General features: G+C 34.7%; 8 protein-coding genes and 1 long non-coding RNA gene across 18 annotated transcripts; 6 read left to right on the top strand and 3 right to left on the bottom strand.

Moving 5' to 3' along the window:
- Positions 1–3,324: 3,324 nt before the first annotated feature.
- On the bottom strand, positions 3,325–15,545 carry LOC123564114 (uncharacterized protein C2orf81 homolog). Its single transcript, XM_045357443.2, has 12 exons — positions 15,404–15,545; positions 13,227–13,386; positions 11,410–11,572; positions 11,007–11,076; positions 10,193–10,331; positions 9,684–9,798; positions 9,150–9,347; positions 7,803–7,906; positions 6,854–6,996; positions 6,301–6,347; positions 5,700–5,771; positions 3,325–4,919 (listed from the first exon to the last, which is right to left on the bottom strand). The coding sequence occupies exons 2-12, from the start codon at positions 13,340–13,342 to the stop codon at positions 4,719–4,721; spliced, it is 1,368 nt and encodes a 455-aa protein (XP_045213378.2). The 5' UTR covers positions 13,343–13,386; positions 15,404–15,545; the 3' UTR covers positions 3,325–4,718.
- A 56-nt stretch (positions 15,546–15,601) lies between these two features.
- On the top strand, positions 15,602–30,211 carry LOC123562236 (enkurin domain-containing protein 1-like). Of its 2 annotated transcripts, XM_053536736.1 has the most exons (7): positions 15,612–15,733; positions 21,197–21,267; positions 22,283–22,440; positions 24,956–25,096; positions 25,586–25,746; positions 26,035–26,171; positions 28,178–30,211. In XM_053536736.1, exons 2-7 carry the CDS (start codon positions 21,204–21,206, stop codon positions 28,333–28,335), a joined length of 819 nt encoding a protein of 272 aa, XP_053392711.1. In that variant the 5' UTR covers positions 15,612–15,733; positions 21,197–21,203; the 3' UTR covers positions 28,336–30,211. The 2 variants fall into 2 exon arrangements, with proteins under 2 accessions (XP_053392712.1, XP_053392711.1); XM_053536737.1 differs by lacking the exon at positions 24,956–25,096 and having other exon boundaries at positions 15,602–15,733.
- A 7,647-nt stretch (positions 30,212–37,858) lies between these two features.
- On the top strand, positions 37,859–48,520 carry LOC123564115 (EEF1A lysine methyltransferase 4-like). The gene is made up of 4 exons (XM_045357445.2): positions 37,859–37,882; positions 42,964–43,123; positions 45,727–46,010; positions 48,219–48,520. The coding sequence occupies exons 2-4, from the start codon at positions 42,967–42,969 to the stop codon at positions 48,510–48,512; spliced, it is 735 nt and encodes a 244-aa protein (XP_045213380.2). The 5' UTR covers positions 37,859–37,882; positions 42,964–42,966; the 3' UTR covers positions 48,513–48,520.
- A 27,006-nt stretch (positions 48,521–75,526) lies between these two features.
- LOC123562789 (diencephalon/mesencephalon homeobox protein 1-like) lies at positions 75,527–106,305 on the top strand. Its single transcript, XM_045355383.2, has 7 exons — positions 75,527–75,857; positions 77,160–77,268; positions 98,479–98,570; positions 98,874–98,975; positions 102,310–103,010; positions 103,571–103,653; positions 105,589–106,305. Exons 2-7 carry the CDS (start codon positions 77,184–77,186, stop codon positions 105,753–105,755), a joined length of 1,230 nt encoding a protein of 409 aa, XP_045211318.2. The 5' UTR covers positions 75,527–75,857; positions 77,160–77,183; the 3' UTR covers positions 105,756–106,305.
- A 25,326-nt stretch (positions 106,306–131,631) lies between these two features.
- Positions 131,632–149,030, bottom strand: LOC128555167 (chromosome transmission fidelity protein 18 homolog). The gene is made up of 11 exons (XM_053536738.1): positions 148,921–149,030; positions 148,059–148,127; positions 147,421–147,532; positions 145,757–145,927; positions 145,332–145,481; positions 143,334–143,464; positions 142,884–142,968; positions 139,565–139,620; positions 134,495–134,609; positions 133,247–133,313; positions 131,632–132,490 (listed from the first exon to the last, which is right to left on the bottom strand). The coding sequence occupies exons 1-11, from the start codon at positions 149,016–149,018 to the stop codon at positions 132,384–132,386; spliced, it is 1,161 nt and encodes a 386-aa protein (XP_053392713.1). The 5' UTR covers positions 149,019–149,030; the 3' UTR covers positions 131,632–132,383.
- Positions 149,031–152,364: 3,334 nt separating this feature from the next.
- LOC123564110 (cGMP-dependent protein kinase 1-like) lies at positions 152,365–468,866 on the bottom strand. 8 transcript variants are annotated; one of them, XM_053536740.1, is made up of 22 exons: positions 468,732–468,866; positions 373,212–373,276; positions 264,342–264,421; positions 246,954–247,700; positions 238,015–238,181; positions 231,021–231,134; positions 225,469–225,574; positions 206,585–206,648; positions 197,706–197,783; positions 196,524–196,618; positions 195,099–195,125; positions 190,340–190,408; positions 187,745–187,822; positions 183,247–183,385; positions 171,581–171,720; positions 169,940–170,171; positions 168,257–168,420; positions 167,432–167,617; positions 166,835–166,901; positions 163,433–163,468; positions 159,491–159,629; positions 152,365–158,252 (listed from the first exon to the last, which is right to left on the bottom strand). In XM_053536740.1, the coding sequence occupies exons 4-21, from the start codon at positions 247,484–247,486 to the stop codon at positions 159,534–159,536; spliced, it is 2,391 nt and encodes a 796-aa protein (XP_053392715.1). In that variant the 5' UTR covers positions 247,487–247,700; positions 264,342–264,421; positions 373,212–373,276; positions 468,732–468,866; the 3' UTR covers positions 152,365–158,252; positions 159,491–159,533. The 8 variants fall into 8 exon arrangements, with proteins under 8 accessions (XP_053392715.1, XP_053392717.1, XP_053392714.1 ...); XM_053536742.1 differs by lacking the exon at positions 468,732–468,866 and adding an exon at positions 456,395–456,522; XM_053536739.1 differs by lacking the exon at positions 468,732–468,866 and adding an exon at positions 400,540–400,695.
- LOC123564111 (uncharacterized) lies at positions 163,461–170,126 on the top strand. The gene is made up of 3 exons (XR_008369855.1): positions 163,461–165,751; positions 165,976–166,074; positions 169,988–170,126. It is a non-coding gene; the product is annotated as an uncharacterized LOC123564111 (long non-coding RNA).
- On the top strand, positions 283,935–289,773 carry LOC123534003 (uncharacterized). The gene is made up of 2 exons (XM_045316024.2): positions 283,935–284,894; positions 288,779–289,773. The coding sequence occupies exons 1-2, from the start codon at positions 284,681–284,683 to the stop codon at positions 289,009–289,011; spliced, it is 447 nt and encodes a 148-aa protein (XP_045171959.2). The 5' UTR covers positions 283,935–284,680; the 3' UTR covers positions 289,012–289,773.
- Positions 353,444–362,091, top strand: LOC123542269 (uncharacterized). Of its 2 annotated transcripts, none has more exons than XM_053536748.1 (6): positions 353,444–354,123; positions 354,907–355,087; positions 355,428–355,529; positions 355,763–355,891; positions 356,456–356,643; positions 357,113–357,638. In XM_053536748.1, the coding sequence occupies exons 1-6, from the start codon at positions 353,724–353,726 to the stop codon at positions 357,529–357,531; spliced, it is 1,419 nt and encodes a 472-aa protein (XP_053392723.1). In that variant the 5' UTR covers positions 353,444–353,723; the 3' UTR covers positions 357,532–357,638. The 2 variants fall into 2 exon arrangements, with proteins under 2 accessions (XP_053392723.1, XP_053392722.1); XM_053536747.1 differs by lacking the exons at positions 356,456–356,643; positions 357,113–357,638 and adding exons at positions 360,546–360,673; positions 361,079–362,091 and having other exon boundaries at positions 353,450–354,123.
- Positions 468,867–551,506: the final 82,640 nt, after the last annotated feature.

The following is a 551,506-nucleotide window of genomic DNA, read 5'->3' on the forward strand; positions in this document are numbered from 1 at the left end:
TGATCATGGTCTGCACTGTTCGCAATTCAGTCAGTAAATTTTCAGTGAACTAATAAATGGTATTACCCAAATTGAATGATGGACCAGTCCATTTAAGAAATATAGCAGGGTAAGAATTTTTGCAACTTCTCTTAAACATTAAATACTCGATAGGTAATTAGCACCTTTCCACTACGAAAAATTTGTTGTGGGTCTTTTTTTGCGATGCATGGCATAGGCCACGTTTGTTGTGCTCGGCACTTCTGGGAAATCTTTCTTTACGTTTTGATTTTAACAAAAATATACTGTAAGAGGGAGGCAGGCACTTGGGTTTGCCTGGTTTGTCCATTCCTCTGAAAAAACTGGTGTTGTGCATGGCTTTTTCAAAAATATGAATAAAGGGCCAAAAAGTTTGTGTTGCAGTTACCTCCAAATGTGTTCAACCTATGGTCATGAAACATTAAAGAAATGTTAATCAAAATGTGAACTTTTGCACCTCCGGTTTTGGTAGTGATTTCACTCAGTAAGACAAGAGAGCTGGCCCTGACTTAGCTAAAAATATGCTTAAGGCCTTACTTGGTTTTTTAGCTCACCTGAACCGAAGATTCAGGGTGAGCTATTAGTATAGGTGGCATCATCCACAATTTCAATTAAACATCTCCTGTGAAACTACTGGCCATAATTACACCAAACTTGGTCAGTAGCATAGCCCTCTATCAAGTTTGATTAAATGGTGCACCTTGGCTCCTTTTAGGGGCCGCCAGAGCTAATAACAGAAAAACTCTTAAAAAATTTCTTCACATGAACCGCTTGATGGATCTCCATAGTTTTGTTCAAATGGCCCCTCTTAGGGTCTGCTAGAGCCAAAATTAGAAATGCCTTTAAACGACTTCTTCTCATGAACTGCTTGAAGGATGCTCATAAAACTTGGTCAGTAGCATCATTATAAGGTCCTCTTCCAATATTGTTTAAATGGGGGCACTTGGCCCCTTTAAGGGGCCACTAAGTAAAAAAGGAAATAACTTTAATAGATTTCTACTCATGAACTGCTTGATGGATCTTCATCAAACTTGGTCTGTTGCATCATTATAAGGTCCTCTCCTAAATTTGTACAAATTGGGGTAGTTGGTCCCCCTTTTAGGTGCCATTAGAACAAAAATGTAAATGCCTTCAAAAGACTTCTTCTCATGAACTGCTTAGATCTTCATCAGATTTGATTTGTAGCATTATTATAAGGCTCTTTACCAAAATTTTTCAATTGGGGACATCTGGCCTCTTTGAGGCTGCTAGAGCTAAAACTAGAAATACCTTTAAACAACTTCTTCTAATGAATGGCTAGGTGGATTTTCATCAGGTTTGTAGGATCATTAAAAGGTCCTCTCTCAAATTTGTTCAAATGGGGGCAGTTGGCCCCTTTTAGGGTTTGCTAGGGATAAAAGTAAAAATACATTTTAAAGGCCTAGATTCACTACTATATAAGTGTACCCCCCCAAATCCAATATACAACTCCCATCTTATCTGCTGCTTATCAGCGATTATGTAATAGCAACTGATTAGAGGGCAATTAGCACAGCAGGGACCCCAACTAGACCATGAAGATGTGTGCAGTGGAGTTGAAAGAAATTAATTTTTCTTCTGTAAATGTGGAATGATAATAATAATAATTATTATTTTGATATTATGTAGATGATAATAACTATTACTTTAATGTTATAATAATGATAATAATAATAAAAATAGAAATAATCAAAATCATAATTATTATTATTCTCATTATTATTATTATTGTCATTATTATTATTATTATTATCATGGGTATATTATTATTATTATTATTATTATTATTATTATTATTACTACTATTATATTACATATAGGATGATAAAAGATACAATAATAATATTGAAAATAATAATGATAGTGAAAACTTCCTGAGTTCTTTTATGCTGACACAATATTTTTCAATTTCGAAATTGATTTTCATGTATTCATGAAATCAACATTATTTGAATATAAAATTATTGTGTTCCATCTATATTCAATTTTCATTTTCAGTATGTTGTCAAAAGGGACTTTTTTCATTCTTTGCTTTGTAACTTTGAAATTCACGTTCTGTTTTCAATTTAGACAAATGTTATTTAAAGTATTCTGCAAACTTTAGATGAGTGAAAGTCACATTTTTCAGAAATATCACAATTCTCCAGACAGAATTTGAAAAAATAAAAATTTGCATGTTTCTTTCAGTAAGTTTCTCATTATTTCATTATTGTGAAAATAAGTTTCTTATTATTTTATTATTGTGTTTGATCAACAAATATTTTTTTTTACATAGAAATGCCAAAAAAATTAGTATAACGTTAAAAGTTACCAATTATTCATTAATTTAAAATAAATTACATCGTTTCCCCTTCTCACTAATAGATACACTTGTAAGGTAGACTGACTCTCCAATAAACAATGACCCTTGTTTACTGGAGCCATACTGTGATGGTCATTAGCCCCCAACTGTGCTGGTGAAGACAAAAATCCCTTGGCCCATTGCCAAAATCTAGGCCTTTAATGACTACTTAGCGTGAACCATGCAGTGGATCTTCATCAAACATGGTCTGTGGCATCAATATAAGGTCCTCTCCTAAATTTGTTCAATTTGGGGTGTTTGACCCCTTTTTAGGGTCAGATGGTTAAAGTCCTCTTCATTTATTTGGGTTTTACGGCGCACCAACACAGTATAGGTTATATGGCTCCAAACAGGACTACAAATTTTGGTTTCACATCTCATTTACATCGATTTAAAGGGAAAGGCAACGTTGTTCTTGTGTTAATTTCATCAGCTGGGATTTTATAAACCATTTAAAGAAGTGAAAGAATTTTCAAAATCGGAGTAAAAATGAAAATGTTATGAGCATTTAAATATTTTGCCAAATTGGCCGCCATTTTGTTTCCATGGCAACAAAAAACAAAATGGCAGATTTATTAATTTTTTAGATACACATTTGAACTGCGTTTACTTATTACTGTAAAATAATTTCTCTACTTTTTCCAGCTATAATGAAAGAAATTATCACGTTTTACACCTTACTTTCAAGAAACATATGAAAATTAGTCTTTTAAAAGGTTATTTGCTAAACAAAGTATTCAGCTGTGTGTAAATGATGTCATATACACACTAAAATGGCTGCCTCCATTATCAGCCATTTTCTTAAATTTCAAACTGCCATATCTTTTTCAATAGTTGTCCGATTTTAAAAATTCTTTCAGCGTTATGAAAGTCCTCTTTAGGTGAGCAACTTAGGCCCATTTGGGCCTCTTGTTTATCTTGGGCACTATATAAACAGAGGAAGACGCTTAACTTTGGTTCATAAAAGAACAATATATTTGAAAATAGTACATGTGACAATACACTATCACAGACAATACATCACAAAAATTAAGTTTGTGAATATGAAATACATCACAAAAATTAAGTTTGTGAATATGAAATATAATAAAGAATTGGCATACAAATATGCGAATCGTTTTCTTTCATACAATAGACTTTAGACAATGCCAACATGATGTCTTCTATCTACTGCAGCTCCTTATTGTGCATCAAATGTCAAAGATGCAAAATCTAGTACCTTGAATATCTGATTCTCTTAGGACAATTGTGCTTAGAAATTTTAAGTACATGGGGTAACAATGTTACTGTGAAAGCATTTAATTTAATGGCCATGAAATTGTGGTTTGAATCAAAACAGTTTCCTATGGGGAACACGTTTTTGTTGATTGACACACACGTTAAGTCCATGGAAATAAGTCCCCCCACCATCCCTACCTCCACATGCAGAAATATGACCACTTTACAGAAAAAACTCAGAGAGAAGTGTCAATTACATCTGAAATAAATGTATGTAGAGACAGATTTTCTTACGGTTAAATGATAGAGAACATTTTCTCCAAATGAAGAAATAAATGCCTTTAACTAGTTATATATAATGATATTGAAAATTTTGTTGCTTCAGCTATAAAGGAGCACAATTTTTAATAAATTTTACTCTTAAAAAACAGAATTCTATTTTAAACAAAAACAAATAAACAATGGCTCTCAACAAACTAACATACTTCAATGAAATATTTTTGAAGACTGCCGACAACTTCTGTTTGTTATTCCAGAGTAAACTTATAAACAAAAATAAAATACACTTAAACTTCAGTTAAGGAGTAAGACAGATTCAAATGACCTTGTTGAAAGACTGAGCAGTTCCTTGAAATATATCCTACCTGCTGGACTCATTTGTATTCTTGATATATTAAATACGATTGAAACTCGGTATCTCGAATTCCAAGGGATCGAGCGTTGTATTTCGAGGTAACCAATGGTATTTTGTGCATGTGTTTTGGCACGGAACTTGCAAATGTTTTTGAGATAGGCAGAATTTTGAGATAAGCCAGTTCTAGCCACTGAGTTTCAACAGTAGTTTCATTATACGAACTGTGTTTTGCTGGTAATATTTATTTTTATCTGTATCTAAAATATTTTCAAGAAATCATTTTTTCCACAAACTTTAATAATGTTCACATTTATATCATCACATGTTTACTGCTTTGGGTTTCATCATATACACTGATTAACATACAACACAGCTTGTTTCTTCTCATTTTTATGCTCTTTATCATCTCAAAGTTTTACACTCGCTTAAAACTGCATCCAATCAGTTAATCCAAATTTTTTAAATGTCTTTACAAGTAAGCACTTTGCCTCACGTTGAGATCTTCGGCTTTTCTGGAGGATGTGGTATTGCCATTATAGGTGGTAGTGGAGAATTATCGTGTATGGGACGCAGAATGGGCGTATGTCTGTCTAATATATCAGAAACATCTAACCGTGGTGTGTTTTGGGAGACTGCAACTGGTTTTAGCCCCTTCTGTGTTTGACTCATCATGTCTACTCGTCTAATGTACTGTAAAAAGGAATGAAGAAAAATAAACCTTCAGTGTTTTGAAGTAATTAATTACATTCTAACAGGTTCTTTTATGTGCTGCTATTTTATACTGCAAATAGCGTAAAGTAAGTTAAAGGGGTGGTGACTTTCTTGAATGTGAACTGTACATTTTGATGAAAAGTTCGCTTCAAATCAATGCTCATATCTGCCACTACTGCACAGATCGTCAGTTCAGTCCCTGGTAGACAGTAAATAATGGCAGTCTGTTAAACTGGACCTATACATACACTTGCATCTAATTATTTTGTTTTAACCTACAAACCACCAGACATAACTACATGTAAAAAATTGCCAAATGGGCCTAAGAAGCTAAATAGCTTAGCATCCAGAAGAGGATGTTCCGGCCTCAACGACTAAGTAAGTAAGTAAGTTATTCTGGTATTTACTGTTGCTGGTGTGCATGTGAAATGAACATGCTAGACTAAATACAAGTTCTGTTTTACCCACTAACCCTTACCCTGCTAAATTTCTATAATGAACTTGTCTTTCTTTTAATTTGGACAGTACCATTAACTGTTATAAGGGGTGCATACCAAAAAGATACTGACAGAATGGCGAACAGTACAGGTCATGATCAGACTGCACAGATGTGCAGGCTGATCATGATCTGCACGGGTTGCAAAGGCAGAATCAATCATGTCCAGCATGGTAAGGGCTAAATGAAAGTCTAAATGATCTTTTTAATTAGAAACAACTACACTGATTACATCAAATGGAAGAACTGTAAAATATTTATACCCTAGATGGTCCCTGTTTAACTCTTCCACCTTCTTTTATAGATACACCTGGTGCTATTTCCATTGTCTCGATCTGAAATATCAACCAATCCTTTAACCCTGTATTTAGTTACACAATGTATTTCCTTAGAAGCTACTTTCTATTTCAGAAATTAATTCATGTACCTGCATATAGAACTACGAAAGATTTACAAACATCAGATAAATGTACTGAGCAAGCATGCCTAGTGGTTTGAAGACTGAATAGAATGACATTTCTTTTCCAAACAGTTTTAAAATGGAAACTTTGCAAATTTACAACATTGTAAGTCCATACATATTGGTTATGGTACTGTACTGTGAAACCATTAATGAAGGGCAAATTTAATGGATTTTGTGGTTGTACAAATCAATGAAATTAAATCCCACCAATCAATTCAAGTTCCCATCTTCAAAAGGTGAAATCCATGAATTCTTGCATAAAACTGCTGTTCTTGTCACTTTTTGGGCCAAACTAGTGAATTTCACAGTAACCCTTTATTTCATGTTGTAAGTGTACCATAAATGAACTTGTTCTTGGTTATATATTTTACCTGTCAGAAATACTGCATTAACAGACTTACCATAGGTGGGGGCAGTGGTGTTTTAGCTGGAACTTGACTTTTAGTTTCTACAAAAGAAAAGACAACTCTTGCTATCACACCAGTATAAAAATAGGTGACTATCACAATGTTAAAGAGTACAAAACACATTTTTTAAGTGAAACCTAACAAGATTATGACTCAAGCAATGATTTTAAATAAACTGAATGATTTATATACATGAATGGTTTTAATGGGAAACCTATCATTTGGTGAGGGGATACAAATGCATAAGATTTTTTTGGACAGTAAATGTTTCAGTGCCATATACAGTCAAACCTGTGTTAAAGACCACCTCTAAACAGAGACCACCTGGCTCTAAAGACCACATGTTTTGTTTCCCATTTTAACTTTTACAGTGTAATTTAACCTGTGAATAAAGACCACCTCCCAATAAAGACCACATTCTAAGGGTGGTCTTTATAGACAGATTTGACTGTATTCTGTAAAATCTGGATGACAAACCAGCAACCAATTTATAAGGTATATGGCACAAAATGATGCAATGTATAACCATTTTTGCACCAAAACATACCAGTAAAGCTTTCAGTAGTTTCGTCTTTCTTCTGTACTTTTCGTTTTGGTCTGGGTGCTACATATCTTCCCGTTTTCATGGCATCAAGTCGAGCTTGTGCTGCCTCTACTGCAGGGTCTACCACTTGGTAATTTACCTTTATTCTGTAACATAATGAATTTTTATTTCTGTATAATATAAGCCTCTATAGAATCCAACATGTGTTGAACTTAAATCTACACATCTACATCAAAGTTTTACTACCTAAGATTTTAACTGTATTTGTTACAAATTGCTAAAATTGATGTCTTTTAAAATGATTTACTGTGAAATCATTAATACTCGTGAGGGACTAGTTTTCGTGGATTTCGTGGTTGAGTCAATCCACAAAATTTAATCCCAACGAACAAATAAAATTCCCATTCATTTTATGTTCAAAAGATGAAATCCACAAATTCAGATCCCCACGAAATTGCCGTTTTGACCAAAACCATGAAATTTCATGACCACGAAATTAAATGATTTTACAGTATATTTCAGTATCAAATAAAAGTAAACCAAATTTTTGCCTAGAGCGTACGATTGTGTTGACTTTGAATACATGCCATTCTTTATGGCTGAGTGCCATTTTAAACAAGACAACCTGGTGCACCTTGCAAAACATATGACCTCTTAAAATTATTTTGTACCGGTATGTAAAGTTACATCAGCAGCTGTTTTATGGTGACATCCCAACTAAAATTGTGAGTGAATATCCCGAATGACCCAAAGTGCCTTCTTTCATATAAAAGCACCTGGGTAAGAACTATCAACTTAAATGGCTTTCACACAACTTGGGGCGTCTTCAATATACAGCAGTGAAATGAATAGCAAGTGATTTTTTATTTGACATTGAAGATTGTACAAAGCATTGTAATTTTTAATCCATTTATGGCCATTTCTATTGTGTGTAAAGAAATAAAGTAAGAACCTATGATTTGGAAGTCTTTCTGGATTCAGTTTGATAACAGCTACAACATTTCCATAATCGTCATATTCAACATCTTTATTTCCTGGAGGTCGACCAGCTTGCACCTGAAACAGACAACTCTCTTTAAATTCATGAATATAAACAGTTGTTATATATTTAGTCTAATACTCTATGTTTTAAAGCTTTGAATAAATGTACACTACATCTACTTTATTTTAATGAGAAAATCTCAAATCGCTAGAATATTGTAACACTGAATCTGTACATGGTTAGAATTTTAAAATTTACCTTCTAACATGGCTCGACTTTTTTTGTCAGTGAAATTAGAAGAAAGTCAAGCACTTTATATAAATAACTGACATTGACCCTTGCAAAAAAAGGGGAGAACGTTCTGGTGTCAGATAGCTGCATGATGTCCCATTCATCACTATGAGCATGAATGAAGTTCAAAATAATTTTTAGTAAGTTTTTATCACCATGTTTGAATGAGCACATTTTAACTGAAATAAATAAGTCCTTCTTATGTTTTCTCATTAAATGAGCCATGCCATGACAAAACCAACATAGTGGGTTTGCGACCAGCATGGATCCAGACCAGCCTGCGCATACGCGCAGTCTGGTCAGGCTCCATGCTGTTCGCTTTTAAAGCCTATTGGAATTGGAGAAACTGTTAGCGAACAGCATGGATCCTGACCAGACTGCACGGATGCGCAGGCTGGTCTCGATCCATGCTGGTCGCAAAGCCACTATGTTGGTTTTCTCATGGCGCGGCTCAAATTTACTATAATTCTTCATTCAGAAGCTAGCACTCTCATGATTTAATTCATGCATATCTGACATCTGAACCATGGTAATCAGAGAAATCAAGGGAGTCCTAAAGTATTTAATAAATAAACAATGATCAACTGAAATCCCAACAGAATGAGCCAAAATGTTCAAGTTTAGTTATACAGGGTTTCAAGCCATCCAAACAAAGACAGTTTATGTAAAACGACTGAAGTCTACATGAAATGAGCCAGTGAGATGACATGCACCAGCAATTGATTTTTGCATGACCAAGCAGACTTATTCACTGTATATGACATTTGAGCCGCGCCATGAGAAAACCAACATAGTGGGTTTGCGACCAGCATGGATCCAGACCAGCCTGCGCATCCGCGCAGTCTGGTCAGGATCCATGCTGTTCACTAACAGTTTCTCCAATTCCAATAGGCTTTAAAAGCAGACAGCATAGATCCTGACCAGACTGCACGGAAGCTCAGGCTGGTCTGGATCTATGCTGGTCGCAAACCCACTATGTTGGTTTTCTCATGGCACGGCTCATTTATTTTTATTTTTTCTTCTCACCTTGAGTATAGAGTGACATGATGCAGGCATTGTGATAAGCCCTGTCAGTTTTTCCTGTGGTGGTGGGGGCATGCTGGCCATTATCTCTTGTGTAAGCAAGGACATCTCTGTCTGCTCTAGGGATTCTGTGACATTGAAACCAGGAGAACGCATACGTCCTGTGTATGGCTTGAACTTTCTTTTCTTCTTTTTCTCCGCCTGTAACATTTAAATGTTTGACACTGATATAACATTTCATTCTACTTCGTATGACAAAGTTTTGAACAGAATCTAATGTTTTCTATGACTTTTTTTTACATAATTCTTAAATATTCTTATGGTTAAGCTTGATTTCAACATGTATTCTATCAATATATATATAACTATATGTATATGCTAGTCTTCACTCCCCAATATCACATTAATTTTCAGTTATCTTTAAACAGGTATATGTGAAAGAATGTTACAAAATTTACCACAATACTACACTACCAAGCATCAAAAACTTGATAAAAAAAACCCACAGACTTTATAAAAATGTTTTTCAACTCTGACCTCTGCTTTTCTTTCTTCTTCCTCCTTAGCGAGTCTCTCTGCCTCTTCCTTCTCGGCAGCCTCATCCTCCGATACCTGATCTTCTAATTCAGGTTCCTCATCTAAAACCACATCTCTGTAGTGGAAAATTAACAAAACATTTCAAAAGCTGACCTAGATAAACTGGTCGACACACTAGAAACATTACAACTCATTGCAGCCAAAAAAGAGAGAGAAAAATTTATTAAGAAACTATGAGAAATTACCAAATGAATCTCTAAAAGAGAAACACTGATTTATTTCTTTTTTTTATGAGACAGAGCAATAAGAAGGAAATTCCATCCCTGTTTACAGAGAAGTCCAAAAACTTGATAGAACCTTGTTTTGAGACAAAATCTCAACCTAATTTGAGATTTTCTCATCCACAACACAAGGGTTTGGTTGATTCACTTTTTCTTTTCTACATTTGTTTACCCTTTTCTTTTTTATCCTACAAAATGCATTTTTCATTGTGATTTTTCAAAACATACTTTTCTGCTGTTTCTTCTTCCCCAAGCTCTTCCTGGTTCCCTTCTGGTTCCTCTATGATTGGTTCTGGCACTGGGCTTGGTAGGAGCGTCCTGGGCACTGAACCCTGAGCCCAGCAATCTGTCTCTGCTGGATCAGGTTCTATAAAAAAAAACACACTTTCATTAAACAATTTTCTTTTTGGTTCCCTACCAGAAGTATTAAAGAAATGTAAATATATAAACTCATAAGAAAGTTCAGCATCTCTCTTAAACTTCATCATTGTCCTGTTTTATTTCACCCTACAACTGTTTTGTTATAAATTGTACCTTATTAGCTTGTCTGATTTTTGAAAAAAGTCTACAAGGTATTGTCGTCACTTGATCGTCGGCATTGGTTTAAATTTTTGTTTAGGTCTACCTTTTCTCATAAACCATAAGAGCTACAGCTTTGAAACTTACTTTTTTGTCATCATTAGGTGACTGTGTAGGCCAAGAACCATAACTCTGATACTCATTTTGTCAAAATTATGGCCCTTTTTGGTTAAATTTTTTGTTTAGGTCCACCTTTTTTCAAACACTAAAAGAGCTACAGTTTTGAAACTTTGCACACTTGTTTATCATCATAAGGTGACTATGTAGGCCAAGAACAATAACTCTAAACTGCATTTTGTCAGAATTATGGCCCTTTTTGTACTTAGAAATTCTGAACTATAAAACGTTTCTTACATACTAACCAGCACTTGCAGACAAGTGATTGCACCTGTAGGCGGTGCTCTTGTTTAAGTTTACAATGGTTCACAATAATCATTTTCTAACATACTAAAAAAAGACATACCTTCATCTTGTATCCAGCCAGGATCTGAGGCAGGGTCCTTTTCACCATCATCCCTGGTTAAAAACCTCCACTGTGGAAAGAAAACGTCATTACTTTTAATTTAAACTAAAATCTTTTCAATAATTAATCCATTGGCATAGTTGCAACAATAGAAATTTGGAAAACATGTAATAGGGACTTTAATGCCTGTGTTATTTTCATGATCACATGTGCATTTTGATTACCTATAGCATAATCTATATGGATAGGTATATCCTGCAAGTAATAATCTGTTTTTTATATGTTGAAAAACACTAAAATACTCTACTGGGAACAAATAAAATGCCAGAGCACAACTTGTGCCCTCTTCAACAAGCTGCACTGTAATATATAAGTGATAAACAAATAAATGTATGAGCATTACCTCAATGATACTCAGTAGAGCATCTGTAGCTTCTGACACAGTGAACGGTATAAGTTGCTTCTGTATGAAAAGGTCTAAACAGTTATCTAGTGTAGTGCCTATCAAATCACCTACAATATCCTCGACAAAATCGTCAGCACCATCACGATCTAGCATTAAATTCCTGAAAAATACAAAAAAAAAATAGATAATTAATCTCAGTGGTGATAAAATTTGTTTACAGTATAGATACTGAATAAGAATTATTTATTTTTCCTATGACCAAAGTATGCAAAATAGTGCAATGACTGGTTTTCACAACTTTTCACAAAACACCTGTGAGTTGGTGCATTTTATGATAAAACAATTGTAACTTTTCAGGTTCGGTCGATATGAGGATCTACCTACCTGACTAAGAGGCTATAATTGTAAACTATGATCAGATACTGATTTATTCTAGAAAAACCTCATCAAATATTATCTAACTATTAAATGGCTATACACTGACTGTGGACAGAGCTATAACCACAATTTAATGTCATGTATAGTAACAGCCATTTTTTAGTGGCATAACATATATATTCATACAATGTTTACTAAATTATACATTTATCGAAGTGTATAGTATCTTAAACCTAACACAAAATACTATTCATATACACATACATATTTGTTGTATGTTTATGTAGATGTTGTGTTGTGACTGTCCATATTTTTGAGTATGAAATTCTAGTAAAGCGTATCTTTAAACCTTTTATATGAAATATGGCTAACAGTTTTAAATGAAACAAAGAGTTCATACATAATGTAACACTAATTACACAGGATCAAACAGTTTAACAGCTGTCATCTGTATATTTATTTATTTATTTTGTTGGGTTTAACGTCGCACGGACACAATCTTAGGTCATATGGCAACTTTCCAGCTTTAATGGTTGAGGAAGACCCCAGGTGCCCCTCCGTGCACTATTTCATCACGAGCGGGCACCTGGGTAGAACCACCGACCTTCCGTAAGCCAGCTGGATGGCTTCCTCACGTGAAGAATTCTACGCCCCAAATGAGGTTTCGAACCCACATCGATGAGTGGCAAATGGTTTGAAGTCAGCGACTCTAACCACTCGGCCACGGAGGCCCCTCATCTGTATATAAGTAGACACTGTATAAATTTGACCATGCAGTGATATTTGTGTTAAGCATTTAATATTTAAAAAATTCTAAAGAAAGTTTATTTCTGTGAGTCTGTACACATGTAATCTTTATACCACTTACGATGAGAGTAGATATGAAATAAACATTGAGTATAAATTCTTTTCTTATATGGACTCTATGTAATTACATGAAATTTGAGAAAACCTGTGCATTTTCAACATAATAAAAATGTCATCAAATAAGTATAATATAGTTCAACATATCTCAGTACAATATCTACCACCAAATCATATTTGAACAACATATATATCACAAGTACTACATGTGCCATTCAATAATTACATGCCTGACAATAATTAACAACAAATACAATGTCTTGAGTGAATGACAACTTATGTACAGCAAAAGATATACACATGTGTAAAAAATATATGATGCATTACCATAAACAATATAGCCAACATTGTATCCTTACCAAGAGAAAGGAGAGGGACTGCTAACTGTACTGTAATCCACAGAAATTTGAAATTTAAAATTATTTCACAATGCATTGACAGACACACTAAGCCTAGATTATTCTAGGTTAAATATTGTTATTCTAAGCTAAAAGGTCATTGAAGCAAGACTGATTTTTATGTTTATACTTTCTATTTTCTACATTGCAATGTTATACATTTATATTTCTTACCAGTCATGATCATTGAATTTCCCTGGTACTATTTCATGGGAGACAACTGGGGTCTGTGCAGTTGGAAGCTTTCCTGCTTTGTCTGCTCTTGACTTTGATACCGCAGCTTTTGACATTTTTCCTTCACTGCTGCATTACACAAAATTTCCTATAAACTTGTCTGAAAAAAAGAACAGCATATATTTTGAATACATGTATCTTGGCTTAGCAATAACAAAGTCTTTTTTAGTTGTCTTTTTTATAAAAAAAGTCAACATGCAGAATAATTATTCCATAGAAAAGCTTTTATATATTATGGTAACTGGAAATGTTGCCTAAAATTCATACTGAAATAGTCAGTACTTTATACTTGAAAGACATAGGGATATCCTAAATAGCAAGATTAGCATATTCAGAGATCAAAGTTAACGTGTCAACAGGATGGACGGATAGCTCAGTGGTTTGCACACTGGCCTTCCAATCCTGAGGTCGGGGGTTCGATCCCCGGCAGCTACTCGGGAATTTTCAGAAACGCTTTTCAGTGTTTCCCACCAAACTAGAGATGTACTGGTCAGGAACCCAGGCAATCCTTGCGTGTATCAGTGCTATACACTGGGCACGTTAAAGAACCAGGCTGTCTATTCGCAACGAGCTAGGCTAAGTTAGCCGGACAAGCCTGTATCTGATTTCTGATCTCTCTTTCACGGGGGCTTTGTCTCACTCTGTCCCTCTGGTCAGATCCCTCTGTTTCTGTACTAGTAGAGGATGAATTATATAGAGGATGAATTATGCGCCCTGTGTGGCTGCATTTGAACTATGTAAAGCACCTTTGAACGTGAAATTGATCATGAAAAGGGCGCTATATAAATCTGGTATAATAATAATAATAACTCATTTACTACAAACGAGAAGCAATTAATCAAACTGTCATATCTGTTAAATTTCATTACAACTGATGGCTTTACTGTAAAATAAATTTTAATATTAAGAGGTAAAAGCAACACAGATGCTGTATCATCACACAACAAGTCTTCATACCTTCAGAAGTTCTGTAAGAAGTAAATCCTTTTCATGTATTTATATGGGGGGAATAATTTCCTCATTATAGGTAATGTATGTGTGTAATAATTTGTCAACAGTAAACCTATTATAATTTATAGATCTTTTAATCTCCAACAAGTTTTATGCAAACTAATTTCTGCGGAAAGAACAGAAAGGATTCTTGGGAGTTTTTTTGTGTAGGAAAGACTGGTTGGACTTTTACTGCAGCATATTTATATCTATTATACAGAAACAACATAAGGAATAAGAAGTTCTTATAGCAGTTTTTAGGCCACTGGTCAGGATCAGCTGCTTTTCCACAGCTTTAGATGTGCTTAATTTGTGTGTTTTTAGATGATATATATATATAGATAATATTTTCTTTTACAGCTATTTATATTCTTGTTGACCTCATATATATTTGTTAATGGTCGGTTAAAAAGCTCATCAGAGCTTATGTTTCATAATATGACGTTTGTGTCTTGCCGACTTGAAATAAAACTTACTGTATTGTATTGTATTGTAAGGAACACTGGCCTAGGTATAAAAAGAAGCCCTTTCCCATTCATTAATGTAGTATTAAAAGGTCAGTCACAGGATGAGAAAAATGTGCAGTCAGTCAGGGGCTTGAACCCAGGACCCCTCCCTTACAGGGCAAGTGCTCTACCGAATGAGCTAATGGGCTGCCTGACACATTCCCAACCTAGCGTGACTAAGACCGAACCGTGACGTAGGCTACACACCACAAATTGGAAACTCAATTGCCCTTGAATTCCAGAGGTACTTAATATTGCAAGTGTCATAAGACTGACCAAGGAGAATGCAACGGTCCAAGTTAGGCAAAAGTCAGAAATTAAAAAGCAGCCACTCAGCGACAGTAAGATTGTCTATCTCCTAACATGACCAAGTCCATACCGTGACAAGTTTAACTTATTACAGCACCTTCTTTCATATCAAAACCTGTCACTCAGTTGGAAAGGTCTACTAACAAAATAAGAAATCTGGCAATTTTGAAAAATAAGCACGATTGATAAAAATTGATAGAAAATCTATAAATGAATATAATTTTGAATTGACATAGCTAACAATTCAATCGATAGTACGTAAAAATTCACTATTTCTTCCTTATTATTTACTTTTACAACTGGTTAACTTACTTTGATCAAGAAAACTTCACATTTTTGTAAGGTTATCTGATACCGGAAGTCAATGTTGCTAGGGGATTGTTTACATCTCGCAATGGAAGAAGTTCGAGAGTTAGAAAATTCGTAAAATTAGGAGGTTTCCTAATACTTTACTGAAAAAGTACTAGAATTATCCCTCATAATTTGAAATTTTGTTGATAAAATCCGCAGCAAAACAAATAATTAACAACTATTTGCGTTTCCGTCACGTGACTTTTAAAAACAATATGGCGACCTAAGGCTGAATTTTCGGTATTTTTGAACTTTAGACGTTTAAAACACGAGTACAGAAATCTTTTAAAGGTATTTTATGTTTTTATGTAGTTATTTTTTAACAAATGTTTTATACTTTTATATGAAAAAAGAACCTGACAAATCGCTCATAATTTACAAGTTACTACAAAACCTGAAAATACAAAACAACTGCAGTATGAAAAACATGATGCATCTTGTAAACAACAGTAATTGCATTGTAAGAAAAGTAATGAAACAATAGTGCAAAGCCTCAAAGCAAACTCTGGTAAGTCAGTCTGGTAATTTTAAATAGGGTAGCTAGACAATTTCGGAGATGTTTATATGCTGTTACGGATCTCTGAGCTGAAACGAATCGCATACTGAAACCTAACCAGAAGTCTGTCACATTATAATTTCAACAAATGAAATGCAATGGACTCACATTTTACTTTAAAATATTCTAATCTATTTTTCTTTTGATCTGGCATAAAATAATCCCTGCAACATAACGTGAACATAAGTTATACACACAAGTTTCAAATGGGTACCCCTGTCTGCGGTATTTTGCCCGCCATTGCAGTTGTCACCTGATCAGGGTACTCTTCTTTTTGAAAACCAAGAGGCGATATAGAATCGTTATTTATCGACCTTTTTTGAGAACTTAAACCTTCTATTAAGATATGTTTTTATACTTTATCGAAAATGGTTATGTTTATGATTAAATTAGATTCATAAATATGCAAAATTTTGATCTTGAGTTTCAAAAATAAGCACATGCTCTGAACTTTTGCCTGATGTCATCAGTTTCTCACAAGAGACTTTGCAAGATGTTGCCGTTTGACACTGGTTAGTTAACCAAATGGGGTTTCACCATAACTTAATGGACACGACCATCGGAATATAAAAACAGTGTCAGTTAAGTTATGTTAGCCAGAACTATAAATAGGGCAAAGCCTCAAACTGTGCTCAAGAAAAAAATTAGCGGTTTACAACAAAACTATTTGCTAATATGAAAAAGTTCAAAGCCTCGAAGCAAGCTAAAGATATCAGATTTAACTTTTAAAAGTATATTACAAAGGAACTATTCACTGTGAAAACATTAGTTTAGATTTAGTGTCATTATACTTGTTACAGCGAATATCGTACTTTGTAAAATTTATGGGAAGCCGGTGTCATGGTGACGTCATTTCCTATTCACCGTGTTCTTTTACTGGCTTTAGTCTTCGTTATTAATGAGGATATTTTCCAGTTTCTGTCCAATGTTTTATCTTTTAAAAGAAAATAACATTTTTAGCTCATCTGATTTTTTGAAAAAAAATGATGAGTTATTGTCATCACTTGAGCGGTTGTCGGCGTCGGCGTCTGCGTCGGCGTTGCCTGGTTAAGTTTTATGTTTAGGTCAGCTTTTCTCCTAAACTATCAAAGCTATTGCTTTGAAACTTGGAATACTTGTTCTCCATCATAAGCTGACCCTGTATAGCAAGAAACATAACTCCATCTTGCTTTTTGCAAGATTTATGGCCCCTTTTGTACTTAGAAAATATCAGATTTCTTGGTTAAGTTTTATGTTTAGGTCAGCTTTTCTCCTAAACTATCAAAGCTATTGCTTTGAAACTTGGAATACTTGTTCACCATCATAAGCTGACCCTGTATAGCAAGAAACATAACTCCATCTTGCTTTTTGCAAGATTTATGGCCCCTTTTGTACTTAGAAAATATCAGATTTCTTGGTTAAGTTTTATGTTTAGGTCAACTTTTCTCCTAAACTATCAAAGCTATTGCTTTGAAACTTGGAATACTTGTTCACCATCATAAGCAGACCCTGTACATCAAGAAACATAACTCCATCTTGCTTATTGCAAGAATTATTGCCCCTTTTGGACTTAGAAAATCAGTTTTCTTGGTTCAGTTTTATGTTTAGGTCAGCTTTTATCCTAAACTATCAAAGCTATTGCTTTAAAACTTGCAACACTTGTTCACCATCATAGGCTGACCCTATACAGCAAGAAACATAACTCCATTCTGCTTTTTGCAAGATTTATGGCCCCTTTTGGACTTAAAAAATATCAGATTTCTTGGTTAAGTTTTATGTTTAGGTAAACTTTTTCTCTTAAACTATCAAAGCTATTGCTTTGAAACTTGCAACACTTGTTCACCATCATAAGCTGACCCTGTACAGCAAGCAACATAACTCCATCCTGCTTTTTGCAATAATTATTGCCCCTTTTGGACTTAGAAAAATCATTTTCTTGGTTGAATATTATGTTTAAGTCAACTTTTCTCATAAACTATCAGCTATTGCTTTAAAACTTGCAACAGTTTTTCACCATCATAAGTGGACACTGTACATCAAGAAACATAACTCTATCCTGCTTTTTGCAAGAATGATGGCCCTTTTTAGACTTAGAAAATCATGGGTAGACAATATTTCTATTATACAAAAAAAAATCAGATGAGCGTCAGCACCCGCAAGGCGGTGCTCTTGTTTCAACTACATGGAAACCTGTCTTGCATGATTTTTGAGTGATGAATAATTTTTAGCAGTCAAATAAAGTTCTGTATTCACTGCAGAGAGAATTACTTCCTGTCCACTAGGTGGTGGCTTGTTTGCTGCCGGCGTGAAAGTTTTTAAATCCACCACCAGTCTTAGTCACTGGAAGTATACTTGCGTTACAGTAATGCTCAATTCTCGAGCAGTCCCTTTGGGCCTGCTTTTCGAGCTCGCTACTAATAAGAAAGGGAATATGTCAGGATACTGGTTGTATGACCTAGGGAAGTGCCTACGCCTTTAGTATCTTGAACAGTGGTTTGGGTCCAATCGCTAAGGTGACTATCATCAGACTATGTCTTAGACTAGCTGACAAACGAATGTAGAATGTCCTTGGTTAAAACGTAGAGCTGGTTAGACCAAATATCTCATATATAGAATTTTCCTCTGGCTACCTTGCCTAAATGATTCATGTACCAATGATTTGTGAATGATTTAATTATGAGCTAGGCAGTTTCAGGGATCAGGCAAATCACTAAATGTTTCAAACTAAAATCTTTAATTAAAAATAATTAGCTCAAACTCCTATAGGCTGGAGACTCTATACTTGACTGGTCTTTTTGTTGAAGTTCCCGTCAGACAATGTCTTTGAATCAACAACATACGAGTCCTATCGCATAGATTCTCGGCCTCTGTCCTCTCAACTCTATATGATTGCCCTGACTCCTGGATGGTCGTATGTTAATTAGCTACTGACAGATGTCAATCACGCCACGCGCCGACTGACACGTAATCATCTCGCGGTTTGTATTCACTATTGAGTACAATAATGACCCGTCATTATCAAAGGTGTTTATTGATCAATGTGTAAATGTTAATTCATGCAGCCCAAGATTAACATGTTTGTACTACTTGGTAATTATTTTGTGTGCTTGTCACGATTACATGAGCTGGTCGGCCGTCACGGTCTATAATAAATTCATTATCATTGCCGAGGTTTTGTTTGGGCCAAAAAAAATAAATGCTTTAAATAAGCAGAAATTATACGTGGTATGGTGAAAAAAAAAGAAATTTAAAACATGTATTTTAGCAAGAATTTTTAATGTTTACTTTCGTTTTCCGTATTTGTCACTCGTTTTCGCGACCGCCATTTTCGGACATTTTTATCATTTCTTAAGATTTTTCTAGTACAATCTAAATAAAAAGACAATAAAAAGTCTGCATTTAAGAAAAATATGATCACTCTTAGTTCTAATTTAGAAGAATTTGCCAAGAATAAAGTAAAACACCAAACCCACGCATTTCTAGGCAATGTGCAAAATAAGACAACTAAAATATGAATTTGCAGAAGAAAATCTGTAATGACTAATGTACTTGTTTAAGATAATGTCTATGAGAGTTGCATTAATAAAAGTATAGCTTGACCCCTGAAAAGCTGATCTTGAATCTTGACTCTTGAAAATCTGACTCTGACTCCTGAAAATCTGATTTTGACTCTTGAAAATTTAGGCTGAAGAGTCAATGACTCTTTAGTTTCAGAACCTACCGAAAGCCCTGTATGTAGCATTCAACTACCATATAGGTATATCCCAGATGCCTTGGCTGTACTTCGCCAATAATGCTGAACCGTCTATAAGCTGGAACTCTCCTACTATCTCAGTAGATTACCAATCTCTGGGTTTCTGTCTCAGCTTCATGATGCTCAGCCTATATATGCTATCATCTGTAGCATTTAACTACCCTTAAGGTAAAACTCATATACGCTGGCCCTATAGCTCGAAACCTTGTTGAAATTCTGCAACTCTTCTTTAGTCTATGAACTTCAAACGTCTCCTTTTTAATAACTTATCCGCCCTGACAGGGTAACTGCAATAGTCTCCTTATCAAGGTACTGGGATAAATTATTAGTTGAATCCTCGATGTGTCTTCTTCAACCGCTTGATACCAAATTGAGCTCTCTGTCATCCATCTACCTATTTATACCCCAGCAGATGTGCTATTTTTAGAACTTGTTTCTGATTGGTCCAAATTTAAACATAACGTTTTACAACGAGTACTTGCTCTATCAAATATCTGGTTCCCTTTAACTTTTGTATATGACATAATGTGTGATGCTGGGACCCAGTCATCCACATAATGAACCCAGATCAGCCACAAATGACCCAAATTGTATTATTAACAACAATTCAACAATAATTATAGCAGTGATAGCATGGAAAGTGCTTAATGTGTTAGTTATCAATATATTAAACATACAAATTATTCTGACAGAATATTCGTGAGAAAATATATATACTACAGTGTTTCCATTTACATACATATGTATGTGTAAAACCCACAAAACACAGAAAGAACATAGTTTTTATAACTTAAACTTGTGTTTTTGTACGTGCAATGCACATATGCAGAATTTTTCATGTGCTGTGTTATTTTTTTGGTACTTTATAATGTTGATCGGGTTAATCAGCTTTTCTTTGAAAATAAACCAGTAATGACGTAATTCATGTGTGTCTTAATTTAAAACACCAATCAAAGAGTCCCAGGTACGCATGCTTTTTACATGAACACTTACCCTTATACCGCAGAAGTTTAAACATGAAACATGGCTGACAGATACCAATAAACAGTCATGGCAGTTAACAATCTGTCAGCTCCTGCTTTCGTTTGAAATTGCATGGCAAAAAATACTTCCAGCCGCTTTACTAATCTGTGTTCACCTTTCATTGAACTTGGGCAAAATGTTACTTTTATCAAGCAATTAAATTAATTTTGTACTTGTCGAGTGTACATCATAAAAACATGCAATATACCCTGTTATTTCTCACATTAATTGCTAATTCATTTATTGTATTTTGGGGCATTGCTAGCAGTGACTGATTACCTCCTAACTGTTTGTGGATGATTAATAAACTTGATTAATAAACTTGAATTAGCCTGGAGTCTCATGTTTTTACTAATGATGGTCATTCATGCTTTGATTGTTTCAGGGAAAGCATTATGTAACCTCAGTTATGAAGGCTGCTCATATATAATTTCTGTTTCAGACAAAAAATGCATGGTCTAGCTATTCAAGGGAGTGGACAAGGTTATGGCATGCCAAAACACTATGGGACAGGTATGATATAAATATTATTGATAAAATGGAAGTACTCACTCTTCAGAGGAATGTGTAAATTTAGTGCCATCATACTTATTACGAGCAACTTTCATACGTTGCAAATTTATTGTGAAGCTGAAGTCACGGTGATGTCATAAATGTGTTTCTTTTAGGAATATATTGATGACAATCTTTTCCCATTCTTTCTTACATTTATTTATTTTTTTCAACTACATGGAACTGGAAACCTCTCTTGTAGGATTTTTGATTTTTGAAGTGTTATGTATTTTGAATGATCAAATTACATGAATATAAAATTCTCTCTTTTCTTTGGAGAAATGACTTACTTGCCGCTAACTGTGTCTTGGTACCTTCTGGCAAAGGTTCTCAACTCTGTTAATGTATGACAATATACTTGTGTTACTGTACATTTGTAAAGCTTTCTTTAGAACAGGCCATTTGGGCCTGCCTTTTGAAGCTGCTGTGAAAAATATTTACGTTATGATAGTAAAAAGAATGTAATGGGGCCATTTAAATGTATTTAGAATTATTTTTAGAATTTAATTGTCAAGCCCTTGGTTTCCTGTAAAAAGCAACATTTTTATGATGCCTACATATTTTTGTCACTGTATATAAGAATATAAGATGGTTTGTGGAACTGAATTCTCCCAACAGTAATGCAAGTTTTAGGAAGCAATTACACTTACAGGTTCAGTTACATCTAAACATATTGGTACACTACAATAGATTGTGTGATTTTGTCATAACATGTCTTGGCTGTGTTATTGAATCTAAAGCTTTCTAAGTGGACAGTTTTTATACATTATACATGTAAATAGTAAATTGTGCTGATCACCTGTTTTACAATTGGTAAACTTTAAGGTCATTTTAAACAAAGTAAAAGGAGAGTTATTATTGGTAGACTAATTAAAAGACCATAAATTTTGATGCAAATTTTCATTGAAAAACATTAGTGAAGTACCATTTATTATTAATTTGCTATCAATGCTTATGTGCAGCATATTAATTGCAGGGTTTTCAAAAGATCATTTTCGGGAAAATGTTCGCCGTATGAGACAGATACAGAGGAAGTCAAGGGAGAAGGAAGTAGAAAGTGTTCAGCCTGTAAAAGCTTTGTGGAAATCAGAAAAATATAAAGATGTTCCATCAAAAATCAAAGATGACATAGAGGTGAGTGTCCTACTAGTTAGATTATAGACTCGCTTTTTGTGTATTCTTTTGAAAAACAGATTTTAGTTATCCTATAAATTATTATAGTTATGCACATCCTTTCTCTTCTAACATTATTAAATTTATTGTCATTTTTTTTTGCTTACATGTACTTATGCTATTTATACACTGTTCACAAAGCTTTTTATTGACAGGTTTAGATATATGTACATGTATATATTCTATTTGTGTTCATTCCAGTGAAGTTCAAATTGTAACAGTCGCCCAAAACCATTTATTAGCCCACCATCATCAGATGGTGGGCTATTAAAATCACTCTGCGTCCGTGGTCCGTCCGTCCGTCATTCAGTCCGTCCGTCCGTCCGTTAACAATTTCTCGTTATCGCATCTCCTCAGAAACTACTGGGGGGATTTTGACCAAACTTTGTCAGAATGATGTATTGGTACCCTAGTTGTGTCCCCCTGAAAATCAGACTGGTTCAACAATTTATGAGTGAGTTATGGCCCTTTGTTTATTTCTATATTTTACATAGATTTATATAGGGAAAAGCTTTGAAAATCTTCTTGTCCAAAACCACAGAGCCTAGGGCTTTGATATTAGGGTTTGAAGCATTATCTAGTGGTCCTCTACCAAGATGATTCAAATTATTTCTCTAGGGTCAAATATGGCCCCGCCCTGGGGGTCACATGGTTTATATAGACTTATATAGGGAAAACCTTTGAATAACCTCTTGTCCAAAACCACAGGGCCTAGAGCTTTGATATTTTGTATGTGACATCATCTAGTGGTCTTCAACTAAGATTGTTCAAATTATACCCCTAGGGTCAATTATGGCCCCGTCCTGGGGGTCATATGGTTTACATAGACTTATATAAGGAAAAACTTTGAAAATCTTCTTGTCCAAACCACAAAGCCTAGGGCTTTGATACTTGTAATGTAGCATCATCTAGTGGTTGTCTACCAACTTTGTTCAAATTATCCCCCTAGGGTCAAAAATGGCCCCGCCCCGGTGGTCACATGGTTCATATAGACTTATATAGGGAAAAGCTTTTAAAATGTTCTTGTCAATAACTACAACATTCAAATTTGGACCACATGTATATTTTTGAGTTGCAAGATGAACCTTGACATGAGTTGACCTTGATTTTGACATAGTGACCTACTTTCACATTTCTGTAGCTACAGCCTTCAAATTTGGACCACATGTATATTTTTGAGTGGCAAGATGAACCTTGACATGAGTTGACCTTGATTTTGACCTAGTGACCTACTTTCACATTTCTGTAGCTACAGCCTTCAAATTTGGACCACATGCATAGTTTTGTGCACTGGAAAAAACATTGACCTTGATTTTGACCTAGTGACCTACTTTCACATTTTTTAAGGTACAGACGTCAAATTTGGACCATATGCATAGTTCCGTGTTTCAAAATGAAATTTGACATTGATTTTGACCTAGTGACCTACTTTCACATTTCTCAAGCTACAGCCTTCAAATTTGGACCACATGCATAGTTTTGTGTACCGAAAAAAACTTTGACCTTCACATTGACCTAGTGACCTACTTTCACATTTTTGAAGGTACAGGCTTCAAATTTGGACCACATGCATAGTTTTGTATTCCAAAATAGAATTTGACCTTGATTTTGACCTAGTGACCTACTTTTACATTTTTCAAGCTACAGCCTTCAAATTTGGTCCACATGCATAGTTTTGTGTACCGAAATGAACTTTGACCTTTACATTGACCTAGTGACCTACTTTCCCATTTTTAAGGTACAGGCTTCAAATTTGGACCACATGCATAGTTTTGTATTCTGAAATAAAATTTGACCTTGATTTGACCTAGTGACCTACTTTTACATTTCTCAAGCTATAGCCTTCAAATTTGGACCACATGCATGGTTTTGTGTACCGAAATGAATTTGACCTTTACATTGACCTAGTGACCTATTTTCACATTTTTGAAGGTACAGGCTTCAAATTTGGACTACATGCTTAGTTTTGTATTCCGAAATAGAATTTGACCTTGATTTTGACCTAGTGACCTACTTTTACATTTCTCAAGCTACAGCCTTCAAATTTGGACCAGTTGCATGGTTTTGTGTACCGAAATTAACCTTGACCTTAAGATTGACCTAGTGACCTACTTTCACATTTCTCAAGCTACAGCTTTCGAATTTGGACCACATGCACAGTGTTGTGTATGGAAATGAAATTTGACCTTGAGCTAGTCAGTAAGTCTTGAAATTTGGAACACTCAAAAATGGCATATTGGTGGGCGCCAAGATCACTCTGTGATCTCTTGTATTGTATAGCAGTTTGCAGTTATCCTAGAAATAGTTTTGCTTCACTGTTAAAATGATAAAATAGCAGTATTTGCTTGTAGTAATTCTACTTTGCTTTTCATACAGTGTTGAGTTAGTAGCACCTTATTGACAGTTGCAGCTTTTTATATGGTGTTGACCTAATTACATCTTACTAACGATTGCACTTGAAATCTGCTACTTTCAGAAAGTACCTGATACACCTCGTCCGCATTCTGCCTCATTTCTCCGAGCTCACACAAGATCAGGCCCCTCAGTGAAACTACAATCAAGGCCTTGTACACCTGACCCCAAGCTTTCTGTACCACCAGCTAGTATAGCAAATGATGTAAGTCATAAAATAGATTCTGGTAGTTATAAGTACGCTTGTAGGACAGAATTGAAGCTTCTGTATACATTATAACTGGCAGGTTATACTGTCTTATTCCAGGGGAAAGTACATGTTTAATTTTCATAAGTATTGAAATGCCTAAAGAAATTCTCTAACATTTATATTTTTATCTAAAATCTATCCTATAAGTCACAGAAAAAGATGAGAAGTGTAACACGACTGCTGATTTTGTAACAATATAATTTTTTCCTGTTTTGTTTCATTACATTAGTGTTTTCCTAGAATTCTTTCTGTGCTCTGTTCAGCTATGAAGCTGAAGCTTTTCCACTGTTAACCTACATATAACTCTTTTATCAGTATGACTTGAAGATTTGTATGTGACGCTACCTTGGAACTGCAACATGCTTTAATTTGAAAGGCACTGTTAATCAGGATCACAGTGTCATACATGTATTTATCGGTTACCTTCTGATTTGTTTATTTTAGGTACAACTTGTTAGACATGATTTTGATTTTATAAAAGTGAATGGACGAGCTGTTAAACATTCACATGTACCCAGAGCTCCAAGTCTCACTGCCCTGGATGACTTGAAGAAAAAACAGGAAGATGAATTCAAGAAACATAAAAAGGGGGAAGTCCCTACATAGTGAGTGGAGACTTTTATAGTTATACTGAGTATTGCATGTAGATACATGTATCAGCCTTATTCACCAGGTTTCATTAAAAAGAGTTAAACATAGTGCATGTTAACAACGATTACAGTAATAGAAAGGACAAGTTATTCTTGCATACATAGTAGGGAAAGTGTACATTTGTCCAATCAGGTGCCAGGGATAGATATTCCTGTCTTTCACTAGGAAAAAACCTTGTGTAAAATAGTATGAACCATATTTATGATGTCATGTTAATTGGCTACTTACCCCTGATTTTGCAGCTTGAGGACTCGGAAAGAACAATGGAAGAAAGAGGAGGAAGATAGAATAGCAAATGCTCCAGATCCATCATGTCCTGAGGGTCACAGAGTTCTACCAGAGGCTGAGAGGAGAGAAACACTAGACTTACTCAAACAAAGTGAGTGATATTATTATCCCCCGCCGATGAAATCGGGAGAGGGGTATTGAAATGGCGTTGTCCGTTCGTGCGTGCGTCCATCCACAGCCATATCTCAGTAACTAGCAGGTAGAATTTCATGAAACTTGAAATAAACATGAACCAGCATACTGCGATGATGCCCGTCAAGTTTTTTTTTGATTGGTCAATTTTCCTTAGAGTTACTGCCCTTGATTTAATGAAAAATGCCCAAAAATGTCCGTCCGCAGCCATTTCTCAGTAACTACCGTGTAGAATTTCATAAAACTTGAAATAAACATGCACCAACATACATGTACTGCGATGATGCCCGTCAAGTTTTTTTTTTTGATTGGTCGATTTCCCTTAGAGTTATTGCCCTTGATTTAATGAAAAATCCACGTCTGCAGCAATTTCTCAGTAACAAGCTGGTAGGATTTCATGAAACTTAAAATAAATATGAACCAACATACATCGATGATGCCTGTCATTTTTTTTTTTAATTGGTCAATTTTCCTTAGAGTTATTGCCCTTTAATTGTTTAAAAATCTACAGATTTGTACATAACAAACCAACCAATTGGTAGAATTTCATTAAACGTCTTTCATTCTTTTCCATGAACATTTATTATAAACATGTGAAGTTGTGTACCCACACCTGGTCACCACCTTGCCTTGGTCACACCCCCTCCCCCACAAAAAAAAGATAATTTTTCATTCCTTTTTAAAAAAAATTCAAACCTTCCATGAATATTTATCAACATGAAAAGTTGTACCATTCCACCACCTCACTCCTCCACCCAGTCATGCCCACCTTCCAAGCGTTCCTCACCACAAACCCTTTCGGTGGGGGATACCAATTAATCGAATTTGCTTGTTCGTATTTGCCATTGGTCCAGAACTCAGTTTTAAATGAGAAGCCTAGAAAATAGTAGGCTTTCCCGGAGATTTTTTGGAAGACATGTTACATGGGGTACTGGAGCACACTATCTCAGATGTTATAGACTATAATTACTATGTTAAAGTCTTTTCAGTAACAAATACTTATTGGTTTTAATGCTTTATCAAAGAATTCATTATAAATAGGGTTATATAGATTGCCATGAGAAATCTACTTACCCTGTTGATTTTTGACTTCAAGGGACAAGTTGGCATATATTCTTATTTCTAACACAGTAAATTGGTACAGGTTCAGGGATCGAATTTAACGGTCGCTAACTCGCAAAATTCGAGTAAGAATAAAAAGATGCGAGTAGAAAATCATGGCACTCGAATATTTTTGCGATCACGTTAAATAATCTGGGAATTCGCTCAAACTGTCCTTTTCTCTTTAAAAACTCCTTTTGGGCAGTTAATTTACCAATAATCGCGTGACCGCTTGTCGCTTTATACAAAAGTATTCATCGGATATCTAAGTAAGCGTCTAAGCAATATTTGTTTTCATTTTGTATGTCTGTAACTTGCAAAGTTCTGCGAAAATGGAGAGGAAGATAACATGTTTCTTGGTGCAAAAAGGCCCGCGGAGCTTGAAAATGCTAGCAACACTACCGGCAGTGACCTGAGAAAAACTTAAAACATCAACGTCCAGCCTAAAGTCCAAAAAATCATTGAGTACATTTGTTTGTATCTTACTTTCAAAACCAGAAAGTCCCAAGCCTGTCCGGACCGTTAACTTTTATATGAAACCAAACAACAACAAAACAACTTAAATTTAGCACGTAAACAGCTTTTAAATAATTGCTAGTAGAACCCATCATTTTGCTAGCGGGAAAAAATGGCACTAGGAAAAATTTGCTAGTTGGAAAAAAAGTTAAATTCGATCCCTGAGGTTAAAGTACAGTTGAACCAGATATAGCAGCCACCTGTATTAAGTAAGCTCTTGTCATTAACTGCCAGCCTTAAGCAGCCATGTTATGCTACACCCTTGGTTGACTGCACAGTACAGGTTTGACTGTACTCTTACTTCAAGTTTTTGCAAACATGTTCAATTAATGTTTTTATCTATTTCAGAACAACAAGAATTAATCAGCAAGCTACAGTCATTACCATTGAGAACAGACACATTCAGAATGAGATCGTGTAAACAAGAACTTGAAAATAAACTAGCAGAAATGGATGAGGCCATAAAGATATTCTCTCGACCAAAAGTATTTGTGAAAGCGGAATGAGCTATTATAAAACACTTTAATACGGAGGAAAAAAACAACATTTTACAGAATTCCTTGTGACCATCATAGGCAGCCATTATAGTTGAACTGTGATAGTAGATTTCAGCTGCAGCTTAAACATGGACTGAATTACCTAAATCAGTAACTTCATTGAAAAAAGTCATTTCACTTGAGGATTAAGATAACTGGAAAATTTTAGTGAGATGAGAAATAGTCCATGCTTGCTGGGGACAGTTTATAGTTTTAATTCTGTTGAAGTATACTTTTGAATAGAAGGTGGTATTATTTGTACATTACTGAAATTGTATATAGTAGTGTAAATGTGCTAAATATATGCAAGTTGTGTGTGATGGACTTCAGAGGTATTGTTAAATGAAGGTGTTCTATATTAGTTAAGTAAATATCTTCAAAGCAAATGTTCAAATTTATTTGAATCTTTTAAGTATACTCAAAATAGAGCATATATTAGTATAATTTTAGAATTAAAATGAGAGTACATATAGATTAATTTCTATCAGTATCATTTATAAAAGTATTAGCTGAAATTGATGCATTTTGATCAACAATAAGGCAGTTGAGTTTTAATGATATTGTCTCAGAATTAATGCATGTATGACAGTTTTTTTCTTCTCACCATCTTGTTCAGCAATTGATATCAAAAATTGAAGGAAAAAAAAAAATTCTTCATTTTTTTGTGAAAGAAAAAGAAACACTTGTTTTATGTGATATAATTTTGATTCTAACACGATACGATTCATTTTCCTATTAAACAAAGAAGGCTGAAAACAGTGAATTATTATACAACAATTCACTGTTCTGACGTCACAATTATTACGTCATAGCGTCAATCGGCATAGCGGCGCGCTGGAAAAGAAACCAATTGAAAACGGGCAAATATTTAATGAATGCCGTCAAGGATGTACTTTAAAGTCCTTGGTAACGTGTTAGAATCGAAATAATATATCTCATTTAGTGATTTGCTCTTGAATAAAATCATTGTTTGTCGTTCAGATGCGCATTATTATATCACTCTGGCTGCGCCCTCGTGATATAATTCCGCGCATCTGAACTCCAAACAATGATTTATTCAGCGACAAATCACTAAATGAGATATATTATTTCTTAAATGTATTTATATGTATTCAATAGCACACAGTTGAGAGACTATTATACATTGAAAGTAAACATTGCAATAAGATTGGATTTCTTTTATCTATTTATTATTTCATATTCTACTTTGCAAATCTTATTATTTTATGCACAGCTGAACAGAGTTTAGTTAAATCTTGCATTAAGTGTTCTCAGGACAACACTTACTACGCTTTTCTTGTGTAAACAATAATTGTAATATTTTGTCAATTTTATATATTTGTGTAGAATAAACTATGTTTCTGTTTTCATTTTAAGATGAGATCTTTTTATTTTTTCCTTTAATATTTAGTCATTTTTACCCATACAAATTTAAAGAACCTTTATAAGATAGCCTATTGTCTGTCGTAATTCATTGAATTTCGAGAAATTTTTCTTGCTCTAGAGTTTTTAGAACTTTTGTTTTAAAAGTTGATACACAGCAGGCAAAGAAAAAATGTTATAATTGCTATTGTATAGGTGGTATATATATATAAGCAGCAGATTTTTGTTGAAAATATTTCTGTCTCATAACAATTAGCATATTCCTGTTCTATGCAGGAAGTAGAATATTAATTTTTTTGTTTGATCTACAAATCTAACTTAAGTATTGCAAAGTGACTAGTAGGCTTAGAAAGCTATCTGTGTAAAACTTAACTTATTCCATTTTTGATCATGTTTTATTTTCTTTCTGCTTCATAATAACCAAATAGAATACAACAACAAATATAATATATTCAAAAAAGCATGTACTGTGTTTTTGTTCTTTAACCTTTACCCTGCTATATTTCTAGAATAGACTGGTCTATCAGGGCCTCCGTGGCCGAGTGGTTAAGGTCGCTGACTTCAAATCACTTGCCCCTCATCGATGTGGGTTCGAGCCTCACACGGGGAGTTGAATTCTTCATGTGAGGAAGCCATCCAGCTGGCTTACGGAAGGTCGGTGGTTCTACCCAGGTGCCCGCTCGTGATGAAATAATGCACGGAGAGGCACCTTGGGTCTTCCTCCACCATTAAAGCTGGAAAGTCGCCATATGACCCATCATGTGTCGGTGCAACGTTAAATCCAACCAAAATCAAATCAATGGATTGGTCTATCATTCAGTTTAGGCAGTACCTTTTATTAGCCCACCATCATCAGATGGTGGGCTATTCAAATCACTCTGCGTCCGTGGTCCGGCGTCCTTCCGTCCGTCCGTCCGTCCTTCCGTTAACAATTTCTCGTTATCGCATCTCCTCAGAAACTACCAGGGGGATTTTGACCAAACTTTGTCAGAATGATGTATTGGTACCCTAGTTGTGTCCCCCTGAAAATCAGACTGGTTCAACAATTTTTTAGTAAGTTATGGCCCTTTGTTTATTTCTATAATTTACATAGATTTATATAGGGAAAAACTTTAAAAACCTTCTTGTCCAAAACCACAGAGCCTAGGGCTTTGATATTTGGTATGAAGCATCATCTAGTGGTCCTCTACCAAGAAGATTCAAATTATTTCCCATGGGTCTAATATGGCCCCGCCCCGGGGGTCACATGGTTTATATAGACTTATATAGGGAAAAACTTTGAAAAACCTCTTGTCCAAAACCACAGGGCCTAGGGCTTTGATATTTTGTATGTGACATCATCTAGTGGTCTTCTACTAAGTTTGTTCAAATTATCCCCCTAGGGTCAAATATGGCCCCGCCCCGGGGGTCACATGGTTTACATAGACTTATATAGGGAAAAACTTTGAAAATCTTCTTGTCCAAACCACAAAGCCTAGGGCTTTGATATTTGTAATGTAGCACCATCTAGTGGTTCTCTACCAAGTTTGTTAAAATTATCCCCTAGGGTCAAATATGGCCCCGCCCTGGGGGTCACATGGTTCATATAGACATATATAGGGAAAAGCTTTTAAAAACTTCTTGTCAATAACCTACAACATTCAAATTTGGACCACATGTATGGTTTCGAGTGACAAGATGAACCTTGACATGAGTTGACCTTGATTTTGACCTAGTGACCTACTTTCGCATTTCTATAGCTACAACCTTCAAATTTGGACCACATGCATAGTTTTGTGCACTGAAAAAAACTTTGACCTTGACATTGACCTAGTGACCTACTTTCACATTTTTGAAGGTACAGGTTTCAAATTTGGACCACATGCTGAGTTTCGTGTTCCGAAATGAAATTTGACCTTGATTTTGACCCAGTGACCTACTTTCACATTTCTCAAGCTACAGCCTTCAAATTTGGACCACATGCATGGGTTTATGTACCGAAACAAACTTTGACCTTTACATTGACCTAGTGACCTACTTTCACATTTTTGAAGGTACAGGCTTCAAATTTGGACCACATGCATAGTTCTGTATTCCGAAATACAATTTGACCTTGATTTTGACCTAGTGAACTACTTTCACATTTCTCAAGCTACAGCCTTCAAATTTGGACCACATGCATGGTTTTGTGTACCGAAACAAACTTTGACCTTTACATTGACCTAGTGACCTACTTTCACATTTTTAAAGGTACAGGCTTCAAGTTTGGACCACATGCATAGTTCTGTATTTCGAAATAAAATTTGACCTTGATTTTGACCTAGTGACCTACTTTCACATTTCTCAAGCTACAGCCTTCAAATTTGGACCACTTGCATAGTTTTGTGTACCGAAATGAACTTTGACCTTAAGATTGACCTAGTGACCTACTTTCACATTTCTGTAGCTACAGGCTTCAAATTTAGACCACATGCATAGGATTGTGTACCAAAACAAACTTTGAACTTGACATTGACCTAGTGACCTACTTTCACATTTTTGAAGATACAGGCTTCAAATTTGGACCACATGCATAGATTTGTGTTGTGAAGTGAAATTTGACCTTGATTTTGACCTAGTGACCTACTTTCACATTTCTCAAGCTACAGCCTTCAAATTTGGACCACTTGCATAGTTTTGTGTACCGAAATAAACTTTGACCTTAAGATTGACCTAGTGACCTACTTCCAAATTTCTCAAACTACAGCCTTCAAACTTGATGCACATGCATAGTTTTGTGTACAAAGAACTTTGTCCTTGAAATTGATCTAGTGACCTACTTTCACATTTCTCAAGCTACATCTTTCGAATTTGGACCACATGCACAGTGTTGTGTGCGGAAATGAAATTTGACCTTGAGCTAGTCATTAAGTCTTGAAATTTGGAACACTCAAAATTGGCACATTGGTGGGCGCCAAGATCACTCTGTGATCTCTTGTTATTCAAAGGGGTGTTCATTGAAAATATACTGACAAAATAGCGCAGTGCAGACCATGATCAGCCTGCACAGATGTGCAAGCTGGTCTTTGTCTGCACTGGTTGCAAAAGCAAAATCACTTGCTGCCAGAAGGCTAAGGTTTAAAGCTTATCAAAACTGGACTGAAATCCATATATTTACTGTATTTATGATTTAGGAATGGATGCTACATATGTGTCATTTGTAAGCAGAGTACCAGTCCTTATCAATGATGAAACACTACAGAGTACTGTCGGGTACACTATTTTCAAGAGAAGGGTTTATTACAAAATAGTGCCTCAATTAGAATTACTAATTTGATTCATACTGGTAAGAGTCCAGGTGGTGGGATCTAAATGCTCCGGTATTTATAAAAGTTCAGAAATAATTGATGCTAATTTGGAAGAATGTAATAAAGAATTTTAACATAATTAGGCATTACAGTATTGGTTTCCCATTAATTCATTTTGCAAAAAATGGTCCAAGACTAATGAAGTTTTGCCAGAACTTCGGTAAATTAAATGCTACAGAACAGAACATTTCAAGATGAAATACCAGAATTCTTTAAAAAAAGCCGTATATGAATGAGATAATACAAAAAAAAAACCCTATATTATACTGGGCACTCCAGTATCTACATTATAAATGCCTTTCAAAGGTGAATCTTTCCATCAAAATGTAATTTCTGCAAATGAAAAACAAAATTGTGGCCCCATGCTTATGACATTGCCTGTTTGGGACACAGACACGGCTCTTTTTGACCAAGGATGATGAAATCAACCCTTTGATATTTTTCAATTTTTTCACCTCATTCCATTTAAAAATTGATAACATTTTTATATATCTATTTCTGTTTAATTCTTTTTATTTTAAAGATTTTTATCAAGGGAGGAAGGAAATTTGTGTGCCTTGATCAAATAAATCAGGGTGATTTTCCTACGCTTGTTCTGCCTGTGCATCAGAAAAGGCGGTGCAGATAAAAAGGTGGAGTGAAAGACAAATCCACCCACTATAGAACATTCAGGGCATGGACCCAAGACATTACTGGTACACACTAAGCACTGGAATATCACTGATGTCTTTTAACTCTTGAAAACCATTTTGCATCATTATACTCGGGTCCTACAATGATAAATAGGAAACAAATTGATTTTGTGCATTTTATTTAGGTATATTTTGAATCCTAATTTTCATAACAAGAGCAATTTTAAGACACCACACTCGCTGAACACTATAAAAGGACCAACAAATATAAATCAAATGAAAGAGAAAAAACGTTTAACTTTAGTATCGTATACATTTCTGTCCCAGGAAGGTGTTTCAGATATAAAGACACTAAATTGGAAAATGGTACAAAAAAATTGTAATCGCATAATAGCAGATTCAAATAGTCCTTAGTTGTTTTGCTCTGTAGAGCTATTTTCTATGCAATTTTAAGGATAACATGGTGTAATAGGCCTCAATTTCACCAAAAGCTTACAAACAACTTGATAATTTAAGCTTTAAAAATGTCAAACGATAGAAATAAGGTGCATATTGACAAGTTATATAGTGACAGAAGCTCTCTTTAGATTACCTCCCCTGATAATTTTGGTTTTCAATGAGTTATCTTCCCTGAAAACTAGAAAAAAATGATTTTCTCCTTTTCCCTAAGGGGAATTTTAGATTTCTTTTTGATATTTGTATCAGAATCATATAATGCAGCTTTCTACTGCAAAATTTTCTCGAAACTCAAGTTCAGATTTTTATCATCAAAGAAATTATATATTTCCCATAGGCATCAATGTTAACTTCAATACCGATTATCTCCCCAAAAAATGATAAAATTTGAAAAATCTCTCTGTGAAAAGTTTTTTAATTTTGAATGTCTCCCTTCGGCATCTCTTTCCGACGTACTTGTCTTTCTGACGGTTGGCATTTAGGGCTTTCTGTAATCTCGCGAGACGATATTTCACGCTTGATTTGACCGCACTGTAAACAAGGGGAGGAGTTTCGTTCATTTTGACAGCCGGATAAAAAAATGGAAATAAGACAGGTAATTCTACTCTAAAAAATATATAACTTACCTTCTTACATGTTCTTTTGTTAATTCCAAAAATTCCAATTAAAAAATCATAAAATTCATCATTATAAAGTATTTTTTCAATAACCAAAACATTCCTCGTCTGCATTGTGACATCATATGCATTGATGACGTCATCAACTTTTGTGTTTCATGTACAGGGTGTTTCCAAAAATTCGATCCATTTTTACCTACCTTCTTATGAGTGGTAGTATTTTTTCTTGTAGTTTCAAAGTACTGTTAAGAGGAAGTACAGAACTACTTACACCCCTCAGGATGTTACAGATGCATATAACATGGTAAAAGAACACCATCTACCTGTGGAACGTGTTGCCAAACAGTTTGGCATACCATTTACAACATTAAAAGATAGAATAAGAGGAAAAACATCAGTAGATGTCCTTAAGTCTGGTACTCCTCCTCTATTCTCACAAGAACAGGAAGCATTTCTGAGTCAGCACCTTATACAATGGCTGAGATTGGTTTTGGATATACCCGGCAGGAAACAATTAACTTAGCCTCAGATTATGCTGTGCATCTTGGCCTAAGAGAACAAGACAAACCTCTTTCTAAACAGTGGTTTTATAACTTTCTGAACCGATGGCCTAGCATTAAAGTTGTGAAACCTAGATCTTTGGAGATGGCAAGAGCAAGAAGTGCAACCCGCCCGGCTATTGACCAGTACTTCAATGAACTAAACAAAATTCTCACCAAATACAACTTAAAAGATAAACCACATTGCATTTATAATATTGATGAGAAAGGTCTTTCACTTGAACATAAGCCACCAAAAATTGTCACAGGTACTCATTATAAACCACAGGCTGTTACATGTGGAAAGTCGAAAACAGTCACTGTGATTGGTGGAGGAAATGCTGTTGGAAACCAAGTAAATTTTCACATAACGTATTTTTATGTTGCACTATTAATTAAGATATTTTCACTTAAGAATTTGCAAATTTTTAATGCATACTGTTATTTATAGTTAACATACATGAAATACACAATCATATATACATAGATTTTTTAAATTTTGTATTATGTATAATTTTTCCAAACAATTTGTTAGATGCAAAAAATGTAGTTGTTGCAATACTAAATTCTTAATATAACTGACTAATAATAGTTAGGTAATCTATAACTGACTGGTTATAATTAGGTAATCTGTCTATAAATATCATATAAAATGATAAAACAATGTTCATGTTGTTTTATTGATCACCTCCCTTTCATTTTTTATACAGGTGCCGCCCTTTTTCGTATTTCCTGGTGTTAGGATGCTTCCAGGTCTACTTGAAGGCTGTACTTCTGGCACGTCTGGAACAGTATCAGAATCTGGCTGGTCTAACACTGAAGTGTTCACAAAGTATATGACAGAGCATCTAGAGCCACATCTACCCTCTCGGGCTGACGGCAGTAAGGTGCTCGTATTGTATGATGGTCACAGAAGTCATGTTTCCTTGGGGCTGATTGAGTGGGCACAGAAGAATGGTATTGTTTTGTTTGTTCTTCCCCCTCACTGTAGCCATTTACTACAGCCTCTGGACGTAAGTTGTTACGGGCCTTTTGAAATTGCCTGGAATCATGCCTGTCATCAACACCTTCGACAGTCTGGAGGTTGTTTGATTACCAGATTTGATGTGTGCAAGATTGGCTGTAAGGCATACACTTCTTCTCTTTCTGCAAGTAACATCCAGTCCGCCTTCAAACATTGTGGGGTATATCCATTTAACCCAAATGTAGTGCCAGATTCTGCTCTTGCACCTGCTTCAGTTTTTAGACCAGCACCTGATACCACAGAGAACCATGAACAAGAACAGGCCCTGGCTGTTGATGACTGCAATACTGATGCAAGGCTCTTCCTGGAAAAGAGAGGTGGGGAAATTTTGAAACATGTTCCAGTTAAAAAGGTAAGAAATACCTTAAGTAAAGTTGTGAGTGGGAAACCTATTACTGAACAAATTGTCTATGAAAAAATCAAAGAACATGTAAAAAGTAATGCCAAACCAAGTCTGAAAAAAAGCAAACTGCTCCAGGGAAAAGAGTTGTAGCAGCAGATAAAAAGAAAACTAACTTAAAGAAAACACATACCGTCACTGAACCCATTCCGAGTACATCTGGTATTCAGGCAGCCCAGACAGAATACTCTTCCTCTTCTGAATCTGAAGATGACACTGATGTGTGCTGCATTTGTCAAAAATTCCATCCTGAGGAGCTCAAGAATTGCATCAGTCTAACCATAGTCTCTTGGGCATGCTGTGATAAATGCAATGGCTGGGTACACCTTGGATTCTGTTCCCCAGTCAGGGTTATTAGAAGAGGTGACTCCTTCCTGTGTCCAAAGTGCACAGGTACAGAGGAGTAAACTGTAACATTAACATTTGCCATTACATTGTACATAGTGTTCTGTTGTGTTCACATTTATAAAAAAAACTGCTAAAAACCTAAAGAAGTGATAAAACGTTACAAATTTAGTGTTTAGTTACTGTTGGACATGTGTCAAATTTAAACTTTGAAGAAAAAACATGTACTGCCGTATTTTTGGGCAGTGACTGTAGCTTACATCATATCGGCGGAAAGTGATGACGTCATACACATATTACACTAATGTGAGTGCCGCCATATTTGTTTTGATTTGATAAGGATGGAAACCTGTTTTCAGGAAGATATTCAAACAATATAGGTAGGACACTTTGTTGTTTACAGTTTTACAGTTTTTTTTTAATTTATAAGGTTTGTGCTATAAATACCTCCGTTTGTTTGCTTATACCGTCAGAAAGAGATGCCACCGGGATCTTTGAAGTGACCAAATTTCATTTAGATATTACCATCCAGTTACAAAATATGAAATATGGCTATTACACCATGTTATCCTGAAAATGGGTCCTGCTGTGTGCAACAGCCATTGGAAAATCAATTTTATACAGAATAGAGAAGACCAGTTATTTAGTGTGTACATGCCGTGAAAGGACAAGGAAAAAATAGTGTTATTTAACCAAAGTGTTTCTCACGGTAAAAAAATCTAACGACTATATTGTAACATGATTTCGCGATACACACTCTGAATTTCCGACAAAATTGCCTTCCTTTCGGGAAATGTATTGTTAAATGCAATAGGATTTACATCAACTGTTTCCTTTTTATTGAAACAAATTGTTGTTCAAAGGTTTATTTGTCTTAAGGGCCCAAAACGTATATGTATATTGCATGCTAGAGTAGAGCAGTAACCGGATAACTCTTTAACTGATTAGTTAGACGTACAAATTTATTTAGCCTGGTAGGTAAAAGAAGTCGTTCTTTGATTCATATAAAAATCAGGCATGGACATTTCGGAATACTTCTTTAACTTGATATTCTCTCAGTCATTTCATTTTTATATACATTTGCTTTGAAAAAAAGGCAGTGGCTAGAGAACTGGAACTGGTTCCCTAGCCAGAGATCTTATTCGTCCGGAATCGGTTCTCTAGCCAAAGTATGTGCATAGGCTAGGGAACCGGAAGTTTACCTCTAGACAAGTCTGTTAGGGGTTTTCTAGGGGTATGGACCTCAGTTTTTCTAGATATTAAGGGTTGTTCATCAGTATTCACCATAAACTTGGACCCGATTGGTTACATTTTCTTTTGAAACCTGAATAACCGATGAACACCAAATAAATCGAGTCAAGGATATGAACTGGCAGAAAAAAAGATTAAAGATCTTCTTCTTGTCGTTTGCGTTTACCTGTCAGACCAGTAGCCTCGATGAAACTTGTGGTTTGCTGAAGATCCTCAATACCTCCATACAGTTTCTGGTGGATTGAGGTATCTATCGGCCAAGTCACAGCTTGCTCCTGGTCATGCCTTTTACATCTCTGAAGTATATGCTCCACAGTCTGATCTTCTTCACCACATGGACAAGTTGGCATTGATGCCAGTCTGTATTTCTTGTACATGTGAGCATTGAGCTTGTTGTGCCCTGAGCGGAGCCTGACCATCATCACTTGTTCAGACCGTTCAAGGTGATGAAAAGCATCTTCCTTCATCCTTGGTCTTGTTAGTGCCTTGATGATGGTGACTTTCTCCTTGTAACTCACAGGTTCTGTTGGTTGTTCTGACTGAGCTCCTAGCTTAGCCAGTTTGTCTGCCTCTTCATTGTCAAGTCCACAATGGGATGGAATCCACTGAAGTGCTACTTTGCAGGTTATACTCAGGCTCTGCGTTCTCCTGGCTAGCTGCGGAGCTTTATTGTTGATCAGAGCTTCCATGACAGACAGTGCATCTGTGAGAAAGACGACTAAGGAGCTTTCTTCTGCCGAGTCTTCAACCATTGAGACGGCCTTCATGAGTGCTTCAGTCTCTGCCTTGTAATTGCTGCAGTGTTTTCCTGTGGCTGCATGTAGTGTTTCTCTCTTGCCAGATGGGTATTGAATAAAAACTCCTGCTCCTCCATCTTTGACGGCGCATGTGGCTGATCCGTCTGTATAGACATGAGTCCATAATTCTTGAGGATAGTCTTCATTGATCATAGCAAGTGTGAGGCTGTTCCGAATGCCTTCATCCTCTTGCTTCCTGCGGTCAAGACGAGGAACAGCAAGTCTCACAGTCACTGAGGACAGATCATTCGCTAGTGGGTTTATGATGTCTTCACTACCTAGGGGAGTCGTTGGTATGCTCAGCTCAGTTTTGAACTATCGGTTGAGTTTCTTTGCCTCATGTACGAAGCTGCTACGTTTGAGCCGATTCTTTGTGTATCCCTCTAGCTTAATTGGCTTTCATGGGATGGTCTTGAAAAGACCTGAACTTCTCTGCTTGAAGCAGAACCTTTGCATGTCTTCTGTCTTGTAACGGCTGTGTGCCTGTTAGCTTCTCCATGAAGGCGATTGGTGTAGACTTTGTAGCACCTGTCATGATCTGCAATGCTTGGCTCTGAACCTTGTCTAAAGCCTGTTGGTTAGTTTTGGCAGTAGTGGACCAGGCAGTTGAGCTATACTCTAAATGGGGTCTCACTGTTCCCTGATATACTGTCTTGAGTATTTGCTCATTTGCTCCCCACATTGTTCCAGCAAGTTTGCGCATCATGGTAAGCTTCCTACGGGCCTTCCCTTCTGCTTGACTAATGTGGGGCTTCCAGGTTAGCCGTTTGTCAAAGGTCACTCCAAGGTATTTTGCCTTGTCTGCTTCAATCAGCGAAGTATTTCCCATCTTGATTTTACCCGCCCTCTGCTTTGACGACAGGGAGAATAGTGTGGTGGACGATTTCTCTGTATTGATCGATACACACCAATCTTCAGCCCAAGCTGAAAGCTTGTTGATGGCTTCTTGCATCCTGTATGTGGCTGTAGTGGCATGTTCTTCCTTACACCATAACACCAGATCGTCAGCGTAAAGAGCAGCCTTAACTCCTTTCGGTAGTTCAGACACCAGATCATTGATGAAAAGCAAGAAGAGTGTAGGGGATAAGACTCCGCCTTGTGTAGAGATACAGATCTGTACTTCTAGACAAGCCTGTTAGCATCAAATTCTAGAGGTACGGATCCGTACCCCTAGACACTTCCTTTCAGCAAGCCTAGGCTTGCATTTATCTGAATTTACTGTGTCTCCAAAAGTGTACTTGCTTCATACTGTCTTCCATCCGCATCAGCCTGAAAGGTTGATAGGGATTGGTTTTTCTTCTTGGTATGTTCCTCCTTCTCTTTGCATGTTGTGGATTGAAGGAGGGACCCCCAGTAACTGTGGGTGAACTCTGTCGAGACTCAGAGCCCGGCACTGAATCCCCCTGGAGGGACCTCAGAGATTCAGCACCACGTTGTTGAATGCAGGATGGCTGTGTAGACATAGCGATATTGCATGGTGCTGTGGTTCGTTAAGAGAGTGCCAATGGCCCAGCACCTCTGTCTTCAACTCTCTAGGTTTCTTTCGGGGTTACCTCACCCTTAGTTTTGAGTTAAAACCCTATCCTGGGAACACAGGAGCTATTTGTCCCATAGCTGGGGGTCTGTTCATAGGCATCAGGGCGTGTCCACACACCGGTGGGCCTGGCATGCCACATGTCTTGGGGCAGACCTCCTCCGAGTCCCCTGCAGTTCTGCCGGAGGCCGCAAGGTGCTCAGTTACCGTGTGGCGCCAACTCGGAGGCACTGCAAAAGGGCTTGTCTGCAGAGAGGCTATGTACTGGCAGGGAAGACTTACGCACTCGGCTCCTTTTTCACCAGAAGGCTAGCCAGCGGTGGAGGCTGAAAGCGGAAGGTGACAAGCACACAACACACAGCACACCACACTTGACGCATCAGCAGACCAATTAAAAGATTAAAGATTAACTGGGAAGAAGATATCATTGCTCCAGAGATTAAACAAAATAATGTTTAATTATGTTGTGAAAAAAAACCTAATTTTTAATAATAATTAACCCTTAGGGTATTTATGTTTTCCACACATTTGGTAGCCATTACTTAGATACAAGGGACGTTTTCACAAACAGTTTCTTTTACTTAATGTCGATTAATGGATTATTAAATGATCAGTATTCAGTTCCGTGCCGATTATCATTATATCTTGTTAAATAACAAAATGAATAGGTGCATATTATTATGCCTAATTTTTTTGTTTATATCATACCAATATGGCGGACAGTATGTGGCGATGACACTTTTTCGACATGGTAAACTCAGATAAATGCGAGGGCTTGACTTGCTGAAATGGCAAGATAAATAAAGTTAGTAATATGCATGATACTTACCAAAAGAAACAATGTGAATTTCGGTAGCTTTTATGCTTAGAAATAAACTTCCTGTTCCTAGCCTATGCACGTACTTTCATTTTAGAGACCCCTAGCTCCAAGGTCAAGGTCACCTTTGGAGATTTTTGGAATTTTTTTGTCTGGTCTGTAACTTTTTTATGCATTGGTTTATATTAAAAAATTTAGCATATATATTCACCATTTCTAGACATTGTGTCATGTACAAAGGTCAAAGTCACAGTCACCCAAGTTGATTTTCTTTTTTTGTACATGAAATTACCTCCCTTTTAAATGATGAAGTACAATACATGTGTTTTTATATCAGTTTTCCCACTAATTATGTCTCCCACCACACAATGGTGTGGGAGACATATTGATTTACTCCTCTCTGTGTGTCTTTGTGTCTGTCACAAATCTTGTCCACTCTCTAAGTCGAACATTTCTCATCCGATCTTCACCAAACTTGAACAAAATGTGTTTGCCAATAAGTCCTCGGCCAAGTTTGATAACTAGCCAAATCGGCCCAGGCACTTTGGTATTATGGCCCTTGAAACTTGATTTTGATAATCAAGGCACTGAAAGTCTGATAAGGCAGTTGAGGTCTTGCTGCATGGTTGACTCATAAACTACTATTCAGATGATTAGGCAGTTGTGGGAGACATTCGCTTTTCTCAAAAGCAGCTCTAGGTTGAAAATGAAATTATGTTTTAAGTAAGATGATATTGATAGATATAAAAAGCTATTAACAATTGTAGACTTGTAGAATGCAAACCTGGGCACAAGTTATAACTTAACGGTTTATATAGCTAAATGTAGCATTACTATGGTTGCAATGTAGGTTCAAAAACAAGTTTTTTTAGTACCATATGTCATGCATTTCATTTATTTATTAACTACCTCCCTTTAATATATAAAATATTTCATTATATTTTTCCTTATCAATTTAAAAATAAAATCAAAATACAGATATCAGCATTTGAAAGCATTCACCAAGTATAGTTTTCCTGACATTTTCAAACTTCAGAATGTCTTCATGAGTTTTATGATATATAGTTATGATTAATATACATTGTTAGTATGTTGCCCTATTACCTAGAAGTTCAAGATGTTGTATTGTCATGCAGTATATTTTGTGAAAAATGTCCCTAGGTGGGGGACGTTGGTAACTCTGTTACAATTTCTTGTTTTCCCTGGGACTGCGTAGGCTATAATCACATCATATGTCAAGGTCACAGCTCGAGGTTAAAGGTTTTAAAATCAATTGCTGGGCAAAAGCTGTGTTCTTTATAGATAGATTTTAGAATTACTTGACAGTAATGTTTCCCATGCCAGGAAAAAGTGTGACATAAATGAGCCAGGTCCCAAATGTTCATTTCAGTAGACTTGCATTTTCACTAGCAAAATCTCTTATGAATTTTCTGGTTTACTAGTTGTTTATCTACTTGAAAGTTGTTGAATATTTCAGGAGATGGAGCTCCCAGCCAACAATGCGGATTACCGGGAACAAGACTATTGGGATACAAGGTACCAGACTGAAGAAAAATATGACTGGTTCTCAGCTTATTCATCTTTTCGCAATCTCCTCAAAAATGACATAAAGTCTGAAGACAAAATTCTTATGTTAGGTATGTAGTTCAAGTTTTTAAGAAAAGGAGCAGTTTATGTCAACAGATCTTACTCAGCACAAAAGTTAGACTGAATTCCTCAAATATTGGATTATTTTCAGATATTTTGTAATTTATTAGTATTTAAGATACATTGTACTACAAACTAAGCAAGAGCTGTTATGAAAGTATTAAAAATTAAATGATACCCACTGTATGTTCTGTTTTTGCAATCCTATATTAAATATATTTGATAATATTTGTAATATATTCTAGAACTGTTGTATGTCTCTTTGAATAAAGTTATAATAATAATAATAATAATAATGATAATAATAATAATATCTGTCATGTGTTTATGAATCTGATAGAAATATCCGTCCCGAGGGCACCTGCACATTGGGCGGTAACGAGGCTAGCTGAGTTACCGCCCATACGCAGGTGGCCGAGGGACGGATATTTCTATACGATGCGTAAACACATGAGTGATATTTTTCTTGCATATCGTGTACATATAAGCTTTTTACTCTGACAGATAATTTTACTTGCATACATATTTTACAAATTATAGAATAAATAAAGCTTTCTTTTTAGGACTCTTTCTTATAGTAGAGTATGTATACAAAGCACGGGAAATTAAAGTCCGTAAACAGAAGTGACGTCATGACGTTTCAGTGACGCACAATAACAAAGTTCCACTTTAGTTTTATCGTTTGTAGCGTAACGGTATGTTCTTACCATAAAATAACGTATTTTGAATCGAGAAATATACTATAAGGAACGGAGAGAAACTATCAAGGTACCTGATTTTTTCATATAAACAATATATCAATGCATGGATCACTAGTTGTCATTAACAGCACGAGAGTCATCTGGCATGGGGGTGCCAGATGGGTTTTGCCGGCATGGGTTAAATCACCGGAAACGCCAGTCCGGTGTGCAAGAATTATTATTATTATTTATCCCCCCGCCAAAGGCGAAGGGGATATTAGAAATGCTCTCCGTCCGTGCGTGTGTGCGTGCGTGCGTGCGTCCGCAACGATCTTTGTCCGGAGCATAACTCCAAAAGTACTGGAGGGATTTTCTTCAAACTTCATACACTGATAGAACACATTGGGAGGAAGTGCAGTGTGCAAGAACAATAACTCTACCTTGCCTATTTTTTGAGTTATTCCCCTTTATCATATTTTCTTAAAATATTTTGTCCGGAGCATAACTCCAAAAGTACTGGAGGGATTTTTTTCAAACTTCATACACTGATAGAACACATTGGGAGGAAGTGCAGTGTGCAAGAACAATAACTCTACCTTGCCTATTGTTTGAGTTATTCCCCTTTATCATATTTTCTTAAAAAAAAATTGTCCGGAGCATATCTTCTTCATGCATGGAAGGATTTTGATATATCTTGGCACAAATGTTTACCACCACGAGGCGGAGTGTCATGCACAAGAACCAGGTCCCTAGGTCGAAGGTCTAGGTCACACTTAGAGGTCAAAGGATACAAGAATAAAAACCTTTTCCGGAGCATTTCTTCTTCATGCATAGAGGGATTTTGATATAACTTGGCACAAATGTTCACCACCATGAGACAGAGTGTCATGCGCAAGATCCAGGTCACTAGGCCTAAGGTCAAGGTCACACTTAGAGGCCAAAGGTCAGATACAAGAATGACTTTGTCCGAAGCATTTCTTCTTTATGCATGGAGGGATTTTGATGTAACTTGGCACAATTATACACCATCATGAGATGAAGTGTCATGTGCAGTTCCCTTCTTTAGAATTACTTCCCTTTATTGTTACTTTAAATAGCTTTTATTGTAACTTTTTCATTACTAGTTGTAGGGAAAAATCGAGACCACTTTTCTGTAGTACAACAAGCGTGCTAAATCCAATTTTGAGGTGTATTTTGACCAATCTCTACCTGATAAAGATTTTTGTGTGGACTTGCAATTTTTTTTTTTTTTTTTTTTTTTTTTTTTTAAAGGTTAACTTCCCTTAGTTGTTACTATAAATAACTTATATTGTAACATTTTTATAATTGACCCTAGGGAAAAAACAAGACCACTTTTCTGTGGTACAACATAGATGTTTCTCTCCAATTTTAGGTGTATTTTATTATATATAAGGTATCTCTACCTGGTAAGGAGTTTTTTTGTGGACTTTAAAAAACAAAAGACTTACAATGATTACTAAACAACCACAAAATTAACATTCCATTTGCAAATACAGCTGCTAGAGTAAAGAAATTCGCTTTGACGGGCATATATTGTGACATTCTGGCACTCTTGTTCCTTGTTAGCTTCCATTTTTTCTTTTGACAGTAACCATATAGAAAAACATCATAGCTATACTGTTCATGAAAATTAATAAAATTTAGCAGTAAACCACCTCACTACTGACTTATTCTTTCTTCCACATGTTAAAACCCCTGATGCGGACCACAACTAAACAGTTCTTCAAAGCTTTCCCCAAAATTAATACTTTCAGACACTAACTGCCCAGGAACTTTAGCCTTCAATTATAATATGCTCGGCGGGGGGATTAGCCATGTGTAACATGGCTCTTGTTATTATTATTATAATATTTATATATGATGATCATAGCACTTATTTCTTCACATTTAAGGTTGTGGTAACAGTACTTTGAGTGAGGAGATGTACAAAGATGGCTTCAAACACATCACGAACATTGACTTCTCCCCTGTTGTAATACAAAAAATGGCCGACAAACATTCAGATTTACAAGAAATGTCATGGCTTGTTATGGATATTTGTGATCTCAGATTTGAACCTTGTTCTTACGATATTGTACTTGAGAAAGGCACTCTTGATGCACTGATGGTACATGAAAAAGATCCCTGGGACACATCAGTGGAGACTTTACAAAAAATTGACAGCATTTTACAACAGGTTAGTGTACAAATGTGTTTAAATACCCTGCTCAAGTCATTGATTCATTTTGAAAAAAATTCACTTTAGGACAGACTGCAGACACAGCAGGTTGTCTTTCATTTGTAATTTTTCATCTGTAATGCAGTGATTTGCTAACCTTTGCCCTGCTAAATTTCGAAAATGGACTGATCCATCATACAGTTTCGGCAGTACCACTTCTTGTTCAAAGGGGTGTTCACTGAAATAATACTGACTGAATAGCGAACAGCGCAGACCATTATCAGCCTGCATGGATGTGAAGGCTGATCTTGGTCTGCACTGGTCGCATAGGCAGAATCACTTGCTGCCAGCAGGCTAAAGGTTAATCAGGTCTGTGCTGCTCACCAGAATAAATATGATAAAGTTAACACATTTTCCTTTGGTATATGTAACACGGTTTTCTAATTATGTTAAAGATTCTTAACAGACAAGTTCAAAATCAGTTAAGAGGCCGGTACTGGTTCTTCCCAGGAAAGATGACTTCGCGTGTATTGGTGCCATACACCGGGCAAGTTAAAGAACCAGACTGTCAATTTGCAAAGAGCTAGGCTAAGTTACATGTAGCTGGATAGGCCTGTATCTAACACCATTTCTGTCTCTCTGTTCTGGGGGCTTTGCCTTACATTGTCCCTCTGGTCAAGTTGCTCTGTGTCTATACTAGTAGAGGAATTTGACGCCCTGAGTGGCTGCCTTTGCGCTATGTAAAGCACCATTGAACATGTTTATCATGAAAAGGGTGCTGTGTAAATCTGCTATAATATATTAATTATGTCTGAGACATATTGTTTTTGCCCTGTCCGTCCGTCCGTCCGTCCATACGTCACACTTCATTTCCGAGCAATAACTGGAGAACCATTTGACCTAGAACCTTCAAACTTCATAGGGTTGTAGGGCTGCTGGAGTAGACGACCCCTATTGTTTTTGGGGTCACTCCATCAAAGGTCAAGGTCACAGGGGCCCGAACATTGGAAACCATTTCCGGTCAGTAACTTGAGAACCACTTGACCCAGAATGTTGAAACTTCATAGGATGATTGATCATGAAGAGTAGATGACTCCTATTGATTTTGGGGTCACTCCATCAAAGGTCAAGGTCACAGGGGCCTGAACATGGAAAACCATTTCCGATCAATAACTAGAGAACCACTTGACCCAGAATATTGAAACTTCATAGGATGATTGTACATGCAAAGAAGATGACCCCTATCGATTCTGGGGTCACTCGATTAAAGGTCAAGGTCACAGGGGCCCGAACATTGAAAACCATTTCCAGTCAGTAACTTGAGAACCACTTGACCCAGAATGTTGAAACTTCATAGGATGATTGATCATGAAGAGTAGATGACTCCTATTGATTTTGGGGTCACTCTGTCAAAGGTCAAGGTCACAGGGGCCTGAACATGGAAAACCATTTCCGATCAATAACTAGAGAACCACTTGACCCAGAATGTTGAAACTTCATAGGATGATTGTACATGTAAAGTAGATGACCCCTATTGATTTTGGGGTCACTCCATTAAAGGTCAAGGTCACAGGGGCCTGAACATTGAAAACCATTTCCAGTCAGTAACTTGAGAACCACTTGACCCAGAATGTTGAAACTTAATAGGGTGATTGGTCATGCAGAGTAGATGACCCCTAACGATTTTGGGGTCACTCTGTGAAAGGTCAAGGTCACAGGGGCCTGAACATTGAAAACCATTTTCGGTCAGTAACTTAAGAACCACTTGACCCAGAATGATGAAACGTCATAGGATGATTGGTCATGCAGGGTAGATGACCCCTAACGATTTTAGGGTCACTCTGTTAAAGGTCAAGGCCACAGGGGCCTGAACATGGAAAACCATTTCCAATCAATAACTTTAGAACCTCTTGACCCAGAATGTTGAAACTTCATATGATGATTGTTCATGCAGAGTAGATGACCCCTATTTATTTTGAGGTCACTTGATCAAAGGTCAAGGTCACAGAAGCGTGAACAGTGACTTGAGAACCACTAGGCCAAGAGTGTTGAAATTTAGCGGGATGATTGGACATGCCAAGTAGATGATCCCTATTGCAGCCAACCATCAGTGTCTCTTTAACTTTCGCTCCTGACCCCTATTGACTTCTTGCCTATAGGACTTTGCATTGGGGGAGACATGCGCTTTTTTACAAAAGCATTTTCTAGTTTTGTATTATTTTTCAGGTGACCAGTATTTTAAAGCCAGGAGGAAAATTTATCTCAATAACATTTGCTCAGCCTCATTTTAGAAAGCCTTTGTATGCCTGTGATAAATATAACTGGGACGTGAATGTCTCAACATTTGGAAACTCATTCCATTTCTTTTACTTTGTGATGGAAAAAGGGAAGCAACTCAGTGAAAAAGACAGGATAAATGAAAAGGAAAGACAAAAAAGAAAACAGGAGAGAAGTTGTGAGAAAATAGTGTATTTAAAATGTGATGATGAAGAAGAATTTTTATTTGGAATAGATTTATGATGTCAGAAGAGTTATAGTTTCTATTTTAAAATCTCAGGTTATATCTCAAAAATGATGAACTATCATACTCAAGCATCATGAATTACGTTTGATAACTATATTTAATTCACACCCCAAGCAGCTTAACTAACTAGGGAAAGTGCACGTCTACGTATCACTGGGCCCCCCCGAGTTCGATCCTAGGGCAGGCTGTTGTTCTCCATAACAATATGATAGAAGACATTACATCTGAAATTAGTCGTCCTCCGACTCTGATTGACATTTACTTGTGGAGACAGACAAGCTGATACAGAATCCAGTAACATTGTTTAGGTAAATTGCCCATTGTTACATAATTGAAATACTGTTGAAAAACGATGCTAAACCAGAACTATCACTCCATTCAAGTGAAATCAGGAAGGAAATGTTTGGATAACCAATCCTGGTGGCAGGCTCCAAGATCAATCTCAGAATGCAGCATTGTTATTGGTCAATTTCAAAATCAAGCTCAAGCACAACCAATCAGATGCCCGAATTTTGAGACAGTCTCCAACTCAAGTTTTAACTTCAGGCCCTTTTTTATCAGTGCTTGTACAGGCAATAGTTGAATTTGCATCTGATGTTGGTAAGTGAATGAAACCTTTAATAGCTGGGAAAATACTTGAATTTTGAAATGTGCTGCTTGAATTTTACCCAAAACTGCTTTAAAAGCAAGGGCGTAGCGCCCATTACGCAGTTTACGCAACTGCGTAATACTTTTTTGGCTGACTTGACTTTTTTTAAATATGAAATATTGAAGAGCATGTTTTTTTTAAAAAAAAATCAAGTTCATATCAAATGTATTTCATTACACGTATAATTTATAAACATGATATGGTGTAAACGGGTTTGAACTTTGGATTATAGGGATGCATAAAAAATCACCTGATCACAGTAATGCAATGTCTAAAGCTGACAAATTCATGAAAATATGTCAAAATCAAGAAAAAAGTGTTGTTGAGTTTGGCTCGAACGCTTACAGAAACAAAGTGGAGAAAAATAAAAAAGCCTTGACAATAATTGTTAAAACAATAGTTTTGCTGGGAAAACAAAACAAAGCCTTTCGTGGCAAAACAGAAGAAAAAAGTAACTTCAGAGCTTTGATAAATTATCGCGCTGAAGTAGACAGTGATTTGCACGACCATCTAGCAAATTCTCCCAAACATGCACAGCATTTAAGCCCCTCTATTCAAAACGAATTCATACATATATGCGGCAATCAGATTTCGGACTCTATCGTGCACCGTTGCCAAGATGCGAGGTACTTTTCTATTCTTGCAGATGAATCTGCTGATGTCAGCAATACAGAACAGTTTGCTTTTTGTCTGCGTTATATTGAACGTCAGAGTTCCGAGAAGCATGTGCTCCACGAGGATTTTTCTTTCATTTGTTCAGACAACAGAAACAACAGGTGAAACACTACACCAGTTGCTACTAGATGAAATACACAAACACAACCTGAACCCAAACTTTATCGTTGGACAAGGTTACGACGGTGCTGGGAACATGTCCGGTTGTCACCGTGGAGTGCAGGCAAGATTTTCTGCAGAATTTCCAAACGCAAAGTATATTCACTGTCGCAACCACCGTCTAAACTTAGCAATATGTCATGCTTGCAGGGTAGCGTTTGTGCAGTCGATGTTTACCGTTGTTGGGGATGTATTGTTTTTTATCACAAGTTCTCCGAAACGTCTCGGAGTTTATAGCTCTCGTAACGATGACGGAGAAGCCTTAAAGAAGTTCTGCCCAACACGGTGGTCTCAGCATTCGGAAAGCATCACTGCTTTCTATACCCACTTCAAGTCAATTCTAGAAACACTTACTGACCTTCAAGTTGGCATGGACACCAAAACTATGTCCACAGCGTCAAGCCATCAAAAGGCTGTCCTGTCTTTTGACTTTGTTGTCGCTTTGTGTTGCGTCAGCGGTCCCTTAGATACATTGAATCCTTTGACGGATTCAATGCAAGACCCTCAATGTGACTTGGTCAAAGCAACACAGCATGCTAAAGTTCTTCATGGGTTGCTGGCCGAGAGACGCAATGACATGACTTTGGGAAAAGGCTGTCGCCTTGGCAACTGAGCATGACATCAATGTCTGTCAGCCTCGAGTTGCTGCAAGGCAACAACACAGGAATAACATAGCCACAGAAACCCCAAAGGAATATTGGAGGTTGAATATGTTTGTACCATTCATGGATCACCTTTTGTCCCAACTGCACGACAGACTGTGCCTCTCGACTACAAGACTGAACGCTCAGTATCTATTGCCAACAAAACTTCGGCAACTTTCGCCCGAAATGTGGGCCGATATCAAGCAGGAGTATTCTCCGTTCTTAGATTGCCAGGCAATAGATACTGAACTTGATGTCTGGAAGAGAGTTGCAGCAGATTCGCCCATACAAGGCTTGGCAGAGGCAGTTGATGAAACATATCAACTATACCCAAACATACATGTTGTGCTGAAGATCCTCCTGACAATGCCAGTGTCCACGGCCTCTGCTGAAAGATCATTTAGTAGCCTTCGCCGCCTTAAAACTTATCTAAGAAATACGATGACCGAGGAACGGCTGACTGGACTCGCTCTGGTGCATATCCATCGCAATCACCAGATCGATATCGACCAGGTTATACGTGATTTCGATGTGTCTGGGCATCGACGAATCGCACTGGTTTTTGATAATTGAGGCAATAACAAAATCAGAAGCATGCAGAGAAAGCAAAGAAAAATACTTCTGTCTACATAAAACCGTATAAAATTGAATAAAAATACAAAACTAATAAAAATACACAAAAAAAATAAAATAAATAAAAACAACACTAAAAAAACAATAAAAAAAAACGTCGCGGGGACATCTATGAGACCTATTGGAGAGGTCGAAACGTATTTTTTCCTACAATAGGAGAGATCGTGTTTGTATACAAATCCGTTGTATATTCTATTTTTAGAACTGATAAGACAAAGATCGGTGGGCAGACGCCGAGCGTCCATGTTTTTTTTTTTTTTTTGTTAAAAGTGATGTTTTTCTAACAACTTAAACTTTCTTAAAACACAAACGATGTCAATATTTTTTTATTTTTTTTTTGATCAGTGGAAAGAATATAAAACAAGCAATTTATTGATAACTTTTATATATTAAATTGAAAATTCCGATCCCATACACAAACGATGTAAAAACATTTTGTTTTGCCCACCGCCAGATAAACATGTATTGATGCGTGACGTCAGGGCGATCTCTCCTATTGTACTTTAATCATTTCCTTTTTTGACAACATTTAATTATATCTCGCTATTTGCGTTTCTTAAAATGCACCAGAATGCGTCTTTTCATGTTCTTTTTTTCAAAATTTCCCGGGGGAGGCACCCCGGACCCCCACCTGTGGGAGGAGGACACCCCCTCCCACACTCTCCCCTCTCGGCACTTCGTGCCTCGTACTGCGTACATTTTTCAAAATCCTGGCTACGCCCCTGAAAAGTGTTGTGTCAGTTAATTGCTTTGTGGAAAGAATAACTGTTGTTTTTTTTTAAGAAAAAAAAAGAAACCATGAATATAAATTGTAAAAAATATGGTATTTGGCCATGAAAATAAATTGTAAAAAAAATATAGTATTTGGTCTCTAATACTAGTATAGCCATAGTATGCCATGATAGCAGACGGTCATAGACCACATTTTATCAAGATAGAGTGCACCATAGAGTGCAATTTCTATTGTAACACCATTTCAAATGTAGTAATAAACTTATGAGTAGGAAAAGTGTTTGTATTCCAGTAGATAACATTGAAGACTATAAAAATCAAAGCTTACAGAAGCTTGTGTATTAATTTTATTCTTCATGTGACATAATATCATAAATGTCTGAAATGGAATAAAACTTGGAAAATACCAAGCACCAACAGAGTCGTGCAACAAGTGACAACATTTATATTGATATTAGATGTCTGAGTAGTCAGTACTTACGATATTGAATAAATAACGGGATATTTTGGAATCCAGTTCATGTTGCGCTCGTCCCATGTGGTTCTTGACAACCTGTTTGTAGACACAATGCATGATTGTAAGAGGTGACTGCTCGTGACTGAACACTTTGTTTAATTGTATCTCTGTGATTCCAGCAGTTATTAAAGTTTTAATTCCATCCATACCTCTTATTTTTATGTAAATAAGATGTGAAACCAAAAGTCCTGTTTGACACCATATAACCTGTACTTGCTCAAATTGACCCAAACCAAATCATATCATCTTCCATTGCATCCCATTTAATCGTGAGACATGGCTATATTATATATTTCTGCAAATAGATCACAATTTCATGTCTGATATTGATCATCCTTGCATCATTCTTGAAGCAAAGGTACAAGGCCCACCTATTTAAAAATTTAACCTATGAATTTGAACAATTATACATAAAAATTACATAAAGATCTTGAAAAAAAAATTGTCCCCCCCACCTCCCTCCCCTCTTCCTTTGGGGGAGACATATTGTTTTGCCCTGTCCGTCCATCCATCACACTTAATTTCCAATCAATAACTGCAGAACCATTTGACCTAGAACCTTCAAACTTCATAGGGTGGCAGGGCTTATGGAGTAGACAACCCCTATTGATTTTAGGGTCACTCTGTTAAAGGTCAAGGTCACTGGGGCCAGAACATGGAAAACCATTTCCGATCAATAACTTTAGAGCCACTTGACCCAGAATGTTGAAACTTCATAGGATGATTGGACATGCAGAGTAGATGACCCCTATTGATTTTGGGGTCACTCTGTTAAAGGTCACAGGGACCAGAACATGGAAAACCATTTCCTATCAATAACTTGAGAACTACTTTACCCAGAATGTTAAAACTTCATAGGATGATTGGACATGCAGAGTAGATAACTCCTATTGGTTTTGGGGTCACTATTAAAGGTCATGGTCACAGGCAGGGGCCAGAACATGGAGATCCATTTTGGAACCATTTGACCTGGAACCTTCAAATTTCGTAGGGTGATGGGACTTACAGAGTAGATGACCCCTTTTGTTTTTAGGGTCACTCCATCAAAGGTCAAGGTCACAGGGGTCATCCGTCCATCACACTTCATTTTCGATCAATAACTGGAGAACCATTTGACCTAGAAACTTCAAACTTCATAAGATGATACGGCTTACAGAGTAAATGACCCCTATTATTTTTGGGGTTACTAGATTAAAGGTCAAGGTCATAGGGACCTGAACATGGAAAACCGTTTTTGATCAATAAGTGGAGAACCACTTGACTCAGAATGTTGAAACTTCATAGGATGATTGGACATCACTTGATCAAAGGTCAAGGTCACATGGAAAACGGTTTCCGATTAAAAACTTGAGAACCATTTGACTTAGAACCTTCAAACTTCCTAGGGTGATAGGCCTTACAGAGTAGACGAACCTTATCATTGTTTGGGTCACTTGAGGTAAGGTCAAGGTCACAGGAGCCTGGACATGGAAAACCGTCTCCAATCCATAACTCGAGAACCACTAGGCCCAGAATGTTGAAACTAAGTAAGATGATTGGACAATCCGAGTAGATGATCCCTATTGCAGCCAACCATCATTGTCTCTTTGACTTTCGCCCCTGTCCCCTATTGACTTCTTGCCTATTACTACTATGCATTGGGGGAGATATTCGCTTTTCTACAAAAGCATCTTCTAGTTTATTTTTTTATGAAACCTGCTTGCAATGACATGGATCTATCTGCATATTACGAAGACAGGGTAAATGCATCAGGAAACAGGGTCACTTGGTCAAAACAGTTGTATCATCATGATTTTTTTTTTGTAACCAGTGGAAGTAATTTGTAAAGAAGCCTTCATGCATTGACGCTTTTTCTGATAAGTAGGTAAATCCTTTTGAAAACTGCCACAGTGTAAAATAATCAGACTTATTTAAATTCTTCATGTTATTCATATGCAGAAATCCTGATTACACCATTATCTCAGTAAACAGTGATTAAAATATGCAAAAAGATGCACAAATGGGCCTAAGTTGCTCACATGAAGAAGAAATTACCATCTGACCTTGCTTCTAACCATGTTTAATGAACATCCATCACGGTTCACGAGTTTTTTCCCCCTAATTTTAGTTCTAGTGGCCCCTAAAAGGGACCAAATACATGTATCCCCATTTGAACAAGTTTGGGAGATGACGCTGTAGATCAAGTTTGATGAAGATCCAGCCAGCATTTCACGAGAGGAGATCATTTAAAGGTTTTTCCACATTTTTACCTGTAGCGGCTCCTTAAAAGGCCAAACACCCAACTTGGACAGAATTGTCAGAAGAAGACCTTACAGTGTTGCTACAAATCAAGTTTGATGATGATCCATCATGCGGTTCACGAGAAGACGTCATTTAAAGATATTTCTATTTTAAGCTCTAGCGCCCTTTCGGCGATATATGACCATTTTGTGTCGATTCGCCGTAAAACCCAACCATCTCAATTACTCTAAAACCTCATTTGAACAAGTTGGTAGGGGACCATATAATGATGCTCCAGGCCAAGTAGTTCATTAGAAGAAGTTATCTAAAGGTATTTCTATTTTTAGCTCAAGCAGCCCCTAGAAGGGGTCAAGTGCCCCCTGTTGAATAAAGTTGGTTGGGGACCTTACAATGAAGCTACAAATCAAGTTTGAAATCAAGTTTACAAATCAAATCATCATGAGAAAAAAAAAATCGTTTTTCAGCTTTAGTGGCCCCTAAAAGGGGCCAAGGTCCCCTATTTGAACAAACTTTTTAGAGGATCTTATAATGATGCTCCAAACCAGGTATGATGAAGTTCAACCAACCAATTCATGAGAAGATCATTTAAAGGGTTTTCTAGTTTTAGCTCTAGCAGTCACGAAAAGGGGTCAAGTGACCCCAGTTGAACAAGGCTGGTAGAGGACCTTGTAATGATGCGACAAATCAAGTTTGATAAAGATTTATCAAGCGGTTCATGAAAATAAGTCATTTAAAGGCATATCAATTTTTAGCTTTAACGGTCCTTGTAGGGGCCGAACATCTCCATTTGAAAAAAAAATGGGAGAGGACCTTAAAATAATGCCACAGATGAAGGTCAATCAATCGCTTCGTGAGAAGAAGTCGTTTAAAAGTATTTCTATTTTCAGTTCTAGGGGCCAATCGCCCCATTTGAACAGAACAATGAGAGAAACTTATAATAATGCCACAGACCAACTTTGATATGAAGATCCATCAACGACTGCCCCCGTTTGAAATTTAGAAGTGGACCGTATAATGATGCTACAGACCAAATTTGATAAAGGTCCACCCGGCGATTCATGAGAAGAAGTCGTTTAAAAGTATTTCTATTTTTAACTTTAGCGACCCCTAAAAGGGGTCAAGTGCCCAACTTGAACAAACTGTCGAGAGGACCTTACAATGATGCTACAAGCCAAGTTTGATGAAGACCCATCAAGCAGTTCATGGGAAGAAGTCGTTGGAAGGTGTTTCTAGCTTTAGCTCTTGCGGCCCCTAAAAGGGGCAAAAGTGAAGCATTTGAACAAACTTGATAAAGGTCCATGCCAGAATGCTACAGACCAAGTTTGGTGAAATTCTAATAAGTAGTTTCAGTGGAGAAGATGTTGAAGTAAGAATGTTGACGCAAGACGACGGACGACGGACCATAGCTCACCCTGAACAAAGTTCAAGCGCGCTAAACATGTGAAATGAAACATCCTTACAATGACCTAGTTCTACCATATTTACACATTCTAGGTTAATCCAATTGTAAATTTTCAATATAAATTATATAAATAAATAAGCACTGGACAGAATAGATAGATGATTTGTTCACAATTTTACTTTTATACTTTTCTAGCCAATATACACGATATCTAGGTCAATTTTAAAACTGCACCATAAACTAGGTCACTAAAAAAATAGAAAAAGTGGAAACTCCACAGATCGCTTAACACGACAAAAATGAAAATGTTGCAGGCTCGGTTTGATTGAGCCTGTTCATGGACGGTAGTGGAGATGCATGCTACCGTCGAACTCAACATTTACACACGTTACACGTACCAAAAACAATTTAGAGACACCGCAGTTCATACGGCGGTGCACAGGGAATCTTCAACGATACACTAGTCTAGTGTGTAATTCCGTGAAAAGCGGCGTATGGTCCCGAGTAAAAAATAATGGATTTGCCCTTAACGAGAAAACAATGGGCAGAACTAAAGAAACTGGAATTTAGAGGGGGAATTTGAGGTTACGGAGCCTGTATATCACAGAAATTGTCAAAAGACAAAATTAAAAAGCAGGCATCATATCCAAGGGTTGATTATACAATAACCAAAACCTGACCGCTTAGCTCAATAGGGAGAGCGCAGATCTACGGATCGCGAGGTCATGGGTTCGATCGCCGGGCGGGGCGTATGTTCTCCGTGACGATTTGATAAAGGAAATTGTGTCTCAAATCATTCGTCCTCCACCTTTGATTCATGTGGGGAAGTTGGCAGTTACTTGCGGAGAACAGGTTTGTACTGGTACAGAATCCAGGACCACTGGTTAGGTTAACTGCCCGCCGTTACATACATGTAACTGAAATACTGTTGAAAAACGGCGTTAAACCCAAAACAAACAAACAAAACGATACCCAAAACCTTATTAACTCTAGAGGTCGCAGTTTTTACGAATCAACATGAAAACTGGTCAGACAATTTGCCTTCGCAAAATCTATAGTAAGTTTGAAATTGAGTAATCTGTGAAAAAAAATAGGTCACCAGGTCACTTCATAAAAAGCCTTGTTGGCACTTTTGTTTTTTTACCTTATCTACATGAAACTTGGCTATTAGGATTATCTTGAGAAAAAAAATTGAAACTGGATCATCTGGGATCAAAAACATGGTCACTGACAGATCATAAAAAAATTGTAACACTCCATAGACAGTATTTTTTACCTGATCTTTTTGAAACACGGCTACACATGTATATCTATCTTTACAATTGGACAAGTTCGAAACTGAGTCATTCTGAGTTGAAACAAGATCACAGGGTCAAATAGTAGATAATCTGCCACATCTTCTACCTTATTTATTTGAAATATGGTCAAATTGTTTGTTTTAAATCTTTGGCAATTTTGAAAATGGGTCTACTTGAAATTAAGGTCAAAAGAACAATTATTAACACTATTTCCAATGCATTGATGGATTTTTTAATAACTTGCAACACACATTCACTGCTATGTCACATGCAACACTACATCAAAAGTCAAGACTTATACTTTTATTATGCTTAATAGGCTTTGGTTTGGTGAAATAAAAAATAGGATATGCGATAAAGTTAAAATGGGCGAAACATCGAAGATATTTTCGACTAAGTTATGTGGTGTAGTTGGTCTTAGTGACCTTCACCTTGCCATAAATAGCAATGGCACTTGGGTATGTGGCTTTGGGCCATCCTGGCCCTCTTGTATAATTTTTGTGCAAATAATTATTTTACAACTTTACTGAAACTTCGGCGATGTTCAGGCGTGATAAGTCTACAAATTGAAGACATGTCAGATTAAAGTTAAACCCTTATCATGTTAGACACATTTGATTCTGCTTTTTGCGAACTGTGTAGATCATGATCAACCTGCTTAATCTGTAGATCATAATTTGCACTGTTTGCCATACAGTCAGTTTTTTTGTATACAACCCGTTTAACAGTTAATGGTACTGTCCAAGAGACTACAGTGAGAGAGACTACATATAACGCATTTTGTAAACATGAACGTAAACCTTAATGAAATTATTTTCACCAAGAAGTATAACAGTTTGAAAGAATCACCTATATATCACAAATAGGTAAATAAAAACATAAAATAATGGAAAGTTAAAAAATACTCCATGATATTCTTGAAAAATTGAATATACTTAGATCACACCTTAAAACAATACAGTTTGTAATGGTATATCTGGATGAAAAGAGAGTACTTTACTAAGAATAACTGAGCCATTTCAGTGGCGCAAACAGTAGTGCTGATTTGTTGTTAGATAAAAAGGGGACCTTGTTAGATTTTAGTTTATATTGGGTTTAACGATAAAGATATCTTAGCTCATACTTTATCATGTTGTTTTGTTTAACATTACTACTTAAGTCGGTAAACCCACCTGCGAATTTTACCAACGGTGGCTGCAATTTGTTCCTAGTCTAGACACACTGGCTTCAGAAGCATTTGGACTAATCATAAAATGTCATGGAACTCGAGTTATCATTGCAAATGGATAGAATAAATCCAACAGTCTGTTACTATATTTTCAACTGTAAATGCGAAAATTTGTCTAAGTTTTCAAGAATTAAAACTGCTTAATCAGCATTTACAAGGACAATTGTCTTAGTACTATGTTAGAAAACAGCAGAATACACATAAGAAAAACCTATGATACGTGGGAGAACTGGGAAACATTCGCTTATTTAGGAATTTAATACGACTACCGCCTTGTGCAAGTACTTTTTCCAGAAATAGTTTTATGTAACCTACACCCACAAGCCTCGTGTCATTTATAAAAGAAAGTAAACAAATGGAATTTTGATGCTATATATCAAGGTCGTTGATGAAAAATCGCCAGTTTTCTGGCTTAATTAAATGTATTTTTATAAGGAAGCTTGACGAAAACAAGGATGAACTGATATTTGTGCAGATTGTAAGTTCTGTCAGATCATGTTAAGAAATGTCAGTACAAACATAACCTTTTTAAATTTATGGTTAAATATCAATTTCTCATTTTTCTTTAACCTAAATTTGTCGAGATGAAAGAACAATATTGCTGAAAAATAGTTTATTGCCTGTTCATTATGAATTCCTAATTATCAGTTATAATGCGCATTAGCGAAGTATCTCATTTTGAGCAAGGCAGTTGTGGATCTGCAAAGATTTATATTTTTCTTTGTCATGCAGTGGTAATTTATTATAGTACAGACTCCTATTGATCGAACAGACTGAAATGTGATATTACTTTAACGTAGTTGTGCGGTCATATCTTTTTGCCCTGCGTAGTGTGCGCACGTGAAATTTTACTTCCGTTGCTAAGGATCGCGCCGAGTGTAAACCCATCTATATTGATGGGTACAATGAGCACTATAGTGGGTCTATTAGCACATGAAATACAGATTACAAACATGCTTGTATGCGCTTCTCTTGTACAACAAGAACAAAGCTTACATTGCATTCAAAAGAAAGTAAAGGGAGCCTGAATTCTGTTCAAATATTTAAGCGAAAGCATTCTTATTCATGACGCGCTCTTAATAGCATTCCTTTTCAATATTATTTCTTTGTTTAAGTAGATGTATTAAACTAATGGGCTGTATAAGCTTAGGTTATATATCATTGAAATGCTCGAAAAGTACTGGAAATGATGTCGGTAAACAAAATGGTTTATTTTATATGAAATAAAGAAGAATTTTATAAAACAGTATCATGTAACCTATAAGGTATTAAGGAGAGGTAGGTATTTCATTTGCAAATGATATTTAAGAAGTATCATAGTTCAAGTATCGTATACATTCTCGGGAATCTTTTATTTTTTCAAGTTACCTGAAAATTTAAGAAGTAACATAGTTCAAGCATCGTATACATTTTCTGGAATCTTTTATTTTATCAAGTTATTTGAAACTTATTCAAAAACGATTAACAATTTTGTATAAGACTAAATGGTTTGGAATCTACGTTGATTGAAGTGATCTGCGGTCTTATTGTCCCCAATCCTTTTTTGTTTGAAGCAGCATGGTGATATCCACGTGACTTTTAAGTATCGTACACGCTGGGAAAATTGCTCGATTCAGGTAACGTTGTTGCTTATAATTTCCGTATGACTTCGCAGAATTTAATATAAAAAGAACTGAAAATAATGTCAGTAGAATAGTAATGGAATCGACGCTTTTAGAAAATTAAAATCCATTAAGTAACAAGGAACTTGACTTACGTACAAAAATGCCGCACATACCGTGTGTACGATAGTAAAAAGTGACGTGTGTTGGCCGCCGTGAACAATAGCATATATTAATTTTAAAAACTTGAAATTACGCAGTGATATAATTTTATTCATTTTACTACCACAACCCAAGTTTAAAAAGTCACAAAAATATACATTAATAGTTATTTTAGAAAACGAGTGAATATCCTCTATAAGACTACGGAGGTGTACATCTTTTAAAGAAAATTTAGATATTATTCATATATTATTAGTAACTGTTTCTAACATTTTTCGCTAGTCTTTAAAATCTAGCCATTTAAGTGATTTTTTCTTACTTTTCAAATGGATAAAAATAGGTCATTGCATTATTTGATTTTGTTGATATTTGGGAATTGCATCAGCAACATATTGTTCTAAGAGGATGCTAAGTTTCAGAGAAGTAACTTCAGAACTCATTAAGATATTGCCAAAATAACAAATGGTGGGTAAGCTGGTTTTTTCCCAAGCATATATATCAATGACTTGGTAGATAGATAGATAGATAGATAGATAGATAGATAGATTTATTTCGATGATTGAGCAAACATAACATAGTTACAATACATGCATATAATAAAATTCATAATCACATATAAAAGTTGTCATATGAAGTAATGTGTTATGAACTATGTCAGTCACATCAATATCAAGGATGACACAAGAAAGAGAAAAAAAATCTCTTATTTTCATTGTGGTCCTTGGTACCAATGGTCTGACATAGAGAGGCATGAAACATTAACATGAATATATATAAAAAAATTACTGAGTTCATTTATTATAAAATAACGTATATGTTATGCATATGTAATTATAATTGCTCAAACTAATCAATTTATGATTCTTAATTAAACGAAAGACTGATGAATAAATAGACACCAATATCACATCAATATCACAGTACATTGTAAAAATAATTTCTTAAAAAAATGCATTACAACCAGGGACTAGATAACAGAAAGAACACAGAAGTTCAGCAACGAAGCTTATCGTTAAGAAAGTGGTCCTTTACCACCCTTTTAAAACTAGATATGTTGGGCAATTGTCTTATGTGGGGAGGCAGCATGTTCCATAACTTGCAGCCCAAGTAGGAAAAAGACTTTAGACCAAAACCTTTAACTTTCGGTGGCACAAATGACCCATTTTGGCTAGATCTAGTTTGGTATGCGTGAACAGAATCCTGTTTAACGATATGATGACCCATGTAATCAGGGGACTGACCATTCTTTATTTTAAAAACATGATCATGGTCATTGCTATGTGAGGTAAAGATCATCGACGATGCCATTAGTACTCTACTTAATGCATATAATGTTGTTCACACAGCAGAAACTGCAAGTGATTTACAAAATTATTCTGATTTTCTTAGTACTTGGTGTATTGAAAACAAAGCGATTGTTAGCAGCGATGGAACAAATGTAGTTCATTTTAGAACAAACAATTGTATTGTAACAGATCATATGTCTAGCATAGGTTAATACTTTGGTGTCATGTTAAATGGTGGCTAAGACAGTAGCATTGTTAGCAGGAAGAGCACAAGGCCTTGTTATTTCTAAGTGTAAAACCTTTGATAACTTGCAGCATTTAATCTTCTCAAAACCACTGTTCTATTATCTGGACAGTTTAAAGGTGTACATCTTCTTTATGAGGGAAATGTCACATTCTTGTATCAATGCTGTTTGCGTTTTTTTTATGGGTAGGGCATGCCATGAATTCCCAGTCCAATACTACCATTTTATATTTTCCGCATAAGCGTACTATGATAAGTCTATATCTGCATGAAGTTCTCGTGTGGCTATCAGTGTGTAACATTATCGCATTCGCATTAACAGTTAATAAATAGGCTATGGTATTTATTTTCAACCATCAGTATTCAAGAAATTACTTGAAGTAGTGCCTATAAAAGACCCACCACGACCTAGTGACCAACTTTTTTCCTTTCACATGAACGTGGTGCATATAATACTGGTATAATGCAGCTATTCTACAAGATGACAGGTGGACAATTTAGGCCCTCCTTGAATTAATGTGTTTTCGCAACTTCATCTGCAAACTTATTCAGTCTTTCTCTTTTTAGAATAGTTTTATAAACATAGGATAATAACTATCTTACACTGTAGAAACAAAGTGTGGTCTAAACTCGCCTTAATACATCAAGTACCGTGCATACTACTGCATTAATTATGTGCGTGAAATTAGCCAGAGTAACCAGAGTTCTGACTTCTCTGGCTGAACTCTGGCTACTCTGGCTGGCAAGCCAGAGTAACCAGAGTTCTGACTTCTCTGGCTAAACTCTGGCTGAACTCTGGCTACTCTGGCTGCTCTGGCTAATTTCACGCACATACATTAATTTAATTCTCTGGCTAAACTCTGGCTGAACTCTGGCTACTCTGGCTGCTCTGGCTAATTTCACGCACATACATTAATTTAATAATATATTTAGACATTAAACACATTGTTTTTGCCTAATATATGTCACTGTCAGTTTGTAACTAGATACTTGTTATTTCTCATTTTCTCCATGCAAAGAATGTATAATTACCATCATGGAAATACAAAATAATACAGTTATTTTGTGGTGCGTCTTTAAGGTAACTTAATAAACAACCTAAACTGATCTTGACATTTTATAGGGAAAAATACAAGTATACATAACTCTCAAAATATACTTAGTATTTAAAACTGAGCCTCAAACAAGAGCTGTCACTATTAGTGACAAACGCCCCCGAAGTGTGCCCAAGAATGCTACAGTTGTCTGATTATGATTAACATTTATGCCAAGATATTTTAAAATCCCTTCATGGATGGCAGAGTTATGGACCGGACACAAAAACAGACCCTGTTAACATTTGACCTCTAAGAGTGACCTTGGCCTTGAACCTAGGGGTCTAAGTCTTGCGCATGACACGCCTTCTCATTATGATAAACGTTTATGCCAAGTAATTTCAAAATCCCTTGATGAATGGTAAAATTACGAACCGGACACGAAACAGACCCTATTTAGGTTTGACAAGTGTGACCTTGACCTTGGAGCTAGGGGTCTGGGTCTTACGCATGAAACGTCGTCTCATTAAGGAAAATATTTATGCCAAGCTATTTCAAAATCCCTTCATGGATGGCAGACATGAAAATAGGCATAAATAAAAGTTATTTGCTGAAACATCGTCAAAAGATGTAAAGGAGTTATTAAGCCGCATTAGCTCTACTGGGTTTACTTTATGCACTAGTCAGTAGTGTAATGTATTTACAACTATGCTTTGCACGGAATGTCACGGGTCAGAGGGGTGGGTAGACTGGCTATGCTCATCACTATAACCCGGCACTGAGTTAACAAACTGTAGGGAATCTAAAGTGGTAGTATATTCATGGCATGGAAATACATTCTAAACTTCTCCGAAGACTACAGTTACTTTTATGGAATACGGGTGAAAATAAAAGCATTTGTTGCAAATGTAGAAATTGATAAATGGAATCAATCATGAGACAGATCGAGTATCTTCAATATCAGGAAAGGCTAGAAATAAGTTAAGAACTTATAGAATGTTTAAGTCCTTCTTTGAGAATGGAAATTGTGTAAAACAACATATACCTGTTTATTGTGATATGGCTATGCATATGGCTTTATTTATGTGTGGTGTAGCACCAATAAGAATAGAAACTGTGAGAAAACTAATTAATACATGTACAAGAAAACTGTATAAATATTGTTGAAGACGAAAACATGTCTTATTTTACTGTCCAGTAGGGAAAACAAATCTGTGTATTATAGAACTGGTTTAAATCATAAAGAGATTAAGTGTTCAGCGGAAAATAAGTGCAAAAGTTTATAATAAGAGAACAAAAATACAAATCTAAATTAGTTATATGTTACTAGTCACCAGTATACCAATTAGATTTTTACATAGTATTATTACTATTTATTATCATTCAGCTCAGTGCATCAGAAGAGATCTACCGCAGAAAACAATGATACTCAAATTGAAACAAACTTCTGTAGAATAAGGAATTGGGGAGGGAATATTATGGGATATAAAAAGTATAGCCGTCCCATTAAATTGTTAAATCTCGAAAGATGCACACCAGCTTACTCAATAAGAAAAGCGCAGATGTACGGATCGTGGGATTGTGAGTTCAATCTACGGTACTTCGATCGGCGGTCGACTGGACGATGCGATAAAAGACGTGTCTAAAATAATTCTTTCTTCACCTCTGATTCGTATGTACTTGCGGAGAACAACCCACCATTGTATGACAGAAATAGAGTGGGAAAACGGTGCTTAATTCAATCAAACAAACATACAAAAATCACGTAAGATGAACGTTCTTAATTATAATTGCAAGAAGTAAGGCCAATTCAAAGTAAAAATATTTATTGGTATAAGCACACATGCACATCAACTTTGCAATAGTATTGTAAATTGTATTTTAAAGATAAGGAAAATATCGAACGAAGTTATATTAACTTAAATTAATGTTTACACAATGCATCATATATCATTGCTACAACGTATGTTTTATTTAATTTTATTTTTATTAAATGTATTTGAGCCGTGCCATGGGAAAACCAACATAGTGGCTTTGCGACCAGCATAGATCCAGACCAGCCTGCGCATCCGCGCAGTCTGGTCAGGATCCATGCTGTTCGCTAACAGTTTCTCTAATAGCAATAGGCTTTGAAAGCGAACAGCATGGATCCTGACCAGACTGCGCGGATGCGCAGGCTGGTCTGGATCCATGCTGGTCGCAAAGCCACTATGTTGGTTTTCTCATGGCACGGCTCAAATGTATTTATGTTAAATACATCAAACGGTTTCATTACGAGCCTTTATAGGACGATAAACAAACTTTGTGAGCTTAACAAGAACTAATTTTTGATGTAGACATCAGTTGTCTGAATTTTGTCATATTAGATCATGTATTACAATATATATCAAAAGACTTGATCGCAATTTTCTGTATAATGGACATACCAACAGAAACTGAAATTCTGATTCAACTTGATTCAAATTACATCGGCTGCATACTCTATAAGTTCTAACAATATTTCAATAACGACATTCTTCTGTCTCTAATTTACATCGACGACATACACATTACATTTAACTTAAATTGTTTATATTGAATATAATGAATAATCCAGTTAAGTAGATGAGTGCATTTCAGCCAACAATTTCTCTAAACGCTGGTTATAAATTCTCTGAACTACTGCATTAACTTTTGTTTCAGACATAAAATCATAATTCCACAAGAAATAAAAAACAACTTTTTTAAGTTTCTTACATTAATAGACCATTTGTTCCATTACACCATCATAATTTATGCATCAATGAATTAGGCATTTTCATAAATCCTTGTTTTTTCGTAATACATACATAGGAAATACATCCAATTCTCCAAATACGTCACTGTTACTTGCTAATTAATTTACACAAAAAAAAAAATTAAGAAAAAACCCAGATTTCAGATTCATAACATAGAATCGGTATTACCATAGAGTTGAGAACTTTTACCTTGTCATTAACATCTAAATTAATCATTACCAAAACTGAATTCAACATTTATTGCTATACCCACCCCCTCTCCGTTTTACTGCAGATATTATATATATAATTCATTTATCAATATATACGTAGCCCTTGCTTAATTTCCTCTAGTTGATGCAGATTTACAGCTGTAAATACCTGTCTTTCGAAATCAATTGCACACCAGAACGATAACATCACATTAACAAAAAGTAAATATTTAAAATGAATTATTTCTACAACAGTGGTACAGTAGAACGGTAGTATTTATCATCTTTTGGGTGTTAGTTTTTGATTACCTGATACAAAACTAACGTTCAATTTTATGCCCTCTTAAAGGACTGATTTTTTTTCGAATATTAAATATTAAACATTTTTCAAAGACTAGCGGCGATTTTATGTCATAGATAATCCTGATGACTTTAATTCAGATAAAAAAATTAAAGTGTTGAAAACAGGAAGTTACCTTAGACAAGTGTTAGTGGCGCAAACAGATATCACATTGACTAAACGTTTCTGTTTCTATGTATCTGGGATACTCCACTAAGACAATGACTGAAGCTGGCATATAGCACTGGAAGTGTATAGATACCTTCAGTACGAGAGCACATCCTTATAGACGGACTGGCGTACATACACAGAGCAAAGTGTAAATTATAAATTTCAATTATTACTGCAAATCATTATCTAAAGTTTTATTACGTTTCTATGTCAAATTAAAAGAGTATTGTGAGATTTCACCTGTGGTATACCATATTGCAAAAATCAATTTGAGAACGTGCTTGACAAAGTTCGCAGACAAAAGTTCGTTTGAAAAATAAGACACATCGTTAACTAGAAATATCTTTAAAAATGATGGTCGGCGAATTGTAATAAGGAAAGAAGTTTATGAATTTTTCATCTAACATTCATCTTTCATATAACATTTTTCAAATTGCAAAACTAAACACCGCACTTTAACAATTTAAATGGTTCTCTTTTATTTTTTCGCAAAGGTTTCGTAGGGTTGCAATTTTGTTCGTTTATCCTTAGACGAATAATTACAGCAGTAGTTTGATGAAGATTCATGAAGCGGTTCATGAGAAGAGGTCATTAAACGTGGTTATATTTTTAGCTAAGTTGGTCCCTATCCCCATTTGTAACAAAATAGCAGGAGACCTTACGATATTGTTACACATTGAGTTTGATAAAAATCCATTACATTTTAGTGGTTAATGCGAAGAAAGGCATATCTACTTTTAGCTATAGTGGTCTCTAATAGGGCCCAAGTTTAAATTAATTTGGAAAAGGACCTTATAATGATGCTCCAGACCAAGTATGACAAAGATCCACCAAGCTGTTCTTGAGGCGCTATATAAAGGCATTTCTAGTTTTAGCTCTAGCAGCTCCTAAAAGGGGTCAAATGTCCCAGCTGAACAAAGTTGGCTGCGGGCCTAATAAAGATGCTACAAATCAAGTTTGATTAGAATACATGAGAAAAAATCAATTGAAGGATTTTTTTAATTTATTATTTTTATTTATTTCTAAAATAGGCCGCTTTAACAAAAGAATATTCGCTATTCATGAATCTTTGGACAATGACGTCACACCTATAAAAAAAAGTGAAGGTCAAGCAAAACATACAATCGAAATTATTTCAGTATTTCTGTTTCATAAGCAAAGTTTGACCATAGTCATATCACATAGATAAACTGTATGCAGCGTACCTTCACTTCAGTGTAATGAGATTCAGTCATTATATAGCATATATATAATGAAACAGATTTCAACTGAGTTCAATATTTGCATACCATACTAAAGAAAAATATTCATATATAATAAATCAGTTAAATAATTTATAACAAATATATGAAAGCAAACAAGTACTCATTTTAATATGCAATCTAAATAAGTCACAAAAGCAAAAAACCTTTTCATATACAGACGACAATTGTAACAAGGAAAATCTTTTAAAAAGCATTTCTCTACATAAAAGACTCTTATCACACCCTTATTCATGTGATACGCAGACCGTATTCAGCTCTTTCTTTAATTTGATATATGGTGGTATCTGAACAGGCTTTTATCATATTTATTAAACTTACTTATCATTTTGAGATATATCAATATTCTTGCTAAATATACTGAGCCAAAGTTAGCTTTAAAACTGTGAACAGCGTCGTTTAGGATAAACGCTTTGTCTACATTTCACTCAGCGTAGCACAATCAACAGAGTGAAAGAAATTGACACTCTCGTCCAATCAGGCAGAGTGTTGCATAAATCTTCCATTTTGATAAATTATCTATAATGCGTTATCAAATAGTTTGATTTGCAAACTGAAGTCACGTGGCATAGGTAACGAAAACGAATTTAGACGGCGTCGCCGAAAAATAATTCTTTCAAGAAGTGGGACTCAGTACTTTAAAAGTTACTGTCCTTCCAAAAAGATGGCAACAAGAATATCAAATACTGAACATACCCGACAATTTACGATTTACATGTGAATCTATTTAAATATCTAGCATTCAATTGAAACAAATGATGTTCAGGGTTCCAGAAATAAAATCCATCATTGCAACATGTACTATTATATGAAAAGCTTGAGGAAACTAAGAATCCATTTGTAATTGCATACAAATAGATGTTATATGTACTATTTCTCTAACATATAACTGACAATGTTAAAATAATATTAACATTTTTTACGATACAATAAAAATCTTTTTTTAAAGTTAAAACAGGCTTGAACAGGCTCAATCAAACCGAGTCTGCAATTTTCACTGTTTGCCTTGTTCTCGGTGCTTCCTAGGGATCTACTTTCCAGATTTTATTTGGATGTATTTTTCACAATATGTGTGTCAGTTATAAATAGACTTTCTTTTCATCAGCTAACTTTTTTTTATCAAATTCATTCCATACCTTTTGTTATGCGTCACGGGTGGTAAACGCGCAATCCAATTCCCGCTGGGAGTACGCTTAAAATGGGTTGCGCAACGTCCGGTGCTGGTGTTGCGCGTAAAAAAAGGACAAAATTGAGGTATGTGAAGTTATGATTTTGCTTAGTATGAGACAAGAATAAAATTTCTCGAAAAAAGCAAAATGCTATTCGACACAAATATGATAATACATCATATGTGTAAAATATCTGGTTTGTAATTTATGATTCGGCTCTAATATCACAAAAACTCAGGCGACACGAAACTTGTAAAAAGTATGAAATCAACAAAAATGGAAGTTTCTGACCTCGCATTCCTAATCTGAGGACATTTGATGCTTTTTATGATAACTCAACTGTTATAAAGTAACGAATATCAAAATTATTTGCTTCAAATCCTGCTTATGGGGACATAATTGACAAAAAATCATCGGGAATGGGGTTGCGCACCGGGAATGGAGTTGCTCGTATACATCATAATGTATATAATGTACACGCGCAACTCCATTCCCGGGGCGCATCCCCATTCCCGATTATTTTTTGCCAATCTTTTTCCCAAAAGCAACATTTCATTCAAGTGTATGTAATATTCATGACTGTTTTACACATGTTTGATCATTAGAAACGTCACATTTCCAGAAATATGGCACAAGAGTTAGAAAATTTGCATTTTTCATGATTCCATGCTTTTTTGTCAGTTCTAGCCAGCAGTGTTTTCGTGATAACAGAGCTGATTCTTAAATTAATAAGTTGGTATTTCACATATATGATCTTTATTTATTTTTGTGTCGAATAGCATTTTGCTTTTTTTCGAAAACACGCGTAAATGTGTCATTATTTACAAAAACAAAAACCCACCTACCTCGATTTTGTATATATTGATGCGCAACACCAGCACCGGAAGTCGCGCAACCCATTTTTAGCGTATTCCCAGTGGGAATTGGATTGCGCGTTTACCACCCGTGTGCGTGTAAAGTTCCTTCCTTACAGATAAATATATTTGACCATTTAGTAAAAGTTCATTCATTTACATCTATATTTTTATATCTCCCTGTTTCTATTCTGACAGGTGCTACATCACATCTAAACTTTGCCATATCACTACGGAAATAAAATGGTACTGACTCTTTTTTTTCTCAAATAAGTATTCAGGAATCTGTAAGTCATGACTTGTGATTAAAGCCTTGTGTGTGTAAGGGGTGGTGGGGGATTATTTGTATAATATACGTGTGTTTTCTAATATTTTCCTAAATACATGCTGGATTGGGATGAAATTATATGATATATGTGTCTTTCCTAATATTCTCCTAAATAATAGGTGGATTGGGAAGAAATAGTATGTACATGTATAATGCATGTGTCTTTCCTAATATGCTAGTAAATGCTAGATGAGTGGGGATGAAATTAATACTAGATGAGTGGGGATGAAGTTGTATGTATAATATACGTATATTTTCTAATAAGTTAGTAAATGCTAGATTAGTGGAGATGAAATTGTATGTATGATACATGTGTATTTTCTAATACAGTCCCAAATACTAGCTGGATGGGGGTGACATTGTCAGTATAAAGTATGTGTCATTTCTAATATTCTAGTAAATACTAGATGACTGGGGTTGAATTGTATATATAATGCCTGTGTCTTTCCTAATGTTGTCCTAAATACTAGACGAGTGTGGGTAACATTGTCAGTATAATGCATGTGTATTTTCTAATATTCTAGTAAATACTATAGATGAGTGGGACGAAATTGTCAATATAATGCATGTGTCTTTTCTAATTTTCTAGTAAATACTAGATGTGTGGTGGTGATATTGTCAGTATAATGCATGTGTCTTTTCCAATTTTCTAATAAATACTAGATCAATGGGGATGAAATTGTATGTGTAATGCATGTCTATTTTCTAAATGTTCTAGTAAATACTAGATGAGTGGGGTGATATTGTCAGTATAATGCATGTGTCTTTTCTAATATTCTAGTAAATACAAGATGAGTGGGGATGAAGTTGTATGTATAATGCCTGTGCCTTTCCTAATTTTGTCTTAAATACTAGATGAGTGGAGATGAAATTGTATGTGTAATGCATGTGTACTTTCTAAATTTTCTAGTAAATACCATATGAGTGGGGGTGACTTTGTCAATATAATGCTTTTGTATTTTCTAATATTCTAGTAAATACTAGATATGTGGGGGTAAAATTGTATGTATAATGCATTTGTCTTTTGTATTATTTTCCGAAACACTATCTGTGTCAGTATGTTTGCATATGTGTCTTTTCTAATTTTTAGTAAATACTAGATGAGTCGGGATTGAATTGTATGTTTAAAGCATGTGTCTTTTCTAATATTTTCCTAAACACTAGCTAGGTTGGGTGAAATTGTATGTATAATGCATGTGTCTGTTTTAAGTATTCTTGTAAATAGTAGATGATAGGGGGTCAACTTGTATGTATAATGCATGTGACTTTTCTAATATTTTCTTGAATACTACTAGTACCTGTTTCGGGGGCAGTTGTATGCATAATATATGTGTCTTCTCTAATATTTGCTGTGCACAGTCTCTCCAGACTCCCAGAAAGTTGATTTCGTCTTTAAATGTCAATTTTGTAAACATTTTTACGAGTACAATAGCAATGATGATACAAACTTGAATATTTTAGGAAACATACTGAGGGAGACTTTTTTAAAAAAAAGATTTATTAAAAATTACATACAAATATTTCTAATACCGCCTTCATGGTAACATAAAAGTAACAAAAGAAAAGTGCTTAATAGTAAGGTTATCCAATGAATTATTGGCATAAATCGCATCCGCGTAAGGCATACACTTTAAAACGGAAATATAAAGTGTATCTATAATATACAAAGCTACAAATAAAATGAATTACAAGTGCACTTTTTGTTTGGTTCGTTTATACATAAACTTCAGCTACAGCCCACACAGACATCTTTCAGCTCCCTCAAATCCGTCACTGAATTAATACAAAACTTCTGACTGAATAAAAACACAGATTACTTTGAGATAATAGGATTATCTGAAATAACAGCATGCAGTTCTTGATGTACTAATTCAATTCTCAACAGCTCTCCAGTTCTGGACCTGAATACAAATCGCTTTTTATCCGGGTATTAGAAAGTCCCCAATACTATTAATGTAATTAGTATTAGAAAAGTCATTTATAAATGTAATTGAAAATTTATTCCCCACAGACGATGTTAATGGACCCTCATTTAATCTTATTTCCTGAAAAACTGGATAACGGTGAAGATATTAGTCTAATTAAACAGTAAACAATGAGAAGGGTCGCGATATTTGATCTTGATTAATAATGGGGAAAAGTAAGTTCTGGCCTTTACTTTCTAAAGCCGCGCCTTCCAGTGGGAGACGGTATTTAGATGGAATATTAACTTACAATTAACAAATTGTCCTCGTGATCATGTTATGGGAATTAGGAAAACATGATATATCAGAGGTGATTAAGATAATGTGCATAAGGACTTTGGTAATCAGACTGCCTATAACCACACAATGTATGTTCAGATTCCATTGTAACACCAGTTGGGTGTAATTACGGTAATTATGGGTTGCGGAGTACCCGTTTATAATTGACTTGGAAATTACTCACGGAAAATAGTTTTAATGAGTTTATTTTGTATAAAGTCTGAAACTTTAACATTTGTGATTCTCTTATTTCGTATTTATGTTTTAATTTGTATGTAACAGATAATAAGAGGTGCCTTCTGGCTCTTTAAATGATATCTCTGTTGTAATAATGGTCCGAGGGCTTTAGCCCGAAGGCCATTGTGAAAATAGGTGTCCCACTGTGGCCAAAACGCACACCCAGCCGTTCCTATATCAAAGGTTAATATACGGCTTGGTTGTGCCTTCTTGTCGTGATGGAACACCTCTTTAGTGTCATAACTGCATCAACGGCGGCCATAATGACCATGTTTAACGTTTTTTATTGTTACTATTTATAGTAAGGTGTATGATAAAATTTTAGTATAAAATGTTATATGACATCGACGCGCTGGCGTTTCACCTGCGACCGGAAGTATGTCAATAACATGGTATTTTCGCACGTGCCAATTTATATGGTGATTATGTAATTTTAACGTAAAATTACTACTTAAGGTAAGGTATATAATAACTGATGTTAAACCTTAGAGGTTTACATATCAAGTGTAAAGAAGTTTGAGTAATTCAGACTATTGAAATGCGCCTGTGAGTTAGAATCGAACCTTCATCGCTGTTACAGCAAAGAGCCACGTGAAATCGTGTTTAAGTAAACTTAGTTTATCAGCTAAAGTGTATTTCATTTGCTTCGGTTTTCAGGTAAATTAATTCAAAATTGAAAATTGTAACCCTTTTGTCTTGTTTGCTGGTTAAATGCCGCAAAACATACGAGCCATCCGACCTTCAGGTTTTATAATACCGGGTCTGCAAAATAAAGTAAGACTTAATTATACTTTGCATAAAATAAGATTCCCAGTAAAAGTTCAAACATCTAAGGAAGGTATTGAAAATAGAACATGCAGTTAAAAATAGTATACGCTGCAAGACCCTTGAAATTTACAATTTATGATATATTATACACCTTAAAATTGCAAATATATTCTTTTATGAATCCCTTTGGTCCTACAGCTACCTTAATGCTCCCAAAATGAAAAGTTTTTATTGCCCTGTAAATATTACTAGTAAATAATAATCCATCATTTCATGACTGCAAGTGGCTATCGCCTTTCTTGGGAGAATTATTCCAGATAATGTCTATTTTTGTCGATCATATCTCCGACGCGGCTTACTGTGCGCAGATACTTGGCAGTTCCCTCGCAATTTCCGACATTTCCGCGAAGACATCCCATAATTGAGTTACATCGCTATACAATAAACCATAATCCGCCATGAAAATTTAATAAAACACATTCATAAAGAATAAATAAGCCTCATCTGACTGTTCAAAAACAGACATTCGATTAGATATACAAAATTAAGTCTATTAACTTCAATTAGGGGTTACTGTGTTTTGCACATCCTCCAATTACGAAGATTAAAACTGACGTGCCATTTGTCGTTTAACGTAATTTTCATAGAATTATTGTTGAATAAGCGGGGCAGATGTATCTACTCATTTCGAATATATTCATCCAGCGGTATTGATCTGCGATATTACATTGTTATAAAGATGTACAAAGACGTCACTCAGGACACTTGAAAGATGGCATTGCCGGAGGAAATCTAGCGTAGACTCCACAAGTCAAAAGGAACAGACATAACTGTTTTTACTAACATTGCCTTTTGCATAGGAACATTCTAGAACGTGTACAAAACCAAAATGAACATCAATCAGTTTATAACTCGTTCTGATATAAGTAGTCGCGTAACAACAGTTACTGATATTGAGGACTCGAGGTGCGAAATGGTTGCACTACCTTTAAAATATTACTTCCGTTACTGGATATATTTCAACTGGTGCCAAACGTCTCAAATTGCTTCAATGCGATGATGAGTTTTTTTTTCCTATAGAGACATTTCAAATAATATGAATGAATAAATATCATGTTGTTGTTACGTTAATGAATTCGCTTTAAAAGATGTGTACTTCGTCGTAACATTTTCAAAATTATATGAATGGCAAATACTGTTTTGAAACTGTGTAAAACAAAGTAAGGAATACCACATATTTTATTTCCCTTGCGAACTCCTTATTACAGACGATTGCAGACATTTCTTTGACATTAAATGAGCCGCACCATGAGAAAACCAACATAGTGCATAGTGCGTACGCACAGTCTGGTCAGGATCCATACTGTTCGCTACATAGTGCATAGTGCACCGTACAGTCTAGTCAGGATCCATACTGTTCGCTAACGGTTTCTCTAACTGCAACAGGCTTTGTAAGCGAACAGCATGTATCCTGACCAGACTGCGCGGATGCGCAGGCTGGTCTGGATCCTTGCTGGTCGCAAATGCACTATGTTGGTTTTCTCATGGCGCGGCTCAAATATCGTTTTTCATTTACTTCCTTTTCCAAATAACAAATAAATTGAGAACTAACTATTGAATAGTGAAGAGTTGAAACAATTCAACATTGACATATTTTCTTTAAACGATTTATTGTTAATACATGATTTTGAAGTGTTTATTGTTTTGATATAAATGCTAAAAACATGCTGAACTTCTTTTTCTTTTCATGGTAAATAAAACAGATGAAAGGTGGCTATTTCGGAAAACTGAAGAAGTACGCTATATTAGCAGAATGTTATGTATTCAGTAAACAAATTTATTATTATAGTTAGATGCATTTAATTTATTCGATTGGGTAAGTAAAATAGTATTCCGTATAAATCTGCAAGCTAGAAATTTACATTTGAAAGTAACATGCTGTTTGCAGTGCTTTTAAAGTCATTCTTCGAGACGGAGTCACGACCATATTCTGCAATCTGCATGCAGAACAACTAATATCATATATCACCATTAGCAGCGCCCCGCCCTTATTTTCTGCGACAGTAGCCTGATTGGCTAGCAGAATTTCCAATACTACTGGGCGGAGAGAAGTTCCAATAGTTTGTCACCTCTCTTTACTATCTAAAGACCGACCCCTTGGCGGATGTCGCAACGTAATTGCGCATTATGTGACAAAAACCGAATAAGCGAGCTATTAGCGAACGAGTACAGAGCGCATTATTGGTAACAAATTATGATCTGGTATGAAGAACACCCCATTGTCCACGTATTAGAACGAACGGTTTCGATGGATGGAAAATTGAATTATGATTGATAATTTAGCTGCAATATTCATCCAGAAGTTCCAGCTCTATTGTATGAAGTTCTCTAGGACATGCAAGTCCAGGAACAATAGAACGGAATTATATCTCGTGCTGAAAGAGACTTAGATTTTTTTTTGTGACAGAGAGAATTCCTCTTGTAATATTTTGGGAGGTGAGTTTTTACATTATTTTTTTTTAAACATTAAACTTTATATTTTAAGTATTAAGGATTGAGTTTACTTTCCTGTTCGTTTGAAAATATAAACCCGATCATTTTTGCGTTTGTAAGTTATATACGTATAATTATGTAACATATAAATGTACAATGTACGTAAATTAATTTCGTTTTTTCTATATCATACTTTAGCAGTACGCATTTAAGTACTGTTTGTCATTAGAAATGAATACACACTTATTTTGTGTGACTTTACCTTAATATCTTTCAATTGTTAACAGTTCAATGAAATAATAAATGGTTTCAGATTAAGTTTACAGATGTCTTTGATATTGAGCAATTGCTTTAAATAGCCAGTATTTATAACTGTTTATTTCTGCCACTTTGAAACAAAGCGTAAAAATATGTACAAACGTTTGCTCCATTGATTAATTTTTAAACCGAAAAATATATGAAACAGTTAAAAAATAATAAATTTATAGACACAAATTGCGGTCGGTTTATGCTTTCATTGCATCTTTCTTTTTTATACCTGTTATTAATTAAAATCCACAGCATCTTGCAACAGGTACAGCCCTATAATTACCGAGTAATCGCTCGACTCTCCCCAGACGCTCCGCAGCCTTCCAATATAACGCGGGGCACAGTATGCCAATAAAGAAAAATTGACGTTTATGAAATTATTTCATCAAGATGAAATTTGATTTAAGAGCACATTATATACAGCAATGTTTGCTGAAAGATTAAAATCAACAAACAAAGATCATATTCTTTAATTTTATAGGTTGTTGTTCTGTAGTAATGGCCTTTTGTTTTGAGTTTTGGAGCCATTGTTTTGGATACTTTTCATGTCTGTTGGTTTGCCTGAACAATAATAATCGTCTAAAATAATGAAGAAATTAATAGAAAAGGTAATTTTAATGATTGATATAATTACTTGCGGTTAGGTTAGAACTGGGTAAAGAGTTTTGTTTTTGTTTTTGGAACAGGCACACTTGATTTAGGACTCTTTATATCATAATTAATGCCTGACAGGACCTCAGAATCATTAAGGATACAATTTTAAAGGATTACATAAAAATTGGAATACAGTGTACGAAGGAATTATAGTAAGTTGCAATGAGCTACCACCTGCAAATATGTTCAAAGTAAGCAATACTGCACGTGTTCATTATTTCTTTTAATTTGTGATTGTGAAGGGCTTTGTTTCTGATAAAAATATATTATTTTGCAAATTAATAAAATATTTACGCTATAATTCATATGTATCATTATAATGAAATATATTTTTATTTTCAGGTAAGGCATTGAAACAAACTGAAGATGTTTTGTTTTCACTGCCCGCCGGGGTTGCATCCAGCTTCCCGACCCCTGGGTATGGATCTACCGTTCCAGGCACACCCGTCATGTAAGTTTATTTTCTATGTTTGGCATTTAACTTTATTATCTATGTTTGACATTTAATCTCTTGTTGTTCATGTTATAATAGACTATATAATATGCACTTGGCGCTAAAAGTAAATCACCTTTCTATTTTCATTATTCGACGAGATCTTCATGTACAAATTGTGTCAAAGATAAACGGCATATAGAGAAAAAGCACATGTGAATTAATTCTGCAATTGTATTCGCAAAAGATGTGTTCTCCTAATGTTTGTCGGTTCAAGATGTTTTGGGAATTTGTACAGTACATAAAAGACAAAATCTTCCTTTGATATAGGTATATGAGTAAGCAAGCTGAGCATGTATTTATAATTCTGTTCAATTTGTAATGTTTGTAACAAAAACATACGGAATCTACTTTCAAAAATATCATTAACACCCAAAATTAAAACTTGATACAGCTACATATATGTTGATATGATGGCATATGAGTTTCTTCGGCAAACTGCCGATATTGCTTTTGGCGTTGTTCCCTTTTTGCACCTATCTCAGCCAGACGAGTTCGGTCAGCAGCTTAATCTTCACGGACATCGATAATGAAAAAAGAAATAGGCAAGATTTTACAGAACCATCAAAATTGTAAAACCTTTTCATCTAAAGGTATACTAGACCCTAATTTCATATCTAAAAATATGAAAATTACTACATTTAGTTTATGTTAATGTAAATTAAACAAGTTTATACATATTAACAGTATTGTGCATTAGAATAAAAAAGTACGTAATTAATACATAAATAATTAAATACAGTATAATGAATTCATAGCTAAACACAAACACAGTACTAATGTGTACTACCAATAAGGAAGCTGGAAGGATTTTAAAAACAAATATCAAGCGACTGTTAATTTATTACTGCATCACACAGTTAATGTATATACTTAGTAAAGTTAAATACATCTGATGAAGATTTTCGACATTTGAAGTAAACTCTATCTTAGTGAAGTATGGACAAAGCATATCTTTAATACTTCGTTTTAGTTTGGGTTCTTAGTAAATTAGCTATACTATTGTATCGAGAGATAAAGTAAAGAAAAACGACTGACAGAAAAATGTCTAGATTTTTTTATCAGTCCAAGACCTCTCTAGTTTTTAATCTTCGTTTAGTTTTCCTCTAATGTATTGATATCCTTATTACATTAGAAATTACGGGAGAGCTCTATTGGTATTGTTTCCTGACATTTAAAAGGTACTGTTTAAAGGTTAATAAAATAATTGTACGAAGTTTCATTACCAACTAACGAAAGTAAAATTTAACTGACATCTTTGTTTGAGAAGTTTTTCGCAGCGGGTTCTTGCAAAATGACATTTTTATAGAGAAGCGTTAATTTGTTTTAGATATATAACTAAATATTGCTAAAAATGTATCCAAATACACAAAAATCAATATTTATTAACATTTACCAAGGAGATGGCCGTGCTTGAATCACCTATTGACGTCATTGCATACGCTTTTTTAAAACAGGACTTTTCTAGGGTAGGTGGTTATTGGAACTGTGACGCAATTTTGTTTTATTGATTAAATTGATTTCTGGATTAAATGCTAATACGCTGCTGAATTCCGTAACAAAGATGATTTTCTGCTATGCACAGTTTGATATACAGTAACAAGAATTGATAGCACATCATAATACGGTCATTGTACTTAGAAATTTAATTCAAATTATTAAAAAACATAATTTAGTCTATTCTAATTTATTTTAGCTCGATTGTGATTTAATTTTCAAGTTTATTTGAACCACTCTTGAGTCCGCTTCCTGGGAAAACTGGAAAAGTACTGGTATTGTAAGAAAAGACGTGGTCGTGACCCAAATGGGACTCAGTCACTCGATCCAGGGTTGAGCGGCTGGTATCTTAACCACTAGACCGGCGCTTCCCTTATTAAACACTTAATTTCTTTGTCTGTTCGTGCAAAGGACTTACCTGACGATAACTTTTGGTCAACAACATATTTACTCTGCACCAGTGTGGAATGAATATGAAAGAACGTAGTATGCTAGTAACTGAATTTCATTGGAGATGATTTAACTGTTATTTAGACTGTTAAGAATATTTTTCTCCCCTTCTGTCAACGGTACAAACATAATAAAACACTACTACTGTCTGAATTTGTTGCACAATCGTGAAATCAAAGGTATATTCGAACCGAATTTCATATTTGAAAAATTGAAAAACTACCACATTTAGTTTATGTAAATATAAAATTAACAAATTCATGTGGATTAATAGTACTTTGCACCAGGTTTGAAATAATACTCATTTAAAACATGTATAGTTAAACATAGTATAAATTTTTAAGAATCAACTGTTAGTAAATGACACTTAATTGCGAAGCAAGCTCAACGTGCCCGCATAATTCATATATTTAGTGACGTTATATATATTCAATGAGGATTTTCTACATTTAGAAGTATGTGTCTAAAAAAACATTTTAATCAAAGCTTAGCATAGTTATCTAATATATAACGTAACGATGGAATCATTCGAAGCAAACGCAATCAGTCACAGACCGAAAAGCAGGCACCAACAAATCGTGACTGTAGAGTCAAAATGTTCAACAGGATATATTTTGTATAAAAAAACATTACATAATAGTAAACTTTATAATACTGTGACATAACATCACCAAGGCATAGAGCAACATACATAAAATATAAAATAATACAGACAAAATCAAGTTGAAAATAAGGATAGGGATACTGTCCGAGAACGGTCAGCACTTTGCAAAGGGAAGCAGCGGTTAACATGTGCCGCCTGGGGCATGTTTACCTCAAACTTAAGCTAAATGACTTTGGACAGTGTAAATAAAAAAAATTAAGCTAAGTCCTAACATTAATGACTAAACACTCGGTTGTACAAGTATGATATTGAAATAGTCAATCTGATACATACGAGTAAACAGTGTTATATAAGATCACGTAGGATGATGCTCGGAGGATATTTCCGTTTGTGGTAGTTGACAATTCCAATCTTGCATCATGATATACTTTTGTTTCTAAATGTTCAATTAAAAATGTTAAATTAGGCTTGGAAATCCGATGCATTAGCTTTACTAAGTGGTTATTCTTTTGGGTTGTATGAATAATAATAATTTTGAAGAAATGAAAATTGTGGATCTTTAAAATACTATTGAAATACCTTGTCAGCTTCAGTAATGTCAAACTATGTTAACTTGTTAGCTCGACTTTTCGAAGAAAATGTAGAGCTATTGCACTCGCCCCGGCGTCGGCGTCAGCGTCGCCGTTGGTTAAAGTTTTTGATAAAGTCAAATATCTCTGTTACTATTAAAGCTATTGATTTGAAACTTAAAATAGTTATTTACTATCAAAGTCTACACCAGGAGAAACAATCCCCATAGCTCTGGTTTGAATTTTGACAGAATTATGCCCCTTTTTAACTTAGAATTTTTGGTTAAAGTTTTTGACAAAGTCAAATATCTCTGTTACTATTAAAGCTATTGACTTGAAACATAAAATACATATTAACTATCAAAGTCTACACCAGGAGAAACAATCCCCATAACACTGAATTGAATTTTGACAGAAATATGCCCTTTTTTAACTTAGAAATTTTGTTAAAATGTTTGATAAAATCAAATATCTCTGTTACTATTAAAGCTTTTGACTTGAAACTCAAAATAGTTATTTACTATCAAAATCTACACCAAGAGACACAATTCCTATAACTCTGGTTTGAATTTTGACAGGATTATGCCCCTTTTTAACTTAGAATTTTTAGTTAGGTTTTGATAAAGTCAAATATCTCTGTTACTATCAAAACTTTTGACTTGAAACTTAAAATACTTATTTACCATCAAAGTCTACACCAGGAGAAACAATCCCCATAACTCTGATTTGAATTTTGACAGAATTATGCCCCTTTTAACTTAGATTTTTTTTTGTTAATTTTTTTTGATAAAGTCAAATATCTCTATTACTATTAAAGCTTTTGACTTGAAACTCAAAATAATTATTTACTATCAAAGTCTACAACAGGAGACACAATTCTCATAACTATAATTTGAATTTTAACAGAGCTATGCCCCTTTTTAACTTGGATTTTTTTACTGGCAAAGCTCAAATTCAGAGTCAAGCCCTGAGAAAAGTCGAGCGCGCTGTCTTACGGACAACTCTTGTTTATCTATTTTGGTGTATAGATTGTTCCTCTTTACACATAATAATTTTGCTGCTGGTTTTATTGGGTTTAGTGTCATATCGACACAGTATAGAAGCTATCACGACTTTTTAAGACTTTGGTGTTTGAGAAATATCCCGGGTGCCCTTCCAAGTATCGTTCAAGCATGGGCGGGCAACCGGGTATATACATAATTTCTTGTAAAGAAACGGTATTGTTTCTGATTACTGTAAAACCGTTTAGTTTTGTGGTTTGGGAAAACCGGCTATTTATTGAGGATATTAATTCGTGGATTTCAACTTCTGAATATAAAATTAAAGGGAATTTTACTTGATCGTTTGTATTTAATTTCGCGGACAGACTCAACCAATACAGGAAATATAATCCCCACAAATACTAATGATTTAAAGTGACTTATTTATTGCATATATCTCTCACGGTTTTATTACATGCACATATGTATAAAATAAATGTAAATATTCTTTAAGGAAAAAAAAAAAACAACAGCAACAACACAGGATCCTTCTATACTTTTACATCACAGTTCTATCAAATCGGCATCTTGTGACAAATTGCTACATTTTCAACAATAGGAAAGGCAAAAGTCAAGAAAAAGGAATACAAAAGTAAATATATTGACCACATATTTTTCTGTGGAAAAAAAATCTCATGGGCTGTATAAAGAATTCGCACTGAAAGAAGACCGTTTTATGCATAATGTTGTCGTGTGCATAATATTGATAATGATAATAATAATAATAATAATAAGTGCAGCATATACCACACCTTATATGCGATACATTTATATTTTTCATTTACGTGTCAGTTAAAATTATCCCATGATTATGGAAATGGTAAAAATGGGCAGTTGGAAAGTGTGCACTATTTCCCGCGGGAGAAGTTTATATTAGAGAGCATTAGACCCTATCTAAACTGACATTTAGTTAAAAGTTTAAACAGTTTTCACCAACATAATTATTCCAATATCAAAATCACATTGAACTTGTAAGTTCCATATTGTGTTTGACATATGCTTGCATATCTAACACTGATTATGTTGATTAAATGATAACAGAAAATACGTAGAAAGAGCACAGTTTTAGGAAAGGGCACTTTGGATTCACATGTAAGTGATATACATGTAATGTAATTTTGTTTAAATACATTATAATATAAATGTTCTGTATACAATTAAATTCCTCTATCTGTTTTGATATATACAGCCGATGGATATTTCCCATGGCAAAGGTTTCTAGCTACATTTCCCGATATTTTCAGATAAAGGTGCATGGGATATTTCCATTGACCGTTTTAGGCAAATCCAAAAATGTCAAACTTTTGGAGTATAACATATAGTCCTTTTTCTCCTTTGTTGTTATATGCTTGCATATTTTTCACTGATTATTGAAATAAATAATACCTAGAAAAGAAACGGCATATTGTATTCACACCTAAATATTTGTAACATATACAGATTGTAATATATTGTTTAAATAGCAATAAGGTATAAAAAGTTCTTTCTTAACTAGTACAGTTCAAGTCTGATATCAGTTTTAGAGTATGTCCATAACAAATTTTGGGTTTGTCTAAAACCGCCAACAGAAATTTCCCATGGCACCGCCAGTGGAAATTTCCCATGGCAAAAGTGTCCCGATACATTTTTGTCATTTTTTTAGATACAGGTGCATGGGAAATTTTCATTGACAGTTTTTTGACAAATCCAAAATGTGAAACTTTTGAAGTATAACGTACAGTCTTTTAATCCTTTCTTGTTATATTTGTTTCTTGTAATATATGCTTGCATATCTTACACTGATTATGCGAATTAAATGATAACAAAACATAGAAACGGGACATTGTCATTTGAAACACACATCAGTTGCAATTTTGTTTAAATAACATTACGATATAAAAATGTTCTTTCTTAACTTGTACTTTTAAAATTCATCTATCGGGTTTTAATTATACCCGCGTCACAGTTTTGAAAATTCCCATGGCAAAAGTGTTCAGCTACATCTTAATACAGGTGAATATGAAATTTCTATTAACCTTTTTTTGGCAAATCCCAAATGTCAAACTATGGGAGTATAACATAGCCCTTTTTTCTCCCAAGAACAATTGGAAAAATCGTTAGACAGACTTTGATCACCACGTCAGCTTGTGTTGTATAGCAGACAAACATATCCAACAAAGTCTTGCAACAAAAAGATAATATTTTAACATGTGAATGGAAAACTACCACAAGATATTTTTAAACATGCTGAGAAATGTTAAAATTTAAATATTCACTGCTATTATATTCAACATTTTATAAAACAAAAATAGGTGAAAAAAATGCAGCGGGACATTTTTGCTATGGCAATTTTCCATTTGGCAAATTTAGACAAATCGAGAAATGGCAATGGGTTTTCACCATATTACTTCAGAATTATTAATACTTACAACAATTAGACTGACTGATATTATATTTTTTGTAAGCAGCCCTTTTAACAGTTAATGGTACTGTCAAAATTGAAAAATGGACGTACAAGTTCATTATAGAAATTTAGCAGGGTAAGAATTCAGTATCTACGTCTTTATTCTTTAAACATTGATCACAAGAATATATCTCCTACAAATATTTAATTTGATAGGGGTTACCAGATTAGATAGTTTTTTGTGAAAATAATAAACTTAAGACAACAGCAGTTCGAATGGCAGCTGCAAAATACCGACTATATATGCACTACGATTATTTCTTCTAATTATTGATAAAACAACAAGTATACGCATTAAGTTTTTTTTGTTCAATTCAGTTACAAAGTAAAAGGGGTATACACTTGTAGTATAGTGATGTTGGCCGTCTATCTGATTAGTGTCCTTGCCATATCTTCAAACCAAGGACTTACTTTGGGATTATTTTACTTGCATTTACTCGAGTCTCTTTTATAAAGATGTTCTAACGCATTGAATGTAGACACACACTCCAGTGTCGTCCTCAATCTTATTTGCGTATCTCAAATATGAACAATGGAGACATTCGAAAAATTCTTAATTTGAGCGAATGCTCTCCGTCTAAATGTGACTTAAGTGTAATCTGTCTTTTCTTTTTTTTCGGTTATTTGTGGAGAACATTGTCGTACTCGGAAGTAATTCAGGACGACTGCCAGACAAGGTGACCGCTATAACATATGTAAAATGTGTTTGAATAATGTACATTGTACCGGTTATGATGCTGTTTTACGGATAACTAATATTACCCATGAGTAGTAGTAACACCAAAGTAACACCTATCTACGGTTATTTCATGCAACAGATCTTAAACAAAGCCCATTAACACACATAACTGTCATATTCTTTGGCATAAATAAGCCGACTAGGTTAGGTAAAATGATTTAAACATTCATGAAAACTGTTGTACACGAGGGCTGCGAATGTGAGTTTTTGAACCTCGAAGTTATCGTCATATTGTTTTGAATTGAAGTTTTTGACTTAAATAGGAAATTCACGTACGTCTAAAACTACAACGAGGAAGATTTAAATTGGCAAAAGATGGTATTAAAAAATAGTATTCTTGTTGACTGCTGTCACATTATACATTGATCACCAGGTAATGAAAAAACCTGTTTCTTAAAGGCCAGTGTATGACTTACAATTTAAGACTTAGATTTGACCGAAATTATGCGTAATTCATTGTGTGATCATAACACATAAGTGACAGGCATAGGGGTGCACTACATTGAGCCCCAATGAACAGACGACCGATCTGTATGTGGCTCTTGGAGAAGTTCTCATTAGTGGTAATTAATACTTGATCACCCAATCTATTAAGCATGTAACCTCCTGTTTGATCCTAATGTAATGTGTCATATTATGACAACAGTTTCCGAAAATCATTTCAAAATTCCATACACATTGAAAGAGTTAAGAACCGGACGCGAAAAAGTGTCTGAAGATACTGACCTAAGAGTTATGGATCGCGACACGTGGCAAGTTACAGTGACCGTTTACACCAAATAAGTTCATAATTCTTAGACGGACGTCAGAGCAATGGGATCTTGACCTGGGAGATATGGCTGGCAACGAGTATTTGCGCTCAACACATTGCCATTTTATGCCAGATTATTCCAAAATATCTTGACCGGACAAACTGACTACATTGATTTACAATTCCAGTGTGTGACCTTAGTCTTAAACCGAAGGAATTATGTTTTTGGTGCGGTAATTTTTCATATTATAGTTAAGGTTTATTTCAAAATAACTTCTAAATCCCTTGATGAGTGACAGAGATATGGCAATGACACGAAATTTTGTACGCACGGACACTGATCCTTAATGCGTCTAACATTCTATAACAACAAAGCATACACGACAACCTTGATGTGTTCAAGTACGCTATATCCTTTCTATTGTGCATGCGCGATAACACAGTAAACAACGTTTGTACATGTTTAGTAAACTTTAAGACTGTTTTTATAAATAAATTAAGCCCAAAACATAATCACTTGCTATTTTATTTTTATTTACTAACATGAAAAATTACCTTCTGAAGAACAAAAACGATACGTTTTTTTCACTGTTTAACATTGTTTAATCTTTTTATACATTTAAACAAAGCGCTTATTATGATTTAAACCATTTTCTTTATAACGTGCACTGTGCAAAGTAACTGTATTTTCTGAGTGGCTTTTCTTGATGTGCATCCCATACTAATATTTCAAAATTCAACGACCAACTGCATTTTACTTGAACTTAATTGAAACAATGTATGAAGGTCTTAAAGCACGTTCAAATGTTGTCGTGTCTGTTTTGGAAAGCATACAAGTGTAAACGATAATTCATTCGATGATTTTTAGGGATTGTCCTTTGGCAATGTTTGATAGAATTCGTGGAATTGTGCTACTTTTAAAGAGTTTAATACATTATTTTTTGTTTTGCACGGTACTGCCTTGTAAGTATGTAATTCTATAGTATAGAGTGAGACCAGGGCAGAATGCAGCCTAATCGTGCATCTTTATTCCGGTTAGTTGCAAAAATAGTCCATCCCTCTAAGAATTTTAAAATTCGATTTTTTTTTCACTTAATTGAAGGCAAGAAATGTGCCTTCTCTCCGCGGCGCACATTGCAACTGTCTGTTCTATTCTGTGCAACATCGCTGTTCTCAAACCCTTTGAGAGAACATTTCCACGCGCACACCTTCACATTAATTCAATTTACACGTCTTCGTGCCTTAGTGGGCACAAAGATGCCGCCACGTTCCCAGGGCAATCAACGAAGCTTCATTCCGGAGCAATCTTACAAAATCTATCAAGGGGTTAAAAGTCAAAATCTGTACGACAAAATTGGATTTGTGAACCAAATTTAAGCACATCATTGTTCCTAATCAACGTAATTAACCTAACTAATGTTGTTAAGGAAATTACATTTCAATATGCGTTAGCTGTGCCGTATTTCTTCTTCCACTTTTCCAGGATTTCACCGGTGAAAGTGTACACAAATACGTTTTCAATTGACGATTCTTGCGCGGATGTCTTAACAGGAACATGCACCGTTCTATTTAAATCAAATTACATTAATTAAACCAAGGTATTGATTTGACTATAATTACATTAATCAGGCGGGAACGTACAGAATTAAACATGTTTTCTTGTAAGTTGAGATTTCAGTATTTAATTGATCTACTTTTAAGTGAATTTTCGGAGCACTTTGATATTGTTAGAACGGATGAGCTCTGGGTGTTTTACTTTCAAATCAGACACCTTTATATTCTTTTAATGTACACCAATTTGAAATTATTGTTATAATTTTCAAATTGATGTTCAGTGTCGAAGACATTTTAATCTGTAATAGGCAAAACTAATTAGATGAAGGTGGAGATTGAATTGTTCAAATGAAACAATTATGTGCAAGGCGTACATTTTTAAGAAAACTATCAAATTTTGCGTTTTATAACGTATAAACCACATCTATATAGTTCTCTGATGGCCTAAATATATTAAGGGTTTGGAAATGTTTCTAACACTTGAAAAAGGCTTCTTACTGAGCCCCTAAAGTGATATACGGCACTTTTATTTTAGACTTTGTAATATTTTAGACTTTGTAAAAAGGAAATACATTTCGTAATTACGAAATAATGTATTTAAACTAGTATTGCGTTTTACGTAGTAATGTGTACTTTAATTTCAAACGTTTCTTTTATTTTGATTTCGTAAATTTATACGAAATGTAGTTCATTTCTTACGAAATAATATTTCGTATTTACGAAGTAAAAAGGAACGTAACATCTAGAATAAAAGTACATGATTTCTTAAAACGCAATAATATTTCGTAAAAGACGAGATATTATTTCGTTTTTACGAAAAACATTTTATGAAACACAATACTTCGCTTTTATGAAATACATAACCTCCTTTTTAGGAAAAGCATTTCGTAATTACGAAATCATATTTTCTGTTTTCAAGAAATGATAGTACTTTCGAAATAAAATTTATTTTTAACGAAATAACATTTAAACAAATAATCGAATGTCACTTTAAGGGGCTCTGTACCTTTTCATGTAAAGACAAAGTAGAACAGGTTTTACTTAAGTAACCGAAAACGTCAATATTTAAAAGCTGCGTTGGTGCTGATTCAGAAAAAAATTCTTAGTCCAACATTTCGGAAAACGAATTATGGCATGCTTACCCAGTCCTATTACCCATCAGTTTTGAAAAGAGGTATACAGGAAAGGATTAGACCTCATATTTGAAAACCCCTTTTATCTTATTATTTATGGAGATTATACTTCCATTATTTCTTTGCCACTTTTCTTGTATTTCATTTTAAATACTGTGCTAAAATGGAGCAATGATAGCTTTTGACAATAAGTGTGATGGGACTGATTTTGTCCCGATTCGTATTGTGGAACATTTATACGACATATCGGTGACTGCATGCACAGGGTGATTCTCTAATAAAGTTGTTGTCCTATTCAACTTTACATTATATGGAGTTTCCTAAGCTATTTTGAAAAGTTAGGACAATCGAAAATGTTGAAGCAAGAATTTCAACATAGCACTACAGAAGTTCTTTGTCAGAATTACATTCTTCAAATACGTTTCACTATTTCTTCGTAAAAGCATATCCCCATTGAGAAGTCTTAATGATAAAATAATAATATAATAAGTTAAATGAGACTAAATATTCATTAATAGGCCATCCGTCATTTGGATCTCCTCTGTCACGTTGAAGTGCGAGAATCTCGTATTTAACGATAATAGCTTTAAGAATAATTTCATTTACGGAACAATTGGTCCTCTTCAAGTGCTATGCTTTAAAGAACTTCAGATATTACTGTGTTTTGAAGAGGTTATGTTAAGACAGCTATCCAGTCGCATATCGAGAAGTATAGTCTCTCAAATGGACTTTAAGAAGATTCTCGACTCATACTGTCATAAAAGGATTCATCTGAATTAAGATTCTTCCGGGAGAATAAACTGAAATGCAGACGACATCTGTATTTGAAAAATCCTTTGGCTCTCCGTTCGTGGTACATGTATTGTTTTACGTAAATTCAGTTACCGCGTCCGCACGCATCTCTGTTCGGTTTGGAAACAAAGAATTACATTGAGATCGTCTGAACGCGATTTTAAAAGAACTGCTTGAAATTTCTGTTTTTGTCAGGATTTTGGTTACCACGCAAAGCAAAAATTCAGTTCGAAATTTATACTTTATAGAAGTATGCTTTCATAGTCTATACCCGTGTATAGAGACTTTCAGATAGGTTGTTACGTTCGAAACACGGAAGTATTCCTTTCATAACCGTGACATATACTTTTCATCAGTTTATTGACATACAACTTATCTTTAATTTTTTCATGATTAATTCCGAGAACTGAAAAAAAAAAGATAAACTCGTTTGAAATAGAGCAACATTTTGTATTTAGTCTGAAAATATTTGAGACACACATTTTAACAACTAAAACTAGTTGAAGAAAGATATGCTAGACGAGCAATAATTATAAATGAAATAAATGTTTTCGAAAAAGAAGTTTGATGTATCATCAGTGGTTTGTCATACAACGTGTCCCAAAACATGCGATACAATTTCATATTTCTGTAAGGCAGTTTATATTTAGTACAATGTATTTAGTAAGACATAACTATTCTTTATGTATGAATTAACCTTTCAATCTTGAAGAAATTCAGTAGCTACGAAAAATATGATTATATAGCATATGCTCAAAAATGGCGTCCCCCTCCACAATTTTCGGCCTTCACTGACCTTATTTGACTACAACAGACTTCCTTTGATGGGAAGATATGAAAGACAGTCTTCAAATTTAAACATATATCTGCAACAACAGTTTATTATAAAGCATGCACGTCTATTAAAGGAAAGTGAATTTTAAAATATTTAAAAGCGGACGTCATCTTTGGACGAGCATATTTGGTAAAAAACATTCGTTTCGAAAATGCTGAATATCTCAAATTTCGAAATTTTAATACATACGTAACATGTACCGAATAAATTTTATTAACGTATGAACACTATTAACTCTGTCTGATTATATGTTACATATATGCAATATAGACATATAAAATGTATCAAATATTATGTGCCTTTCTGTATATACTAGTTTTTCCAAACCTAATAACTCCCGAAGACATTTTCCCTAATTTTCAAAACAATTTGATATAAATATATGTGAAAAGTAAAGGTCTGTTAAGCATAAAATTTAAATGTTTGGACGTAACCAAACACTACATTACATTTTCATATGGTTATTTAAAACACATTTTTACTTATATATAACTTCAGTTTTATAAACACATTGATCAATGCTATCAGTAGAACATAGCGGACACACTGCTACTTGTTTTCAGTGTGTTTTAATGGTATCTCTAAATAACTTACTTAAGCATTACACTGCTTGCCAAGATCTGGTAATGCTGTGCGCCTTCGCGGTGTGGATTCGAGACTTTACTCGGGCATAAAAATCTCTGTAACGATCACATCATTGTTTGCCTATGCAGCAGAAGAAGCAAACAAAGATCTATTGTAGACCACTGAATCACTAATATCGAGCTTTTTATAAAGTTAAAATCATGGCTTATGATAAAAAATCTGATGTATTCTGAAACACAAATGTGACATGTTTGAAAAACGAACGTGTTTAGTAGGTCTGATTGAATAATGATGAGAATATATTGTTAGGCGGAACAATAAGGAAACTGTTGAGCGACCAGACAGTAACTTCTGAGACAGACCCCTGGCGCGCTACTTTTAGCAATAATAAAAATAACTCCGGTCTGAATTAACAGACTTTATTCTGTTTGGACCAAAGAATGGATGTATCACTGTTTTCACCAAGACAGTCTACTTAACAAATCTAAACAAGAATTAGTAATAGAAGTCTAAGATTTCCTCAGAAAGTGCACGGGAATATGAAGATATATATGCTTGTTCAATCTTAGAAAAATATCGGTGAGCCTAGTAGCCTGTCTCGCACCTCGTTCGACAGTAAGTGAGAGGAAAGCATCACTTAGAATGCTATTTTGTAGGAAAAGCAGTGATACCATACATGTATTTTGCAAAGACATATTCTTACTTTCATGTGCGAGCTATACATGTGGAACATAGTTATTAAGACCACACATTCTTTGGACTAAATGGAAAAAAATATTGGTACTTGTACTCAGGAGTAGTGAGTACTTTTCTAAAATACTCAGTACTCGTGTGTTTATCTGTCTGTCTATCTCTATAATCTTCCATTATTGTCTAGTCCCGTTACAAATTCTCGAAAAGTATTTTTAGTTATTCGCAGTTACAAGATTTTTAGTTTCAGTGTAGCCAGACATATTCATACCTCACTTATAGGGTAACATATGTCATCACTTTTGATCCTTTTCTCTCATAACAGCACCACTCGTCTTTATTAGGAAATGTCTTCAGGAAGACAGAACGTGCTCCTGACTAATAACATTGGTATTTTGTTGTTTATAGAGCATAAATAAAGTACATTTAGGAAATGTCCTCAGGAAGACAGAACGTGCTCGTGACTAACGCCACTGGTATTTTGATGGATATAGAGCATAAATAAAGCATATTAGAAATTGTCCTTAGGAAGACAGAACGTACTCGTGACTAATAACATTGGTATTTTGTTGCATATAGAGCATAAAATAAAGTATAATTAGGAACTGTCCTCGGGAAGACAAAACATGCTCATGACTAATAACATTGGCCTTTTGCTGCATAAAGAGCATAAATAACGTATAATCAGGAATGCCTTGTGCTTGTGACTAATAACATTGGTGTGTTGTTGCATATAGAGCATAAATAAAGTATAACCAGGAACTGTCCTCAGGAAGACAGAACGTGCTCGTGACTAATTACATTTGCGTTTTGCTGCATGTAGAGCATAAATAAAGTATAATCAAGAACTGTCCTCAGGAAGACAGAACTTGCTCGTGACGGTGTTTTGTTGCACATAGAAAATAAAATAAAGTATAAATAATTAAACTAGTCCTTGCATGGATGTCCGGTTATATATAACAAAGGGAGGTGCCTGTCTAGCCTTTTATATGTTGAGCAATGACTATATATATAATTATAATCTGGGTACCTCGCCGTAATGGATTGTGAGCTAAATAATTTCAGGGATCAGGCAACTCACTCGATGTTTTAAACAAATAGCATACAACTAATGATTTTCAGCTCAGCCACCTATAAACCTTGGTTTTATTGAAATTCTCGTGATACTTCTGAATCAACAACATACGAGGCCTATGGTTGAGCCTATGTCCTTCCATTTAAAGCGGCATTTCAATATAAAATAGTTCCAAATTCTTGCTGCTCAGCTCATATAGTTGTCATATACAGTCGAGACTGTTTTAAGAGACCGACTTTGGGAAGCAGCGAAAAAGGTCACATATGACAGGGAGTCTCTTAAAACAGTCTCACTTAACAGGATGACGCTGGTTACATATATTTATCCAATTAAAGTACATGAATATCGGATACTTATATACTGGCCTCTTTTAAGGTAGGAATGGAAAATGATTAAATACTATTTCTTTAATTGCATATTGATAAAATATAAATTTAAAATAATTTGCATCATTCATATGATGTTGATAAAACAAATTTAAGCTCATGATCTGGCAAGAAAATAAAGGGGAGCAGTAAAATATGTGTTCCATTTGAACTATTTACACACTGAGGTTTATGATATTTATATTTTTGTGTACTAATTGTTCATTGACATTTATTCGATTATTGACTGCATCTTTAATCTGTGTTTACATCGTCGTTTCCTGTTAAATACCGCCATATTTTTGTTTTACCAGGAATAAAGTTAATTTATGCACCGACTCCGAATTCTTCAGCGACTTTATACGCTGGTTTTCCCTAATCGAGCAATTCAAGTGCCTTAACACGCTGTTCTAATGTCAAAACAGTTCTTTTTTATGTTTTTCATCAGCCATTTTTTTTTTTGTAAACAGATAAGTTCTCGTCTCAAACAACTTCACGCGAGATAAAGAACGGCAACTCTATCTTGTAAAATCTTGCGAGGGAGCGTCTCAAAGTCGCTGAAAACGGTCTAAATATCGATTCGGGAGCCTGATTTCACAGTCGCTTGTCGCGTAAGGCAGGGGGTTGCTTAATTCAGGCTCTTTTAATAGTAAATTGCGTCCGGAGCATAAAATAGGGTCGCATATGACAGGGAGTCGCTAAATTCAGGGGGTCGTTAAGGCATGTACATCATTTAACTCAACTACCATGAAGGTGTAACCAATATGTCTTGGCTGTTCTTCTGTAATACCGCGTAACCTCGTTGTCTGTTTGCAAGTAACTCTTCTTCTGTCTGAATAGCAAGAAAACGTCTCGATGCTCAACTTATATATATGCTCTTGCATTTAAGCCTTTGTTGAAAGATATGCTGAATAGCTTTAAAGCCGTCAAACTGGCATTCATGATAGCTCTTGCTTCTTTGCCTTTGTTGGATGATATGCTGAATAAGTGTAATGAAATAATATGATAAAATAATAAAATCTGTTGGAAGATCCTTTGGAAGCATAGAATGCAAGCAAGCAAAAGTATAGCAGAACCGGCTTGACTGAGTCTGTTAATGAGAGGTAATGAAATGTGCAACACCTCTCGCCATCTAGCATAGGCTAAAGCCGTCAAACTGGCGTTCGTCATACTTCTTGCTTCTTTGCCTTTCTTCAATGATATGCTGAACAGGTGAAATGCTGTAAAACTGGCATTCGACTTGCATTTTGTTTCTTTGACTGTGTTCGATGATATGCTGAATAGGAAAAAAGTTCACATACTGGCATTCCTGGTACTTCTTGCTTCTTTGCCTTTGTTGAATGACATGCCGAATAGGTGTAAATCTGTGAAACTGGAATTGGTGATAGTTCTTATCATTTGTTGAATGATATGCTGAACAGCTGAATATCTGAATAGCTGTCAAACTGACATTCGTAGTAGTTGATTCGTCTTCTCCTTTGTTGAGTGATATGCTGAATAGATGAAAAGCTGTCAAACTGACATTCGTAGTAGTTGATTCGTCTTCTCCTTTGTTGAGTGATATGCTGGATAGATGAAAAGCTGTCAAACTGACATTCGTAGTAGTTGATTCGTCTTCTCCTTTGTTGAGTGATATGCTGGATAGATGAAAAGCTGTCAAACTGACATTCGTAGTAGTTGATTCGTCTTCTCCTTTGTTGAGTGATATGCTGAATAGATGAAAAGCTGTCAAACTGACATTCGTAGTAGTTGATTCGTCTTCTCCTTTGTTGAGTGATATGCTGAATAGATGAAAAGCTGTCAAACTGACATTCGTAGTAGTTGATTCGTCTTCTCCTTTGTTGAGTGATATGCTGGATAGATGAAAAGCTGTCAAACTGACATTCGTAGTAGTTGATTCGTCTTCTCCTTTGTTGAATGATATGCTGAATAGATGAAAAGCTGTCAAACTGACATTCGTGGTAGTTGATTCGTCTTCTCCTTTGTTGAGTGATATGCTGAATAGATGAAAAGCTGTCAAACTGACATTCGTAGTAGTTGATTCGTCTTCTCCTTTGTTGAATGATATGCTGAATAGATGAAAAGCTGTCAAACTGACATTCGTAGTAGTTGATTCGTCTTCTCCTTTGTTGAGTGATATGCTGAATAGATGAAAAGCTGTCAAACTGACATTCGTAGTAGTTGATTCTCTTTGCCTTTGTTGATGATATGCTGAATAGATGAAAAGCTGTCAAACTGACATTCGTGAGTAGTTGCTTCTCTTACTTTGTTGAGTGATATGCTGATAGATGAAAACTGTCAAGCTGACACGTGTGTGATTCTGCTTCGTCCTTTGTTGAAGTTATATGCTGAATAGAGAGTGTAACTACATTTTATATGTCTTGTAGTGATGCGCAATAAGGGTTCAAACTGCATTGGTAGTAGTTTGATTCGTCTTCTCCTTTGTTGAATGATATGCTGAATAGATGAAAAGCTGTCAAACTGACATTCGTAGTAGTTGATTCGTCTTCTCCTTTGTTGAATGATATGCTGAATAGATGAAAAGCTGTCAAACTGACATTCGTAGTAGTTGATTCGTCTTCTCCTTTGTTGTATGATATGCTGAATAGATGAAAAGCTGTCAAACTGACATTCGTGGTAGTTGATTCGTCTTCTCCTTTGTTGAGTGATATGCTGAATAGATGAAAAGCTGTCAAACTGACATTCGTGGTAGTTGATTCGTCTTCTCCTTTGTTGAGTGATATGCTGAATAGATGAAAAGCTGTCAAACTGACATTCGTAGTAGTTGATTCTTCTTTGCCTTTGTTGAATGATATGCTGAATAAGTATAAAACTGTTAAACTGACATTCGTGGCAGTTGTTGCTTCATAGCCTTTGTTGGACTGAATGCTGGATGGGAATGAAACTGTTAAGCTGACACTGGTGGCAGTTCTTGCTTCGTTGTCTTTCTTGAATTATATGCTGAATAGGTGTATACCATTTTATATGTCTGAGTATGCGCAAAATGTTAAACTGGCCCTGGTGACAGTTTTTACCTACATATCTCGTGTTTCGTAGGCGTTAAAGTCGCTGTAATTCCTCTTAATAAATTTAGAATGACGCGCTGAATGTTAAACTGACATTCGTAATGTCTCATACTATTTAGTCTACTGAATATATCCGTTGTTATTCAGCGCCCTTTGAAAGAAGTGCTGAAAAAGCGTTAAACATTCAATGCCTTTTGAAAGAAATTAAACATTTAAACTAATATATACGTTACTCTGTAGGCCAGTTTTGACCACGGTGCAGAAAAATATTTGATCATTTAAGCTAACACTCGCCGACAGCTTTGTCTAATGACACCCCAATAAAATAATTTATACTAACATTTATAGACAGTTTTGCCGATCAAAGTCAAGCGGCTGAATATATGTTAAACAATTTGAATGGAGTTAGTCAGTAATATGCTCAGAATTCAGACTTCGTACGGGTACCGATCCAAAACACTGGTTAAGTTAACTGACCTCCATATATTTAACAGATATATTGTTGAAAAAAAAATGCATGCTTTAACTCAATATCAAAGAGACCAAGGACTTCTGGATAAAACATCTTACGGAGATAAAAAAAATATACTATGGAGTTTGATGACTTGCTGTAACTTATGTACTGGCCTTCCATGGTCGAGAAGGTACCACATATACCTGCATCGATGTTAGGGTAATTTCTTTTCAAAATTCAACAAAATTATTCTAAAATAGTAACTCTTGATTCCGGTTTTGCTTTTGATATATAAACTTGAAATATTTATTTTTCCTCCTAATATTTAGAATGTAAATTTGAAGCGATTATATGTTTGATGCAGCTTTTACAATCCCTCATAGAAATTTCTGGTTTTAAGAATATACCATATATATCAATGTCAAAATCATACGCATCGCTTTCCTAATCTAGATTGAAAATGCGCATGTCATATAAATATGAATTACATATTTTCTTCCTACATAGCTAATTCTCGGGAACATATTTTGTCTACTAATTCAGTGTATTATAAAGGATTTATTTCATCTTAAAACTAAAAGCAAGAAGCCTAGAAAATGCACCGCTCCATCTTTTAAACGTCTAACTTGGAGTTTTATAACCGCTTCCATTTGAGAAAATTTGATTTTCAAGGATCCTGTAAATTCAATTACGCGCTGATTTTCAAACTTTTATCGAATTTCACGCGCTTTTCGGAGTTCTTGCTTTTAAAATGCCATTTCTTTAAAAGGACTCGACAGTTCACTGTTAGCGCTAATCAAATCAAATTCACATACAAATACAATTATTCAATAGAAAATCGCTCTTGCACAATTACGAACATTTCCTGGATTATTCGCCAGCCGGTCACTTAGCATTAATTACGATCGAGAGATCCTTCTTAATTACAAATAATATGGAATTATATGACACGAGCATTGATTTTCCTCTCGGGTCACGTGACTCTATGGTCTGTAACATTGTCCATTGTAGCTGGTCTTTGTTAAGAAAAAGAAAAAAAGAATTTAGTCCATATAAATATGTTGTATAACATTGTGTGACAAAAACAAAGAGTAAATTATTTAAAGGCAAAACATACAGTTTGTACAGTGTCAGAGACAACTTTGTAGCAATAGACCATGTTTTATCTCCCTGAAAGTAATACGTGTTTTTGTATGAACTATGATACCCAAGTAAGTAAGATGACCAATCTATTTTTAGGCCGAGGTCTTTGTTCAAAAGTGCGAAAGTTAATATAGTTATTTTTGACATCGAATGAAATTTGCCTGCCTTGCAAAAAATATTTTTACCATCTCATATATATATTTGAAAGTGTGTGCATGTTTTTTTTTTTTTTAGAAATATGGGACTGTATGTTCCATTTAGCTTTGTATAAAGCGACAGGGACAAGAAACTTCTACCGGAAACCTTGATTACTTACAAGTGTATTCAAGAGTATATCTTAGCTTTTCCAACAGAGTGCTCACGATTTATTTTAATTTGTTTTGTTTCGTATATACGGTCAGTAATATCTTTTCTCCATCTACACGTCTGCTGAATGTACAGACCGGAAGTTGACCCAAAGTAAATATCTTGATTGGATCTGATTGGTTGTTTAATCCATTAATTCCGGAAATTGTTGGTCGTTGCTACCCACGGAGACACATTAGACTGGTGATAATGCTTACGTATCCCAGCGTAATAAATTTATTTCCTTCCTTTGTTTTCTAATCACGAACCTTAATTGGAAATTTATTGTTCTAGTAGAGATCCGCCGGAAGTTATCGCCTCTTTATTCATTTGCGAGATTTCACGATCACTGGACACACACGATATTTTGTCATCAAAAACAAATTTCATTTGAGCGGCTAATGGTGTGGACAATTGAACTAAGCTATTGGAACTAATGCGATGTTTAATGGAATTATGGGTAATATTAGGGACGTTATTGTCTTGTTTAGTTGTCATGAATCTCTATTAAAAATCAGAAACCACAATTTAGTGTTTGCAGACATGCACACTATAGGGATGAGGCGAGTCTTCAGATATTGTTAACGGCGGATTTTCTGTCTGAATTCCATAAATATACAAAAAGTTACGGTTAATTTCATCTACTTTCCCTGAAAAAAAGAAAGAAAATGATATACTTGTAAACTCAAATTTAGAACACAGTTTTAAAACATAGATTCGGATAATTAAAGGACTAACAAAGACTATACTACTCATCGCCCGTTTCCATCACTTCACCAAATAAAAATTAAAATAAAATAGAAGTCAAAATAAATAAATAAATTTATAAATAGTTAGCATATTAATTTAATGACAATGGAAAGTTTTACGTCCAGAATCATATTGTACAATATAGTTGTCTTGTACAAATCTTTATGTTAAAAACAGCTTCTACTGTGCTTTATAAAGATTTGATTTTTTAAATTAAAAGTTTGCTTTAGTCAGTAGAACAATAGCTGGTTATTTACAGGATGTAGTTTAGGAGTGATTCAAACGAAATAAAAAGTCACTGCAGGCCCTTTATTAATGTATTTTTCAGTCGCTGGTTACGGCCTGCACAGTGATCTTCATGACGATGCTTTTGCCCGACGCAAACAACGAAGGAATAGAACGACCTTCACCTTGCAACAGGTAAAGTACACAGACGAATGATAGATTTATATATTAACATTTAGTTTTTCCTTTCTCGTTTACCCTGCTAATATGAAATACAGTATATGATAAATACGTGACAATATTTCCCTATGAAGATACTGCTGAAACAATTGAACACGAACACATTTAGATCGTTTAAAAGACTTCGAGATTGCGCAATTTTGAGATAAAACACTGATCATTTCTAGATAAAATGCTATCTTACTGTAAATTCCCATGCATTTTAATGTGTTTGATATAAAAAGCAACCACTGCAATGTTGAAATTTCTTATTTCCAGCTTGAAGAGCTAGAGAAGGCATTTGCGCAGACTCATTACCCGGATGTGTTCACGAGAGAAGACCTTGCCATGAGGATAAACCTAACCGAGGCCAGAGTGCAGGTAAGACACTTCTAAATTTTAGTACATGCAAACAGACGTCAATATTATTTTGAGAATGCATATTCAGACACAATAATATGAAAACCTAGAAATTTGTCTATAGAACACGAATGTCGTCTCTTTGATATGCTAGGACAAAGGAGCATGTGTCCTTGAGTAATATCACTTAGACATTGAACCATCAGTAAGACCTAGCCCTCTTAAGCCGGGAGTGTAAGTGTCACCATGTTATAGTGAATTAGGGCATAATAAGTGAACTACTTCACTTTTTGACCTTTAAATGTGACCTGGCTCTTGTACCTGACACATCGTCTTGTTTTGCTAAATGTTAAAAAATATTTGGATATCCTTCTGTGCATACAAAAGTTACAGACCGAACATGAAAAATGAAATAAAATCTTTTACCTTTTGGTGTAGCCTATAACTTTCTCCAAGTAGTCCAGATATTGCACGCGACGCATCGTCTATTTATTGTGAATGGTGGGCAGTATGACCATCACCTTTAAGGTAGGGGTCTGATAGTTGCACGTGACACGTCGTCTTGTAATGGTGTAATGTTTTTATTAAATCAGGAGTCGAGGACCAATTTCATAAAGTGCTATACAGAAAGGGCTTTTGATCTCTAAGTATTTAAACATGTAAGATAGTGAAATTGACAGAAAACTTTTACACACGTCATAACTTAAAATTAAATATTGTCAGAAAAAAACAAACAGCAGTTTTAACATTTCTTAAGATAAAACTACTTCAGGGCACTGTGTATCACAGGGTAGGCGATATGTACAAGAAAATCGTTACATGTTAGAAAGCTTCTCAGACTCGAGTTAAACAGATATTATATGAAAGGCGCGAACAATGGTCGAAAATTTAATTTTACCGCGTTTCGTAGTAAGGCGTACTTTACCGCAACACTTGAAAAGTCGAGGCTGTCTGATGGTAAAGAATGTATAGATCGCGTCGGGGATCCTTAACAAGACTGTTACCAGATGTGACAGCTAAGGACAGCTAATCAGCCTTATCCAATTTTGCTAATATAAATCAAATTAGGCATGAACTCGTCTCTATAACGGTCTGCCTAAGTCCAATGTCATCATTCCAATAAGAAAACTGTAATTAAAACTGGCACTATCATGGAACTAGCATGCATGCGGAATGCTTTTGGCATTGTAGTTGATAGATTTATGAATATTGGTGATATTATGGTAGGAGGTTCATATAACTAAAATGAAATTTCTGGCAATATGAACACTGACTGTTTAGATAAAGTATATAAGAAACAAGCTGTAATGTAAGCTAAAAAGCATTTGAGCCGTGCCGTGAGAAAACCAACATAGTGGGTTTGCGACCAGCATGAATCCAGACCAGCCTGCGCATCCGCGCAGTCTGGTCAGGATCCATGCTGTTCGCTAACAGTTTCTCCAATTCCAATAGGCTTTAAAAGCGAACAGCATGGATCCTGACCAGACTGCGCGGATGCGCAGGCTGGTCTGGATCCATTCTGGTCGCAAACCCACTATGTTGGTTTTCCTATGGCACGGCTCATTTATAGAAAAAGTTCAAATGTCAAACATTGAGCATTTCAAGACTTGCGAATTATTATAGGTACATTTCTATTTAGTATTTGATATTTTATAACATTTTCAGAACATATTTCCGCGACATATTATTGTGCAGACATCGTTTATTCAGTTGACTTCAAAATTTAGTCAAATGATTCCTTTGTTCCGTTTGTAATTCAAAAATAGAAAGCTTTGCACGGAATTTCGTGCAGTAGTCTAGGTTACCGACCAGTTATCGTCAACATAACGCCGGCTGACTTTTCTAATTTTCCATAGAAGACGGTGCATAATTACACCGTGTCTTGGGAATTCCCGATTCTATTATTTACCCGTCTTTACTTTATGTTATTAAATTAGAAGTAAATAGTTAATTAATGGATTTAGCTAATTCCTAAAGCAATAATACACCCGCTAAACGGATCAGGGCTGAAAGCGTGTAGGAAGTGTTACACTGCTGGAAATTAAAGTTGTGTACATAAATAAGAAAATGCCTATTTTGGGTTGCCCGACCTGCACTACACTATTTTATTCCTGTTGTAATATACACCGACTTTTAAAACTTAAATGCAGTTCAGTATGTAAAAACATAAAAACACATGACACATACGCAGTAAAAGAGACTGCTATATCGTTCTAAAACACGTGCGTTAAAACGATAGTCGCTGTAGGCGGCTGCAACACTATTTCAGCTGTTAGACGCAGACCCGTTAATGATATGACGTTAATAACGTTACATTAAATGCACATTCGTACTTTATGGCAAATTACTTCTTCGAATTTTGAACCTCTTAAAGAAGTAAGCGGATAAACGAATTACAACTACAAACACAGTTTCGACAGGTTTTAGTTTCCTTTAAAGAAAGTATTTTTACCAAGTCAAAAAAAAAATATTTATGACGTCAATTACGTCGCTGAAATGCGAGCGCGTTGAGGAAAAGTTTCGCTTCAGATCAGTAAAGTTCTGTTATTTGCTGATTATACTTATGCGTAATGATACTTTTTTAACTTCTTAGCTTGGTGAAGAAATGGCGAACATTTTTTACAATAAACCTTTTACACACGTCTTTTGTGGAGTCTATATGTTTTCGAAAAGCCATCTATGTTTTATATTTTCTGTAGTATATCTTCGTTCCGGTGCCAGGGCAATGTGGTCGTTCTAAATTCAATCTATCCGAATATAACTCAATCGCCAGCACATTGATGTATTAGCATACTCTCTTAAAATATAATACCACAACATTCGTTCCCTCTATCATTTGCCATTAAAGTATAAGATCATTTTTATCAAGGGACCGTGAATATAAGATGCGCGGGCATGAACAAAAGCGAGGAGGAAAATGAGAAAATCCGCAAGCTGTCCCACGAGGCTCCTAGCGACCGACTCAGGTGCCTTTACTTGCGACGCTTAATTCAGTTTGCATAACATAATAAACATTTCCTCTATTAGATTAAGAATTGCAGTAAATGAAATATAAATGCGGGGAAATGAGATAAGATCATTTCCCAATAGCTTTATTGTGACATATAAGATTTGTAGCGGAGGAACGTCATTAGTCAAAACTATTAAGACAGTTTTATGTAAAATACCAGTGTATGCTGACATTCGTAAAAATGAAATTATGTCACATAACCTTTCACTTGTACTTTATCATGAACATGATTTAATTGAAGGACATTACTCCAAAATCAAATTACACATTTTCCAATAATACGCACAGCTGCAATAAATTGTAGTCATTCCGTTATATTTTTTTCTGATTTTCTCTCTTTTTTAGGTCTGGTTCCAAAACAGAAGAGCGAAATGGAGAAAAAGCGAACGATTTACACAAAGAACACCTTCTTCGAAAGATGCTAGTGAAAATCCGGAAGATGGAAAATCTGATAACGAGGCGGAAGATCCGGATGTTTGTGGTGATGTTTCGGATACATGCCCGGAACCGGAAGATAAAGATGAACAGCGTTTTGAGGGAGAAAGACTTTTGTCCCCACAGGGCGATAGCGAAGAATCAGAAAATAATAATAATGATGAACATAACAGTGAAAGTGACAGTCATGTAGATTGTGGAATGTTGCCACAAACTACACCGGAAAAGAAAGTTGCAATGGCAACAGAAAATGTTTCAGATCAAGTCGCAGAAGATTTAACTTCATCACCGTCTTTCAAAACAGACAATGATTTGGTTAAACCACAACCGGCTCACTCAATTCATAGTATTGTTTCTAAAATTAATGACCAAACGATAGAACCCAATGACACACCACAATCAAAGACACCAGCAGACGACAGCGATTCGCAACCAGTCAGGTCAGCTGGTTCCCCGTCTTCGCCATTAGCATCTCTAGCGCTTGCGAATACAGCGAGAGCAAATATGATGATGAATTCCAAACCAATGTTACAACATTCGTTTACACAGACACTCATGGCCCTAAGTAACAACGCAATGAGTAGGCCATCATTTTTCCCAATGTTGGAAAGGTATATTAATATGTTTTATATGCTTTATTTATTTTTATTCTTTAACTCATACATATTCGTTTTTAATTTTACTGCCGTTAAACAGTTGTAAGATATCTCCCTTCGTACTAAAAGAGCGTATACTTTGTATCTCGGACATGTGTCTAATAAAACTACATTTCAATCAGATGGTGTATACTCTGAGATCATATAATTGAGCCGCACCATGAGAAAACCAACATAGTGCGTTTGCGACCAGCATGGATCCAGACCAGCCTGCGCATCCATGCTGTTCGCTTTCAAAGCCTATTGCAATTAGGGAAACAGTTAGCGAACAGCATGGATCCTGACCAGACTGTCCTGATGCGCAGGCTGGTCTGGACCCATGCTGGTCGCAAACGCACTATGTTGGTTTTCTCATTGTGCGGCTCATATGAAGATTGAACAACTAAAAACGAAAGCTCTTGTAAACAGATACTTTTTGTGGTTTCCATATTTTCTTAAATAAGTAATCGTTAAGGACCCCGTGCCATTAGATAGTAAATTGCTTTAATATTTTTGTTTTGTTTTACTTGTCACAGCAACTACAAGCAGTATTTGGACAATTACTTTTCTCCGAGACCTTTGTTCCCGGCTCATTTCTCGGCGCACCCGGCATTTAAAGGTAAATGATGTTTCTTTACACCTTTTTATGAAACCTTTATTCCCGGCTGTTTTCTCGGGTTATCCTGTATATAAATGAAAGGTATGTTGCGGCAATTGTTCCTTTCAGATACCTTCGAGCGAGAATAATTTCTCTTCATATCCACTATTAATAGGCAGGGAATATTTTTTTCGAGATCTTTATTTCCTGTATTTGATGTAAAGCATATTTTGGCAGTTGTTTCTTCCCCAAAACTTTGTGTCCGACTCATTTTTCGATACACCAAGCATGTAGAGGTAAGCGATGTTTCCTGACAGGTAATTCTTCCCGGGTCAATTTTCGGCGTACCCTGTATTTAGTTATAAGGTATATTTCTGACACATATTTCTTTCTGAGACCTTTGTTCCCGGCACATTTCTCGGCGTAACCTGTATTTAAATGTAAGGTATGATTTTGGAATTTGTTTCTTCGCAGTGTCTTTGTGACAGGGTCATTTTTCTTCATACCCATTATTTAGTTGTAAGGGGTATTTCTTGACAGTTGTTTGTTTCTGAGATCTTTGTTACCGGCTTATTTCTCGAGGCATCCGGCATTTAAAGGTAAGGTAAGTTTCTTGACTGTTGCTTTCTCTGAGATCATTTGTCGTTTCATACAACATTTAATTATATGGGAGGTTTCTCGGCAGCTGTTTCTTTTAGATACCCTTGTTCCATACTCATCAGGTACATAAAGGTAACAAATGTTTCCGGGTTGTTTTTCCCGGCTCATGTTAGGCAAATCCAATTTTTAAAGGTAAGGAGTTTTGACCAACGTGACCCCTTTGTTCCTGGCTCATTTAATACAAATCAAATATAGAAAGGTAAGGAATGTTGATCATCGTGACAACCTGGAAGTATATGATTAAAGCTATTAGGGATTGTTTGTGCCAATATGTAGGTAACAAATCATTTCTGCTCCTAACAAAACAGTGAGAATCGAAAAAATTAACGCGGACATTTTGTTTCACGTTACATAAAAATGTTTGAAAAAAAAGGTTTTCTTAATAAAAGAAATGAATCGCAACTGAATCTAATCTTCCATATTGGTAATGCACACAAAAATTGTCAGCTAGGTAAACGTGTGTAATACACATGCATATGTTGTGTTGTGTGGATATTCATGAATACCTTCCTGTAATATCGGGCGTAAAAACTTCTTCGTTTTTTTTAAATCATGCTTTTTAAGTTTCTTGCGGTGTTGTTTGTCGTCCAGGTTTATAATTAATGTTACAGCATCGCAAAAACTAAAATAAATCAAATACAAATGTACTTTCTTCTGCAGTTGAAATGAGAGAAAAGTACTGGACATGGCCAAACAGTGATAACTAATGTGAAAAGCTATCTAAAACTAAACAACAAATAAACAAACGTGTTGACCAAAAACTCTAGCTGTCTTGCACCATACGTAGTAACGTCCCGACAATTTTGAATTATCACACGCACGTTCTCATCGAAATAAAAGTACTTCCGTGACGTTATAATAACTCTTTTCTGCTGTACAGTGTAAGATAACATATATCTCACGTGCATTTTTTTGCAAAAGATTTGAAATGTCAATCAGCCGGGGAAAAAACCCAAAGAAGCATCACAACATGTGCCAGTTATGACAGGAAAGCTGGAGTGTTTGAACTTTACTGACATTAAAGATGTATATTTAATGAATGTCCCGTATGCAAGAGAGCAATTACCAAAAATCAGTATAAACTAAGTTATCATTTGTCGCTCGTCCCGCAACACTAAAATGTTCATCTAAAAGCTATGTGTAAAAAAAACAACTAAAGTAGCCAAATGAAAGAATCAATGGGAAATTCTCAAGAAATACACTAAACAAATTTAGCTTTATTTGATAACTTCTAATCAATTTTTCATTGTCATTCGTTCTAAAAGTGGTTTTTACACTCGTTATTACAAATTACAGGTTACATGCCATTATGCGGATGTTGCGGTTCACGCGGACCATGCACTTCTATGATGGCTGGGCACGAGACACGCACGAGCAGCGTTGCGGAGCTTCGACGCCGTGCACGTGAACATTCGGAGGCCCTGTCAACAACGCCGACGGAGAGTGGAATTCAAAGGCCCTGAAAGCAGCGACGATGAGTTAATAACAGAATGATATTCCCAGCATTATCTGTCAACCGGAAATGACGAAAGTGTTTCCGGAAGCACACGTCTTCACTTCAGATATTGTTGAGTACGCAGTCCCGTTTATGTGCAGTATGCAATTTAGTGTCTCATGTTCTTGCCAGTCAAAAGTATATTAACTTTTGAACTTTACAAAACGTGCGTGCGTGGTCACCTCAAAATGATGTACAGCATGTGCTGATATAAAGACATGCATCTACAAATATCAAAACTTTGACCTTTTGTTCTCACCTCATTAATTTCTAGATTAATATGTTAGTGTGTGTTTCAAGCATATGTACATGTGTTTTGACTTTGTTAAGGGATGAACTTCAATTTAAATAATAGGAAAGGGTAAAAGAGTTTATTATTGATTTTATTTTAGTTAAACATTTAAAAAATCGTAACAATAAAGAAATTTTTCAATCAAAGAGTAGGCTTCATTTTAATAATATGGTTTACATTCTTAACGGAAGTAGAATCTAAACATAATAAATGATCCGTGCCATGAGAAAACCAACATAGTGGGTTTGCGACCAGCATGGATCCAGACCAGCCTGCGCATCCGCGCAGTCTGGTCAGGATCCATGTTGTTCATTTCAAAGCATATTGCAATTAGAGAAACTGTTAGCGAACAGCATGGATCCTGACCAGACTGCGCGGATGCGCAGGCTGGTCTGGATCCAAGCTGGTCGCAAACCCACTATGTTGGTTTTCTCATGGCACGGCTCAATTATATATTCCACTGTCATTTAAAAACGATTAATATCTGATAAATATATTTATCACACCTAACCTCATGGAACATTTGGAAAAGATTAAAATTATGATATCAAAACATGACATTTTTTTTCAGATTATGTGACATAGTTTTAACATTAAAATATGGCCTGTTTCCTTGATAAATATGTTATTATGAATAAGACATTCTGGTAGAAACCTACAAACGAAAGTCATGAACTTAGTCCTTTCGACCTAAATTAAATATTTGTTATGTCATCAATGGTTCCATTTTATACCATAATACCAATGATGTGTTTGATTCATGTTAAAAACCATTCTTACTATAGCTATATATGCTTGATACTATACCGGTAATTTAAAAAGATAAATTACTGCAAAATAAGTTGCAGAATGTAATTATGTTTTTCTAAATTGCATTGCTCAGAAATGAGAACATACTGTCATGACTATCACAGTGACCTGTAGTAAACTTATTGTATTGTTTGTTTTGAGACAGTTAAATGCATTTAAAGAGTTGCCAGAAAACTTGTGTGTATTATTTCCTTGAATATGTTCAACACACTTATTTATCTGGACTCTCAAAAATAAGTAATTTTTGTTAGAAATGGTTATATTGTTGATTATGTCAAAAGCAACAGAACACGTATTTCTATCCTCACAACTGTCGTGGTTTCTTTTCCGGTGTCACAAGATTTAACAAGATTTAAGAAAGATAGAGTAAATTTTCACAGTCCTTGAATAGATCAGAAGGATTTAAAATTACCAAGACAACACATTCTTTACTAGTTTCGACTTTTATGTCTTCATCATAAAAAATCCTTGAACGCAATGCTTCTAAAGTTATGTGCCAAATTAAAATTCATGTTTCTTACGATTTTTTCCCCAATAGCATTACATGTATTCCATATAGATCTATATATTTGTAAACACTTCTTCGGATTCTATATTTGACAAACATTGATAGAATTTGCATTTTAGATGGATTTCTCGATCTGTATATTTTTGTTTGAACGCTTTTCATTAAATAAATGCATACGTTCATAAATCTGTAAAGGAAACACTAAAACTGATGTTCCATTAACTTCAATAATAAACAGAAAGAAAAATGATGAAAAAATAAAGTTGTCCAACTATAATGCAAATGCTTAAAAATTTCAAGTCTGTATTTTTTATGGCACTATATGTTAGGTATTATTCCTATATATGATTTGGAATTTAGAAAAAAAAATGCTCTTGGTATAATATGTTAGTTACATTTTACACAAATAGACGTATTATTAATGATGTTTAAATTTCATTTACTATTCTGGTGTTGTGTATTGTCTTAACGTATTCAAGAAAGTATCATCCTAAATCTGTAACACATCCAGATGTAGCAACCCACAACTGTAACATATCATGCTAAACTGTAACATGTTATAAAACCATGAAAAATAAGACCCACTGTTGTTTTACTTCCTAATATTATGAGTACATGCATGAAAGGGTCTTTTATCGATGCAAATGCGCATTAAGATATGGTTGAAAAATCTTTTAATCAGTTTCTTTTTTGATAATTTTATATCAAAATTTCGAACTCTGTCATAAAACGCTTGATTGATTTAATATAGTGTTTCGCATGTTAAGCCATGTCTCAAATGACATACATACCATTGATCTAGAAATACAATTTATATTTTTGCAAAAAAAGAAGAATAAATCTTTACCATTTCTTTGGTCAACAAATCACCACCAGCGATTATTATCCTCAGAATGCTGTAACGTTATCCGTTGAAACTGTAGCAGCAGCATCCTAAATCTGTAACATGATATCCTCCACAACCGAGTCTCGTGTAACAGTTCCTCCCCCGTGATGGATTTTATTCGACTACAATCACTGTTTGAAATATATTATTTGTAAAAACAATAGACCCTTCATGATATTTAAAAAAAATATAATTATGTCACTATTCTCTTAGAAATGACTGTGTTATGTTAATTGGAAATGCAAGTCTTATGGGAAAAATTGTTTTGTGAACTTTTGTTTGGCACGTACTGTATTTAAATTGTATATGGAGTCAGGCATCTTTTGTTTGTTAATACATGCTCTAAATACGCATTCTCACAGGGTACTCCGACGAATACCAGTCTTGTTGTGTTAAACAAAGCGTTTATTTGTAAAAGCATTAATTTGTCATTTCAAAGTGCTATATAATGATAATATAAATGAGCCGTGCCATGAAAAAACCAGCATAGTGGCTTTGCGACCAGCATGGATCCAGACCAGCCTGCGCATACGCGCAGTCTGGTCAGGATCCATGCTGTTCGCTTAACGGTTTCTCTAATTACAATAGGATTTGAAAGCGAACAGCATGGATCCTGACCAGACTGCGCGGAAGCGCAGGCTGGTCTGGATCCATGCTGGTCGCAAACCCACTATGTTGGTTTTCTCATGGCGCGGCTCATTAATGTCTAAAAATCTGCTTTACATTGTTATATATTTTGTTTAATTATAGTTTATAAACTGTAAACTTTTGAATAAAGCTGTTTCCTAGCTTCAAGAAACAAGTCTTTTTTTGTCTTTTCCTAAACGCTAAACAAATGCCTTTCGCTATGTCTTAGATCTGTAACTTTAATACTGTATAGTACAGTGTATCTTGTTTGTGCAAAGTAGGTTCAATACGCCTACACTTTAGACAGCACGCAGCATATCAGCCCTTATGTGTCGAAGCGACGAAGCTACGTACTTTACTCGTCTATAGCTTACAATTTCTGTTTATCCAAAGCCCCATCCGTAGTGGTAATTATAAAGATACCTGATGAGTGAGATTGAATTTCAATGGAGACACTAACCTATAGGCTAAACGTTGTTAAACTGAGTTTGAAGGCCAAACACAGAAGCACATTTACGACTGGTCAGTTTGAAATCTGCGTTCAGAAACAACCAGTCAGATCAGATTTAACATTAGTCTCCAGAAATATATATATATTTTATATTATACCAGATTTATATCAGAAAGAACTGACCAATGACAAGGCTCTTTACTGAGATCGGTTTCCCGGCTTAATAACCTTGTAGCTTGGCCTTTTATAAATATATTAACCTTGGAAAGCAAGAGGTTATAATATTATTGTGTACCTGTGACAATATGCTTTCTTGGGGAAAACAGAATTGTGTCCATATAAAGCGGCACGAGAAATCGTATGACTTCAGCTTCCCTCGGCACCTCGATCACCATATTTGGTGTCCGTTTTCCTAAGAATCCACCACTTCCGTTCATGGTTATATTACGATTAAATAATTTCATCCTTGCACTTGGATTAAATGACAGAAATTGCCTTGTAACTCATTCAGCCAGTAGCAATGATTACCTAATTGGTTAACCGCATCACCACTTGATTTTTGCTCGAGAAATCTTATTTTCCAACAATCTCTCCATTCACTAATTTCTGTCTAAATTGAAGCTTAAGCGAAGCCTGTAAACTAATTTCCTAAAGGCAAAACAATTTGTTTCCTTAACGAATAGAGGAGATCTAAGAAAATATACTTAGTTAACGTTATTTCTGCCACGGCGTTTGTTGGAGAGACGGGAAGGTTAAGCCTTCTATAAATTTGGTCAAATCTCTTTTAGTATTATTAAATGTGGTATATATAGCTTACATACTTAATGACAAAATAAAAATACATTTGATTTCTAATAAACTAATAGTAGCTTTTTATCTCAAGTTTTATGGCAAATATCTACAGGTTGAATACAATTCAGACATCATCATTATCTATATTCAGATAAGTTCTGGAAGCAACTGTGTCCCACAACTTTTGCAAACGCTACGACTTGCCATATTTGTCCGGAAAGACCTCCTTGAGAATCAAATCTAATTTATATGCCGTTCAGCTAGATCATAACTTCATGGCTTACTTCGATTTAGCATTTATTACTTTATAAATGTGTTACTTGCAAATTCGCTTCTAGAAAAAGAATCAGAAACCGCTGGTTGATCTGTCGGCACCTCGATCATTATACTCCCGTTACCTCTTGGTCTACTTAAATCCTTACGGAGAGAGTTCGGTCTACAGTGTGAGAGCAGTGTCCGCAAAGCTCCGGTTGACATATATATAACAATTCGAGTGTTTGGCACAACCAATGACACTGTGTTTGTTTGGTGTTAGGTTCCTGTCCAGTTTGAAATCTTTTACCTTGTCCTTTTTATAGACAAGGAAAGGACAGTTTTGTGCCATGTAGGTATGGTTCAGAATTTTGTATGTACAAATACTGTATCTAATAGGTGGCCAACAGAGCTCCTTCAATACCTATGACTATGGCGGGACGTCGTTATCATAATGCAAGCTGACGTGTTCTGGACATGTTATAGCTTGTTCAATATGGTGTTATGAGTACCATTAAACAACCCATTGCAAACGTCTTATTGTGAGGTAATCAGATAATTTACAAGGCAGATGTTGGAATCCTAATAAGGTACTACCTGATGTAATCTATTCATAAGAGTTGTGCATATCCAACTCTGCACATACACAATTGACTGTTGTTCCGTATACAGTTGAAACTCGATATCTCGAACTCATTTATCTAAAAATCCAGGCTATCTCGAAGACAATTTCAAGTCCCATGCCGAAAACACGACCACAAAATATCATTTTAGTCGAATTTCGGTAAACTCGAAGTTCAACGCTCGATCCCTTGGAATTCGAGATAACAGTGCCTCGAGATTCAATTCCTCATACAGTTTATTGATTTTATTACTGTCATCAAGATGTAAACAATATTTTGCTCTGATTTGAATGTACTAGTACCAAATTTCCCAAAATTAAAATGGAATGTTTTATCTGCAATTAGATAGCTCAAATTCCTTGACAACTCATTGCGCTAATGCCAGTGATTACTAAACTGGTTAACCTCATCGCCACTTGATTTTTGCCCGAAAAATCTTACTTTTCCAACAATATCGCCATTCACAAATTTCTGACTAATTTAAAGCTTAAGCGAAGCCTATAAACTAATTTCCTAAAGGCGAAACAATTTGTTTCCTTAACGAATAGAGGAGATCTAAGAAAATATACTTAGTTAATGTTATTCTTGGCGTATATTCTCGTTTATTGGAGAGACAGAGTGGGTTAAATCTTCCATAAATTTAGTCAAATCTCTTTCTTTATCATTAAACGTGATGTATGCAGTTTACATAAAGACAAAATTGAAACATCATTAGATTTCTAATAAACAAATATGAACTTTCTTTATCGCAAGTTTTATGTCAAATATTTACATCTTGAATGCGGTTCGGGAATAGTCATATTTTCTAGAAACAGATATTCTAAAACTAAACATTATGTGCTTAACTATAAATAGGTTTCTAGATGACATTTTTTGAAGCAACTGTGGCTCACAATTTTGTTATCCACTGCGACTTACAATGTTTTTCTGGACAGTACTTCATGAAAATCAAATTTTGTTTAACAAGTTTATAATCTGATGACTTAGTTTATTTTGGTATTTTGTGTTAGATCTACATGCAAATTTCCTTCCTAAAAACAGTAGTTTGAATAAAATATCTCGGGTATATCGCGAAAAACGTGTTTTATTTGCCAACAAAGCATGCAAAACTAAAATCTGTTTCCCGATTACAATACAATTAATCGTCTTGTAAAAAAAGAAATGGTAATCAAACAGACATAAGCACTGGATGTTTCATCATCTCTGATCGTTCCAAAGAGTGAGAGCAGTGTGCGAAAAACTCCGGTTAGTTACATCACATTCCGAGTCTTTAATAGCACTCATGAGACATTGTCTTTTGATTTTCGGTTCTTGACCAGTCTGTATACGTTTTGGACTGGAAATGACCGTATAAACTTTTGTAGGTATAGATCGGAATTTTGTACTGTAACCTGTATCTTTTGGGAAGCTAATGAACCTTCTTCGATATAGAGGTAATACAACTGTAACAGGACGCCCTATTTATAATGCGAGCTGTCGTGTTCTTGACAAGTAAAAGTTTGTCCAGTGTAGTGTCAAGTGTAATTTTAAAAAAGTCTGATGGTTAGATAACCGGACAATAAAAAAAATTTGGCGGCATCTCTGGTCAAGTACCGACTGTTGTGGTATATTTATCGTTTTGTATACCAAGCGGTACACACTTGATAGTTGATATGCTGTTCCATACCCATATTACACCCTAACATTGGCCCACATTTTATAACACAATGAGTGGTATTCCAGTAATATGTTTAAAGTTATGCTTTGCTTTGTATAGGAATATTTATGTTATATCAGGATGCTGTGGTTCACCAACAAGACGATATATCGGTACAAGGCTATCCTCAAGACAGTGCAATTTAATTCCCAAGGATCTGTACAACTTGCAGCCGTCACTGGTACCAGAACAGAAAGAAAATGCCTCTATACATGTTATACCCTACCCCTAGGTATTCAATAAGAACCATGGTCATGAACGGGAAAGTACAATAACTCTTTTCAATCGTACATTTCTCACCTAAAACGCGCAGTTCGGTGAATGGGTACCCAGCATATTGAACAAGCGGTAATTTTATCTTATCGTGTACCAGTCACTTTGTCTCAATATTTCATATTGCATAGATACTCCACATATGTTGTGCTTTCGTACACGTTACAGAAAAAACTTGCGTGAACTTCCCTAATGAACATCCGGTCTAGAGGTCACAGCAGTGTGCACATGTTAGGCGAAATGTAAACAAACAAAAACAGAATGCAAAATATTCACTGTTATACAATAAAACTCGAAAGGATGAATGAAATTTATCTTTATATATATGATTTTCAAGTCAGACATTTGTATACATCTGTACTGTTTACTTAATTCATATTGCACATTATGCTGCATATACACATTTATCCTGTCACTTGCAGTATTTTCGACCCGATATCAGGGTGCCGTATATCTTTCTTGATATACCGTCAGTTGATCATGTGACCAGTGATATACGGTCAGTTGATCATGTGACCTTATGATCGCTATTGTTGTCATAAGAAATTTTGCAACGAAACCATCATCATTGTGTTGGAAATGTCCGAACTTAGAAAATGAGTGGTCAAATAATGAGTTTTTATTCAAAAACGAAGAAGTTATTGCGATTTTGCCGGTAATCACGTCATTATATAAGTGACGTCATTACGAATATGACGTCATTAAAGCGGTTGTCGCACACTTATTTTTGTAAAATAAATTGCCAAATATCGGAAAATGAAGTAATGACAAGATAAATAGAATAATAGGTTAGTGCCTAAGATGGAGAAAGTTTATCTGGCTCGGCTCCGGACGTTATCAGGTTCGCCTTCGGCTCACCCGATAACCTCCTCCACCTCGCCAGATAAACTTTCTCATCTACGGCACTAACCTATTATTCTCTATATTAACGTACACGTGTAGTTAAACAACGACTGACATACATTTTCATATCAGCCAATCAGAATGGTTTTGTAATCTAGACCGGAACTTCACTAGGGAAGTTCAACGAAGTTTTTTGTGTAACGTTGAAAAAGTATAAACTACGCGTTGTTTCTCTCAAATAAGAAATATTGAAAAAATGTGACCGGTACACAATGAAAGATAAATTACCTCTTGTTCAATATCAACAGTACACATTTACTGAACTGCGCGTTTTAGGTATGAAATGCGCAATTGAAATGGGTAGGTATATTTTCCCGTTCATGACCATGGTTCAAAAAGTTATAGAATACCTAGGGGTAGGGTGTAACATGTACGAGGGCATTTTTTTTCTGTTCTGGTGCCAGTGGCAGCCGTCTGCATAAAGTTGATAAAGCGGTCAGTGCCGACTGCATATTTCACCCTTTTGTAATGTGTACTTATTAGGACCGGGACCAGTTCGTGGGTACCCTGTATTATAAATATTTCTGCATGTGGCAGATTAAATATACTAGTATTTAATAATTTCAAACTAAAAGAGAACTTTTGTCAGTGTTATTAAATAGCGAAAATTTCCTTATAACTCAGTGAGCCAATGTAAGTGATTATCTAATTGGTTAACCATATCGCTATTTGATTTTTGCTTTCTTACATACCCTCCATTCACTAATTTCTGTCTAAATTGAAGCTTAAGCGAAGCATGTAAACTAATTTCCTAAAGGCAAAACAATTTGTTTCCTTAACGAATAGAGGAGATCTAAGAAAATATACTTAGTTAATGTTATTTGTGCCGTATATTCTCGTTTGTTGGAGAAATAGGGAGGGTTAAACCTTCTATAAATTTAGTCAAATCTCTTTGTCTTTAAACGTGGACAAGACGTCTTGGAATTCAAATTTTGTTCATAACTCATGACATACTTTACTGTGGCATTTATTGCTTTTGTGTTACATGCAAAGTCGCATCCTGAAAAAAACCAACAGAAGTTTGAATCAAATACTTCGGGTTCTTCTTACATAATACCATTTTCATGCTATGCACGTTCAACAGACATTCAAAAGAAAGAGTCATATAGGTATGATCAGAATGTTGTACTGTACTCTGTGTCTAATGGGAAGCCGATGGAATTCCTTCGAAACATAGGCCAGACGTCTTAGTTATACCAGCCATGTAGAAGTGTTAAGAATACCACTTAACAATAGTCTCATGGTTAGATAACCAAACAATAACAAGGGATTTGGCTTCACAGCTGGTTAGATACTGACTGATGTAACCTATTCTTCGCTGTGTATATCCAGCGCTGCACACAGAATTGACATGTTGTTTCATTTCCATGTTAGAGTCTAACATTGCCCGAGCTCCTGCACACAGTTTAGTCACCAGTGAGCCAGCAGTCTGTCTAAACTTTGGCTTCGAATTGAGTAGTATTTTTCTTTAGTATGTTGCATTCACCGGCACAAGGCAATACTCAGTATGGTGCAACGCAACTAGAAGGATCAGTACAACCGAGAGTTGATAAAGTGGTCCGTGTCGAATGCATATTTCATCTTATGAAATGTAACGATTCGTGGTTACATTGTATTTATGTAGCCGATATATGTTCTGGTATTAAATAATACCAATTATTTAATACTAATCCGAAACTAAAAGAGCTGTTGTTAATGAAATTAGCTTACAACTCACAGGGCCATTGTCAGTGATTATTAAACAGGTTAACCACATCGCCACTTGATTTTTGCTCGAGAAATCTTATTTTCCGACAATTTCTCCATTCACAAATACTTTTTTGTATCTAACTAAATTGAAGCTTAAGCGAAGCCTGTAAACTAATTTCCTAAAAGCGAAACAATTTATTTCCTTAAAAAATAAAGAATACTTTGTTAAGCTTATTCATGCCGCACATTCTCGTTTTCTGGAGAGAAAGGAAGTTGGTGCAGTTCATGTTAAAACAACACATTACGTTTGTTGCTAATTAGAACAATTTCAAATAAATCTAAAAATAAGCCTACTTTATCTGAAGTTTTATTTCAATCCATTTCAAAGGCATAAGTAAGTAATTGTTGAACGCCAATACATGAGGGAGCAATGAAATATGTTCAATGATTAAATATTGATACATATACGCATTTCATGAGCAAGATATACATTGTTACATCTCTTATACATCATAGAGGGTGAGCATGTAACATCAAAATGAGTCTAATAATAATGGGCAAATGTTAACCAAGTAAAGTGCTTCCTTGGTAGACAAACTTTCCTAATTTATTTATCACACTACTTTGTGAACAATTTAAACGAAATTTTAGTTTAACATTTGAGAAATCAAGTTTCCATATTTGGGCATGGAATACATACGCATACACAACCATGTACTAGTATTTCATGTGCAGATAAAAATCACTCAAAGTGTGATTAATGCATTTTCTGAACCTACAGCCAAGCCCTCGTGACTGTGCCAGTGACGTCATTACCATTCAATTATTATATATTATCAAAATCTTGAGTGCAGTTGGGAACTACGATATTGCACCTCTTTTCTTCTCCTTCCCCATCCTTCCCTCGTCCCCACTCTCTCAGTAAAAAATATATGTTCCACTCTAGTTCCTTGGCATACTGATAACTTGTTTGTGTTAGTGACATTAATGTATGTTTCTCCGCAAAAGACTTAATACAACTGACTTTGAAAAGGCAAAAAAAAAAAAAAAAATGATAATCGCAATAAATAGATTCATATGGAAAAAACTGGCCAAATTCTGGATTTATTCAGCAACAATTCTAAATTATTGTGTTTCAGAATTTCGAAACAGCAGCAAAGTTTTACCATAATAAACGTTAAACATACTTAAATCTTATTTGGAAATAGCAGTTTTTACATCATTTCGAAGTTATAAAATGAAATCAACTACTTTTTCCCATGAATGCATATCACAGTTATCAATTCTATATATGCAAATAAGATTACAATGTTCCGATATGAAATAAAGTGCTCTCTCACGGATTCGTCTTTTAAGTTGTGATAAACCCGTCAGAATTTTTAGCAAAATGGCTGGCAGTTATGTGTAAAAAATCTAATCAGACTACATCGTGATTGATACCATAACACTTCATTCCCCGCGCTTATTTAATCATACATTCAACCAAGGGATGCTACCACTTCCGCCAGGCACAACGTCCCATGTCGGCTGCCGCTTACCCAATTACTACGCCAAATTACACGTTATAGCCACTTTGGGATTCTTCGGACAATTTCTCCACATTAAATTATTGTGGCAAATTTAATTTCTGATCCCATAATTGGAGTTTGGTACTTTATCAATAGAGAATAATAAATTCAAGTGCACTAAATGATGAATAACAAATTCTAGGAAACTTGACTTTATCGCGACCGCTATGAAAAATTCATTATTTTATAGAATATGATATTCATCGGTGTCTTTTGAAAAATTTCTTTTGACATTTTAGATATTTTCTATTGCGGATTATAAACCTGGTCTTTTTTATGTAAAATAGTGCATCATTATTTATTATCTGATTGCTTCGTCCAAGGTCGTATAAAAAATTGTGAAGAAAACGGTCTGTTTAAGAATGGGAAGAGAAATGTCCACATTTTCCCCGCCCGACGGGTTGGTCTTACGAAGGAATTTTCATTTGAACCAAAGAAAAAAAAAAACAACGAAGCTCTCGGATACTATAGAGGCTTTTATACCTTGCTGTCTGTGCGCGCAATTACAAATGCATTAACAAGCTGAGAACCAGCTTGCAATATATAAACTCAAAGGGACTGTTTCTAAAAGAAAGTTGTTTCTGGTCAATGGTATATAATATTACACGAGTGTATGTAGTTCACAGATCTTTCAGTCTGAGTTATGTTGGATATTACCACAATAAACGGGCCTCTGACTAGCTTTGACTAGCTTTTACAAAAAACTTCCTTGTGATTTAATCACTTTGGTTTCCTCTAAAATGAGAGAGGGATCATATATAGGTTTCCCTCTACTGTCCATCCGTCCGTCCGCATGTTCTGAAAATTTTGTTGTATTTTTTTCACTAAATCTTTTTAATTGAGCCCATATATGATTCAACCTTACATGAGGACTGGTTTTTGGGTAGAGGCAATCCTTAATGGACGTCTCTTTCATTATTCAATATTTTTGAAATGGTTTAAACATCTATCATGTGCTTGTTACGTTTGAAGGGGCAAAACTTCTTAGATTCAAGCCGCGACACTTGTGCGACATTTAATATATATGTATATCAGTATATCGTTTGAATGTCTGAGTGCTATACTGAATGTCAGTAAAAATCCTTGAGCAGGAATAAAATAAAGAAAATTTCATAGCCCGGAAAATAACAGCAGCCGACTTCTTTTTACTATAATTTCCAACTTCTAGTGCCTTCAGTGTTCTACACATCACCTGACATTTGACATTTTAAAAGTCATATATGCGGCATAGTCCAGAAAATGGCATCGTTGAAATCTTTCTCAGTATAACTGAACACTTAAAAACGACTGAATAATAAAGTTCCATGAAGCGATGAACAAACAAAATTTATTGCTTTCAGTGAACATTAATAAGATAACTGCGCGTGAAAATAACTTTAATATGCCATAAAATTTTTTATTAGACAATTTGGGAACTGTCAAAGAAAATGCCACTCAAAAACTATAGTATTTCTTTACACTGAAGGCGAAATGCTGTTTTCATTGAATGTTGAATACGCCATATTAAAGGATAACGATTAACAATATAAGGAAATAAATAGTTATGACACAATTTTGTATCGAAGTAGGACACACTTTCATAACAGAATTATAATATATTGAATGACCTGATTTATATGCGTCTGTAATCAGCCTTTTCCTTCGTGTCTACAGTAAGATTATACATGAGCAATTAATTGACGAACGTAATTATTAAGTTTAACAGCCACTTAGATGATGGCGTGAGCTTATTGACGTTTCTTGTTTATATATTAGGGTATAAAGACTACACTCTCAGATATTATCTATTATTCATATGCAATTCCAATAATCTAAATCTGCCATTTGCATGCTTGTGTAATATTGTAATCTGTATGCATTGCCGATGATAAGCTGTACATGCTTAAGTCAAAATAAACCTATCTTCTGTTCTGTTCTTTTTTGATATATCGCTATTTATACCAACACATCACAGTCTGTTGTTTCTGTAAACGTGACCATTTCTTTTTGTCTTGGAAAGTTGAATAAAACCGATTCAACTTGTGACCATTATGGCAAGCCGTTTTGCTACTTTTTCGTGACTACAGTTTATTTTATAGAGATATCTCTTTAGTTTCCGTGGTTGTTGCTTTCTGAAAGAACTTTCTACATTCTGTAGCTGATGATACCTCTTTTGAAATCGGAGACAAACAAGTACAAGAGCGGCAACAATTGTGAGTCGTAGAACTAAATCCGTCTTATAAAAATAAATGCGGTAACGTATTATACTTAAAAAAAGCAGAAAAAATAGAAAAGAAAAAAATGCAGACCAAATTAAAGAAGAGGCATAACTTTGCGAAAGAAGCAAAACAGGGTTATGGGAACTGTGCATTGCATGTAATATCATCGCAGTGAACACGTTTGTGAAACTGAAGTCAATACCCACTAGCGGATACTGGAATATCACCTTGCAACAAGATGGTTATGTAGAAAAAGGGACATAATTTGTAAACGTTCAAACATAGCGTTGTAGAACCTGTGCAGTGCATGCCAGATCATCACCAGGAACGAGTGTGTGGAGCTTAAATCCATTCCCACGAGTGGTTTCTCAGATACCAGCTTACTAACATACATAAACTTAAGCTGAAGAAGAAAAATAGAGTTATGGAACCTGTGTAGTGCATGTCAGGTTATCGGAGTAAAGAAGTGAGTGAAGTTTCAATCCACAGATACTAGTCAGCTTACATTCAATGTTGTTGTTATTTTTTATTCTGTGATATAATATGCAAAATATAACAATGCTTACCTAGTATAATTACGACAAAAGTTGTCTAAAACCTGTATGCAACAGACTCTCCACGTGAATTTGTTATGGAAAGATTTAATGTTGTGAAAACTGGAGGTGGGGGGATCAAGGGGAAATCGAGGTAAAACAGGCATTAAGGCAACGCAAATAGACTTAAGTGTAATTTGTAAATGTTTAAGCCTATAAAATGTCACTTGTACATTTCCCTTGGTAATAACCTACAAGACAGAAAGCTGCATCAACGTCAAATTAAAACTGCAATGATTGAAATGTTGACCTATTTTCAAAACACTCTATGCATTGTTTTAAATGATAATTATGATTATGACGTAGAGAAAAGAGCCTGTGAAACATCACTGCGGAGACATATGACAACTGACACTTCCCAGGGGTTTCCATTGACAACTACGCGCATGCGCAATTAAATAATTTGATTAAGGCGGTTGCTGGACCAATATTAATTGAATTGAAAAACACTATATCTTTCCAAGTTCTAGGGAATAACTGAATAAATGACTTAAATTGGGAGACCAGTAACAAAATTTGACAAAATTTCCACCTTTGATTTGATAATGATCCTATCAACAGACCAGTATTACGACAAAAATTACGACAAAAATTTATTAACTCGTGTGAAAGTAATTGCAATTGTCTCCTATATTGGAATTATTTATAACCATTCAAACAATAACGATGTTAGACAGCTTAATTTGTCCCGGAATAACCGATCACAAAATTTGTCTTAATTATTAATGAAAATGTTTCTCAATTCCGGATTACTGCCTATACTTTATAGTTTTCAACTGTGTTTCTGGAATAAAATTACGACCCATTATTGTAGAAGCTAACACCGAAAGATTTAAAACCATGTAAACAGTCATTTTACCCTCATTTAACGCGTTCCGGGGATAAATCTTTGCCGGCTTTTCCTGCCATTCTTGATGTGTTTATGACCAAATCGAGGCAGGAAGTCTCGAACCACGTGATTTTCGGCGAGGTATAAGGAGATTTGGAAATTAAAACTCTTAATGCGCGGGATATGAGTGCTAATGAGATAATTTAAGATCTTCTAAGTTGGGTTAATTCTTCTTTAATGCAGTTTGGGAAATTTTCTCACAGTTGAGCTCTGTTTATAACACTTAAAATGCATAAAACGTTCTTTTGAATTCCCATAACAAGAATAAATTGAAAATGAGGAAGGGTGCTTTCAATTTATAGCCTGATATCCTGGTTAACCTTATAAACTGGCAGCTCCTAATGCAAAAATATATCTATGAGAAAACACCGAAAAGTGTCAGTCGTCATCTTGTAATGTGACAAATTTAAGAAATTTAAAGAAGTCCCCAAGAAGATCAGCTTACGTTTACCGTTTTCGCACTGATCAAAAATGCCTCGATGTGCGAAGAGAAACATGTGAGTTTATGATGTATACCGAAATATAACCATAAATGATTTGAAGCTTTTACTAATTATTTGTGTTCTAACCGTTGCCAGGCGACTGAAGACAAGATCATCCATTTTGTTCAAATAAGGGTTGTGAATTATTGTCTAAAATAACCAAATAAGGCAATAAGACAATAAGGCAATTGTAATATTTCATTAAATTGTATATTGTTATTAGATTCTGACATTCGAATTTTGTCCCTATTGTCAATCTTAAAGAATATTGTGACAGACAAAGGTAACCCCATTGCTTCCGCAGAATATATGTTCTTTTTTGAACTGATATAAATACACAGTTGTTAGCAGAGAAAGCGGGAAAAATAAAGCGAACAAAATTTACGTTTACTTTTGACGAAATGGATATAGCAATTCCCAGCGTATAAGGTCGTATATCAGACAATAATAGTCAATCCTTTAAGGTTAAACAATTATATCTCATTAGCTTTGTCTGTAGGACTGTGCAAACTTGCATAATAAATGCGCAGTAATATGTGCGTCATGACGGCAGGGAACTTTTTTTTAAGTTGAAGCCAGTGACGCAGATAACTAACAACAAAGCCGTCCAAAGCTTTCTCATTTAGATTGTAACGTGTTTCTGTAGTATACATAGTTATTGTTGTATACTATAGAAAAAATATGAGAAGTTTCATGACCTAAAAGATGTTCGAAAACGCGACCTCCTGGTTCGTAACCCGACCCTTTACCCACTCAACACTTCTGTTTTCATATCCTTTCATATAGTGATTACCCATTTAGAAAATGAAACTCTACGTAACAAAAACACAGTTACTTAAATACGGTAGTCAGTAACTTTATCCGGCTTTTTTACACATAACTTAATGCAAATGCAGTTGTTACTCAAATGCTGACGCTAATGCAGTTGTACGCTTTCTAATGGCAACGATGACATATAAAAATACCCTTTTTGTGTTTATACCCCTACGCAGACGACTCTGAAATTGAGAAGTAGCAATTTGTCAATAAAGAGCGTCTGTGTGACTCAGATGGAAGTATATCTTCATCAGCGTAAATACATTGAATCGCCCTTCCACTACTCAGAATTATGGGGCATTTTGGCTTAAGTGTTTTCTAATACGGTTCATACAGGCTGATGGAGAACCCCGCTGTGCTTCTAGAAGCCATAATTCCTCTTATTACATTATATTGTTATCCAGATATTATCTAAATTAAATTACAACAAATTTGTCTTTAAAAATGTCAGCTTATAATCTGATTTTCTCGATAACATAACACAGATCCCGCCAATTTTATATAGCATTAGAATAAGAAGTCGATAAAGTTTAATGCAATCGATTGCCGGAATATCAATGAGAAAGTGGACTCTAATGTTAGATATCTAAGCCTGATATTTTCGCTGTATTAATGTTGTATTGTTTCTTTGATATAAAAAGACATTAAAAAAAATATTTCTACTTATTCCCAACACGGTTTTTGGTGAACATATAAGTCTCGGGCGATTCTCATATATGGGATTAAGTTTACACAGTCTTACGCGAATCCTGCGAGAAGGTAGTGTAGGGTCCGTGAAACCCGCCGCTGAAACCAACTTTAAGAGCGTATCTAAGACACAATCAAAGTTCTTACTTTGCATGAAAGCTATGAAAAATGCATCTGTGATATTGAAGTCTTCGTTTCCATAGCGACGCCTCAAGAAGACGATCTATTTTCTTAGAATTTCGGAAGATGGTGCATGATACGGATTCCTTGATGATGTTTTTCTAGGTCAAATGTTATTGAAAGGTTGAGAGAAAAAAAGTGTATAGGGAAACCCGTAACATTCAATGAGACAAGCAGCTGATTGGTTAAAAATGTGTTGCCTTGAATCATAAACATATCTTTAAAATCTTGAAATGTAATATTTTCTGTGAAATTTGAAGTATTTTATAGCTGCTTGGCTATATATTTAATTCTGAAATTAGCAATTTAGTGAAGTAAGTACTAGTTGGAAATTCACCACTAAATTCCATGTACAGTTGGGGATGGAAATAGAAAAAATGGGTCGGGCATGCCCATATAAAACAGTGGTATTTTTGTGTCTGGAAGTCTATTTGACAGGGGAAATGGCACCTCGTGTGTCAACGGAAGTTTTGAAGGGGTCCTACAGAGTCATTTCTTACAATGTACGTCTATGGAAAAATCAATAGCAGAGTCTGACCTAAAAGAGGCTGGTCACGAAATCAAGTGACTCGCTCGTGACGAAGTGAAAAATAGAGAAAAATACTAAAGGAGGCGATATATTTCGCTATTAGCTTTTCAACAGCCGTTGTGAAGACAGTTATCACACTGGTTTATCTTCAATCATCTAGAATAAATTTCCTTTTTTTTTTCAAATAAAATCATTGAAAGAGCCGGAGCTAATTATCCGAGGGCACGTCAAATTCATCTGTGAATCACTCCATATCTAAACCTAAACATAATCATATTAAGTGCTGGAATATTTTTCCTCTATTCATATTTTTTCAATAGATTCTATCTTCCTGGATACAATTTCACCGAAGCACCTGTATTCGAGATCTAGTAAATTGATATATCCAGTTCCGCTCACTACAAAAGATGGCACGAGCATAAATGACAACAAATTTCCATGCCATTTCACACCTGACAAAAACCCACTTCGGTATAAAATTAATTTGAATGTTTTACAGAGATTTGTTGAGGAAATGAGATTAAAAGAGAACAAGGTCCACAAATCATAAGGGACCATATTTTGATTCAATTCCATCTCAATCAATTAAGAGTGGAGATGATTTAATGGTTTTTTAGCCTGGCAAAGAATGGCGAGATAGTTCTACTGTTTACTCTTGTAATTTTGATATTATCAGGTAATAATTGAATTCGGATCCACGGATAATTATTTGATACAGAGCGATTTCACTTAATCTAATAGTGCATCTCAAATATTGTAAAATTATAAAAGCGGCGTTATTAATATGCTCTCTACCGTATTACATGAAATCCCTTTGGTGTTTCTAATTGACTTAAAATATGGGATGTTTCCGTTTTCCTTTATCAATGAAGCAATGAAACAGATAAAAATGCTCGTTTCAGCTTATGGGAATTAGATTTGTTCAAGCCGTTTTCAGGAAGAAATATGCCTAAGAAATCGAACACGATGTCTGTGCTGAGTAATAAATGTAACAAAATAATAAAGGGTCAATTTCATTTATTGATTTTATAAGGAAACATAATTTACTTCGTATAAATCTTATACGTAAAATAAAAAAAATAAAAAAAAGACATATATCATTTTGCTGACTATTGATATGTACCATTTCAATTGTTGCTGTTCGGTTTTGCGCCATGCCGACAAAATTAATATTTCACACGGCGACTTTCCAGCTTTTTCTGGTGGAAGAAGACCCCTTGTGCCCCTCCGGGTATACTCACGAGCGAGCACCTTGTAAGAAAACCATCGACCTTCCGTAAACCATCCAGCCGTAAGCCAGCTGGATGATTCACTCACACGAAAGAATTCTACATCCGAAGCAAGAACTAAAAATTCATTCAAAGTGGCCTCTAGAGTTATACAAGTTTCGGGAAGATTGGAGCAAAAAAGTGGCCTCTAGAGTTATACAAGCTTTTCCTTTGATTTGACCTAGTGACTTAGTTTTTGACCCCACGTGACCCAATATATTTGAAATCATCCAAGACTTTTTGATAACAAACATTCTGACCAAATTTTATGAAGATAGAATAAAAAATGTGCCCTTTAGGGTGTATACAAGTCTATTCTTTGATTTGACCCTTGTTTTTGACCCCACATGACCCAGATAAAAATTCATCTGATATTTCATGCAGACAAACATTCTGTCCAAGTTTGTCAAATGAACAAGAGTGTTAACAAGCTTTTCCTTTGATTTGACTGGGTGACCTAGTTTTTGAACCCACTTGACACAGATTTGAACTTATAAATCATCAAGATTAACATTCTGACCAAGTTTCAATAAGATATGGTCATAAATGTGGCCACTACAATGTTAACAAGCTTTTCCTTTGATTTGACCTGGTGACCTAGTTTTTTACCCCAGATGACCCAATATCGAATTCTTCCAAGATTTTATTGAGGGTAACATTCTGACCAAGTTTCATTAAGATTGGGCCAAATTTGTGACCTCTAGAGTGTTAACAAGCTTTTCCTTTGATTTGATCTGGTGACCTAGGTTTTGACCCCAGATGACCCAATTTCGAACCCGTCCAAGATTTTATTAAGGGTAACATTCTGACCAAGTTTCATTAAGATAAGGTCAAAATTGTGACCTCTAGACTGTTAACAGTCAAATTGTTGACGACGGACCCGTATGACCCAGTTTCGAACTTGGCATAGGAATCATCAAGATAAACATTATGACCAAGTTTCATGAGGATCGGGTCAGAAATGTGGCCTGGAGAGTTTTAACAAGCTATCCTTTGATTTGACCTGATGACCTAGTTTTTGACTCCATATAATCCAGTTTCGAACTTGGCCTAGAAATCATCAAGATAAACATTCTGACCAAGATTCATGAAGATAGGGTCACAAATGTGGCCTCTAGCTTGTTAACAAGCTTTTCCTTTGATTTGACCTGATGACCTAGTTTTTGACTCGACATGACCCAGTTTCGATCCAGGCCTAGAGATCATCAAGATAATCATTCTGTGCAAGTTTGTATCAAATCAAAGCATAAATGAAACCTCTTTATGGCTGAAAGGGCCAAAATAGAAAAGTTTTCGAAAGGAACCGAGATATTATGCCAATACAAGTTGTGTGCAAGTTTGATTAAAGTTGATTGCAAAATGTGGTCTCTGTTGTGTTCACAAGTCAAAAATAACAAATTTTGGTCCTTTAAGGGGCCATAACTCTGTAACCCATGATGGGATCTGGCCAGTTTTCAAAAGGAACCGAGATATTATGCCAATACAAGTTGTGTGCAAGTTTGATTAAAGTTGATTGCAACATGTGGTCTCTATTGTGTTCACAAGCCAAAAATGGCAAATTTTGGCCCTTTAAGCGGCCCTCTGGAACCCATAATGGGATCTGGCCAGTTTTCGAAAGGAATCGAGATATAATGCCAATATAAGTTGTGTGCAAGTTTGATTAAAGTTGATGGCAAAATGTGGTCTCTATCGTGTTCACAAGAAACTGTGGACGGACGGACGACGGACAAATTGCGATCACAAAAGCTCACCCTGTCACTATGTGACAGATGAGCTAAACATATAGCAGACGGGTTGCTCCAAAAATCAAACTGGAAAGTACATTTTAATTATATGCAAAATACAAAAATGGGTAAGGGGTAGATAAAAGGGTGGGGGTGAAGTTACTTTTGTTAGGTTTATTCCAATCTATTTCAGCTCACTTATGGAAGTTGAACCAGAGATACCTGTTTATTTAATTTTAAACCCCACATTACTAGAAACTGACACTGTCGACTCTGCAGTATTCACAAAACAAAACATGCCGAGAACCAGACCGAATTCGAATCCTTTTCTGGCTGATAGAAACACTGATAGGACTGGGTGTTAGCACACTTAGGGGTTATTTTGTGTTTTAAAGCTAAAATGGACAATTCTTGCATCTTTCTGTGATGAAGAAGTGAAAATATTAAAATCGTATTCAATAATTTACATTGTTCAACTTTCCTCTGAATAAGTTTCATGCAATATACATGAAAGTGAAGAAAAAGTCGGTGTATGCATGTCTCATTTTTTTCTCTTCTTTTTTTTTTTGCAAACTATCAAAATACTCCAAGTTGTGTCACATTAGTCGGGTTTCCCTTCTTTTCGACGTGTGTTGTTCCGGATACACGTGATGAAGTGACTATTACATTTTGTCCAAGTTGTGAATGGATCACACTGTTCCTTTATGCGAAACAAAATTTCATCAACAGCGGAAACCTTTCCATCATTCGCATAATTCAATAACATCATAAAGTGATATTATTTCATCTATTTTGATTATGAGATATTAATAAGAAATTAACGATACAAAATCCATTAGCTGAGACAAATGACACACTAGAAAGCAACTATTTTTGCGGTCTGTAATCCCTCGGGATCAATAAGAATTGCATCGTTGGCTATAATCAAATTTGTTGACCAATATTTAAAGAATGAATTGACGCAAATTCGTGCTACGGTGTTAAAACTGTCCCGAACGTGAAAATTGGCGCGTAAAATCCACCAGCAGACGACCTCGGATATGAATGTGCGGACATGAAACAACACTTTCTATCCGAAAAATTGACTGACACCATCAAAGATCCATTTTTCATGCACTTTCTGCGTTCCATGCCTTATGTTTTGCGAAATAGTGGGTTAAATGTAATAATTTTGAAGCGACAAAAGCCAATAGTGCGTAATACGACACTTGTCGTAAAACACTCGAGAAAACCTGCCCGAAATGACGGCCAGAAACATTTTTGATGGCAATTCTGTTAAAACAATGTCTCTACTGATTATCCGCATTTTCTTCAGATTACGGCCAAAATTTCGTCTAATAGCTTGATTACGATGCGAACCCATTTAAAGCGTGTGATTTCAACTGAATAATACATTGTATATTGTGTGCTTTAGAAGTACGGAAAAGCTGTCGTGCATTTTACAATGCATTGCTCAATGTGTCCTTTCACAGGTCGCCAAGTCAAAATTTGTGCATTCTTTAAATCTATGACAGATCTGACGGCAAAATGCTCGGTGGAATACAGGTTATGAGTTTCCCATGACACTGCCAAGAATACATCTCATTCTACGTTGATGTTTAGGTCGAACTAATGTCAAGATTTGAAAATATGCACGTTTTTTTTTGGACAAAAGATCAAGAGCTTCCATAATCTGACATTAGTGGAATTGTTTCAAGTCTTTACTTGTAATGGTATGATGTTATAAGACTTTAAATACAGTTGATGACAAAAGGCACGCAACAATTTAGCAAAGTTCTATATTCCCAGTATAGGAGTATTCGGGTAGGTGGGACACATCACTTTGTAGAGTAATTAAAAATAGATGTCGCAGTAATATCTGTTGATGTTCGTATATAACCATTTGAGCCGTGCCATGAGAAAACCAACATAGTGGGTGTGCGACCAGCATGGATCCAGACCAGCCTGCGCATCCGCGCAGTCTGGTCAGGCTCCATGCTGTTCGCTTTTAAAACCTATTGGAATTGGAGAAACTGTTAGCGAACAGCATGGATCCTGACCAGACTGCGCGGATGCGCAGGCTGGTCTGGATCCATGCTGGTCGCAAAGCCACTATGTTGGTTTTCCCATGGCACGGCTCATTTGTCTTTTAGTAGGAATTATATGGTAATATTGTGTAGACCTTGCTGTCCGGAAAAAAATTCTGATGGCATTCATATTGGCCTGTTCACCCATATCAGTGCGGGTAACTTGGTCACATTTTTATTAATAGATTTTATACGTATTTACCAACTGAAAATGTAAATTTTACTGATGACTACAATAGCAATATTTTTAATTTTCACTACTTACTAAAAATATAAGCATAAAATCTGAACTATCCGAAACAAGTTGTGCGAAGTTGACATATGCGATTGACAACCATAGATCGAAATCCAATTTTCAAAACTATTTAGGTCGTAGATCGACATTCAACGTAAACCCAGGTCTGCAATCATCGATAAACGTTTAAAATTGCTCAGGTCGTAGATCGGCATTCAAAATTGCTCAGGTCGTAGATCGACATTCAAAACTGTCCAGGTCGTAGATCAACCGTTGATTCAAAATTGCTCAGGTCGTAGATCAACATTCAAAATTGCTCATGTCGTAGATCGACATTCAAAATTGCTCAGGTCGTAGATCAACATTCAAAATTGCTCATGTCGTATCTATCGACATTCAAAATTGCCCAGGCCGTAGATCAACATTCAAAATTGCTCAGGCCATAGACAGACATTCAAAATTACCCGGGTCGCAGATCGACATTCAAAATTGCTCAGGCCGTAGATCGACATTCAAAATTGCTCAGGCCGTAGATAGACATTCAAAATTGCCGAGGTCGTAGATCGACATTCAAAATTGCTCAGGTCGTATCTATCAACATTCAAAATGGTCATGTCGTATCTATCGACATTCAAAATTGCTCAGGTTGTAGATAGACATTCAAAATTGCTCAGGTCGTATCTATCGACATTCAAAATTGCTCAGGCCGTAGATAGACATTCAAAATTGCTCAGGTCGTAGATCAACATTCGAATTTGTTCAGGTCGTAGATCAACATTCAAAATTGCTCATGTCGTATCTATCGACATTCAAAATTGCTCAGGCCGTAGACATTCAAAATTGCCCAGGTCATAGATCATTTATTTATTTGGGTTTTACGACACACCAACACAGTATATGTTATATGGCGCCAAACACGACTACAAATTTTGGTTCCACATCTCATTTACATCGAAATAAAAACATGAGGTATGGAATCAAAATTTGCATACCTGCTGGAATCACAGTTATTGCAAAACCAAGTGTTAAGACCCTATTAGTCGCCTCTTACGATCATGCAAGGGTAAGGCAGTGGTTACAATTCTTTTCATACACAGATCGTCCCAGAACCACATGGGGCAGGTCGTAGATCAACATTCGAATTTGTTCAGGTCGTAGATCAACATGCAGTACAGAGAAGTCTATGTCGTAGATCAACATTCCATGTAAACCCGGGACTGCAAACACAGATTAACAATCATAGAAGTAAGAGCGCCCAGATGGATTTCCCGCTACGACTCAGTTGCCATGACAGATGAGCGGCTATCATCACTAGACCTATTCCATATTTTCTATACAACGACCAAATCTTGTGTACAAAAATAGGTTTGAAAATTTTAGTGAGTATGAATCGTGCGGTTGCACTGCTTTGATGCAGATGTTCGAGTTTTACAGTGTTCTGTGGCTTTAAATAGTCACGCCGACACTATTTATGTCTTGTGATTTTCAAAGTTTCAATAGCTTCATCACACCACAACATACATCTCATTGCGAAGAATTCCGTGACCTTGACCGCTGAACTATGGCTGTCCAGGTAAACATGTTAGGGATGGTGTCTCTTGGAGATTCAAACGTTTTAAAGGGACTGACAGAATATTATACTCTTCGAAGCATACGATATATTCTGTGAAGTTTTTTACAATCATACATCAATATTATCGTCTGGAATTAACGGAATGAGTTATGGTTTCGACTATAAAAAATCCAGAATGTTTGCATTTAAATCATATCTTGGACTCGGTGCTGTTTTAGCCCTCACAGCATGACAAAATTAACAAATCGTCATTAAATGAGAAACATTGGCCGTTTTTGAAGGTTTGCAGGGGGAAAAGTTGCAAAAATATCAAAAAAAAGTAAAATACGCAGTCTATGAGGAATATGCTGAATTTTATATTAATCAAAATTTCGAAACGAAACCCAATTACTTCAAATTAGGCGCATTCCACCTTAAGAGGGCTTTAATTTTTTCACCCTTTATTCCACCAGTGTCACGTCCCTTTAGCACTTTGTTTTTGCAAGTGTCTACGATTTCAATATTTTCCATAACATTGGATCCAAGACAATTGTAGCAAAAATCGAGGAAACATTATTTTTTAACAATCTGCTGGATATTTAAGGTAATGGGACCCATAAAAAAACTTCGCCAATTTCCGAAATATTTCGGCATCCTCCGACTGGTTGTTCGTATGAACTACATTAGCAGTCATAGCACAAATATACACCGAGTGTGGCCTGAAATCTTTTCTACCTTGCTTATATATTGTTCAGTCAAGAAATAGTATGGGTACATTGCAGATCAGAATCTTTTATCAACATTTTGCTCGGGCACTTGGCATTCATGGACCACGACATAAAACAGGAAAAGTAACTTATCAAGATTTATATTTAGAAAACCAGAGCTTGTAAAATAGTAAGCCAACCGACCTGAACTAAAAAATCTTTACTAGGCATTTTGGTGCCCCACCAGAACGATTAATGTCTGGTCTACCACAAATATTTATCTATGACCTGAATAATTTCAAATTACGATCTACAACCTCGGCATATTTGAATGTTGGTGTGGGATGATAAAATTGAAGTTAGGCCTTTGCCACTGTGTGATTATGGCTGCTGCTGTTTCATGTGCAATTATGACTGCTGGCATTTTACCTTTCACTGACATAGGAATTTTGAGCCAATGAAGTTCTCCTCTATGTTTAGTGTTACCATGGGAATTGTACAAAGAAATGGAGACTGGAATATTATTTTAATAATGCAAACAGATAATCTGCCAAAAGTACTTTAATTTATTTCATCTATCCCAAACAATCAAAGAATAAATACAATAAAGAATATATATTTCACTTATGCACATTATATTTATAGTCTTCAATTAATTCCACCATCATGGACATTAATGGAGAAATTCTGATCTGATTACATGTTGTTTTTTTCCAGTGAATTGTTGAAATATAGCAGTGCCAGAAATATATCTGGTAAAATATCAAATATTCTTCACTCGTGCTTAAAACCATAAAAACACAGAGGGCTGGGCACGAAATTATTGTATCTTGTTTTTTTATCAATATAAAGTTATAACAGTTTCGCATTCGGCCCTCGAGTCATTAAATAAACGAAAGTTTGTTTGATCAAAATATCCCCCATTTATAAATACCTTATCTTACATTTTCATTAAAATATATTGAACAGAAATCAGGTTTTTTATCCATACACGTAAGTATTTTCTCTCTCTTTCTTTTTTTAATATCTCCATTTCCATTTATTTTTACACAAATCCATACACTTGAGCTAAAAACTAAAGATCTTTTTAGCCAGATCACATTTTATATATTCACAGGTGGTATTTCACACAAGTCAGTGTAATTTAAACAAGGTAGTGACTGCAACTTTTACACAATATTCTCAAATAATATCACTATATTGTTAAGAACCTCCATAACATTTTCCATGTATACAAGTTTATCACGCAATGCAATACTTTCTAGTTTTGTTTAGTTCCAAGCTTACGTGAATAAACTGTTCAAAAGAACTCTTTCACTTTTACATTTCTGCGTACAGCATTAGAATAACCTTGTTGAAAATGGAACCAGATATCTGTGGCCAGCACATCTGTCTTGATTCCTGTCTCTGAAAGAAAGTAGAGAATATTTTTTATAAACATTATCAATTAAGGTAAAACATATGGATGATTTGAACTACTGCCGACTTTATTTTTTCCTGTATTTTTTTTTTTGGTTTAATGTCACAGACAAAATCATATGTCATATGACGACTTTCCAGCTTTTGACGGAGGAGGAAGACCCAAGCCTGTACCCCTCCCTGCATTACTTCCTCACTGGCGAACATTTGGGTAGAACCTTCAACTTTCTGTAAACCGTCTGGATGGCTTCTTCACATGAAGATTGCGTCTCTAACAAGGCTCGAACCCACATCGGCGAGGGGCAGGTGATTTAAAGTCGGCGACCTTAAGCACTAAGGCCCCCAGTCTGATTTCAATCAGCTGTTTTTAGAGAAGGTATTGACTAAGATCATATCTGAAGATTGGAATAATGTTGCTCACTTAGAACATTATTCTCTTTTTTTTTTGCAGGGTTTAAGAGTCAACCCTACAAAATTTATGTCATACAGTGACCTTTTTTTAGCTTTAATGGTAGAGGAACACCCAAGAAGGCCCCCCCCCCCCCCGCAACCACCCTCAGACATTGTTTATGGCACGGGAGGGCACCTGGGTAGAACCGACAACTTTCCATAAGCCAGCTGGATGACTTCCTCACAAAGAATTCAGTGCCTCAAGTGAGGTTCAAAGATACGTTAGCCAAAGTGGTCAGAAAATAAACTAAGACTGAAATGAATGAAAGCAGTATCAGAGAACAGAAACCCTACCTGACTTTTTAGATTTAGTTTCTGGCGTGGTTTTCTTCAAAATGCGACCAAAGAAATCCTTCACTTGCTGCAAATAGAAATATCACTTCATCATACAATTTTAGGCTTTGACTGTTGGGATTTTACATCCACAAGTACAGTCAGACTGGCAAAGGGAAATGGACTTTAAGTTAAAGGCACTGGCCTCCAGATCGTTTGAAAACAAAAAGTATACTTTTTTAATATATCTGGAAATTAATGCTATATTTCACAAGAATGCTTTGAAACTTAATTACTGACAGACTATATGTTACAGAAATACATGACAATTAGTTGTTCTTACTACATTTTACGATGAAAATCGAAAAGTGTTTGTAATGCTTTAGGCGAGGTAAACTGCCTCGATTATAAATATCTATATGTTACGCACATTGAACACTAAAGCCTCTATACCTGTATTGGTAACAACAGCGGAAAACTTCTTTATCGCTGCAGTGGTTCAATTTCCAAAGCGGTCATCTTTTTGCCTTGATTTGGCATTTTTAAAATAGTTATTTAAAACAAAAACTCATATTCTAATGTTCATGATATGACCAAACTTCAATTTGAAAGAAAGATCTTTTTTTTAGCCAAAATCTGGAGGTCAGTGCTTTTAATTATGTATCTTTAGTAGAAGTCTTCTTAAGCAAAATTTAATTTCTTTAGAACAACTACATCCACACAAGTGATTCAAACAATTTACACTGCAAAAATGCTTTTGTTGTACACCACAGCTAACTCAAGTTTATATTTTCTAAAAAGTCCAACAAAAAATGAGGAATAATAAACTAAGTTTCTAAGAATTTCTAAAGTAACTTAGAAGTAACTGTGAAGCTTGTTAATGTTAGAATCTATAACTATTTAGGCCCATATTCATACAATTTCTTAAAAGTTAAACAGAAAGACAACTCTTAAAAATTTACTCATCAATTTCTATTTCAAAAAATTTCTGTTAAAACATAATGTGTAGCAATATATGCCCGAAGGTATGACCTTTGACCCCTAAGTGTGACCTTGATGCAAGCCATCCGAATCATGCGCTCTGCATGTCGTCTTGATGTGGTGAACATTTGTGTCAAGTCTCTTCGAAATCCTTCAAGGGGTTCAAGAGTTACAGAGAAGACACAAAATTGCTAACAGACAGACGGATGGACAAATGGACACAGGCGTTACAACATAATACATCCCATAACAAAGTTAGCATTCAGTTTACTATGTAACTGTACTTACAGCTTCCTCCTGTTTGCCGAGAGGTTTAGCTGTCAATCTCTGTAGATGGTTAGGTATTGCTGGTGTCTTTGTTTCAACTTCTTTACCCTTCGAAGGTGTTTTACTTCCTGGTTCTCTTTAAAATGGATAAAGGTTAAAATAAAACCCAGTTATCACTACAAAAATTATAAACACTCATGAAAGTTTAACCAACAATTAGTTAAATTAGTGGCTTATAATGTTTAATTCAGATTTTGATATAAACACTATTTAACCCTTAGCCTGCTAAATTTCTTAAATGGACTTGTCCATCATTCAATCTGGACAATACCACTTATTATTTGAAGGGATGTTCACTGAAAATTTACTGACTGAATAGCGAACAGTGCAGACCATGATCAGACTGCATGGATGTGCAGGCTGATCTTGGTCTGCACTGATCGCAAAGGCAGATACAACTGCCGCCAGCAGGCTAAAGGTTAAAATACCGATTGTCAAACGTGCAGGAGAATGTTCAAAATGCTCAAGTTATCCAGGGTTTCGAATGAACCGTACAGAGAGAACATAAGACAAGAGGACCATGATGGTCCTGAATCGCTCACCTCTTCCCACATGACCCAGTTTTGAGTATGACGTCGTTTTTTCTATTATTTGACATAGTGACCTAGTTCTTGAGGTTATGTGACCCAGTTTTGAACTTGACCTAGATATTATCATGATAAAAATTCTGACCAATTTTCATGAAGATCCATTGAAAAATATGGTCTCTAGAGGTCACAAGGGTTTTCTATTATTGACCTATTGACCTAGCTTTCAAAGGTATGTGACCCTGTTTTGAGCTTTATCTAGATATCATCAAGGTGAACATTCTCACTAATTTTCATGAAGATCTCACGAAAAATATGGCCTCTAGAAAGGTCACAAGGTTTTTCTATTTTTATATCTACAGGCCTAGTTTTTGACCGCACGTGACCCAGTTTCGAAACTGACCTAGATATCATCAAGGTGAACATTCAGATCAATTTTCATGAAGATCCATTGAAAAATATGGCCTCTAGAGAGGTCACAACGTTTTTTCATCATTTGACCTACTGACCTACTTTTTGATGGCACGTGACCCACTTTCGAACTTGACCTAGATATCATCAAGATGAACATTCTGACCAATTTTTATGGAGATCCATTCATAAGTATGGCCTCTAGAGAGGTCAAAAGGTTTCTCTATTTTTAGACCTACTGACCTAGTTTTTGACCGCACATGACCCTGTTTCGAAATTGACCTAGATATCATCAAGATGAACATACAGACCAACTTTCATACAGATCCCATGAAAAATATGGCCTTAAGAGAGGTCACAAGGCTTTTCTATTATTTGACCTACTGACCTAGTTTTTAATGGCATGTGACCCACTTTCGAACTTGACCTATATATCATCAAGATGAACATTCAGACCAACTTTCATACAGATCCCATGAAAAATATGGCCTCTAGAGAGGTCACAAGGTTTTTCTATTATTTGACCTACTGACCTAGTTTTTGAAGGCACGTGACCCACTTTCGATCTTGACCTAGATATCATCAAGGTGAACATTCTGACGAATTTCCATGAAGATCTCATGAAATATATGGCCTCTAGAGAGGTCACAAGGTTTTTCTATTTTCAGACCTACTGACCTAGTTTTTGACCGCACGTGACCCAGTTTCCAACTTGACCTAGATATCATCAAGATGAATATTCAGACCAACTTTCATACAGATCCCATGAAAAATATGGCCATTAAAGAGGCCACAAGGTTTTTCTATTTTTAGACCTACTGACCTAGTTTTTGATGGCACGTGACCCAGTTTCGAACTTGACCTAGATATCATCAAGGTGAACGTTCTGACCAATTTTCGTGAAGATCTTGTGAAATATATGGCCCCTAGAGAGGTCACAAGGTTTTTCTATTTTTAGACCTACTGACCTAGTTTTTGAAGGCACGTGACCCAGTTTCAAACATGACCTAGATTTCATCAAGGTGAACATTCTGACCAATTTTCATGAAGATCTTGTGAAATATATGGCCTCTAGAGAGGTCACAAGGTTTTTCTATTTTTAGACCTACTGACCTAGTTTTTGATGGCACATGACCCAGTTTCGAACTTGACCTAGATATCATCAAGATGAACATTCTGACCAACTTTCATAAAGATCCCACAAAAAATGTGACCTCTAGGGTGGTCACAAGCAAAAGTTTATGCACGGACGCACGCACGCACGGACGGACGGACGCTGCATGATCACAAAAGCTCACCTTGTCACTATGTGACAGGTGAGCTAAAAAACGAGGATGTTAGGATCACATGAATAGCTTGTGTCAGTACCCATGTTCAAAAATATTTTTTTTGGTCTCGGCTGAGTTTGAGATTGAAATTTTTTTATCACTCAACTGTACTATAACTTCAAGATAAAATTCCATTTGAGACTGACCATCAGCATTGAATAGTCACTTGAAAATACCCATTCCCTTAACATTTTATTTTAAACATGCAAGTTAGATATAAGGGACAAAAACAGAAACAAGAGGACCATGATGGTCCTGAATCGCTCACCTATCCCCACATGACCCAGTGTTGAACTGAGTATGAAGTCGTTATTTCTATTATTTGTCATAGTGACCTAGGTTTTGAGCATATGTGACCTAGATATCATCAAGATAAAAAATTCTGACCAATTTTCATGAACTCCATTGAAAAATATGACCTCTAGAGAGGTCACAAGGTTTTTCTATTATTTGACCTAATGACCTAGTTTTTGAAGGTACGTGACCCACTTTTAAACTTGACCTAGATATCATCAAGGTGAACAATCTCACCGATTTTCATGAAGATCTCGTGAAAAATATGGCCTCTAGAGAGGTCACAAGGTTTTTCTATTTTTCAACCTACTGACCTAGTTTTTGACCGCACATGACCCAGTTACGAACTTGATCTAGATATCATCAAGCTGAACATTCTCATTAATTTTCATGAAGATCCATTGAGAAATATGGCCTCTAGAAAGGTCACAAGGTTTTTCTATTTTTAGACCTACTGACTAGTTTTTGACCGCACGTGACCCAGTTTCGAATTTGATCTAGATATCATCAAGGTGAACATTCTGACCTATTTCCATGAAGATCTCTTGAAAAATATGGCCTCTAAGAGGTCACAAGGTTTTTCTATTTTTAGATCTACTGACCTAGTTATTGACCGCACATGACCCAGTTTCGAACCTGACCTAGATATCATCAAGGTGAACATTCTGACCAATTTTCATAAAGATTCCCGCGAAAAAATATGGCCTCTAGAGAGGTCACAAATTTTTTTTCTATTTTCAGACCTACTGACCTAGTTTTTGACCGCACGTGACCCAGTTTCAAACTTGAGCTAGAGATCATCAAGGTGAACATTCTGACCAATTTCTATGAAGATCCATTGAGAAATATGGCCTCTAGAGAGGTCACAAGGTTTTTCTATTTTTAGACCTACTGACCTAGTTTTTGACCCCACGTGACCCAGTTTCGAACTTGACCTAGATATCATCTAGGTTAACTTCTGACCAATATTCATGAAGATCTCTTGAAAAATATGGCCTCTAGAGAGGTCACAATGTTTTTCTATTTTTAGATCTACTGACCTAGTTTTTGACCCCACGTGGACCAGTTTCGAACTTGATCTAGATAATATCAGATGAACAATCTGACTAATTTTCATGAAGATCCATGAGAAATATGGCCTCTAGAGAGGTCACAGGTTTTTCTATTTTTAGACCTACTGACCTAGTTTTTGACCCCACGTGACCCAGTTTCGAACTTGACCTAGATATCATCAAGGTGAACATTCTGACCAATATTCATGAAGATTCTTGAAAAAAATAGCCTCTAGAGAGGTCACAAGGTTTTTCTATTTTTAGATCTACTGACCTAGTTTTGACCCCACGTGACCCAGTTTCGAACTTGACCTAGATATCATCAAGATGAACATTCTGACCAATTTTCATGAAGATCCATTGAGAAAATATGGCCTCTAGAGAGGTCACAAGGTTTTTCTATTTTTAGACCTACTGACCTAGTTTTTGACCCCATGTGACCCAGTTTCGAACTTGACCTAGATATCATCAAGGTGAACATTCTGACCAATTTTCATGAAGATCTCATGAAAAATATGGCCTCTAGAGAGGTCACAAGGTTTTTCTATTTTTAGATCTACTGACCTAGTTTTTGACCGCACGTGACCAGTTTCGAACTTGACCTAGATATCATCAAGATGAACATTCTGACAACTTTCATAAAGATCCATGAAATAATGTGACCTCTAGAGTGGTCACAAGCAAAAGTTTACGGACTGACGGACGGACGGACGGACGCACGGACGACGGACGACGGACGCCACGCGATCACAAAAGCTCACCTTGTCACTTTGTGACAGGTGAGCTAAAAATCAGCTGAGACTGATATTGTTTTGTAAACACAGAGTTTGGTGCTCCCACGAGTACTGTTTCACCATACTTTTAATCATCAATAATGTATCCAAAAGCCAATTCAATGGTTCCTTCCTTTGTAACTCTAGTTATCCTAACCTTTAATGATTTTCATTGCAAAAACTCCAGTACATTTAATTACACATCTTTTTAAAATTCATTATCTAGAACATTGCATTGGCTGTAACAAAATTTCTTATGCACTGCCAAGTTAATTGATAATTTCAAGACTTTCTCTTACTGGTATTTTCCCCAACTTAAGTACCATTATCTCCATGCTCAAAGACTACAAAACCTAACTTAGAAAAATGCAAACTTTCCACTGGTCAACTTCAAGACTGTACTCAGAACAGCCAATCAGATGCTATGCTTTTGAGGCTAGTTCCCAAGTTAGACTTTATAACCTTAATTCCCCATCTAAGTCATACGCACACTAAATATGGCAGACGTAACAAAATATTTCATAAGAAGTTCAATACCACAGCTGCAACTTCATGTATGCAGCATATTAAAGGATATAAAACACAATAGTTTTCCTTTCACAGCAGAGTGACTATAATAAAGCATTATTTATGCAAAACCACTTACTGATCTTTTGTTGGAGCTCGAGCTAGTTCACTCCTCCTCATTTTCTCCAACTCGATCTGAAAATTAGATGAAACTGTAAACAACAAGGAATCGGTAAAACCGAATGATGCTCCCCGATGCATGTGCTTGTCCCAATATGGGGAATAACATACTTTCCCGTCAATGGCCTCTATCATTTTGTGAAGTTTCAATGAAATGCCATTAATACTTTTCAAGTAATGCTCCAGACAAGCCTCATTTTGTATAATAAAGGGAGATAATTCAAAAACTATGTAAGTTAGAGTTATGGTTCTTTGACACTGCACTCCCGTCAATGGCTTCTATCATTTTGTGAAGTTTCAATGAAATGCCAATAATACTTTTCAAGTAATGCTCCGGACAAGCCTTATTTTGTATAATAAAGGGAGATAATTCAAAAACTAGGTAAGGTAGAGTTATGATTCTTTGACAATGCACTTTGTCCCAATGGTCTCTATGATTATGTTAAGTTTCAATCAAATGCCATTAATACTTCTCAAGTTATACTCCAGACAAAAGCGAGACGGACAGACGGAAGGACGGACAAAGTGGCAACTATATGCTCGCCCATCGGGGGAGCATAAAAATATAAATGGACATCTGTATAAAACTGCTTTAATTTCTTTCTTTCAAATTTATGTGCAAATGCAGTCCTTTCCACCTTTTACTATTACTAATGCAAAAAATGTTGCAAAAGCCAAGTATGCTTGAATTCATATTTAATTTTATGGGCATGAAATTTTGTGGTTTTTGCCAAAACAGTTATTTCATAGGGATTAGAATCCATAGATTTCATATTCTGATCATAAAAGGAGAGGGAATTTTACTTCTTCATTGGATTTTAATTCTGTGGACTGACTCTACCAAACAAGAGGGCCAAGATGGCCCTAGGTCGCTCACCTAAGAAACACACCATAACAGTGTAAAACATGTTTGACCTAGTGATTTCATGGAAACAAATATTCTGACCAATTTTCATTAAGATTGGACCAAAAAATTGGTCTCTTGTGATAAAAAACAAGCATTTTCTTAGATATGACCTAGTTTTTGACCCTAGATGACCCATGTTCAAACTCGACCTAGATTTTATCAAGGCATCATTTGACCAAAATTCATAAGATCAATTGAAAAATACAGCCTCTATCACATACACAAGTTTTTTCTTTGATTTTGACCAAGTGACCTAGTTTTGACCTCAGATGACCCATATTCAAATTCGACCCAGATTTCATTAAGGCAATCATCCTGACCAAATTTCATAAAAATCAATTGAAAAAAAAACAGTCTCTATCGCATACACAAGATTTTTCTTTAAATTTTACCTAGTGACCTAGTTTTTGACCTCAGATAACCCATATTCAAATTCGACCTAGATTTCATCAACGCAATCACTCTGACCAAATTTCATGAAGATCAATGAAAACTACATCCTCTATTGCATACACAATGTTTTTCTTCGATTTGACCTAGTGACCTAGTTTTTGACCCCAAAATGACCCATTTTCGAACTCGGCCTAGATTTTATCAAGGTAATCATTCTGGCTAAATTTCATGAAGATCAGTTGAAAATACAGCCTCTATCGCATACACAAGGTTTTTCCTTGATTTGACCTAGTGACCTAGTTTTTGACCCGAGATGACCCCTTTTTGAACTCGGCCTAGATTTCATCAAGGTAATTCATTCTGACCTAAATTCATGAAGATCAATTGAAAAAATACCGCCTCTATCGCATACACAAGGTTTTTCTTTGATTTGACCTAGTGACCTAGTTTTTGACCGAGATGACCCATTTTCGAACTCGGCCTAGATTTCATCAAGGCAATCATTCTGACCAATATTCATGAAGATCAATTGAAAAGTACAGCCTCTATCGCATACACAAGGTTTTTTCTTTGATTTGACCTAGTGACCTAGTTTTTAAACCGAGATGACCCATTTTCAAACTCGGCCTAGATTTCATCAAGATTATCATTCTGACCAATATTCATGAAGAATAATTGAAAAATACAGCCTCTATCGCATACACAAGGTTTTTCTTTGATTTGACCTAGTGACCTAGTTTTTGACCCGAGATGACCCATTTTTGAACTCGGCCTAGATTTCATCAAGGCAATCATTCTGACCAATATTCATGAAGATCAATTGAAAAATACAGCCTCTATCGCATACACAAGGTTTTTCTTTGATTTGACCTAGTGACCTAGTTTTTGACCCGAGATGACCCATTTTCGAACTCGGCCTAGATTTTATCAAGGTTATCATTCTGACCAAAATTCATGAAGATCAATTGAAAAATACAGGGCCCCTATCGCATACACAAAGGTTTTTCTTGATTTGACCTAGTGACCTAGTTTTTGACCCCAGATGACTCATTTTCGAACTCGGCCTAGATTTCATCAAGGTAATCATTCTGACCAAGTTTCATGAAGATCAGTTGAAAAATACAGCCTCTATCGCATACACAAGCTAAATGTTGACAGACAGACGACAGACAGACGACAGACGACAGACGCCGGACATCGAGCGATCAGAAAAACTCACCTGAGCATTGCTCAGGTGAGCTAAAAACTGACAAAAGTATTAGTCCCCCACGAAAATTTATGATTGCACAGTACAGATATACAGATTTACCCTAACATATTTACAAATAAAATGGCCACATTTTTCCCCTTTTTTTATATCCACAAGTCTTCTATCAGGATATATTTTAGACATAAGGCAAAGGGAATTCCTAAAAAAAAACAAAAAAAAAACACCCAACAACAAAAACAGGAAGTATTCATTGAAGTACAAATTGTTTTAGACAGAAAATTAATGAAACATTATTGAGCTTTCTTTGGGTATTATTTGGCAACCAAACGCTACCTCCCAATGCAAGGAAAATAACTACAGAATTTAACCATTCTTTAGAAATACTCAATTAACTCCCATACTACAAGAAACAGAATTTGTACAAGTTAAGTTAATAAGCAAAATCAAAATTTTAACATCTTTTGTTTTACATTTTTTTAAATGCTTAAGTATGAAACTGATTTGCCATATTGGTATCTTTTTAGCCAGTCAGGTTTACAAAACATCTAGAAAGACAGTTGAAACTCAGTATCTGGAAGTCCAAGGGAGCAGGCGTTCAACCTTGACATAACTGAAATTTGACTTAATGACATTTTGTGTACGTTTTTGTGACAGGACTTGGAAAATGTCTTCGAGATAGCTGGAAATTTGAGATAAGAAAGTTCGAGATATAGAGTTTTAACTGTAAACATTATTTTACTATCATTTTATTTATTATCTGCCACTAACCTCTCTCGCTACAAGCTGTTTGGAAGCATACGATAACTGTCTGGTTTGTTTCAACCCTGGAAACTTTACCACTTCATCCACATGACTGAAATATATACAAATATTGTAAAAACTGGACAGAAGACAAATCCTTCAATAGGATGGACTCAAGTGATGATATTATGTTTTCTGGTCCTTCCAGAATCATAGAGTCTATCACTGAATTCTGCTTAAGGCGTCGCTAGATGGTATAAGGGGTGTTGTACATTTCATTACCTCCCATGGTCAGATGTAATCAGTATATCTTACTTCACATCTAATTAACACTTGTTTATATCATTTTTTCATATTTCTCCACTTACACCTCAAGTAGCTTAGTCCTACTCCAAATATGAACTAGAGCTATCACTAAATTTGATTAATTTTATAAATATATGAAAATGGAAACTTGTAATTGATGTATGCTCTTACGGTTCTAGTGCATATGTATACTGTCCTTCTGGAGATTTTTCCTGATGATAGGTCAGGTTGTATGAGATCATTGTCCTTACAAGTTGACTGAGATCTTCCTTCTCTTTAGCACTGTACAACTGCGTATTAACCTAAAATACAACATTCAAGTCTCAAGTAATTGAGAGAGTTTCAAATAAGCTTTCAGCTTCCTACTCCATCCTGTATGCCTTTTTGATATATGTACATGTTGTAAATGAATTGTGATTAATAAAATATTGTTTAAACCAACAAATTGTCAACATACAGCTGCCACTGGGTTTCTCAAACACCAAAGGACAGAGCGCTATATTTCAAGATAAATGAAAGTCAACTTAAAATGATATTTTGTGTATGTGTTTCTGGGACTGGACTAGAGTCTTCGTGATAGCCGGAATTTCAAGGTAAGCAAGTTCAAGATATCAAATTTTAACTGTATTTGTACCTGGCAGATTAGAAGTTTTCTGTTGTAATTTTTCGCCTACTACTTGACTGTAAAACCTCTGAATAGCAACATCACTGAGAAGTCTCACTGTCCTTTTGTTGCTCTACTGTTTGATTCAACCAACAGTGATTTTGTTACTTGCAGTATTAACTTTCGATCCCAATACACATAAATAAACATCATTCAAAATGTCTCCTGGTGTGGTAGAAGGAATTTTTGCTCTTTGATAATAAAGACAAGAAACGCGGCAATGCCACGAAACCAGGTTTTCAACACTTTTCATAAGAATAAACAAGAGTGCCAGAATGTCACAATATATGCCTAAAATTTCTTTACTCTAGCACCTGTATTTGCAGATGTAATTTTAATTTTGTGGTTGTTTAGTAATCATTGTAATTCTTTTGTTTTTCTAAGTCCACAAAAAAACTCCTTACCAGGTAGAGATACCTTAAAATACACCTAAAATTAGAAAGTAACAACTATGTTGTACCACAGAAAAGTGGTCTTGGTTTTTCACTATGGTCAATTATTAAAAAGGTTACAATATAAGTTATTTATAATAACAACTAAGGGAAGTTAATCTTTAAAAAAAAAAAAAAAAAAAAAAAATACAAAATTTTTTTTTTAAGTCCACACAGAAATCCTTACCAGGTAGAGATTGGTCAAAATACACCTCAAAATTGGATGTAACATGCATGTTGTACTACAGAAAAGTGGTCTCGATTTTTCCCTACGTCTAGTAATGAAAAAGTTACAATATAAGCTATTTATAGTAACAACAAAGGGAAGTAATTCTAAAGAAGGGAACTGCGCAAGACACTTCGTCTCATGATGGTGTATAATTGTGCCAAGTTACATCAAAATCCCTCTATGCATGAAGAAGATATGCTCCGGACAAAGTTTTCATTCTTGTATCCTTTGACCTCTGTGACCTTGACCTTAGACCTAGGGACCTGGTTCTTGTGCATGACACTCCGTCTCATGACGGTGAACAATTGTGCCAACTTTCATCAAAATCCCTCCATGCATGTAGATGATATGCTAACCCTAACCCTATTTTTAGTAACAATGACCTTGACCTTGATCCCAGAAACCCCAAAATCAATCCCAAGCTACAACTTTACATAAGTTTTCTATACACCAAGTTTCATCATGATAGCTCATTCCTAAGTTAAGTTATTGACCGGAAACCCTTTTTCTATTTCAAGTAACAGTGACCTTGACCTTGACCCCAGAAACCCCAAAATCAATCCCAGCCTTTGTCTTGATATAAGCTACATACATACCAAGTTTTATTCAAATATCTTTACCAAAACAAGTTATTGACCGGAAACACCAGTTTGACGCCGCCGCCCGCCCACCCGACAGACATCTACCCCAATCTAATAACTCAGGTTTTCAATGAAAACCTGGTTAACAATTAAATATAAATGTACTATATATATCCAAATATACTGAAATTTCATGTCAAGAATGAATGTTGATAATAAACCAGTCCATTCCACAAGCTATACAATGAATTCTTGTTTACTCACTGGTCTGAATGTGGGCTGAGAGATCTCCATTAATGGTGGAAGTATCTCGTTGACTATGATTGTGACATTGATGAATTTTCTGACACATGGCGAGATGTCCGTCATCATACATGACACAAGATTTTCACATTTTGTTTTCTTTTGATTACACTGTAAAAGATATAAATCAACTTTGTATGGAAAATACATTATAGTAGAAGCATGCTGACAAAAAAAACATATTACAGACAAAAATGTTAAACAAAACAAAACAAAACTAACTATATGTATGGCGACATGATTCTTACAAGTTGGTCCGTCACAATTTTTTTTTTAAGGATTACATCCTAGTTTTAGAAATAAGAAACATCAAGCTATAAATTTACTCTTCCTATCCATTCTGTCTGACCAACTACTCAAATCTGGACCTACAAGGTGATACTTACATCTACCATACTGTGAGGGTATTGTATCTTAGGCACTGTATTTGATGCAAAAAGAAAATGGTAGACAACAGATAGATATGGTAGATAGGGCATCAGCCTATAATCTTGTACATGTTGTATATACTGGGTAATAAGGTCATTATAACACAGCCAATCTGTTGCCATGGATACCTGAAATGAAAACAGTAAATGTACAGTAGTAATTCTATGAATTTGTTTCAATATTTTCCTGCACTTACATTGCTTCCGTGAATCTGATCAGATGTTTTGTTTCCCGTCTCAAAACCTCAGAGGTAATTTCTCTTTCCTAAATAAATGTTAGATACAACCTTCCAATTTTAAAAAGAATATTCAAGAGCTGCTAGTTTTGTTCAAACTAGATATGACAGCTCAATTTAAACTCTTAGCAATGCAAGTTCTCAAACTTTAAACAAGACTGTGCTGCAGTGTGGTCTGGATGTTCTTGTTTTTTTTATAACACTAAGCAAATGCCTGATTTAACATTTCAAAGCTTTTAAAATTTCTCATTTCCTAACATCTTTAATAGACTATCTGCTAAAAATACTGACCAATGTGATGGTGTAAAGTACCATTAAATCATTTAATTTTGTAGGCGGGAAATTTCCTGTTTTCACTAAAACGAGGATATGAATTTGTGAATTTTATTTGTTTGGATTTTATTTTATGGATTCAGTAAACCATGAAATACACAAAAATTAGTCCCTCATGAATATTTATATTTTACATTATTATATTATATATGGGTGGATACTTTTCTGTTCCCTTTCAATTTATGGTATCAGAAAGATTTAGATACATTTTGTACAATGTCAACAACCTCCCCTTATTCAATAAAATATTTCAGAAACTAATTTTTTTTTTTAATTTTCCAATATTTCTAGCAAAGATATAGTTTCCTCCATTTTCTTGTTTGTTTTATTGGGTTTAACATCACTTTGACACAATTTAAAGACATATGGCCACTTTCCAGCTTTTCATGGTGAATGAAGACCTCAGGTGCTCCAATGTGCATTATTCATCACAGGCGGGCACCTGGGTAGAACTATTAACCTTCTGCAAGCCACCTGGATGGCCTTCCCACTTGAAAAATTCTATGCCCAAACCCACTGGTGAGGAGCAAGTGTTTTGAAGTCGGCAACCTTAACTAGGACTGAGATGATTACTTGGTTAATCGGATCCGATTTGATTACTAGGTGAAATCGGTTTCAATTTCGCTAAACCACTAATCGCTCTTAAACTATAAACATTACGAATTGTATTTTATCTTTATACATTTCTTTGACCAGCACATTGAACTGCAGTATATTTCTGCCAAAACACATCAATCAACATAATCATAGTCTTGGATTTGCCCGTCGTGATATATTTAAACTGAAATACACCAAAATAGGACTTCTTAATTATCAAACTGCTTGCAAACGATAAAGTCCGTAAGTTCCTAATGAAGTCAGCTGCTGGAAGTACCTCGATACGGTCATCAGGAAAGAAGAGCATTTTCAATATGGCGGCCGATTAACCGATTCGATTCGATTTCATACAAATGATTAACTGGTTTCAAAATTTTGAAAGCGTCCCGACCCTAACCTTAACAACTCAGATACGATCCTTTTTTCAACTGCAATATACATACAGGATTTACTTACACCATCCATGTAAGGATCCTTGAATTTACAGTCGAGATAATTTTCAAAGAGTCCCTGTGTTAGTTTGTCATATTCTCCAGCCCCCTGTACCACAGCCAGAACATTGTTAAATCTGAAGCGAAAACATGAACTCAAATATAGACAAAAACTAACAAGTTACAACTGCAGATTAAGGAATATATGAAGTTTGTTTTCTACAGTCTATACAGAACACAACTCTAGTTTTTGTTTGTTTTGGGCTTAATGCCGTTTTTCAACAGTATTTCAGTTATTTAACAGCAGGCAGTTAACCTAACCAGTGTTCCTGGATTCTGTACCTGTATAATCCTGTTCTCCGCAAGTAACTGCCAACTTACCCACATGAATCAGAGATGGAGGAAGAATGATTTAAGACACAATGCCTTGTATCAAATTGTCGCGGAGAACATACGCCTGGCCCAGGGATCAAACTCACGATCCATAGATCTGTGCTCTCCCTACTGAGTGAAGCGGGCTGTTAGATTACCATACAAAGTTAAGGTTTCTGAATGTCAATGGGATACAATATCAATGCATCCATACCAAATCTATATCATATATTTTTTAAGTGAGTACCAATATCTAGATGTGATGTATTTCCTACTGAAAACTAGTGTTACCTTGCTGATGGTGAAGTATTAAGTACAAGATCTTTTACACTGGTTTCCTGGACATTAACAAACTTCTGCCTGAAAATGACAAAAATATGGTTTGGTTTTGTTGGGTTCAACATCATACCAACACAAAAGGTCACATGGAGACTTTCCAGCTTTGATGTTAGAGGAAGACCTTAGGTGTCCCTCCATGCATTATTTCATTATGAACAGGCACCAGGGTAGAACCATCAACCTTCCGTATGCCAGCTGGATGGCTTCCTCAAATGAAGAATTCAACAACCCAGAGTGAGGCTCTAACCAACACTGGTGTGGGGCGAGTGACTTGAAGTCAGCGACCTTAGCCACTCGGCCATGGAGGCCCCTCAAAGATAAATGGTACAATGCCTTTTGTCTGCTCAAATGAATAATAATATCATGGTTGTTGTCCAGTCAGCAGATCCAAACAACCTTTATGATTTCACAGTATTTTCAATTGAATGTTCAAACTTGAAACTCCCTTAACTGTGCTCAAGAGATAGACATTTGTTTTTAAATCAGTCCCTGCAACAAAAAAGCTTTAAACAATTTTCTGACTGGACTTGAATCGTTTTATTATTGTGGAAATTTGTAATTGTGAGGGGAATCGATGCTAGAGACATACTTAACATTAGTCTATTCTTGACATATGTGCATCCAATGAATTATGCGACCTTGACACTTCAAATCAAACAAACACAAAATACCATGTTAAAGGTAAGTAAAACCTAAACTGCCAAAAATGCTGGCAAAAAAAATTGGTTTATCAAAATTTAACCATTTTGTCCTTGCGCAAGAAATTCACTATTTCCAACATAATTTAATTCAATAGTTATGTTGTGATACATACCTTTTAGGTCTAGGTAATGTCAGCACCTCGTACCATACAGAGAATAAACTTTTATGCGAGTCCTTCTGTCCTATAGCCATAGACTGCACATTCTTCATGTTCAACTCCTTACACTGGGCCATGTATAAACTGTAAAATATTTTTACTCTATATATAATGAAAAAGTAGGGCTGCAAGCAGGGTTCTAATCTTTCCAAAAACACTTTTTAATGGCTTAAGCATAATTTGAAAAAGAATCTTTACTACGAAGTTCCTTTTACCAGTCAGTTACAAACTGTACTATACAAACATATTACATAACTTTGTAACAATCCCGGCAGCATTTTGTTACTTTCAGAAAAACAATATAATAAGGAAATATACTGGCATGAAATTTTAAAATCTACACTTAAATTGTTTCATACATTTCACAACCATTTTTTTTTTTTTTAGTAACAAAGCTGGACAACTGTGTATTGTTACCTGTAGTGTATTCAAACAAGCACGTTATCATTGTCTGTCTTTTCACACCCGTGCTAAAAAACGTGTTCATTTTCTGACCCCCAGCTTCTCGTATCTTACAACCTGAAGTAAACATACCTTTATATTAGATTAACTCATAAGCGAAAACACACTGTAACTGTCCTATTTATTTATAAAGTAAAACATGCCACAATTGTTCATAAACTTAAATGGAAAATATGACTAATTGTCAAATTAAACGCAATAATGTGTAAGGGAGGTAACTTTCAACATAACTCATTTTCATATTTCCTCCGAGTGGTCCTATCCAAAATAGTGTAATGATACGCATAATTCATGAAAATAGTACATTTAACATTGGTCTAGTACACAGGCTGGGCAGTTCAGCCAAAACTGAAATATAGACTGAAACATATATAGCATCCAACTTTGTGGCCTAGATCCAAGTGCCATATATCATTTATTTTACAGTCATCCCTGAAAAATATGCATATCACATTCAAGTCACTGAACCTTTAGGCCTCTTGCCAACTGCTAAGGAAATATTTTTTTCAAGTAATTACATACACATTGTATAAATTTTATCTCTAAAAACCCCAAAACAACTAGAAAATGCTTTTGTAACAAGAGGGCCATGATGGTCCTGAATCGCTCACCTCTTCCCACATGACCCAGTTTTGAGTATGACGTCGTTTTTCCTATTATTTGACATAGTGACCCAGTTTTTGAGCTCATGCGACCCAGTTTTGAACTTGACCTAGATATTATCAAGATAAAAATTCTGACCAATTTTCATGAAGAATCATTGAAAAATATGGTCTCTAGAGAGGTCACAAGGTTTTTCTATTATTTGACTTATTGACCTAGTTTCCAAAGGTACGTGACCCTGTTTTCAACTTTACCTAGATATCAAGGTGAACATTCTCACTAATTTTCATGAAGATCTCATGAAATATATGGCCTCTAGAGAGGTCACAAGGTTTTTCTATTTTTATACCTACTGGCCTAGTTTTTGACCATACGTGACCCAATTTCGAAACTGACCTAGATATCATCAAGTTGAACATTCAGATCAATTTTCATGAAGATCCATTGAAAAATATGGCCTCTAGAGAGGTCAAAAGATTTTTCTAATTTTAGACCTACTGACCTAGTTTTTGACAGCAGTTGACCGAGTTTCAAACCTGACCTAGATATCATCAAGATGAACATTCAGACCAACTTTCATACAGATCCCATGAAAAGTATGGCCTCTAGAGAGGTCACAAGGTTTTTCTATTATTTGACCTACTGACCTAGTTTTTTAAGGCACGTAACCCAGTTTCAAACCTGACCTAGTTATCATCAAGGTAAACATTCTGATCAATTTTCATGAAGATCCATTCAAGGGTATGGCCTCTAGAGAGGTCACAAGGTTTTTCTATTTCAAGACCTAATTACCTAGTTTTTGATCGCAGTTGACCCAGTTTCAAACTTGACCTATATATCATTAAGATAAACATTCAGACCAACTTTCATACAGATCCCATGAAAAATATGGCCTCTAGAGAGGTCACAACGTTTTTTCATTATTTGACCTAATGACCTACTTTTTGAAGGCACGTGACCCACTTTCGAACTTGACCTAGATATCATCAAGATGAACATTCTGACCAATTTTCATGGAGATCCATTCACATGTATGGCCTCTAGAGAGGTCACAAGGTTTTTTCTATTTTTAGACCTACTGACCTAGTTTTTGACCGCACATGACCCTGTTTCGAACTTGACCTAGATATCATCAAGATGAACATTCAGACCAACTTTCATACAGATCCCATGAAAAATATGGCCTTTAAAGAGGTCACAAGGTTTTTCTATTATTTGACCTACTGACCTAGTTTTTAACGGCACATGACCCACTTTCGAACTTTACCTACATATCATCAAGATAAACATTCAGACCAACTTTCATACAGATCCCATGAAAAATATGGCCTCTAGAGAGGTCACAAGGTTTTTCTATTATTTGACCTACTGACCTAGTTTTAGAGGGCATGTGACCCACTTTCGAAAATGACCTAGATATCATCAAGGTGAACATTCTGACCAATTTTCATGAAGATTTCATGAAATATATGGTCTCTAGAGAGGTCACAAGGTTTTTCTATTTTTAGACCTACTGACCTAGTTTTTGACCACACGTGACCCAGTTTCGAAAATGACCTAAATATCATCAAGGTGAACGTTCTGACCAATTTTCATGAAGATCTTGTGAAATATATGGCCTCTAGAGAGGTCACAAGGTTTTTCTATTTTTAGACCTACTGACCTATTTTTTGATGGCTTGTGACCCAGTTTCGAACTTGACCTAGATATCATCAAGATGAACATTCTGACCAACTTTCATAAAGATCCCATGAAAAATATGGCCTTTAGAGAGGTCACAAGGTTTTTCTATTATTTGACCTACTGACCTAGTTTTTAACGGCACATGACCCACTTTCGAACTTTACCTACATATCATCAAGATAAACATTCAGACCAACTTTCATACAGATCAATGTTGGCTTTAATTATTTATATCTAACCATATTTGTAAAATAAATACACACTATTGTGCTAAGTCTTGGAAAAGTGTTAATATTAATATAAATTCCACATGTTTCACAAGAAGGTGATATATTCTAAGTATTCTACCTCATGATCCAGTGAAGGCGAACTCTTTAAATGAACAAGATTTTGATTTTAAGGTATAGAAAAATACTGTTATACTTAATGAAATATACCATAAATTGATGAAAACAAGTTTCAAGTTATCAGCTATGTCTGTTACAAGATATTTTTTACCTTTAAGTGACTGTAAAATTGACAGAATGAACAAATTCATTTCTAATATATAAAAGGTGCACATATATCTTAAGAACATAATACTGAGATCCTTGTACGACAACAATTTTAAAAAGACTGAAAGTATAAATTTAAAAGACTAAAAGTATAAAAAAAACAAGAGGGCCATGATGGCCCTATATCGCTCACCTGTTATCATTGCACTTAAGGACAAGTCTTCAAGGTCAAAAGATCATAACAGAAGAAAATATAGTTGAAATTTTCTTTAAGTAACTTTAAAAACAAGATTTGAAAACTTTTTGTAGAGGTCCACTAGGCAATGCTACATGTCAAATATCTAAGCTCTTCTGGTTTATTTTTAGAAAATTTTGAAGATTATTCTATGTACAATCAAGTACATGGGGCAGGGTCAATTTGACCCCAGGGGTCATGATTTGAATAAACTTTGTAAAAGTCTAATAGGCAATGCTACATGTCAAATATCTAAGATCTAGACCTTCTGGTTTATTTTTAGAATTTTTTTTAAAGATTTTCCTACGTAAAATCAAGTGACCCCTAGGGCGGAGTCAATTTTGACCCTGGGGGACAAGGTTTGAATAAATTTTGTAGAAGTCCACTAGGCAATGCTACATGTCAAATATCTAGTCTCTAGGCCTTCTAGTTTATTTTTAGAAAATTTTTGAAGATTTTCCTATGTAAAATCAAGTGACCCCTGTGGCGTGGTCAATTTTGACCCAGGGGGTCATGATATGAACAAATTTTGTAGAGGTCCACTAGGTAATGCTACATGTGAAATATCTAAGCTCTAGGCCTTCTGGTTTATTTTTAGAAAACTTTTGAAGATTTTCCTATGTAAAGTCAAGTGACCCCTAGGGCGGGGTCAATTTTGACCCCGGGTCATAATTTGAACAACTTTAGTAGAGGTCCACTAGGCAATGCTACATGTCAAATATCTAAGCTCTAGGGCTTCTGGTTTTTGAGAAGAAGATTTTTTAAATATTTTCCTATGTAAAATCAAGTGACCCCTGGGGCAGGGTCAATTTTGACCCCGGGGGCCATGATTTGAACAAATTTTGTAGAGGTCCACTAGGCAATGCTACATGTGAAATATCTAAGCTCTAGGCCTTCTGGTTTATTTTTAGAAATTTTTTGAAGATTTTCCTATGTAAAATCAAGTGACCCGTGGGGCGGGGTCAATTTTGACCCCGGGGTCATGATTTGAACAACTTTAGTAGAGGTCCACTAGGCAATGCTACATGTCAAATATCTAAGCTCTAAGGCTTCTGGTTTTAGAGAAGAAGATTTTTTAAGATTTTCTTATGTAAAATCAAGTGACCCTGGGGCGGGGTCAATTTTGACCCCGGGGTCATGATTTGAACAAAATTGGTAGAGGTCCACTAGGCAATGCTTCACACCAAATATCTAAGCTCTAGGGCTTCTGGTTTTTGAGAAGAAGATTTTTAAAGTTTTTCCTTTCGGTTGCCATGGCAACCAGTGTTCTGCATGGAATTCAATTCTTTGAACAATTTTGAAAGGGGGCCATCCAAGGAACATCCCTGTGAAGTTTCATCAAAATTGGCCTGTTGGTTTAGGAGGAGATGTTGTTTAAAGGGAAGTGTGGACGGACGACAGACGGACGGACGGACGGACAGACGGACGGACGGACGGACGGACGCCGGACGGTGAGCGATCACAATACCTCACCCTGAGTACTTTGTGCTCAGGTGAGCTAAAAAGGTAACTGAAACGACTAGTAAATACCGGACTGCTGAAATCATCATCTGCAAGTTTCCAATTGCAAAACTGTTTTATGAATTTTTATTCATATCTATGATGTATGTATACATTGTGCACAACAAATTTAATCAAATCGCTGGTTACAGGTAAATCTGCACTGTGGTTTGACATGTAAGGCGATACTTCATGAATAATTTACTCTGTTCCGAATTTTGACGCCTTTAATGCTTCTTTAAATAAAGCCGGAAATCTTTCGTGTATACACCTACCAATACAAGTACGAAATTCCTGCCTCTTTTGTATCATGGTGTAAGATCTAGATCAGACATAAACTTGTTTCTGGGAATATTTTCAAGAGACTGATACATGTAGACCAACTCTTAAGACACAATGATATTTCATGAAAAAAATCATTGTCATTTTTCCTTTATAATCTTGTGAACTAGTTAACATAAATTCCAACTACAAATGGCAGATATATTCTTAAGGGAAATAACTATAGTATAACTCAGAAATATCCAATGCAAAATGGAATCTACATAATATATTATAATCTTTGTCTATACCTATCAAATGGAATCTAAATATATCTCCTACAAATGGCATATTAAATGATTTCAAAACTGACCAGATACTTCACCGTTTCAGTAGCAAAATCGACTTTAAAACTTAATAATTCCTGTTCAGAAGTCCAAATATTATTGAACCCTAAATTATAAAACCATTATTACACCACTCCCTATATAAACTGGCAGCCAAAGGTTTGTACTAAATATATTGTCTATAGTTAAAGGTGTTTACAGGGCTAATAAGAAGGGCTAATAAGTAAAAAAAAATATTTAAAACCCCCCAAAAGAACTGAAAATTAATTTCTGATGTCATGTAATAAATCACTTATTGAATGGCTTGCCAGTCAATAGTCAAAACTATTGACCATAAGCCATTCAATAAGTATTATTATAATTTATAAATTTACAAATATTAGTATTGATACATCAAAATTCCATAGCAGCATCTATTCAGATATGTCTACTGTGCATGAATTCTGGTTATACTGGTTTAACTTATGGTATTTATTTATTTTTGTTAAGTCAAACATCCACTTTGATTGAAATTGAGGAACATTTTTTATGTGGCAGACAGACTTTGGGTAAGAGAGACATAAAAGCCAGGCAGATAAGTAATTGCACCTACCCTTTGGGAAACAAAGTACCTTTTGTATTAGAATCGTAACATCGCAATTTGAAACTTGTTTGGTCAGAAGCATTTAAGTTCATTCTGAATGTTCAAACATGAAACATCTTTTATCAAAGTCAAGAAAAATTAAACAAATGCAACATCTTGCATACAGTCAAACTGCTCTTCAAGAACACATAAAGGATTAGCTATCTGGGAATATGCTGAAGAAGCATGAGTTATTGCAACATTAAGAAATTTATTATCCACCAAATAATTTAAGCAACAGCGTAGTTTGCATTATAAGATAAGCATAGAAAAAGGTAAGTAAATATGTAAAATCAAATCCTATGAAATTCCAAAAAACAAGAGGACCATGATGGTCCTGAATCACTCACCTCTTCCCACATGACCCAGTTTTGAGTATGACGTCGTTGTTTCTATTATTTGACATAGTGACCTAGTTTTTGAGCTCATGTGACGCAGTTTTGAACTTGACCTAGATATTATCAAGATAAAAATTCTAACCAATTTTCAAGAAGATCCATTGAAAAATATGGTCTCTAGAGAGGTCACAAGGTTTTTCTATTATTTGACCTATTGACCTAGTTTTCGAAGGTACGTGACCCTGTTTTGAACTTTACCTAGATATCATCAAGGTGAACATTCTCACTAATTTTCATGAAGATCTCATGAAAAATATGGCCTCTAGAGAGGTCACAAGGTTTTTCTATTTTTATACCTACTAGCCTAGTTTTTGACCGTACGTGACCCAGTTTCAAAAGTGACCTAGATATCATCAAGGTGAACATTCAGATCAATTTTCATGAAGATCCATCGAAAAATATGGCCTCTAGAGAGGTCAAAAGATTTTAATAATTTTAGACCTACTGACCTAGTTTTTGACCGCTGTTGACCCAGTTTCAAATTTGACCTAGATATCATCAAGATGAACATTCAGACCAACTTTCATACAGATCCCTCGAAAAGTATGGCCTCTACAGAGGTCACAAGGTTTTTTTATTATTTGACCTACTGACCTAGTTTTTTACAGCACGTGACCCGGTTTCAAACTTGACTTAGATATCTTCAAGATGAACATTCTGACCAATTTGTATGGAGATCCATTCATATGTATGGCCTCTAGAGAGGTCACAAGGTTTTTCTATTTTTAGACCTACTGACCTAGTTTTTGACCGCACATGACCCTGTTTCTAACTTGACCTAGATATCATCAAGATGAACATTCTGAGCAATTTTCATGAAGATCTCATGAAATATATGGCCTCTAGAGAGGTCACAAGGTTTTTCTATTTTTAGACCTACTGACCTAGTTTTTGACCGCACGTGACCCAGTTTCGAATTTGACCTAGATATCATCAAGATGAACATTCAGACCAACTTTCATACAGATCCCATGAAAAATATGGCCTCTAGAGAGGTCACAAGGTTTTTCTATTTTTATACCTACTGGCCTAGTTTTTGACCATATGTGACCCAGTTTCAAAACTGACCTAGAGATCATCAAGGTGAACATTCAGATCAATTTTCATGAAGATCCATCGAAAAATATGGCCTCTAGAGAGGTCAAAAGATTTTAATAATTTTAGACCTACTGACCTAGTTTTTGACCGCTGTTGACCCAGTGTCAAATTTGACCTAGATATCATCAAGATGAACATTCAGACCAACTTTCATACAGATCCCTCGAAAAGTATGGCCTCTAGAGAGGTCACAAGGTTTTTTTTATTATTTGACCTACTGACCTAGTTTTTTACAGCACGTGACCCGGTTTCAAACTTGACTTAGATATCTTCAAGATGAACATTCTGACCAATTTGTATGGAGATCCATTCATATGTATGGCCTCTAGAGAGGTCACAAGGTTTTTCTATTTTTAGACCTACTGACCTAGTTTTTGACCGCACATGACCCTGTTTCGAACTTGATCTAGATATCATCAAGATGAACATTCTGAGTAATTTTCATGAAGATCTCATGAAATATATTGCCTCTAGAGAGGTCACAAGGTTTTTCTATTTTTAGACCTACTGACCTAGTTTTTGACCGCACGTGACCCAGTTTCAAATTTGACCTAGATATCATCAAGATGAACATTCAGACCAACTTTCATACAGATCCCATGCAAAATATGGCCTTTAGAGAGGTCACAAGGTTTTTCTATTATTTGACCTACTGACCTAGTTTTTAACGGCACGTGACCCAGATTCGAACTTGACCTAGATATCATCAACGTGAACGTTCTGATCAATTTTCATGAAGATCCATTGAAATATATGGCCTCTAGAGAGGTCACAAGGTTTTTCTATTTTTAGACCTACTGACCTAGTTTTTGATGGCACGTGACCCAGTTTCAAATCTGACCTAGATATCATCAAGGTGAACATTCTGACCAATTTTCATGAAGATCTTTTGATATATATGGCCTCTAGACAGGTCACAAGGTTTTTCTATTTTTAGACCTACTGACCTTGTTTTGGACCGCACGTAACCCAGTTTCGAACTTGACCTAGATATCATCAAGATAAACATTCTGACCAACTTTCATAAAGATCCCACAAAAAATGTGACCTCTAGAGTGGTCACAAGCGAAAGTTTACGGACGGATGGACGGCCGACGGACGCTGCATGATCACAAAAGCTCACCTTGTCACTATGTGACAGGTGAGCTAAAAAAGCCACAAGATTTTTCTGAATTATGGCTTGACAGATCACTACATTTATTTAGACAAGAGACACAATTTCGAACAAAAAAGACATAGAACTACAAAAGAAAACAAGACATTTTGTGAAACTGTTTAAAAACCCTCTTTCACTATATGCAATAGTTTCATGGTAAAACCTCTAATTGTAATGTGATTTTGCAAATCATCTACACTAATCAAGAACTAATTAATTCTTTGGCAAGAGTGCTAATGCTGCAGTGTTTCCATGGTAACACATCCCATATAAAACAGATCTTTCATGGTCTTGTTGGTTTCTTGTATGTGTTGCTCAGCTGATTCTCTGATTACATTATCTTCTTTGTTCCAATGACCTTGACCCTGTTTCCTGGCAACTGGAAAGCTGCTATATAAATAGCACATCAAATCTATGGACTTGAGTACCTAAAAAATAAAGTAATAAGATAATGTAAAATGAATATAGATAAATATATTTTAAAAATTGGTAGCTTTTTAAACACATTTCTGAGTGTCATATCGGATTTTAATGCAATATTGAATTACAGGTTAGCTGGAATATGCTCTCGCTTAATATAAAAAATGGCCTTTGAAAGGTGAGTGGTAGCATAAGGGAGCAGTGGACAAGTTGTTGGCCACTCAACCCAAAAGATCATAGGTTCGAGCCTCACAGAGGTCACAACCACTTCTCATATGACACCAATACTGGTATTTCCAGCAAATGGACTCAAAGCAAAGCTGCTAGGTCACATTAACCTCCCTTTCTACCATATTGTGTTCTGCAATGTACAGCAATTTGTCATAATGTTATCAATCTAAATTAATTTATTTCATTCTTTATGGCTTTTAACTCTGCAGGCCTGAATAAAGTCTATCTGATGTGAGATAATTGTGCATAAATGATATATTAAAACATTAGTTTAATAGACAGGATCCTAGGGACATTGGTAGCAATCAACTGAACAACAGGATAATTATAGATAACTAGATTTGTATCTAGAAATTATTATTATGCATCTATTTTGCAGCAGAGATATTAGTTATATTATTATGCTAAATAACAAGTGCATATACATGTAGAGGGCTGAGTGTGAAATTACTGTATCTTGTACTTCATTAATATAAAGTTACATTAGTTTTGTGCTCAACCTTTGATATTTCTTCATCTACTTACTTCAAATGCATGTATCAGTATAAAATTAATGATAAATAACCTTGCTTAATAGCCCAAGTAAATGAAACATCATAATAAATGATCTATTTTTAATGACCCACTTTCATTCCACTGACTTTTACAGATAAAACCACAAGCAGCATGATTCTATTATAAAGGCACTGATCTTCTGACTCGTCAGCAAATTTCATATAGTAGCCAACCAGCTCTGCAAAGGCTAACCAACCAGTGATGATGCAACACTGAAGCCTTAAATGGCAGCCAATTGGGAGACGTGTAAATGTTAGCTTGAAGTGTCACCCAATCAGTGGAAGTGTAACAAAGAAGCTTAAAATGGCAGCCAATGGAACTCTAAGTGACATTTTCAAGAAACATTTTGCGAAAGTTATATCTCAGCTTAATTTACTCCAAAACACAAACTTGAACTTTCATTGGCAACCCAAGTAAACAACTGCAATCTCTCCTGTGTCGCAAGGAGTTAAACTATTACCTGTATAATGAATATATCACAGAATACATCATGAGTGAATTGTTCAAAAGTCTGTATCCCAGCCAGACAGCTCATCAGGAGGAACCTCTAGGGACTTTGGATAGTGGTCAAAATTGCTGTAATCAGCTGGCCCCTTCACCTGAAACAAACATAAAACGTACACAATCAATTTTCTAGAACTCCTTAAACTTACTTGACAGCAACAGCTTACATTACGAGTGTTAAATTGTAGCAATTTTTATTTTTTTTATTTTAAGTTTAAATTCCATTATCTGCTTTTATTTGTTGGAGACAACTATGATGCAAAGCATATGAGCCGTGCCATGAGAAAACCAACATAGTGGGTTTGCGACCAGGATGTATCCAGACCAGCCTGCGCATCTGCGCAGTCTGGTCAGGATCCATGCTGTTCGCTATCAATACCTATTGCAATTATAGAAACCGTTAGCGAACAGCATGGATCCTGACCAGACTGCGCGGCTGCGCAGGCTGGTCTGGATCCATGCTGGTCGCAAAGTCACTATGTTGGTTTTCTCATGGCGCAGCTCATATATCTTCTTGTACAACTGTTCGATCTCACTCTACAGAATCAGACACATTACCTTAGAAAATCATCATAAACTTAAGTTACAGTTAACAGTTTTCTACGGTTCATCTCTTGTAATTATGACCTACAATGACATGTTTTTCGAAAAGATACCGTATATTCCCTTATTAACGTAAATATAAACTATAAATCCAACTTCTAACCAATGATTTCAAAAATTATAGCACTATCAAAGTGCAGGTATTTACTTGCGACTGAATTTAAAATATGTCGGAAACTCTTTAAAAATGGTGGGGGTTATCATGTACTGGGGGAAGGTGTTAATGAGGGAATAAACGGTAATATTGTAATTATTTAAAAAATACAGAAAACATCAAGTAAACATTCTGAATTATAGAATTTACACAAAATTCTTCTGTGTATCATACCAACACAAGCAACTAGCATTCTAATAACCCGTCCAGTCCTCATACATAAACATTAACAACAAATATTCAATACTTTACATATACAATATCTGATTTACTATATGGATATATAATGTGTGTAAGGCATTTTCATTGGTTAACAGTGCAAAACTGCAGGGAATGTGTGCAATAACAATTCTTCAACTTGCTAGTACCTTTTAGGTTTGGGATACAGAGAAATTTAGCATTTACAAAACACAGATCTCCACTTCTAAAAGTGGCGAATGAATGTACTTTATTGATGATTTTTTCTTCACTAACTCAATGTCAAACATTTAATATTGACAGACCTCTGAAACAATTTTGTCTAAAGTCTTTGAGAGTTACAACAGACAAGTTGTCTTGTAAACACTATCAAAACCAGGTGATTCTTGCTTTTGTATAATATTGGAATATTTGAATTTAATATACTCATATCGCAACATATTCTTTATGAATTTGTGAATTTTGAATGGATTAAAGTACACAGTGATTAGGAAAGCTTTCAGTCATTGATACCTTCTTGTTTTTCTTAGGCAAAAGAAGCTTCAAGATCTGTGAAGAAATATACTAAACTTTTGAATATCATTTATCTCAAACAAATTTTATTCAACCTTCCTTAAGTGACCACCTGTATTTAGCAGCCACTTGCCTTAAGCAGCGAGTAAGCTAACTTTCCAAAGTGACCCATTGAATTAATTTCATCTTGTCAAAAGCAGTCACTTGCTCTTAAGCTGCCAGTAAGCTAACTTTCCAAAGTGACCCATTGAATTAATTTCATCTTGTCTAAACAGTCACTTGCTCTTAAGCTGCCAGTAAGCTAACTTTCCAAAGTGACCCATTGAATTAATTTCATCTTGTCTAAACAGTCACTTGCTCTTAAGCTGCCAGTAAGCTAACTTTCCAAAGTGACCCATTGAATTAATTTCATCTTGTCTAAAGCAGTCACTTGCTCTTAAGCTGCCAGTAAGCTAACTTTCCAAAGTGACCCATTGAATTAATTTCATCTTGTCTAAAGCAGTCACTTGCTCTTAAGTGATTGATTGTCTTTTCATTCTAATTTCAACTTGCCTAAAGCAGCCACTTGCTTTAAGCAGCCAGTAAGCTTACTTTGCAAATTGATTTTTCATTCCAACCATAAGCAGGTACCTGCTTAAAGCAGCCAATTGGCTAACTGCTTGATACAGATTTGGCTGTACTTTATCATGAAGTGTCAGTTATGGTCAAATTTGGGTTCCAACCTAAGACCGACTGTGAATATCTACGAATTGTGAGGCAATGCAATGATTATAGATACTGCAAAACCACCTCTCTATATTTCTCACAGCTCTGAAAGCAGCAACTCTTATCTGTTTTTGCATTTCCTGAGGATTATCTCCTCTTAATATTCTATCTCCTTTAAGTATAAAGCACTGTTAAACATCAATTACACATTATTCATTGCCTTGTAAATTCTAGAAAATGAATAATATTTCAATGTATGAAAAATTGAAAAATTACAGAAAACATAACATACTATTTAAACAAGAGGGCCAAGATGGCCCTAGGTCGCTCACCTGAGAAACACACTATAACAGTGTAAACATGTTTGACCGAGTGATTTCATGGAAACAAATATTCTGACCAATTTTCATTAAGATTGGACCAAAAATGTGGTCTCTTAAACAAGAATTTTCTTCAATTTGACCTAGTGACCTAGTTTTTGAGCCAAGATGACCTACATTCAAACTTGACCTAGATTTGATCAAGGCAATCATTCTGACCAAATTTCATCAACCTCAATTGAAAAATACAGCCTCTATCGCATACAAAATGCTTTTCTTTGATTTGTCCTAGCGACCTAGTTTTTGACCCCAGATGACCCATATTAAAACTTGACCTTAATTTTATCAAGGCTACCATTCTGACCAAATTTCATGACGATCAATTGAAAAATACAGTCTCTATTGCATACACAAGGTTTTTCTTTGATTTGCCCTAGTGACCTAGTTTTTGAACACAGATGTCCCATATTCTAACTTGACCTAGATTTTATCAAGGAAATCATTCTGACTAAATTTTATGAATATCCAGTGTAAAATGCAGCCCCTATTGCGTACACAAGGTTTTTCTTTGATTTGACTGGGTGACCTAGTTTTTGACCCTAGATGACCCATATTCAAACTCCACCTAGATTTCATCCAGACAAACATTCTGATCAAATTTCATGAAGATCCGGTGTAAAATACTGTCCCTGTTGCTTACACAAGGTTTTTCTTTGATTTGACCTAGAGACCTAGTTTTTGATTCCAGATGACCCATATTCGAACTTGACCTAGATTTCACCAAGGCAATCATACTGATGAAATTCATGAAAATCAATCGAAACATACAGCCTCTATCGCATACACAAGGTTTTTCTTTGATTTGACCTAGTGACCTAGTGTTTGACCCCAGATGACCCAAATTTCAAAGTTGGCCTAGATTTTATCAAGGTAATCATTCTGACAAAATTTCATGAAGATCAGTTGAAAAATACAGCCTCTGTCGCATACACAAGGTTTTTCTTTGATTTGACCTAGTGACCTAGTTTTTGACCCCAGATGACCCATTTTTCAACTTTCCTAGATTTTATCAAGGTAATCATTCTGACAAAATTTCATGAAGATCAGTTAAAAAATACAGCCTCTATCGCATACACAAGCTAAATGTTGACAGACGACAGACAGATGCCGAACATCGAGCGATCACAATTACTCACCTGAGCAATAGCTAAAAAAGACTTAAGTGACTTTCATACACACCATGTCAGAGCAGAAACTGGATAACTGCAATGACAAAAAGTAGTACTTGTGTACCTTCCTTGTACTGAGATGACCATTATTATGCCTTTCGTGAATATTAATGGAGTAAGGATAATAACCGGAGTATTTCCAACCATAAAGGTCAAGGTCATGAATAAGATCTCACCTGCTTGAAGTCTACAAATCTACTCTTGGTCTCCTCCTATATCAAAGTGACACACACAATTATTCTTTGAAAATGATCGAACTTTGCACTGAATAGTACAGTGCACTGGTCTGTACTTCTTGGTACTAAATGCTACTGGACAGGGACTATGCTACTTAGGTAAACTACTTCTGTTCTGAGATTTATCTCTTAACAGGCTGAGCTGAGGGCTGAATGGAAAACTGTGAAAACTCTCTTTTAACAAGTTATGAAAGTTTTCCATTAAGCCCTTGATGAGGGCAACCTTTTTTTACAACATCTACCAACTGCACCATACTGCTGGTAGTTTTACGGAGGTAAGAGGGCTGTTTAAAAAGTACCCCGACTACTTCCATAATTTTAAAACTAATGCATGAAGAAATATTTAATTCATATTATTTTTAAAAAAAAGACAAAAAAAAAAACAAGATTTCTGCTACAAAGGTTCCAAATTTGAAACAGTATTATATAGTTTTTTTAATATCTAGGGCATGACAACCTTGGGGTCAGCAATTTAATATCTTCAAAATATCAAGTTTGTTCAAAACATTTTCATGCTCAATTTTTTTTTCAGGCAACTTTTAGTATAAAAAAACATTAACTTGTGAAGAAGTAGTATAATTATGATGTTTTATTAAAATATAAAACTATCTTTCACTTAATGTAAAAAATAAACTGAACTCTATCATTAAAAATCAAGACTTTCTTGGCAGTTGCTTCCCTTGAAAAGATATTCTTCATTGTATTATGCTTTACCAAGTTGTCAAAAAGTATGGCCAACAGTTTCGAACTGATTTTATCATGATCATTCTACAGTAACTATTGTCTATTTCAATAATTCATAACTTTTTTAAAGTGTTCTCCCGAGGTTTTTTGCATTATTTAGACAGATTAGCTTGGATTTCTTCATTCAGTTTGGGTTTAATGCCAGTTTTCAACAGTATTTCAGTTAAGTAATGGTGGTAAGTTAACCTAACCAATGTTCCTGGATTTTGTACTTGGTCAAGTACAAACCTGTTCCCTGCAAGTAACTGGCAACTTCCTCACTTGGAAAATGATCTGAGCCGCACCATGATAAAACCAACATAGTACATTTGCGACCAGCATGGATCCAGACCAGCCTGCGCATCCTGGTCAGGATCCATGCAGTTCGCTAACAATTTCTCTAATTGCTATAGGCTTTGAAAGCGAACAGCATGGATCCTGACCAGACTGCGCAGATGCTGTGATCCGGCCCTGTGATCCGTAGATCTGTGCTTTCCATATTGAGCTAAGCAGACGGGCACCTTGGATTTGTAGACATTTCTGTGAATATATTTTAACATGGGTGACTGCCATAAAAGAATCATTCGTTATTTCAGACTGTTGCTGATGTAAAATTTTCTGAAGTCTCTCGAGTGTTATGAAAGAGATTATTGGAGTTATGGTGATTTTCTACAACAAATATTGATGTTATAACATTTGCAGATATTGATGCTATGGTATTTAAAACCTCTAAATGTCACCTGGGCAGACAGCTGGTTACAACACGGTTACAAAATACCTTCTCTATTTTACTGGTACAGCTTAAGTAGAAGGGATTACTGACTGGAATGACTTGAATACAGCTGTAGAGACAGTTTAAGATTTTTTTAAGACCCTCATAGTGATTTGAATTAAAAGGACATGTGCACAAAGTGGTTAAAAGCTTGAGATTGAAACAAAAAAGTGGTTCTTGTGGGAGGTGATTGTGATAGGGGTTGTACTTGGCATGAATTAAAGCATAAATGTCTTTTATTCAATCTGACATCCATTCAATATTTTACTCTATAAAAGCCTTGAGCAATTTACTGATCTGTCATAGTTCAGTCCTGAATTTTGAAGAATACAAAAAGCAGAAACCAAATTTAGTTGATCTGATCCATGATTTTGGAAATTGGTTAATGTATACTAAAATGTTCAGTAATTTGGAACTTGATTGTTTGTTTGAAACGCTTTTCACCTCAAGATATGAAAATTCATGGAATACAAACTTGAAAGTATCACAGGTCTTTGACCTCTGTATTTAACATAAATATCCTCAAATCCAAAGAAAATAAACTTAATACAAAAGAAATATCCTCAAACCCAAAGGGAATTCATTTGAAACAAACAAAGTCATTAACAGTCAGTTCAGTTTGATGATTCCTGTCTGGATTTCCCAGGTGTGCACAGATATATCTAGTAGTAGCGGATGTTTCTATTGCAGTTATTCTATCAGCGTGATCTAAATTTGAAGATGAAGGCAATGAGACTGATCAAGACAGACAAGGGATCCCTGAAGTAAATTTTGTCTGAGTCGAAAATATTAGATTAAATGATAAACTTATCTCTAAACTAATATCGGGTAATGTGGCAATTGCATGTGGCGTTTCATAGTAATAATATCTTTTTACACTTACTACCAAAAGAAAACACACTGTCTGGCAAAAATGTCCTTTCGAAAATTGCAAAATTACTTTTGATCACAGTTGCTAAGACTATTAAATGGTAATATATATTTTCAGACAATACCAGGGAAGTATGACAGATCCATCTGTAACCATTCTGGAGCTATTTTACAGCAATCCCTAAAGTATGTTATGAGGCAGAAGAAGTAATGTACGGTATTGGAACTTATTTATTTCTCTAGTTTTTCTTCAAATCCCCAAACTTGTGAAAATGGGACAGCAGAGTCCTGCGTAAATCATACTGTGCCTTCAAAAACTGACACTGAAGACCTGTCTCATTTCTCCAATGCATCTGATTGGATGTCTCAGTTTCAAACTGACCAATGACAAGACAGCATTCTGAGACTGGTCTACAAACTCAGTTTTATAACCTCTGAGCCAGTGTCACTTCCTAATAAATCTGTTAAGACTTACAAAAATGAAGAGAGGACCACAAAAATATCCAGCTTCTATAAAGTACACTGTCTACTTTATAACAGAATATATAATACTTAGGATTTAACCCTTAGCCTGCTAAATTTCTAAAATGGACTGGTCCATCATTCAATTTGGGAAATATCATTTATTATTCGAAGGGGTGTTCACTGAAAATTTACTGACTGAATAGCGAACAGTGAAAACCATGATCAGCCTGCATAAACAGCAAACAGTGCAGACCATGATCAGCCTGCACTGATCGCAAAGGCAGATTCACTTCTCACCAGCAGGCTAAAGGTTAAATAAAATAAATTGCAAAGAAGAAAGCTTATAGTACAAGAAAAAATGCATGCAAAAGGAATGAAATATTGAAGTCTAGAAGAGAAAGCTTGAAAAACTTTGGGGAAAATTAAGATTTAAGACAAATGCATGCGAGAGAACATTCTCGAGTCATGACATGTATCATGCAACAGCACTTGCTGAGAAAACCTTGACTTACCTTTGGTACAAGTGGGGGAACCATTGACCGTTGAACCAAACCATTCCAGTCAAAACCCTGGAACCATCTGAAACAGGCAATATACATAATGTAAGAAGTTCGTATTACAGTAATAAATTATTCTGCCATACAAGTTTTATCATGTTCAATAATTGTTTTTGCAGTGCTTTGTCCCTATTTTCTATGAAATCAATTCCATTCTTTGCCATGTTTTTTTTGTAATATTGCTAATGTCATATTTTTCCATGATTAACCTGTCTTTTCATATGAACAATTCCATATCCATGCTAAACTACTTGCTGTTCAGATCAAAAAATGCCATTTACCGTCATAACCTTTCACACCAAAAATGCTCTACATGCCCTACTTTTTGATATAAAGTTTCATTTATGCTATAATTCATTTTGTTCTCACCCACAGTAATTTTGTGAAAGCTTGCTTGTCTCTTCAATGTTAACAAAGCAATTTTTACAATATTTTAGTGAGGTTTTTTATTTTGAGATAATTTACAAGTTTTTCTCCATAACAAAATGCTACTTTTACTGAAACTTACTTGTTTGTCTTAATAACAGCAATGCCATTTTTGCCATAACTTACTTGTTTTTCTTAATATCAACAATGCCATTTTTGCCATATCCAAGTCTTTCAGTTGGGTTATCACGACATAATTTTTTGATGAGCACATGAGCATTTCTAGAGATTTTCTTTGGAAACTCAATAACATCTATCCCCTTCAGAATGATGTTATACGTCCTCATAGGATCTGAGCCCGAGAATGGTGGACTGAAAAAAAGGGCAAGAATTTCAACTTATTTCTTGTACATTTATATAAAAAGGCAAAATTACAGAACACTTCAAATGAAAGGCGAGATATATTGATCAATGTAAACTGCAATGCCCCTAGTGACAGTTTTATAAATGCTGCCATTGCAAAATAAATAACATGAAATAATGTTCACTCTAAAAATTTAAAGTTCAGAAGTTTTGGTTCAGGTAAGCAACTCAAAAGTCTGAGAGTAAAGAGTTTAGTCAACCAGAGGGACCTTGCTGAAAAGCAAGGTTACAGACTGACCTCACTATAAAAGCACTACCTATGCTTCAAACCATTAGCCCACTTAGCATTGTACTGAGACTTTAATTATATAAACAAAAACACTGTTTTGATTTCCGCTTTAATAATCAAACACGAAGTCTCCCCTTACAAAATACCAGTCAGATATATTTTTAGCTCATTTCACAAGTTAATCAATTTACTGTTTTTGGTCTTGTTTTAAAAAACCTGTGAAAACTTCCAGGATGGGACATGGGACACCTACCTTCCAGTCAGCAATTCAAACACGAGTATTCCTAATGACCAGTAATCGCCTACCTTCCGGTCAGCAATTCAAACTTGAGTATTCCTAATGACCAGTAATCACCTACCTTCCAGTCAGCAATTCAAACATGAGTATTCCTAATGACCAGTAATCTGCTGCAAAATCATGACCCTTATTCAGAATAATCTCAGGAGCCACGTATTCTGGGGTTCCGCAGAACGTCCAAGTCTTACGACCAAAACCAATCTTCTTTGCAAAACCAAAGTCGACCTAAAGAAAGGATAAACAAGTTAAGACATAGAAACATTTTTTTTAAGGTAGTAAACCTTAAATGACATTCGACAATTTACGTATTTTCTGACTATGCAATTTCGGCACTCACCAGTTTTTACAGAAAGCAACGGTGCATTCAGCTACATTTACATACGGAGAATGCTGAATTGCATAACAAGTGTACATAGTCATACAGAAACTGATGGGTGTCATTACAGGTCCACTACCTTAATAAAAGTAAAATAATGAACTTTAAAATGAAAATTAAAGCACCTGAAACTCTTTCATTATCATTGTTAACTTTTACTCAAACTGAGTCACCACTATACTGATAAATCAAATAAACAAACATGATATTTTACAACATCTTTGTCCAAGTCAAATCTTTATCTCTGTAATGGCAAACCAGATTTCGATTTTTCTGAATTTAATGCTGTATTAAACAGTATTTCAGTTATATAGCTGAAAACTTGCCCTCCTCAATCAGAAACATAAACATAATTTGTTCTTCACTGAATCATCAAGGTCCTCAATACCCCTTACCCAAAGTTTGAACCGACAACTTCCTGGCTGGAAATCTTATTCTCTACCTTTTGAACCAACTGATAAAGCTCCATGGACCATGATAAAATGGTCTCTTGGACATAGTTTTAAAAAATGTCAACATTTAAAGCACCACTTATGTATTGACAATTCAGCTGAAATGACAACATATTAAAACAGACAACTGGAATACTGATATAATGAAAGAATAAAAATGTAATAGTTTATAATGTCCAATAAATATACAATGATAATGTCATGTACACATTGCTGACTAGATCTGCAAAAACCTTCCCTCTGAGTCAGTATAGTCCGACTGCTCCAAGGTTTCAAATATGCCAATTAACATCAAAATGAAAAACCTGTTTAAAAAGTCCTTTTATTTCCAGTTTTAGCATTTTATTCAATTATAGCCTGATTTTCTCTGACCATATTCTTACATCTCTGATCATATTCTTTCATTCTTACCTATCTGAGCATATCCTTACATCTAGAATATTCTTTTATCTATGAGCAACTAATTCAAATGAAATACCAGAATTCCTTTCAAAGTCTTCCTAGTGTATTACCATTACTACTCGCATAATGTTCTTTACCATTTTTAGTGACTTATTTGCTCTAAATATCTACAAGCTTAATACCTTGTTCTTGCAAGTTCTTGCCAGTTATTATTACTATTAGTTCTTTCCAGCTGTTGGCAGTTCTTGTTGGTTATTGTCACAGTTCTTGCCATTATTGTCAGTTCTTACTCTAATTTCTATGAATTTATCTGTACTTACGTATTGCCAATATTTACTTCACCATTTCGTTAGCATTTCTCTTTTTTACGTCAGTCGTTCCTTGTGTCTTTCCCCTTTTTATGTCACCATCTTTTTGGTGTATTTCCCTTTTCTTACTTCAGCATATTCATATTAGTTCTTTCCCCTTTATATTACCCATTACCATTTACTTACGAGTTTGTTTCATATCTTACCAGTTTAATGTAGCCTCTATTGTCTAACAACAAATTTTCTGGTTTCAGATCCCGGTAAATGATACCCTTGGAATGGAGGTACTGGAATGCTTCTAGAACACACGCCACCACGAATCGCGATGTTGTCTCGTCAAAACTACCGTGATCACGTAATATAGTCCAAACTTCACCACCTAAACACACCTCCAACATCATGTAGACAAACTTACGATCCTTGAATGTTTTGAATAATCTGTGGATAAAAGGGGAACAGCAACATTATGTGTCTTCTTAAATGTTACATGCATGTATCTGTAATTAAAAATGGAATAATGAATGGAGAAATAGTACATGCAATCCCATTAAAGGTATGAAGAGGAGCTAGGATATGTTTTACAAACCCATGAATAAAGTTAGTTTTGTGTTGTGTAGTTATACTGTGAAATCATCAATATTCATGGGGGATTGATTTTCATGGATTTCGTGGTTGAGTCAATCCACGAACTTTAATCCCAACGAACAAGTAAAATTCCCATTCATTTTATGTTCAGAAGTTGAAATCCACGAATTCATATCCCCACGAAATGGCCATTTTGACCAAAACCACGAAATTTCATGCCCACGAAATTAAATGAGTTTACAGTATTCAAGTACATGTAATAAAGAAGGATACTTTAAGTGCTACAGAAATAACAAACTTGAATCAAATTTGTTCCTTTTATTACAACCTTTATGATAAAGGATTGATATTTAAGGTATCTACAATTAAGTGTCAGTGAAAGTAGTATAAGATCTCTTAAATTACAACTGTAGTAATTTAAGGAGGGACGGTATCTGTAATAAGAAACCTGTCGATGAAAGAAGTTGTAAGTTTCTTCAAATACAAAAGAGAGATATTCCAGGTATCTTACAAACATATCAATAAAAACTGTTATATATTTCTCTCATTTCAACCCGTAAAGCATGTTGTTCTAATGTGTCTGTAACTACAACCTTGTGAAGGCAGTTGTTCTAATGTATCAGTAATTACAACCATGTCAAGGCAGTAGTAATATATCCATGATTACAACCCTGTTCTAATATATCTGTACCTACAACCCTGTGAAGGCATTTGTAATATATCTGTGATTACAACCCTGTGAAGGCAGTTGTTCTAATGTATCTGTAACTACAACCCTGTGAAGGCTGTTGCTCCTATGTATTTGTAATAAACCTATAACTATAACACAAACGGAAAGTTTCTGTGTGTATAACTACGACCCTATAAGAAAAGTTGCTCTGATGTATTTGTAACTTTGTAACAACCTTATACGGAAAGTTTTTCAGCAATATACAACCCTAAGGAAAGTTTCTCATATGTATCTGTAATCACAACCATATACGGAAAGAAGTTCTATCATATATGTGATATCAACCCTATCTGGGAAGTTGTTCTTATGTACCTGTAATTACAAATCTATAAGAAACTTCATTCCAATGTATCTATTATCACAACCCTGTAAGGAAAATTGTTCCGATATATCTCTAATTACAACCCTATTAAGGAAACCCTGTAAGAAAAGTTGTCCTAATATATTTCTAATTAAAGGCCTATCATAGTAACTGTTCTGTAAACATAAACCTACTTAAGAAAGTAGCCCTAAGGTATCTGTAATTACAAACCTAGTAATGAAAGGAGATCTGCATTCCATCATGATTTTCTTCTCAGAATAGATGTGTTCTTGTTGTCGAGTCTCAACAATGTGTTTTTTCTTAAGGCACTTGAGAGCAAATGTCTTACTTCTGTCTGCAGCCAGCTGCACCTGTAATCATAGTAATCATATATTTAAACATGCTGAATCTGTAATCATATAATCAAACATGCTGCATCTGTAATCATATAATCAAACATGCTGCATCTGTAATCATACAATCAAACATGCTGCATCGGTAATCATACAATCAAACATGCTGCACCTGTAATCATACAATTAAACATGCTGCATCTGTAATCATATAACTGTTTGGTATGCACCCCTTTTAACAGTTAATGGCACTGTCCAAATTGAAACAAGAGTGCAAGAATGTCACAATATACGCCCGTCACAGCAAATTTCTTTACTCTAGCACCTGTATTTGCAAATGGAATTTTAATTTTGTGGTTGTTTAGTAATAACTAAGTGTTTTGTTTTTCTAAGTCCACAAAAAAACTCCTTACCAGGTAGAGATACCTTAAAATACACCTAAAATTGGAAAGTAACATCTATGTTGTACCACAGAAAAGTGGTCTTGGTTTTTCCCTACGGTCAATTATAAAAAAGTTACAATATAAGTTATTTATAGTAACAACTAAGGGAAGTTAATCTTAAAAAAAAAAAAGAAAAAAAAAAAAAAAAATCAAAAAAAAAATTGTAAGTCCACACAAAAATCTTTACCAGGTAGAGACTGGTCAAAATACACCTCAAAATTGGATGTAGCATGCATGTTGTACTACAGAAAAGTGGTCTCGATTTTTCCCTACGACTAGTAATGAAAAAGTTACAATATAAGCTATTTATAGTAACAACAAAGGGAAGTAATTCTAAAGAAGGGAACTGCGCATGACACTTCGTCTCATGATGGTGTATAATTGTGTCAAGTTACATCAAAATCCCTCCATGCATGAAGAAGAAATGCTTCGGACAAAGTCATTCTTGTATCTGACCTTTGGCCTCTAAGTGTGACCTTGACCTTAGACCTAGGGACCTGGTTCTTGCGCATGACACTACGTCTTGTGGTGGTGAACATTTGTGCCAAGTTATATCAAAATCCCTCTATGCATGAAGAAGAAATGCTCCGGACAAGGTTTTCATTCTTGTATCCTTTGACCTCTAAGTGTGACCTTGACCTTAGACCTAGAGACCTGGTTCTTGCGCATGACACTCCGCCTCATGGTGGTGAACATTTGTGCCAAGTTATATCAAAATCCCTCTATGCATGAAGAAGAAATGCTTTGGACAAAGTCATTCTTGTATCTGACCTTTGGCCTCTAAGTGTGACCTTGACCTTAGACCTAGGGACCTGGTTCTTGCGCATGACACTCCTTCTCATGATGATGAACAATTGTGCCAACTTTCATCAAAATCCCTCTATGCATGAAGAAGATATGCTCCGGACAAAGTCATTCTTGAATTTGACCTTTGACCTCCAAGTGTGACCTTGACCTTAGACCTAGGGACCTGGTTCTTGCGCATGACACTCCGTCTCATGATGGTGAACAACTGTGCCAAGTTTCATCAAAATCCCTTCATGCATGTAGAAGATATGCTCCGGACAAGGTCTGTGGACGCCGCCCGCCCGCCAGGGGCGTTCCCATAATACGTCCCGTTTTTCAAACGGGCGTATAAAAAGGACTTAGAAATTTAGCAGGCTAAGGGTTATGGAATGAGTAAAAGATTGTTCCTTTGTTCTATTGATAACTAGTCCTGCTATTTGAAACAAACTACGAGGGTCATTACATCGAAAGTAGGACTAGAAAGTTCTAGAATTTTTTATCTTGCCACTAAAGCTGTCAGCTGTGTCCTTTGATGGACAAACAAGACATATAAATGATTCCATTTCAGGATTTTGATGGTTTCCCTCTCATTTGAGATCAAAATTCATGTCATCTCTCGAACAAAAGCTAAGTTGGTAACATAATAGATTCTCCGAAATATATGACAAAATTCACCTCCTCAATTTGACCATGGCAGACAAGGCCAAAACCCCACTTTGATTTTGTTGAATAAAACCTCTAAAATTAAAGAAAGATGTTACATGAAATTTTAACAATCACAATTAAGATGATAACTATGAATTTTTAAACAGATCGAATCAAGAAAAAAACTGGTTTAATATGACTGAAAAAATCAAACAAGGATTTTGTCCACCTTGGTCAAATTAAGCAGGGGAGATCTTGTCTGTATTCCTATACTCTAAAGTCGATAGCTCAGTCACAATTCTGAAACACAGTGTGTACTCAGACATAGTGCAGACAAGCGTAAGACTAGATTGGAGTGGCAGGCCAATTATCTTGACGGATTTTAATGGATAGTGATGAAAAACATATAGCCAGATTTGTTTTCCTTGAAATGGAAGACAGACAACCTCTTTTATCATATGAAATACAGATAGGATGGACTGAAATTGAATAAAAATTCACCCATCTTCTGACATTAAAAAATTATATGAGCCGCGCCATGAGGAAACCAACACAGTGCATTTGCGACCAGCATGGATCCAGACCAGACTGTGCATCCGCACAGTCTGGTCAGGATCCATACTGTTTGCTAATGGTTTCTCTAATTGGAATAGGCTTTGAAAGCGAACATCATGGATCCTGAACAGACTGCGCGGATGCGTAGGCTAGTCTGGATCCATGCTGGTCGCAAAATGCACTACGTTGGTTTTCTCATGGTGCGGCTCATATCTAATATTTACACTCACTCTTTTAACAGTATTAACCCTTATCATGCAGGACACGATTGATTCTGCCTTTGCTGCCAGTGTAGATCATGATCAGCTTGCACATTATTCTGTGCAGTATGATCAAGATCTGCACTGTTCGCCATTCAGTTAGTATCTTTTTTGTAAGGACCCCTTTCAACAATTAATGGTACAGTCCAAATTGTAAGATGGACAAGTTCATTATAGAAATTTAGCACGGTAAGGGGTTAATTAAACCATGTTGACATTTCCAACAACACACAGACTATGTTTTCTCTTTGCTAAAGTAATCAGCGGCATATAACACCAAAAACCTAAGGGGAAATTAACATCGGGAAAATTCTCTGATTAATACTTCCAGCCAATAAAAAACTACAAATTTTAGTTAATTATTTTCTGAGACCATTGTATATCTAATTATTTCAACACACTGAAGGTTGTTAACTTGATTTGTGGCTTTTTTGGTGAAAACGGTCATCCCGGAAACAAATTTACACGAGTTTAGTCAATATTAACGCAGTTCCAAAAACATCTGTAATGAATTGTCTTCTGTTCCTATCAAATTCATTCTTTTGTTACCTCACCAAGCAAACAAAATTTCTGTCCTAACGATATTTCTCAACAAATCTAACATAATTAAAGGAACCGTATTTTCCATCTGACTGAACAAAATTACATGGCCGCTGCATAAAACATCTACTATGATTTATCTTTCCGTATAAATCTAACGTATTTCAAGGAAATCCATTTGCTGCTGTAATGAACAATGTATTACCAAGTATGAGCTAGAGTCACATCCAGAGATAGTTTAACCAATAGTGATATATCGTTTGCAAACGTGACAAAAAAACGAAGACCTGATATTGATTACTGAGCTAAATTCGTCAATTTTCTCAACCATAAGTCTCTTCTTCCCATTATTGCAGACTTGTTACAATATTTAAATTCAATTATATAGCTAGCCTTTAAGCGAAAAAACTTATTCATATATTCACTACAAGATCTATCACTGTCAAGGTCCGTAACTGAAATTCTGATACAGTTAAAGAACAGACTTTTGTAGTTCTATAGTGATGCAATGAATTTTTTAAAGATTATGCGTATTAAATTGAATCTGTTTGCAAATTTGACAGATTCTGACAATTTTTGTTACCAAACTATGTGTTTGATGGAACTTTTGTGTGTTCTTATTGGCCTACTTTAAGAGGCTGCATTTTTTTTTTTATTGTATTCTATACATTTTATAGAAAAAGATGTTCATGTGACAATATGAAATAAATGAATGAAATTTTAGCAACTAAGTATATACAAACCATTTTCAGAGAAATGTTTTCATAAGACAAGATGATCACTTTTTTAAAGTTAAAATATCAAGACATTACCTTTGATTTCTTCTTTCAATATGAAATAAAATCAAGCCAATAAAATTCATGCTTTTCTTAAAATAAACTGAATTCAACTTCATGTTGCTGTTGTTATGACTTTCAATGCTTTATCCTTTAGCCTGCTGGTGGCAAGTGATTGTGCCTTTGTGACTAGTGCATACCAGGATCAGCCTGCATATCCGTGCAGGCTAATCATGGTCTGCACTGTTCGCTATTCAGTCAGCAAATTTTCAGTGAACACCCCTTTGAATAATAAATGGTACTGCCTAAATTGAATGATAGACTAGTCCGTTTTAGAAATTTAGCATGCTTAAGGTTAAAAAAATCAATTCAGAATATTCCAAGAAGTAGTAATTTTAACGTAAAAACAAGTAGCTGCATTCAATAAACGCTTGATGCCCCCGGTGGCATCCTTGTCGATACAAAGCAAGTCCAAAACCAGGTCAAGGTCAAACTGAGGTCAGTTGATGTCTGAAGATGAGGAATGGTCACAGGTTACATCTGCATTAGTATCAAGTCATTCTAGTGTAGCGGTTCTCGTATCGGGTGGCCTCGGTAGCTCAATTGGTAGAGCGTCGGCATGGTAAGCCAAAGGTCCGAGGTTCGAGTCTGCACATTTTCCCTGAGACTGTTACACTAGATAGGGGTAATGATGCTAGACGGAACGGTCCCATTTGGTTAACCTCGTACGGACAGGACAATCACTATATGCCTCCCGCATCAGTAGATGCCGGGGGCATAAAAAAGACATAGGCAAAAGTCCAATGGCAACAAGAAAAGCCGCATTCAAAGAATGCAGCTCAGCCCGCACAACATTAAATTTTATTTCCAAAATTAAGTGTCTTTATTCTAGAATGAAAAGATATTTTTTGTGATGGCGAATTGCCTGAAAATTATTAAGGAGTGGTCAAACATTGTCACTTATGCAGACCAACTCAGTTTTTTACAACTTCAACTTACATCATAAAAAAGATGTGGTAGAAATAACTGACAATTTCATTTCACACCCGACATCATTAGTTAAGTATGGTACAAAACAGTTCATTACCGCAGAAATTCAATTGACTAAACAAAATGATAGAAATGTCCACGTTAGAAAATATTGGCAAATGAAATAATTTCCTTTAACAGACAACTGCCAACCATTCTAACATTCTAATCAAGAATTTTGTCCGAGAAAAAACCCTTGGGTGATTTGGAGATAATTTTCGTCACAAAAGCAGCCCGTTACTCCGAACAATAGAATTACAGGGGATGTTATATTGTCGTTCTACCAAACAATATGCTTGTATTTACATTGATAAATTGAATCAATATGGAGACAATTTCCATACAGTCCCTAATGCCAAGATGACCTCTCTCGTAACTTTCCTACGTTGAACGTGCAACTTATTGCTTTGGTAAAGCTACATCAGGCAAATGAAGTAGATCTACAGAGATGTCAACTTAACCCTTACCCTGTTAAATTTCTAAAATGAACTTGTTCATCTTTCAATTTGGACAGTACCATTAACTGTGAAAAGGGGTGCTCTTACCAAAAAGATACTGACTGAATGGCAAACAGTGCAGGTCTTGATCAGACTGCATGGATGTGCAGGCTGATCATGATCTACACTGGTCGCAAAGGCAGAATAAGTCATGTTTAGCATGATAAGGGTTAAGTAATTGGTTGATGTACTTGTAAATTTTAAGTTATATGATATATTACTGTGACAATTTCAATTTCCCACAACATCTCCTGTAGTTTACCAATTATTTCCATATATGTGGCTGGAAAACACCCATGTAGGCATTTTGTGAAGATGAAAGTTTTATGTGTTATATGTGAAGTATATGATATAAGTAGTTCATTGATGCCGGTAGTCAAAATTCTAAGGTCAAATTAAGGTCAAGAAATTAGGTCAAAGGTCATTAAGTGCAGTTTTTTTACTAATTTCACTTATATGGCATCATATCTTCGTCATTTTGATGAAATAAGTGAGCAAAAATGGTATTTGATTGAAGCCAATGTATTCAGCTATTAAATAAAATCACTATATGCAAATTAGCTCATTTGCATATTAACTAATATTAATGAAAGCAACAAAATCGTACAAAATTACGATAAAAATTGGCATGTATGTACAGCTGTATAATATTTATTGTTTTATGTATAATTTTTATGATTTGAAAAACAGGAAGGTAACAAATTAACAAATAATATGTGGGATACTCATTCTTGATAATTAACGCAACTGTTTTTATCACCATCATATGTGTTTTATGTGTAGATACTGCTAGAAGTGGGTGGGTTGAGTTGACTTCTGACCGACAGCTATCTTTAGAACAATTGTGTAGTTGTTTTCACAAAAGCAAGGCAATTCTTTTGTATTAGGTACATATCTGCCAGCTATTTCAAACTGTGAACCTATGTCACACAGCCAATATGGCTGCCATTTTGTTCAAAATGGCGACCAAAACAACCACCAAAGGTAGATATGTTCAAAAGTATGCATATATATGAGCATTTACATAAGTTTTAATGTAATTTATTGCAATATTAAGATTGATAAAAGCAATTGATAATAAGACCATATGCCATGTAGGCAACCACAGATAACCAAAATGGTGCTCATTTTTTCAAAATGGCTGCCAAATGGCAATGTGTTAAGGTTTCTTTGCATAGGATATAGAGTTTACATAGTTGTTTTATGTAGTTTAGCACAGTATTGTGATTGGAAAACATTACTATTTTAAATCAGGTTGACACCATCTCAGACAACAAATAAGACAGTCACTTTTCACAATGGCCGTCAAGAAGTCAGTATGTTCAGTTTTTATAATATACTGGAGAATGTACAGAAGGTTTTATGTAAGGTTTTGCAGTATTTTGACAGATAATTAAACAATATACTATTTAAAACATACATTGGGTTTACAGACAGGATAGACTAAATTGGTATCATTAGTATACTTGGTATAACGACTGGGCACTAAATGTATCCAGTGGTATAGAGAAGGCAAATATGTATATCTCTGGCATATCGGCAGGCAAACTTGGCTTTTCATACATGCCACTATGGATATTCTTAGGATACAGTCAGGCAAACTGTATATAAGTGATATACATTTTTTGGTATCATTTGTTTACAGACACGCCATCCGAGCCTAATATTGATGCCACTATCGGTATCGAGGGTATACAGACATGCCACTCTTGGTATCCTGTGTATACAGATTGGCCCTACTTGCCAAACATACAGACATCTAGGGAAAACCTGGCTATGGACAACAATAGGTAGCCTTGATACAGAGACAGATAAAATGGGTATCCTAGTTATACAGGAAAGTTATCCTGGGTATACATACATGTACATTCCACTATGGGTATCTTATTTATACAATCATTCACTCTGTGTGTTTTGTGAATACATGTATAGCCACCTTGGCTATACATACAGTCCACTTTGGGTACCTTGGCTACAAATACATGTCATGTGTATACAGAAATACCTATCTCGGTATCCTGTGCATACAGACAGGTCATATTGGCTACACATGTATACATACTGACAAATACTGGTATACTGAATACACAGACAGCTTCTGGGTATTCTGGACATACAGAAGGGCCAACCTAGTTCGTTGCAACTCTGGATATTCTGGGTATACAGGCATGGCTTTAAAGATGTATATATAGGCTACTAAGGGTATCTTCGATTTACATACACACCATTCTGGGTATCTTTGGTATATAGAAATGCCATCACGGCTACACATTCGGGTCACTTTGGATGGCATTGGTATACAGACAGGTTACCTATGTATCCACGGTATAAAGCCATGCCACTCTGTGTAGCCTGGATATACAAACATGTCATCGTGGCCATATATACTGGCCATTATGGATATCCCGGTTTTACATAATAAATCTTTCTGGATAAAAAAACTGGATATACAGGCAGACCATCGTTGCTATACACTAGGCCAGTATATGCGTTGAGTATGCTTGGTATATAGACAGGTCACCTGAGTGCATCCTAGGTAGGCCACCTTGAGTATCCTGAGTATATAAAAAATCCTGACAGTTCATCACTATGAATATCCTGGGTATAAATACATGCCACCGATGTACCCAGTACCCTAGGTATAAAGGCAGTTCTATCTGGGTATACTTGGTATACTGTCAGGTCTTCTTGGCTATAAATACAGGCCACCATTGGATCCTGGGTACCGCTATTTGTAAACTTGCTATACATAAAGACCGCTCTGGGTATACTGGGTATATAGGTCTTCCTGGTTAAATATACAGAAAACTATGGGTATCCTAGGTGTACAAACAGGCCTCTCGTGGCATCCATTGTATACATACAGGCTATCTGGGCTATATATTTATGCCAATACGAATATCTTTGATATACAGAAAGACCGGCAATGTATCCAAGGTAGACAGGTCACTCTGTGTAATATGGATATACATACAGGTCAGGTTAGCGATACATACAGATACACTTTGAGTGGCCGTGGCATGAAACGAGGCAACTATCGGTACCTTAGGTATAGATGCTGGACATTTTGGGTATCTGGTTATACAGATTGACAACATGTGTATCCTGTGTATACAGACCATCATAGCTTTACATATATGCCAGTTATACATATACTAATTACGCTTCACAACTTTGCATCGATCACGTAAAATAATGGATCTAAGTTTGCATGCATACAAAGGATACCACGGGTGACATGTATGACTGTATTCCTATATTATACCCAAAATAACGTGTCATATACTAATGTCGATTGCAAGACGAAATGTGGCAATTCAATGTGCAAATGCTACCGATCCAACTAGGTTTGCATGTTTGAATGTGCATGCGAGGCTATTTATATACCAACTGTAGAAATGTACAAGGCAACAAGTACTATAAAGTTGTGACATTTTAAAAGAATGTCCTATGGTATTGTGTATAGAGAAAAGACTATGAGCAAGATTGAACTGTGTAAACTACGTTGTGCAGCATTTGTATAAGTGTTAAATACTAATTATATATATTCTTTAATGCATGGAATATTTACAAGCTTTACTTGGACATTTATAAAACTGATAAGATTCTTATCAGTGGTTAAGAACAGATATATGTATACTAAATGAATGTTTTAAATGTGTACTAAATGAATGTTTTAAATGCATATTTGATACATTTCAATTAATTTTTCATGAGCATGCAAATGAGCTGAAAAACTCCTAATTGATATTTATGAAGAACATTATTCCAAAATCAAAATATCTTACTATCTCAAATATGGTTTATATTTGAGAAATGTAAATATTGTCAGATTTTTAATATTTGTTTTTTTTTTAATGATTAATATACCCCACCCACTTCTGACCGTATTTACTCTTGCAAACAATCAATAATGCTACAAACATATATATATCTATGTAAAGTAATGTTTCAAATGTAATATTGCTTATTTTTGTCCATTTATAAACACAAATAGTGAAGATTTGATCTTTGTATTATTTGAAAATAACATTTTTAATGAATTATCTGCCCATTTTTTAAGTTTTCATGAATATTCATAAGTATGTAAATGAGAAAATTTTTAATAAGTGTTTGTAAATAAATGTACAAAGCCCTAGCTTCATTTTGATACCATTGTTGTTATTCTACACCAATAAATGACCAAGATACAAGCCATTTTATGTGACACACATGAAAATATGCACCGAATGACCTTTGACCTCGTTTATTTCATTATAAAGGGCCTCTCAAACGTGACTACTGGGCAAGTCTTTCTTGTGGCACCTAGTAGATAACGTTTAACATGGTAGTCGTCCATCTTCAGAGAATGCCTACGCAAGTCACAATTTTGAAAATTCTAGGTATACTACTGCCTTTTATCTACTCCTTACCCATTTTTTTTGTATTTTGCATATAATTAGAATGTACTTGTTGTTGGATTTTTTACACAACCCATTTGCTATATTTTTCCGCTACAGTTTCTTTTTGTTGCCGGCCTACTTTGTGATGGATGGTTCTCTGGCTGTGTTTGAGGTGCTCTGTGCTTTAGAGAAATTTACCCTTACCTTTTATTACTTATTATATTTGCCCACAATGAAAAACAAAGCCATATCTAATTGGCTTTACAGGGTTACAAGTCTGATCCTACTGCAGGAAATTTTCTGTAATTTTGTACAGGTTTTTTTTTCACATAGAGATGTTGACATTTTATTTTAAAAAAAAACAACTACATAAAACAGAAATAGGTGCTTATAAAATGTAATTAAAAGCAAAATAAATCCATTCTTTTATAACTTCCCCTTTAATCTTATCTCCTAAATATCTCTATATTCATATTCTACAACATGTCAATGTCAGAAACCAGAGACCTTTCATCTTCCATGTCGGAAAATCAAGCAATGAGTCTACTAATTTCTAGTAATATTCTGACATCTGACAATTTCTCTTAAATTTTGCTGTCTTTCAAAATATTCTCCAGAGAGTATCAACTTGAGGATTTTATGACAGAATAAGATAATTTCTTATAAAAACCCTTTACACCCGATGGTATACAGTAAACATCAATATTTGTAGAAGTTCATGCTGTAGAAAATGACAATTTCCTACAAAATTGCCTATTTCTCATATTACCATACAGTTCGTATTACTGGAATTCTAAGACAAATTTAGTTAATTCATACAATTTTCCCCGAGTGCGTAGTGGCAAAATATTACTGCCTCAGTGCATGTCAATATTTGTAAAATTAATGCTGCAAAAAAAATGAAAGTTCATGCCCTTAGTGACAATTCCCTTCAAAGTTTGTGGATCTTAGAATATTTTGCAAAACAAAAAAGTCAGATTTTATTACCAGGGCTTTAGGAAGAATACGATAATCTCATTCCATACTTGTAACATCCAGTGGCAAAATATAATCACATTAATTATAGTTGTGCATTAATATTTGTGAAAATCATGTGGCAGAAAAAAAAATAGGCTAGTTCATGCCCTTGGAGAAAACGCGAGCATCTTAAAGCAATCTGAAAATGAAGCTGACAAACTTCTCCAGAGTAATTTATAACTTGTATGGCTGCTTTTTTGGTCCAATAAATGAGATAAGAGATTTCCACTTTGTCCCTGAAATTCTACAAGTACCGAGAAGACGTGTCTAATATGTGCTTAATGCTTGACACGCACATGAGAAATATCTAAGATTATCTTCTACTTGAACACGTAAGCAGGAATTTCTTTCATAATATTTCATGTTTATCGATCATTAAAGGAATATACAATTAAAAAGAGAAAAAAAGCATGCGATATGTGTAGTGAAAGAGTTATTTTTTCTTTGATACCATAATGCAAGTATTGGACCCTTAACGCTGGCATACAAAGTAAATGGCACTTCTTAGCAACCTGTAACTTTCACTTTCTGGCAGAATTCTTGTGTCCTTTGACTGGTATGTAATTGAAGTCTTCTACAATTTACACATAACAGAGCAGACCTTCTATACTTACCAGTTCTACTCTGCCAAAGCCGCCCATGCCAAGCGTAGCGACTATCTCCATATCTTCAAGACGTATAAATTGATATTCCGGATCGATACGGTCGACAGTCGGTGACACCACTCCATCTGAACCAGCACCAACACTTGTTCTGAAATGGAAAAAAATGAAAATGTATGCACACTGTCTCATTTACTCTCATATCCTATAAATATACTCTCATATCCTATAAATATAAATTTGCCAATACAATTATTTTTAAATTGTAAAACTAAGTTATGGGATCAGTCTAAGGACTTATCTGATTGGTTGTTTCTAAGCACAATTCTGAAACTGACCAATGGCAAAGTAGCATCGTTAGACTGGTCTCCAGCTCTGGCTAGTATTACCTCCAGATAGAGACCAGTAACAGTATACAGACTGAATAAATTCGTTTTTACTGTGCTGCATAGCAAATTGGTCACATTACTACACACAGGTTAAAACTGCTAAAAGAGGAGTAATCTAAAAATGAATCTGACACGGTACTCTATAACAAACATATGCCAGTGGCCATCAGTGGTTAAAAATAAAAATTTTAACAGCTGCAGAATGAACTGATTCTATAATAAAACCTTCCTCCAATAAATTTTGCATTACTAAACAAATACCAAAATATAACCCCTGCAAAATTTTATAATTATCAACAAAACCCATCCTAGACAAAAACATTCCAAAATGAAAAGAAAGCCAGAAACCCTAATAGTAATTTTTATATACCATAAACAGTATTAATTCTGAATAACTTCAGTTCTTCCATTTAAATTCATATATCAGGAGTACTGAACATATGAGAAATAAAATTATACCAAACCTCATGAGGGAAATTTTCTGGTAAAGGTATTATGTACAGACACTGAATGTCAGTTCTAATTACCAACTTTTCAATCATTAACAACTTCTGAGAAAAAGCAGCCAACTTCCAGCCATATTCAGGAGTTTTTCTGCACTTATTTATTGAGTTTGTTGAATTTAATGTTGCACTGACACAATTATAGTTCATATGGCAACATTCTAGCTTTGACGGTGGAGGAAGACTCAAGTCGTCCCTCCGTGCATTATTTTGTCACAAATTTTTTCTGCATTCTGCATTATCAGCATAAAAAATATCCATCTTTATCAATTCAATAATGTTGTAGTGTGTAACCTTACACAATAATGCAGGGTAAGCCATTATATACATGATCTATCTTGGCAGTCTTTACATGTAGTTTTTCTCCCATCGTAAGAATTCTTTCAGGCCATCCAGACATAATATTACACACTTAAAATGCTGACATTTTTCAGTTATTAGATTTGTTTGATGAAATATGCATGAATTCTGCAGAGGAGAGGAACTGTGACTTTATATTACTTGTTATAATTAAAAGATTCTTCTTCTTCCATTCTTCTTTCAATACTGTACAAAATCCCTCTGGGAGCATTGTCGCACAATGTGTACATACAAAAGTGTTGTGCATATTTCTCCAAACAAAGCTAATAGGCTTTATAATGCACACTAATTTCCATTTAAAAATGATAATATAATTTTGTTCTGTAGCATGACTAAAAGTTTATAAATTAATTTAAAAATGAATTTTTAATACAACAAAATAACACCAGGAATTAAATGGTGATGCAATGTGTGTTCTGGTTTAATTGTCTTTTTCAACAAATAAAAAAAACTGTAATGTAACGCTAATAATAATATATTTTTTTTATTTTATAAGCATCTAATACAATCAATATTATTATATTTATATAAATGATATAAATATGTTCTTAAAATCTGACTAAAATTGAAAATGATTGCCATTAATGAACATTTCAATGCAATGTCATCAATTTTAATGACATCACAACTGATGTCATGCACCCAATTCTAAATTGGGAAATATGGAAAAAGTACTGATGCTTCACTCTGGTCCTATAGAAATACACTGAGAAACTGAAAATACATAATTTATATAATACTAATATTTATTAAATTTTAAGATTCCAGTTTTAAGCTGAAATCAGTTTTAATGGTATTTATTACAATATGAAGAAATAAAATGGAAATATAAAATCTTATACGTCCTTCATTTTTATCAAGGGAAAATACATATGATTCAATACAGTCCGATTGAGTTCGTAAATAATATGTTTAAAGTAACACCCAATGTGCTTGAACTCAAATATAATTTGCCAAGTGTCATGTATACAATGTCATATAATGTAAAAGTTGAATCAGATATAAAAATGTTATATCTCAATCAAGTATAAGATGCTTCAGGTCAAACAAAAATAACTTCAAAAACAATGCAGCATGCAAAAAAAATACAGAATTTACTCCATTCAATGTTAAACCAAACAAACAACCTTCACCATTACATTAACTGAGATGCTTTGGAAACAAAGAAATTTTTAGTTAGCAAAAATATTGCACACACCACAGATTCAAAGCTTGTGCTTTCAAGAACAAGAGACTTAGCGTATATAAACAAGAGCACCGCATTGCGGAGCAATATACGCCTGAAGGTATATAACCTTTGACACTAAGTGTGCCCTCTGCATGTCATCTTGATGTGGTGAACATTTGTGCCAAGTTTGTTTAAAATCCTTCAAGCAGTTCAAGAGTTACAGAGCGGACACAAAACAAGGGCTGTCGGAGGACAGCAACGTTACGCTTGACTATTCAACAGCCTTGTCAATTGAATAAATACAAAAGTCGAAAAAGGGGCATAATTTTGAAACAATGCAAAATAGAGTTATGGGACCTGCACAGTGCATGTCAGATCATGACATTGAACAAGTGTGTGAAGTTTCAATCCATTTCCATTTGTGGATACTGAGATACCAGCTTACATACAAAAACTTAACCAAAAACAGCTAAGTGGAAAAGGGGCATAATTTTGAAAAAATGCAAAGTAGAGTTATGGGACCCACTTAGTGCATGTCTAATCACGACAGTGAACAAGTGTGTGAAGTTTCAATCCATTTCCAGTTGTGAATACTGAGATACCAGCTTACATACAAAAACTTAACCAAAAATTTCTTAGTCAGAAAGGGGCATAATTTTGTAAAAATGCAAAATAGTTATGGAACCTGTGCAAAGTAAGTCAGTTTATCACAGTGAATAAGTATGTGAAGTTTCAATCCATTCTCACAAGTGGTTCCTGAGATACCAGCTTACATAAAAAACTTAACCAAATCGGGACACGGACACAGACGTATGGGCGAGTCCAATAGCTCTACTATTCTTTGAACATTTGTGTCAAGTTTCTTCGAAATCCTTCAAGGGGTTCAAGAGTTACAGAGAGGACACAAAATTGCTTAATGGACAGACAGACAGATGGATGGACACCGGCTTCATAACATAACATGTCCATTCGGGCATATAAAAACAAAAAAGGAAAATGAAATTTAAATGAAACAAAATGCCTACAGCACACTATAGCTTGCAAGTACTTACAACTTTTTGAAACTGGTAACATGGTCTATAAAGACTCTTAAAATGAGAGCAATTTATCTTAAACTCTCAATGTGCGAGAACAGAACAGAACAGAACTGAATAAATATTATTTTTTAGCTATACTGTTGTATAATAGCATCAGAGTAAACATTTTGTCTATATATACTAAAATCTGTTAGAACAACATTTTCAAATCTGTTACATGTTTACAGGAAATTAGCAAAATGAGAAGTTAATAGTTAAGTATGTTACCCTATTGTCAAGGGTAATTAGACTTCAGACACTGTCTGATAGACATTTCAGAATAATCATTAGCAAACTTGAAAAAAATCAATAAAATATTTGGGATGTTTTTGATACCTCTTAAAAATAGAAAAAAATGTTGTTAAAATGTTTTTGCTGGTGTGATATCAATTAGCACAATGAAAGTAAGGTGTGGAAAACATCTACCAGTAACATATCACACAGCCTCCTACAGCTCATAAAAATGTGTAAAATCTATCATTAAGATTCAATATCATATTATCTAAATGTGCTAGAATTATATCTAGCCATTCTATGAAAAGTGGCAAAAATAACTGAATGTTATCACAATTTATTTTTATTGATCTAAAGCTGGAAATAACTCTTCCTGCTGATTTTCAATGTAACGGACAAAGACCCTTCCTCTGATTTTACAGGTAAGACAAAAATCCCTCCCATTGAAATTCTAGAGCAGAAAAAACCCTCAAAAGCAGAAAAAAATTAACATGACTTAAAATAGGTAGGTAAAAGCTTCTCCCATAAATCATTACAATGGGAGGAGTTTATCCAACCTGTTCAAAATAATGGGGGTGTTTTTTGTTCATTTCATTTTTTAGTTGGAAGAGTTTTGTCTATCTTGAAATTTAAGCTGGAGGAGTTTTTTTCCTTACCGTGTTACAATAACTGGAGCGCTTTTGTCCACATTACTAAAAATCTTAAACCATGAGCATGATCCTCCTTATTAATACAAGAAAATACAATACAATATTTTTTTCTAAAAAATGGAACACTTACTTTTGTACTCCTCTGGCTTCATCACCATAGTCTTTCTCCCTCAACTCACTTAGAGAGCCAATCAGTTGGTTAAAAGATCTGAAATTAAAAGAAAAACAGAATCTGAAGTTAAAAGAAAAACAGAGTTTATTTTTTTGGCTCAACAAAGCTTGGAGCATAATTAAATTTTCTGTTAAATTTTAGTCTTACTCCTGGTTACATAGAGGACATTTGTTTGTTTCAGTAAAATATCAATTTTATTTCACAAGTGAGCATCAAAAACTGATATTTTCACGAGTGGCGTAGCCATGAGTGAAAATGACTTTTTTTGGTGCTCACGAGTGAAATAAAATTGATATTTCACTGACACAAACAAATTTTCTTTTTATTTCATGTGTAAAACTCAACTTTTGCTGCGTAATTTATAAAATGTCAAAAATCGCACGAAAGATCAACAGAAAGCATAACGCAAATGACGTCATTTTAATGACGTCATCGTCATTATGGTCCTCGGTATTCATAACGCTCGGTATACAATTTGACTTGTCGAGACGGAGGACCGGAACTAGTTCGGCAAAAACAGTGAAAATAAAAATGATAATCTACTGTTTCAAAACTGTGGATTATCACTTTTATTTCACTGAGAAAACTATATAATTCACTGGAAAACATAAAATAAGTAAAGACTATTTGTGTGAAATCATTTCAAAATCTGACTAGTGGTTTAGGAGCAGATGTTCTGTTTTAAGATTTTTCTAATTTTACCTCAAATAAAACGGTTTGAATAATTTTGGAAGAAGGCCACCCAAGGAACAACCAGGCCAAGTTTCATCAACTTCCACCAAACTGTTTCAGAGAAGATGTTGTTTGAAGAAAAGTGTGGATGGTCGGACAACAGACGGCCAGTGAATGATCACAATAGCTCACCTCGAGCAATTTTTGCTTAGGTGAGCTAAAAATTAAGCTCTCAGAGTATTATTAACTTTCTTTCTTTGGAATTGGCACTTCAGTTTAAATACATTGTTCAATGTAAAAGAACTGAATCCTACATCAAATTACGCTGAATTTCATCACAACAGGAAGCTGGAAAATGACATTCTTGAAATCCATCAATTTCTTAGAAATGGGATTTTTCACTTGTAACAGATATAACATGTACGCAGTATGATAGAATTTGAAAGAAGTTTGATTTGTTCCCATAGGAACCGATTTCCCATAGGTACTATCCTTTAAGTGAGACCTGTGACACTGGAGATAATTTACCCTGCAAATGACAGGGTTGTGACACTGGGAATAATTTTAATATAATACCCAGAAAGTGACAGAGCTGTGACACTGGAACTAGTTTATCCTGCAACTGGTAGAGCTCTGATATTAGCTCTGCAGATATTTCATCATGCAAGTGACTGACAAGTGAGACCATTTCATATACTGTAAAATCATTTCATTTCGTGGACATGCAATTTTGTGGTTTTGGTCAAAACGGCAATTTTGTGGGAATATGAATTTGTAGATTTCAACTTTTGAATATAAAATAATGTGAAATTTACCTGTTCATTGGAATTAGTTTTCGTGGATTGACTCAACCACAAAATACATGAAAATTAGCCTCAACGAATATTAATGATTTCACGGTATTATCACCAACTAATAGGCCTTTTAGATCAGCTCACTCTGCAAATGACAGAACTATGAGGCAAGCCCATTTTGCAAGTGACAGACCTAAGACACATTTTAGCTCACTCTGCAAGACTGAATGATAGACCTATGAGTCAAAATCATTCCATAAGTGATAGACCCATGAGGCAAGCTCAATTTTCATGAGAAAACTATGAGACAAGCACAGTCTTTAAGTGACAGAACAACTCACTCCACAAGTAAAAGGACTATGAGACAATTAAATTTAGATCACTCCTCATGTGATAACAATATATAACAAACTGACTCCACAAAAGGTGACCTATGAGACAAGGTCACTCTGCAAGTTTTGTTTTATCATCTGCAGCATAACAGTATGTAGTTTTTTTGTAATATAATGTTTCACAAGTCAAGAAATACACTGTAAAAAACAAAGGTATTTCATTTCTTATCTTGTTTTGTTAAAAAACTACTGCATGAATCTACTGTACAATTATAGTTTATTTTTCAAGTACAGCATGAAATTTATCTTGTACCAAGGGTGTAAGATGTGTCTTTTCAACACTAGTGAAAACACCATGCAGACATTGCTATAAGTGACAGCATCCAAGGTGACTCAAAACTTGACTGGGCCACTTTATAAATTGCTTAAATTAAAATTTGACCTTATATTATTATATGGCCTCATTGTTAAAGCCAGATGTAAAACGTCTGAGCCACATTTATGAAATTGTAGCAAATGGCTAAGGTGACAAAAGGCAGGATAACACCGGACAGGCTTGTGAAACCAGCTCGCTCTGCAAGTGGTAGCTTTTTTTTCAGAAAGTGGAAGACTTGTGGAATTGGCTTTTAAAAGTGATAAAGAGTAAAGGTCACATTTTGTTAGAGGAAGGCAAGCTTACAAGAAAATGTTTACAATGAAAAAAGATACAATAGAATAAATACACACTGCTTGCATGTTCATTACACTTTACTTACTCTCTGTCTACTGTTAAACATTCTACACCAGGTGCCAGGGCAAGAACATTAGCTGTTCTTCTGTCTTCACTGAAATAAAGTTGTAAGTAAAATATTATGTAACATTAATTTATATTAGTTGAATCAAGAGACAGCATGGCAGTAAAATAACAAGAGGACCATGATGGTCCTGAATCGCTCACCTCTTCCCACATGACCCAGTTTTGAGTATGATGTCGTTTTTTCTATTATTTGACATAGTGACCTAGTTTTTGAGCTCATGTGACCCAGTTTTGAACTTGACCTAGATATTATCAAGATAAAAATTCTGACCAATTTTCATGAAGATCCATTGAAAAATATGGTCTCTAGAGAGGTCACAAGGTTTTTCTATTATTTGACCTATTGACCTAGTTTTTAAAGGTACGTGACCCTGTTTTGAACTTTACCTAGATATCAAGGTGAACATTCTCACTAATTTTCATGAAGATCTCATGAAAAATATGGCCTCAAGAGAGGTCACAAGGTTTTTCTATTTTTATACCTACTGGCCTAGTTTTTGACCGCACGTGACCCAGTTTCAAAACTGACCTAGATATCATCAAGGTGAACATTCAGATCAATTTTCAAGAAGATCCATTGAAAAATATGGACTCTAGAGAGGTCAAAAGATTTTTCTAATTTTAGACCTACTGACCTAGTTTTTGACCGCAGTTGACCCATTTTCAAACTTGACCTATATATCATCAAGATAAACATTCAGACCAACTTTCATACAGATCTCATGAAAAATATGGCCTCTAGAGAGGTCACAACGTTTTTTCATTATTTGACCTACTGACCTACTTTTTGATGGCACGTGACCCACTTTCGAACTTGACCTAGATATCATCAAGATGAACATTCTGACCAATTTTTATGGAGATCCATTCACAAGTATGGCCTCTAGAGAGGTCACAAGGTTTTTCTATTCTTAGTTCTACTGACCTAGTTTTTGACCGCACATGACCCTGTTTCGAACTTGACCTAGATATCATCAAGATGAACATTCAGACCAACTTTCATACAGATCCCATGAAAAATATGGCCTTCAGAGAGGTCACAAGGTTTTTCGAATATTTGACCTACTGACCTAGTTTTTGATGGCACGTGACCCACTTTCGAACTTGACCTAGATATCATCAAGATGAACATTCAGACCAACTTTCATAAAGATCCCATGAAAAATATGGCCTCTAGAGAGGTCACAAGGTTTTTCTATTATTTGACCTACTGACCTAGTTTTTAAGGGCATGTGACCCACTTTCGAAACTGACCTAGATATCATCAAGGTGAACATTCTGACCAATTTTCATGAAGATCTCATGAAATATATGGCCTCTAGAGAGGTCACAAGGTTTTTCTATTTTTAGACCTACTGACATAGTTTTTGACCGCACGTGACCCAGTTTCTGACTTCACCTAGATATTATCAAGATGAACATTCAGACCAACTTTCATACAGATCCTATGAAAAATATGGCCTCTAGAGAGGTCACAAGGTTTTTCTATTATTTGACCTACTGACCTAGTTTTTGAAGGCACGTGACCCAGTTTCGAACATGACCTAGATATCATCAAGGTGAACGTTCTGACCAATTTTCATGAAGATCTTGTGAAATATATGGCCTCTAGAGAGATCACAAGGTTTTTCTATTTTTAGACCTACTGACCTAGTTTTTGACGGCATGTGACCCAGTTTCGAACTTGACCTAGATATCATCAAGGTGAATATCTGACCAACTTTCATAAAGATCCCATGAAAAATGTGACCTCTAGAGTGGACACAAGCAAAAGTTTACGGACTGACACACGCACGGACGGACGGACGACGGACACCACGCGATCACAGAAGCTCACCTTGTCACTTTGTGACAGGTGAGCTAATTATTTCAAAACAGCTGAATCAAGAGACAGCATGGCAGTAAAATAAATTCATTTCGTATACAGACAAGAAAAACCCAGAAAATTGCAGAATTGGTCCTGAAATAAGACACTTTAAAGCAGAGAAGAATACAACAGCAGGTGTATTCTGTGCCTGTGTCCTGGCTATTATGCTTAAAGTATGACAAAAATAAATATATCAAAATGATGGTATGACATAGTGGTTATGTTAATTTTCCAGAGAATATACTTCTAATACTGCTTTAAAAAAAAAAGAAACATGAAAAATATTGATGATATGCAAAATGTTTAAAATCCTAGGTCGTTCATATAGGCTATGTTTTGATGAGAACACTTTTCGTGTAACAATATCTGCCAATCCCGAGGGATTGGTTTGTGCACAAATCCTTCCATCTGTATTTCTTTTTTTATTAGCAAGTGAGTCTAGTTTTATGGAAATCTTCCCAGTGGTTAAACAGAGATATGGAGCAGACACAAAGTTGATCTATCTGACAATGAAACTCCAAGTGTGACCTTGACCTTGGATCTTGTGATCTGGCTTTGTACTCTGTACATCTTCTTAGTGAAGTTAACAATTCCTATTAGTTTTATGGAAATCTTCCGAGGGGTTTTAACCAACAGGAAATTAAACTTTTTGACTTTTGACCTCCAACTCAGACCTAATGGCCTTGAACCTTAATAACAGTGACCTATGTTGTGCACTCTGCATTTTGTCTTGATGAGGTTAACAATTTATCCTAGCTTGAAATCTTGTTCAACACAGCAGAAAAACGGATTAGCAGACTAACAGACAGACATGTGTGACTCCAATATAGCCCCCATATACTATGTATCTGGAGGTATTGTAGAAGAAGAAATCAGGCTTCAACACTACTAGATGTTTTCATTTGCAGTGAATGTCTCTATTCTAAATCAGATAAATGTTACCATGGTGAAAACAAAACTCTCTACCCAGTCTATGTGTATTGAAACAATCAATGTAAAAGGTTACATTAACTTGTAGATAGAATGTCCTCTCAATCAACGAACCGTTAATGCAGCAATGAATTTCTATTTAATAAATTGCTTTTGGTTATAAAATCATAATGTTTTGTTGCTAGAGTTTCATATTGGAAAGGTCAATAGTGAAAATTTCTGGTCGACTAGGAATTCTACAAATCTACAATGCATGTCACCCGTGAGTAACTCGGCAAGTATTATATGACAAGACAAGCGCAAGAATTATTTTGCTAATGATGCTGATAACAAGTTTGGTGAAATTCCGTTCATCTCCAGGAAGGAAATCATTTGCTATTTTTCTACTCTTGTGAATGTAATATACTCTAGAAACAGAAATTTTCGCGCGTGTTTAAATTTTGCTATATTCGCGATGCCTTACATATGACGAAAATTAACCCTCGCGTAAATATTCACCATTAGTATATTTCAAATTCAAGTAGTACACCATCTTTACAATTTCGCGAATAGTAAACCTTGCGAATTTAACTTATTCAAAATTTCAAATTTGCGAAATTTTGACCCAGCAAAAATATGTGCTTTTACAGTTATTTAATACATCTGAGAATTACTTGCATAAAACCGACTAGGGTCAACTCATTAAACTGTCCTAAAAAGCAACATATGTTATCATTTAAACATTAAAAGCTTAAGTTATACACAGGATTATAGGGGAATATCACACAGTTATTTACATGGGAATATATTTGTTCTATATTGGGTAAGGAAAAAATATCTGCAACTAATTGAATATAGTAATTTTTCATAACTATAGCATAGGAAATGACAAAGCTGAACGATATTGATTCAGTTCTTCAGAGGGAAGAAATTCATTTCCCGCTAAAAAATGATAAAATGCCTATCAGCAAGGAAACAGTGCCTTATCTTTCCGTGCCAATGCACTTTCTCTAGATCACAGTATATATACTGCTTTCCTTCGTGTAGTGTAAATCGTATTGATTTTGAATTTTCAATGAATTATAAAATCATGAAAAGAAAAGGTTGACTTCCACAGTTTTAGAATCATGAGAACATTGTTTAGAAATTTTACTTTCTTCATTCTGTAATATGACATTTTAAGTATGGCCCTTTCATAATCTTTTTTACATATTTGAGGAAGAACATGAGAACTGAATATTATTTCATCTAGCAAATTACAGTGAAACATTGCTCGATGGTTCAAGCATTTTATGCAATCCAAAGCATTTTTCTTAAATTAATTTTATTATAAAATTACCATGGCTGGGGCAAAAAAAATGTTTGTTTGAACATATATTTCAGCTGATAATCAGACTGTCTATTGATGAAAGTTTTAAAGAAAATGGTCTTTTGTATTGGATTGAAAAAACTATAAAAAAGCTAAAAAGATTGAGAAAATGAAAAAAAAATGTAATTAAAATTCAGCACATAATTTAAATTAAAAATCTTAGAAAGCAATATATTCTATTGATAAAAGGCTAAAGAAAAAAGTTTTTTAATAAAAGATTGTCCGTATTATTTATGTATATTATACAACCACTTGTTACAGCCAGTTTGAAAATCCTGACGATAGCGTAACAAGATAATGTTTGTGATGCATTAAACCATGGATTACTCGAGCATTGTGAGCTCAAGCAATCAATATTTCACTGTAAGATAATGTTTATAAAGCATAGCTTCCCAATTTCCAAATTTAATATTGTATTTATGTGTATACACTATACCATATATCTTTACATGTGCTACTAAAAATGATATATTTTTGCAGAAGTGCACATCTTTTACACATAAGTGACAAATATTACATATATTTTACATACAAAGTGAAAAATTAGGGGGAAATGTCAAAACTAATATGCACCTAATCTTGTATCCCGGTCTGTAATTGCTGCAGAAAGTTTCAGAACATTTCAATATCTACAGAGCACGTTTTAACCCTTACCCTGCTAAATTTCTGTAATGAACTTGTCCATCTTTCAATTTGGACAGTACCATTAACTGTTAAAAGGGGTGCTTACCAAAAAAGATACTGACTGAATGGCGAACAGTGCAGACCATGATCAGACTGCACTGATGTGCAGGCTGATCTTGATCTGCACTGGTCGCAAAGGCAGAATAACTCCCCCCCTCTCCCACCCCAACCCCCGCAGGCTATGGTTAAGAGAAAAGGTGGTAAATTTCTGCCAATGAAAGGATGATTTTACCAGTTATGTCATTCAAAAATGTCATGCTGTGATATCAAGATCTTTACAAAGCCGATTTCTGTTTAAATCCTCAAAATAATACAGAAATTTAAAGTGTGAGTTTTCATTAAGTCACAGATTTCATTTTCCTTAGGGAAGAGATATGTACCAACTGCCAAGCAGCTCCTGCAATCTCACATGAATTATTGTGAAAATCTTCACAAATAAGGCACAAGCTGCCGGATTTCTCCTGGTAAAATTTTTGTCTGAAAATCCCAAGTCACACTTTATTATGATCAGAAGATTTATAGTTAAAACTGATATTTCCTAACTATCTGTTAGAAAGATGTTGATCAGCAAAAGGCCTCACAAATCAATTCTTTTCAATAATGCACACAAAGTTTTTTTGCACATTTTTCGAGAATTTGCAAAAAAAGCTGTAAACACACCTAAATGTCCCATAAGGCTTTGAATTTTATGTTAAAAACAGATCATAAATGTTATACATAATTACATGGTTAGAAAAGAACTACTCTCAATATTGCCCATGAATTCAAACAGCAATAAAGGGAGGTAATCGGAAACAATGAATTTAGTAGTATGTTCTATTATATTCATTAACATTCAAACATTTGACAAATATATGAGAAAACTATTTTGAAAAATAGGATCTGACAAAACATTTAGTATAGTTTTTGTTTAAAACAAAAACGTGACAGTCACATTTTAAACAAAGGTATTATGATCTCGAGCCAGTAAACATTGAAACAGTCAGTATATCTGTGGTATAATACATTTGGTGCTTTGACATAGGAAAAACACAATATTTACTCTGGTATCTAAGCTGTATCTCATATTATTCAGATATTCATTGAAGATTTTTTTCTTTCATTTACAGAAGTAAATTACAAATTGATCCCTCTATTCTGGATAGTCATAAGCTGTAAGCTTCCAACAGAAGACTACAAAAACAAATCTACAAATCTGTTCCATAAAGGCAACATTGCTGCCTATCTTTTCATACAGATTTCCAAATTTTCTGTTTAATCAATAAAAAGAAAAGATTTTGTCGAGGAAGAAAGTCAGTATGCAAGTTTACTAACCTGAGCAATGATTTCTCTCCGAAGTAGTCTCCCCTTTTGAGTTTTCTTACTTCCTGCGGTGAATCAAAGCCAGCTATAGTTTGAGTGACCTTCACCTGCAACATTTTAAACAATTCTCAATTGTTAAATTTCTATATAACCTTAACCTTTGACATTCAGAATTAAATAAAACAAGAACAATTTTGTTATAGGAATGTCTCACATTACAAAATTATTCTATTTAAACTCTGGGGTAATTTAAAACCTAATTAACACACGTTTAAAATCATGGGAGTTAAATAATGCCATGTCATAATTTTGGTATTACACTAGTGTAATAATATTTTGATGTTGGTTGAATTGACTTTGTCTAATAAAAGGTCAGTAAAAAAGAAATGTTAATGTTTCAGCAGAAAAAGCAAATGTAAAAAAAATCTTGCATTTGACTTTTTACATTAACTTTGATAAAAATGATAAAATGTTAGCCAGAACCTCCCATTTTATTACTATATCCAACTTGTTTCGTAAATTCAATATGAAAAGACACTGCATAAGATCTTATACACATGAACAGAGTTTAAAAATGCAGCTCTCTGATTGGTCAATTTGAAGACTGTCCACAAAGACATCCAATCAAAAGTAGTCTAAAACCTAAGGTAAGTACAGATCATTCAGTTATAAGAACTTTTCATATACTGTAAAATCATTTAATTTCGTGGGCATGAAATTTCGTGGTTTTGGTCAAAACGGCAATTTCGTGGAGATATGAATTTGTGGATTTCAACTTTTGAACATAAAATTAATGGAACTTTACTTGTTGGATTAAATTTCGTGGATTGACTCAACCATAAAATCCAAGAAAATCTGTCCCCCCCACGAATATTAATGATTTCACAGTAGTACCATTCAATTTTTCATTAGGATGCTGTTATGAAGCCAGTTTTGTCGGACTAGAAAAATTGGTTCTGGCAATTCGGCAAATCCGTAACAGTTTAAGTGACAGTAAGAACTAAGAAATACAGCTCCTGTGGCTAGGGAAATTAATGACAAAACAATGTGACAAAGTGGCCGACACCTTAACCACTATTTCCTATCTTGTTTGTATCATATCACATTCAGACATCATTTAGGAAATACAAATTAAGACCTGAAACATGACTGTCTGCTGAGGACACTTTTCCGTATAACTAATATATATCTTACCTCCCCTTTGTTGATGATGAAAAATGTATCCCCAGTGGCCCCTTCTCGAATGATATACTCTCCTTCATGGAAAAAGTCCTGAAATTAGAATAAAAGATGTTTAATGGTTTCCTCTGTAGCATTCTAAATTCTAGGATCTTAATAATACACTACAGCGAAAAACAACAGACATCTATTTGCATTCTGTATAAAACCATCCTTTTTCCTAAATGAAAGTACTATCTAAATCAAATCTGGAGACATTAAAAGCCACTTTCACATCCTGAAAGCCTGAAAAATGGAAATCTTAGCTGAATTTTATATGCATTACAGTAACTCATTGCTAATTTTAGTTGGTATAAACAAGACATTTTTGTATCATTGTTTTGATTGTCTCAATAGGTATCTATCAAGCCTATTCAAATTATAACCCTACTAAATTATACATGCTTTTCTCATGATGTTAGTGGATTTGCTGACTGACATTGGATAAAACCAGTGCACAATTCTGAGGCCCTGCATGACATTATTTACTTTGTTACGGTAATTATGCACATTTGATAAACCGGAAGTAATGGTGCAACATCATGATATCCGGATAATGTAGAATAAAGCCTGGACTGCGCATAGTGAAATGAAAATAAATTTATGAATCAATGGCAACCTAACAGCAATGTTACTATCTTCTTAAAGGGACTGGCCTCCAGATCATTCGACATTACAAACAAAATATTTTGGAAATAAATGCTTTATTTGTTAAGAAGGCTTTAAAAATTAATTACTGACAAACTATATGTTATGGAAACATATGAGAATTTGCTGTTTTTACTACTTTTTACAATGAAAATTGAAAAGCGTTTGTAATGCTTTTACTCCAGGTAAACTGTCTCCATTATAAATATATATATTTCACTAATTCCACTATAGCTCTATCGGTTATGGTGACAGGAAAATGTCTTTATTGTCGCAGTGGTCCAGGGTTCGATTCCCAACTAGGTCATCTTTTTTTCTTGATTTGGATTTTTTATAATACTTTAGAAACATTTAAAACTCATCTTCTAATGTTCATAATATGACCAAACTTCAATTTGCGAGAAAGATTATTTTTAGCCAAATCTGGAGGTCAGTGCCTTCAAGATGAAATATTATAGAAGTATTGACACATTAAATAATTCTGAACAATACCTTAAAATCAGATTGAAATATGCAGATTTTTTAAATCATTGCCAAAAACAAGCCATAATGTTTGTTTATTTTAAGTTTCGTTACATGATGATCTACATTGTAGGAACACTTCTATCAAAATTGTGATTTTTCCATATAAAAACATGCTTTAGGTCCATTTTTATTTTCAAATAAGTCTAGCAAATATTACCCTGTTGAGCTGTAGTTCATGAACTGATGAGGGTTCATGAACATTCCTGAACCATTCGTGAACAATGCGATGAATGTTCCTCAAAAAGTTTGTGAACTGTTCATGAACCAAAAGTTCATGAATTGTTCATGAAACTATTCCTGAAAAAGTTCACCACCTGTCTGTGAACCTAAAGTTCAAGAATTATTCATGAACTGCTTCTTCAAAAATTTCACATTTGGTGCAAGTTCACGACTAGTTCAGTAATTAAACAAGTGACTTCATTCAGAACTCCAGTGCAGTATTTGATTTTATTTCAATTATGCTGATGGTTCATGAACCTGAAGTTCATACACTGTTCATGAACTTCAAATTAATGAATTGATCAATCAAGTCTGAAATTCATAAAATCCATAAAACAAGATCCATTTACTTGTAAAAGTTTCTAGTATTTACAGCTGAAGGCTAATACCAGAGTTACTGATAACATACATATGACTAGGAATGTTACTACATGTATTTTGTATTTTATGTTGTCTGCAATTTGTACAAAATTTTGAATAAACATTGGGGATAGATAACAGAAGTTTCATCATTATCTGGCAATTTAGAAAATGTCACTGGAAAAGAATAATGGTGTACACTGATACTTGACTGGTGAATTTATTGATGTCTTTCATTTCATACCATAAATCCTTGAAATATTCATGAACTTGTTTAAGAATGAATCAAGATTTTTTCATGAATGTCAATATACCTATAGAATTCAAGAAAAATTCTTGAAAAAAAAGATGAACATTTTATGAGCAGTTTAAGAATATTAAATTCTTAAAACATTCTTGATGTGTTCTTAAGAAAAAGTCATCTAAGATTCAATAAAAGTACTAAAAATTCAAAACCTTTTTCTAGTTCAGTACCAGTTCTTTTGAACCCAATTAGGAGTTTCTGAACTGTTCACTCATTAAACATAAAACTTAGGTTTTCCTTTTACAATAAATGAATAAGTTCATTAACTGTTCATGAATGTTCATGAACATTAAATTTATGTCCCATGATCAGTTTCCATTATTTTGTTGCATGCTGGGAAATTTTTTGCACATATGATTCACAGTTTATTAGAATTTGTGCAGCAAATGAGAAGGCAATATTTATCATACTACAGTAAGGAATGGTTTAAAAGGGAACATGTATACTGAATATCAAATAAGTAATTATGGTGTTGTCATAAATTGTTCATTTTAAAAAATATAAAATCCTTTTAAAATGTCACATGTTTTCACGACCCTGAAACAAAGCTAGTATCTAATCTGAATGTCAATCTTAAGATTAAAGTAAATTAGACCATCTAGCAACTGAATTTCGGATAAAATTTCACTTGGGATTTTGTTGTTTTTTTCCGCTTTTTTATATTTTGGAATTGAAAGACCTTTTTCAGTGTCGTATGAGGGCGTAATAATTTTTAAATGCAAAACCAGGACACAATCGGATGTCCTTGGATTTAATCACAGGTTTAAACAGTGCAAAGTGTTCTCAAGTCACTGACCTGAGAAAGCCTGCTTTTCTCAGACAGGCTTTATCAGGCAGTTGCTATAGTAATGTCACTATTGTCAAAATGACTGTTTCTAATTCAGCTGGGTTCATCAACTTTCCATTTATCTTGTTACTTTCAGTTCATGAACTCCTGGTTCATGAACTATGGTTCATCAACCCCTGGTTCATGAACTATGGTTCATCAACTTGATGAATAGTTGATGCTGCAAAAAGTCCCATTTGTAGTTGATGAACTGTTCACGAATAGTTCAAGAATTATTCATGAACTGTTCATCAAGTTTGCGAATTTCTGGTTCATCAAATTCGTTAACCTATCCATTCATGAACTTTGAACACATCCAGTTCATGAATTTAATGAACCAGCCCAGTTCATGAACTTGATGAACCACGCCCAGTTCATGAATTTTTGATGCCGTAAAAAGTCCCATTTGTAGTTCACGAACTTTCATTAACTGTTCATGAACAAAGTTCTGGAATAGTTCAAGGATTATTCATGAACTGTTCATGAATTTCTCAACAGGGAATCAAGCACACACATCTTTTTATAATGCTGAAATTTCTAAGAACATTCTGTATTTTGAAAAATCATGATAATACTAGATAAAATTCATATCTAAATGTGCAGAACTACCTTAAAGCAGCATAATATGATCACTGCCACTTGATGGATAGATGTCTTTAAGGTATGCAAAACTTAGCAGAACTTTAAAGCAAACACTGATGTTTCTAATGCCCTTCAAGTCGGGTTTTATGAAGAGGAAATAACGTTATATTGAAGGGATAAAATGTTTTTTGTGTTGTACAATCTGCAAAATCCTGAGGGATTGGTTGGTGCCCGAGCCAATTACACATAAAAATAATGCATGAATTATCATAATATTGTCCCTTTACGTCATTAGATTTCAATGAAATGTGCGGGAATGTCAGCTTTGTTTCTTAACACTGACATCATTTCCTTTTGAATTATCTGTTTTTGGGCCATAATATGTTCAAACTTTGCTACGAAAATGTGCATATTTCAAAAGGTTTTTTAACAGCACATAAGACTTTAGTGTGAGAATCTCTCTGTTAGCACACATTTTCTCTCTTGTTGAAATACCCCTAAAAAGTGACAAGAACAGCAGTTTCATGCTAGAAAAAGCACTGATTGCACTAAATTATTCAATCTTTCTATAAGATTCTAATCCAAACAGATCATTTAGACTTGAAAAGCAATGTCTTCTGTCAATATTTATGCATGTTTCTTCAAGAAAATCCACAGTCACAGTTGAACATTATTACATTACATTGTCACATAACTGAATAAATGAACATTTCATGGGCAAATTCTGATGCAAATTGACTTCACAATGCATTAATGGAAGTTTTGATTATTTTCTTAGGAAAACATAAGATCAATGTATAAATTCTGCCAGATGAAGTTATTACAAATAATCAAATATTGGGGTAAAACTGCAAAACTGTGGGGAAAATTAATGGTTACTGAAAGTAAAAGGCTTTCAAGTAAATTCAAATTCTGGATTATTTACTTAAAAGGCGTTAAATGCCTTTATATTTGTACCCAAAGTAACTGACTGTTTTAAAACAGGTAAATAACTAGAAGATGCTTTTGCAGAAAAGCACATGTCTCCCCCTAAAGCATAGTCATAGGCAAGAAGTCAATAGGGGCTAGGAACAAAGCCCAAGTGACCCAGATAAGGTTGGCTAAGTGATTGAAATGCAATAGCGATCATTTAGGTCATCTATATGGAAATGGTTTGCAATGTTCAGGTCCCTGTGGTCTTGTGTGGGTAGCGGGGGAGTGGGGGGGGGGGTCATACTACCCAATAAGTCCAATCATCCTTGGAAGTGTCAAGAGTCTGAGTTAAGTGGTTCTCAAGTAAATCAGAAACAGTTTTCATGCTTCAGTGCCCTGTGAGCTTGATCTTTGACCGAGTGACCTCAAAATCAAGAGGGGTCATCCGCTTGGCATGTCTATTCATTCTGTGAAGTTTCAAGGTTCTTGGTCAAGTGGGTCTCAAGTAATGAATCAGAATTGTTTTTCCATATTCTGGCCCCAGTGACCTCAAGATCAACAGGGTCATCTAACCTGCATGTCCAATCATCCTATGAAGTTTCAGCTTTCTGGGTCAAGTTGTTCTCAAGTTACTGATTGGAAACCGTTTTCCATGTTCTTGCCCCTGTGACCTTGACCTTCAACCAAATGACCCCAAAACCTACAGGGGTCATCTACTTGGCATGTCCAATCATCCTATTAAGTCTTAATGTTCAGGGTAGAGTGGTTCTGAAGTTACTGATTGGAAACAGGTTTTAATGTTATGGACCATGTGACCTCGACCTTTGCCAGAGTGACTGCAAAATCAATAGGGGTCTTCTACTTTGCATGTCCAATCATCTTATTAAGTTTTAAGGTCCTGAGTCAAGTGGTTCTCATGCTAATGATAGGAAAGTTTTTCCATGTTCTGGCCCAGTGGCCTTGACCTTTGACCACTGACCCCAAAATCAATAGCTATCAGTAGTTCCAGCCATTTAACAATATACTGGTACATTATACAGGAACTTAGCCAGGACCTGGCAATGAGTTCGAGCGAGAGGTGGTGCTCAAATTACCCAAGTTCAAGCGAACCAAGTTTGACTGTATTTTACTAACATGACATCCATCAGTAATGAATTCACTAGCTGCGGAAAATCTCTCATAAGTTCTCTATTTTCATTTATTTTTCCTCATCACCAAAGATCAATCAGACAAATCCTTAGGGGTAAATAAACTTTAGAATTTAAAAGCTAAATTCTAGAAGAAAATAAATTGAAGAAAACTCATTGAAATAAACAGCGACATTTGGATTTTCTTCGAGAAACACAACCATTTATTTCATAGACAGCTGTCCATATGTATTCGTTCAGACTGAATTTTAAGAACATTCTATGAATAATCTGAATGTACATGTCATTTGCGAGATCTATCCTGCCCTTTCCTGTCGTCTGCTAGCAAATTGTATGTAAGAATTAAATACACCAATTCTCTGCTAGCAAATTGTATGTAAGAATTAAATACACCAATTCTAAGCAAAACGAGACATATTTCTGAGAAGAGGAATGAATTGGTTCTAGGAACATTTTGAGATTCTAGACTGAAAATGAACAAAGAGGAAAACTTTTTGTCTTAAAATGTAATAGAAGTCTGAGATCACGTAGGAGGTATTATTTAAGGTGAATACATTATAATATGAGAAGCAAACCTGTAGAACATTAAATCAATTTGGTGTAGATATTATATGAATAATTGTCAAAATATGACTGCCAGAACCTTCTAAGTGCTTTCTTTTTTATATGTTTTTACAACCTTCTGGCTCTAACCCCTTGAATTTACAGTTTACACAAAAAAACAACAATGTGTATATCTGTCAAAGAGTTATAGACCAGGATACAAAAGACTGTGTAAAACTTATGTCTAAATGGTACCTTGTCTTCTGAGCTATGGATCTGGGCTAGACACATCATTTTGTTATGGGGAACACTTTGTGCCCCTCAATATCAAATCCTTTGAGAGATGCTATCAGGGTGGCCAACCTACGTGACTTTTGGTTATCGTACACATGAAAAATGTCCCGATTCAGGTGACATTTTGCCTATTTTCATTATTACTCGACAAATTTTCAAAAGGTGATGAGCAAGGAAGACAGCAAAATGTGTGCTTTGCTTCACACAAAGAATCTGCAATCACTTTTAAGTGGTTTTCTCAAACACTTCGCCCAACTGCAAAAGTGTGTATGTTATCTACACAGTTAGTTTAAAAAATAGAAATTGGGCGAAGTGTTTGAGAAATATACTGTGAACTGATGGCAGACACTTTGTGCGGAGTAAAGAACTCATTTTGTTGTCTTCAATGCACTTTATTTTATGAAAATCTGTCAAGTAATAAGTAAAATATAGGCAAAATGTTACCTGAAATTAGAGGTTTTCTCCATGTGTATTGTATCCAAAAGTCACGTGGGTTCCCTTACAGAAGAAAAAGGCCTGCTGCGTACTCTTGCTGTGTACATACAGTGTATATGATGCGTACATGATGTGTACTGAAATCAAGGGCTTTAAATAGTACGCAGGATATACACCGCACATACACCGATAGTACGTTTGTAGTACACTTTTGACATGCAAATGAGCTCTGCCGCGTACTACTTGCTGCGTACATGCTGTGGACTACATAGTACACAGGATGTTCGCTGGAGGAATTTAGTATGCGGGAAATAGTACGCAGCATGTACGCGGCACATACACTTTTCTCATGCAAATGAGCCTGCGGTGTACTACCCCTGCGGCGTACATGCTGTGTACTCCTGCGGCGTACATGCTGTGTATTCCTGGCCCAGAGTCCTGCGGCGTACATGCTGTGTACTCCTGCTGCATACATGCTGTGTACTCTTGTGGCGAAACTGCTGTGATAATGTAAATTCCTTACCCCACCAACTTTTGTATGCAAATGCTGATCATTTGGACAGAAAAAAAAACAGAAAAAAGATAAGTGACATGCATCAATAAGTATTTACCCTTACCAAAATAATGTAGATTGATGTTATCAAATAAATTAGTATGGTTTTCTTCATCCACTTTTCAATGAAATAAATCAATTTTTGTACTTGAAGAAAATGGCGTAATTGCATCAAGGGGAAACAACTTTAATGCAACTAAATATAAGTGTTATGATTTATTATAGATGATGTGTGCGTAGTATGTATTTATTTTGATTTAAATCCATCTGAGAACAATCTAGGACTCGGATTATATAAGCATTTATACACTTTTACGTCCGTAAAAAGTAGCGCACCAAAAAATTTAGGATTGATTTTTTCCAATGGGGCGAGCGCAATTAGCCAAAAACGTTCTGAAAATATACGAGCGGCTAATCCGATGAACAACTTTTTAATCTGGTGAGGCCTTAATGAGTTAACATAATGAGCATTAAAGCCTTTATAAAACATGATAGAATGGTGTTTTGCTTAAGAGTATTCAAATAACAGTGAGAGCTATTAATTCTTCTCATTCGGGCACTGTTGAGGCATTATCTTGGTAATTATTTCATGTATTACAAAATGTAATGCAACGAAGTTCAAATAAGGCTTTTCAATTATCCAAGTTAGAAAGCTCCAGGATTAATTCAAAATGAAAAAGAATATATTTTTACACTGCATGCAAGGTGCAGCTCAGAAATCACTAAGATGTAAGCTTCACAAATGAACATTGCAAATAGTAAATGGCAAATTTTCTTTGTTCAGAATACCGGTAATCTGAACTATTCTATGCTATTAAGATAAAAGTTACTCGGAAATCAATTTCTTGCTTCCAAAAAAAAAAAAAATGTACAAATCCTTCCTGCATGAAGTGTACTTCAGACTTTTACCTTAAAAAATTCAAAGTATAAACACCAAAAGAAAATGAACAAGTCCCTCCCGCGTATATGAATTTACTTCGGACTTTAAAAAAAAAACTGAGTATAAATGCCAAAAGAAATTGTACAAGTCTTTCCCGCGTATATGAAGTGTACTGCACAAATTTCAAAGTATCTGCGGTGTACATGCAGTGTACTATTTTCTTGTACAAGTCCCTCCTGCGTACATGCAGTGTACTCCTTAAATTTTCAGAGTCTGTGCTGCGTACTTAAAGTGTACTAGTGACCTCCTGCGTACATGCTGTGTACTCGTCGAAATAGTACGCGGCATGCGGTGTATGTAAAATGTACTCCTCTGGCGTACTACTGTGTTCGCGGCATATACACAGCAAATACGCAGCATGTACGCCACAGAGGCTTGCTTCTGTAAGGGTTGGCAACCTTCTGTTATGGACTAAAGAGAAAGAGCAGTGGATGAATGCAGCCCATTTCTATTTCTACCTTTTTTTTTTTTTTTAAACAAGGTGGGAGCTGACAATTTTATCAATTTGATATTTTTATAATAGTTATATGGTATATTATGGCTACTTCAACCGAGATTATACTCACTACTTCAAGAACGTCGGCTAACTTGGACAATTTCTCTGCTGGTAAACTTCGAAGTAAAGGCACACTGAAAGCATAAAAAGTATTAAATTTATTCTAAGCAAGAAAGTATCTATAACTATAATAATTATGTTTCATTAAATAAGGACTTTCAAATTGACCTTTCCATATCATCTAACAATTATAAACACTGTCAAATCAGTTATATTTGTGGGGGTTTAATTTTCACAGATTCTGTGGTTGCACCAATCCACAAAATTCAATTTCAATGAACACATACATTTCGCCTTCATAATGTCATCAAACATTGAAATCCAAAGGTTCATACAACCTGAAAATGGCCATCTTGGCGAAAACCATGAAATTTTCTGCCCACAAAATGAACCCTTACCCTCAGCTTAATTTCTATAATAAACTTGTCCATCTTTCAATTTGGACAGCTGACCATTTAACTGTGTGCTTACCAAACAAGAGGGCCATGATGGCCCTATATCGCTCACCTGAGTTTAATTGCTTTCTTGAAAAAAATTCTTTGCTAAAGCTAAACAAATAACCCCATGGGGTGGGGTCAATTTGACCCCGGAGGTAATGATTTGAACAAATTTTGTAGAAGTCTACTAGGCAATGCTACATGTCAAATATCTAAGATCTAAGCCTTCTGGTTTATTTTTAGAAATTTTTTGAAGATTTTCCTATGTAAAATCAAGTGACCCCTGGGGTGGGGTCAATTTTAACCCCGGGGGTCATGATTTGAACAAATTTTGTAGAGGTCCACTAGGCAATGCTACATATGAAATATCTAAGCTCTAGGCCTTCTGGTTTATTTTGAAGATTTTTCTATGTACAATCAAGTAATCCCATGGGGCGGGGTCAATTTGACCCCGGGGTCATGATTTGAATAAATTTTGTAGAAGTCTACTAGGCAATGCTCCATGTCAAATATCTAAGACCTAGGCCTTCTGGTTTATTTTTAGAAAAATTTTTGAAGATTTTCCTATGTAAAATCAAGTGACCCCTGGGGTGGGGTCAACTTTGACCCGGGGGTCATGATTTGAACAAATTTTGTAGAGGTCCACTAGGCAATGCTACATGTCAAATATCTAAGCTCTAAGCCTTCTGGTTTATTTTTAGAAATTTTTTGAAGATTTTCCTATGTAAAATCAAGTGACCCCTGGGGCGAGGTCAATTTTGACCCCGGGGTCATGATTTGAACAATTTTAGTAGAGGTCCACTAGGCAATGCTACAAGTCAAATATCTAAGCTCTAGGGCTTCTGGTTTTTGAGAAGAAGATTTTTTAAGATTTTCCTATGTAAAATCAAGTGACCCCCGGGGCGGGGTCAATTTTGACCCTGGGGTCATGATTTGAACAAACTTCGTAGAGGTCCACTAGGCAATGCTTCACACCAAATATCTAAGCTCTAGGGCTTCTGGTTTTTGAGAAGAAGATTTTTAAAGTTTTTACTTTTGGTTGCCATGGCAACCAGAATTCTGTATGGAATTCAATTCTTTGAACAATTTTTAAAGAAGACCATCCAAGGAACAACCCTGTGAAGTTTCATCAAAATTGGCCTGTTGGTTTAGGAGGAGATGTTGTTTAAAGGAAAGTGTGGCCGGACGCCGGACGGTGAGTGATCACAATACCTCACCCTGAGCACTTTGTGCTCAGGTGAGCTAAAAAAATACTGACTGAATAGCAAACAATGCAGATCATGATCTGCTCTGGTCGCAAAGGCGGAATAAATTGTGTCCAGCATGATAAGGACTAAATGATTTTACAGTACTTCAAAATCTAACACTATGATTACAATGGTTTTCGAGATGCTGAAAATTTCAACAGATGAAAAACAGCGCTGAACAATTTAATACCATTAGCCAAAAGTAGCACAGACTTTTCACTTGACAGACAGGATTTGTGACCATGGGGTTATTATGCCAAACCTTTGAATTTTGTTTAATTAACTTTGTTCTTCGATCCGCCCTAAGAAACAAAAGGATTTCACAACTCGATGCATGCACATAATTTTGAACTGAAATGTTGTTCTGTTTATTTGAACTACATTTGTGTATATCACTTAATGTCCCTACTGGGGAAAATTCTTCAGGATGACTAACATCAATTTAGTCATGTCTGTGTGTTGCCATTTTTGAACTTACTGCACTTTTAAGTATCCAATACATTTGTTTGTTCAAAAAAGAAAACAAGAGAAATTTCACCGATCCTGTATAATAATGTTTGATCTGAAAAACCAATAAATATACATCTTTTTTAACTGTATTATAGTCACGTAATTAACAAGAAACATGTTATCTGCTGCGATACTTGGCACTTTAAATGGAAAATTGTGTGAGTTATGTACTTTTCGCGTGCCAGATGTTTCTTGTCTGCAATATATTTCCATGACTGTCACTGATAGTACAGTATGCTTGGCTGGTTGTTTAAAATACATTAGCCTATTTTTTCTGCTCACAACAGACTGCTCTGCTTACAAGAGACTACTGTCAACAGACTACTCTGCTCACAACAGACTACTGTCAACAGACCATACTCTGCTCACAACAGACTACTGTCAACAGACCATACTCTGCTCACAACAGACTACTGTCAACAGGCCATACTCTGCTCACTACTGACTACTGTCAACAGACCATACTCTGCTCACAACAGACTACTGTCAACAGACCATACTCTGCTCACAACAGACTACTGTCAACAGACCATACTCTGCTCACAACAGACTACCATCAACAGACCATTCGCTGCTCACAACAGACTACTGTTAACAGACCACTGTGCTTACAACAACTTGCTTTGCTCACAATAGACTATACCCTGCTCATAACAGACTACTCTCCTCACAGCTGAGTACTCTGCTAACAACAGACTACCATGTTCACAACAGATTACTCTACTCATGAGAGACTTCTTCTCTGTTCACAACAGGCTACTCCTGAATTGACTAAAGTGTTCCAAGTTATTTCTTTACTAAATGTACATTTAGTTTGTAAGACTTCTGCAAAGGATCTGTTCAAAACAGAATTAGAGCCTTAATGTTTGTTCTATTTCCAATCTATTAAACATGAAAAAACATTTCCACCTTCTTGGCATCCTTCATTTAGCATCTAATATTCAATACAATAATGTGCAAAGATATGTCATAAGATTTGTACATTCTGTAAAGGTTACAGGAGGCTGTTCACTCGCAAAGACAGAAAAGAGAAAACGTAAAAACAGCCATTTCAAATAGCCACCTTATCAGCGAACGAAAGCCATAAGTTACAAACAAACTGTACAATTATGAAGAAAATTAGATACTTCTAGGCTCTAGTACTACTTCTATTTTTTTCTCTAATTATAGGCAAATTGTTTGGAAGATATCTACAAATAGTATGGAAATCTGAGCCAATCTCTGGTCAAAGATTTCTAATCTACAAAATATTTCCCTGAAACTGTCAGTCAGATAGTATTATATTTCTGACAGATTACTTAATTGGTTGGATTCATGTCTCAAAAGGACCACTCCTGAATCTTGCAGCAGACTAAGTATTTTCTAATGATGTTTTAATTACTTCAATTACCAGTGGCAAATTGTGCATCATGTCAAGTACAGACTATACTATAATAATAATAATTCTTCAAAAGTTTTTGCCATTTCTGTACAGCCTATACTATAATTATGCCAATACTGTAAAAGTTTTTGCCATGTTTGTACAGCCTATAATATAATTATGCCAATATTGCAAAAGTCTTTGCCATTTTTGCACAGCCTATAACATAATTATGCCAATATTGCAAAAGTCTTTGCCATTTTTGTACAGCCTATAATATAATTATGCTAATATTGCAAATTTTAAAGTCTTTGCCATTTCTGTGGTCCATACTATAATTATGCAAACATTGCCAAAGACTTAGCCATATCTGTACAGCCCATACTATAATTATGCCAATATATTGCCAAATTGTACCACCTATAACATAATTATGCCAATTGAGTGCAAAAGTCCTTGTCATTTTAGCATAACCTGTACAGTAAGTTTGCTTTTCATGAAAAACATTATGTCTCCCACCACTTAACATGCAGATACTGCAAAATACCACAAGTTATGGGCCATATATAACTCCAATGAAAATCAGTGCATAGTAACATTCAAACTATATACACAACTAGGCTGGACACTGATTACTCTTGTAAAGTTTGGTGTAATTCCAACCAGTGGTATAGGAGAATTAGTAGCACAGATATCATAGAACTTGACAAATCAAGGTTAATAACTCACTGAAAATAAAAATTAACCGGAACATGCAGATGATTTACACAACCACAATTCACACTGATCACTCATGAGGTTTGTTAACTCTTGCTAACTGTAAATATTTTGTTTTTCGTTTTTACAGAGCCGTCAAATAATGTGTGTGTCATTTAAATAACGCAGGAGTAGGAAAGTACATCTTAACTGGTCAGATTGTCTGTAATTTTGTAATAAATATCTCCTTACTAAATGGTCTCTTTAAAGCCAATTACTGCAGAGGATGATGACATTTTACCCAGGCAACTGTAATTTTGTGTCATTGCTCTCTAAGCTGATGTACTTGTCTACAAGGTCTATTAATCCATATATGTAACAGATAGCATCAACTTTTTGATTAATTACAAAAAAGAAGCTGGCCATTTTTCAGTTAGGATCAATAACTAGTAAATAAGAGTATCTACAGTAATGCATGTAACAGCTTAGATGATTCAAGTGTTCCAATATTTTCCAAATTTTGACAGTATACCTCTTAAAAATACTGAAAAATCATGGCACAGTGACTGAGTACCTTTAAAATACAGACATCCAAGTTAAGAATCTTTGACAGCATGTAAATGTGTATAAATTTCTCAATTCTGAATACTGTTTTGACAAACCCACATAGTTATATATGGACAAACCCTCATAGTTACATATGGCAGCAGTTGCATTAGAACCTGCAGTCAATCACCACCTTTCATTGTTTCGTACCATAGATACCCATATATAATGAGTACCCATGTATAATACGCACCCACGATTTGGCTGTGGTCCCGGAGGTCAAATATCTGCACATTATACACAAGTATGATAAGGTAATATAAATGATACATAATTCATAAGTGTTCATTTCGCTGAAAATCTGCTACTAGAACACACACAACTTACAGAAATTATCAAAAACTAATGCAAGCACTATATATGTTGGTACAGACTATACAATACCTACATGGTAGTTCAAGTATCAATCAGGCTTTCTGTTGGAAACAGTTGTTTCAGAAATCTTTGTTTCCAAGTTGACTTTAATATCATTTAATGTTTTGATGTAAGATAAAACGTAACAATTTGGTACATATATAATGTACTATGTTAACCTAAATGTCTCCTTGAAATTTTAATTTTTGGAGCAGCCAAAAAATCCTTTATTTCAAATTGTTATACAAAAATTTGATTATCCTTCAGCTATCAGTCAAATACCATATAAAATATGTGTCAGTGATACAATACATGATTATCAAATCTACAGTATCTACGAACATGCACTTAAAAAGGCGACATTCCCTTCTCAAACACTTCACATTAGTAGACACATAATAATAGTAGACACATTGACAAAGTGAGCAGATAATGCACATTGGGGATAGTATTGCAACATTATTAGACCATCTTTGTCAATATTGCATTATCTACAACTTTATATCACAATCTGAGAATGCATTTTTATCTGTATGTGTCACAGACATGTGTGTTACTGACAGTGTTAAAGTGAAATATGCATTTAAAAATTTCAAAGTAATACGTGTTCCATGATCAACTTATAATGGCTTATAGGTATCCACGACTTAACCTTTACCCTGCTAAATTTCTAAAATGGACTGGTCCATCATTCAATTTGGGCAGTACCATTTATTATTTGAAGGGGTGTTTGCTAAAAATTTACTGACTGAACAGGGAACAGTGCAGACCATGATCAGACTGCATGGATGTGCAGGCCGATCTTGGTCTGCACTGGTCACAAAGGCAGAAATATTCGCCACCAGCAGGCTAAAGGTTCTGTCTGCCAGAACCCTGAAATTTTGATTTGTTTGTTTAAGACATAAAATATTACTAAACTGTTTTATGAAACATTTCAGCATTATTATTTTGCACAGAAAAAAAGAGTGAATGAAATTGAAAACAACAAAAACTGTTTTGCAAAATAACCATCAAAGCGATTTTGCACATAAAAGAAAGCTGATCAGTCAGTAAGCTGATATAATCACTTTGATGAAATAAATTTTAGAAAATAATGTTCTAAATACGAAAATATTAGACAAATCTATGTAACTTTGTGTGAATTATAACAAAAAAATCCTTGTTCTGTTCTCCTGTGATGGTGACAGGGGAAGCAACTAATCAATAATTCATTCAGATTAAGCTCTTCATGCTGAAGGTAATTACAGACTTGCTGTTACAAAAAATACCACACATCTATCAAGTACACTTCTAAATATGGTCAAAACAACCTATCAGCCTGCAAGCATCATATTAAACAAACCCTGATCTAATGAGATGCTCTTATCAGCTGCAAGATTAATTAATAAGAGCCGTGCCATGAGAAAACCAACATAGTGGGTTTGCGACCAGCATGGATCCATGCTGTGAGCTTTTAAAGCCTACTGCAATTAGAGAAACTGTTAGCGAACAGCACTGATCCTGACCAGACTGCGCGGATGTGCAGGCGTTATATCATTCTACAGTGTTTGCAGCTAAGCAGTTACATTTAAGCCCCGGATGCCTGTTAAATAATGCACGTTCAACAGTCAATTCTAATGCTGTTTCTAAAACCCTTAGCAACACAGCTGCATTTCTGAAATATATTTTTTCAATATTTAGGTAGTTTGGTGGCTGAAACGTTCCTGGCATTTCTAATGCGCACACAAATCGCACAGTGTAAAGCAATTATACGTGACTCATACCCTGCTAAAAGCCTTGTTTGAAAACGTTACAAAGGTAAAAAATAATATTTATTGTATCTTTTGAACACTTATTTATTATACCTTTAACCTTTAGCATGCTAGATAAATTGTTGTCTGCTGGAAATGTCGTCTGCTAAAATTGTAAAGTTCATTCAATTTGCTCCAAAATTGGAAGAAATATTGTCAGAGTAGCAAACAGCTTGGAACCTGATCAGACGCCGATTTAATCGGCGTCTGATCTGGTTCCAAGCTGTTTGCAAAGGCTGTTAAATTCGCCTGCAGCAGGCTAAGGGTTAATGTTCAATCTGCATGATAAGTTTTTTACTTATTCAAGGAAGAGTTGCAGTCCTTGTGTTTTTCAGTTCATTTTATTTTCATCTGCCATTGTATAAAGTTACACTGGAATTAACTTTCAATGGATACAAGAAATTATGTCCGAAATGGGAGTTTATTTCACAAATATAAATGCAAGAGTTATAGTTCTTTTGCTCTTCATTTCCATTCATTGTCCTCTTTTACTGTTTAAAGTCACCATAAAATCCTCTCATAATGGATTTAAAGTACAATCAAACTCATATTTGCTCAAATTCAATAGGATTGGCAAAATGTAGTCCGAGCCATCGAACAATATGTATTATAAAGGTATTTTGCTGGGACCAGACGGTGAGTTCAAGCCAAGGGTGAGTGAACAAAGTTTGACTGTAATTGCACTAACTGTTAAAAACTGGGAAAAAGAAAGTACAAAAGGAGAGGCCAAAATGGGCCCAAGTCAGTAACCTGTGAAAATGTGAACAAAAGCGCCGCCAAGCGGGGCAATATACGCCCGAAGGCTTACATCATAGGATGGGAGCAAAATTTTAAGAACTTGACTGTTGTAGCCCCAAAGGACTGGAACAACAAAAGGAAAACTTCAAACAAGAGGACCATGATGGTCCTGAATCGCTCACCTCTTCCCACATGACCCAGTTTTTGAGCTCATGTGACCCAGTTTTGAATTTGATCTAGATATCATCAAGATAAAAATTCTGACCAATTTTCATGAAGATCCATTGAAAAATATGGCCTCTAGAGAGGTCACAAAGTTTTTCTATTATTTAGAGTATTGACCTAGTTTTCAAAGGTACGTGACCCTGTTTTGAACTTGACCTAGATATCATCAAGTTGAACATTCTCACTAATTTTCATGAAGATCTCATGAAAAATATGGCCTCTAGAGAGTTCACAAGGTTTTTCTATTTTTATACCTACTGGCCTAGTTTTTGACCGCATGTGACCCAGTTTCGGAACTGACCTAGATACCATCAAGGTGAACATTCAGACCAATTTTCATGAAGATCTATTGAAAAATATGGCCTCTAGAGAGGTCAAAAGATTTTTCTACTTTTAGACCTACTGACCTAGTTTTTGACTGCAGTTGACCCAGTTTCAAACTTGACCTATATATCATCAAGATGAACAGTCAGACCAACTTTCATACACATCTCATGAAAAATATGGCCTCTAGAGAGGTCACAAGGTTTTTTCATTATTTGACCTACTGACCTACTTTTTGAAGGCACGTGACCCAGTTTCGAACTTGACCTAGATATCATCATGATGAACATTCTGACCAATTTTTTGAAGATCCATTCATAAGTATGGCCTCTAAAGAGGTCACAAGGTTTTTCTATTTTTAGACCTACTGACCTAGTTTTTGACCGCACATGACCCAGTTTCGAACTTGACCTAGATATCATCAAGATGAACATTCAGACTAACTTTCATAAAGATCCCATGAAAAATATGGCCTTTAGAGAGGTCACAAGGTTTTTCTAGTATTTGACCTACTGCCCTAGTTTTTGATGGCACGTGACCCAGTTTCGAATTTGACCTAGATATCATCAAGGTGAACATTCTGACCAATTTTCATGAAGATCTTGTGAAATATATGGCCTCTAGAGAGGTCACAAGGTTTCTCTATTTTTAGACCTACTGACCTAGTTTTTGACCGCATGTGACCCAGTTTCAAACTTGACCTAGATATCATCAAGGTGAACATTCTGACCAATTTTCATAAAGACCCCATGAAAAATTTGACCTCTGAAGTGGTCACAAGGTTTTTCTATTATTTGACCTACTGACCTAGTTTTTTATGGCACTTAACCCAGTTTCAAACTTGACCTAGATATCATCAAGGTGAACATTCTGACCAATTTTCATGAAGATCTTGTGAATAATATGGCCTCTAGAGAGGTCACAAGGTTTTTCTATTTTTAGACCTACTGACCTAGTTTTTGACAGCACGTGACCCAGTTTCGAACTTGACCTAGATATCATCAAGGTAAACATTCTGACCAATTTTCATAAAGACCCCATGAAAAATGTGACCTCTAGAGTGGTCACAAGCAAAAGTTTACGCACGGACGCACGCACGGACGGATGACGGACGACGGACGCTGCGTGATCACAAAAGCTCACCTTGTCACTTTGTGACAGGTGAGCTAAAAACAAATCTAAGTCCACAAAAAAAAATATTCAAAGTCTACAAAAAAATCCTTATCAGGTACAGGTATGTAAAAATACACCTTAAAATTAGAGGTACCATCCATGTTGTACCACAGAAAAGTGGTCTCTTGGTCTCGGCCAATAATAAAAAAGTTTCAAAATAAGCTATTTATAGTAACATAAAAGGGAAGTAATTCAAAAAAAAAATTATTGGAAGTACAAAAAAGAAATCTGCCAAATAAAAACAAGAGCACTGCAATGCAGAGCAATATACACAAAGCAAAGTCATATATGACCTTTGACCCTTAAGTGTGACCTTGACCTTGAAGCGAGTCATCCGGAGCATGCGCTCTGCACATTGTTACAATGTGGTGAACATTTCTGCCAAGTTTCTTTGAAATCCTTCCAGCAGTTCAAGAGTTACAGAGCCAACAAGAAACAAACTGATATGACTTTTGACCCCTAAGTGTGACCTTGACCTTGAAGCAAGTCATCCGGAACATGCGCTCTGCACGTCGTCTTGGTGTGGTGAACATTTGTGTCAAGTTTCTTTGAAATCCTTCAAGGGATTCAAGAGTTACAGAGCGGACACAAAACAAACTGATATGACCTTTGACTCCTAAGTGTGACCTTGACCTTGAAGCGAGACATCGAAAACGGACAGACGGACGTACAGACGGACACCAGCGTCATAACATAATACGTCCCTTCAGGCGTATAATATCCTTGACCTTTTTGAACAAACTTGTGAGAGGTCCAATCACTTAGGTTATTAAGATCAAGTTTGATCCATAAGGTGGTTCATGACAAGAACTTGTTTGAAGGATTTTGTATTTAAAGTGTAGTAAGTTCAAGTAATGGCCCTAACAAGCATTAAAATGATCTTTGACCACTTAGTGTGATCATGACCTTTGAGGTATACGAGTGACACTCTGTCTTATAAACACTTAAGCCAGATATAAAGATTGCTCCATGCATGTCTTAAGTAATGTCCGGACAAAATCTGACATGGCATTTGACCCCTACCTTGACCTTTGAGTTAGGGACATGGAGTTTGCATGCTACACTCTGTTTCATTGATGTTAACCTTTCATGCCAAGTATGAAAAAGAATGCCCTTAGTATGCATGTCAAAGTTTAACTGAGCAGACAATATCCATTAGATGCACAGACACACTAACGCAAATAAATTGAACATCCATTTTGACAACAATGTCATGCTTCTGGTAAAAATTATAACTACTTTGTGAACTTGACTTATGATCCTTACAACTTGCTTTTGAAGTTTCAATGAACAATGATGCCATATTTTCAATGTACAATAGAAGAATAATTCTGTCAAAATAAAACAATTATGGAACTTGATATGTAAAATTACTTTATAGTCTCAAAGGTTTGCATGAAGATTCAATCAAAATTTTAATGTGTGAACAGGTTTCAGAAACACTGAACGAAATGTCAATTTCAGGAAAATTTCCATGTGAAAATAGGAAAGGTTATGGAACCTGGTATGTGAACTTGTCTTATGATCTTGAAAACATCTTTTAAGTTTCAGCTGATATTTGTATGGGTTCCAGAGATGGGACAGGTCATCACAGGGACTGATGGAACAGCCTATGTAGCCTCCCACAAACAAAAATTGGTGGGTATATAATAAAGACCTACTGTTTTTTTAACAAGAGTTTCACATAAATTAAATAAAACGGGAAATGACACTGCTTTGTTTCTGGATGTTCTAAACTTACAAAATGATACATTTCAACAGCATTATTAACAAATAACAGCAATTTCCTCTCCATAATTTTTGTAACTCTTTAATTTCTTTTTGATAAAAGTTCCTTAAAAGTCTGTACATACAATATTCTTCCTAAAATAGATTTTTTTTTAAAACAGCTACAGAAATTTAAATCTAATTCAACAGAGGCTTGAATCCACAGGGAACTGTCATGAAATACCTCCTTTTCACGTAATTAAGTAAATTTAAAACGAAGGAACTGATGCATCATGGTAGTCTTTAAATCTAGATTACAGCATCCTCGTGTCATTAGTGGCTGCATATCCTGCTTTTCTGCAAAAGCTTAAAATAAACACTTGGAAATGAAATCAGGCGCAAACTTTTAAGCTACAATTCATGCGCACTTCAAAAATAGAACTGCATCATTAGACTGTATATCAATTGTTTTTTAGCTTGTTTCTTATCACAAATGTACTGAACCCAAGAGATTGAAATCAGCCAAAAGCATATTGCAAGCAAAATAATAAAATAATCGTAATAACTTATCCTTTATCCTGCTAAATTTCTATAATGAACTTGTCAATATTTCAGTTTGGACAGCACCATTAACTGTTAAAAGGGGTAATTACTAAAAATATACTGACTGAATAGCGAACAGTGCTGATCTTGATCAGACTGCATGGATGTACAGGCTGATCATTATCTGCACTGGTCGCAAAGGCAGAATCAATAGTGTCCAGCATGATACTTGTTAATCCAATTTTTCCGACAATTTAAGATTTTTTATCACCTCCAATACTTGGAATTTTTTACTTTTTAGCCCGAAATGTTTTGTGTCTAATATATATATCAAATCGTAAACAAACAAATATACATAAGGAGAGTTTTTTTTTTAATTTCTGAGGTTGCTGTATTTGGAAATAAAATAAACGCTACGAGATAAAAGTTTTATATCATACTTGCCTACTGGACATTAATTTTGTGATTTTTTTCTCAGTAATGGAAGCTTAATGGGAGAATCAATACAAAAACGAAACAAAATATGACTGGCTTCGTTCATCATCTACCGCCCCGAGTAACATTATCTGGTTATAGTGTTACAATAACGAGACTGTCAGACTTAAATGCAAGACATTCTGGGTGTTACTTATTATAGCTATTATCCATACTATTGACTGGCCTGCCATTCATTAAGAGTATTCTATAGATTTCGTACTAGTTTAAATCATAGGCATACTTGGACCTGCATGCTGCTTCATGTATACATTTTATTTAGAAACTGTCATCTTCCTCTTTTAACTCGTATCATGCTGAGCATGACTGATTCTGCCTTTGTGCCTGCATATCTGTGCAGTCTGATCAAGATCTGTACTGTTTGCCATTCAGTCAGTATCTTTTTGGTAAGTTCCCCTTTAAAGAGTTAATGGTACTGTCCAAATTGAAAGATGGACAAGTTCATTAAGGGTAAGGGTTAAAATATGAAAGTATTAATTTTATTTATTCACTAAATATACATATTGAATATAAATATGAAAAATTCATAATGATTCAGTAGTAACAAAGATTGTAAATGATCTGTCAGTATGGGAATTTGTTGAAAGGCTTCAGCAAAATCTACGAGAATGACATCAAATCAATACTTTAATCAAATAATTTTGGTGTTTATCAGTTTAATTCAGTAAATTCCTGTTTAATTTTGGGAATGATCATACAATTTTATTAAGAAAGAGGAACTTAATTTTTTTTGTATTATTACGAAGCATGTGGAATACTGAATTTACATAAATTTCAAAGAACTTGAATAGCTGCTAATGATACTAAATCAAAATATATCAAATTGCTGTCAAAAAAAAGAAGAAATGTTTGGTTGCTCATTCCCAGTCAATTTAATCAAATTTACATAAAATTCAATTTCTTGCTGAAAGTGCTGTATAAATTTTCTCATATTAAAGAATTTTCAATGGAAACCATTGATCCTTTAATAAGTTTGCTAACATTTTTTATTTTATTGAGAGTTTTCAGCAGCATTGCAGTTTCAATTTTCACACTATTTTGCTTCTTTTCAATATTCTGAAACCAACATCAGTGGTTCAAGGTCCAAAACCTCAAGCTTCTGTCATGAGTATAACCTTAAAATTGATGAATGGCAATATTGTGACCTTGACCTTTGATCATCAAGCATAGGTCATGTATGAGACATATTTTCTGGTCACAAAGAACATTTGCTTGCAGTGGTAAGAAAATCCTTCAATGCATTTAAAAGTTAAAGAGTGGAAACAAATCTTTACTTGACCTTAAACAGTGACCTTGACCTTTAACCAACAAGCATAGGTCATGTGTTGACACATCTCATCATGGGTAATGTTTGAGTGTAGCACTAAAATATTCCATCAATGCATATAAAAGTTGGCGCATATGGAGTGGAAACAATTTTTACTTGACCTTCATAAGTGACCTTGACCTATGACCTACAAGCATAAGTCATGTATGTGCATAATCTACATATTACTGCCCTTTATTCACCTACCCAGTTTTATTAACCTAGCTTAAATACTTTTTGAGTAATTGCTGAGGATCCAGATTTGCAGATGGAGGGCATTCATATAGTCCCTTCTGGTGCTCCACTGGTAAGGGATAAATAAAGCATATTGTATGACTTAAGTCAGAAAGAAAGTTTATCCTACCACTGCATATATTTCGCAAAAAATAATCTGCCATGTCAATTCAAAAATTTTAACATTCTTGATCAAAATTCATTTAAATGATGAAAAATTATATTTTTAAATGATCTTTGTCTATTATTTTCAAGGATTAATTTGCGACATGTAGACTTAAACCAAACAACACATGGATTCATACACTGAAATAAAAATAACAATGACACTATGTTTCAAGAGAATAAGCATTAAATGCAAGTTTATGTAGCTTGGTTAATAGAATATTCAGGTTACTGTCTACCTGAACCCAAGGGACTGTTCTAAGAAGAGTCATTTAGAAAGACTGTAACTCAATATTCTCTATGTCTGCCATTACGTAAATCACTTGTAGGCGGGGAAGGGAGGGGGGAATAATTAAATCCACATGGAATATGATCCATCATTGTTCATATTACTGCACTTCTTATCTAAATTATAAGAATGTTCAATTTAAACCATTGATCTGTTACCAGGTTCCTCATAATTTCCCCATAATTTCTTTCAGGAAGTCATATTAAACATTTCAATGATATCACATTCCCCATTATTTACTTCAAGAAATGACATTAATATTTCAATATCTGCACAATTACTTGCAGCTATTCTTATTGTTGAAATTTGCAATATTAACTGCGATCCAGGTATTCTTTAAGTTTGGGGACCAGACTTAAAAAAATTCAGCAAGTGTCTGGCTGTTTCTATTCATATTATGTGTGCAGTAATTTGTAAACATTGTTCTGATGCCTTTGCAATATTTTGAGGTCCAAAAAAGGGCCAATTTTTTATAACTAAAATAATCGAACAAAAAAGTGCCAATAATAAGCGCATGTCCTGTTTATGGTGTATATCAAGTTTCATTTCAATTGGATGGAAACTGTAGGAGGAGTTGAGTACATGAACAAATGTGACAGAAGGTCTGGGAGGCTTTTCAAACACTATAATATGCCTCCCTGGTCTTCCACTTCGGAAAGCATAAAAAGATATTCTCAGTATTTTATTTTGCAACAACTCTTCTTGATTACAGGTATATTGCTATAAATCAGGTACCATTTAGAATCTCAACAAGTATAGTAGCAAAATATTTCTTTTACATGAATGAATGTTGTTTCTCACAAAATATGTTATCCAAAATGACCAATCATTTCGGCCAATGACATAATTTTCTACTTTTTTCTATCAATACCTATGATAATATTCACATTTGTTGGTATGTTTTATAGCATATATATATATTACAACCAATCAGATTTTCCACAAACTAATATTAAGACTATATTCACCAATTTTGCAAAGTCTGCAGACGGGAAATAATATCTTTCATCAATCTTGGGTAAAAAAGTATTAGAAGACTTCTGGGAATACAGAATATCTTTCCAGACTGATATTTCTTCTAATCTCTTACTATTTTATATCAGTTTTATATGCCAATGTTGAAATACGATAGACAGTGGATGCTTAGTAATGCTAATGTTTTGTAATGGCGGAATGTCATATTGTACATGTTTCTTGTACAATTTTAAAACTGAAACAAGAGCACCGCAATGCGGAGCAATATATGCCGAAAGGTATAACCTTTGACCCCTAAATGTGACCCTGACCTTGAAGCAAGCCATCCGAAACATGCACTCTGCATGTCGTCTCAATGTGGCAAACATTTTGTGCCAAGTTTCTTTAAAATCCTTCAAGCAGTTGAAGTCCTCAGTTACAGTGCGGACACGAAACAAAGTCATGACCCCTAAAAGTGACCTTGACTTTGAAGAGGGCCATCCAAAACATGCATTCTGCATGTTTCTCGATCTAGTAAATATTTGTGTCAAGTTTCTTAGAAGTCCTTCTGGGGGTTCAGGAGTTACAGAGTGGACAAGAAATTGCTAACGGATGGATGAACACTCAGGCGTCATAACATAATACAGCCCTTCCTGTGTATAAGGAAACAGCACTTCTGTTTTTGTTATAAAATGAGGCAGACAATTCTTTATGTCAATTTTGTTTGTTGTAATTTAAGAAAACACTAACAATTTTGCAAGGAACAGAACAAGTGATGGATTCCAACCAGTCACAGAAGTATGTTTTTACGTAATTGCTGTGCGAAATATTGTCAAGTCAGTAGAAATTTCAATAACTGCAATAAATTCTTATATATGCTTTCAGATCATCAGTTCTCATTAAATTATGTTTCCTAGCATAAACAATCCCCTAACATTTCAATATTAGAAAATTAAAATCAACAACGTGATTTGTGACAATTGCAGAGTAAGATAGAAAATTCACAGACAAAAACATTTTGTGTGACAAATTACCTCCTAAGTGTTTATCAAAATAACTGAAATTTCTAGAGAAATCTCTCTTCAAACCTTTCTGAGTTGTTTAATTTTCCTCTTTGATGGAATCTGAGATAAATCCTGAAATAATTCTTATTACTTCCTTCAAATTGTATTTTGATAGAAGACAATAATTAGAAATTTCAACCTTCAATGACCATCCTTTATGTAGCCGCACAATACCCTAACAGCAGAAATTTTTGCAAGGGTTTAATTTTCGCTATATTCGTCTCGCGAAATTAATCCTCATGTAAATATTCACCATTAGTATAATTTAAATTCCAGTAGAATATACCATTTTTACAATTTCGCAAATATTAAACCTCTCAAACATACGCAAAATTTTGACCCACCGAAAATAAGTGCTTGTACAGTAGTCTGCTTCAGCTGAAGGTGGCGATATATGTTTTAGGGCTGTGGATCTTCAGACAAGTGGCGATCCGATCCGATCCGCGAGTCGGGGCTTACGATTCACAGATCGAACCACGGATCATCAGCAACAACTTATAATGATACAAAAATGCAAGCCTGTTATTTTTGTACTTTTTTCTTTACGGAATCTAAATTTGCAGTTCTCATGGTGCTCAGTTTAATAGTTTTGACCTATGTTTAATGTTTTTCTCATTAATTAAAGTCAGGTTTCACGGGTGGACTTCTGTAATGTTCGGCCATTCTTGCAGATGAACGATATGACGTCGGTCATTAATATCACAATATTTAGTAACAGTTCCGTATTTTTTGATAAGAAAATTTTATTTTTTTGGACAGGGATTTCGTATCTAACTTTTTATTGAATTTAATTACTTAAATGATAAATGTTTATTCACTGTTTTGACAGATTTCATATTAATTTTAGTTCGAATATAAGACCGATGCTAACTCTACCTAAGACATTTGTTTACATCCGGTTTAGAATCTGACAACGCGTAATCGTCTTAGATGTGCAAGAAAATTCATTAAAGACATTTAATGTGGCTTTAATTTAGTTTTATTGATAGAATTATACATATTGCATGTATTAATGAAAAAGATCGCGATCCAACGATCTTGACAATGACGAATATCCGTACTCAAACTTTTGGTCAAACTCGTGGATATCCGAGTACTCAGATACTCGTTACAGCCCTTATATGTTTCTTTGCATAAAACAATTTTTATGTACCAGTAGCCCTTTTTTGTTAACAGAAGGCTTTATATAGGTAAGACCTTAAAAAATCTGTGGAAAGATCCTTTGGAAGCATCATTAAGAACAAAACCAAGTAATATAATAGCAGATTTGGTTTGAGTATATTCATGAGCGATAATGAGATGTGCAACACCCCTCATCCCCCTAAGACTATATGAATCTTTCACTGGCTGCTGGTAAAGACGGGAATATCCAGCACAAGGGTAACTGTTTCGCCGGTAACGAGGCTCCTGCAAAGTTACTGCCTAAACAGTTACCCGAGTGCCGGATATTCCCACCTTTACCCGCTGCCAGTGATTGATTCTTTTTCTTGCATGCATTATTCTTCAATTAATATTTGTAGAAGATATAAAGAAAAACGAAGGTTTTTCTTTAAGGCGCTATTTTGTTATAACAGCGTATGAATTTATGCATTCATTCATTAATTATAGCATGCGAGTCATCTTACACCCCTGGGTGTAAGATGAGTTTTTCTAGCACCAGAAAAGCACGGGAAAATCCTTTCGGGCATGCAAGAAAGTATAGGAAGCTACAACAAGTTACAGTGTCATCTCATGTAACACATATTTAGTACAACAGACTTTCATTACAGAAATAAAATGCTGATCAGAAATGGTATGGAGATCAAAAGTAATTTAGACAAGATAATGTTTCTACTGATTGCTTCCTGTGCAGACATATCAGCATGTTTATAGGAAGTGTATAACAGGTCCTAGCTATTACACAGCACTCAAGTTAACAGTCAACAGATTTATTCCTGAATGACTAACTTGCAATCTAATATTGAATTAGGAGTGAAAAGTTACGGAATCTGACCTTGGACCACTATCATTGCTATCTTTTTAATAGATATGATCAAAAAGTTGCTCTAAAGGTAATGACATTGAGTTTATATTGACCAGTCAAAAAATGCATTCTTACACCATTGGTCAATTTCAAAACCTAGTTACGGATCGACCAATCAGATGTTTGAGGTCTAAACTTGCGAATTTGCATAAATCACAACTATGCCAAATATATTCCTTAAACCCAATTAAGGTAATTTGAAATTTTATCATAAATGCCACTAATAAGCAACACAAGTTTAACAAAATGAGTCCAGTTGTTTGAAACTTTAACAAGCTGTTAAACCTATAACAGCTAATTAAATTTTGATTCAAAATACAAGACTTGGTGGAAAACACTAGTATGATGTTTTGATTCTATTGTAAAGATTTTTCCATGTTCATACTTCTTAAGTCATACATTTGTTTTTCTAAATCTTCTAAAACGTCGAAAAATGTTACCCTTAAAGTTAATTTGCCGTTAACTTAACCGCCTGTTGAAGTTTTGAACAACTAGGCCAAGGGCTGTAAGTCAAAATGATAATATATTTTAGTTCTTAAATTTTCATGGCTGTCTCTTTTCTGTTTCTAATCTAAGCCTCTGGGAATCTAACATTTATTACCATGGCAACAGGCATCAATGTAATAATAGGAAGATAACTTCTGCATGAAATACCTTTTGAGAAAGTTAACATTTTCTTCTTGTCTCTGAAGACCAGTTTTCATCATAATAGCTTGAAAGATTCTCCGATCCAGCACCCATACTTTCACATCTGTCACAGCTGTAGGAAGAATAGGAAATCTATTTAATATTTGTATATAAGATAGGCCCTGACTTTCCATTATGTACAACTATCAGAAATTAAAAATGTTTGCAATAAGCAATACAACAATGTGACTGAATCTAACAATATTGTAGTATAATTATATACCAGTTGATATATATAATCTAACTGCATCTCAATATAAATCTTAAAATTTTAAGTTAAGTCTTTATTTTCATAATTCTTTGGGAAAAATGTATTTTACTCAATGCAAGATTATAAAGATCATGCATATATGACTGTCAATGTAAGACATGGCTTTCCCAAACCTGATGGACATAAAAGAATGGAAAACCAAGCACTAGCAAGGTTATTTTCTCCATTCTGTCCAGAGGGTTGGGAAAACCCTAGCAAGACTCAGGCAGACATATGTTAGATCATTTTTCTTGCCTATCATTTTATAGTATTGCAACATTTTCAAAGATATTGTAAATCAAAAATAGCTCATACACTATAATGTCCTGCATCGATAAGCAAGCAAGATTTACATTTACTATGTACATGTATTTTGTATGGAAAATAAAACATTTATTTTCTGATAAATGACACTGGTGTAATGATATTAAAGGCAGCCTTTTCATAAGATTGCAGGTGCAATCTAAAAGTTTCACCAAACACATAAACAAAATGGCGTTTTTAAAAAAAATCTCTCAAAATGCAAAAACAGCAGATATCTTTTACTAAACGTTATGTCTTTGGGTCTGTTCATACATCAAAATTAGGAAAATTACACAGAATGATTACAACATTACATAACTATTTTTCCCCAAAAATGACTTGTTATGCATGACGAAGCTCCTTAAACTGGCAGCTCGCTACATCAATATTACATAAAATTACTGAACAGAGCCAAACTATTTTGAGGATGACAACAAAATGATATCCTTCAATATTTCTAGGGCTTGCTCAGCAAACTGTACGACTTTCCTTGAAATAGCTTAGTTTAAAGGCACATAATTCTGATTGTTTTCACAGTGCATCTTCACGTGTCTTTCCTGTTAATGTACTTTAGCAAGCAGTCACTTTCAATGGTTTAGAAGTCTTGAGCCAGAGCTGCTTAAAGAAAAGACGGCCAGTGGAAAACCACAGTAACGAAGTTAAAAGCTTATATGAACCGCGCTTATGGTGAAAGTGCTGGCCGCTAAACCAAGGGATCATGGGTTCGAGTCCCACTGTGGTCATGACCACGTCTTCTCATATGACATCGGTACTTGTTTTTCCAAGAAGCAGACTTCAGAGTGGTTCAAATTAGCTTGCAACTTCCATCACAATTGCGCTAAGAAAATTAACATATTTATAATTATTCACTGTATGTTTTGTATAGAATGAAAACAATGTTTATTTTTTTTCCTAAAAAGGAAATCTGTTTATTAAAAAGGAAGTACTAGTCAATGCCGCTAAAATAGTTCAGGAAAATTAATTGAGCCACGCCATGAGAAAATCAACATAGTGGGTTTGCGACAAGCATGGATCCAGACCAGCCTGCACATCCGCGCAGTCTGGTCAGGATCCATGCTGTTCTCTAAAGGTTTCTCTAATTGCAATTGGCTTTAAAAGGCTTAAAAAGACTGCGCATATGCGCAGGCTGGTCTGGATCCATGCTGGTCGCAAACCCACTATGTTGGTTTTCTCATGGCAATGCTCAAATATAGTTTCATGTAATGTAACAGTGATACTATGCAGCAAAACATTTTCATTGTTTACTTTCTTCTGAAGTTCTGTTATTTGCTGCACAGCCTAATATAACGGACATTGATGACAGTGGTAAAATATATTTCTCACTTTTACAATATCCGCTATGAACATAAAGCACATTGTGATATTTATATAATATTGCAGAGAGACTTACTACAATATTATTATCATTGGGAAAAGAAATTGCAATTTTGTAACAGACTGATATATGAGCCACGCCATGAGAAAACCAACATAATGCATTTGCGACCAGCATGGATCCAGACCAGCCTGCGCATCCAGGCAGTCTGGTCAGGATCCATGCTGTTCGCTTTCAAAATCTATTGCAATTAGAGAAACCGTTAGCGAACAGCATGGATCCTGATCAGACTGTGCGGATGTGCAGGCTGGTCTGGATCCATGCTGGTCGCAAATGCACTATGTTGGTTTTCTCATGGTGCGGCTCATATGATCGTGTAACTTTAGAGTTTAATAGCTTTCTATAGAGAAGTGCACATAAAAGCAATGCAATTATGTTCTTACAATGGCATTTCCTCAGACAACAATAAAGATATCACAACATCTGCAAGAGGAGACCATTACTGAAAACTGCAAAAAGTTCTGATTTATGTCTACTTTTGATGGGCATTTTCAGATAACCTGTCGGAAAACAGAAAAGTTTCTAACACTTACAAGATGAAATTATGTATGTATAATCACAAAATGCAGACACAAGCAATATGAGTTTCAAATTATACTAAGAGATCGGTTGTATTCATAAAGAATACAATATAAGATGTTTGCGGCAGACAGCAAATTACTTTCTCTGTATAACGTTGCATTACTGCCAGTAAATGGCATATTTATAGTAAGGAATGTCCATATGAAAGGCCGTTGCAGCTTGCTAATTGCCAGATGCTTCATAACAAATATTTATTCCTTGAATGCCAATTACTTATTGCTAAATTCTAATTACTTAATGCTAAATGCTACATACCAAATGCTATATATGCATTACAGCTAATGCTTATTTCCAAATGATAAATTTCAAATAAGTTAATGATCTGCATAATCTAACACTAATGAATATAACTTTTAATTAGAGATTGGTCATATTAATAAAGTATACTGTAACTAGAGCTATCACTAAAGATAATGAATGACCCCCCCCCCCCCCCCCCCAATGACACAGTACATTGCAATTTGACGCACACAAGATTGCATAATTATGTGGACTGTATATATATAGACTGTATGTATACAGTATAGTAACAAAAAACAAAGTCCCATAACTGCGCAGAATATTTATCTAAAAGAACGTAACATGCAACATGCACAACTAGGGTTGGTGGTTGGTACTGATCACTTGTGTGAAGCTCGATCATTAAATTGTGTGCAAGGGTTCAGAAGATTAAGCGCACACAAGATTGCATATGCAGACTGTATGTACATAGTATGTTAACAAGAAACGAAGTCCCATAATTCTGCAATTTTTGTTGTTGAAAGAACCTAACATGCCCCATGCACAACTACTGTTGTTACTGATCACCTGTGTGAAGTTTCATTAAATTGTGTCAAGGGGATGAGGAGAGATGGCGCGCACAAGATTGTGTCTATGTATATAGTATAGTAACGAAAAATGAAGTCCCGTAACTCTGCAAAAAATTTTTCTAAGCACAACTACTGTTGTTACTAATCACTTGTGTGAAGTTTCATTAAATTGTGGCAAGGGGATGAGGAGAGATGGTGCGCACAAGATTGTGTCTATGTATATAGTATAGTAACAAAAAACAAAGTCCCATAACTCTATAAATTTTTGTTCTGAAAGAACCTAACAATCCCAATGCACAACTACTGTTGTTACTGATCACTTGTGTGAAGTTTCATTAAATTGTGTCAAGGAGATGAGGAGAGATGGTGCGCACAAGATTGTGTCTATGGACGTTCCTACATATGGATACTTATGTGGCTATTCTTTTGTTCTCTCTATTGTTCTTTTAGCCACGTAAGAGAAAAATAGCCACATAAAAGCCTTACAGAATGAATGACATCAAAGAAAAAGTACAGTTACCTATTGTTCCTATAGCCATCTAAGTATGCAAATGTGAGCTCGGACAGACAGACGGAAGGAAAAACAGACAACCTAAAACCAGTATACACCCCTATACAACTTTGTTGTCCAGGGGTACAATTATTTGAAAACATATAAATTGTTCTACCACTCTGATTTGAAGATCATTGGGTCATGGGGTCATGGGGCCAAAATTTGGAAAAAAGTTTTCAACAGAGACAAAATTATGTAAACAAGGCCAATGACTACTTTAAAGGCTGCATTCATCAACAATTACTGATATTTGAATTAGCACTAATAGCAATAACAATTCTGCATTTATTGTTACGCATTTTGCTATTAACATTTAGCATTTATTGTTTGATAATTACTGCTTGACAGTCAATTTGACATTAAGTAGATGTCATTCAGCATTTGGCATTTAGCATGGCACACTGGTCTTCCAAACATCTGAAAATATGGCCTCTTCAAAGTAACATTGTATTTCCATGTTTTGACCTAGTGGCCTAGTTTCTGACCTCATGCATCCTAGTTTTGAACTTTATCTAGCTTTCATAGAGACAAACATTCTGAAAAAGTTTTAAGAAGATCAAACAGAAAGTGTTACACAGGTTTTTCTGTGATTTGACCTAATGACCTACTTTTCGACCTCAGATAACCCAGTTTTGAACTAGACATTTAGTTCATAGAAACAAACATGCTAAGAAAATTTTAAGAAGATGGAACAGAAAATGTGGTCTCTATAATGTTAGCAAGGTTTCTTCTATTATTTTTGACCTAAGGTAATCCAGTTTTAAACTTGAACTAGCTTTAATAGCCACAAACATTTTGACAAAGTTTTAAGAAGATCACTGAGAAAATGTGGCCTTTAGTGTATTAACAAGATTTTTCAATGATTTAAACTAGTGACCTAGTTTTTTTACCTTAAAGGTAATTCAGTTTTAAATTTGACTTAGCTTTCATAGACACAAATATTTTGACAAAGTTTTAAGAAGATCAAACAAAAAATGTGGCCTTTAGAGTGTTAACAAGATTTTTTCAAGGATTTAACCTAGTGACCTAGTTTTTTAAACTCTGGTAACCCAATTTTAAAATCGACCTTTAGTACATAAAGACAAACAATCTGTGAAAGCTTTAAGAAGATCAGACAGAAAATATGGCTTCTAGAGTGTTAACAAGGTGATTTGACCTTGTGACCTAGTTTTTTTACCCATGGGAATCTAGTTTTTATCTTATCCTAGAGATTATAGAGACAAACATTCTGACAAAGTTTCAGAAAGATAATTTAGAAAATGTGGCCTCTAGACTGTAAACAAGGTTTTCCTATTAACTGACCTAGTGATCTAGATTTTCACCAGAGATGACCCAGATTGTATCCATGTAATATTCTGGCCAAGTTTCATTAAGATTAGGCTAAAGTATCGCCTCTAGAGCGTCAACATTCAAACTGTTAAGGACACACCACACGTGCAAAGATGGACAGAGAGTGATCACAATAGCTCACCTTGAGCACTTTGTGCTCATGTGAGCCTAAAACTGTCACAAGTCACTCTCAAAATTCCAGTTTTCTGATCAAACTTCCCATTTACAATGATCACAATTTCATCTTGTTCTTGACCGTTTCCGCTGAGATTAAAACTGCTAACTATATCTATATACCTCTGACGGAAGCAGTTCTGGTACAATTATACAGTATAGCCAGTTCACCAAATGCACGTCCCGCTGCCATCTTTCCCAACACATTGTTGTCCTTGAGTACCTCAAGCTCGCCATCTGTAAAAAAAGCAAATTTTTTTTTAGCAAAAATGGCACATAATAACTGACAGTGCAACAAGGTCATGGATAAAACAATGTTTAAGGATTGTTCAGATTTTGTGAAAGATAACTGTATTCACATTCTATGACTTCAGGTATTTTCTGTGATTATTTGTCGTCCAAATGAGCACATTTCTTAAAAGCTAGTTCACTCTAACATGACTCAATCTGTTTACCTTTAAAACAAAGAAAACCGAAACAGTGCACTAAACAATTCAATGTTTGTACATCAAAATCATTACATCACAGCTTCAAATTTCATTCCAGCATGCAGGAAGAGAAAACCCAACAAAATACAAAAAGAAATTTGGTAGATGTTGTCATGGATGTACATAGTAATCCTTGATACCATGATAGTAGTATCAAAAAATATATCTCAAGCAGTGATTTTCTCTTCAAAACTTTGGTCATTTAGATGCATACTGGTATTATGGTAATACTCGGGCTGTGCCCTTGTGCTAAAATTCCTTCACATCAAACAATATAATCAGTTTGGGATATATCATTTCTTAAGAATCACTGCCAAAAGCTTTTAATCAAATGGAGACTCTAAGGTTTTGGTAAATACAGACATTTTTTAAACCCTTAAAACTGTCTGTTATATTTAATATAAAGTGCAAAGGTTTCACTTCACGCAGAGTATCAAGTTTTTACATTATAGTTGCATTTATATCAATTCATATTTTAGTATCCGAATTGAAAGACTGACAGAAAGTCAACTTTACATAATTTCGTAGGTGTAGCAGACAAATGTATTCTCGTTTAAACTAACTGCCAATCATTTTTTTTTTCATTTTTTTTTTACTTTTTCGTTGGGTTTAACATCGCACCGACACAATTATAGGTCATATGGCGACTTTCCAGCTTTGATGGTGGAGGAAGACCCCAGGTGCCCTTCCGTGCATTATTTCATCACGAGCGGGCACCTAGGTAGAACCACTGACCTTCCGTAAGCCAGCTGGATGGCTTCCTCACATGAAAAATTCAACGCCCTGAGTGAGGCCTGAACCCACATCAGTGAGGGCATTTTATGACATAAACCATTGGTAAAATGAGCCGTGCCATGAGAAAACCAACATAGTGGCTTTGCGACCAGCATGGATCCAGACCAGCCTGCGCATCCGCGCAGTCTGGTCAGGATCTATGCTGTTCGCTATCAGTCTCTCCAATTCCAATAGGCTTTAAAAGCGAACAGCATGGATCCTGACCAGACTGTGCGGATGCGCAGGCTGGTCTGGATCCATGCTGGTCGCAAAGCCACTATGTTGGTTTTCTCATGGCACGGCTCACATATTCTGAAAATCATCCAAAAATGATGTTTTTCTTGTTTAACCATTAGCTTGCTGGCGGCAAGTGAATCTGCATTTGCGACCAGTACAGCCCAAGATCAGTCTGCACGGATGTGCAAGCTGATCATGGTCTGCACTGTTCGCTATTCAGTCAGTAAATTTTCAGTGAACACCCCTTTGATAAATAAGTGGTACTGCCAAAATTGAATAATGGACCAGTCCATTTTAGAAATCTAGCAGGGTAACGTTTACGGAACGTCTGGCATATAATAAACATATGAATAATGGATGCTTGAATTTCTAAACAATTTACACTCTGCTTACTGAATTAATTGTAACACATGCAAAATCGTTATAATCAATTTCAAGATGTGCCAAATTCTGCAGCTTTTCTTCAAAGTACCAGTATACAAGAATGTTATAAACAGTATTACATCTGGAGCAGTTTCTGTCAAAAGAGATACTCAATTCTCCAAAATATATATCCAAATCAATGAAAGTCAATTTTTAGTTTTTCAATGCTTCTTTAAAAAATTACATCTGCAATCATTTTTTGAAAGAGGGAGTTATTTTACTATAAAAACAAATACCACTGTTTATGCATAAATTGTGTCCCTTATCATAATCTGAAAAGTATGATTTCAGTTTTTTTTTCAAGTATTAAGTATCTTTTTTATGTTATGAATATTTTCCACATTCTTGAAAATATAAAATGCAAATGACATAAACAGTGAGCGTTTTCGCATAAACATTTTACCTTTTCTCTCATTTAACTGTTTTAGTGTATAATACTTAACTTTTCCTTAATTTCAAAATTATGGTTTCAAAAAATCGAAATACAGCTGAACCTGCCTTTAAGTGGCCACTTGCTTTAACCAGCTACTTGTCTTAAGCAGCTTGTCAGCAAACTTTCCTAACTGACAATTTGTCTTAAGCAGTCACCTGCCTGTGTACATGTTTGATAGTATTCTTCGAAATTAATTATCATGAATGTGACAGAATAACAAATTCCCCCCTTGCCAAGTTTTTATCCCCCTTTTCACAGTTTGACCATTGGCATTATATCAAAACCAAACATTAAATGTCATTTTTCAATTTAAGATGAAAATTACTTCAGACACAATGTCTTTTATCAATCATCAAAAAGAACATACACCTTGTAGGGGATCAAACTATGACAATTCTCTCTACTGAGCTAAGGTGATGATGTTGAACAATTATTTTAAGTTTGAATCAAATCCATTCAGTAATAACAGAGATAAAGGGAAAGTGCATCCAAACTTTAACCTGAAAATCTAAGTGAAAAGGGGGGATAAATCATAAAATATTGGTGCCAGAGTTATGGCCCTTAATTATTATGTCAGATGATTTGGGTAATGATGAGGAATGATTGTTTTAAGTTTGAATCAAATCCATCAAGTAATTACAGAGATAAGAAGAAAAAAGAGAAAGTGTAAAAAAAACTTTAACCAAGGTGGGGATGTGGAAAGATGCTGACACCGGGTCGAGTAGGACAGCTCTCCTTTTACTTCATATAGTCAAGCTAAAAAGGAGAAAAAAAACAACACAATTCGTTATTTATATCGTCTTTTCCTAAACTTTGTCAGTTCATTACATTACTTGATGTGTGCAGTCTCCGCATGTGGGTGGTCCACAGTAGGCAGAACTATGAATTCTCATTAATTTTGTTCCTGGTGACTTTATGAGTAAGTGGACAACTTTTTCAGTTAGGAAATAATTTGAATATAAGCTGGTCATGTTTTTAAAAATCCTTCACTTGCCATTGGATAAAAAAGATGTTTGAACTGTAAGAGATATAGCATTTCCTTTATCATCATTTTTTCCACTATTGTTTTTCTTTGTTTATACAATACGTCTATATCAATATCCCGAGATCCTCTGTTGATATATCATAACTGACTCTCCTGTATTGACAAAATGTCAATATCGTGATAAATGATGACAACCATATGATACTGCGATTAATAAACAACTGCTGTAAGCCATTATTGCACCAACAAATTTACATGTGCATCAATATCAAAGTCATAACTTTATCCAACAGTATATATATATGAGCCGTGCCATGAGAAAACCAACATAGTGACTTTGCGACCAGCATGGATCCAGACCAGCCTGCGCATCCGCGCAGTCTGGTCAGGCTCCATGCTGTTCGCTTTTAAAGCCTATTGGAATTGGAGAAACTGTTAGCGAACAGCATGGATCCTGACCAGACTGCGCGGATTCGCAGGCTGGTCTGGATCCATGCTGGTCGCACACCCACTATGTTGGTTTTCCCATGGCACGGCTCATATGAATCAATGAATTTAAATGTAAGATTTTACCTTGGTCATATATCCCAAGATTTTGGATAAAAATGATCTTTCTTTAAAATTCAAGTTTGGTCATTTTAGGAACATTAGAACATGAGTTTTTTTCTAAAATGTCTTAAAAATGCCAAATTAAGAAAAATGCAACATGGAAACGATGGGAACCAAACCAGAGGGCTGCTGCGGCAATTAAATTTTTCCTGCACTCTAAACCAATTAACACACCACGAAGGAATACTGAACGGTTGTTAGATTTAAACTTCTACAATCAAGGCAGTTTGTATATTTTCGGTACCTGGCATTACAAACACTTTTCAATTTTGAATGAAGAAATTAAAAAAATTACCTTTTGCAATATATTTGTAAATCTTGTATGGATTTTAATAACCCTTAGAGAAGCAAGCCTCTGTGGCGTACATGCTGCATATTTGCTGTGTATATGCCGCGAACACAGTAGTACACCACAGGAGTATATTTTACATACACCGCATGCCGCGTACATGCCGTGTACTATTTCGACGAGTACACAGCATGTACGCAGGAGGTCACTTGTACACTTCAAGTATGCAGCACAGACTCTGAAAATTTAAGGAGTACATTGCATGTACGCAGGAGGGACTTGTACAAGAAAATAGTACACTGCATGTACACTGCAGATACTTTGAAATTTGTGCAGTACACTTCATATACACGGGAAAGACTTGTACAATTTCTTTTGGCATTTATACTTAGATTTTTTTTTATAAGTTAAAGTCTAAAGTAAACTTCATATACGCGGGAGGGACTTGTTCATTTTCTTTTGGTGTTTATACTTTGAATTTTTTTAGGTAAAAGTCTGAAGTACACTTCATGCAGGAAGGATTTGTACATTTTTTTTTTTTTTTTTGGAAGCAAGAACTTGATTTCCGAGTAACTTTTATCTTAATAGCATAGAATAGTTCAGATTACCGGTATTCTGAACAATGAAAATTTGCCAAACTATTTGCAACGTTCATTTGTGAAGCTTTAACATCTTAGTGATTTCTGAGCTGCATCTTGCATGCAGTGTAAAAATATATTCTTTTTCATTTTGAATTAATCCTGGAGCTTTCTAACTTGGATAATTGAAAAGCCTTATTTGAACTTCGTTGCATTACATTTTGTAATACATGAAATAATTACCAAGATAATGCCTCAACAGCGCCAAAATGAGAAGAATTAATAGCTCTCACTGTTATTTGAATACTCTTAAGCAAAACACCATTCTATCATATTTTATAAAGGCTTTAATGCTCATTATGTTAACTCATTAAGGCCTCACCAAATTTAAAAGTTGTTCATCGGATTTGCCGCTCGTATATTTTCAGAACGGTTTTGGCTAATTGCGCTCGCCCCATTGGAAAAAATCAATCCAAAATTTTTTGGTGCACTACTTTTTACGGACGTAAAAGTGTATAAATGCTTATATAATTCCAGTCTTAGATTGTTCTCAGATGGATTTTAATCAAAATAGATACATACTACGCACATATCATCTATAATAAATCAGAACACTTATATTTAGTTGCATTAAAGTTGTTTCCCCTTGATGCAGTTACGCCATTTTCTTCAAATGTTTACCAAATTACATGCTACAAAAATTGATTTATTTCACTGAAAAGTGGATGAAGAAAAGCATACTAATTTATCTGATAACATCAATCTACATTATTTTGGTAAGGGTAAATACTTATTGATGCATGTCACTTATCTTTTTTCTGTTTTTTTTTCTGTCCAAATGATCAGCATTTGCATACGAAAGTTGGTGGGGTAAGGAATTTACATTATCACAGCAGTTTCGCCACAAGAGTACACAGCATGTATGCAGCAGGAGTACACAGCATGTATGCAGCAGGAGTACACAGCATGTACGCCGCAGGACTCTGGCCAGGAGTACACAGCATGTACGCCGCAGGAGTACACAGCATGTACGCCGCAGGGGTAGTACACCGCAGGCTCATTTGCATGTGAAAAGTGTATGTGCCACGTACATGCTGCGTACTATTTCCTGCATACTAAATTCCTCCAGCGTACATCCTGTGTACTATGTAGTCCACAGCATGTACGCAGCAAGTAGTACGCGGCAGAGCTCATTTGCATGTCAAAAGTGTACTATAAACGTACTAGCGGTGTATGTGCGGTGTATATCCTGCGTACTATTTAAAGCCCTTGATTTCAGTACACATCATGTATGCATCATATACGCTGTATGTACACAGCAAGAGTACGCAGCAGGCCTTTTTCTTCTGTAAGGGAAAACTTGGCATGAATATGGCATATAACACAACAAAGACCAACACAAAATTTTATTACACAGGAAATTGGAATTCTTAAAGGTTTAAAGTCCAAGTCTAAATTTCGACTAAAAACGTTGACATTGGCCCTGCATGAGCAACCACTGTTACGATTGTGTCATAATTCAAAGTTAATTTCTGTTATCGTCCTCCAATACAAATTTTGTCACGCAAAGCATTTTGTGCTGGCATTATTAGTATCACGCTGCTTTTTATGAATGTTCCAATTAATATAAATTTATTAGATGTGAATCAAGAAATATGCACAAGTTTTGCAGCAGAGATATTCAGGAGTGTGGACATTGCTCGGCAAATTAAACAACAAAAACATATTTATAAATGCAAAGTTAATTATCTTTTTAGTGCTTTTAAGCCTTTAATACAATGAGATACAATTGTTCTTTAACAAGAATTAAATTCAAAAACTTTTGTTTTATATTATATCTCATTTAGTGATTAATTTTGTCGTTGAATAAAAGCATTGCTTGGAGTTCAGATGTGAAGGAATAATATATTGAGGGCACAGCCCAAGTGACCTAATATTACCATCTGAATGACAAACAGTGATTAGTAGCAGCTGAGTCACTAAATGAGACATATTGTTTCGATTCTTACACATTATTAAGGGTTAATACCTACATTTTTGAAGATATTCACCAAATATTTGCCAGTTTTGTGTGGTTTTCTCTGCTAACGAGTAGCTGTGACTTCTGATGCTGTGACATTAAATGTGTCGTACAAGTGTGTATTGTTGCATAACAACATACAGTTTCAGTCTATTAATTGTTTAACAGAGAAATGAAGCTGACCATGTTAGAATATGCGTTTACACACATTATATACACCTGATATGAAAACTGAAAAATATTTTGTGTAACAACTTTTATTCACCGGGTTGTTTTCTTACCTGCTGCAACATAAAGATGTTGACCTGCATCCCCTTCTCGTATAATGTAGTGACCCTGCTTAACCTGCTTTTCATACATGCACTCTACCACCTCTCGTATTTGGGTAGAATCTAATTTCTTCAAGAAATCATTGTCTAAAATTGCATCCTTAATAAGCTGTTTGGATCTGAAAAATAGCAAAATAATGAGCATAAATTTTGTGCAAAGGAAAAGCAAATAGAAAGACCTAAACTAGTAAATTATAGACAATTTTTTTCAGAATCTTATGCTACAAAAATGTGTTTTATATTACACCAGGCTAAAAATCATGTTTTCGTGTTGAGTGTCTATAATTGCTAGTCCTTCGATGACTACTCACAGTCATCTAAATACACACAGAAAATAGTTCCTACATTCATGTATCTGCATTGGTGAAAATATAATACTATGCTTATATTCAGGTATCTATTTTGATTCAGGATACTTACTGACATGATCAAAATTTGGCTTAAATACTGAGGAAGGTATATTGTTTATAAAAGTAATTCAGACAAAATATAAAACAGCTGTTTTACAATTCAGACATACATCCGGGGTATTAAGTACAATCATGCAAGTCAAGAATTTCAAACAAAGACTGAATTTATATTAGAAATTAACACTGATTTTTATTTGCTGTTTTTTTGGGGGGTTTTTTGTCGTTTTTTTTTAAACTTGGCATTTCCCAGATGAAATTTCAAACCAATCAAATTATTACGTAAAATTCCAGAAGAAATTTTAAAACCAATAGAATTATTACATAAAGTTTGTGTCATCAGTTAACAAAGAATCAGTAAACTAACTAACAATGTTAACTAAGAATTACTTAAATTGCAATGTAGGATTGGCGCAAGATTATGATATAAATGGTAAAGCCCAGAAGCAATTTAGTCATTTAATTTTGCTGCTTGGTACTATTAGCTGGATGTAACATTATGATTATCCTACTGATATATAAAAGGTTATCAAAGTTGACCATCAGATTAATAATTGACAGATATAGATCATCTCATAGATCAGTTTGCTGAACTTCTCTGATGAGTTTGTGTAATTCACATCATTTAGTATTTGCCTGAAATCAGGATATGTTTGACATTTTCCGAAAAATGGCCTGAAATATGAGATCTCCTAAAGGCATGGTATTTTCCAAAAAATGGCCTGAAAAGGGAGAAAGGCATGACATTTTCCGAAAACTGGCCAAAGGCATGACATTTTCCAAAAAATGGCCTGAAATAGGTGAAAGGCATGACATTTTCCAAAAACTGGAAAAAAGTGGTAGTAGTTGGTTGGAAATTTACAAAATAAAACCATGAAATGTTTTCATGGTAAGAAAATGGACTCAATAATCACTGACAGTCCTATGAAGAGGGGCTAACAAACATGTGTATTGACTGCAGCCCATACCCTTGAAATAACAATGTTAGCATTTATTTTATTTGTACATTTTTTATTTAATTACCTGAAGTTTGTTGACATAGCATGACTTTAAGTATAAATCTGGCTGTTAGAACTGCATCCCAAATAAATTAGGACCATGCAATTAACTTAAAGTGATTTTATTTTTTCTGAATTTGGTCTGGCAGTACAGGAAATCTTTGCATACACAATCTATTGTCTGACTATGGTAAACAATGCTTTCAAAGATTAGTGAGAACATTAATGCTTCAGGTTGACCCATGTAAATGAAACATTATTTGTTCTAGCAATCAGACAAAGAAAACCTATTAATGGTATTCTAAACAGGTTGTCCTAAACAGACTTTGGAAGTACTGTAGCCAAAATTTCTTCCTTACACTGCATCCATATATCAATCACAGAATATATCAGGAAAACCCATTGATCAAGTAATTGACCATCTTGTAAGAGGACCTGTTTGCAAGACCTAATCAAATCTAGTTAATAGCAAATATTTCACTCTCTTAAAGGCCTCCATGCTTAGGGCCTTATACATATAATTGTAGAGAAACATGATTTGTAGATTTTCTAGGACATGCTCAAGTCCTTCAAATTAATGGACTGATTATTAGTAATGGAATTGTCATTAACCAGATATTGGATTAGATGTTTATTCTTCTAAAAGCATAGGTTTGCAATATCATCTGTCATAGAGAGGCTAAACCATGGCATGTAGTATCAGTGTCATAAGAATGGTAAACCATGGTACAATGTAGTATAATCTGTTATAGGAAAGCTTAGAGCCATGGCATGTAGTATCATCTGTCATAGGAAAGCTAAGCCATGGCATGTAGTATCATCTGTTAAAGGAAAGCTAAGCCATGGCATGTAGTATCATCTGTTAAAGGAAAGCTAAACCATGGCATGTAGTATCATCTGTTATAAGCAAGCTAAACCATGGCATGTAGTATCATCTGTTAAAGGAAAGCTAAACCAAGGCGTATAGTATCATCTGTTATAAGCAAGCTAAACCATGGCATGTAGTATCATCTGTTAAAGGAAAGCTAAACCAAGGTGTGTAGTATCATCTGTTAAAGCAAGCTAAACCATGGCATGTAGTATCATCTGTTAAAGGAAAGCTAAACCATGGCATGTAGTATCACCTGAACCATGGCATGCAGTATCATCTGTCTTAGAAAGACTAAACCATGGCATGTAGTATTGTCTGTTAAAGGAAAGCTAAACCAAGGCATGTAGTATCATCTGTTAAAGGAAAGCTAAACCATGGCATGTAGTATCACCTGAACCATGGCATGCAGTATCATCTGTCTTAGAAGGACTAAATCATGGCATGTAGTATTATCCGTGCAGAGTAGGCTAAACCATGGCATCTACTTCCATCTGTCTTAAGAAGGTTTAACCACATGCATGTATTATCATCTGTCAGACAGAATCTCCTAAAATCTTCTGACAATGCTCATGCTCTTCTCTTCTTTCAAAGCATCATCATTACTGACTGATTAATGTTTGCAGGTTTGATGACATGGATTTGTTGGTGAGCAACAATTTAGTTTATTATCTCCAAATTAATTACAATCTAGGTATAAATATTTACATGTCCTTTTAAACTTTAATCTCTTCATTTCCTGCTGGAATTTTAATTATGTATATTTTATTATCAATTAATAAATTTCAAGATGAAAATTTAAGCATAATCCCTTGGATTAAAGGTGCACTTAAACATAGTAAGTATTAAAATATTTTGGCAGGAGACTGGACAATGTTATCAAGTTGAAATCCAGCTACCCTGGAATCCTATATGATTTAGTAAACCTTTAATATATCATGTTTATAATTCATCTATCAATATATTACCCCCACACGGAAAGCAAAGGGCAACCGCAGCGCAACCCAACCTAATGCGCCAATAAATTATAATTTTTCAAATTTCTTGTCAAAATATTTGCTTTATGTCTATGTCTTGTCAGAGGTGGGTGGGGAGCATATAAATTATTCCTAAACAGGAATCAAAAAGATTTGTGATCAACCTGGTTTTCTGTCTGTAACATTCTACTCTGTGCCTTTTCCTATTGTTCTTTTACATGAGTAGCAATTTGATTAAATATCGGAAAATGCATTTGAAAAAAAAAGAACTACTTAAGCTTTAAGCATTAGGCAAAGCATTACATGAGGATTTGTTGGAGAAATTCATTAGAAATCAATAGATTCATTATCAAATGTATAAGTCACTTATTACAGAGATAGATCAATGTAATAAATCATTCGCACAATGAATACCATTCCAGTCAAGAGATAAATACAGTAATTTGGCGGAAAATTGTGCAGCACAAACTAGAATCTAATGGGTAGGTTTCTGTTTGTTTTCTTTTTCTATCCCATCCATTAAATCTTGATCAGGCAGGGTTTTTTTTTTACGAACACAGAAGTTAATGTTACTTTGTGCAGGGTAACAAACTGAAAATTATCAATGGAGGTTATGTATAAAAATTAAAGGGCCTTAAAATTAATTCAATGAAAAGTCAATCAACCAAACCTGAGGCTTGCTACTGGTTGCATTCCTATGAAGTTTCATTCAACTTCGACCAATAACAAAGGAACGGTAGTCCTGACAATTTTATTCAAAAACTACCATTGATAGGATGCAGTAACTCCAAAAAATAATCCAAGTGGGACATGTCAATTATATACATAACTAGGCTTTATACAAATCACTCCTATAAAGTTTCATTAAAATTTGGAGAGAAGCTTTTTTTGAGAAGAGAGAAACAGACAGACGGACAGTCTAAAAAAAGTATGTGTCCCAAGAAACTGGAAGCCACAGTTTTTCCTTTGAAGTTTTTTAACATAATTATAATATTAACCAAGTAGTCACATGTGACCATAAATTTACTGTGGTAACAAAAAGCAAGTATTCGCAGCTTAATGATAATGATTAAATATTTATCAAAATAAATCATCTCCTCATTACAGAGCATTTTACACATCCAGGTTTTGCATAATTAATTAGAAAGTATCATCTACATTGCTTTAAACATAACATTTGCAAAGTTTTCAAGTTCTTTTCTTTGGTATAAAACATATAATTTTGATTTGTTGTGCCTAAACTTTGTTTGCAATACATGATTAGTATTTGTAATTTTGTTTCTGTCTAGACTTGTTAGCTCATCTGATTTTTTGAAAAAAAATGATGAGTTATTGTCATCACTTGAGCGGTTGTCGGCGTCGGCGTCGGCGTTGCCTGGTTAAGTTTTATGTTTAGGTCAGCTTTTCTCCTAAACTATCAAAGCTATTGCTTTGAAACTTGGAAGACTTGTTCACCATCATAAGCTGACCCTGTATAGCAAGAAACATAACTCCATCTTGCTTTTTGCAAGATTTATGGCCCCTTTTGTACTTAGAAAATATCAGATTTCTTGGTTAAGTTTTATGTTTAGGTCAACTTTTCTCCTAAACTATCAAGCTATTGCTTTGAAACTTGGAATACTTGTTCACCATCATAAGCAGACCCTGTACATCAAGAAACATAACTCCATCTTGCTTTTTGCAAGAATATTGCCCTTTTGGACTTAGAAAATCAGTTTTCTTGGTTAAGTTTTATGTTTAGGTCAGCTTTTATCCTAACTATCAAAGCTATTGCTTTAAAACTTGCAACACTTGTTCACCATCATAAGCTGACCCTGTACAGCAAGAAACATAACTCCATCCTGCTTTTTGCAAGATTTATGGCCCCTTTTGGACTTAAAAAATATCAGATTTCTTGGTTAAGTTTTATGTTTAGGTCAACTTTTTCTCTTAAACTATCAAAGCTATTGCTTTGAAACTTGCAACACTTGTTCACCATCATAAGCTGACCTGTACAGCAAGCAACATAACTCCATCCTGCTTTTTGCAATAATTATTGCCCCTTTTGGACTTAGAAAATCATTTTCTTGGTTGAGTATTATGTTTAAGGCAACTTTTCTCATAAACTATCAAAGCTATTGCTTTAAAACTTGCAACAGTTTTTCACAATCATAAGTGGACACTGTACATCAAGAAACATAACTCTATCCTGCTTTTTGCAAGAATGATGGCCCTTTTTAGACTTAGAAAATCATGGGTAGGACAATATTTCTATTATACAAAAAAAATCAGATGAGCGTCAGCACCCGCAAGGTGGTGCTCTTGTTTTAATTATGCAATACAGGGCTATTACATGTTTACTTTTACCCTGAGCTGTGCAGATCGAAGATCTTGTTGTGAAACACATTTACTCCCTTGTTAAAACTCACTAACAGAAGTTTTATGCTACACTAGAACATTATAAAGAAACTTCTGACTATAACTTTTACATTAAGCTAACATTAAATGTTAATATTAGCTTTATTCAAAATAGTGCAATTAATTAATTAAAGTAAACTAAGCATCAAACAAAGCATAATAAATCACGTAGGTCCAATTAACTCACATTCTAGTATAAAACTGCTGCTTCAATGGAACAGTTACTGTTTTAACAAAACAGTAAATACCGTATGTATAAGAAGGAGACAAATCGAGGGCTCAGAGCGAAACTAGTCTATGTGCTTCTATTTCTATATTATACACTTCGACTAGTTTCGCTCTGAGCCCTCGAAATGCTGTTAAAACACACTTTCATACATGTATATGCAGGTACCATGGCAATACGTAAACGTATATTGGCCGTGTAATTAACCCAGAATTAAAATAAGTTTTGATCAGAAAATGAACACTTAATCAACATCAAAAATTCAATTAGTTTAGCTTTATATATGTTCTATACTAGAAGAGTGGTAGCGTATGCCTGTTTTCACTTATAGCTAAACCTATCTCTTGGGATTCTAGATATTTTATAACTGGAAAAGCAACATCAGGATAAATGAGCAATCTGTTAATTGGACTTTTTTTACCCTTGAAGAAATGTTTGATAAATAAATTACCATAATTTTATTTAGCGAAATGAAAATTCCACTGCCATTTATTATTAATGTAATTCATTTTGAAAGACATATATATATATATATTATTTATGGATTCATCAATTTTTTTTAAAGTTACTATAAATAGCTCATGTCATGCCAACAAAAATGTAAGAGAGTGCTTCCCCTTTGCTGAAAATCTTATTTTAAAGCAAAATGTGTGTTATGTCATGGATGCATGCTTGGCTATATGTAATAATTAAACGGTGATTATTGTAAACACAGTTCAGGTATGAGTCTCATCCATATGTAAGATGTAACAAATCTCTAAGGCTAACAACAGCAATCTGTTTGAAATACATGTGGCCACACAAAAGTGGCAGCTAGTTTATGGTGCAGAGATATTTTTAAAAGGTTTAAAATTTCATGAGCAACAAGGAAATTACATATTTTTTTTTTTTTTTTTTGGACACTGAAAACATTTTTGGATTCCACCAGGCATTGTTAAAACACACATTTCAGATCATAAAATGAGGCCAGTTCCTTTTCATAGAAATATTATTAAGTACTCCATTTGAATAGATCTAATTACACTCAATGGGCAAACATGCTTTGAAACAGCATTTGCATGATGATTCTTCTCTTTGAAAATTTAAACTTGTTGAATAAGATTATAAGGCCATTAAAGATTGTCAAAATATTAGAACTTTGGAGCCATCAAGGAATAGCTTTTATACAGGTCACTATTTTGTATATACAGTAACTATAAAATATCAGATTTTAGAATCAGATATAAGTTGTATCCCCTTAAGACACAGGAGTATGACTTGGCCAAGAGCAAGAAAAATATTTTGTCCTAGATTTATCAGATCAAATAATAACCGATTGCAAATTTTCCCATCAAACTTCACAGATTATCTTCAGTTTGCAGCCTAAAGATACTTTTCCTCCTAAAACAATTTAACAAGACACTCTTAACCATGATTACAGTAATCATTAGACATGTCATTTAAGTTAGAAATGTCATCAACATCTGTGTAACATTTTCTTTCAGTGGAAAAAATACAGAAAGTACAAGAATTAAGCAAGTATTACTATTAAACATTTAATAGTGTTTATATAAATAATAAGAATGTGACTCAATTCTGATTAATGATTTGCACATTTCAGGAGTTTTCAATACGGAATGAAAATTAAACGTTCTAAGGTATTAATGAAAAAACAATTGCTTAAAGACAGTGTTGAATTCCATTCGAAGTTCCTAACATTTAAAACTGACTTTAAACATTTTGATATAATTTTAACCTGGCAGAAAATCATTCTAAATAAAAAATAATGTCAGCAAGCATTGAACTATCTCTCCTATAAAGACAAAAATGAATGAATCTGTGGTTTTCGTGCAATGCCATGGCAGCCAAATGTCACTCTAAAAGTTCCCTCTTGGGCTTGTTGAAACTAACAATTGGTTTCATTTGGCCTATTTGGCCCATTTACCATACTAGGCAAATAAATGAATCTGATTTTAGTGCAGCTAATCAGATTTTTAAACCCTTTTTTCATAAAACCCGCAATTAATGTGACCTTTTATTAACTTTAATGCCTTTTCTCTTCTCTTGCATGATAATAAATATTATTGATTCGAAATTGAGTGCAAACATTCCCACATCTTTGTGAATAGATTTGTTTAGATATACAAATCTCTTCTATTGATCTCCACTTCATTTACTTTGACTTGGTAACCTCCATTGTATACCAAACGATACTTATTCTAAAAAGAACTAACCATTTTTATATTGACATTAAATTTTTATCCTACGCGATTTGTCTAAGCAATTAAACACAGTTTGATAAATTGCTACGGCCTAATATAAAAGTTATTTTTAGCAATAAAAATTCATTCAGGAAGTATCTGAAAAAAAACTGTCAATTCTGACATGTTATCTTCATGGTTAAGTGTTGCCTTAATCAAGTTTACAGCCAGAAAGTATGAAATAATAAAGTTCAAAATGAGGTCACATTTAATATATATAGCAGTGAAAGTGGTATGTGTTGCACTGATTTATTGTTCAACTGCAATTTTTCAACAACAAAAAAACCCAAACAGCCTTAATGCCCCAAAATTAAAAACAATAGTTTTCTAAATAGCAAAAATATTTTAATATGCGCATACTGCAGTTGCAAAGATATAAAAATATGGGCATATATGTGTATCCCCTACATTTAAGTCTCGTTTGGAGATACAAGCATTTTTCTTTCTATATATTATCATTAAGTCAATATCCTTACGAGATGAGATAAAGATTTCATGTGTTTGTGAAATAAACATAGTCAACATGCTTGTAATACAATGATAGATGATTGCCCATTTATACATCAACTTGTAGGTAATTCATTCAATAAAACAATTTATTGCAATGAAATTTATCTTAAAATGAGGTACTTACACAGACTTACAATGTATTATCGTGTTTAACATTTAAGTAACACTTGTTTCACACTATGCTGTTTGTAAACAAAATTGACTGCCAATTTATCACTATAAACTAAATATTCATTTAAATATAAAAAACGGGGGTTAATGTAGTTACCTGAAATCCTTTTCAAAGTGTTTAATCTCAAGATGTCCTTCCCCGATTGTCATGGGACTTTCTCCCGAAACTCCCTGCTTTTTTGCTCTTTCATGTCCCTGAGTGGCCCCATCCTCTTGTATCGTCGCTAAAATGTCTGGTTTACCATCTTTATGCACTTTCAATTGTAGCACAGATTTAAGTTTATGTACCTCTTCTTTTAATCTATTAACATCCGCTATTTTTGCGTCCAGTAGTTTACTTTTCTCATATAACTCTTGTTCATATTGTTGTATTCTTGCATCTTTCTGTTTTAACTCTTTTCTCAATTCAGGAATAATTTGTTTGATTTTCACTAAATCCAAAGTCTCTCCATCTATTACAATTTTAGTGGCACTTGCCCCGTTACCCATGGCCGGAGCAACTGCATTAAACGGCGACTGCTGCCCTCGGCTTGCGATAGGTGTTTGATTACTAGTCGGTTGACTTCGTGCTTTAACGCCGAGGAACGGGCGACTACTCGTGTGATATGGCGGGCTATTTGGTGGCGGCATTTTCACCGCTTTACGTCACAGCGTTCTCGATAACGATTTGCTAATTGGGAAGCTGAATGTCGTGAGAAACGGTTGCTAAGCAACACACCGCAGTATTGTAGAGAATTCTGTCAGAAGTACATGTTTGTTATTCGATGGACGTTTGTCAATCACACATGTTCAGTGATCGATAGCGTTAATTGACTTCTGCTGGACACCTCTCAATTAGATGTACCTGAAAAATCGAAGATAAAATACGATTGTTAAATCCATCACATAAGACCCGGTATATATTACTGTCATATAGAGCTATTATAGAAAAGCCAGAGATATGAATTCAATTCATTATTTTGGAAGGGATTTTGTCACGTGAATTTCCCAAACGCATGTACTGTTGACTATAAATGCTTTCTTTATGCAGTTGATGCTGCTAGGCTCCCTGTATAGTTTGAACAAAATGTAATGATTACATCGGCGGCCTACTGCATATTACCTGGCTGCAAATTTCAGATTTGAATATTATAACACGATTAACGTGCGGCACCTGCTTAATAACCATATGTAAGGGTATTATGACAGCAGTAGAAACACAATTTGTTCTTGCTCTAAAATCACGGTCTGCCTTGGGAACTAGAAGGAAGCTCATTTGTACGAAAAGATCCTCGTACCAGCACAAATTGCTCATGCTCCAGAAAAAAGGATATAAATATAAAAAATCAGTCGTAGACCTAATACTACAAAAGACTGAAGTGTTTAGTTTAATCATATTTTATTGCATATCTTCACTATATACATAATATACACATATCTAATATAAAAGTATGAAAATAGCAAATGGGCTGGACTTTAAGTTATACCAACATTATAAGCAGCCCTTCCCACTGAAGTGTTACGAATCAAGATTCCTTACGACAACATAGTAGTTACATTATCAACCATTTCCTAACATAGAATAACTAGCCGTAAAATTTATGATATTTTTCTACAAATATACCGGTATCACAAATATGTAGAAAAGCTTAAAGAAAACCGAAGACGTCGATCGAAAATCGCGACTCCGAGCATATGCTCCATAACTAAAACTAGGTATCACACCAAAAACAACGGCACTCCGAAACCACAGCAGCAGTCACACAGACACTGAATGTTTCATCTACATGACTTTTGATCTCACTGTTTGACCTTGACCATTCGTCAGCATGGTTTGCACGTCGTATGATACAAATATTACTTGTAAGTTTTTTTTGTTTGTTTTGTTTTTTGTTTTGAAACAGGGCTTTGATCTCTGTGTACCATCCTGACATTTTACAGTACAGAGCGGACATATGACCTTTGACCCCTAAGTGCAACCTTGACCTTGAAGAGAGCCATCCAAAACATGCGCTTTGCACTTCGTCTCGATGTGGTGAACATTCGTGTCAAGTTTCTTAGAAATCCTTTAAGGGGTTCAAGAGTTACAGAGCGGACACGAAATTGCTAATGGACGGACAGACGGACGGACTAACAGACGGGCACCGACGTCATAATATGATACGCAAACATACTTTTGGGAAACTATATTTTGTGACTGATGACAAACAATATTATGGCATATGGCCACAGGACCGGACAAAATATTTTATGTTTGCAGAACTGGAAGGTCAGTTTTGGGCGGGGGGGATCCTTTAAACCGGTGTTTCGTGTGGATTTTTCACTCCTGCAAGTTAAATCCAGAGGTACCGTCTAGAACTGACGCTTTCACAAATCTGTAGGAGTTGACAGTATGAAACAGTATGAAAATAAAGTATCCAATCAAACAATTAATTTTCTTGCAAAAGCAAATCAAAGCACAATAGTGCGTAGCTACTTAACCGACATACTATCAAACAAATATCCGAACAATTTCTCAGAGTGAGGCACTTCTGATATTTGGGGCTTCCTCCGTACTTTAAAGCAGCAGTTCTTTAGAGTCGTGTGGGTGCAAATGTCTCCCCGTACTTAGACTCTGAATTGTTATATCAGACCATGCAGTCCATTAATGTGCATTGGTTTTCAGGCCGAAGTTAGGGCGTGAGTGGTGTTCATTCCATTACCTCTCAGAACAATCAGAACTAGCTATTTTTTTTTTGGTTGGTTGCGTTTTATGCTTCTAAAGTCTCTAAAGATTTTAATAAACGTTCTACATAAAATACGTAACATTCACATATTAGTAGATTGGGAAATAACTGCACGTTTAAATCAAGCCAAACGTCACCAAAAGTGCTGAATTAGGTGGAAAATGCTTTAATCTCGCACTCTGACTTGCCCTTTATGTACAATACAAGTAATAGTATATTTATATATAGGTTTGCATCACATATGAATACATGCCAAGTACATACAGCAGTTTGCTATTCTTAGAGAGCTGTATGTCAAACTATTGCACTTTATTTTACCGCGCAGACTTGTACTGATACGTATAAGCCCCAAGCCCGCCAACATTCTAAGACACCACAACGTCATAACGGCGACGTTGAAGGTCTTGACCCATCGTCTTCCAAATAACAGGACGTTTAGGGACAGCGTGAGTGGCCGTCGATGACACCTATAAAATATCAAACCATTAAATATGCCATCCCGATAAGCCAAACGAATAAGGCTAGACCCTTGGACATGTATACTAGTAATTGTTTATGATTGATAATGCTTCTCTGTACTATAACGGAATCATCTGACGTAAGAAAAATTAAGAGTCTATCATGTTTTTTTTTTCATTCATACGAAGGGTGTTCAGAAAGTTATGAAACTAGCCTCGATATCATTTTAAAGGTTTACTGATGTATCATGATGCACATGATTCCTATAGGTTATAACAAATTTATAAAGCTAGTGTCATAACTTTTGGAACAACCCTCGCATTATGGTAATATTCTAACAAATCGTCATTACCGAATATCAGTTTACGTCAATAACTAGGCAAAAATTAACGTTTGTCTGACCATAGATCTCAATTATCAAACAAATTTGTCGTCATCGGCCCTAATACGCCTCTCAAAATTCAGTATTATGTCATATTTGCAATTCAAAATAATTTTTTGTATATTTACAAGCCTTTTATTACTGAGCCCAGAAAATCAGAAATATAGACAATCAACAACGTAAACCTTAATCACCGATTTTCAACAAAACATTGACTTGCATGCGTCCGTTCAAAGCTGAACAAATACGCTCGTATTAACCTTTATCCTGCTAAATTTTTAAAATGGACTGGTTCATCATTCAACTTGGGCAGTACCACTTATTGTTCAAAGGGGTGTTCACTGAAAATTTACTGACTGAATAGGCTGATCTTGGTCGGCACTGGTCACAAATGCAGAATCTCTTGCCACCAGCAGGCAAAATATTAAACAAACTGTTGTTTACTTATTATAAGAAATGTCTATCAGACTTTCTTAGTTATTTAGCATAAAACTGCTGTTGTTGTCACTTTTTGGGGGTGTTTTAACAAGAGAGAAAACGTGTGTTAACAGAGAGATTCTCGCGCTCACGTGCGGTTATAGTACCTTTTTATATATGCGCGTTCCGTGGTAAAGCGTAAACGTATAACGGCCCCAAAACGGTTAATTCAAACGAAAATGACGTCAACGTGAAAAACAACTCAAATATCCCACGCTTTTCATGGAAAGTTAATGACGTTGAGGTAGAATGTATTTATTTATTAGTTGGTTTTTTTTTTCGTTTTATGCTAGAATAGCGTTAGCACATGTTCATTTCGTGTTATAACATCTGTAGAATCCTCTGCAGACGTTATAACACGAAAAAACATGCGTTATCCCTACACTTGAGAATATTAAACAGCATGTGATAAAATTAAGTTAACATTTACCCTGCTTAATTTCTAAAATGGATTGGCCCATAATAATGTAATTAAATTCGGGCAAACCATTTATTATTTGAAGGGTTGTTCACTGAAAATTTACTGACAGGATAGCGAACAGTGCTTGGTCTGCTCTGGTCGCAAAGATAAAACAAGACAGTCTGAAAGACAGCTAAATCCCCCGCCACTGCTATGGATAGTGAAAGGGTAAACCTTTGATTTTAGCTGTGACCTGGACCTTGAACTGACATGGCTGACTCATGAATTCTGCACAACGTCTTGATGAGGTGATCATTTGACCCAAGTTTCATGAAAATCCTTCAAGGGGTTTAGGAGATACAGAGCTGAAACCTTTGACCTTCAGTTGTGACCTTGACCTTGAGTTGACATGGCTGACTCATGAGTTCTTGATGAGGTGATCATTTGACCCAAGTTTGATGAAAATCCTTCAAGGGGTTTAGGAGATACAGAGTGGACACAAAATGGAAGGCTCAAACCTTCGACCCTTAGTTGTGACCTTGACCTTGAGCTGGCATGGTTGACTCATAATTTCTGCATATCGTTTTGATGAGGTAATCATTTTATCCAAGTTTTATAAAATTCCTTCAAGGGGTTTAGGAAATATAGAGCGGACACGAAATGGAAGGCTCAAACCTTTGACCTTCAGTTGTGACCTTGACCTTGAGCCGACATGGCTGACTCATAAGTTCTGCACATCGCCTTGATGAGGTGATCGTTTGACCCAAGTTTGATGAAAATCCTTCAAGGAGTTTAGGAGATATAGAGCGGACACAAAATGGAAGGCTCAAACCTTTGACCCTAAGTTGTGACCCTGACCTTGAGCCAGTATGACTGACCCATGGGTTCTGCACATCGTCTTGATGAGGTGATCATTTGACCGAAGTTTGATAAAATTCCTTCAAGGGGTTAAGGAGATATAGAGCGGACACAAAATGGCAGGCTCAAACCTTTGACATTCAGTTGTGACCTTGACCTTGAGCCGACAAGTCTCACCCATGGGTTCTGCACATCGTCTTGATGAGGTGATCATTTGACCCAAGTTTCATGAAAATCCTTCAAGGAGTTTAGAAGATATAGAGCGGACACAAAATGGAAGGCTCAAACCTTTGATCCTAAGTTGTGACCTTGACCTTGAGCCGGCATGGCTGACTCATGGGTTCTGCACATTGTCTTGATGAGGTGATCATTTGACCCAAGTTTTATAAAATTCCTTCACGGGGTTAATGAGATATAGAGCGGACACAAAATGGCAGGCTCAAACTTTTGACCTTGAGTTGTGACCTTGACCTTGAACCGACAAGGCTGACTCATGGGTTCTGCACATCGTCTTGATGAGGTGATCATTTGACCTAAGTTTCATGAAAATCCTTCAAAGGGTTTAGGAGATATGGACCGGACACGATTTTGTTACGGACGGAAGGACGGACGGACGCAGACCATTCCTATAATCCCTCCGCCACGGCGGGGGATTAATAACTTGCCATGAGCAGGCTAAAGGTTAAGTAATGCTGTTAGGGATACTAGCGAGCACATATACATATTTTCGGGTCCCGATGCAAGGACATCTGTCTCTTAGTAACTCCTAGTGACCCAGAACGGTATTATGAAACAACGCGGCAACTCCATGAAACAACATTTTTCACCTCAAAGCTATAGATCTCCCTTTAAACGTGTCACTACACAGCGATCCTCCAAGTTTGGTCAAGACAACGTAAAATCAAATTCTTGTTGATATGGTAAAGAGGGAATTTTATGGTTAGAGCAGCGCAACGGAATTGTACTTTTGACGCGTTTATTCTTCAGAATAGTTTAACTGCGGTGTTTGTGATAAAACAAAATTATTTAAACTAGTTTTACCCGATTTTAAGGAACACTCGGGTTCGTTTTGATTAAATATACTTATGCATAGTCATCAGATCTTATGTGATACAGTTAAAGGGTCATAATGTCTTTGTTCATGTTGTTGCTGCCACATGTTTTTAAGAACAAAAATATATTAATGTTCTCCCTTAAACCAATTTTTATAGCGATATTTTTTTCCGGCATCTGCATTGAGGTAAGTATTCTCCATCCGAGAATCGGTTGGTGCAAAATATGTAAAAGATTTTTATTTCTGTAAAAATTAGCATGAACGAAGAACATGCCATGTGCTTCCCGTTTAAAAGTAACCTATATTTAGTAAGTTATGGCGGTTTAAAAAAACAGAGGACACAGGACTGCTCTTGTCCGCCACACAAATAAGTTTGAGCTGTGCAATGCCGCCACACTTTTTTTCGACCATGTCATGTTTGAATGTCTATAACTCGTTGAATATTGCGTTTTGTCGCTTAAAACTTGGACAATATTCAGAGCAAACATTATTTTAAAGGTTGACGTTAATACAATAGCCCTAAGTTGAAAAGTGAAATATACCGCGATAAACTTTTGTTTCTAACAGTTTTTCAACAAAATCATACTTTTAATTCGCCATAACTTACTAAATATAAGTTACTTTTAAACGGGAAGCACACGGCATGTTCTTCGTTCATGCTACTTTTTACAGAAATAAAAATCTTTTACATGTTTTGCACCAACCGATTCTTGGATGGAGAATACTTACCCCAATGCAGATGCCGGAAAAAATACCGGTGAACTGTTTTGTCCGCCATGAACTGTTTTGCTCGGAACCGGTTAACGGGTGTGTAAATATCATACAGATTGAAATATATTGAAACAATACTGGTTTATCATTTTCAAAATCGTGTATTAATTGCCGTTTTAAAAATTTTGATCTGGAGGCATATCGCTTACTGAAGCATATTTTTCACTTCCAAATACACCAGAATTGTTAAAAACATTGTATGAACAAGTAGTATACTCGTCGCTTTGTATTAGACTTCCCACTTTGCAACTTGTACAACTCTGCAAGGCATAAAGTCCATAAAATGTTTGAATTATTTCCCTTAGATCACGTCCGCGCGATCAATTGTGATAGTAAATTAACTGAATGACAATAAAAGGAGTGGAGAAGAGTCAGTAAACACCTTTATGTTTTAATTACACAATGTTAAGTTGTGCGTCTTGTTACATAACGGCTGAATTCCCCTACTGTTACACAACGACTAAAATTCCCTAACATTTCATTTTCTGTGCAATAAAATCTTAATTTAAATAAAGCATAAATAAAACCATCTGCAAGATACATGTAAAGATTTGAAAAACGGATATTTTGCTGCGGCACGGAGTCCTAATGACATTCCTGTAGTGTGGAACATTCAGCTAATGTCAATGTAGAACTTCCCTGGACGCCCCAAACACAGTCAATGTAGAACTTCCCTGGACGCCCCAAACTCAGTCAATGTAGAACTTCCCTGGACACCATAAACACAGTCAATGTAGAACATCCCTGGACGCCCCAAACACAGTCAATGTAGAACTTCCCTGGACGCCCCAAACACAGTCAATGTAGAACTTCCCTGGACGCCCCAAACACAGTCAATGTAGAACTTCCCTGGACGCCATAAACACATTCGATGTAGAACATCCCTGAACGCCCCAAACACAGTCAATGTAGAACTTCCCTGGACGCCATAAACACATTCGATGTAGAACATCCCTGAACGCCCCAAACACAGTCAATGTAGAACTTCCCTGGACGCCCCAAACACAGTCAATGTAGAACTTCCCTGGACGCCGTAAACACATTCGATGTAGAACATCCCTGAACGCCCCAAACACAGTCAATGTAGAACTTCCCTGGACGCCATAAACACATTCGATGTAGAACATCCCTGAACGCCCCAAACACAGTTAATGTAGAACTTCCCTGTACGCCCCAAACACAGTCAATGTAGAACTTCCCTGAACGCCATAAACACATTCGATGTAGAACATCCCTGAACGCCCCAAACACAGTCAATGTAGAACTTCCCTGGACGCCATAAACACAGTCAATGTAGAACTTCCCTGGACGCCATAAACACATTCGATGTAGAACATCCCTGAACGCCCCAAACACAGTCAATGTAGAACTTCCCTGGACGCCATAAACACATTCGATGTAGAACTTCCCTGGACGCCCCAAACACAGTCAATGTAGAACATCCCTGAACGCCCCAAACACACATGGCTGTTTTACCACGGTGGACACTTAAAATTACAAAACTCAAGCAAAAAGTTTTATGACACATAACTTTCTGTTTAACATTACAGCCAGAAAGTTCCACCATTGTACAAACGCAACTATCACTAGCAGCTAAATATTGTTTCAAGATTAGGACCACACATTCGTCACTGTATTAAATCATTTACGTATGGTAACTTTTGTAAGGTACAAATCTTGAAATCTTTAAATGTATTCCTGATCCCCTTGGTTGTATTTATACGTTTGTGTGAAATATTTATACTATCATCAGTGTACATACCTGCTTCCAGTAATCTTTTATAATCCATTCATATAATATTTACATACACTATACTCGTTAATGAGATAAGTTAAGTTTGTAGTGTTTTCGTATTTCCTACATGCATCTATCATGCCAAAGGCGGTGAACCGTATCAAGAAAGTACAAAAATGACAAACCGTTTGTCATTGAAACAACGTATATAGACTTGCCACAAGCATTTACTAATGTTAACGTTGCACTTTTTGTCCCACTTCATTTGAGTCAGTCATCTTTCTAACGTTTACGGCTCTCAAGGAAATACTTTTGTGCTAACAAAAAAAAAAAATCACATGAATTTTGTCGCGTTTTATTACCTAGACATATTTCACTAACATTTATACGTTTGTTTAGTGGTACAAAAAATCTTTGCATTTACTGATTTAGACCATCTACAGGTAGGGGTTATGCTTGGACTTTTTATCTACATGTGCAATTGCAAGCAAAGCTACGTTCTTGAAATTGGTCAGATTCATATTATTTTTAATGAAATACCGGCATACTACAAGGTGTTTCCCTTTCACTTGTATTGTTTTCAATTTACTTAAATGATTTACATGAATTGTTTTTGACTAGAAAACAAGTAGAAAGTGTATCCTATATAAAACATGAATTATATGATACTGTGAAATCATTAATTTTCTAATTTTCGTGGATTTCGTGGTTGAGTCAATCCACGAAATTTAATCCCAACGAACAAGTAAAATTCCTATTAACTTTATGTTCAAAAGTTGTAATCCACGAATTCATATCCCCACGAAATTCCCACTTTGACCAAAACCACGAAATTTCATGCCCACGAAATTAAATGATTTCACAGTATTCTGATATAGAGTTTGATAGTCTTTTATATTGCTACAATCATATGCTGACGAAACTAGCATTATTTCTGAAATTGAAAATCACTGAAGCAGTCAAACTCACATTAAATATACCTAAAACAGGAATAAGTTTTTTTTCAAGAGATCAACACAATAAATAAAATATTATTCATTTCATATGAACAAGTATTTTGGAAGTGACTGAAGAGTAAGCACTTCTATGAATTCTTTTTAGCGGTTCGTATACTGAAGTTAAAACAAATAGCTAAGCTAGGAATAAAGGTCATGAATTTCGTGGATGACCTAAAATTAAATAAACGAATTAAAATTGAAAATACCACAAAAAACATTCACTATCAGTTTTTTGTCGTACTTTTCAAATTTTACTTTTAAACATAGTTAAAATTAATGCTTTCAATAAAAATCAGAAATATGTCAAGTGAAAATGATGTGTTGCGTATGCTATCACCAATAGCTTAGAGCGAAACTGTCATAATATATATTTAGATAATGAGATATTTGCATCATAAGAAACAATAGCAGTGGCCTCAGGTAAATACTGTTCACCAACACCATTATCATCATCTCCAATAATATCGCCAACAACTGCTGTCGTAGTCTTCATCTCAAGTATGACATCACATTTAAGAACGTATACGCTTTGACACTGGGTTTTTGACTATGGTCGACTTACAGCTTTCAACAATTCCGAAGCATTTATGCATTTTGATAATCAAAAAAGTTGCTTATCGCAAACAAGTATTTTCTATCATGCAGCAAGGCTAGACTTTAGCCTGAAGGCTAAACCGCAAGTATATCACATATAAATAGCTTGATAAGCGTTAATTAATTAATCAGGGCTAAATTCAATTAATATGTTTTCTTGACTGTGCATTCTATCTTCAGTAACCGTCATCGTTTTCTTCGAAATAAAGGTACCGTGTGTTTGACATAGTAAACGTATCATTTTGCATTAATGACACCATAAGAGATTTGATATATTCCGCAAATGACGTACGAAACAGCTTTATAATGGCCCTCAGTGTCCGTAAATTGTAAATGTCATCAGAGAAAAGACAGCCATACTGTGACCTCGGGTCATTTACTTGGATAGAGATTTTAGAGGATAAACGTTTTTAATTGACTGATATCTGCGAAACTACTGTTTTAATTTATAGGTATCAATGATTGTGCGACGTCAGCAGTTGGTCTCCAAAATCCGCGGCAAAGTCATTATCAACACAATCGTCATCATTAAAAATAACATCATGGTAATCAATGTTTTTCTAGGTAACAGCAAAGCTTGAAAAACAAAACCACACTTTTGCCATTTGATATGTCGAATATACGTCGTCAATCATAAATTCCCAATTGAGAAAGGCCGATTTATGAATATTGAAAGAAACTCTAGACATAGTCATTGTAACTCTGGACTTTTGGGCGATGAGTTTCACTATCTTTTTGTCTGTCCTCATTTTACCGTTGATAGGAATAAGTATTTAAGCCAGTATTATTTCAGAAATCCTAATGCCATAAAGTTTTCACAATTGATGAACAGTGAAGATAGAAATACTTTGTTAAAGCTAGCAATATTTTGCAAGAAAAGCATGTCGGGCATATCATTTCGAAAAAAGTTTTAATTTAACATATACAAGATATTTTCATGTTTTGCATTTTTCAGTCCTACAATGATAGTGTCAAACTACGATTAAAACTAGAGCCTAAAATGACTTAAAATACGTATATGGTTCTTCGGGTTAGAAAGGTACAAATGCCTTTTTTCGTGATTTATATAATTACGTAGCATGCAGTCTGTAACCTTTACTTACGCTATCCTATAACTTTGTAACATGGTGGGGTTCATACAAACATATATTCAAACTCGACGATAATAGTAAGTTAATGTCAATTTGATTATAAGTAGTACTACCAGGTAACAGTTATGTGATTTTGATGTGATTTTACAATAAGCAAATGTGACAAGAAATCTCTCTTAGGAGTTAAGTGACCCCTACCTTGCCAGTTTTATCATAATTTTTCAAAATAAGGTAAGTATTTGTTCTCGGAAATAGGTCTAGCTATGTTTGACCGCTCTGTGAAAATTGTCAATTTTATATAAAATATATATAGGGAATTGTATTTAGGCTTGTGTGACCTAAATTGGCAATATCTATTTATCTGTTCAATCTGTCTGAATTAAAAATATTATTTTTTTTATTAAGTCATATGATACTGCAAACAATATTTCGGTGACAAATTTGTAGCCTAACACCTCAATTTATGACGACTATTCGACGGTGATGTCGGTTCACTTAATAATCAGCACAACAAATTCAGCAGACGCAATCGCGAGGACTTGATTTGATTAAACATATCTTGCAGACGTTTGTAACACTTGTACGATTCCCGACTTCCTTCTTAGGAGGAAAAATATGATACGAAGTGACATGAAGGGTTGAAGTGCGAGTCGTAACAACACTGCTAGGGGAATTACGTACAGTAATTACGTAGTGCTGCATTCCGTTTTATATAATTGCATTCAGTAGCTCCAGACGACAATTACGTACACAATCGTAGAGGTAGGAAGATAAATCATTTCTTGTTTAGATTTCACTCTGCACTTTCTGTCATTGCAATAATTTATTTATTTTGTTGGGTTTAGCGTCGCGCCGACACAATTATAGGTCATATGGCGACTTTCCAGCTTTGATGGCGGAGGAAGACTCCAGGTGCCTCTCAAGAGCGAGCACCTGGGTAGAATCACCGACCTTCTGTAAGCCAGCTGGATGGCTTCCTCACATGAAGAATTCAACAAGTGGGGCTCGGACCCACATCGATGAGGGGCAAGAGTCAAAGTAAAGTTACATCAAGTTATAAGCAGACATTGATATTTTGATCTTTGACTTTGACTAACACAGCCCAGACGCGGGGTTCACACATTGTTTCAACGGGATCATAGATATATCACTCTTAATAACTTAATACATCAGTGCCCCGAGTTTTCTTTTAAAGAATAAATACATTTCAGCAGAAAATCACCGAATCATAATTTGACAACTTAAAGTGGGAAAAGATTTATTTAATAAGCGTAGATAGAGTTATAGAAGTGTTGTTCAAGCCACAAATGCCGTAATTTACTGATGTGCTGATCAATCAATACGCCGATAAATCATAAATAAATAGTCCATGACGTGTTCGTCGGTGAATTCTGACGTCATCAACTATGCCTTTCCGACATTTAAAGAGAGCTAACATGCGTTTTGAAATTGTTTTGTACTCTTTCACTACTAATGTGGATTTAAAACGAACTGATATTGAGGGATAGAGCGGACGCAGTGGACCAGTGGTAACATTAACTGACTACGAAACCAGGGGTCGCGAGTTCGAGACCCGTCTCCTTAAACTAATACTGATTAATTAACACTCGGGTAAGAGCCCTGGTGCGCAAAATAATCAGGAAAACTTCTGGAATAGGAGCGTCTCCATATCTTGCATAATTCTCCCACTAATATTATTTTGTCTTTTGGAGAAGCCACCCATATGGATTTACGGTGGCGACAATAAATTAGCTTACAAAAAGTTGTTACCGGCATATGTATGGAAAACATCAATACTTTGACATTACATTTGTATATTCAAAATTTGCAAAATCACTAATTATTACATTGCCCCAAAAAATCGAAAAGATTATCTTTTCGGTATTTTTTTTCTCAACATAATTCATATGAATGATTATGATGATGTAGGCCTAACTATTCATCAACTGATTAAACTGGTTGGAAATTTTGACTTTAATAGATAACGCGTGGGGACGGGCAGTTACCTTTAAGAACATCCTTAGTACATACACATCAAGTTTTCATTAATCTAAACTGTTAACAATTTTGATTAAAAAAAACCTCCAAGAATCATTTCTGTCAAACTACTACACATGAAATGATGCCAGTAGTTTCTGACTAGAAGATTTTTTAAAACGTTTCCATTACATACACACGTATACAGCGAAAAGTGACCATTTTCTCTTGGTAGTGATATATTTTGACCGAAACAAAAATGCGAAATTACTCCAAAGTCAGACCAACAGTGTTTCTCAAGAGATGACTTCTGAAAACCTTTTTCTACTTTTAGTTTTGGTGGCCCCTAAGTGCAACCAATAGTACGGACGGTACGCTGGACGGCGAGTAATCACAATTATATATATCACCATCGCGTGACAATTGCCTATAACATAATTGCAGCGCTAGACTATGCAGGCACCTATTACTTTTTCCTATTAATTCTCACATTCGAAAGCTAATTTTGCAGTTAAAGACATACACATAGACTAGAGAAAGTAATCGACTTCTTTGATACTGAACGCATCTGTATGGCAGACAATGCGTCGTAGAGGAGACAATCTTTTGTGTGAGTCAGAGACATTTTACAACCAAAAGTGCAAGGGAATGCAATATAATATTGTTTGACAAGGGATGAGTGTTTGCTTTTACAGATTTATGAATTATCGGTAAACTTGGGCTGTAAATTTTGTCAGAGAAGATTGAGTTCTGGTTTAACGTCTTTTTTTCAACCATTTTTCAGTCATGAAAACGGTGGTGTCTACTTGTAGTAGTGAGCACAATGCCCAAATTCATAATGCTGCCTCAGTGGAATATCATGTCATAGATACTTGACATGAAACCCCACTCAGTCATACCAATATCGGGCTGACCAGTCTGAAAACCAAGCGAGGAAACTACTGGTACAACTGAATCTTTGGTATGAACGGCCAGGAACTCGAAGCAGACGCTCTACCACTAGTCTACCGAGGCGACCAAAGGTTTGTATGAAAAGTTTTAGATACTGGCGTTAACGACAAGACAGGATAATAAATATTTTAATACTTTTCTCTGAACGCTCAAACTGATATTACCAGTCAAAGCAAAAACAAAATAAAACCAATTAAAAAATAATAAAAAAAAAAAAAATAAATAAATAAATAAATAAATAAAATGAGTGTTATCTTATTGTATGTTTTATGAAGATAAGCTGACAAATGTCGAACTTTTTTTCTGGGCTGCGGAGCAACAAAACATTTATGAATATATAGGCTAAGGGTATTTTTTCACCGCTAAAAGAGGATGTAAGTGTTCAACAAGAGCACCGCCTTGCGGGTGCTGACGCTCATCTGATTTTTTTTGTGTAATAGAAATATTGTCCTACCCATGATTTTCTAAGTCTAAAAAGGGCCATCATTCTTGCAAAAAGCAGGTTAGAGTTATGTTTCTTGATGTTCAGTGTCCACTTATGATGGTGAAAAACTGTTGCAAGTTTTAAAGCAATAGCTTTGATAGTTTATGAGAAAAGTTGACTTAAACATAATACTCAACCAAGAAAATTATTTTCAAAGTCCAAAAAGGGTAATAATTATTGCAAAAAGCAGGATGGAGTTATGTTGCTTGCTGTACAGGGTCAGCTTATGATGGTCAACAAGTGTTGCAAGTTTCAAAGCAATAGCTTTGATAGTTTAAGAGAAAAAGTTGACCTAAACATAAAACTTAACCAAGAAATCTGATATTTTCTAAGTCCAAAAGGGGCCATAAATCTTGCAAAAAGCAGGATGGAGTTATGTTTCTTGCTGTACAGGGTCAACTTATGATGGTGAACAAGTGTTGCAAGTTTTAAAGCAATAGCTTTGATAGTTTAGGATAAAAGCTGACCTAAACATAAAACTTAACCAAGAAAACTGATTTTCTAAGTCCAAAAGGGGCAATAAATCTTGCAAAAAGCAAGATGGAGTTATGTTTCTTGATGTACAGGGTCTGCTTATGATGGTGAACAAGTATTCCAAGTTTCAAAGCAATAGCTTTGATAGTTTAGGAGAAAAGTTGACAAAGTAACAACATTTACAAAGTCTGCGACCTTGGCAGTTCACACCGCGGTCATTTTTTCCGGACGCCTCCACATCACAAACACCGAAGAGTTCGATTTCAACGGGCAAAACTGAAGGAAAGGACAGCATTGACATGATTCGGATAGGCAGTGTCCAAGATCGTATTATTTACTCCGTCAGTATGATACTTTTATATAGAACAAACCCTAGAAAAAAGTTTGGAATAAATTTTGCAAAATATCATAGCATTCTGTTAAAGCCTTGCTAAAATCCGTAGTTCTACAATTAATTTACGAACGGCTCTACACACAAATGAAAATATGCTCGACTAATGTTGTAATAAAAGTCTCTACGGGATAGAGGAATATGAACCTAATGCAGAATTAATCTATCACACCAAAAAGACACGAAAATGACTCAAGCAGCTCGTTAATCACGGAACAAAATCAGCCCCGGGGAATGCATTACATTGTATTTCAATACGAAAACTATTTTTTTAAATTCCTCCTAAAATTGAAAAAAAAACTTGTCCAGTACATGAATGAAAACTCTACAATCAGAAGTTCAAAACTATTCCATTTTCTGGACACTGATTGATGCAAATATAAAGAACATCAATTATAAAACAAAATAGAACAATAATTGTGCCGTTCCATGAGAAAACCTGTATTAGTGACATGATATAATTATTGCATAACTAGTTGTTAAAAATACTGGGAAAATCATTGTTTTCCTTATGTTGATGCAGAAACTAGAATATAAGATTCTTTCACCAGTTGTAGGTGCAGATGGGAATATCTGGCTCGAGGGTAACTGTTTAAGCGGTAACGAGGTTCCTGCCGAATTACCGCGTTAACAGTTACCCTCGAGCCAGATATTCCCATCTGCACCTACAGCAAGTGATTGAATCTTTTTCTTGCATGCCATATTCAAAAAAAAAAATAGTAAAAATAAATTCAAACAAATGATTTTCTTATAGCACTTTTTTCTTATAGTAGCGTACTAACCGTTGGCAAAGCGCGGGAACTTTACGTCCGTAAACAGGAAGTACGTCATGACGTTACAAAGTCGAAAACAACGTAATAGTTCCGGTTTTGTTTTATCATCTGCATTGAAACGTTATGTTATTTCCGTAAAAATTACGTTTTTTGAATCGGGAAATATGTCATAAGGAACGAAGAGAAACTATCAAGGTATTTTATTTTTATCCCGTTTTACGTAAAACATTATTATTACTACACAAATCTTCTGTACATATATAGTTCGTTATACGTCATTTACAGCACGAGAGGTGTAAGATGGAGTTTTCCAGCACCGGTGAAATCACCAGAAATCACAGTTTGGTATGCAAGAAACTAATATATTGTAATTCAGTTATCAAAGGCAAGTCAAATTCTACCATATTTTTCATATGAATGTTATTTGTGTTGTGATGGCAACGGAAATTTCAAAGCACCCATTCATCATGAAAATATGGAGGTGTATAGATAAAAGGCCCGTGATGAAACCAACACTGTACGGACAGACGTACGGACGGACAGACAGACACGAGGGCGGAGGGAGAGAGGGGAGCATGCAAACAATAAGTCACCTCTGTAGGAAAACCAGTAGGGGATAAAATACCTTAAATGAAGATCTAGCATATTGACCCTTACCTTGATAAATTTCTATAATGAACTTGTCCATCTTTAAATCTGGACTGAACAGCGAACAGTGCAGATCTTGATCAGACTGCACGGATGTACAGGCTGATCAAGATCTTCACTGGTCGCAAAGGCAGAACCAATCGTGTCCAGCATGCTAAGGGTTAAACACTAAGGCAACATAAATAAGTGTAAATGCTGAGATGCTGAACAAACTAATTATTTGACTAAAATCAGTTCACCCAATGTAGTTTTTTTCTCTTTACCTCAGTATTGTGCAAGCCAAGCTGCTAATAATTCCCAAAACAGCATCACGCGAAGACTTGTTTGTTACATTCAGGCATACCTGTAAGAAAGTAAAAGAATAAAAATGTAAAATAACATTTGTATATCGTATATTTCCCCCTCTCTGCAACAGGAAATTCTGACATGTGTTTAGTTGTTACAGATCAGGTTTTCTGACTTGGCAACAGACGACAATTAAACTGGGAACACAGTTCGACTTGTTTCCTCTTGAATTCCACTCTAAACAAGGATTATTGGAAACTTCAAATACGTTTTTTAATTCGACGTGTTTACGAAACTTAATTGAAAATATGCAAACTATCTCTGCAGTGTTGAGTCTAGAAACAGCAAATGTGTTTGCTGGGCGCTCTGTGTGACGTTATTTCAGTTCTGCAGGACACAGCCTTTTTACGGAACAGAAACATTTAAAGTTAATGAACAGAACAATGTATTTTCATTGATGCACAGAAAATACTATATTGTGATTTATATTTTACATTTACATCCACGTACGTGAGTTTATTAGAACTTTTAAACACATGGGTCACATACGGTAACAAGACAAATATAGACAAATATGCCTACATTACTAAAACATTTGCTGACGAAACTTGTTTTAACTTGATAAAAAAGCGTTCAAATAGCAAACTGAACGATAAAAATATAGCTACATGTTCTTCCAAGAAATAAACGTTGTTTTTTTTTTGTGAAGATTGAACTAACTGAGACACATTTCAATTTGATATGATAGCATCTTGTTTATCTTGTCCTAAGTACAACATATATTAATGTTACAACAAGGCAGTCTGAAAGACAGCTAAATCCCCCGCCACTGCTATGGATAGTGAAAGTGTAAACCTTTGATTTTAGCTGTGACCTTGACCTTGAACTGACATGGCTGACTCATGAATTCTGCACAAAGTCTTGATGAGGTGATCATTTGACCAAAGTTTCATGAATCCTTCAAGGGTTTAGGAGATACAGAGCTGAAACCTTTGACCTCAGTTGTGACCTTGACCTTGAGTGACATGGCTGACTCATGAGTTCTTGATGAGGTGATCATTTGACCCAAGTTTGATGAAAATCCTTCAAGGGGTTAAGGAGATACAGAGTGGACACCAAATAGAAGGCTCAAACCTTCGACCCTTAGTTGTGACCTTGACTTTGAGCTGGTTGGTGACTCATAATTTCTGCACATCGTTCTGATGAGGTAATCATTTGACCAAGTTTTATAAAATTCCTTCAAAGGGTTTAGAGATATAGAGCGGACACGAAATGGAAGGCTCAAACTTTGACCTTCAGTTGTGACCTTGACTTGAGCCGACATGGCTGACTCATAATTTCGCACATTGCTTGATGAGTTGATCGTTGACCCAAGTTGATGAAAATTCTTCAAGGGGTTTAGGAGATATAGAGCGGACACAAAATGGAAGGCTCAAACCTTTGACCCTAAGTTGTGACCTTGACCTTGAGCCGGCATGACTAACTTATGGGTTCTGCACATCGCCTTGATGAGGTGATCATTTGAACCAAGTTTTATAAAATTCCTTCAAGGGGTTTAAGAGATACAGAGCGGACACAAAATGGAAGGCTCAAACCTTTGACCTTGAGTTGTGACCTTGACCTTGAGCCGGCATGGCTGACTCAAGGGTTCTGCACATCGTCTTGATGAGGTGATCATTTGACCCAAGTTTTATAATTCCTTCAAGGGGTTTAGGAGATATAGAGCGGACACAAAATGGCAGGCTCAAACCTTTGACCTCGAGTTGTGACCTTGACCTTGAACCGACAAGGCTGACTCATGGGTTCTGCACATCATCTTGATGAGGTGATCATTTGACCCAAGTTTCATGAAAATCCTTTAAGGCGTTTAGGAGATATGGACCGGACACGATTTTGTTACGGACGGAAGGATGGACGGACGGAATTACGGACGCAGACCATTCCTATAATCCCTCCGCCACGGCGGGGGATTAATAATAACAAAAATGATTATGAAAGGTAACACTGGCCTTTTTATCATAACAACTCTTAAAGGAATGACAGTGATAATAATTTAATCAAGTTCCTAAGATCCGTAAATTTTATATAAGAATCTGTTACATCCAGTTAAATACAGAACAATTTTAAGCGTAATAGGAAACAAAAATATCTTATATTAAAGCATATATATACAAATGTTTCCACCTGTCCAAGAACCAAATTTCAGAAAAAAAAAACAAACATGGAAGCACACCTGCGTACTGCCATGACAATGTTTACTGGACGTATTAAATCAGTTGAATTGTTACATAACTCTTGGAGATATTCAAACAAGCAAAGGCACTGTTATAATATTGCCCAATGTTATGACATGGAAAATAACAAATTACTTGACAACTATGCTGAGACTATCACTTCAATCATTTCTTCCTCTCGCAACACCATCAGTTTTTATAGCATACACAAACAAGATAAATGCTTTTTACGATTTACCTTTGCGTCTGTTTTGCTTCGTTTAACTGAATAAAATCAACAAAATCGTTTTACGTTTTAAGATGACCTCTTTTCACAAACATTTAATAAAACTTTTAAGTATATTCTCAACGCCAGAAAGGTATATTTGTCCTCTGTTTGAATGCATCTTGATCTCTGTTGACTTGCGGTAAAACTAACGCTTACTGAGCTCAGTTCTAAGAACACTTATTATGTCTTCCTTTTTTGATGCATTCTGGAGCTAAGTATACAACGCAACAAATAACAGCAGATACAGAGCCGGCTTAAGTGTAAATCCAGAGGATTTGTCGTAACTAAATTTCTGAGAATTAAAGAATGATTCTAATATTCAAACTGCTGTATAGCTGCGAAGAATTCTCTGTTCCAGATACACTAAGATCCACAAGTCTATATCCATCCTAGGTCCATTCAAAATTATTTAATTGATATACACGTGTAATGAACAGCGTAGAATTCTATATGATTCGATAATATTATTTGTATTTTCAATAAGCAAGCTTTCCAATACATTTTGCGACATCTATTTTGCGACATACTGCAAACTCCTTATAAAAACTTTGCATGAGAGGATCATATCGCGATGAAAATGTCGGACCAGGTCCGCTTTAAGGGTTTTATGATATTGGATGATGCACTGTAGGGGACATGCATTATCAGTCAGGTACATGGAAATGTAAGATTATCAGTCAATGACATATTTTCAACATCTCGAACTGCTTCAAAATGATACTTAAATATTCAACATTCCATTGGAAGCTAGTATTACATCAAGTTATTTAGATGCTGGCGATATCCTGTGTTTACGAAAGCAAATAGGCAAATGCGTTATCACATAATACATTCCAAAAATAGGTCTTTGTTCTGACACACCTAAAATGATTTTTTGTTGACTGTAACACGTAGAACGACATTACGTGATGAAAATTCTGTTTTGCTAGCATGTTACATGCGTGCAAATAGACATTCTATACTTTAGGAACGCATCTTTGAAACTATTTCGCGTTTTATGTATGTTATTATGGTGTAAAATGTCTCAGCCCCTCTGAAATTCCGTGTAAAATATTCTCTCGAAAATATAAAATGTATTCTCATAATCATTAGTCTCTTTTAGATCGATGAAACCTTGAAACCAAACTGACTTATTTCAGGAAAACAAGTTCGTGATTGAAATTTAAAGCATTAATTTAATTTCATTGTAACGAGGCAAAGCTGAGCACTTAGTTTTAAAATGCGTATAGATTTTGACAATATAACCGGATTTGTTGATTTGAGCAGAGTTTAAACATGCAAGTTTGCAATTGGATCTGAAAGGGCCTGTTAAAAGAAAAAAATATCCTCGTATTGACACAAACTTGCAGTCTCGAAGCCATACAATGAAAATCATTAAAAGCGGAAGTATGTAGAATATTTGAAAAATAGATATGTATAACACAAAGAAACAATTTTTTAACAGCCAAGCAGCAGTACTATATATCGAGTTGCAATAACTTTGAGAGTTTAAATATTCGGTGTCAGTTGTTTGCATTTTAGATACAGTCAAAATGTCGCGTCCTCTTGGAGCAACGCAAGAATAATACCATAACATTCTATTAATAAAATCATTTTATGATTTAACTGGTCCGTTGGCACAATTATTTATAGGGAATAATCGTTGCGGCACAATGTACAAAGAAACACTAATGCAATGATACTAGTATATCAATACCTCTTGTACAGTCCGTTTTATTACTAGGCAGACCATTGAAACTTAAACTTTTTCCTACTTTGTTTTTACAAGTTTTAGCTACAAAACGGGAAAAGTCCTCTATATAGATCCCAGCCAGTCTCTGAAGATCAGGTGATGTTTCAGGACAATTATCTTTAGAATTTAATTTCAAGTGCGGCTGACATTTCAAAAATAAAATAACCTTAAACACAATTCTAGTATCAAGTCTTTATTCCATGCAACATTACAATTTTAAGCATTTCTAAAACAGTTTATAAAGCAGTCTAGTAAGATTAACTATGTACATAACTATGTACGAATTTTATAGCAAATACTGATATTATGAAATACCCCTCCATACAAATCATCTGTAAATCTTTTATTCTTAGCTTTCTCTTTGAAATGCACATGTTTGGTGTTCACCCCTATCACAGTTAAATTATACGCTTTCCTCCAGCACAAGTTATGTCGTGCTTTTTGCACCATCACGTGCATTAGAATTAACATGCCCTGTGACTTTGGAACAAGGAAGGTTTATTTGTCAAGCGTTGTCCACAATTAACCAGTTTAGCTCCCTAGTTGTGTTTCGTCACTGATCATTGCAAGGCGATTCCCTATTGTGCCTCTTTATTTATTTGTTTGCCTGCATGTCTTAGTTTACTAGTTTCCAAGAATGTTTGTGCATATAATAGTGATGTTGGCATCCATGTATTTTTGTTATAGCGTTTCTGTACAAGAGGATTGCGTTCTGGTCTTTGTTTTGATAAGGTTAAGAATTCAATAATATCTTATGATCATATCATTGTACTACAGATTATTAGCCGTAATGGAAATAGATATGTTTAGAGTAACAGTAAATAAACGTGAAATTAGAAGTAGCAGCAATTGCAGTAACATCATTATCAGTAGTAGCAGTAACAAAATGTGAAATTAACAGTAACAGTATCAGCAATATATCATGAATGCATTGTCCGGATATTGTATGTGTATGAGAATTTATTAAATACTAAATATGGAAAAGCAAAACCAACTAACTTATTATCTGCACATAAATAAAATTGATCTCACACTCAAGAATATAAATACCGAAAGATTGCCACGTCTACCAACGTGTTTTTTTTTTGTATGACAAGCGTTTACTAGCTGAAACACTGTTTTCCCTGTATACCTAGATGACTATTATTATTCGATGAGGCAACACACTGTTTCAGTGAAAAATTTGATTTTAATTTTGCATATTTTACATTTAACCAAGTATATTTCTTTTTACAATTTGCAAAGCCATGGGTCAAGAAATACAATTAATTTGAATTTCGTTACACGGTTTAAGAAACGTTTGAGTGCTCTAGTTTGACACCCGTTACTTACAGTCATTTTGACCCAATATACAATGTGAAAACACGATCTCTTCCAAGATTAAATCCAGAAATCTGACTCTTATTACCTGCCAAAGTTATTTTGGATAGTTAGAGTCGGTGTCCTTGAACTAAATAGTTCATTTGAATGTTTTCTAGAAATGCATGCTATGTAATACAATTTCAGACCGATACATGATTTTGTAACATATACTTAATTACGTCAGCGGTGAAGGGAAATTGCTGTGGTTGCGTTTTCCGTCTGATTTCCAAGTGAGATGTCGTTCTGTTTTCAATCCAATGAAAACAGTGGAAAATGAAAATGATGCACGATTTCTTTTTATATACTTAGTGGCCACCTTCATTATTGTATGTTTAACAAGTAATTATACTTTGTTTGTTTTGGTGTAAAGACGATTTAACAACACTAGTTCAGCTGTGAAATGAATGTCGGTTAAACTTCACAGTGCTCCAGGATTCTGATAGGGCAATGTTTTTACAATTCGCCGCCGACATGATTGGCAAAGGAGGATCAGGAAGAATGACTCGGGACATTTGTCGTTTGAAAACATTTGTCTCGTTCAAATTCATTCGTTTCACTGTCTTGTGCTCTACCTACTAAGCATGTACAATAATCTCATTTATAATAAAATGCACGTGCAAATGTTTTATGATTAACTGCAACGACATAATTATATCACCCTATTGGATACAGCCACCTTCAAAAATCATACATTTTACATACTAGGAGGTTCTATCCTGTTTCCATTCAGAACAATTTACACCATTCAAACTTAATTAAAGTTGAAATCTTCTTACACAGGTATAGCCATGTATGTTTCCGAAGCCATTTTTTTCATTTATTGAAAGAAGAATGCTCAAGAAACAGCCAGAAAAGTGTTTTGTCAACCGAATAAAAATACTATGGTACACACCTTTTAAAATCGTTAGCGTGCATATTTGAGAAGAAATTATACGGAATGCTAGTTAATTTTGAAATTATTTCTGTTACTACTTGCATTTGTCTTGGAATATTCTTCATAAAACTCGAAATGATGTAATTTTCTTTCTGCCTTCATTTTTGAAATGAAATTATGGTCTCAAGTTCCCCTTCTTTTATATTTTTTCTTTGAATACTACATTTCAAGACTTAAAAGAATAAAAACAAATTATAGACAGAGATTCAATAGATCTGCATTTAGACGAAGATTTTGGGGGCATTAAAATTCCATAAAGATTTCGTTCATCTGTTTCCCTTTAAATAATAAATTATCTTCTTTATGTCCTCACAGCCCAAGAAGATTTTATATCCTTTCGCTTTTAGACAACATTGCCAGAGAAAAATGCTTTAGGGATAGATCCTTAAGGGTTTTGTCAACTGTATAAAAAGTATCCCCTCAGAACTTTAGCGTGCACATTGTGAAGATATTATAGAGCTGCAAGTTATTTTGTATTTATCTCTGGGTAACATGAAATAATCATTGTTTGCAAGTATTTGTGGATTTTTTGTTTGCATGTGTCTTGGATTTATCTCCGGGAAAACTGAATAGATGATATTTTACTTCTACTTCAAATGCAGAAATGTAATTATAGCTTTAAGTCTCTCTTCTTTTATAATATATTTCCTTTGAATAATACATTAAAAGACTGATTTAAACGATAAAAGCACATTACAGACAGATCTTATTCGTTTGTGATTCACTAGATCTGTACGTCAGATGTCAGTTATTAAGGTATCATTAACATTTCCTTAAGAATGATAAACTGTCTTCTTTTTGTTCTCACAAAGTCAATCTTATCTCATGTAATTTTATAATTTAAATTCCTTGTGTCTTTTTTGACTAGTTATTTAGATTGTTTTCCGGGTGAAACATCTAAAGTGACTGTTAGAGAATGAGAGAATATGCAGGGGACTCTGCATTGAGAAGAAATATGTAGCAAGACCAAGTCTATAGAACTTAGGGCCACGGAACTGAACTTTTCCTCCTATGTTTGAAGAGAGGAAAGGCATTTATAGGAGTATACGCTGTCAGACTACTATTTTTTTTTGACAAAACAAAGTGACGATTTATTGTCTCCTCATACCATCGTAAAATATGTGAATAAATATTTTATTCACTCGTCAAAAAAAAAAGTACAAAAAGAGGCTAACTTATAGAAAAAAATCGCCTTCAGTACCAACAACCCAGACATAATAAATCTGTTATAAGAAGAAACATCACAGGCAATAAGCTGTAGCAGTTGATTACATGTTTCTATATTCCAATAAATAAAGGATGCAATTATTACCAAAGGAAGTCTTGACAGTGGAAGCCAAACAATATGAAACAAAAAAAGTAATACATTTTGTACTAAAGACTGAATAACCTGAAGTGCTAATGAAAATAACAATGAAAATCATTTTCTTATACAGTAAATACAGTAACGTTTTCGTATTTTTTCCTTATCTATGGACCACTGTAACACATAGTTAGCTAGTCTTAGTGTTGTTTTTTTTTTTCTAAGAGGGCTTGGTATAATCTGATGACCTCTCTCTTATTTCTACCTCAAACTAAGAAGTTTGTTTGTTTGTTTTGAGTTTTACGTCATTTTTCAACAGTATTTCAGTTATGTAACGACGGGCAGTTAACCTAACCAGTGTTCCTGGATTCTGTACCAGTACAAAACTGTTCTACGCAAGTAACTGCCAACTTCCCCACATGAATCAGAGGTGGAGGACGAATAATTTCAGACAATGCTTTTTATCAAAAGTATTAGCGATTAGGATCACATACCACATTATACATATAAATTACTTTCGTATTAAAACATCAATATTTTTTTTTCTAGACGCAAGGACACGTACTTTGATACAAAGTAAGAAACTGTTGACCGATCTGGTATTTCAGCTAAGGCGTATCAACAATTAATGACTACCCAAAAGGGATTTAAAAAAAAATGTACAAATTAACATGAACTGACCGTGTGTACCTTTATATGATGTAATATGCGTAAATCATAAAAATATAGGTTGAATGGATTTTTGGTTAATGGAAATCTTGTGTAAAATGGTATCTACAATATCCCCATGAACTGATGAAGAACAGGTCAAGTTGCACATTTTCCAACGCACACGAGATTTCATATTATGAGAGAATTTCTTTTGCAATGAAAGGAAATTTCACATAGATACTGGTTTTGGTTTTAAACAAGTACAATCGAAAATGGACAACTTGCTTGTATGTTGTTTTTAATGTTAACAAAAAATCTTGTGTCCATAGCATTTTGTGAGGAATATGTAGTCGAGTTTATTCAAAACTTCCGTATTTGATAATGGCAGTTACATATAAGAACTCATCCTACCAAGGAACATAATTATAATGTTTTAGAACTGAAACACTATGTCGTTGGAACATTTGGTAGTGAATAAATATTAAACATGTCTCCCAGACAATATGCTGCAACATTTGATTACATTGATCTTATATTCCAATAAATAAAGAATTCAGTTATTACCAAAGGAAGTCTAGACATTGGAAGCTGCTAGATCAAACAATATGAAACAAACTAGTAACAGCAAAGGTTGAGTAAGTCCGTGTATAATGAAAGGGATAGTGAAAACGAATGTCTCTCGCAGCAACGTTTAATCATGTTCACTAAATTTCTTCTTGTGATCTGTGACCATTATTACATAATTTCTTCTTGATCTGTGGCCATTATTACATAATTTCTTCTTGACCAGTGACCATTATTACATAATTTCTTCTTATTACATAATTTCTTCTTGACCAGTGACCATTATTACATAATTTCTTCTTGACCAGTGACCATTATTACATAATTTCTTCTTGATCTGTGACCATTATTACATATTTTCTTCTTGATCTGTGACCATTATTACAAAGAGTTAACTAGATTGAGCCTTGGCGATTAGCGGTTAGGATCACATACATATAGCACATTATATCTTGAAACCTGCATCCGTATGTAAAATGCAATTAAAATATAAAACTCTATAAATGCGCTTTTATACAAGGTAACATGCATTTCAGCTTAGAAACATAAGCATTACTTTATGGAGAATCTTTTCAGAAGTTTGAATATTCCGTACACGTCTCAAGCTTTTGTCCATTTTATCAGCTGAAATATATATTGTAAAATTGAAATTATTTTGAAACTTCTTTTGAGTAGCAGCATCTTTTGACATTGAATTTAACGGAATTGAAGCCCTACACAACGTTCTAAGGTAGGGGTAAGAGAAAAAGCCTTTAACACGTAGGTTACGTAATACATTTTCCAATGTAAAAGCAATATCACAGAGTGCAATGAAAGGAAATGTCATTTTTATATCGATTCACAGACGCCAAATTGCTTTTAAAAAACTAGAATCTAAATTTTGCAACTTGCTTCTATGTTGTTTTTAAAATATAATTAAATATATTTTATATTATAATTTAATATAAGAATTTATCCTACCAAGGAACATATAATGTTTCAGAACTAAAACACTATGTCGTTGGAACATTTGGTAGTGTATAAATATTAAACATTTCTTCCATCTGTCCTTTAATCGTAAAGAACGTATTTAGAACGGTTGTATAACGAAAGAATCTAAATTCACGACAATTATCCTCTTCAATACAAAAAATTAGGACGTGATACTTCTGTCCTGCGACATCCCAGACAATATGCTGCAACATTTGATTACATTGGTCTTATATTCCAATAAATAAAGAATTCAATTATTACCAAAGGAAGTCTAGACATTGGAAGCTGCGAGATCAAACAATATGAAACAAACTAGTAACAGCAAAGGTTGAGTAAGTCCGTGTATAATGAAAGGGATAGTGAAAACGAATGTCTCTCGCAGCAACGTTTAATCATGTTCACTAAATTTCTTCTTGTGATCTGTGACTATTATTACATAATTTCTTCTTTATCTGTGACCATTATTAAATAATTTCTTCTGTGACCATTATTACATAATTTCTTCTTGATCTGTGATCATCATTACATTTCTTCTTGATCTGTGACCATAATTGCAAACAGTTAATTAGATTGAGCCTTGGCGATTAGCGTTTAGGATCACATACATATAGCACAGTATACCTTGAAACTGGCATCCGTACGTAAAACGTAATCTATAAATGCACGTTTATACAAGGTAACAAACGTCTGCATTTCAGCTTAGACACATAAGTATTACTTTAGGAGGAAAGAAGTTTGAATATTCCGTACATGTCTCATGTCTCAAGCCTTTGTGCAAGAGATATTGTAAAATATAAATCATTTCGAAACTTCTTTTGAGTAGCAGAATCTTTTCACACTGAATTTAATGGAATTTAAGCCCTACATAACGTTCTAACTTAGTGGCAACAGAAAAGGTCGTTAACATATAGGTTATGTAATACATTGTAAAAGCAATATCGCAGTATCACGCGGCGACGAACTTCTTTCGCAGTGAAAGGTAATGTCATTTTCATATGGATTCACAGACGTCATACTGCTTTCAAATGATTAAAATGTAGATTTTTATGTTGTTTTTAATAATCCTGATAAAGCATTAGATAGGGTCTAGAGATAATGTCCATTTAAAACTTCATTGTTTAGTAATTTGCAGAGTTACCAGGCCACAAACATGAAAACTATCTAGTTCTGAAAATAAAATTATAATATAATCACAGGTTCAAGAGCTATCACATTTAAAGACGCATTTACTAGTTCTTTATTATACTATTTATGTACTTTATTAATAGTAAATGCGTCTTTCGACGGTTTTTCATTCGTAACAAAATACATTCTAAGTAATGAAATAGTATCAGACTATAAAGGAGAATATCTATACCAATTAGAAACTCTAGCGTGTACGTGCCAAATTACAGATTTCTACCAAGAAACAAACACAAAACAGATGACCGTGCGGATTGACGAGTTTAATTCACACCGTATTCCGTCAATGGGTAGGCTGACTGCACTGCTTTGTTTTCATTTTACAATTATCAAAACTTTTGGGTGAATTTACTTCAAGCTGAAATTAACTAATACAAGAGATATTTACACTGTTTCAGATTTCGCATCTTCCCTACAGTTTCGTGTTTCACGCAATTCCTGTTTCACGCAATCACGAATTTTGTTGAAAGATCACATTATTTATCTCATCTTATTTGCTGAAAAACATGTATTAGAATCCAATTATGAGAAAAACAACAGCAACAAATCTCCATAATTACACCTGTTAAAAGCTGATCGAGTGGCACGATATTGCAAAATCCGCATTTTGTTTCATTCATTGTTATTGTATCGAAAAATAATGTCATACTAGTATTTTTATGTAGTTGACTATGTTTCGGATAAAATCACAAGCATTGTCATTATTTTCTGGATGTTTTGTTTTCGAGTGGTTGCTTTTGATGAAAAAAGTACGTTAAATTTACTAATAGTGTTCTGTCACCATACTCAATACCAGTCATACCAAAAGATATGTTTAAGATTTTTTAAAACAGATGAGAAAATAATGTTAATCTAGAATTCTTGGTTTATCTTCAAAATGAAAGATTTTAAATTCACGAAAATAATCGTCTTGAATATTATAAATCTGTTACATTAACATCCAAGTTAAGGTGGAATGCTCCCCAAATTTTTTTTGCCGAATTTCGTCCTGAAAATTATACTGTATAAAATTCAAGATATATGCGATTGAGCTCCTGTTTTACTTTATCGCCACATTGTTCGTGATTTTTGCTACTGTGTCACAAACATGGCCCCTGACGTCACTTTTCGTGCAACGCCCAGTTCCGGGTGCTTTCGGCATTTTTCCTTTCCTGCGCTCTGAATGTCATATCAATAAAAATACAATATAACTGTCACTTTGCATTCAGAAAATGCTACTTAATGGTATAAAATTCAACGAATTAGGATTTACGCATAGGACGTCAGAGACGATATTGTGACGTCAGAACGGAAAAACTCACATCAAGTTTTGTTACAAATTTTGCCTTAAAATTCAGTTTATAAAAAATCGACTCGATAAAAAAACGTAAAATTTTGGTATGTTGTTTCACAGTGTGTGTACATCTAGCAGAAAAATAAATACTTAGGGGTCACCGACTTTAATTTTTCAATATTTGACGATATTTTACCCCTACTCCATGAAGAAATGACACGTTTAATCGTCTTTTTTTTAAACAAAATAATCTAAAGAATATACGAAGCTGCATGTATTAACGGTAATTTCGGAATGAAATGATGAAATGAATCGACATGAAAGTATTGAGAGACATTTAGTGAGATTTGCTAAGAAAGTGTTAAAGAAAAAGTCGAAATTTTTAAAACATGAAATAACATTCAGGTGATCACGGACCTGTTCCGAAAAGAAGAATTGTAGATATGAAATATCTTAATGAGCTACATTTGTATTTGATTAAGGGTGTAAATTATGTAAACGACATTTCGCATTATCGAAAATACTTTTGATAACTGGTTAATCAACATGCATAATGTGTGTTGATTCCTTGATATGACATAATTATTCAAATTCAAGTGTTTAGATTTTGAACACGAAACTACATTTCTATATCTATATCCAGAGCATCCGGAGAAACAGATATGGCTTTTACTTTTTCCGTACTTCTTAAATCTGAACGCCGCAACTATTGAGGGTTTTATGAAATATTTTCTAGTATTCATTATTAAGCTGCAGCAATTGATTACATTGCTCGTAAGGTACAATAAATAAAGAATTCTATTATTACCAAAGAAAGTCTAGACAGTTGATGCCAAACGATCAAACAATAAAAAAACAAACAAGTACCACCAAAGATTGATTCAGTGTCAATTAAAGTACAGTGAAAACCACTTGCTTCCGCAGTATTGTTTAATCATGTTAACTTTATTGGACCATTATTAGAGAGAGTTAGCTAGTCTGAGATAAGTCTCTAAGAAAATTTGATATGTGTTACCCCCCCCCCCCCCCCCCCCACCTTCCCCCACTCTTCATATGTCTACTGCAACTTTGAAATAAGCTACCAAGATAATATTTGACACTATAAATGTAAGTAACGTATATGTATTAAATGCAGATAAAACCAAAAATTTCTTAACCAAAGAACACAAAACACAATTTTAAACAAAGAATCAAACTTGAACCTATTCGATATTTCATCTCATGCATATGAGCATTATTTGAGAAGAATATTAAAGTAAACGTTCCAGTGGGGTGGGTGGAGAGGGAGCAACTTGTTGCTACGTTGCGTTAGTTTTGATTAACGCCAACAACATAATCTCGTAGACATCGGACATGTATTTGAGTTCAATAAATTTTCAGTGGGTAATTTGCATTACTTTAGTTAAATACAAATATGAATATAATTTACCAAATTTAGCAAGAGTTTCTGAAAATGAAACACTATTGTGTCCCTGTAATTTATTATTGGTGTTATTATTTTGTTTGTTTGTTTTGGGTTTAACGCCGTTTTTCAACAATATTCCAGTTATGTAACGGCGGGCAGTTAACCTAACCAATGTTCCTGAATTCTGTACCAGTACAAACCATTTCTCCGCAAGTAGCTGCCAACTTCCCCATATGAATCAAAGGTGGAGGACGAACGATTTCAGACAAAATGTCTTTCATCGAATCGTCACGGGGATCGAACTCCGTAGGTCGAACTGCGCTCTCCCTATTGAGCTAATTATACCACTTTTATTTAACACTTTGAACATATTTCTGTCGGCTTTAGTCGGCATGTACATCGCACTAATTTCTGCCGTTGCATGGCGCACAACAGCACGGTACGAGTGCAAATTGAACCGTACCTAGTATGTCCTTATAATCTTTATTAAGCAATTCGACATAATATAATTTCACTGTTGCTTAAAAGTTATATTATATATCAGAAGTAGGTTAATAACAGAAAAATAAAATATAAATTAATTCATTTTGTGTTATGGTTAATGCGTTTATATCACCTGTCGTATCTACTAAACCTCACAAGATGATTCTTGTCACAGTTCCCAAATATCGTGCTTTATTAAGCAATTTGATATGAAACGTCACAGTTCCCAAATATCATGCTTTATTAAGCAATTTGATATGAAATGTTACTGTTGCTTAAAGAAAATATCATGCATTGGAAGTAGGTCAATAACATAAAGAAATCAATTTTGTGTTCTGCTCCACATGTCATATCTACTAAACATCACAACATGATCATTGTTACAGTTCCCAAATATCATATTATTTCTCCTGAATGCGAAAAAGCAATATCTCAAAATATGCCAAAGCAAATAAATAAATAAATGAATAAATAGTAAATATGACAAATTGAAATATAAACTAGATTGTACACAGGTCTCCACTCCTGTCACTGTAAATAGTTTCATGACTCCAGGTGAAATGTTTTTTAAGACATATACAGCACAAAGTTTAAAGCACTTTATGTGTATTTTTACTACATGTATGTGAAGGACCATTTCGCTTGCCCAGCTGAGTCATAACCCAAACAGCACACCTGGAGCACAATTTCACACGCTATCAATCCTCTAATGTTAAATGACATATGTCAAAAACATTTTGATATATATAAGGCACAAACTTCTACTTTTTGACTAAGTCAAGGGCCATAACTATGGTCTGGCAAAGTGAAAAACTCAGAAGCACAAATTGACACGCTAGATAATACTCCTACATGGTTTCATAACTCTAGGTGACGTATTTTTAAAATATATGCAACACAAAATTTTAAACACTTGATATATTTTCACTAAGTCAATGACCATACCTCTGGTCTGGTTGTGCAAACTCCAAAAGAGAACACCAAGTTCACAATTCATACATTATATAACAATCCCCCAATGTTTTATGATTCTAAGCCAAATTATTTTTGAGATACATGCGATACAAACTTGAATGCCCTTTATTCATATTTTGACAATCAAAGGCAATAACTCTGGTCTGACAGACAAAAATCATAAATCAAATTCTGGGTTCACAACGTCACATGCTGAATAATATTCCTGTAATGTTTCATAATCCTGGGTCAAATACGTTTTGAGATACATGCGACACAAACGTAAGCCCCTTATATGCATATATTTGATTCAGTAAAGGGTCATAACTCTGGTCTGGCTGTGTGAGAACCAAATTAAATCATCAGGACGGACGAACAGACGGACGGATAAGGGCAATTCTAAATGCCCCTCCCCACTCCCCCCAAAAAGGTGGGGTTGGGGGCACAAAAAGAGTAAAAGCTTTCAGGCTGTCTAGTTACTAAACTTTAAAACATATCTTTTTCCTTTCTTCAAAGTGGCAGGAAATATTGAAGAAACACTGTAAGAACATCAATAGCAACAACTAAATAAAATCGAAGCCCGGAAGTGTACACTTACAATAGCTGTATCTTTCTAATATGATTTCAAATTAATGCAAAAATGTGATGAACTGAGTTGCAACAAGAACCTTTAACCAAACCCAATTCAGAAATTATTGAGGGTTTGACATAATATCATAAGAACTCTTTGCTTGTATCTATATAATGTGGTTATGATCATGATTAACAAAGAAATACTTATATTCTCACCGCATTCCACCAAATGAATATACTGTTGTTTTTTTCACCTGAACAAAGCAGAACTACTTTGAGTGGTTTTACTTCAAACCAAAATTAACAAATTTATAAAATGTAATTACTGTTTAAGATTTTTCCTCTTAATTCGTGTTTCACATTATTCCGAATTTCCTTGAAGTGCAAAGCTCGTTTTATTCTGTGTTAAACATGTCCTTTCGGTTTACGAGGAAAACAAATACACATGTTAAGAGCTGTTGAGAGTCATATTATTTCAATTTAAGGGGCTGAATGTATTCTGTATCGTCTTTCGTCGTATCAATCACGTTTCTTTTATCCAAACATGATGACATCCAGTGTATAAAGCCGATCACGTTTCACGGATTTTGTCATTGTTTTCTGAGCTAAGATCTTTTCTTTTTAATGTTGACAATAATGGCATAAAGGAATACAGTTACCTACAGAGTTCTGTAACAATCAATCAACAAAAACCAAAAGATATAGCCATGGTGTTTGATACAAATGAGCAAAATAATGTCAATCTGCGGTTACTACCCCAATACAATAATCAAAAAATTTAAACAACCAAACAATTTTATTATCACTTTAGATAAATTTAGTAACTGACACCAGATGGCTCTTCGACGGAAAATGCACGTTCGCCGAATTGTTTACTATAGTTAGATATTAGTTATGCCGAAAGGATGTTTAACATTTTTATTAGATGAGAAAATAATGTCATTTTGGGAATTTTGCCAGATTTTCAAAATGAAAGAATTTAATTTCACGAAAATAATCATGTTACACTAACATCAAAGTTAAATTCAGATGGAATATCGTCAGACAAGAAGCTGCAGTAATTGATTACACTGCTCGTATAGTACAATAAATAGAAAATGCATTTATTACTGCAGGAAGTCTAGACAGTTGAAACCAAACGATCAAAAATATAAAACAAACAAGTACCATCAAAGATTGATTCAGTGTCAATGAAAAGAACAGTGTAAATCCACTTTTTTCCACAATATTGTTTAATCATGTTAACTTTATTGGGGACATATATAGAGAGAGTTAGCTGGTCTGAGATAAGTCTCTAAGAAGGTTTTATACATAGTGTTGATCTCCCTCTTTCTCTCATTTCTTCTTCAACATCGACATAAACTTGTAAGACCATATTTGACATTATACATTTAAATGTAAGTAATGAAAACACGTGAAATGCAAATGAAACCGAGCATTTCTCGGCCCAAGGACATAAACACACACTTCAAGCTTAAACTGCTTCGATATTCCTGTACAGGCATATGAACATTATTTCAGAAGACTATCTTTCAGAGTAAACGTTCCAGTGGTTAATGAACATGAGACAACAGTGTTAAATAATCAGTATGCGTCTCAGGTAAAAAAAAAACCCAGCTGAAATAGAAATTGTAAAATGTGAATAATTACAAAACCCCTCGAGTAGCAGCAGGTTCTGACATTCAATTGAATGGAATTAAAGTCATTTACAACAGTTAATGAAGGCCAAGGAGGAAGAGAAAAAATACATGTACATTGACATGCAGGTCATGCAACACATTTTCAAATGTAAATGCGATATCACAATGTGCGTCAGATCAATTTGTAATCAAAATATAGCAATGTTTTCAGATTGATTTACACATGTCGCTTATGGTTAGCAAGCTGGGCAACTTGTTGCTACGTTATTTTTCAGTGCCGGGTAATTTACATTACTGTGAATACAACTGACCAATGCTAGTAATGATTTCAGAAAATGAAACGTTGTGTCCCTGAAATTTATTATTATAAAACATAAGTATTATTATTATCATTATTTTCATCATACCACATATTTAACACTGAACAAATATACAGCTTTAACATTTTATCGTGCAAAATAAATGTAAATACCGTCAAGATTTTTCCTTTTAGTTTGTGTTTCACATTAATTCACATACAGGCAATTCCGAATTTCCTAGAAGTGTAAAACTCGTATAATCTACTACTGGTTTACGAGGAAAACACATACTTAAGTGCTGCTTGTCATATTATTTAAATTTAAGGAGCTTATGTATCTTTATTTTCTTTCTTCGAAACAATCACGTTTCTTTTATCCAAATATGACATCTAGTGTATAAAGCCGACTAAGTTTCAGATAAAATTTTGTCATTGTTTTCTGTGCTATGGTCTTTTCTTTTATAATATTGACACTATTGGCATAAAGATATTCAGTTATCTACAGCGTTCTGTAACGTTCAGACAACAAAAAACCAAAATGTTTGACACAGATTAGCAAAATTTGCGGTAACTATCCAAATAAAACAATCATAAACATAGCATTATTATCGATTTAGATAAATTCATTAACTAATTATAGATGGCACTTCCATGGAAAAATGTACGTTCGCTCAAGTGTTTGACAAATGACAACGCTTATACGATTCGGAAGCAACTTTATGATTTGATAACGTTGCTCGTATATTATAATAAAGAAGAAATAATGTACCAAGAAATTAGGGATTACTTGACAAATCAAATCGTCTAATCAGACAAGTATTTTTCAAAATAGGAAACAACATGTAAACAGTAAATGAAATAAAGGTCAATGGTAACGAAAATAGAAGTGCAAAATTGTATCTTGAACTTGCTTATACGGGAAGCGGTTGGACAGCTACAGTGCATAAAATACGCACATTTTAATCGATTATAATACTTGTGTTCATTCTAACACTGACATAATTTGATATACAATTGCTATAATAAAATATGCTCAGTCAAACTGTATGAAAACATACTTTCAACCTTTCGTCTGAATAATGCGTCTAACATTAGGAGTGTTTTCTTCACGTATCGCTAAGTTAATAACGTACTACTCTCACAGTTCCTGTTCTGATAGGGTTCAACAGTTAACGTTAAGCTATAAATAGGACTAAATTTGTGCTTTAAAAAAAAAGTAGTAAACTAGTACTGAACATTACTAAAATTTATGTAAATGATGATACTGATGGTGATAATAACGATGAAGATGAAAATGAAATGAAAATCAGAAGAGTTAAATTGCATGGTTAATTTGTTTTGTAAATATGGCTTACTTTGTAAGGATATGGAGTATGTAGATATCCATATAAAAAAAGAGAATAAAATCTTATTCAATTTTGCAGTTAGACGTGAATTTCATATCGAGAAACACTGTTGATCATTCCTCAAACTTAATCCACTTTGTATTTGAAAGCTGTCGTTTTTGATTTTGAAACAGTGAGAACTGATAAAACTTGGCATTTTGGGTTATACTGGATATGGATATAGAAGTTACTGGGTAAACACGTCAATAGCTGAATAAACACGAAATTATCACTTAATATTCTATTTTTATCGTAAGATAAACTGTTTTGAGATGTTTAAGCAAACATAGAAATTACGACCAACAAGCGTTGTTAAAAATAGTTTTGCGCATTCTGTTTATCTTGCCACAGAATAAAATGTTTACGACATATAACGTGAACAACATTTATTTTGCACGCGACCGCATGGTTCCCAAGATCCAATCAAATAATCCGTTTCAAAAATTTAGAACCGCCCACTACATTTTTCCCCATATATAAACAGCCCACGCTTCAGGAGCGGTCTTTTTTCCTGCAAATTCCAAGAACGAGAGGTAGACAGTTAAATTTTTAAAAGTATACATTTAGAAAATAAAATGTACATGTTTAAAACTTGTATCAAGATCGACTGTTATTTTATTGTTACTTTCGGAAGATGTTCATTGTAGTATCTATCCAAAAAATAAATTTATTGAACGCTCTAGATGTAGCTCATTTAAACTAAGTCTTGCTTTACAGTATATATTTGAATACGCGTCATCAAGGTGACGTCATATTTATAAATGAGCCGCGCCGTGAGAAGGCCGGCGGGGTTCTTTTGCGACCGGATCGGGTCCGGGCCGGCCTTCGCGTCCGGGCGGTCTTGTCTGGCTCTATGGTGTTCAATTTTAAAGCCTGTAACAATTAGAGAAACCGTCAGCGAAAGAATGGGTCCTGGGCGGGCTGGTCTGGGTCGTTGCGGGTCGCGGGGCCACTGTGTTGGTTTTTTCTTGGCGCGGCGCAAATAATAACTATAATAAAAACAAAAACATCAACAGAAAACATGGTAGCTTTACGATCTGAATTCCTCTAAACTGAATATTAATTTTTTGTTTTGCTTTTTTCCATAACCTAAACAAACTGAGCATGCCTCCACGAAAACGGGCCCGGACATCACAAAGAGCTCCACATGCATCATCATCGGATGGAAACAAGGGTCCATCGGATCAAGCGACACCGAAATCTGGCCAGACAAAAAGTCAAGAAACACCACCGTCACCGCCGAATAGGAAACGTCAGCAGACACAGCCGGCACCGCCGAATAGGAGCGAAGGTCACGTGGACAGCCCGGGACAATCAGGTGAACATATCCCATTATATACTTGTTCTAACGGCATATTAGATGCTCACGTCAGTAATACTGTCAAGGAAAAAATCTGGTTAGGCCAGTATGTTGACTTACAAACTCTCCTTCATAGCCAGAACAATCAGACCTCTCAAAAACAAACATTTCAATTATTAGACGGAGAATTAGTATTAGCTAAGAAAGAACAATCTGCTAAAATTTTGGAAAAAATCGAAATCTGGTCAGATGCCTTTCTAGTATATATGTATATTTACGGCTTAAAGCACCCGGGGAAACCCTACAAATGCTCCAATATTTTTATAACATCCGTTTAGCTGCAAGTAAATACACAGGTTGGTGGGTGTACGACAAACAGTTCCGGCTCAAAAAGTCGCTAGCTCTGTCAACCAAGTGGGAGACGATTGACCCTGAACTTTGGATGCTTTTCATGCAACCATTACATGCAAATCAGTTAAATAGCATGTCCGTTAGCTCAGAGAAGAAATGTTTTGCCTACAACAGATTAGGTTTTTGCAACGAAAGGTATTGTCCTTATCTGCATTCCTGTATAAGGTGTCATGGTAACCATCCTTCCATGAACTGTCACACTAACCAGACCTTTGGGAATGGTCAGCACCAAATCAGATTCAGGCATAACATAATGAGACCGTCGTTTAACACTCGTTTCAGGGCACCAGCCCCAAGGCCGTTTATGGGACAAGGACCTCATGGTGCAAACAAACGGGCTATGGGACCTCGGTATCACTCCAATTAATCTTACAACTTTAGAAAAGCGATTATCGACATATCCAAATAATAAAGAAGCAGATTTTCTATTGGCTGGTTTCAAACATGGTTTTAGCTTAAATTATTCCGGGCCGAGAATTCCTCTACATTCAAATAATCTTATATCAGCACGCAAACAATCGAAAATGTTAGACGAGAAACTTTATGCTGAAAAATTAGCTGGCAGAATTATAGGACCTTTCTCGACACCCCCAATCTCAAATCTGCGCATTAATCCGGTAGGTTTAATCCCGAAGAAAACAGGAGGCTGGCGCCTAATAACTAACCTGTCCTTTCCACCTAACATCAGTGTTAATGATTTTATACATCAGGACTATAGCCATGTTGAATATTCCTGTTTTGATAATGCTGTCAAAATGGTGCAAAAAATAGGCTCGTCTGTATACATGGCAAAAGCAGATATAAAATCAGCATTCAACCTATGTCCCGTACGGCCAGCCGACTTCGATCTGCTAGGAATACGGACTGACGACAGATACTGGATTCAAAAAATGTTACCGATGGGTGCATCTTGTTCATGTTTTATTTTTGAAAAATTCGCAACTTTTCTTCAATGGTGCGTACAAAAAGATTCAGGTTCTAACAATTTTGACCATTTATTAGACGATTTCTTCATGGCTGACGATTCTTATGAAAGTTGTTCAAGTTTAATGTCAAATTTTCAAAACACTTGTGAAGATTTAAGCGTGCCTTTAGCTGAAGATAAATGGACGGGACCTATCAAAATAATTACTTATTTAGGTTTAGAAATAGACGCGGAAAATAATACAATTCGGATACCTTCCGACAAAATTAAGAAAGCGGAACAGCAGCTTCTGTCTTTAATAAATTCCAAGAAAGTTCGCCTCCATAATTTGCAGTCCACAGTAGGACTCTTGAACTTCATGTGTAAGGCCATACCGGCAGGTAGAGCTTTCCTTCGCAGATTTTATGACGTCATGTGTCAAGCACGTAAACCGTTTCATTGGATCAGAGTAACACATTCAATAAGAGAAGACGCAAATATTTGGTTACAATATTATCAAAAACTTCAACGGGTCATGCACTTTTATTAATTTCGATTGGGTTGATGCTACTAGTATTGATTTCTTCACAGACGCATCAGGAAACAGCCATTTAGGCTGTGGGTGTTATTTTCAGGGCGAGTGGTCGTTCATAAAGTGGCCCGATTCATGGGAATCAGAAATTTTCAAAGATATAACATATTTAGAACTTGTACCAATTACTTTAGCATTTCATATATGGGGCAAAAAGGTAAAAAATACAAGAATAATTTTACATTCGGACAACGAGGCATTAGTCAGCATTATAAATAAAAAGACATCAAAAAACGGTAGAGTAATGCATTTAATTAGACATCTTACGCTCCTTCTGATGGAAAATAACACTGTTTTAAAATGCAATCACATATCTGGAAAATTAAACAGTATTGCTGATTCTATCAGTCGATTTCAGTGGACAAGACTCAATCATCTACTGCCCCTCTCCGCGGACCGGGAGCCTTGTCAAGTTCCGGAGTCCTTCCTCCAGCTGTTGAGGGCGAAATAGACAGGCTTATCAGCGCTTCCCTTTCACAAAATACACAGAAAAGATATCGTTCAGCAATCGAGTCTTTTACAAATTTCTGCATTAATAGTTATGTCGAATTAAACTGGCCACCAACCGTCGAGCAAATAACGGAATACATCGCATTCATGTCTTTGAGGCAATACTCGCACTCATCTGTAAATTGCCATATTTTCTGCGATCAGTTACGTGAATAAATTGAATGGCCTACTGGATAATACCAAACAGTTTATCGTTAGAAGTATGTTAGAAGGGCTAAAGCGCCTGAAAACAAACACCGATACCAGACAACCAATAACGCAGTCAGTTCTGTTGAAGCTGTTAGATTCCCTAACACACGTTTGCAGATCACAATTTGAAGCCATGTTGTTTACGGCGGCTTTCTCGTTAGCTTCCATTGGCTTATTACGTATTAGCGAATTTACTTCTAGCAATAAAACAACAACTTCAGGCGTTCTCAAGTTTCAGGATGTAATCATTGGGTCAAACAAAATACGAATTTACTTACAGAAATCAAAAACTGATCAGACGGGCACCGGAACATCAGTTGACATCGAAATAAGCGATAAGAACAAATTCTGTTGTGAAAACATTGCTAACTATATTGCCTTCAGACCAAATACAGATGGTCCATTCTTTGTTCATTTTGACGAAAGCCCCCTAACTTCTTTCCAGTTTAACGCAGTTTTGAGAAAAGCAATAAAATTTGCAGGTTTAGACGCCAATTTGTATAAATCACACTCTTTTAGAATTGGTGGCGCAACTTCAATGTTTCGAGACGGGACTTCAATAAATAATATAAAGTCCCAAGGAAGATGGAAATCTGATAGTTACAAATCTTACATTCGTTAAAATTGTGACTGATCTCTGGCTGAGTGCTAATTTTGGCGGTAATAAGCCTTAAAATGTATAAATTGAAAATGAGTGTGCCTTTGTAAAAAATCATATCTTGAAAGTCACATTCGCTGTCACAGTATCATTATTGCTATACCTGTTGGTATTATCTGTTTGTTAAAGCCATTGGTATATGGCGTACATAATTCAAGCATAATTAAATTAAAATAATATTTATATATAAAAAAAAAAAAAAAAAAAAAAAAGTTTTGTGTAAAGGACGTGCCAAATGCCATTAAAGCCATTGGTATATGGCAGGCTGTGCAGTCCGCTTTTCGGCAGTTATAATTATTTTCAAATACATTGATCAAGCTACAGCACCGCATCGGGCTGATAGCAATTATACAACAACATACGGAAAACTGTTGTAAGAACAGATGACATTTTGAATGAAGAATACTAATTTTAAGCCAGTTTTCTTTTTTATTCCAGTTACATATCTGTAAATATGTTTAAAAATGGTTGTGTGTTACCGTTTGTTATTGATAATTCATGTTACTGTTTGATATTAATAAGAGAAAGTGCATTTTATTCACTACAATCTAACCTGTATCCTTACGCCAAGAACTAAAATTATGATACCAATCTTAAGAAAATGGAAATAGAAAAACTCTTATTTCAAAATATTGCAGTTAAGCTGACCAATGTTTGGATAATAGGGTCCTCCCTAATAAAAGGAGCGTACCATAGACTAGCCTTTAGACCGGATGGCAACAGTTTAGGTTTGCAACATTATAATGTCAGGATCACGTGGGAATTTCTCAGTGGCATGAGAATTAGAGATATACGCAGGTCTGTACAATATTTACTACAATTTAAAGATGAACCAGACATGATTGTCATTCATTGTGTGGAAATGACATAGGCACCAAATCCACTTGGGACATAACATTCGAATTCAAAATGTTGATAACTGATTTCCTGCAGCCATTACTGCCCAACACTAGGCTTATCTGGTCACAAATTCTTCCGCGCAGAACCTGGCGTTATGTACCATACACACCAACTGCGGAAAACATTAGAAAACGTATCAACAGTTCTCTCGCAACATTTGTTATTAGAAACGGAGGTGGCTATATAAAATACGCTGACATTTCTTTAGAAAAACAATTTTTTTCACACGGATGACACTCATTTGTCAGAACTTGGATACGATATAATGCTTAATACACTGTCTTCTGCTCTGTACAAAATAATAAATTAAAGGAGAGAGAGTATATGCATGTACATAGTGTTAATCTAACTAAGGAAAACTGACTGTTGTTCTTGTTCCCTTTTCTGTTCATCAGTCTAACGCAGTTATAACTCTGGTTTTGATAGTTTAATAATAAAAATGTTTGGCAAAATTTCAATTAATATAGTCCGGATAAGCTAGCAATGGCCATGACCGGTTATCTTGTTAATATCCTGCAGATTCATGCTAGTCCGCAGATTTTGGCGGAAGGCTCACTCTTTAGCTAGTCTAAATCGCGCCCCTTTTTGGCATAATACTAACATGCATCTGCAGAATGTATTCTGGGATTTTCTACCGTAATCGGGGAAAATCTTATTTTATTAAAATATCTATCATTCAGTCATGGCCAAATTAATGCCAAACCTTAGCTAATTAAAAACGTAAAAATGAAAATGTTTTGTCTTATGTACTTACTGTTTCATTTACAGCTAAATCACATTGTAACGGCATTTAACAAAAGGATAGTTGAAACAAGAGTCCATTGAATCTCGATTAAAGTACTAAAGTACTATATATATTTGAATGTCGTTACGGTGGGATTTTATTTTCACGGGTACAATAACTACAGTGCAACCTCTCTACAACGGCCCCTCCCTTGAGCAACATCGTTTTTACCTCAACTCCTTTCAAATGGTCCCAGAAAACCACGACAGGCATAGCATGCTATTTTGTTAAATATTTCAAGGTTTTAGACAAGTTACTTATAAATAGAAACATCTACTTCAGTATGCTTTGCCTGTTGTGGGTTTTGTGTCCGAGTCGCGTTGCAAAATAATAAACACACACCGACTGCGATAATAACATCATTATTTTCAGTGATGTTCTTTTACCCCGAAAACCTGTATCGGCACAACTCAAACTTCATCCAATGTACACAAGTTTTACAGTCATGCAAAAAGTTTGGAAAATCTGAATAGAAGCAATTTTCAAACGTTAAAGAAACAATCAATCATTACATTTTTTAATGTTAATTCCTTTATGTGACTTGTCACGTACTTAAACAGTTTCAGGGAGAAATAGGCGTGTGAATGCATGCCGTTTATTTTGTAAGTTATCAAATACAAGTACAAATTACCTCTTTGGTGAAAGTCAGAAAGAAATCAATGCAAGTGCATTTCAAGATACTGTATGCTTTTTTGCTTCAAACAAGTGAAAATAATGAAAAAGTACAACGTCAAAGATCTAATAAAAAGAGCCATGTTCGAAGAAGGAATATAATTGTCCATAAAATGACGTCTTCCCTCTTACATTTATTCTTCACTTCTGATCTGAACACTCATTACATTCGTTTAATTATTGGAACTGGAAACTCTATTCTACGAAGTACTTGTATCGGTGCTTAAATATCTATTATGCGGTACTGCAAGTCTAAGCTTTATGCTTTATTGCGAGTGATAACATGGTGTAATAACATGTGGTATTTTGAGATTGTATGAAATAGCGATTTTTAAAATGCCATTCATGACGTGCTTACAGACTGGCTAAAACCACAGCAAACATGCATTACAAAGACATACAGAATCACAAATCCAAACATTCACGAAACACTTTAAGAAAATCTTCTTGTTTAAACTGTCAAATCTTTGGATCAGTTTAAATACATTAACCATAAGGCAAACAGACAGTCGTGAGGATCATCAAAATGATATATTCTTTCGTCTGTACAAATTTAGATCCTTTGAATACATTTAACTATAATACATGTTTGTAAAAAAACATCTGTAAAACATAACAAATTATACATTTTGTAATAAACTACATTGTAACATTTGTCGGTCTTATATCAAATTCAGAGTCGTTTTCTTAATAAAACTTTTTACTAGTATTTATATCATACTGTCAGTATCATGGCAAGTGAATATTATTTGACGTAGCACTGCAAAAAACTGATAAATCATTGCATTTTCACTTCACAAAAATATTTTGAGTGATTATTTTGCAATTGAAACGAACATTTACATGAAATTTAACTACGGATTTATATTCCCCCATACTCTGTAACATCGTGTTTGTATCGAAAAATTTCTAATTTCTGTGAAAGAAAACAAAACAATTAAATTCAATTTGATTTCTTTTCGCCCTCTTTGAAAATGTTTTCCAATCTAATTACGAAGAAAACAAGTGTTCATTTATATGTAGCTTCAGTTTATTAGTCAATTCGGAGTTGTTCCTCTTAGATATTCCTTTGTAGGTACTATCCTTACATACTTCTTTCCATTTAAATACACTTGGTGCAGTTCCTTGTATCAGAGATGGAGCAAAAATTTCCCAATAATAGAATTCGTTCAAACTTTGTGTATGAATACAGTGTTATGTTAAAAACAGAAAAATGCAAAAAAAAAAAAAATCATAGATCACCGTGGTGGTTTAGGAGTTATCTGCCCTTAAAACTGGATTTTTCTTCAAAATTGCATATTCAAGGGCAGGTAACTCCTCAACAAGCATGGTGGCCTTCGATTTTATTCATAATTCCGTTTCTCACATGACACTGTGTTCATATACAAAGTTTGAACAAATGTTATTACCGGGAACTTTTTTAACCAAAACTGCCACAACCGTCTTTAAACGTGAGTGCTATAAAGGTTTTCAAATAATTATTTCATGAAAAAAAAAAAAACAACAACAAAAAAACCCAAACAATAAAACACGATATAGATAAAAATGAGATAAATGATGCCAATCTGTGGCCACTATTCAAATAAAACAATGAGAAATTTAAAATCACCAACACCAGCTTTATTATTATCAATATAAATGCTAACTGATACTACATGGCTCTGCAAATGAAAAATGTATGTCCGCTTAAATGTCTGACAAATGATAAAGATTAACATCAAATACGAGTCAGATGCTGTGTCCGATTTGATAACGTTGCTCGTATATCCTAATAAAGAAGAAATAATGTACCAATGAATTAAGGATTAAATCGTACATCAGAGAGGAGAAAAAATAAGTAAACAGTAGAGGGAAATAGGCCATTGGTAATGGTAATAAAAGTACAGTATTTTACCGCGAACTTGCTTATATGGGAAACGCGTTTGCAGCTACAAAATATAAAATACACATGTCCACACATCTTAATTAATTGTGGTGCTTGAGTGTTCATTCTAACACTGAGGTTACTTGATATTATAATATAGTATGCTCAATCAAACTGTATGAAACATTCCGTCTGAGTAAAAAGTCTATAAAAGATTTCTCTACCTTCCCTTTTACTCGTGAAAGCGTTTAGCTGTGAATACGACTTAATATGTATTTACAGACTTTGTACTGCTTCAGTATTTCTGTAGTCAGATACGGATTTCATAATCAATACATGTTTAATCTAATCCTGTCATATCAAAGGCTGACGAAACTTAGCATCTATTGGCTGTACTGGATATAGAAGTTAACTGACTAAACATGTCAATATCTGGATAAGGTCTGGAGACTTCATCTGACAAATGACGTTCAAAATTATTACTAAAATATTCTTTTTTATTATTAGATAAACGCTGTTTCGAGATTTTTTAGCAAACACAGAAATAACGAATAATTAGTGTAGTTAAAAAGTTTTACTAATTCTGTATACCTTTCAACAGATTAAACCAACACTGATTGCGATTATGACAGGCTTTCTTTTCAATGATGTTCTTATACCCAGAAGACATAATCTGCACAATTAAGAGTTTCATCCAATTTACACCAGATTTTATAAATCTGTACAATTTTCGAAAGTTACAGGCTACGAAAGTAACGATCAATTATTATCAAGTATTTCAATGTATGTTCTGTTTGCTTTCAAATACGTGACGTGACATACTTTCATAAAGTTTCAATTTTACTCCATAGGGAAATTGGTTTTCGAATGCGTGACATTTTGTATACTCATCAAACAGTAACGTTCGGTCTTCTCTTTTATATTGTTTCTTCACTTCTGATCTGAACACTCATTAATTGAGATTATTTATTTGAACTGGAAGCTCTATTCTATGAAAAGTACTTGTATCAATTATTAGATATCTATTAGGTTCTATTAAGTTGTGCGGCAGTCTATTATTCCTGTTTTACTGTGTTGTGAAATGATACAGAATGAATGAAATAGCATTCATGACGTGTTAACCAACTATCTCAAAGAACAGCAATCGTGCAAATTCCAAAATACAATCATTATCAACTTTATTTGTCGATAACATTTAAAGAAAATCTTCTTGTTTATACTGTTAAGTCCTTGGATCAGTTTACATACATTAACCGCAAGACAACTGTACTGAAACAAATTACGTACACGATATGTTTTCGTCTGTACAAATTTATGCACTTAACTTTAGCAAACGTATTCACATGACGCGACCAACGCGACCATGGAACAAAACAGATTGTGTTTTTTTTTATAAAAAATTCTGCAAGTAAGTAAATAAAATTACTTACTAAGTAAGTAAGTAAGTAAGTACGTAGGTAAGTAATTAAGTAAGTAAGTAAGTAAGTAAGTAAGTAAGTAGGTAAGTAATTAAGTATGTAAGTAAGTAAGTACGTAGGTAAGTAATAAGTAAGTAAGTATGTTAGTAAGTAAGTAAGTAAATTGTTAAGTAAATAACAATTTCAGAGTAGACTTAGTCTCGTCGTTTTCATTAAACGACAATCTTCTTACCTAGAATTAGATAGTCAAATGACAGTAAAATGGCAAGTGAACATTTTATTGACGTAGAATGGTACCCAACTGACACATTGTTGCATTTTCACTTCATAAAAATATTTCGAGTGATTACTTTACAACAAGAGTGAACATTTATATGAAATGTAACTATGGCTTCATATATTTTAACTGTACTCTTTAACATCGTGTTTGTTTCACGAAATCTCTAATTTCTGTGAAAGAATACAAACTAATTAAATTCAATTGTTTTCTCATATCCCACTGATAATATGTCTTCCTGTTGTATTACGAAAAAAACTGTTTATTAATGGTAGCGCAATGTGTCAATTTTAGACAATATCTGCACTCGAAACTTTCGTTACATCAAAACAGTCGTGTTGCTTGTTCGTGTTCTGATGGACAAATGCAATACCCCAGACAATATAGCTATCAGAGATACTTGATACTTCTTTCAAAAAGCATACTGCAGCCATAGAAAATTGTTCATCACACTTAAAATTCTTAGCCTGCTGGCGGCAAGTGATTCTGCATTTGCGACCAGTGCAGACAAAGATCAGCCTGCACCTCCTGGTCCGTACTGTTCGCTATTATGCCATAAAATTTTCAGTGAACACCCCTTCGAATAATAAATGGTACTGCCAAAATTGAATGATGGTAAAGTCCATTCTAGAAATTTAGCAGGGTAAGGATTAAAACGTACGGTTCTACGGGTGTTCTGCAAGTTGTGGTACTTGCATATTGATACTGGAATAATGTGCAAGATACATCGACGAAAATGTCTGTTTGAACCCTTAGAACGCCATCAAATGCAAGTATACATCTCTATGTTGTAAACAATTATAGAGGTACAAGCATGGTACTGTCGAATAAGGTGGTCTTTTCTTTTTAATGTTGACAATATTGACATAAAGGGATGCAGTTACCTACAGAGTTCTGTAACAATCTGCCAACAAAAACCAAAAGATGAAACCTTGGTGTTTGAAACAAATGAGCATAATAATGTCAATCTGTGGGTACTATCCCAATACAATAATAGAAAATTAAAACAACCAAACAGCTTTGTTACTTTAGATAATTTTTGACACAGATGTGAAAATAATGTCATTCTGGGAATTTTGCGTTTTTTTTCAAAATGATAGAATTCAATTTCACGGAAATAATCGTCTTCAAAACACATCTGTTACACTAACTTCCATGTTAAATACATATGGAATATCGTTAGACAATAAGCTGCAGCAATTGATCATATTGCTCGTATATTACAATAAATAGAAAATGTACTTAGACAATAAGCTGCAGCAATTGATCATATTGCTCGTATATTACAATAAATAGAAAATGTACTTATTACTGCAGGAAGTCTAGACAGTCAAACAATATAAAACAAACAAATACCATCAAAGATTGATTCAGTGTCAATAAAAAGAACAACTGAAAACAGTTTTCTTTTGCAATATTGTTTAACCATGTTAACTTTATTGAACCTTTATTAGAATTAGAGAGAGTTAGCTCTCTAAGAAGGTTTTATGTATAGTGTTGATCTCTCTCTCTTTTCTCCATTTCTTCTTCGACTTAGAAATAAACTTTTAAGACCATATTTGACACTAAACATTTAAATGTAAGTTATGTATATGCGTGAAATGCAAATGAAACCAATCATTTCTTGGCTCAAGGACACAAAACACACAAAACAGCTTGGACTGTTTCATTATTTCAGCTCAGGCATTAAAACGTTATTTCAGAAGAACATCTTTCTGAGAAAACGTTTCTGTGGTAAATTGAACATGAGACAACAGTGTTAAATATTCAGTCCAAAAAACCCCAGCTGAAATAGAGATTGTTAAATCTGAATAATTTCAAACCCCTCGTGGAGAAGCAGCAGGTTCTGACATTCAATTTAATGGAATTAAAATCATTTACAACAGCTAAAGAAGGCCAAGGAGCAAGAGAAAAATACATGAACATTGACATGCAGGTCAGGTCAACGCTTTTCAAATGCAAACGCGATATCACATTGTGCGTCAGATCAAATTGTAATCAAAATGTAGCAATGTTTTCAGATTGATTTATATATATTGGTTATCGTTAACAAGCATGCTGGGCAACTTATGGCTACGTTAGTTTTGATAAACCCAAAAAACACAATCTGTATTGGAATTTGTAGGACACATGTATTTGATTTCATTATTTTTCAGTGCCGGGTAACATACATTACTGTGAATACAACTGAACGATGCAAGTAATAATTCAGGAAATGAAACTTTGTGTCCCTGCAATTTATTATTATGACATCTAGTGTATAAAGCCGGCTAAGTTTCAGATAAAATTTTGTCATTGTTTTCTATGCTATGGTCTTTTCTTTTTTAATATTGACACTATTGGCATAAAGATATTCAGTTATCTACAGCGTTCTGTAACGTTCAGACAACAAAAAACCAAAATGTTTGACACAGATTAGCAATATTTGCGGTAACTATCCAAATAAAACCAGTAACATAGTATTATTATCGATTTAGATAAATTCATTAACTAATTATAGATGGCACTTCCATGGAAAAATGAACGTTCGCTGAAGTGTTTGACAAATGACAACGCTTATACGATTCAGATGCAACTTTATGATTTGATAACGTAGCTCGTACATTATAATAAAGAAGAAATATTGTACCAGTAAATTAGGGATTACTTAACAAATCAAATCGTCTAATCAGACAAGTATTTTTCAAAATACGAAACAACAAGTAAACAGTAAATGAAATAAAGGTCAATGGTAACGAAAATAGAATTGACAGCTACAGTGCATAAAATACGCACATTTTAATCGATTATAATATTTAAATGTTCATTCTAACACTGATGTAATTTGATATACGATGCTATAATAAAATATGCTCAGTCAAACTGTATGAAAACATACTTTAAACCTTTCGTCTGAATAATGCGTCTATGAGTGTTTTCTTCGCGTATCGCTTAGTTAATAACTTACTTCTCTCAGATTTCCTGTTCTGAAAGGGTTCAACAGTCAACGTTAAGCTATAAATAGGACTAAATTTGTACTTTCAAAAAAAGTAGTAAACTAGTACTGAACATTATTAAAACTTTATGGTCATTAAGCGATGAGCTAAATGCACAATATCTTACGTTAACTTGAAATAAAGAAAATAGATATTGAAAGTATGGAAGTACAAAAATTTATGTAAATGATGATACTGATGGTGATAATAACGATGAAGATGAAAATGAAATGAAAATCAGAAGAGTTACATTGCATGGTTAATTTGTTTTGTACATATGGCTTACTTTGTAAGGATATAGAGTATGTAGATATCCATATAAAAAAAAGAGAATAAAATCTTATTCAATTTTGCAGTTAGACGTGAATTTCATATCGAGAAACACTGTCTGATCATTCCTCAAACTTAATCCACTTTGTATTTGAAAACTGTCGTTTTTGATTTTGAAATAGTGAGAACTGATAAAACTTGGCATTTTGGGTTATACTGGATATGGATATAGAAGTTACTGGGTAAACACGTCAATAGCTGAATAAACATGAAATTATCACTTAATATTCTATTTTTATCGTAAGATAAACTGTTTTGAGATGTTTAAGCAAACATAGAAATTACGACCAACAAGCGTTGTTAAAAATAGTTTTGCGCATTCTGTTTATCTTGCCACAGAATAAACACACACCGACTGCGATAATAACATCATTATTTTCAGTGATGTTCTTTTACCCCGAAAACATGTATCGGCACAACTCAATCTTCATCCAATGTACACCAGTTTTACAGTCATGCAAAAAGTTTGGAAAATCTGTATAGAAGCAATTTTCAAACGTTAAAGAAACAATCAATCATTACATTTTTAATGTTAATTCCTTTATGTGTCTTTTCAGAAGGTCGTTTGCAAATCAATGCCAGGGTTGTTTTTGCTTCTAATCGAAGGAATCCTCGATTGTTTATACTTGCTGATGTTTAATATCCCACCTTCCACGCTCCTGATTTTGTTTGTTACATGTTTTCCGTGTTCTCCTTTCTTTTTTTATTTTCAGGTACATCTTGTGTGTTCAAGTCCAGCCTACCCCTTTTCTGCCTTCAGTCGTAACAGCTTCACATGGAATATTGGCAGTGTCATGTCACATGTTGATTTATGGACACGACAGTGTTTGTTTTCAGAACTGTGAAATGTGTATGTGGCATATATAAACGTTTAAAGTAGTCACTTATTCTGTATGTCTGTTTTTATATACCCGATCTTCGTTGAATTCTGATCCCAGGTTCGGCGGTTAGGTCAGCCTTCACCAGTATATCTTAACGTTGTGTAATAAGAAGTTTGTTTGTTTCAAGTATACTGTATAAGGACTCTGTTCCCAGGGTCTCGACATCTGCATTTTAACCATATACTTTATATCATATGTATTTGTATATTGACATTTATGTGAAGCTGTGACCAATTTCTACCAAACATTAATCAAAACGAAATTAGTTATTAATTGCTATAGTAAAACTGTTAATAGTAAAAGTAATGTATTCATACAACTGTCTTGAGTTGTTCTTTTATAGTATTATTATTTTCTGTGCCAAGCTATCTTCAGTAACAGCATACGGTATTTTGAGATTGTATGAAATAGCGATTTTTAAAATGCCATTCATGACGTGCTTACAGACTGGCTAAAACCACAGCAAACATGCATTACAAAGACATACAGAATCACAAATCAAAACATTCACGAAACACTTTAAGAAAATCTTCTTCTTTAAACTGTCAAATCTTTGGATCAGGTTAAATACATTAACCACAAGGACCAAAGTTAGGTCCTTTTGAATACATTTTACAACCATGTTTGTAAGAAGCATCTGCTGTAAAACATAACAAATTATACATTTTGTAATAAACTACATTGTAATATTTGTCGGTCTTATATCAGATTCAGAGTCGTATTCTTAATAAAACTTCTTTTCTAGTATTTATATTATACAGTCAGTATCGTGGCAAGTGAACATTATTTGACGTAGCATTGTACAAAACTGATAAATTATTGCATTTTCACTTCACAAAAATATTTTGAGTGATTATGTAACAATTGAAACGAACATTTACATGAAATTTAACTACGGATTTATATTCCCCTATACTCTGTAACATCGTGTTTGTATCGAGAAATTTTTATTTTCTGTGAAAGAAAACAAAACAATCAAATTCAATTTGTTCTCTTTTCGCCCTCTGTGAAACTTCCAATCTAATTACGAAGAACACAAGAGAACAATTGTTCATTTATGTGTAGCTTCAGTTTATAAGTCAATTCGGAGTTGTCCCCTTGAATATTCCTTTGTTTGTACTAACCTTACATAGGTCTTTTCATTTAAATACAATTGCTGCAGTTTCTTGTAAGAGAGATGGAGCAAAAATTTCCCAATAATAGAATTCGTTCAAACTTTGTATATGAACACATTTTCATGTTAGAAACAGAAAATGCAAAAAACAATCATAGATCACCGTGCTTGTTTAGGAGTTATCTGCCCTTAAAACTGGATTTTTTTTTCTTCAAAATTTGCATATTCAAGGGGATGTAACTCCTGAACAAACATGGTGACCTTCGATTTTTTTCATAATTCTGTTTCTCACATGACACTGTGTTCATAATACTTTTTGAGCTAGGCGCGTCATGAACTTCGGACGGACGCACGGACGGACGGACAACAGCAAATCTATATGCCCCCACCACTCATGGGGGTCACAATGAGATAAATGATGCCAATCTGTGGCCACTATTCAAATAAAACAATGAGAAATTGAAAACCACAAAAACAGCTTTATTATTATCAATATAGATGCTAACTGATACCACATGGCTCTACGACTGAAAAATGTATGTCCGCTTAAATGTTTGACAACCGATAAAGATTAACATCATATACGAGTGAGATACTGTGTCTGATTTGATAACGTTGCTCGTATATCCTAGTAAAGAAGAAATAATGTACCAATAAATTAAGGATTACATCGTACGATCAGGAAGGAGACAAAAAATAAGTAAACAGTACAGGAAAAATAGGCCATTGGAAATAAAAAATAAAAGTACATACTTGCTTATATGAGAAAGGCTTGTACAGCTACAAGATATAAAATACATCTTAATTAATTGTGGTGCTTGAGTGTTCATTCTAACACTGAGGTTACCTGATACTATAATATAGTATGCTCAGTCAAACTGTATGAAACCTTTCGTCTGGGTAATACATCTATGAAAGTTTTCTTTACCTTCGCTTTTACTCGTGAAAGCGTTTAGCTGTGTATATGACTCAATATGTATTTACAGAACTTATACTGCTTCAGTATTTCTGTAGTCAGATACGGATTTCATTATCCATACATGTTTAATGTAATCCTGTCATATCAAAAGCCGACGAAACTTAGCATCTCTTGGCTGTACTGGTTATACAAGTTACTGACTAAACATGTCAATATCTGGATAAAGTCTGGAGACTTCATCTGACATATGACGTTCAAAATGATTAGTTAAATAAGTTAATATTCTCTTTTTATTATTAGATAAATGCTGTTTTGAGATGTTTTAGCAAACATAGAAATAACGAATAATCAGTGTAGTCAAAAAAGTTTTACTAATACTGTATACCTGTCAACAGATTAAACCAACACTGATTGCGATTATGACAGGCTTTCTTTTCAATGATGTTCTTATACCCAGAAGATATTATTTGCACAATTAAGAGTTTCATCCAATTTACACCAGATTTTATAAATCTGTACAATTTTCGAAAGTTACAGGCTACGAAAGTAACGATCAATTATTATCAAGTATTTCAATGTAAGTTCTGTTTGCTTTCAAATAAGTGACGTGACATACTTTCACAAAGTTTCTATTTTACTCCATAGGGAAAATGGGCTTACGAATGTGTGTCGTTTTGTGTATCATCAAACAGTAATGTTCGCTCTTCTCTTTCATATTGTTTCTTCACTTCTGATCTGAACACTCATTAATTGAGATTATTTGTTTGAACTGGAAGCTCTATGAAAAGTACTTGTACCAATTATTAGATATCTATTAGGTTCTATTAAGTTGTGCTGCAGTCTATTCTTCCTGTTTTACTGTGTTGTGAAATGATATAGAGTGTATGAAATAGCACACATGATGTGCTAACCAACTATCTCAAGAAACAGCAAACGTGCATTATATGGAGTGTCTACACATGCAAAATCCCAAATACAATCATTATCAACTTTATTTGTCAAAACACATTTAAAGAAAATCTTCTTGTTTATATTGTTAAGTTTTTGAATCTGTTTACATACAATATAACCGCAAGACAACTGTACTGTACTGAAACAAACAGACATATGTGAGGATTACCTAAATGATATAATTATGTTTTCGTCTGTACAAATTTATGCACTTTACTTTAGCAAACGTATTCACATGACGCGACCAACGCGACCATGGAACAAAACAAATTGTGAATTTTTGTAAACAACTGTAAGTAAGTAAGTAAGTAAGTAAGTAACGACATGACATATTTGGCAAAGCCAATTGCTGTGAGGATTGATATTGGTTTGTAGTTGCTTTTGTCTGTTTTAGAATTGATCTTAAAGACTGGAGTTACTTTTGCTGTTTTGATTTTTTTGGTGGTTAACCCTGTATTTGAATATTATTAGATTTTGTGTGATCTTTTATTTTATTGTTGTTGTAGGAGGCAGTGTTACATTAGTGGTCTTATACCAATTTTAGAGTAGACGAAGGTTCGTCGTTTTCTTGATAAAACGACAATCTTCTTACGAAGTATTTATGTTACAAAGTCAGTATAATGACAAGTGAACATTTTATTGACGTAGAATGTCACCCAAAAGACACATTATTACATTTTCACTTCTTAAAGATATTTGGACTGATTACTTTACAACTAAAGTGAACATTTATATGAATTGTAACTATGGATTCATATTTTCCCTGTACTCTTTAATATCGTGTTTGTTTTGCGAAATTTCTAATTTCTGTGAAAGAATACAACTAATCAAATTCAACTGTTTTCTCTTTCCCCTCTGTGAGAATGTCTTCCAATCTAATTACGAAGAAAACACTGTTCATTAATGTGTAGCGCAATGTGTCAATTTCAGACAATATCTGCATTCCAAAGTTTAGCGCCGTTTAAGATACAAAAACTGGTAACGAACGAAAATTGGCGTCCGAGACTGACGTTGTCTTTAGTCACTACTGGCTTTTCTCTTCCTCTGGGATAGCAAATCTTAAATAATAAATCTTAATGTCTTTTTTTTTTTAGAATTAATATGTCACATGCACCTGTCACTTAAATGTCATTTTGTTGCAACTTCTAAATCTCTCAGCAAGGCTACCACTTATGAAGAAGACTTTAATGCAATAAACCGCCAGACAAGATAATACGTATCTAAATATAAGAAGTAAGACAAAACATCAAAGGTGTTCCCCCTTTTGTCTTAAATCCCGTCAAGTTATTGGATTTTATATATGTTCTACAGAGCACTAGACATTTCTATAAACATCAAAGGTGTTCCCCTTTTGTCTTGAATCCCGTCAAGTTATTGCATTTTACATATTGTCTACAGAGCACTAGACATTTCTATAAACATCAAAGGTGTTCCGCTTTAGTCTTGAATCCCGTCAAGGTATTGGATTTTGTTTACTGTCTACAGAGCACTAGACATTTTTATAAAAATATACTCGCTAATGTGCCTGGTGCTGTGTGGTAAGTCTTTCACATAAAAACATGTTAAGGTCATAAAAGCTGTGAAATCATACAGAAAGTATTTGTGAATAAATTTTGAAAAAAAAATGTATATATTAATTTAAATACTTTCAAAACTGAAACAAATGCTCTGATCACAACTGAAATCTCCTCAATTACAATGATTAGCCTCCTTGTGTGAGCCTTAACTTACCTTCTCGCATTTCACAACCACGACATATATGTGGTCTTCTTGCGTAAAGTAAAACTAACTTTTAACATAACACACCTCATGAAGGCAAACATGTAGAATCCTTGTGTAAAGTTAATCTTTACCTTTTTTGTTACATTTCACAACTATAATCATAACAAGTCAAGTCAAAGTTTATTCGGCAAAAACATATACATGTTCATCGCCAATTACAATGTGGCGGTACATACACATATTACAGTAAAGTACGAGTCATATACGGTATGAGTGGAATGTACAATCAACTATAAACAAATATAACGACAGATATGTTGAATTAATTTCAGTGATGGTAATGTAAAGCAGCTATACATATAAAAGGTCGGAAAGACTTTCGCAATATGCATATTATGTGACCACGTACAAATATCTGCAGAAATATTTCAATGCTGCAACGTCTGACTACCTTGATCTCTTAAAGCAGAGACTTACCCTAAACCCACTTTACACAAGGGAAACAATCTGTTTATAGAGTGAAATAGTTCAGTGAACATCGTTAGTTAATCATAATCCTGTCTATGTTATATCATTAAAATGGAAAAGTGATCTATCTATGTTACTTGTGGTATACATGAAAACACGGTCATGCATCCAACAATCCTGAATTTGAAATTGTTTTCTTTGATTTTCACATATTTCTAGATATTTTTCCCATACTTTGACGCATATATACTTTGACGCATATATATATAGGTAGCAGAGATTGTTCTATTTCCAGCTGGAGCTTTCTCAACATCTTTTACCCTGTGACATGTCGTCTGTTTGTTGACAAATTTCAGTTTAAGTCGAAATTTGCGGGCCAGAACATATACTGCTTTGATCTTTACATAACTTTCGTTTAAAATCATTGACCGCAGGAGTCACCTAAGCCTACAATAAAGTTTCAGCAAAGTTGTCCACATTTTTATCAAATGTTTACAGGACCATTTTATTTCAGCTCAAAAAAACTCTTTTTCCCAAAACAATACTTTAATGAGTTATTTGATGAAGTTGACTACATTTACATTTAAAATAGGTAATGCCTACTTGAAGGTTGTATTTTTAGTTCCACTGCCTATTTAAAGGAAGAGAAATACTTCTTTAAAAACTATCGCCGCATTTCCACCAATATCATATTTTCTTTCATATTACTATCATAATTATATTTCAACAACGCTATGAAAACATGCAATACAAACTTTTCCTTCGTTTCAGCAAAAAATGACAATAACTTTGGAGCATTTGATTAGTTTCTGTATATTTTAATATTTAATTTGTCTGGTAACTAAATGATACACAAAATGTAACACCTGTGCGCTATCTCACTGTTATAATAGCCATCTTATGTCATATCATTCTCTCAGACTTTAACGAAATATAAAACCAAGCAATACAGATTAAAATCTAGGTCATTGATTATATGACGTTTTCCTTCATATACCACCCGGCGGACTCGCTTACTATGTGACATATCGCCAGATATAATGCACTGTTAGCTTAATGGATTTAATTTTATTTTTATCATACGTATACTTAAACACGTAAGATCATCTAAAGTGAAAACTGCCGTGAAATTATCGGAGAACAAGCGCCATTTTGACCCCAAAAAAAAATCTTTGTATTTTAGCCAACTCTAGAATGTAACACAAAATATATTTTATATCTCTTCGTACATTTTTCCAAATGAAACTATAATAAAACACCATTTTATTAATGATAGGTTTTTACAGATCACGTTTTTCACAGAGGTGCTATTTTAAGGTAGTTCTGCATGTTTGACATTTGACGGTGTAATGTCATATATCCGGAATATTTATTGTGAAAGTCGACCGGATGACCAGTATTTTTTAAAATCAGTCTTACAAAAGATCTGGCACACGACCCAATCTCTTTTACTGGCTCTATTTCTTTCGGATACAATGATACTTTCAAAACAATATGGTATAATAAAATTGTACATCGTAGAACCATATTTGTTTCAAACGTGCATAACTACCTTAACTGCTATATTTACAGGACATAATATTCACAAAATTTAACTGCAACTGAGTAAAATCGTAAAGTCTCGGTAAGCAGGCTTTGGAAAACATTAGATGTATATGAATCGATGCTCACAAGCAGACTTATTTCTATACTTAACAAAACAGCTAACCCGCCATTAGTTCTTTTGCCAGCAATTTAAAAATTACTGATCGTAAAATTCTGAAATTTAGTCAACGCTTAGGACAATATTATGCTATTATATACATTGTAAATTCGTTCATTTTACGACTTCAACCCATCTTTGAAAAGTCACAAATATTCTAGAATTTAAAAACTAACTAAAAACGTTATTAGGGAATAAAATGACAACAAAACAAACTAGAACTGTCACAGGGGTGACGAATAATACCCCCACAATACGTAGAGACTTTCCCTAAGCCTTCTTTACACAAGGGAAACAATCTGTTTATATAGTGAAATTGTTTAGTGAACACCGTTTGTTAATCCTAATCCTCTCCATGTTATATCAATGCAACGGAAAAGTAATCTATCTATGTTCAATGCAATGCATGATAAGACAGTCATGCATCTAACAGTCCTGAGATTGATTGCTTCGATTTTCTCATATTTCTAGATGTTTTTCCCATACTTTGACGCATATATATGGGTAGTAGAGATTTAACCTTGTGAAATTCTGTGGGTTTTGACTTTTTCAAAATAATCGTCTGTTTGTTGACAAATTTCACCACAGAAAATGTCACTCTTTCCCCGGGGCATTAACTTATTTGATCTTTACACAGTTTCCTATTCATATTGCTAATCCTGGTGGCAATTATGCATGCTTTTTCCCTGCATAGAGGTAAAAAGTGTATAGTTTGCATGGGGTAGTAGGTAAATAGCCACCTAAGCCTGCAGTAAAGTCATAGCGGAGTTGTCTCCAGTTTTTTCAAATATTTTACACGGGATCATTTTTTTCACCTCAAATAACTCTTTTTCCGAAAATGATATCTAAAATATTTTTTCAGTCTACATACTTTGATGCGGTTAGCTATACATACATGTATATCTAAAATAGATAGTGCCTTCTTGAAGATTGTATTTTTAGTTAAACTGCCTACAATACGGCCTTGTCACAGAAGTAAGCCAATGTCAAAGTCGACCTTGTCCTATATTTGATGATGTTACACCTATGTATCAAAAATTATTTAAATCTGTCAACCCTTTCATGAGTCCGGAAACCATGAGTTTTGCAAATTTTAAGTTGAAAAGGGCCATAACTAGGTAAAAAATGGTGGTTTGTATGCAAAGTTGAACTTGACCTGTATTTTATGATATTACACCTGTGTACCAAAATTTATTTAAATCTGCCAAGTCTTTCACGAGTTATTATCCGGAAACCATGAGATTTACAAATTTTAAGTTGAAAAGGGGCCATAAATACGTAAACAATTTGTGGTTTGTAGCCAAAGTCGAACTTGGCCTGTATTTTATGATGTTATACCTGTGTACCAAAACTTATTTAAATCTGTCAAGCCTTTCATGAGTTATTGTCCGGAAACCATGAAAACCAACGGACAGACAGACCGACCGACAAGCTTATTCCTATATACCCCACCCCAAACTTCGTTTGCGGGGGTATAAAAATGGTGAACTTTAAATATTTCCTAGAAAAATTTCCTTATTGCTATAAATAATGTGTATATTTATTCTCTAAAAAACACATCTTTCATGTGTATTTTGGTGACTTTTTATAAAAACTGGCTTTGGTAGTAAAATGAATAAAATTATATTTTTGCATTATCTAAAACTGTTGACATTTGATATATTAATATTGATAGATCGGTCCAACTGTCCCATTAATGTAAGAACTGCACATTTAGTAATTTCTAAACCTTTTGCAAAGTAGCAAATGACAGGTTAGCTCTTTGCTTCAGTATTGATATATATGTGATATAAAATTGTAGGAGACTAGCCTATTGTGTGAAAATGTAAGCTGAAAGGCACAGAAGTCAATGTTAGTCAACAGTCTGAAAGCCTTGAAATAGTTCCACACCGACAATCCTATTCCCATATTGTTTGTGTTCGGTATTATAATATGACTGCAGAAAGTTCCATCGTTGCTGAGCAGATACAAAAGAAGAAATTTCAAAATCATCAACTTTTTATTGCTACTACAACTTTCACTCAACGAGGTGTAACATACTCCTTATACTCAAGCTTTCTAGTAAGTCATAACCTGTTGTTAACAGCCTGGCAAGGTTACTGACCTTCTGATAATGACTTATTTTGCAATGATGATAGAACTATCCCAATATGCCTGACTGTGTAAGACAAGGTTTTCCCTTCTCAAGGGACAGCGGACATTAAGAAATCGAGCTTTAACAGAGTTTTTATTGTTCTATGCTGTTTTGACGGTATGAAAAAACACCTATACAGGTTTACGTGTGGGGTCATTTTTTTGCAACAAAGTCATTTATTTATTTGGATACTTACATGCATTATACGTATATAGTGTATGACGTCACAATACAACTAGTACTAATGAGGTCACGTATCTATTTTATACAAGCATTCCCACAGAGAGAGCGCGGATACCTATCGTGCTTGCTCAGTTGAACACTTTTGCCACTAGGTAGGCAAGTAATACACATCTGATTCGGAAATGTAAAAGATGAGACCGACAAGAAAGATGAACATGGTCAGGTTCAATTTGTGAAGAGACTTTGTTGAGGTTATGCCAAACGTCTTAAAGCTGTTTATAAAATAAAAAATGTACAAAATCTGTGTGTGTCTGTGTGCCTGCGTGCGTGCGTGCGTGCGTGTGTGTGTGTGTGTGTGTTTCAAACCATGAAGCAAAACTGTAATTTCGCTCTGTGAAATCACACATGATTTTAAATTTTTAACTGCGTGTCGTGCTCTGATGGTAAATATGTGATATTTTCAGAGGAAAAATAAGCCTTTCATCTCAATTAAAACTGAACCTTTTAAAATCATTAGTTTACAGTAACAATTCAGACAACACTGTTTTCTAGACAATAAAGACTTGTAATTAATAACATTGAAACGTCTCTCAGCAAGAACACCACTAATGTTACACAACTTAATCTCTTCAAACTATCAGACAAAGTAAAATCCAGCTTAACTGAAAAAATAGGATACTCAAACAAGTTTTGCAAACACAGCACTTTTGATATTAGTTCACAATTACCAAATTGTGCGAAGACATCATTTTATTCTTTCATTTTCAAAAGAGTCACAACTAGAGCTATCTCAGGAGCGACGAATTATTCCCTCACAATACGGCCTTGTCACAGAAGTAAGCCAGTGTCAAAGCAGAACCTCAAAACCCAAAATCTCCCTATTTAGTTCCGTGATCTTAGGCCCAAGCGTCCTCAAGTTACCGTCTGGTCACTGTGACCTTAAACTTTGACCTACTGACTGACCTCAAAATCTATAGGCGTTATCTGCTGGTCATGACCAACCTTCCTATCAACTTTCAGGATCCTAGGCCCAAGCGTTCTCAAGTTATCATCCAGAGACCGTTTAATTTTTCCGTGTCATTGTGACTTTGACCTTTGACCTACTAACCTAAAAGTCGGACTTGACCTGCATTTTATGATGTTACATCTGTTTACCACAATTTATGATCCTTGACCTAAGCGTTCTCAAGCTATCATCCGTTAACCGTTTTATCGTTACACCTGCGTACCAAAAATTGTTTAAATCGGTCACACTTTCCACGAGTTATTCTCCGGAAACCATGAAAACCAACGGGCCGACCGACCAGCTCATTCCTATATACGTCCCCCCCACACAAACTTCATTTTGTGGGGGTATAAAAATACACATAAAAGTGATTTTATAAAACGAGCAAATATTATTTACATTAGATACTGTCTTTTCGCTGATAATATGGTCAAATATCAAACTAAGATTTATTCTTAGGATGTGAAAGGATAAAGAAATTATTTTGTTTTCGTCAAACTTCTCTTGCCTTACCAAGAAGTTCGCAAGTTGTTGTTGTTTGTTTTGAAATTTGGTTGAGGAAATAGAATAAACAGCTACGGAAAAGAAAATAACAAATGGATACCACACGTACTTGAGCATACGAGATGTTCCCTAACTCTCTATCATAGATATCGAGATTTTACAGAATAAAATGCCTAAGCTTTTCTTTGCCACGAATAATACCAATATTAAAGATTCATGCGGTTATGAAAATACTTGCCTAGACATTCTGGCTCAAAGTATGTATTTCATTGTGATTTACGCTATTTTCTTGAACTGGAAAAAAACAAATCGCTTGACTTGATACTAGTCACAGGATATTTATCTACCTACATTTTATTGTATTGCTCTTAAATAAAATATATGTAATGCTATTTTGGCGATGTTGCAATCGAGGGTTTTAGTGTTTGACTGGAGAAAATACTTATCCACCGCTTATAAACAAGCAGCCAATTATTAACCATGGCATTCTTGTACGTTCTGTAACAGAAATGCTACGACTAGGATTATCTTGCCGCACATCATACCCACAAGGATCTACCATATACATTTCAACTAATATTTACAAAATAATATTTGAAATGACTATAAAACCTCCAAACCGTTCGTTATTGTGATAAATCTATAATTATTCGGAAAACAGTGTCTGGAAGATTAATCTTATTTCATGCTACAACAATAGTTCCATCGTGTGAATCTTCAATTACCAACGACCACTGTATGAACTGTATGAGATTAGTTAATTGGTTAAAGAGATACATGACGTTACATCATTGTTTCCAGTTAATCAAACATGCAGAACCACCTTAACTAATGAATTTTAAGAAGATACATACAATGTTTAGTCCTCATCAGTTAGTATACTCGTACTTGCACTTCCTTTAATCAAAAGGTCATGCAAAAACTTTTTAATCCACGTATTTGGCTGATTTATAATTAGGAATTCAATCTCTTAATAAAAGAGAAGTACTTTATTCAGTTAAAGTTAAGTTATCGCCGTATGACATTTTATGTCAAATAACTGTCTTATATATGTTCTTGAAATTAACTGCTTTCCTTAGATCAAGCAAAAACCGTTGAACTGTTAATCTGTTTCTATATGGTTTATAGCCAGTTTGTTTCCTTTTCGAGATGAGGAAGACATGCTACCACATGCGCATTATTTGATGGTTAAAATAGCACTCTTGTTTTTTCATATTCCATATTAATCTAATATGTTACTAAAACGATCAACACTAACATGATATTAACAATACTTTTACAGTTTATTCAATCATGACTTTTTTGAGATAAACAAGGACAACGATAGACGTTACGTCGAAAAGAAATAACGTTAAGGTGGAATGCACCTAATTTGAAGTTATTGGGTTCCGTATCGGCATTTTGTTAAATATAAAATTCCGCATATTCCTCACAGAATACTGATGATAAATGTATCAAATTGCACAATAAAAAAAATCGCTATGAATATAGAAAAAAAAAACACCTTAATATCGGATGCAATTTGAAAGTATTTCCCATAGAAAAAATATATATAAAAGATAATAGGAAATAACGACATAACTGGTAGTTATCAAACATCGACCACAGTTTTAAAATTCAAACCGTTAGGTTGTTTTTAACTTATGAATCAGAAGATTATCTACTGGCATAAATGAAAGGCCATTTAAACCTTGATATTTTTAATATAAAATGAAAGTTTTTTTTTTTTTAAATTCTACGACAAAACACAAAACTTAGTGATACGCATTAATAATCCGCATCACTTCGAAGTGTTCGACTTTTCGAAACCATACTGTCATTTAAACAACGCTTTGATATACCATACAGATCTCTGTCTTTGTACAATGATAGGATTATACTTGCTCATCTTTAAGAACTCTTTGTGACATTTTTTTCCTTGGGATAGACTGGTCCCTATATCACTGCTTACACTCATATCGGTCGTGTGAGAAATATCAGTGTTACTAACGTGCATAATTAGGTACAGGGGTGAATGTCTTTTGCACCCACTGCTCTACCTTTTCTAAAGTAAATAAATACTTTTGTTTTATTTTTAATGAAGATTTTATCACATTAATGCCAACACGCACTGGATATTGTAGTAAGATATGCTTGCCAAGCTCCTTGAACTTCTAAAAAATTTCTCCGTTCACAGCAGCTATAGTTCGTAACATGAGCTGTTGGAGAACACGCTTCTTAAAATAATAAAAACAAGACATGAACAAGTATGAAAAGGCAACAACTTAGAATCAGATAATTTTCCCCTCTTCTAATGCTTATTTAGGTAATAGAACACATCAAAAATGGAAAATCGAAAAAGTGGAATATTATATTTTGAAGTTGCAAAACAAAGTTACAGGCCTTTGTATTACATGTTATAAAATCAAGGTGAACAGGTGTATGAAGTTTCAGTGAACTCGAAGAATTTTGTTTCTGAGATAGCAGCTTGCACACACAACTTAACCAAAATTGTTAAGTGAAAAAAAGGTAAATCTTTGACAAAAAAGAAAGAAATTGAGTTATGAAACATGTCAGCTCATAACAGTGAATAAGTGTGTTCAGATTCAATCCATTCCAACAAGTAGATACTGAGATGCCTGCATACATACAAATCAAATAAGGCCATGACCTTGCAAATATGCAAAACAGAATTTTAAAAAAATGGATAATGCATATCAAATGCCAACAGCGAACGAAAATAATTAAGTTTGTAAAAATATTTTTCAACCAGTGGTTACTTAGTTAGCAGCTTACGTAAAACACCAAACAGGGACGCAAATAACCGATAGCAATTTTCTAGTCTTTTTAACTTTTTGGGCAAAAATGTCACCATTAGTGAATAAGAACAGTTGTCAGTCTGTTCATTATCTGATTTTTATATTTAAATGTTATTGATACTGAAAAAAAACTCGGACATTATACAATTTAGTACTCGAGTTGACTGAATCAAAAAATAACCGATAGCAATTTCCTAGTCTTTTTCATTTTTTGGGCAAAAATGTCACCTCTAGTGAATAAGAACAGTTGTAAGTCTGTTAATTATCTGATTTTTATATTTAAATGTTATTGATACTGAAAAAAACATGGACATTATACAATTTAGTTCTCGAGTTGAAGCAGACACTAGCAAATTCTATAAACATTGTTGTTGTTTTTTGTTGGGTTTGACATCGCACCGACACAATTACAGGTCATATGGCGACTTTCCAGCTTCGATGGTGGAGGAAGACCCCAGGTGCCCCTCTACTAGACAACTACTCTTTGCACGGTTTCCCCCGGCTCATAAAAAGTCTAATAAGTGGATAAATGGAAAATATCCATTACATGAAATAATTGTTCAAGGAAAATATCCATAACATAAAGGAATTGTCCAAGGAAAATATCCAAAACATAAAGGAATTTTTGTTGAAAAATAACCATAAGGCCTCACCAAATTAAAAAGTTGTTCATCGGATTTGCCGCTCGCATATTTTCAGAAACAAAAAAATTTTTTTTTTTTTTGTTTTTGGCTTGGGCTCGCCCGATTAAAAAAAAATCAAGCCAACATTTTTTGGTGCGCTACTTTTTACGGACGTAAAAGTGTATAAATGCTTATAAATTCCAGTCCCAGATTGTTCTCAAATGGATTTTAATCAAAATAAGTACAAACTACGCACACATCTTCTATATTATATCATAACATTTATATTTAGTTGCGTTAAAATTATTTCCCCTTTATGCAGTTACGCCATTTTCTTCAAATGTTTACCAAATGACATGCTACAAAAATCTATTTATTTCATTGAAAACTGGATGAAGAAAAACATACTAATTTATTTTGGTAACATCAATCTACATTATTTTGGTAAGGGTAAATACTTATTGATGCATGTCAGTTATCTGTTTTCTGTTTTACCTGTCCAAATGATCAGCATTTGCATACGAAAGTTGGTGGGGTAAGGAATTTACATTATGAGTTGTTTTCAGACCAGTTTCGATTTTCAAATTTTCCAATCATTTAGTAGACTAATGTTAATTAATACACCTTAATCTCCATTTCAGTCCTTAATTGAGACTTTGTTTCAACAAATTTAATATGTTAGGAAAGTTTAAAGTTAGAAAAAGAGCTGTTCATAAGACATCATGCTCGACTTTTCTGAATCAGAGCTTTGCCAGTAAAAGGGGCATAATAGTCAGAAGCTTTAAACGTAACAGAGCTATTGATCATTATATAAAACTTATAACAAAATATTCTATGTTAAAAAGGGACAAAACTCTGTCTAAATTTAGAGTTAAGAGTATTGTTTCTCCTGGTGTAGACTTTGACAGTAAATAACTATTCTAAGTTTAAATCAAAAGCTTCAATAGATCTAGTAATACTTACAGAGATATTTGATGTATCAAAAGCTTTGTAAAGTCAGCTAAAAATGCTACATTTTCATAGCAGTAAATATTCAAGTTACATATGTATGTGGTAAGTATGGTGTAAGGTTATGCTTTGTTGTTTCATATTTTCTAACAGCATTTTCAAAAGCATACATTATTTGATTACACTGTACTGTATGCCAATGTTATTACCTTTTTTCATGAGTTCGCTTTGTTGTGCGTCTGCAGGACAGATTTTCTCAATCCGTGGAGAATTATTTTTTAATGTAAAAGGGCTATACTTTCTATTATAAGGTTTTTATTAGTCAGTCAAAAGCCAAATGAAGACAAATATATTTCTTTGCTCTTCGCTCGCTCCTGATTTTCTCAAAAACCAAAACAAATATTTAAATTATTTTTTCGCTCGCCGCCTCAATTTTTTTCCGACAAAAATCCGATAAACAGCTTTTCAATTTGGTGTGGCCTAACATAAAGAAATTGTCCACATAAAGGAATTGTCCAAGAAAAATATCCATAACATAAAGGAACTGTCCAAGGAATATATCTAAAACATAAAAGAACTTGTCCATGAAAACGTATTATTTTTTGTTTCTCTCTGTGGCAATGGCAAAGCAGCAAGTAAATGAAATTTAATTGATTACATTTCATGTTAAACCTTCTGCAGTATTTGATATACAGTAGTGATGTGGATATTCTTTCAATTTTTAGACATAAACTAATATTATTGGTGCTGTTTCATTAAAATACACAGATATAGAAATTTTATTTTGGCAAATCAGAATGAATGGGAATATGCTATTCTATTTGTTCTTTTGGAAGAGGCCGCGATTATATTGAACAGGTAAAGTATATGCGCGCTGGGGTAAATATTTCATGACGGACCTGTGAATTCTTTACTTATGGGTAAAACAGGTCTCATAAGCGTAAATACGACTAGCTTCTACTGATTATAAAACATACCGTACGATTTGTTGTGAATTAACTGTTGTTGTACTTTTAGTAGTTCAACCGCCACCCTTGTTTAAGAGCAACATTTAAAAAACACGTTTTTTCATCCTCAAGTAATAAATAAGTAGACTCGCCCAGTTTAATCAATAACCTACAATTGACCGACCCCTCTGGTACAGTATCTAGACGCATAATCTAACTCTATACATAGAGCGCCTACTTCACCCGATTTACATTCGGAACATTTTCACGCGTTTCGGGCTTTATCGTATGTTTAACATGGGATATTTGAACCGTCCAAAGATGTTGGAAATGTTTGTCTCATTGTTTATTTTTTTTAATAAAAATGTTACTGCTTTCATTGTCTACCACTTTTTTTCCACCCTCGCCTGAAAAAAAACAGTAATGAGTTTGTACACTGTTCAGACAATTGTGCTCTGTAGAAATTTAACCAAACACAAGTTTACCTGCATAAACAGAAAGCATGATATGTCACATGCGCGGATCCAGAGGGGGGGGGGGGGGGGGGGGACCGGGGATCCGGACCCCCTCTGGAAAATCTTTAAAAAAGGAAAAAAGACAAGAAGGAAAGAAAATGTTTTTCGAAAAAGGCAACATTAGGACTGCATGTAAAGTATATGCGGCTGCTGCTACATACGACCCCGACATAATTCATATTAACTATCTAAAAGAAACTAAGAATTTTACCTTCAAGAAAGCTTGATTTTATCATTTTCCCAAATTTAACAGGTTAGTCCATAAAACTGTCCCAGAATGCAAAAAACTGAGTGCTAAATTCTAAATTTTCTAAATTTCCAGGGTGGGGAGGAGGGGGGGGGGGCAGGGGATCGGACCCCCTCTGAGAAAATTGGCTGTGTCCGTGCATGGTCACTATACCTGTCCAGTAATGGACATTATGGTAAACGCTTCTTTCCTGCACAAATGACAATTTCACAACTTCTGTCCGGTTTGTACAAATTTCTGGCCGCGATAAACCATTTGACTTGTATATATATTCATACAGTGCGTATTTCCATATACTACTTTTTTGCAATGATACAATATTTTTAATAAACATATCAATAAAGTAACATTCTTCAAAGCTATATTCTTACAGATCAAATGTAATATTTTATTTCCCAAACTTAATATGTCACATCCCAGCGAAAATCTGTATGATACGTTAGCCACAAATAAGTTAAGTTGATTGTGGAAGGAATAGCTCTAATTTCGTAGCCTAACTGCAAATAAAATTAAACGAAAGAACTTAAAGAGAAATCCATTTCTTTGAAATACTCAAAAGTTTTGTGGCAGAATATGACAGAGTAATACAGGCAAGTTACAATACTTATCTCAGAAACTTCAAACAAAATATCTAAGTGAAAAAGGGCTTCGGCGTTACGAAGAAACATACAAATCGCACCTTACAATGCCAATATATCATGTCACTGTTTTAACATTACTCTGTACTTTCTAAACGTCCGAACTCTCTGTCAGAAAAGTAAAGTTCTATCTAATACTTCCAAGAAACGTCATTTCTTAGAGGCCCTGTTTGCAAAATAGATACAATTTATTTTATCTACTTTTCTGAAGTAATATCAACGTATGATATTTCGTATGAATAGCAGATTTAATGTGTAATATCCATATGGCACTGTTTTTGTATCTATTTAAACTATTATCAGAATTCGAGGTATAATACACATTTATCCTATATTTCAGACTGTACATTTCAATGATAATGTCTTCCCTAAATGAATTATTAGAAAAAACATATCACAGCTAATAAAGTTATGCATAATACTTAGACATTGACATACAAAAGGAGGGTATACGTTGAATCTGATGTCGTTTCGTCGTTTGTTGCAACTTGAAGACTAAACTAAAAACAAGAGGGTCATGATGACCCTGGATCGCTCACCTGAGTAATATGTTTCAAATGTCAAACTGATGATAAAATATTAAGAAAGTCAGTAGGTCACATTCATGGTCAATGAAATTCAGTTTTACGATTTGTATGCAAAACTGTGTATGTCATCAAAATTTCAAGGCCGTATCATAAAGAATAAGAAAGTAGGTCAGCAGGTCATGGTCACAGTCAAGTGACATCATATCACTTGGGGTCATCAGGTAATTATAATTGAACAGTCTTGGAAATAGGATCAGATGATTTTTAAAGTATTTTTCCTATATAACTCACATAATAGCTAAGTGACCCGAGGGCAGGGCCTCTTTTAACCCCAGGGGCATAATTTGAACAATTTTGGTAGAGGTCTACTAGACAATGCACCAACCAAATATCAAAAGCCTAGGTCGTATGGTTTCAGACAAGAAAATTTTTAAAGCTTTTTCCTATATAAGTCTATGTAAAACTTGGGACCCCGTGGGCGAGGCCATATTTAATCCTAGGGGGATAATTTGAACAATCTTGGTAGAGGACCACTAGATGATGCTACATACAAAATATCAAAGCCCTAGGCCATGTGGTTTTGTACAAGAAGATTTTCAAAGTTTTCCCTATATAAGTCTGTATAAACCATGTGACCCCCGGGGTGGGGCCATATTTGACCCTAGGGGGGATAATTTGAACTATTTTGTTAGAGGACCACTAGATTACGCTACACACCAGATATCAAAGCCCTAGGCCCTGTGGTTTTGGACAAGAAGATTTTTAAAGTTTTTCCTTTCGGTTGCCATGGCAACTACAGTTCTGCATGGAATTCAATTCTTTGAAAAATTTTGAAAGGGGGATCATTCCTGTGAAGTTTGGTGTAATTCTGCCCAGTGGGAAGAAGATTTTTTTTAGAAATTGTTGACGGACGACTGACTACGCAAGACGGACTACGCACGACGCACGACGGACATCAAGCCGTCACAATAGCTCACCTTGTCACTTCGTGACGGGTGAGCTAACAAGAAAAGCCATAGACGAAGCAGGAAATTAGCATTAGTTCTTTCCGTGCATAGCTTTTCATGGCTTTGAGAATCTATATAGGAAGTGTGCCTGTCGCTAGGCTTTAATCCCTTTTCGTTTCTCACTCATAAATAATACCACTTATGTAAAACAGTTCAGTGCATTAAGCTGTCAGACAAAATAACGCGAATGTTTAATATAAAAAGTAGGACAACGGATTTTGGAGATATATGTAATATAAAGAAGTAGGACAACGACTTAGGGAGACTTGTGTAATATAAAGAAGTAGGACAATGACTTAGAGAGACATGTGTAATATAAAGAAGTAGGGCAACCGACTTAGAGAGACATGTGTAATATAAAGAAGCATGACAATGACTTAGGGAGAAGAGTTTTATATAAAGAAGTAGGACAACGTCTTAGAGAGCCATGTGTAATATAAAGAAGTAGGACAATGACTTAGGGAGACATGTGTAATATAAAGAAGTAGGACAACGACTTAGGGAGACATGTGTAATATAAAGAAACAGGACAACTACTTAGGGAGCCATGTGTAATATAAAGAAGTAGGACAACCTCTTAGGGTGACATGTGTAATATAAAGAAGTAGGACAACGTCTTAGGGAGACATGTGTAATATAAAGAAGTAGGACAACGTCTTAGGGAGACATGTGTAATATAAAGAAGTAGGACAACGTCTTAGGGAGACATGTGTAATATAAAGAAGTAGGACAACGACTTAGTGAGACATGTGTAATATTAAGAAGTAGGACAACGACTTAGAGAGACATGTGTAATATAAAGAAGTAGGACAACGTCTTAGGGAGACATGTGTAATATAAAGAAGTAGGACAACGACTTAGTGAGACATGTGTAATATTAAGAAGTAGGACAACGACTTAGAGAGACATGTGTAATATAAAGAAGTAGGACAACGACTTAGGGAGACATGTGTAATATAAAGAAGTAGGACAACGACTTAGGGTGACATGTGTAATATAAAGAAGCAGGACAACTACATTGTACTTAGGAAGACATGTGTAATATAAAGAACTTAGGGTGACATGTGTAATACAAGAGATCACAGAGTGATCTTGGCGCCCACCAATGCGTCATTTTTGTGTGTTCCAAATTTCAAGACTTACTGACTAGCTCAAGTTCAAATTTCATTTCCGTACACAACACTGTGCATGTGGTCTAAATTCGAAAGCTGTAACTTGAGAAATGTGAAAGTAGGTCACTAGATCAATTTCAAGGACAAAGTTCTTTGTACACAAAACTATGCATGTGCATCAATTTTGAAGACTGTAGTTTGAGAAATTTGAAAGTAGGTCACTAGGTCAATCTTAAGGTCAAAGTTTATTTCGGTACACAAAACTATGCAAGTGGTCCAAATTTGAAGGCTGTAGCTTGAGAAATGTAAAAGTAGGTCACTAGGTCAAAATCAAGGTCAAATTTCACTTCACAACACAAATTTATGCATGTGGACCAAATTTAAAGCCTGTTCCTTCAAAAATGTGAACGTAGGTCACTAGGTCAAAATCAAGGTCAAAGTTTGTTTCGGTACACAATCCTATTCTTGTGGTCTAAATTTGAAGCCTATAGCTATAGAAATCTGAAAGTAGGTCACTAGGTCAATCTTAAGGTCAAAGTTCATTTCGGTACACAAAACTATGCAAGTGGTCCAAATTTGAAGGCTGTAGCTTGAGAAATGTGAAAGTAGGTCACTAGGTCAAAATCAAGGTCAAAGTTTGTTTCGGTACACAAAACCATGCATGTGGTCCAAATTTGAAGGCTGTAGCTTGAGAAATGTGAAAGTAGGTCACTAGGTCAAAATCAAGGTCAAATTTTATTTCGGAATACAGAACTATTCATGTGGTCCAAATTTGAAGCCTGTACCTTCAAAAATGTGAAAGTAGGTCACTAGGTCGATGTAAAGGTCAAAGCCCTGTTTCGGTACAATTACCATGCAGGTGGTCCAAATTTGAAGGCTGTAGCTTGAGAAATGTGAAAGTAGGTCACTGGGTCAAAATCAAGGTCAAATTTCATTTCGGAACACGAAATTATGCATGTGGTCCAAATTTGAAGCATGTACCTTCAAAAATGTGAAAGTAGGTCACTAGGTCAATGTCAAGGTCAAAGTTTATTTCAGTGCACAAAACTATGCATGTGGTCCAAATTTGAAGGTTGTAGCTACAGAAATGTGAAAGTAGGTCACTAGGTCAAAATCAAGGTCAACTCATGTCAAGGTTCATCTTGCCACTCAAAACTATACATGTGGTCCAAATCTGAATGTTGTAGGTTATTGACAAGAAGTTTTTATAAGCTTTTCCCTATATAAGTCTGTATGAACCATGTGACCCCCAGGGCGGGGCAATATTTGACCCTCGGGGGATAATTTTAACAAACTTGGTAGAGAACCACTAGACGATGCTACATTACAAATATCAAAGCCCTAGGCTTTGTGGTTTGGACAAGAAGATTTTCAAAGTTTTTCCCTATATAAGTCTATGTAAACCATGTGACCCCCGGGGCGGGGCCATATTTGACCCTACGGGGATAATTTGAACAATCTTAGTTGAAGACCACTAGATGATGTCACATACAAAATATCAAAGCCCTAGGCCCTGTGGTTTTGAACAAGAGGTTTTTCAAAGTTTTTCCCTATATAAGTCTATATAAACCATGTGACCCCCGGGGCGGGGCCATATTACACCCCAGGGAAATAATTTGAATCATCTTGGTAGAAGACCACTCGATGATGCTTCATACCAAATATCAAAGCCCTAGGCTCTGTGGTTTGGGGCAAGAAGATTTTCAAAGTTTTTCCCTATATAAATCTATGTAAATTATAGAAATAAACAAAGGGCCATAACTTACTAAAAATTTGTTGAACCAGTCTGATTTTCAGGGGGACACAACTAGGGTACCAATACATCATTCTGACAAAGTTTGGTCAAAATCCCCCTGGTAGTTTCTGAGGAGATGCGATAACGAGAAATTGTTAACGGAAGGACGGACGGAATGACGGACGGACGGACGGACGGAAGGACGACGGACCACGGACGCAGAGTGATTTGAATAGCCCACCATCTGATGATGGTGGGCTAAAAATGTGAAAGTAGGTCACTAGGTCAATGCAAAGGTCAAAGTTTGTTTCGGTACATAAAACCATGCATGTGGTCCAAATTTAAAGGCTGTAGCTTGAGAAATGTGAAAGTAGGTCACTGGGTCAAAATGAAGGTTAAATTTCATTTCGGAACACAAAACTAAGCATGTGGTCCAAATTTGAAGCCTGTACCTTCAAAAATGTGAAAGTAGGTCACTAGGTCAAAATCAAGGTCAAAGTTTTTTCCGGTGCACAAAACTATGCATGTGGTCCAAATTTGAAGGCTGTAGCTACAGAAGTGTGAAAGTAGGTCACTAGGTCAAAATCAAGGTCAACTCATGTCAAGGTTCATGTTGCCACTCAAAAATATACAAGTGGTCCAATTTTTGAATGTTGTAGTTATTGACAAGAAGATTTTAAAAGCTTTTCCCTATATAAGTCTATATGAACCATGTGACCCCGGGGCGGGGCCATATTTGACCCTAGGGGGATAATTTGAACAAACTTGGTAGAGAACCACTAGATGATAATACATTACAAATATCAAAGCCCTAGGCTTTGTGGTTTGGACAAGACGATTTTTCAAAGTTTTTCCTTATATAAGTCTATGTAAACCATATGACCCCCTGGGCAGGGCCATATTTGACCCTAGGGGTATAATTTGAACAATCTTAGTTGAAGACCACTAGATGATGTCACATACAAAATATCAAAGCCCTAGGCCCTGTGGTTTTGGACAAGAGGGTTTTCAAAGTTTTTCCCTATATAAAGCTATGTAAATTATAGACATAAACAAAGGGCCATAACTCACTCATAAATTGTTGAACCAGTCTGATTTTCAGGGGGACACAACTAGGGTAACAATACATCATTCTGACAAAGTTTGGTCAAAATCCCCCCAGTAGTTTCTGAGGAGATGCGATAACGAGAAATTGTTAACGGACGGACGGACGGACGGACTGACGGACGGACGGAATGACGGACGGACGGACCACGGACGCAGAGTGATTTTAATAGCCCACCATCTGATGATGGTGGGCTAATAAAGAAGTAGGACAACGACTTATGGTGACATGTGTAATTTGAAGAAGAAGGACAACGACTTAGGGTGACATGTGTAATATAAAGAAGTAGGGCAACTTTTGTTAACTTTCTATAGAGCACTGACGGAAAATAGAAAATAATAGTTCTTTTACATTTATACAAAAATATTTACATAATAATTTTAACATTTTGTGATTAATATTATATACAAAGAACATGACTATGCATATAACTGCAACTTTAAAATAGCTAAATCATACAGAGCATATCTGCACATATATTCTGAAAATTAAAATTACTAGTAGCTTAAACAGCGTATTGATACAAAAATTATAAAAGTGTTTAAGACAAGACATATCTGCGCAATCACATATTAAGTCTTATAGTGTAGCGCATACATCTTTACAGGTTCCCGACACAGACACACAGAATTGTTTGAGACCTATCTTTTAGCCATTTGGTAATATATTCGACTGAGCACATGGTACAAATTAACAGGGACATGAATTTTAAGTGCACCTGTAGCAATTTTCAGAGATTGCATTATATTAACAATTAATATGGCTGACTAATTTGGTTTATAATTGTCCTTCAAATTGTTACTTGATAACAGAAGTACCAGAAAAGTTATTTCAGTAAACCAGTCGATATCGTATTTTTGAATATATTTCAATAAATGTGATATGTACATTAAATATATTGTTCGCTTTATTTCAGCTAAACCTTTCTATTTCCGAAATACAGAAAAAAGTAAAACCGGAACGAGTTATTTAGTAATATGATGGCTAAGGCAGATAAACTTCCTCATTGAAAAACATTGTTGATTAAAATTAATCAAGTATTCCATTTTAGAATGCTGGCATCGATTTCTCGTTAGAGAAACTGTGCTAATTATGTTTTTTAACCTTGGTACAATGTATCCGCTGAACATAATGAATGAATTTCACGAATGTGGGAACGTTTCAAAACAATCAAGTTAACAAATTAGTACAGTTAATCGTCATTAGTGAATCTAAAACGGGTTACACGAGTACAATGATTAGATTAGAATTTATTTAGAGACGTTTACTTCTTTACGATTGTCTGTTTATGTTCAGGATTTAACAACAAATGAGCCGTGCCATGGGAAAACCAACATAGTGGGTGTGCGATCAGCATGGATCCAGACCAGCCTGCGCATCCGCGCAGTCTGGTCAGGATCCATGATGTTCGCTAACAGTTTCTCCAATTCCAATAGGCTTTAAAAGCGAACAGCATGGAGCCTGACCAGACTGCGCGGATGCGCAGGCTGGTCTGGATCCATGCTGGTCGCACACCCACTATGTTGGTTTTCCCATGGCACGGCTCAAATAAATAGTGTTGTTACATCGTTGCAGTACATTTTGCTTTCTTTAAGTCCCATCTTGTTAACTGGTGTTTCAGCAATCATGTCAATACACATTTACACAAAACCCCATTTCCACGCGGAAGACTGAATTAGCAGCTGCGCTCTTTGAATTTAGATTGTACTGATTCTGAAGTCTTCAGAACTGTGTACTAAAAGATTTAGTACCAGCAAAAACATTTGTTAATTAAATGTTTTCATTATCATATATCCATAATTTATGATTCATAACTGACGACATTTTCTCTAATAATAGAAAGTGATGTCAAAGAAAATTGAGAAATAAAGAATCGAAACTATTCTGTTAAATTATATCTCTCCTTTGTAAAGAGTTCTTCCATTCAAAGTGATTTCTTCGTTATTGCAGTGCAATGTAAAACAAGAGCACCGCCTTGCGGGTGCTGACGCTCATCTGATTTTTTTTGTATAATAGAAATATTGTCCTACCCATGATTTTGAAGTCTAAAAAGGGCCATCACTCTTGCAAAAAGCAGGATAGAGTTATGTTTCTTGATGTACAGTGTCCACTTATGATGGTGAAAAACTGTTGCAAGTTTTAAAGCAATAGCTTTGATAGTTTATGAGAAAAGTTGACTTAAACATAATATTCAACCAAGAAAATGATTTTTCTAAGTCCAAAAGGGGCAATAATTATTGCAAAAAGCAGGATGGAGTTATGTTGCTTGCTGTACAGGGTCAGCTTATGATGGTGAACAAGAGTTGCAAGTTTTAAAGCAATAGCTTTGATAGTTTAAGAGAAAAAGTTGACCTAAACATAAAACTTAACCAAGAAATCTGATATTTTCTAAGTCCAAAAGGGGCCATAAATCTTGCAAAAAGCAGGATGGTGTTATGTTTCTTGCTGTACAGGGTCAGCTTATGATGGTGAACAAGTGTTGCAAGTTTTAAAGGAATAGCTTTGATAGTTTAGGATAAAAGCTGACCTAAACATAAAACTTAACCAAGAAATCTGATATTTTCTAAGTCCAAAAGGGGCCATAAATCTTGCAAAAAGCAGGATGGAGTTATGTTTCTTGCTGTACAGGGTCAGCTTATGATGGTGAACAAGTGTTGCAAGTTTTAAAGGAATAGCTTTGATAGTTTAGGATAAAAGCTGACCTAAACATAAAACTTAACCAAGAAATCTGATATTTTCTAAGTACAAAAGGGGCCATAAATCTTGCAAAAAGCAAGATGGAGTTATGTTTCTTGCTATACAGGGTCAGCTTATGATGGTGAACAAGTATTCCAAGTTTCAAAGCAATAGCTTTGATAGTTTAGGAGAAAAGCTGACCTAAACATAAAACTTAACCAGGCAACGCCGACACAGACGCCGACGCCGAAGCCGACAACCGCTCAAGTAATGACAATAACTCATCATTTTTTTTTCAAAAAATCAGATGAGCTAATGAATAGAAACTAAATATGGGCGTCAAATGTCAAGAGTTTGTTCTTTTGAGAAATTAAGAATGATGCACATTACTGTATGATAAAGTATGTAAATATTTCATTACAGAGATATGTGTTAAACAATACATATTTAAAACTAAAATTTTTAGGCCTAAAAAAAATGTTTGTTTCCAGTATCCCGACCTACCCTAAATTTTTGGCCCGACCCTAGATGTTTTTTATGGCCTTGGAGATTTTTTTTTCAAAGTTGCAAAACTGCACTTTTTATGCTTTAAACGTGGTCAGTGGTCAACTTACTGATGTTCTAAAGACATAACCCCCTTATTTGTATTCATTTTTTGACACAAATATAATTTCCGAAAAGTCCCACTTAATAACAAGAGCACCGCCTTGCGGGTGCTGACGCTCATCTGATTTTTTTTGTATAATAGAAATATTGTCCTACCCATGATTTTCTAAGTCTAAAAAGGGCCATCACTCTTGCAAAAAGCAGGATAGAGTTATGTTTCTTGATGTACAGTGTCCACTTATGATGGTGAAAAACTGTTGCAAGTTTTAAAGCAATAGCTTTGATAGTTTATGAGAAAAGTTGACTTAAACATAATATTCAACCAAGAAAATGATTTTTCTAAGTCCAAAAGGGGCAATAATTATTGCAAAAAGCAGGATGGAGTTATGTTGCTTGCTGTAGAGGGTCAGCTTATGATGGTGAACAAGAGTTGCAAGTTTTAAAGCAATAGCTTTGATAGTTTAAGAGAAAAAGTTGACCTAAACATAAAACTTAACCAAGAAATCTGATATTTTCTAAGTCCAAAAGGGGCCATAAATCTTGCAAAAAGCAGGATGGTGTTATGTTTCTTGCTGTACAGGGTCAGCTTATGATGGTGAACAAGTGTTGCAAGTTTTAAAGGAATAGCTTTGATAGTTTAGGATAAAAGCTGACCTAAACATAAAACTTAACCAAGAAAACTGATTTTCTAAGTCCAAAAGGGGCAATAATTCTTGCAAAAAGCAAGATGGAGTTATGTTTCTTAATGTACAGGGTCTGCTTATAATGGTGAACAAGAATTCCAAGTTTCAAAGCAATAGCTTTGATAGTTTAGGAGAAAAGTTGACCTAAACATAAAACTTAACCAAGAAATCTGATATTTTCTAAGTACAAAAGGGGCCATAAATCTTGCAAAAAGCAAGATGGAGTTATGTTTCTTGCTATACAGGGTCAGCTTATGATGGTGAACAAGTATTCCAAGTTTCAAAGCAATAGCTTTGATAGTTTAGGAGAAAAGCTGACCTAAACATAAAACTTAACCAGGCAACGCCGACACAGACGCCGACGCCGAAGCCGACAACCGCTCAAGTAATGACAATAACTCATCATTTTTTTTTCAAAAAATCAGATGAGCTAATGAATAGAAACTAAATATGGGCGTCAAATGTCAAGAGTTTGTTCTTTTGAGAAATTAAGAATGATGCACATTACTGTATGATAAAGTATGTAAATATTTCATTACAGAGATATGTGTTAAACAATATATATTTAAAACTAAAATTTTTAGGCCTAAAAAAAATGTTTGTTTCCAGTATCTCGACCTACCCTAAATTTTTGACCCGACCCTAGATGTTTTTATGGCCTTGGAGATTTTTTTTTCAAAGTTGCAAAACTGCACTTTTTATGCTTTAAACGTGGTCAGTGGTCAACTTACTGATGTTCTAAAGACATAACCCCCTTATTTGTATTCATTTTTTGACACAAATATAATTTCCGAAAAGTCCCACTTAATAACAAGAGCACCGCCTTGCGGGTGCTGACGCTCATCTGATTTTTTTTGTATAATAGAAATATTGTCCTACCCATGATTTTCTAAGTCTAAAAAGGGCCATCACTCTTGCAAAAAGCAGGATAGAGTTATGTTTCTTGATGTACAGTGTCCACTTATGATGGTGAAAAACTGTTGCAAGTTTTAAAGCAATACCTTTGATAGTTTATGAGAAAAGTTGACTTAAACATAATATTCAACCAAGAAAATGATTTTTCTAAGTCCAAAAGGGGCATTTATTATTGCAAAAAGCAGGATGGAGTTATGTTGCTTGCTGTACAGGGTCAGCTTATGATGGTGAACAAGAGTTGCAAGTTTTAAAGCAATAGCTTTGATAGTTTAAGAGAAAAAGTTGACCTAAACATAAAACTTAACCAAGAAATCTGATATTTTCTAAGTCCAAAAGGGGCCATAAGTCTTGCAAAAAGCAGGATGGAGTTATGTTTCTTGCTGTACAGGGTCAGCTTATGATGGTGAACAAGTGTTGCAAGTTTTAAAGGAATAGCTTTGATAGTTTAGGATAAAAGCTGACCTAAACATAAAACTTAACCAAGAAAACTGATTTTCTAAACCCAAAAGGGGCAATAATTCTTGCAAAAAGCAAGATGGAGTTATGTTTCTTGATGTACAGGGTCTGCTTATGATGGTGAACAAGTATTCCAAGTTTCAAAGCAATAGCTTTGATAGTTTAGGAGAAAAGTTGACCTAAACATAAAACTTAACCAAGAAATCTGATATTTTCTAAGTACAAAAGGGGCCATAAATCTTGCAAAAAGCAAGATGGAGTTATGTTTCTTGCTATACAGGGTCAGCTTATGATGGTGAACAAGTATTCCAAGTTTCAAAGCAATAGCTTTGATAGTTTAGGAGAAAAGCTGACCTAAACATAAAACTTAACCAGGCAACGCCGACGCCGACGCCGACAACCGCTCAAGTGATGACAATAACTCATCATTTTTTTTCAAAAAATCAGATGAGCTAAAAATAATTTTAAAAAAATACCGACCTACCTCCCTATTTTTTTAGCATGTTACCGGAAACAAGCAATCTTTTTTAGGCCTTACATATACAATTCTTTGAACATCCGGTGCCAAATGTCTATAGTCAGCATCCATCTATATACACATATTTCAAAGTCAAACATAAGGCAATTCTCTCCTAGTACAAAGAAGAAACAGAAGGTATAATTTTGTTACTTTCATTCCCTCTTTTTGTACAGTCTTCTTCGGGTCATAACTGACTCTTAGATTGTGACTTTGCAAAGAGTTGTAAATAAATGAAAATAATTTCCATAATATAAAGACACTTGTCCGAGAGAACTCTGAGTACTATTGGTTTCTCTTAGTGAAGGAGGCAAGAAAAAGCAAGCAGTTTGTCTGAGTTTGATCGCCAGATTTTGTCATGGTGATAATGAAAATGTCTAGACTTCTACTGACATTCTTGATAATGACATTTTGATTGGTATGACGCGATTGAGTCAAATATATATAAAGACAACGATTGTGTCAAATTGATACAAAGAGAACGATTAACTCAAGTTGATATAAAGACAACGAATATGTCAAAATTATATTAAGACAACGATTATGCCAAATTAGTATAAAGACACAGATTTTGTCAAATTAATATAAATACAACGATTAAGTCACATCACTATAAAGATAACGCTTAAGTCAAATATACATACATACAACGATTAAGTAAAAAACTAACATATAGACACAGGTTAAGTCCATCAATCCTCAGACAGAGATATGGACACATTATTCCACAGACAACGATTAGGTCACATTATTCCACAGGCAACGAATATGTCACATTAATATTAAGTCACATTAATCCAAAGATAACCATTAGGTCACATTGCTAAACACACAGGGATTTTGTTTAAGCACATTTCAAAATCGATCTGCTGGTTAAAAAACTATTTTGTCTGATTCATTTGTATTTTCAGACTTGCTCACATTATATGGAACATATTTATGCGGCAATAGGCGTTTTTTTGTTGACAACTTTTGGATAAAGCAAAAAATCTATAAGCCGTACCATCCTATATGTGTATAAAGGGTATGTTTATTTTCTCAAGGCATATTACTCTCAAAGATATTTTAAAAGGCAATAGATACATCTTCCATAAAGAAAGGACATTCATCTTAACATCTTTTTTTTTTGCTGTGATTGGAACACATTGAAAATTTTAATAAATCGCAGCATTTTTTTTATATTAACAACATTCGTTTCATGCAAATTGAAAAGGAGCATGTTTTAGCACGAACTACTAATACTATACTGCTCTTAGATATTTGTTTTTCAAATGCATCCTAATACTGACAACGGAAGGAGAACAAAAAGCGTAGTTTTTGTATCCAGTTGCATCGGAGTTATGCGAGATAAATACAACAAAATGATACCGCATTTTACCTTTCTTACATACATTCTACAGAAGGTAAGGAAAAAACCGGGAGTGTGACTACTGTGCAATTTTGCACGGGCGAACAAAACAAGTCTAACAATTTAACTGTATCCAATCAAGTAGCTCCTGGGAAATATTTCTTTAATCTGTGGCAGACTTATTTCTAAGACAATAAGTTTATATTTAATTATACAACCCTGGGATATTATATGATATGAAACTACAAGACTAAAAGACAAGGCAGTTTGGTTAGAGAAAGTTCTAGAGAGTTAATTTATTGCAAATCGATTCCTTTCGTAACAAAGTGATGTTTCGCAAGGAGAAAAACTGATTTGAATATTGTTTGTCTTTAATATTATAATCTGATTGCAGAGCTAGGTTGTTGTTAACCAGACATATTGAAACCTTGCCAGGTTTTCCAATTTCAGCAAGAGCACCACATATGTCATAAGATATAATGCCTTTTAAGCCGTGAGACAAAATAAACTGTACTTTTTAAGTAGTTCATAGGATATTCAAACTCCCTGATTCCACATTAACTTCTTAAGTGTTGGATTTAATAGCATTGTCTGGATATGAGAAAACATTTGCAAATATTCTGTGAAATAGAAAAAGCGAAAACTCCACAGGTCGCTCAACACGACGAAACGAAAATGTTGCAGGCTCGGTTTGACTGAGCCCGTTCATGGACGGTTGTGGAAATACACGCTACCGTTCACGCCCTCAAGCCCTGGGTTGAGGAGAACTCAACATTTACACACGCTTCTAAAGTACATTTTTAGAGACATCATCAGATGTATTCATACAGCGGTCCACATGGAACCTTCAATGATATACTAGCGTGTAATTCCGCGAAAACAGCGTATGGTTTCCAGTTAAAATAATGGATTTGCCCTAAATGGGAAAACGGAAAATTCTTAAAAGATATGCACTAAACTCCTATGTGATATTTTACGCAGCACGCATTACATATTTAGCTGATATTCCACATGTTCGTGATTCTCATCCTTATTCACCTCAGCTTCTCTTATGCAACAACATTTATATTTCTGTATAATTTGCACAACTCTCATAAAATATAAATAACTGATTCAATAAGACATAAAATGCATCGTAGGAATGAAATTATATTTTCATAGGAATATTGATTTTCGTACAAATGTAAACTAATATTTTTGCGATTCACTGGTGATCTGCAAATGGAACATTCATGGATAAAGTTGTTAGTTTATCATGTTTCGTTACAAGATAATGCAATACACAGTGCTGCATTTAAAATCTATTTTTGAATGTATCTACACAGTACAACCTCTCCAGAGCGGCCCTCTGTTAAGCAAAATCCTATATAACAACATCATCAAAATTTCCCCAAGCTGAAATATACAATCAAATTTACCTCTCCAGAACAACAACCTCTACATAAGAGTCAATATTTGTATCTCCCAAAGGGTGTTGCTCTACAGAGGTTGCACTATACATTTCACACTACTCTGTGTTCAGACACAGGAGATAATTTTTGAGGCTTAATTTTGTCCCTTTTCTTCTCTAAACACAGGAGATAATCAGTGCCAAGAAAAATCAGTCAAAGTATATAAGAGAAATGATTAAAACACTTAAAAACATTATCTAGTCGGTAGTCAGACTAATTTCAGACATGTAGTATCTTCAAGAAACTTTTGATTTATAAAGACAGTAATTTTCCTTTGTGTGTTTCTTATTTAGTGCGGTATGCTACAATGTTACCACCTGCGCCGTAATGAAATATTGTCACAAGAATAAATAAACTAGGCGAATTATATGATTAATAAAGTGATTCGAAATGGTTTTTCTTTCTCGAATATGATGATTTTAGTTCCGTGTATTTTGTCTGTGCATTGCTTTTCTATTTGTTAGAGCTGTTATTTTCGTTCGATTGTACCTTTTTTCATATATATCTTAAACCTACTCTGTTCAAGGACCATTGTCTCATTAAAGGGTTAAATCTTTTGTTTACGTATCACTGTATCATAAAACTACGCTTGCAAGTATTTCTTTCGTTCTGGACAATGAAGTAAACCAGCCAAACACTATTTTACTGTTTCTCTACTACATAGTAACAAACTGGCTCCTGATTAACAAGATATTAGCATGTTTGAGATACAAAACCAGGGACTTAGCTATTGCTACCTTTCCGCAAAAAAGGCATCGTACATAATGGTTCTCCTTAAACACTGGACAAATCAATGGTCTAAATGTAGTTTTAATTTGGATAAAGGTATATGTTCTATGTCTTAACAGCGACGAGCAATTCTGCTTTGGAACTGTCTTTGCATTCATTTTATTCCGACGGACATTAAATATGAATTTGGTCTAGTCGAAACATTGAACATTGAACATTGAATCTTTTAGCATGTTTTCTTCAATGATGATTTTTCCAGGTAAAACTGAAACCACCGCACGTCATATTTATCGAAACTAACGTCAAACGGAAGTTTGCATGAATAATGCCATATATAAGATGTGACATTAACTGCAGAAAATGAATGCTATAGAAAGACATTCATATCTCTAGAGCGCCGTTCTATAATTATGTGTCCACATCGAGGACTGCATTTTTTTCTGAAATTAATATAACAAGTTGATGTCTTAATAAACATGAACTCGAAGGCACATGCTTACATACAGGAAGTACGAAGGTACGCTTCCGAGGCGCGAAGTCTTCAACATCGCAGGTTTGCCCTTTATCATCGTAAATTCGCGTTTTGCATCGCACTTTACTGATCTTACCTTTGCGCGTTGCGTTTCTAGAAGCACACGCGAACCGCAAAGTGCGTAGCTATGATGGCGTAGCGCCGAGCTACGATGGCGAAACACGAAGCTGCGATTATAGATACTTCCTTATTGAAGCTTTGCGCTTCATGTTTATTTAGGGATACACGAAGTGCGAAATGCGAAGGAACGATTGTGATTTTTATAAAAGATTGTTATTCACATCTTGGCTGTTGTCTGTTACCAAGCTTCTCAGTTCTTTGCATCAAACACTGCCGTTGTACAATTGTACCACACGGAAATTATGCAATTTACACAAGAGAAGTATTTTCAAATAAAATAGATACTTTAGCGATTATGTGACAAAACACTTACAGTTACACAGAATATTCAACCTTGATCCTTTTTTAAACTTCGAGATATTACAATACAACTCTTATGTTTTATACATACTCTATCAGACAGAATTTTTATAAAGAATTCAAATAAGCTTCAACCTTTTATTATATCTGAGTTAATAATAAACCTAAAATCTAAAAAGGATTCACATTAAAATTACCTGGCATTCAGGGGACATAGTATCACAGAGAGTCACTTTCAGTGTCTGGGACACAGGCAATTTACAAGAAAATATAGGAACATCTGTCTTTGTAGGGCACGAGACAATCATGAAACGTTAATTAAACGACTTGTATCAAAGGATAGATATGTCATATATCTGACAGACAATCTACTGACGGTTACAGTATATGAAAAAATTGCTAAAATAGGTTCTTTCGAGATTCCGTCTAGAAGCTTCTTAGGAAAGTAAACAATGTTAGAGAAATGGGAAGAAAATACAAGTCGTACCCTGCCGCTGGTTTGAATCTGGGTTTCGTCCCACTTACACGCGTTTTGAACATGATTTGAATTATGACTTTATTCGTTTCTGTCATTTCTACTAAAACTAGAGCTGCTTTTGAGAAAAGTCTCCCACAACTGCCTAATCATCTGAATAGTAAAACTGTTCGACTTAGAGTGCGGACAAGATTTGTCACACACACACACACACACGCACACACACACACACACACATACAGAGAGAGAGAGAGAGAGAGAGAGGGAGAGAGAGGGAGAGAGAGGAGTAAATCAATAGGTCTCCCACACCACTGAGTGGTGGGAGACATAGTAACATGTTATGAGCAAGATATAAGTCTCAATGTTCTTTATATATTATTCCTTACTGTGGCTTTGGACCTGCCTTGAATACTAGACACATCTGAATTAATTTGAATTTCGTAGAAGGCTATTTTGGGGGAGTCTTCAGGCCTAAAGAAGGTGTACATGTGTAACATACATAAACTATTCAATGTAGACACTTGCCATTGTGGAATTTTCATATTGTTACGATTAACTTGAAGAGCAAACATTTAATTAATGAAAGCTTGCGCGCATATACGTTGATTTTATTACATCAGCTTAAGTATTATGTATGTTTTTACATATTCATTACATACGACGTTGTTTCATAAACCTCAAATACATGGCTTGAATATTGTTTTCATCTTGAAAGAGACGAATGTACACAAATCAAAAACTGAGTTTGATGTATTACATTGTGCTTTAACCTTGTCAGAATCTGACATGACTGGCGCTGTGGAAAAGATGATGAAAATGTCCGAATTTGGTCTTGATTTACTGCCTTGTGATTCTAATACTCCAAAATACCAGAAATTTAATTTTCTGAAAATCAAAAAATTAACTTTGTACGCATCTTAACTTATTTTCTCTTCCATTATTATTTTCAATTAATCCAGTTATGTTTATCGATGTAAACAAGTTGACAATACCTTAATGGCAATTTCCTAGAAATGAGATAATTTCAGTGATGTACAAAAATAAAAATCATGAAGGAGAAATAAAATTCAAATCGCATTGAAAAGAACCATTTAACCGAAAGATTTAAAGATCCTTAAAAGATACCATTTTTTTTGTACAAATAAAGATTTATGCGTTTGGCTGAGTTGTGCTTTAGTAACTGTCAAAATACTTTTAAAAAACACTCTAAAATGAGGTTTATCGTAAGGTTAATTTTATAAATTCCTCAACTCTTTATCTCCGTTGCAAAATTTTAGTCCTCGCTCTCAGCTCTTACTGATTTTTGACTGGTTATAGATCGCTTCGATGTTTGGAAACTATATTCAATGTATGTGTTTTGGATTTATGTACGTTTTTTATTTAGTCATTTCTGATGTATACAATGTTAAGCTTCGTAGTTCAAAATCTGTCTCAGCAATCCTAACCGTTTGCTAGAAAGTAGACCCTGTCAAATATTACTTATATCTGTTATTGTTTCTCGGACACAGACGAACTGAACAGACGAACAGAAATAAATTGATCCTAAGCCGTAGTCACTGAGCTTTCACATGAAACAGCAAATGTAAAGGACATGAAAGTGAATGCTAGAAAACAGTCTCGAGAGTAACTGTAAATCGATTCCTTAATGTAACAACAAGATGTTTCAATAAGGACGTCCCCATCTGCAAACCAATTGTCTGTAGTATAACAGCGCAAATATATATTGCAAATCAATGCTTTTGAATCTATGTCCCTGTGTATTTGAATCTCAACATATTTAGTAATTTCAAAGTATGTAGCCTTATCTATGATTAATAATTTCTCTTTGTAATAAATAAATAGAAATGTTACTAGAAGTATGTGCATGTAAACATTTTATGATTTGGTTAATGACGTTTCAGCTTTCGATTCTGTAGTGTGTGCTGTGTAATCTTAATTGGCTAATGTTTCATGTATCAAAATTGGATTTTCATGCTGTAACAGCCAGTACTAGCAGATATGGTACCAAGTTCGTTCTTTCCGTAAAAGCTGATGTCTAAACGGTCCAATAAGATAACGCCTCTTTAACAACTGACTTTAATTTGTAAAGTATTGTATCTGAATTCGTGTTTCATCCGCATCTTATAAATACCAAACAAGTGAATATCTGAAAGATAAAAGGACACAATTAAAGGCGCCAAATCTACGCATTACTTAGATGAAACAAACGTATTCTAAAGCAACATCAAAACGAACAATAAATGAATTAACATACAAAACATTTGATAATCCAGTTTACCCATAAGTATTAAGGTCATCATACAACGACTGCTCAAAAATATAAATAAATGTGTATAAATTATACTGCAACACCATACCTCGAAGCAAGAACGTAAGAAGTTTTACGCCATTGGAGTCACCAAGCAAAACGATAGTGTAACGATTTTGCTCCTCATTTCCTTACCAATTCCTTCTTTACAGTCTGCACAGCACTGACAAAAAAGTATATTTCTGTACAAAAGTGCATTAAGAAAGTATCAACAATGCCTGAATATTGCTTTACATAGTTAAATACTTGGATATATATTCATAAATTTGCTAAAAATTGCTATTAAATAAATGGTATTATCAATTTCTTTTGACTATTCATTACTTTTTACACATCCATATATGCTTTGATCCGTTTATTAACAGAGTTGAATACGTCAGTTGCTATCCGCCATTTTATACTGCCTCAAATTTCAATAGAATATCTATAACAAGAGGGTCATTAAGAACCTATATCGCTCACAAGAGTTTTAAAGCTTTAACAGGTACAACGGAAGTTTGTCCTGCCAAATCACTTTGACAACTTGCCTGTATATTTATTTTTCTATAGGCCCCCATAGAGAGTCCATTTCCCTGGAGCCCTGTTGTTTGAAAAATCAAGATGGATTAAAAATAACTTTATTAGAGGGTCACCTAAAACACACATGTGGAATAATTTCAGTACAGGACCAGCGGTTTAAGAAGAGATGGCGTTTGAATAATTTAGCTTTGGTGGAACCAAACGGTAATATGTAACAACTTTGGTAGAAGACCATCCAACCAACGTCCATTTCAAGTTTCACTATCTTCCACCCATTGGTTTCAGAGGAGATGTCTTTTGAAGCAATATTTGGATAGTAAGACGCACGACGGACGGACGGACGGATAAACGGACGGTAAATGGTCACAACAGCTCACCCAAATCACTCCATGCTCACATGAAATAAAAATACGTTAACCTGCACAATTTTTTTTACCGTTATTTTCTTCATCACCATCGAATACCAAGTAAATATCTACAAATACATGTGACCCCAGAATAAAGTAATCATCCTCGATTACATTCTGTTTTACAACTTCGAAGATTAATAAGATGAGATTTACCTTATACAGAAGGTGAACGTTTAATTAAAACTGTGTAAGAACATTTTCCTAAGATTAATACTTAATATGTTTCAAGTACACCAGAGTTATTGTCAATTGTATATATAATTTCATTATATGCCTTGCTGTATCATTATTTATCTTGCCTCCTACAAGTTTCTTGCATTTCTATGGGTCAATAGACGTCACGTGGAGACAAGATATATTCCATATCCTGCTAGTATATTTCAGGTGCGAATTTTGATTAAAACAAAATGGCTGCCACACTGCTGGCGTAATTGAATCAAGTCAGATTATTTATAAGCTCCAGCGATGGTATTGTTTCCGAGAGTAAATTTAGTGTTTTCTTGCCAATTTCATTCTGCTTAAGTTGAGGCTCATGAAGTTTGACAAAAGTTAGCCGTAAAAGCGGAATAACTCTGTATGGGATACACGGACGTTGAAATCTTGTTTTAAGTTAAATCATCGTAAAATAAAGCAATTGACATATTTGTTACTCAGCAGTTTGTTGTAGGATCATTTAATCTACGTGCAAGATAATGATTTAACAGGAAACGGGATGAAAGCCGAAGTATCAAGACATTTGTGACATCGTGGTATCTGGTGACTTTCGAAGGGATGGAACAAGAAGAATTTTTAGTGTTTCTGATCTAAACCAGATCATAACCTGTGTAAAGAGCTTTTGTGTTTTGTGATTTAACTAAAACACAGGTCATTGCGCATTTTATGGCTGGTGTAAATCAACTATAAACAAACCATGATGGCCAAACAAATGATTGTAGGATTCCAGTATGCACTGTAAGTAGCTTTGTTAATTTACAAAATGTGTTGATTATAGTATGTAAGTAAAGGGTAGTCGGCAAGAAAAATCGTTACACAGCGAAGCTCGAGCCTGATACGGATTTTCGAGACAGCGTATATCCCTTATCCTGTCATCAACAAGCAGTGCAACTAATAATATTCTGGCTAGAAGAAAATGTCAGTGCTACAAATGTCAAATGTTTCATGAAACATACAGGGTAAGAAACTTTGTTAAAAGCAGACAATGACATTGTACTTGGATGTATATCTGTGGTAATTGTCATTAATCCTAAAAGCTTTATAAATGTTTCAGGTATTTCTGATTAATCAAATGGACGTGTTTTAAACTGACCAGTTTTTATCGGTACTTTAAAATATGTACAGTATATATAACGTATAGAACAAAGCATATTAAGTGTGTTTATACAAGTCATTGAGTGAGGAAATGGCCTTATCAGAGAACAGAAAAATGTTCTTCAAATTAAAAGTTTAAGTATTTTCAAACACAGCTCTCCCTCATACGCATGCATGCACACTCAAACGTACGCATGCACACACGTACGCGGTTTGGCACTAATACTTTCCGCCGAACTTACTCAGTAAGATATTTTTGCTTAGAAATATGAACTTGTTCCTCAATTAATAACAATTATTACGAAAGGTTGAGAAAATAATATATCTTTCAATTTCTCCCTTTGGATGCTTTCGTTTATAAATCACAGAGAACCATAACAAGTTGAATTTTACTGAAATTTTGCCTATGATAGTTAAATTAATTGCCTGACCTCTAAAGTGAATAATATATTTCCTCAGTTTATTAGCATATACTGTAACTGAATCTACAGAATTTCTGAAAGTTTTTTTGCATTGTGCGTGTGTGTTGGGTGGCGGGGAGGTGTGGTGCGCGTGGCGGTTGCTAACTGTTAAGCATATTCATGTTGCAACAGTCTGATTTCCGTTTTCGTTACTAAATGAAAATATCTGTTTATAGTCATTTACTACATTTTTTTTTCTTAGCCCCGCAATCATCTATCTTCGTTGGAACTGAATATACATCTTTTACAAGTGTTTTTATCATATAGCTACCAAATATATATCAGAATTTTAGATACGGTATATACAAAAGTTCCTGAGATTAACCAAGCTCTTTTACAGTTTTTATATTTTAATCTTTTCTACTTGGCAGTAGAACTGTTTAGAATAATGTCACAGAGTCTTTCCCGTCAAAAAATGTTCTTGCAATGACTGTATTACTAATTATAAACGACATAGTATAGGTACAGATGTTTATCAATCTCTCAAATATCTGACAGACACGCTTTTGAGTATTAAAGAACATTCAAAGTTTCTTCTTACGACATTTCTTGTAACTAACAGTGAAAAGAAGGCAAGTACCAAAATGGCTTGTACTTATACTTAAAAGTATTGAGTTACTGTTACGCTAAATAATATTTTGATTATATTATTGTTATGTTCGTAAGCCATATCAAGCATTTCATACCTTCCTTTTTATGTCGTGGCATGAGTCTTGCAAACAACTTTTTAATCCTTCATATGAACATCAATAACAACATGCAAATAAAAACAAATCAAATAAAAGCATTGTTCTTTTGCTTCCTATAGATTATCTTTGTTTTAATTTTAAAATATTCTACAGACTTTAATACAACAGAAAGGTTATGCAAAATAATTATTTTAGAATTCTAGTGGAAAGACTGAATTAAAGCAAATCTGCTAAAGTTTTGAATAATTGCTCTCTATACTTCCAAAGGTCTTGCTAGTGATTCTTTTTGTACGAAAGGTTATTAAATCATAAACTTCTCCCTACTTTGACGTGGAAGGTGAACAATCACATTTTTCCACTACCATACAAAACGGAACAAGTTCAATGAAATGTTAACACGTGTGGTTACACAGAAAATGACATCGAGTTTCTGTTTAATCCTTGTTGGAACTTGACATGCATCTGCGATAAGAAGATGACAAAAATATCTAGACACACTATATAAATGATAATTTAGATAATATCAAATACATAATATCGAAATCAAAATATGTAAAATAATTTTAACCCTTATTTCTCAGACTCATGCACTTACGTTTGCGGATTAACATCGTCAGTCTTTGGCATGCATTGGCGGTTTGGAGACGATGAGAACTAGAAAATGCTTTTGTGAAAAGGCGCATGTCTCCCCCAATGCAAAGTCCTATAGGCAAGAAGTCAATAGGGGTCAGGAGCGAAAGTCAAAGAGACACTGATGGCTGGCTGCAATAGGGATCATCTACTTGGCATGTCCCGTCATCCCGCTAAATTTCAACACTCTTGGCATAGTGGTTCTCAAGTCTTTTTTCAGGCTCCTGTGACCTTGACCTTTGATCAAGTGACCTCAAAATAAATAGGGGTCATCTACTCTGCATGTCCAATCATCCTATAAAGTTTCAACATTGTAGGTCAAGTGGTTCTCAAGTTATTTCCAAAAAATGATTTTACATGAACAGGCCACTGTGACTTTGACCTTTAATAGACTGACCCCAAAATCAATAGGGGTCATCTACTCTGCATGTTCAATCATCCTATGAAGTTTCAGCATTCTGGGTCAAGTGGTTCTCAAGTTATTGATCGGAAATGGTTATCAATGTTCAGGCCCCTGTGACCTTGACCTTTAACGGAGTGACCCAAAAAACAATAGGGGTCATCTACTCTGCATGAACAATCATCCTATGAAGTTTCAACATTCTGAGTCGAGAGGTTCTCAAGTTATTGATTGGAAAGGGTTTTCCATGTTCAGGCCCCTGTGGCCTTGACCTTTAACAGAGTGACCCTAAAATCGTTAGGGGTCATCTACTCTGCATGACCAATCATCCTATGAAGTTTCATCATTCTGGGTCAAGTGGTTCTCAAGTTACTGCCCGGAAATGGTTTTCAATGTTCGGGCCCCTGTGACCTTGACCTTTCACAGAGTGACCCCAAAATCGTTAGGGGTCATCTACTCTGCATGACCAATCATCCTATTAAGTTTCAACATTCTGGGTCAAGTGGTTCTCAAGTTATTGACCGGAAATGGTTTTCAATGTTCAGGCCCCTGTGACCTTGACCTTTAATGGAGTGACCCCAAAATCAATAGGGGTCATCTACTTTGCATGTACAATCATCCTATGAAGTTTCAACACTCTGGGTCAAGTGGTTCTCTAGTTATTGATCGGAAATGATTTTCCATGTTCAGGCCCCTGTGACCTTGACCTTTAATGGTGTGACCCCAAAATCAATAGGGGTCAATTACTCTTTATGACCAATCATCCTATGAAGTTTCAACATTCTGGGTCAAGTGGTTCTCTAGTTATTGATCGGAAATGGTTTTCAATGTTCAGGCCCCTGTGACCTTGACCTTTGACGGAGTGACCCCAAAAACAATAGGGGTCGTCTACTCCAGCAGCCCTACAACCCTATGAAGTTTGAAGGTTCTAGGTCAAATGGTTCTCCAGTTATTGCTCGGAAATGAAGTGTGACGTACGGACGGACGGACGGAAGGACGGATGGACAGGGCAAAAACAATATGTCTCCTAGGGGAGACATAATAAATCTAAACACACTGCAAGTATTGATGTTGACTTGTTTCTGGTTCTCGTGTCCATTAATTAATAGTTGCGGAAATTCTAATTTCGGAGAATCAGAAAACTACTTTGTACATTATGCTAAAAGCTACTTATCGTATAATGTATTTGATCTTGTTCATATTAAACATGACATCTCTACTCATGACAAAGGCACATCACTTAACTAATATTTCCTTTGAACAAGATGGACCTAAATGAGTTTAACGTTCGCAAAAAATCAAATTAGTTGTATAAGACACGAATGACTGTTATTCGTTTATTATGAGCAAAAGGTTGAAGCAATTATTTGACCATTTCATCATTGTTTGATTTAATGTTCTTGTGATCCACCTGACGTGTCTACGGCAGTAACCAAATGCTTATATACCTCTACATAATACAGAAAATATGGTTATAATGATCTTATGGAACTGCTTTTTGCTTTAAAAAATGATTTGTAGTATTTTCTAAATTTCCTATCAGAGCAATCACTGTACTTTTCTTTTAATATAATCTAGAATCTATTTGATTCTGGATTATATAAACAATTTTATTCAACTGTTTTGTTTTAGTGTGTCTTTCTGTTCTGTTCTGTTCTATACTTTGATGAACACAATAAACAAAGTCGTTTATCGCATCAATTCGCTTAATGACTTAAATCTGCTTCAACTCCACTCGGTAAGATTAATTTCATCCTTTGGCTTTTCCCCCTAATATGCTCTGTGTTTAAATCAGTGCTTATTGTATTTGTATTATTCACGTTGAATAGTGGGTATAAAATAACACCATTCGTCTAGGAAATTTTTAAAAGACTCTTTAGCATTAATTTTCTCTATTTATATGAAAGACTTATGTATAATAACGACAGACTAGAGCGATTTACTGTCTTAAACGCTTCGCAGAAAGGCCCAATGCGCCCGTTAGGAAATGATTACATGACTAACGGCACAGAACGTACTTGTCATAACACCTAGTGTGAATGTGTTTTAAAGTAAAAGAATGTTTAAACTTCAATTTTACTGGCAACTCTATTACGATACATCTGAAAATGAGCTGAATCTTAGGGAATTTAGTTGTATGTCCAAGGTGGGGAGGATTTAAAATTGTTTATTCTTTTTAAAAGGTTTCATTTTTTTCACATGTTTTGTCATTTAACTGATATACAAGATCAGTGGCCTGTTTCATAAGTTTTTGAGATCTCTCCGAAGTATGGTCTTTTTAAAACATCTTTTTCTTTCATATGATATACATAATACTACCTCAAAAAGACGTCCCTTATTCAAAATTAGGACATAACTATCATATGTTTGGTTTGCTCAGGTTCAACGAATAGCCAAAAAGATGAAATGCTACTTACGTGAAATACCTTACCTACTCATAAGAAACAGATAAAGGTCAATGATATTTTACTGAGAATTATTTTCATTATGCAAGTCTTTTGTAAGTCAAAGTATAAACAGTTTCTGATTTACCGAAATTTTTGTACGAACACTTATGTAGTCTGAAAAATGTTTTAGAAAGCCTTTTACTATGACGCATTTAATTGATTTGTCTCAAATGTTATGATCTGGTGTAAGTGAAAAAAAAGTTTCGATTGTTTGCTTTCCAAGTGTTTATGTAAAAAAAACAATATTAAAAACATACCATCAACAACATATTGTAAGCCCTATATTTGTTATCAAAACGAATTAAAGAACAAAAATAAAGGTATTTCGAAAATAATTCTTGAATAATGTTGCATTTCTGATGTGACGATAATATCGTATTGACGAGGTGGTCAAAGAATATGTATTATAACATATGATAAACGTCAATATTACCCGACCCTTTGCGACTGAAAATGTAATTTACGTAAACATTTTGCCGAGTATAACAGTTGCAAGCAAATATCATTCACAATGATATCTCACACAATTAACCGTACTAATGAGAAAAATAACCTTAACATACGTTAATTCCTATTCCATCATTATATCCATGTTCACAGTTCCGATATATTCATTTTCAACAATAGTGAAACGTTACAAAACTCAATGATTTGTTCATTAGGCTTTGTTCTCCTACAAAATAGGATTGCATCGGTTTCCTTTAGATGGCAAACAGCGAGCAGAAGGATAGGCTGAATGGATGATTTTTGTTTTGGCGAGTACCTCATTTGTTAAAGCGAAATGATTGATCTCTACTAACGGCAATAGGAAATTAACTGAGCGTTCTCGATACGGGGAGGGGGGGGGGGGGGGGGGGGGGGGGGGGGGGGGGTTAAAATGAGTATTAGGACTTGCATGTACGGGAAATAAAATAGACATGAATTTCATTTTTGTTTCATGTTAAAACTAATAGAGTAGAGATAGTACCAAAGTTTTTCAAATCATAGATTTGAAGTTAAAAAGCTTTGAAATGAAGACAAATGTCTATATATTTCTCAAAAACAGAAATATAGACAATATTTTAACCAGACGTGCGGAGTTATGAGCATTTAATATTTTCATGTTAACGAAAATTTTGTGATCAAGGAAATGTAACTCTTCTTGAACATGGAGAGCATACACATCAAAGGGACATAATACAGTCAATATTTTCTAATTGGGTGAATTTGATTAAACGTTCAACTTTGATCTGGATTGCTAAATAATGATCCATGATACTGTGTGCTAAAAATTTAGAACATCTGGAACAGTCTATTAACAGCAAAACTATGCTTTAGCAGAATCTAAATAGTTAAGCTCTAACTGGGACTCGAACCCAGGACCTCTCACATCTAAGGCAGACACTCTACCACTTCCCTATAACAGCAGTAGGTAATAGCTATGCAGTTTAATTGCTGGATTACATTGCGTGAACTGGAACAATAATCAGTGAACTCCGGATTAACGGCGTATTCGCTTTGTTACCTAACGGCAATTTTTGTGTAAAGAAAAAATATAATCTAATGCTGCCAACGTCATAATCGGTCAAATCTGCCCAAATTTCTCTGACGTGTTGTTCAGAGTATGAACTTACTAACTGGTAGTACCAGTGAAATATTACTTACACTGAATCTTTTATATTTACCCTTTTTGCAGCTGTCGAACGGCAAAGACGGCGAGTTTTGTCCAAATATAAGTAATTATTTTACCAGTTTTGAGAGGATTTCAATTGATGGGAAATTACAGTTACAAACTAAATACCTTTCTGCAACACATGGAGTCATTAGCATTCACTGTCAATCAGTATTATGACTAAGATCGACTGTCATTCATTCATTTCAAAGTTTCATAGACAGAGTCCGTTGTTTACATTTTTATCGTAACCGGTGCACTTGCAAAAATCACTTTAGTTTGAAAAATCAAAGTATGCGAAGAGCTATGGTACGGTCTCTAAATAGAGTTTAGTAAGAGTTCAAAACAAACTATCCCTGAGGATATTCAGCTAGTATATCAACCTAAATATGAAAATGAAAAGGACATGAGAATATGGATACTTTTGTATCAGTAAAATAGAGGCTCTGAAGGAAAATGACAACTGAAAAATTGGGATATAAAATTATTTTAGCAATCTGTGGAACAGTAACAAAATCGAAAAAGGCCGAAATTACACATGACGAAAGAAAATAGAAATAAACATTTAGTATCATTATATCGTAACAGGCATGGCATCTCTTGCATTATATTTTGCAATGGGTGAATATTTTGGGTACTTAGAAAGATGTTTGTAAGCGCGATTATGTTTTTGGTTTAGAGTCACACCAACATAATTGAGTCGCGCCATAAGAAAACCAACATAGTGGCTTTGCGACCAGCTTTCAAAGCCTATTGCAATTAGAGAAACCGTTAGCGAACAGCATTGATCCTGACCAGACGGCGCGGATGCGCAGGCTGGTCTGGATCCATACTGGTCGCAAACCCATTATGTTGCTTTTCTCATGGCGCGGCTCAATTCATATGATATGGCGACTTTTCCAGCTTTTGACAATGGAAGAAGACCCCAGATGTCCCTCGGAGCATTGTTTCAGGTACAGGAGAGCACCTGGGTAGTAATGACCTTTTGTTTGCCAGCTAGATGGCTTCCGTATATGAAGAAGTCTACATCCCAAGAGAGGTTTCGAACCCACATCTGTGAGAGGAAAGTGATTTGAAGTCAGCGGCCTTAACCACTCAGTCACGGAGATCCCGAAAAACAGTAGTTACAGTAATATTTTAAATGTACAAATGAAAGAAACTACGAAAGTGAGTTCTTCGTCTGCTGTCATTTACGTTTATTTCCAATAGACATTCAAATGCATTTTATGACTCAAAGAAAGCTGTGTTCACTAAACTTTAGTCTTTTTCTTCAAGCGAACAAATCTGAATGAAAGCAATAAATCAATAAAATGACTAAGTTTCTGCTTTTGCTGCCTCTTGTGTGCAAGACTGAACGTATATTATATATGTTATTTTTCGTTTATTTTTGACATCATTCTGATTTATATTTTTAACCAGGTTTTCGTAGAAAACCAGTTATTAGATTGGGGTATGTCGTCGGGAGGGTGGGCGGACGTCAAACTTGGTTTCGGCATAATAACTTTAGTTTGGAACAAGCTATAGACACCAAACTTGGCCTGTAGATAGATGATAAGGAGACAACGTTTAAAATTGCATTTGGGGTCATTTGGGTCAAGGTCAATGTCGCTATTGCTAAAAATAGAAAAAAAAAATTTGTTATCTAAAAATAGATTTTTTTTCTCAGTGTGATCATCAAAAATAGTTATAATTTTAGTTTGGACTTACTTATTGCCACCAAACTTTGTGCACAGCAAGCTTATCTGAAAAATTAGCTTTGAATGATATTTGGGGTCATTGTTATTAAAAATAGAATAATGGTTTCCACTCAATATCTATAGTTTGGATACACTTATTGTCAGTATATTTGGTGTGTAGATAGCTTTTATCAAACACAAAAGGTTGGGAATGTATTTGAGGTCACTTGGATCAGGAACAATGTCAATGTAGCTAAAATAGAAAAATGAGGTCATATTTGAAATAAAAAATAGATTTTTGTGCTTTGGAATGCTTTGGGGGAAGGGTGTCGGTTCAAATCTCACTGAGATCCAAGTTTTTTTTTTCTTTTCTTGTTTTTTTTGGTGACAAAAAGGTCATTTTAATGCCATTGGGTAACTAAAAAGAGAAAAAGATGGTCATAGTTATAATAAAAAATGTATGTATAATAGAATATAACCGTTTTTTTAAAGAACCTGTTGGCATGATGCAACTGAAAACCTGATTTTCGTGGAATTCCCATGTTTCTTGATGTTTGCTGTTTTGGTTGAATATGTTTGACAGAATCAGACGTTTATCAAAATCATATTAATAGTAAACATATAGACTCAAAATTGGTTTATAAAAACCACAAATCGTATGAAAGACTAATATGTAAGGTAATACAAACAATTATTCTATATCTATTTTATCTATCCAATCGCGAACGTTTATTTGCAACACGTGACCGTACAATATATTGCGATATTTGGACGGTTCAACAGTCCCATGTTAAACATACGATATAGCCCGAAACGCGTGAAAATGTTCCGAATGTAAATCGGATGAAGTAGGCGCTCTATGTACAGAGTTTGATTATGCGTCTTGAAACCAGGATTTTCTTGTCGTTTGTTTGTTTACAACACACAAAAACGATTCAAGTGATGGCAATGCTATCTGATTAAGAACAAGTCTCAGAAGAAGGAGAACAGGTATTCTCAAATAGAAATTATATAGATCTAGATCTATACAGATATAATTGGAAGAAAGCCTTATTCATTGGAAAAATCTATTATTTTGTCACAGGTTGAGAAAATTTTGAATGGCAGTGGCTAGGGGTCTGGTAACCGGGCCTCTAGACAACCCGTACAGGAAAACAGCAAATTTAGCCTTGTCCGCTCTTTAAATCCAACAGTTTTCATCCGATCTTCACCAAACTTGCTGACAATGTTTGTGGGCATAATATCTCGGCGTATTATGTGAACACCCGTGGCAGCGGGCGGGCGGCCGGAATCCAAAGCGTGTCCGCTCTAATTCAGTTTTCATCGGATCTTCACCAAACTTGCTGACAATGTTTGTGGGCATAATATCTCAGCCAAATATTATAACCACCCAAATCGCCAAATGGCTGTTGTAGTGAGGTTGCACTATATAATTTATTTAAATTAAATACTGATACGCAGAAAAACAACATTCAATGAATTACGTATATTACGTATGAAGTGAAATAAATATGGAATAAAAAGGTTATTAAGGGCCTAACATTGTTCTGTATAATATATATTTTTGTACTCATACCAAGCTGGGAAAATACAGAAAAGGCAGGAATACAATATTCAGTGAAACATTTTTAATTTAAACTAAGATAAAATAGATATAGAATAAAAAGGTTACCTAACATTGTACTGTACAATACGAGATATATTTGGACTCGTACCCAGCTGAGAAACAAATATTGGACTCGCCTAGCGGCTCGTGCAATATGGTTTTCTCAGCTGGGTACTCGTATTCGTATTGTACAGAACAATGTTAAATAACCTAATATTATCGATATACAAATGTTGTTGCTGTCAGTAACAGTAATATTTGGTTGGAGAAGGGGAGGAAGAAGAAAACTTAAACGATACAATAATTTGTTTTTTAAATTCCGAAGGCAAATTTCTAATTACGCTTGTTTGTTTCCTCCAGCCACAGAAAATGACCCGGATGACGACGAACGCTGCAAAAGGGAGGCTGCTAACTGGTTGATTAGGACTGATACAGAAACAGAATAGAATACAGGTATTAAAAAAACTTTTTTTTTTTGAGGGGTGGTGGGGGGGGAGGGTTAAACGTCGCACCGACACAATTATGGGTCATATGGCGACTTTCAAGCTTCGATGGTGGAGAAAGACCTCAGGTGTACCCTCCGTGCATTATTTCATCATTATTTCATCACGGGCGGGCACCTCGATAAAACCACCCAGCTGGATGGCTTCCTCACATGAAATATTCAAAATCCCAAGTGAGACTCGAACCCATATTGTCGAGAGGCAAATGATCTGAGGTCATCGATCTTAATCACTCGGCCTTGGAGGTCCCCGTACTAAAAACTAGATACATTATAGCATAATACTTATTTTCTAATAACAGCAACAATATAACATCTGACATTTATATCAATTAAAAGTCATTTATAATCATAATTCCTTTAAAACAATTTTTTTTCTGAAAATCAAAAAATCAACTTTGTATGCAATATTACTTGTTATCTCATTCATAATTATTCCCAGTTATTAATCAAGTTCTGTTTATTGAAGGAAAAAACTTACAAGACCTAAATGGCACTTTTCTAGAAATAAGATAATTTAAGTAATGTATATTGTACAAAAATGAAAATCATAAAGGAGAAATAAAATTGAATTTAAAAGAACCATCTAACCGAAAGATTTCAAGATCCTTTAAAGATACCATTTTTGAAAGAATAATTTTTATTCATTTTTTTTTTTGCTGAGATTTTTGCCTTAGTGACTGTCAAAAGACTTTGATTTTTTTGATGTGTAATTAGGTTTATCGTCAGTTTAAGTTTATATAGAGAATAATAGGTTAGTGCCGGAGATGAGAAAGTTTATCTGGCGAGGTGGAGGAGGTTATCGGGTGAGCCGAAGGCGAACCTGATAACGTCCGGAGCCGAGCCAGATAAACTTTCTCCATCTTAGGCACTAACCTATTATTCTATTTATCTTGTCATTACTTCATTTTCCGATATTTGGCAATTTATTTTACAAAAATAAGTGTGCGACAACCGTTTTAATGACGTCATATTCGTAATGACGTCACTTATATAATGACGTGATTACCGGCAAAATCGCAATAACTTCTTCGTTTTTGAATAAAATCTCATTATTTGACCATTCATTTTCTTAGTTCGGACATTTCCAACACAATGATGATGGTTTCGTTGCAAAATTTCTTATGACAACAATATCGATCATAAGGTCACATGATCAACTGACCGTATATCACTGGTCACATGATCAACTGACGGTATATCAAGAAAGATATACGGCACCCTGATATCGGGTCGAAAATACTGCAAGTGACAGAATAAAAATTCCTTAACTCTGCCTCCGTTGCAAAATTTCAGTTCTCGCTTTCAGCTCTAATTAAATACTTGTCAAATATTGATATTTTAAGACTGGTTATTGTATAGCTTCTGTGTTTGAAAAATATATTAAATGTATGTGTTTTGAAATTATGTAAGTTTTTTATTTAGTCATTTCTAATGTATACATCGTCAAGCTTCGTGGTACAAAATATGTCTCAGCAAAATAGATGAATGTTCCTAATTGCTTCCTAGAAAGTAGACCCTGTTAAGTATTACTTATATCTGCTATTGCTTCTCAGACACAGACAAATTGATACAGAAATAAGTTGATCTTAAATCGTAGCCATTGAGCTTTCATATGAATCAGCAAATGCAAAGGACATGAAAGTGAATGTTAGAAAACAGTCTCGAGAGTAATTGTAAATCGATTCCTTAATGTAACAACAAGATGTTTCAATAAGGACGTCCCCATCTGCAAACCGATTGTCTGTAATATGACAGCACCGATATATATTGTAAATCGAAGCTTTTGAACCTATGTCTTTGTGTTCTTGAATCTCAACATCTTTTAGAGACCGTACCATAGCTCTTCGCATACTTTGATTTTTCAAACTAAAGTGATTTTTGCAAGTGCACCGGTTACGATAAAAATGTAAACAACGGACTCTGTCTATGAAACTTTGAAATGAATGACTGACAGTCGATCTTAGTCATAATACTGATTGACAGTGAATGCTAATGACTCCATGTGTTGCAGAAAGGTATTTAGTTTGTAACTGTAATTTCCCATCAATTGAAATCCTCTCAAAACTGGTAAAATAATTACTTATATTTGGACAAAACTCGCCGTCTTTGCCGTTCGACAGCTGCAAAAAGGGTAAATATAAAAGATTCAGTGTAAGTAATATTTCACTGGTACTACCAGTTAGTAAGTTCGTACTCTGAACAACACGTCAGAGAAATTTGGGCAGATTTGACCGATTATGACGTTGGCAGCATTAGATTATATTTTTTCTTTACACAAAAATTGCCGTTAGGTAACAAAGCGAATACGCCGATAATCCGGAGTTCACTGATTATTGTTCCAGTTCACGCAATGTAATCCAGCAATTAAACTGCATAGCTATTACCTACTGCTGTTATAGGGAAGTGGTAGAGTGTCTGCCTTAGATGTGAGAGGTCCTGGGTTCGAGTCCCAGTTAGAGCTTAACTATTTAGATTCTGCTAAAGCATAGTTTTGCCACTGGCACCAGATCAGAAAGAAAATGCCTCCGTACGTGTTATACCCTACCCCTAGGTATTCTATAAGAACCATGGTCGTGAACGGGAAAATATACTAACCCATTTCATTCGCGTATTTCATACCTAAAACACGCTGTTCAGTAAATGTGTACTATTGATATTAAACAAGCGGTAATTTATCTTCCGTTGTGTACCGGTAACATTTCTTCAATACTTCTTATCTTAGAAAAACAACGTGTAGTTTGCAGTTTTTTCAAAGGTACACAAAAAACTTGCTTGAACTTCCCTGGTGAAGTTCCGTTCTAGATTACAGACACACTCTGATTGGCTGATGTGAAAATGTATGTCAGTCGTCATTTTACTACACGTGCACGCTAAAATGTTTATATGCAGCATACATGTGCAAAATGAATTAAATAAACAGAATAGATGAATACCAATGTATGATTTCAAATTCAAAATCATATACAAGATGAATTTCATTCATCATTGAGTCTATCTAAACTGTATTTATTTATTTGTCATTCTCATTTTCCGATATTTGGCAATTTATTTTACAAATAGTGTGCGACAACCGTTATGACGTCTATTCGTATGAGTCATTTAGGATGACGTGTTCGGCAATCGCAATATTCTTCGTTTTGATAAACATAAATTATTTGACATTCTTTTCTATATTGGAATTCAACAATGATGAGGTTTCGTTGCAAAATTTCTTATGACGACAATATCGATCATAGGTCACATGATCAATGACGTAATCATGTCACATGATCAACTGACGTATATAAGAAAGATTAACGGCACTGAATCGGGTCGAATACTGCAAGTGGAGAATAAAATTCTTACCCTTCATGCCTCGGTTGCAATTTCAGTTCTCGCTTTCAGCTCTATCAATACTTGTCACATATTATATTTTTGATCTGGTAGTGATTTTGCTGTTAATAGCTTCAGTGTTTGAAAATATATTAAATGTATGTGTTTGAATTATGTAGTTTTTTATTTAGTCATTTTAATGTATACATCGTCAAGCTTCGTGAAAAATGTTCAGCCAAATAGATGAATTTCTAATTGCTTCTAGAAAGTAGACCTTTAAGTTATCTTATATCTGCTATGCTCTCAGACACAGACAAATTGATACAGAAATAAGTTGATCTACGTAGCATTAGGCTTTCTTGAATCAGCAAAATGCAAGGACATGAAAGAATGTTAGACAAACACGCTCGAGAGTAATGTAAATCGTTCTATAATGTAACAACAAGTTTTCAATAAGGACGTCCATCTGCAACGATTGTCTGTAATATGACAGCACGATATTTTGTAAATCGAAGCTTTGAACTTTGTCTTTGTGTTCTTGATCTCACATCTTTAGTATTATCTAAGTATGTAGCATTATCTATTCTCTTTGTAATAAATAAATAGAAATGTTACTACAAGTATGTGCATGTACAAGTATGTGCATGTACAAGTATGTGCATGTAAACATTTTAAGATTTAGTTGATGGCATTTCAGCTTTTGATTCAAAAGGCACTGTATTGTAATATGTGCTGTTTAATCTCACTTCATGTTCGGTTTCTGGCTAACTGAATTTCCACAGCAATTTGCAAGGCGGCTGTTAAGGACTAGCAGATATCGCACCGTCAGCTCAGACCGAAGTCTAAACTTTACTTTACTCGGCTTACGATCGTGCCTCGAAGTTCTTCCCGTAAAAGCTGATATTAAAACGAATCAATAAGAAAATGACTCTTTAACAAATGACTTTAATTTATAAAGTATTTTACCTAAATTCATGTTTCAATCGCATCTTATAAAGACCAATCAAGTGTACATGGACAAAATTATAGGCGCCAAATCTACGCATTATTTAAATGAAATAAACGTATTCTAAAACAACATCAAAACAATCAATAAATGATTTAACATACAAACCATTTGCTTATCCAGTTTCTCCATAAGTAGTTAAGGCCATGATACAACGATTGTTCAAAAATATAAATAAACACCAAGCAAAATACAAATCTCTTAAAGATAGTGCAACGGTTCTTACTCATTCTATTCCCAATTCCTTCTTTACAGTCTGCATAGCACTTACAAAATGTATATTTCTATACATGAAATCTGTCAGTACAAATGTGCATTAAGAAAGTATCAACAGTACATGAATATTGCTTTACATTGTGATTTACTTTAATGAATATGTATCAATAAATTTGCTACAATTTGCTATTTTTATTTTTCCACAGACCCATACAGGGACAGTAGTCCATTTCCCTGGAGCTATGTTGTTTGACAAATCAAGATGGCTTAAATACTTTATTAGAGGATCACTTAAAACACATATATGGAATAATTTAAGTACAGGTCCAGCGGTTTAAGAAGAGAGGACGTTTGAACATTTTCAGCTTTGGTATAACTGTATAACCAAGCAGTAATTTGTAACAACTTTGGTAGAAGAACATCCAAAAAGACGTCCATTCCAAATTTTACTAACTTCCAACCAATGGGTTCTGAGGAGATGTAATTTGAAGCAATTTTGGGGCAGATAGACGTACGACGGACGGACAGGCGGACGTTCCTACATATGGATACTTATGTGTTTACTCTTTTGTTCTCTCTATTGTTCTTTTAGCCACGTAAGAGAAAAATAGCCACATAAAAGCCTTACGGAATGAATGACATCAAAGAAAAAGTACAGTTACCTATTATTCCTATAGCCACCTAAGTATGCAAATGTGAGCTCGGATAAACAGACGGTAAATGGTCACAACAGCTCATCCAAATCACTCCATGCTCACGTGAAATAAAATTATGTTAACCTGCACAATTTTTGTACCGTTATTTTCTTCATCACCATCGCATATCAAGTAAATATATACAAGTACATGTGATCCCATCCTCGATTACATTCTGTTTTACAGCTTCGAAGATTAATAAGATGAGATTTACGTTATACAGAAGGTGTAATAATCTTCCTGAGAGTAATACTTAATATGTTTCAAGTACACCAGAGTTATTGTCAATTGTATATATAATTTGATCATATGCCCTGATGTATCACTATATTTTCTGGCTAAGAAAATGTCAGTGCTTCCATTAAATAAACAGGGTACAGAAACTTTGATAAAAGCAGACAATGACATTGTACTTGGTATGTGGTTATTTTTATTAATCGTTAACGTTAAAGAATTATACATGTAAATGTATCATGTGTTTCTAATTCATCAAAAGAACGTGTTTTAAACCGACCAGTTTTCAATTTTGAAAATAGAGGCTTTAATTAAGTATCGATACTTTAAAATATGTATAGTATATAAAAATTATAGAATAAGAGACAATGACTGAAGATTATGACGTCAAATTGCCGCATAACATCCAGTTCTTTTCTATTTGGAGAAATGAAGTTCAGTAGATTCTTATCAAATATTTCAGTGAATATATAAGGATGAAAACAATCAAGGCCTTCTTGTGGTTTGTTGTCTACTTTGCCACAGCTCATCGTAAAGATGCTTAGATATTAAACCACTCGGACTAACGCCCTCGTGGTTTAATTCCTGCGCATCTTAACTCTTGTTAAACATAGTCAGTCTTTGACATGCATTGGCGGTTTGGAGATGATGAGAATAAATCTAAACACACTGCAAGTATTGATGTTGACTTGTTCCTGGTTCTCGTGTCCATTAATTAATAGTTGCGGAAATTCTTATTTTCGGAGAATCAAAAAACTACTTTGTACATTATGCTAAAAGCTACTTATCGTATAATCTATTTGATCTTGTTCATATTAAAAATGACATATCTACTCGTGACAAAGGCTCTTTACTTAACTAATATTTCCTTTGAAAAAGTTAGACCTCAAAGAGTTTAACGTTCGCAAAAAATAAAATTGGTTGTATAATACACGTATGACTGTTATTCGTTTATTATGAGCATTAGGTTGAAGCAATTATTTGACCATTTTATCAGTCTGTTTGATTGAATGTTTTTGTAATTTTTGCTCCTCCTGCTAAAATCTCCCAGAAGTGGCTACGACAGCAACCAAATCCTTATATACCTCTACATACATAATAGAAAATATGGATATAAAGGTCTTATGGAACTCTTTTTTGCTTTTTAACATAACATTTGTTTTATTTCCAAATTTACTATCAGTGTAGCTTATTTTCTTTCAATGTAATTTCGAATCTATTTAATTCTGAATTATATAAATTATTTTATCCAATCATTTTGTTTTAGTGTGTCTATACATTAATGAACACAATAAACAAAGTCGTTTATCGTATCAATTCTGAGTTTCACGTCCGCTTAACGTCTTTAAATCTGCTTCAGCTCCACTCGGTAAGATTAATTTCATCCTTCGGCTTTTTCTCTTTAAGGCAGGACAACTCTAATAACTCCCGCCAAAATTTTAAAAGATCGGCTAATGTCGTTTTAAACTCGGTAAATATCGCAACGCTCCGTTCGTCATCGGTAAACTACGGTAAAAATTTGATTTCATCCCAAAATATGTATTTGCGCAATATTTTTTATTTTGATTGGTCATAACTATCATAAAGTGGTATTTGATTAATATTTCAGTTAGTTCTGTTTAATAATATTCGAAAATATAAATATTTTTAAACCGAAAGTAATTGGATTTCGCGACCAGCGTTTTCTGAAAACGGAATGGCACGAAACCAGAAAGGTCAGTTTTCGAAGAGAAAACCAGTAAGTCGACGAAAGAAATTATTGAATAATGATCACTGTTATTGTGGAAACAATGTAACAACTACTCGCGTTGGATTAAATCTAGATGAATCGTGGAAAGTGGGAAGAAGACTGGTTGAGTGGGAAGTGCTTCTTGGTAATCTAAAATATTGTCAAAAGTGTAAACTTGGACCTGTGCCACTGACAATAAACACAATTCAGGGGGAGCTTCAGAAAGGACTTGGAGGGTATTTATATGTGAAATGTGAAAATCCTGATTGTGAATACATAAACCGTGCTGCCTACGGAAAGACATACCACCAGACAGCTGAACGTCGAGGCATGCCTTGCTTTGCAGTGAACACCAAACTTGGAACTGGTATGTCACATTTTAAAGTTTTATGCTTGTGTAATAGATGTGTAACTGTAATATATAAATCAACATCAGCACAGTACCAGTGTGGACTATTTAGAAAAAATATTAATCAATGTAAATGTGCAGTCCGCGAAGTAAGCAGAGAGCCAATGGTCTATGAGTGTGACCAGTGAAATTTCTGTCGGACCAGTGAAAATTTCCAAATGACCGGCTTGTTTGACCAGTGAAAATTTTGGTTGGATCTTGTCTGTACATTTATCACTTATACCTTGGTAACAAAAGATTTTGGCCAGTAGAAAGTGATCCGGGCCAGTAAATTCTGCAAGCTTAGTGGCCCGAATGGCCTGTAGGTTTCAGATGACTGAATGTTGTAACAAGATCCGGTTTCTGGTTTGTGTACCAGTTGGTACAATGTATTGTTTGATAAGTCAGGGGCGGCGAAATCTGATTTTGACTTGCTTACAAGTCCGTTTTTGTTATTTGCTATTTTTTACTTGTCCGTATAATAGTTATAGTAAACTCTGATCAAATTTCACTTGTCCGTAATTGTAGAAATAACGGGTGCAGTGAACCTATATCACGATAAATCAGTTTTAAATTTGAATTATTTATGAATGCAAATAGATAAATCGTTTTAGGTACGCACCTTTTTAATAATAGGTTGTGCCTCATTATGTATTATAATACAAAGGTCAACCATCGGGATCAAGTTGCGTCCACTATACTGTATTTATGTTTTTATAATGGTTTAATTTCTTTCTTGAAAAACTGTCAATATCTTTCCAGCAATGATCGATAGTCTGGGTGGGCCAAGACGTGTAAATAACATGTTAGCTACACTAAATCTAAAGACAGTGTCAGATGCAAACTTGAAAAAGATGGAGATTCGGGCAGGAGATGTTGTGGAGAAAGTTTCCACTGAGTCATCACGAGCCGTAGCTGAGGAGGCATTTAAGAATGAAATGGAGTATGTTTATTTTTTGTTAGACACATAGCCTTAGGTTGTATATGCTTGATATTTAAAAGATTTCTATATCATATGCACTTAATTCTATCAGTCAGTCAATCAGTTAATCTCTGATAACCAAGTTTTTTTCTACATTTTTAGAACCAGTAGTCCAAAGCTGTGATTTTGATAAAATACAAAAATAGATTCCACCTAATTGAAAATAATTTTTCAGAATAGTGTGGAAAGTGCCAGTCCATTAAATTTTGCAATAGTTTGAGTCTATGGACTCCAAAATAGAAGTCAGTAAACAATATTTGATATTTCTCAGTTGTTTTTATAATTCAAATTAATTCTACAGGACCATTGCACATGCAGAGTCTCAAGATGCACAAGTTGGTATGAGTGGTTTGATTGAAGACTTGGGCGTTTGTCCACTACCAGATTCATCTCCTGTATCACAGTAAGAATATTATTTTTTTAGATACTCAAGCCAAAGACTGTGACTTATGGCTAACTGATTGTTCAAACCAAAACCTTAGATTGTGACTTATGACTAATTTTATCTTCAAATCAACAACAGAGTTAGTGTTTCTGGTGTTTCGTATTGCAAGGATACATTATAATTTACATTGCACAGTATGCCATGAATTTATACTAAATACAATTTTAAATGCTAGCATTCTTTAAAAATAGGTTGAGGCTTCATGATGATGAACTAGATTGGACTGATACTGAGAGTGATGATGAGAATACATGTAGCTATATTGAACATGTTGAACAGAATGTCCCAGAGACTGCCTCTTTACCAGATAACAGTTGCAGGTACTTACATGTTTCAATCATTTTCTAAAACCTTGAAATACAATGCCTCAAAGGTAAGATTTCAGTCTCAGATTTTTTGGAGACTCTTTATTTACAGTACAGATATTAACCCTTATCATGCTGGACACGATTTATTCTGCCTTTGCGGCGAGTGCAGATCATGATCAGACTGTACATCCATGCAGTCTGATCAAGATCTGCACTGTTCGCCATTCAGTCAGTATTTTTTTTGTAATCATCCCATCTAACAGTTAATGATACTGTCCAAATTTAAAGATGGACAAGTTCATTATAGAAATCTAGCAGGGTAAGGGTTAATTTGTCAACATGTAGCACCAGCATACACAGACCAATAATCAAAACTCTTTGCCATTTTATCCATATGTGGAGGCTCTTCTGTGCCGCTGGAGTTAACCTGATTTCAGGGTGTAAACTATATGGATTATGGAACCCAGATTCAGTATGTAGGATCGAACATGCAACCTCGAGAATAATAAGCTTTCACAACCACACCCTGACAAAAATACAAATTCAGATTTGTTATATATATTTGTTTGTTTGCAGCACTCCATTGGACAACAGAATCCCAGTGCCTCCCCCAGTTCACACTCCCAAATTACATAGAACGTTACCCAAGCAAGCCAGAAAAGCTAAAGTCAGACTACTACCTAAATATCCATGCCGCACAAGAAGTGGTATGTCAGTTGCTGTGGACACAGCCTGGCATAAACGAGGTTTTGACTCTCTAACCTGTAAGTTCTCAGCTGTATTTTTCTTTTAAAATATTTTTGTTTGCCATATGTGTATTCTTGTATGAAATGTTGTACAATACAAGTATGTCAAAAAACTACTTTTAAAAATAGAGAACTAACTAAGTTATCAACAAATCAACAAATGTACTTAACAAAATGGCTAAATTAAAGTCGATTTTACTTTTTAAGGATATAGTTTCTGCATTGTCCATCCGTTATTCCATCTGTCCATCCGTCATGTCCATCAGCTGAAATATCTAAGGAATGGATGGATTTTCATGATAATTGTACAAAGTAAGTATTACCATGGTGTGATGTGGCACAGGAAGTGCAGTGTCAAAGAACCGTATCTCTACCTAGTTTTTTTTAATTATCTCCCTTTATTATACAAAATAAGGCTTGTCTGAAGTATAACTTGAAAAGTATGAATGACATTCAATCTAATATTTATGTTTGTTATTTCTCACAGCTCATACTTTCTTCATGACCACTGGGAAGTCTACAAAACAGAAGAAAGTCATCAAGACAGTTGTTGGTCACAGAATTTGCGGTGTTTGTAGCTGGTGGCGAAGAAAAAGACCAGGCCAAAAAGTACGTCCCCATAGATGCGTGCGTAACCACACAGGTAGTGCTAGGGCTATGGAAGCCACAAGTGGTGTAAAGGGGGTACATGAATTGTTGGAAGAGGGCACCCCAGTGGAGTATTTGGAGGGTGATGGAGACAATACACTTATTTCAAAAATAAAAACTAACCTTGGAATAAGTATGAAGAAAAGATTTGATAAAAATCATGTGGTTAAAAACTTTACCAAAAGTCTATATTGCTTGAAAAATGACAAAGGTATCAAGTTGAGCAAAAGTGTTATCACCCACCTTGAAAGTGTTTAAAATACACATTTGCCAAAAACCAAGGAGATAAAAGTGGAATGGAAAACAACTTGAAAGCCATTGTTCCACATCAGTTTGGAGACCATAGTCTTTGTATGCCTAGGTATTGTGGATATAAAGAAAACCAGGAGAAAAATATCTTCATCGTAGCCTGCCCTATAAGACAGCTCTACACGATGAAACCCTCAGACAACGACTACAACAGATATTTGATCCACTGATACATAATGCCCATCAGTATATAGATCTTGGTTCAAGCCAACAGTGTGAACACGCCAACAAGGAAGTGACATTGAGAGCTCCTAAGAGTCACCATTACGGCAACACCAGCAGTCTTGAATACCGAGTCCATGCCACAGCAGCATTCGTAAATGAAGGAAGGCACTATATAACTAAGGTATAAAATAGTTAATGTTCTGAATTTGTTATTGTTCTTTACTTCGTATTTAAGGATTTTCCAGGGAAAAATGAGTGGTGAAAAGGGAAATCACTTTTTTCTTTGTGGTACCACCACAATTCCTGTCTCCCCACTCATTTTTCTTTGAAAAACCCTTACCGTTATTATTTTGACTATTCAAAGCGGTTAAGGTAGAGGGGGGGACTTGTAAATGCATCTACATTGGTTACAGTTTTTTTATGAAGTCCAGTATTTTGTTTACTGCAATGAAACTTCAGTCTTGAAACTAGGCAAATGCGCCATAACTCTAGGATGATTTTGTAAGGAGTTATGGCCCTTTTTGTTTAACTTTTTATAAGTTCAATCAATGCTATTGCAATGAAACTTGAGACACTTGCTGTAGGGAGGATTTTGTCTATATAAACAAGCTTCGAATTGTCAAGCACTGACTGTCAGACAGTTTTTGTTTTCTTACGTTATTGGTTAATTTTGTTGTTATTTGTTCAATTTTATTGATTCGTTTCAGATTGTTCTTGTTATTCCAGTTGTTGTTTCTTGGATATCGATGAAACCTGAATGCCATGATCTTTAATGTAAGTATGTTTCTATACATTCAATTTATACTGAATACCTGGCATGAGAGCAATAAGTTGTGAGTTCAAGACTTATGTCCGTCCGCATAAGAGAGATTGGTAATGAAAACTTCATAGAATCTAAAAATTATTTTTGGGCAGTTGTCAGTTTCTGGTGAAAATTACCTAGAACTTAAAAGTCAATAAAAAATAGTGTGGCACCCATGTCAGAATAATTTATGTAAACAAATAAATTTAACAATATTTGTGATGAAAACATTAGCAAAGTACTAATCCCCAATGATAACGAGATTCCCGCCGAAACGCGAGGACGATTCTATTTCATGATAACCGATGAAATACCAATGCGTACACACTACCGGCTAAGTAAATATTAGTATTTCTTTCATCTTAAATATCCTATGATTATATGGCAACCTAGCTCAGTCGGTAGAACGCAGATAACAATTGGATATAAGCAAATCATTTTGTGGGTTCGAATCCTCCTGAAGGTTTTTTCATTTTTCATTTTTGTCTTTTTGTGTTTTTTTCTTTTTGTTTCCGTATTTTTGTTTCTTTCTTTGATGGTTTGTATTTGTATGTATGCCTTTACATAACACAACAGTATGTTTATTATGTGCACGACTTAAATGCATGCATTTACTTTAGTCAATATCATCTTTAATATAATGCTAAACTTTTCTGATCTGCCATATCGGCTTAAGATACTTCTCTTTTGTGTTGTCACATAATTCATGAAGGAATCTAAATGTTTATGCGAAAGTGAAATAAAAATTTGATGTCGATGCTTAGTTTCGAACCCACACAGCAAAAGATCTGTTGAACATGGACTGTATGCTTTACCACTGAGCTAATTTGCAATTAGTACAAAATCTAGAAATATTTAGATTGTAATATGTTAGAAAAAATGTTGAATTCCCTATGTTCCATTTGATCTATTTATAGTCATGTTGTAATATCAAGTTATCGTTGGGGCATAGTATTAATCTTTTTTGTGCAAACTGCAATATCTGTATGTATCTTCAATATACATTATATTCTTATAGGGGTAGAAAGGTGTCGTTTTTTTATGATTATAATTTGTTTTACAGGGTTTCAACAAGCTCGGACTATCTCCTGGTGCACACACTGTCAAGTATGCTGACATGTGCTTGAAGCGGCGACACACCAAACAACAGAAAGCCCAATCCCCATCTACTAAACGTAGACGACTGGTGCTGAAACAGGAACGGGCTACTAATCAAGGTGCAAATGAAGCTCTAGGAGGAGACACATATCAGTCAGGTGAGTAAACATGAAAATGTTTATTATGCCCCCCTTCTTCAGAACCCTGTTGTTTTAGGTCAGTAGGTCAAAGGTTTCAGGGGACCTTTGACTGCAAAACTTTGTCCGGGCAGTAACTCATAAATGCTTCAGCCTAGGAACATCAGACTTTGTATGGAGGTTTGTCATGACCAGCAGATGATCCCCTATTGTTTTATAGGTCTAGGGACTACAAAACAGTTTCCGGGCTATTTACACTTAGGCTTCATATCATGTAAGACCCATTGTTGCTTTTACAGTTACTGACTCCCAAGGGGATTTCATGTTCTGAGCTCTTCAAGAGTCTTGTAATATTGAACTTGTACGTTATGATATGGTCCCCTTTACAAATACATATGAGCCCACCATGAGAAAACCAACATAGTGACTTTGCGACACCATAGATTCAGACCAGTCTGCGCATCTGCAGTCTGGTCAGAATCCATGCTGTTCGCTTATGTTTCCCCATATTTACAATAGACTTCGAAACGAACAGCATGGAACCTGATCTGCGCTGGTCTGTATTCATGCTGGTCACAAAGCCACTATGTTGGTTTTCTCATGGTGCGGCTCATATATGTTGTTTAACACTTGGATATTTTAAAACATAACTGCCATATTCATTATAATTTTACAGCTACTTTTGTTACTAGGACAGCAGCCAGGGAAACCAAAACCAAAAGATGAATACATTTGTTTGCATTTATACTTTTATATAACAGGAATTGGTCACGGCGACAATGTAGATGTGGAACAGATTCCAGATTCCATTCCAAGGGTAATTTTAAACCTGTCCAGTTACCAGGACCCCCAGCTGTTATATCTTTTGACTTGGAAACAACAGGCCTGAGTGAGTAATTGTTTAGTTTGTTACAGCTTCAGAAATCATGTCCACTAACTTCTGTATTTTGGTGTCAGACACATGGTTGCTAGTGTCTGCTGTATGTACAACATAGTCTACCAGACAGCTTGGATTTGGTATAACATTGTTATCATTGAAGAACTATTTTTATGCTAGTTTCAACAACATTATTATATATACAGTTAACATGGGAATGCATGTCAGAATTTTTCTCATGGAGGGTCACCAATAGCTCTTTCGACCAAAGTGTCAGTCTGAGAAGCTGGGGACAAGAGTACAATCTCCACTAGCAGTTCCAAAATTTGGACAATCTGTGCAAGTGAAGTAGGGGAATGGACATTTACTTCTGAATAAAGTGAATATGTATACATTTTTTTTTCAATTGTTTTGCAGTTAAAGACGGAGTGCTTCCGCAGATTACACAGATTGCTGCAGTGGAGTTACAGTCAGGAGAGCAGTTCAATACATATGTTAAACTAACAGTTCCCATTTCTATGGCTGCAACAACTGTTACTGGCATATCATTTTATAATGAGGAAATGACAGTAAATGGAACAAAAGTGCAATCAGTGTCCATAAAAACTGCTATGGATGAATTTGTTAATTGGATATCCAAATTCAAAAGTGTATGTTTAGTAGCTCACAATGGTCGCAGATTTGACTTTCCCATTCTTGTGTCTACATTAAAGAACATTGGAGCTCAGGATAAGTTATCAGAATGTGCATTCATTGACTCCATGTCAGTGTTTCGAAAGCTTTATCCGAACACATCACTGAAACAAGTAGACCTTGTGTCATCTTTACTTGGTGAAACATACGATGCACACAATGCCATGGGTGATGTGGTTGCCCTTGGGAAATTAATCAAGTTTGTGAACCTCTCAAGTAGTGATTTAATGGCTCATAGTTTTACTCAGTCAGCAATTGCTAATAACATGGCTTTCAACAAATCTAAAACACTCAATTTGCCATCATTGAATCCGTTGATTTATTCAGGTGTGATAAAAAAACCTACCGCTGAAAACATTGCTGGGTCTGGTCTGAATATAAATCACTTAAAACTGTTGCATAACAGAGGTGGGGAAGATGCTTTAAAAGATGTGTTTATTTCAAAGAACTCAGAAGGCTTACCAAGAGTCTCTAACAATAAGAAAGTGTTGGAAGAGATTGTACCACAAATTGCTAAATATTTTGAAAATCACTAGATTTTTATACTCTGGTATAATAACTGTTCAGGGACAAAAATGTTTTCTGTACATTTATTTGTCTGTACATCCACAGTGATAATTATGGAAATAACAATATAGGTGTTCTATATTTATTGCAATGTTCTTATCTATAAAACATCATACAATGTATTTACCAGAAAATATTTATGTAATGCGTAAGATATATTATTTACTCAAATTTGTCTCGGCAAATTTACTTTTTGGTGGTATCAAATACCTAATGATATCATATTATTTTACATTAAATGGTTAAACCAACTAGTAAATGTATTCAAATGTGTTTGTATTGTTATAAACTCCAAACAACTTGTAAAAATGTCAATAATACATAGATTCTGATTGTTATAGGCAGCTGTCGATATGTAGTAGTGGAAATAAAGTGATGAAAATATTTCCATCTCTCCAACTTCCCATTGGTGTTTTTTCAATACTAGACGGGCAAAGTTTTTAAATATGGTTTATTTACCTTAGGAATAGGTCAGTTATAAAAAATAAGCATTAATTTGTTTTGGAATAATCATATTATTGCGGAAAAATCATACTTTTAATGTCGTCACGACATTTTGCCGCGGAATAAAGTGCTTTTGAGTTTGCACATATTGTTATGGGTAAATGCAAATTTAGAAGAAATGTCTTGCAAATAAACATTTAAATCATCTTATTTGCAAACATACAACACTTCTTGATCCATAAACTCCAAATTTAGTATTATATTGCTTAATATAAGTAATTTATGGCCATTTTATTTACCCTAGGGGTCAGATAATTTTGAGTAAAAGTGAAAACATGGGGTGGGATGGAATTTTTTTAAAAAAAATTTTTATTCACCTGGAAAGGTGTCCTAATATTTTAAAAACAATTCAGTGGTATGATATAGATAATAAAAAACACATTTTGAATTAAGTTTGGAATATTGTCCATTAGAGTTGTCCTACCTTAATACGCTTTATGTTTAAATCAGTGTTTATTGTATTCGTATTATTCGCGTTGAATAGTGGGTATAAAATAATTACCTTCGTATAGGAAACTGTTTAAAAAAACCTTTTAACTCTTTTTCTCTATTAAAATGAAAGAGGCAGCCGTGAATATTGATATAAATGAAAGCCCTTTAATAGGGCGCATTTACTGATTTGTCTCAAATGTTATTATTTGGTTTATTTGTGCATAGAATGATGTGTTGGGCTTTTAAAACATTTCATCGGGCAAAAATGTTCAAGTACTAGGTTATGTATCTATTTATTGCGGATAAATTTGTTTCGGGCTGGACATTTTCAACAGATCAATTTATACTTTTACACTGTTTATACACTTGGTAAAACATCATAACTGCAGAGTTCATTTTAAGCCACAAATTTATTATTAAGTTGTATTTCTGGTGTACCAAAAATTTCAAAATAAAAATCTAATTGACGAGCAAAGAATATACACTATAAAAGTCGTTCGTAGCCCGACCCTATGCGACTGAAAGTGTAATTTACGTGTATATTAGTTGCAAGCAAACTTACTCATAGGAAAAATAACCGTAACATACGTTAATTTCTATTCCATCATTATATCCAAGCTCACAATTCCGATATTTTCATTCTCAACAATAGTGAAATGTTACAAAACTGTAATGATTTGTTCATTAGGCTTTGTTCTCCTAACAAAATAGGATTGCATCGGTTTCCTTTAGATGGCAAACAGTGAGCAGAAGGAATGGCTGAATTGATGACTTTTGTTTTGGTACCTCATTTGTTAAACTGATATGACTGATCTCTGCTAACGGCAATAAGACATTAACTGAGCGTTCCCGATACAGGGGGGTTAAAAATGAGGACATCAGGACATATTAGGACTTGTATGTACGAAATTAACAAGAGCTGTCTCCATAGGATGACATATGCCCCCGATGGTACTTTGAATGAGTAGTTATGGCCGATGTTAGAGTTTAGGACCTTTGACCTACGGAGCTGGGTCTTGCGCGCGACACGTCGTCTTACTGTGTCACACATTCATGCATAGTTATTTTAAAATCCATGCATGAATGACAAAGATATGGACCGGACACGCCCATCAATGCACTATCATGAAAAATGACCTTTAACGTCTAAGTGTGACCTTGACCTTTGAGCTACGGTCCTGGGTCTTGCGCGCGACACGTCGTCTTACTGTGGTACACATTCATGCCAAGTTATTTGAAAATCCATCCATGGTTGACAAAGATACGGACCGGACACGCCCATCAATGCACTATCCTTTAAAGTCTAAGTGTGACCTTGACCTTTGAGCTACGGACCTGGGTCTTGCGCGCGACACGTCGTCTTACTGTGGTACACATTCATGCCAAGTTATTTGAAAATCCATGCATCGATGACAAAGATATGGACCGGACACGCCCATCAATGCACTATCCTTTAATGTCTAAGTGTGACCTTGACCTTTGAGCTACGGACCTGGGTCTTGCGCGCGACACGTCGTCTTACTGTGGTACACATTCATGCCAAGTTATTTGAAAATCCATGCATCGATGACAAAGATATGGACCGGACACGCCCATCAATGCACTATCCTTTAATGTCCAAGTGTGACCTTGACCTTCGAGCTACGGACCTGGGTCTTGCGCGCGACACGTCGTCTTACTGTGGTACACATTCATGCCAAGTTATTTGAAAATCCATCCATCGATGACAAAGATATGGACCGGACACGCCCATCAATGCACTATCCTTTAAAGTCTAAGTGTGACCTTGACCTTTGAGCTACGGACCTGGGTCTTGCGCGCGACACGTCGTCTTACTGTGGTACACATTCATGCCAAGTTATTTGAAAATCCATCCATCGATGACAAAGATATGGACCGGACACGCCCATAAATGCACTATCCTTTAATGTCTAAGTGTGACCTTGACCTTTGAGCTACGGACCTGGGTCTTGCGCGCGACACGTCGTCTTACTGTGGTACACATTCATGCCAAGTTATTTGAAAATCCATGCATCGATGACAAAGATATGGACCGGACACGCCCATCAATGCACTATCCTTTAATGTCCATGTGTGACCTTGACCTTCGAGCTACGGACCTGGGTCTTGCGCGCGACACGTCGTCTTACTGTGGTACACATTCATGCCAAGTTATTTGAAAATCCATCCATCGATGACAAAGATATGGACCGGACACGCCCATCAATGCACTATCCTTTAATGTCCAAGTGTGACCTTGACCTTTGAGCTACGGACCTGGGTCTTGCGCGCGACACGTCGTCTTACTGTGGTACACATTCATGCCAAGTTATTTGAAAATCAATCCATCGATGACAAAGATATTGACCGGACACGAAAATTGCGGACAGACTGACAGACCGACAGACTGAAAGACGGACAGACGGTTCAAAAACTATATGCCTCCCTTCGGGGGCATAAAAAAAGAAACATGAAGTTCATTTTTTTTTTGTTTCATGTTAAAACTAATATAGTATAGTAAGAGTTCAGAAAAACCATCCCTGAGGATATTCAGCTAGTATATCAGTCTCAATACGAAAATGAAAAGGACATGAATACTTTTGTATCAGTTAAATAGACACCCTGAAGGAAAATTAGAACATAAGATTATTCTAGCAGTCTGTGGAAAAATGATAAAATAGAAAAAAGCCGAAATTACACATGACGAAAGAAAACAGAAAAAAAACATTTAGTATCATTATATCAAGCAGATCTTGTATCACGCTTTACAATGACAGAATGTTTAGGGCGCTTGGAAAGATGTGTTTCAGTATGAAAGCGCGATTATGTTTTTGTTTTAGAGTCACACTAACATAATTCATGTAATATGGCGACATTTCCAGCTTTCCCCGGATGTCCCTCCAGGCATTGTTTTAGAGTACAGGTGAGCACCTGGGTAGTAATGACCTTCCGTTAGCCAGCTAAATGGCTTCCTATATGAAGAACTCTACTTCCCAACAAAGAGGGGTTACAAATTCACATATGCGAGGGAAAAGTGATTTGAAGTCAGCTGCCTTAACCACTCAGTCACGGAGATCCCGAAAAAAGAGTGGTTACTGGTACTGGTGATAAACTCGAACAGATGATAAAGTCGACCACCTTCAAATTATTCAGTTGCAATTGGCTATTTATTTAACTGAACATGCCGTCTAATAGCAACCACTTACAGCACCAAAATTGGTAAATATTCCGTATAAATAAATGACTTGCATTTGTCTGTTCAAAAAATATTTTCCCAAAAATACTGGGGAAGAGGATGTTTTTCTGCGCATGCTCACTGTCAATACATGAAGGCCTAATATTGGGTTACTTTTCATTACTTGATCGGGAATGACTGTTGCATCATTTTTGGGAAAGTTTCAATATAATACTATGGAGAATTTTTTTAAATGACAAGTGGTCGAATTTATCATCAGTCAACGTTCGTACAGTCCCCTTTTTACATACCCCTTTCATGACATCACTTCTTGTGAGTTTGCTTGCTAAATATAAATTCAAATTATGTCAATTATTCCGTAAGAGCTAAGCTTTATTTTGATACCTACCACTGATAACAATTTGCAGAAATAAAAATGTTACAGGTAAAAAACCTCATTTTCTGTCCGGGTTTATCATCAGTACCAGTACAGTAATATTTTATTTGTACAAATGAAAGAAATTAAGAAACTGATTTCTTCGTTTGCTGTTATTTACGTTTATTTTCAATGGACATTCAAATGCATTTTATGACTCAAAGAAAGACGTGTTCACTACATTTTAGTCTTTTTCTTCAAGCGAACAAAATCTAAATGAAATTAAGGTATTGGACCTCTAATGGCAATGAATGAGCCAAATCACATGGTACATAAATCCACAGAAAAGTCTTAAAATCAGATTTTATATCTTAAGGTTAAATAATGATTTTATTGCAAAAACACTATAATTGGCATATGACTTATCTGCAATGTATAAGAGCCTCCTCATTTCAGTGTTAGTCATAACTAGAGAGCGCACAAAACGACAAATGGTAAGAAGTTCATCATAATGTTATATGTTTATTATTGTTAAAGAAACAAGGACAAAGTCACCTCTAGTGTTCCTGAAATTTGTTACTCACACGAAGTATTAGCACAGAATAAAGGTATTTTGAAAATAACGCTTGGAATAAGTTGTATTTCGGATTTAACAAAGATCTCTTTGCTGTGTATAAAAGTTGCAAGCATATATAAGTATAATTCAAAATGACATCTCACACAATCAACCTTACCAATGGGAAAAATAACCGTAACATACGTTAATTCCTAATTCATCATTATATCCAAGTTCACAATTTCGATATAGTCATTCTCTTCTCAACAATAGTGAAATGTTACAAAACTCAATGATTTGTTCATTAGACTTTGTTCTCCTACAAATTAGGATTGCATTCCTTTAGATGGAAAACAGCTAGCAGAACGAAAGATTGAATTGATGATTTTAGGTTTGGAGAGGTACCTCATTTGATTGATCTAGGAAATTAACCGGGCGTTCTCGATACACTGGGTTGAAAATGAGGACATTAGAACATAGTAGAACATTAAAACAGGCATGAAGTCTTTTTTGTTTCATATTAAAACTAACAGAGTTTAGTAAGAGTTCAAAACAAACCATCCCTGAGGATATTCAGCTAGTATATCAATCTAAATAAGAAAATGAAAAGGACATGAGAATATGGATAATTTTGTAACAGTGGAATAGAGGCTAATGAGCATTGAAAAATTAGGACGTAAAATTATTTGAAAGTATATAATACTAATCATATACATTATGGTAACTTTGATAAAATATATCCAAATGATCATGCTCAAACAAACATATATATGACAATATTACTTACAAAAACTTTTCCTGCTCAAACGAAACACATCTTGCTTCTGTAGGTCTGCTATTTATCATTTGAAAACGGCACAAATGATGGAAACATTGTAGAAAATCAGAAAATCAGTAAATCTAAATACAGTGCAGAGGAAACTATATTTTTTGTACTAGGCAAATCGTCTCATCGCCACCTAACTATATGCCAAGTTTGAGGTCAATACCACGAATACTTTCGCAGTTGTGCTCTAGAAGCAAAATACAAAAGATGGATCTAAACTCAATTTGAGACCTTGACCTTTGACCTACAGGCATCGTTTATGCACTATGCACATATTTTCATCGCCACCTACCTTAATGCCAAATTTAAAGTCAATGTCTTTAATAGTTAGTTACTAAGTAATGCTCCGGACATGAAATATTAGGGACAAATTTGATCTTTGAACTCCGTTTATACCTTGATCTTCGACCCACGGATCTGGTTCATGCGCTCATCTTCTCATCGCCACGTACCTATAGGCCTATGGCGAGTTTAAAGTTGATAGAATCTACCTTGAATGGTTATTGAGTTAAGCTCCGGACACGAAATATGACGGACGGACAGACAGACAGACGGACGCGCCATAACATAATGCGCCCGTTTTCCAAAAGCGGTCAAATAGTAAGCATTGTTTGCTACTACGTCCAGAATTAAGATTTAATATTCGTTTAGTGTACTGAAGCGACATAAAATTTGATCATCTAAATTATTTTGTAATGAATTTGTCTGTTACATGATTTGCGCAATAAAACAAAAGTTGTTACTGCTTCGCTTTTGAGTTCAACATTAGCTTAACGACTTAAAAATTTCTTATTTTGGGATGGGTTTGTTTCTAGATGCTTTACGTATTGGCATTCTGAAGAGTTGGCATGGAAGTTAGTCCCTTATCATAGAAGACATTAACCAATTCTGTGAGAAGAAATTAACACCTCCTGTTAGAGGAAATGTTGGGGAAAGGGTCTTATGTTCCTTGTCTCTACTAAAGCAAGGCAATTAGCATATATACCGGTATATATATATAGGTTATATATGGAATGTGATTCGTACAGGAGTGAGATGCTGTAAAATGAATGTAAAGCTAACCGATAGTATGGAGACGTTTATAAGCATCATTAATTTAATTATTTCCAAGACATATTTGCCAAGAGATATTTACTTTCAGTTTTGATGGATCAGTTGCCTTCGGATTTAATAAGTATATTACATGTCTAGCGAAATCTCTTTAAAGGAAAAACGTTTACAATTATCCGCGGAGTGGCAAATAAAATTACTTGCTGGTATATACAGTTAACAAGTCGATCCTTGTCATAACAGTGAGTGTTTCGAATTTTTATGTACTTATGCAATTTTTATTTTGTTTTATGCACTTGTACACTATGTGGTTACTAAACGAATATCATATATGTCTTTTGCATAGGTTTCTAACATAGAATTAATTGCATATTTTTGCGAGCTATAAAGTTTTTACGCAGTAATTATTTATACCGATGATAATGCATGTACTTAAAACTAAAGCTAAATAAGAGCACTAACTTTCGTCTAAAAATGTTCGACAAAATGCAATATACAAAAGAGAGTAACGATTCTTGGCGTTCTTATTCATCTAGAAATGTGTCCATGGGACACAGATGCCCCCACTACATGACAAAGGACACAATTTTTTTCCTAGGTCAGGAGACATAACTCGTACAATACTGAATAAATCCGAACGCGGAACCCCAGGTGCACAACTGCACATGCTGACCAACATTCCTTTAAACTTTGGTGACTCTAGGTCAAATACTTTTGGAGCTACGCGCGACACAACATTAAATGACCAATATTTTACTAAGTCAGGGGCCATAACTCCTACACGACTGAATGAATCTGGATGCGAAACCCCAGGTGCACAACTACACATGCTGACCAACATTCCTGTCAAGTTTTGTGACTCTACGTCAAATGCTTTTGGAGCTAGGCGCGACACAACACTAAAGTGACCAATTTTTAACTAAGTCAGGGACCATAACTCCTACACGACTGAATAATTCCGAACGCGAAACGCCAGGTGCACAACTACACATACTGACCAACATTCCTGTAAACTTTGGTGACTCTAGGTCAAATACTTTTCGAGCTACGCGCGACACAACATTAAAATGACCAATTTTTTACTAATCAGGGGTCATAACTATTACACGACTGAATGAATCCGGACGCGAAACCCCAGGTTCACAACTACACATGCTGACCAACATTCCTGTAAAGATTTATGACTTTATGTCAAATACTTTTGGAGCTAGGCGCGACACAACATTCTCGGAAGGACGGACGGACGGACGGACGTACAAGGGCAAATCTATAAAATCTATAAAAAGTGGGGGCATAAAAATGTATGAAGTTTCAAAGCTATAGTATTCAAGAAAACAGTATCTAAACAAGGAATACCAATTTTATTAGATAAATATAGTCATAATTCTGACAAAATACAAGATACAGTTATGGTTCTTAAATTAAATGCTATTCTAATGATAAGAAATACGTATACAAACTTTAAAAACTTTAGCTTTTATAGAATTCAAGGAAAATGGATGTCAACAAATAATTCTTCATAACGGGTCATACTTCTGACATAATTATGCATGCGTGAGTTATGATTCTTTGCTTGCGTTCTCGCTTAATGATGATAAACAAGTGTACAAAACTTTAACGCAATAATTCTCACAAGTATATTAAACAACTACAATAGACCTAAACAAATCTTGAACCAAGACATTCTAGTTTTCTTACAAAAGGGCCACAATTGTAATAAAATACATTCTAGAGAGGTATGTTCCTGGGCAACGTACACATCTTATGATGATAAACAAGTTTGCAAAGCTACTGTTTTATAGCACTCAAGAAAAATGGACATGTACAAAACTGTAAACAAAGAAACATCAATTTTCTTAGTGAAAGAAATGTAATAAATCTGTCAAATGCAGGCAATAGTTGATGATAAACAAGTTTACAATGTTTCTAAGCTATTGCTAGTATAGCACTTAAGTTAAGAAAAGACATAAAAATCTAAATTTCTTAAAACAAAGAGGGCTATAATTTTGACAAAATGCATGCGAAAGTTATGGTACAATTTTGCAATGTTTCAAAACTATTGCTCTTATGGGGTTCAAGTAAAGAAGACCTGAAGAAAACATGAACCAAGAAACACACATTTTCTTATTTTATTTAATTCTGATAAACAAGAGGGTCATGATGACCCTGGATCGCTCACCTGTGTAATATGAGCTACATGTTTCAAATGTCAAACTGATGATAAAAGATTAAGAAAGCCAGTAGGTCACATTCATGGTCAATGAAATTCAGTTTTAAGATTTGTGTGCAAAACTGTGTATGTCATCAAAATTTCAAGGCTGTATCTTAAAAAACAAGAAAGTAGGTCAGTAGGTCAAGGTCACAGTCAAGTGACATCATATTACTTGGGGTCATCAGGTAATTATAATTAAACAGTCTTGGAAATAGGATCAGATGATTTTTAAGTATTTTTCCTAAATAACTCACATAATAACAGAGTGATCCCAGGGCGGGGCCTCTTTTAACCCCAGGGGCATAATTTGAATAATTTTGGTAGAGGACTACTAGACAATGCATCATACCAAATATCAAAAGCCTAAGTCGTATGGTTTCAAACAAAAAGATTTTTAAAGCTTTTTCCTATATAAGTCTATATAAAAATTGAGACCCCCAGGGCAGGGTCTCTTTTACACCAAAGAGGTACAATTTGAACAATTTTGGTTGAGGACCATAAGACAATGCTACAAACCAAATATCGAAGGGGTAAGTGTTGTGGTTTCAGACAAGAAGATTTTTAAACTTTTTTTCCTATATAAATCTATGTAAAACTTGGGACCCCGGGGCGGGGCCATATTTGATCCTAGGGGAATAATTTGAACAATCTTGGTAGAGGACCACTAGATGATGCTACATACCAAAGCCCTAGGCCATGTGGTTTTATACAAGAAGATTTTCAAAGTTTTCCCTATACAAGTCTATATAAACTATGTGACCCCCGGGGCGGGGCCATATTTGACCCTAGGGGGACAATTTGAACAACTTTGGTAGAGGACCACTAGATGATGCTACACACTAAATATTAAAGCCCCAGGCCCTGTGGTTTTGGACAAGAAGACTTTTAAAGTTTTTCCTTTCGGTTGCCATGGCTACTAGAGTTCTGCAATCAATTCTTTGAACAATTTTGAAAGGAGACCATCCAAGGATTATTCCTGTGAAGTTTGGTGTAATTCTGCCCAGTGGTTTTCAAGAAGAAGATTTTTTTAGAAATTGTTGACGCACGACGGACGACGCATGACGGACGACGCACGACGGACATCAAGCGGTCACAATAGCTCACCTTGTCACTTCGTGACAGGTGAGCTAAAAGCACGCATGAATTATGTCCCTGATAAACGCACTTAAATATAATACTGAATAAGTTTACATGTTTTCAAAGTTGTTGGACTTACAGTATTCATGGAAAATGAATTAGGCCAAAACAATAATTTTAACAAAGAAATTACAATTTCTAAGTACAAAAATCAAAATTATGACAAATTGCAGGCGAGAATTATGGTTCTTGGTCTATTTACTCGTATAATAATAATAAGTAAGTGTACAAAGTTTTCAAGCAATAGATTTTACAGTTTTTGAGCAAAATGGACCTTAAAATACTTGATAGATTTTTTTTCTACAATAATCAGACAAGCTGATGGCATATAATCCAGAAAATGTCCTAGCAAGTAGCCTCTGGAATATATTACATCAAACTGTTATATAATTTCTCAGACGCAGACCAATTAATACGGAAAAAGTTGATCTTAGAGGTCAAGACTCTTGGTTTGTGTACGAAACATTCAGTCTAAACAACTTTAAAGAGAAGTAACACGAGCGGATTGTAAATAGATGTGTTAAAACTTGAGGAAACTTTACAAGACAATTGTTTTGCACATTGTCTTCAGTGTACAATAGTTCCCATAGCAGTGAGCGCAAGGAACAAAAATATTAAGAACGTTCATCCCTTTTGCTTCTTAAGTGATTTAATAGAGTTTGCAAAAAATATATTATAAAGATATCAAGAATTTGTACTAAAACCGCACTCATTTTAGAGTTATACTTGCTTTGCTCTCTGACCAATCAGTAAAACATATTTGAAACAAACAAAAAATAAATAAATAAAAGTTTATTACATGTTTATGTTTCCACGTCTGATCTGGCATAGACTACACAATGATAACATCTCACTGAAGAGGTCTACGACAACGGACTGATTTTCTAAGCCACACATGGCACGAGCTTTTGTGAATGTAATTTTAGCAAGTATTGTAACCATAGATGCAAAGAAATAAACAATACCAGTCAAACTTAAATCATAAACACCTTGTTAGTAAATAAGAGAGAAAAAGAACTTACATATATTGCCAATTTGTCCTATTCCAGCATTATATCCATGTTCACAATTCCGATATATTCATTCTCTGAAACGAAGAATAGTGGCATTTTTACAATACTCAATAATTTGATAGTTTGACTTTGTCGTCTGCATCGGTTTTCTTTAGAGAGCAAACAGCGAGGAGAATGGAAGGTTGAGCCGATGATTTTGTTTAACTGATTTACCTCATTTGTTAAGTTGATATGATTGACCCCCACTAACGACCACAGGAAATAAACGAGCGGTCTCAATATATAGGCTTTTAAATGTAGAGAAGAAGAAGACATTGGGTCATTATTTACTGTACTTTTCTTGTATAACCCTTACCCTGCTATATTTCTATAATGGACTGGTCCATCTTTCAATTTGGACTTATTAATTAATTTATTATTCAAAGGGGTTTTCACTGAAAATTTACTGACTGAATAGCGAACAGTGCAGACCATGATCAGACTGCACGGATGTGCAGGCTGATCTTGGTCTGCACTGGTCGCAAAGGCATAATCATTTGCCGCCAGCAGGCTAAGAGATAAGGATGATGACTTTAGTTTATGGTGCATTTACGTCCTTCGTGTTAAAGATGTAGAACAACAAAATCAGGAGGAATTGCCTATCAAATATAGTGTTTTATTGAAAACAGTTTGTAACCTTACACATGTAATCTGGTTTACAATTTTGAATAAATACAATTGTAAGGATAAAATTATTTTGGCCGAATTATTTCCGGTATTTAAATAGTAGGTATTTGTAAACCCTGATAGGAAATGAATATCAACAGCAAAATTGAGTACAAATGAGGACAAAGGTCCACCAGAAACCAGCACGTTCCACGAATAATAATCAGTTCTTGAAACGTAATGGGACATCAATGCTGGTACCCGACTTCTGATCTGCTTTTTCCAACTGTTAGTTGATGTGCTTCTGCAAAGGCATTCAGTACATGCGAATATGGCTCGTTATGTTATCTCGTGCCTTTTGCATAGTTTTGTGCGTTTGGGATATAATTGGCGGGAATAACTTATCTTTACACTCTCCTGAAACTGTGGAGTAAGAGGGGGTTAAGCGGGAGTTCGAGTGCACACCATTAACCGGTAAAAACTCCCCATGGGTGCCACTGACCATTTTCAGGTGGTGCTCTTGGATGTTTCTCTATTATTTGAATGTTTTTTCCCGATTGTTTACTTTGTCTCAACGTATTTTGTGTAAATGCCAATCATATACATATCCTTACATATACTGTTCTAGGAAGTCTTCAGTTTGGTCTTTTATTGGAAAACATTAAATAAAAGTGCTTTCAATACTCATTTAGATAATGTCTCCTGTTCCAAAGTCATTAAATTCCACAAGTTTGCCAGAAAAAAAACCCCGGCACATACCCGTACTTTATCCGTCAAAACATTACACAGTGTATTACGATTATTCTAAATGTATCCATTATTGTTCAATCAGAATTCAGATATAAAAATCTTGTTAAACTAGCAAATATACAAGCAAAATATCCGTTTATTTAAATGTTTTAGATATTAAAAGTTATGACTAAGTCAGTTTGGAAACTTTTGTTTATTATCACAAAATTTTACACAGGACAGCTATCATGAAATAACGTTACTTTCGGTGTCTTGAGTGTAAACATACCACAATAATTGTGAATTAAACTTTCGAGCATGTAATAATCATAAAAGTAAAGAATGATTCTGATGATACATATTCAAGTCAAATGGGAATAATACATAATCTCGATGAGAGAAAAACATGGCAACCGAGACAAAGGACAAACGCGAAACATAAATATTTTTAAACTCAGTGAATACGCAATGTTTATACGATATCATAGTTCCTATGTTTAATCAATCAAAGGAAGAGATACCATTTGTTATGTATTGAAATGAATAAACAAAAGGCGTCAAGATCGCTTGTTTCAGACAATTCTGATGTCTCGTAAGTAAGATAAATCCCATTAGAAATGTATTGGATCAACGGCCTCCGTTAGCCATGAGTAAAAATAGTATTACACCAATAATCATGTAAATGTTTTCCATAAAAGCAAACGGAATCGAGAAAAAAGAAAAATACGAAGAAATTCAACAAAATGCTAGTTAAATAATAGTGTGTTAAAAGTGCTGTCATCCTAAAGAGAAATTGGATTGTTGGGAGTATTTTTCAGAAGAAACTTCGTAGTTTGCCTGCAGTTTCACTGATATGCTTATTTCATGATGTTCAAATGTTATTTTATAGACCTGGTGACTAATGAAAGGGCTATAAAATAAAGACAAACAGCGCTAGCAATCCACATGATCAGCCCAGATGAGTTAAAGTGGGAAAGTCTTATACGAATATATTACATAGTAAGTATGGAACCATTACTGTGGCATAGGAATCTCAGGTTGTGTTGCTGCTGGAAAATTATTGTGGATGTTCTTTTTTATTATGATTTATTAAGGAGCTTCCCTGTCGGGTGAATACGGCTACTGACGCCGAATCACTTGTCTCTCGCGTTACTTAGGGTACAGGGCGTACGATGTAGAATTACTCCATATGAGGATGCACTCGAGCTGGCATGCGGGCGGCTGGTGCTATTACCAACTTGAAGGACATTTTTAGTCTGAAATAAAGCCCTGTGAGACACGTGTGTTTCTTTACTACACCATTGAATATTGGATGACACAAACAATTTTAAACTTAGATTTTATGACGTAAAACCAAACTACTTTACTATTCGCAATATACCAAAGGGGAGAGAGGTTACATAGTCTTAAACTAGTATACATGTAATTGTTAATTTCTTTTTAAATTGTAATATATTTCTGAAGCGAAGACTGACAATACAAAAGGTCATCCGTGAGACTACTCCCTAAAAACTATTTACTGAAAATATGCATGCAAGCTTTCTTAAAATGAAACTTTTATTTCAAAACCTAATTACAAAAAAAAAGGTAAAATAATTGCAGCATGCTTTTAGGTTTCTAAAATTCAGTTAACTAATTTTCTAGAAAATTTGTTAAAGCAAATATAATTGGAAGCATCCGATTGCACTGGCGTCGCAGAAAGCCTCTAACGACTAGTTTTGCTTGAGTAATTTTCTCACATGTGCAATCTAATTCTACAAAAGCAACACATAAGGGTGCCATAGGAAACAATCTCAGCCAATCTGACTAAAGTACATCTCCTATTACGCTACTATTACGTTTAGAAGATCAAGTACTTTAGTCAGATTGCAATCTCAGCATTCTGTACCGAAAAAATGCACCTAATATTTTTAGTTTACACTATGTTGTGGTACTGGAGCAATTTGCGGGACAAGATGAAATACAACAAATGAAGGACTATAACTCCATTGAAAATCACTGAACAGGAGCTTGCCAACAATATGCACAATGTGGGTTGGTACTGATAACTCATGTAATGTTTGGTTGAATTCTGCCAAATAATAAAAGAGAAGTGGCCAAAACATCAGAAAATTCGATGAATTAAGGGTCATAACTCCGCTGAAAATCACTGAACCAGAAAATGCCAACAATATGCACAATGACGCTAAGCAATGATAACTCCTGTAAAGTTTGATATAAAATCGCCTTATGGTGTCGTAGGAGTTCCGTTGACAACTTTGTGACTGACAGACAGACGATCAGACGGACGTTCCTACATAAGGGTACTTATGTGGCTACTCTTTTGTTCTCTCTATTGTTCTTTCAGCCACATAAAAGCTTACGGAATGAATGGCATCAAAGAAAAAGTACAGTTACCTATTGTTCCTATATATACCTAAGTATGCAAATGTAAGCTCGGACTGAGAGAAAGAGGGACAACACTAGATCATTATATCAGTATGTCTCCCCAACTACATGTTGGAGAAAGTTTGGTAAACATTATGTAAGAATTGCTAAAGTAAGTCAGCGGACTACTTTCGTGGACACCACAGGTGATCACATAAAACATTACGTTTCACGGGCGTATAAAATTAAAAAGCTGAGTGAAACATTTGTGTCTTTATTGAAACGGCGTGCGGCTGAACTAGATAAGAAGTGTGAATGAATTAAATAGCACACGAAGACCGGAGGTTCTAAAGTGCTAAAAGATAAAACTTAACGTGACAATAAGCATTAATACAAATGTTGGAGTAGAACATTCCGTGTCATACGTATTAATATTTTAGAGGCTTTTGTATCGTTATTTTTAATTAGGCATTGGAACTAAAAATACAAACTTCAAACAGGCACTATCTACTTTAGATATATGTGTAGCTAACTGCATCGAAGTACGCAGTCTGAAAAATATTTATACTATCATTTTCTGAAAGAGTTATTTGAGCTGAAAAAAAATATCCTGGGTAAAATTTTTGGGGAAAAAAATGGGGACAACTCCGCTTAAACTTTATTGTAGGCTTAGGTGGCTATGTACATAGTATCTCATGCAAACCATGCGCTTTTTACCTCTAGGCACGAAAAAGTCATGCATAATTACTGTAATGGTCACCACTTTGAAAAGGAAAATATGTAAAGATCAAATCATTTAAAATCCGGGGGGTAAGTGTGACATTTTTGTGGTGAAATTTGTCACCAAACAGATGAATTTTTTTAAATGTTAAAACCCACAGAATTTCACAAGGTAAAATATGTTGAGAAAGCTGGAAAGATAACGATCTCTTATGTACGGGAAAATATCTAGAAAATGAGAAAACAATTTCAGGACTGTTAGATGCATGACTGTGTTATTCTGTGCAGCAGGTAACATAGATAGCTTACATTTCCATTGCACTGATAAAACATGGACAGGATTATGATTAACAAACGGTGTTCACTCAAAAATTTCAATATATAAACAAATTGTTTCCCTTGTAAAAAGACGGCTTAGGGTGAGTCTCATAATATATATAGTTTAAACCCGCTCTGTATTTGAAGTTCAATAACGTGACATTTGAATGTGCAACTTTTCATATCTGCTCCATATCTGTTTAACTCTTTGAATATTTTTATTACTGTATATATATGCATGTATGAGTTCCAAAAGATTATAATGTGTGGAACAGACAGTCATTCCTAACCCCTGTTATACGCTATATATATACTAATAAAAGAAATTGGTCTTTGTTTCATATAAAATTCAGCTACTTCAGAACAATTTTGATACAGTTTCTAGATTTTCACTCCGTCGTAGACCTATTTTCCACAAGATATCCATACATTTGCTTCAAGAAAACGAAAAGGAAAGGGGTGTTGAATAGTATGTAGTGAAATGTAAGTCAACTAAAATCAGGTACCCTCATATTGCCGCATTTCAGAAAGCGGTCCGCAAAATAAACACCCTACTTTTGTTTTCAAGTAAACAACTCAAAAACATTAAAATATTTGAAAAGTGTCTTATTTTATGAAACATTCCACGAATGAAATAATGTCCATTTGGCCCCCGGTTTACGCGCAAATGCGCGAAAACTGGGAAAGTTATGATCTTTTTATTAAGGACACCACGGAAACACATTTTGACCGAATTACTGCCATATAACCTATATTCATCAACAAAGAAAATATTAAATGGTTATAGTACAATAGTATACTTTCGTCTCTTCTGCAACATATGTTTTTACATTAATCAGCAACCAGACAACGATCAATTCATGTCGCGAAAAAAGCTTTTTATTGGAGTATGTTTTCAAACTAATACTGCTTATTTCAAACTCTTCTCGGAAATGGCTCCTTTAGATCGCACCACAGCTCGTTAAATACAGCCTAGTAAGAAATAAATTCATACGAGAACATAAGTAAGGTTGCTGGACCTGAAGTGAAACTATAGTATACATTTATTTTACATGGTGTAAGAAATTATTTTTCATAGTCTTACTTTTATTCATTTTGTTTTGTTTTGTTTGTTATTTATTGGGTTTAACGTCTTATCGACACAACTATAGGTCATATGGCGACCTTTCAGCTTTGATAGCGGAGGAAGACCTCAGGTGCCCCTCCGCGCATTGTTTCATCACGAGCGGGTACCTGGATAGAACCACCGGCCTTCCGTAAGCAAGCAGGATGGTTTTCTCACATGAAGAACTCAATACCCCTAGTGAGGCTCGAACCCACACCGGCGAAGGGCAAGTTATTTGAAGTCAGCGACCTTAACCACTATTTTGACTTATTATCCCAGTAAACATCATGTACGGAATTTTGACCGGTCATATAGCATAAACTGTTGACCGGCGATTTATATAAGGAGTAATATAATAGTTCTTAATGTAATATGGGAGATATAACCAAATTGATATCATTTTTTACAAAGAAAATCAAGCGCAAACACTTAATGTTAGCTAATACTGATTTTTAGCTCGTCTGATTTTGAAAATCGTCACTTGATCGTCGGCGTCGGTTAAAATTTTTGTTTAGGTCCACCTTTTCTCGAAAACTATGAGATCTACAGCGTTGAAACTTTGCACACATAATTATTAGGGGACTATGTAGGCCAAGAACCATAACTCTAACCTGCATATAGCAAGAATTATAGTCCTTTTTGTACTTAAATATCCTTAATTGCAACTCTCTTCTTACATACTGTCCAGCACTTGCAGATGAGCGATGGCACCCGTAGGCGGTGCTCCTGTTTGTGCATGCCATCAAAAGACAGAATGCCCCTTAATCGTCCCTGTTGGAAAACTGTCATAAGGTGCTTTGGAGTAATTGTTCAACTTGGGATGATTACCTTGAACACTTAGAGTCTTACTGAAAGTGATTCGGTTTTGTTTTCTGACGAATAGAATCGATCTGATATTCAATGACCTTCAGCAGGCTATCTGCAAAATTCCCATTAACAAAAAGACTCGAACTCATAACATTCAACGGTGAGAAGAAAGTAGTCACTTTACGCACAACATTACTGTCAACTCGACCAATGCGAGTCTTTAAAAATATTTCAAATGTAGTAGATGACTGTAACAAAAAAAAAACAACAACAAAATTTATCTGACAGAGACGTTAATTTTCCAGAACTAAAATAAAACAGTAAAATTTGCACAAAGCCAGCTTGTATTTGTTCCGTAAAAATGAACACCGACATAAATTTGTTCAATTTCTATCTATTTTATATACGGTCATGTTGCACTGAGAATGCTGAATCAGAAACCAGACCTCGGGCTATTAACTGTCTGTCTCAAAAATAGCAATTATACTGAGTATGTTTTATAGTTGTAACACATTCGCGGAAATGGTCGATTTTTGTTCGTGCGGCAACTCATCAAACAGAAACAAGAAACCATTGAATTCTCAGGATAAAACTCTAATGTAAGATGGCTGAACGATAATTGTATCTGAAGTACTTAGGAGAACGCTGCAGAGAAAGTTTTTTAGACAGACGAACTTCATTGCCACGTGAACCAATTATCAAGCTATTACTTATGTTCTGTGCAATTACGTTTATACCAGACGACATGTATTGCTTACTGGCTAGTCGTGGATATTTACACTAATTTGTGACCAATAGTGTTCGTGGGACGACCGAGTTTAAGGACTTTACGATCTTCTTAAAATGGATTTGATTACAAATCACTTGAACGACGAATTATAAGAAGATTATGTTATTTAAACAAAGACATAAGTAACAATGTACTTTTAAAATAGAATAAACAGGAAGACTTTTCTGTTTGTTAGTTAATTTGTATTTATATTGATATACCTGAAATGGCGGTCACTGTGATGTCTGTGTAATTGCGGCCAAATCTTTAAGATATCGAGTATATATGCCCACGAAGGTTTTTAGTACAATCAATGTCCCGGTAGCTTTGTGTTCTGTAACTCCAGTTCTGTAAATTTTTTTGCATTCTTAATGATATATAGAACATATATTTACTTGATGTGAAGTATATAACAGCTTGTATCACAGCGGAATTCCCATTGAAAGTGTTTCAAATTCCAAAACATTTTAAAACAAAATTTGATATCATCATCTGTAATATCAGTTAAAATAACGGAAATATGACCGAAATATTAACTTGTAATATTTATATTGACGGAGACATGTGTTTGTGTTGACAAAATATGGATATAATTTCATAAGCTAATCCATTTCGAGAAAACGATACTTGCAGTCATATATAATATTTTGATGTTTACATTTAAGCGTGACAAAGATAACACCATATAAAACCAGAAATATTAATTTTGTTGCTGACAATGGTGCTTAGGTGTACAGTAAATCTCCCATATAACAGACACAGAAGCTAGAATTCTTTTACATCAGTCAATATAGCTTGGTCTTTCCTCAGAAATACTGTAACATGGTGCCTTATTCCAATAAAAATCTCGTTCGTTTTCTTTAAGAACGCGTGGACGCCTGTGGAACGCTTTAATGTTTGATTTCAGACTTAGAAATCAATTTCAATTTCTCTTTGATATTCACTTTTTTACATTAGCATACATCTTGATCAAATGAATCAATGAATAAATTATATTAGACAAAACGTTCTGACATGAATTAAACTCTATCTTTCCACATGTAATTCATCCTGATGACAATAAATCTTGTATGAATTAATAAGTTCACTGATTAAGATATCTTTACAATATTTCGGGGACATTAGCATTACAGATTTACTTCATTTTGACTTTCATGTTACAAGTTATTTAGCTATATGAACTGCGGCAAATTGAATGATTCGCCGGATATTTGTATTAAAATGAATGATAATTATTATTTTGTCTGCCATTTTTTCATTTTCCTTGGCTTTTATGTCAAAATTCCATGATCAAGAGCATTAGCTCTGATTATGAACACACTTCAATACTCTGTATCGGTATGTCTTACACTATTCTCTTGTTTTTTTTTTTTTGTTTTTTTTTTTTTTTTTTTTTTTTAATTGTCACATCATTAACAAAATGCCATTATTCCAATCATACTCATTTTCGTGTTTTTTAAGCTTATAAAAACGGACTTGTATGACATTTTAACATCAATCCATTTGCATTTAATTGTTTTCTTAGCACTTCATACAAGTTAGATAATCACTGGAGATATTTCACAATCCAAATTGGCAATACAAGAAAAGATATTAATATAAGACATATCATATCATATTTGTAAAAGATGTGCATTAAATATTCATAATTAGATGGAAGTTATTAGAAATTCAAGTTTGAATAGTATTATACACCCCTTTTGCCTATATCTTAGTTGCATTGAAAATTCAGAAGCAATACACAGATTTAAAATTTAACGTTTGGTTCGGATAGTTAATCTAATGTGGACGTAAAACTAAATAATAAATATTCGATGAGTAGAAAGTGAGTTGAATTATGCCGCCAACAAATACCAGGATAAAAAGTATATGCATACAGATAACAATAAAAAACATTATCATTTTGACTAGAAAAAGAACAATCTGAAAAATCTGAACCACATTCTAAATAATGCAATATCCTTTGCTGTTATTTAGTAGAATCTTACAATACTCCCCTCAAAAGCTTTCCCTTCACTAAAATATATAGGTTAATTACACCAAAGGGCTAATCAATTAAGGGGTTTCATTTATGTAATAAACATTTCTATTATGGCTTAGTGAATGTCTTTGAAAAAGCCGACATTAACGGTGATGTCTCACATTTTGTTGCAATTTATCTAGGGCAATCTAATTTCTTCTCGTGTCTTTCAGACATAAAAAGTAAACTAAGCTTTTCAAAGAACATTAAAGAAAAACAATGTTGTGTTTAACAACAATCAAACAATTGGCTTTATATACCCTTTCTCTATAGAGAGTAATAACAGACTACGGTTAGATTAATTCAACCAAGTATAATTATATTAGTTGATTGAAAGAATTAACCTATCTGGATATTCCAAGTATTGATCAGGTATTTACAAAATACAAACAACTATCTTCATTGTTTCCAGACAGAAAAAGCAATGCCGGAGCCATCTTACACAGATAATTATAACATATTTTGATTTTACAAAGGAAAACATACTTTTTTAATTGCTTAATATAAAAGGATGTTTGAAATACTAATAACAAGAAAATAAAAAAAAAATAAAAATAAAATAAAGAAAATCATTAACTATTTTCTTATGGATCAAATTTGACTATTGTTGAAACTTTCTTAGCTTCGAAGAATAAACGCTTGTTAAGCCAAGGTAAACGTGCACATACAAATCATTCCATCATTTCAAGGTTTTAGGTTTTACTCAGGCATATGTCTAACGGGGAAAGGAGACAACTTTTTCACTAGAAGGGAAAGGAGATTTAACATTTTTCATACAGCAAAAAGACGTGTACATTATTTCCACGAAGATGTATGCTTATATCTATGTCAAAGAATAGATGCTAACTTTGGCGTTATGTTGTTATTCATAATGCTAGACAGCAACGTAATTCTGATCTAAAATAGAAATTAATTTTCTGCTGTGGTAAAAAACTACTTCAACGAAAACATATTTATCTAATTTGTTGGGTTTAACGTCGCACCAACACGATTATAGGTCATATGGCGACTTTCAAGCTTTGATGGCGGAGGAAGACCCCACTAAAATATAAGAAAAACAATGATTGTATCTATCAATAAGTCGGCATCATAGTAACCGAGATGTAATGGCGATGAAGAAGATTTTAACAACAACAATGGTAGACAAGACGATCCCGATCTGTCTGCAATACTGATAGTATAACAATATTACGTAAGTATACTGAAAGATAAAGTTCATTTCAGTGCTCATATAATCGATAACTAGATTTTATTCAAGATATTGTATTTTGTTCTGCATATTAAGTCTGTCTCCGAAAGTACAGAATTATCTAAATAAAACTGATGAAAAAAATATTCAAAATGATAACGTACTAAGCATCCACTGATATTTCGAGGGCTGAGCGCGAAACTATTGTATCTTGTTCTTTATTTATATACAGTTACAATAGTTTCGCGCTCAGCCCACGATTTGACGAATTAGGGAAAAGGGCACAAGTTTATTTGGCCATATGATAGAATACACTTATTAAGTAGCATTAAATAAACAATAACCTACTTGAATAAAACACATTCGAAATTGTAAAGAAAAGAACAACAAAACTTTCTATGCATTTCCTCCAAACGTTTCCATATTTGCCAACAATATAGCAGTCGTAACAAGCATGGTTTTGAGGCAATATCTACGCCGTAAATGTCTGATAAGAGTTCGTGCTGTGGCCCACCAAACAAAAACAATAAGCAATTGAGTCGTCAGAGAAAATTCTAATGTAATATTGCTGGACGATAATTGGAACAAAAGTACTTACGGATGTCTTTGAGATATTGCTATTATATTGTCATTTCAGACAATTGTCTTTCTTATATATATGATATATAGTCAGGGTGCCAGAAAATATCGAGCTGCAGGAAAGATGCGAGACATTTCTGAATTTCCACATACAGATCAAACTCGGTATCGCAATTCCAAGAGCTCGAGATAACCGAATTTCGACTTAGAATGATTTTTTGTGCACATACTTTCAGGACGGGACTTGAAAATGTCTGCGAGATAGCCGGAATTTCGAGATAAGCGAGTTCGAGTTTCAACAATATATATATATATATATTTCAAACAATGGCTTCTAAGATGACAGAGGTATGATGACAACTATTAAAGCCAAATTCGCTACTTTTTCTTCCTTTGAGAATTTTATAAAGATCACTCTTCTGGAACATAATTACATAAGTTATTTAATTATTGTTGACAAAAATAGATCTACAAACAGTTTAGTTGTTACTGTCATCACAATGAAAACACTCTTACTTCTCTTTTTTTTCCAGCAAAGCATGTATAATTACCACCAACAGAAACAGATTTTATTACGTTTTTCAGTGAATTACCGATATGTTAAGAGTGGAATATATCTGATATTTTCACAGTGTAAACTATCAGATATATTTTTCACGTGTAAGAAACTACAAAATAGGAATTTTGTAAAAATATTACAAAAAAGAAAATTTGTTTGTTTTTACGTTTATGATCAAAATAACTTCAACTCATGAACACCGTATCTTACATTTTCACTCGCGGCTATGCCAATCATAAAAAAGTTAATCTGGTATTCACTCGTGAAATATATTTCAATCTTACAACGAAACAAACAAATATTCTCTATATATTGGGTCTTTATTATGACGGAATATAAGAGGTAATGTTAAAGGCCATTTTGCTTTATTTTTTATTTGTTTTGCGAAGACGGGAAGTAACAGGTTGTTTGAATACATGAAATATAGTCAATACAATGATGATAATGATAGCGTCTAGTACCCGACGTCTTTCAGTTTGCCGAGGGACTGAAACCTAAATTTGACTACAGTATATCTTCAGAAGTGAAAACAAGAGGGCTAAGATGGCCCTATATTACCTAAGGTTCATAGTTTCTGTAAACAGTTTTGGTAGATGGTCGCTAAAGAAAACTATCTTTGAAATTATTTTTACATTACGACAGCATTTTCTGGGAAGATACTATACATCTTCAGGGAGCAATGCGTCCGCCCTTCGATGGCCATATTTTTGACAGACCGGAGTAATGTTAGCAAGCTTTGTATAGGGTCACCGAAGGAATATTTCTACTAAATTTCAAAATCAGACCAGCCATTTTTTTTTAGCAAATGCTGATTTTTGTACACATTATAAAAAGGCCAAAAAAACCCTAAACAGTCGCTATTGGAAGGTATTTTAACTCACATATTAAGAGTCTAACTAAAAGAGATATTTTATCCCATCCTCCAGTTTCGTTTCGGAAAAATAGAATCGATTTGACATTCAATGTCCTTCAGAAAGGCTATCTGCGAAGTTGCCCATCTATATGAGGACTCGAACTCAAGTGAGATGAAATTAGTCCGTATATGCACAATATCATTGTTGACTCGACCAAACTGATCCTTTTTTATATTTGTTTTTAATCCACCATATGCCTGTAACAAAAACTAAACTTTGTCTAACAAACCTAACATTAAACGGGTATTTTGAGTACACATTACAGCAGTTATTATTTTTATAGTTGTAACACATTCCTGGAAATGGTCGATTTTTGTTCGTGCAGCAACTCATCAAACAGAAAGAAGAAACCATTGAATCCTCAGGATAAATGGCTGGACGATAATTGTATCTAAAGTTGCAGAAAAAGTGTTATGGACAGACTAATTTCATTGCCACGTGAACCAATTATCAAGCTATTACTTATGTTCTGTACAATTTTGCTCTTTTGTATATGGAATGTTAAAAAAGTATTGCTTACTCGTCTAGCGGAACTCTCGTTGATATTTAGGTTAAATATGTAACTAACATGCATCTAGCTAGTGTATTCAACTACAATGTTTGTGGGCCAGCCAAGTTTTAAGGATTTTGCGTATCTTCTTAAAATGAAATCTGAACGCCGGGGAGTATAAGAAGACTGTCTTATTCAAACATAGACACAAGGTTACAATTCGCATCAAATAAAATAAAGAAAGAATATGAAAACTTTTCTGTTGTTATTTCCTAGAGCAATCTATTTTGTATTGATACTGTTATTTTACAGTGTCCGAAACCGCGGCTGATCTTCAAATAAATAATACAAAAAGGAGATTTTTTTCTTTTAACGTTTTCCAAATCTAGATTGGGAAAGTGCAGTATTTACTTTTGCAAATTCTCATGTTTTTTGTGTGATATGTAGAACAGATATTTACAGCTTTGGTAAAACCGTAAATGATTGGTGTCAAATACAAGATATGTAATAGCTGTATTTTTATTACATTGTTACACAAAAGGGATCTGGCACATTTCAGACAGCGGTGCAAAGAAAACAGCTGTTTGCCAACTGGGAACGTTCTTAAATTCCGCAAGCTTCGATATTATCTTCTGTTATATAAGTTACGAAAACACAATTTAAATTGAAGAAAATGTAAACGAAATATTTGAAGCTGATGGCGAAGTGCGTTTATGGACACAATATCATCAGCTTATCCACTTGCAGAAGTTACAAATTGCTGTCACATGTAAGTTTGTGTTGTTTACATTAAAGAATGACAAAGATAACACTACATAAAACCAAAAATATTAAATTTGTTGTTGACAGTGATGCTTAGGTGTAAAGTAAATCTCACAAGTAACAGACACAAAAGCTAGAATTTTTTTTTACATCAGTCAATATAGCTCTGTCTTTCCCCAGAAATACTGTAACATGGCGCCTTATGCCGATAAACCACTCGTTCGTTTTCTTTAAGAAACCATGGACGCTAATGGAACTTGCTATAAACTATGCCGACCGACTGTATTTATCAATTTAAATTTCTTTAATTCTTTTTGATGTTCATTTTTTACATTAGCATTTATCTTGATAAAAGCATCAAAGAATTAAAATATATTAGACAAAACGTTCTGATATGAATTAAAGTCTCTCGTCCCACATGCAGCTCATTCAGATGACAATAAATCTTGTATGAATTAATAAGTTCACTGATTAAGATATCTTTACAATATTTCGGGGACATTAGCATTACAGTTTTACTTCATTTTGACTTACATGTTACAAGTCCTTTAGCTGTACGGACTGCGGCAAATTGAATGGTTCGCCGGATATTTGTATTTGAATGAATGATAATCATTATTTTGTCTGCCATTTTCTCGTTTTCCTTGGCATGAATGTCAAAATTCCATGATCAAACACATTATCTCTGATGACATAATGAACACAATTCAGTTTCCTTTTCGCCATACTCTGTAACAGTATTGTCTTATTTTTTTATTGTCTTGTTTTTAATAAAAGTGTCACATCTTTAACCAAAAGTCATTATTCCAGGTAACACTATATTTTGTGATTTTAAAGGTGCTACCGACTGACATATCAAAGCCTGGTCCAAAGCCGGACGTGTATGACATTTTAACATCAAACCATTTGCATTTAATTGTTTTCATTTAGCGCTTCATACAAGTTAGATAGTTAACAAGCTGTGTATACGGTCACCGAAGGAATATTTCTACTAAATTTCAAAATCCGACCAGTCATTTTTGTTTTTGTACACATAATAAAAATGCCGAGAAACCCTAAACCGTCGCCATTGGAACGATCTAAAACGTGTAATTTGTAAAAGTGTCGTAAGGTATTTTTGGAGTATTTTTTCATCTAGGTATGTTTACCTCACACACTAAGGGTCTTACTAAAAAACTCTTATCCCATCCGGAAGAACAGAATGGATTTGACATTCAATGACCTGCACAATATTTTTTGTCGACTCGGTCAAAGTGATTCCTTTTTTATATTTGTTTCAAGTCCAACATATGACTATAACAAAAGCTAAACTAAAGACTACTGCAATCAGAAACCAGACCGCGAGCTACTACTTGTCTGTGTCAAAAATAGCAGTTATATTGAGTATGGTTTTATAGTTGTAACACATTCCCGGAAATGGTTGAAGCCATAATAGACACAATACCATTCGCTTATACACCTATTCCAGAAAATGAAAATTGCTGTCATAATTTTTTGTTGTTTACTATAAAGATTGACAAAGATAACACAACATAAAACCAGAAATATTTAATTTGTTGTTGACAATGATGCTTAGGTGTAAAGTAAATATCACAAGTAACAGACATAAAAGCTTGCAATCGTTTACATCAGTCAATATAGCTCTGATTTTCCACAGAAATACTGTAACATGGCGCCTTATGCCGATAAATATCTCGTTCGTTTTCTTTAAGAAACCATGGACGCTAATGGAGTTCGCTATCATCTGCGCCTTAATGTTTGAGTTTAGACTGTTGTTATCAATTTCAACTTCTCTTTGATGTTCATTTTTTTTTACATTAGCATACATCTTAATAAAAAAGGAATCAATGAATTAAAATATATTAGACCAAACGTTCTGATATGAACACAAGTTTCTCTCATTCAGACGACAATAAATCTTGCATGGAGTAAGAAGTTTACTGATTTAAAAATCTTTACAATATTTCAGACTCATAAGAATAACAGTTTAACTTCATCCTTTTCTCCATGTCACAAGTCATTTAGCTAAATAAACAGCCGCAAACTGAATGATTCGCCGGATATTTCTATTGAAACGAATGGTAGTTGTCATTTTGTCTGACTTTCTTTTTTGTGTTCTTTGGCATTAATGTCAAAATTTCATGATGAAACGCATTAGGTCTGGTTACTTTATGAGCACAATTCAGTTTTCTTTTCGCTATACTTTATAGCATTACATATGTATTGTCTTATCCTTTTTTCTTGATTTTCTTTTTTTAAATAAAATTGTAACATCTTTAACAAAATGCCATTATTCCAATCGTACTCATTTAGTGTTTTAAAAACTGCTGCAGATTGACATATAATGGTAGTTAATCATATTCGTCCAAAGCAGACTTGTGCAGTTGACATATAATGGTTTAGTTATATATTCGGGTCCAAAAAGGACTTGTGCAGATTGACATGATGGTAGTTAATCATATTCGGGTCCAAAGCAGACTTGTGCAGATTGACATATAATGGTAGTTAATCATATTCGGGTCCAAAACGGACTTGTGCAGATTGACATATAATGGTAGTTAATCATATTCGGGTCCAAAGCAGACTCGTACAGATTGACATATAATGGTAGTTAATCATATTCGGGTCCAAAGCAGACTTGTGCAGATTGACATATAATGGTAGTTAATCATATTCGGGTCCAAAACGGACTTGTGCAGATTGACATATAAGGGTAGTTAATCATATTCGGGTCTAAAGCCGACTCGTACAGATTGACTTATACTGGTAGTTAATCATATTCGGGTCCAAAACGTACTTGTGCAGATTGACATATAATGGTAGTTAATCATATTCGGGTCCAAAACGGACTTAGATCTGGCCTTTTGCACTTAATTGTTTTCACTGGTGTTTAATACAATTAGATTGTTACTGTTGGTGTTTTAAAAATTGTTTTCTTACCCTAGTTGCGCAACCAAGACAGACTTATTTTACCGTAAGTATACGTTTGATAAAAATACTTTGCATAAGAAAAGATATAAATAATAGAATTATTGTATCATAGAATATTTGAATTAAAAATTACACATTTAGATGGAATTCATTAGAAATGCAACTGTCCTCCCTTTTCCTGTTTTTTTTTTTTTTGTGCAAGATAGACTGGAATTAAACGAAGAAGCAACACACTTTTAAAACTTACCTTTTGATTCGATACGTTATCTTATGCAAAACTAGAAATTACATATTTTTTAAAAATAAAATTAGTCTGCTTTTTAAATACTTCATATTATAGGGTGTAAAAACAAATTTTTAAAAAATCAAAAAATTTGTAACAGGGATCTTCCTATACATTTCACAGATACCCGCTTTCGGACCTTTATTCAATGTATACATAGTTAGGTGGTGTTTACACGTGCATTTATGAACACAAAAATGATCAAATTCTATATTGACCGTATTCATATTCGCCATCTTTTATAAAATGATGTTAGAAGCGGCTCATTTCTCACGAATTCAATTCAATACAGTACTCTTAAACTGTGAACTTGTGGCAATCATGTTATCTCTGAAATGAGATAAATTTCCATCTAGAACAAACTGAGGCTGAATTATGTCATCTGCACTTGCTTATACGAACATTCTTTTTTAACTTTGAGACCATATATGAATAATCAAAATAAAAACACATTTTTTTTCATAAATATGTAAACCTCGAAAAGAAAATTACTTAAAAGCACACTCTCAATCTCTCTCGTGTTGGTATAGTTTACAAAAATATATGAACTTACTAAGTATTGGTAGGAACATAGATCTATATATGTAAAAATGTATATAATGGTTGGGATTTTTTGTCAGGAATGGGGAAATCCTTTTTGGAGTGGGGAATGGGTCATGAAAAAATGTACCATTATATATCTATCTTCCACAACGACGCCTTCCAAAGCGGGGCTGTTTAGAACTTTAATTGATGAATGGAAAGAGAGTTGAACCAGGCCGCCACAAATTCCTCGATAAATACATAGATTATTACAAAACCTTTATCATATTGACTGTAATCTGAACTAAATTCTAAATGATGAGGCAATTTTCGTGAAAGAACTTCTATTGCTAACATTTAGTAGAATATATATATATAATCTTTTTACAATACTCCTATTCAAGAGCTTTCAAGCGCTAATATTTATCGGTCGATTATACCCAGGGGCAAATTAATAATTTTTTTAAATAAAGGATTATGTTTATGTAATAAACATTTCTATTATGGCTAAAGGAATGTCTTTGAAAATGTCAACATTAACGATAATGTCTAACATTTTGTTACAATTTATCTAGGGCAATCTAATTTCTTCTCGTGTCTTTGAGACATAAAAAGTCAACTTAGCTTTTCTAAGAACACTAAAGAAAGAACATGTTGTGATTGGCCACAATCAAACAATTGGCTTCATTTACCCTTTGCCTATAGAGAGTAATAACAGATGATGACTTTCGAAGAATGATCAAACTGTCCCAAGTCAGGCATTATTAATACGGTTTGAGGAATCAACCAAGAATACATAAGTTGACTGAAAGAACTCCAGACAGAAAGAACAATGCCGGAGCCATCTTGCACATATATAATTATAACATAATTCATAATTGTACAAAGGAAAAGAGTTTTTTTTTATAAATTGCTGAATATAAAAATTAATATTAAAGGATATTTGAAAAATTAAAAAGAAGAAAATAGAACCGACTGGAGAAAAAATAAAGGAAATCTTAACTAGTTTCCTCTAAATAAGATTTGGTTATTGGCGAAACTTTCTTAGCTTCGAAGTGTATCAAGGTAAACATGGACTAACAAATCACTATCAACAGTTACTTTTCAAGGTTTTTGGTTTTACTCAAGCATATGTCTAACAGAGACAACGTTTCTCCAGAAAGGAAAGGAGATTCAACAATTTTCACGAAACAAAAATAAAAGATTATTTCTACGAAGACAGTGGTGTATGTTTTTCTTTATTATTCATTTTTCATAATGCTAGACAGACCTGTTATTCTGATCTAAGATATAAATTCATTTTCTGCTTTGGTAAATATTAAATAACAGTACGATACGTCAACTAAAATATAAGGAAAGCAATAATTGTATCTGTGAATAAGTCAGCAGCATTGTAACTGAGATGTAATGGCAACGTATTCGATTTTAACAAGGACAATGGTAGACAAGACGATCCCGATCTGTCTGCAATGCTGATAGTATAACAATGTTACATAAGTATACTGAAAGAAAATGTTCCTTTCAGCGCTCATATGATCGATAAACTAGATTTTATTCAAGATATTGTATTTTTGATCTGCATTATGTCTGTCTCCGAAATTACAGAATTATCTAAATAAAACTGATGAAAAATATTCAAAATAACAACATAATAAACAGTGATATAAAGAGATCAACTGATATTTAACGAATTAGGAAAAATTAAGCACAGGTTTATTTGGCCATATGATAGAATACATTAAATTTTATTTAGTAGCATTAAATAAACAAGGACCTACTTGAATAAAACACATTAGAAATTGTAAAGAAAAAAACAACTTCCCATGCACTTCCTCTAAACGTTTCCAAATTTGCCAACAATATAGCAGTCGTAACAAGCATAGTTTTTGAGGCAATTTTTACACCCGTAAATGTCTGACAGAGTTCGTGCTGCGGCCCATCAAACAAAAACAATAAGCAATTGAGTTGTCAGAGAAAAATCTAATGTAATATTGCTAGACGATAATTGGAACAAAAGTACTTACGGATGTCTTTGAGATATCGCTATTGTATTGTCATTTCAGACAATTGTCTTTCTTATGTATGATATAGTATCAGGGTGCCAGAAAATATCGAACTGCAGGAAGGTTGCGGGACAATTCTGAATTTCCATAATTATATATATACATGTATATATATTACAAGCATTCGAAAGAGATTACCTAAAAGCCAAAGTCCGCTTTTTTTTCTCCGTTGAGAAATTTATAAAAATCATTCTTCTGGTAAATCATTTTATCATTTATTGAATTATTGATCACACTGATAGATCTACAAACAGTTTAGTTGTTACTGTCAACACAATAGAAAACACTCTTACTTCTCACTTTTTTTTCCAGAAATGCAAATATAATTACCACCAATAGAGATAAGTTATATTGGGTTTTTATTATGACGAAGGCTAATAGCCATTTTGATTGATATTGTTTTTTTTTTTTTTTTTTTTTTTTTAATTTTGTGTATTGCATTTCAAAGACGGGAGGTACCTTTGCAGCGACAAGCTGTTTAAATACAAGAAATAAAGTCAATAAATAATGAAAATGACAACATTTTTTCAGTTTGCAGAAGGACTGAAACCTGAATTTAACTTCTTTTGAAGAGACAACATGAGGGCAAAGATGACCCTGTAAAACCTAAGGTTTACAGTTTACTTTAACAATATTAGCGGATGGTCGCTACTGGAAAATACCTGTGAACTTTAATTCAGCATTTTTCTGAGAAGATACCATATACATACAGGAGAAGTGCTTACACCCTCCGATGACCATATATTTCACAAACCTGATTAATGTTACAAGTTTTGTATAAGGTCACCGGTGGAATACTTCTACGAACCAGCATTTTAAAGAGGAGATTTTAAGCAGATTATAAAGGTTTTTGGTTTTCATTGTTACCAGAATTCAACAAAAATGATCTAGATTTGAACAGATCATTCAATGGTTTGGTTTAAACTGAATTTGTCTAGGCTGCGACATTCTTAAAGCGAATTGTGGACGACGGATGGACAACGAACAGCGGACATCTAAAGGCTTAAAAGCTTAAAATGACCAGTTCGTGCTCAGGTGAGCTGGCAAAAGAAATATCGCATTCGATATTACGAAAATATATTTTTCTTGTACGAACAGTGACTGAACTTTCCTGTTGAAAGGTTTTTCACGATAAAAGCATTTAATATAAATCATTTTGTTAATAATTTAATTTATACTCAATTCATAAGTTACTTGTAAACAAAACTGCTTAGAATACATCTATATATTTTATGATATTCAACAATTATGTTCACGCACTCTTGACACAATAAAAAGACATGATGTTTAATGAAAATATGCTGTACAACATGGACAACAATGCAAGCCACTTAAATTGTCAAAACAAACCAGACATTATGTTTGATGTCATTAAGATAAATTGTAACTTCCGCACATCTTATGAATCGAGATAATGAAAAACAACTTGAAATTTCATCTCGATTTCATCTGTTTTCAATGATTTTACAAGAAACTATTTAGGATGATATGGCTTGTTTGTGCTGGTATGCGTGAAGTAATTTACAGAAGGTAAAGTCTAGTGTACATGTAGTCTAATGTATTCTACAGCAAATTTGCTTTAACTTGCATTAAAGCAGCTCGTTTTCAGAGTTACTTTTTCAAAAACTTGCGTCCTGGTTGTATGACAGACTACGTCAAATATTTCAAAATATAGAAAAATGCTTCCATTAGTTAATAATTGCAATGAAAAGAAAATACAAAGTGATTCTAATGTATTTTAATCAATACAATCTGTAGTGTATTATGTTACTGAAATTACGGATGCAAGATAAAAAGAAATTAGCTTTATTTTATACGATAGATATTAAAATATTTACTTAAACAATATTGGTTCATCATTTTTGATAATCTAATATCAATTGTCATCTGCTGTGTAGAAAAAGAACGAAATTCAATAAAAGAATGAAATTTATTGTTCATCTGGTGGCATGTTCCTTTAAGAGTAAGGGCATTATTTTACACTAGGAGCGTTTAAAAAATGTTTGGTTGACCTATATTTATCACATGTCCCAATGAAATAATGTTTGTATGAGTATAGGACAAGATCCTTAACCGCAACTCTTTGTAATGTATTGATATTTTATAGAAAGGAAATAAGTAGAGAAGTATCGAGCACAACAATTGCAATCTGACACATGTCGGAAATCCGTGCCACCCACAAACTGACACAGTAGTGGAAAAATATAGACATCGGAGTGCTTTAAAAGGTCATTGGCCTACCTCTCATCTCCTTTCCTATGATAAATAAGAACTAAATAAAAAGAAGAGGGCTGGTAACCCAACAACATTTAAGACAACAGACATAACACATAAAACGAATTGGACAAAAAAAATCGAAAATAGGGACGCCTTCACGGAACTGTCAACAACCCAATAGTACGTGAAATGAGCTGTAAGTGGCTAGTCAAGTCTGACCTGAACTTGTTGGTCAAGAAATTGCAAATACATGTAAAATATTTCCTTGCCGGTTAAAACCTAACACTGACCTAATAAGTGCTTTTAAAAAATGTCAATAGGATCATTGAGTAATCTGTTCACAAAATGTAATTTCAATTATTTATCTGAAAAAAAAAGCTAATAACTTTCAATTTTTAGGGTACGAAAAATCAACTCCAACTAAAACCAAAATACTTATTAAAACCTTCTTGTAGGAGAAAAGACAAACAGACACAAAGCATTACTTGTAATTTCCTGAGTTATTTTCATCATAAAAAGTATAAGTTATAACAAATATATTACTGTTATTTCAATTCTTTCAGAAGAAATGAATGCTTGAATTTCAAAACATATTGCCTAAAATACATGAAACATAAATGCTGTAATAAAAACTTCCCTTATTATAATAACATCTTCATTTATTTGCTCGTTTTTAAAGAAACAGAAAATTGTTTTCTGGACATTGAAAGTGCAAGATAAAAAATTAAGAATCATTATCAATCAAATTTCAATTCATAAATATATCTGTTTTTTGTTTCAATTTAGTTACAGAGCCCCAAAAATAAGTGACAAACGAATTTCGACTTACATTTGTATCAAAGTCTTAAATTTGTTTTAACGAAACCTTATTTCTAAATTTCAGAATATAAATTCGTTATATCGAAATATGTATTCTTCAACTTTATACCTTAATACGCTATAACAAAATTTGATCGATAAAATGTATTATAACGGAATTTAAATTCCCTGTTTTTTAAGTTTTATTTCGTTTTCTCGAAATCTAATTTCGTTATTCATGTCTTTTTCGTAAAAATAAGGTTTTAAATTCGTTTGATTGTAATTTTAAATTACTGATTGGATTTAATTGTTTCCCAAGATTTAAATATTCATGAATGTTGAACTTTACGACCAATAAAAAAGTCATTGAGGTCATGCTGACAAAGTCACGAATTACTACGCGTTATCGTTTGACAGGGATCGTCTCAAAATTCCGAAAATCATCGTAAAACTACATAACTGAAATAAACAGTCGAAATAGAGTGAAGTCAAAAACAACATAAAATCATTTCAACGGTAATGCTATATTAAATTTGTAAACATAACCAATAAAATCTGTAAAAAAAATCCTTTGGAAGCATAGAATGCAACCAGGAAAACTAATAGCAGACTCGGTTTGATTAAGTCTGTTCATGAGAGGAAATGAAATGTGCAACACCTCTCACGCCCCCTAACACCGGCTTAAGCGGAAATCTATTATACAATTTTGAATGGACTCCATGATCTCGAAGGACCAGAAAATATAACATACGGGGGACTTTTTACAGCTGCCACACTTTACTAAAAAAAAGTTTTAAAATTTTGCAGATGATTGATAACTATTAGGACATAACAAAACATGACAGAATATACGATATTAATGAAAGTAACTTTCTAAGTATCTATATGTATGTCTTCCAGCACTGTTTTAAGATCTGATGTTTTTATGATAAGTTTCTTTTAATTTCCCAGTAGTACTGAAACCTAAAATTCTTAGAATGTAACAAATAACAGTGGGCATAAAATATTTATCCCATCAATAAAATCAAAGATGTTTTCGACTCGCCACGTCTGGCCCAGCGTCTTAATTAATCAGTTGGAATCTGATAGGGAATATTCCTGCAACCCCGACCCCAACCCCACGCGCAAAAGCACCGCTATCCCGGCATGAGGAAGAAACTCGAATTCATTTGTCGTCCCCATTTATTTCAATATGGTTTACGAACATGGTAAAACGTTTCAAATTAGGTGAAATCAAGGTACACATAAGACTAACTGGTGAAATACAGTTGCAAGCAATTATGTGTAGGTAACATATTCCGTATTTAAGTCAGAGACGTTTAATGTGTGTGCAATAGAATCAAACTAAGTTCAAATAAAGTAGTCAATGGAAATTTTCACAATTGTTTATTGATCATACTGTTCGTAATTTTATCAACAATTTCAAAGCTGCCTTGACTAAAAGGAATCAAATCCTTAAATCACTTCGGACTTTGACACTTTAAGTAACAAGATGAAAGCTTAACATGTGATGAATTTCTTACCCGATAAAAGAGATTTTATTATCGACTCCTTTGACCTATCTGGAACAAAATTAGATTTTGAAACATTTTAAAATATTGGTAAATTGATAACCGTGCGTTCTGATCAATAAAGCGGTGCGTTGACTTTGATATAATTTATGTCTAAATGTTACAGATAATACGTATTTGAACAAACCTTAATCAAACTTAAACCAAAGGTTGTCAAACAAATTTTTACCACCAATATCGAGTTGATCACTATTTCAAACAGAAATGAAAGATTTAAGTTAGATAATGAGGATTTATGTATTGACATCCATGTTTGATATCAACACTCAACACTGTGATTGAAACTTTTAACAGAAGTGATGACAATACATTAATTTCACTCAAAACGGATGCACAGACACCGTGATTTTATTTAATTTTCATTTCAGTTGTAAAGATTTATATTTAAAATCTATCTTTTTGTTTATTTAAACTTTAATGTAAACACAGAATTATTCATGTTAATATTAGAGTGAAATAAAGACAGACAGGTGTATGAAAGTATAATAGTGACTTTAAAATATTTCATAAAAAATCCTGAAAATCTTGTTATATTATATACATTTCTGGATTTTGATTTCTGCAGTCAAAGCCATGCAGAGAATGTTAAGGACTGTAAAGTTCTTTAAAAGAATTCAAATAAAAATGCTTAAAAGTTTGTTTGCGACTGGAATGATATTTTTTTCTAGTTTGGTAGTGTTAACATTACATTTCTCGAATGGCTACTGCTTTTGTTTATAATTGCAAATAACGTATAGTATGATGTTACACATAACAGGTACTGTATCTTTTGTGGGTGTTAGATGGGAGTTATTTAACAAGAGTGAATAATAACATCAATATTATTAAGGACAATATGTTATAAAGCCCGTTTATATGTAAATGAATTATGAAGTCTTATTGTACATATTTTATAAAGACGTTTTTTTATGTAATATAAGTTGTCTTGCTCCCTGCACATGTGTGGCTGATGTATTTTCATAGATGGAAAGATATACCCACGCGTTAAAAATACAATAAACCCTTTAATTCTATAAACCAGCGTTTCAACGACAAGTTGTCAATAGTCGCACTGTATTTTATTCTATTTACCATAATCCACATCTTTTAATTATACTCTGCGCTTATTTAAGAACACCTGATACAGAATATTATCAATACAAAACCGGTATTTTGGTCATATTAAAAGAAACCTTTTAATAGAGTTATTCTAAAACTATAATCATTTCCTAATTTGATTATGTAGAATGATTAGCCTCTTTCCGATGTGGGTTCGAAACCTCACTTCGGGTGTAGAATTCTTAGGGGGCATGGCAAGTGTTGCATTTTTCATTACTGCTTATGAACAGACTCAATCAAACCGAGTCTGCAATTTTCACTGTTTGCCTGTTCTCGGTACTTCCGAGGGATCTACTTTTTACATATTTTATTTATTCGAGGAAGCCACATAGCTGGTTTACAGAAGATCAATCAATATACACTGCTTCACGCCCGTGCCTGAAAAATGCACGGAGGGGCCTCTGTAGTCTTCCTCCAATATGAAAAGCTGGAAAACATGCCATATGACCTACATTTTGCTGGTGTGACTCTGAACTCAATAGAAACTAAACAAAAATGTAGGATTGTCTGCCTAGAATCACATCTATATTTACATACATTACTTTACGTCACGGCGTTTTAGAGCTGTGTAGCATAACATATTTTCAGGGACTAATCGTCTGTACTTCTGTGCTACTTGGTGCACATAAAATGCACGTGAACTTCATGAGAATGGGTTTGATAATACAGTTATAATACAGATAGGTGTACACTTTAAGGCCCTTTCTGTTTTTATCTGTTAATTCCTATTTAGCATTTATACTCAATAATGTTCCAGCAAATCTTGGAACTAAAACAAACAATTCTATAACCATCTTACATAGCAGAACCAAATGTTGTATAAACGTAACTAAATGTAATGAGTACTATTCATACTATAACCTGAATCTAATAAAACATTTAGACAGAAAACACCCAAGTTCTTCTTAATGTCACTGTCAATACAACAAAAGCAGATGCTTGTATTTTTCAATTTTCGATGCAAATCAAGTATAATTCGACATGGAAACACAGCAGAATACAGCTATCCTGTGTATGGCCTTTAATTACTGTCATGGAAACAATACATCTATTCTGTGGTGGGTCTTTAATTGCCGTCATGGAAACACAAAAGAATACATTTATTCTGTGATGGGTCTTTAATTACAGCTGTTTGAAATTCAGAATGTTTGAAATTATCCTTATGATTCAGTTCTTTAAAAGTAATGCTTATTTTATTATGCAAATGAACTTTACTCATATTATCGACAAGTAATAATAAACCTTCTATTGTGTTTGAAATCGTTAGCATATATGTACATGGACCTAGATATTTCGCAAAACATAGCGAAAGTTTAATAAAACGGCAATAAAAAGTTAATTCGAGTATTAAAATCAATACGGTAAACATTGTAAGACCCTTTTTATTACAGCAGATTACAATTTTACATTGAATATGGAAATGTTTTGTTTAGTTTATGTTGTAAGCTGTTTTATCAAAACTTATTAAAAGTCATAAACAGCTGTGAGGTCTAAAAATGTTCAATTCGTCATGACCAATTCTCACAAACAGATTATTTAAAACTATAAGAATCTTAAATTTACGATGGGAATAAGTATAATCTCGTAGTGTTAACAAAATAATTGATGAATACATTTAATTTATAGTCAGTATCTGAAAAGTCAGATAAAAGCTGATTTCATAACACTAATATCCCCACCACGAAACTATTAAAAGTATAAAAAAGTTAAGAAGTAAATACAATATTTTTGTGGTGACGCCACAAAGTTTTAACTTGTGCGTTCAAAACATTAATATAAAGGGTACAATTAAAATATCACATTGACTAAAAGAACAAAAAGTTAAACAAGACAAAGCAAAACACTCACTAGATTTTTTTTATATTGAATAAAGGTACTCACAAGATTATTGTGTCACAAATCCATTGGTTAGATAACAAATATTCAGAAGTTCAAGTGCAATAAAGTATTTACATCCGTGCAACACTATCATAAACACACGCGCTGTGGCCTCGTTACGGTCAATTACAAACCGATCTCTGGTTTCCCCCTTCAATTTCTGAATGGCTTGTTATCGCTTATTGACACTGCACATTTCATATGAACAGAAACTTCTATATTATAACGCGTCATTAAATTATAGCCAGCTACACCATTTTAAGTAAACAAAAGGTACTTGAAAATTTTATTAAAAGATGTCAACATTGAAAATATCTTGAGTTTATTTATGAACTAGAAAATACAGAGAATTTATACAACATCTATAATGCATATCGTCGCTTCAGCGCAAAAAAGTGGTTAATTTATTTTTGTGTGTGTAAAATGCAGTCGCATTTTTTACTCAAACATTTCCATTAATCTATCATGTTATATAAACGTATAATTACAGAAATATTCACAAGTAGCGACCCAATGCCACGTAAAAGTTACTGTGCCGACTTTATTGTCCTGCTCGTAACGCTGAGCAGAAGGAAGGACTGTAACCCACTCGTTGTGATATCAATTTATGTGACAGATTATCAAGATAAGACATTTTGTTCCCCAAAAAGAATGTGCCTTCCGATACTTTTTAATATTTCTTTTTTCTTTTTGTTCCCTTGCAAAGACAGGATGAGACATATGCCTACACATAAATAAAAAATCCAAAATGATTTTGCTTCTGCGTTTTCTCATTAGAAGAATTTTAAAGTTTCCACTAAACGAATCAGTAAAGGTGGGTACTGACATTGTGTGTGTGCGTGTGTGTGTGTGTGTGTGGTGTGTGAGGGGGGAGGGGGCGAGGGTGAAGGAATTATGACACTGGATACTAAGACACAAAATCAAAATTGTTTTGGAGGGGGGTCAAAGGTTGATGCTTCAATATTAAAGGACAGGGAGAAATGTGGTTGGGGACTTGGAGGAGTTTGGTAGGCGGTCACCCAAGAAACATCTGTGCAAAATTACTTTGAGTATTCAATGTATTCATACTGGCATATAGAGGAAACTAGTCCCGTTGTTGCCGTTGTTGCCATAGTTTGTTATGTAAAATAATGATTCGAAGGAATTTGGTAGAGCGTCTCTCAAGGAACATTGCTGTCAAATTATTTAGAAAATATCGGTTTTAGAGAAAAATATTATAAAGTTTTTCAGTAAACAATATAGAGAAACGATTTGGCAGAGGGTCATTTAAAGGCACTGATCTCAAACAAAAAAAAAAACAAAAAAGAAGAAGAGGCTTTAAAACCTAGTAACTTACAGATCATATGTTATGGAAACATCATAAGAATGGGTTGATTTTACTAGTTTTTCCATCCAAATTGAAAGTTGGCTAGGTGGTGTAGAAGGGGATGATCTTTGAAGAAGTTGTGGATGACGGACGGACGGACGGACGGAAGGACGACGGACATCCAACCTCGTTCTCAGGTTAGCTAAAAATTAAAAGTTATGGACCATTCACTGAAATCATCAGGTTACATTGTATCATAAATTGTGTTAATTTGGTTTCAGCGTCTTCCTCAACATTTTTTTCAGTCCTACAAATGTATCTATTTGCTCACTTTTATAGTGCTGCCCCACTGGAATATTATGCCGTAGACATGTGACATGATACCCTCCCCCGTTACTGACATAGGCGGCTGACCAGCGCTAGAACCACCTCTTAATGCTGAGAGTCAAGCAATGAAGCTGCTAGTTCCATTTTTACGTCTTTGGAATGACGCGACCAGGAGGGAGAGAACCCACGATCTCCTGCAATCGAAGCGGACACTCTACCACTAGTCAACTAAGACGGTGTTTTATACTTTATGTTTATTATTGTGTATCTGAATGCTTGTTCAACAATGTCTCTCAAATCTCTAACCTGTCACTTGTAATTACCCAATTATTTTCAGCGTACTACTAATAAGAAATATTTAACATACTCATGTATCATAAATTGGTTTCGTCAACGCATCTGTTAACAACAGACTGCTAAAAATATCATATTGGCATCTATTTGTCTGGTAGTTGTGGAATTTTATTCAAATAACATATTCCGAGTCTGATGGTTTATCAGTGTGTGGGGTCTACATGGCTTGAAATAGAGACATGTGCTATTCACTATGGAAATGCCTCTTACACGATCCTGAAGTACAATGCAATACTGGTACTTATGAACAGACAGTGAAATTTGAAAGATATTTCATTTTTAATTTGTGGTATATACTTGGCACTCCCAATGACAGATGATATTTCATTAAGCATCCTTTTAATAAGGTTTTGTATCACTTGTTTTTAATTACAACCATATATTACAAAAATGATACCGATCTTTTCGATAAATGAAATTTATATTAATAAAGTTCTATCTTTAGAAATGCGACTTTGTTCTCTGTAATGAGCGGAGGTTTTGTTTCATGCAAACATCTCTGCAGGCAAATCAAAGGTCTGGTGGTTTATCTAAGTAATAGATCAGACAACGGGAGAAGATTTTTATCTTCCCTTTATTGGAAAATAAATGATGTACATTTCTAGTGATTTATGAATATCGGAACGAATGCATTTTGGATATCTATCTTAGTAACAGTCATGGATATGCCAAGCGGAATATATATTACATGACACATATAAAACGCAGGTCCACATTTTGTGCAATATCACCGGTCTATATTCAACACATAATTTCTGGGCTTATAATTAAAAGAATGAGTCTAAATTTTAAAAAAAATTAATTTCTTATGTAATTCAATAAAACTCTTATTGGACGGCTTGCCGATCAAATGGTGTATATAATATATATATCATATATATATATATATATATATATATATATATATATATAATAATATATATATATATCGGGCATCATGGATGTAATAACAGAAAATGATTTGTGTGTTGTTTAGGGTAAAATAATGTAGAAATAACGCATGATTTTTCATGTTAAAACATAATGCAAAATCCCGAGAAAATGGTTGGTGAGGGAATCTTAAGATGTTATAACGTGTTAATATTATTCTAGCATAAAACGTGTAAAACAAATAAATGAAAACATTGTCCCTCAATGTCATAAAATTTCCATGAAATGCACGTGCATGTCTGTGCTGTTTTATCGCGTTGACGTAATTTCCTATTGAATGATCCGTTTTGGGGTCGCGCACGGAACGCGCATATATTAAAAGGTGTTTTAACTGCTCGTGAGTGCAGAAATCTCTCTTTTAAAACACACTTTAAATCTCCTGTTTAACACCACAGAAAAGTGGCAAGAGCAGCAGTTTTTATGCTAGAATACCATATTATGACCTTTTTCGGGATTCTACATAAACAATTATTCTCTGTGACAAGCATACCCACTGTGGCATCAATGATTTAGACTCGCTGACCTGTGAGTAGGTAGTATCATTTTGAAGCCATATGATTGTTTGCATGATTGTATACCTATAATTTGTATGCACATATCGAGGGCTCAACGCGAAACTAGTCTAAGTGTATATAGAAATAGAAGCAGATAGACTAGTTTCGCGTTGAGCCCTCGATATTATGTAGTGATAAACACGAAAGCAAAGCTAACTGTTCTATCACTTAAACCTATTCCGTGGACCATCGTCTATGCGGGAAAAAAAGTTATCATGTCAATGTACATGCTTTATGCTGATATTATATTCCAAAACACTGTATGCTGGAAAAGCTGCTAATGGCGGATACTGTGACACCTTCGTCTTCCTTTTAAATAAATCATTTGCCTTTTATATTTTGATATTTTACACGTTCTTACAGCTGGAAAAAAATCAAGACCCCAGTTGCCCCTCTGTGCATTATTTCGTCACGAGCGGGCACCTGGGTAGAACCACCGACCTTCCGTAAGCCAGCTGGACGGCTTCCTCATATGAAGAATTCAACGCCCCGGTTGAGGCTTGAACCCACATCGATGAGGGGCAAGTGATTTGAGGCCAGCGACCTTAACCACTCGGTCACTGAGGTCCCCTCTCACTTAAAACTATTTCGTGGGCATCGAATATGCGGTACAGAAAGTCTTCATGTAATGTACTTGCTTTATGCTGTCAAGCTTTTTAGGTATTCCGTCACTGTATGCTGGAAAAGCTGTTGACGAAGGATATTGTCAGGCATTATGCTTCCTTGTAAATATACCAGTTGCCATTTATGTTTTGATATTTTACATGTTCTTACAGCTGGAAAAAAAATCAAGACATTATTATTATAAACTTGTCATATAAACAGTTTATTGTATCGTTTTACAACACCCTTGAGAAACTTTGCATGTTATCTTTGTTAAACCCATTACTATGTATCAAAGCTCATAATTCGTTTGAATATTGTTTATTTATAGAAATAAGCTTCTCGAAAGAAGTAAAAGAAGGGTTTACGTTTCTGTGAAATTTACAGTTCAGCAGGCTGTATATCTTCCGTAGATAAACTAGTGTCATGTCGGTATATTTAAAAGAAGAAAACGTTCTTCTTTTCGCTGCAGATTAAGTTTGGCATTAGTTTCATAATACGAAAACTATTCCTGTTCTGAATTACTGATATCCGTACGGGAAGGCGAGGTTCCATTAAGTATTTTTAAAAAGGTTTTTGTCATTACTTTATTAAAACAAGCACTTATCTCACATACAATATGTATAGTGCTTTAGGGTATAGCGGATAACTAACTAATTTTTCCTTCATTCCAACTCAAAGAAATGAAATTTAGTAGTTTTTTTCTGTATATCTGACAGAAAACAGGTTTTCTTTTCAAAACATTCAGCTTTTAATAGAAATTCATGTGTTTTATTTTCTTCCCGCCATTGTTTACATATGCGCTGATTTAGGGTGTACAGGATAGCTTTGGTCATTCAAAAGTTTTTCATTTATTAGTTTAAAATCCACATCTAAACAAAACTCCTCAAGATTTTTTACTATGAATTAGAATAATTATGTATTCTGTTTTCAAAAACATTGAAGCTTTTTAAATTTCTAGAGAAGATCTATCATTTTACATACACACTAGTCAGTAAAGAATAGCCTCGATTTTCATTTGATGACATATGGAAAATAACACAACAAGCAAACATTTAAAATATACGTCAGAATGTCTGTCTGCATGCCAATAAAAGAATGATTTGAAAATTTATACAAAAATTCAAGTATAAATACAAAATTTATCAACCTATCCTCTATACCCTAAAATCCGCACTGTATCAAATACAGTATTAAACTATTAAATACTACTAGAGTCTATTACATCTAAGACGCGTCATGCAAATCTGCAGGCAAGTCAAAATGCTGGTGGTTTAATCAAACAAGTAATAGATCAGACAAAGAGAGAAGATTTTTGTCTAGGCTATTACACCACTGTTTTATTGGAATATAAATGATTTATGTTTAAAAGTGATTTATTGAATATCAGGAGAAATTCATTTACGATATATATATATAGATCTATATAGCATACAGTCACATTAGGGATAAATGTCAAGTGGAAGTATTATTTATATCGGGCATCATTCATGTAACATAACATAGAATAACACTGGGATGAACGTTATCGTGGCGGGTTTGCGGGTTTATCCCGCAGTGTAGAAGTTTATAGTTTATTACTTCCCTTTATTTATAAAAGTAGCATAACGACTGATATTTTTATGTAAAATTTCTTTTTAATATTTAGATATATATTTGAGGTTATATTTGTACCTTTACTACACCATTAGTAAAATAATAACAGAGTTTTGGAAACATAACAAACTGTTTTAATTGTTGATTAAATATTGCTATATAAAGAATTTGTAAAAGTATATAATCACGGACATTGAGTGGTCACAATTTGTATTACGCTCACCTGAGTTATAATACTTAGTGCAAATTTTGAAGTTCCGCCTTATTTCGGTGGACAAACTTATCATGTCACATTAACCCAATATAGAGCAAAATGACTGTTATTCTTGTATATCCGAGAATACAATATATGAATAGACGTCAGCATAGGAGATGTACACGAAGATGAAACGAATTTGGGTATCATCGTCCGACGTCTGTTTACACTGAAGAGGTCAATTTTTTCCCAGTCTAAGTGAAACTCAGTCTGAATGTTTGGACGAATAAAATCTCGAATATGGAGAACATATTTATGAAGTGTATTGTTGCATGTTATGTTACTATGTATGTATCTGGAAAAGCTGCCTATGTTTCATTGTGTTAAACATTAAGTTATTGTACACTTATCTGAAAAAGTTGCTTACCACGGATGTTGCGGACATTATGCTACTAAGTACTTACACGCCCGGTAATTGTTACAATGCACTTATGCAGATGAGCTGCTTACCATGGATATTGTTGGACGTTATGTTATTATTATGTTATTATGCACTTATCTGGAAAAGTTGCTAACGAAGCTTATTGTTAAATATTATGTTATAATGCACTTATAATTGCAATTATCTAGACGGTTATTGTTGGACATTATGTTATTATGCACTTATCTGGAAAATTTGCTTACGATGAATATTGTTGGGCATTATGTTGTTTATGAGTGAGTTAAATTATTTCTACGCTGCCCATGTTGATGCTTTACATATATAATATGCCCTGTAACAAAAAGATCAAAACATCAAATTCTAAACATTTTACTATAAATTGTACACTTTTCTTTGAAAATACACTGTACACATCAATCCAATAAAAATCTGAATAAACTGATAATAAAAGTAAAAGATCGCAGTCAATCTGGAAAGAAAACGCATTAAATTATCATTTATATGGAAATTCTCTAAACAATACAAACACTGAAACAGAATTTACAAATAGATGAGGTCACTGACTGCCACCAAGCATCGAAGGGAACGATTCCCACAAAAAAAGACTGATAAGTAGCATAAAATGTATATGATTAAATCATGATTTATTTAAACCATCAGATGAGTCGTTCTGAAAATTACAAATAAATGTATATTATTTACTGAAGCACCATATATATGTTAATTTCCACCAAAACGGAAATTTACAACATACCATCTTGTGAGTGCTGTAACACATTCTGATATGTTCGTAAAATCTTAAGGTTCTTAGTTCTATAATCATAATTAACAATAATAGATAATAAATAATAATAATAATAATAAATAATGATATGATGATAATAATAGCAATAATTTAATAATAATAATAATTATTATTGTTAAGCTTCTGTCACATTCAAACTACCAATGGTTTAGACAAAAGCTTGAAGGAAATATGTCAACAGCAGTTAACCGGGGTTTAACTGACAAATTTTTAATATCATTTGCTGGCGGCAAGTGATTCTGCCTTTGCGACCAGTGCAGAACAAGATCAGCCAGCACGTCCGTGCAGGCTGACAATGGTCTGCACTGTTCGCTATGCAGTCAGTAAATTTTCAGTGAACACCCTTTGAATAATAAATGATATTGCCCAAACTGAATGTTGGACCAGTCCATTTTAGAAATATGGTTATCGAAAAGATATTAAAATTCTACAGCTCATTATTTGAGTGTTTAAACTTGCATATGTATTGTGACATTATTGAATAGTGAACCAAGCCGACGTTCAAGAAAATCGGCATTTATTCCACATCGAGTGTGCGTTAATTCACTTCTGCCCATGCACATTCGAGTGAACCTGACATGTTTCTATAAAAAAATGAAAGGAATTACATTGATACATGTAATACAGTTGCAAGGGATTGAGTGAGTTTCTTCGAGATAACGGAAATTCGACTTAAAAAGATATTTTGTGCTTGTGTTTTCGGGACAGGACTTGAAAATGTCTTCGAGATAGCCGGAATTTTGAGATAAGCGAGTCCGAGATATCGAGTTTCAACTTTTTTTTAAAATCAATTATGCGTTAATCGTATCAGATATGTTTGTATTTGATAGACCATTTATTTGAATAATTATATTTGCTTAAAATATTAGAATGCTAAAACGAATGCTATGCTTACGTTTTGTGTTCGTGGAAGGGGAAACGTGTTTCGTGTTGATTTTCGTGCAAATTGATTTTTTTTATTATAAATAATTTAAAATGCACACTAGCGTTCGTGGGCCACATCATGTTTAATCATTCCCTAACTCCTTAAAGGTGCACAGGTGTAAAATATTTTGGTGAAACGAGTTTCAATTTGTATGAGCAGTGAGAACAGCACAGGATATTACAAGCCTTAGTAATATATATGCACTGCAACACAAGTGTTTGTTGCTCTGTTGCAATGAAAATAAAGCTTCTGTATTAAGACTATGAACTAAACTTTGGCAGGGATTCTTTGCCTAATCAGTTCGTTGCGTAATCGGTTAAGTAGTTAGTGCTGGATGACGGCTTCAATTTAGTAAAATTCCTCAATCATTTACAAAATTACAATCATCAGTATACTGCCGTGATTATGAGAGAGTTATACTCATAAGGCTGTCCCTGGTCTTTCTCATTTGCTTAGCGACAAATCAAATGTATCTCCGTTTAGCTTATGCTATGCTCTTTCCAACGATACCTTTTACAATAAAATGCACACATGCGTTCGGGGCCACATCATGTTAAATATAGCAAATTATGGTCAAAGTACGTTTTCTGAACAGAAGAGATTGGTTTTTACATATGTATTTGCATTTAATTTTTTATTTATTATGTTTAAAGAACTAAGAATTTCTACGAATAAATAATTGCTGTATAATATAACAAGAGGGTCATGATGACCCTGGATCGCTCACCTGAGTAATATGAGCTATATGTTTCAAATGTCAAACTGATGACAAAATATTAAGAAAGTCAGTAGATCACATTCATGGTCAATGAAATTCAGTTTTACGGTTTGTGTGCAAAACTGTGTATGTCATCAAAATTTCAAGGCTGTATCTTAAAAAAAACAACAAGGAAGTAGGTCAGTAGGTCAAGATCACAGTCAAGTGACATCATATTACTTGGGGTCATCGGACGGACGACGGACATCAAGCGGTCACAATAGCTCACTTGTCACTTCAAAAAAGTTATTTAAAATAATTTTAAAAAAGACCATGACTTTAATAACAAGAACGAAGCTCAATGGAGATGCAAAATGTAATAAGTGAAGAATCTGACAGGCAGGCATATTCCCTACTGCCATATGATTTTTAAAAGAAGAGACTGATCAGTAATTTTTCAAGACAAAAAGTATGACTTCTGCACTCTGAACTTCTTTTTATTGTCATCTATCAACTTTCATTAAATTCAAGTTGTTGCAGGTATTGTGCAGACAAAAAGGAGAGAAATTAGGTATACACGGGAGAAATATTAAAAAAAAATAGTTTTCCGAAAGTCAAAGTGGTTTGTAGTGATGGGATTTTGTGTTATCAGAAGAGGTAAAGGAATGGAGGGATTGATATTTAAAGAGTATGAGAAAAAAAACCTCAAGAATTTGAAAGAAAAAGGAGCATGTAAATTATTATTTGACTTATGATTTAACACAGGGGAAGAAAAATGTTGTGATCAACACCTTCGACCTTCAAGTGTGGCCTTGACCTTTGACCAAGTGACCTGGATTAAGCACATTTTTGTCATCCTGATATGGTTAACAAGTGAAGCAAATTTCAAGAGAGTCATTGCAGTGGTGAAGAAGACATTGAATCGTTTTCTAAATATAAGTATTTTTGTGTTCCAGTTTCCATTTTTATCTTTTAAAAGAACATGCACAGAGTAATTAATTCAGTGGCGAAAAAGGCATGTTCAGTCATTACTTCAAAGAAAATTGAAAATTAAAATGCAGTTAGAGTCTGCCAATTCCTGTAAACAAAAACTAATCTACCAACATTTTGTGTAATTGCAGACATCTCGGCTCTAAAGTAGTTCCAGTGCGCATTGATTCCTAATGGAGACTTTCAAGTTTATTCATTAGAACACCGCAGAAAAGCCAAAATGGCGGCATAAATCTAAATAACCATTAAAGCTTAATTGATATTTCTGGTTTTGCAACAATTACTTCACTGAGTAGCGAAATATCAGACTGAAGTTTCATTAAGATTTACATCTTTCGGGAAGATAAAAAAGTTTTTCAGTTCAGGTTTTTATTTCAGAACATCATTTTTTTTGTCAATAATTAAATTTTGAAAAATGGTAGTTTGTTTCAGAAATTTCATGTTCTAACAGCAAAACTGTAGATATAACTTAAATGTATAAGTGCGGTTTATATTAATATTTCTGTACTAAACAAACATACAAAAAGGTGATCAAAGAAGTTTTATAAAAGAGTTCAATACAGCCTTAAACTATACTGAGCTAAGCTGTACATTTTTACTTCGAGAATTTCATCTTATAAATGCTCATTTGTTACGATAAGGGAAAGATAATAACAGCAGACAAGATTGCTGTCTAGTCTTTGACATTGTTATATTTATTAGAATATAAATTATTCATATTTTCGGATGGCGTATCGAATTTCGAGACAGTGCCTTTATAATATACATCTTGATGTCAACCAGAGTTTGAGATATATGCCATAAAGTGTCTCGATCCAGCATCACTAGCATTTCTCTTTTTTGTTTCTGTTGGGTTTAACGTCACACTGACACAATTATTGGTCATATTGCGACTCGAGCTTTTGATCCCTTGTTGCCCCGCGGCACAGGCGGACAACTGGGTAGAACCAAAAACCTTCCGTAAGCCAGCTAGATGGCTTCCTCACATGAAGAATTTTACGACCCCAAGCGAGGTTTGAACCCACATCGGTGAAGAGCATATGATTTGAAGGCTCCGCCCTGAACCACGATTTAAAGAAAATATGGATAAAATAGTTCATGATAATTATCCCTTTATTAAAATATTATAACCCGCAATTGAAGTACCATCATTTTCTAATGAGTCAGCATATTTCAGAGACGTATACTGTGTGCTGATAGCTGTAGATATATATTTTATAAACTTATCCCTCATGAAATATCGAATTTTTCCCTAGCGGATCTTCGCAACATCCAAAAACACCCATTGAATTAGAACTGCTTGATCATTGATAAAGCAGTAGCATTGTTCATGAATGGGACTATTTTGTGTAGCACATGAACATCCTTTTGGCATGATTATGAGTAAAGATGCTATATGATTGTCAGAAATACACTTGTAACTTTGGTAGCGGGGTAAACCCGCAACCAAAAATCCTTTCCGAGATAACAAAATCATCTGGAGAACATCGGAAGTAACTTAATTAAATTCAAATGTCGTTACTTTCTTTCGTGATTTGTAACTAATTCCATGGCGTATAATTTTACAAATCTTTTTCGCGCTTTAGAGACAAATTTTTTGCCTTCAGCAGAACTTTAACTGCCGAAAGTTAGGATGTTAACTTATTGTGCGCAACATCCACCTGACTATAAACTTAATTTGTACAAATAATTTGAGAAACATTTATCATTATTAACTAATTATGATCTACAAGTTGTAATATGGTGTGCTTTTGTGACACTCAAAGCATTGGACCACATTCGTAACAGATCGCATTTGTAACATGTTTACAAATGCGATCGCATATGTAACAGATGTTACAAATGAGATCGCATATGTAACAGAAATCAAGCACATTTGTAACAATTTTTGAGACAAATGTGATCGATGCCGATTTTTGATGTGACATATGATCACATTTGTCCCATGTCATTTTCAATCGGAAAAATGAACAAAAAATTGCATTTTTACATCTGAAACACATTTGTAACATGTTTTAGCTCACTTGTACGAAGTGACAAAGTAACATATTGTGACCATCCTTTGTACGTCGTCCGACCGTCCGTCCGTTTACATTTTTCTTATGAATACGATAGAAACAACATTTATTATTTGATTTTGACAAAACTTGCACAGAACTTGTATATATCTATGATATCCCGGTTCCTTTGAAAAACAAACCATATCACCTTATTCGTCTTGGAGTTATGGCCCCAAAGATGGCAACAATTACTGATTTTAGCCTTGTGAACGCGATAGAGACCATATTTTTTGTTTATTTTGACTAAACTTGCACACAACTTATATATCTATAAGATCTCGGTTCCTTTCAAAAATAACCGTATTGCACCATTTGACTTGGAGTAACGGCCCCTCAATTGGCAAAAAAAAAATGCTGATTTTATCCTTGTCAACACATGGAGACTACACTTATTATTTGAATATTATTAATTTTATGAAGGATCTTACTCCCTTTAAGAACAGCCATATCGCGCCATTTGTCTCAGAGTTATGGCTAAAATGGCAAAATTTGCTTGTTTTAGTCTTGTGAACACAATAGAGACCATATTTCTTATTTCATTTTGACCAAACTTGTATAGAAGTTATATATCTTTAACATCTCGGTTTCTTGCAAAACCAAGCTGTATAGCACCATTTGACCTGGAGTTATGGCCCCTAAAATGCCAAAATTTGCTGACTTTAGCATTGTTAACATGACATAGATCATATTTATTATTTGATTTTGACCAAACTTGCATTGAAATTATATATCATGAAGATCTTGCTTTTTTTCCCTCGAGGAGTAGCTACATCACGCTATTTGTCTTAAAGTTATGGCCCCTGAAATGGCAAAAATCGCAGATTTAATAACAGGTATAGTGTAGTATTACTCATATGAGCGATAGTGGGCCATGACGACCCTCTTGTTGATTATAGGGATATTTCCGGTCAGGTTAATATCTTGGTACTGGTTATCTGGCAATTAAACTTGGCAAGAATACCGTTATCATGACTGGTCTGTTCATAGTAGCATAGGACTACATGTACATGTCACTATCGGTTTTGGTTTGTAAGATTTCATTTTTACTAAATGCATGAATATATGAATATGTATGATTAAAGGGGAAGATGCACACCACATGCAATCCCTGTTCAACTTTTATAATCGGCAAATCGCTGGTTGTATCGCTTCAACAACAAATAAAATGCACTAAAACCAAAATCTATGCAGTCTCAACTAACATAGAAATTCTTGTAAAAGCTTGTTTCCGTAGAACACCAGGTATATATACATTTATGTATACTTTAAATTAGTGGCGAGCTTGATTATTCGAAGACTGCTCATGGCTATTGTTCTGATCCTGATGTCTACGGCGTCCGAGGGTTCGCTTCAAGATAGGTTTTTCGTTTTCGATTTGTTTATCTTTGTCAATTCGCATTGCTTTAAACATAAAAAAATATACTGACTACAATGGATGCATCAAATGAAATATGTCCCATTTAAATCCCTGACGTGAACTTTATTGGATTATATTTAATAAGAGAGTTTTCTTGCCATGCCTGGTGTCTGCATTCGTATGGAAATACTCTTATTTTGTATCTCTATAGGAGCGGCACAAGTAACTCCATCGGTGAGGGTGGTGCAGTGGATAGTTTTGCAGATACGAAACCGGCGGAGCGGGTTGAATTCCCAGTCAGGGCCGGAATTTCCAGAGATAATGTGTCTCTCATCCACCCAGTTAAGACTTTACGTGTATCGGTGCGTTTTACCAGACCCGTAAACGAACGTATGAGTGTAAACTCGTATATGAGCCAGGGTATAATTTCAGTTGAAATTAATGGGAAGAACAATCGGCTAGAGTGTCGAGGGACGCACGTTCGGGACCGGGTGAAAACTACTCGTATCTGTTGGGATTTTCTTCTATCGGTGCTGTTACTAACATAAAGATACTGTTGTACTGATTTTGATATTATTGGCATTTTTATCATCATTATCATCATCATCATCATCGTCATCATAATCATCAGCACTTGTCCGTTGAAATGATAATAAAATTGAGCCACGTCACAAGAAAATTGGCATTCGGACATTTTCGTCAATTTCCGGAAAGTCTGTATTTAGGCTGACCTGTGCATTTATGCATCTGCATTAGGGTCAGAAAATTTCATATTCAGGTAAAATAAGCCTTCTTTGAAATAACAACGAACGGTGTAGGCCATGATCAGACTGCGCGGAATCGCAGGCTGGTCTGCGTCCACACTGGTTGCTAGGCCTCGAAGATTCCCGAAGGCCCATTTTCTCATGATGCGGCTCAAATAATTTTATGACCTCATTGACGTCGACGACGACGACGACGACGCTAACTTGTGATGGTGCTTATGGCAGTCATTTAATGATGTTGCGATGACAACCAACTGATTGTACATTTGCCGTATAAAACTCAACATGATACATATGTGCTTCTCATGTCAACCCCCATGTTGGACAAAAACATTCGTAACACATTTTACCTGTTACGAATGCGATCGCATACGTACAAAATCTGTTACAAATGCGATCTGTTACGAATGTGGTCCTACAAAGCATAACCTCTGTTACAAGTGCACGTGAAGTTCGTGTTGTAATCCAAGTAAATTCAAAATCCATCTGTGTACAAAAATCAAATGTAAATAAATATGAAAGTCTATTACAGACTCCTGAATCAACATTTCTTCATAATTGCCCAACATTTATCTAACTGTACAGAAAAAGCTATATGATATTTTTACAATGTCTTGTTATGTTGATATTTAAATTCAGAGATAAAGATACAGAACGATAATTTTTGTAAGATTTCAATTTTTGCACAAGCTTAAAGGTTAAAGAAAATAGACTAGAAAAAAATACAACAATAAAATCTGTTAATATTCGCGAATAACTCAAGTTAGTTCTTAATATACGTACTTAAGGCTACTTCGGTTGAACAAGTACACGCCAAAAATCTAAGGATATATGATTAATTGTAGTTATTGACCTCAGTTCATGCGAATTATAACTGATTTTCTGAAGTAATGTATAATTTCAGACTCTTTGCCTCGAGAGTTAATCGATTCCGTATATACAAAATACATTCAAACGGATAAACTGTAGCATAACAGAATGCATGCATAAAACAAAAGGTCAAATCAAAAAGCTAAACTAATATTTCCAGTTTAAATGAAATTATTACAGAGATGGCTTCCAGTATCAAATTGAGATGTTTATTCAGATTCTCTATTTCTCCAGTAGAGTTAGCGGTTTACAGTTTCTAAATCAACTCAGAACGGTACTTCTGGTGCAAGAAAATAGCTATAAAAATGCCAGGTAAAATTGTGTTTCATCAAACGTTATTAAGACAGAACCCCCCCCCCCCCCCCCCCCCCCCCCCCCCCCCCAAGTAATTCAATGATAAAACAAATGTTCAACAGTTGACGCTAACCTAAGATTCAATTGAATCACTGCGTATAACAGCCTCCCGCTTTAGTCTTTTAAAATGAAGGTCACAAATCACAAAATGCAACATCATCCAGACAATATCTGATTATTTGTTTACTCCGCTGCAGCCATTTAAAATACATGTTACAATGTGGATTTTTTTTCAAATCACCAATTGCAATATCATCTAGACAATACATTAATTATTTGCTTTAAAATGAAGGTCACGATGTGCATTTTTAAATCACCAATAGCAATATTTTTAGACAATACATTGATCATTTGCTCTGATATAGCCACTTAAAATGAAGGTCACAAAGTGTATTTTTAAACCACCAATAGCAATATTGTCTAGACAATACATTAATCATTTGCTCCGATATAGCCACTTAAAATGAAGGTCACGAGGTGTATTTTTAAATCACCAATAGCAATATTATCTAGACAATACATTAATCATTTGCTCCGATATAGCCACTTAAAATGAAGGTCACAAGGTGTATTTTAAAACCACCAATATGAATACCATCTAGACAATACATGAATCATTTGCTTGCATGTTTCTCCTGGCGATTTATTGATATATTTTAAGGGATGTAATCATGTGACGCTAAGTTAGTATTATGGCGTTCTTAAAATTTTATATCCATCATCAAGATCATGTCTGTTTAGACACATATCTCAAAATACTTTCAAATGTTACCTTATTTTATAGTGCATGCAATTCCGGAGTTAATTTCATTCTTAGACATCTGCTCTGTTGATAAGCTGCTAAGTTAGTGTAATAGCCCATATCTGTATACGCATGTACACTCAAGGTAAAATAGAAAAAGTGGAAATTCCACAGGTTGCTCTACACGACAAAAAAATGAAAATGTTGCAGGCTCGGTTTTATTGAGCCTGTTCATGGACGGTAAAAAATCTTGTAGGAAAAAATGAAGGTACAGCAATTGTTGATAAACATGTGTTGGGTAATTTGACCGCCGAATGATTACATCTGCGGATGTCTCTAAATTATATTCTGGTACTTAAAACATTTGTTTATGCTGAATTCTGTTAACCCGGGGCTACAGGGGGTGGAAGCTAGCATCCATTTCCACTACCGTCTAGGAACAGGCTCAATGAAACCGAGCTTGCAACATTTTCGTTTTTGACGTGTTGAGCTACCTGTGGAGTTTCCACTTTTTGTATTGAAATATCTATAAAGCAAGCCTTTCGGGTTATGTACTAAAGCGAAACGTTCCTTAGACAAATGCGACAAACATTGATTATAGTCCTAAAGAGGAAAGTCGAACACGGGTCATATAATGTACAAACAAAGAAGCTTTATGACTGGTACAGTTACCAAATACAGCACTATTCGTTATAAAAAGATTAGATGTCGTATTTATCGTCAGTCTGAATGATCCTGTCCATTTTATCAATAGTGTTACAGACCAATTATCAACAGTACGTTTTTAATCAAATCGTATTAATTAACGCATAGTGTGCTGTTACAACTCTCTGAAGTGTCATTAGCATATGAACAGTTCGCTAGGCACTTGCTGTCATGTTTCTGATGACCGGCAATTTGTCTGTGAGAAATAATAGAGACAGAAACTAGTCTGTTACATCATTGCTTTATTGGAAAATGTATTGTTCGTGGTTCTAGTGATCTACAGAAAATTGACGGCTTGACATTTTTAGCTCGACTATTCAAAGAATAGTAGAGCTATTGGACTCACCCATGCGTCGGCGTCGGCGTCGGCGTCCCGATTTGGTTAAGGTTTTGTATGTAAGCTGGTATCTCAGTAACCACTTGTGGGAATGGATTGAAACTCCACACACTTATTCACTATGATAAACTGACCTATACTGCACAGGTTCCATAACTCTATTTTGCTTTTTTACAAAATTATGCCCCTTTTTCAACTTAGAAATTCTTGGTTAAGGTTTTGTATGTAAGCTGGTATCTCAGTAACCACTTGTGAGAATGGATTGAAACTTCACACACTTATTCACTGTGATAAACTGACCTACATTGCACAGGTACCATAACTCTATTTTGCATTTTTACAAAATTATGTCCCCTTTTTGACTTAGAAATTCTTGGTTAAGGTTTTGTATGTAAGCTGGTATCTCGGTAACCAGTTGTGGGAATGGATTGAAACTTCACACACTTGTTCACTGTCATGATCTGACATGCACTGTGTAGGTCCCTTAACTCTACTTTGCTTTTTTTTCAAAATTATGCCCCTTTTATCGACTTAGCAGTTTTTGGTTAAGTTTTTGTATGTAAGCTGGTATTTCAGTATCCACTTATGTGAAAGGATTGAAACTTTAGCACTTGTTCACTTTATGAGCTGATAAGCTCTGTGAAGGTTCCATAACCCTTTTTCCCATTTTTACAAAATTATGCCCCTTTTATCGACTTTTGTATTCATTCAATTGACAAAGCTGTTGAATAGTCGAGCGTTGCTGTCCTCCGACAGCTCTTGTTTAATTATCTTAGTCGCTCTCGGTGATATACGTTTTTCGGAATAGTGTACGTTTTGAGCATTTTTACAATAGCGGCGGGCAATCATTATGGTTTAAATGTAAAGAGCCTGGTCTCCTTTAGACAAACCTGGTGTTCCATGCGAAAAAATAATTCGCAGGTTGGATTTTTTTTGTTAGGTTTTATCGTATCACCGATACAATTGTATGTCATATGTCAATTTTCCAGCTTTTAATGGCGGAGGAAGACCCTAGGTGCCCCTACGGGCATAATCTTATGACGGGCCGGCACCTGGTTTGAACCGTCGTCCTTCCCTAAGCCAGTTGGATAGCTTCCACACATGAAGAATCCCTCGCCCCAAGTTAGGCTCGAACCGTTATCAGTGATGGGCAACTGATCTGACATAAACTTGGGGAAAATACTTACTCTCCATGTGTGTACGTCCAATGACTGGCCAAATATATATTTCATCAGCAGATTTAACAGGCGGGAAACGGTCACACTTTATATGTAAGTTTACAGTTTATTTATTGAAAGATATGCAAAAGACAGTCTAATGAATAAATATAAAAGTAAAAAAGTAGCATAATTTTCTTAAAATCATCGGCAAACTAGAGATATGACATCTGTGCAATACATGTCAGATCATCACTTTGAATAAGTATGTGAAGTTTCAAAATTCCGCTTTGTAGGTTCTTAGATACCAGCTTACGTACAAAAACAACATAAAATTACTAAGTCAACAAAAAGCATAATTTTGTAAAAATGCCAAAACAAAGTGATGGAACCTGTGCGATGCATGTCAGATCATGATATTCAAATGTGTAATGTTTCAATACATGCCAGATAGTTAGTACAGAGATGGTAGCGTACGGTCAAAAACTTAGATTAAAAATGGGACATAATTATGTAAAAATAAAAGCAAAAAAAAGAGTCTGGACCATCACAGTTGATAAGTGTGTAAAGTGTGTGAAGTTTCAATCCATTCCCGAAAATGATTTCTGAGAAACCAGCTTTAATAATAATAAAAAAACAACAACACATAAACACACACAACCAAATCTGCACGCTGATGCCGACGAATGGATGAGTGTAACAGCTCTATCTATTCTTCGAGTATGATCTGAACTGAATTTGAACCCATGATAACGTGCATGGGAGTCGAAGAGCTTACCACAGTGACACCATATCATCGCGTAGCTATTATACAGGTGAGTTCGTAAATTCTTTTAGGATACAAAAATATAAATTTATCGCGTAAAATAACGAAAATGCCCGAACATATTGGCGAAAATTAATGTTTAATGAGTGCCAAGTGAATACGGGTAATATGATTATTTCAATATTTGATTGCATCTTATCAAAGTAATTTAAATAGACAGAAGAAAACGAAAAATACTACATTAATAGAAAGCAATAATAGGAGAGGGCATGGCGATAAAGGTACCAAAGTACTAAAACAAAGCTCATTAAAACTGCTACACGTCATGCAATAAGCACCATTATATCCACATGTTTATGAAACCCACGATGAAACATGAGTATAAGAATAATGCTATTGTTGTTACAATAGTGGAATCATCATTTATTTGTGGACGTAACTGCGACCGTCAGCTCAATGAAACAATACAAAATGTACATACAATGTTTCCTAATATCGAATATAACATAAATTATCTTAATAGTAAACTTAATTTTGTTTCCCGGCACCTTGCATATTCTTCTACACTTTCATCTCCGCATTCGCAGGAAGTCTATAGACCTATCAGATTATATCCTTTGATAACCATTAACGTTTAAGTAGATCATTCAGAGTTGAGAGAATATTTTCTAAACAAAGACAGAAACGGATACAGGTTGACTTTATTCTTTTTCATAATAATAGCTTTCAGTTAAATTATTAAATGCATTTAGCTTTACAAATAAATGATAAAATATTTTGTCCAGACGCTGCACTGTGTACTTTAATGTTTGAAATAAATGTCATAAATGCAGCCTAAAAAGATACAGATAGGACACCTGTCAGCGCTTTTGTTAAAAGCTTTATGTTTGAATTGTGTTCTAATGATGCATTTCACATCGACAACACTCGTTTTGGTAATTGTATCGTTTTTACTGACATTTTAAAAGCCATAGCAAGCAGATTAATGTGCATCATGCATCTTTTCGATATATCATACGGCGCTATTAATATATAATTTAAGTGGTTAACAGGATAAAAACAATTATATGAAGCTACGCTGTACAATTCTATCAATACGAAGGAAAATGACATTGTATGGGATAAAAAGTGTGACACTCAATTTCTCTTCGCAATTTTTACCAATGCTTGCGCATCCACTTTTAAACTGTCTTTAATAATGGAAATAAGTTAATCATACAGAATCTTCATACAGAATTTTATAACAGGCATTTCCATAAAACAGGTTAACGTGTTATTAATAAAATCCCAAAATTACGCATACATTGAATAAAGCCCTAAATGCCCCACTGAAGATATTCTATGTGTCTTCTTCTTTAAAGGAAAGGTCATTAATATTATCATTTATATTTTTTGGGAAATGCTTTACGTCTCCTTTATAAATATATCAGAATAATTTTTAGATCTTGATGAAATAGAAATAGTAACGAAACTGATGCAGCAACAAGTAATGGAATTGGCGATTAACTCTTAAAAAGCTTGGCGCCAACTATGAATACTTTAAAGAATTCTGCTTGGTAACCTTATTTTGGTTTATTAAATGCACTTAAACACACCATACAAATAACAAAATATATAATCACTTTGATTAAACTTTTGTAGGTTTTATAGTCACACCGACACAATTAAGGTCATAAAGTGACTTTCTGTTGGCATTATTTTATCACAGGCGAGCACCAGGGTAGAACTATCAACCTTCCGTAAGCCACCTGGATAGCTTCCTCATTTGAAATAAATATTTTACACCCACTACGAGGTTTCGAACCCACATCAGCGACGGGAAAGTTATTCGAAGGCAGTGACCAAAACCGCTCGGCCACGGATGCCCAAATGTTTTATTACAAGTAATTCCATCAATATTCTTGCTGAAATGACATTTATTCCATACACACAAACAAAACAGAAACTGAACAGCCATGTAATGACATTTTATATGCAACACTGTTAGAAAGATGTCATTTTCTCCTAGATAAATTGGAACTCAACCCTTAAAACAGACAAATATTCTTCCCGATGTGTGATTCCAAAACTGTCAAATCGAATTATAACACATAAAGAGTGCTACAGAAAGTGACAAACGTCTACAGCAAAATTCTAAATTTACTGAAAGAAAACAAAATTTGACGAATTAAATGTTATATGTCAGATAAAACTGAACAATATAGGACATTCTGAAAGATGCTTGCCTCCCGGAATAGACATCGCTCTGGCAGTTGACACAGTACATCGAACTGCAACAAATAGAAGGAACATTGATCTATCTTGTTAACAGTAAATTAGAAAAAGGATAAAAAATAGATTGTTTAATATTCTACACTATATAAGTCATATTTCAGAGGTGGACTGGCTGTTTTCAGTTTTCTTACAATAAACGTTTATTTACATTTTAGTTACTATATTTCATAGCCTTCAGTTGTTTAAATTTAATTTTGCAGTGCCGTTTGTTAAATAATGTATAATGTCTCATACTTTTAGATTATGATTTTCTCTTCGAATCAGTATATTTATTTATTTTGTTTCTATAAGGTTTAGAGGTTAGCCGACACAATTTAGACCATATGGTGTCCTCTCTGGCTTTTGATGGTGGATGAAGTTCCCAGGTACCCCGCCTAGTATTGTGTCAGGCACGGGCGGCACCTGGGTAGAACCACTGATATGTAAGCCATCACGTTATGAATTCTACACCTCTGCGAGGTTTTGAAACTACATCTGAGGGGCAAGTGACTCGAACTCGGGGACCTTGAAGACCCACAACAGAATAACTGTATTCTTTTATGATTCCATGATGGTAATAATACATGATTTGCATGAAAAAAAAAAAATAGAAGTTCAAAATTGACGGTGGCATATATAAAGTCAAGACAATGTCTTTAATTCTTAATTTTTTACTGAATTAATGTAAAGTGTACAGAGTATCTGATGTACATGTATTTAGTTAAAGTTAGGCCACGCTTTGTTTCTGTATTGCATGATATTGTTTTTCGCTATTGTTGTAAAACTCCAAGGAAATTGATTGACTGTCCCTTGCTTAATAATAAAAAGATAGTTGTAAATTCAATGTAAGCGAAATATTCTTTCACGCAGTTTTTCAGTATGTTAGAAAAAAATCTTGTTCTAATACGCAAAAGTGTCAGCCAGTTCAGTGAAGTTTTAAAAAATACTGCAAATTACATGGGCATTGCAGAAGTGTTATAATGAACTAATATATCTTTAGCTGGGAACATTAATCATAATAAGAAATGTTTGTGAACTATTTCCATATTATCGCCAATATCAACTGAAAAAAACAACAACTTAATTAATATTAATTTTTGTCGATCACAAACCACAACAAATTGATGGTAGTGAGACTTTGACACAGACGACGCAGAGATATTCAGATATCATTCTACGAGTGGGAGAGAATGTATTCTTAAAGCCTCTTCAATATTTACATACACCTTTTCTTCATACCTAAAGCAAATATTTACTGTCAGTACAAGAGGAAAGCCTAGATGAGAATAATTATAAAGTTTTTGTCTTTTTGGTATAATTATTTACGCACAATTTGAGAGCTGGTGTTATCATCAGCAGCAAAAAAAAACATCAAATTATCTAGTTTAAGTATAAAATACTTCATACTATTTCACTTTTAATTAAAATTTTCAAATACATTTGAAAGCTAGTTTTACTGTTAAAGCAATTTTGTTTAGTACAGTAATAAATATTATTTTATCTGCAAACAAGCCGCATCGGAAGCATAGCAGCAGAGTCTTCGAGCACGGTAATTCGTGCTGTGCCAAACGAAAGACGTGAAAAATGGTTCTAGTTGCTACCTCGCATGTAGCTCAACTTTAAGAGCATTTATAGGATACAGAGCTACAAATTTATCGCGTAAACGCCCGAAAATATTGGCGAAGCTTAATGGATGTCAAGTGAATGCGAGTAATATGATTATTTCAATATCTGATTGCATCAAATCCAAGTAATCTAAATAGACAGAAGAAAGTGATAGTTAAGATTCCAGTCACCCTCTAACAATGACAGATACTAAGCAATAATAGGAGGACATATCGATTAAGGTTGTTCTAATGAATACCAATGAGAGCTGAACTAAAACAAAGATCATTAAGACTGGTACACATCTTGCAATAAACACCATTATATCCACCTGTTTATGAAACAGACACACCCATGATGAAAGATGAGTTTCAGAATGATGCTATTGTTGTTACAATAGTGGGATTATCATTCAGTTGTAGACGTAACTGCGACTTTGTTTCCCGGCACTATGCATATCCTTCGACATTTACTCCGCATTCGCAGGAAGTCTATAGACTTTTTACCTGATATTCTTTGATTACCATACAAGTTTAGGTAGATCGTTGGGAGTTGAGAGATTTTTTTATATAAACAATAGAAACGGATACAGGAAGCTCTATACGCATTGACTTTATTCAGCTTTGAGTTTAATTATTAAATGCATTTAACTTAACAAATAAATCATGCAACATTTTGTCTAGACTCTGCACTGTGTACTCATGTTTGAAATAAATGTCATAAAATGCAACCTGAAAAAATACAGATAGGACACCTGTCAGCGTTTTTGTTAAAAGCTATATGTATGAAATATCTTTTAATGATGCATTTCACATCGACCGCAATCTATTTAATAACTGTATCGTTTTTACTGACATTTTAAAAGCCATAGCAAGCATATTTATGTGCATCATGCATCTTTTCGATAGATTATATTGCGCTATTAGATGCGTATAGAAATCAAACATTAACGGAATTTTGAATTATCTGTGTCTGACTTGTAAATTTATTTGTATTGAGTGTAATACCAAATCTAGACGAAAAAGGCAGTGCACATCCAAGTGGAATGTCCAGGTTCCAAGAAACAAAATCCTATATAAGTGTATGAAAGGTAATGTATATAACGGATAAAACATATTAAGACAAGAGTAAAGTAAATAGATAACAAGAACAAAACACAGTTTGATACCGCCTTAGAGTTTAAACATGGTCACTGTGTACATAACCTCACTCATAATCCAAGCCATGTTCCAAACTTACAACCTGCCTGGTGAATACCTAACACTCGATGTCGTAACAAAAGTTAAAACAAATCCTTCGCCTTGCCTGGGATACAGGCAAACTTCTTTATGCAAGGAAGCCATCCAGCTGGCCTAGGGAAGGGTGGTGGTTCTACAAACGTCTGCCCATGCCTTAGATAATGTTTGGCGGGAAACATCTGGTCTTACCAAACTGTCAAAAGCTGGAAAACTCGTCATATGACTTTGCCGTGTTTGGAGTACCCTGTGCGTTCGGGAAATATACCCTTACCGTTTATTTTTCAGTGTGCCGGTATGACCCTCAACGCCACAATAACATATTTATTTTAAGGTACATTGTACAAATCTATCAATACGAGATAAACAAGAAAAATTACACTGTAAGGGATAAAAATGTCTCTTCAAAACTCAATTTTGGAATTTTCAATTCTCAACATATAGAACACGGAATTGCATCTGGTTCAAAACTTTCTCTAATAATGGAAATAAGTAACAAAATATATGATTATTTTGAATTAAATCTTGTTGGGTTTAAAGTCATACCGACAAAATTATGGTCATATGGCGACTTTTTAGTTTTTGCCGGAGGAGGATCTCTTGGAATTATTCTATCACAGGCGGGCACCTGTGTAGAACCACCAACCATCTGAAATATTTTACACCCAAAGCGAGGTTTCGAATCCACATCGTTACATCAGTTACTTTAACCACTCGACCACGAATGCCCCATATTTTTATTACAAGTAATTCAATCAGTATTATTGCTGAAATGACATTTATTTCATACATACAAAGCAGAAACAGAAACTGCAACACTGCTAATAAGGTAATAATGATAGATTTGCATAAAAAGAATTCTACAGCACTCGATCATTTGACCATCTAGAGTATTCAAGTAACCATATTCATGTTTGTATGTGACAAGTATTTGGAAGTATTTGGAAATAAATATTGTTTAAACCAAGTTTCGATAGCCTAAAACCTTTGGACCTTTCATTAATGTTTAAAATGATTTATCACCTTATTTCGTTATAAAAAGTTACATTTATCCTACAAGAATCGTATAAAAAATCTTCTATTTAAAGAAATATGCGTAAAGTAGCCCACGAATTAGTAAAACTTTTGGTAAGTTAATTTCTTTTATTTGCACACCACAGCTCAGTACCACGTACTTCCTGATAAGCCAGCATATTTCAGAGAAGTTTAATATCTGCAAGTAGTTACAGAGATTTGATATATGAATTGATTTTATCTCAAAGTACTGTCCCTTGTGGGTCTTCTCAACAGCACAAAAGAAAACAAAATTATTTGGATAACATCAGGTCGGTAGTAACTTACTCAAAATAATGCCTTCAGTTTCTTTCAAATTCCAATATCACTAGCATTTCACTTTTTCTTTTTTTTTTTTATTTGTTTCTGTGGGGTTTAACGTCACACTGACACAATTATTGGTCCTACTGCGACTCACAAGCTTTTGATGGTGGAGAAATACCCTAGTTGCTCCTCCGTTTATCATTTCATCACAGGCGGGAACCTTAGTAGAACCACTGACCTTCCGTAAGCTAGCTAGATGGCTTCCTCATATGAAGAATTCTATGACCCCAAGCAAGGTTCGAACCCACATCGGGGAAAAGCATGTGATTTGAAGGCTCCGCCCTTAACCACTCGACCATTCTAGCATTTCCGCGATTTAAGAAAATACATGATAATTTGCCCTTTATTAAAATGTTATGAACCGCAATTAAAGTGCTACCATTTTCTAATGAGTCGGCATATTTACTGTCTGCTGGTAGCTGTAGATATTTGTTATATAAAATTATCCCTCAAAGAAATATAGAAACACTTTCCCTTGCGGATCTTCGCAACATAAAAATAATCCTTTCTGAGATAATAAAATTACCTGGAGAATATCGAAAGTAACTTACTTAAATTCAAATGTCGTTTTTCTTCGCGATTTGTAACTAATTCCATGGCGTATTATTTTACAAATCTTTTTCGCACTTTAGAGACAAAATGTTTGCCTTCAGCAGAACTTCAGCTAGTTAAGTTATTGTGCGCATACAGCCACCTGATAAAACCCGGTTTAAACTTAATTTGTGCAATTATTTTGAGGAACATCTATCATTATTAATCATTTATGATCTATAATGTACTTTGGTGTTTTTATTGATACTCGAAGCATAACCTTTGTCACAAGTGCACGTGATTGTAATTCAAGTAAATTAAGAATCCATCTGTTTACAAAAAATTCAAATGTAAATAAATATGAAAACAAGTATGAATATCCCACAGGGAAAGCCACGTTCCAAAAACGCAGCCTCCCCAAAGGCACACACGATCAACACTTGCACACACACACACACACGCACGCACGCACGCACGCACACACAAAACTAGAGTTACTTTTGAGAAAAGCGCATATCTCCCACAACTGCCTAATCATCTAAATAGCAAGTCAGTCTTTATATACTGTTTACTCACTACAAATTTACCTTTGAAGAGTAAAAAAGCCGATTTTGGGTAATTCAAGGGCCATTATTCTGGAGTGCCTCAGACGATTTGGCTAGCTGATGAACCTGGCCAAGGAGTTATGATCAAAAACATTTTTTTTTTTTTTTTTTTTTTTTTTTTTTTGTTTGAGGCCCTTGGAGGGTAACCCCGTTTATTTTTTTTTTTTTACATAAGTCACAAAAACAACAGTGGTACAGAGGTAATTAATGTACATAAATATTTAACGATATGCATATTACTCCCCACTTAAAAGAAATTGTGTGACTAATAACATTTTAAAGTACAAATAATTCTAACTATTTCAGAACCTTTCGAAGTTGTTTAACGAGGCGTTACTTTTGATGAATCTAGAGCCCGTTCTTCCAAAAACTACTATATCCGTATTTTTTTGATTACAGAAGATTTTCTTTTCTAGTCTTATTCCAATGCCGAAAAAATCAAAATCCAAAGGAACAAGACCAAAAACGTGGGATGTGCTTGATAAGAGAGACAACTCTTGAGACCTTAAGTACTTTGTTAACTAAGGGAGACAAATGCTATTATTTATCCAAAATACCCCTGACTTACAATAAAGTTCAAAAAGAATAAAAGATTAAGATCAGGAGAGTATTGTGCATGTCAAAAAACAGCATATTACAGTTTGAAGTATTATTTCAAAACATGAATGTATCACATTAAAGAGTCATATTGTCAGTGCAGTGCAGTGGAGACCTACCTTAATTGGATAAGAGTACTAAGTCTTCATTGACAAGTAGGGTGGTGTAATTTCCCCAAATTGAATTAAATTTCAACATTTTATTGTCTTTTTTGGCATTATACAGTTCTGTTTTAATTAAGAGTTGTACTTGGCGTTTAAATAGCAAAGTGCTAGGAACTATATTTTTCATTTTACATCTATAAATGGTCCATTTTGCAGCTAGAATTATGTTTGTTATAGCTGTACTAAATGTTGTGTTTCCTAATATAATATCTACATTTGACCAATCTGGTACTATTGCAGGACACTTGGCTGTTAACCACTCTTTTGCATTATGCCAGAAAGTTGAAGTTTCATGACAATCAATAAACAAATGTTTTAAAGTTTCTCTAGATGTGTTACAAAAACTACATAAATCATTTCTTATTCCCATTTTCTGTAATATACAATTAGTACCTAGTATTCTATGGTTAATTCTAAACTGTAGCCACTGTAACATAGGGTCTTTTGTAACAGAAAAGGGCAGTTTATATAAAGATTTCCAGTCAAGATTTGCAGCAGGGTTCAGCTCATCACACCATTTCCTCTTTGAGGTTGGAAAAACACTAGGGTTGCATAAAAAGTCATAAATATTTCTACATCCCTTGATTTGAGAATTTATTATTTTAACGTTCAAAGGTTGCATTGGAGTAGGTTCTTTTGTTGCTAGATGAGTAATGTTTAAAGTACCAATAAAGCTTCTCATTGCTTCTATTATACTTCTATATTCTAAAAAGTTTGTATTTATATTGAATAACCTAACGAAATCTTCAAAAGACAGAAAATTACCATTTCTGTCCAGAAAATCATTAACAAAAACAATACCTTTTCTTACATATCTGGGAAAACAAACACATGTGCCTCCCACCTTAAACATGTTATTGTGCCATACTGGCAGACGGCAAAATTCACCCCAAGACTTTGGATATTTTGCATTCAGTTTAAGAAAACCTGTGAAAACATCTTTCCAGAACTTATTTTTTACTATATTCATCTTAATTTGACAAAAGTTGCAACCAAATTTAGTCAAATTGTTAATAAACGGGTATAGTTCTTTGACCATGTTAAAATATTTAGTGTTATAGTTCATGTATCTTCTCAGCCATGTGATTTTTAATGAAGACATAAAAGTTTCAAGATTTATCATTCTCAATCCTCCATATTCGTATGAATTCATAACAATGTTACGTTTTATTTTGTCCGGACCAGAAGACCAAAGGAATTTAAAGAAAATAGTTTGAATTTTTTTGATAGTGCCAAGACTTGGATTAGGCAAGCTCATAATAAGGTGATTTATCTTAGAAAGAGCTAGTGTTTTAATCACTACAACCTTACCTATTGGACTTATTTGTCTCTTTGACCATTGATTAAATAATTTTTTAATTTCCTCAATTTTTTGTAAGTAATTGGCCTCAATTATATTGTTCATATCCAGTGTGAAGTTAACACCAAGTAATTTAAAACATTTTTGATCAAAAACATTTGGTTCAAGTTTGGTGAAGATCGGATGAGAAATGTTGGACTTAGAGCGCGGACGAGAGTAAAAAGGCCGATTTTTGGTAATTCAATGGCCATAATTCCAAAGTGCCTGGGCTGATTTGGCTAGTTACCGAACTTGGCCGAGGACTTATGGTCAAACACATTTTGTTCAAGTTTGGTGATGATTGGATGAGAAATGTTCGACTAAGAGCACGGACAAGAGTAAAAAGGCCGATTTTCGGTAATTCAAGGGCCATAACTCCGAAGTGCCTGGACCGATTTGGCTCATTATCGAACTTGCCCTACTAGAGCGCATGCACATTCATCAAGCCAAAAGGACTCCCATACTACTCAGAGTGCATGCACATTCCAGGAGCCAAAAGGACGCCTATACTACTCTAAAATGCCTGGGCTGATTTGGCTAGTTACCGAACTTGGCCGAGGACTTATGGTCAAACACATTTTGTTCAAGTTTGGTGATGATTGGATGAGAAATGTTCGACTAAGAGCACGGACAAGAGTAAAAAGGCCGATTTTCGGTAATTCAAGGGCCATAACTCCGAAGTGCCTGGACCGATTTGGCTCATTATCAAACTTGCCCTACTAGAGCGCATGCACATTCATCAAGCCAAAAGGACTCCTATACTACTCAGATTGCACGCACATTCCTGGAGCCAAAAGGACCCCTATACTACTCATGAGTAGTATAGGGATTCTTTTGGCTCCAGGAATGCGCCTAAAATCTGAGCGTTTTTCGGTAATTCAAGGCCCATAATTCCGAAGTGCCTGGACCGATTCGGCTAGTTATCGAACTTGGCCGAGGACTTATTGGCACACACATTTTGTTCAAGTTTGGTGAAGATCGGATGAGAAATGTTCGACTTAGAGTGCGGACAAGCTTTGTGACAGACAGACAGACACACACACACACACACAGACAAACACACAGATAGGAGTAAATCAATATGTCTCCAACACCACTGTGTAAACACACAAGGACAAAACAAACAAATACAGGAACACAGTGGGGCACCGCCTTGGAACGGTCAATGGCAAAACCACCACTGGGGAGTTTTATCCGGTTTATGGTGCACCTAACCTCACTCTTACCCCCATCAAGTCTCAGGACAGTGTAAATAAAAGTTATCCCCTCCAGGTGAAACCCTTACATACGCAAAGGCAACAGAAGGCATGTAATGTAAAACACAAAAATGCTCTTGTTATATATATATATATATATAATATATATATATATATATATATATATATATATATATATATATATATATATATATATATATATATATATTATGAATACAATCCTTAAGAACCTAAAACGCATGTACCCAATGCCTTTGCAGAAGACAGAGCAACAAGGGAAACACCCTTAAGGGCCCGACAAAACAGGCCAGAAGACGGAAATCAAAATAGCTCAGTCCTGGTGGGATTTTAAGAACTACTTATCATAGAGTCCTCCGCCTGTTCCGTCAGACACAATCAAAGAGGAAAGCGTAGCGTCCAACTGTAAAAGGGCTGAACACCAAACAAGCGGTCTATTACAAACTCCTGAATCAACATTTCTTCATAATTACCAAACTATTGACCCTTATCATATAGTTCATCTGAAGCTATATATTTTTATAACGCCTTGTTACGTTAACATTTAAATTCAGAGATAAAGATATAATAGGAAGATATGTGTACGCTTTTGATTTTTGCACAAGCCTTAAAGTTAAAAGAAAACAGACTAGAAAGAAATACATAAATAAAAACTGTTAATATTCACGAATAACTCGTAAGTTAAGACGTAAAAATTGTTTGTTTCCGGGATCCTGACCTACCATAAATTTTTGGCCCGACCCTAAATGTTTTTATGGCTTTGGATAAATTTTTTCAGCTTTATAACAAGAAGTTGCAAAACTGCACTTTCTATGCTTTAAACATGGTCAGATACTGATGCTCTAAAGGCATAACTCCCTTATTTGTATTCATTTTTTGACATAAAAATTATTTCCGAAACGTCTCATTTAATAAAAAAAATCAAAAAAAAAAATTCCGACCTACCTACCCTAAATGTTTTAGCATGTTACCGGAAACAAAACTTTTTTAGGCCTAAGTTCTTAATATACTTTAAGGCTACTTCATTTGAACAAGTAACTCCCCACTAATCTAAGGATATATGATCAATTGTAGTTAATGACCGCAAAATCATGCGAACTGTAACTGATTTTTGAAGTAATGTATAACTTCAGACACTTTGACTCGAGAGTTAATCGATTCCGTAGACAAAATACATTCAAGCGGATAAACTGTAACATTACAGAATTCCCCCATGAAAAAAATCATATCGAAAAGCTAAATTTGATATTTCCAGTTTAATTAAATCAAATTATTACAGAGATGGTTTCAAGTATTAAACTGAGATTTTTATCCAGATTCTCTATTTCTCCAGTAGATTTTTCACTTTACAGTTTTTAGATCAACTCAGTTCGTTATTCAGAATATCGGAATGCACATTATTATGATACACAGCTATTAAAATGCCAGGTAAAATTGTGTTTCATCATAGGAACAAAGTTTATTCAGGCAGAAAAAAAGTTCAGTGATAGAAACAAATGATCAAATGCCACATACAGTTGATGATTTACTAAGATTCAACTGAAAAGCACTACGTATAAGAACCTTCCGTTGTAGCCATTTAAAATGAGGGTCACAAGTAACCAAATGACAATACATTTATCATTTGTGTAATCCGTTGCAGCCATTAAAAATGCAGGTCACAATTTGTTTTTTTAATCACAAACTGCAATATCATCTAGACAATACATTAATCATTTGCTCCGATGCAGCTATTTAAAATAAATGTCACAAGGTGTATTTTCAAATCACCAATACCAATACCATCTAGACAATACATTAGTCATTTGCCGGTATCTGATTAAATCTGATAAGAGCATGGAAGTGTTTTGTCCCTTCTATTACATTACGTTGGAATGAATAATTCTTGTTCCTAAGATTTATTGATATATTTTAAGAGATGTTATTATGTGACGCTGTAAGATGTAACGCGTACCTCTTCAAGTTTACTATATTAATTGCACAACTAAGTCAGCATTTGGCGTTCTTAAATATGCACCACCAAGACCATACCATTTTTAGACACATATCTCAATATACCGGTACTTTCCAATGATACCATATTTTATAGTGCTTGCCTTTCCGGAGTTTATTTCATTCGAGACCCCTGCTCTAATGATAAGCTGCTAAGTTAGTGTAGTAATCCACTTCTGTATACTCGTGTATAATATCTTGTAGGAATAAATTAATGCACAGCAACTGTTTTTATGATAAACATGTATTGGGTGACTTGAATATCTATATAGCAAGCTTTTCGGGTTATGTACTAAACAGAAACGTTCTTAAGAGAAATATGACAAACATTGATTACAGTCCTAAAGAGGAAAGCCAAATAAGGGTCATACAAACAAAACAGCGTTATGACCAATACATTTACCAAATACAACATTATTTGTTATATAAAGGCCTGTACCCTTTATGAGGAAAATCCTAGAATAACTACAGAGACCTTGATGTAGTATTTATCGTTCATCTGAATGATCTTGTACATTTTACCAATAGTACTACAGACCAATTGTCAACAGTAAGTATTTAATCAAATCGTATTAATTAACGCATAGCGTGCTGTTACAACTCTCTGAAAGTCAATAGCATATGGGCAGTACGCTAGGCACTTGCTGTCATGTTTCTTATGACCAGCAATTTGTCTGTGAGGAATAGCTCAGACAAAAACTAGTCTGTTACATCATTGCTTTATTGGAAAATGTATGGTTCCTGGTTCTAGTGATCTACAGAAAATTGACGGCTTGACATTTTTTAGTTATTTTAGTCGCTGTCGGTGATATACGTCTTTCGGAATAAGGTACATTTTGAGCTTTTTTACAATAGCGGCTGGAAATCATTACAGATTCAACGTTTTCCATATACATAATTTCGCGTTCGGTGTAACATACAGAAGCGGAATATACAGTACTAATACTGCACTACCTCGTTTTATCTGACATGAATAATTAATGTATTTAGATGCTTTAGGCATTGTTAGAGGCCATAGACTTACAGTACATGTAAACAGACTTTCAATCCCGACGTCCTTAGTTCGAGCCCATTTTAGTGTGATTGAAATAAGTATAAACTAAACTGACTAAAAGGGACGCTCCAGATCTGAGGTAAACCTCTCCACTTACGGGATATAAATTTGGGGAAAGCCTTACTGTCCATGTGTGTACGTCCAGTGACTGGCCGAATCATATTGTATCAGTAGATTTAACTGGCGGGAAAACGGCCATATCTTTTAGTAAGTTTATAGTTCATTTACTGAAAACAATGCACCAGTATTCAAAGTTTTTTATGTAAAACATCTTAGATCTAGAGACAAATTACTTGCCACCAGCGTTTCCAAGTATTTACAAGGAAGTTCAGGACTGGACAAACGTCCGCTCATTCAACTGACAGTTCAAGTAGCTGACGTAGATGAATAGGTAACACATTGAATTAAAAAAAATCAAGATCTGCTGGAGGAAATCAACGTTTGAATATTCAACAGCCATGACACTAAAGAGAGTAAAATGAATGAATATAAAAGTAAAAAAGAGGCATAATATTGTACAAATGCCACCTAGAGGTATGAAACATGTATGATGTTCGTAAGAGCATCACTTTGAAAAAGTATGTGAAGTTTCAAACACTTCCTTTTGTAGGTTCTAAGATACCATCTTACATACAAAAACAACATAAAATTACTAAGTCAATAAAACGCGTAATTTCGTAGAAATGCAAAACAGAGTTATGGAACCTGTGCAGTGCACGTCAGATCATCACGTTAAAGTGTGTGATGTTTCAACCCATGCCGATTAGTTGGTACTGAGATGTTAGCGTACGTACAAAAACTGGGGCATTTTTTTGTAAAAAAGCAAAACAGAGTTTAGGAACCTGCTCCTCAGTTCACCACATTGAATTAATGTGTGAATTGTGTGAAGATTCAATCATTCCTACATGTGGTTTCTGAGAAACTAGCTTACATACAAAAGCAACAAATCTGGACGCCGACGCTGACGAATGGTTGAGTGTAACAGCTCTATCTATTCACCGAAACGTTAAGCTAAAATAAACTTAATTCTAACCCATCATAACGTACATGGCAGTCGAAGAGCTTACAACGGTGGTACCGGGACATTGGGTAGCTATCATATAATACAGGTCATTGTACAAATTCTTTTAGGATACAAAATTACAAATTTAGCGCTTAAAATAACGAAAATGCCCGAAAATATTGGCGAACAAGTGAATACGGGTAATATTATTATTTCAATATTTGATTTCATCAAATCAAAGCAATCTAAACAGACAGAAGAAAATGATAAAGATTCCCAATATCGTACTACATTAATAGAAACTAAGCAATAATAGGAGGACATGGCGATAAAGGTTGCTTCTAATGAATACCAATGAGGGCTTACTAAAACAAAGATAATTAAGACTGGTACTCATCATGTAATAACCACTATTATATCCACATGTTTATGAAACAGACAAACCCACAATGAGAGATGAGATTTAGAATGATGTTATTGTTATTACTACAGTGAGATTATCATTCAGTTGTATACGTAACTGCGACCTTCAGTTCAATGAACAGTCCAATACATAAATGATAATTTACAATGTGTCTTCATATCGAAATAACATGATAAAAGGTCTTAATATTAAACTTTTCCCGGCACTTGCATTATCCTTCTGCATTCTTCTCCGCATTTGCAGGAAGTTTATAGACTTTTCAGCTGTTACCCCATTGGTTACCATCTACGTTTCAGTAGAGACAATATTTTTTTAAAGAACATCAGAAGCTGTGTACACGCTGACATTATTCATTTTCGTAATAATAGCTTTGATGCAAATTATTAAATGTCTTTAACTTAACAAATAAATGATAAAACATTTTGTCTAGACTCTGCACTGTATACTCATGTTTTTGACATAAATGTCATAAAATGCAGCCTTAAAAGATGCAGATAGGACACCTGTCAGTGTTTTTGTTAAAAGCTTTATGTATGAATTATCTTTTAATGTTGCATTTCACATCGACCGCAATCTATTTGATAACTATAATGTTTTACTGACATTTCAAAAACCATAACAAGCAGATTTATGTGCACCATGCATCTTTTCGATAGATCATATTGCGCCAACAGATGCGTATAGACATCAAACATTAACATAAGTTTTGTAGGCTGTCTCTTTAAGATTTTGATCATTGCTTTGAACATTTCTTTTTATACATTTAAGGGGGTTTTATGCTTTAGACGATGAATTTTCAATATGTTTTTTTTTTTCAGTTAAAGTCTTCACTGCTGGTAACCCCAAGGTATTTAGCACTTTTTGTTTCTTTAGGTTTTGCGTTATGAAGTTGATAAGGAAATTTGACGATGTTTTTCTCTTTTTTTTTTGATATTCTAATAATCTCACATTTGTCAGGATTGAATTCCATAGACCATTAGTTTTCCAAGTCTTCTTATTTGTTAAGATCTTTTTGCGGTTTTTGTGAGTCAGTTGAGGAACCAATGGTTAAATAAACAATAGTGTCATTTGCGAAAAGTCTGCCTCTACTCTCAACTGAGTTGGGCAGGTCATTTATATAGAATAGAAAAAGTGATACCTTTGGGGACTTCTGACATTACTGGCACTGAATCTGAATTGCTACCCTCTACAGCTATTGTCTGAGTTTTGTTTTTAAGAAATGATTTTATCCATAAAATTGCTTTTTTGTTTATTCCAAGTTTCATAAGTTTGTATAAAAGAAGTCCATAATCAACTTTATCGAATGCCTTTGAAAATCCATTATAATTAAATCAGTTTGTTTTCCAGCCTCTTAATTGTCAAAAATTTCTTGGGTAAAGGAAAGAAGTTGAGTCTCACAGCTGTGTTTTGAACGGAATCCATGTTGGAATCGAGAAAGTAGATTTTTAGTCAAGATGAGTCATGATATTTGAAACCAGGATTTGCTCAATTAATTTTGAGGCTATGCATGTTAAAGAGATAGGTCAATAATTACTTGCTTTGGATTTAGGACCTTCTCTCTATGCTGGTACAACAACTGAACTATTATTCAGTAAAATGTTGAATCGAGATTAGTGTGATCTTATTAATAAAATGAGTGTACACACTTGGACGATTTCGTATAGAACCTCAATTCTATAAGTTTACTTCTGTCTGATTTGGACATTCTAAACTACTAGTATATCCTTTTTGTCTTAGGACTGCCAACCGAAATACACCGTACATGGGTAACATAACTTTCAACCAAACCCGAGCATCTGACTGACCTTTCTGGCCACAATCTTGAAATCTGTCATACATGATTTTGAGAATATCATTGATTTAGAACTTTTCGATTTTGAAATCAAAGCTAATTGTCTCACTGAAGAAAACCTGTGTGTCTTCTAAAGGTACAGAAGAAAGGTCAGTAGTGTCATTTGGGAAAAGCTCCATGTCTCTTTTTAAAAAACATTGTGACATTGTTGGATATTTATGAAATGGAAATAGCAACGAAAATGGTGTAACAACAAGTAATGGAATTGACCATTAACTCTGAAAATGCTGGGCGTCAACTTATACGAATACTTTAATTAATTCTGCTTGATAGCCATATTTTATTTATTAGATGCATTTAAAGGCATCATACAAATAACAGAATATATAATCATTTTAATTAAACTCTTGTTGGGTTTTGAGTCAGAATTAGGGTCATATGGCGACTTTTTCAGTTTCTGTTGGAGGAGGAAGACCCCAGGTAGTCCTCCTAGCATTATTCTATCACAGGCGGGCCAGAACCACCAACCTTCCCTAAGCCAGCTGGATAGCTTCCTCATTTGAAATATTTTACACCCAAAGCGAGGTTTCGAATCCACTTTGGTGAGGGGAAATTGTTTCAAAGTCAGTTACTTTAACCACTCGACCATGGATGCCCGACATTTTCATTACAAGTAATTCAATCAGTATTCTTGCTGAAATGACATTTATTCAATACATACAAACAAAGCAGAAACTGCAACACTGCCAGAGAGATGTCATTTCCTCTTACATAAATTGAACCTCAACTCTTAAAACAGACAGATATTGTTCCTGTAGTGTGATTCCAAGACTGTCAAATCGAATAATAACACATAAAGAGTTTAGCAAAATTCTAAATTAACTGAAAGACAATAAAATTTGACGAATTAAATGAATTATATGTCAGATAAAACTGAACAATATTGGACAGTCTGAAAGATGCTTGCCGTCTGAAACAGATATAGCTACAGCATTTGACACAGTATATCGAATTACAACAAAATGTAGGAACATTCACCTACATTGTAAACTGTAAATTAGACCTAATTTTCTACCAAAAGGATAGAAGTATACCAAAAGGATAGAAGTAAATTGCTTAATATATTCTACATTATATTAGTCACATTTTAGATGCTGGCTACTTGTTTTCATTTTCCTTTCAATAAACTTTTATTTACAATTTAGTTACAATTTCATAACCTTCATTTTTTAAAGAATTCAATTATACAGTGGCGTTTGTTAAATAATGTAAAATGTCCCTTAGTTTTAGATTATCATTTCCGCCTGGAATCAGTATGTATTAGGCTTAGAGGCACATCGACACAATTTTGATCATATTGTGACCTCTCTGACTTTCGATGGTGGAGGAAGACCCCCTCTTAGTAAGGCACGGGCAGGCACCTGGGTAGAACAAATGACATGTAAGCCAGCTTGAAGGCTTCCTCAGCTTAAGAATCTTACACCCTATGCGAGGTTTCGATACTACATCTGTGAGGGGCAAGTGACTCGAAAAAAGCGACCTTAAAGGCTAACAACAGAACAACTGTATTATTTTGTGTTTCAATGATGGTAATTATACATGATACAAGTATTTAGGTACATATTGACAGCGGCATATATAAGGCCAAGACCAATGTCTTTAAATTCTTAACTTTTTACTGAATCAATGTAAAGTATACCGAGTATCAATACCAAACTTTGTTTTTGTATTGTAAGATATTATTATTCATCTATTGTTTTAAAACTCTGCGAAAAAGAGATTGGCTGTACCTTGATTAATAAGAAAAATGGTTGTCCATTCAATGTAAGGGAAATACTCTTCCGCGCAGTTTTTTTTCAGAATCATGTTCTAAAACGCAAAAGTAGCAGTCAGTTAAAAGTGTCGGCCAGTTCAGTGAAGTTTTCAAAAATGCTTCAAATTACACGTGCATTGCAGAAGTGTTATAATGAACTACTTTATCTTAAGACAGGAATATTACTCAAAATAAGAAATTTGTGCTGAACTATTTCCATAGTATCGCCAGTATCAACAGAAAAAAATCTTTAATAATTAAAATAAATCTTTGTCAACCATAAACCACACCACAACAAATTGATTACAAACAATCTTAAGTAGTAAGGACACAGAGATATTCAGATATCATTCTATGACTGAGCGGGAGAGAATGTTTTCTTAAAGCCTAAGCACCACTGCGTTCATATCTAAAGAAAATATTTACTGTCAGTCCAACAGCAACCCCTAGATGAGAATTATTCTAAAGCTTTTATGATAATTTGCGCAAAATCTGAGAGCTGGTGTTATTCTGACATGCGTTTCGGCAAAAAGAATTTAAGTATGAGCATACTTCACATTATCTCGTTATCAATTATAATTTTTGAATTAAAAATTTCAAATGCAACTGAAAACTAGTTTCACTGTAAAAGCAGTTTTGCTCAGTTATATTATTTTAATAATATACCTGTATATGTCTTATACAAAAAAACATTTACTGCGATATAACTGCGATAAAATGTGACAGTAAATGGAAACTTGTTTCAATAAATGTAAATCTTGCCTGTTCTGTAATGTAAATTTCTATATACTTAAAAGTTCTGTTTCTATATAAATGCAATTTTCTCAGATCTTCAACAAAGACACATTAAAATAAATCTCATATCGGCTGCTTTTCCTTATTTTCCATTTCCATTTCTATTTTAAAACCATACATCGTCAATAACAATAGGACCTAGCTCCAATATGACATTTTGAAATGATTTAAAAGTATTAATCGTTTTACTCACGCATATTAAAGTTGTAGTGTTCCCGTATTTCAAAAGAAATGCTGAACAATGCCAATAGAAGAAACATGGTATAGCACAATCAAAATGTTATAATGACAAGTAACTTTCTAAAAACATTACAGAAAGTCTACACCGCAAGATTACTAATATCTGATGTAAACACTTTAATTCACATAAAAAGAAGTCTACAAAACTGGATTATTTGACCCTTTTTAATTAAACACCATCTAGAGTATTCAAATAATGATAGCCTAAAACTTTATTCTAGAACTATCATTTATTGTTTAAATTGCTTTTTATTATCTTAATTTTTACGACAAGTTATATTTATTGAACAAATCTATAAAAGATCTTGTATTAAAGAAGTATAAAAAATATGGAAAACAATAATCTATAAACTAGTAAATCGCAGGATGTTTTATAAGTTTACTTCTTTTATCAATATTTTAAATATGCACACCACAGCTCAGTACCACGTACTTCCTGATAAGCCAACATATTTCAGAGAAGTTTAATATCTGCAGTAGTTACAGAGATTTGTTATATGAATTGATTTTTACCTCAAAATATTTTCCCTTGTGGATCTTCTCAACAATGCAAAAATACCTTCCGAGAAAACAAAATTATTACTCAAAATAATGCCTTCAGTTTCTTTCAAATTCCTTTGTGTACAATTTTACACATCGTTTTCGTATTTAAACAACCGTAAGTTTGACTTCAGTACAATTTTTGACTGCAATACAGTAAATATTCTAAAGCAAGCATGCTGTATGCTATGCTTGCAACAAACTGATTCCGAATGCGCATTCATTTGCTGTAATATTTTATATTTAAACAAAATAGAACCGAAATAATGATATAAGTATAGAATCCAAACCCACACTATAGTGATTGAATTGTATACGACACGAACTACACATGGAACACTATCACTGTACCCCGAGTATGAGTATCTGCCGAATATATTTGTGGCACAGTACATGTTACTGAACAATTAACGAAAAGGAAAATTATATAAACAACTTAATTTTAAACTTTAAACAACATTTCTCATCAAGTTATTAGTGTGTTTAACACATTCTTCATTCAAAGCTATATTATATTTTATAAAGATTGGCTATGTTCATGCAGAGTGTGTTGAACTCGACACTGCCATACCGCCGCCTTCTTTCTTAACGTTAGCTACTTTGTCAGTGATAATTACCTCAACAAATCAATTAGAAGCAAAGCTGGGCAGTAAGACTTTGGCAACGATGACACAAAGATATTAAGAGATCTTTCTATCATTCAATATCTAATGAATAACAATGTGACTGATCCGGAGAAAATAATTTTTTAAATGTCGGCTTTCCGGTGTCTGTTTATTTAAACATAGTATTGTTTTATAATTAGAGAAACTAATTACTGCCTGCCCAAGATCAAGACTTTAGGTTAGATTCAATATCAGGATGTTTCTACAGTTTTAGTGTCATAACAATCTACACAAAATTTGTTATAGCATATAGGCGTTGAGCATCAAGGAATCAGGGTAATCAGATTGAGTTGCAGCGTCAAGTAACAGGACATAGGCTGAACATTTGTGCGATAGGACTCGTACGTTGTTGATTCAAACGCATCATCTGAGGGGAAGTCCAACAAAAAGACCAGTCAAGTATAGTATCCCCAGCCTATAGGAGTTTGAGTTGATTGATTATCATTAGTTGAAGGTTGTTGCTTTGAAACATTGAGTGAGTCGCCTGATCCCTGAAAATATCTAGCTCATAATTGAAATCATTTACGAATCATTAGTATACAAATCATTCAGGCGAGGTAGCCAGAGAAAAAAATTATATATGAGATATATGGTCCCACCAGCTCTATGTTTTAACAAAGGACATTCTACAAGTAACATAGTTTGTCAGCTAGTCTGGGACATATGGTCACCTTAGATACAAATATACAAACATAGAGGATTGAGTAGGAAGCTATAAGCTTTTTCATTGCTCAAGATACTAAAGGAGTAGGCACTTCCCTGGGTCAAATAACCCGTATCCTGACACATAAACCGCATCGAATCCATTAGAAGCAATGTTAAGCAGACAGACTTTAACACAGATGACATATGGATATTGTTACGAATAACAATGAGATATATTCAGAGAGAAGAAGACATAACCTGTCTCTGAATGAAATACAAATTTTCTGTCAAAGATCAAAATGAATATTTAAATGCAATGCTTCTATATCGCAGATTGTTGTGAATGAAAGTGAATGATAAATATCCAACAAGAACTCAAACTACAGCATCGTATCATTGTGATGTTTCGGACAATACGCATGAAACGTCTTCAATGATGTCAACATTGTGTAACACAGGTCCCTTGAAAATGCTTTACAGACTAAAATATGTAGTTAAAATAAAAGGACGAACTAAACATAAACTGAAACGCAAGTGTTTGGCACCGGGAACATAAAAAGTGTTACTTAAATTATAGCTCAATATCTCCCCGTAAGTCAATGTAAAATTACAGATTTGCAACCCACGTATTTTGCAATCACAAAATACAACCGTTCGATTTCTCATGAATAACTATGAGCTGTTTCCTAAGACAATGATCCTCACACAAACACTTGCCTTGTAATAAACATCATTATATTGACATGTTTTATACAATGAATTGACTGGAAACTGGACGAATTTAGGATGTGCTTGTTAGATGTATTTCTTTTATTACAGAAAAAAACATATAGTCGGGAACTTTTGAAGGAAACGAATGCTTTGATATGCTATATGATCAAATTTTCAGAAAAATACAAATAAAACAATGCGAATACAACAAGAATACAATTTGCAATTGTAATGATTTTAAATCAAATATATTGTTCTGAAAACATAGAGATCAAGAGAACGTATGATTGCTGTTTGTCAGAGCATTACCATGGAAATGTAATGATGTAGTTCACTACAATTGCAGGAAATTAGTAGACCTAACTTCAATTAAACATGAAAAAGTTAAAGTATAATGAACTCGTCATGTAAGTGGTTCATGTGTCAAACTGTCATTTTTTAATGGAAGAAAAGGGTAAAATTGTAGAAAGTGGCAGAACAAACTGAAACGTTTTAATTTAGTTTGAAATTTTATCTCGCGATATATTGTGTGAGTTCAAAGATTTCATACAAATTAGAAAACTGAAACTTCCTTTGATTACATGTTAAATTTGCAAGTTCTCGTATTGCGTTCTTTTAAAGCATGAAATGGGATAGGTATATCTTAATACAAAATGCCACAGGAAAATAACTCTTCTGTACTTGCGATACTTTATGATCTTTAACAAAAAATGCAAAAGCTTTCATATACTATGTCATGAAAGCAATATAACCAACAGAATCAATGAAAATATTTACCTGTTAAGTGGTTCATCTGTGACGACCAACAAAACATCCAAAATAACTGTAAAAATACCAGTGACAGAAGCACATGTTAAAACTTACTGTCAGTTGCATGCAACAGAATACCCTAGACGTCAGTGTAAAGACACAAACTGTGACAGTAAAAAGCCCTAACTTGCTGCAAGGCACGTATACCGTAAGACAATGGATAACAATGTTATTACACGTTATGTACTGATAAAAACACCTAAATCGTGCCTTATTCGCTCAAAATAAAACACATTTTTTCTGTATAACTAAATTCTATAGAACATCCATTAGGAGTATAAAATCCGAATACGCAAGAGACGTGGAAGCATAGAATGCAACTCTTCAGCATTTTCGTGCATTTTGTAACGTTACCATTATCAGTTCGAAGGATTTGCCCGACGTTTACAGTGTGTGATGTAATGCTTTAGGCCAACTGTCTTTCTTTACGTGGTTTTTCATCTTTGTTGTCTGATTATTTTACTTTTTCTGTGTATTTGTGTTTAAATGTCAATCATTAATACATCTCGCAGAAACACACAGGACACCATTGCAAATTATCAAAATAAAAAAGTTGAAACTCCACAGGTCGCCCAACACGACATAAATATGTTGCAGGCTCGGTTAGATTCAGCCTTTTTATGGACGTTAGTGGAAATGCGCTCTATAGCCCATAAGTACCAGAATATAATTCAGGGACATCCGCAAATGTATTCATACGGCTAGCACATGGAACCTTCAACGAAACACAGAGTGCAATTCCATGAAAAGCGGCGTATGGTCCCCAGACAAAGTAACGGTTTTACCCTAAACGAGCGATGGCACTGCTGAGGGATGATACTATCATCTTAATCTCTTCAGAACATACACATAATGTTAAACAAGTGATTGATTTGAATTGATCCAAGAAAAGGGCAGACTAAGCTACATGTTAAACTTACTATTGGGAATGTTAGACAAATTACAATTTTGAAACTTTGTTATCATTAATAAAAGACATTTAAATGAAATGTTGTTTTGGTTATTATTCCTAAAATATCAAAGACAATCTATCACGTAAAAATTTGTTGTGAGCCCGTCATGAAATGTAATCTTTTAACTTGCAATGAATATTCCTACAAAAGAAATTATACAGAATCTTGCTGATTTATTAAACATGATTTTCACTCTTACACCATCTAGTAAATGGTTTTGATAAAATACAAGTATCCAAAATCAAACATGCTGGGACTGATACTGATATTCATTTTATTTCTCATCATGTAAAGTTACATCTGCCTTACAGTGTTACTTGAAAGGAATCTATTTTCAAATATACAGTTTCAAGGAAAAGGGATAAACGATTGAAACAACACACTTTTCTCGTAGGAACTGTCGGGGATATGCAAAGCCTCAAGTTTTATCGGGTACTTCAAGAAGTTATAAATTTAAAATGATTTGTGTACATGTCTACAAATATCATTAAAATCACACATATTCAATGTTATGATACTCTTACGTATCTCTGTTGAAAGTTTAGTCCTACAATATGTTCAAGAGATGCTTCGCCGAGACATACAGAGCAAATTATGATAGGACACTAACAAAAAACAAGAGGGCCAAGATGGCCTTAGGTCGCCCACCTGAGAAACACATCATAACAGTGTAAACATGTTTCCAAGATGACCCATATTTGAACTTGGCCTAGATTTCATCAAGGCAATCATTCTGACTAACTTTTATAACTATCCAGTGTAAAATGCAGCCCCTATTGCATAAACAAGGTTTTTATTTAATTTGACCGGGTGACCTAGTTTTTGACCCTAGATGACCCATATTCAAACTCAACCTTGATTTCATTTAAACAAATGCTCTGATCAAATATCATGAAGATCCGACGTAAAATACAGCCTCTATCGCATACACAAGGTCTTTCTTTGATTTGTCCTAGTGATCTAGTTTTTGACCCAAGATGACCATCACATATCAAATTTGACAACTAGATATTTATCACACGGCAATACCTATCTAGTACAAAAATTTCATTGAAGAATCAGTTGAAAATTAACAGCCTCTATCGCATACACAAGGTTTTTCTTTGATTTGACCTGGTTACCTAGTTTTTGATTCCAGATAACCCATTTTCGAACTTGGTCTAGATTTCATCAAGGTTATCATTCTGACAAAATTTCATGAAGATTAATTGAAAAATACAGCCTCTAACGCATACACAAGGTTTTTCTTTAATTTGACCTAGTGACCTAGTTTTTTACCCCAGATAACCCATTTTTGAATTTTCCTAGATTTTATCAAGGTAATCATTCTGACCAACATTCATGAAGATAAATTGAAAAATACAGCCTCTATCGCATACACAAGGTTTTTCTTTAATTTGACCTAGTGACCTAGTTTTTGACCCCAGATAACCCATTTTTAAACTTATCCTAGATTATATCAAGGTAATTATTCTGACCAATATTCATGAAGATCAATTGAAAAATACAGCCTCTATCGCATACACAAGGTTTTTCTTTAATTTGATCTAGTGACCTAGTTTTTAATTTCAGATAACCCATTTTCAAACTTGGCCTAGATTGTATCAAGGTAATCACTCTGACAAAATTTCATGAAGATCAGTTGAACAATACAGCCTCTATCGCATATACAAGGTTTTTATTTGATTTGACCTAGTGACCTAGTTTTTAGTCCCAGTTAACCCATTTTCAAACTTGGCCTAGATATCATCAAGGTAATCATTCTGACCAAAATTCATGAAGATCAATTGAAAAATACAGCCTCTATCGTATACACAAGGTTTTTCTTTAATTTTAGTGACCTAGTTTTTGACCCGAGATAACCCATTTTCTAATCTGGCCTAGATTTTATCAAGGTAATCATTTTGACCAAATTCATGAAGATCAGTGGAAAAATACAGCCTCTATCGCATACACAAGCTAAATGTTGACAGACAGACAGACGACAGACAGACGCCGGACATCGAGCGATCACAAAAACTCACCTGAGCAATAATAACAACAACAAAAACAGCAAACTACAAAGATTCAAGAAGACCACAAACAAAATAAATCTGTGTTTGGTACATAATGATATAATAATAACTATAGTAGTGTGCGTATTCGGGTGAGGGTCATTGTAGTAGTGAGCACAATGTCCAATTTTATAGTGCTGCCTCACTAGAATATCACGCCGTAGACATGTGACATGATATCCTAACCAGTAACATTACGACCAGTCCTAGAACTATCTTCGTAATGCTGAAGTCAGGAACCTTCGAGTACCATTTTCCATGCCTTTGATATGACGCGGCCAGTACATATTCTAGACTAATTTGATAGACCTTGATACCGTATCTACCATCACATTTAAATAATCTTGTATATTTTGCGTATAGCACTAAATTTAGAGTACAGGTATCACCAAAGAAAGAGTAAAGCAAAACGTAGTTCAACGTTGTCGATAACATCTTGGTGTGATCGTTCATATAATGCGAAAATAGAGGTTTCGAGAACTAGCCTGTTACATAATTGTTTTACTGGAAAATGAATGGCTTGTGGCTTTAGTGATTTACAGAAAATTGGCGGCGGAATACTTTTGAGTTATCATTGTCGAAATCGGGCAGAGATTGATTTATTTTGAGCAGACCGAAATGTTATCATGGATCCTACGTAAATATATTTTCATTGCTTAGACCCTTGATAAAAACTATTGTCTAATATGACCTTAGAATATTATTGTTGGGAATAATAATCCCATTCTGACACTCGTGTTTTATTGAGATATGATATTCTGTTAACGACGGAATTTAGAGGATTAAATATAAATCAGTTTACTATTAATTTGAAAAGTCTCTAAACAAATCGAGCAAACGTAATTCAAGTAATACGTGCTGAACAATACGTACAACCAACTGCAATCCACACCTCTTTACCTTTCAAGACATGTGTCATGAATAAGTTCAAAGACAGTTATCTGACAAATATTACAGTATTTATTTTTATAAAGCTCTGATAAACTCTCATTATCTTTTACATATTGGTTCCAATTATCCTTAGTGGCCGTCATAATATTTTTCAAGGGTGACATCCTTCAATTTCCTATGAATAACAATGAGACTAAGCCGGATACGATGCTTTTAAAGCTGGCTGCTTTACGATGCCTATCTTTTTGCACACCCATTAGAAGACATCCAAGTATCAAAGACCAATTTAATAGACCTTCTAGACTTGGGTAATCCTTTCTCTATATTTAATTATATATTTATATAAGTCAAGACACTCAATGTCCATGCTAAATTAATATGCATCCAAACAGTTGGTATATAATAATTTGTAAGTACTCCGATACATTTTACGTTACTTTTTTTGCAAAGAAGCCTTCGTAAACTACAAAATAAATGTAATGATAGTGCTAAAGCTAGTATTCATTTGATTCTGTATGAAATGAATTCATTTACTGTCATACGAATGCACCTTTCTATCACGTAGCTGAAAATACGCATCGCTGCAACATAATTTATTCACTTTGATGTAAATGCGCCACTCTGCATTCAATTGAAAAATACAATATAATCCATTTACTAATATCTGACAAAACAATCTATTGTTATCATTAAAATGGCTTTATCAGCAAATTATGGACTTCATTGTGATAGGAAGAATCGTTCTTGTTTCATTGTCACTTCCTACGTTTGACAGTACTGTATAAGCAGTTTGGTACTTGTAAAATATTTACATTGAGTCCTAATTGTACTTTGAATAACACGTCTATGTGCGAATACAAATACACATCATTTTATAGCAAAAGAGTGTTTTAACACTATTTATGCACGATGGGTGGTTATACGTCGGGCGTAATAATTGCGCGAGGGCGCAGCCCGAGTGAAATTATTTGTACGACGTATTACCGCCTGAGTGTATAAATAGTGTTAAAACACTCTTTTGCTATAAATTATTTCGATTCTAATATGTCCTTAATCTAAAACAGTAAATAAAATCTAGATAAAACACAGAAACGCTCTTTCTCGGTCGGAACAAAAAGTTTAACGTCACCGCACGTTAACGTGACGTCATTCTAGCGTAAGCGTGATTTAACGGAGACAAGCGTATTAGAATAATGAATAATTGTTAAGACAAAGAATCCCAGCCTTGCACAAATCATGAAAATAATGAATACCAATGTGAACATTTCTATATAAGATGTCAACTTATGAAAAGCTTTACTGTTACCACTAAAATGGGTTTATCATCAAGTTATGGACATCATTGTAATGGAAAGAATCGTTAGTTTTATCATCACTATCTATGCTTGACAGTACTTTGTAAACCGATTGGAACGAACAGTCCAGTACATAAAACTATTTACGTTGAGTCTTAATCATACTTAAGAATATAAGTCAATGAGGTTATGTGTTGAAGAAATTGAATACATGCTTTTGTTACCACTTAAGAATAACTTAGCATTAGAAGCTGAAAAAATATTTTTAAATAAGGACACTGAAAGAAAATATAAACGATGACTGTATTAATTTCTATAAAAAAAACAAAATTAAGACAAACCGCTAATTCAATAAAACATATATAGGCCTATGATGAAGCGCCAACAATTGTTACATAGCCCTTTGCTTTGTGTATTCCAAATGTTTGAAACATAAGTAATGTAGTGCAAATAAAAGATCAGAAAGTAGGGCATGTGCCAGTGCATTTTGTTTTGTCAAACACTTCAAGTTAAAAGCTTTATCTTTATAATTCTGATTATTTCGCTTGCACACATTTTGATTTCACTATTATATCTCATTGTACCTCATTACATTAATATTTTAAAGCATTTATCAATAAATGATAAGGTGTGCCAAGATATTTCTATTTCTATTTTCCCCGTGTGCCTCTTTTGAAAGAGCAAATAACGGCATTCATTATTCATTAACTTTATGTAACAACAAATATTCACCATAGTCGAGATTTTCGTAACCTGTATTTTTATTTCACAAGAACCACATAAACGTTAAAATGGAATGACATTTCGTTGTGTCGCCAAGGCGCGCACGCCAATGCGCCATAACGAAATTTGAAAGTTTTATTTGTCGTTTTTGCGCAACATAACGAAACAAAGAACACAACAGAAAAACACATTTTATTTCGCGTTGGCTTGATCGCCATTGACAAAGATTTTGTTTTGGCGTGTTTGCGCGCTCGCAACGACGAAATTAAAATGTTATGTTTGTTCTGTCGCGTTCTTTGTGTCGTTATGTTGCGTTCTTAATTCCTTTTTATTGCGTTGTGCCAAAAAGACATACAAACCTTTCAAAATTTCGTATTGGAGCGTTGGCGCAAGCGCAAGGACGACACAACGAAATGTGCTTCATAAACCGTGCGCACGCCAACGACACGACATAACGAAATGTCCTAAATCAGACACCATAAAAATTCAGAATGCAGTCTCTAAATACTAGTATCTAAATACTATTATCTAATTGGCATTTCTCAGCACCTTTTGAAACTAATACGGGATTGAGAAATTTGAATTTAGATACTGAAATTGAAATATAGAAGTAAATGCATCTGTCACGTAGGACTTCTTATAAAATGCAGAGTTCTGTTTAAATTTTGCGCGTTTGTAGAACCACCAAACATAATTGCTTAATCTAATAAAATGGAAATGGCAATACAAATGTTCTGAAAACAACTAAGGGAAGTATGTATGGAACGCCGTTGCTGTCTCACTTAAAGACGCCAAAATATTGTGTGTTTTTTAAACTTTCACTAAAAATTATTGTTAATTGGCTTAATTTATTTCTATTTCAATATGATAGTAGTTGTAATTTAAGTTGCTATGTGATATCTGTAAGTATATTATTATTTTATTTCCATTTCAATTTAAATAATATAAACGTTTTAGACTAAGATTTCCTCCTTGAATCAATAAACCGATAAACTATAGCTACCGCAAACTTTTAAAAATATATTAAGTTAAACACTGAAAAAGAATATAACATCAAAAATGATCATTTATCATTTGAATACATCACTTATCTATTCAAAGAGCCGTACTCAGGTAAAAAGTCAGTGTTGGAAGTTTGTGTTGATTAAGATGTTTATATTATTCAAACACGCACAAAAAAGCAAATATTACACAGACACAATACACTCAAGCGGTTAATATATACGTAAACATGTTTAAATGTTCTTGAGTCATTCAAGTTGTTTTCATATTTGATAATTTTGTCTCAATATTTTGACACACTTTTGATAAGACACACCATGTATTAGCAAAATAAACACTGCTGTCAATCAGATGAACAACCAGTATTCTCTCTCGTGCCATTTTATTGTATTTAACGTATGAAATAATGTTCCACAATTTAAAAAGTTCCTGAATATGCAGTTTGAACTGCAAGTGTAATAGTTAGATATACCGATGCTCAAGAAATGTTCTAATCAAAGAGTTGATTTATCTATCAGCCGGAATATTACTTAAGATAGAAATATCTTCATAGTATCGTCAATATTGGTTGGAATCTTTCAACTTAATTAATCTTTGTCAATCATAAACCATAAGAAACTGATGAGCAACAAGGTTAAGTAATAGGTCTTTGCAAAAACGACTCGACGATATTCAGATTTCATTCTACCGTTCAATTTCCTATGAATAACAATGAGACTAAGCCGGATACGATGCTTTTAAAGCCGGCTGCTTTACGATGCCTATCTATTTACACACCCACTATTGTTTTCATACCTAAAGCAAATATCTACTGATATCCAAAGATCAAGATCTAAGAAAAGAATAATCATTGGGAATTATTAAAGGTTCATTTTCAACAAGTTTGGCATAGAATGTATATCTGACATAGAAAAATGTAGGTAAAAATGCAAGAATGTAAATGTTCTGCATTATTTCAAAAGCATTGCAACGGTTTACTGCCTTTGGTTATTTATAAGAATGTCTTGCAAATATCTTTTCAATAAGTCTGTACCACAAGTTGTTTTCAGAGTAGTCACATTTTATAGAATTTCAAGAGAAATTATTTTTCGCCTAAAATGTGTGGGTAAATCCCTTTAAGTTTCAATTTCAATCTATAATTTGTCTTAAGACTGCTGATTGACATTTTTCTAACATGCGTTTTATCAACTGCAAAATCACTAGATTAAGAGCTTAAATAAGATTTTAACAAATTCTAAAACAAACTCACATTATGCTAGTATCAATATTAAGTTTTGACTTCAAAATTTCTAAGCAATATAAAAGTAGTTTAAGTAAAAAATGCAGTTTCGCAACATGAAATTAATAAACAAAATATAAAGTAAGAAGGAACGTCTCATTACATACCTTTTAAGTCAGCTCCACACACTTATTAACCACCAATAGACTAATGAATTGTAACTGTTTCCAACAACTTAATCAAAGAAAAGTGTGTACAGAACTAATTTGTTAATTAAAGAAAGTTTCCATTCCGTAGCTTAATATCGACTAAATATATCCACAAAGTGTTCAAAACTAAATAAATCTTCGTCAATCATAAACCGCAACGGATCGATTAGTAACAACGTTAAGAAGCCAGACTTTGACAGAGATGACACGTGGATATTCAGATGCTATTCCACCATTCGTCTTCTCATGAATAATAATGAAGAAGTTTCAGTGCCCATGGTGCTATGTGGAAAACTTAAAGCCTAGCCCTATTTTTTTTTTTTTTTTTTTTTTTTTTGTCTTTAAAAGCTATATTCATTTGACAACATTTAATAATCAAATACTTAAATTTATCTAGAGCTAGACCAGGGAGAGAGTTTCTGAAAAAAAAGCTTAATGCTTCGTACTTAATCCTTTATGTTGATATTTGTAACATTGTAACAATTGCAATTGTGTGAATAAATATTGTTTAAACCGAAGTTAGCTAGAGACAGTTACAAATGTAAACTACAGCTATCACTAAATATGATTCATAAAAACATTGTTTGAAAACTTTAAAACTGTAATAAAACAAGAGCTGTCTCCATAGGATGACGCATGTCCCCGATGGCACTTTGAATGAATATATAGTTATGGCCGATGTTAGAGTTTAGGCCCTTTGACCTACGGACCTGGGTCTTGCGCGCGACACGTCGTCTTACTGTGGTACACATTCATGCCCAATAATTTTAAAATCCATGCATGAATGACAAAGATATGGACCGGACACACCCATCAATGCACTATCATGAAAAATGACCTTTAACGTCTAAGTGTGACCTTGACCTTTGAGCTACAGACCTGGGTCTTGCGTGTGACATGTCGTCTTACTGTGGTACACATTCATGCCAAGTTATTTGAAAATCCATCCATGGATGACAAAGATATGGACCAGACACGTCCATCAATGCACTATCTTTTAACGTCTAAGTGTAACCTTGACCTTTGAGCTACAGACCTGGGTCTTGCGCGCGACACGTCGTCTTACTGTGGTACACATTCATGCCAAGTTATTTGAAAATCCATCCATCGATGACAAAGATATGGACCAGACACGCCCATCAATGCACTATCCTCTAACGTCTAAGTGTGACCTTGACCTTTGAGCTACGGACCTGGGTCTTGCGCGCGACACGTCGTCTTACTGTGGTACACATTCATGCCAAGTTATTTGAAAATCCATCCATCGATGACAAAGATATGAACCGGACACGCCCATCAATGCACTATCCTTTAATGTCTCAGTGTGACCTTGACCTTTGAGCTACGGACCTGGGTCTTGCGTGCGACACGTCGTCTTATTGTGGTACACATTCATGCCAAGTTATTTAAAAATCCATCCAATCGATGACAAAGATATGGACCGGACACGAAAATTGCGGACAGACTGACAGACCGACAGACCGACAGACGGACAGACGGTTCAAAAACTATATGCCTCCCTTCGGGGGCATAAAAATACTCAATGTATTTTTCTGAATGGTTGCTGGGTCTTTCATAAATTGTGTTTTTCATTGTACCAAGTTGTATGAAAACCTCTTCAATGCGAAAACAAAATGTTAATCTCTTAAATATCAAAAAGTGAAAACAGGTATAATTAGACAGAGAGACAACTTTAAAAATCAATCCAATAATGTCAACTTATCCTTCACGGTGTATAGTCACAATAAAACACATTTATATGAATCATAACTTGGTGTTTTACAACTGTATTATGATCCCAGTTTTTTTAAGAAATTTCAGTTCAATGCATACATAGGTTTTATTGAAGGAAATTACATTTTTAGGACTTTTCCAAATGCAAAAGGGGAAACAATAGTCATAATTATGAAACATTGTGTATAACTTGCCTTAAGGTACCTACATCCTGTTTTGAAGTTAAATGCAATATCTTCTTGGTTTACAAATCTTGTTTACCAAGGCGTTTTGAATCTTTACCTTGCGGAAATGCAGCTATAGAAACTTCTGTTTCTTCAATGCTGTTGTAATTTTAAAATCATTTTAAATGTTGTTTTATTTTCCTACCCTTCGATGTTTTCATTGCAGAGAATTTCTGCTACTTTCTGCGGGATGCTGGAGTCAGCTAGGGTCAGTTATGTGTCAACATGTAGTTTCAGGGTCTAGGCTACCAAGCCGGCAGGTCTCATGCTATGATTTATGAGATAGCATTCCATATTTGGGGGATAGCTTTCAGTATCTAGTACTTTGTATAAAAAGTTGTTTTTTTCTTGGATTTCTGCGGATACGAAGTAGCAAGCGCGTGAGAAACAGACAGAACTTACCATTTTGAAACAATTGCTGTACATATTATAACATGACTTAAGTGTAGATTAAAATGTAATTGGAGTTGAGCTTTGTGTCTTGTATATCTACATACTTATTAGTTGAGTGATCCCCCCAACTAAGAGTGGCAATATAGCTCACATTGGGCAAGTAGAACTAAAATTCTATGTTATGTTGGTACAAATGGTAAATCGGTACAAACGGCAATCAGAAGGCACATTAATAGGTATATTTGAACGTTTTTATAAGGATATGTTGATATATCTGTTAAAGTTGCCCTCGCAAATATGTAACAAAGTTATTGTTTTTAAAACAGGCAAGTTTAAGACAATAAAATGGATGGATATTTTTTCGCCCCAAACTTAGCAAGAGAACCATGCCTCGCAAATTATGCCCTTAAAAAAGAAACTGTAGCGGAAAAAAATATAGCAGACGGGTTGCTTAAAAATCTAACAAGTACATTCTAATGTATATGCAAAATACAAAAATAGGTAAGGAGTAGGTAAAAGAGTTGGGGTACTGGGGAAAGTGGACCAAAAAGTTTCATCCCTATTTTTCAAAGGACTTTCAGTTATAAAACTACATTTTTATGCCCCCACTTGGGGGGCATATAGATTTTCCCTTGTCCATCCGTCCGTCCGTCCTTCCGAGATTGTTGTGTCGCGCCTAGCTCTAAAAGTATTTGACGTAGAGTCACAAAAATTTACAAGAATGTTGGCCAGCATGTGTAGTTGTGTACCTGGGGTTTCGCTCCGGATTCATTCAGTCGTGCAGGCGTTATGGCCCCTGACTTAGTAAAAATAATTGGTCATTTCAATGTTTTGTCGTGCGTAGCTCCAAAAGTATTTGACCTAGAGTCACCAAAGTTTGTAGGAATTATGGCCCGTGACTTTGTAAAAATTGGTCATTTTAGTGTTGTGTCGCGCCAAGCTCCAAAAGTATTTGACGTAGAGACACAAAACTTTACAGGAATGTTGGTCAGCATGTGTAGTTGTGCACCTGTGGTTTCGCGTTCGGATTCATTCGGTCGTGCAGGAGTTATGGCCCCTGACTTAGTAAAAATAATTGGTCATTTCAATGTTGTGTCGTGCGTAGCTCCAAAAGTATTTGACCTAGAGTCACCAAAGTTTACAGGAATGTTGGTCAGCATGTGCAGTTGCGCACCTGGGGTTTCGCGTCCGGATTCATTCAGTATTGTAGGAGTTATGGCCCCTGACCTAGGAAAAAATTGTCATTTTAATGTTTTGTCGCGCGTAGCTCCGAAAATATTTTACCAACAGTCATTACGAAGAGAAATCGTTGAGTTCAAGCAACATTAAAATGCGGTGATGGACAGGTATCTAAAAATCTCAAGAAAGCATATATGTTTATACATTATATATGGTTATTGTTTGCTTTTTTTTTTTTGAAATAGCAACATATTGTTTTCCCAAAGTTGATCTGGGTCCTTTGTCATGTAGTGGGGGCATCTGTGTCCCATGGACACATTTTTAGTTGTAATTACATCTTCTTTTACAATTTATTTCATCACAAGAAAGACATGTTATGTCTATTTTAGTTATGTTTGTATGTGGTTGTATACCATTAAGAAGAACAGGAAAACATTAAATATTGATACATCCGGATCGACTTGTATTACACATGCATTAATGACCTTAGATGATAAAGGCGCATATAGTATATGGGTCAGATTATTATGGTAATACCTGTTTATGAAGGTCCTTTGGAAAAGTAGAACGGAACAAAGCCAGGCTTAATTAAAGATATCCAATGGTCTTCTTTCAGTAAAATATTTTATCTTTTAAATTAGATATTTGTTTCCAGTGTAGAAAATTTTTACATTACATATAAATTAAATATGTGTGTACAGTTACATTCATATTTAAATGAACCGCCCGCTAAGCACAGTAGGTAAGAGCGTCGGTCTACGGATCTCGGGGTCGCGAGTTCGATCCTCGGGCGGGGCGTATGTTCTCCGTGACTATCTGATAAACGACATTGTGTCTGAAATCATTAGTCCTCCACCTCTGATTCATGCGGGGAAGTTGGCAGTTACTTGCGGAGAACAGGTTTGTACTGGTACAGAATCCAGGAATACTGTTTAGGTTAACTGCCCGCCGTTACATGACTGAAATACTGTTGAAAAACGGCGTTAAACCCAAAACAAACAAACAAATCATATTTAAATGTCATGCAGAAAGATATTTGGGTCTAATATCCCTTTTAGTTTGTTCAGGAGAGCTAATTATATGTACAACATCTCTCATCCCCACCCCCACCAACGCACTGGTGTCAGAGGAACTATGTTATACAAATGATTTGAAGTTATAACTCGTTTGTAGATGCATGTGCAGAATTAACTCACTTCAAATACAGTATGCACAGTTTTGTACAATAAACTTATAAACTTTAAGTGATTTTCTATTAGATGAATATATTTGGTAAATGAATTGTGTAATATTACTATAAAACAGCCCGCCCGCTTAGCTCAGTAGGTAAGAGCGTTGGTCTACGGATCGCGGGGTCGCGAGTTCGATTCTGGGACGGGGCGCATGTTCCGTGACTATTTGATAAACGACATTGTGTCTGAAATCATTAGTCCTCCACCTCTCATTCATGTGGAGAACAGGTTTGTACTGGTACAGAATCCAGGAACACTGGTTAGGTTAACTGCCCGCCGTTACATGACTGAAATACTGTTGAAAAACGGCGTTAAACCCCGCACCCCCGACCCCTAAAAAAAAAAAAAAAAAAAAAAAAAAAAACTATAAAACATGCATTTTTCACATTCTGCAACAATGTTTGTAACTATTAGATATACATTTTTCTTTTAAATATTAAATCATATATATGTCGCCTGTGATTGAATGCTTGTAGTTAAACACTTACCTAATTTCGTTGATAACTTCCGTCCCTATTCTAGCACAGAACAAGATCAATGTTTCATAATCCAGACTATCGCTTATACGTTCTCTATCACAGACAACATCATACAAGTACTTCAAAATGTACAAAATAATACTTGTTTAAAATCGCTAAGGGGTCGTCTCAGTCAATTTTGTATCAGTTATGTTTAGAACTGCGGTCTGTCAATGTGACACAATTTTTGATAAGATATAACTATACTGTGTTACTATATTGAATTTGTACACACCTAGGATTTTTCATTTTCAAATTTCCTGACACTAATAATTAAATCTATGGCATAATACTGTTAGTACGCTTAATAAAATCCAATATACTGAAAGTGTTCGTCGCTACTGGCTGTTAAAGTCGATTAAACGTGGAATCATGTGGTGTATCAGTATGACACGACGAGACATTTACTTGTTTTGACTTGATATGAATGGATGAAGTCTTTTAGAATAGTTAAACATTTAACAGACATTTGTTGTTAACCCTTGATGATTTTTATAACTTCTTACTTAATGAAGATAACATGTAAATTTATAGTAAAACATTAGAATGTATTAAAACAATAAACATATTAGTTAAGCTAATTTATGATGTTTTACCTATCTAGAAGATATACAGTAAAAGTAGAAAAACAATAAACGGTTTTAAGTTATGTTTTGCTTTTCATAGAAGAAATAGGAACTGTTTTATCAAGAAAATAGACCAAATGAAATTGCAACTTACAAATATCAATTTATGAATACATATCAAAGAGGATGTTTTTGCAGGGACAGGCCGAGCGTTTTATAGCACGATAACCAGAGGACAAGTATTGTAATAAAAAAATGTGACCACCGATGTGTATTCAGTAGTAATGGACAAAGCTTTAAGATAACTACCAAGTTTTTTTGTTTTTTTTTGTGTTTTTTTTTCTCTTCAAATGTGTATACGCAATTCGTAGAAAGTGCAGCTTGTCAATGGACTAAGTATGTATTAGCATCTGGACGGTAAACATTTGCTTGTATAGTTCTCCAAAATCTGGTACACTTTAATACCGAATAGATCAAAAGCGCAAGAAATACCTGTGTCCTTCCTATTGCATTACAAATCTTGTTTCCCGAACTTAAGTCAAGTCAGGAAGCACCACATTCATTTTATCATAGTATCTATCAGTGATATATATCAAGTCAGAAGATGTTTTGGGGAGATACAAACTGACATTAATTTGTTAACATGCTAATCAGTAACATTGACATTGCTTAATAATACGGAATTCCATTCTAGAATATCAACCTTGAGTAATTTTCCATTTGATTCCTAGAGCTGGCAATCTTACTTCCTTGTTCTGATTGCAAGTTACCCAATCTGCTCCAATGATACATTTCCGTACATAGGTAAGAACCTTTAGAACAAAGTTTATATACAGACACTTTTTACATTAAATACATTACGTTATATCTATCTAGCATTGTTTTGACAATTCTTAATGGGCAAGATTCATATAAAAAGCCTACTTTAGAAAATTTGGCAAGTAATGATAACAGCACTCAATTTGAAAGCTAAACAAAACACGGAAACGTAACGGCAGTCGACCGAATACGGCAGTATTTGTGTATAAGACCGTCTAAAGATATTGTAATGTTTTGGGATTGCCGGTTACTATCTTTTTATAAGCAATTACCTCTACTAATTCATTATACCTTGACTTCGAATTGACCAACCATTTGAATACTCTTTCTATAATTGATACTATCAACAAGGAATGCTCCATTCAAGTTGTACGAATGATACAAGAACTTAAAAACATTATTAGTATCTAGACAATACATTAGCCACTCCTTGTCATGTTTCTCTTGACTAATAATAATCTCATTTTCAGGTTATTTATAGCTTTATATATATATTTATAACTAGTATAACTTAAATCAAACATATGCATACCTATTTGCGAAAGGCCATTTCAATGAGAAAAAAATGGGCGTGAAGATTTCACAGTCAAAACATATCAAAAGGAGGTCTCAAAAACAAAGAAATGACAATAATAAATGAATCAACTTACTATTAATGTGTATAGCACTAAATTCATTTTAGTCGAGTAACAATTGGATAACACTGTACCATGTGCCGAGAGAAAGATCCTAAGCTTTGCAAATATAATGCTTTTAGCGCCAAATGCATGTTTGCACCAAATCAACTCAATGTTTAGAATAGTTTTGCATTACCATTTATTTGCGACCCGAATGGGGGGGGGGGGGGGGGGGGGGGAGAGAGAGAGAGAGAGAGAGAGAGAGTTGTTGCTATTAGCATCATCACTCTGTGTGCTTAAGTGTTTATTGTAGGTCATATGAAATATGAAATGAACATTCTAATAAATAAAAATTATTTTACAGAAGTGTTTTGACAATACAAAAAATGCTTTTAATATTATACACTGTCGCAAAGTATCTGCATAGTCCTATTGATCTCCTTTTGCCTTCATTGTAGCACTCGAATAGAAATAGAAAACAAAAATGGAATTATCTGTTGAAAGATTCTTGACAACATAGTTTTTGTTAACAGCTAAACGAAACGCTTTATTTTTAGAATTTTGAAGCTGCATCAATTCATTTAAAGTATATTTTAAAATAATTAACAAAAACCACTAAACATGACAACAATTTTCTATGTTTTGTTGCTTTTGACAAAATTTATCATCGGAATTCACCTTTCAATATATTGAGCTGTTATATGTGTCATGCATAAAGGTAAGTCTTTAGGATATTTATCCACTCAATTCAAATTGTACCCCTACAAATCTTTTGATTCCAGTGGATTTTCTGATTTACATGGGGTAAATGCAATGCAACAGTTTTCACCGAAAATATTTTGCTGTACTTTCTCACAAATGACATGCACTTTATAAGTTCTAACAGACAGCAACCAAATATAAAGTTGACAAATCAACACATGTACAATGAATATGTGTATTCACAGACTTGTTAGAGGTCACCGACTTGCAATACATGTAAAACGTTTAAATGAACCACTGTGTCATGCACACTTATATATTTAATTGCATTTCCAGAAGTGATCGATAGTGTTCAATACATGTACCTGAGCTTCGTCACCGAAGCTATGTACAGTATAAAAAACTAATAAATGGCGCCAAGTTTAATTAAAATTGCCATTGGGAAAATATGAGACAAAATACTTACAGATAAAAGGAAAATATGTGGCATAGTCTCTGGAATGCATATACCGAGGCGCGTATTCAGAAAACTTTACTTTGACTGAAAAGTGTTGTTTGTTTTCATTTATTGTCATTTATAAGTTACAAGTAGTGCATATTGTAATTGAACTTTCCATGTATAGCGGATAGCACCTACAAATTCCTTGTTTTATCGGTCTAAGTTTAAGGCTTGATATGGTGATGAATGCGACTTCGGTACTGTGTATTGTTTTGATTAACGTTTGATAAAAATAGATTTATCAGATTACAATTGTTTTTGCTCCCTTGCTCGTTTCATCTAAAATATTCATTCTATGTAATCAGTAATATTCCAAGAAAAAAAAACCTTGCAATTGCATATAGCTAAGTGTTAGTCGGAAGGATAGATAATGCAATTTGATATTGAAACAAACTAGATCAGTAAAGTTTAAGGTTTGTGTTTATGTTGCAGTGATAGTGAAACAAACTAGATAGATAAAGTTTAAGGTTTGTGTTTATGTTGCAGTGATAGTGAAACAAACTAGATAGGTAAAGTTTAAGGTTTGTGTTTATGTTGCAGTAATAGTGAAACAAACTAGATAGGTAAAGTTTAAGGTTTGTGTTTATGTTGCAGTGATAGTGAAACAAAACCTTGCCTCAAAAACTTATTTGTCACCAGTAAAAAGCTATTTCTAAATTAACAATAGGTGAACACGCAAGGGTACTAGTAAGTGGCCACACCAAATAAACAAACAATTCAGATGCTAAGGTGTTGAAACTCAAAAAAACCTTTGTGTCTGATGGACTTTTCTGAGCAGCATCTTGAAATTCATCATACGCAATTTTGAGTCTGAGATCTGTGTCTTATTCTGATTTCCAATTAAAAACAAAGACGTAAAGACATCGGTCTTACTAGAGAAATCAAAGCGCTCAAAGCGCTGATGGTGGCTGTCAATCAATGTTTAAAATATTACAAAGAAAGCGACGACTGAGGAATTGTTAATATAAACCATAAGAACTTTTTTTTTGCATTTTTTTTTTTAATATTCGGCTTTGGTTTCAAAATTAATCCGTTTTCACTGCCAGTCATTGTTTACATACACACTGATTCAGTCTTTAAGGAATAGTTTTGATCCTTTTTGATTATTTGTGACGAAAACTACAACATAAATTACATCGAAGATGTTTTACTATGAATAAATAATATAGCTAGGTTTTTTCTCCAAATCATTCAGCTTTTAAGATTTCTTTTTAAAGCTTTTGGTCTGTCATGAATTATTATACACACTGATTTAGTCCGTATCAGATAGCTGTGGTTTTCATGAGACTTTGGAAGAAACAAAAAACTGTACAAATCACTCAGAATGTCGTCTGACAGGTATTAAGACATTAATATCACCAACTGTATACTCAAATCCTAACATAAATGCAGCTTCCAAATGTGGACATTAGTCAAAACTTAACTGTCACCGAGAAATCAATAGTACTTGCGAACGACCGTTATTTATGATATATTGTACCAGATTGAGCGCGCTAAAAACAAATAGTGTTGCGACACATGATGCAACATCCTGTGCATCCGCACGTATGTAGATCATGCTGTCGTAACAGTTCATAATCGAGGCTTTGAAAGCAACACAACAAGAAACCGTTACGCACAAGATCTGACCAGTGGTGCGATCGCATTTAATCGTCATGTGTCACAAACTATTTTTTTCCATGTGACTCGATGAATTGAGCTGAAAGAAGCATCTGTATTGAAACAATTTAATTTTTAATTGTCAAATCGTTATCCGACGACTTGCTACAATCTGACAGATGCAGTTTCAAAGGCGATATTAGTATCATGCTGCGCCCATTGTCACGGCTTTTCAAGTTGATAAATCGTGATTCGTAGCACCACTAGTCCATAGCGAGCGTTGGCGACCTGTGGGTTTCCACGTTGATATGTGTTTGTCATCGAATTATACGATAATTGTATCTATGCTCATATAGTACTATATGTACATTTGCTGAAGGAAGATTATCCGTGAGGAAAATTTATTTAGAAAACTACAAGTCTTTGATTCTCCGAGGTACTTGCAACAATATCGATGAATTTTAATGAATGGTCTTTATTTGTTCACTCTCGTATTCTACTGTTTATAATTTTGTTTGAATGTATAACGTGAACTGTATTAATGTCGAGCTTTTAGTTTACGGTACTTGTAAGATAAAACAGGTTAAGCAGTAAATTATCCGATAAATGGTGTTATCTTGTATAATGTATATTTTAACTCTAAAATATGTGAGGTAATATTAAAAAGCTTGAGTCTAGTGGATAATTTCGGTCTTTGTTTCTTTTATGTTTGTAGGTGTATGTTCGAGACTCTCTTTGTGATGTTTTACTTATTTTTTTGCAGATATTTTTTATATATGCTATATATGTATTTTTTCTTTCCATTTTTTATTTATTTGTTTAAGTTTATTTTTCATGTCATGACAAATATGTATACATGCAGAAGTTCATTAAAAAGCACTGTCGGTATCTGAGTAGTCATCCTGCTCGCTAGAAGTGTCTGTAGCCACTGGCCTCAATAATGAAATGCTCACACGAGTCGTTATAAATATGTTATTGATATTCTTAAACATAACATTTTATTAACCTTCATAATGTCTTTAACGATCGCAACTTTGGTTTTATTTTCCCTGCAAGAGGTTTTTTATTTATTTTGCAATGTTAATAGATTCAATGTCTATTCTAATATGAGATCCTCTGCAAAATGTCAGTAAGTACTCAGTATATGTTACCTGTATTCCTTCTCCAGGTAGAAACACGATAGATAAAAAAATGTACCTCGTCATGTATTCGAACCAGCACCGTAAGCTTACAAATCAAACGTGTTAACCACTAGACCTCGACGCTTCTTACATTGGTTTTGCGAAATAAGATATTTGTTTTTATATAATATGTCTACCTGATTCCCGATTTCATCGTTATGGGTTAATCCGGTATTGGTAAATAAAGGCCACAGTTATCGCTTTTTGTTTATACATGTTCAAGTTATATCAATAAAGTACTGTCCTGTTCATAAATCATCTCACTAAATTTGCGCTAATTAGTGATAATATTGGCAGTATCAACGCCTGAGGAAATCCATATCATAGCTGCTTATCGATTTTCTATAAATAGCCTAATTAACATGTGGTCATATTTTGCGTGCTTGATTCAGTAACATTCTTGGATCACTAGGGTTGCATTAATATAATATCTTACAATTTGATAGCTGTGACGAACATTTAAGTTTGTTCTGACATATCTGAAAAGTGTTACAACTTGCTGGAAAAGCTATCGTATTGTCTACGGACCGGAAATGTTTGGAAACTGTTCCGTTGAAATTCCGTTTCTATTTTTAGCCGCGAATTATTACTAGCAGAAGTCATTGTTCTTTATCAAATAAAGACTTAAATTTCGGGAGTTATACATGTGACACTGCGGTTAGGAAACATTTTTGAATTGTCAGCCTGGATTCCCAGGCTAGGTTTCTATATATATATGTAAGCTACCTTTTCTACGTTATAAGCTACGTGACCTCTGGGGCAGTACTATGCAATAGATAATAAATATCATCGCTCCAGTTCAGGTGACATGGGGTCATCGTTTATTAACGTGACCATAAATTTGCATATTTGTATTCATACACGTGGTTGTTTTAATTAAAACGTTGACTTCAGTTTGTATTGATTTTAGTCGCCAAATTTACATTAAAAATGGTATTAAGGCATATATTGTAGCTTTGCATATTCTGCACGTTGTGTAGATAATTGTTTACCTGGAAAGCTTGGAACTATTTTTGGTTGTGTTGTTAGGATGGTCTTAAGAACTGACAAGATTTCTCAAACGGAGTATTCTTTTTGACACTGGTGGCAGCAGCCACCAAAAACTGTACGTTTTCTTTTCAAATGTACGGTTTACTTTTGCTTTGGTTGAACTTTGATGTATTTTAGTATCACCAAGCACAACTGATCTCGCAAGAAAAAAATGTTTCGATAATGCCAACGAAAGTATACAAAAAAGAGCGTCTCCAAGGATGCACATGCCCGATGGCACTTTAAGAATGTTATGGCCGATGTGAGTTTAGGACCTTTGACTACAGCTGGTTCTTGCGCAGTGATCTCTACTTGCACACTTTATGAAGATACTTTAAAATGCATGCATGAATGACAAAATATGCGACACGCCTTCAATGCTTATCATATAAAAAGACTTAAAAACTAAGTGTGACTTGATATTTTGAGCTACGGATCAGGTCATTGCGCATGACATTTTAGTTCTTACTGTGGTACACAACTTTGCAATTATTTGAAAATGCATCCAATCGATAAAAATAATGACCGGACACGTCACAATGCACTACCTAATGTTAAGTGGTGACCTGACCTTTGAATTAATACGGACCTGGGTCATTGCGCACGACATCGTGGTTTATGTGTCACATCATGCCAATTAATTTTAAAATCCATCCATCGATGAAAAAAACTGGACGACACCCATAATGCAATCCTACATTCTAAGTGTGATTTGACCTTGAGTTCGACTTGGTCTTGCGCGCGAACATATCTCTATACTGTGGTAACACCTTCTGCCAAAGTTATTTGAAAATCCAATCATCGATGACAAGATAGGACGCGACAAGCCATAATCATAACCTTTAATGTCTAATTTGGACTTACCTTTGACTACGACTGTACTTGCGCACAAGTGACTACTGTGGTACACATTCATGCAATTATTTGAAAATCCATCATCGATGAAATAGATATGGACCGGAACCCATCAATGCACTATCCTTTAATGTCTAGTGTGACCTTGACCTTTGAGTACGGACCGGTCTTGCGCGCGACACGTCGTCTTACTGTGGTACACATTCATGCCAAGTTATTTGAAAATCCATCCATCGATGACAAAGATATGGACCGGACACGAAAAATGCGGACAGACTGACAGACCGACAGACGGTTCAAAAACTATATGCCTCCCTTCGGGGGCATAAAAAGAGCAAATCAAATAGAGGAACATTAACTTAGTCTGCTTTAAAGATTGCCTTTGGTAAATTGAAGATTTCGAGTATTGTCTTTTTAGCGACTATAGGTTTAACATTCATCTTTGACAGCTGTATGAAATACGATATAAAAGCATATGCTTGAAATAATTGCAATTTTCTGCTTTATATCTTTATTACAGTATATATAAAATAAAAAAAAAAAAAACAAGAATTATCAGGATTTTAGATTTATTTTTTTATTTTGAGAAGCAACTCAATCAAACACAAATGGTCGCATTAATGTTTCAAATTATCCTTAACTTTGGGTACTGACAACCGTTGCATAACTATCAATGGAAATGGTATTGAGGAGTCAAATCAATAATATAAATAAAGCCTTGACAACAGTGTAAAAGCAACACTATAGTGAGATGTGGTGTCCTCATTGACATTTAATACAAATCTATAAGCGACCCTTTCACACCATTCAGGTGAAGATTTATTGCTCTTACTGACATATCATTATAATAAATTATCTTAAATATTGTGCAAATGCAGTGAGAAGAAAACCTTTCGTAACTTCCTTGAAATAACTGAGAAAATCAACATTCTTGTTGTTTTAACACTTAATTTCACTTAATATTATCGTTTGTCAATATCATATATACATTCTACGCAATACTTGATGGAAATGAACACCTCTAACTGTGGCCGAGAAGCTTTAAAACAGCTTGAAATTACTCCTAAGGTTAATTGTTGTTAGACAAAAGACGCGAACAAGCCTTATAAACTTTCTACAGCATAAATCAATTGAAGATAACTAAATCCAGAGAAATTAATGAACTATATGTCAGATCTAACAGTCAGAACAATAGTAGACATATTTAATTTCAAAATCTTTTAATAAAAAGGCAATGATTTTTTCTAAGTAGGAAGAAATATTGATTTAGTGACAGATACATTACAAAAAAGCTTTTTAGTCCTTAGTAGGCGAAAGACGCTAAAGATAGATTGTTTGATGTTATTTGACTCGATTAAAGTCTGTACAACAGTATAAAAGAACTTATAACTTAAGTTGCTGTGTGATAGTTTTAAGATTATTTCACAATTTTATAATATTTTTAATTTAGATAATGTAATTGCCCAAAGCTTAACATCATGATTTTCTGCTCGAATCAGTAAATTGATTAAATATCGACTAACTTTGTAAGGGATATTTATCGTATATTCATATCTTATGTAATGGCTTTCAGTTTTATTTATTTAATGTTCTTTTTAAAGTTTGATATTAAAAAGATCCATTGTTTACGAGGGAGGGATGTTCAAAAAGTAATGTAACAGGGTCTGAATTGTCGCAACATTTCGTTAAAAATTCCTGTCTATTTTACTATATGATATCTCGCCTCCTTGTTAGCAATTTATAGACTGATTGCTTTCTTTCAAACACTCCTCGTAATATGATTTCCCTGCTTCAGTAAGTATATATATATATATAAATATATACTATTGACTATGTTTTCGTATATTTAATTTGCACATTTATTAACACTGAACAAAAGCAAATCCTCAAAAAAGTAAACTTATATCTATGGGTTTGACTTATAAGCCTATCCGTCCGTAGTGTCACTCTCACATGTGTGAAATCTCCCTGCTGAAGTTTTGTATTAATTAAGATGTTTGAATTAATCAAACAAACAAAAAGCAAATATTACACAGAAACAAAATACGCAAGAGCTTAATACAAATATAAACGTGTATGAAGACTCGAACGTCATCAAAGTGATTTTAAGACTTTACAGTTTGGTCTCAATATTTTCACACGATTTTGATAAGACCACCATGATTAATGAAGTAAACACTGGTTGTCAATCAAAGTTAAATTCAGGTTCCATTTTTAACATTGACAGTAAGCTTAATTCCTATAAACATGGGATGGGCTCGATTGTGTATCCCGATTTCGCCCGATTTGTGCTCGTTTCAGTGGGGCTGGTTGCCCGCGCATCAATTTGGTACACATGCATTGCCCGATTGAAACATCACTTTACAATATTTGTATATTAACATTCATAATTCTTACACGCGTTTCATCAACAGCAGAAGTATTTAATCACAGGAATTCAGTAAGATTTAAAGTTGACAATATAATCATCATATTCTGAAATAAACTAAAAACTATAAAACTCCACTGCCTCGGTAACCTAGTGGTAGAGCTTCCGCTTCGAGTGCGGGAGGTCGTGGGTTCGATCCCTGGCCGCGCGCGTCATACCAAAGACGTGAAAAATGGTACCAGTAGCTACCTTTCTTGGCGCTTAGCAATAAAAAGGGAAACTGGTCTCTCATCTCTCACACCCACGTGGCGGTGGATTACATCAGGAATGAGGTGTCGAGAGTGATTAATATAAGTTGTAGAACTTGCTTCACAATCGACCTAAATTAAATTCTGTATAAAATAAAAAACTTAAAAAATATGTATATATAAACTTGTCTCATTGAACATGCGCACATTTTTCGCAGTATAAAATTACAGTAAACATTTTTCAAAATATGAAATTCTACTATATACTGATTTTATCCAACTCTCAACAAGCGCATTTACAGTTAGAATAGATGACTCTCTAATACCCAAGTCACTGCCAAGTGTAGATAAGTGTGTCAGCATTCCGTAGCACATATCGACTAGATATATCCACAAAATGTTAAAATTTTATAAACATTTGTCAATCATAACCGCAACGAAATCGACTAGTAACACAACGTTAAGAAGCCATACTTCTGAAGAGATGACACGAGGATATTCATAGGCTATTCTACTATTCTAAAAATAATACGAGTAGAAATTTCAAGTGAGGAGAAGTACTATTGTAAAGGCATATAAAGTTCAAATGAAGTAACATACAATAAGATCACCATAAATTAAACATAAACGTGGATAGGTTTTAGAGGATCGTAATATATTTTTCAAAGGACTTGCAATCACAAAACTGAATACATCCTTTAATACAAATTATGTCATCGCAAAACAGCAATGTTATGTCTATACTATAGTTATGTGTTTATGAGGTCATCAAACAAGTGTGTATACTTGCCTTTAAGAATAAAAGGCAAACAATAAATGTTGTTACATCCTGGTTAGCTTGTATTACACACATATATATATATATATATAATTGACCTGATAATGGCGCAGATAATATACTATACAGGTCAGGTTATTATGATATGTCGTTTGTTGTAGATGTGGATGGATGGGAACATCCGGTTCAAGGATAACTGTTTGGGTTGTAACGAGGCCCTGCGGGGCACTATCTTTTTCTTTTTTTCATAAAATATGTTTTTTATATTTAAGGAATGTATTATAAGTATTAAACAGCAACTATATTTGAGCCGCGCCATGAGAAAACCAACATACTGGTTTTGCGACCAGCATGGATACAGACCAGCGCATTCGCGCAGTCTGGTCAGGATCCATTCTGTTCGTTAGCTGTTTCTGTAATTGCAATGGCGTTGAAAGCGAACATCATGGATCCTGACCAGACTGCGCGGATGCGCAGGATGGTTTTGATCCATGCTGGTCGCAAAGCCACTACGTTGGTTTTCTCATGGCGCGTCTCATTTGATCGATCTCATTTCATCGATCTGTACAGTAAATAAGACTTTTCATTAACAGCAAGAGAGTAACCTGGCATGGGACGAGAGTTCCATTCCAGTTGGCGTAGGTAAACTCGAAAAGGCAGTCACTTTGCAAGAATAAAATGGTTTAATAATTACTATTTCAGTCTGTTTAAGTATTCAAACTTAAGTAGAGTCAACCCCTTTTAAAGACATCACTGGCAAAATTCACAAAATTGTAACCTTAGACTAATCATTTGGGTGAAACCTGCATAGCGTTTTCTTTTAACACATACATTGAACGCTGTTACATGCCTAAACAGATAAGACAATTTTGATTATACTTGACCCTTAATGTTAAGAAACACCATTGAATGCTCTGAAAACAAATGCAGTTTAGAAGTATTAAATATACATGTCAATAAACTCGGTCTTCATTTAAATATTAAATGGAAATCAAAAATATGTCACATGAAATATAACGTTCAGAAATAAATGTAATTCTACTCACCTAACTTTATCAATAAATTCCACGAAGAAATACACTTTTTCCTTTAACCTACAAAAACCATACAATTCATTGTTTTAACAATGTTTCTAAACTGTAAATATAATCCAAAATTGCACTTCAGATTTCTATATCACAAGTCCACATTATACAAGTACTTTAAAATGACAATATTAAAATCACTTAGGGGTCGTCTCAGTCAATTTTGTATCAGTTAAGTCGAACACTGTGGTCTATCAATTTGACACGCTTTTGATAAGATATGAGCCGTGCCATGAGAAAACCAACATAGTGGCTTTGCGACCAGCATGGACCCAGACCAGCCTGCGCATCCATGCTGTTCGCTAATGGTTTCTCTAATAACAATAGTCTTTGAAAGCGAACAGCATGGATCCTGACCAGACTGCGCGGATGCGCAGGCTGGTCTGGATCCATGCTGGTCGCAAAGCCACTATGTTGGTTTTCTCATGGCGCGGCTCATATAACAATAATGATTTCGCGTACACTTTAGGATTGTTCAGTTTAAATGTTTTATAGTAATACAGCTATGGCATAATACGGTCAGTGCAATTCAATATATAAAAAGTCGGGGTCTTTAAAGAACTGCAGGATTTAAAACGATAAAAAGTGGAGCTCTGGGGTCTTTAAGTAAGACACGACGAGATATTTACTCTATATATATGAGTTCTGTTTGATACGAATTTAAGTCACGAAATTCAGTCCATTCAAATAATAGAGATATTCAGATCGAACGGTAAACAATGAAAATAAATTTACTAAGAAGTAGTTCGTTCGTGCATAAACATGATAATGATAACCTTTCATACATAAACAGAACATCACAAAATACGTACAGAATAAAATCAGTAAGGTTTCTGTTTGAGTTCATATAAAGAAAAACTAACAAAAGTAAAATACTTCATTTGAAAAAGGTCAATAGATAGCACTGCGGTCAATTTATATGTTCTGAATCTCGAGTAAATCTAATACTTCCGTATCAAAGTAGTGGCGAGGGCGGGTGGGGTGTAACACGTTCATTTATCTCTCACGAACGGACTCAGTCATACCCGTTCTGCTACTAGTTTGCTTGGTTACAGTCTTCTTCTAAAGGAACCTTTTACCTATGCTATTAACTATCACAATAGCAATCTTCAAATGCCATATAAATCTTCGTATTTTGACTCGGGTTTGATACATCAGGTCCTTTTGAACATGGGTTTTATTCAATATTTCTTTATTGATCTACAAACTCTCGAGTTTGCTATACCTTTGCTTGGTTTCAGTCTATTACAGTTTCCTATACACAAAGATTTGATATACAAAGACTTGATCTTTATAATCGCAGGATAAATTGATAAACAGTAAAGTGAAAGTAAACAGTCATGTAATAATGTACTTACTTGCAATTAGTACCCGCTACCTAGAAGTTATAAGTGTATTTCTGACAATCACAGAATCTTTATTGTATCCTAATCACACCAAAAAGATGTTTCATGCGTTTCAAAAATAGTTCCATTCATGAACATTGCGGATGAATTGTCAATGATCAAGCAGTTGTAATTTAGCATGTTTCCATATACACTGACCACTTAGAGTATATTATAAGTGTCAACGATAAGGCATTATAGCCCATTGTTACATCACAAACCCCACCCCCCCCCCCCAGCTAGCCATTTAGATAACTTCATGTGAGGTCACCTAGATCTGAGTCCTGATTGTTAAACTAATTGTAATTTCGGGTGTTTCTGCTTTATCCTGGTTGTTAATGCTTGGCAATGAGTACCCAATAGTTGCCATACAACAGACAATAAATCTAAAAAAAGTCTTCCCCACCAGACGTCTTGAGGATTTGTTTTTTCTTTTTGTTAATATTCTACTGAGTTGACTAATGGTTCATTTTTTCCGTTTGTCGTTTTTATTTGAAATAGGAAGGGGCACAAGGAAACAAAAAAAAACAAGCCATAAATGAACATAATATTTGAAAATTAACAATTCAGTGAACATAAACAGACGGTTTTATGATAAATATTACCGAATGAGAATTCTACATATTCAAATTATCGCGTTTCACTTTTGCTAAGGGTTGAGCGTCAATGCACCTAAATATGAAAAAAAAAGAACTTTATAGTAGAAAACCATTACTAGTATTTTATAAAGTGTCATTTGTCTTTGTTTTAATATCATTTATGAGGGCTACCAATTTTTTTGCTCCTTTTTTTACGGAAAACTGATATTGCATTTTAATTTCATAACTGCCTGTACATGTATATTACATTTGAAAATATATTCCTGCTGAATAACACAGCAAAGTTTGTCAAATTGTAGTCAATGTTTGTTAATCATGTTAAATATAAACTAGACAATTTGGTCTTGACACAGATGTTTGGCAAATTTTAAGCTGGAAAGGGGCCATAACTACGTCAAAAAAATAGTTGTTTATAACCAAAGTCGAACTTGACCTGTATTTTATTATGTTACACCTGTGTACCAAAAATTATTTAAACCTGTCGAACCTTTCATGAATTATTGTCCGAAAACAATGAACTTGACAAGTTTTAAGTTGGAAAGGGGCCATAACTACGTCAAAAATGCTGGTTTGTAGACAAAGTTGAAGTTGACCTGTATTTTCTTATGTTACACCTGTGTACCAAACATTATTTAAATCTGTCAAACCTTTCATCAGTTCTTGTCCGGAAACGATGAAAACCAACAGACATACCGACAGGCCGGCAAGTATAATAACCCAAGGATGATATTATATATTATATTATATATTATATTATATATGTATACATCTAGAGATCGACGCTATGTTTGTTTCTTCTCAAAACCCTGGATAAGTATAAAGATATTGAAGTCGACACAATGTAAAATGCCATAACCATTCACTGCAGAAACAAAATACTATCAAATACAACTAAATTTCAGTTTCATGTTTTGTTAAGGGGACGCAGACTTTGAAATTAGAAAAAAGTGGGTGGGGTATGATAAAATTTATCTGCAAAAAAAGTACAAAGTTTTGGTACATGAAATGGATACTGTTTCAACTGTTATTAGTAAACAAAGGATTGCTCACTAAAATAAAAATAAAAAAAACTCAAACAAGAAAATTATTGTTGAATTACATATGAGTTATTGTGTACATTCAAAGTCAACAAATTATAATTTTTTTGTGCGGAAATAATAGCGCTTTACATTGTCCAAACATTTATCAATATCCTAAAGATTCTGATTTAAAGAAAAAAAAGTGAAATAAGTTCTGTATTTTCATTTTGCATATGTAAGCTAAAACATAGTATTTAGTTTGTTTACAAAGTAGTGCATACGAAAAGATATGGTGGTCAAGGAAGGTCATATTCCAAAACTAAAAGAGTATATTTCCCTTAATACATTAAACATTTATTGTTACAGAAGTCGAATGGCTTGCAATAAGGTCCTAGAAATGGGTCCATTATTAATTTTCAACTTGGTATTCATGAACTACAATGCACATAAATATCAAAACACATTCAACATACTTGTGAAAATGTATTTTGATAAAGATTCTTAAAATAAGGTATGAAATTTGGTTGAGAGGTCAAATCAATGTGTATATGTGCAAAAGTAACCTCCTAATATCATTCACAAAACTTACTAATACACAGCAGGAATGAAAATGATCAAAACTTGACGATTATATACAATTATCGTCAATTTTATGCCATTTATAATGTGTCCTTTAATTGTCCACCATACTTTTCATAACTCTGTTTGCACGAGTTGCACGAGACTAGTTGTCATTCACGTAAATAAACGGGGTCAGACAAGTTGTAAATGCAATATCTTCTAAATGTAATTAATTGATAATGCAGTTCAGGAAAAAAATTATCTCATAACGTAATGAACAAGTATGATGTTGTAATAACAACTACACTTACACTGATCTGAGTAGCAGTCAGTTTATATGTGACTTTATTAATTCATTTTGTATTTGTTATTGTTGTAAAAAAGTATAACGGAAGTGCCTCACAACTAAAAGCGGAAATGAATTCAATTCGCAAAATAGTCCACAGTAAATAATATTTTTTTTATTAATGTCCATAGAAATTAATTATTTTCAGATATTTAAGACGAATTTTCTTAATAGGATTCGTTAATTGATAAGAAATTATAAACATCGACACTTTTTTGAAAAATCATACACGTGCTGACACCTAAGTTGTCTCCCGTAGATTATTAAAATTACCGTTCGTCCAGCGCAGTAATACGATTTGCAGTGAATCGCCGAGAAGTCGTGGGAAAATTAAAAACCATGTAAATAAACTAAAATTAACTACTTTTTCAAGATCAATTTCAAGTGATCGACGTTATGCATTTAACACACCAGACCTGTCTTGCATCTTAGATATCTGTACTAAGGTATTCATAGTGTAGAATGTCATGTTATGCCCTTGCAATGCTAATCCCACTCCGATTTTTTTGTTTATACTTTTTGTCAATGAGAAAGATGGCGTCCATCCAAAGCTGAGATGACGGGGCGTTAAGTTTTTACATGTTTAAGCAAACCTGGTGTGTTAGAAGGAAAAACTCATCCCTACAACGTTATTGATTACACTGGTATTGTAAAACACCTGTTTTTTCCTTATATAAAAGCTTAATATTTTGTGTTGAATGTACTTTCACAAAGATCTCTGTTTCCTTATTACATTTATAGTACCACATCCTTATCCACAAAGTACTGAATATTACAGGTGTCCATCAGTATTATATCAATTTAGGAATATGTTTTTTATCTTCCCACCATCAATTTCTTATATATGCACCCCTTCCTAATTTCTGCGTGAATTGTGAATGTAGCAATATGCGTCCTCTTAAAGCTTAAGCATCAAGGAACGAGGTATCATTTAGGCTTGCCTACTTTTAGAATAGAACGCGGCTTTCCCTATTAGATTGATGTACTTGTTAGAGATCAGATTTTGTTGGAAAAGCGGTAATAAACAGAGCAATGTGGGGAAAAAATGAAAGAAAAACTAAAAATCCAGTTGAAATTATGACACTTAAATCAGAATACATCAAATCCTCTCGTAAAGAAATGTGTCCTGTACACGAGAACACTTTGATTATTCTTTACGTTTCTTGAGGGTATAACATCACATCGACACAAATATAGTTCAAATGGTGAGTTTCCAGTTTTTCTTAGCGGAGAAAGACACCAGGTGTCCCACCGAGCATTAGTTTAGGCATGGACGGGCACCTGGATAGAACCACCGACCTTCTTTTTGTATAGCAATAATTGTTTGTGGGGTTGTTTCTTTTCAATATATATAAGTTTGAAACTATTACTTTATTTTATTGCATTGTTAACTATCCTAACCTAACTTTATGTTTACTAATTGCTATGTTTTGATCAATTATTCCCAATGTTGCTACAGTTTCTGGTCCTTACATTTCTTTTGAAATCCATGTTCTTCAGTACAAAGAACAAACATGTTTCAGCTCTTCAAGATATAATCAAATCTGAAAGAAGATCCATTGAAAACAATGAGCGCAACCAAGCAAAGAAATAGAAAAATCAGTTTGACTGAGTCTTTTATGACAGGCAATGAAATGTACAACACCTCTCACACTTCCCGGCACCGGATTAGTCTGATATCTCTTTTAGTAAGATCTGAATGGAATCAATGATCTCAAATGACCAGAAATTATAGTAACAAGGCATCCAAGGACATTGACATTTTAAAGTCGCCACACAGCACCTAAAACAGAATTCAAATAGGCTACTCGATCTCACTAACATCATAATGTAGGTAATAAACAAGTCTTCAACACAAAAAGTATCTGAAAGACATTTACAACTTATATCTTTGCTGGCTCCGCTGCTGTAACAGCAAGCCCATGACAAGCACTACGTACAATAGGTCGACGACCTCTAATTATCTACATAATAAACTACGATTCTAAGCCAAATATTCATCATGTAATAAACTTCTTTATTATATGTCGTCCGATATAAATTGCCGGTCCGTAGCAGTTCATTATGTATATAGTACGTATTCAATAGAGTTTGATTCATCCACTTTCGGTTCTGATGACGGAGTCATATAGACTCAAAAAGTAATATCTTAGAGAATGATTGTAAAGCATGGAGAAGGAAATGCTATTAATATAATAGTCGATAGAACAGTCCAGTTGAAATTAGAAACTGTTACCCACTTCATTTTAAGCAAACCCCGAAATTGTCATCATTGCAAGGCTGCTTTGTTTTGTTTTGTTTTGTTTTATTCATTCTTATTTGTTTACGCTGCGCTGCGTAGTTATGACTGTTTCCAGTCTAACTAATCAATCGTAGGCCCAGCGAGATTTGAATTTTGAGACCCGTTGCCAGATACAGGTCGGCGCCTGGATCGATTCCAAAGAATTAGATTCATATGATATAGTTAAAAAGGGACCTTAATTCAAGGCCCGGGTGTTATTTTTGAACATGTCTGGGTCTTGGCTGGAGTATTTATTGTTATTATATTGTTTTTAAATGTTATACCCCCCTAAACTGTGTCATAATTTCCGGAATAATAAATAGGTTATAAAAGTATTTAAATTTATTAAATTTTGTCATCCAGGGTAAGAGCCGCGACTACCTTACTAACACTCCTGAAGCGCCTGAGAAAAACTGCCACTGACCATGAACTACATCTATACTCTTAAGCTTTATTTTATTAATATCAAAACTTTAAAAACATTAAAACTTTAAAAATACGTTTAAAACATAGCCTCTATATACGTCCGATTGTTGACAGTACACAGGTTATTTATAGATTACACGCCACGCCTACTGCATAAATGTGTCATATCGATAAATATGCTTATTTTATATTCTCGTAAACATTCAATGTGCTTCACCGATACCGTTTTACTATATTTTTAAAATGCTGTCATTTTGTCATTTTTTAATGTTTTTCAGTTCTGTTTTTGCACTTTATAGTCCAAAGTCTAAATTTAATGATTATATCGGTATTAGTTACTTTACATATTATATGTAAAAGATATTTACGATCGCGCTGTATGAAATTTTGCGGTTGTTTTTATCAAAATTCGACCGTTTCTACGTGATTTTGGTCATTTTAATGAACTTATCTTCCTAAAAATGGTCTAGCAATATAGCTCTATGTGTTCTTTAGCGATTCTGCAAATTTAAAGATAAAATATATATTAATAAATGTTTTACACGCGAATCCTGTGTACCCGTCGCCTAAATTACGCGTAAGAATTTTTACTTAAAATTTACCTGTTTACCTGTTGTTTGTTTACCGTTGTGTGTCGACGTCTGTATGTTTCCGGATCATCATCACTACTGGATTTTCCTATGGTGGCGTCTTTCTCGGACTGGGTCATGCTTATGCATGCCACCATAGGTCCCTATCACATATATACAGTGCTGACCAATACTTTATATTATTTTATAGCTTTATTTGATATTGGTTGCTTATGGTTTTATGATTTTATTACTGTTATTATAGAATTTGTATAAAAAAGTTAAAATTGAATAAAAGTTGGTTAAAAAGCTAGCTAAAATTTGATAAAATTTGATAAAATCAGAGTCGACCTTTGCCGAAAAACGAAAACACAAAGACTCTTATTTCTGATTTTTATTTTGCCTAAAGTTTTTAATAAAATTAAGTTATAAAAATATATTTAAAACTAATTTAGTAAAAACAGGTGACCATCCTTGCCGAAATGTAAAGTGTTTGCAAGGATGTGTCTCCTAGTTTTAAAATCATTGTCTAAAATTAGCCTAGTCATGGCTTAAAATTACGTATATGTTTAAAATTATAACAATTTAAAAGATACTGGTTGCTAAAAGAGTATTTGGCCTTTTGATTATTATATAAAACAATAAAAATAACATATGTATATATACATTTTAACAACTAAAAGTAAAATACTATAATATAAATTATAATATTAAAACCTCTTTCGGGCTTATTTTGGTATGCTTCATATACAGTCGGCTCCTGTTACTATGTTATTCTTGGATTTATTTCTAGCTGTTCATAGTTGAGGCCCGACCCTAGCAACTTTAATAGATAGCGCCTTTCACCCTGAGGACATATCGCCTGTATTGACCGCACCAGTGCCGTTAAGCCTTACATGGTACCCCCAGACGGGGTGCATATACAAGCTCAGCCCCCCTGGTTATTGACGCCATCTTTTTTGTACGAAGTTTAGGATTTTAACATGTTTATACACGTTTCCCCTGAGATTATATTATCTCTATTGACCGCACCAGTGCCGTTAAGCCTTACATGGTACCCCCAGACGGGGTGCATATAGAGATTCAAACCCCCTGGTACTTTGTGATATTAAATTAAGGCCAAAGTTATAAAATTCATTGTTAGGTCGGGCCCCTCCTATGTAATGTTATGTTTTGTTTATATTCTGTTCAAGTAGCCTATTTTGGTGATGAAATGTATTAGGAGGCTGTAGACCTGCTGCTCGACTTCCTTCGGAGGGAAGAGGAGTGTCTTTCTGTCTATACAGACCAACCCGAGTTTCAGGAGTCCACATTCAAGTTCCAATCTGTGTTCTGCATTTCGTGTACACTCTTTGTGTATGTCAAAGAATACGTGGTTGAATGTTTCGTATTCTGTACAGTGTGGGCATAGATGTTTATCTGAGTAGTTCTCCCAGCCCAGACCGTTCCGCCCCAGCCTTAATCTGTAATGATCTTATCATGGCCGGTGTTTGTGCTATAAATTTGCATTTTACTGGGGATATGTTCTGAGAGGGCGCAGCGCATTGTGTCTTGTTGTAGCCATCTCTGTCTAAAAAACTCCTTTGATTTGGCCTTTATTATGCTATTAACCTCAGATACTGCTAATTTGACCTGTTTTGGGCTCCATTTTCGGACCCTTGCTTTGCTAGTTGATCGACCCTTTCGTTTCCCATAATGCCAACATGACTCGGGACCCATATTAGGGAAACATGTATACCTATTTTACTGAGATGGCTGATTTTATGAATAATGTCAACTATTATATCAGATCTTGATTGTGACCTGCCTGTATTTATTGATTGTAATACAGACAAACTATCTGTAAATATAGCTACGTTTCTGGGCATGTTTTCGGGTATCCATTTCAGTGCATGTTGGATGGCTGTTGCCTCACACGTGAATATGGAGACCCTAGGGTCTAATTTGAAAGCCGACGAGCAAATTTCTTTGCTATAGGGATCAAAGACAACAAAGGCCGCGCCCGCTTTATTTCGCTGGGATTTTTGCTACCGTCTGTATATATATGGTAATGTGACCTATAATGCTTCATTATATGCATTTCTGTTATATGTTTGGCCTGGGTGGTATCTTCTGTTTTATTAATGAAGCATTTAAGGCTTAAGTCGGGGGTTGTGACCATGATCCCAGCATTATATGAAAACACCGGCTCTTGTATATTTACTTCACTTAATTGGTATTTATCTAGTAACCTATTAACCTCTCGAGTGTACGGCTGGGTTCTAAGCTCTTTCCTACCAGTGTGACCGTTTCTAACCCTTTCGATGGTACTGGGGCATTCTTTCAGTGCTTTGATTGTATTATTTATGGCAGATTTTCACCTAGGCGGCTGGATCTGGCCCAATATTTGAGCATATTGACCTCTCTTGTTATATCTAATGGTAGCTGGGCCGTTTCTACTAATACTGCCATTTTATTAGTTGTTTTATATGCTCCAGTGACTACTCTTAGGGCCTTACTTTGTATTACATCTAGCCTTTTTAACTGTGATTTGCAGGCTGACGCATATGCTGTGCTACCATAATTAATTTTGCTCATAATTAAGGAGTTATATAACATGAGTTTAGTTTTCTTATTAGCTCCCCAGTTTGTTCCAGATATTAGTCTCAAGAGGTTAATATCTTTTTCACACCTATTAACTAGATTATTTATATGATGGTGCCACGTTAAATATTGATCAAAATACATTCCTAAGAATTTGGCGGTCGGTGCTATTTCAAGGGCTTTACCACATAATTTAAGTTCCGGCGTTACTTTATTCGATTTTGCTAGGACTTTAAGATATGGTTGCCGGCACACCATTAGCACTTGTGTTTTATTAGGGTTGATGGTGAATCCCCATTCATTACTCCATTTTTCTATTACCTCAAGGACCTTTTGGCCTTTTAGTAATGCACTATGTGGGTTTGGTGATGTTACCCATGTGGCTCCATCATCTACAAATTGGGCAAGTTCGGTCCGGTCACCGGGAGGGGACTGTTTGTTGTGTGCATCTATAGCCGTGTTTAGAGTGTTCATAATGAGATTAAAGATCAGTGGACTAATCACACTTCCCTGGGGTGTGCCATTGTCAGGTTCTACTGTATCTGACAAATGGCCATTGACCTTTACCTTAATTTTTCTGCCTTCCAGGAAATTAGCGATCCATGTAAGCATTCTCCCCTTAATGCCTAGAGATATTAAATTCAAGAGAGACCCTTTATTCCAATGCCTATCAAATGCATTACTTAGATCTAAAAATATGCCTAGTAGGTAATAACCTTTCCGATGGGCCTCTTTACAGTCTGATTCGAAGCGAAGGAGGTGATCTTCGCACGAATGGGCTTTCCTACATCCTGACTGATATGGGGAGAACAGATTATTATTTTCAATATAAGTTTCAAGTCTTGGTTTTATCATTCTTTGCATGACCTTGGTGAGGGTTGACGTTAGGGAGATGGGGCGGTATGAAGCAGGGTTTGTTTTTTCCTTATTGGGCTTAAGTATTGGTACTATAATGGCCTCGCCCCAGCTTTCTGGGGTAGAGCCTTCTTTCCAAGACTGGTTATATAGCTTTAAGAGTTTTTCTTTGGCATGTATTGGTAAATTTTTAATCATATCATAATGGATCGCATCTTCGCCTGGGGCAGAACTATTACATTGATCAAGGGCCATGTTTAATTCAAGGAGGGAGAATGGTTTATTATACTCAATATCGTCATGTGGGGCTGTGTTATTTTCATTGTAGAGATCGTATTCTTGCTCTTTATATTGTTTATTTGCCAAAAATTCAGCACTGTAATTGTCATTACTGCTGATTTTCTTATAGTGTTGCACCAGAAAATTTGCCTTATCTTTTTCCATAACCACCGGATCGTTGTCGTTCAGAAGTGTACCAATAGAGCTAGATGATTTGCCTCTAAATTTATTGACAACGTCCCATACTTCTTTTGATGTTGTTTTATGGTTTATTTGTGTTATGTACTTTTCAAGGCTGGTGCGTTTTGCTTTTTTAATGATCTCTACAGCCTTATTACGGAGTGACCTGTATTTTTGCAGATTTTCATCATTCTTATTTCTGCTATAATTTTTCCTAGCATTCTCCCTTTGTTTAACTGCATTTGCGCAATCCTCAGTCCACCAGGGTATAACCTTTTTCCTATTGTTCTTGCCTTTGACCATTGGTATACTCTTTTTACTAATACTATAGATATCATTTATAAATTGTGTGTGATTTTCATCCACTGTCTTGCCCTCAGTGTTATAATGGAAATGCCTGATTGCGAAGTCATGATATTGGTCCCAGTCTGCTTTACCTATCTTATATTTGCGGGTGGTATGAATCGCCTCTGTTTTTATTGAAAATTCTAATCCCAGCAATATTGGAAAATGGTCACTGCCAAAAGTATTATTGATAACTCCAAAGAATGCATATTGTGCCAATGTATGAGAAACTATTGCCAAATCTATTGCTGAGTCTTTTTGATTTGGTAAATCACTTAGCCTTGTTATATTTCCATCATTTAATACAACTAGATTTTTCTGTGATAATAGATTTAACATAGTCTCAGAGGCCGAGTCACACCTTGGATCGCCCGGGGATTCCAGAGTGGGTTTTTAATGTTGAAATCTCCCAGAATTACTGAGTGGTTTCGTATGTTAGAGAACATTTTTTGATAGTGTTCTTCGGTGTTATGTTTTTCATATGCTACATAACAATTATAAATTGTTATGTTTTTGCTGTGACCATATATAGTTATGCCGTTAATTTCATATTCATTGTGAATTATTGACCTTTCAACTGTGAATTTGATGCCCTGTTTGACATATATTATTGTACCGCCTCCTTCTTGATCTGTGCGTTTTTGATATGTTGCAATTTCATAGTCATAAAGCTTTGGTGGTGTTATTTTTTTTTCCATATCTAAACGCTTCCTGAATACACACGGCATGTATTGTATCTGTGGATGACTTAAGGAAGCTGTTTAATTCGGTGACCTTTGTATTTTTGTCCCCTGCAAACCCCCGGGCGTTCCAAGACATTATATTAAAGTTACGATTACATGCCGTCTTGGAATCTACACCGGACATTATTAATTAATTAATTGTATGGGGTTATTGTTAATTAATTTACAGGGAGTTAGATCCGATGTCACCTAATAGGTACCATATCCGGCATACCACTGGGGTGGTGGTGGGGGGTGGTGAGGTACCCACCGAGGGCGTCTGTGGCCCATTGTACCATGTGGCCTTGCATGTCTATTGAACCTATTGTGTTGGCGGGTCCAGATAACCTTCTGTTATGGTATCTGGGTGCATTGCCTGTATGTGATGAAGTGGGTGGGGTGGGGGTTTTCCTTGCCCCCGCGGTTTGTGTTTCTTCTTGCTGTTCTGGTGCGCTATTGCCCTGTGATATGGCTTCATCTATCATTTGTTCAAGTGCCTGGTCATTTATTTGTTGACCTTGTATCTTAGGTGCTATGTTTTTGATTATTTCCATAACCTTGGTCTTATGTATATATTCTTTATTGTTGTGTAGTGTTTGTGTTGGTGTGTTTGCACGTGTTGTTTGACCAGATGTAAGGCCAGCATTTCTCATTCTGGCCTCATATTCTGTTTTGATTGCGTCATTTTTCTTGTGAATGTTTTGTAAATAGTTTGTGTATGCCAAACACCCTTTGAATGCTGCACTGTGTAAACCGTTGCAATTTGCGCATTTTTTGATGTTTCGGTATTGGCATTCATAATGCGAGTGTGGCCCTGCACAATGTGGGCAAATTGTTTTACCTGTGCACTTGTTTGCTGAGTGTTGCAAGGCTGCCAGTTAATTCACATTATATATAAATTACTTCTTAATTACACTAGTATATTATCATTTTTATGCCATGGCTTTATTACACTCCCGCGACGTCAAACGTGTGATAAATTATATATAATGTGAATTGCAAGGCTGCCAGTTAATTCACATTATATATAATTTATCACACGTTTGACGTCGCGGGAGTGTAATAAAGCCATGGCATAAAAATGATAATATACTAGTGTAATTAAGAAGTAATTTATAGCAAAAGAGTGTTTTAACACTATTTATGCGGTTATACGTCGGGCGTAATAATTTCACGAGGGCGCAGATAGATAAAATATGACAGAACTGTTTATTGGCTATGGCGCCAAATGGTAGGTCGTCATGCTCCTTTGTTTATACACGCCAGGACCGGAAATGGTAATACGTCTTGCGGAATAGTTACATTAGGGCGCAAATGATGGCGCTTTATTCTGCACGGCTAATAACCTACTCCGTGTATGTATAAATTAATTAAGACAGTTATGCTATGTGACATTTCATTTTAAACAATTTAAGTAAAATATTTGATCAAATTTGAAAGCGCTATTTCTTGGTGCGTACATGGCGCTAAATATTATTTAGAATAAAGATTTGACGTCGACGTCGTTTACAATCTAGGAGACGTTGGTCAAATTGACTTGTTATAATAGTTAAAGAAAGCAGAATATTTTGATGTTTCGATAGGAATAGGTAACATGTGATAAAAAGTATATTACAATTGACTTTCCACATTGAATTTATGAAACTCGTCGAATAAATTCAATATGAAAAGACTCTCATGTAATACCCTCTTTTTAAAGAATATTGAGTTGTACATGTTTATTTGAGATTTGAAGTTTTGCTAACAGCTGATGTTTTACCTCGCTTTTTGTTTATCAATCGGTCTAAACCGAAGACACAATTATTGGAACCGTGGTAGAAATCACTATAAAAATGAATAACATAAGAAACGAACTCGACAGATGTCACTGCCTACGTGTCAAACACAAACCTTTTTCCAGTTTAAATGTTAGGCGCATGACACTTTTCGAAATAACGAAAACGTGATTTAGAATCAACACGTAACTGTTAAGCGCGTTCATATATATTAGTTATTTCTCCTATCATAATAACAACGTAATGCACTTTAGTTTTCTTTTCTTTAATTTTATTGTATCTCACAGGCTCCATAAAGCACCTGACAATTTCACTATCAAATGCTAATGCAACTTGCCAAGATCTTTCTCAAACTTATTTTCCTCATGTGCCTCCTTTTAAGGAGTTATTACGAAAATCCATCTGTCATTACATTCAAATGTCAACTTTTAAAGTTATACCTGGCTGTTTTACATTTTGTATATAGCATTTCATGAAGCAATCAAAACCTTGTTTAAATTTATATTCCCCAAGTGCGTCTTCTCTGTCAGCGTAATTGCGAAGTTCATATTCCATTACATACAGCAGTTTTACGTAATTTATGTGTTTTGTATAAAAGTGTGTTTACTTTTTACTCAAAAACATTAGTTCTCAGCGACTAACAACCGTTAATACAAGTTCTTAATGAAGATTTTGAATGAAAGATTTTGAAATGACTAAAGGACGAAATTTTACAACATTGTTTTCATATTGGAAACTCTAACTAATGGAATTCAAGGATTTTACGTATAAACTTAATAGAATAAATCAGTTTTAAAGGTTAAGCAGTATCACAAAAACGAACAACATCTTTACCAAAAATCTATGTTTTACGGACTGGATACTTAAATATCTAAAAAGTTGTACGTCTTTAAAAAGGAATGCCATTGTTAAGAAATAAAAAATAAACAATTACTGAAAACTAGTTTAAACCAAGTTATGAGAAATTTCTGTACTGGGACATTATTGCGAATGCATCTAACAGTTCTTTGAAAATAGTGTGTTTTAAAGGCGTTGAACTCTCCAACAGGGTGGCCCCTTTATGCAGTCTTTTTCCTGAAATTAATGCATTTAACAGTAAATTGACAAAAATCGAAAAAACTTGACAAGTATTTGTGGAGTAATATGCATGTTTTATATGCTGTTCAATTTTCATATAAAACAACTGTTTCTTTCTATGAGCTGATGCTGTTTTAAATTGTTTCGAAATATGGAGCTAGTCATCAAGCATGACCATTCCGTTTGCTGTTTTTCAAGATTACTCTGCTTAATATCCAAGTTTCCTGACTGATATGTTTTATTCCATAAAAATTATATCAAGCCAAATAAGTTTTATTACTAAGCAAAGTGATCATTCCCATTAAACTTTCAAATATTTTAAATAAGAGAAAGATATGTCCAAACAAAAAGAGTAAAAGCTGTTCCCTGACAAAAGCTTTCAAGACTATGTAAAATATATGAGCACAGCATCCAAATAAGACATCTGTCTAGATTTTATTTATTAAAAGTGAACAATGTTTCTTTCTATTAATCTAAAATATTTTATTTTTGGTCCACTATTGACCTAATATATCCTATTTTATTTGTGAGCGCTCACTTTTCTTCATTATCTTTATCAATTAAAACATCATGATATATCTGATTAAACGCATTTCTGACGACTTACCTAACATTGAGCATAGACAAAACAGGTTAGTTCGTTTGTATGAAACAGACGTTTCATTGTCAAACAAAATGCAGCCTAGGCAATGTAATGAAACCAAGTAAAGTCTAACAGAAAATCCTTTGGTAGCATAGAAAAAACACTCAAGTTAACCGACATACAGTCCTAAAAGACAGCGGCTTTATATAAGAAGATACTTTAGAAGCACAGAATGTAACAATGTAGATAAATAGCATACTCGACTCAGTCTGAATGAATCTGCTCTTGAGAAATGATAATGATGATGACCCCTAACACCCAGTAGCACCGCTTGTGCAATTAATGAGTGTGCGTCAAAGTCTGCTACATGACGTCAGGTTCATTACAACTTACTTTTAAGTTCAAGTGCGTGTACTTAGGGGATAAAGCTAATGCATACAAATTCCTTATGTATCTTGTAACTCCAGAGGAAGATTCATTCTAGACCTTTTGGCCCTTGACTAGTTACGATTATTTACATACGTCACACTGTCATGAGAAAAACGTGCATTTTCCCCAAAGTTGCCCATGGAAAACGAGTGTTGGGATGCAATTTTGAAACATTTTCTATTCAAACAATTGCAAAGAGTTAGCTGATTAATTTGTCAATTCAGAGATCGATTATCATAAACAAAAAATAATCAAATAAATCAACGTAAAAGAAAGAAAATATCTAAACTGTGGATATAAGTAACCATATTTGATAACTCAATGAATTTTTCTTATGGTAGGGTTATCTCTTGACAAGGCGGATTTTAAACTTAGCAGGAACACAGCGGGAATTATATTTTCTTAGTAAGAATCAACAATAATTATGTTTCATGTGAAAAATATAAAAGTACAGTCGACATTGTATTAAGAGACCACACAAGGGACTGCTAAGAAATGGTCTCTTAATGGAATGGTCACTTAATGAATTTCAGTCAGATGAAAAGAAAAGTTATTTTAAACTGTTAATGTAACTGTATTTATTATGAACATACATGTATGATTTCAAAATCTGTTTTAACATCGTGAACACTTCCAAGTCCACAAACCGTGAAAATTTTAGCTGGATTGTGTTTTTCAGTTCGACTGATACAAAGGTTAATTGCATTCAGTCACGTGCAAAACGTACTCACTAATTACACGGATGAAGAAATGCCCGGTAGAATTTTGGTACCCGGTTGCTTAATAGATACTTTTGTCGAATATTTTTACTGTCGGGACTACATTAATGTGGTCGCTAGTCGTTTAATAAAAAAGTCGTTTAATGAAATGAATTTATGTACTGTAAACGTTTGGGAGGGATTTTGACCGGTCGTTTAATACAAAAATCGCTTAATAGAGGTGGTCGCAAGTACGATGTCGATGGAAGCCCAATATTTAAATACCACAGTAATACCAAGCTTTGGTTTCAAGGCTTAACTACATTTTAGTACCAATCATGAAATATGATCCATTACCTCTGCGTATGATTTGGCTCTTATTTTTGTCCAGCTTCTTTATTGAATAGATATATTAAAGCCCGAAAACTGAACTCTTTTTCATTCTATAAAAAATAGTGGTTTTTAAATAGAACAGAGAAATCCTTTAATTTTAAGTTAAATTGTTCTCGGCAACACTGAGGCATAACATCAAAATTCTATTCGTATACTAAGTTATCATCTAGATATACACTACACTATGCGTGAAGACCTTCGGCCTCTACACACTCCAACTTAATGTATCTTATATCTAGATGTATTTATATAACCACAATTTATTTCTTATTATAAATAGATATAGATCATGATTATAAGACTGAAAATTCAAAACCTTCGAATGGGCTATCGTCTTATATACCATGGCTCGTCATTCATTTTCTTACATATTTAACCATTCGTTCTAACTTTACCGATCCCTAGCAAGATATGATTAGTCTGTAAATGTTGAATACGAAGGAATGTGAAGTTAACATTCAAAGTTTGAACGGATCTGGAAAATCAATATTTCATTTGTTGCTGTCTAGACTTATTTGTGAAAATGTTTCTTTGATGTTTCGTTAACAATTGACATTTTCAGGAAGTAGTCATACAGTTAGATATTGTTTCAGTATCTACAAATAACCAAAGATAAAAAAAAAACCTTCACTCCATCCTCGATATTATCTTTCTTTACAGCGATCTTTTATCTCAAAGCTGTCTATATTTTACGATAACAGCGTGGCCCGGTGGTCTAGAGATAACACGCTTAACTGACATTCCAGAGATCAGGGGTTCGAATGTCGGTCCAGGCAATGGAAATTTCTGAGATGCTCTTGCGTGTCACCCACCTAACTAGGAGGTCAGTACTAGTTCCTCCCTTGAAGGGCGGTTTCGCGTGTCTATACACCGACCTCGTTAAAAAAACCAGATTATCTATTCGTAAATAACTATGCTAAGTTAGCCGGACTGGCCAAAAATGATTTCTAAAATGATTTCTCTCTCTCTCTCACTCTCTCTCTCTCTCTCTCTCTCTCTCTCTCTCTCTTCTCGGGACTTTCTCTCGCCTTGTATCTCTAGTCTGATCGCTCTGTGTCTGTATTAGTACAGGATGAATTTGGCGCCCTGAGTGGTTGCTTTTGTACTATATAAGGCGCCTTTGGACGTGTTTGCTATATAATCTCATATAATATAATAGTATAACAAGAGGCTTTTCGTTATTCATGAATATCCTTCTTTATCAATGTATCCTTTTTAAAAAGTAGGAAAATGTAACATTTATGTACAGGGTATTATTTGCCTTGCTATAAAATGACATTAAATAGATACATCTAGAAAATGTTGCAGCCACTACGACGACAAAAACAATTCAGACAATTTTATGGTTTTATAACTACTCTTTTTATACCAAATAATGCCAATCTAAGAGCTGGGATAGTGATGCTGTTAGCTTAAGTGCTAAGCAACATCAATTGTTTTACAATAAAACACATCCGCTTTACCATCATGTGAACATTTTCAGAATTGTTATTTTCGTTTTTGTTGGATAGTGAGGCTTTTAGCATAAGTGCTAAGCAACATCAATTCTTTTACAATAAAAAGAACATACGTTTGGCCAAAAAATGGAATAAACCGATATTGCAGATCAAAAGTAAGAAATGTTATTTGTTTATATTAAAATCTCTTTTAAATATTGCAACATCCATATATATGTTGTGTGTTGTTATATTAAAAAAAAAAAGAATCATGTACTTTGCCTTCACTAAGAATTCGATAAAGTGAAAAAAAGAGGGGAAAAAATCACATTACATTAATGATGTAGATTTTGAGGAGATTGAAATCAGTCTACAGTTTTTTCTTTTATACTGGTTCATTTAAAAGGATGCTTGAGTGGGCTAAATATTTGTTAAACTCCGTCAAAATTGTATATATTTTTATTCTTAATGGCCGCGGCAGAGGTCATATTGTACCATAATTATATTGTAAATATCATTGCAGAAGATCCCGTACAAGGACAAAACCGGTAGAGTTCGCCATAGCACTTTAAGCAAACACAAATACAAATGAATTCACTTGACATTCTGTGGCTTAAACAATTTTTAACTAAGTATTTCAATCAAAGTGTATAAAAATGTTTTAGGGAATACTACAATGCAACACGACATATGAAATGCACTTGACGTATATAAATGACACTGTAACCAATACATTTGTATATATTTGGTTTCAACACTACTTAATAAATTCATATATACATGTACAGAATTGTAATACATATCAACTTCAAACATGATTGAACAGAAAGCTTGCAGCCTATAAATGCCAATGACAATGTAATCCATTCATTTGTATATTTTTTGTTTAAACACTACTTAAAAAATTCATATATGCATGTACAGACTTGTAATACATATCAACTACAAACATGATTGAGTAGAAAGTTTGAAGCCTATAAATGGCAATGACAATGTAATCCATTCATTTGTATATTTTTCTGTATCAGCACTACTTAATAAGTACAGAATTGTAATACATATCAACAACAAACATGATTAAATAGGAAGATTAAAGCCAGTTAAAATCCTGTCGTGAAATGTGTTTTTATACCAAAAGTAACTGTATTCTGACCCTATGTTTTGATCACAGAAGATAACTCCTGAATGTATAAGTATGCCCCCTTTCCTTCTCAAAACACGGATTATCAGAGCTAAGATGGAAACAGAAAAAGTAGATATTTAGAAAAAGGATTCTAAAAAAAATAAAATATACTATCTAGATGGTAGCAAAACTCATTGTGTCTACTGTTAAGCATTGACTTTAAGAATTTTATATATGCATTTAATTTTCAAACTAAAATAACAAAATATGTAAGATGTGAAGAATCGTATCGGGGAAATTTGATATTCGAAAACTTTGTGATTAAATTTAACGTCACAAAGATAGACTAATAAATCAAATTTTGACTTTCCTACTTCTGATGGTGGCGGTCACCCCAGATTCCTCTATGGGTAATATTGCATCATGGGCGGTACCTTGGTAGAACCATAGATCTTCTTTATGCCAACCAGATTATGAAAGAGTTCCAAACCCCAGGCGAGGTTTCAAATGACCACGTGGGCCCCTATTCGATCATTTTGAGTAAAGTATAGAAACATTACAATACAAATAATCTGAAGGTATAATAAAATGTATAAAATAAATTATTGCAAACAGAGGGTGGATCTCAACTGAATTTGTCAGTAAAGGATTAATTGGATAAGTTCCTCTCATTCTTGTGTTGCATATAAAACTAAAGAGTAAGCGTAAACCCGTTTAATGCAAATTTGATTTTAACGAGTGAGATCCTGGTAACATATACCATATATAGGTGGGCCGGTGGTCTAGTGGTAACACGCTTGACTGTCAATCTAGAGGCCCGGGGTTCCAGTCCCGGTCCAGGCATTGGAAATTTCTGAGATGCTCTCGAGTGTCTCCCACTTAACTAAGAGGCCTGTACTGGTTCTTCCCATGAAAGATGGCTTCGCGTGTATCGGTGCTATACACCGGGCATGTTAAAGAACCAGATTGTCTATTCGCAAAGAGTTAGGCTAAGCTAGCCGGACAAGCCTGTATCTAAAAATGATATCTCTCTATCTGTTCTGGGGGCTTTATCTCACTCTGTCCCTCTGGTCAGATCGCTATCTGTCTGTACCTGTAGAGAATGATTTTCACGCCCTGTGTGACTGCGTTAGCGCCTTTGAACGTGTTTATCATGAATAGCTGGTATAATATATAATACAGAAACGCAAAAATACGACCAATCAGCACAATACATTCACATTTGTAAACAGTCTAATCTTGAGTCATGTTTGTGCGTTCTAGTATGACTATGTTGACAGCCGAATCAATCAGGTATGAATAATTCAAACACTGTCATTCTCTTGCAAGTCACATATTCTTCACATGGTTTCCGGTTTTTACCTGATGAATGCACAACTACTTGAGGAGCAAGCAGTTAAACTGGTTGTTTCAAATGGTACAGGGAGAGAATCTATCAGAATATAACTCAAAGACAGGAATATATTATGAAAACATGACTTTTTTGATATATGCTGAACACGAAAAGTAAAAAGGACAACCTTTGTTTGCAATCAGATTGTAACGTGTGATGTCACTCTACCACTCAGTTTGTTATGAGTTACAATGAAGAAATATCCTGGGAGAAAAAAGACCAGTCAGTATTGCGATGCCTGTTTTATATTACATATATTTTTCAAATGTTAAGCAAGTATATACTTTATTATAATCCAGACTGTTTTAACTGGTTTACGATTGTAAAATGTCGGGACGAGCTTTACTCTCAAAACTGATGCTAAAAAGCATTATAATTATGAGCATAAATTGAAATAATCTGAAATTTATTATTAATGATGTAAATGGCTATCAGAATTTATCATAAAATATGTGACATTTAGTCTATTAAAAATGAAATTGGCTGCAAGGATTCCAAGGTAATTCAATATCTCTAGCGAAATATACAAAATAGCACACTGACTATAACAAAAGGCATGTCTGCCAAATATTTTGCGATATATAAGATATTATTACATTAGCGGCTATAAACCTATTTCACTTTTCCGCTTTCAGTATCATATCATAAAGTGGATGGAAAATAAATAGCTTAAAATTGTTTGCTCGGCAGTAATATCGGCCGCTTTCAGATAAAACGAATTAGTAAAGCTTTACAGAAGTATTAACCTGTACATATTTTTAATCTCAAAAGTATAAGCATTACAGTTTATGAACTTAAACAGCGGTTTATACATGATAGATAAAGGCAGTATAGGTACGTTAGGGAATAAGTATCATAAAGTTATTTCAAGTGTCACATAATTATATTTTTTTCAGTTATTGAAATATTTGATAATTCGAACTACAGTGTACATCATGACACACGATATATATAATACTAACTAAACAAAAAGTGACCTTTAACATGGAAAGCCTTTCTTAGGAACAGGTAAATCACAGAATTAGGAATAAAATGCATCAGTATATGTCGAAACAACGTGAAGAAAGGTCCGATTCCGAAAACTCTTTACAAAATATTCATCATATATAAAGCTACTAAATACGATAAGAACCTCTGGTAGTTGTGGAAAAAAACTTTTAAACTTATTTGAACCAAATAGGCTGAAAGGTATAAGTCTTTAAACTTCTGAAAAAGAAGTGTTAAGTGGTAAAATACAGTAATTCATGTCAGCTTTCAATGTTTCTGAATGACAGTTAAAATTATAGGCCCGATTGTTAGAGTATACAAGAAAATGTATGAAGAATATTGATAGATTTTTCATACAAATACAGTTGGTAAATTGTTTAAAGTTATGGCACTAATTATGACACTACTATGTTTAAAGTACTTTGCTGTTCATTGAAATCAGTTATAAGTCCTTTCATAAGAAAACTTACTGAATTCATCCCCAAAAAAATCCCGCCGGGAAAACAGACTGAGAAAAATCAAACGATTTGTTTATATTCGAGCTTTTTATTGGTGCAAATATTATCAGATTAAACAAGGCGATCGGTAACACCGATGAATGCTCTTCGAAATTACTGTAACGTAAGTGGCTTTTCAGTCAAGGAGGCTGTGTTTAGGAGAAATGTTCCCGTGAGGTGGGAATATAAGAAAGGAAGAACATTTAGTATTTTTATTTTAAAACGAATTTATTATTGCTGGATAAAGCAGTAGATTTGGTACTTGGTGAAGTTAGGTAACAAGAAGTTTCGGGTTATGTAATATATAAATGTCTGAAAGTAGCATCACAGTATGACTTTGATTACGGTCACCAAATGAATTTAAAGCAAATATGTACACTGTCACCAATTGATTTTAAAGCAAATAAGTACACTATCAAGAACAAAATGTTCGAGTTATGCTCCGGACAAGGCTTTTATAATAAAGGAAGAACATGTACTTTATTTTAAAACGAATTTATTTATTGCAGAATAAAGCAGTATATTTGATACGTGATGAAGTTAAGTGACAAGAAGTTTCGGGTTATGTAATATATAAATGTCTGAAAGCAGCATGACAGTATGACTTTGCTTACGGTAAAGCAAATATGTACATTGTCACCAAATGAATTTAAGCTAATATGTACACTATCAAAAACAAAATAGTCGAGTTACGCCCCGGACAAGGCTTTTATAAAAGGGGAATTATTAAAATACACTTCCTTTCAATGAGCTCTAATATTGTATAAAGTAACAACTTGGCACCTTCAATAGATTTTGAGTTATTCTCCGGGCGAGAAGTGTGACGGGCGGACAAGCGGACGGACAAAGTGGCGACTATATTCTCCCCAACCCACTTAGGGAAGCATGAAAAGGAATTTTTAAAGCAAATAAGTATCCGACAAACATTTGCACTTGATGTCCTTTCCGAGATGAAATGCATGAAAATGATGATATACAAATGTAGGTCGGTTTCTCATGAATAACAATTAGAACTGTGCCATGACAATAATCCTTTATTCAGATTTGTATTGACACTGTCTTTGTTTTATTAGGTCTGTGTGGGCGATGTCTTTGATTTTATTAGAGCAACATTAGCATCCATCTAGTTCGCGGTTTACCGCGCTTTCTCCATCATTCATTCTCACAAAATAGCAAAACAGATAAAATTGAGCAGAATGCTGTATACTATCAGGAAGAATAGTTGGATGAAACTGGAAAACTATTTAATATATGTACACGACTAATATTAAGCAAAATTGTCTTTATTACACGGATGTACTAATCATCACGCATATTTACTTAGAAATTGTATAATTAACTTTAATTAACAAAATTCTTCTAATACGGGATGTCCTATTAATACTACAAACTCAACACTTTTTCAGCATTTTCAGGCTCTTGGTCTTTATCAAGAAGGAAATAGTTAAAAGCGTTTGGCAATTTCTTGTAGCCTGTCAATTTTATTTGCTTAGGTGCCAGTATTCATTTTCCATTACATTTAGCTGTTACTTTATAATTTTTTGTTTTACCTGACAAAGTCTAATGCAGTTTGTCAAAACCTTTCATAAATTTAATTTCCGCTTGTGCATCTTTGATAGTGATATTTTGAAATTCCATTGGCTAATAATTGTGATAGTTTTTTTTCAAGTTATTGTTTCTCAAAGAAACTTTCGTATTGTGTTGTATGCAGAGTCACAAAAACGTCATACAATATATATGAGTAACATGTGGATGATATCTGTCTACGATTTGCTTTTTTATTTTACTATATATTACATTAGCAGTATTTAAGTGCCATGTGGCGGCTGTAAAAAGACTCCCTGTACTTGCATTTAGTGTTGTTATATTTTCTGGTCCTTTTGGATCATCGAGCACATTCATTTTTACTATAATACAGGTTCGTTAAAGACTGTGCTAGGGCGACATGAAGGGTCTTGCACATTTAATTACCTCTTCTTAACAGACTCAATCCAACCGAATCTGCCAATCTGTTGCTTGCTTGCTTCCAATGGATCTTTTCACAGATTTTATTCTAATCTTTTTTGTCCCTTGACCTTTCTTGATTTCATCTTTGCTCATCTTTCCTAAAAGATATCTGTTGTAATCATATTCAGTTTCACGATTGTGAACGTTTAATGAACTGTTCTAGTATCTGGAAATGCAATCATTGCAACGTGTAATGGAAGAAGTCATAAAAGGGCTACAGAAAGTAATTAACAACACTCTGATGAGAAATAGAGTATGTTAGAAAAATATGACATAAATAACGGTGATATTCAGTTTCGATCGGAAATACAAACACATCATAAAACTAACTACTTATAATATTTTTATAAGAAGGTAATTTGGATGCTTATCAAAGTAATCCAACTCAATTTGACCTAACTTTTATTTAGAAGTAATAAACCTTACAGGAATTGTATCCAGCATGTTTCTAGGCTCCTTGTAAACAAAACTCTATTAAAGTAAAAAATTAATGAATTACATGAACCTAAAAACCAGAAAAAATAGAACAACTCTGATCCGTTTTTACAGTCGCCACACGACACTTTACGATTGCTGTTATGATAGTTAATATAACATTTGGAAGAACAGAACAATTATACAGACACGGTTGCTGTTGAGGCTTTTGAGTCTTGTTGAGTATTTCTGCATATTTCATGCCCTCTCATGAGCAGACTCAGACAAACCTATTCTGGTATCATTTTTATCGAACCCGCTTGCGTAAGCGAAGACATAGTTGTCAAATGGCTGTTCGGTGTATGTGCGTGCGTGCGTCGAGTGTGCGTTCGTGTCTTGTTTATATTTGGTATGAATGTTAAACTCAGTGCGATGGAGTGTCATGCACAAACCAAAGGTTCCTATCTTTTTTTTTTTTTTTTTTTTTTGGTTGGATTTAACGTCGCACCGATGCATGATAGGTCATATGGCGACATTCCAGCTTTTAATGGTGGAGGAAGACCCCAGGTGCCCCTCCGTGCATTAATTCATCACGAGCGGGCACCTGGGTAGAACCACCGACCTTCCGTAAACCAGCTGGATGGCTTCTTCACATGAAGAATTCAACGCCCCGAGTGAGGCTCGAACCCACATCGATGAGGGGCAAGTGATTTGAAGTCAGCGACCTTAACCACTCGGCCACGGAGGCCCCGGTTCCTATCTGAAAGCTCAGGGTCACAGTTGGAGGTCAAAGGTCATGTCCTTGTCCGGCCCATAACTTTGACATGCATTGAGAAATCTTGTTTATATGTTTAGATGTGGCATGAATGTTAAACTCAATGAGTCAAAGTGCCATGTGCAAACCTCAGGTTCCTATCTCAAGGGTCAAGGTCACAGTTAAGGGTCAAATGTAATTTTAGAGCTTGTCTATGCAATAACTTTGATATGGAGCAATCTTTATTTCTTTGGCGTTAATGTTCACCTCTATGAGACGGAGTGTCGTGCGCAAACCTCGGGTCCCTATCTCGAAGGTCAATGTCAACACTTGAGGGCCAAAGGTCATTTTAGAGCTTGTCTGGGCTGTAACTTTGCCATGCATAAAGCAATTTTTTTTATGTAACATAATGTTTGCCTCACTGAGACAGAGAGTCAGGTGCACCTCCCAGTCCTTTCGACAGCTGATGGGCTCGACACGTTGCCCGTGGGCATCTAGTTGTTAGTATGCGTTCTACGCTTCTATATGGTGTTCTTACTTAAACCTAGAAGTTGCATGACATTCGATTATGAATGTAGCTCTGCATATACAATTGATTCACATATTTAGTAAAGCAATACATATCTGATGAGGATCTTCTACGTTTGAAGTAAATATCATACGCGAAATATGGCATGAACTCAGCAAAGCAGACACGGTTGTTTCTTAGTATTTTTAGTACTGTTGCATATTTGAATACCTCTCGTAAACACACTCGGACTCTGCTGTTATTTTGGATGGTTGCATTCTATGCTTAACGGTCTTCTTTAAGATTTTGTTCTAGTAAGAGGTAATAAATAACTCATCTCCTAGTCTATGTTTCGTGAATATTTTTTTTATTCTTATGTGTTAACCTATCTCTACTCAGATATTTATGCCATGAAGTCCTTATGATATTTGAACTTCATAGACAATCAGAAATATCAACACACATCAAACAGATTATATGATTCTTTCACTGGTTGTAGGTGCAGATGGAAATATACGGTTTGGAGATTAACACTTCCCTCTTACCGTAGCGTATTAACAATGCGCAGGAACTTTACATCCGTAAACACTTTTCCAGCATCGGTGAAATCACCAGAAAACCCAGTATGGTATGCAAGAAATTTAGATCTTTATGTTTTTGTGTTAAATTCTTATCAAGATAAAAGTTGTCTGCAAATGTAGAAGCCACGACAATAAATATTAATCAATGGAAATAAATTTAGAACCGGAAAACTAGTATTTCTATCATTTCCCGTCCAGACCAATTTGTGAATATATTTCTTTGACAATTCCTAAATAAATGACGTTTCCAAGAAAAAACCATACAGTTCTGACACAGAGATGAATAAATTTGAAATCGTGCTTTTCCTTAAGTTCAAAAAAGGTTAAGAGAATGGAAAGTCTGCACTTAAAGACCCGAGTTAGTATCTCACTCTGAGAATTAATCAAATGATAGTGCATTGCCTAGCCACCAACAAGGTCATACTGGTTCATCTTATTAATTATCTTTACATCTAGCTAGGCTCTGACTACCAGAGAGCCAGCATATATAATTATATATACATTTAAATGGCTTGGTAAATTATCCTTTATTTTATTAACATATGAATTTTAACTCTTAAGTCATTCAATTCAGTCACTGCTATTTTGTATATGAACATAACATATTTACAGTTACTGCTGTAAGAGCAACACAGAAACCAGAGAATTTGAGATGTTCTGAGTAAGCAATAACTTTTGTTTACCAATATATCCTTATAGGGGAAAGGATTATGTACCATTCACCTACAGAGTCTTTTGTCTTGTATAAAATAACGGTAAATACGTAAACTTAGAAAATTTGCCGCGACTATGACAACAAAAAGCAATCTAGGCATTCTTTATAGCTATCTAACTACATGTATATGCCAAGTCTGAAAGCTTGACATGCTTGACGCTTACGGAATCACACACGTTCGTCTCAATCAGAAAGTTTTAAGGTCTATTAAAATGATTTTCTTATTTAACTCTGCTTGGAGATGAGAGACAGGTCCGACGAACATGCAGCTTGAACTTGAACTTATGTAACATATACAAAAATTGCAATTTGTAAAGGATGGAGACATAACTTTGAAAGCAAAGCAATTTAAACACTTTGTTCAGAAATGAAATATATTAGAACGCTCTCAATGTTTCCTCCTTGAGAATAATGTCTCTAGTTTATTTCTGAGAGGGACTACAAATATTTAATTTTTTGCAATTTATGTTAAACCTCTCATTTTACCCGATGCTAAATCCCTGGCTTGTAAATGCTGAATACGAAACCATTCGAAGTTTGTATGGATCTGGAAAATTAATATTTCATTTGTTCCCGTCTATACTTATTTGTGAAAATGTTTCTTGGATGTTTCATTAAAAATTGACATTTTCAGGAAGTAGTCATACAATTAGATATTTACATAGAAATGAAAAAATAAAATTGAGATGATACTTTTTCTGAAACTCAAAAAAGTTGAATTCAAGTTACGGCTTAGTATCTATTTTTAAAATATTCAGTTATAATGTGGTGCATTACCGACTAGATTAATTTTTATTCGTTTTGTCTCATCTTAACTGTTAAATACACTAAAAATGACATTGTAAAAAAATTTGAAAATGATCGCGTCGTTTACTTGAAGCATATTTTAATGTTTCAGTATCTACAAAGATAAAAAAAAAACCTTCACTCCATCCTTGCCATTATCTTTCTTTACAGCGATCTCTTATCTAAAAGTTGTCTATATTTTACGATAACAGCATCACAACAACAAGGTGGCACGGTGATCTAGAGATAACACGCTTGACTGTCAATCCAGAGGTCCGGGGTTCGAATGTCGATCCAGGCCCTGGAAATTTCTGAGATACTCTTGCGTGTCTGCCATCTAACTAGGAGGCCAGTACTGGTTCCTCCCAAGAAGGATCGGTGCTATACACCGAGCACGTTAAAGAACCAGATTATCTAGTCGCAAAGAGCTACGCTAAGTTACTCTGGACAGACCTGAAGGATTTCTCTTTCCCTCTTTTCTTGGGGCTTTCTCTCGCCTTGTTTCTCTAGTCTGATCGTTTTGTGTCTGTACTAGTAGAGGAACACATTTAGCGCCTTGTACTATGTAAAGCGCTTTTGAACGTGTTCGCCATATAATCTTATATAATATAATAGTATAACAAGAGGTCTTTAGTTATTCATGAATAACCTTGTTTATCAATGTGTCCTTTTAAGGAAAAGGAAAATGTAACATTTATCTTTAGAGTATAATTTGTCTTGCTATAAAATGATATTAAATAGATACATCTAGAAAATGTTGCAGCCACTACGACGACAAAAACAATCCAGATAATGTTATGGTTCTATAACTACTCTTTTTATACAAAGTAATGCCATTCTTAGAGCTGGGATAGTGAGGCTTTTAGCTTAAGTGCTAAGGAACATCAATTGTTTTACAATAAAACACATCCGCTTTACCATCATGTGAACATTTTCAGAATTGTTATTTTTGTTTCTTAGTGGCGGCAGGGCTGATAGTGTACTGTTAACGTCCGTACATTGTCAAAATCATTGCAAGGGTAAGTCATCATAGAACTGTAAGCAAACATAAATACAAATGAATTCATTTGACTTTAAGCATTTTTGTTAACTAATTACTTCAATAAGGGTATATCAAAATATTTTGGGGAATGCAACACGACATGAAATGCACTGGACGTATAAAAATGACAACTATATAGTGTATATCTTTTGTTTCAACACTATTTAATAAATTCATATATACAGAAACAGAACTGTAATACGCTCGTACATATCAACTACAAAGTTTGTAATATAACTGAATAGAAAGCTTGAAGCATGTTAAAATTTCTCTCCTGAAATGTGTTTTTTAACATTTACTATAAGTAACTAGTCTGTATTCAGACCCTGTGTTTCGATCACAGAAGATAACTCCTGAATTTATTCAAATTTTTTTGTAAGTATGCCCCCTTCTCTAAACATCAAACCTTAGAGGGAATTTACTTAGGCAAACCAGAAAGGTAGATATTTAGAAAAATATTTCTAAAAAAAAATTATTGGTAGCAAAACACAGTGTGTCTACTGTTAAGCATTGAAAAATTTTATATATGCATTTAATCTTCAAACTAAAATAACAAAATATTTAAGGGCGGTACCTTGGTAGAATCATAGATCTTCCGTAAGTCAACTAGATCATGAAAGAATTCTAAACCCCAGGCGAGGTTTCAAGTGACCTGAACCACTCGACCACGTAGGTCCCTATTCGATCATTTTGAATAAAGGTATAGAAAAATTACAAGACAAATCATTAGAAGATAGAATAAAATGTGTAAAATAAATTATTGCAAACAGAGGGTGGGTCTCAACTGAATTTGTCAGTAAAGATTTAAACGGATAAGTTCCTCTCATTCTTGTGATCCATATAAAACTAAAGAGTAAGCGTAAAAACGTTTAATGCAAATTTGATTTTGTCGAGTGAGATTCTGGTAACAAATACCATATATAGGTGGGCTGGTGGTCTAGTGGTAACACACTTGACTCTCAATCCAGAGGTCCGGGGTTCGAGTCCCGGTCCAGGCTCTGGAAATTTCTGAGATGCTCTCGAGTATCTCCCACCTAACTAAGAGGCCTGTACTGGTTCTTCCCAGGAAAGATGGCTTCGCGTGTATCGGTGCTATACACCGGGCACGTTAAAGAACCAGATTGTCTATTCGCAAATAGCTAGGCTAAGTTAGCCGGACAAGCCTTTATCTAAAAAGGATTTCTCTCTGTTCTGGGGGCTTTATCTCATTCTGTCCCTCTGGTCAGATCGCTCTGTGTCTGTACTAGTAGAGAATGAATTTTGCGCCATGTGTGGCTGCGTTTGCTATATGTAAAGCGCCTTTGAACGTGTTTATCATGAGAAAGGCGATATATAATTCTGGTACATGTATAATGTATAATACAAAAACGCAAAAATACGACCAATCAGCACAGCACATTCACATATTTATCCACATTTGTAGCGAGTCTCATTTTAGTCATGTTTGTGCGTTTCAGTATGTTGACAGACGAATAAAGTATGAATAATACAAACACTGTCATTCTACTTCAATATCCTTCACATCGTTTCCTGTTTGTACCTGATGAAATGCACAACTGCACAAGGAGCAAGCAGTCGCGACAGAAGTGTTAATTCTTGTTACTATTCTCTTGAACTGCAAATTTAATTATTTAGATAAATCCTGGGAGAAAAAAACTTACCAGCCAGCATTGCGATGCCTGTTTTATATTACATATACTTTTTAAATTTTAAGCAAGTATATACTTAGCCATTACCCAGACCGTTCTGATTAGTTTACAACGATTGTAAAATATCGGGACGAACATTACGCTCGAAGCTGATGCCGAAAGGCATTATTAGTAAAAGCATAAATTGAAATAATCTGATATTTACCATCAATGATGTAAATGGCTAACAGACTTCATCATAAAATATGTGACATTTAGTCTATGAACAGTGAAACTGGCTCCAAGGATTCCAGGGTAAGTCAATATCTGTAGCGTAAATATACAAAATAGCACACTGACTATAACAGAAGGCTTAACTATTCGGTACTGTCTACAAAATGTTTTGCGAAATACAAGATATTATCATTTTCCTTTTCCGATGTCAGTATCCAACAGTGAATGGAAAATAAATATCTAAAAATTATTGTTCGACAGTAATATTGGCCGGTGTCAATTTTACTTTTTTTAAACAAGAGGAATTAGTAAATCCATCTATTGGAAATACTTAACTGTACACACTGTTCGTTTTCAAAAGTATAAGCATTATAGTTTATGTACTTTGAAATAGCGGTATATACATTATAGATAACGGCGGTATAAGTACGTTAGGGAATAAGTATCATAAAGTTATTTCAAGTGTCACATAATTATATTTGTTCAGTTATTGAAATATTTGATAATTTGAAATACAGTGTACATCTTGACACACGATTCACATAATACTAACTAAACAAAATGTGACATTTAACATGGAAAGTCTTTCTTGGGAACAGGTAAATCATAGAAATAAAGCACTTAAAAATTTCTTTAACTTATTTGAACCAAATAGGCTGAAAGGTATAAGTCTTTAAAGTTCTGAAAAAGAAGTGTTAAGTGGTAAAATAAAGTAATATTTTCATGCCAGCTTTCAATGTTTCTGAATGACAGTTAAAATAATAGGCCAGATTGTGAGAGTATACAAGAGAATGTATGAAGAATATTTCTAGATCTTTCATACAAATACAGCTGGTAAAATGTGTAAAGCTATGGCAGTAATAATGTTAAAAGTACATTGCTGTTCATTGAAATCAGCTATACGTCCTTTCATAAGTAAATTTACTGAATTTATCAAAAACAATATTCCCGTTCTTCCGGGACGCCGGGAAAACAGCCTGAGAAACGGTAACACCGAGGAATGCTCTCCGAAAGTACTGTAGCATAAGAGGCTTTTCAGTCACGGAGGCTGTGTTAAGCAAAAATGTTCCTGTGAGGTAGGAATATAACAAAGGAAGAGCAGGTATTTTATTTTAAAGCGAATTTATTTATTGCAGAATAAAGCAGTAGTCTTGATACTTGATGGATACAGTTGGTTGACAAGAAGTTTCGGGTTATGTAATATATAAATGTGTCTGAAAGTAGCATGACAGTATGACTTCATTGCGGCCACCAAAAGAATTTAAAATCAAATATGTACACTGTCACCAAATGAATTTAAAGCAAATATGAACACTAAGAAGAAAGAAATGATCGAGTTATGCCCCGGACAAGGCTTTTAAAAAGGGAGATTATTGAAATACACTTCCTCTCAATGAGCTCTATTATTGTTTAAAGTAACAACTTGGTACCTTCAATAGATTTTGAGTTATCCTCCGAGCGAGAAGTGTGACGGACGGACGGACAAGGTTACGGCTATATTCTCCCCTACCCACTTAGAGAAGCACGAAAAGGATTTTTTAAAACATCCGACAAAAATTTGCACTTGATATCCTTTTCGAGATGAAATGCATGAAAATGATGATGTACACGGTGAGGATGCGTACACCGGATATTGCCATTTTGTGATAAGGTATTTTCCGAAAAAGTGATTGACTTTTGTCAACAAGGTAAATAAAAGTCTAATTAACTACTCTATTTTACTACTATAATAAAAGGGATTTTATTTTTAGAAACGAGCTACTGTGTTTATGCTCTCACAAGCGTAAAATGAGTCAATCTAATGAAGAAACGCTAAAATTTGTGATAAACGGCAACTATATCGTTTGATAAATGCAGACCGGGACATATTTCTCCCGATATTGTCGCTTATTGTATTGTGATAAAAATTCTGAATCCCACTATTTATTTAGTTGCATACAAAGAAAACATGTGCAAAATTTCAGCTTTGTTAATGTTCAATTGACGAAGAAATCGGTCATAAATGAGCGTCGATGGTGTACTGTGTATTGCAAATATATGTACTGTGTATTGACCTGCATCACATTTTACTGTACTGTGTAATGTTCACATTATCACAGAGTTTTATAGAATAAATCTTACAAAATGTAGATTATCATTTCCTTTTCAAAGTACAAAACAGTAATTTCTTTAGCCCTGAAGATACGTGTTTTTACACTGATATTTATAACGTTTACTCTGTCGTTATTTATGTAATAAGCTCTAAATCGTAACTCACAGTCCCAATAGTGCAACAGTGGGCAATAATTTTTGTTATGCTTACCAGTTGTAAAGGTTTACTCTATTCTTACGCTATGTGATGTTGAGCATTGTTTATGTTGATATTACATGAATTATCTTAAAACAGTTAAAGGTAACTTTTTAAATTTGGCATTGGTATGTCACTAAAGTCTTACTCTCAATATCTTGCAGAAAGCCCGGCCCTACTAATAAATGCTATATTGTGATTTTTTTTTTCGTTGCAGATTCAACTTGTTTATGTGTGTTTATAGCTCGACGAACGTGTATAAGGCCACCTACCCCACCCTCCAGCAGAAATCAACATTTACACATGCTACCAGTACCAAAATATAATTTAGAGACACCCGCACGGTGATGTACATGGAACCTTCAATGATACACAGAGTGCAATTCCATTGACAGACGAGGTTTTGGAAGAGTATACATTGTTATACAGTCTTTGAAAGAATGTGACAAAAAGATGGATGATTACATGGCCTTTAAATAGTTTGTTTGTCAAGGAAAGTTTCCTTTAAATGATATAGATTTCTGTATTTCTTGACATCGCAAGATGTTTTCCGTTGACAACTTGGTTAATATGAGGTATAGGGAAGAATGCAAGTTGTTTTGAAGAACAGGCTAAAACTCTTCCGAGGATTTTACAATTATACAACTGCTTGCATAACAGAGACCGTATTTCTGACGCTAAATCAAGAGGAAAGAAAAAAACCGAGACGGACGAATACTTATTGACATTACTACCAACAGGGAAGTTGATCACATAAAAAGTAATAACGAACTGTTTGCATAGATATGGCATATATCTTGTAAATGAAGTGTGAAAAATATATTTCAGGAGTAACGCATGGCACCGTTTCCTCCTACTTTTAAAACAAATTGCTCAGTGCATATGACACCTATTTTGTTTCGTATGAAGCAAGTGGTGAGCTGATTACCTTTCAGAACAATACATTTAAAGCAATAAAAATAGCTTTAACTATATTATTTTAAGAACTTTTCAAGTGAAACTAGTTCCAAGGTTCTATGTAAAATGAATCTAAGGTTATCGAGGAGAAACCACTTTAAAAGTTCATGACCTTGAACTTTGAACAATTGACACCAAAATCAATAATGGGCCATCTAATGACCAAGGTTTATGTCTCTTTGAAGTTTAAAGGCAACAGGATTACATATTTTTTATGTTTGATCTTCTTATAAGTGGAAACCTTTTCCACACTTATCATCATCATATCCTGTATTATATTATTATAAAACTTCACGGGTGTACTTGTGGCTGGGCCTGTATTCGGCAATGGCTAGTCTTTAGACAGTTCCTCGGGGTGACTATTGGCGTGCCGCTGTAATTGTAAACTGTAATTTCAGTGTTCAAACTGGTGCTTGTTATTTTCGCTGTGAAATCTAATGTCATCTGCAAACAAAAAAAGACATTTCATCATTTGGGCCAATGCTATTACATGCCTTGTCTCTCTTATAACCATCAATGCTGAAAATGTGCACGATTTTTAATTTCAATATACAGTACAAATATAACTTTGAAAACTCAATACACAGTACACCATTGACACTCATTTATCACCGATTTCTCCGTCATTTGAACATTTACAAAGCTGAATTTTTGCACATTTTTTCTTTGCATGTAGCTAAATAAATCGTACCATTCAGATTTTCCCAACAATGCAAATAGGTGATGGTATCGGGACAAATGTGTTCACGACATGCATTTATCAAATGATAAACTTGTCATTTTATCATAAATTTTAGCGTTTCTACTTAAGATTGACTCATTTTATGCTTGTAAGAGCATATACACAGTATCTGGTTATTAAAAGTAATGGTCTTTTCTTCTATAGTAGTATAATACAATAATAAATCGGAGTTTTACTTACCTTGTTGACGAAAAATAATCACGTTTTCGGAAAATACCTTAACAATAAATGGCAATATCCGGTGTACTCATCCTCACCGTGATATAGGTCGGCTTCTCATAAATAACAATTAGAACTGTACCATGACAATAATCCTTTATTCAGATTTATATTGACATTGTCTTTGTTTCATTATGTCTGTGTTGGTGTGGGCGATGTCTTTGATTTTATTAGAGCAACATTAGCATCCATCTAGTTTGCAGTTCATTGCGCTTTTCTCCATCATTCACATTCACATAATACCAAAACAGATAAAATTGTGCTGAATACAAAACTGTATACTACCAGGAAGACTGGAAAGCTATTTAATACATGTACATGACTAATATTAAGCAAAATTGTTTTTATTACATATTTATTTCAAAATTGTATACTTAATTTTAATCAACAAAATGTCCTATTAGTATTACAAACTCAATACGTTTTTAGCATTTTCAGGCTCTTGGTCTTTATCAAGAAGGGAATACTTTAAAGCGTTTGGCAATTTCTTGTAGCCTGTCAATTTAATTTGCTTAGGTGCCAGTATTCATTTTCCATTACATTTAGCTGTTACTTTCTAATTATGGTTTTACCTGACAAAGTCTAATGCAGCTTGTAAAAAAATCTTTCATAAATTTAATTTCATCTTGTGCATCTTTGACAGCGGTATTTTGCGGTAAATTTCATTGGCTAATAATTGTGATCGTTTTTTTTTTTTTTTTTTTTTTTTTTTTTGTTACGATCTGTTTATTTTCAAGTTATTGTTTCTCCAAGAAACTTTCGTATTGTGTTGCATGCAGAGTCACAAAAACGTCATATAATATATAAAATACAATTTGTAAGTAACATATGGAAGCTATTTCTTATTATATTACATATTTAAGTGCCGTGTGTCGGCTCTAAAAGTCTCCCTGTACTTGCATTCAGTGGTGCTATATTTTCTGGTCCATTTGGATTATTGGATTATTGAGTACATTCATTTTTACTATAATACAGGTTAGTTTAAGACCGTGCTTAAGGGGCATGCTGAATCTTGCACATTTCATTACCCCTTCTTAACCGACTCAATCCAACCGAATCTGCTATTATGTTACTTGCTTCCAATGGATCTTTTCATAGATTTTATTCTAATATTATTTTGTCCCTTGACTTTTCTTGATTTCATAATTGCTCATTTTTCTTAAAAGATATCTGTTGTAATCATTTTGAACGTTTAATGAACTGTTCTAGTATCTGGAAATGCAATCATTGCAACGTGTAATGGAAGAAGTCATAAAAGTTCTACGGAAAGAAATTAACAACACTCTAATGAGAAATAGAGTATGTAATAAAGATATGACATTAATAACAGTAATATCCAGTTTCGTTCGGGAATACTTGTAAACACATCATAAAACTTACTACTTATAATAAGTTTTATAAGAAGATAACTTGGAGGATAACTCTGGAACGATTTGACCGAACTTTTATTGAGAAGTAAAAAACAATACAGGAATTGTTTTCACAATTCAAGACTCCTTGTAAACGGAATTGTATCGTAGTAAAAACCTGAAAGTCGCATAGCATTTGACTATGAACGTAGCTCGACATATACAACTGATTCACATATTTAATAAAGTTAAAAATATTTGATGAGGAATTTCTACATTTGACGTTAATATCAAAAGGTAAAATATTTTAGTGAAAGATGGAATGAACAAAATAAAGCAGACACGGGTTGTTTCTTAGTATTTTGAGTCTTGTTGCATATTTGATTACCTCTAGTTAACAGACTAAATCAAACCAACTCTGTTATTTTGGATGATTGCATTCTATGCTTCATAACACTCGTCTTTTAAATTTTATTTCAATGTGAGGTAATAAAGAGGTGTCTAGAGATATTTATGCTATGAAGTCCTTACGATATTTGAACTTGTCACAAATTGACATACGGGCCTTATTTTATATGTATTGTAAATGCAGGTATTGCATCATCTTTTTGTAAATTTTTGAGTTATTGAGGTAAATGTCAGATTTCATGCATAAAATACCTCTCACGTTTTTCTGTATTTCATAACTTAAATTTCCATGTAAATTTCATTAAATTCTGTTCAGTAATAAGAAAGTTGATATTTTATAAACTTCAGTAATTTATGTTTTTATCCCCAAAACCACTATAATGGGCCTCAAATTGTCAATTTAAATTCGCGCCAAAGTAGTTAGATTTCCCGGCTATATCGTGAATCCCGTGAAAATGACAATAGTCGGAGCTCACGGCTTAACCGTGAATCCTATGAAATTTAGTATTTGGCGGGACATTACCCTTTAAATAGACTGGACTAGATATGCCTTGCGCACACCACCTTACGACTTTATAGACGAATCTATGTCTGAATTATTTTCTTGCTAGAAATTTATGCTCGATCTAGGTAAGAAATTTATTTGTTAGATTTTTGTATGATTTTTGCATTACGATTTTTATTTGATAAATTTTTGTTCATTCTACAGAATTCTGTAACATTTACTTTTTGGCACATGATTTTGGCTAGTTTCGGTATGTCAGGATAATTTATTAAATTTTTCAGACTTTTGTAAATTATTTAGAAAGAGGAGTCTAAATGTTTCGTTTATATAAGATGTAAAATTTGTACTGAAATTTGTAACATGATATTTATAAAGTACTTTGTTTCAAAAACTTATGTCAAACATTTTTGTTAATTATGGAACGCCATTACTGCATTGTATTGTTATGTATAAATCTATATGGCAAGTCTAGTACCATGTATGTAATATATTATTGTAATTTGTAATTGTGTGCCAGTCTATAGCACATCTAATTAATGTCCGTTGTAGTGTATGGCATTAGATATTATATGGATGCCAACTCTCATATAACGTTTGATTTACATTGAATTTTGTTAATTTGTAGTTGTAAATAATAGCTGCAGTTTATCATGTCCGTATCTATAATGTTTCATCATATACTTTTCATATTTTTCTCATACTTTAACTTTAGTCTTTTAAGTAAGTAATTTTTGTAATAATGGAAGTAATAAGTGACGTATTTTAATCATGTGACGTCTGAACTTAGTAGCACGTATATTTTGTATAAGTAGCACGTATTATTTATGGGAGCCTACGGAGGTATGGTGTACCCAAAGGAGCAGTTTTATGCCCTGACTTATTTGTTTTGCTATGGTGCTTACCATATGTTATATATTTTAGCTTCTTCCGCCAGACGATTTTTCCTGGTGATGTCATAACCCGGAAGTACAATGCCCGAGGTTCACTTGTCTTCACTCGCCTGGATGTGATATTCCCAGCGCAGAGCTTTCGTCCCATGGTTGTGCCGTAAACCGCAAAGACGATGATTTTTGTTATCCTCTGAAGTCAGCTCAGGGATGCAATCACCTACCACCATAGGGAGCCAATACGGAATCAACGTATTCACGGTTTAAAGGGACTGGATTTTGAGATATGTTTTGTTTGTGCTACTTAAAATTCACAATTACATTAAAGACCTGTGTCACGTCAGATTAGAATGGACTATAAGAACTTTTGTATCTAGAGATACTGAACTTTCTTTTTTTTTCTTTCTTATAATCAGTTTTTTTTTCTTCATATCATCTATTCATTGTAAATAATCATCTTTTGTAAATAAATTTGTAAATATTGTAAAGGGTGTTGATTTGTTCTGATGGTTACTGTCGCCGGTACGGCCTTTCCTGTCACAGAACTTAAAAGGCAATCAGTAATATCAACACATATCAAATAGATTGTAAGATTCTTTTCACTGGTTGTAGGTGCAGGTGGTAATATACTGCTTAAAGATAACGGTTTAGGCGGTAACGAGGCTCTGCCGAGCTATCGCGTAAACAGTGACCCGAAAGCTTGTTACTCCCATCTGCACATACAACAGAGACAGAATCTATTTCTTGAATGCAATAGTCAGCAAATAACAATAAAAATAAAATCAAAGAAATGACTTTCTTATAGCCCTGCTTTCTTACAGTGGCGTATTAACAAAGCGCGAGAACTTTACGTCAGTTAACAGGAAGTACGTCATGACGTTGAAAAGACAAAACCAACGTAATAGTTCCGTTTTTGTTTTATTCTCTGCAGTGAAGCGTAATGTTTTTCCTTAAAATAACGTTTTCTGAATCGAGAAATATGTGATAAGGAACAGACAGAACGAGAGCCATCTTAAACCAGTTTTCCAGAATCGATGAAATCACCAGAAACCCCAGTGTGGTGTGCAAGAAATGTAAATGAGATGTGAAACCAAAATTTGTAGTCCTGTTTGGCGCCATATAACCTATACTGTGTTTGTGCGCCGTAAAACTCAAATATAAATATAAATTAGATTTTTAAGCTTTTTGTGTTAAATTCTTAGTAAGATAAAAGGAGTCTGCAAATGTAGAAGCCGTGACAATAAGTATTTATCATTGGAAATAAATTTAGAACCGGAAAACTAATATTTCTATTATTTCCCGTCCAGACCAATTTGTGAAAATGCTTCTTTGACATTTCCTAAATAAATGACGTTGCCAAGAAAAAGCCATAAAGTATTGACACAGAGATGATTGAATTTGAAACTCTGCTTTTCCTTAAGTTTAAAAAGGTTAAGAGAAAGGAAAGTCTGCACTTAAGGACCCGAATTAGTATCTCGATTGATAGTGCATTGCCTAGCCACCAGCTAGGTCATACCGGTTCATCGTATTAATTATCTTTACATCTAGCTAGGCTCTGACTACCAGAGACCCAGCATAAATGACTATATAGAAGTTTAAATGGCTTGGTAAATTATCCTTTCTTTTATTAACATATTAATTTAATTCTTAAGTCATTCAATTCAGTCACTGCTACTTTGTATATGAACATAACATTTTACAGTTATTGCTGTTCAGAGCAACACAGAAAACCAGAGAATTTCAGATGTTCTGAGTAAGCTTTACCAACATGTCCATTATGCACCATTCATCTACAGAGTCTTTCGCCTTGCGATAGAATAACAGTAAATACGTAAACCTAGAAAATTTGCCGCGACCATGACAACAAAAAGCAATCTAGGCATTTTTATAGCTCTTTAACTACATGTACATGTATATGCCAAGTCTGAACATTTGACACGCTAGACGCTTACGGAATTACACACGTTTATCTCAACCAGACAGTTTTAAGGTCTATTAAAATGATTTTCTTATTAAACTCTGCTTGGAGATGAATGATTTTCTTATTTAACTCTGCCTGTAGGTGAGAGACAGGTCCGACGAACATGCAGCTTGAACTTGAACTTATGTAACATATGGTTCGATTCCTGTTTCGTAAGCACCAACCATGCTTCTCAGTACCATGATGATTGGTGTGTCTTTAAACAATCAGACCGAACAAAAATCAAGTTAAAATTGCAATTTGTAATGGATGGAGACATAAACTTTGAAAGCAAAGCAATTAAAACGCTTCGTTCAGAAATGAAATATATTAGAAAGCTCTCAATGTTTCCTCCTTGAGAATAATATCTCTAGTTTATTTACTGAGAGAGACTACAAATATTATTTTTTTGCAATTTATGTAAAACCTCTCATTTTACTCTGTGTTTTGTGAACATGTTTCTTATTTTAATATGTGTTTGTTTTCTTTTTCACGTTTAGCGCAGTTTTTCAACAGTGTATCAGTTATGTATCGAGAAACAATTAACCAGTCTTCCTGGATAGTCTGTATTCTCCGCAAGCAAGCAACTGTCAACTTCTCTTAATAAATCAGAAACGGAGGACGTAATAACATGAGACACAACCCCTTTTGCCAAACCGTCACAGAGAACATAAGACTCGCCCGAGGATCGATCTTTGTTTGATTTGTATAAAAAGTACTTGAACTTCTTAATTTAACAACCTAAAGGGCAATTATTTTATCAAGTCTCTGTAAATCTTATCAAGTTTTTATTTATAGAAATTTATTTATGATCGTGAAGAAATAGCTAATTCAAAGTTGACATTGATGTTTGGAAAATACTACTAAAGTTTTCAAGTACTTAAGTATATATACAGAAAACACATCAATATAAATTAATACAGGAAATAATGTAACAAACACTCCCGAAAAAGAAGACAGATTCATTAAAAGAATTTCAGAATCATACAATGCAACAAGTTACATTTTTGAATGAAACATGTAGTATTATTATGTACTATTACGAAATAAATGGAGAAATAATATTGGCATCCCTTTTCATATTTCCAATTTATAACATCAACAAAGCTAAGATGATTTTTTTTTCCAAAACTTGTGAACTATTATTTCTTTAAGAAATGAAAAATTGTTGATGCTTATGTTGATGGAAGTTAAACAGAAAGAAATGTTATCTTACGTTACGTGTGGCTAGATGTCTAGATCTACAAGCGAAGAAATTCGTGATAAGTATTAATTATCATATGGGATTGTTGCATGACCGGAAATCTTTCAATTCTATAATTTTTGTCAAGACAACTTTCTGATAATGCCTCTTTGACATTTCCTTAAAAAATAGCATCTTTGTCCAAGAAGTCGGTCAATCAGATGCCTTTATTTATGTAACTGAATTAGAGCTTGCGTTTTTTTCTTAAGCTCAAAATCTGTTAATCATATTGAATGTCTGCATGCAAGAGTCCAAACATAGCATTTGGATTTTAAATACAGCTGTACTGTATTCGATTCCACACTAAATTATCATTTGAAATTTTACACAGAAAAATATTGTATAAGACAGTTTATTACTTTATATATATTTCATTGAAAATTGACGTAACAATGATAATTAATGACGACAAACCCTTTATATCTGTGATTTATAAATATTTGAAGTGCGTTGTTAACCCTATTTTATATAAGAACTTTACGAGCAACTTCTCTTCATAAATAAAAGGAACTAGCAGGTGTATGTGTGTTGACTGACGTGAAAGAAAGCATAGTAAATTTGAACATGTAATTATTAAACGTCTTTATAAACATTTATTTCTATTTCTAAATATATTTTCTTTAAAAGAAGACATGATTATTATATGGTTGAAAATACTTATTGAAACTGAAAGAAGATTACCAAGGCTTTCAGGTTTCGGGAGTTAAATCACAGTGTGTTAAGATTAATTTTAGTAATAGTTTGACAGAGGTACGCCAGCTTAAAAACGCTTGAAATATATCTATTTCATTGTCAATATCAATAAGATACAAATCCTCTGCTTCAACGTCAATATCAGCTGAACACCATACAAAACCTCTGCTTCATCGTCGGCATCAGCTTAACACCACAAGAAACAAGCATCTCTACTTCGTCGTCAATATCAACACCAAACAAAACCTCTGCTTCACCGTCAAATTCAGCTAAACACTATACAAAACCTCGAATACTCTCCTTCATCGCCAATATTAGGTGAACATCGTTCACAACAACACGATTAAAAAGTTAACAGTCCAGAACTTAGCAAAAGAGACACATGGATATTCTGATACAATTTTACTATTCGATTTCCCACAAGTGACAGTAAGAGTGATTCTGAAAGGCACATACTGATGAGATAGCTTTGTACTGTCTACTCATTGTTGTCGGAACTATTTTCTGTAAATGCGAAGTTCAAGGTAATATAGTTAAAACAGTGAATGGATAAAATTCACAGTATATTTGTTGTTGAATGCCGATATTTCTTCAAAACTATATGCGTGAGCAATCATTTTACTTTTATTTTCTTTTAAAATTACCATTATATGTTAACAATATAAATGAAAGTAGTTCCTTTTAAATTTAAAACCAGAACAGACACAAATGCGCAAAAACATTACACAAAACAATTAGACACAGGTGGTGTATGCATATTTTATTAATACGAATCAGTTTATCAGATGCATTACGATATGTAAGTATGATTTACTTGTTGTACACTTACCGCATTGAACTTTGCTCAAACGAAGAAAATGTTTTAAGATTTCATTTATTATTCTCAATATCAGTTGAACACAAAAAAATAAATTAGTCCTCGACAATCACATACCACAACGTATCGATTTGTTACAAGCTTACAGAACAAAATTATGGCAGAAAATGCCACTTGGCTATTTATGTACCAGTCCAGGATTAATTTCGCATGAATAATATTGAAAGAGTTCTATTAAATTAGTTTTTTCATACTTAAATCAGATATGTTCTGTAAAAGCCAGATAGCGGTCTTTCATATTTATACAGCACAAGATGAATAATGCGTAAATGATGCTAACATACGTTTTCCGATTTGTGTTTTAAATTGTAAATAAAATTCTAGAATGACGTACAAATTTAATTAATAACTAGTTGGAATCGCAAATAGACTATAAATAAGCAAACTTTTTGTGAAATATCGAGGCCATAAACTATGAAAATATACACAAGGCGCAAATGCGTACTTTCCGAGGTGATTACTTTCCGAGTAGTCGTCGTACTGGGTTTAATATAGTTTTTTGGCTATCTATGGTAAACACCAGTACGGGAATGACCATAAAATGTGTCATCACATAATGCAAAACACATGTAAGAAGTTTGAAAGCATTTGGTCAGGTCGCTTCTGAGAAACCTGTACGCATGCAAATCTTTCAAAACATTTGTTAGATAAAAAGGTATTTAATGTTGACAAGAGCTGCCTTATGAAAGTGTGCTTGAATATTTTTGAAGCCATTTTACCTTATGCTAGCTTACAAACAGAAGCTTTAGCAAACATTTCTAAGTTAAAAAAGGGGCATAATTGCTAACATGTAAGCAAGAATAATAAAACTTGCAAAGTGAGGTCATCACAAAGACGGCGCTAAATAATTCCTTGGCAACATGCCTACATGCAACACTTTAAGCAAAATTTCTAATATAAAAGGATGCGTAACTTTGATAAAATAAATGATAGAGTTATGTAACTTGTCCCATATGGTTAACTCATGATGCCAAAGACATCTGGAGAATCTAAAAACATTTGGTAAAGTTGTTCCGGAGAAACATTTTAACATGCAAAATTGTCACAAAACTTCTATGTTAAAAAGGGGCACAACTTTGATAGAATAAAGCTAGAGTTATGTAACTTGCCTTGTGTGGTCATCTCATACCGAAGACATGTGTGAAGTTTGAAAGCAATTTGCCCAGAAGTTTCTGAAAAACCTGCAAATCTTTAATCTTAAATTCTAAGTTAAAATGGGGTATAATTTTGACAAAACAGAAGCTAGATTTATTTAATTTTTCTTTGGAGTTTATCTCATGATGTCAAAGACAAGTGTCAAGATTGAAAGCATTTGGCTTAGTAGTTTCTGGCAAACCTACCTACAGTGTGCATGAAAAACTTTAACCTTTTGAGAAGCCGACGCCAACGAAAAGGTGATTATAAAAGCTCTACTATTTGAAAATAATCTAGAGTTATGTTACTTGCCATGTAAGGTCTTCTCATGATGCCTATTACAGTGTGTGTGCGTACGTGCGTTCGTGCGTGCGTTTGTGTGCGTGTGTATGTGTGTGTTCGGCTTAAGCATTTTTTCAGTACTTTTTCAGACATATAAACGACGGTGTCTACTTGTAGCAGTGTCGGAACACAATGTCCAATTTTATAGCGCTGCCTTATGGAATACCACGTCGTAGGCACGTGACATAATACCCCACCCAGTAACATTATACTGTCAAAGGGCTGGCTTGTTTTAGAACACTTAATGCTGAGCGTCAGGCGAGTCCGCTTCTTGAACCATTTCTTACGTCTTTGGTACATGTATAACGCGGCCGAAAGCGGAAATATGACCACAAGGCTACTGAAAATATATTTGTGAAGTTGTAAAGTATTTGGTTTAACAGTTATAGAAATAACTACTTCCATACAAAAGCTTTATGACGCAGACAACGACGCCGGTGGCACTTAATCACTACTATTTGAAGAAAAAAAGTCGACCTAACAAAAACTAATCGTCAAATAAATATTATTTTAGATAAAATAGTTGTAAACAGTCTAAGAAATACGTGTTCGCGACCATCCACATGGCTTGTAAACAATTAGCATGTTTACACTTCCTTGTTTCATAAACATGATATCACATTTCTTTTTCATGTCCACAATTTACTAGTATACAGTCAACTCTAAATTCAGAACGCTTTAAAATATTTCAAACTTGAACGTTTTTACAAAGAATTGACTGCAAGCATGCTTTAAATTTACTAGTTATTGTTGTCACTGTAATTTAGTATGTACCTGTTTTTGGGAAAGAGTTTCTAAAAAAAGCTTATTAGCTTACTACTCGATCCCTTGCTTTTGTAAAATGTATTGTAATCACATGCTATTTGTTGAGTAAGATATTGTTTCAACCAAACATGATAAGCAATACATGATAAAGATGCCGAATGAATTAATGAACTAGTAAGCTTGTTATGGAATTGTAAATAAGTAACGTTGGATATTTCTTTGATTTTTTTTTCCTACGCGTAAAAAGCAGAACAAATGAAATGGTTAAACAGAAGATAGATATTCTGTACTAAATGTTTTCGTTTTCATTTTTTTCTTTTTTTTAAAAGAAAAAATATAATTAAGTTCGTGAGTCCTTGACAACAGTAATAGTTACTCTTAAATACAATAATTATACGGTTTACATGGATTTTCAAGAAAATGCTGAGAAAGCAGAAAACAAATACATTTAAGAGAAACCATATCAACTTAAAACGCTAAATACCTTATTCTTGAATAAAACCACCATGCTTCTCAACATTTATATCGCCCGGTGTATTTTCTTTATTGATACAACAGACAGTTTCTACTCAAAATACTCGTTCAAAAATCGGTAAGAACATCCTGGAAGCATAGCTAGCAACCCAGAAAATAACAGCAGACTTGGTTTGATTGAGTCTGTTCATGAGAGGTATTAGAATTTGCAACCTGGAATGATTTGTTAAATAAAATCACAAAGAAGTTGAGGTACCTAATTCTAATTTATTTTGAACTAGAATGTGTCTGTAGGACAAAGAGGGTGTGCCCTCCTCCCCCCCCCCACCCCCCCATCCCCCACTGGTACATTTGTCACAAATAAGGGGAAATAATTTAAATAGTTGCAGTCTTAATGGGGTATAGCCTCAACAAACATTTTATGAAAAGGATTCATGAGCATCACTAAAAAAACCTACTATTTTGGCTATTTCAAGAGCAGTAACTCTGTAATAAGTGCTAAGATTCTCAAGAAATATGCCAAGTGTGCAAGGTCACATCATAATAAAGACTCAAACTTACATCAAATACTTTTTGAGCTATGCACATGATTAGGTGAAAATGTTCATTTTTTTTTTACTATTTCAGGGACCATAACTCTGAAAAAAGGGGCGGAGGCAGACAGAAAATAGGAAGTTCGCAAGTTCATATCATGATAAAGATTCATGCAAGGTTTAATCAATTTATATGTAATACTTTTTGAGCTAGGTGTGTTACAAGGTGAAAATGTGCATTTTTGACTATTTCAGGGGCCATAACTCTAAAAATAGGGGGCGGAGGCGACTAGAAATTGAAGATGTGCAAGTTCATATCATTATTAAGACTCATGCAAGGTTTAATCAATTTGTATATAATACTTTTTGAGTTAGGCGCGTCACAAGGTGAAAATTTGCATATTTGACTATTTCAGGAGTCATAATTCTGAAAATAGGGGGCAGACCCAGATGAAAAATAGGAAGTGCGCAAGTTCATATCATGATAAAGACTCATGCAAGGTTTAACCAATTTATCTTAAATACTTTTTGAGCTAGGCGCGTCACAAGATGAAAATGTGCATTTTTGACTATTTCAGGGGCCATAACTCTGAAGATAGGGAGGGGACCCAGATGAAAAATAGGAGGTGCGCGAGTTCATATCATGATAAAGACTCATGCAAGGTTTCATAAATTTATGTCGAATACTTTTTGAGCTAGGCGCGTCACGAACTTCGGACGAACGGACAGATGAACGGATGGATGCACGGACGGATGCACAGACAAGAGCAAATCTATAAGCCCCCACCACTCATGGGGGGAGGGTCACAACAAGTAACATCATTCAATATGACACAATTAATGTACTCATTTCTACATTGCATTTCTACTATCTTATTCGATATTAATATAGCGCTATGTGGTCAATAGGAAGTAAGTCTATGAACAGGCTATACAACAGCTACATTAAAAGTTGATACTAATTAATAAGTTCCCAAACGTGGTTCGTCGTAGAATAACCCGTGTTTTGAGTTCTTATGCGTAAGAATATATCACGAAGGCCGTAGGCCTGAGTGATATATTGTTTCGCATAAGAACGAAAAACTCTGGTTATTCTACGATAAATCACACTTGGGAACTTGTTATTTCGATTCTAACACGACATACCAGTATCAACAGTGTTAGAAAAATGATAACTACATTTTACGACCGTGCTACGCACCTGGATCGGATAACGTCATTGCACACGAGTGGTTTATTGCAGAATAACCCGAGATAGACTTTGCTCTACATGTATGTAGGTTATTCGCTGGTCGTGTTAGAATTCGTAATACAATGCAAAATATCTTGCGTTTGTAATAATTATGTACATAGAAATTAGACCTTTTTTCTCGTCGGCAGTCACAGATGAGTAAAGTTCAAAAATAAAGAAACTCGTTATATAATAACGGTAGAATGTAGGTGATTCTATTAAAAAGGATGTGAGCGAGAAAGATACATTCATTCCAATTGATTTAGACATTTGTTATAATACGACTTGTAGTAAAATGAAGTATAGAACTACTTTGAGTAATTAGTCATAGCCTTTATACCCTTTTTATTATTACTGGAAATCGTATCATGTAGATGTATCTTTTAAAACGACAATTGCATCTTACAGGAGAAAATACAGAAGAAAAGGCAGTTTGCATGCACAATGTTTTCTTTAGTTAATTGTTAGATTTTGTTGAAAAGCATCAAGGACAATGGTCTAATGGATGGAAATCAAGAAATGTGCCTGGCTTTCAATGTTATTCAGACGTTTATACACTGCTTAGCCTTGTCTAGGTACATTGTAGATACAAATTATCTATATATATACATGGTAATAATATCGCATTGTACAAACAGGACAACCAGAACAGGCAGAACAGGCATAACAATGAAGCAGTCAAACTGGACCCTAGACCTCATTACAAGAACGACTTTTAGATAAATTAAAGCATTATTCATAATACACGTAACGGGATTTCAGTAAAAGCTTCAACATGACAAATTTACATTACACTATAAACTCTGAGAAAATAGTAAGTTAAAAATACTTTGACAATACATTAACAACTATTCTGTTTGATAAAGTACACTGTTTGTTTGGTACTTGATTAAAAGATCACCGGTTCTTCTTTGAAGTACAGAAAAGTTAATTAATTCTTTATATGCTATCAGTAAGCATCGGTAAAAAGTTATTTTCCCTAAAAGACAAATTTTTACTAGTAAAGGAAGTAGCTAAAAGTTTGTTCAGTAATAGTTCTATATCTATCTACAAAGACATAGCTCGAACAAAAAGGTGAATTGTGTCATGATATACATGCATATCAGTAACTTTAAGATGTTCAAACGAAATACATACAAATAAGCAAAATTACATGTACACATCTGCACAAGTAGTTCATAAGCCTATTAACACTTAACGAAAGTTCTTATTCAGTTGAGTTAGTTTTGGAACTGATGATTTTGACACAAATCTGGTAAAAAAGGACTAATGTTTTAATAAATATTTTATAGATACTGTATGTAAATCAGCTGCAGGTCCATTCCTGGTCCTTGACCCGTGTTTCCGTTTCCTCGTATATAAACGACGGTGAATTCGTGTAGCAATATACAACACAGAGTATCAAACATAAATTTTGGTGTTCTTTAACTGCAAATTGCCCTAGTCGAATACACGTGCACTTTGAATATCAAGAACATAACATTTCGGCACTTATACTGAAATACAATTGATTAGTAACAACGTTAAGACCATAGACTTTGAAAAATATGACACACAGACATTCAGATACAATTCCGTCGTTCGATTTCCCATGAGTAACAACATGAGTGATGACGAAAAGCTTATTCTGACATGCAGACTTCATTTTTACTATTTTATTACATACATATTGTTTATTTTTCTTCTTCGATAGATATATTTACAGCCAAAGCAAAATTTAATATTTCAGCTAAAAATGAGATAAAGTTCTTACAATAAAGGAAATATTTTTATACATGTTAACTTAAATAAAACAATAAAATACTTAAAGCAATTATCTGCATGGACCATTTTCAAAATTTCAGATAGGACCTAGCTCTGGTGACCTTAAACTGGCTTGTTGCTTCATGCTTTTGTTTGTGAATGCATAAGTTATATCATATTGTTCAATCCATTTGATACAGGTTGTACAACAAAACAGCATAATATATCATAGATCGGCAATGGATTTATTTATCCATCCAAATCTGTTTTTCAATGAATCAAGGACAGTAAGTTCTCAAATCTAACGTTGAAACGTCTATAATTTTAATGCTCAAGTGACATAGCTAATGTGAGTGTACTGCCTGATATAAATGTACACGTGAATACAACACATTTAAAGATGGACATTGAATTAGCGGCAACAATAAGGGAGTTTTTAGCATGCATTTGATCGTCCTCCAACCACCATTCTTAATCGGGTTGTTAACAATCTAGATGCCGTGTTTAAATCCAGTCCCAATGAAACTCGGCCCGAACATTTGCCCACATAAAGTTGTGGAAGAGACCGCTACTGAGGTTAAACAAATTAGGTCACTAGGTTGTGTAATAGAAAATCGTCTTAGCTCCATAATGGTCTGTTTTACATTGAAAATAGTCAGAATTTATTTTCTTTTTATCAAAAAAGAAAGGTCAAGTAGGTCAAGGTCAGGTAGTTTTCAGTTGACTCACTTACTCTAAATATCTAGGTCACATGGTCAATTCATAGACAACTCGAGCCAACATGCCATAGGCCACAGTTTTACATAAATCCGGTCACGTATGTAAATATGTATGAACAAACTTCTCATAGATTTTTACAATGTTGTAGATCAGTAAAACATGTAACCTCTGTAGTTCCAATATGTGTTCTTTCTGATTTGATCTAGTGATCTACTTTTTGGACATAAATGATTCTTTTCCGAACTTGAGATTTCAATATTAAAAGTCTAGACTATTTTCATGTAGATCAGGTAGAAAATGATGTATTGAGAGTGGTAACAAATGTTTTTTATGGTCTAGCATGGTGACATAGTTTTCAGCCAGGTCTTATAACGCTGTTTCCAGCTTTTTACGGTGGAAAAAGATTCCAGATACCACCACGCCCATTAGTTTAGCCTGGGTAGACATCTGGGTAGAACCACCGACCTTCCGTTAGCCAGGTGGGTTCCCGCACCATAAAATGGTGTGACTCTGAACCAAACAAAAAACAAAAAACGGAGCTTACTCTAACATGTATTATTGTGGAAACAATTATTAAGTAACATCTTTCAACATTATTGTTAACAAGAAAGAAGTTTACATTCCCGGATTATTTTAAACAATATAAAATTAATACGCAGAAAATTAGACGCACGACTTAGATTGGTATGGAATAAACACATATGGTATATTCTAAACACCATGTTCAAGATTAGAATATCCGTTCCACATATGCTTAGTTACATCTTCATAAAGTGTTTAATTCAGAATAGTACACAATGAAATGGTTAAATGGATCTGTGATGTATGTATGATGAACATTCAGTGTGGCATGTCATTTTTATCATTAAGCGCATGACCAATAAAACCGGTTATTCACATTCTAGACATGACCAATAAAACCGGTTTTTCACATTCTAGACATGACAAATAAAACCGGTTATTCACATTCTAGACATTGCTTTTCAGCTTAAATGAAACTACTGAATAAGCAGCAAGGTTATAGCCAAGATTTTGTGACAGCCGGGCACACTTTTTATCGTTATTTGTCGCAAGACGTATTTTATTCAATTCAGAAAATTGAGACGATAAATTGTTTAGAAGAATGATATAAAAAAAGAGCTTTAGAAAATGTAAAACATATTTATTTCAGGTAGGTCAACAAAAAAAAACAATTTTAGTAAATGCATGAATACGAAATCAATGCAATAACCATCATTTAATATTTTCTACTTGATTTTCTTCGAAGTTTGAGATTAAAGAAACTATAGTTATTATGAAGTATTCTTGCTGCTATTATATAAAACTTTTATTGAATCATAGCAGTTTTGTGAGGAAATAATGTCACTCTATTTGGTCATTGCAGTGTCAAACACAAGTTTTCTTATAAACATATCAATAATTCTGTGGTTCGTCTTTTTTGTTGAATATGCAGCTCATTTAAGTAAGAATATTTTTGTGTTAAAGTAATTTGATGGAATAATTGCATCTTTCCCCTTTCTCCGGCACTGTGTACATGTATTGACTTATCTGAATATGTGTCATCCGAAACACGCCACAGTTTGGAGTATGTGATTTTTACCGACTTTCGCTAAAAGCAGATGTATCTTTGCAAGTTTTACAAGCATTTAAATTGAAATAACCTGGCTGCTGCTTGCTGGAGACAGAATAGATGGTAGTGTATGACTCATGGAATAAAATATTCAAACAATAGATGACTGTAGACCGTTTCTGAACAGATTAAATATAATGTTTATTGGTTTGTTTCAATGAAAGATCGGCAGTGAACAAAACTACAATATTTCATGCGTGGAAAATATATGAAATGGTGACAAAGAATGAAAGATATATTTTTCCATATACTGCAAAACAAACACATTTTATTTCTATTATATGTCTTTGAAAAATGGTGTAAATAAAGGCGGGTTTGTGCATAATTAACTGTTAAACCAAGGACTGTTCTAATGTGTTCTAAACTTGTGTGTTCCTTTGTTTCTTTTCACTCGTGTTGTCAATATCTTTTAACCTTGTGTATTCATTTTTGCGCATATATTAATTATTTACCTATCAATACATTCATCTTATTGTTTGAGGGGACTTTGTCCCTGGACCACATTGCGTTACTTAATATCAGACATGTATCATTTTGTTTTTAACCAAATTTTATCTCTGTCTCTATCACAATTTAACATCACACAGATTCACAATTTTTCTTCGAAATCACAAACAGGATAGTTATATCAATTCTACATCAGTTATGTTCTGATTTGTAATTATTTTTTATGTTTATTTATACCTATAGAGCCATTACAGTTATCTCTAGTTACAAACAAGAGATCTATATAAATATTTATCACTTCGCACATTAAATTGACACATTAAGGACAGGTTCCGCATATAAAACAGTCAAAAAGATACGGATTCCATGATAATGAAACTAACTCTTCTGCACATTTTGTAACTATTTACAAATACACATAACAATATTCATAATTTACATTACGAGATTGAAATAAAAGCTACATAGCTGCCAAATTGGATAATACAGCGAAACTTATGAATACAAATAGGAGACCCTGTAGTACAGAGAGGTCTTTGGATTAATATAAGGAGTACATAAAAGGCAAGACAGCTCATTGAGCGCCTAGTTATTAAGCCCTTTCGCGAGAAATTGGATAATCTCAAAGGTTTAGAAAAATAGGTGGTCATTGTCTTAAGAGCTCTGAGATGTTCAAAGTGTATTTAGACAATTAACGGAATGGCAGACACTTTTGAATTACAAGGAAATCTACGTTGACCAAAAGTGAAAACATGATCTTTCAATAGTGTTGACAACTTTATGTCAAATATACGTACAGGTATGAGAATACGGAGATAGTTCACAAAATGTTAGAATGAGCATCCTTAAGTAAATAAGTAGACAAATATGTTTGTTGTTGTTGTTGTTGTTTTTTTTTTTTTTTGGTTTTTTTTTTTGCAAATCTGTGTACATATAAGTCATATTAAGGTAGCATGGTATAGAGATTTTGACTTGTATTCAATAAGGAATCATATTTGTAACACAAGTGTTTTGAATTGAGACCTTAATTTCGTACGATAAGGCTGATATTTAAATATTTACTGGGAACAAAACAACTTGGATTGTTTTACATTATATTTGAAGTTTGCCACAAGTAACTTGATTAGGATATTTCCTCAATATTTTGTACCCGAACCGAAACTCAAAAAACAGCTTCCAATATCCATTACCTATTTAAGTAAAAAAAAAATACAAGTCGTTGTCTTTCTCCGCATTGATTGATGTATGGACGACTGCGCATGTGTTCTCTGAATCATGTGTGTGTTTTTTTTCCTGTTGCACTTTTGTTCTTGTGTTTGATATAGATCAAAGATGTACAGAAAAGATAAAATCATGAGGTTAAAAATTTAACTACTTTGAGACTTCAAGACCCTTGATTCCTCATTTATACAGTATTAAGTCCTGTTTTATATATGATTTTAAGTTCAGGCAACCTTAAGAGGTTAATAAATATTAACATTAAGAACAGCAACCGCCATTTTAAACTATGATTCATTCTTAAGGGTAAAATTAGATTTACATTCACTATATCCAAAGAATTTTATACAAAAAAAATGCATTTTATGGCTTGACATAGTCTGAGACGAATCGTTCTCACCCGCAGCTGTGAGGAGTCTTATTATTAACTACCCGGCCACAAAGTACAGTGTCATAATGGCTTTGTTTCGAATATGACATAAAATGTAACAGTTTCTTATGATTTCATATTTTCTGTAATTTTATCTCATTTATTTGTCAAAGGTGTGTAATTTGCACAGAAGAAAGTATGTTTTATTATCTCCCTTTATGGTTCTGATTGTACAAGTAATATTTTTATTGTCATGTATTTTTCCATTTGCACAACTTCACGCCTTATTTTAACATCAGACTGATAATACTATTTAGTATACCGCGTTCTGTTTCTCATGCAAAATCAAGTATGAAAGAAGACAATCGGTAAAATCCGGAAAGATAATTAAATTGGCTCTTCAAAAAAGTTCTTATGCAAATGGATTATGCTGAAATAATTTGAATTTTCCATCATTTCCTTTTTTGTTTTGGAGGAGGTTTTGAACCTGAGTACCCTTGAATATTGCAGAGACATTATTATTACATTAAATTTCAACTGTAAAGTGGCTTTCAACGCGAACAATCTCTGAAAATAACAGATGAAAGTGAGACCAATTTCGCGTTTAATAAGCTCACCTCAAAATGCTGAGTAAGTGGAATTTGTATTGTTTGATACTGAATGCCAAGTTTGTAATGTTATAACATTAGATCTATATAGTAGCTACTCTATAGTTTCTTAGGGATTCAACGAGCTTCAAACTATCTAACTACAACAAGCAGAAACGCTGACCCTTTACAAATTTTGTAAAGAATCTAATAGTAAAAATTTGAGACTAATACACGTTTTGCAGTCGAACTATCAGAGTGAAATAATTTAGATTCTATCTGGCATTTCTACAGTGAAAAATATCAAATATATTTTTCAGTGGAAAAGAACTATAAAACTGGAAAATTTCGTCAAAACATGAAATAAAAGGATAACTTGTTTACTTTACATGTAGGATTAAAATATTTTTCACTCATAAACACCGTATCTCACATTTTCACTCATGGCTATGCCACTGGTTATAATATTGCATCTGGTGTTCACTTGTGAAAGACCTTTCAATCTTAACTAGTTGACAATTTGTTTCGCTTGGTTTATTTCAGGTTTTTAACACTCATAGAAAACAGAAAAGTGATATACATGTCGCAAACCTTAAGCTACGCCCTTTTTGGCAAGTTTGTTGGTTATTTCGAGTTTTATTCGTGCACGTATCGGCAGATCGGTATTAAAATAGGATTAAAAAAACGAAAAAGACCGAACATTTCGAATCCTATGAAGGCTTTTACCTTCCTTTTAGTTCGAGCTACTAGTATTCCAAATGCATTGGCAAGCTTAGAACCAGCAACTGCAAGTTATTATTACAAATAAACTCTTTCTAAATGAAAGTTGATTCATTTTGCGTATCTACTCCTATTTGCACATATCTTTTAGTCCATAAACACCGCTGACTACCTTTCACAAAAAGGCTAACTAAGATTGTGCTGGTTTTATAACACTACCGAAGGGCAGATATGAGGCCGTAATTGACAATATCTGATTACATATATTACATGAGAGCCTCGCATTTTATTATTTTATTCAACTCGTTTAATAAATTCAATATGGAAAGTCACAAATGTAATTTTCTTTTTATCACATATTAGCTTTTCCTGTCGAAACATCAAAAATTCTACTTTCGTTTACTATATAAACAAGTCAATTTGACCAACGTCTCCTATACTATAAATGACGTCGACGTCAAAGCTTTATTACACTACAGTAGTGTATTATCATTTTATATAATAGAGGATATTTGTTTGTTCCAGTGAAATATCAATTTTATTTCACAAGTGAGCATCAAAAACTGATATTTTGACGAGTGGCGTAGCCACGAGTGAAAATGACATTTTTTTGGTGCTCACGAGTGAAATAAAATTGATATTTCATTGACACAAACAAATTTTCTTTTTATTTCATGTGTAAAACTCTACTTTTGTTGCGTAATTTATAAAATGTCGAAAATTGCGGGAAAGATCAACAGAAAGCATAACACAAATGACGTCATTTTAACGACGTCATCGTCATTATGGTCCCCGGTATTCATAACGCTCGGTATACAATTTGACTTCAATCGCGACGGAGGACCGGAACTAGTTCGGCAAAAACAGTGAAAAATAAAAATGATAAGCTACTGTTTCAAAACTGTGGATTATCACTTTTATTTCACTGAGAAATAGAGGATATTTGTTTGTTTTGAGTGAATATGGAATATATCTCACTTCGAAGTGAGAAAATTTCAAATATTTTCACGAGCGCGTAGCGCGAGTGAAAATGTGAAATTTTTCTCACTTCGAGGTGAGATATATTCTATATTCACAAAAAAAAAACCAAACAAATTTTCTTTTTATTTTATGCTCAATTACGTTGAGATGTGCATTTTGCAACTATTTTAATCTCAGCGCGGGAAACAGACGCGCGTAAACAGACATGACGTCAGACGTGCTGTGACGTTATAAAGACGCATGCAACATAAAGTTCCATTTTGTTTTATTTTTTGCTGCATAACGGTATGAAATTCTCTTTAAGTAAAATAATTTGAATCGAGAAATATACTATAACGAACAAAGTGCGGCTACAATTTGCATCTTGTTTTAAGCAAATAATTTAAAATTCATACACAATGTAATGAGGGGGGCGGAGCTATATCTCTCACAGTGTGAAAATATAGATTTCATATTTTCACAGTGTGAGTGATGAAATATGAATATATTTAACTGATAGAGTGCAGTATTTCATTAGTTAGCTTACAATAAAACTCCATAATTCACGGGAAAACATAAAATAAATGGCTTTATTACACTCCCGCGACGTCAAACATGTGATAAATTCGTCCTTTTCTTTCCCATTGAAAATTATGACGTTCATTTCGTATGGAATGTTTCTCATTGCAGAGTTGGTGCAGCCGTTCTGCGCAAGCGCGGAATTATTATCAAATGGAACGCACGGCAAAAATACTCATTTTTTTGCATGTCCACGCGCATTTAGTGTATAATATGCATAATATACTGACTAAAGGTTACGGTTAGAATCACCATGGTTACAAAATATATACATTTAAGATATTTTTGTTTAACTTTAGTTAATCCGGTATATACCGGAGTCTGTAATATATCACAGGCGCACCAACTCTGTATTTAGTCACAGCCTTTCGTATATCGACGTCCGCGTAAGCAAAGGCGCGAAGGTTACGTCATCGCTGCTTAATGAAAACCGACTGCTGGTCACAGACCACCAATTCAAAAATGTACAGGGAACTTACTGGGAATGAGGTAAGTGTATACCTGGGAATAAGGTAACGTCTGCGCGTTCTGATTGGTCAGTCATGTAAACAAACCCAGGAAGTGATTATTTTTTCAAAATTGATATTTTTTCACTGCATTTACAGTATTTTATTATACATTTTGACAAAATTTGCTACATTTTATGTGTATTGAAAAAAAGTTTTATCAAACTAATTTCTCCCGCCATGTCAATGATGTAAACAGGGGGTCATCTCATTCACACGAAAATTATTTAAATAAAGTATCACTATTCATATGTTTTTCGTCCTATATTTTGGTAGAACTAAGATAGTTCTTGAAAATCTTGTGATTAGATATACATGTTTCGATGTATGGAAGGCCGTACACGCCATAATATTACAATGTAAGTATATGGGAAAACAATTGGTGGTCTCTAACCCGCTGTTTTGACGACGTCCGCGTATGGTCAGGGAGAACGTTCCTTAGACGGCGTCGCAGCTGTTGCGTCTGGTGAACAGGATGGCCGGGAAGCTGATTTTAACGCTAAATGCAACAAAATGTGTGCAGTTTATAATATTATCTTGTTTACAAATGGAAAGGAAATATAATGTAATTATAAGAAATGAAACTTTTTTTCGGTGTCCATGCGAATGAACAACAGAATATCATCGCCAAATTAAACACGAATCGCTAGCGCGTTGAACCCTATGTTGCCGTTAATTTCGCATGAACATATTTAATTTCTTAATTAATAAATAATAAGACACCACAGATGAACTTATCGTTTTACGGTCTACAAAACATAAGAAGCATCGGTAATTCAAAAAAAAAAACTAAAAGCAAATGCTATGTGGCATCATAATATCTCATTAAAGCAGACATTTGCCAGACATTTGAGGGCATTGCTCTATCGAATGAACCCACTCAATGAAATGAAAAGTGTTCAAGTACTATTCGCATTCAAAGATAGGAACACGATAAGATTGTTTTGAAGGAATGCGGCTTTAAAAGGATATATCCATGATTGATTATAAAAATGCAAGCTTAGAGTCGAGTACATGTTTTGACTGCACACGAGATTGCAATGATATACGCAAAACGCAGTTTTGTCAATGACTGAAATATCAACAAGAGCTGTCGGAGGACAGCAAAGCTCGACTATTCAACAGCCTTGTCGATTGAATGAATACGAAAGTCGAAAAAGGGGCTATAATTTAGTACAAAAGCAAAATAGGGTCATGGAACCTGCATAGTGCTTATCAGCTCATGACAGTGGACAAGTGTGTGAAGTTTCAATCCATTCCCATTAGTGGGTACTGAGATACCAGCTTACATATAAGGATTTAACCCAAAACTCCTAAGTTGAAAAAGGGGCATAATTTTGTAAAATGCAAAGTTGAGTTATTGATCCTTTGCACTGCATGTCATATCATGACAGTGAACAAGTGTGTGAAGTTTCAATCCTTTCCCATCAGTGGATACTGAGATACCAGCTTACATACAAAAACTTAACCAAAACTTTCTATGTTGAAAAAGGGGCATAATTTTGTAAAAAAGCAAAATAAAGTTATGGGACCTGCTTTGTGCATGTCAGATTATGACAGTGAACAAGTGCGTGAAGTTTCAATCAATTCCAATTAGTGGGTACTGAGATACCAGCTTACATACAAAACCTTAACCAAAAAATTCTAAGTCGAAAAAGGGGCGTAATTTTGTAAAAAAAGCAAAAAAGAGTTATGGAACCTGTGCAATGAAAGTCAGTTTATCACAGTTAATAAGTGTATGATGTTTCAATCCATTCCCACAAGTGGTTACTGAGATACCAGCTTACATACAAAACCTTAACCAAAAGGCTTTCTAAGTCAAAAAAGGGACATAATTTTGTAAAAAAGCAAAAAAGAGTTTTGGAACCTGTGCAGTATAAGTCAGTTTATCACAGTGAATAAGTGTGTGAAGTTTCAATCCATTCCCACAAGTGGTTGCTGAGATACCAGCTTACATACAAAAACTTAACCAAATCGGGACGAGGACGTGGACGCCGACGCCGACGCCGACGCATGGGCGAGTCCAATAGCTCTACTATTCTATGAATAGTCGAGCTAAAAACCAAGATATAATGGCCAGTTTTTTTCTAACACTTCCAACTTTAGCTCGGCAGAAGTGCGGTTTTTAACCTTTACCTTCTTAATCCTGTAATGAACTTGTCTATCTTTCATTTTAGACAGTAAGATAACTATCACCCATTTTGTAAGAAATAATAAATTCCAGACCTTTTGTATGCGTAGGTTAGTTTCGAGATTGAAAATTTTATTTGTTACAGCGCTCTTTTATATGTTATCATTCACTTTACCGAGAAAATTGTATAACATAATATTGATTATGATTATTGTTATTGTAATATTGCGTGTTTAACAGCAGTATTAATCAATATGTGGAGAATGACAATTTCACATTTTAAAATAATTGATATAAATTTTAAAGAATGACGGAGCAACAACCGCAAGGAGTGTTTGGATCATGCTATGAAAATGAGGAATTTTAGCAGTTACTTTTAGACAATTTTAGAGCATAGATTTTAACAACCAGTTGCAGGAGTAGGCCGGAAAACATAAAATGTAGTTATATAATTATCGTTTTCACAGAAAACAATGGAAAAGAGCAACTGTAAGTAAGATCGAACATGTGAACTTTGACCTTGCGATACAGATTTGCCAGATATAATTTACGCAGATGGGTCATCAATCAGCTACGTTATAATTTAGCCACGCCGTAAGAAAACCAACATAGTGGCTTTGCGACCAGCATGGATCCAGACCAGCCTGCGCATCCGCGCAGTCTGGTCAGGATCCATGCTGTTCGCTTTCAAAGCCTGTTGCAATTAGAGAAACTGTTAGCGAACAGCATGGATCCTGACCAGACTGCGGGGAGGCGCAGGCTGGTCTGGATCCATGCTGGTCGCAAAGTCACTATGTTGGTTTTCTCATGGCGCGGCTTATATAATTCATATGACAAATAAGCGCAACACGTACAATAATATAAATACTTTCATCCAATAAAATCTAAAAAGATTCTTTACAAAGGCATATACGTTCTTCCCTAGTACACCAGTTCTTAACAGAGAAAGAAAAAACATCTTTTGTGTTTTAATTGTGTTGACACATGAAGATTACAGAAGAAATGGATGTCACCAGAAGGCTACAGTCCATATTAAATAAATAAAAAAAACAACATTATTTTAAAAAAAAAAACCATTTGGTGTGATTAAAATTCACACTGACATGATTTGTCTTATGATCATGATGATGACTTTTAAGCTTCTGTATTGATAAAGGAAAGATCCAATGTGTTCTTTCCGGTACTGGCGGGAATCTTGGTAAAATCAGTGAACTACCGTACGCAAATTGGATGGCTTCATGAAAGATACCGCATTATCGGGGGTTTGAACTCACAGAAGAAAGATGCCAGTGATTCAAAGTCAGAAACCTTAACCCTTACCCTGATAAATTTCTATAATGAACTTGTCCATCTTTAAATTTGGACAGTGCCATTATCCGTTAAAAGGGGTGCTTACCAAAAAGATACTGACTGAATGGCAAACAGTGCAGATCATGATCAGACTGCACTAGTCGCAAAGGCAGAACCATTAGATGTCCAGCATGTTAAGGGTTAAACTCCCGACCGCGTAGGTATCAATGTCTAAATTAATTTATTGTATAACTCAGGCAAAAAAATCCAAACTCATCCAATTCACCCGAATCGAACTGGCAAACTGACTGAATGTTAAAATAGATCTTTCAAGTTAAAAGAAATAATTTATCAAAATAACATTGGAAGATGAAATTACAAAATATTAAGTACAAGTTATCAAGACATCAAGAAAAGTGGCATGTGATACTAATATAATGCATTCTCACGCACGCGGCGAAATAAGTTTCTACCTCTTTAAATGAGGAAAATCGTTTTTCTAAGGAAACATATACACTGATATTGTGATATTGCGTGTTTTACAATCGTATACATTCTACAATCATATACATTCTCGGATAAAGTAAGGTTTACCACCATGTAAAGAGTTCAAAGATAATATAAAATCTTAAAATAACGGATATAAATTTTCAAGAATGGCATAGCAAAGAGAAGAAGTACTTGGATCATGTCATTGGCACTAGACCAGGGAGAAATGTATGCGCCTTTATGAAGTGCATCATTCGCAAGAAACACACTAAATATACAAAATGTCAGTTAACATTTATAACATTTTTTTATTATTATTTTCAAACCATATCTTTATATAACACATGCCTTTATATAACATCATTTGGCTTGTGACGACAACATGCTATTTGTTACTTGCTTTCTTCAAATTTAGCGCTCGTGTATAATAAAAAGTTGTCGACAACATTTGAGCCGTGCCATGGGAAAACCAACATAGTGGATATGCGACCAGCATGGATCCAGACCAGCCTGCGCATCCGCGCAGTCTGGTCAGGCTCCATGCTGTTCGCTTTTAAAGCCTATTGGAATTGGAGAAACTATTAGCGAACAGCATGGATCCTGACCAGACTGCGCGGATGCGCAGGCTGGTCTTGATCCATGCTGGTCGCACACCCACTATGTTGATTTTCTCATGGCACGGCTCATTTCAATATTCCTGCAAAAATCATTTTACGACTTCAACCGATTTTTGAAATGTCGTTGAATTACTGTAAAATGTCAAGAATTTCGAAAACTAGCTAATTCCCGTTTTAAGGGAAGAAAATAACAACAAAACACAAGAAAATGGCTGTTGTGCTTCGTCAAAGAAGCTAGATCAAATCATCACCTTTGTTTTAAAAAATGTTCATCAGGCCACACCAAATTGATTACTTGGTCAACGGATTTCCCGCTCCATTTTTTTTCCAAATTCAAAAACAAATTATTTTTTTTTTTGAAAATCAGCTTCCGCTCGCTTCAGTTTTTGCAGACCAATTTCAAAATTTCAGAGCGGGCGTTTTTCACTGTTTAGGGGCCTTATTATCACTGTGAAGTGACAGTAATTCCTAAAATTTAATACTTTTTATCATAATTGTCCATTAAAACACCAGAAGAACATGTCTGAGACTCTGTGTTGCCCCAGTTTGCAAAACTGACAGCCGAAATGACAGTTAGATTGTGTAAAGATATCCTTGAAAGATCATTAGAAAGAGTTTCCGCAAAACATTTTTTTTTCTCAAGACGAACATCAATTTCTCATCAGTTAAAACAGTGTCATTTAATAATGGCTGGTGATTAAAACAACGTTTTGCTGCAATCCTTAAAATTATACACATATATCAGCAGTAATTTGGTAGTACTTTAATGATGAACAGGCGGTATAATTCAGTTTGGACTTCACATACAGTGTTACATCATAAATAATGTATTGTTGAAATAACTTTGATTTTAAGGACTGGAACATTGCTTCTATCAGCTATGTACGAAAGACCCGTGGTGACATTTCAACTTCATTATTTCACGATTTCTGCTTCCTGATTTCACGATTTCCACTTCATGAATTCACAAATTCACGATTTCTGCTTCCTGATTTCACGATTTTCACTTCTTGAATTCACGATTTCACGATTTCCACTTCATGAATTCAAGATTTCACGAATTCACGATTTCATGAATTCACGATTTCCACTTCAGGAATTCTCGATTTCACAATTTCCACTTCATGAATTCAAGATTTCACGAATTCACGATTTCCACTTCATGAATTCACGATTTTACGATTTCCAGTTCATGAATTCACGATTTCCACTTCACGAATTCTCGATTTCACAATTTCCACTTCATGAATTCACGATTTCACGATTTCCACTTCACGAATTCTCGATTTCACAATTTCCACTTCATCAATTCACGATTTCACGATTTCCACTTCATGAGTTCACGATTTCACGATTTCCACTTCACGAATTCACGATTTCCACTTCACGAATTCACGATTTCACAATTCCACTTCATGAATTCACGATTTCACCATTTTGTGAAATCGTGAATTCGTGAAGTGGAAATCGTGAAATCGCGAAGTGGAAATCGTGAAATCGTGAATTCATGAAGCAGAAATCTGTAAAATGAACACAATTTTCTTGCGGATAAGGGGTACGCACATGGAACTTTATTAGGGCAAAGGAATCCTATAAAGAGCTTACAAACTCACAATCCAAGAAAACATGCATTAATGGCTTAGATCTACTTTTTTATTTTTCAAGTAGAGTTGAAAAACAAGAATATTATATTACTATTTATAGATCCTTTTTCAGATTTGTTTAATGGGTACCATCAGATCTATTTATCAAAAAGAAACTGAAGACGATAATGCATTTATTGTTAAGACTTGAATCATCAAAAGTAAGTCTTTCCTTTATAATTTGCCAAACTTAATGTGAAATCAAAGAACAACAGAAAGTGCAAAATTTGTCATTGAATTTACAAGTGAATTTGGCCACGAGTGGATAATGGATTTTCTGATATCTTGTGAAATTGCATTGAAAGTTGACAGACACTATGATATATAGGTCATGAGTATACCTAATGTACTGGTGAGGTGATTGCATTATTTTCCATATATAATAATGATTTCTGTTATACACTACATGAGAGTAACAGCTTTCTTATTCTTATGTAGTGACAGAATCTAAGGCAAAACTACGAAAGACCCGTGGTGACATTTCAACTTCATTATTTTACGATTTCTGCTTCATGATTTCACGATTTCCACTTCATGAATTCACAAATTCACGATTTCTGCTTCCTGATTTCACGATTTCCACTTCATGAATTCACAATTTCACGAATTCACGATTTCACGAAAAAACTTCAAGATTTCTTGAATTCACGATTTCATGATTTCGCGATTTTTTGATTTCACGATTTCCACTTCATGAATTCACGATTTCACGATTTCTGCTTCATGAATTCACGATTTCCACTTCTTGAATTCACGATTTCACGATTTCCACTTCATGAATTCACAAATTCACGATTTCTGCTTCCTGATTTCACGATTTCCACTTCATGAATTCAAGATTTCACGATTTCCACTTCATGAATTCACAATTTCACGAATTCACGATTTCACGAAAAAACTTCACGATTTCTTGAATTCACGATTTCATGATTTCGCGATTTTTTTATTTCACGATTTCACGATTTCTGCTTCATGAATTCACGATTTCCACTTCTTGAATTCACGATTTCACGATTTCTGCTTCCTGAATTCACGATTTCCACTTCTTGAATTCACGATTTCACGATTTCCACTTCATGAATTCACGATTTCACGAAAAAACTTCACGATTTCTACTTCATGAATTCACGATTTCTGCTTCCTGAATTCACGATTTCCACTTCATGAATTCACGATTTCCACTTCACGAATTCACTGTTTCCACTTCACGAATTCACGATTTTACAATTTCAACTTCATGAATTCACGATTTCACCATTGTGAAATCGTGAATTCGTGAAGTGGAATTCGTGAAATCGTGAATTTATGAAGTGGAAATTGTGAAATCGAGAATTCGTGAAGTGGAAATCGTGAATTCATGAAGTGGAAATCGTGAATTCAGGAAGTGGAAATCGTGAAATCGTGAATTCATGAAGTGGAAATCGTGAAATCAAGAAATCGTGAAGTTTTTTCGTGAAATCATGAATTCGTAAATTCATGAAGTGGAAATCGTGAAATCGTGAATTCATGAAGTGGAAATCGTGAATTCAGGAAGCAGAAATCGTGAATTCATGAAGTGGAAATCGTGAAATCAAGAAATTGTGAAATCATGAAATCGTGAAGTTTTTTCGTGAAATCGTGAATTCGTGAAATCGTGAATTCGTGAAGTGGAAATCGTGAAATCGTGAATTCATGAAGTGGAAATCGTGAAATCAGGAAGCAGAAATCGTGAAATAATGAAGTTGAAATGTCACCACGGGTCTTTCGTACAAAACCCTTTATGTGGCCAGGGTACTGGCTTGCCTAGGATAAAACTTAGCAAACACAATAGTTCTATACACTAGAAATACGGTCAAATTGCAAGTTTTTCTTGAATCCGCCTGTTGTCCCTCCAGTTTGTTTAAATGTCTAAATGTTTGTAATGTATTTTGGGAACAGTTTGTAATTAAACCTTCAACATTTAAAGATCTTTGGTTCTTTTATGTATTTTCAAGCCATTTTGATATGTTTTTGCAGTGCTTGTTGACTTTTGTGACAAGGTTTTTTATTTTTTTCTTCAAATCGCTCCTCGCCCGCTCCAAAAGTAGGTGAAATCAAAAGACAAGTATTTTTATTTTTATTTCGCTCGCTCGCTTCTAAATTTTTTGGAAAAATTCCGATGACCAAGAAATTAATTTGGTGTGGCCTCATATATTTATCATAGTGACTTTGAAAATTGGAGCGTGACAATATTATATCTATGCTGGATTCAAAATTTTTGTATTTGACATTTTATTAGAGTGACCGGACTCCAGATCTTGCTAAAATTGATGTTCATTTAAAATTGCAGTTTGGTGATATTATAGGCATAAGAAGACGAGTCGTTTTTCTCAACTATATCTTAAAATGCTAAATCAAGAAAAAATATGTATGCTTCGGAAATCGAACTGGGGCTGCCTTGGCAATAAAAAAAGTCCAGCCATCTTGATTCAAGCTCCATTGGGGAAATTGATTTAGCTTTAAAATTATGTAGTAACCCTTCGGTAACCGGTGGCAAAGGCTTTTCATTTTTGAATAAAAAAGTAACAACAACTAATTCCCATGGATTTCGATAACATATATTCTGTCAATAACTTAGTTTCAAAACATTCTCTAGGAAATATAATAATTATAATTTCCCAATATCTTAAAAGATTCTTTATTCTTTGTTTTCGAACGATCTTGAAATCAGTCCCTATAAATATTCTATTTGTATACGAAACCGTGATTCGTATGTTATTTCCTCTGCAGAAAACTTGTTTACGTCAAAGGAGAATTGTTTATAAATCTCTCTCTTGTAATAAATTTGTATTCGTGTAGCCTGTACAAAACATATAAATCCATGCGCCAGGACAGTTATATTAAACAGACACATTATACTGCTGAATTCTATTGAAGATATCATTTTTGTATGGCATCTTCAGTTGAAATATCGTCAGATTTGCCATACATTTATGATTTTATGACCAACAATCATGCGATTTTGTTGTAGTAGCCTATGGGGACTTAGAAGCGACACTCTTCGATAGTTGGCGAGCTCACCACACTGTACTGTAGTGACGTGAAATATCTTGTCTCAGACTTGAAGAGCCAAGAAAAAAGCTTACAGAACTCGAAACTTGCAAAGGTAATTCCTTTTTGTATCATTGTGAAATTAGCATACAGAAGTAGTGTTCCTGTCAACTTTCTACAGGTAGGTATTTCAGTGTTATTAAACGATGTAAACGCCTATAAATGCAGTGTAAGAATATATTCGCGAAATTACGACCTAAATATAAATTACCACTGCCAGGAATCATCTCCCAGGACCCTACTTACAATTACAACTAACACTCTTCTTACCACGCATGTTTCAGTTACCGCCATATTTTTCAACAACAACACTAAAAAAACTAAAGGTATACCTTTTACTTTTCATCAGTGGGTCGTTCTCAGATCTTAGATCAAGTACTTTAGTCAGATTGAGGAAGTAGTGTTTTAAAATTTCATTGTCTTTTTTTAACTCTTGACCGGGGGAATAGCCTCTCTACCGCAGAGGCCCTAGTCTGGCTACCGACTAGATAATCTTCTTTTTTTTAGAAATAAATTCTGTAAATAATTCTGACTTCATCAGTCCTGGCTCTGATTGTTTTGATGTTTTGAGAAGAAAAGGGACATAATTATACAAAATTTGAATAGTCTCAAGAGTTCTCTCCTATGAACAAAACATAAGGTCTGAACACAGACTACAGAGGCCCCATCGGAAGAAAATTATAGTGATCTTTATCGAAAAGGAAAGTTAAGTCAATGATTTGATGTTAGATGTGGAATTTATAATTTATCGTGTGTATAAAGTCACTTAGCTCTCGTAGAATAATAAAATGATAAATAAACAAAATACTTACAGCGTACTATCTCTTGAATTGTTTCGTTTCCACACTTCCAAAAAAGGAAAAAACAAACAAACAAAAAACAAGCAAAATATATAACTTTATACGCTGCGATTTATTTTCTAGTATTTATTACGCATTACCTATCGTTACATTGCACGGGACTAACGTGATTTTCGAGGCGCATATGACTTTTGAGTGTGTCAAAAATAACCATGCATGATAATGTAACGGACATAGCTTCTTGTGATTTTATTACTTACGTGAGCGTGTACGGGTACGTTGAATGAACCCCTATACAAAACTAAAACCAGCACAAAAGATCATTTTTACCCTCCAGAGACAGAGACCGCTTTGACACTGAGAAAAATCTTGTGATGATGGCCATTGCCAAGACCTTGAACTTAGTGATCCGGGCTATGTTCTCTTCACGTCGTCTTGGTGAGGGTAACAATTGGTGCTAGTTTTACAAATCTTTCCAGTGTTCAAAAAGATATGGCGTAAGACACGACGAAAGGACGGACGAACCAACGGGCGAACGAATGGACCTGTCGAAGGACATACGTGGCACCTGTATAGCCCCTGTATTAAAGAGATTTTAAGACATGTTAGACGAGACAGCAATCTGACTAAAGTACATCTCCTATTACGCTACGCATAGGATCTGACAACGAGCTATTCATGACCTCGTTCTGACAACCCTTCCGCTAGCCAATCAAAAGCTACCTTACAATATCCTGCAAGCTTTAAAAGCCGTGGGTTTTGATATCAACAATTTTTATGTCGAAAGATGTCAGATAGCCGGTAAGCTCAGTCGGTAAGGCACTTGCTTTGTAAATGAGAGGTCCCGGGTTCGAGCCCTGGATTAACTGCAAATTTTTCTTACTCTTTGACATTGGAACAAGTTGTCTGGTTGGTTCAAACAAAAATAGATTTGCGAAAATAAAAATAGCAATATTGGAAATCCAAAATATACAGAAGACGAATGTGAATGGGTCGTTCTCAGATCTTCGTTTAGAAGATCAAGTACTTTAGTCAGATTGACGATACAGCGCACACGAATATGTCGATGTTTGAAAATCTTGGGAAGCTAGAGGTGTCACTGGAGAAATTATTGCCAATATCATGGTAGATTTTGGTTTAATAAAATCCATATAGTAATAAGTGAGATACAGTTAAAATGCATCAAAGATTGTTCCGAATTTCTAAGAATAAAAGGGACATAATTCATAGAATATTTCTCCCAGATTTATCTAACTTGTGTCATATGATGCTCGTGATAATGTGGAATAATTACATTTGTATTTCAGCATTAAATAAAATCCATTTAGTAATAACCAAGAAAGACTGTCAGCTAAACCCTTACCCTGCTAAATTTCTATGAATAAACTTGTCCATCCTCCAATTTGGACAGTACCATTAACTGTTTAAAAGGGATGCTTACCAAAAAGATACTGACTGAAAGACGAACAGTGCAGATCATGATCAGACTGCTCGGATGTGCAGGCTGATCATGATATACACTGGTCGCAAAGGCAGAATTAATCTTGTCCAGCATGATAAGGGTTAAATTCCAAGGGTCGTTACTGAATACTTAACCAAGGTTTGGACATTGTGTTATGATGATGACTTTGAAGAATGTCCAGTAATAACTGTGGAAGTAATCAAACTAATGTGCGGACAAAGACGTTGCCGACCCTACATATACTTCCATGATCTTAGCAAGCACAATTCGCAATCCATTTAAAGGGAGATAACTTGATTCTCTAATCACATCGTTACTAGCAAGATTTATACATCCTGCATTAAGCCCTCCCGCTTAGCTCAGTAGGTAAGAGCCTTGGTCTACGGATCGCGGGGTCGTGAGTTCGATCCTCGGGCGGGGCGTATGTTCTCCGTGACTATTTGATAAACGACATTGTGTCTGAAATCATTAGTCCTCCACCTCTGGTTCATGTGGGAAAGTTGGCAGTTACTTGCGGAGAACAGGTTTGTACTGGTACAGAATCCAGGAACACTGGTCAGGTTAACTGCCCGCCGTTACATGACTGAAATACTGTTGAAAAACGGCGTTAAACCCAAAACAAACAAACATCCTGCATTAGGGCTTGACACTAACTGGCGTTTTTGCTTTTTTTTTATATAAATAACAACCATCGTCTTATTTAAAATAATCAAATTTGTGTACTAAGTATTTGGTAAGAGAGTGAAATTGGACTCGTTTGCGCCAAATGTTATCTTAATACGTTAACAATATGAACAAAAACACAGCGTTGTTTTGGAATTTCTAATAGTTTTAAAAGGAGAACGAATGTTTAGCTATATAGCGATTTATCATTACTTACATATTTCGTAAACTGCACTACTACTGCAGTTTCCACTGTTTTTTTTTCTTCTAAATATATTATCAGCAATCAGGTGAGGTGGGGGACCAGCCTGCCTGTCTGTATAATTTCCGTTAATTAACATTCTATGTCAGCTCCTAAATTGCATATATATATTTCTTAATTGACTACGTCGCATGTGCAGTAAGCTGTACGGACAAGTCGATTTACTGCCAATCTCGGGGTTGTGGTTCGAGTTCTACATCTGACCAAATGTCATCTGCGAAATTACAAGGCAGGAAAATTGTCACACTTATCTGATCAAACCTATCATAATTTATTGAAAGAAATACTCTTGTATTCAACTTAACCGTTGTAGAAATGACGAATAAAAAAACTCTTTAAAAGTTTCTTAGGTAAAAAGACAAATTACTTGTCACAAGGGTTTAAAAAAAAAGAATAATGCAAGATGAAACAATCAAAGCTCATGAAATATTAATTGTAAAATGTAAGAATAAAAGCAGTATCGATAACATTACATTACATTGAATTAAAAAATGATGTAAAGTGGTTTCGAACCAATGGTAATGCCGACGGTTTGTGAAGTCAGACACCTTACCACTACGTCACTGCATGTTTGGTTAACTTTATAGGTTATTTTAGCAGGGGTGGACGTATTTTGTCACTTTTTTTGCTGTTTTTAGGCGACTGACATATTTTAAGTGGTATGTTTATTATCTACGGATTTTCAAGCGAAAGCACCCAGTTGGTGGCCATATAAATTATCTTTGCTCGGTTCTTAGATTTACATATTTATCTTTGTAAAACAGTTATTGAACGTACAGTACAAGCAATATTTTGTTGTTTGATGTTGTATACACGACATTTTGTTGTATGATTGTTCTACCGAGATGACGTTTAGGGGTCAACACACTAATACACATAGGAAATTCGAATTTTTGAAAGTGTTATATTTAAAATACTAAATCTAATACTGTACTTAACGATACTATTGAAGGCAGTAATATGCCTTATCCTTTTTTGTATATTTTAATTCCTATTATTGAAGATCCAGAAATTTGCTTACTGTCTCTACATGTCATCGAAAATGGTTTTAGAGAAGATTTCTGAATTTTACATGATAGCCATATATGGAAAACAAGCCCCCGCCCTCTAGCAGCCATGTTTTTTTAGCGAAACGGAGCGGCTTGAGCAATCTTGATAGACGGTCACCTAGAGATCATTAATTTTCTACAAAGTGTTTTTGAAATCCGCCAGATAGTGTCTGAAGAGATTTTTCTTTTGGTTGCTATGGCCGCCAAAGTTATGTATGGATTTCAACTCTTTGGGCACTTTTGAAAGAGGGTCACCCAAGGATCATTTCTGTGAAGTTTGGTGTAAATCTGCCCAGTGGTTTTGAATTTGAAGGAGAATTTTTTTAGAAGTTGTTAGCCATGATGGCCTTAAATCAATCACCTGAGTCCCATTGCTTAAGATTAAAAGTAATAGTTGTGTAAATTTATTTTGAAATCAGGCCAGTGGTTTGTAAGATTATCAAAGTTTTCTATACAGATATATACAGAAAACCAGCGTTGTCCGCTGGGGGCCATATTGTGTAATTGAAAGAATTTAGCAAAGGGTCTCTTAAGGAACATTTGTGACGAATGGACCAGTGGTTTAACTTTTTTAGCTGTATTTTCTTCATTTTTTTAATTTCTGCCTGTTAATAGTCATATGGTCTGTATTTCATAGTGGTATCTTATTTCACTGCTAATTTACAAGTATGGACATGCATTTTGTGTGATTTTCAGAAATTTCCATTCTATAGAATGCTATGTTGTCTCTGAATATGGAGATCAGCAAAATAGCCAAGTTTTTACCCTTTCAGGGGCCATTTACTCTGGAACCCATGATAGAATATGGCTGATTTAAGAAAGGAACCGAGATGCAAGTTTGGTTAAATCCAATCATAAATGAACTCCCTTTTGTGCAGACAGGACCAAAAATAGCCATTTCTGGCATTTTCAGGGACCCTAACTCTAGAACCACTTGTGGTTTATGGCTGGTTCAAAAAGGGACCATAATCTTATGGTGATACAAGTTGTGTGCAAGTCTAGTTAAAATTGAATCACAAATGAAACCCTTTCATGCAGACAAGACTAAAATAGCCAATTTTTGCCCTTTCAGGGACCATAACTCTGGACCCATGGTGGGATATGGCTGGTTCAAAAATGGGGACCGACATCTTATGGTGATACAAGTTGTGTGCAAGTTTGGTTAAAATTGAATCATAAATGAAACCAATATCATGCAGACAAGACCAAAATAGACAATTTTTGCCCTTTCAGGGACCGTAACTCTGAAACCCATGGTGGAATATGTCTGGTTCAAGAAATAAATCAAGATCTTATGGTGATACAACTTGTGTGCAAGTTTGGTTAAAATCCAATCATGAATGAAACTGCTATTGTGCAGACAAGACCAAGATAGCCAATGTTTGGCCCTTTCAGAGGCCTAAACTTTAGAACCTATAAAGGAATATGGCTGGTTCAAGAAAAGAACTGAGATATTATAGTAAAACTAGTTTTGTGCAAGTTTGGTTAAAATTGAATCACAAATGAAACCACTATCATGCAGACAAGACTAAAATAGCCAATTTTGCCCTTTCAGGGGATGTAACTCTGAAACCCATGGTGGGATATGGCTGGTTCAAGAAATGAATCAAGATCTTATGGTGATGCAAGTTGTGTGCAAGTTTGGTTAAAATCAAATCATGAAACCGCTATTGTGCAGACAAGATATTGCCGACAGACATCAAGTGGTCACAAAAGCTCACTTTAACCTTTGGCTTAGGTGAGCTAAAAATGTGACCCCTATCTGTATTAATAAAATCTATGAGACACGAGACAATCCTTCGGTAGCTTAGAACGCAACAAAGCAAATTATTAGCAGACTCGGTTGGACTGAGTCTGCTCATTAGAGGCACTGTAATTCAATTAAGCCATCTTCTAGTTCAACCTCACTTGGGTATCAACTGCTCATCCCAAATACTTTGCCGAGTTCTCTCGCAGTGAGTTTGACATCACCCTCGGAATGATGTATGGTGTGCACAAGCTTTTGTGTGGACATGGGGCAGGGGGAATATTTAGCTGGAGCATAAAACATATGTACTTTGTGCTTTCTATGAAAGAAATGTTGTTGTTTTTTACCTCCATTTGTGACCTTGACCTCGCAAAGGCACAAATGGAATGGTGTTCTACATGTCCTCTCTTCATTAGACGATCCACTAAGCTGAAGGAAAGCTGACATGCAGGAGATACTGAGTGGACAGGAAACTGTATGAACAGACAAGCCCTTAATCTTCACTGGGTACCAGAGGGCGGATGGGGGCAACAGTAGGTTTTCAAGTTGTTTTTAAGCTTAATGTGCACATCTAATACACAATCATTTCATGCTTGAATCTCGGAAAGCATAGAACAGAACTGAGCTACTATTTATAATATACCTACTACATGTGAGCCGCGCCATGGGATAACCACATAGTGGCTTTGCGACCAGCATGGATCCAGCGCATTAGCCAAGGTTAGAAATCTCCAAAAGAATACAGAAAAAACTAAAGTATTACTAGTAATTGCTTTGAAATAAACAAGAATTTAAAATTAATATTACTGAAGTAACTGATGGGGTACAACTTTACTATACTTAGATCTTTGCAAGAAAACTGACCAGAATTTTGTAAGATGCACTCATCTATGGAACAATTTTGAATGTTTACCAGTAAATCTCTGAACAAAACTTATTGATTTTCTATAACTAAAGTAGCATTTGCTTTAAATCATCAGTTGTTTTCCTTGGTAAAGACCACCTGCAAACAAACATCAACTGCCTCTGAATTTCCAATTAACAAAAGGTCCTAAAGGGCCAAAGTTGCTCCCCTGAAAAGGACCTTAACCATCTGACCCTTAAAGGGGCCAAGCACCTCAAATTGAAAAAATTTATGATAGGACCTTATATTGTTGCTACAGACTAGGTTTAATGAAGATCCTGATTGAGTGGTTCATGAGAAGTAATCATTTAAAATCTAATTTTACTTCTAGCCCAAGCAACCCGTAAAAGGGATTAACTCCCTCCGTTTGAACAAATTTTAGACAGGACCTTATAATGAAAATCCATCAAGCCGTTCAATAGAAGAAGTTATTTAAAGGTACCGGTTTTTCTACTTTTAGCTCTGGCGTCCATTAAAAGGAGCCAAGTGCTCCCAACTGAACAAACTTAGGAGAGGACCTTATAATGATGCAAGAGACCAAGTTTGATGAATATCCTTCAAGTGGTTCTTGAGGAGAATTTCTTTAAAGGTTTTTTCTATTTTTAGCTCTGGCAGCCCCTAAAAGGAATCAAGGTAAACCATTTCAACAAATCTGATAGAGGTTATTGCCAGAATAAAACTGACCACGTTTGGTGTAAGTCTGACCTGTAGAAGTTCAGATGAGCTTAAAATGTAATTGCAGTGTATTTCAGATTCTTAACTGTTCTAGTAAAACACGATATGCCCCCTTGATGCATTCAGTAACTGCAAAAGGAACAGAAATTATTTGGTCACTGTGCACAGGACATTTGATGTACTGACCTCAAACCAATAACGAGGGCTTGTAGAACACGAAATCCCGCCCCCCCCCCCCACCCCACTGATGCACTCAGTAACTGCTCAAGGATCAGAAATTGTTTGGTCACTGTGCACTGGACGTTTGACGTATTGACCACAAATCAATTACTATTGGTCATTTACCAGTCATAAGTGACCTCAGTATTAAATGTGATCTAAGACCAAATCATTCTCTAGTTATTTGGCAAAAACAGTTTTTCTGTTCTGGGTCAATGTGACTTTGACCTTTGACCTACTGACCTCAAAATCAACAGTGGCCATCTGCTGGTCATGATCAAACTCTCTATTAAGTTTCATGATCCTAGGCCAAAGCATTCTCAAGTTATTGTCCGGAAACAGTTTAACTGTTCCGGGACACTGTGACCTTGACCTTTTACGTACTGATCATAAAATCCTAGGCCCACGTTATTGTCCGCAAATGGTTTAACTGGTCCGTGTCACTGTGACCTTGACTTTTGACCTACATATCTCAAATCAGTACGGGTCATCTGTTGGTAAATGACAAACAGCCTCCTTATCAACTTTCATGATCTTAGGCCCAAGTTTCTTGAGTTATAATCCGGAAATTGTTTAACTGTTCCGGGTCACTGTGACCTTAACCTCTGACTTACTAATCTAAAAATCTTTAATTGTTATCTGCTGGTCATGAACAACCTCCCCATCAACTTTCATGATACTAGGCCTAAATGTTCTTGAGTAATCATCCGTAAACCAATTGGTCTAGGGATTTACCGACAGACGACAGAAATCTGCAAAACACTTTAAAGGGTGCATAATCATGGGTCATTTACCAGTCACAAGTGACCTCCGTATCAAATGTGATCTTAGACAAAAGCATTTTCTAGCATTTTTGCAAACAATGTGCTAGTGTTCTTGGTCAATGTGACCTTGACCTATGACCTACTGACCTCAAAATCAACAGGAGTCATCTGCTGGTCATGATCAACCTCCCTATTAAGTTTCAATATCCTAGGCCAAAGCATTCTCAAGTTATCGTCTGGAAATGGTTTAACTATTCGGGATCACTGTAACCTTGACTTTTGAGCTACTGACCTCAAAATCAATAGGGGTCATTTGCTGGCCATCATCAACCTCCCCATTAAGTTTCATGATCCTAGGCCCAAGCGATCAAAGTTATCGTCCGGAAATGGTTCAACTATTCCAGGTCACTGTGACCTTGACTTTTGAGCTACTGATCTAAGAATCAATAGGGGTCATCTGCTGGTCATGATCAACCTTCCGATTAGGTTTCGTGATCTTAGGCCTAAGCATTCTTAAGTTATCACCCTGAAACTGTTTACCTGCTACAGGTCACTGTGACCTTGACCTTTGACCTACTGACCTAATAATCATTAGGGTCATCTGTTGGTCATGATCAACCTTTCTAGCAACTTTCATGATCTTAGGCCCAAGCGTTCTTGAGTTTTCATCCTGAAACCGTTTAACTGTTCATGGTCACTATGACCTTGACCATTGACCTACTGATCTCAAAATCAACAAGGGTCATCTGGTGGTCATGATCAACCTTCCTAAATCATTTCGTAATCCTAGGCCTAAGCGTTTTTAAGTTATCGTCCTGTAACCGTTCAATTGTTCCAGGTCCCTGTGACCTTGACCTTTGACCTACTGATCTAATAATCAATAGGGGCATGTACTGGTCATGATCAACCTTTCTATCAACTTTCATGATCTTAGGCTCAAGCGTTCTTGAGTTAACATCCTGAAACCATTTAACTGTTCCGGGTCACTTGTGTTCTTGACCTCTGACCTACTGATCTCAAAATCAATACGGGTATCTGCTGGTCATGGCTAACCTCCCTACCAACTTTCAGGATCCTAGGCCCAAGCCTTCTTGAGCTCTCATCCTGAAACTGATTGGTCTACGGAACCGATCGACATACCGACAAATCGATCGGCAGACTGACGACATCTGCCCTGGTATACATTAGACTAAATTATCTGTGATGAGATTGACTAAATAAGAAAATTCCTTATTATGGAAAGAACATATGATGTCTTCACTACAACATTACTTGCAGAAACACCAATTGCCTGATAACATGAAACAGTACACTCCCATTTTCAAGCTCAATACACAGAAGCTATTTAGACAATACAGAGCAGGTATGAAGTTCAGATATTTGATCTTCGAGTGTGACCTTGACCCTAGTGATCTAGGTTGTGCAGTTTGTACATCAACTTGATGATGTAAATAACTGATGTAAGTTTTATGGACATCTTCTAAGTGGTTAAAAAGATGCAGACATATGTTCATCCCTACACAATTATTGCATAAAAACCAAATTTCTATTTCTAACGCAGTGACCACACTCAAAACAGTCCCAATCACAAGTCTTCACATAAGTTTTCTACAAACAAACTGGCAACAATATATTCATTAGTTGTGATTAAATGGAAAACAAATTTCTATTTTTAGCTGTAGTTACTTTGAACTTGGGTAGTTTGTTTATTTATTTAGTTGGGTTTAACGTCGCACCGACACAATTATAGGTCATATGGCAACTCTCCAGCTTTGATGGTGGAGGAAGTTATTTCATCACGAGCGGGCATCTGGATAGAACCACCGACCTTCCGTAAGCCAGGTGGATGGCTAACTCCCTTGAACTTGGGTAGAGAGGGAAAATAAAACAACATGTATACAGTTTAAACAAATCATGTTTGGCAATAATACATGCATCCAAAGTAATAAAGTTATCAAACAGAAACCATTTTCTTCTATCTTCAGCACAAGTGACCTTGACCTGACACCATAAAGTCCCAATCGAGGTCTTTACATAAGCTTTTTACAAACCAACTATGGCGACATTACGTTCATTAGTTTCCACGTTAATGAACGAAAACAAAACTTACTTTTAGCTTCGGTAACATTGACCTTGGGTAGGGAGGTAAAAAAGACTAATGTTCCTGATCCGCATATTACCCACTATTTATATACCAAATTTCATGGACCTACCTTAAAACCTTTTTGAGATATCACAGCATCCAGACTTTTCGAACAGACTGATAGACGGACAGAGAGCAAACCTACAGTTCCCTTCATTAAACCCGGTTGGGGATTAATTAGAATAAAACAAGATCTGTTTGTAAAATATACTTCCTGTAACGCTCAGCATTATTAAGTATAATAAAGGAAGCTTATCAAAAGGAAAAGTAGAGTTATGGTTCTTGTACTTCCTCTCAATGGCCCTTATGATTATGGGAAGTTGCAATGCAATGCTTTTAATACACTCAAGTTATGCTCCAGACAAACATTCAATATGATAAAGGGAGATAATTCAAAAACAGGTAAGGTAGAGTTAAGATTCTTTGATACTGCAATTCCTCTCAATAGCCTCTGTAGATGCATGAACATCAAATATCGCTCTCACATTTCAAGTTACGCACTGAACAAGCATTATTTAGTATAACTAGAAGAGTTTTTGTAACAAAAACATATGTCCCCCCCCCCCCCCCCCTCGTCTGCAATTACTGGAGTAATCTATTATTCTCACCTGTTTAGGTCAAAACAGAATGATCAAGGTCAGGTAATGAAATTTTTCAAATTAGCTTGAAAAACTTGGTATGTGGTCCAGATTTCATAACTGTAGCTTAGAAAATACAAATTTTGTCAAAGGTCAAGATCAGGGTCGGCTGATCACATTTTACAAATCAGTTTAAAAAAGCTATGAATGTGGTCTAAACTGTAGCTTGAAAAATAAAAATTAAACCCAAGGGTCATGCTCAAGTTCAGCATCAAGGTTAGGTCAATCAACCCAAAACTTGAACAAGTGTGCAAAGTTATTTCGATATTCTTAAAGTGATTCAAGAGATGCAAAGGGAAACCAAAATGTAGCGCCAGTGACCATTGATGCCTTACAGTGATCTTGAACTGTGATGACCAAAACATGTGCTCTGCACATTGTCTTAATGTGAGGATGATTAGCAAAGTTATTACAAAATCCTACAACTTGTTCAAAAGATATACTAAGCGGATATCAAATATACCCCCGAAACCAATCACATTGAACTGAGGTCACTGGAACATGAGTTCGGCACATCGTATTGATGAAAATCCTTCCAGTTGTTAAAAAGATAGAGTGGAAACAAAAATAGCCCCATGATCTTTGACCCCTAAGAGTGACCTTGATCTTTTTGCAAGGTGACTAGAACATACGCTAGATATGATCAACACTAATGCAAAGTTATTTCTAAATCCCTCATGCGACTTAAGAAATACAGAGCAGACACGAAAATATAAACCCCATAATTCACCGGACATGACCAACCTACCCATCAAAGTTTGAAGAGCATACGCCCAAGCGTTCTCTAGTTATTGATTGGAAACTATTTCACTGTTCAAGGTCACTGTGATCTTGACCTTTTACCTAGTGACTCAAAAACTAAAAGGGGTCCTCTACCAGTCATGAGCAATCTATCTATCAAGTTTGAGGAGCCTAGGCCCAAAATCGTTCTCTAGTTATTGGAAGCCGTTTCACTGTTCAATGTCACGAAAATATAAACCCCATAATCTTTGATCACTTGGGGTCATTCACAGGACATGACCAACCTACTCATCAAGTTTGAGGAGCATATGTCCAAGCGTTCTCTAGTCATTGATAAGATACCGTTTTACTGTTCAAAGCCACTGTGACCTTGACCTTTGACCTCATAGCCTTAAAAACAATAGGGATCATCTATCGGCCATGCCCAACCTACCTATAAAGTTTGAGGAGCCTAGGTTCAAGCGTTCTCTAGTTATTGATTGGAAACTATTTCACTGTTCAAGGTCACTGTGACCTTGACCTTTTACCTAGTGACTCAAAAACTAAAATGGGTCATCTACCAGTCATGACCAATCTATCTATCAAGTTTGAGGAGCCTAGGCCCTAGGCCCTAGTTATTGGAAACCGTTTTACTGTTCAATGTCACTATGATCTCGACTTTAGTCTTAGTGGTTATCTACAGGTCATGACCAACCTACCTTGGCCCAAGTGTTCTCTAGTTATTGATCGGAAACTGTTTTACTGTTCAAAGTCTCTGTGACCTTGACTTTTGACCTAAAAAACAATAGGGGTCATCTACAGGCCATGACCAACCTACCTATCAAGTTTGAAGAGGGAGCCTAGGCCCAAGCGTTCTCTAGTTACTGATCGAAAACCGTTTGGTCTACAGACGGACAGACCGACATGAGCAAAGTAATATATCCCTGCTTTTTCGAAGGGGTAGGGCTGGGAATTACTGTTAAACTAGAACCATCACTAAAGGAACAACCTTCAATGTTGTATCACTAAAGGTGATTAATACCTCCCCCACAAATACCGCATTGACACAGGGCCCTATATAGCCTAAGTCGAAGATTATACATTATAGTGTGGACAGACAGGGTCCATATCTTTTCTTAGTCCAAAGGCACTTATTCTGCAATGCTTGCACTGACATGCATGGCAAATGTGTCACGCACATCTACACTCGATGATAACATATTCTAAGTTTCATTGCAATCGCTGAAGAAATGTGGGAGAAGTTTACGCCACAAGATTATATGTCTATCCGCGGACAGGCAAAAAGTCCAAGGGCACATAACTATGCCATGCATGGACGGACACGCATGAAAAATGTATCACGCACATCTACACTCCATGGTGATAACATATTCCAAGTTTCATTGCAATCGCTGAAGAAATATGGGAGTAGTTCGCGCCACAAGAGTATACGCGGACAGACCAACTAACCAACCAACTGGCAGACAGACATGGTGACTCCAATATACCCACTTCGAACTTCGTTTTGGGGGGGTGGGGGGTATAATAAAGTCATCTATTGATGAATCTGTATACATGAGGAAAATGTGTATTACCTGATGTCTCCTTTGAAGATTTCACTGATGTTGGTTATCTCCAATGGCATAACCCATTCTTGTCAGATTTTCTTCTGAAACTTTCTTGAAATGTGCAACATCAAAAATATGGAATATGACAAGAAAGTAAAACAGTGCATCAGTGACTCACTATGTAAACCTCAGTTCATACAGAAATCCTCTGCCTAGTCTGATACAAATTGGTAAGGGGTTTTACAGACAACATGTGAAAATGATTTTAAAGATATTGGCTCACTTAAGCTGCCGTAACCTAAATAAGATTATAAGTATAACCAAGAGTACCGCTTAGGAGGATACATATATGCCCGAAACGTATGTTTGATACAAGACATAAGATGCCCCTGTGTTGATTTCAGTACCCATACAGGAGGTCACTTAATGGTGTTCAAGTAGAAAAATGTGAGCCTGGACCATTTTTATCTGATCACTGTATTGTTAAGGTGCTCTTAGATGTTAAAAAGGAGACTATTACTAGTAAGAGCGTATCATTTAGAAACTTCAAAAATTTGAATGAATCGGAATTTTCCAGTGACCTAATAAAATCTGAAAAGTAGATCCTTCGGAAGCACCGAGAACAAGGCAAACAGTGAAAATTGCAGACTCGGTTTCAGTGAGCCTATTTTTTACACTCGGATCTGATGTTAAACCTTTTTCTTACTTTGATAATGTTCTTCTTGATTACAGTCATAAACATTTATGGGTTACTTTTAGATCAGATGGTAAATGGCACGATCATATCAATAATATACTTTCATCTGCTTCAAATATTCTAGGGTCAATGAGAGCATTAAAGTTCAAACTAAAAAGAAATTCTCTAAATCAAATTTATATATCATACATGAGACCTTCTAGAATACGCATCAATAGTCTGAGATGGCTGTGCAGATTACGAAAAACATTCTTTTGAAAAACTCCAGTATGAGGCTGCACGTATTGTCACTGTCTTACGAGGTCTGTTTCTATCGAACGTCTTCTTAATGAAATTGGTTGGGTATCTCTCCGATAGACGGAACATTCAGAAACTTGTTACCATGTATAAAGCCAAACATCGTACATTATCGGACTATCTATTAAATCTTATTCCAGAAACAGTTGCCAATGATGTGCCGTAATTTAGAAGAAACAGGAATGATTATATACCAGTTGCTCGGCGCACGCAAATTTTTGCTAACTCGTTTATTCCATCAGCCTCTTCTTTATGGAACGCTTTAGAATCCGATATAAGAGAGTCATCCACAATTCGTATTTTTAAATCAAAACTTAAACTAAAATACAAACCTCTTTCTGTACCCACATAATTTTGAATGTTTCTCATTGCAGAGTTGGTGCAGCCGTTCTGCGCCTGCGCGGAATTATTATCCATTGGAGCGCACGGCAAAATTACTAATTTTTTTGCATGTCCGCACGCATTTAGAGTATCAAATGCATAATATACTGACTAGAGGTTAGGGTTAGTATCACCATGGTTACAAAATATATACATTTAAGATATTTTCTTTCAAATTTAGTTAATCCGGTATATACCGGAGTCTGTAATATATTACAGGTGCACCAACTCTGTATTTAGTCACAGCCCATATTTTTGTATTGGCGAAAGGCTGTACTCGGTTTTCTATGTTCAAATGTGTAATAAATGCATTAATCAAATGCTGATTTATAAAGAAATCATTTGAGAGACAATGCTGCATGTGACTGTGGTCACGATATTGAAGGTGCTGAACATTTTCTCTTTCAATGTAGACATTATGCTTTACATAGAATACAGCCTTTTTAACGCCACATGTATATTTCATCCACTGAATACGCGTACCTTTTTGTTTGAAGAAGAAAATTCACTAATATTTTTAGAAATACAAAAATATATCAAACATACAAATCGTTTTCTTTAAGATATGTGATTGCTGTCGAATTATAAGCTTAACGCAGTTGTACCTCACAAAGTTACGACCCAAGACTTCGGACTTCCCGTCTGCTTATCTTTCCATCTATCTCGCTTTCTCTTATTAAATTTCTACAATTAACTCATTTCTACTTCTTTTTCAACATTGTTTTATTCATTTCGCTTAACTTCATACTCTACCAATTACATTTTGTCATTTTTCATAAAAATACAATGCAATCAATAATATAAATTTTCTTTTAAAATATACCTACGGGGACGGACCGAACTACTAATGTTATATTAACTTGTGGTCCAACCCTTTTACCTTTCTTAGAATGTTTTGTATATGTTCTGTATATGTACATTGTATATGTTGTCATAAAAAAGGAAGGAATAAAATATGTTTAAATCAAATAAGCAGTATTCAATCTTCAAATCTAAATGAGTTGAAATCAATGATCCCGAAGGCCCAGAAAATATAACAACACAACAAAGTCCGAGCGTATGAGTCGTTACGGTAAAACAGATCAGTTTGAGTCGTATAAAGCAGTAAGAAACGAATACAATTTTGAAATCAAACGTCAAAAGAGAAACACACTCAGTAAAAAGATAGAGAACTCTAAAGGTGATTCCAAGACTCTGTATTGATTAGTATCT

Source organism: Mercenaria mercenaria, chromosome 2, assembly GCF_021730395.1.
Source record: "Mercenaria mercenaria strain notata chromosome 2, MADL_Memer_1, whole genome shotgun sequence".
In the NCBI taxonomy this organism is placed as follows: domain Eukaryota; kingdom Metazoa; phylum Mollusca; class Bivalvia; order Venerida; family Veneridae; genus Mercenaria; species Mercenaria mercenaria.

Coding starts and splice junctions, on each gene's coding strand:
- LOC123564114 (XM_045357443.2), bottom strand. CDS start 13,342: ATGTCAAAAGCTGCGGTATCAAAGTCAAGAGCAGACAAAGCAGGAAAG. Junction 9,799..10,192: donor GAAGAAGAAACAGCAGAAAA/GTATGTTTTGAA, acceptor TTTCCACTACAG/AGATGTGGTTTTAGATGAGG. Junction 6,348..6,853: donor AACTACTGAAAGCTTTACTG/GTATGTTTTGGT, acceptor TTTCTTTTGTAG/AAACTAAAAGTCAAGTTCCA.
- LOC123562236 (XM_053536736.1), top strand. CDS start 21,204: ATGCATGGTCTAGCTATTCAAGGGAGTGGACAAGGTTATGGCATGCCA. Junction 22,441..24,955: donor AAATCAAAGATGACATAGAG/GTGAGTGTCCTA, acceptor TGCTACTTTCAG/AAAGTACCTGATACACCTCG. Junction 25,097..25,585: donor CAGCTAGTATAGCAAATGAT/GTAAGTCATAAA, acceptor TGTTTATTTTAG/GTACAACTTGTTAGACATGA.
- LOC123564115 (XM_045357445.2), top strand. CDS start 42,967: ATGGAGCTCCCAGCCAACAATGCGGATTACCGGGAACAAGACTATTGG. Junction 43,124..45,726: donor AGACAAAATTCTTATGTTAG/GTATGTAGTTCA, acceptor TTCACATTTAAG/GTTGTGGTAACAGTACTTTG. Junction 46,011..48,218: donor TTGACAGCATTTTACAACAG/GTTAGTGTACAA, acceptor ATTATTTTTCAG/GTGACCAGTATTTTAAAGCC.
- LOC123562789 (XM_045355383.2), top strand. CDS start 77,184: ATGTTTTGTTTTCACTGCCCGCCGGGGTTGCATCCAGCTTCCCGACCC. Junction 77,269..98,478: donor GTTCCAGGCACACCCGTCAT/GTAAGTTTATTT, acceptor TGTATTTTTCAG/TCGCTGGTTACGGCCTGCAC. Junction 98,976..102,309: donor TAACCGAGGCCAGAGTGCAG/GTAAGACACTTC, acceptor TCTCTTTTTTAG/GTCTGGTTCCAAAACAGAAG.
- LOC128555167 (XM_053536738.1), bottom strand. CDS start 149,018: ATGAAGAATGTGCAGTCTATGGCTATAGGACAGAAGGACTCGCATAAA. Junction 142,969..143,333: donor TATACATATGCACTAGAACC/GTAAGAGCATAC, acceptor TATATATTTCAG/TCATGTGGATGAAGTGGTAA. Junction 132,491..133,246: donor AACTAAATCTAAAAAGTCAG/GTAGGGTTTCTG, acceptor ACTTTCTTTCAG/AGACAGGAATCAAGACAGAT.
- LOC123564110 (XM_053536740.1), bottom strand. CDS start 247,486: ATGCCGCCACCAAATAGCCCGCCATATCACACGAGTAGTCGCCCGTTC. Junction 183,386..187,744: donor GAAGCCAGAGGAGTACAAAA/GTAAGTGTTCCA, acceptor TTTCCATTTCAG/AACAAGTGTTGGTGCTGGTT. Junction 159,630..163,432: donor GATTTGTAGACTTCAAGCAG/GTGAGATCTTAT, acceptor TGTTTGTTTCAG/GTGAAGGGGCCAGCTGATTA.
- LOC123534003 (XM_045316024.2), top strand. CDS start 284,681: ATGCCTCCACGAAAACGGGCCCGGACATCACAAAGAGCTCCACATGCA. Junction 284,895..288,778: donor GGACAGCCCGGGACAATCAG/GTGAACATATCC, acceptor AAAATATTGCAG/TTAAGCTGACCAATGTTTGG.
- LOC123542269 (XM_053536747.1), top strand. CDS start 353,724: ATGGCACGAAACCAGAAAGGTCAGTTTTCGAAGAGAAAACCAGTAAGT. Junction 355,530..355,762: donor GATTCATCTCCTGTATCACA/GTAAGAATATTA, acceptor CTTTAAAAATAG/GTTGAGGCTTCATGATGATG. Junction 360,674..361,078: donor CTTGGAAACAACAGGCCTGA/GTGAGTAATTGT, acceptor ATTGTTTTGCAG/TTAAAGACGGAGTGCTTCCG.